At 42.5% G+C, this 575,228-nt stretch overlaps 9 protein-coding genes, 3 long non-coding RNA genes and 3 other non-coding genes across 22 annotated transcripts in view; 10 read left to right on the top strand and 5 right to left on the bottom strand.

Annotated features, from left to right (window-relative positions):
• Positions 1-19,222: 19,222 nt before the first annotated feature.
• On the bottom strand, positions 19,223-35,912 carry SKA1 (spindle and kinetochore associated complex subunit 1). Of its 2 annotated transcripts, XM_042804983.1 has the most exons (8): positions 35,705-35,912; positions 35,460-35,526; positions 34,774-34,877; positions 33,747-33,871; positions 32,931-33,022; positions 29,240-29,374; positions 24,457-24,626; positions 19,223-20,177 (listed from the first exon to the last, which is right to left on the bottom strand). In XM_042804983.1, exons 3-8 carry the CDS (start codon positions 34,859-34,861, stop codon positions 20,029-20,031), a joined length of 759 nt encoding a protein of 252 aa, XP_042660917.1. In that variant the 5' UTR covers positions 34,862-34,877; positions 35,460-35,526; positions 35,705-35,912; the 3' UTR covers positions 19,223-20,028. The 2 variants fall into 2 exon arrangements, with proteins under 2 accessions (XP_042660917.1, XP_042660916.1); XM_042804982.1 differs by lacking the exon at positions 35,460-35,526.
• Positions 35,913-37,741: 1,829 nt separating this feature from the next.
• On the bottom strand, positions 37,742-57,502 carry LOC104358816 (tetraspanin-36-like). The gene is made up of 7 exons (XM_042804844.1): positions 57,384-57,502; positions 42,430-42,621; positions 41,511-41,585; positions 40,886-40,981; positions 40,175-40,327; positions 39,350-39,433; positions 37,742-37,890 (listed from the first exon to the last, which is right to left on the bottom strand). Exons 1-7 carry the CDS (start codon positions 57,441-57,443, stop codon positions 37,804-37,806), a joined length of 747 nt encoding a protein of 248 aa, XP_042660778.1. The 5' UTR covers positions 57,444-57,502; the 3' UTR covers positions 37,742-37,803.
• Positions 57,503-65,153: 7,651 nt separating this feature from the next.
• Positions 65,154-86,044, top strand: CFAP53 (cilia and flagella associated protein 53). 3 transcript variants are annotated; one of them, XM_033011198.2, is made up of 8 exons: positions 65,154-65,247; positions 66,746-66,972; positions 69,229-69,402; positions 76,866-77,169; positions 81,065-81,283; positions 83,161-83,377; positions 83,857-83,959; positions 85,451-86,044. In XM_033011198.2, the coding sequence occupies exons 1-8, from the start codon at positions 65,188-65,190 to the stop codon at positions 85,665-85,667; spliced, it is 1,521 nt and encodes a 506-aa protein (XP_032867089.2). In that variant the 5' UTR covers positions 65,154-65,187; the 3' UTR covers positions 85,668-86,044. The 3 variants fall into 3 exon arrangements, with proteins under 3 accessions (XP_032867089.2, XP_032867088.2, XP_032867090.2); XM_033011197.2 differs by having other exon boundaries at positions 65,186-65,280; XM_033011199.2 differs by lacking the exon at positions 69,229-69,402 and having other exon boundaries at positions 65,186-65,280.
• Positions 86,045-91,512: 5,468 nt separating this feature from the next.
• On the top strand, positions 91,513-239,761 carry MYO5B (myosin VB). Its single transcript, XM_042804532.1, has 39 exons — positions 91,513-91,662; positions 122,669-122,779; positions 126,359-126,530; positions 128,762-128,906; positions 143,934-144,090; positions 147,033-147,176; positions 148,119-148,200; positions 152,310-152,417; positions 154,578-154,687; positions 156,271-156,536; positions 161,449-161,530; positions 163,071-163,211; positions 170,654-170,776; positions 172,048-172,131; positions 176,054-176,203; positions 176,883-176,980; positions 181,087-181,173; positions 189,566-189,677; positions 190,890-191,101; positions 193,726-193,882; positions 196,056-196,295; positions 201,030-201,269; positions 204,940-205,021; positions 206,433-206,581; positions 207,374-207,490; positions 208,608-208,745; positions 216,093-216,326; positions 217,142-217,239; positions 223,406-223,483; positions 226,494-226,668; positions 227,496-227,589; positions 228,801-228,944; positions 230,040-230,191; positions 230,534-230,623; positions 232,918-233,068; positions 234,852-235,137; positions 236,287-236,461; positions 237,432-237,512; positions 238,279-239,761. Exons 1-39 carry the CDS (start codon positions 91,636-91,638, stop codon positions 238,429-238,431), a joined length of 5,445 nt encoding a protein of 1,814 aa, XP_042660466.1. The 5' UTR covers positions 91,513-91,635; the 3' UTR covers positions 238,432-239,761.
• Positions 237,858-240,606, bottom strand: LOC122154636. The gene is made up of 2 exons (XR_006166665.1): positions 240,493-240,606; positions 237,858-238,139 (listed from the first exon to the last, which is right to left on the bottom strand). It is a non-coding gene; the product is annotated as an uncharacterized LOC122154636 (long non-coding RNA).
• A 463-nt stretch (positions 240,607-241,069) lies between these two features.
• On the top strand, positions 241,070-257,746 carry ACAA2 (acetyl-CoA acyltransferase 2). 2 transcript variants are annotated; one of them, XM_042804533.1, is made up of 10 exons: positions 241,070-241,246; positions 245,308-245,474; positions 247,543-247,671; positions 249,385-249,501; positions 250,843-250,990; positions 251,885-252,060; positions 253,021-253,150; positions 255,279-255,349; positions 255,970-256,124; positions 257,025-257,737. In XM_042804533.1, the coding sequence occupies exons 1-10, from the start codon at positions 241,177-241,179 to the stop codon at positions 257,107-257,109; spliced, it is 1,248 nt and encodes a 415-aa protein (XP_042660467.1). In that variant the 5' UTR covers positions 241,070-241,176; the 3' UTR covers positions 257,110-257,737. The 2 variants fall into 2 exon arrangements, with proteins under 2 accessions (XP_042660467.1, XP_009961070.2); XM_009962768.3 differs by lacking the exon at positions 241,070-241,246 and adding an exon at positions 241,398-241,587 and having other exon boundaries at positions 257,025-257,746.
• Positions 257,747-335,858: 78,112 nt separating this feature from the next.
• Positions 335,859-346,069, bottom strand: LIPG (lipase G, endothelial type). Its single transcript, XM_033011159.2, has 10 exons — positions 345,928-346,069; positions 345,575-345,771; positions 344,598-344,777; positions 343,849-343,960; positions 342,468-342,692; positions 341,769-342,011; positions 341,145-341,265; positions 340,369-340,587; positions 339,359-339,451; positions 335,859-337,765 (listed from the first exon to the last, which is right to left on the bottom strand). The coding sequence occupies exons 1-10, from the start codon at positions 346,022-346,024 to the stop codon at positions 337,744-337,746; spliced, it is 1,509 nt and encodes a 502-aa protein (XP_032867050.2). The 5' UTR covers positions 346,025-346,069; the 3' UTR covers positions 335,859-337,743.
• Positions 346,070-346,385: 316 nt separating this feature from the next.
• Positions 346,386-351,529, top strand: LOC116965870. The gene is made up of 3 exons (XR_004409744.2): positions 346,386-346,464; positions 346,726-347,026; positions 348,965-351,529. It is a non-coding gene; the product is annotated as an uncharacterized LOC116965870 (long non-coding RNA).
• A 4,187-nt stretch (positions 351,530-355,716) lies between these two features.
• LOC122154641 lies at positions 355,717-360,359 on the bottom strand. Its single transcript, XR_006166675.1, has 2 exons — positions 360,286-360,359; positions 355,717-359,785 (listed from the first exon to the last, which is right to left on the bottom strand). It is a non-coding gene; the product is annotated as an uncharacterized LOC122154641 (long non-coding RNA).
• Positions 360,360-360,425: 66 nt separating this feature from the next.
• RPL17 (ribosomal protein L17) lies at positions 360,426-364,048 on the top strand. 2 transcript variants are annotated; one of them, XM_033011119.2, is made up of 7 exons: positions 360,426-360,487; positions 360,849-360,901; positions 360,987-361,027; positions 362,159-362,293; positions 362,590-362,688; positions 363,254-363,445; positions 363,958-364,048. In XM_033011119.2, the coding sequence occupies exons 2-7, from the start codon at positions 360,862-360,864 to the stop codon at positions 364,003-364,005; spliced, it is 555 nt and encodes a 184-aa protein (XP_032867010.1). In that variant the 5' UTR covers positions 360,426-360,487; positions 360,849-360,861; the 3' UTR covers positions 364,006-364,048. The 2 variants fall into 2 exon arrangements, with proteins under 2 accessions (XP_032867010.1, XP_032867009.1); XM_033011118.2 differs by having other exon boundaries at positions 360,483-360,600.
• On the top strand, positions 360,696-360,768 carry LOC116965877. Its single transcript, XR_004409754.2, has one exon. It is a non-coding gene; the product is annotated as a small nucleolar RNA SNORD58 (small nucleolar RNA).
• Positions 362,986-363,052, top strand: LOC116965876. Its single transcript, XR_004409753.1, has one exon. It is a non-coding gene; the product is annotated as a small nucleolar RNA SNORD58 (small nucleolar RNA).
• Positions 363,533-363,602, top strand: LOC116965875. The gene has a single exon (XR_004409752.2). It is a non-coding gene; the product is annotated as a small nucleolar RNA SNORD58 (small nucleolar RNA).
• Positions 364,049-364,752: 704 nt separating the features above from the next.
• On the top strand, positions 364,753-368,692 carry CUNH18orf32 (chromosome unknown C18orf32 homolog). Its single transcript, XM_033011120.2, has 3 exons — positions 364,753-364,856; positions 366,969-367,221; positions 367,881-368,692. The coding sequence occupies exons 2-3, from the start codon at positions 366,994-366,996 to the stop codon at positions 367,953-367,955; spliced, it is 303 nt and encodes a 100-aa protein (XP_032867011.1). The 5' UTR covers positions 364,753-364,856; positions 366,969-366,993; the 3' UTR covers positions 367,956-368,692.
• A 3,617-nt stretch (positions 368,693-372,309) lies between these two features.
• The window catches only part of DYM (dymeclin), a 222,122-nt gene continuing 19,203 nt past the window's right edge, over positions 372,310-575,228 (top strand). The window contains exons 1-17 of one of the 3 annotated variants that reach the window (XM_042804566.1): positions 372,310-372,360; positions 384,893-385,070; positions 396,207-396,259; positions 396,947-397,040; positions 398,376-398,509; positions 404,613-404,685; positions 416,367-416,492; positions 418,107-418,249; positions 456,048-456,230; positions 460,352-460,530; positions 466,815-466,940; positions 478,071-478,184; positions 479,522-479,616; positions 500,882-501,046; positions 527,981-528,083; positions 552,802-552,984; positions 563,579-563,692. In XM_042804566.1, the coding sequence (XP_042660500.1) occupies positions 384,931-385,070; positions 396,207-396,259; positions 396,947-397,040; positions 398,376-398,509; positions 404,613-404,685; positions 416,367-416,492; positions 418,107-418,249; positions 456,048-456,230; positions 460,352-460,530; positions 466,815-466,940; positions 478,071-478,184; positions 479,522-479,616; positions 500,882-501,046; positions 527,981-528,083; positions 552,802-552,984; positions 563,579-563,692 (2,025 nt within the window). In that variant the 5' untranslated portion in view covers positions 372,310-372,360; positions 384,893-384,930. Of the gene's footprint in view, positions 372,361-372,428; positions 372,836-384,892; positions 385,071-396,206; positions 396,260-396,946; positions 397,041-398,375; positions 398,510-404,612; positions 404,686-416,366; positions 416,493-418,106; positions 418,250-456,047; positions 456,231-460,351; positions 460,531-466,814; positions 466,941-478,070; positions 478,185-479,521; positions 479,617-500,881; positions 501,047-527,980; positions 528,084-552,801; positions 552,985-563,578; positions 563,693-575,228 lie in introns of those variants that run through there. The other 2 variants (XM_042804565.1, XM_033011164.2) reach the window with 2 other exon arrangements.

Genomic DNA, 575,228 nt, shown 5'->3' on the forward strand with positions numbered 1-575,228 from the left:
TATTCATCAACACTTTGTAGGTTGACTTTTCTCTACATTGATGGGGAATACTGTTAGGGATTTCTCTTCATTGTAAGAATTTCTCATCTTACAACTGCTTTTGTGTGCTTGTGGAGAGCCAAAGGATAATTTCTGTGGGAAGGGACCTCTGCAGTCACTCCAGCCCCACACTGCTTGCAGTGCATCTTCTCAGCTCAGGTTCCTTGCAGAGTTTTCCAGCTGAGTCTTGACTATCTCCAAGGATGGAAGGTTGTACGGCGAGGTAAGGCGAAGGGGATTGCACGGAATTGGGTTTCAAGTGTGAGGCAGAAAAAAAAGAAAACAGCGTTTCTTGCCTTGGCAATCTCCTCTCCAGGCTGCAGGCTGCCTACCCCACACGTACATGCTGCTCACCAAATTTTAGCTTTCCTCAGCACTTTGAGCTTGCAGCCCAATTTCATTCCGTCAGCTGCATTATTAATCAGCAGGCTGCAAATTATGTTGCTGTAGCCCACGTACTTTTTGTATTTGAAACTGAAAATAAAATAAATTGGTGCGTAGTAAACAAATCCCAGCTTGCCGGGGGAAGCACGCAACTGGCGCGGCAGAGCAAGGGGAGCTGCGGGTGCGACGAGGCCAGGACAGCCGGGAGCCCACGCAGAATGTCCTCGTCCAGGCCAGACCCCCTCGTCAGCACATTGAGCTCGTTAGCGGAGTGCTCGTCCGGACAGGCTCTGCACAGATCCTGGGGTAACAAACGCACCTGCGAGACCATCTCCCTCCTGCTTCTCACCCAAGGTGTCACTTTGTCTGCTCAGCTGGGCCGGACCAACCCAAACCCCCAGGATTTCAGCCCAGCTGAGCAGCCACACAGAGCTACCCAGAGAGCCCAGCCCTTGCCTTAGCCACTACCTCAACCCCAAACTGTACTAAGCAAATAGCTCTATAAACAGAAGCCTCAAAAATAAATGAACAATATAAAATATTTAAAAAGCTCATGCAGAAAAAGGACATATAAAAACACCAAAAATAGAGAAGCTGATTAATGACTGGGCCAGAGCTATTCTCGTGCATCCATGTTTCCTATTCAAACTCAGTTTGCCTTCATAAAGGTCAGTTTATAGTTCTAGATTCAGTGCAGCACACACTAGTTGGGTTTGGGGCAAAGTAAAAAAAAAAGCACCATTTAATAATACGTATGCTTTTTTTTCCCTGCCTAGAGCTCTGGTGCAGCTTATGGGATGCGCTTTGGCGGTGATATAAGCTTGGTGAGGCACTGATTGAGTGCAGTCCGGCTGCATTCGTCATGGCAGCTCCACTGAAATGACTCTGCATTTGCACTGGTGCCATCAGAAAAAGATTAATTCCCCGGGGGGACGTGTGACAGTAATGTGTGATCTGTTGCCCCGGAGTAGTCTTAATGCACAAAAATAAAGTGGAAATTAAAAACAGCAGGACAGGAAGGTGCTGCGAGTGTCAAGCTGGGGAAATTAAACCACTCTAACTCGCCATGTACGCCGTTCGCTCCTCCACGAGCGCTCTGATTTCTCCCCAAAGCGCCATAAATCAGATACTTAAATGTCAGTGCCTACAAAGCAGCCAGGCAGGCCAGTCCTGGCTGGCGGGGACACGTCGGTGGGACGAAGCAGCCCTCCTTGCCACCCACCCCGCAGCGCCTGCCCGCACCCCGCACGTCCTGACACTCCAACGCCGCTGTCGGTGCGCAGAGCCCTTCCCGCCACAACCGAGGACGTCAGAAATTTGGCACAGGCACCACGCCTTCCTCCTTTTTTCCTCCCTTTAAAACACCAAAGAAAGGTCAAGGGTTTGAGTTTGTATCTCTTAGAAGGAAAGAGCCGCTGCTGCAGCCCTGGATCAGTTTTATTCTCACGTAGCAGAGATGGCTGTGCATGAAGCTGCCTGCTTGCCCACCTCATCCTGCCCACCTCACCAGCGAGACCCCAGCTTTGGGCACAGACCATTGCTGGACACCAGAACAGCAGGCCAAGGCACACTGGGGAGTTTTCCGCCAAGAAAAACAGCTCCTAACAGAGTCTGCCTCCTCGAAACGGGAATGGAAGTGTCAGAGTGCAAGATCTATCAGGCACAAGTGTTACCCCCAGGGCCTGCCAGCTCTTCCAGTGCTCTGCGAGGGACAGAGAATTAAATGGAGGAGGAAAGGCCTGAGATCCGTCAGAGCCTCACTCAGTCCAGGGCTGGATAACACAGCAGAGGACAATGCAGGGCAGCTGGTTCAGAGAACAATCGAGCAGCTGAGTGGTTAGTGATGCCCAAACGTCAGGCTCCTGGGGGTGAGCCCATATAATGAAAGTGGTGTCAGCAGCACAACCTCTTTGCTTTCTATTTATTGCAAATAAGGAGGCCGATGCTTGTTCGCTGCCTTGTGCCTGCAGATCCTTTCCCTGCTGCTCCCCTTCCCTGTCCCCACCCTGCCACAGCTCCACCCAGGCTTCAGCACCCTCCCTGCATCCTGAAATAACTCTGTTTATTCACTTCTTCCTTCATCTTCCCACACGACGTTTGATTTAACGCTGGTGTCGGAGCACCCACCCACCAAACTGGGGCGAGAGCAGTGACCGCTGCCGCTCCGTGGCTGCGAGGGATCCCAGCCTGCTCCTTCCATCTCACTGACAAAAAAACTAGTCGAGAGCATTGATTTCCCAAACTGTCACCAATTTGGCCTCCACTTCCTTGAAGGTTTCCTTTTTCTCCTGTCTTATTAAACTGACCCAAAACTGCCAAAGCAAAATAAAAATATGACGTCTCTCTCATGTCTTGGGCAGCCACCTTTATAAATCATTGGGAATGAAAGCCTGAATTTTGCCACGGTGCTTCCCAGTTTTTCTCCCACCCCAGAGTCACTTTGCTGTGAGCAATTAGCGCTGGCCCCAGCGTGCCTGGGCAGAAGGAGCTCCCACACATCACAGCATCACCTCCCTTTCCCTGCCCAGCACCCTTCCCCGCATACCTGCTTACCACACAAACCATTTATCCTGGCATCTCGACCATTAATGTAAAAAAATTAATCTAATTAAAAGCACAGTCTGTGCCTGCCCGTAACCCCCTGGTGTTGCTGGTTTAGCCGTGGCTACTGGAGCCAGGGTGGGCGAGGGGAGCCCGGGAGCAGCGGGAAGGGACCACGCAGGGTCTGCGGCGCTGCAAGGCTGTTTTGGGTACTGGGACACGGGTCAGCTGCACTCCTGATTGCTCTGAGCATTTTGCACCCGTAGCAGAAATCCAGCCACAAGAAAGAAAACCAGCAGAATTATTTTTTCAACTTGAGTTTTTCTCCCTAAGGCCATGGCCTTTCTTTTGCCATGGCTGTTCCCAGCACACCCAATCCAGACGATGCCCAGATTGAACAGCATCATCTCAAAACTGCCGATTCCCCACCCTTTGGGGTAAATCCCTTGCAGTACTTGGATCTTGAACCAGGGAGCTACCCCAGGAACAACTCACCTCCTCATGGGTATTTAAGTGTTTTACCAGCTCCCAGTATTTACGTTCTTGCTCATTAGCAGGACTGAGCCTGCAGAAAAGAAGCATCCAGATTAATTTTTCCATGGACCTTCACAAAACATTGCTCCAAATTTCCTGGGAGAAGCACAGGAAGCAGAAGGGAAATAATGGGAGTTAGTCAAGGTCTTCCTATTCATAGATCATTTTATCCATTAATTAAAACAGAGCAGGCTTCAGAATGGGAACAGCTTCTCTGAGGTCCCAGTTAAGTGGGGTGGCTTTGCACCAGCCACAGTGGGTATCCGAGGGACTGGGCGAGGACAGAGGGATTGATGGATGATAGTGAAGGAGCTGTTTCAACATGTGCAAGCGAAGTTCTCAAATGACCTTAAGCAGCCCTGTTTGGGAACGCTGCGCTGTCTGCACCAGGAGATGCTATCTCCTCCAACAACAACCCAGCTGAGGCATCATCCAGCCCTTTGTATTTTAGATCTAACAGCTTGGGAATATTTCAACGTGAGAAATAGCCGATGCTAAGTGCACAGCAAGGTAATTTTTTTTTTTTTTTTTCCTCCTATGAATGGCCATCTCCCTGCATTGCTGTTCTAATTGTAAATAGTGTTTTAAGCTTAAAAAGGTGTTTTGGAAGTGATACAAACTGTGCAACCTCCCAACCTCTGAGATCCCACGACATACTGAAGTCAAGCCGTATTTGGCTGAGTTTACTTGAATTTACAACCGAACACCAAACGCCCCAAAACTGAGAATGCAGAGGGGTCAAGGAGCAGATGCTGACAACCACCTCCCTGCCAAGAAGTCTCCTAGCCCAACACAGTTTGGCTGAGAGCAGCAGCTGGATGTTGCACTGGGAGCACATTTGAGATAACGCCCAAGGTAGTTTGGGAAACGAGCTTTTAATTAATGCTTCTGTGCCTTTTCTAGAGGCTCTTAGCTGGGAGTTCAGCAGGGCAAGGTTGGCAGCGATGCAGAGCTCCTTTCTTCCACCCCAAGCTGAGAAGATGCAAAATACCCTACATCTAATGTGCTTATGATGGCAGCACATCTGTTTGGGGAAGAATAGTTCATAAGACACTTCTTTAGCCCAAGATTTCTTAAACTTCTCTGGTCATCACACAGTGGCTGTGATACTCCAGGTTTAAGTGTGCCTCCAGCCCGAGGACGGGATGCAGGAAGCGATGCTGTGTCTTGCTGGCACGTGGCAGCCGGTTGGCACCAGCATCTCAGGCTCCAGATCATCATCACCAGCACGGGAAAATTTGGCTGCTGACGAGGTGCTAATGATGACAGAGCTGTGAGCTTGATCTTCCCTGCCAGCCAGGTCTCCTCCGGCCATACGGACAAGTCTGGCAAGCCCCAGCTGTTGCTGAAGGTGTGCAGAGAGGGCTTGAAACCCGAAATCAGGCATGGTCCAAGGGGCAGGGCAGGATAGCTGAGGGTCCTCAGCTGTCCCCATCATCCCCTTCCTCCCTACAGTTGGATTTCGCTGGAATTATTGTCCAAAAGGGATGGGGAGGCAATTGCTCGCTCCCTGATGCCTTCTCCCGGTGGCCTCCAGCCACTGCTTTTGTGCTGGGAATTAGCCAGCAAGCCTCGAGTGTCCTCAGTGACCAGGGGGTCATCCTGGGAATGCCACTGCTGCGTGGGACATCACTGGTTGCTGGTGGGGATGTGCGGACCATTTCTCCCATCCTCTTCTTTCTTAAGTGGCCGCAGGCAAAGGTTTCACTGTGCTAAGGTGGAAAGCAGGGCTTTGGGCTCTACCCCTCAGCCTGTGGCTCCCACACCCATGTTTTTCCTCTTGGTGGTTCTCAAGAAAATGCAAGGACTATGTGATTTCACCAGGACATCTGTTCCGTGATGCACACTGGAGGTCATCACCAGGAAAGGGTCTGGATCTGCCAGGGCTGCTCTTCTGTGAGTTGAAAGATGAATCAGCCTTGGCTCACAGGGTCATGCAGAGACCAGAGGGCTTCTCCAGTGCTTGTTTGACCTCACTGATCCTCCCAAGCTTGCAAGATGGGGAAGACATTTCCAGCTGAAGAACAAAACCAGAATAACCAGCTGGGCCACCGGTGCCAACTGGTGAAGACTGGAGGAGACTCCAGCTGCCATACAGCTTCTACAGAAGCAAGTCCTTTGCTGACAAGTGGAGCCCAAGCGGGATATCAGCAGCAGATGATGCTGGACCTCTGTCAGGCCAGAGGCAAAACCTGCTCTGGGCTGAGTCACGATGGTCCTGAGGAGGATTCGTGTGGCTCCTTTGTAGAGAAAATCCCGAACAGATGGATGGGTGGAGAAAAATCAACATGCTCCTCTATCAGCACCAGGTGAAAAAACAACAGCACTGCTTATTTTTAAAAAAGGAGAGGATTTTCTAGGGTGACTTCTCTTCCCCGAGGTGTGGGGTGAAGCGTGTCAGTGTGCACACAGCTCCTCATGCCCAGCCTCCATCCCAGCTCCAGCAGCAGCTCTGGAAGTCCATCCCATCCTCTGGCATTGACCAGCCCTGCTCCTCACACCTGCCTGGAGGACTATATTCCTCCAGCTGCCTTTCTGAGACAGCTGGTGTGAGCTCACAGGCCAGGAGTGAGTTTCACCCAAACTCAAGGAAGCTCAGGATCAGCTGCCCCATGCACCCACCAACCTCTGCTCAAGATCTCATCTTGGGAAGGTCAAGGTGGACCCGGCTCCATCCACACATCCAGAGGTGCACCTCAACCCAAGTGCATGACTTGCTGCTTCTGCAGCCCCCCACCAGCCTCCAAGCAAGGCACGGCCTTTCTGCATGGGATGTGGACTGCAAACTCCCATCTGAATGACATTCACCACCAGCACATGGAGTCAAGCCGGCTCATCCTAACCCCTCCCCTCCACCCGAGACCTGGCTGGCATCACCAAGACGTTTTCTGGAAACCTGCCGTGTCGTGGCACAGACAGGGGCTGAGGAGGGAGGGCAAGACAGCGCAGGAAAGGCGATGCTGAAGGTCATGCTGCAACAGACCTTCAGGCAGGACAACTTGCAGAAGACACAGAAGACATCGAGCATCAAACCTCTGCATTGCTGTCACTGAAGTCCACAAGTGTCAGTGACGAGGCATGAAGAGGAGGACAAAGAATGTGCTGCAGAATTTCAGAGAAAACCTCTAAGATACATGCAACAGATTAATCTGTCATTTGATGTTTTCAGCCAGGGAAATTTTGTTTATCTCATCAGCTGAGGAACTCCATGACCTATTTGTACATTGTCTATGTGTTTGTGGGTTGCTTGCTCCCATCCAACAGCTAAGACAAAAGCTTGGCCACAGCAAAAGAGACTAAAAGACTAAATGCTCCCATGGGAAAGATGACTTGAGCTGGCTGAGGAGCTTTGTGTCTGGGCTCTGTCATTAATCAAGCTAATTCAGATAAGTGATTGGTTCAAGTGACATTAGGCCCAGCAAGAAGACCCAGAGCAAAACAATCAAGGCTTTAGAAGAATGAAGAAGTGTAAAAGACTTGTAACTCCCTGAAACAAAGACAGAGAGAAGCAGCCTGAGGGAAGTATGAACAATGGGGAGAAATAGTGGGGGAGGAGGCAACTCCGAGCAGAGGAAAGTCTCAAACACAAGTAACACAACTGCAGTCACGGGGTGGATAATGCGGAGTCTGGAGCTGATAAGGGGCCTGATTAGCGCAGGATGGGGCTGGGGGAGGGAGCCCTGGGGAGGCAGGACGGCTCTGCTCTGGGGCAGCTTGGAGAGTCTCAGGGGCACCTGTCTGGTGAGAGACCTCTGCTCCATTATCCACAAAATGCATATTGATGTTGAGCCCCCCTGCATATGCTAACGAAGTTCAACAAGGGTCTGCTGGTTCCATCATCCCATGAAGCACCTCACCCCTCCCCATACATGCAATACATCCATATGTGGGTCGGCCTAGGGGGCAGACGCAAAGAACGGGTGTGTAAATTGAGGGGAGATGAGGAGTGAAATGAAGAAAAGAAAGAAGTGAAGAAGTGAAGTGAAGGCGATGGATGCATCTTTGAACCCTTGTTGGTGGGACCAATGCAGGAACCCAGACTGGTGATCTCTATTTCTACCTCTCTCTCTACCTTCCTTCTCTTTTTTCCCCCTTTTTCCTCATTATTATCAGGTAACACAAGGCATATCACACCACTTGCCATAATTCTTAGTCAATTATCATGTATCCAATTAGTACATTGTAGGAAATTAATAAATGCATGGACTTTGAGACTTGCCTCACCACTGTCCACCCCGTTGGGGATCTATGAATCCAAGTCACTTGTCTCCCTCGTCTGAGTGGGATGTGACAATTAGTCTCTTGAAAATACAGTCCAGATTTCTGATGGCTGCTGCAAACACGTGTACGGAGCCAGAAAACCAGAGGGGCTGAGGACCTGGAAGCCCAGGACGTGCTTTTGAGTCAGAGCACGGAGGATTTGGTGGCTGCACCGAGCAAGAAAGACCCTTCAGTGGGTGGAGCTGGGCCACGTTTGGTGCAACGTCGTGTCCCGTCAGTCCAGTTAAGAAAATTAACTGGTTGGACTGAAGACTTCTAAGCACCCTTTTTTTCTGGTCATTGGGGATTCGCTTGCCTGCATCTGAGTTCAGAAAACAGAAATAAAAGTTATGATGCACCATCTCTGAAGCACCTTTGCAAGAAACCTCCCTAGCAGCCAGCGCTGCCACCACCGCCGGGGTCCCCTTCCAGGCATCGTCCCCCAGATGTGGGCGCAGAGAGCAACCAGCATTTCAGCCCGTTGCTTTGCTGGTGTCTTTGGGGTGAGGTGTGGTAGAGCTTTTGCATCACCCCAAAACCAGGGTTAGATGATAGGGGGATAAAACCAGGAGAAAGCAAAGGACAAGAGCTGCTGCTCAAGCCAGGTTATGGTCCCTTTGCCACCTCCCTCTGTGATCTTTGTGCCTTGAAGTGGTATTTTGTAGAGTTGGAAAAAATAGAAAATATCTTTCCCAGCCACCCAGGGAAAATCACCCTGCACGGGCTCCTCATCCTTCAGGCAGGGCAGCCCGGCTTCTCCCCATGCTGCTGAAAAGCCAGGACCTCAGCTGTGACAGGATGCAAATATCCCAGCCAAAGGCAGGTGAAGAGAAATATTGAAACCAGCATCAAAAAAGCGGCGCTACCATCACAGCAGCAGTGAGCTGAGCAAAGCCTTCGAAAACCTGAGTTTTAATCTTGATCTGCTCTGAAAGTCAGCTCTGCAAAGCCCAGCAGCTTTGCGTTCCCCACCACCTCTGCACAGCTTGCTTCCAGCTTTAAACAAAAGGGTGTTTTGCTGTGTTTTCGGATTCTTCTGATACTATTTTGTAGAGCATCTCTCCCATGCTCTCTCTTTCCAGGTGAGCTTCCCAAGGTTAATAAATAATATGGTCACAGAGCTGAAAAAAAAAAAAACAAAACAAACATGCAAGGGAGCAAATCTGAAGTGCAGGTGGGAGAAACACAGATCATGTGGCTTCCCATGGAGAAGGGCTCCTGCAGCAGCATCTGCACGGGATGCAGAGGCAGGGAAACACGGAGATGGTGAAGTTCCCCATTTATTCCCTGCTTGTGGGCACAGACACCTCAAGGCCCCCGTCACCATGACCAGGAGAAGTGTTCCAACACAGAGAAGAACCCAGAATCACAGAAAAACGCACATCCCATCTGCTCAGATAGGGACCCAAATTGAAAGACGCAAGCCATTGCTAACCGAACGATGCTGGTGGAAGGTTCACTACTGACCATGAGTTGAGTCTGGAATGTTTGGTTCTGCAAATGGTGTCACCAAACCTCAGGGAGCAAAGGGGGAGGCAGATTCCTGCCAGTTTCTGTCAGCAGCATCGCCAGCTGAGGAGAGGCTGGACAGGGAAAGGAGAGTGGGACCAGCTTAGAGAAGAGCGTGAAACACGGGGCCAGAGCTTGCACCACGCAGCGCCCATGGCTGGGCACAAAGACAAGAGTTTTTTCTCAGTTGTGGCTGGATTTAGGATGGATATGGAGAGAGGTTTCCTTCTGTTAAGACAGAAAGATCCAGACTTCCCAAGTTGAAGGGGCAGAGGTGAAGCCGAGTGGGTTTAACACAGAGCTTGGCAAGTCAACAGGCAAAAGTCATTGCTCCTCGGAAAGGGATTTACAAGGCGAGACCTCAGGGGAGCCTGGGGAGGTAGTGGCATCGAGGAATGAAACACTTCGGAGATTGCAGTGCACCTTTGTCTTGCAGTGTGGCCTTGGGAAGTAATTTAATGCCCTGAGGACTCATTTTCCTTTTGTACAATAGGGATAATAATACTAATCCACGCTTAGGAACCACTCCAGACATTAACATTAAGCCATAATCACAAGTTCACATTGCAGCACAAAATAACTTAATTTGTGACAATCTGGGCGTGGGGAACACTGAGGATCTTGTGCAAGAGCTTGACAGAGCATTCAGCCCGTCCCAAAGCAGGAAGAAAGCCCCGTGAGCACGTCGCTGCAGGTGATGGAGCAGCCAAAGTATCTCAAAACCTCTAAAACCCCTCCAGGAGGGAGGGATAAGCGGCCATGGGGCTGGGCAGGGATGGAGGAGCCCTGGAGCCAGCATGGCCCCAGGCGCCCACCAGCACAGAGACATCCCTTCTGTGCTCTTGTACTTTATTAATAAACCGTGGGTCCCACCCCACGGGCTCGGCTCACTCTCCGCGTCGAAGGATGTTTAATTGGCTTGTGCACATACATTCATACCCAACCAGCTCCTGTCGGAGATGTTGCCATGGCATCTCCCGGCCCCAAAGCACCAGCGTTCAGCTGCCGGATTATTCGCGCTCGGCCCTGCTGAGCGAGAGCAGGGGGTTCACAGCCAGGATGCACCAGCACGGGGAAAAAACAGGCCGTTTTTCACCTTCATGGGGCTTTAAAGTATCAGTGAAATTGCTGCCGTTCTACCTAATTACCCACTTCGTTGTCAGCGGGGGGAAAGCAATGCTGAAACTCCAGCGATTTCCAAATTTCCCAGTTGTTGGGAGGAGAGAAGCTAAGAGCTCAGCGAGGCTGGTTCACCAGGAGAGCCCCAGCGCCGGGTTTGGGATGCACCCTGCAATGAGACCCTACAGCAACCCAGCTGTAGGGTCAGCACTGCCCCAGCTGCTCACATATACACATACACATATATATATATTAAAAAAAAAAAAAAAAAAAATCTATACACCACCCCCCCCCCCAATAGATTGCATTGTCTCGGCTGTAGCCTGCATAAGGAGTCCCAGGGCTGTTTCCCAGTGGGGATCAATCCCGAGCGTTTCTCTCCTTTAAGCAACCAAGTGACAACCAGAAGAAAAAGATGCTTCAAAGAATAAACACAAAAATCAACATATTTCCAGCTGGTAACAGTCAGTACGTTTATTTAATTAAAAAACCCTATTAAGATCAGTGTGATTTCCCAGGGGAAAAACATATTTAAATTACTATGGCAGCGGATGCTCGCCGCAGTTAGTGTAAGGCTCTGCCCCAGACACCCACTGCACCTGAGAGTGATGAGAGGAGAAATATTTTTAATGCTAATTTCCCCTGCAGTCAGGTTATGGGGCCACCTACACTTTGTTGAGTCTTCCCAGGAGGCTACACAGGCTGATAATTTACAACATATTTACTTGGATACATTCAAATGAGGAGCCTTTGCACCCTGTGTAAGGTTTTTTTTTTGTTGTTCTTAAAAACCTTCTGACTTCTAGGATGTTGCAGGAATACATCACTGGGCATTGCTAAAGAGATAAAAAATGCAGTTTTGATTTAAGGTCATCTGGAGGCAAATAACTGCATTGTCTACAAGAGCAGTTTTCCTTACAAGGCACCTGGAGGACACAGGCTCAAATTATGGATTCATTTGGAGGCGAACCTGCTTTATCCACCGTGGGTGTCATCAGAAGATGTGGACCTACGCCAAAGTATTATTTAGAAGCTCCCATGACAGCAGCAGGGAACAAAGGGTCCCATTAATATTTGAATTTAACTTAATTCCTTGTTTTTTTGCAAGGGCACAGGATCAGGCCATCAGACCTTCGACCCAGGCTGCCAAGACGACCAACACGACCATGCTCTTTCCAGCTGGAAGCAGACAAGAGACTAGCGATAAACCCACTCTTAATTAAACATTTGTCTTGCAATTACATACTTCTGAGTAATTATCGCCATCAAGACAAACACCAACTGGGTTACACAGAGAAGAGACAGATGGTAAAGGTTAACGGGTCTTTTTCTCCCTTTGCAATTATTCCTGATACCTCCCAGAGGGAAGGGCAGGATGTCCAGAGAGCTGCTGCCACTACAAGGGAGGAATAAACCCATTCAAGGAAGAATTAGCCTGAACTCACGGATTTTGAAATTACAGGATTGAGAGGGCAGAGGATGATTTCTCTGAGGTATTGGGCCACGTTTGGTGTGACTTAGACCATGGCCAACAGCCTCCCGTGGTTGTGCATCACCCCTCTGTAGCATCATCCTTCTTGTGTTCCACCATCACCACCGTGAGGGCCAACCCGAACTCGCCGTTAAGGGCCCGCAGCTTCGCTGCAAGGTTTGGGCTCTGCAAACACTGAGGTTGGAAATCCCCAGGCGTGGCTTCAGTTTATTCTTCTCGTCCCTCCTCCCACCCCAGCCCATCGGTCCCTACAGTGGGGTCAGCACGACAGCTTCTTCAAACACAATGTTGTCTCCCCCTTGAATCATCTCTATACTAAATAGCCCAAATTCCTTTCTCTTCCCTTACATCAAACCTTTTTAGCCATCCTCACCTCCATCTTCTGCCTTCTCTTTAATTTGTTCTGAGACACCACCAGAATCCCAGCAGAAACAGGGACCAAGCCAAGTCCTCACCTGCGATTAGTGTGCTGACTGGCTGCTTTCCATTTCTAACAGAATTCCCATTCAGTAAACCCCATTTTTATATACATATATTTACCGGCTTACTTTGCAATAGCCACACGTAACTGATCCCTACTTTAACCTGTCCTCCGTTGTGATCATCGGGTCTCCCCTGACACACCACTGCTGGCCAGCTCATTCTCAGCCTGTCCCAGTTTCTCCTTCCCAAGGATATCTGTCTGTCATCATCCCAGGACGTGGCACAAGGAGAAGGTGAGGCAACGCTGGACTCACGAGCGAGGGAAGCAGGGCTGTCTGCAAATGGGATTTTAATTAAGTTCAACAACCCAGCACCTTGAACCTCGGGATAATTCATTGCACCCAGCTCTAACAGAAGGAAGGGATGCCCAGAGGTGGGGTGTCTCCGGAGAGACCAAGGAGAGATGTGACCAACGAGAAACTGGACAGATTTAACATCCGTACGCTCCCAAAGCAGCTATCAAGTAACTGCAGCAACTCTGCAAGTCTTCCCGACATCCCCGCACAGCTCGAGCGGGAGGTGCTGTGGCATGGCTGAAAGCAACACATAAAAAAACCCCAGACTATTAAAACAAATAGGGAAATGTGGATTATTAAAACCAAACATTTGAGTGGTTTGAATAAATCTCAGACTCGCACAACAACTAAGCCACGCTTCCTCACGGCCGTCTCCCCCAAATGAACCATCCAGAAACAAACTGCAGGTCTCTTCACTGCTCTGAACAAATAATTTTTCTACTTTGAAAATGAAGGCTGATTGGAAAAGCAACCTCGGTGTGTTCCCAAAGGTTAATCTGATTTGCTGAGCCACAGCTGAATTATTAATGATTAGCGCTGCGGTTTCTATTAAGGAATGAGCATACAGGTAGCAACCGTTACGCCAGCAAATCTTTTAAGCCAGCACAGCTCACGTCTGTGAAGAAGCTCCTCCAACTCCTGGCCTGCTCGGGCCACAGGAAAATTTAATTATTTAGGTTTCTCAGCTGCTGCATAACTACCAAACATAAAATATTAGCTCGTAATTGAAATGCTGGTGCTCAGCACACAGCAAGAGAAGCTGCATCAGCAGGGATGAGCAAGATGAGGCTGGACAGTGTGAAGACATATATGGGAACGGGGGCTGAGCTGCTCCCATGAACAAACTGCCCCTGAAATTTGGGAAAAAAGAAAATAAAATAGGCAAAAATGCAAACTTTAGAATGGATCAATCCCCAAGACTTCTGCTGAGCGTGAAACAGCCTTAAAGTATTGCCAGGAGAGTCCAACCAGCTCAAGTTCACAAAGTGACGTAAAGGCCTGGACTTATCATCACTTATTAATCCCACATCAATTAAATGAGCAGCATTACTTAGCTGGAACAGAAAACATTTTAAAGCCATTGTCTTGCTATTCACTGCTACGACACTCCACTAGCTTATTTGCATTCAGTAAATCCATGCAGAATTGAGGAAATGGGAAAACCAATTTTCCTAGTGTGATTCTCAATACGAGGAAGCAGGAGCTGTGACCTAACACATCAAAGTACAAATACAATTAATTGGTTTCGATCATAGCTTTCCAAAATACTTTTTATTCAGCGTTGAAAGTAACACACGTAGAAATAAACTTCCTCCGTGTTTCTGCCTAAACATATAAAACGCATAAGTGCTTCTGCCTATACATAAACCTCAGCGTGTTTAAAGTGGTTTAATTTAAACAAGTTTTTCTGCATCTTAATTCCATCCTGATTCCCAGGAAATTCTGTGACACAAGTTAGATTAAAAAAAAAAAAAAAATTTAAAAAAATCAACCTTTTAATAAGAAAGCACCATTTAGCTTTTGTACTTTACTGTGGAAAATGGTAAGCCTAATTACAAGGAAATTAAGCTCTGTAGCTGCTTATATATATATTCTTCTGGTTACCACATGCATGGGTTCCAAATTTAGCCCAGATCTGGGTTTTGGTTGCAGTCAACATGTCTTAAAAGGTCTCATCCATTAAGAATCAAGCAGTCAAGGAAAAGAAAAACTCTATAAATATAAAACTGCATCAAACATAATTATTTAAATCAAGACTTCCTGCTCTTCCGTGCGGGTGCGTGAGCACAGGATTTCTCTGTAGGTAGCGAGGTTTTGAGCTTGTCTGAAACACAAACCCATGCTGCTCCGCTGACAAGGGCAAGATCGTATGCGCGCTGGGACGGCGCAGGGGAAGGCAAGCAGATCTGTGGTTGCAATCACTACAGCACGTCAAGATTATTTAGTCCCATAAGCACCATCCTAGAGAAAAGTTTTTAAATTTTTTTTTAAATGAAGAGAACAATTCGGAGGGTCACTTGATAAAACTGTGCGTGGGAGAGACACCGTTCCCAATTCAGACTCTTCTGTCAAAGTCCTCAATACCAATTACATTCTTGATCCAGCATTCCCTTACACAGTTATTTACCAGCTTTTTTTTGATATTAACTCCCTACAAGCAAAGATCCAGTGTGAATGACACAAAATGCTCATTTTCTCTTCCTCCTCGTGGGCACTATGAAAGGGAACATGTGCTCTCACAGATGGAAATCTCTGCCTCCTGAAATAACACGCAGCCAAACACTGAACCAAATACTCATGGGTAAGAGCGCTTTGAGCATTGATTTCGACAGATAATTATTTCCATTAGTGCCTCTTCAAAAGAGGAGCTAAGAACCAACAACAAAAAAAAAAAATGCGTTTTTTAACCAACAAAACCAGCAAAGCAACAGGAACCACGAGTGTTTTTAAGAAGCAGCTTTGTTTTGTCTCAACTTTCTAGATGCGTGCATGGGTCCCTGGGAGGCACAAACCCCAACTCCCCCGGGACCGTGCGTGTCGCTGGCTTTCCTCTCCCAAGCAGCACAGTCGGGCAGTTGGTCAGTCCTGTTCCTGCTGGCCTTGTGCAACGCTGCCTTCCCCTCGTCAGGAGGCACCTTCCCCGGCCCCCAAGCCCCCTGCACGGGGCAATAGGATTCAGTCTGATTTCTGACCATTTAAGGCCAAGATATTCCTTTTGTGCCTCTGCCCAAGGTATTTCCCACGTCGCATCAGATTATTGCAAACATCAAATGTTTTGGCCAGATCAGCCCGAGGAGGTAACTTTACTCACCAAATACATATTCATCAACTGCTTCTCCCGTGCCTCGTGGCTCTCGCTGTGTCCAGGGGGCAGAGAGCAATGGGTGTGAAAGCACGAACCCAGCCGCGTCCCCAGAACGGATTAAGGCTGTGGGAAGATCACGATTCCTTTCTCATATATTAGGTAATTAGTGTTACCTCGGTTTTATTTCCTTGTTCTCAGAAGATGAAATATCAGTGAAGTTGACATTTGGAAGAGTGCAAGTTAGCACTGGAAAGCTGCAAGTTCGCTGTATTTTGGAAGAGTATTACATTAAACCATCTGGCAGGACTATCAGAAACACTTATGATATCTAGTGCTATTGCCAGTTGCACGCTGATGAAAGACACAGCAGAAGATCATCATCTTTTGAGGCAAGTCCTGGAGATGAGCATTTAGTCCCCAAAACAGCTTGGAAACACCAAAAACTCATTCAAGAGGAGCTTGCTGGGCACCTGGGCATTACACTTTTCCAGCTTGCAAGTCAGCATGAACTTTTTGAAGAGAAAGGTGGAAGGGTACAGTGACCACAGACCATGGCTAGGCTTCCTTGTGAGAAGTAAAAGAAAGAAAATGTAAGGTGAGGATAGGGGATTAAAATAATGAGCATGCTTGTGAGAATCTGCCTGAGGGAAAATAGTTTAGAAAATTCAAAATTCCATAGTAACAGACTGAAAGCTGTTAACCAACATCTAATTAATGACAAACTGCAATTCCCACAACCAAACATTAAAAGGAATTACAGGCAGGAGAAAAATATTCATACAGCAACCAATCTTACCCAGACCAAGTAGTAAGGGGGAAAAAAAAAAAAAAAGCCACCATAGTGATACCTGAACAGGAAAACAAATACTTTTGACAACACTTATTAGGTCTTCACTGTGAATAGCTAAAAGCAAGATTATGTGGTGTACTATCAGGTTTTGGTTTTTAGTATCTGGCAGAAGGCAAGCTCCTGGATCTCAGCCTAAGTACAAAAACCCCCCGTTGGCAGCAAGCAGCCAGTGGGTTGTGGTGACCACGATCATGTTGCGTGCTGGCACGAGCATCCCTCGGCCATTTTAGCAGCACAGGTTAGTCTTTGGCTACGGTCTGCAATTACACCAGCTGCCAGCTTGCCCAATGATCTGTTTCTTCTCGCTCTACTTCCAGCCTTTACATCTGCTCGTGTGGATTCCTGCAGATCTCTGCAGCTGTGTGTTTCCTGTCCCCAGCGCGACACAGGTATCACGGGGCTTTCAGCACCCAGCGTCCTGCTCGTTTGAACAGCGAGGGAGCAAACGGTTGGACACCAGCAACTTTTAAACAACCGTTCTGAAAGGGTCTCTCATCTTTCCCTGATTGTAATAACCGAAACATTAGACATCCCAGTCTCATTTGCCCATCAACAAGTTCCTTTTTAAGCCTGCCATAACCGTCCTGAATACATAGACCTTAGACTGTGAACCATGGCAGTCTGATGAAATTCCTCTTGACTAGAAAAGGGGAAGCATAACCCCCATTTTTATAAAGGCAAATAAAGAGGACACAGAGAATCACAGGCCAGCCGGTGTCATCTCTGTGCCTGGCAAGATCATGAAGTGGATCCTCCTAGGACACATGGAAAACGAGGTGATTGGTGACAGCCAACACGGAATCACTATGGGCAAATCATGACTGACAAATTTGGTGGCCTTCCACAATGGGGTTACAGGATAAGGGAAGAGCAACTAACATCATCAATCTGGACTTGTGCAAAGCACCTGACATTGTCCTGCAGGACACCCCTGTCTCTAAATGGGAGAGATGTGGATTTGACAGACGGACCACTTGGCGGATGAATTGTCTGGATGGTTGCACTCTGAGTTGTGGTCAACAGCTTTTTGTCTGAGAGGACAGCAGTGATGAGTGGCACTCCTCAGGGGTCAGGGTTGGCCTGGTGCTGTCGAACATCTTTGCTGGTGACACGGGCAGCGGGATCGATGCCCCCTCAGCAAGTTCCCTGACAGCACCGAGCTGTGTGGTGGGGGGCACGCTGAGGGCAGGGGTGGCACCCAGAGGGACCTGGGCAGGCTGGAGAGGGGGGCCCGGGCAAACCTCCTGGGGTTCAACAAGGCCAAGGGCAAGGTCCTGCCCGGGGGCCGGGGCAATCCCCAGCACAAACCCAGGCTGGGCCCTCGAGGAGCGGCTGGAGAGCAGCCCCAAGGAGAGGGGCTGGGGGTGCTGGGGGGGGGGAAAACTGCCCGTGAGGCAGCCCCGTGCGCTGGCAGCCCAGAACCCACCCGTGCCCTGGGCTGCAGCCAGAGCAGGGGGGGCAGCAGGGCCAGGGGGGGGATTGTCCCCCTCTGCTCCGCTCTGGGGAGCCCCCCCTGCAGTGCTGGGGCCAGCTCGGGGGCCCCCAACAGCAGAAGGACCCGGAGCTGCTCGAGCGGGGCCAGAGGAGGCCACGGAGATGCTGGGGGGGCTGGAGCAGCTCCCCTGGGGGGCCGGGCTGAGAGAGTTGGGGGGGTTCAGCCTGGAGAAGAGAAGGCTCCGGGGGGACCCTGAGAGTGGCCTCCCAGGGCTTAAAGGGGGGACAGGAGAGGTGGGGAGGGACTCTGGGTCAGGGGGTGGGGGTAGGATGAGGGGTCATGGTTTTTAGCTGAAAGAGGGGAAATTCAGGTTAGATTTAAGGCAGCAATTCCTCCCTGTTTGGGGGTGAGGCGCTGGCCCAGGGTGCCCAGAGCAGCTGTGGGTGCCCCCTCCCTGGAAGGGTTCAAGGCCAGGTTGGACGGGGCTGGGAGCACCCTGGGCTGGGGGAAGGGGGCCCTGCCCGGGGCAGGGGGGGGCACTGGGGGGTCTTTAAGGGCCCTTCCCACCCAAACCATTTTGTAATTTTATGACCTCTTCTTAGAACAAAGTGTTCACTTGGACATGGTTCTTCTGGGTCCATTTTGGGCTCTCTTTGCTTCTTCCTCACACTTTCAAAGTTAAAGCCACCTAGTCACAAAGTAAATTGCAGAGGAAGGAAAGTCAACGTGCTGTAAATACTGAAATAGCTCTATGTCTAACAGACCAACCTCCCTCCAGGGCCTCCTATGCAAAGGGATCTCTTCACAGGGCAGGCTGGAGAGCTGGTGAGTCCAATGATCGGAGGAGAGTAGAAGAAAACAGAAGTTAGGCTGCTGAACATTCTGGTGCCTGGCACCTGGAAATGTCAAAACCAAACATGAAATAAAAGGCAAGGCAATGCAACTGCTCTGTGAGGATATTTGCTTTTATCAAATGGAAGGTTCCAAATCCTGAACCTTGAAAGATTCTTAAAAGTACATGAAGCTGGGAAAAAAAAAGACCTGATGATACCTGGACCCAAACCTGTACCCTTTATTTAATGTCAAAGAATCATTGCAGGAAACAAATGGACTCAATTGACCCCTATGGAAACTGATTTTGTGCATATTCATATGCTGTGTGTTTATCTGAAACCAAAATACATTCCAGTGTGACAGAGTAGAGACCTCAGCTTGGATCTCAACAGCCCAGAGCAAAAGACTGAAAAAAACCCAAGAAACCAACCACCCTCCACACATAAAAAAATGGGAATATATGTATTTATTTATACACATACATAGAACACTCACCAGAATCTCTAAAGTTCAAAGTCAATGCAGGGTGTTTTGCCCATTAAACTCTCATCTTAACACTGACAGGGTACAGGAGGAGGTATTTTAGATTAGATGTTAGGACAACAGCAGATACCTGCTCATGGAATAAAAACACCATTGCTTTCCTTGTCAAAATATTTTATTAGTTGCATTGTTCATGATTATCACAATCATTCTACTCTGGAACCTACTAAACTAATAGATCATTTGAAAACAACCTTCTAAAATAAAAATTATAACAAATTTGACAAGTATTTTAGAAGTTAAATCAGCATTTTCACTTAAACCCCACCGCTCCACTGTTTCAGCCTCATGGGTTGGTCTGAGGGAAAAATCTAGCTCTATGAAGAAATATGAAAACCACATGGCTAACAGAACTATTGATTATCAGTCTGGAAATGTTTAAACTGCCTCAGGTCTTCCTGTTCAGGTGATGTAGGAAACTCCAAAACATGTAATTACGATAAGAAGAAAAAGATTAAGAAAAGGAAATCTGGAAATTGGATTAAGATTTTAAAAAAAATAAAAGCACCAACTGCTGCCTTTGAGTAGCTAAATAGTCTTAAACAGAGTCTCCAACTCAAACACCAAAGGAACATTATTAAAATGCAGAGAATTGATCTTTCAACTGCTGACCTGAAAATGTGATTACAACTACCTGTGACCACAGGTGCATCAATCACCTTTATGGTTTTGCCTTTGTAATTTACCCAAACACAGTATTTCCTCTCAAGTTTTCAAAACAAAACACAAATATTTCAATTGCCACTCCTAATTTAGGACTGATGTCTGAAAAACACTTCTTGGTCCTCACTACTGCCTTTTAGAAAGTAAGAGAGCTAGATAGGGTTGCCTATATATACAATGTCTGCATTTCAAAATCCTTCTGCCTTCAGCATCTTGTGTAAACAGAATATGGAAAGTTTGTTAACGGATGATGTAGCGGACAAGCCCCGAGCCACGAACTTCTCTCAATCTCTGGCAGTGACGCAGGATATTGAGGATCCCACGGACGCGCTTATCCACCACCATTTCCGTGAACTGTCTGAGATCAGCCTCCACAATAAAAAATTCACCTGGAAAACAAATCATGACTATGTTGTGGGATACACTTAACATTTCATGAGTAACAGTACGACCTCCTCTTCACAATTATACACACTTATGAAGAAACAGTCAGATGGCCTCACGCTACCTCATGAACTTCTTTGAGGCCTTGCCCATAGGTGTTCTGCTCTTAGTGACATCCAAAGCACTGATCTGAGCAAAACCAGAGATGCTCAGGGTCTGCTTAAAGATCCTAGCACAGCTTTACAGAGAAAGGCATCATGCTTCAGTGTTTCAGTCATGGAACACAGTAGAGTAGCAGCATAATCTCAATCCCAAATAATTGTTTTGCAGTGTCTGAAATAAGCTGTGGCCTGATGATGTCCTCTCCGCAGACACTCAAGTTCTGAAATTGGCCCCTCGCAAACAAAAGGATGGAACCCTGAATACAGAGCTATGTAGCCCTTGACTTGCATCGCATTTGGAGAAAAATAGTTCTTCTAATAAAGTAAATGCAAGAAAAAGACTAACTGCTTGGAACAGCATCCTCCCTGTGTGTCTCAGAAAATGGCACAGGAAGGTCCTGCATCAGGGCTGGCAGCCCACCCCTTTTTGTAGTTGATTAACTACTTCTATAAGGAAATTCTCATCATCAAGTGCTTCTAAGAAACCAAGGTCTTGACTGGAGTTAAAACATTTAAAATGCCTGACAGAACCCCAAGAGAAAGTTGCCACAAGCTAACAATAGACACAAGGAAGGAAGAAAAGAGTTATTCTAAGTGTATCATAGCTGTATTCACTAGCTGCGATTTCGTAGGCTTTATACACTGCTCAGATAGGAGATAATTATAGATCTAGTAAAATGACTGTACATTTAATACTTCCTATAACATGGCATAGGATTTTAACCATGCATCTTCACAAAACTGTAGGAAAGAAGAGCAATCTGAAACCAGGAACATGCTAATTAAGGTATAAGAAAGAAATGTTTAATTATCTTTAAGGAAAGGAAGTAGAAGGAAGCAACATATTCTTCTGTAGTATCATGCTTCCCAGTCTTGTGAGAAAGAAGTCACAAGGCTAGGGGTATTCTAGCTTGGAAAAAAGAGGACAGCATTCTCCCTCATCCTTTCACCCTTAAAATAATGCAGATGCAGCTTCATCTTAGATAAGATGGAGCATCTCTTCTTTCTAGTAAGTTCTGGGAGAGTCCTTCCAGTTTAACTGAGGAGAAAGTAGCTGATGCCAGCAGGAAAGCTGAAGCTGCCAGGAAAGCTATTATTTAATAACTAAACAAGTACAATGTGGCTTTATTCAGGCAAATCTGTGTTTTTCTGTAAACATTTCATCTTACAAGTGATCTAACAGGACACACACTCCACTCTGAGGGAGCATCCAAGGATGTGACAGCCATTAGAACTAAGGTCCCAGAGTGCCATTTATAAGCACAGTGTTCCCCAAAATAGTGCTTAGCCAGAGCAGAACAGATAGTGGTTTTGCACAGACTCGGCCATTTTGAGAGTTGGTGATACAGATGTATAATGGGAAGTAGAATCTTTCAGAGGCAACAACAGTCAGAAGCTGGAGGTCTTTCCCCAGATGGGAACTATGATAGAACCTCAGAGCTTGCAACACTGCCAAATTCACATTTAGATGAGAAGTGGAAAGTTTGTTCACTAGAGAAAGAAAAAACCTACATAACTGCTTAACGTATTACTACAGTTGGATAGACACCATTTGCAATTTCCAGTAATAGGGCAATAAACCTAAATGGTGTTAGGAACCCAGGGATAATCCACATACTGGTTTTGCAGTCTGTTATATCTGGGGGAGTGTCAGAATGTCCTGAACCTGTGCAGAATATAATTTCTTCTTGTATTTGCCCAGAATTCAGGGCAGCAAAATTCAGATCTTTTTTATGAAAAAAAAACTACAGCTGGGTAAAAGGCAGTGGTTTGGTTGGAAACAGTAGGTCCATGCACTAAGTAACTCACTAAACTAACTGAATCACCTTACTGGCTGGAAGGTTACCCTGATAAAACCAGGCAGCATCTTTTCTCATCTTGAAATCAGAGGAAGAGGTAAGCTGGCAATCAGCCCAGGACTAAAAACTGTGGGAATCCTAAGCAGAGAGACAGCCACAGTAGAAATTTAAGCAAACAAATCAATGAATGCACAACCTCATCCTGAAAAATGCAATGGATAAATACATTTAATCATTTTGTGCTGGCCAGATAAGAACTGTCTGACAGCTTGCCAGACCTTTTCTCTAGACTTTCTAGATGATTAGTCACAACAAACAAAAACAAAACAAAAAACCTACCACATAAACACACACACTCTCTCAGACACTGGATGTCCTAGTTTCCTAACTGAACTTTTCAACATACACAATAAAATAAAACACTGTCTCTCATGTACTTGAAGAAATTAAAAGCCTCAATTTTTCAGGCTTCAAAAAACCCCAACTTTCTGGTAGAAAACGCTCTGATTAGTTGTAGCTTTCTCAAGTTGCTAGAATGGCTCCTTCATTGAAGCTGAGGCTGCCATGGATCACAGTGCAGACTCAGCAGAATTCCAGGCTTAGGAGGGCCCTTCTAGCATTTAGCCTCTCCTCTATAGCCATGGGCTCAAACTGCTTGCTATCATCCTGAGGACAGCAACAGTTAAACCAAAAAGAAGTCAGAAGCCAGTCACGTGAGGTAGTTCAGCTGCATGCCTTCAGCATGCTTTAATCAAAGTCCTTTAAAACACTGACCTTCATATGACATGTTTATCCTATAGGTCTCAAAATAAAGTGCCAGGCATGTCCATCATATCAGAATTCCTTCCCTACAGAAGAGATGCATTTAGCATCTAGAAGTTAGTGATGTTATCACCATATGATAAATATTGAGGGAGTCTTGAGCAGTGACAAAGCCAAAGGAAGGAAGAAAAATTCGGTTTGTCAGACAGTGACTCCTGAGTACCCAGTGAACACACTTAGGGCAGAATGTTCTTGCATTCTGTCCAGGGCAAAAATTGAGAGGTGGGTGCCAAGTTGTTGTCAGAAAGAGAGCTCTCTTTCTGTGAGACAGAAGAGTTTGCTCCACACTTTATCCCTGAACTTGGAAACACGATGGCATTCCAAAGACATCACCAAGCTTGATATGTGCAGCATACCCCTCCAGGAACAATTACATACTCGTTCCCAAAAGGAATGTCAAAACAGAGATTTTAATATTAGAGATGGACTGTGCCACATATCTTTGGAAAAACTAACCTGTAAATACAACTTGCTTGTAAATTGAGACAGAAATTTTGGTGCAATTTTGCACTCTCTAAGCTTTCAGGAGGAGAAAACTTAAGGTTATCAGACAGCCTTGTTTCTTCTACAAAGTCACTGAAGCATGACTGATTACCCAGATTTCCCAATTTTAGAGCAAATTTTTATTAGTTCGTGTCCATTCCAGCTTTAAAACTGAAAACACAGTTTGTACAGTTTGGTTATCAAACTAGGAGTTCCCAGAACTTGTAGTGATTCCAAATGACATCTTTGTGCCCTCAAAGTTTTTGCTACAACACACCGTAGAAATGACATGTTTTCACTGAAATCATATAAAAAGTAACCAAATGGGTTATGGGAAAAATTCTTCCATTACAGCAATAACCCTTGTTGCTACACTATACAACTTTATCCATAAGAGATGAATGGATTTTATACTGACTGCCCAGTTTTGTACAGTAATAAGCCATTTATATTCCTTATGGCCTAGAATCTGATCTGGAGATGAATCTAATTTCTATTCTCCTCCCCTTATATCAAGGGAGAACCAAACCCTCCATTGCTCCAGACTGTCAAAGCATTGTTCATTCCCCACAGCGGATGGGAATTCTTCAGGGCCAAATCTTATTTAGACTGTGGTACTCTGTGTGCTGCCAAGGGAAGGAAAGCCCTGCTAAATCCACAGATAATTATTATTTGCACCCCCCACTCCCTGTTCTCTCTGAGACTAAGCAATAACAGGTTTTCTAAAATTTCTCTGATAGTTTTAAACTGATAGTTTTAAACTGATTGATAGTTTTAAACTGATAGTTTTAAACTGATAGTTTTAAACTGATAGTTTTAAACACACCCACAGGTTAGACCATTCCAACAACTACCAGACTGCCAGCACAGACTATCTTCTGAGAATAAGATGCTATAAATTACACTATACATGAAAAGCCTGTGCTGTCATCAGTCATTCAATATTTTGTCCAGTATTTTTATACTCGTGCTGCAATATTCAAGTGTTATGAGCTTAATATTTAGGAGAAAAAAACCACCTTCTGTATCCTTCGTCTCTTCTTCCAGGAACCTGCTGTAGAGATTTCTGGATGATGCTTTCATAGATTTCAAAGGCTGATGCATGATCTTGTACTTGGCCATCACAGCTTTGTTTATGCTTTGAAGAACTGCATTAATCTGATCACGTGTTAAACGACCTTTCAAATACCTACAAATAAAAATAAAGATCAGTAACCAGAAAGTCACAAAGTTCCATGCTTATTTTTCACTTTCATTAGCCCTAACTGAATATGCCATTTCTAGTTAGAGGATGCTTCCTCTCTGTGTTACTGAATAAATGTAGTAGTTAATTTTGTTAATTTCCTTGATTGTTTAATAATCTTGAAGGTAAAAAAGCCACAATAAAACCTAAAACAAAGATGAAACATTAAAAAGCTAAATTAAGAAGTAAAAAATATCCAGTGCTTAAGCTGTAAAGAGCCTTTCCAAATAGAATAAAAGGTTGCTTTTATTGTGTACCACAAACTACAGATGCAGAAAAATCAAGCAACTTTGCAGAAAACAGCACAAGCCAAAACCAAAATTAAATGTTTCTGCCTACAAGTGCAATTTGGTTCATATTATAATAATAAATAACCTGTGCTTGATCTTACAGCTATTTCTTTGTCTTTTTGAAGAAATACCAGTTCTGGGTTGTTTTCTGTATTTTATTGTGCAGCCTACTAAGCTAGACAGACACAGTTCTGCACTACCAACATCCGCTTCTGAACTTTCAGAGCATTTCATGAAACTAGGACTAAAATAATAAGATCTGTTGATAACAGCCTGGAGGTACAGGAAGCAAAGAAGATAAAAACTAAGTGATGTGGAAATACTAGAACACTGGAATATTTGCAAGTAAGGCTATTCAGTATTTATAGATGTAAAGGCATGCATTCAAGGAAAAGGAAACATGCTAAAAACTGAGAAGCCATTACATAAAAATGAAATCTGAAACTTCTATGACAAGCAGTAAGCTAAATACAAAACAAAAGCCTGGAGAACATCACAGTAAAAGCCAGGGCAACCTTGCAACTTGAACTATCCTGTAACCATCGTTCCGTCGCTATAAGCTAAACCTGACTATGTTTGGGTCAGCATCAGTTTGAAAACGTGTGGAATTGAGAGAACTGCTACAGTTAATTTTAAGAAGGGGTTCTTGCAGTCAATACAGCAGGTGGCTAAAAGCTGTACGACAGCAAGACTGAAAAGATCAATGAAAAGGGAAATTCTTCCCTCATTTTAATCTGAATGGAAAAACTCAATTGTTGGAAAACATACAAAGAATTTAAAGCACACGTAGCTAATCAATTACAAGTCCTATATTCCAAACCAGAATGTGGGCAAGCATTGTACAATTGCCAACTAAAAATAAGTGCTTGCTGTAGATTTGAATAGCAAGTCCCTGCCGGGGAGACAGTCTGCATGGGGTGTGTAAAAACTCCTGAATTCAAAGCAATCAGTCTAATTTCAGACAGAATTGCCACCAAGTAATTTGCAGCCAGTTTTCAACTTTACTGTTGCTTTCATTAATCCAAATTCAAAATTGGAGGTGCAGCCACTTCTACAAAAATACTTCACACACATAACATCTTTCCAAATAAAAGCAGCACTACCACCCCTGAAGTGCAGTCACAGTCAGCACAAACAAGTAACACTGCCTACAAGCACAGGAGGGCTTTGCCTTTATACATTAACTGCTATTTATTGCTCCATCTGCATCCTTTAGCCTATTTATAAAGTATGGGGTATTGCACAATGAAAATTAAGGCCAGAGGTATAAAATACCTGTACTTAAGTTCCTATGCTCCTGCTATCAATAGATACAGTGAACACACTTAATAAAGCAAAGAAAACACCTCAACTCATTTTGAGGCATAAACAGAGAAGTGGGATTTGGTTGCATAAACCTAAGAATGGAATGGTCCTTGAGAGGCCCTCCGGCATCCAAGATCTTCCCACAAGGCCAGCAGATGTGCTGGGATTTACAGAAAATTCAGTAACTAAAGATCTGGCAGTACACGCTAAAGCATCTGCAGTGGCACCAGACAGTTCTGTGTGGGCAACTGAAAAATGCCATGAGCAGCGAGGCAGTGGAGCCTTTTTCTGGTTTTGCCAACTGTACTGACCAGGTGTTCAGCGACAGGAGTGGGGGCACGTGGTGAGCAGAGGCACTTGTGTCACTGACACTTAAATGTAGGCACCTTAATTGGAAACTAAATTCTGTCAAAAGCAACTGAAATTTTTCTTCTATGTATAATCGTAAGGATCATAAAAACTCCAGCTGTTTCACAGTCTTCTCATGTTTCTATCCAGCCATGGTTAGCAAACCCATAAATGCTGACATTTATTTCATTTATTTCAGTCCATACACACACTAATATAAAAACATAAAGTTGAGAAGTTCCAAATTCATCCATTTAATTTAGATTTAAAATTACTTTAAAATCTGCTTCACTACACCAAAAGCAAAAACATTCAGAACTTTTTTTTTAAGAAAAAACAAGCAAACCAATTTCTTTTTTTAATCCACAGAAGCCCTTTTCAAAACATTTTTTTTCCATAGGTATGAAAACCAAAGTACAGTGCTGTGTTCTTCAAAGAAAACAACATCAATATATCATCTATATACCACTGGAGAAGACATAAATCTCCTAATGGCAAATCCTGCTCCCACAAAAACACTTAGGCTAAGAAAAACATATATTCCCCCAAGTTACCATCTTCTGAGACTTTAGAGATATAATGAAAGTGCAGATTCTAAAAATATTTTAAGCAGAAATAATTTGAGAGACAGAATAAGACAAGCATTTTCCTTTGCCTTGAATTCGAAGTTAACTGAGACATCTATTGTGCAATTCCCTTTTTCCTCCTCCAAAAATGGTCTTTCTGCAACAGATTTGAAGGCTAAAATAATCTGCAAGTTTCTTACTGTGAGAGAGTATTCTATTTGATCAAGGTGCTCCACATCTGCACCTTAACACAGCATGTACATTTATTTGTTAAATACCTGCTGCAGAGTTCTAAAAATATGAAGTCACTGAAGACTCTATATCCCTTTTTGTGCCCTAATGGTGTTTGGGATAGATTCCCCTTCACATTCAGCATAAAGCGGGTGAAAATCACCTAGATTTTTCAGTTACAGTCTGCCACAGCTGCGGGAGGAAGGGAGAGGGGAATGAGAATCTTGGCAAATGCAAAACCCACGATACCCAGCTGCTATGGGATTTAGACACATACGTGATGCATATGCACAGTTGTGCTTTATTCAGTCCCTCAGACAGGCTTAGCACAGCCACAGTCCTGTACTGGCACAGCCACACAGCTCCAGGACCAGAGCTGCGTAAAAATGCAGCAGTGTCCCTTGTTACTATTGTCAGCAGGCATAAAGAGATCCCACATCAGAACTGTCGCTGACCTGAACTGGGATATGAACCTAATTCTCATTCTTCTCAGAGAATATGTTAGGTGTAAGAAAATTTGGGTCACAAACATCTGCTGCTTAGATTGGTTAAGTAGTATGTGAAACTCCAAGCTTAGCAGACTCCAACAATCTTGTATTACAACACTGCTAGGCAACAGGAAAAAAACTGGGAAATTAATAGATCTATTTAAATTCATGTAAATCTTCCTCCACAGAACAAACATGCTTTTCCCATCTCAGTAAACATATTTCTATAGGCCCACAAGCACAGCCTAAAATGCAACCTTTCTATAAGCCAGCGATGAATGTAAGAGGATCCAGCTGGCCACAAACAGCAGTGGAAAACCTTCCACTTTCAAGGATAATGAAACACTTTAAGGGGCTATCAGGAAAGACTGTTTTAACCTCCAGTTAAAGCTACGCTTGGCTGCAATGGTCTATGCCTACTTCTCTTGCCTGATCAGAGATAAAGAACAAAAGCTTGCACGCTCCAGCTTTACCTTTCCAAAATTTTATCAGAAGTACCTACAATTTTGAAAGCTATAGGAAAGATGATTTGAAAGACTCAAGTAAAATACAGACTCCAAAAAAAAAATTCTTACTGAAACAAGTGTTGTCAGGGAACATGGTGAATCTAGACAATAATTTAGCTTTAGGCATCAAGACAATTTTCTCCTTTTTGCAGAAATACTTGTCCTTGTCCCCAAAATGCCATTTAAGAAAAGTTATTCCTACATGATAGTCTTCAGACAGGGATATCTATTAATCAGGTCCTGACAGTAGGGGCAAAAACCCCACAGCTTTCTATTCCAGAAATTTGGGAAATTTCAGTGGGAGGTGGTTTTTTGCTTTTAACAAGTCTGGTTTCTTTTCGTGTCTCAAAACAGATTTCAAGTTTTGACTTACCACTTTCTGAAACCAATAGTTGGGTCAAATAAATACAGCATTTATAATTATTTTTCTTTTAAGTATAACCATACCTTTCATCTTATGAGACGATGGCTTTGTTTTTTTGTCTGTTTTCAAAACAAGAAGAGAACCCATCTATTAGCTAATATATTGCTGTTCATACAATTAGTGGCTGCTGAGATAACAGGTTTGGGTTTTAACTGATTAGTTCTGATCTTCCCAAAAGATACGTAAGAAATAACCTTATTAGCTCTATTCATTTCATTTTCAGGTTTGCCAGTATAGCATATAAAGTATTTGGAGCTATTATCACTATGTTCCATCCTGTGGAACATTTAAAACTTCAAAACATTTCTTGTCAGTCTGTTCTGCAAGAGCTCCCTTTCACAAACCTATGTTTGCCACCCAACCTGGCATGACAGGGTCTAAGAAAAGCCACGCTTACTTACGCAGGAACTTTTTCAAATTCTTCGGCAGTTATTAAGCTTGCTGCTTTAATATATCTTGGCCCTTTTTTAGGTTTCTTTTCAGTTTTGCATGCTGCAACTTTTGGCTCTTCATGTTTCACACTTGGCCCAGTGATGCTGTAAAATGAATGAATATTAAGTTTATAAACAGCAGATAAGTAGTAAAGAGAATAACATTATATTATCAAGTCTGCTTACTCACAGACCTATGTTCCAAATGATCTGTTAGGCTGGATGAACACAATGCATGATGATCTTTCAGGAAAGAAAAATAAATAAAGAAGGCCTACTCCATTTCAGATTGCATACTTCTGCTGACTTCATTATAGCTCTTCATTTCTCTGCTAGAAAGGCTGCTAGCAGGTGAATTGGAAGCAGTCCAAATGCAGCACAGAGCAGTTAAGAATTCAATGTACCATTACATTTCACAGAACATGAGGCCTTGCTTTTTATCAGATGAACCACAGCACAGAGCTGCAGCCTAACAGGGAGATTTTAAATACTTCACAGCTCTCTGAAAAAAGTTCAAATCTTGGGAAGAGCCTGACTCATCCATTAATCTTTTGTAGCAAGGAAATTCAACATCATCCAGCAGGCTGGGATTTTTTTAGGTAAGATCCCAAGGGCTGAGGAATTTCATGCTTTGAGTGATTATTAGAGCATTATTTTTATAAATTCATCCTTCCTCCAAATCCTCAGCTATAGAGCCTCAAACCCCAAGTTATCTGCCCATCACCCACCTAGCTGTTCTCTTACTCATTGGTAGGAGGATAGTGAAGAGAACGCATTTAGCCAAATTCACTGTCATCTCACAAGAGGACATTACTGGTCTGAGATGTGCAACAGAAGTAACTGAAGCAGTACTGAGCTGACCTGTCACAAAGAACTGATCCTCTACCTTGATCTTAACTTCCCACACGAAGAGATCTGTTCGACGCAGGGCCCTGCAGTCAGCAAACAGCACAGCAGTGCCTTTGCTGACCCAAGGGCTGGGATCTGATGTGTCACTTGATGCGACACCCCCAAACCCAGTGTCCCATTTCCCAGGGAAGCTGGCTGCAGTGCAGAGGACAGCGAGCGTCACCTGCTGGCCTCCCAAACGGTCTGGTCCATGACACAGTGACAGGGAAGCTCTGCTCCCTGCCATGCTACAATCCAGCCCCCTTCTGAAATCTAGGACACCCAACAGTTAAACACCAGGTGAAAACATCTGAAAACCAATGTGAGGCCCTGCACAAAACTAATCCTGGCGCCCTGGAGCTAGCACTAGTGGCAGGGAATGTCAGCGAGGAAGAGGAAAAGGGAAGGGTGGAGATTTCTGATGGTACTGGATATGGGTTTGTAATTAAACACAAGGACCAAGAGAGTTGAGTTTGCATCTTGAAACTTTACTCCTCCCATACACTCCAGTCCTACCATCTTCCTCACTGCAACAAACCTCTTATCTTTCTAGATAATTCTCCACCCCCAGGTACTTCTGCTTTGGGTTTCTGCCCCCTACCTTGCTGCAGTAATCACTGCTGACCTGGACCATGAAAAGAACCAAAGCTTGTATTCAAATCCTGCTTTTGGTGTGGTGAGAAACTGCTCTCTGAAACACCTGGAATCCAAAGGGCTTAAAATACATTAAACCTGCTTTTTATTTCAGTGAGATTCCTCCAGTAAATAAGAATATCAAACCCAAGAACAGGAAAGAAATAACAGCTAAAGCCATGAATTGTTCAATTCGTCTGTGTGGGCATTTTCATTCTTCCCAAGATTTGAAGGTCTGTCTCAGCAGTGTTCAAGTGCTCGTTCTGCTTTCTGCATCATTTATCTCACGATAGTCACTCAACAATTACGACTCTGCTCCCCAGGCATTTTGGGATGTAGAGGAGTAGAAATGGAGGTCAATAGAGGAGGGTTTGGGGTAGAGGACTGAAGACCTATTTATAGTGATACAGATGGATTCTGACCAATTATGGTCTGTCTTGTGCTTGCTTGATCCTCCACAGCACACCACAGTGAACACCAAGAAGTGCCAACATAGGGACAAAGCAGTAAGGGTGCTTTGACAAATGGCATTTACAGATAATGCATTATTCCTCAGGAAAAACCAACAACACAAACTGACACTGACAGAGCAGCAGTTGTAAGCTGGTAGAGCAAAATTTGTAGAAAATTATTAGAAAAACTTGCTTAGTTTTATACGTGTGGTTCTCTAGATAGGAAAGGACCAGCTAGAGTCGTATCACAATTAGCTTCTTGATCAAAAGCAGGACAAGACTGGAAGGGAAACCAACATCTCAAAATAATCTTTTTGATATCAGCAGTGACAGAATCACTAAACAAGCCTCATTCACATCTAATCAATTTCCAAGAGCTAACATAAACTTAAGACAAAGGGCCTTCCTAAATTAACAAACTTATGAAAGGAAGGCAGAGCCCCAACAATAATTTCTGAAGAACTTCACACATAGAGTAAAAAGCAACATCTAAACTTAAAAGGAAATTGAGAAGCAACAAGACATCTCAAGACACATTTCAGGAGGATGTTTCCTAAGCTGAGGGTTCATGTCTAAAGGGTCACATTCAGGAAAAAAGCTTCTGCACAAGTCATCTCTTTATCATCTAAGACTAGTCCAAGTTTCAGCACAAGCACTACCTACACAGATGAGAACATTGCTACACACTAAAATTAGGTTTTTTTCTCTTCTGTAACCCTATTTCCACATGGCTAACCTTTTACTTTGCTGGAATATGCCTGTAATGTTTTCAGCCAGATGCCCGTCTGTCATCAGGAGCAAGACCAGGTAAAGCTGATAGATTCAGGGCACATACTGTGAGCACTGAATTCAAATACTTACGCATTGCCATCTAAGAAGCTACAAGGGTGGAGACACATTCTGGGATCTCCAGATATTAGACTCTGGAAGAGATCCCCTTCTAGCATACACTAACATAATTCAAAAATAAAAACAATTCCAACAAGTCAGATAAAGAGCTGATCATTCTGAGAAACCTTGTAAGTTAGAATGTCTTAGAAGCCTTCTGAATAATAGCTATTGTTTAATATACTTCTGTCTCATTCTCTCACTTGAGCTACTTTATTCTGAACAGCTTCTCAGTACAGCCTTCTCAAAGGCATGTAGATGTCATTGCTATCTAAAATAAATGCCAGGCTGCTGCAGGGAGAGAAGAAAAATACCACAACCATAATTCAAATCCCCACAAAAAGATGATTGAGTTAGAGGACTTTTTTTTTTTTTTTAAGAAATTATATTTGGAAAGCCAGTGTTGGATTTCAGTTCTAGTGACCCAGCATTTGTATCACTAACCCGCCCGTCAATCCTTAGGCCCTGCAGCTATTAAATCTGTGTGTTTGCAATTTTACAGCAATGAATTCTCAGATTTATCAAAGAACTAGACTTCTACTATAATGTCACACCTGCCACTGGAAGCTTCCATCTGAACAACTTGCTATTTTATAGGTTTTTACCTGAGGGCTTTGTTAGGGTGCTAGCATAAGCCTGGTAGTGAACAGTCAAGAGCAAATTCCAGAATTAATACATGTAACAGCCTTGGCTCCCAAAAGTTCACAGTTAATACACAGTAAAAGGAGTAGAGCTGTACAGTGGTGCAGCTGGATGCTGCCAGGAGCAATGCAGTATCTCCATGCCCATGTACCACATACCAGCTCTGTTTTTGTTTACGCAGACATGGAGGAATGTTTTCACAGAGGTACAATCCTGCCTTTTCATTTCTCTCAGCAGACTTCTGGATGCTCTGAAATTAACATTAGAGTTCATCAGAAATGTGGAACTATTAAAATCAAGCAAGTAAAATTAGCTTACCATTAGGGAAACACTAAAAGTATTTTAAACTTTATTAAGAGGTGTTTTTTGCTCTATCGCCATCACTCCACCACTTTACCCACTAATTTCCCAACAGCAAATAGTAAAGCTCAGAAAAATAAATCTAAGAGCGAGAAGACATGAGCCTCTCTGTGTCAGGATGTCAAAGACATCAGAGTGGGCAGGCAGTAAATCTTTAATACACTCCAGCCCGTTTGGCCAGGGGAAAGGAGTTGGTGATGATGGCATACTGCAGGAAACTCATCCCCATTCCCCAGAGAACACCATGACAAAAAACTTAAACATGAAGGCATGGCAAGTACACACTAAACCAACAATAAATAAATATTCTAATTAAATAATTTTCATAGCTATTTCAAGGATGTAAAAATAGAACTGCTTTTTAGATTAAAGTATCTATGATGTTAAAGACATGCTTTCAATGTATAAAAATTTTATTTTTCAAGGTTTAATGTTCACTATGCAGGAGAGCAGCTTAATAAACTATCAGTAAGCCTGTTCTGAGTCCCAGTTCCATGTACAAGCAGCCTCGTGCCTCCAAACATATCACTTAGGGTCTAGAAAAGAACAACTACACATTTATCAAAGATTCCTCTGAATCTTTCAGTATTTTATGAACAGGAAACAAGGATTACTTTTAGCATATTCTTCAGTTTTTCTTGCTCTTTAACTTCTGCTTCCATTTTATCCAGGAGATCATGCAAAGCAACTATCCCAGCCCCTGTTTTAGAGAGCATGGATCTGAAGGACGGTTCTTCAGCTGTCAAAGAGAGAACGTTAAGTCAAAAACACCTCCAACACAAAACCAAAATCTCATTTCCCTCCCTTCCACAAGCAGGGACTATCTATGAACTCTCTGCTCCCCAACCACCATATCTTCCCAGGAGAAGCAGCAATATTCACTCGTCAAACTGTCAGTCTTACTCCATACAGCCAAGGGAGTTCAAAGCTGCTGCAGCAATAAAGGCCTCTCACCAGCACAAGGCTGGAAGGTGCCAAGCTGCACCCACTACCACTGCTGGTGGAGGACATGGGTCTTAAACACAGCCTGGCTTTTGCAACCCAATAGCTGCAGCACCCAGATCTCCTTCACAACCTCCCTCTGTTTAGGGTTCCAGCTCCTACTCCAACAGGAGGTTAGACTAGATGACCCACCCAACCAACATCTGTGACCTGTGTAACCTCTATTTGTGCCTAGGAAAGGGTAACGCATGGATTTAAAACATTCTGAGCAATTTCAGTATTGTCAGTTTAAATAAGTTTGTTACCCACCGAGTGTTTGCATCACAGCTCCTGGAATGCTGTGACAAGACATTTGTGTAAACCCCCATCTGTGCCTCTGCACAATTTTGTCATTAGGTTTAACATATTCACCAAGGTATTTTTTCTTCTGCCTGGAGGTTTCCTCACCAAGTATATAGAATATAGGGTACATTAACCACCAGACTTCTAGTCCCTCAGAGGAACATATTTTCACTGAGCCTGTGTTCTCTGTGTGCCACCTAGTTCCTTGATAATGCTTAGATTTTGTCATCCTTGCCCACTTTCTTGTTCTCCATATTTTACTTGATTTCCACTTCACATTACACTCCTTGTCTAATTACAGCATTCCTGTTGTCTGCAAGGAGGTACAAAACAAAACCCACTCTTAATTTCTTTTACCTATGCTTCTTAATTGAAGAGTCTTTTTAATAGTTGAAATCTTTGTGTTGATATGAAAGCATAGATCTTCCACGCATAATGGCTCCATATCTTCTATTACCAAACTGAGGGGAAATAATAAAAAATGCAGTAATTTAAGAAAGAGCTAAGTTGCAAACACTAGGCACACAAGCAGAATTTTAGAAAGGACCCCAATCTGTCAAAGAAGCAAAGGGAACTTAAATGAAGCAGTAAACATACTAACTACATTCAACAAATTGAAAGCAGGAGAGGGAGCAGTGACTGGCATTAGACAAAACAAAGCAATTTCCGTGAACTCTTGAAATAAACATAGTGTAACATCGGTACAATTCCTCATGAAACTGTTAAGTCTTTATTATATTAAGGTATTCACTACTAAAGAATTTGGAAATTCACTGCAATAAATATCTGGTTCATATAAAGTAGTTTTATAAGGCTCTCAGGGAGACTGCATTAGATAATCAGTATTTAAAGAGTTTTTGTTTTTAAAAAAAAAAGAGCGGTAATTACACAAAATGCGCACTTGCCCGCTAGCAGAGGCACAAAAAGCAGCAATATATATCGGTTACTGATGTGCAAGTATACGTATTAACTCTCTTATAGAAAATAATTGATTAAAAAGAGTTGCTGAAATGCACCCTCCCCCAAACCGCCGCGCAGCAGACCTCGGTTTAACGCTGTCGCCAGGCGGCCCTTGCGCTCACACGGCTCCCTCCGGTGGTCACCTGGCACCTGACAGCAAGAAGAGCTTTTATTCCGCTCTTCGCTTTCAAGTAGCGCGGACCGGCACGCTTCCTGCGCTAGCCACCGGGCACCCGCCCGCCCCGTCGCCTCACGCCCGGGCCCGAAGCGAGCGCTTCCCCACCTCACCCCCCCCCCCAAAAAACCACACACCGCGCCCCGCTCTCACCGCCGCGACGGCCGGAGCCTGCGAGGCGGGGGCGATGCGAAGCGATGAGATATGATGAGATGAGATGAGATGATGAGATGAGGCGGGGGGGAGGGTGAGGCGATGAGGAGAGATGAGGAGGCCGCTCCCGGCGCGCAGCAGCCCCCGGCGATTCAAACCCGCCGCCGAACGGTGCGGAGTGCCGGCGGCGCATGCGCGGGAGGAAGTGGCGCCGCCGCGGGGGCCGCCGGGAAAGGCGGGAAGCGGCGGCGCTGAGGGGAGCGCCCGCCCCCCGCGGCGGGGCTGACACACACACACACTCTCAAAAAAAAAAAAAACAAAAAAAAAACCCCACCCCACAAAGTAGTTTATTAATTGGTTGGATGAACTCCGTTTATTTCAGCATTCAACAGAAGACAAAGCCCTCAATAAAAATTAAGTCGCTTTGCGACATCTACATACGGGTATGTCTCCTACAGAACATCATCACCCATTGCTTTTTCCTCGGGGGAGGAGAGATAAATAAACAGCTCACACTTACCCCAAACTCCTTTTTTTTTTTAATTAGCTACAAAGATTTAGTGCTTTACACTTACCCCAAACTCCTTTTTTTCCAATTAGCTACAAAGATTTAGTGCTTTACACTTACCCCAAACTCCTTTTTTTCCAATTAGCTACAAAGATTTAGTGCTTTACACTTACCCCAAACTCCTTTTTTTCTAATTAACTGCAAATAGAAAGGTTTATTGCTAAGGATAGACTGCTTAACTCTCTGAAGAAAAAATCAGCAAGAACTGCTATTTTTCCACAATCCCCTAATAAAGAATGGCTCGTAGTTCCCTTCCTCCCCATCTCCAAAAACAACCCCCCAAAACCCTAAAGAACTGAAAAACTGATTAACGTGAAAGTGAGTTAAAGAAGGACCATTTTAAAAGCAGTGATGTTTTAAAAGCACAAAGTGAGTGCATTCAGCAGACCTTTAAGGAGAAAGGAAAACTAGCAAACAAGGCATTGCATGATGCCAACAGACAACAGGTTATTGAGATTGCTCAGTCCAAAACTGCATCATCTTAACATTTACAGCAGTGAAAAGCGGTTACTTCCAGCAGTCCTGGCTACACAACCACACTGAGCCAACGTGTCCTGTGACTCCCATCATCCAGCCTGTATTCATCTCAATAACTCTTGCAACTTCTACATTAAACAGAGAGATACAGTCTGTCTTTTAGGCAAACCATAAAAGCATCAGTAAAAGGAGAAAAAAAAATTTTCAAAAGCTCTGCTTCTAAGCAATTTTTAATGTCAAATAATATTAATTAAAGACAAAAAAAACAAAAAAAACAACCAAACAAACAAAAAAAAAACCAAACAAGCAAACCAAGAAACCAAGCCAGAGAGACAAAAAAAAAGCCTTAAAAAACCCAAGCCCAAAAGCTCAAAACACATGATTGTTCACATTTGCTAGCTGCTTCAAAAAAACAACTCAAATGTCCATACTAGACTTTAAACATGGAGTGTCTTGCACTAACAACCTCTGCAGTAAACTGAATTACAACATATGACCATAAGAAGGAGGGAAAAAAAAAGAAACACCATCAGATATGAAGAAAACTTAATCTCACTCCCCAAGCTTATGAAGAATATCTGAATCAGGCACTCAGAGGTTTCTTTTGCTGTTTAACCACACCATGGGAAGCATGTGATGTTTGTGCAGACAACTGAAACCCCTTCTGAGGTCTCAATCAGTCTAGTGATTAATGTTTCTTCTGCATGTTTTAAGTGTAGAGGAAAGAACTGCAGAAGAAAGATTCTTTCTGGAGTCTGTTAGACCATCTGGTGCTAACTAAAGTCATAAATCCAAATCTACGATAACCTTACAGAAAGCTGTGGTATGCAAGATGAGGGTACATTACTGTAGGGCACTGAATATTGAAATTGTCACTTGACGTCACCTGCGAGAAACTTTCCCAAGTGAATACACAATGTTCTTTCTGTTTCATATACATAACAAAATATTTATCAGGAAGGTCATAAATTGTCCTTTAGCGTTCATCTTTACAAGTCTATTTTATCATCGGGAAGAAAAAAAAAAAAAAAGAAAATTGATCTTTGTGATTTTGTTAAGCAAACACCCCTGAGTAAAGAGGCTGATATCCACTGTCTTCTCTCTTGCAAGTAAGCACGCAGACACTCAGCATGCCAAAGAACTGAAAAAGAGAGAGTGCACAAGAAATTTAGTTTTGCTGCATTTTTTGTTTCAGTCATTAGACTCAAAACCTGTATGTTAATTAGACTTCATCATAGCAAGGACATTCCTCTCACATTAAAAAACATCTAGAAAATATACAGAAAGTATACAGAAACATATACAGAAAGTGATTTTTTTTTTTTTTGCAAATCAATTTCCAATAATAGTTCCAGCTCAGTGTTTTCTTCCCTGGTTTCTTCCATTAATTTACATATCCACATTAATTCCTAGCTATCGTACTGTAGGAAAAATTCCAGTGAAAGTATGGGATTATTCTGGACTTAAAACAAGTTCCATAAAATATTTAAGCATATAAAATATACAAATAAAGATAGTGCAGAACATGCTAAGGCAATCTTTAGAGATGATCACAAGAGAGATCCCAGTGGGAGGGTTCATCACAAATAGTAACAGGACATATAATGGGAGTGTAGAACTCATCACTTTTATAGAGGGAAAGGAAATGATGAAAAAGACATCACTGAGCAATTTAAGACCATGAGATCAAATGCTGTAAACAATCACCTCTCTGCTAGGGCCAAAATTAAGAAAGTTTAACTAAGACAAGCCCCAATCCTGAGATGACATCTGGACAAACTCTGGTTTCTGCACTGAGTTCAGGAGCGGGGCATTAAACTGTAAGTGTTCTGCACTGGCTCAACTTGCAGCAACTCTTTTACAGAGAACAGGTAGTCAAAGAGAAAACACTGCTGCTATTTAGTGGTTCAAATCTCTGTCAACAACGAACAGGTTACTGATCTTGGAGAACAGGTATGGGGAACAATGACAAACCACCAGGCTAAAATTTATGGGTCAGATCTTCACAAACCTGCGTAGGCATTTCTTCAGTGTGTCAATTGCAAGGAGTTTTCCATCAGGGCTTTTCAAATCTAGTTTTCATCCACAAGATGATCTGCTTTCACATTTCATTTATTTCGGTCTTTATAAGTCTACAAATAGCCCTGCTGGTTTCATTCCTAATCATATTTCTAGTCCATTTTGATTCCATGTCTCCAAGCATGGGACTATTCATTGGGTTACATCTAAAAACAAACTTTGATGAGGAATTTTTTAAACCCCCAGTTAAATATAGAAAAGCTGGTTGTTTTAATAAAGAATTCTAAATCAGCCTTTTAGCACACTGAGCTTTTTGTACTGCCTACCAAATGGCCAAGGTGGATTCTCCACTGACTTGCCATCCCAAATTCCCTACTAGCTTTTTGGATCCCTCCCCTGGTAATATCATTAGGCAGACAAAATGGAGACAATTGGAAGAAAACAAGGGAGGAATAGAGGACTGCGTCTACTTCAGAGCCAGAAAAACGCTGTAGGCTAATAGGACATGGTAGAAGAAAAAGCCCCAGCATCAAAGGGCAAACAGTATTATTTTCCATGGGGGAAGAGACAAAAACATTTACCTTTACAATGGCAAACCCCAGAATGACAAGCATGGCGTAGCTAATAACACTCTGCAGCCCAGACTCCAGCTCCTCTGCACAGCCCTGCCATGAAAGAGACCGGTGAAAACAAGTTAAAAGACATTAATTCAGCTGGACTTTTCTATTTTTTTCTCCCCAGCCCTTCAAAGAAAGCAGAACCTTTTAAGTCCTGTCTAATCAACCACTTCAGACCTGAGGGCTTCCATTCTTGTCTTACTGACCTGATGGTTTGTTGTTTTCCTCTTGATTGAGGAGAGGCACTGACAAACTGCAATTCACAGACACTTGCTGCTTCTTAATCTCCTCTAGCTCAGGTCACTTAAAGGAGTGCCCAAAACTCTGAGCAAGGAAGACCAGCAATGGTATGTATCTATAAAAGTCAACTTATGGGCTTTTGCCCCAGACTGAAGGACCTGGTACGCAGTTCTCCAGATTCAGCGTGGTCAATCCCAGAAAAGTCTCTTTCCCTACTCCAGATCTGTTTGAACTACGTGCCCGTAACTAGCAATTTGGCCTTGTCACGTTGCTTCTGTGGCAACATGAAATGAAGGAGTTACCAGCAGACAGACAAGACCAGACATCCAGACAGGTGCCCGTCCTTCATCATCTAGGAGCTTTCATAGAGTTATATGAGAAGGAAGTTAGCTACAGGAAAACCATGGGCAGAAGAAGGCTTGGGGGACAAATTTCTGGGAAGAAGTGGACAAAGTTATCCCTAAACCCTGCCTGAAACGCTTTCCTCATTGGTTCTGGCTGGTTGAGAATAATTGCAGGCCGGCATGAAACTGTGCCCTTGATCCTCACCAGTCTGTTGAGCTCCTGTGGCTGATCCAGACGCCCTGTGCAGTTCTTTGTGTCTTGCCTGCAGCAGCTCAGAGGGACGCTGTTGTTACCGGTGGAGTTAAACCACTGTGTGGTTGTCCAGTCACTGTAGTTCTTTACCCCACAACAGTGAAGCTGCCAAACACAGACAGGTACAGGGATGTATGAATATATACAAACGTGACTGCTAATGTCGAGTTAAACCTCTGAGGTGTACTGGGCAACAGCTGCCCACAGTGCAGATTGACAAATAGCAGTACTTCAGGAAAACAGCAGTAGATATAATAGATCAACCTCCCTTCGCACATTATTGCCTCCATATTAGTTTATTCTTTATGAAATCTGTAATATTAAAGTGACAGGTTGCAGGGTAAAGTCTTCTGCCATCTTTCTCGTTTATGGTGCAGGATTCTCAGCAGCAGCTATTCATAGGTACTCATTTGGTCTGATCCAAAGGCCCCTCACATCAGCAAGGTCATTCATTTACATGAACTTCATACCAGGAGCCCAAAAAGGCCAACTCTGCCCCCTCAGTTGCCTTGGAGAATCAGATGCTAAACACTGCTGCAGAGCTGAGTTGCAGAATATGAACATACTGAACCTCTCCCTTTTTCTTCCCAGCCCAAATTCCTTGTTGAGGACCCAATTGTTCTTTTCTAAATAACTGTCAGGAAATTTTAAATATTTTCTTACCTGTTCTTGCAAGTAATCCACAACTCTAGACTCTGGATTCTTCCCATCATACTTCTCAAACACCGAGCGCATTGTACCTTGCACATCAGTTTTTACCTATTTAGAGGGGGGGAAAAATCCATACTATTTCAACCTGAGAGCTCAGAATTTTATCTAGTGGAAACTGCAAAAGATCTGTATCCCAACACAGTCAGGGATTAAAAAAAAAAAAAAAAAACCAAACCAAAACCAAACAACAAAAAGAACACCAACCACCAAAACCCCCAAGCAATGTTTTAGATAAAATGCAGCTAGCACTTCAGGAAAATCACGTTCCTGGAGCTCTCTGGAAGTTCCAGGGGAGCTTCCCTCCACTGACGGAAGAGACTTGCTTTGTGACCACTGACAATGGTTTAATCCAACTTGGAGAGCAGTGTGATGATGCCAAGTATTTTATGTATTTGCCATGTTCCCAACAGAGACTGACCCACATACCAGATAGTGACACCCTCACTCCCACTTGCCCTGCAGACTGCAGGATAGGGGATAAAGTGCAAAAAAAACCTGGATATATTGGAATGCTTTAACAATGCAAGATCTGTTACTTATTTTTAGGTTACTACAGAGATGCCAGTTCTTCGCTCACCTTTTCCCTGTAAACAAATCCCAGGACAAAAGCAGATACTTCTGCAATAAAGATAATCAGGATAATGGCCAAGAACTGAAATTAAAAGAGACACACTGTAAGGAAGAATTCCACGGCATTTTAATTTAATTGCACATTACCCATCTCATTAATTTATAGTGGTAAGTTATTGTTATCCATTGTTGCCTCTCCAGTCAAAAGTTTCCAGAAAATAACTTAAGAATAGGAGATCACTGTGCGTGGCTGCGACTATGACTCCACAGGATCTGTGCCCAACATAGGCAGTGTCCTGAACACTGCCATGATGTGATCTGTGTGAAAAGTCTATGAAATAGTGCACAAAGCGGCTGTCGAACAGGAGACTGCCCAGATAAACCAGAAGCTGAGTTAGGTACTTTGGGTGCTGCTTGTTGAGCTCACGTCACCTTCAAGGCATGAGTTGGGGGCCTGAAGTTACTCAACATGAACCTTTCTGGGTTTTTAAAATCATCCTAGAAGCCAAGGCATACTTTCAGGATTCAGAGAACTAAAGTCAGCAGAAATCAGATACATATCTCTTTTGCTTGCTTTGGAAATTCACTTCTCCTGCTCCCTCACCACCACCTTGCTTCTCAAAACTTGCTACTCTCCACACTCATCTCCAGTAGAATAGCTGAGGCAGTGCCATGAAACTGTCCGTGGCTATGGGTATTTGTCTATACAAGGCAGTGCAACTAATAATTTAGCCTGCACCTCACTCGCCATCAATCAGTGCATCACAGCAGTGCATAACTCCCACAAAGGAGCGGCGCTTCAGCACTTTATTTCAGAATAATCTTTTAGTTCTTGTTCTGTGCATCCCAAGGAGGTGTAGCATAGCACCTCCCATACCATGCAACGGGGTGAAGACAAGGACAGTCAAGAAACATGCAATACTCACCAGCCCCAGACCAACTCGAGACTCCCGGAAGGTGGCACAGCAGCCAATCAACCCAATGATGAACATTACCACAGCGACACAAATAATGATCACGGCTGGCAAAAGAGCATACTTGTCCTGCAGAAAGTTGTCGTAGCTCTTGTAGGTGTTAATGACATATGCCCCAACATAGCTGAGACCGGCTGCTGCTGCCTGAAATACAATAAAGTTTTAGCCATTACTTATTAAGCATCTGCCCAGAAAAGTAAACATGGACCTTTTTTTAACAGTGCAATTAACATTTCAACTTTAGTAGTAATGAATACAGTATGCAAAGATCCAGAGGGAAAAAAATGCTGCATCTGAAGCTAGCTACCCATTCAAACTTTAACACAGAAAAGAGAGAATTCACTTCTGTGTATCACTCCTCTGCTAACACAGCACCACTTCAGCTGAGCTGAAACACTGAAGTCTGTTGACATGCATCAGCCAGTGTCTCTGTAGGAGGCCGAGTTCACGCTGCCTACCCAAGATTACCTACATCCTACCCAAAACTGCATTTGGAGGAATCAACACAGGGGTGGGTTGGTGGTGGGTTGGGGCTTTTTTTTTTTTTTTTTTTTTGGAGAAAAACTCATCCTTTCCACTCTCACAAGAGCATTAAGCATTAAAACAGGTACAAATGTTCCTAATCTCAGCAAGACATAGTCCCTCCTTTTCCTGGAGGAAGTAGATTTGTGCATCCTCTACAACAGACTCTCCTCCACACGGATGTTTTGCCAACAGAGGCCAACATACCAGTGACAGCTTACCAACTGCAGCCCTTGAGACTGAAGGCTTTTATCCACAGAACTGCAGACAGCCCTGGAAATAACAGGGCAAGACTCTGCCTTGGTGTAATACCTCACCAATGGCATAAAAAAATTCTCTCAGGGGTTACAACAGCTCATCCACCCTCTATAATCCTGCAGCACAAGATGATGCCTGTAAAATGAAGCACTGTTCATACTCACGTTCTGGAAATTTGAGGGAAACCAGCCTGTTTGCTTTCAGTAGGCTACAGCTGGATTTCATCATGCAGCTTACAAGCAGTTCATTGCTTCCCTCAGTCCTATGTGTTTTAATTAAACACTCCTCACACCGGAGCTAGGACTTGCTAATTCCTCTACCCTGTTTGGCTCCTTCCCCTCCATCCAGGTCTGGTGCCTGCCCTTCAATTACCTCCAAGTACAGGAGACGTCCTTAATTTCAGACAGGTCTCATCCCACACCACTCTCACATTCCTGGATGTTGCCTGTACTTCAGAATTACCAGGATCGGATGCCCGAAGTGATGAAGCCAAGATCAGACTAACCCTTAGAGACATTTAGCACATGTCATGCAAGACCCTGATGTGTTGGGGCTCAAATACGGTCCTCTACAAAGTGGAGAAAAGCAATAGGAAGGAAAGGAAAAGAAATAGCATTGGCAATTCTCAAGAGGTTTTTTTATTCTCCACATGCATTGGGTTTTCAGGCAGTGCTAATGATTAAAGCACTTCCTAAAACTTCCTTTAACTTTTCCTCTGACTGCGGAAAAATCTTGTTCCCATTTCCCTGTCTGCAGGCATACAGTGACCAGGGCTTCTTCCCACCCCTTTTCAGGGATGCAGGGCAAAGATGAGACCACTTTGGCTCACAGGGCACCATTACCTTCTCACTTCACCACCGTGAGCAACCTGAATTCTTCCCCCTCCACCACTATGCTCTTGTACAGAAGGTGGGACAGGAAAAGTCCCTGGCGTGGCAGCAGCACTAATGGTGGGGCTGGGGACACTGCACCTCCATCCTGCCTTGCCTTCAATTGCACAAAAAGAGCGAAGCTTATGACTCAAAAAGCACATCCCATATTTCTGGCCCGGAGAGCTGGATGCACATGCAACTGTTCACCTATTCGCTGTTCTGGAACAGAATAATCTGGGCAAGGGCACCCACAGAGAAGGAACACTCCTGAACTAACTAACCATCATTGTGGAGAAAAGGTAGCGATGGGATTTGCCCAATATATCCTTTATTTCTAATAGTTTCTAGGACAAGTATGCACCGTGATTGCCCATGTTGGCCCCAGACCCAGTGAAAACAATGTAGAGTCAAGGCAGGGGATGCAGGAGGTTTTCTTAACACAGAAATGCTCTGCTCAGTTGGGCCAGCACCAGCTCAGAAAGCTGCCTGTACAGTTCCCAAAAGGGTTCAGCTTGGCCCCTGCTCCCACGGAAGTTGTGGAAAACATCCAAGTGACCACAGCAGGAATAGTGCGATGCTCTGGGTTGACTTAAAAGTTACTGTCATAGTCATCCCACCCTAACTGTAACCCCTGACTGCGTTTGTTGCTGAGTTTTGAAGCCTTCCTGGTAAACATGGGTATGGCTGGAAAGTAATAGTATTCTGGTTTCTCAGGTTTTGGGGAAATTTCAGGCAGGTGCGCCATGACTCCCCAGCATGCACCAAGTCATAATCCTCCACCATGAATACACACACAGCATGGTGATACTCCCAGCCACTGTGCTTGTACCCCAAAAATTACCTCACCCTTGGTCTCTCTGCTGCTCCCACCACCACAAACCTCACGCAGAGCTGAGTTATGGCTTTAAAAATTCCAGGCTAGAGGAAGTTCTGCCACATAGTCACCCCAAATCAAAGGTGGAGCCAGCCACTAGCAGCACAAAGCCTCCTGCACATGCGAGTGCTCACATCTGGGCATAGCCACTACCAATGTTTTTCCTGAGGCCATCAGCCTTCAGTACAGCTCAGCACCCAGGCTGGGGTGTCCCACCACAGTTGTCATCAACTGCTGAGTGACCACAGCCCCAGGAGAAAACGAAGGAGAAACAGAAGGACTGCAAGACCCTTGGAAAGGCTCGTGACAGAGGAAGGCAGTCCCTGGGGGAAGGCAGCAGGGGTGACTTTACCACAGGAAAGGCAGCCCAGACTAAATAGCTAGGGTACAAAGAGGCATAAACTACGGTTTTGGCAAGTAAATCGGTCATCCACATTCATCAACAATGTCACGTCAAAACATGTGCAATGGAACAGCCTTGTGACTTAGTTAATGTGTAAAAGTTAACGTGCAAAGTGCAGAGCTAAATTGTTTGTCATCTTCAGAGAACATAGTCCCAGCCTTTTTAATAGCTCTGTACTTCCAAAGACAGTCTGCTTTATAATCTAATCTTCCTACAGGATGTTTTACAGAAAAGATTCCTCCAATGTTTGCATTATACTTCCGCTAGCGATTAAGACAACAGACATATTCTTCATCTCTCCTCTTTACGCCCGGTTTTCTACCTATTTTCAGCATGCTCAATGCACAGCGCAAAGGAAGCACACACAGGAAATGCTAAAGATGGACCAACTTCGGGGAACTAAGAAAAGCCTTGTCGCTAGTGAAGGGCTATGACAAATTCAAAAACACATTGTGAAGCCAATTCACAGAAGTCGTATAAACGCAGGACTAGCAAAGCTCCACAACCATAAGCCAACATCTGAGGGTCCAGTGTTGAGTCCAAGGAGATTCTTGCCCAAACTTTATCAATGAAAATATAGACCAGAACTTTCACAGCAGGTTTTATTGCAACTTTCAGGATTGTCTGGGTTCTGGTCAGAGATGGAACACTGCCAGCAAAAGGTCTATTATTATTTCTGAACTTCTGCTTCAAAGCAGAAAAAGGAAGTATAATGAGGTAACAGTAAAAGACTTTGGGTAAAGATCTGGTTTAAAGTTCACATTTTCCCCCACAAACTGAGATAGAGCCACAACTCCCCCCATAGCTTTTAATTCAAATTGACGATTTTGAAGCCTGAAGAGCAGTGCCATGCAGGAGTGGAAGACATTTCAGCTAACAATCTGTTTCCTGTTTCATTTTTGCAGATGAGTCCCAGAGCCAAACTTCAAAAGCAAAGATGAAAAATATTTCACAACATAATTCCGAGTTCTCCCCTTAAGCCTTTCCAGTACTTAGGGCAAGTTCAAAATCTGGTGGTGTGATTTTCCCCGCATCATTGCAAAACTTCCGGCCCATTTCTACATCTAAAATGAAACTTCTCCAGAAGAGAAGTACAACAAGAAATGTCTTTTACACTGCTGAAGATAGACCTTAAGTCAAAACTGTGAAGTACACCTGATCAAACAGGTTTCTGTTGGGTCTCAAAAAAAAAAAAAAAATCTTTCACAAATACAAAGGCCAATTTAAGCGATTGCTTTTGGGGAGGAAGAGATCAAATAACTCCTTCTTTATGATTAGTCGAACACCCTCTCAAACACATCTAAAATTATATACAACTTGCCAGGATTATTCCAATAAATTCACACTAGCGATTGTAATTGTTCTTTATAATTCTTTTGTTCTCCTGCTTGGAAGTTTTCTTCCAGAAGAACTGAGTGCAGGACAAGATCACACGAGGCAGGGCGAGGCCTGGCCCAGTGCAGCTGGCAGAAATCCCAGCGCAGGCAGCCGAGGGCTGACGCAAAGCCGATACGGGAGAACCAGTTCACCTGGTCCCTGATCGCTGCCTGCACGTTGCTGCGGCCCAGCAGCAAGCGCTGCACCTCCGGCAAGCGGAATATCCTAACCTTACCCCTTCCTCCCAAAACATCCCCGGCTGACTCACCGGGGCGCCAGCGAACGCTGCTGGTATTTCTATACCACGCTGCTGATTCCCCTGACAGCAAGCTGAAGAGACGAGACAAACGGAAATTCTGCAAGAAAGCCCCTTTTCACAGCTGACCGACAAAGCTGCGACTGCCTCTGCTGTCCTACCCACTGCAACTCGCATCGCTGAAGGACCTGAGCAAGGATTACTTGCTTTCTCATATCCTTTGCCCCTGACAGAAAGCAGAGATGTTAAATTGTTTGAGTGTGAACAACAAACTCCTTACTGGCGTTGAGCGAAAAGAAAGCAAAGCCTTAACAACCAGGTTTTCCTAAGCTGATGTTTGGGCAGGACCTGGGCAGGGTTACTCATCGGGCTGACTTCACCCACCTCTTCCATACGTAGCCCAGCCAGCTGAGCCAGGAAGGCAGGTATACAGTGGTGCTCTGCTGCAGGAATGTATATAACAAGCTGGAACTCCCTCCAGCCACATAATGCACACGCAGCACCGTGAATGTTCAGTCTTGCCCATGAAACAGCAGGGGATAGGGCCATAGGAGACTGAGCTGCCTCACTGATGCGGAACAGGATAACCACTGGAAAACTCTAGACTATTTAGATTTTTTAAAAGTACAGCAAGATTTTTACCATGTGTCTCACTGTCAGAAGGGGAGCTGTTTATATGCTGATGACCAGGAGCCCCTGCCCTTCTAGAGAGACTCATGGCCATGCAAATACTTCATGACACTTTATCAGTGTCACAGACATAGAAGGGGCCCCTTAAACTTCCCTCTATACAACTACACTGGAAAAAAAAAAAAATACAAAATTTCCATCTGTCAGTCAGGCAGAACAGCTAATTTTCTATCTTCATTTAATAAGTTGACTTTACATGATGGCTGGGAACAGAAGTTTGTGTTTGTTTGCATTTATCAGCACAGGCTTCTTTCCTCCTCCTACCAAACTTAAATACAATACAGTGAAAAAGCCAAAGTACTAGCTATGAAATTACAAGGCAGTTTGTAGTTTTGAGGTTTTGTGGGGTTTTTTTAAGGTATTTCCCAGCATCCTCCAATTTCAGAGGATCATTTGGTCTGTTAATGTGGACCAGTACAGGATTATCTTTTTAAAAGACTGGTCAGTTATTTGCAGAGTAACAAAGCTATAGTCTTATAAGGAAAAGCTGTAAGAACAGGGTAAGTTGCAAATTTCCCAAACAAGCATGTTCAGCAAGATGCATCCTCTATACAGGAAAAGAATTGAGATAATGAGACTTTAAAAAGGCAGTTCTCCCACGTCAGTTTTCAGAAAGGACTTTCCCAGGGCCAGGACTAATACCTACCACAGCACAAAACTTGGATTTATTTGACTTTTCCCCCGTATTGTTAACTTTTTATGGGCAAAGAAAAATATAGTAAATAATACTGTTTCTCTTTAAAGAGTAATAGCAGTTGGTTTTGGATATCATCTTCAATTATTAGTTTGCCAAGTGTTTGCTGCTACTGTGATGTCCCCATGCCCCTCATATCTAGGATTAAGCCCCTGTAACACTGGTTTCAGTTACAGCTGCACACCTCCTCCTTAATGCAGAGGACACTTTTTTCTCTACTAACAGGGTTTTTGATTTACCTTGACAGGTAAACCTCTGCTCGAAAGGGTTTGCACAACATTTCCTCCATAAATAATTAATTTTATTACCCAACAGCCAGCACACATGGCAAGGGGAATTGCTCTTTCTAGCTCCCTCGTTGCTTAATTGTACAAGTTTTATTCTTCCCATTCGCCACCAGATTTTCAAGTCCTCCCTAGCTGCTGTGTTACTTCACTTCCATGGAGTCAACAAGTTTTCTAGTGACTTTAGGGGAAAACAAAGGCAGTGAGCACTTCCAAGGAAGCCTTCTTTATTTTATGCTTGATTTAATGAATTTACAACTCCTGTTTAAAACTCCACTTAGCCCATAGGGACCACACAGCTCCCCAGACCTGACAGTCTCCCTTGCCCTGAGGCAGAGCTGATTTTTCCCAGCAATTAGGGCAACCCTAGCTCAGTGCTTCCCATCCCACTTGTACAGACTCCTCTCCCTTTTCCCGTCCCATGTTTAAAACTTTGCCAGCGGGGAGGGACCTCCTGGCTTTGGCTACCATTTCCTACTACGCTTACAGTGTTCCTTTTTCTGAATGATAAATCAATTATTGCCGCATGTGTGTGATCTGGCTTCATCCTTTTTCTGAATGATAAATCAATAATTGCCGCATGTGTGTGATCTGGCTTCATCCGGGAGAGCGTGTGACCTGCCTGTGGCAGAGAGGAGCAGGCAGGCTTCAGCGTGCCCTTTGGACAACCACACAGGCTGCAACTCGTGCCGAGGGGATGTACCCACTGTCTGCTGCAGGTCCTGGCCACCACCGGGCAGGCTGGCCACGCGACCGTGCAGGACCAGGTCACAGAAGCACAGAAGGGATCTCTGGAGGTCATCTGGTCCAACCCCCTGCTCAAGCAGGGCCACCTAGAGCTGGTTGCCCAGGACCACATCTAGATGGATTTTGAATATCTCCAAGGATGGAGACTCCAACACCTTTCTGGGCAGCCTGTGTCAGTGCTTGGTCACCTTCACAATGAAAATGTGTTTCCTGATGTTCACAGGGAACTGCCTGTGTTTAGGTTTGTTCCCATGGCCTCCGGTTCTGTCACTGGGCACCGCAGAGAAGAGTCTGGCTCTGTCCTCTTGGCACCCTCCCTTCAGGTATTTATGTACATCACTAAGACCCCCTGGAGCCTTCTCTTCTCCAGGATGAAGTGCCCCAGCTCCCTCAGCCTTTCCTCACGAGAGAGATGCTCCAGCCCCTTCACCATCTTCGTGGCTCTCTCACCAGTATGCCCATGTCTCTTCCCAGTGCTGGAGCCAGCACACCAGATGTGGCCTCAGCAGTGCTGAGCAGAGGGGAAGGATCACTTCCCTCGACCTGCTGGCAACGCTCCTGCCGATGCAGCCCAGGTATCCTCTGCCTTCTTGCAGCACAGGCACGCTGCTCAGTGTCCACCAGAACCCCAGGGACTTTTCTGCCAAGCTGCTTTCCAGGACGCACATGGCTCTGCTCTGCTCCTTGCTGTCCTAAAGCTTCTTCAGTTTCTAAGGCCTTGGAAGCCCATAGCTTCAAGTCTTTCCCCAATTTATTGTACTGGGAAAAAAAGCGAATTAAAAACCCAGTACACACACTTTTTGTGTTCCCTCAGACTCTCAAGTGGTGAAAACACTGGTTTGCAAAATAATAAAAAATAGTGAACTCAGCAAGTTGGCTTTGGATTGGAGCAAAAAAACACCAAAGGTGTGAGCCCCTAACAAGTGATCTTCAGTGGCCAGCAGCACTGACAGCCCCAGGAGAGATGTACTACTGATCTTGTGCCAGTCATCACCCATAATTTCAAAACCTTTAAACCACAGTCTCCTTGTGTGAAGTACAGAGGTGGGACATAACTGACAAAAGTGTATGGAGCCTACAGAGACATGGCAGACACTTCAAAGAACATTTAAATATTCAGCTGCAATGTACAACAATGGGGCATGTTTCAGCTTGGCTTCAAAACACACTGTGGAGCTGCTCGGTGGGTCCAGTGGGAAGCGTTTGCTTTTTCCTTTTCTTCCTCAAATGAAAACAATGAGGAGCAGCCAAAAGGCTCTGAAAACCTGTGGCACTCTTTCAGGGGTAAAAACAAACCAAAAAAACAACAACAAAACAACAAACTAAACCAACATCTACTTGCAGTTTCTATACACTGCAAACCCAGACACTCAGGAGGGGATTCTGGTTTTAGTGGGTTCGTTTCCAAGTTTTATTAAACCAGTGTTCTCCTTAGAGTTGTCCAAGCATGTCTTTTTTTGTTCCCTGAGCCTAACTCCGGGGTTATTTTCCCATCCCTAAAAGCCAGATGTATCCTACAAAGCATAAGAGGTGGGATGTCCTTGTGGAGACACTGCACACCAGTGCAAAGCAAGGAATCCTGCCCCAAATCCTCTGACTTCTAATGCTTAACCCTCTGCCTTGGGGCCAGTGTGCTGCTGCCAGTCAAAAATCACAGAGCATCACACTCCTCCGAGGACAACAGCACCACTGTTAGGAAAAAGCAGCACCACCCTTTTCACTCCTGTTCTTGCCAAATACAGAGAGAGACTGCTGGGCAAGAGCTTACTGGAGTATAACTTCAGCTGAGCACGGATGGATTTATCAGCCACTGCCAAGCTGTTTGGGATCTGAATGGCCAGTTCAGACACAAAACACCCTCTAGTTCAATATTTGCCTTCAGAACCGCCCTAGTTTCTTAATAAGCTGTTCCTGGCTCAGCTACCATATCTTGAGACTTTCACCTCACAAGCTACAAAACTGAATAGCAAAGTGCACCTAAACCACGGTGGAGTTAATCCTAAAGCCTGTGGAAACTTCTCGGAGCTGGTGACAGGGTAGATGCCTCTAATCTGCTCTGAAATATTGCTCGTCACCCAGTTGAAGGGGAAAGGACACAGATAGTGGGGCCATGTGGCCCCTGTGTGCCTTTTCCTGTAAGGAAAAGAGCAGGTTGGGGTTCTCCTGACACAAAGGGATCCCGCCAGCTCCTCAGTAAAGTAGACGCAGTTTGGCAGTGCAACGCTGTTGGGGAAAATGAAGGAAATGCCTAGTTCATCTATCAGCTGTAGGAAAGAGCAGCTTCCTATCTCCCCCCTGGATAAAGTGTCCTCCAGCTCTCAGCTTCTGGCAAAGGGGTAACAAAGTGGGACCTCTCAAGCACCTGTAGCTATCACTGGCATTTCTACAACGTAAGACCTCTGGTTTCAGAGACCCGCAAACTGTGAGGCTTGTGAAGAGATGTTCAGGGCTAGATCCATTACCCTGCCATATTAACCTGTCTTTTCACAGCCTCAGGAACTGCTGGGGACAGCCAGACTAAGGTTGTTCCCCAGAAGCGCACAGGAAGGGGTACAGTTTCTCACACTGTATCTGCATCACCATCTGGACACTTCCCACTTCCTGGCCACACACATAGCACCATCATCTTAGTTTTAATTTTGTCTGTGAGGCCCCTACACATACAGCAAAGTGCATTTTCCTTAAAGTCAGTTAAATTCTGCTTCTTGATTTTGGGCAGAGTAGTTTAAAAGAAGAAGGAGGTTTCCAAGGCATGCTCAAGTGGATCATGCCGAAGTGTCCAGGTCTGGTACCAAGCCCGGGCATCAACCCTGTCCAGTGACCACTCATGGCTGTTCTTCCCCTCACGGTACAGCAGCAAGTTCACAGCAGAGCTAGAAACGAACCCATCGCTTTCCACCCAACACTCCCCACGCTGGATCAGGATGTCCCCCAGCCCCTCCCTGGCTCATCGTCGGTCCCAGGTGACCCCAGCCATTACCACAGCTCCATCAGAGAGGCAGAAAGAAGGAGACTGGGGAGGGGGGAAGCCTGTCCTGAGCCCTTCTGCAAGTGGATGGGCTTTACTCACTGGATGTGCTAAAAAAAAGCTCTTGGTTAAGCAGCTTTTTCCACCACAGATGCTGCTGTGAGTCAGACTGACCCTGTGGCCCATCAGCATCATTTCCCTGACCCGGAGCGGGGAGGAGAGCTCCCACATCTCTCCCATCTTCCTGTCAAGTATCATGCAGAGCGTTAAAACCCTGCAGAGCTGCCCGTGCCTCACTGTCACGCACAGCAGGCAGCTACAGGCAGGATTAAGGATTTGCCTAAGAACAGATGAAGGAAGGGTGAGCAACAGGTCATGGGGCTCTAAAGACTCTGGAGAATACCTCTAACCTTAGAAATAAATGTGTTTCTAGCACCAGTAATCTCCAACATAACCTTTGCTATTCACTGTATTTTTAATCCCATTGAAGGATTAAAAATTATCCTCCTCTTTGGGTTTTTTCATTTAAGTATTATGATTTTTCTCTGTTTGAGGCTTCAGAGCAAGCATTCCCAAACCACCTGTCACTGGCATGAGTGACTTCAAACCATACATAGATACAAGAACTTGTTTGGTTTTGGTTTGTTTTTTTTTTGTTTGTTTTTTTCTCAGACAAATTTATCCCTCTCAATTACTAAAAATTATTTAAAAGTGATACCACAGTGGTATTGTCACATCACATCACTCAGCACACCACTGTAAGGTTGAAAGCAAGTACCTTTTGGTCTTGGATGCAACGGCAAAGAAGATATATTAAGCACAGACCAGACAAAGACGCCAGGATGCCCAGACCAGTGTGAGTATCTGCTCAAAGCAGAGATAACACTAGTACCCCAGAATACTCTTGATTCATGCCCCCTGGAGACTCCTGAGTCACAAATCCAAAGATATTTGGAAAAAACACTTGATGTAGGTTGCTGGAAAGGGTGGAGAAGGGCGATGGGGGACAGCCGGTCACCGTGAGCTTTGCAGTGCTGGGACATTCTCAATGAGGACTAGGTGGGAAGGCAAAGCCCCTCTCTATTCTCCAGTCAGTGGATAACTGTTGAGACCATCTGGAGTCAAACCCCATCCCAGAAACTGTCGTGCACACCTCCTGTTAGCAAAGAGGCAGAACCCAGCTGGGTTTTCTGAAGAGTCAGTAAAGCTCATGAACAACCTGTGATTGGCTCAAATACACCCCGAGGATGTGGGGGTGCAGAGGGAGCCAGGGATCAGCTGGGGAAATACTGGTCTGGCTTCGTCTCTCACAGGCAGAGCAAACCCTCCCGTGTACCAGCACTGGGATCACTCTCCTGGGCTTCTTCTCCTTTGACAGTCCCACTGCTGTCAACAGATCAAATTCCGCTCTCTCCAATCCACTGGTCCTGCTAAAACCACGCAGGCAGTTAACTTACCTTTATCCTCCTCTCTCCTGTTAGGAACGTGAAGCAAGGCTGGGGATGTGCCCACGTCTGATAAAAAGTGAATGAGAAACGTAGGCAAACAGGATTTTCACTGCAGCAACACCTACGGTAGCTTTTTGGTGATGAAGTCCCCAGGACTCCCAGTAGATGCCAGACCCCCTCTGGAAGCAGAGGTCTGTTTAGTGATGACGAAAATGGAGAAGGTGAGCAGGTACATGGTCATATGAAGATGCTGGGGGGGCTGGAGCAGCTCCCCTGGGGGGCCGGGCTGAGAGAGTTGGGGGGGTTCAGCCTGGAGAAGAGAAGGCTCCGGGGAGCCCTTCGAGCGGCCTCCCAGGGCTTGAAGGGGGTACAGGGAAGGGGGGGAGGGACTTTTGATCAGGGGGTGGGGGTAGGATGAGGGGGAACGGTTTTAAACTGAAAGAGGGGAGATTTAGATGAGATCTAAGGCAGCAATTCCTCCCTGTTTGGGGGGTGAGGCGCTGGCCCAGGGTGCCCAGAGCAGCTGTGGGTGCCCCCTCCCTGGAAGGGTTCAAGGCCAGGTTGGACGGGGCTGGGAGCCCCCTGGGCTGGGGGAAGGGGGCCCTACCCGGGGCAGGGGGTGGCACTGGGGGGGTGTGGGGGGGTGGGGAAGGGGTTTAAGGGCCCTTCCCACCCAAATCATTCTGTGATTCTATGATAAGGTGCTAATGGCTGAATTCAGCAGCACAGCTTTGGGATTAAAGAAGGGGGGTTAGAAGAAAAGTAACCCGAGTGGTTGTTCAGATCGCATTATACAGAAATATTCATGCTCTGGCATGAAACTTAAATCTAGTTTCAAGATTCCCAGTTTCTTCCCTCGGGGACCAGCAGGTGAATCCCAGCATTTCGCCTCTCCAGGGAGCATCATCACATCCCACCCAGTCAAGTTCCCTCATAAGACATTGCCAAGGACATCAGAGTCTCCTCTGACCCGTCTTCTCCCTCTTTTAGGTGACCAGAGTTAAACTAGCATCTCCAGTCTTCACCTAGAAAAGGCCAACACCCATTCACCAAAATAACCACATACTTGGACCTAATTAGTAGGTGTTCAAAAGTAAAATTGGAGGTGGGCAGATGTCCCAACAGCTTGAAGCACCACCCTCAGTAACTGTGTAGTTGAAAGATTCAATCAGTGCCTTGTTTGTGGGGGTTATGCACACCCACAGCCCTCACAGACCTCCCCCCCATAACAGAAAGACCCACAGATATGCTGCTGAGCCTGGTGGGTAAGAGAGAAGTGGCTTTTTCACCTTATTTAGGAAGCCCCTATTTGTTATTCCGCAAAATCTTTCTTCACTCCTGCACTCTGATAATGATCAGGGATCCAAAGAGGATTTATTGCCTTTTTAGGACATTTCTAAGCAATAACCTTTGTCAAAGCACCATAACTACACTGGCTGCTGAATACACAGGTGGTGAATTATTTTCCATAATAATTCCCAAGCTGGGCAAGATTTGCAGCATGCAATGACTGAGCATGAATGACTCCTTCGAGCAGGACTCTCATGTTCTTTGCAAATCTTGTGTTTTGATTTTGATCTGGTGCCTTGTACTTGTAGAGCCCCAACTGTTATAAATGTTCTGAAAGAGCATAAAAGAGTCAGTTCCTCCTTCCCCCACTCTCCTAAAACCTGAATTCCAGGTTCTGCAGTTCTGCTGCTGGAATGCGATTACCACATGTAATGGTGGCGGCAGCAGCGTCTAAATGCAGCAAGCTTTGGGGCTGCATTGCTCTTCCTAGGATAAAAAAAAAAACCAAACAAATAAACAAAATGCTGGTCTGGGTCACCCCAAATTCAGAGGCTATAGACGGGGCGAAGGATAATTACTGATTGTCTGTGGATCCAGATGACCTAATAGCTTCAATCACAATTACAGAGTTCCCCTACAGTGGAAGAAAAGGTCTAAGCGACATTTATATGAGGAAATAAAGCTGTTGTTTGACTTTTAAAAAGCCAAGCAATGATGCCAATCTGAGGTACATGGGAGCCGAAGCTTGGGGGATTTCCACATACAAATAGCAGGGTGCTGCAACGTTTCTTTGTGGGTATTTCAAAAAATCACCACAAAACAAATATACACGGTGAGATCACGTTACTTGAGGCACAGCAGTAAACATGGACTCCTGCACCACTCTGTCTAGCAATATGAGAGTTACCTGGAACACACCCAGCAATACAGTGTGCTGAGCCCCATAAAGGAGGCACAGGACTGGGAGGTGACAAGCTCCTCACTACAACCAGCAGCAAGTCTCATTATTTACAAAATAGGGCACAGCACCCCACAAGAACTCAGGGTTTAATTCAAGCAGTATTTCCATTTCTATTCTTTTTTTCCATGTAGCTTCTCTCTTTGGGAAACCTCTGGTTCTTCCCTTTAATTTTTCCTTGCTTCAAGAGAGTCCTCTGCTTTCCCCATTATCCAGCCCTGCTCAGCCGGGCAATGGGGGACAAGCAGAGCTTGGGATGCCACTGTGCTGAGCCCTAACCGGGGCTGTGCAACACCCCTGACCCCCGCTCTCAGGCTACCTCCCGCACATTGAAAGCATCCCTTGCAAAAGGCTGTTTTGAAAATACTCCACGGCTACAAAGCAGACGTGAACACCCAAAACGCGCTACTGACACACGCGAGCTTTAGCTGGGCCCCTTCGAAAGCAGCACGTCAGTCCCTGAGTGATGATGTGGGGGTTACACAAACTTCCCCACGCAGGGGAAAAGCCCGAGACTGGTTACCAGAATAATCACCGCCTCTTCTGAGCAGCCACCTGCCCCAGGCCCTGCTGTCACTGTCACCAGGCTGCCATGCCACAAGCCTCTGATGCCGAGCCCCCCAAATCAACAGGGGTTAGGCTAAAACATACACAACCCCACCTTTAGGGTTTTTTTTTGATTGCTTGTCAGTAATCACTGAGGAGGTGGTTAGGAAAGGCATAGTTGTAGCAAAACATAGCTGGAACAAAGTTCTCAGACGTTTTTCTCCCCCAAATACTCCTCACCCCAAACTGGGAGGGCAGCCCCTGTACTATATCCTCACCCCACTGCAGCCAAACAGCTCCCTTTGTTTCCAATCACAAAATAAGCTTGTATATTGCTTTTATGAAAGGCCTTTAAAAACACTACTAAAAACCCTACGACTTTAAAAACACCCCACAAACACCACCCCACACCCCAAACTCCACCACCATTTTTCCCTCAGAAACTTAAAACCTCAAATCTTCCTGTCATTTAAAAAATTGTATGCATAGGGTTTCCTATAGAAAAGCACAAGTCACCTATACACCAGTAAACTAAATGCCCCATTAACTCTGGATACCCTGCTTAACCTGAAGAGGGCCACGTCCCACAGCACCAGCTCCAGCTGCCGGAGCCCTTCATTACACCCAACACCCGGGACTGCAACCCCCACAAAAACCACGGGGGGCCGGGTCGCATCCCCCCCCCCCACCCCGCACCCCCGGGGCCCCCGTGTCGGTACCCAAAAAGCGAGGCTCAGCAGCAGCAGCACGGTCTTGGAGGTGATCACGCCGCAGTCCATGCCGTGGGGCGAGGGAGCAAGGCTGGGACTAACGAGCGGGGACCGGCTTTTCGTCCCGCGTGGGGCCGCCCCCGGGACCGCCCTTTCTCTTCCCCCCACCCACGGTCACGACGATCAGTGTTTCCCCCAAGCAGGCGGTTGGGGAGCGCGGGGAACAAATGTCAAAGCAAATTATTGACTTCAGTGCAGCTTTTTGTTTTGTTTTGTTTTAGTTTTTTTGGTTGGTTGGTTGGTTGGTTTTGTTTTTGGTTTTTTTTTTTTTTTTTTTTTTTTTTTTAACTTCTGCAACGTTCTGTCTTTGTTAAACTGAGCTTTTGTAAAAAGCTCTCACCGCGGCTAAAAGGTTTCCATCAAATCTGTCTTCTTCCAGGATTGCTAGCCACCCACAGCTGCGTGTCTCCCTTCACTTCTCAACCTTTCTGTTCTGGTACTGTCTCATGCCCATCTTTTCAATCGCCCACACCATGAAAAGCAGGAGTACTGCCACGGTGTGGGTTTGGACACTCTACGTAAGTCCTAACCACTGAAATGTGAGGTTGAGCAGCCACAGGGAGAGGGATTTCAACCTGGTGGCTGCAGAGGGCATAAAAACATTGCTTTATTTCCATCAGCAGAGCCTCGTGCTTTTAAAAACAAGCCAGAGGTGTAGGGCTGGCAGCCAGGGGTTTGTTTTGCAACGCAGACCTGAACTGAACCCAACTCTGTGCAGGGCTGCAGGATGCAGCGATAACAACTTTCCTGTCTCTGCCCATTCCTAGGAAAAAAAAAAAAAAAAAGATGTGAGCCAGTTTCCTCCAGGGGATATGGATTTTGGAGAGGTTGTGCTGAAGTAGCTCTCCAGCAGGAAATTATGGAAAGGGAGACTACAGACAGTCTCTGCCCGCAGCCCATGAATTTAAGATGCAGCTGCTTTGAACGGCAGGAGGAAGGCCTGTGCCAGCTGCTGAAATCACAGAAATCCTCACAAAGAAAATGGGGTGAATCTGATCTCCAAAATTAAACGTCTTTAAGAGTAAAGATCGGTGCACAGTCAGACATTGATGGCTGCTGACAGAGCTCCTCCTGCCAGCGAGCCTGTCTTTGCCATGATAATTTCTATTGCAGCAATAAATATTAACAGGATGTATAATTGTGGAGTAGTTCTTCATTTTAAAAAAATCAGCATTTTCACTATTCCTTGCAGTGTGGCAGTCTGAGGTGTTACTAAAGAAAGGATATTGCCTGGAAACCATTTATCATCATAATTTTGTGGGAATGACTGGCAATCTGCAGGAAATACTTTGAATGAGAATGAAAGGGCAAATTCTGAAGTTTCATTTGGAATTAAATGTAAAGGAATAAAAAACTAGCCAACACCAATGAAACCACCTTGCCAACCAAACCCCGTCTTTCTTTAATATCAAAATATTTTTTCCATATTTGTTGCTTGCTAGTTCTTGATTGAAAAGTAAAATAAAGGTAGTTTCACAATGAGAATGAAAGTGTTCTTGATCAAAATGTTAGCAGATGTATGCTGTTTCCTTCAAAGCAAAATGTTATTAAAATCAACAATGGCTGATTTTGTATTAAAGTTGGCCTCAAAAGTAACTTGCCAGAACAAAGATGAGCCTGTGGAGACGTATCTCAACCATCACAGACAGCCCTGGTTATCATATTCCACACCATTCTCCACTAAATTAGTCTTAAAGTCAAGAGATTCCTGTTGAACATGGGATTTTAAAAAAGCAGGAAGTTGGAAATTTCACAGTTAACTTTGGAAAGGAGTGGGGAAAAAAATAAATTAAAAATATCTAACACGGTATCAGAAAGATAGCCTAAAAAGAAGCTCAGTTTCCAGAGCTGCGCTTTGTCTTGGGACCTTTTGTCCTGAATTAATTGAGTAGGTTTGTTTGGTTTAAGTCTGAATTTGGTTTAGGAAATACATTGGGAAAACAACATGTTTCCCACTGATTTATTTATTGCATATTTTGCAACATGTAAGCTCAGCGGTTTGCACTGGAAGCTGTACTGTTTGATAGGAAAAGGATCTTTACTTTTTCCATTATCCAACAGGTATCAACGAGGTAAAAACAAAAATCCCCTTCTGCACATCAGACCATGTATCTTAAAATAATCTCTTTTTAGTTTTCTTCCTGCTAGACTAAACAACTTTTCAGCTCTGGTATTTTCCAGAACTCATTCTCTCCCATTAATCCCCATTTTTCTTGAAGTGCCTAAAACCAGGGAGCATGTTCCCCAAGGAACATGCTGTGCCAAAGAGGATGCTGGAGCTCTGGCTTCCTCTGCGGCACCGTGGCATTGCTGACTCACTTCCAGCTTGTGATCATTTGCTGCTCCAGATCTATTTCTGCCAAAGCAACCACTTCCGAGTCATCTGTTCCCCATCCACTTCTCCCGATTATTCTTGCTGGGGTGGGCGACCCTACCCCTGTCCTTTCTGTACCACATCCGATTTTTCAGCCCTTTCCTCCAAATCCTCAAGACCATTTGGAAACTCTATCCCAGCCCTAGCCTTTGCCATCTCCATGTGCTCTGAATTTAAATTCAGATTTAACTTCTCTATCCTCTCCACCAGGTTATTACTGAAATTAAAGCCCACGAGAGGTGGGTACAGAAGCCCAGGTGACAGCAAAATGCAGGTGACTCTCCCCAGGCTGGGGATTGCCCCTGACAGGCAGTGTGGATGAAGCTCCTCTGGGGTGCGGGGAGCTGTTAAAAAGCCTTATCATATGATCTTTATTGCTTCTTTCCCCACAAGGCCTGCTACCCATCACAGAGGGAAATGAGATTAAAGTGAAACCATTTGTCCTTGGCAAATCTACATTAGCCAGTATTCATCTCCGTATTTTCTTCTTAGCTGCTTACGAATGATTTCCCAATTACTTATTCCATGGACTCTTTGATGTTGTTTTTGAGGAACTGAAGTTAATTGGCTTGTAATTTCCAAGCCCTTCCTTTTTTTTTTTTTTTTTTTTTTTTTTTTTTTTAAATGGAGCCCATATTCCCCCTTTCTCGGCCTACCAGCATCTCATCTCTCTCCCAAAAAACCCACTGCCAAGCAGCTCTGAGATGGCTGGAAACACTTTTTAAGCTATCTAGGATAAAGCCCATCACATAAAAGCTCATTTGAGAACCATCCGTTTATAAAACCTCATTGTAATCCATCCTCTCCTCATTGTCCTGTTGACTCTAACCCTTTGTCCCCACTTTCCACTGTGCCAGCTAATTGTGCTGGACATTTTGGTGACCAGTGGCGCAATGGGGACACAAAATCAGTCTCCTGTGGATGGCATGTGAGGATGATGCAGAAGCATCTCTGAGTACATGATCCTATTTCTCAGAACGGTTTGGATCTCTTGAAAAGTCTTATGTAAAAATAACAGGAAGGAAAGTTTATACTCAGCAGAGATAGCTTCTTAGCTAAAAACACCGAAATAATCTTTTATGGAGACCACAAAATTAGCAAAAAGTCAAGTTTGAAAAACTCAAATGCTTTCAGTTCCTCTTTAAATACTCCAGCTGGGTTACACACTCAGTTCTTGTCCCACTTGTGAAAAGATGTGTTTCCCAGCAACAAATATTCACATTTTCTCATTTTCATATTAGAGCAATTGTTTCCACATGGAGAAAGGCAAGGAGGACTCTACATGGCTCTCCATCCTGCGCCAGCAAACCCCACCATGGCAGCTGTATTCACCGGGGCATTCACGTTTGAGGGTTTGCAGTTCAGACCTTACCATGGCGCTCACCATAGAATTTGGATTTCTACCATACCTCAGTACTCTGCTGAGCAGATACTACAGATAATGCTGCACTGACCCTGAAGCTGTGCCTGCAGCAATTTCGAGCCTCAGACACTGCTCTGCTCCATCCACCCTGATTTTCTGGGAGGGGAATTTTGACCACACCACCGCTCTTACCCCTCTTGCTGACTGAGGACAGCCAGGTAGGATGTAGGCAATGGAACCCTGAAAGATGCCTGGTTAGCTCTTCTGTGATATTTCATTGTAGGTACAAGATATGACTGAAGCAACTCAAAGATGTTTTGGTCTCTGGATCCCAGTGGCAGCAGTGAAAAGTTGGCATCTGAAACCAGATAATACATGGACTGTGTTCAGCACAGGACTTAAACCAGTAGGTCTAGAGGGACAGGAACACTGGCAGCACTGGGTACTGGCAAGCCTGTGCAGGAGGACAGAGTTTTCCCAGTGAAACCTGGAGCATGTAGGGAGGAGAATGAGGAGAAGTTTGCTGAGCAGAGCACTGGCAGGTCAGCTCTTGGGGCAGGGATGTAGGGAAGGACCACAGGCAGCTTTTCAGAAGTGCAGTTTTAATGGCTGGATCCACCAAACTGTAAATCCACTGGCTGGGCAGCCCTAAAATACACGGACTGTGTTCATGAAAATCCCATGCTGGAATTATTCACCCCTCCTTCATGGCATGTTCCTTTTTTTGTGGTTACTCTTTACTCTTTCAAGGTTTAGAGAAAGAAAGGAGAAATTTTCTCACTCGCCCATGGGTGTGGAGAGAGGAGAGCAGCTGATCTTCTCTCCCACTCCCTTCCGTTCTGTGGGTCAGGGGTAAAAAAGAGCATTTATCTGATGGTGCCTGGCTCAGACGTGGTTGGGGAAGGACTCTGATCTTTCCACTTCCACATTTAAACCACAACGACCAAGCACGACCCGTGCACACAGCTGACACCACTAGCCAAGGCCAAACGTAGACCTGTCTCATCAGCTGCCTCCTTTCTTCACTCAGAAACTTCGCAGATTTCATTCAGCTCCTAATATTCGAACGCTGACCAGCTACTCCTGGGCTCCAACTCAAAATTTCTGAGCCCTCACATGAAGATCAGACTTGATTAAATGTTAAGAATTACCTCCAGATGGTGCACCAACACTAGAAGCTTGCATCTTGCTACCGTGCAATTCCACGGGGAGATCCACAGCCGCAACAGAACACGCACATTACTGTAGATAACCCCGAAGAATGCTGATAGTCAGCTCTGCTTCCAGCTGCATGATGAAACATCTGCAGGACTCCTGGGCTGCAGTACTTAGTACCAGAACGAATTCAAATTGATCCCAAAGGTGAGAGATGAGAGCCAAGATGCAAAGCTGCTTTCTCAGGGGAAAGGGCACATCCATGCTGCAGCTGCAGCTGCGCACCAAGACACGAGGTGCTGGCTGGCAGGTACTGGCTGTGACACACAGCTGAAGGAAAAACTTTATTTTTAATTTGTATTTTTAACATATGTTAGGAAAAGTTCTGAGCTCTGCTACTCATGCAAAGCATGTAATTGGAGGCATGTTTGTGTGACTCTCCTATCCCTATTCCTGACTCAGCCAGTCATATGGATCTGAGCAAACAAATCCTTCAAAAAAAAAAAAATGAATAAAAGTACCCAAAAGACATAAACCCCAGGAGTCATGATTTCCCTAAGCAAGTATTTTTCAGATTGCCTGAAGGAGCTGGCAGGAGGGATTAGAAAGGAGCATGACTGCAGGAACATGAGACGGTCTGGAATGGGACCAGTGAGGAAACCCCAGGGAACTGAGAACCAGAGAGGAACTGGCAACATCTCAGAACCCCTGCCTGGAAAGGCCAGGACATCTGTGGGGGGAGAGGGACTTTTCATCCTGTAGAAGGAAGAGACGTGGCATATCCAAGCACTGGCTCACACAGCCACCATAATCCCACACAAAAGAAACAGGCAGCCACTGTGGGAAAAGTTTTGTCTTTTATGATGGGTGGGGATGACTTTGGTTCCCTTAAATTAATTTTTCTTCTAGAGGAAGAAGTAAAAGGTTTCTTTTGTACAAAGAAAAGGGGGAATTGTTTATGAGTTGATAGCCATCAGCTCCTCATACTTCCTCGAAGAGCAAAAAGGCCCTACTGTCCTTGCTGGATTCTCCCACCACAGGAAAAACTGCTCTGGTTTGCTGAGTTGCTTTAACTTATGATGTGATGCTGTCCAACCCCCCCAGTCATTCCCAGCCCTCCCCTCACGCTAATGTTAGCATTCCTGCAGCTGAGTCAAGGCAGTTCAAGCCCCAGGAGCCACGTCATCCTGTTGTTAGGGTTTAGCGACACACGAGCTCTATCTTTGTGCTGATCTGTCTGAACAGGGAGAGAAAGGAGAGGTGACCCCATCGCGTTTTGTGGCTGGGGCACTCCCTTCAAAGCGGTTTGAAACCTCAACCCACATGTAAAGCTCTGAGTTTTGTGCAGTTGTTGGCACCTGAGTCTCAAATGGGGCTTTTTTCCTGGAAAGTTCCTTGGATGTTCCTTAGAGAGAGGTTTCAGGAAGGAGAATCCAAGACAGCAAACCCAGGACAGACCATATGCCATATATCCTATATATATTCCCCCAGTGACGAAACCGTGGAGAACAACACAGTGACCAGGATCCCCTTTGGCATGTAAGTTAAGGAGAATCTTTTTTTTTCATCTAATGTTAATGTAAAATAAACTCACAAGCCATCTGTCTTGCCTTTGGACTAAGATTAGCTATCTTTCAGTAGGAAATATTTTCAAAGCTGGTGGAGGGACTTCACAAAAAACATTAATAGGAGGATTGGATGATCCACACCCCCACCATTATTTTTTTTTTAGATTTCAAACAGGCGGAAGTGCTGCACATTTTTATATTGTCTGTATTTATTTATTACACATAAAATTGATCTGTGTTTTTGTGTAAATGTTGAGACTAAGGCAAAATTTTCCACTAAACACCTCACAAAATATTGAGCAAAACTATACTAGATCAAGGAATTCAGCCCTCCCAACACTTAAATACAAGACTTGTCAGGGGGAAAAGCTGCAGTTCCCTGCTGTGAAGTTGTTTCCCTCTCCCAAACATCTCAAAGACCAAGTCACAAGAGGGTGATAGCATAAGTCTCTACTGAAATAAACTCATGACATTTCAGCTGAAGCACTACTATTGTGGCCTAACACACATTCCAGTGTGTAAATGCTATGTCCAGGGTGTAAATGCTGTGTAACATACAGCTTTGTTGATCCCATCACTGATATCTGAAGTAATTGCGCTGTGGATTTCAGCTGGATGAGAACAAGCTTTACAGTCAGCTTTAAACAGTGACCTTTGGATTATTTTTTTTTTTAAAAAAAACTTGTTATCTGCCAAGCCTGGTTTGTCTGCAAGAAAGCAAAATTCTTGGCAGTATCAGTGCTCCTGGGCTTCAAAGCCTCAGCAGCCGCCTTGCCCTGTGACTTCTTTGCGGGCAATGAACCCGAAGCCACCGCTCGATCCCCAAGCCGGTGTTTTACTTGCCGTTTTCCAGCACCCCGGGCAGCTCCGGGGCCTGTCCTCCCCCCGCGCAGGACGGGCACCGCGGCGGGCCTCGGCGAGGGGCCGGCCCGGGGAGCTGAGGCTGTGGAGCTGACACAGCCGACCACCCCTCCCTGCTTGGGCAGGGTACCCCTTCTCACCGTGCCGCTCGGATCCCACGCTCCGTGCGCTGACTGTTAACACTGCCTCACCGCTCCACCCGCCCGTGCGGCCCGGCCTGTACAGGGCCCGGGGCGGGGGGAAGAAGCCCCCATCCCGCCTCCCGCCGCCATTACAGCCCCCGCCTTCCCCTATCCCCCCTCCCCCGATCGCCCGCAGCCTGCGCATGCGCTGCGCCGCCCCGCCGCCCCTTCTGCGCTTGCGCCGGAATGGGCGCCCCCGGCGTTGCTATAGCAACCGTCGAAGCGGGCCGCGCCGGGCAAGGCCGTGGCCATGGAGGCTCGTCGGCGGTGCCGGGAGGTGACCGGTCCCTTCCCGCGCTCCGTGGCGTTGGTGAGGGACCGCTCCGTTCCCCGGTGGTGCGGGGTACTTGGGGCGGGCACCCTAAACCGGTGCCACTTGGGGCAGGGCCCTGCCCGGAGGCGAGAAGGGAGGGGGAGCCTGGTGCCGTGTGTTGCTGAGGGTCCGAGGGGGACTCACTGTCACCGGTGTGGGTGTCGCTCCTTTCACAGAATCACAGAATGGTTTGGGTTGGGAGGGACCTTTAAAGCTCATCTAGTCCAACCCCCTGCCATGGGCAGGGACATCATCAGCTCGATCAGGTTGCTCAGAGCTCCATCCAACCAGACCTGGGATGTTCCCAGGGATGGGGCATCCACCACCGCTCTGGGGAACCCTGGGCCAGTACCTCACCACCCTCACAGGGAAGAATTTCTTCCTTAGTTCTAACCTAATTCTGCCCTCTGTCAGTTTAAAACTGTTACCCCTCGTCCTACCCCCACCCCCTGACCCAGAGTCCCTCCCCACCTCTCCTGTCCCCCCTTTAAGCCCTGGGAGGCCACTCGAAGGTCCCCCCGGAGCCTTCTCTTCTCCAGGCTGAACCCCCCCAACTCTCTCAGCCCGGCCCCCCAGGGGAGCTGCTCCAGCCCCCCCAGCATCTCCGTGGCCTCCTCTGGCCCCGCTCGAGCAGCTCCGGGTCCTTCTGCTGTTGGGGGCCCCCGAGCTGGCCCCAGCACTGCAGGGGGGTCTCCCCAGAGCGGAGCAGAGGGGGACAATCCCCCCCCGGCCCTGCTGCCCCCCCTGCTCTGGCTGCAGCCCAGGGCACGGGTGGGTTCTGGGCTGCCAGCGCACGGGGCTGCCTCACGGGCAGTTTTCCCCCCCCCAGCACCCCCAGCCCCTCTCCTTGGGGCTGCTCTCCAGCCGCTCCTCGAGGGCCCAGCCTGGGTCTGTGCTGGGGATTGCCCCGGCCCCCGGGCAGGACCTTGCCCTTGGCCTTGTTGAACCCCAGGAGGTTTGCCCGGGCCCCCCTCTCCAGCCTGCCCAGGTCCCTCTGGATGCCACCCCTGCCCTCAGCGTGCCCCCCACCACACAGCTCGGTGCCATCAGGGAACTTGCTGAGGGTGCATCAATCCTGATGTCCATGTTGCTTTGGGGGTACGTGGGCCCTGCATGTGTGTGGTGGGGTGTGGCACTGAGTGAGGCAGCACACAGAGCTCCGGGAACCTGTGCCAGAGTGGGAGGTGGCTGGAGGTTAACTGTGGTGAGAATGTTTGTTTGGTGTGCATAAAGCAGACTGTAAACACCTTCTTGGATGTATAAGGTAAGATTTAAGCTGTAGCATGGGCAACAGGCAAGTGCTGGCACCTGTAGCCATTTCATGCTCTTGTACTGGTGGTGTGCTCTTCACGGCAAGGTTTGTCAGTATTTATTCCTAATTACTCTGAATTCTCATCATTTAGTGTTATGTACTTATCTGGGCATGTATTCAACTTGAAAACCCCACAGAATAACTGATTATATTTTTACCACTGACATACGCTTTCTTTTACAGAGAGCAAAGCCTCCTAAAGAACAAACAGGTGATTTTTACTTGGCCCGCAGACAGAAAGAAGAGCAGCTCCTTGAAGATGCTCGTTTGTTAAAGCTGTACAACCAGCATCGCAGTGTCTGTGAGTGGCATCAACGCAATGAACAAAAATGGTTGCACAGTGTTGTGCAGAAAAAAGTGGATGCGACAATGCAGGAGTATCTGGCACAGACTGATGAGAGACGAGAGAGGTAGCAAACAAGTATCTAATACTAATATCTGCCCTACTATTTTTGACTTAACTGTATGCTTAGAGGAATGATTATGGGAAAAACACTCAGTTGAGCTCAGCTCTGTATGTTACATGCATTGTGGCATGGTATTCATTATTCATCCTAACAGGAAGCACAGGTGTGCTTAATTGGTGGTCAAGCAGCAATGTAGAGCAAACAGTAGCTTTTGGGCTCTCGTTACTACTTACTGAGCCAATCATTAGAGATATGTATTCAAACACAGTATCTAGTATAGTTTAACTGGCATTTAAAGCCTTGTCTGCTAAATGCAAGATAAAAGTAGTATTACAGTACTTGCATGGGTTGATTTTTAGAAAGAACAAAGACTACTTTGATAAAAGTGTCAGAAGTTCAAATTGTTGGGTGTAACTGAGGGTTTTGTTGCAACCTCAATAAGTTAATGTGTAGGTCCTACAAGTAAGAGTTTGCAGCATAGGCATTTGAAAAAACGAGTTCTTTTCATAAGCCTGTCAAAAATAGTAAGGGTATGGCATATTACTGTCTTGTGAAGAACTGAATTGTGCTGTGGTGATCTTAGAAAAAAAAATAATGATTTAATTTCTCAGTTACTCTTTCATGGTAAGTGACTTTGGAGCTGTGAAGGTCATCAGTTTGGTATCCCAGTTTGGTGTGTCTTCATGGGACAAGAATTTTACACCACTTGCAGTGAATCACTGAGGTTGGAAGGAACCTCCTGAAATAGCCTAGTCCAACCCCCTGCTCAGGCAATCACCTAGAGCAGGTTGCTCAGGACTGTATCCATTTGGGTTTTGTTTATCTCCACACAGGGAGATTCAATCACCTCTGTGGGCAACCTGTTCCAGTATTTGACCACCCTCACAGTAAAAAAAAAAAAAAAAAAAAAAAAAATCCCCTAAAGAGGGTGCTTTCTTGTATGTTGAGGTGGAATTTCACGTATTTTAATTTGTGCCCATTGCCTCTCGTGGTGTCACTGGGCACTGCTGAGAAGAAGCTGTTTCCCTTTTCTGCATTCCCTCCCTTCAGGTAAAATGTCCCTGAAGCTTCTCTTCTCCAGGTTGAACAGTTCCAGATCTTACAGGAGAGAGAGAGCTTTAGGAGAGATTCTCCATTAATCATCTTAGTGGCCCTTCACTGCACTCACTCCCCTAAGTCTGTATCTTTCTTTTCCTGGGGAGCCCAGAATTGGACCCAGAACTGCGTGTGAGGTCTCATCAGTGCTGAGAGGAAGAATCAGCTCCCGAGGCCTGCTGGCAGTGCTCTTCCTCATGCAGCCCAAGATGCTGTTGGCCTTCTTTGCCGCAAGGGTGCATTGTTGGTTTATTTTCCGATTGTTTGCCAGGTCGCCCAGGTCCCTTTCTGCAGAGCTACTTTCCAGCGTGTACTAATGCATGGGGTTGTTCTTCCTCAGGTGTAGGATTTTTGTTGAACTTCATGGGGTTTGCTTTTATACAGCTGCTTAAGATCCCCATGCTGTCTTTGCAAGGGAGTCTCAGCTCAGTATGTGGTGAAGAGAGTGCAATTCAGTTTCCAGCATTAGTAGGTCCCTGGCTTTACTGCTGCAACTCCCACCAGCAGTGCCAGTGCAAGTCCAAAGCACTATTGCTCACTCAGTAGCAGGGGCATCCCATTGTGTAGAAGTGAGAGTGATTTCCCAGAGACCACTGTGGCTGGAATTAGTGAGTTTCTGGATTCCTTAGCCCCATGTTTCTTACTGCTAGGATTTTGACATCATTTTCTCATCAGAGATCTTTCAGGATGAAGTGGCTTACAGAGTGATGCTAAAATAACAGAAGGTAGTTTAAGAGAAGATACAATTATAGATGTGTAGAGGAGGGTGGTAAATACCAGGGTGGGATTACACTGAAGGATAACAATAGTACAAGATCAAATTGATATCATCTGGTGACCAATGTAGCCTGGAAGTGAGAAGGATTTGTTTAACAGGGGACTGAAGCTTGTAAAGCAGCACTGGAAATGGGTTTGTAAGATAAGAAGCTTAAATTGTGCCAGGACAGAATCACTCCTGTTGTACTGTAAGATCCCTTCCATGGGCACAACAGGAGTGACCCCTGAGTTAAAATTTGATGTTCCCTTGGATGTTCCCTTCTTCAGCATTTGCAAGAAGTGTTGAAACGAGCCCAGTACTCATTTTGCTCTTGTAACAAATAAGCTAGAGCGCTATCATTCAACAGAAGGATTTTTTTGGCTTTTATTTAAATGTTTACATTACAGGCTTCGTGAGCTGCTGGAGGCAGAGGAAAGTAGGTACTTTGCTGAGATGGAGTCACTTGAAGAAACAGTACAGGAAAAACAAGAGAAAATGAGGAGGCGAGCAAAATTCCTGAGAGAGAAGAGAGAAAAAGAAAGACAACAACTGGTGGCTGAAAAACAAGAGCAGCAATTCAGGTATAGCTATAAAAATAACTTATAAAAGAGAATTTGCCTGAAGTAAATATAAAGAGGCAATTTAACAAGAAGATGACAGTAATAAACTGAGGAAGGAAAGACAAATGTGATTGAAATGATAAACAAAAAAAAAAGGTGATTTGAATAGAGGTTTCTGAGCTTTGTCAGAAGTTGAAAGGCCTCAGCTATGTTGCATGCAGTTGAGCAGAGTATAGTCTTTTCCTGACTTTCAGTGAGGGGGTGCAGCCTCTAAAGATCCAAATTTTCAACACTGTAGGGCTCAGTAAAGTGTGTGAGAAACATTTTTGTTAATAGAGATGAAGGCAACATGTACAGAGAACCATACTGTCTCCATTATTTGATTTAAATGTTGAGATACCGTGAAAACATTATTCAAAGTGTAGTGCAAAACTCCCTGTCCTGTGTGAGCATCCCTGCATTTTCACCTGCCAAGTGAGCTGTTTTTGTAATTCCTTGTTCTGGTGTATAGTTCCATTTCAGCTTTATACTACTTGAGTGAAAAGGGTTCATGGAAGGTTAATTTGGCCTAATTCATGCTTATTAAGCTAATACATTGAAGATTTTTGAAAAATTAAGATTGTCCAAAGAGACAGTGTTTTCATTTAAAGTATACTTTTCAAGAGTATCAGCCGAAGTTAAGGTTTTAATACAACATGAGGTTCTGTGCCAGATCTTCCTGAATGCTGAGCTTGGCAACAGCTTTTGAAGTCATTAAGATTTGCAGGTGCCTATTAGGCCCTGAGGCCTTGGCATGAAATCTGACCTGTGCAATTCTTGGAAATCTGGTTTTCTGAGGAAGGGAGGAAAATAATATTAATGTAATTTAATTGTAATAATTTGAAGTGTCTCTTCCCAGTCTGCCAGTGTTATGGAAATCCACGACACCTGCTTCTCAGCGTGCAGAGGCTGGGGATAAAAATCAACACTTCCTTTCACTTGTGCATAAACTCTGATTAATTAATTTCACAGATAAATGTTGTTTTTTAAATGTGGGGTTTATTGACCAAGACTGCTGTTAAGGCAGTGTATGCACTTCTAAATTCACATGCTGGCTTTAAAATATGGGCCTCACAATTTACAATTCCTAGTTCATTCTCTACCCATCACACAAAGTGGTTGAAATTCACTTTTAAAATTGTTTAGAGGAGATGCTGCTGGAGTGCCTTTTCTTTTGTACTTGTAGCTTGTCTTAAATGCCAAGGAGAAGGGATTCAGCATGCGATTTAGACACCTAAAGTAGGTGTCTAAGCATTGGTATCTTTATATTCTCTGGGAATCTGAAATCATTTTCTACTCAGTAGATCACTAAAGGAACCTAATGTCATCCTGATGTAGGCATATGCCAGTCTGCCAGGTGAACTGAATCCTGGCCTCCACTGACTGCATTGATTCAGTTCCCAGTGATTTGATATGGGAATTTAGCTCACATATACAGTGCTGTTTTGGATGCCTTATTTCAGGTATTTCAACTGCAAAATGAATCCCACCGGTGAATCTCATCATCTGATGATACATACTTAGACCTCAATGCTGCAGTTACCTGTCTTAATATCTCAGGAACTCATTCTTCCCAGTATAGCCTATTGATAACTGGTTCACTCAGTCTCATGGGATCATTCCCATCATCCTTCTAACTTTCTCAGTCTGCTTTTGAACCTAGGCAACATTCATGCCACATAGCATCCCATTAAAAAATGTTGCTGGAGCTTTACTACTTGATGTTCGGCTGGCTGTAGTATGTCAGAGGATTTAGAGGCAGCAGAATCATCTTTATTCACAGCTGTTGTGAGTAGCAATCTTTGAGTATCTTTGCAAATTAATCTTCCTCCTACAGTGAACAGAGCCATTCTCTTTGACTGTCCTGATGTAATGGAAATATGTTTCCATAGTCAGTTACTCACTCTGTTCCTCTAGCTCTGTCTCTTTCTACTTTTGAATGAAGAGCCCTATAAAACCGCAAAACTTCAGTAACACCAGCTGGCAACAGTTCACACTGTTGGTCTCTCATTCGAAAGACAGATATCTTTCTTCATGTATATGCTTAGTGATATTATAAAGTCTTTTCTTCTCTGTCCTTTTTCAATGAGAAAGGAAGTCTCTACTGTGATGATTGATTCTGATTAGTTTAGTAACTTCTAGTATCTGAATCTGTGTGTCTTTGTTTTCTTTAAGTAGCGCAAAATCTGTTTTCCCCCAGTGTTAGCTGTTACTCTTCCTCCTCCTAAACCATCTTGGTCCATGCAGAGATCTGAGAGCAGGCTTTGCTGCTTAGGAGACCAACACTTACTGAAAATCCACAAACAGAAATCTGTAATTGTGTCATAACTTGTCCTCTAGGGCTGTGGTCTCCAAACCTGTTTGACTGTGCACCCCATCAGTAAAAAAACCTTTTAGCACTCACCTTCAATATGTTTACTTATTTATAAATTATATACTTGTAGTACTGTACTAGTATATTATGTATGTTATAAAACATATGCAAAAATATAAATTAAAAGAGGATGAGGTTAAGATGAAATAAACACTTTATATTTTTAATGTTATTTGTTAATGGTACAAAATATATTTTCTTCCTGCACCCCAATGGATTGTCTTGCACACCCCATTTTGGAGACTGTTGCCTCAGGGCACACCCAGAGGAGCCCTCGGAGTAAAAGGTGGAAATACACATGCTTTCCTCTTTCTCTTTGCATGTGAAATTACAGCTATTTTGAATGCCTTTCTGAAACCTGATACAGACTTCTTTATGTTTCTTTTAATTTTATCCAGGCTCTCCATTCTTTTGCTGGTATAGATCCTCAAACCTGAGGTATAGGGGCAGCTGTAGTGTACAGCACTCCACTACATTATTCTGTAGCACAGAAAGGCAGCCCTTTTATCAGCCATGTGGGCTGGGTTTGGAGCTGTAGCCTAAGGGCATAGATTTAACATCTTGTGGATAGTGATGTTAGCCAGATAGGAAGAGTCATTTATTGAAAGGCGACAGAGGGCACAGTCCTTAAACCACTGGAGTCTGGCTGGAATTCATTTTCATGAGGGGCTACAACTTGTATGAAAAGATACTCAGCCAGTTTTAGCCTGAGAGCATGTTCATCATTAGTATCTTTAAAGAAAATTGCAATGTCTTAAAATTTGCATAAAACACATAGTATATCCTCTTTCTTGTGATACCATCAGAAGCATCCATACGGAGAATGTTGTTATCACAGCAGCTTTCTACTGGAGGCATAAAATGCATAAATAACTGGGGGGGGAAATAAATGGAGTTTCTGTCTTTGGGAGGTGGCTACATACAGACACAATTTTAATGTTAAGAAGCTTAAGATAGCAAAGTGAAGAAGAAAAACAGCCATCTGGGGGAGCAGATGTTTATAGGTTGCTGTAAAAGCTGCTTTGAAGGAATTATTTCGATGAAATCAAGCAATTACAGGGTTATTTTATATTAAAATTCTAACCATGCTGAATTTTTATTTAACTTCACTTCCCCTCTGAGAATTCAATTAAATTCAGATTAGTTTATAGTCATGAAAAAGGATAACTAATTCTTTATTCCCTCACTGCAGAAAGAACTTTGAACCCATTGTGTTAAGGTAATACAGTTATTTCTAATGACGTAAGATTTCAAATCTTAATAATGGTATGTTTCCCTCAGAACATTTGAGAAATACATTTTTCATGAATACTGATTAGCACTGTAGCCTTTAATGACCACTAACTTACCCAGAAGTTGGAAGATAGATCCCAGTGTTAAAATGGAAGAAACCTGGCGATGATGTAGTATGCCTGTTGACCTGATTGAAGTCAGGGCCTCCTCTCAGCATGTGCTGTGGCTCGCAGCATAGACAGTGCTGTGCTGCTTTTTGCTTTTGTGGCTGGCACAAGTGGTGGTCAGGAAGTTTCTGTCTCATACAGGAGGTAAAACAACCATCCCTTTTCACTAGCCTGCCCTGGCATCTGCTCCTTCTTTCCTGTATTTCCTCACCCTTCTCTCCTGAAGGCCTGAGCTGAGGATGGTTCCTTGTTCCAGGGACAGTTTCTTCTTTCGGGGATACAAGCTGAACTCTTGGGGAAGAATGCAATGTTTCGTTAGAGGATGTGGTGTGTCCTAAGACTGGGGGAGAAAAGTGCTAAGTGTGGAAGGTTTTATCTTCAGGAGACCTGGTGTTGGTGAAAGGGGACTTTGCAGATGACTGGTTTTTGTTCTCAGTCAGGAACAGTTAAGAGGTTAGAAATGACTCCTGGATATCAAGTAAAACGAAAACTTTGTTTTCATAGCACTGCTTTCCCTTTTGTTGTTTGTGTATAGTGCTTAGCACCTTTCACCACTGCCTCCATGGCATTGTGTGCTTTACAAAGAGACGATGAAGGGAGAGATGCCCTTGGCCCCAGAAGTTTACAGCTGAAATGTGAGGCATCGAACAGTGAATGCTGACAGGAAGAAAATGTGTCAAGACCTCTGCTTCTGCATGAAATTACAGGTCAAGCATTGTGTTCTTTGGCTGTATCTTATTCCTGCAGCTCCAAGGGAAAGTGAGGTGTAGCAATCCTTCCTCTCCACAGTCACAGCTCTGATTTTGTACCACACCACTGTAAATTTGACTGGTTGGATGGCTGTTGCTGTGGCACTGAGAACAAGGTCAGGCTGGCTTTCAGCACTGTCACTTTTTCTGTCTGTCAGCATCTTGTTCGGCCAGTTCTGAACTGGAGAAGGGCTATTTGGGTATTGTCTAAACTCAGAGGGAACTGAGCACCACACAGCCACTCGCTCACTCCTTTCCCCTCAGGGATGGGGAGGAGAAATAAAAGAAAAGGCTTGGGGATCCAGAGAAGGACAGGGAGGGGTGACTCGCCCATTATGGTCACAGACAAAAGACAGATTTGTTAGGGGAAGAAAAAGAACATCAGTTTAATTTGAACACCACCACCACTTAATTTTCCAATCAGACTAGGACAGTGAGAAATACAACCACATCTTAAAAACACCTTCCCCCCACCTTTCCCTTCATCCTGGGCTCAGCTTTCCTCCTATTTCCTCTCCTTTCTCCCCACCAGTGGTGCAGGGGGGCAGGGGATGGGGGCTGCAGTCAGTTCATCACCCATTGTTTCTGCTGCTCCATCCTCCTCAGGGGGAGGACTCCTCACACTCTTCCCCTGCTCCAGCGTGTGGTCCCTCTCACGGGAGACAGTCCTCCACAAACTTCTCCAGCGTGGGTCCTTCCCACAGGGCTGTAGCTCTTCCCAAACTGCTCCAGCGTGAGTCCCTCCCAGGGGATGCAGTGCTCCCAATGACAAACTGCTCCAGTACGGGCTGCCCTCAGAGTCCTGGCCTCCTTCAGGTGCAGCCCCCTACTCCAGCATGGGGACCTCCATGGGCTGCAGGTGGGCATCTGTTCCACCAGTGACCTCCGTGGGCAGAGGCGTGGCCACCATCACTAATTGGCTTGGCCCTGACCAGAGGTGGGTCCGACTTGGAGCTTTGATAAGCTTCTCACAGGGCCACTGCTTTAGCCCCCTCCCCTGCTACCAAAACCCCTGCCACACAAACCCAACACTTCAGGGAAATGCTCTTTGCAGTTAATAAGCCCTGAGTAATTTTTATTAGGCTGGTTTAGCATGGAGTTTTATTGATAAAGCTCTGGTAGATCTTGTAAGCAAACACATAATTATTACACACTGGAGATTGCCTCAGCCACATAGTAATGATACCAGGAGCTGTTCTCATTCTGTGCTTGTTAGCAGGAGGAGGGCAGGAGGTGATGAAAGAGCAGTGTCAAGCAAAGAAGCCATTATTCTAGAGCATAATTTTACTAGTTTTAGGGCAGAAAAGAGTTATAGATCACCAGTCACATCCCGTGTTGCTAAACTCTTTCCCCATTTGCCTCATTGCCAGTGGATATAGCAATTGACCTCAGGGAAATTTGCACTGTTTCTGTAGCCTCTGTGGAGGTGTGAACCCATGACCCCAGATAGAGAATAATGCTCCTACTAATTCTATATCTGAAACTCAGGTCAGGCAATATAGATATAGGTTTGGATGGAGACAGCAGCTATATTGGACTGAGGAATCATTTATAAAAGTGAAGACTTTGAAAGACAGATCCTTAGCAGAGCCACAGAATATGAGAAAGCAAACCACCAAATATCCAATTCTAGTGCTGGTGAACTTAATTTTGCTTTTAAGTAAAAAAAAAAAAAAAAAAAAAATCTTAGGCAATGGAATTCATTCAGATTTTATTCCATTGCTGTAGTTACAAAAATTAAATATCCTGATGTGGAGCCTAATAGTACCGTGAGATAGTTGCTTGATGAATATTTGATATTTTTGCTACACAGGATTGTCAGCTAAATGTTATATAAAGTAATAGTATTTCACCTTGTAAAGGTAACTGCTGCTGTCATGCAGTGGTTCATTCAGTCAATGATACCTTATGATGTCTGCTATGAATTCCTAAATAGCATTGCAATAATCTGTAAAAGATGGTTTCATTCAGTGTGGAATTATGAGATGTATTTTTATTTTGCAGTATTTGTGTGTGTCTATCACAGGTCCTTACAGCTTATAGATCCTTAACAGTTGTAGACCTTCACCATTGTCTGCTAGTTTCACATTTTGATTTTATGAAAATCTATATCCTGGTTATAGAACACAGTTAAGATGTTTGTATATTGTTCAAATTAAATATTGATAGCATATGTTGATCTCAGTAGGGTTTTGTTTGCAAAAATAAAAGCAGAATTTGTAAATAGTTGTATGTTTTTCAACTGAAGATAAGTATCTGCTTATATGCAACTCAGTTGTGGTGAGTGAAGGAAAATTGAAAGTTGCGTTACTTCTTTGACTTTCTATCTTCTCCAGACTTTTATTGCAGCTTTTCCAAATTATCCCACAAAACTGCATTTAAAAAATTAATACATTTCTGGTGGTTCCTATTCAACCATGTAACATACATTTCCATGCTCATAGTATTTTCTGAATATGAATGAGCTTTCAGGTGACTAATAAACCTATTCTAAGTCTTCATTTGAATAAAGAGCAGCCTACATGTTTGAACAAGCATAGTGTGCATGTCAAAAAAGAGTGTGTGTGTATATATATACACAAACCCCACACAACTCATATTCCAACTACATATATACATTATATATACACAATATATATATAACGTGTATATATTGTGCATGCATATGTAGGTTTTTTTTTTTTTTACAACTGCAAATATAAGACCTATTCACCTTACTAATGTCAAAATCTTCATCAAATCAGGCTTTCTGTGGCTCTGTACGTCTCACAAGGAGTCAGTGTTAGACCAGGTGTAGGAGTTGTCATCCTAAGCCATAGTCCTTTGAGGAGTTATGGGCTGGGACCCTCCACTCTTCACACACCTCCAGACTTGCTGATAATTTTGAGACTTATTTTTTTAAACTTTTATGTTGTCTTTCAGAGAACAATGCGAGGAGCTTCATGTACAGTGGATGAAGAAGCATCAGAAGGAATTGTGTGAAGACCGGCTGGCCCAGCTGGCTCTGAAGGAGGAATTGAAAAAGCAACAGAAGAAGGAGGAACAGATGTTTGCAGAGCTTTGGGAAGAGGATAGGTTGGCTAAGGAAAAGCGAGAGGCAGTGGAGATGCAGAAATCAGCACAACAGAATCGGGAAATCCTGAATGTGCTCAGTGCCCAGGTAGCGGGGCTCAGTGCTCAGAAAGAAGATGCAAAGCGGCTGAAGGAAGAAGAGGCTCAATTGCTGGTAATTTCCATATCGTTCTCAATTCAGGGTTGTGTATAAGGCTCTACTAATGAGAGACTTACTAGACATTTAGATTAATCCATACCTTATTTGTATCTTTGCTGATTCCATTAGTATCTGAGACTGTCCTATTATGCTAAGCCTCTTTTCCAGATCTGTGACAAATGCATTCCTGTTTACAGAGGGAAATGCATCTTTTTTAAACTTAGCATTGTAAAGGATTTTGGCATTCAAAACGTCTAAGAGCCTTTGTGGGAAATGGAAATGTTTTTAAGCTTTTGCCAGACACCTTTGCAATTTTCTGATGTCCAGTTTCCTGCAGGATAGCTAGAGAGTCTTGTGTCCCAGCTGTAATGTGTAACACCAGATCTCAGACCATGACACACATGTTTAATCATCACAGTATGTGCACCGGGAGAAAGCATCAGGAGTTTGCTGCTCCCAGAAGGGAAGGTGAGCCAGGAGCTGAGGGTGACAGCAGGGCAGGCAAGTACACTGTCCTCCCCAGCCAGAGTCCCTCAGTACCTGAAGGAACAAAGCAGAGCAAGTCTGCTGACAGTAGCTGGGGTCGTCTAACAGCCCAAACTGCTCGGCAGGTCTGTGGTGATGAAGTCCAAGATGAAGCCAGGAAGTCAGGTCAGCAGGTCTGGCTCAGGATCACCCTCAGGCACAGATGTACCTGCAGTATAGCTCACGTAGGCACCAAGGGTGAGAGACTGAGCCTGGCTGCAGGTCCCAAGCGACTCCTCTCAGCCCTTTCTCACACTGCTCTTCCCCAGCTCCCCGATCCAAGAGTCACGTCGGGGCTGGCTGTGAGCACAAGCAGCCCAGCCGCTGCAGAGAGGCTGCAGAGCCTGTTGGTGCACTCAGGACACTGGCACACGTGTGAGGAGACACTTACATGAAAAATCACAACTGCTACTGCCTCAGTTGACTGAATTTCAGAATCTACATTAATTTTTTTTTTTTTTTTTTGTAACAAATTAGCAAGCAGTTCTCTCACCTGAGTGCTGGCTGCTGTTGGGTGTCACACTGTGGGAGGCATTTGGCTACCTTCAACTGTTTGGCCACTGTCCTGGTTTGGGCTGAAATAGAGTTAATATTCCTTTTCAGGGACTAGATGAGTGCTGTGTTTTGGATTTAGCTTTGGGTTTGGTATAGGAAGAATGCCAATAGCACACTGATGTTTCCAGCTGCTACTGAGACTTCAAGGACTCTCTGACTCCTCATGTTCTGCCTGTGCACAAGGGCACAGGGAGCAGGGAGGGAGCATGGACAGAGCACCTGACCCAAACTGGGGTTGGGAAGGGGCTCTCTCTCGCTTCTGGGATTTCGATTGTGGGATCTTGGTATCTCAGGGTCACTGGCCGGGAACGGGCTGGATATTGGTCAGCGGGCGATGGGCAATTACATTGTTTATTGACTGGTGATAGATTTCCTTTTTTTCCTATCATCATCATTGTTCTCGTTTTATTGCCATTATTAAACTGTTCTTATCTCATCCGGCGAGTCTCCCTTCACCCCTCTGATCCCCTCCCACGTTCCCAGGTGGGGAGGGGGACGGGAGGGTGACCACCTGCGGGGGTTGGTTGCTGACCGGGCTCAAACCATGACAGCCACTACCCTCTTTTTTCCTCATCTCTCCCAAGTGTAGGCTTACTGTGATTGTGCTGGCTTTAGTGGGGCTTGGTAGTTCACAGTATTCTGTGTTGACTTTGTGAGTTATGAGAGATTATTTAGTTTAGACTCGGTTTTCATTTTGTAGCAATTTACATGTAGCAATTGAATGATCACTCAGTATACTCTGTTAGGCACTGGAAACTGATGTTGGCAAGATATATACTCCACTACTTAAAAATAATTTAAAAAATACTGTTAAACAGTAGAGTCCTTACTCCAAGCTAGACTGTAATGTTTCACTTATTTAAAAACATGCAGAATAAAATTATTTTTTGGTAACAACTTTTAAGGCACTGCCAAACCTCCCAGGCAAAGAACACTTCTACTTAACTGGCCTTTTCAGAAAAACTCTCCTAGTGTAGCTTCCCCCAAAGACAGCTGCTTTGGGCTCCGTCAAGGAGATTCATTTCTGTTAAAGTGGTTTAGCCTCTGAAACAAAAGCTTTCTTCAAAGGGTCCCTAAAGGAGAGTTTCCATATTGAAAACGGGATGTAATCCTTTTCAGCAAAAGAGGGATGTGACAGATCGCCTCATTACAAGTTTCTCAGTGTGGAGTTGGTAGCCTGTAATGATGATCAGGGGTTTCATCTGGGTGTAGGACACACTATGAACTGCTAAGTGTCTGTCTATAATGGTTATTCTGGTTGTTGCAATGGAAATATATTATTTAGTGAAGCAAAACTTGAACCTTTGCCATGATAGACTATATATGCGCATCAAGATATCTTAGGCCGGATGACAAAATAAAGAGAGCAATTTCTGCATTAGCTACGTTATCTACATTAACTGCCTTCCTCCCCCTTTGTCTTTTCTCTCCATTAAAGAATTGCAATTTCTTGAGAAGGTGATTGAAATTATGTTATTTTGGCTGTAGTCTCACAAGGGCTAGACAAGTTTCTGCCATAGCAGGTTGGTCCTGGATGGCAGATGGACGGTTGGTAAAAATTTCTTCGTACATTTTCAATGTTGTGTTACCCCATCGTATAACCTTTCATAGAATAAACACCATGGATCCCATCCTTGGCTAATCTCATACAGCTTCACTGACATCAGAGTTCAGCCTAAAATGTGTGCCAGCTTGCCCAGTAGTCTGCTAACTGTTTCCACCTTCTTTCCTTCTTTTCTGTGCAAATCTTTTTTGATTACTTAGTAGTTCAAATAATATCTACTGAGTTTCAAAGCTGTTTTACCAACTTCTGAAAGTGAATTTGGCTATTCAGGACAACAGCAAAGTCAGCTTTGGCTTTGAAACACTGGAAGAGTCAGTAGGTGCTTTATGTGCAGCATAACAAGTTATGTTCTTTAGGAGGTAGAGCTTGTATTTCTATATGGGGAAGATTAGACACATTGTTTATGACAAACCCACTGATGCATGTTAGAATATTTATTGACATTACAAAAGAGTCATTGAATTTAATAACAGGTTAACACAAAACTGTGTACCTTCAGGACAGCCAGGGCATTGTTTCTGAAACCTGTGGATAAAACTTAAATTCAGGATGTTCAGGAATTATGCTAAGGTACTTGGCTAAGGTATTGATGCTGCTTTGGGACTTTTTGTTTCTTTTGGCTAAATAATCTTGAATATACATATACCCATTCAATCTTGAATATATGTTTGCTTTTTTTAATAATTTCTGTCTTAAGAACTCAATTTTCCTGTCCATTTTCCTGTTCTTTCCAATATAAAGTAGAATGGTTTGAAGCCATGGAAATTCAGTAACTGCCCATCAGAATATAAGGATGCAATTACTTTGTGCAACCTTATGTCTGCTAGAGATGCAGTGCTCTGAACATTCAGCACAGACACAGGACAGATAATATATGCAGAAACAGGAGTAACATGGCTTTGTTACCAGTTAGTGGTTAGGGCTGCATGTGAAGACTTGGATATAGATCATACGTGCTGCAATGATACCAATTTCTCTAAAGGGATGATTCTCTCTACCTGCTTGAAATATTTGGAGTACATTAGGCATTCCAGTGTTTGCCACTGAAGTGCATGTGATAATTAAAGAGAAAAATCCTGAATTCTAGTGAATGATATGCTAAAATGTCCATGCTTTAACAGGTCAAATGGATGACACTAATTCTATAATGTCAGTAAGAAAGGCTTTAAAAATTTATCTTTGCTCTTCCAATTAAACTAATTCTAGCCATCACTTAGTTTGAAGTTATGCAATGATTTCACAAGCTGGCTGTTTTTACCATTGCAGGAAGAACAGCAGCGACTGCTTAAGCTAGAAAACCAACAACTTCGGATGGAGAAACTACAGAAACAGAAGGAATGCAGGGATACGTTGCTCAGTGCAGCACAGGACAAGAAGAATCGTCTTAATGAAGAAAAACAAGGTGAACTTGCCCTAGAGATGAAGATCTTAGAAAAATCTCTTCGGGAACCCCAGGAGGACACAGAGGAGAAAACAAAAAGAAAAGTAAGGCGTTCATTGTGAAGTTGTGGGGTGTCACAGATGAAGTGATGCACTTCAGTCATAAGAGAGAAGTAGAAATATGTTTATTGATATAAAACAGATATTTAACAAAGTTTGAAAGTAAATGTGACAGTGGTTTAAGAAGATTCGATGGCAAGGCTCACTTGGTATTTACTGCACAGAGGACAGGGTCAGACTAAACTCTCAGGGAGACCCTCCTGTTGAGTCATGAGGTTCAGAGTGGACCCCTTTGCTTCCTGAAGCCCTTGGCAGAGAGGAGTCTAGGTGCAGCTGAATCCACCCCTAGTCCCAGATTTGTCAATGGTTTATGTCTAAAGGATTATATGTGCACAATCAATCCTTCATATCACTTAGATAAGATTTCAAAGTTTTAGGTTGCTATTAATCATTTACTGTGAATCTGTTGTGGCAGGGACTCTCTCAACCTCAAGGAGTAACCCTGAGAGACATCCCCACTCAAGGGGAGATCCTGGCAGGCAGCCTGCTGCCCTGCAGGAGAGCTTGGCAGGCCCTGGGCTGTGCGCTATTTATGGAGTAAGATAATTGACTCAAAGTCATATTTGCATACTCAATACAGATGTTAGTTTCTTCCAAATTTGGCTTGAGTTGGACACTGACCAGCACCATGGGTAGGTGAGTACACTGTTCAAATTAGCCCTTGGCTGTTGTGTTGTTATCTGTCTCCCCCAAATCCACTTTGAGTCAGATGCAGCCGTCAGGACTGGAGGCATCCATTACCACTGCCACTGGTGGTTATCATGTGAATAGGGTTATGGGAAATACAGGTCAGGTTGGTGGGGGCAATACCTCATCTAGACTAATTCTGTAGTCCTTAGCAAATTGCACAGTATAAATGAGATGAGACACAAGCCCTTTTCTCTGAACAAGTTGATTTTTTTGTTGCATAGCCTGTCGCCTCTCTTCCTACCAGCGTTCTGCTTCTCTGAAGAAGCCCACTATTTGTTAAAACCACAGCAGGTACTTCAGAGCATGCTTTGCTATCAGGAAGGTTACTAGGCTACACAAAAGAAGGCGGCTCTGATGAAATCCTGGAATTTTGTCCCTCTATGCTGTAATGAAAACAATGAAAGTACATAAATCACCCAAGCTTTTTCATCTTTATACTGCATGGGGATTTAACAGAAGCTGCAAAAATATTCTTTATTTCATGGACCCGATTTATTAAATATTTGTAACTGCAGAAGAAGGTCAGTATTTAAGTTATTCTAATCCACTAATACTAATAAATGGTTTTAAATCTTTAATAGCTGGAAATATAGATCCAAAACCTCACGTTAAGTATCTTGGAGATGCCATGAAATGATGGATGTGTCTGTCACTTCCTAAACTTAAAACAAGGAGTTTCCCTACTTCAGGGTGAAAACGGGTCTCCAGGTACCTTTAAGAGACAGAGCAGGGAGCTGTATTCGTTACTTTGCTTAAGGTATTTAGAAGCTCATGTGGGTTAGGAAAGTTGTATAAACTGACTGTTAGACCTTGTCACAAAACCAGAGGAGGAAATATTCATTATTATTTATTATAATATTTATTGGATCCCAGTGCTAATGCTGGTGACAGTGAAGTAACCTGGTCAGCTGTGGAAAGTTTGTAAAATGTGTTGTAGGCAGCTGAGCTGCTGTCAGGGGAGGGATCACTCTGTATTTGTTCTGCTCTTATGCTGTTGTCCAGGCACTGTCAACTGGTCAGGAAGGGTCTGCACAGCTCTTTCCTATGGCAGGGTTTGGAATGGAGCTTTGGGCTCCCAGTTCCCACACTGGCCACAAACCAGCACTCTTCATGTTTTGAAAGGCTTTTTTGAACTCATTGACTCAGATCTGCAAATGTCTCTGTGTTTGCAGCAAGAGCTGCTGAAGGAGCAACAGACTTACCTGGCACACCTGGCTCAACAGCTGGAGGAGGATAAGCAGCGAGAAAAAGAAGAGGACAAGCTGCTCCAAGAAGAGATGGAAAAGGTTTGGGCCAAGAAGGCTGAGAAAATGCGATTAGAAAGGGAGGCTAGAAAGCAGCTACTGAAAGATGTCCTGAATACAAGACAACTACAGATCGAGGAGAAGTGTAAGTAATAACACCTCACTGTCTGTGCACCAAACCTACTGCATGAATGCAAGTCTTGGCAAAGGCAGAGGGAGTACAACACACTGCTTTTGGGGGGATCATCTGGCCCAGCATGCGCCAGTTTTATGGACAGCAATGCTACTGTCTCTGAACCTGCTTCTGCAACTTTACTCCTACAGGCATTCCTTACACTTATCTCCCATTGCTGTCACAGAGCAAAGCCTGGTAAAGTAAGGATTGCATGAGGAAGCCTTGTTATTATTAATTACATTATTATTATTAAGTTCTGAGTGTGAAATCTTTTCTATTCTGAATGGGTGAAAACCAAATAAGCTGAGAATACGCTTGCCATTGTGTGCCTCTTTGGAAGCAACAAAACTCAGGCTTGCTATTTAAGCTACTTGGCTTGAATACAGGTCCCTTCAGGCTTAGCATGGAAGTTTTTTGTTGTTGTTGGGTTTTGTTTGTTTTTGTTTTAGTGCAGAGAAATGCAAAGGAGCAGGAAGAACTTGCTCAGGAGAGGAAGTTACTAGCTGAAGCAATCACAGAACTCAAGCATGTAGAAGAAGAAAACTATGCAAGGTATTTTTCTTTTATGCCATCAGTTCATTTCATTGCAGATCAATCTTATAAACATGTGAGCATGCTAGTTCTCATTTTCAGATAACTGAGAGCACTGGGTGGCATTTCTTCTGGTCACAGAGGCTCTGCCACCATGCAGCCTATCAGCTCCAAACTGCTCAGTAGCAGCCCTGTTGTATTGCAATTGGTATTAAATCACTAATTCTGATCCCACTTTACAAATAATGGTGTTTCATTATTGATGCTTGTTTTGGTCTTTTTGAACTATCATGTGACTTGGATCGGTGATGTTTGTTAAATACATCCGCTCGTACTCTGAGCTGTTATTAGGAGTGGCAGGGGTTTGGGGAGGAGGGTTAATGAAAGGTTAGTTCATTACTTACCTAGGAGAACTAGGTGACTCAGCAAGGCTTATTGCTACACTCCACCCACCCACATCCCTTAAACAATCATATAGTCAGCCACCAAAATACCAGACTACTGCATGTAACCCAGCTGCACGGGGTTCTTCTCACTTTACAGTTCCTCAGGGTGAGAACATAGCTACAGACAGTAGCTGAAACGTTCCTCTGGGTGTCATGCAAAGCCTAGGGCCAAAGGCCTTATCCCACTTACTCAGTTTCCCTTTTGTACTCCTGCCCTTTCTCCTTGGAAGGTAACTGAGTAGCTCCTTCCAGAGCCAGTATCTGTTGTGTTCTCAGATGGCTTTATGAAGGAAACATGCTGGGCTTCGTTTTGGATGTGCTTCACTTAAGCAAAGATGGCATTCAGTGGTGTCGGTAGGTGGTGGTGGTTCAACTGCATTGCGTTAGCACACAATGTCAAGACTAGACTGTTGGCATTTTAAGTGTCTCTCTGAGCCTGTGTGGCTCCTGCTCCAAGTGCCTGAACACATAGGTAAGCTTCCACTGCTTCTCCAGAGGGTAGCGAAAGGAATATATGAATCTCAAGGTAGAATGGAAGAATTATTTCTTCTGACAGCCATTTCCTAGAACATTGGTACAGCGCTGCAGCAGGAGCCTGCACCCTGCCTTCGCCATTGGCAGTAGCTTCAGTAGAGTGAGGTAGTGGAGATAGGGTCCAAAGCTGCTGCAGCAATGAGCCTGAGCTAGGAAAGGACTGGGACCTGACACTCTTGTTCTGTGTCCTCTCACCACCACTGTGAGGGGCAGGGAAGGCGTGCTGATTACAAGGAGTTGCTCGTGCTCTTTTTTTGTTGTTGTTGTTAAGTGCTGATTTTTACAATCTGCTTTGTAAGACACAACAGAATGCAATTAATTCTCTGAAGAACGTAAAGTTAACATGTAGCATTTGGTTAGTAGAGTAGTAGTTATTCTTAACACTTACAAGGAGTTTTGAATGCTTCTTTAATCTAAGGTTGAATGCTAACAGGTTAAATAATAATATTAACAATAATATTAATAATAATAATAAAGTTTTTTATTTTTTTACCCACACCTCATAAATCAGCTATTCATATGTCATTTACAGAAAAGTAAAGGAAGTGAAAGAATACCAAGAGCAACTCAGAGCTCAAATCGCCGATCGACAACGTGCCCATGATGCTGAAGAAGAAGAGAAGCATCGAGAATATGAATCAGCTCTAGCAGCAGAGAGAGCTTACAGAGAAAGGGTACAGGACATTCTATCAAGGCCTTGTGAGAAACTAGGAAAAAACCACCCTTTGAGAAGAAAACTAATGTCTTAACTCTCCATAAAATGATTTATGAGGATTTTTTAGCTCACTTGGTTGCCTTTAAAAACATTTTCTAAGGGTGTTTCTAACTGACTCAAGTTAGCAGACCTCTCTCCACTGAGATGCTCAAAATACTCAACTGGAAAATATAAGAAATGTAGTATTTTAAAAGCTATCTTTTTCCCTATGCTATGGATTTTTTTTGACAAAATGACTGATCCAAATCAAAGTGTTTGACATTTTAATACAAGAATTCTGTATGTTCTCTGCAGTATAATAATGTATTATTATGACATGAATGATATGCAAGCATTCTTCAAAATCTGCACAAAGGAAACTTGTGGTAGAGTTTCAGCAAGCTTTTATTAAAATGCCTTTCAAAATTCAAATATTTGCAAAATCTTTTTTTGTATTTAAGCAAAAAGTACTTGGTAACTCATCTTCAGTTTCCTTGTTAAATATACAACTATGAATCTATTTTATTATGGGATGGACAGTAAAAAGCTGATACTGCTTTGCATATATTCTGATAGCCACTGAACGATCTTTGGAATATTGGACTCCCAAAGCTAGTCCACAAGACCTCTGCTTGGACAGATTTAATTTTGCAGGACTGAAGTCATCCTTTTCTTGCAAAAAGAGTTACTATTTATCATTTTGATGGCAACTCTGCCTCTTTGGACTGCCTTGGCTTGCCACCAATGCCATAGTCTGAACACACAGAATGAGGGGGGTTGGAGCACCAACAGTATTTTAAGACAGAGCAACACAAAAAGCGGCCAGATGTCAGCAGGAAGGCCTCACAAGGGTTTTGGCTGTGCAAAAACACCAAAGTGACACCTACTCACTGCCCTCCCAGGCCCCCACGTTAATGGTCAGATTGCCCTTTATGCAGGAGGAGCTGTGGGTGACACGAGGACGGGTGGGAGCAATCCAGCTTCTCCCCGTGGTGTTGCCCTCCACCAGCTCCCCGGCTGTATTTTGTTAGTTTTTCCTTTTCAGAGGAGGGAAGTGAAGAATCCATTTACAGCTTCATATTCTTTCTTGCTCATAGACTTTGTGGCTTTCAGAAATGTTTTATCATCTTTCTTGAATTTTTCCATTTGAATCTTTGCTGCTGCTAATCTGCAGATGTTTCTGTCTCTTCCTTCAGCTTTTCAGCTTTCACCATCTTTCCTCCAGCCCCTGCTTTTCCACCTTTTTCTTCTCCAACTTCCATTCCTCACTAAGCACTTCTTTCAACTCCCTACCTTCCCTTTTCAGTGTTTGGCTCCCTGTTGGCAGGTACCAGGACTCTGGTTTTTGTTGCATGGGAATGTGAACAGAGAATCTGATAAATGCCAGGGATCCCAGGTCTCTTGGAATTAATTGGGAGTAAACTGCCTGCACAGTTGCCTCACCCTCTTGGTTTAAAGCAGACACTGAGCTGACAAATGCTTTTTGTCTGTGGAGCAGCCATCTGCAAAGCCATACAGAAGACTTCAGAGCCACCTCTCCTATTTTGCAGGTGGGAAAGGCCATCCCAGGTAAAGGGAATAGTTTTATCAGTCCAGAGAGCTCAGGTAAGTCATAGGTCTCTGCTCTCACTGCTGGGTCAATTTGCCAGAATGATTAAGAGATTAATTTCGTGGTCTGCCACAGACTTCTGGTGTGGCCCTGTGCAAGCCATGTAGATTTTTTCTTTACTACTGTGACCCCTCTTTGAAAAATGAGCATAACAGCACATTCACAGTTCTAGGATTAATTAAAGAGTGTTATTAAAGGCTGTGACACTGTTGTTGAGTACACCTAATAGGAGAGAGACAAAAAATACCACATTGATGAGGTCGGTGAATTTGAGCTATTCAAAACCACACTAATTTTTTTTTTTTTTTTAATCAAATAATTACTCAGAAGAGGTGGTCAAGCATTTATAAAGTGTCTGAGCTCCTGCTCCTAGAGGCAAAATTCCTCTGCAGCAAACATGAAGTCTTCGCAAAAACTAAAGATCAGATTGGATGAGGTTTACCCTCAGCAGAAATTAATTCGCATGGGACAACGGGCAACCAGACCCTCCCAGGAGAAAACTGGTGGTCAGTGAACACGTTGCTGGTGCTGACCCTTTTGCTGCTGAGTGTAGGCTTCAGGTGGGTCTCGAAGACTGGCTAAAGCCCATAGCAGGCTGCTGAGTGGCAGGGTGGGTCTGCAGACTCCTTTAGAAGCATACTCTCTCTGCCCCTAAGTCAGAGGAGTGGCGTGGTAAGAAGTGTGTCAAGTCTGAAGAGTTTCCTTAATCCTATCGATTTCCATCCTCTTCCAGTTCCTTCGATGTCCTCGCAGTCAACTGGGCAAACAGGGTGCCGAGTAGCACATGCTTCAAAGCATGGTTGTGCCTTTGCCACCCTCCGACCAACACTCCTGTTAGATTTGTGACTTGCAGCACCAGCAAGCAAGAACTAGCAAAACAGACCCAGAATTATGGCTTGCAAGTCCCGAGAACCTCAGGAGTGTTAGCTACTATTCGTGTGCACAGTATTTTCCCCTGAGTGAGCAATCCTGGAGCCAAGCCATCTATTAAACCTCTAATAAGCGAAGGAGCCCAGTCCATGGGTGGGTGACCTCTCTGCACCAGGGCTGTGAGCAACCCAGAGACAGAACCACTCGCATTTAAAAACCAGGCACTTACAGCCTCTTCGTTTATAGAGGCACTAGAACTTTGTAGAATACGCTTTCCTGTATTTTTTTTATTACATTTTTCATGTTGACACAGAAAGAGCAGAGGTGTGGAGCTTGTGGCTGACTTGCCTGTGGCAGAGCCAGGAACACTAGTCTGTGGTCTCATCGTCCCAGACATACTCCACGGTTTGAAACAGGGCTTTAAGACTTTCCTGCACCCACCTGTCTGCTCATAAAGGCTTTTATACTGACCCCAGGACTTTCCACGGTGATGTTCTTGGCCACGCAGGAAGTGCTGAGAAGGGGAGCAGTTCCTGGTGACCTGTGGCATGGTGCTGGCTTGGTCCCTGCTCCACAGGGCTGGGCTGCAGGCTCCTGGGGCTGTGGGAGCTTGCTGCAAAGCTACATCCAGCTTCAGACAGGATCAGTTTCACTTGCAGAAAAATCCCGCTTTGGTAACGATTCATTAACACCTTGATTAATTACACATTACTTCAGCACAGGTAGGAACACTTGCTGCAGAAACAGCCAGTGCAACCATGCCCAGGGTATGGTGGCACCGCAGCCCCAGCCAGACCGGAGCATCATGCCCAGACATAGTACATGGTGATTTCTGCCTGGCCCAGGTGGAGGGAAGTCTGGCTTCGAGGTCTTTGGGAAAGCTCTGAATGCAAAATTTCGGGACCTGGAGTTGTATTTAGAAACAGTTAGCTCTGTTCTGATGGTATTTGGAGCTGTCAGAATTGACTCTCCATAGTTTTGCTTTACGTGCTACCGTGCCCTGCACAGGCCGTGTCACATACAAGAGGCACTCAGTGAGAACACAAACCCTTCCCTGCAAACCTTAATACCCACGCAGAGAGCTTAAAGTACTTTGAACTGTGCAGATATTGCCCCTAATTTTGAGGAATAAGGTTGACTCAGCTCTCATTTTACCCATGGCTGCCTTTGCTTTCAGCAGTAAAGCCTGCTCCAAAGTATTTCCATGGAGGATTTCAGGTTGGGGTTATGGGTGTTAATGTACTGCTTCTGCAGTGAAATTCAACACTGTAGCTGTAGTCTGGGGGCCAGGGGATTTCACTGCAGAAATGCTGTTTTCCCCTACCTGTCTGATTTCAACAGCAAACTCGCCTTCACTCCTCTAGCTAATCAAAAACCGAAGCTGATGTGGAATGATGGGGTGCCTGTTGCAGAGCAGATAGCTCCTCTCCCACCCTCCAGCGCCGGCCCCAGCACCCTGCCCGCCTCACCAGGCCCTCCAGAGCCCCTTGCCGCTCCGTGCCATCATCCATCTGTCTGTCCCTGGGGTCTCCATGTGTCACTGCAACACAGGGACAAGGCTGGGACCTGTGAGTATCTGGGGGGAGCACATACATCTCCAACACCCGTCCTGTACTTTCAAGAAAGCCACTGGCTCTGCTTAGAGGGGAAAAAACCCTGATATTTGGTTCATTTCGTTTTCACCTCTAAGTGCCTTTGATGTGAATGTAAGAGGTGGTACCATCAAATGCTATTTAAGAGCCAGTGCTCGTTAAATATTAGGATCAACACAGGGTTTGATTCACAAGTAGAAAGAAGATTCTGTGTCCTGAAGGAGACGATTTCCAGCACTTTTTGATGTATTTCGGGGTTTTTAGTTCAAACCTAAATTTTACATTAATGGAAAGTTACAGACGGCACCGGATGGTTTCTCATGGGAACAGCTGTGTTTTGCCGCTGGGCGATCGTGCTGCCCAGGCTTCACAGAAACCTTTGCTTCTGATCGCGCCGCTGGTTTCTATAGTTTGATATAACAAAAGAAGAGAAACAAGTTTTGTTTGCCCAGCAAAGTGACTGCGGCAGCTTTGCAGAGATTACGCTGTCAAAAGTGTTAGACAGGGGACCAGGTTTTCCTTCTCTTCTTTGCTCCTTTCCAAACAGCCCCTGCATCCATCTGCAATTAATTTGGATTTACCAAGGACACTGGAGCTGGAAAACATCCGCAAAAGCTGGCTGTTGTCCTGCTAAGACGCGCTGCTCTCTACCAGGCTCTGGGGAGCCCTAGGGGAAAACATGCCAAAGGGGGGGGCACTTTCACCCCCCAAGGGACGAGGAGAAGAGGGTGAGATGCCCCCCAGTGATCACTTTGAAGGAAAACTGTGTGCCCTGTTAGCAGCACAGCCCAAAACCACGGGAGGAGGGGTCCCCAAATACCGTGTAAATGACTGTGGCAGAGAATAAGCCCCACTGAGCACATGTTGTGTCTGCTTAGCTCATAGGCAAAATACCTCTCATAAGGAATAGCAATAGCAAATTAATTGGGAATAGTTGGAATTTGGATCCTCTTTTTCAGGCTTAAAAAGTGCCTTAAAAGCATAAGTTGAAGCTGAGGCTGCTCCCAGGGGATGGGGGGACTTAGCGTGGCCATGGGCCAACAGCCTGGGGACAAGTTTTGGCTGTTTCTGTCCAATAAATAATTCCTGATATCGGTGTAGGATGGAGGGGCACACAAGCAGGGCCTGCTGTGCTGCAAGTGGGAACACAAAGGTGGAAAAAAGCCTGTCCCTGGTGCTTTCCTGGAATGCATTTCCAGTGGGCTCATGTGGGCAATGCTGCTTGTCCCACGCACAGGCTGGTCCTGGCAAAGGCCACCCCGTTCAAGCCACTCCTGGCACCCCGATATCGGGGAGAGCCCCGGCGGCAGGTGGGGGTGGCAGAGCCTGAAGGCACCGAGGGGCACCTGCTTGGGGGCTTAATTGCTCTTCTTTTGTGAGAAAGGCCGAAAAATAAAAGAGAGAAAGAAAAAAAAACACAACAACAACAACAACAAAAAAAAAAAACCACAAAAAAAAAAAAAAACCAAAAAAAAAAAAACAAACCCAAACCTACTAATAAATACAATGTTTCAGCGGCTCAAGAGAGGTGGCTCCCCCGGCCGGGGCTGGGGGCAGGAGCTGGGCAGGCTCCTGGGGACCCTCGCGGGGGCAGCCGAGACCGGGAATGGGAAGGAAAAAAATATGTATTAAAAAGTCGTTGTTTTCTTCCTCTTTTTTTTTTTTTTTTTTTTTTTTTCCTGTTTTTTCTTTTTCTGCTGAGCATAGCCCAGCCGCCTCACACCTGAGCGGGGAGTGGCGGAGGCGGAGCGGCGCTGTCTCCTCCCCCTACTCCTTCTTCTTCTTTCTTCTTCTTCTTCTTCTTCTTCTTCTTCGCCCGTTCCCACCCGTCTCGCCGCTCTCTTCCCTCTCCCTCCTCGTCTCCCGGTAGCTGTGAAGGTCTGTCCGTCCGCAAGTCTGCACTCGGTGCCTGCTGCCCCTATGCTCAGCGCCCTGCGCTGCCCGCCCCAGCCATGTCTGTCGCGCAGCTGTACACCAAGGTGAGCAGGGCAGTGGGGGGGGAGGAGGGGGTTCTTCCTTATATTTTGGGGGGTTGTTCCGCAGCCATGGGGGGAACTCACAACTTTCCCCCCCCAGGCCCCGGGCCGGTGCCTGAGGAGCGAAAGGGGAACCCCCACTGTCCTCTCCTCACTCCCCGCGGGTCCCGGACCCTCCCGGCAGTCGGGACGGGTGTGTGTCCCCCCCCCCCCGCTTCGTCCCCCTCCCTGGGATTTCATCCGCACGGGTGAACGAGCGGGTTGGTTTTGGGCAGGGGTGGAGGGGGCGGCGGGGAACTGCCCGGGGGTCGAGGTTGGGGCGGAGTTGGCCGTGTTTGCTGATGGGCTCGTTACCGGAGCGGGTGGGGCGCGCAGCTAAAACTGGCTCAGCTTCCCCAGATCCCCGTCGAATTTTTCATTTCCCCTCCTATTCCTCAAAAAATCGGGGGGGGGGGGGGGGGGGGCGGGGCGTACGGGGGACGGACACCAAACCAGCAACCCAGTCCCTTACAACTGCCGTAACCGAAACGCTCCCGAGGCGCCCCGTTTCCAGAGCCCGTGTTTGCTCTGCAACCCCCGAATGTGCCCCCTCGTCGGGGGTACGGCGAAACGCACCCCTTTTGTCATGGCGGGGCGGGGGGGGGGGCCTCGCAGGGTGCCGAGGTGGCACCCAGACGTCCCCGTACCGTCCGTCCGTCCGTGTCCGTCCCGTGTCCCCCCCCCCCCGCCGCGCCGCTTCCCAGAGAGAAGCAGATATTTGCTCCTAGAAAGCGGCCGTTTCGAGAATAGAAATCTCGGGTGCTGCCTTTTAAGCGGAGCCTGGGAGCTAGACAAGATATTGCCTTCCCCGCGCCACCCTCTTCCCCCCTCCGCCTTTTTGAAAAATTATTATTTTGTGGCTGTGGGGTACCCGGGGAGGTTGCAGGGTATTCCCGTTCCTTTGCCAAAGTGGGCTGGGGATCCACCCCGCGCCGCCGGGACCTTTCTGCCCGTTTCCCAGCGAGAGGTTTGTGTCCGGGAATGTCTTTGCTAATTGACTTGCCTTCATGAAATTGCTCCCCGCAAGCCGCGGAGGCCAGCCCAGTACGGAGCGGTAACTGGTGAGGAGGGAGCCCCTCTCCCTGCGCTCTCCGAGGCTCCCCACGGGCGCTGCCGGCAGCCGGGGTCCGGGCAGTGGGCATGGGAAAAGCCGTCAGGAACGCCGGGCAGGGACTCGCCGAGAAAAGTGCTTGGCTTTAGAATGGTTTGTGCTGGAGGACTGTAAAGTGCCAGCATCCTCTACTGTAAGAAGGAGAATTTCAGTGCTTTAGATGCTTCCCGTGACCGTGGTCGGTGTGGAGATGCTGCCAGATTGGCAGCAGCCCTCTCAAGGCACCACTTTTTGTCTCCATGTCAGTCTCCCGGGTTTATCTTTTCTGCACATTTCTGCTTCTGTAACACATTTTGCTGACAGCTTGTGTGTAATGTTGCTAGTTTTTTTTTTTTTGACCATTGGTATCCAAAGGATGCAGGATGAATTGTGAACCTGGGGGCTCCTCCTTTGAACCTGTGGGAAGTGAAGCCTCCCTGGATTGAGCAGGGCTGCCAGCGAGCAGGCTGCCCTCCGTCCTTCTCTGGGGAGCTTCAGAAGCAATAGCTCAGGTTTGGAAAACCTTTTCCCCTTGGAAAGTCTGAAGGGGAGCACGAAGAAAGCTGTGGCTAACCTGCTCCCGTGTGCCAGCTGCAGCATCTCATCGGGTGGGTGTGTGGATGTGGTGGCAAGCATCCCTGGGGAGGAGGGAGGCTGGCTGCCAGCCCTGTGTTACACCTCTCTGGGCTGCTTGTAACAACCAGGTGTATTAATTCTGAACTTGCTGATCAGATACCTAACCTGTGCTGTGTTTTTATGCTAACTTGGTTAGATTTCAATTCCTGTTTGTCTGTTGAATGGGTGTAGGATGCCTGCCAGGGCATTGCTTGTGATCCTCTTGCTGTATAGGGACTTCTTGACAAGGCAGTTGAGAAGTGTTGGGGATTTGGTGATAATCTGTGTGTGTCATTAATTTTTAATTTATGATTAATAACAGCAAAGATGCTTGCTGAGAGCTGGTGTTTCACTGCTAGCCCTTCTGCTGGTGTCCGTCTGCCTTGTGGGGACATTTTAGGGAGCCAGCTGGTGTGGTCAGTGGTGGGGCCAGGGATGGTGCCTTGAACACACGTGGTTCAGCTGTGAGGCTGAGTGCTGGCATTGCAGTGAAATTTAGGGCTGTCCTGCTGGGTCGTCTTCTGCATGGGGCCTCTGGGCTTTGAAGCAGCAGGAAAATGTTTTCTGTGACTTTGGGTATATTAGAAAAAGAGCAGAGAAAGCTCTTAAAAACCCAACAGCCTTAAGATATTGAGCTTGATGGTGCAGGTCACTGATGGAGGTCCCCCCTGATGAAGCAGAGGGGTTGCTCTCTTGCCTGCTCTTGGAAAGTGTTAAGGAAGGTCCTGGTGCTTGCTTGCATATCACTTTTGTGCAGATGCAGGCATCCAGCCCGGTGGCCTGCAGCTCTGCTGGACACATATAGCTCATATATGGTAGAGGCCTCAGAGTGTGGTGGGGAGCAGGCAGCCAGCTGTGGGGGGGCTACCCCGCCCCAAGCAGTCAGGAGGTGGTGCACCCTCTGTGCAAGGCTGCCAGAAGATGCTCTTAGAGAGTCACTGGGCATGGGGGGGGGGGGGGGGATGTGAACAAAGGGAAGGAGGGGGAAAGAGTCTGGGAGGTTCGGTGGGGTGCCACAGTGCAGGAGATGACTTTCCAAGCACAGAGGTGGGGGCCTCCTGGATCACCCTGTCAGCAGGATGGGGATAAGGATTTCTGAGGGAAGGTGGGCAATTCGGCTCGCTGGAATCAATACAGCTGTCTTGCTAAAAGCCTATTGATCCCATGTGGAGGGCTGCATTAGCAGAGCCACAATGGTACCTCTCCCCGAGTCCTTCCTCCTGCTCAAACCAGGATGGGAAAAAACTGCTGGGGAGGAGCTTTGGAGTGACTGAGTGGGACTTCTCAGGTCCTCCCAGCTCTCCTTCCTGCTGGGCTGCAATGGGAACTGCTATGTGTTGTGTAGAGAGCCCTTACCTTCCATTTGATGCTTGCCTCAAGATCCCCTGGGACCCTGTGGGACATGTGTTTTCTTGGTGCTTAAGTTCATGCTTGTTAAGCCATGCTGATGAATTTCTTGTGTTAGGCTCAGCACTGCCCTGGGGAGCATTTAAACTGGAGAGGATCCCATCCTCAAAACACCAGCAGCTGTGAGTTGCTGGTGGGGTCCATCTTCATGTGATGTCTCACCTGTGCCCCTTTAAGATCAGGGGGGTGACTGATGCTTAATAGCCCCCATCGAACAAAAATGGTGTTTAATAGCCCCCATCAAAGCTGATAAATGGCTCTGCCTAATTATGATCATGAGAGCAGTTCCAAAACTGCATCAACCTTCAGGTACATAGGACCCTACTTGGGTAAATTGTTACAAGGAGACCATTGTAATACTTTTCTCACTCCCAGTGGAGACTTTGGGATTATCTGGGTTGTGGATTTTATTTCGTTGCAGGAGCAAACAGGAATTTAATGTGACTTATGTCCCATCAGGAGAGGAGCTGTATGGTAAAGGCTGCAGATCTGGTCCCTGAGCTGCTGGCAGCTGTGTGTGCAAGAGGACTAGGGGAGGTAGTGGTGTTGAGGACTCCCAGCTGCAAAAACCTGTTCTAGATGGAGACCGGGTGGAGCTCTGCCTCACCCCTGAATTGCCCAGTATCATTCTAAGGCTGCCTGGGGCTGGTCCTGCTCCTGCCGTGCCCCTGGGTTTGCTGATGGGATGTGCCCAGCTGCAGTGCTGCCTGGCCAAACTGGTTGCAGCTGGGCAGGGGGGTTTTCTCAAGCCCCGCTGGGCTAAAGCAGGGGGCAGAGGCAGCTCCTTGCATGCGATGCTCTTTCCTTCCTCCCCAGCCAGAGCCATCCAAAGAAACCTGGGGCTGATGCAGCTAAATGACAGCCAAAGTAACTGCAGTGCAATCCCCGTGAGCTTGTGAAGATGCTGTCATTACTCCCCGAGGAGATGATGGGGATGCTTTGCTCCTCTGAGCCAGGTGCTGGGCAGGACGGAGGGAGGAGACGGCCCCTGGAAGGTGCCACCTCCAGCAGCAGGTTGATTCGCAGCATTAAACCAGGGATTAGACTTGCTTGCATGGCTGGCCTTCATTATTGTAAGGTGAAGCTCTTCATATTACTAAAACAAATATAATTGGGTTTGCCTCTGGATGTTCTGCTCTCTTAAAGGTACTTCTTAAAATAGGTTAATTGTTAGTTTAAGTGTAGCCTCTGAACCTCATACAAAATAGTGCCTCCTGCTAGGTGAGGGCATAAGCTGTGCCTTTCTGCTCCCGGGGTGGTGTGCAGCTTGAGGGACGCTCCTCAGAAGGATTACAAGCTCTGGATGAGCAAGAAACCAGGGTAATACTTTAATTTTTTTTTTATTTTTTTTTTATTCACATTTTGCAAAGTGACTGTTACTTGCCAAGTATTTTTTGATAGGCCATATAACTTAATGCGTTAAAAAAAATCCTCTTCTAATGGCTAGTGTTGGGTATAGAAAACTCGAGTTCACTTCGAGTGGTTGTGTTAAATAAAGTAGCTGGAATGAATTGGTGGTTTCTGACCCTCGGGAGAAACTTTTCAAAAGCAAATAAGTATTGCCAGTGTGATCACACACTGATTGATTGACTGAACTGGCATAAAGCTTCTGGCATAAAACACTCTGGCATTTCTGAAAATGATTTATCCTTCAAGGCTTGGGGAGGATTCATCCTTAGCAGGTGCCTGTGTGATGGTTTGGGGTTGAGGATCAACTAGGAATAAGAGAGAATATTTTCTGTGTTGTGTCAAAACAACAAAAAAAAAAAATTCTGGGAGTAAGTGTAGGTGACATGGAAAATTTGGGATTCGGTCCCAGGACACCCCTGTGACCTGTGCTGCAGAGCTCCTGAACTGACTGTGCCATTTGCAGCTGCTTTTAGGAAAAGCAGGTTATACTTGAAGGTTTTGGTTTTTGTGTTTTTTTTTTTTTGTTGTTTTTTTTTTTTTTTTTTTAATTATTTTTTTATTTTAGATTATGAGAACATATCTGGGTCTTGCCACAGAGGGCAGGGACAGCTTGGAGGCCATGCTGGGATTTTTCTTCAAAGATGGGGCGATCTTACTGAAGGAGCCAGATCTGCTGGCATCCTTGGTCCCCACCCAGTCCTGCTCTGTTAGCTGCTGTGGTGGAGGAAAAAAATAATTGAAGTGTAAAATACTATTACTCCAGACAGTTCTCTGCAGCTGGGGACCTCTTTGGCTTCCCTGGGACGGCATGGAGAGTAGAAAAGCGAAGCCAAACTTGGGGGTGTAAATACCATTAAGTCTACTGGCCTTGAGTGGGTGCAAGGAAGGTGAGAGATGGGTGCTGGTGGCTTGGTGGGCATTTCCCTCCCTTGATGGGCAGGAGGTGTCCAGAGTTCACCCCGTGCTCTGCAGATGCACATGCCCTTGCGCCGGGGGCTTTAGGCTGCAAAAATAACTGCTTTTTCTGTTGGTGCAATTGTTCATCTCAGTTGTGCATTTAATATCACCTGCGCTGAGCTCAGAGAAGAGCCACAGAGCTAAGGAACCTGGAGCTCAGTGCAGGTGCTCAATGACTCTGGCAAGGCTTAACTAGCTTGATTCCTGCTTTATGCCCTCTTCCTGGTTGGGATTTGTCAGCTCGCCTTTTTTAAAAATTATTTTTAAGAATTCCTGCCCTGATAGGTGTTTTAAGGGTGTGAAATTGCGGAGGCAAATCCCAATGCACACAAGCTCAGGTGGCAGTGATTTGCTGGGTTAACTCCAGGGTGAAGGATGGAAACCTGGGGACGGCAGAGGGTCCGGAGCCTGAGGCAGCGTGTGGCTTGTGCTGGTTCCCGTGGGATGGGATGAGTTGGTCCTACCCTTTCTTACCTTAAGGAAGGGCTGTAACCAAGGGTGTTTGTCGCAGGCAGCCTGTCTGCTGTTGAGGAGTGTCTTTACAGGGGAGGATTTTTGTGTTGCCAGTCTTCTCTGCTGCCAATAACCAGGTGGAGAAAATAATGACCCTGAACACGAATGCATGCATCCTTTCTGATGATGAAGAAAGAAGGCTATGTATGTTTTTACCTTTTTTTTTTTTTAAATATGTATATGTGTGAAGCTGATCTCAGTCACGGTAGTGCAATGCAGTTCTAGGCATGTGGACTTTTTACATTAAACACTGATTAGTTTGTAGCTATGGCCAAAAACAAAGGAGTAGTGTACATTTGCCGCAATAGTTGTCCAGGAAGGAAACCAGGGGAGAAGCCTGACTTAAGCATGAAGGTGGACTTTGGACCTTCTGAGTTAGTCAGTGGTGTAATAAATAGCAGGTAGTATAGGTGAAACCCTGAGTGGGGTTTTTTGTGGTGTTACTGTCTGCTCTTTGACCTGTTCTGCAAACAGGCATTTTGCAGTGTTTAAAGGAACATCAGCATGAGCTACAATTCAGGTCAGGAAAATGTCTGCTTTTATTGCAGTAAAACCTGAAGTTTTGTCAGACACCTGAAATGTTTGCAAAACCTTTTAGTGAAGAATTGTCTATTAACAAAACTGAAAAAACTCCCTGTGATCTTTCTGGGTCTTGAGCTGGTTGTGTAAAGCGATTGTGCTTGTATGCCTCTGTCCTGCTGTAACAACCATCTTGTGGGGATGGGTTGGGTTTTGGCTTAGCTAGGTCCTCCAGAAATGAGTAGAGACCTGCCCAGAGATGGTGGCAGGGCTGGGGAGGACCAGGAGCTGGTGGGTGATGGGCTTCACGTAGCCTTCCTCATTTGAACACTCTTTAATGGGATGCCCAGGTCATGCTAAGCTCATCAGCTTTACTAATGAGGCTATTAAGAATTCTCTATTTCTGCTCTTTGCATTTCCTGTGGTATCCAAAGGGTTTGGAGAGGAATATCCCTACAGGAAGAAGCCTACAGCCTGGAAATGTGACCTTTTTCTCCAGCTGTTCTCTCCTTTTGTGCCTGATTCGTCCGTGTCCAAAGTCTTTTCCAGTCACCTGAAACCTGTGAGTCATGGGAGTGTGGGAATGGGTTAAATGTGTCAAAGGCTGGACTACAAGAACTGTAAGTAACATAGGTCTGTAAACCCTTAATTGTAGGGTATGGCCCCAAACCCCTGGCTTGGTGGGATGGTGGTGCAGCTCCTCCAGGATTGTGTGCTCCCAACCTGCAGTGCCACATTTTTACCACTTTTAACAAAATCCTGTTTGATTTAAAAAAAAAAAAAAAAAAAAAAATTATTTTCTCTTCCACAAGCAGTTTTTTTTTAGTACTGACTTTTAGTCCCCCACGCTTGTCCCTATGAAGCCGGTGGTGCTGTTAGGACACTCAGACCTGATCTGGCAGTTACAGCAGCTCAGCAACAATACCATGAAGCACGTCTTGCTGCGGTCCCCAACTGTATTTATGGTGCAGGGCCGGTTGTAGGATACCCTGGCTATGTCCTCCTTAATGCATGGCCATCACCTCCTCCTTCAGCCTGTGTTTCATGTTTCCTATGGGCATTGGTGGTGGTACCAGTGGAGTGGTTCTGCTGGGTGCTTGGTGTTGGTGTGCGTGGTGCTAATGTGGCTTGGCTCCACAGTAGGAGGTACGTGCTGCATCCACGTGTTCATCCTGCCTTTTGGACGTTCCCGTTGGCTGTCATCCATCCTTCTGCCCGCGAGTCTCCGTTTGCCATGTGCTTCCAGCTTTCTTCCTTGAGAACACGTCTTCTCCATGTTTGAGGTTGACCAACCCTTTCAGCTCACTCACCACCCTGCTGAACCACGGTCAGCCCTGTGGGCCTGGTGGGCTCCATGGAGGGATATCTTTCACTTGGTGGCTCCACCAAGGTGTGGAGTCAGTGCTTAAACCCAACTAATCCATACCTTCAGCCTTCCCTTGAGTAATCACCCAAGCTCCCTTATGATAGTCCCACCGAGGTGTGAGGTGCTGGTAGGAAGTGCTAACCACCATTTACAGGGCTGTTGGGAGCAGGATGTGTTGTGGATGAATCATGGCCACTACTTATCAAAATGACACGTTACATCTCAGGGATGTGTCCTGGCGAGTCACTGCTCTTCAAAGAAAAATGACCACTAATATATTTAATGATGGCTTTTCAAAATCATGAGGGATGGTGATGGGAATGTCCGGTTTCGTCTGAAAGCCCTGTAGGGATGATTTTAGGTGGCTCAGGCAAACCTCCGGCTGCGAAATCCCTGAGCGGGCTGTACATCAGCAGGCAACTGGGGCTGCTGACAGATGTCATGTCTTTGCAAAGGAGTGTTGAGAACTGTTTAAAAATGAAAAAATATACTAAAAATTCTGATCCCTATGCTTGCTGTGAAGCTGGTCCTTGGTGCTACACCCCAAGTGAGCAGAAAGTTGGTGTAAGCATATCTCAGGCAGCAAGTGGATGCAGAAATACCGAGATGAGGGAAGCTATAATTTTCAATCTAATTAAGCTGAGTAGCTCCCATGTGGATTTATGCTTCTTGATTTGAGCTCTGCTAACATGGGTGCTGTGGGTATTGCTGTTTTTTAGGCAGTGAGTGTGATGTTCATCTGGTGTGGAGGAGTGGTACCCACCGAGTGCTTTGGGGATGGTGTGGGTCTTGGTCCAGGGCACTTAATCTCCTGGTGGGTTGGGGATAGAGAGCTGGAGGTGACTTTCACATGGCAGTACTGGACTATGGTGGTCTTAGATAGGTCCCACATCTCCTGGTAGGACCGTGTGTCCTGTTTTAGAGACAAGGTGGAGGTTCAGGAAAAGCAGGTCCTGCTCCAGACTCACGTGGACCTCAGTGGGAGGTAGGTGTGGGTGTACTGGTGTGGCTCTCGCTAGCCTTTCCCATGGTCGTGGAGTGCCAGTTTCTTGCCTAGCTGATGCCTGCTTTCACCACCACGTTCACTGGTAAGAAATAAAATAACAAAGGAAATGAAATACCAAGTGCCTCTCGTCTGGTGCTTGGTTGGTGTCGTGTCACCATGCTGTCTCCTGGATTTCCTGTCCCTACCTGGCCTTGTAAGAAATCTCTGCTGGGATAGACCCTGAACACCTGCACTACCAACTTGGAGTTAATGGTACCAATGAGGCACGTTTTGGCTGAAGCAAGACCTTTAACACCACTGAAAAGCGCTTCAGGAAGCCGTGTCTGCACGGTGTGGTGTGAACATCTCGCCCGAGGGCTGGTGTCTCCAGGGACTTCATTCCTGCAAATATTAGGATTTTTTTTCCCCTCAGTCTCTGGTGTTGCAGAGATGCAGGTTGCTCTTCCTTTCCTGCCTGGCTGTGGCAGCTGAAATGTGTCTGGGGACATGCTGTTTGTGCCTGGATGGCTTTCAGGGGACTGAGGTCCCTGGGTGAGGGACTCTGCTTTTGAGCTGGACCTGCCCTTGGCTCTCACGGGGCATGTGTTTTATAGCCCTTGGTGTCACAAAGACCCCGTCCAGAGAGTTAGGAAAGTCATGGCTTGCTTTTGTATACCCTAGAAATACTATATTTGAGATAGCTTGCTCTGCTTTCTTTCTGCTTGTTTGATGGTGTTTTTTTTTTTCTTTCTCCCCCCCCCCCCCCAACATTTTCCTTTCTAAAACCTTTGTTTTAGTTTGAAACCTGGCCAAGCAAGGTGATAACTTGTTCTTCTGCTCTGACATGGAGGATAGAGGCAGAGCTCTTAAATAAAATACTTCCTTTTTTTTTTTTTTTAAAAAAAAATAGGGTGGGGAGGGTGAGATCTGAATTCCAGAAAATATTGATGCTCATGGTTAAAGGGATGGTGCTTTGGTGCAGCTGGTGGCAGGAATGGCTGCAGATTTCAGCTTCCCTGAGGGTGATTTCTGCTGCCCGGCTCCTTGCCTGCTCGCCGGGAGCTGCTTTGAAGCCTCGTGTGCTCTTGCAGTGCCAAAATAAACTCAGAGTTGAGGCTGTCAGAGCTAATCTTCATCCTTTCAAGCTCTGCCCTCCCCACTCCTGTTTTGGTGAGTGATGGCTGTGCTTGCACCCGGTTATTTTAAGGGAAATCCCTCCCGGGTGTGGGAGCACGGGGACCATCCCCGTGATGCCGAGGGACACGAGCAGTGCTACCCAGCTTTGAGAAACCAAAAATGCCATTTTCTCAACCCTCAAGGTGGGTTTAAATCACCTTTAGGGACTATACTTGCTTGAATCGGCGTTTCGGCACCTGACACTCCGTTCTGGAGAAGATGGGGTGGCTGAGGCTGCTTCGGGCTCTGCAGCTCCTCGCAGTCCCCAAAGAGCAAGCTGCTCCCCAGGCACTGCCACTTTCATCCCAAAGTCCAACATCAGGCAGAAAAAACACTGGTATTGCCCAAGTGCAGCCTCCTTGGGCCCTTCTTTTTGTCCAAGGAACAGTGTAGTACAGAAATCCATTTTTTTTTTAATATCTGTTTTCATAAATTGAGCATTATAATTGGCAATGCCAAAAAGTCAGAGTCTCCAAGGTGTCATTATGTTATTTTTATTTATATTTTTTGTAATTTTTCTTTATTTATTTTTTGACCGAAAATTGTGCTGTCTCCTGGAAGTCTTTGCTCTGGTACAAAGTTTCAGCCCTAGAAGGCCATGTGAAGTAAATCAGCAGAAGGCAAAGCCTGCTCTTACTTGCTAAACTTTGCCTAGATCTCATCTAATCACCAACCTGACCAGTACTGAGGAACTCCAACTCCTTTTTTCTTGTGAGGAGGGAGCTCAGTCCTAGCTCCAGTCCCTGAGACAGTGCTTGTCCCAGCTGAGCATCCTTCTGGGATCCTGGCATCCTTCTGCTCCAAAGGATGATATTTTTGAACTCTTTGGATATAAGCAATTACTTGCTGTCATATCCCACTTTTAAATGGTATTTTATTTTATGAGCAGCACATTTACTGTTTTTTCTCCCTTTTAGTCTTGGATGACTCTGCTTTAATATTCAATCATTTGTGAGGTATTACCCAAATTTAGGCTGTTACTAATCTCCAGGGTGATGGTTTTGGGTACCCCTGTGTGAAGAGCAGACTGGATGTTGTGGCTGATAGAAAATCCCCAGGACTTTGGTGAGCAGAAGTGTTTTTAGCTATCAGACCATGCAGTTCATAAGTTAGGTTTCATCCTTTTAGCAATGCTGAAGGCAGTTCCTTGTCTCTCAGTGTTCAGGACTAAAAGCTGGACATTTCTGAAGAAAAAAACCTTCCAACAAAACAAAATTATTATCAGTAATATTTTGCAGACAATCTGTTGATTATTTTATCCAGTGTGCCATCTCTTGGCTTATAACCCTCTTTGGTGTGGCTCATTCAGGGGAAAAATGGCATTACACATTACCTCAGTCACTCAGATATCAGAGAGGATATTGCATTTGACTAATCAGGATAAATTTGGGAAGATTTAGTAATGCCAGGAGACATGACCCACTTTCTGATAAATGCTTTTCAAACAATAGAGGTTGTGCTATGTGTTGGGGGAGGGAGAAACATTTGCAGGGCAGAAATAATTAATAATGATTTATTATTTAAAAATTTTATTGTGCTGACCCTTTCCCAGCATAAGGATGGGTTTGGCTATTAAAAAAAAAAAAAAAAAAAGGAAAGAAAATGCCATCACTAACTGGTTTTGACTAATTGTGTTATCTGGAGGTGACCATCCCCAGGCTGTGGATATCCATTGCCTTTAGATGCTTCCTTGGGCGCAGGGGGTGGCTGATGGGTGTTGTGATGGAGGGTGTTGGGAGCTGTGGTCCAGTGCAATGTGGCTCTGGTCCAGATGGTGATAACCAGTGGGGATGGGGAAATCTGGTGTGGGAATTTGCCTCGAGTGTCCCAGTGTAGGAAGGTGTCCACCTGATGAAGTGCATCTTAAGTACATAAAGGAGGAAGAAAATTAATCTCTTAAACCGGATTTCTGTGTTTTCTTCATCCCACAAACTTTACATGTGGTTCATCCCTATTTCTTTGTTGCTGGAGGCTTCTGGCCAAAACAGCAACAGAAATTGCAGAGGTGTAGCACTATGATGTAAACCTGTGAGAAAGTCAGACCTGATGCTTGAATTTATAGTATATAAACTTTTTCTTCAAAGCCAACAAAGACCATTCTTTAAGTAGTAATTGCATAGCTATCAGTGCTGCAAGTTTTGTCAAGCAACTTGTGGCTGTTCCTTTGTGCGGGGTTTTACCTTTGTTGCCACATGAGCTGAGCAAAACCAACTTAGTCTGCTTAAAACTTATTATAACCCCTTATTAAAATAGCTTTGTAATCCTTGCAGAGTACAGCAACAATGCTTCTGTCTTAATTTCATGTTGTAGCTAAACTCTGACAGTATCTTGCAATTTGCCATGCTGGTGTGAATGTCCAATGTGATGGAACAACGTCAGAGCCCCACTGAAGATGGGCTGTGCAGCATAGGCAGTGTTTGCTGGGGAAAACTCCACCCCAGGGGTATGCTGGAACTGCTGCTGGTTACTGAAAGGGGGTCCCAGTTTTCAACATTTTATTGTTATTTTTGAAAACAACCTTTTGAATGATCAGTCGGCTGTAGGTGTTTTTTAATGCTTTATTTTTTCCTGAAGCCATGGACTCCATTGTTCTTCTTCCACAGTAAAAAAGTCCCTCTCCTTTTCTGAGTAGTTTCCCAAATTCTGTTAAGAGCCATGTTACAATAAGCTTTAAGCACCTTTACCAAGTAAGTTAGCACCTTTCTCAGGTTAAAGTGTTGTTTCTTCTGCCTTTAAGCTTTGAATCCAGTAGACTGACAGTTTTTTGGGTTCATCTCTGTTGTAAGCACTACTTTTACATGCTGTTACAGTGATAGCTGGAAAATACGTAGACCTGGCGCTTGTCTAGATAAATCCATTTCCTTCACACACACTTCTGGGTGTTAGGTGAATTGGTCACTGGGGTGCTCATGGGGGCTCTGAACTCCAAATTATTGTTGCATCTCATGAAATGCTCAAGTAGAATTTCTGAGGCATTAACGGTGGATGTTGAAGCCCTGATTTGAAGTAATGTGTGGTGCCAAGAGCTCGTATGATTTTTTTAAATAACTCAGGAGCAATGGTACCTGGTTGGGCAGGAAGGTGATACTGATGCCTGCCTGGGAAGCAGCTGGAAAGCTGGGAAGAGCTAAAATATACCTGGGATCTGGACAAACCTGTCCTTTAGTCAGGCTGAACCTCAATGTAGTTAATTTGTCTGGGAGGGAAGAGGCTGTTTTGGAAGGACTTGGCTCCACTCCTCCTGCTCACGCAAAACCTATGTAATTTAGCAAGTCAGGACGGAGCAAAGTGCAGTGGCCAAGGCCTGAAAGAGCCAGCCCATCAGCTGGACATGCTGGAGACAAATGCAGATCTGGAACGTGGCTTGTAATTTGAAAGCTGAATAGCTTTTGAAACACCCCAAGAGATGGCAGAGAACCTGGTTGTGTCTGCCTTACCTGCTTCAACCCCATAAACAGCACAGGCCTTGTGTCTTACAGATTCTGTACATAATTTGTGTCTGTTTTAAAAGTTGGCTGTTGGGTTAACACAGTTGTCCAGCATCCATGATTCAGGCTTGGAGGAGTCCCTTGAGAGTCACAGCACCTATCCAAGAGATTTGTGTTAGATGGTTGAATTGGGTTATATTAAGGATGTTTAAATTGTTTTATGAAAGTAGGACAGTTAAAAATGGAGGCCTGGCTTTTTTTCCCACCCTTTTTTTCCAGTCAGACCTTAAGAAAAGCTGAAGCCACCAGAGAAGCATGTGTAGATCTTGTGCTCCGGTAATAAACCTATAGTGAGGGGATGGACAGGGCCTCCTTCATCCCATAAATACTTGATTGCACTGAATGTGGGCAGCCAAAGCACGTGTGAAAATATGGTGGTGACCTTTAGCCACTAAACCAGCCTTGAATACTTGTGGGGCTGAAGTGACGTGTGAAATCTTGATATGTCCCTTCAGTAGCCAGGTGCTACTGGTGATGTCCTGCAGCTGCATGCTGGAGCAGGGTCCTTCCCCCCACCACGAGCCTCACTGAGAGCATCTCCTGTCCATGAGGATGCTGTGAGCTCCCCGAATTGGAGAGTTCTGAGCTCCCGTGCACAGTGTTAGCAGTTGCTGACCCCTCTACTTCTGTTGCACGTCACTTCAGTGTGCTCGCAGAACCTCCTGCTTTTGGGGGTTTTAACAGTTGCTGGGGGATGTCTCTTGCATTTGATTTCTGCAGATTGAGTGTATGATGCTGGGGATAAATTTACTAGAGTGATAAGGCACCTATTAGAGCTAATAATATTTAACTGTGGTAGTCTGTCTAGCTGCTGGAGTGGCCCTTCTCCTTTTATTTCCTGGGGGGGAGAGATTTGCAATTTATTTTCCCCAGTGTCAGTGTAAAATGAGATCTGGGCTTTCTCCTGTGCTTGCAAATCCTGAAGGAGTTGAGGAGTTTTGAAGGAGCGTGGAAATGCCATCTCGTGAGCTTTCCCAGCCGGCATTTCTGGCTGGAAGCAGGCAGTGAGGATGCTGACGTCTGGTTATCATAAAAAGGTTTGGGTTGGAAAAGGCCTTTAAAGGGCATCCAGTCCAACCCCCTGCCAGGAGCAGGGACATCTTCAGCTCGATCAGGGTGCTCAGAGCCCCATCCAACCTGGCCTGGGATGTTCCCAGGGATGGGGCATCCACCACCACTCTGGGCAACCTGGGCCAGTGTCTCACCACCCTCAGTATAGAACATTTCTTCCTTATACCTGCTCTGGCTGTTGCTATTCAAACGAAGCCCAGCCTTTTGGCAGTGCTTTTCCAGCAGCCAGCTGAGGGGAGACCTCTGAGAACAGACTACAACACTCTTGAAACAGGTTAAGCTGCTTTCCTATGAAAAGAGCTGTTGTAACAACCAGTCCCTTGGGGTTTCTCACCAGGACGTCAGCGCTGGCAGCCAGAACAAGCCTGGTCCGTGGCTGTGCTGTGCTGTCGGTGACGGCCGCGTTGTTTCGGGCTCGCGCATCGCTGTGGCTATCAGTGCAGACTTTGCAAAGGCTCGGTCAGCGCTGGGTTTTGACAGGGACGGGTTCTCCAAAATGCATCAGGCGGGACCTCAGATCCACGCTCCCATGGCTGGAAATGCCAGCGATGGAGGGAGCATGGAAATACGGGGACTTCTGCACCAGCCCTGTAGTGGAACGGCTGAAAGCATTGAGGAAAAGCAACTAGAGGTGACCAGCACGTCCATTGGGCTGGGCTGGTTTTGCTCTGCAGGATTTCTTGGCATATGGCTTTCCAGCATGGTGCAGTTAATGGTGGGAACATCCTTTAGCTTTGCATCTGGAAGTGACCCCATTTTGCAAATACAGTGTATGGAGGACAGGGAGAGGAGGAGAAACCAAATATTTGCATTTCTGCTGTTGAATCCATCTCACTGATACTCTGATAGGACCTCTCTAATTAGAGTCTCTGCTCTTACTAAAGTATTTCTGAATGTACCATTTGTTGACTGAAAGTGTGTTTTATCTCCAGCGTAGCTGAGAATAGGGAAGCTGTGCTTTGGCAGTAGCTTTAATAATGCTCTCATCTGGCTCTCTGCCATCCTTGTAGGGAGAGACGGCTTACTGGGGAGTGGCAGGGTGAGAGGTGCCATGGGGAGGAGAACTGAAATGGTGGCAAAGACTGGTTTGTGTTGGGTAGTCTCCTTGGTTGGCGGGTGAAGGGGGTAGGCATGGTGTTAAATTTAGAAAGCACCTATGCACTGCTCATCTCTCAGGATATTGAGGAAAAGAGGTAAAGGTATGGCTTTTTTTGATCAAAATTGAATCTTGGTGACTCTTGTACTTATGAAGTCATTGGTTTGAGGTTATTTTAGTTCTTAAGCATCCCCTACCCAAGTTTGCTATGCTTTATTGTCGTGAACTACACTGCTGTAATTATAGTGACTTGAGACTTGCATCTCATATTCTGAAATTTCTGGGTACATAGGTTTTGGCAGTACCTTAGTGGTTTTAGGGGAAGAGGCAGTTGGCCCAAGTGGAGATGTGTTGGAAACCCCTTTCATCTGTCCAGCTGAGCTTTGGGTAACTCTGCAGTTTTCCCACATGCTTTGGGTTCCTGGTCCTGCCTCAGTGAGGCCATCGTCTCCCCATGATTGTCCTAGAGCTCTGCCTGCTCTCCTGAGGTGGCCTGAAAAGCTGAAAGCCTGAATTATGGTTCTTCTGACACGGTAAGCTGATGAAAAATTCACTCCAAATTCTAATTCCTACTCTTGCGGCTTCATTTTGTGACTATATATAAGTATAAAATAAAAATAAGCTTTTTCTCAGAATTGTTTCTTAAGGGCTGCCCTGAGTTTAGCTGAAATTCCACATTAAATACCTATTGCTTGAGCAAAGGCATATAATTATGCTCAAAGCACAATTATACTTGTGTTGTTTCTGCTGTCACTAGGAAAGCATGACTTCTGTGTGATGCAAGAGGTAGAGAAGTGACTTTTGTCCCCAGCCACACCTGGCTGGGGTGGGGGAACCCTTTTCTGTTCCTCCAGGCAGTTTTGATATCTGTGGAGAATAACTGAAATTCGGATTGTGAATTTCAGTTTAATCCCATGGTCACGATTGATGCTTGTTCGTAATGAACAGAAATTCACTTCTCAGTAGATTGGGTGATGGTATTGTGGTACAGGATGCTTCTACAGGCAAGAGGTCCCTGTGGTTGTATGTCTGAAAAACTGGCTTGATTTGGGGTAGTAAGTTAGAAAAGTGTCTTTAACTGCCCATGTTGAAGGTTAAAATACTTTGAACCTTTGCAGTTGCAGTGTGAAGCAGGGCTAAGGTTGCTCTGGGAGTTTTCACTCACTTAAGCTCTGGGAACTCCCCTCTGTGGGTCACATTTGGTTTGGGCATAAAGCAACATCATCTCTTTAATCTGAATTACTAATTGACTGTAATTAAACGACTCCTCCATTCTTGAATATACTTAGTGTACATGGAAGAGCACAGTCTACTGGTCCCTTTAAAAAAGACCTGTGTTTTATTTATTTATGGGCACCAAAAATACATCATGCCTCAATGGAATCTCTCCTGAGCATCTTCCCAGTGCTGGCCATGCTGCTGATGCCAAAGGGCTGTGGTCCCTTGTCTGGTCCCATCATGTGTTTGTACCCTTGGCTTTCAAATGATACCAGGTCCTCTGCAAAGAGGAGGTCCTACAGTGCCATCTCCTGCCTTGGCATTTACTCAATTCTCTAGAGCTTGTGCAGCATTTAGCACCAGGTACGTGGGGGAAAAGAGCTTCAAAGCACAAGTTTTAGACAGTTGAAGAAAACTCCAACTCCTAAGAATAAACTCAAGAGATTTTGTAGACTGGGGAAAGAAACGTTACAGCATCATGTTGCATGCCCTGGATGTTGCTTTAGGTTTTGTTTAGACTGGTATGACTACTTATGACTCAACTGTTGAACATTCACATTTATGCTGAGAACTTTATGGGATGAGGAGCCTTCATCCAGCAAATAGTTTCATTTATGTCCAAATTTCAGACATGGCATGCACTTGAAGCTGCTTGGGTGCCTCACCAACAACGACTTAACAAGAAATGCCTGTGAACAACATAATGTAGACTGATTTCTCTAAATTTAATTTGCTGTTGAGGATGAGGTGGATGACCGTGATCTCTTAGCTTGCAACCTGTTGAGCTGACAACTGTTTGGCTTGCAGCAGCCTGTTTTCCCATCAGCTGCTGGGAGGGATCCGGTGTGGATGTACCACACTGTGAAAGGCAATAAGATTTCAGACTATTTGTTGTGGAACTTGAAATGTCTTAAGTGGCTACTGTCAAGGCAAGGTATGATAAAGACTTTTGGAAATCATTCCTAAAATACAAATTTGGACTCATTGCATGACAACTGTTAGTCAAAGAAGTCTCTACAGATCTGCATATGAGGTTTGAGAAGGCTGGAAAGGTTTGGGCTCTCTGGTGGTGGGGAGGATTGTGCCTTGCCCCCCCACTTCCCACCATGTGTGGGCAACCCCAACACACTGTGCAGTTTGGCATTTCCCAGGACCAACACATTGATATGTGCTTCACAGGGTGGGTGGCTGTAAATGATGGACAGATGTGGTGATCCAAACAGGGATTGATTTTTTTTTTTTCTTCTTTTTTTTTTTTTCCCCCCTTAAAGTACCGAAAAATACCTTTTTGAACATTTGCAGCAGGCTGCACTTCTTCCATAGGCTGGGACAAGGAAAAGACCTTCTAGCCCAAGGGGGGAGATGGAAGGATGGGCAGCTGGGAGAAAGAGCAGTGATGAAGGGACATGCATTGCTTCAGCATATCTCTGCTTTTTGTAGATCCCACCCCATTCTGAGCAGGGCCCTAAATCACTGCTGCATGTGGGGATATGCGTGACAAATAATTCCAATTTCAGTGCCTTTGGAGGTCCTGTAGGACTGTCATGGTTTAAGGTCAGAGGGCAACTGAGCACCATGCAGCTGCTCACTCCCCTTTACCACTGCAGTGCTGATAAGGGAAAATAAATATACAGGTTCAGGAATTGAGGTAGGACAGGGAGGGGTAAATCATCCATTACGGTCATGGACAAAAGACAGACTTGTTAGGGGAAGAAAAAAGAACATAGATTTATTACAGACACTAACAACAACACTTAACAGAGTAGGGCAGTGAGAAGCATTGCCACATCTTGAGAGCACCTTACCCCCACCCCTCCCTTCTTCCCGGGCTCAGCTCTGCTCCCGATATCTCCACCTCCTCCCCCAGTGGCGCAGGGGCAGGGAATGGGGGGTGCAGTCAGTGCTGCTGCTTCTTCTGTCTTGGCGGGGGGGGGGGGGGGGGGGGAGCTTCTGGAACTTATTCCCCCTGTTCCATGTGGCTCCCCTCTCACTGAAGAAAATCTTCTACAAGCTTTCTCTGACCTGAGTCCCTCTCCACAGGCTGTAGTCATTCCTGAGCTGCTCTGGCGTGGGTCCCCCCTGCTTGTTCCAGTCCTCCCAGTGCCGCACCACCACAGTGGGGGCTGCTTCTTCCCTCAGAGTCCCAGCTTCTTTTAAGCGCAGGTGCCTGTCCTAGTGTGGGCTCCTCCACAGGCTGCAGGTTGGCCTCTGCTCCACCAGTGACCTCCATGGGTGGCAGGGGGGGGCTGCCCTGCCATCTCACCACGGGATACAGGGGGCTCTGCTCTGGCATACCTCCCCCCTTCCTTCCACTGACCTCGGTGTTCGTCCTTCTCGTAACTCCTCACAAGTCTAACTCCTCCTCCCAGGTCCCTTCTTAAATATGTTATTGAAGAGGCACAGCCACCGTTGCTAATTGGTTCAGCCTTGGTGCAGAGGTGGGTCTGAATTGGATCTGGGGGAGCTTTGAGAAGCTTCTCGCAGGGGGCCACCGCTGTAGCCCCCCCCCCGCTACCCAAAACACCTGCCACACAAACCCAGCACAGGGACAAACGCATCGTGGGAGTGATGCTGTGGGTTTTCTGGGGCTTCATGTCTCCCAGTTTGCCCATGACGGTGGCTGAAGGTAGGAGCACAAGTTCAGGTGTCCCCATGCAGCCATGGGCCTGTGGGGTTTGCAGGAGCTTGGGTCTTGGCACTGAATATTTTGTCAGAAAGGGCAGAAACTTTTGGCCTTGTACATTATGAGCTGTGAACTGGCAGCAGAGTTTGCAAAAGATTTTCTTTCACAACAAAATAAACAGGGATAATGTAATGTTTCTTAAATTGATTTTTTTTTTTTTCTTTTTTCCCTCCTTGCTTTATTCATCTACCTAGTGAAGAGTGGAGCCTCTTCCCATAGGAGAGAAAAAGTTGCAATGCATTGTTTGGTAGAGATGGATTGGAGTTATGGTTTTGCCCTAACTTGAGAGCACCACTTTCCATCTCTCAGGACTTGCCTTCATGCACTCTTACAGCACTATAACTTCAGGGTGTATTTTCATTTCTTTTACTGCTTTTCTGATTAATAATACTTCCCCCCCCCCTCGCTCCCCCCACCCAGTTTGGATGGTAGAAGTGAGTTTAATTAGTTTTGCTTGAAACAGATTGTAGTCCTTAAGCTGCACTGGTGGGACATGGTGTCTTCAAGGCAAGTGGCACTGACCGAAGTGTGACCATAAATACATGTCCTTCCTGAAGGGAAACGTGTCCCTTGGGTGGGAACTGGGTTTCCTGATCTTGGAGCAAAACCTCTTGGATGTGAGCTGGGGGATGTGTAGTGGGATGGAAATCCTACAGCTGGGATGTCCCTGGGATGGTGTGATGCTGCTGGTGACGATGGGAAGAGCCAGAGCTGAGCCTTGCCCATGTTGAAACCCTGCACCTGGTGCCTGTGCCCAGGGGTAGCGTGTAACCGCTTGGGAGGAATAAAGAAACGCTCCTGTAACAGAGAGGGATGTTTAAATGAGTAAATACATCTCCTGTGGGGATATGGATGCTGTTCTGTGTGTCGATGCAAGAGGCATGCAACAGAGTGGCTTTGTTCTGGGGATGGGGAAGGAAGAAGCAGCACCTGGTGGCTGCGACAGCATTTTTTTTTGTTTTGAATTTATTTTTATCTCCTTCTTTGGGGTGTTTCACTGTGTGGACACTTTGTTTCATGAGAGCTGTGTTTGTGTGCTGCTGGGGCATCTCTTCCAAGGGGAAGAGATAACCTTGGATTTGCCTAATGCACTGGGGGTATTGCCAAGTCAGGCTAGAAATTCAAACCAGAAGGTGAAAGCTAGAAAAGATACATTTAGCTGTGGGGCTTTTATATTTATTTTATTTTTAATTTTAAGTGGGTGCAATTGCCCTTCTTGCAACCCTCCCTCCACTTGGGCAGTCTTCTGGATTTTGGTCTCCTTCATAGAGCCCTTCCTGCAGAACACAAACACCATTTTGCTAATGGCATCACCTCCCAGATCTCCTCCTGCAATTCAAAATTCAGGGGTTGATAGAGATGGTTTTTCCTGCATCTTTTCTTATTTAAGCTTTTGTTTGCCCTGCGTTTATTAGAGGAAGTTATATATGGGGTTTAGGGGTTGTTTTTTCAGAGAGCTGCTTTCTGATATAAATAAGAGACTGCAGAATATCAGTGCTGGAAGATCTGGAAAGCCAAAATATCAGTATTTTAGATGGACAGCTGTAGTTATAAGGAAGTAAGGAGGAAATCATAGCTCACTGCCTGCCTGTGATGTACCATCCATTTTCTATATTAAAAAGGGAACCATTCTCAATTTCCTCAGAGATGTGTTTTGAACCAATTTCAGCTTAGTGATTGCAAAATACTGCTTATTGTCTTTGTCTCACTGGGGAGAAGAGACAAAGTATATACATTAATATAGAGTAACTCATCTGAGAAGTACACGTCTGAGGTCTGGCATGTGGACGCCCTGGGAGAAGTAGAGCCAGGTACAAATCATGTTCCCAAAGACCTGGAAATTACTGCAATGAAATGAATATACAAGAGCAGTCCTTCCCTCCAGGAGACTTTCTCTGCCCTTGCTTCTAAGCAAATGGGTCTGTGTGAATATTTGTTGACTGCTTCCAATATTTAATTAAGTTAGTTATTCCAGCTTTGCTCTTGATCACTGGTGCTGTTCTCTAGGCATTGAATGGCTCCTTGCTAACAAACCTTATTGATGGAATTTTAAAATTATAACTGATAACATGTTGCTTACTTAAATCCTCAGTAATCAGTTGTCCTTCAGTTGCTCAGCAGTGAGAAGGATGCAGAGGTGGCTTTTACAGCACACCCCTCTGGTTAGAAAGTGCTGAAGAAACGACTTTTAAATACAATTATAGGTCAAGACCCCTTCGAATTAAGTGTGCATGGAGTGATTCTCCAGGAAGGTTTTTAATGCATAAGTTCTGGAGAGGTGAGGGATAACTACAGGTTGATTTAAGCCAGTTACTACTTTTTAATATGGTTGAAAAACCCGTCTGGTGGAGAGGTTGCTCTGCAATTAAAGGCAGATTTTGGTAGTGCTGTTTGGGCATGGCAGTGCCTGGTGGGGAGGACGGCTGAGCAGTCGAGTGGCAGGTGAGGGGCAAGGTGATGTATACCCTGAATTTTGGAAGATGCTTGTGACATAGTGAATGCCCTGTGTGGTACTGTAGTTACAGCCTAGAAGCAGCCACTGTTTTTAATGTTTCTAGCTGAAATTCCTGGTGGCCCATGGCCGGGGCTGCCGTGTGCTGCCAAGCCAGGCTCCTCCTGGGACCGTTGTAATAAAATCATTTAATGGAGGGTGATCACTGAGGAAGGAGAATAATTATGAGTTTCCCTAAAACATCATGAGGCTGTGTTACAGATAGAGGATTGTGAAAGGCCACTCTTAATTACTTAGTTAAAACTCAAAGGCTACTTTTTAACTACTTTATTAATAATCAAATGTATGTGGTATATATCAAGCATGTTTTGAATCTAGCCTATGTTCATCAAGGTGCTTATGTGAAGTTCAGTTGGAAAAGGGGACCGTGAAAACAAGATTACACCACACCACTGCTCAAGGTTTTGATTGAGAATTAGGTGAGAGAAGGGTAATTAATGCCAATCAACGGGGATTTGCAGAAAGTAACCTGAAAGGATTGAACTTTTGCAATAGGACAGGCTGTTTGGTAAAAGTCATGCAAAGGACATACTTGAGCCCTGCATGGGGTTTTTAACTAAAAAGGCAAAAAAACAAGTCTGTGAAACCCCAGTAACCCTTACTGGAATAAAAAAGCCTGCCTGCATGGCTGAGTTAGGACCATGGGTCTCATCCTGATTCCCCTTAGACACTGGGTCAAGGATTTTTCCTTGATCCTGTGCAATGTGGCAGTTTTTTAAATCAATGCCATGGTAGAAGAGGTAACAAGTACCAGAGGAGCTGAGTTGGGTGGGTGTTGCTGGCATGTGGCTGTGAGTGTCCCATGGGTGCCAGATCCAGGGGAGATGCTTGGAAAAGGGGGTGTTGAGCCCCCTGTTCCAAACTGCTGCTGCCTGCAGCTTTTCCAGGAGGAGCAGCAAGTGCATGACAATGTGGGTTGGCTTTAGCACCAGACTTTCTGCTCTTCCCCAAGGACTCTGCAGTGATTTGAGGGATGTTGAGAGCATTCCTCTTTCTGGCAGTGTGGCAGAGACTGGATGGTGATGGCAAGCGTCTTGTAGAGCAGATGGTGAGCATGTTGTAGGGCTGAGCCAGGCCTGATAGAAGAGAAACTCATTGGGCTCATTGGGATGATGATACTGGTGCTTGGTGGAACAGGACCTGGAGAAAGGTCTCCCACCCAGCAGACCAGTGACTGGCATCTCTTAGTGCAGCTCTAATGCTGGTGAATATTAAGTTTTGGAGGGGCTTTGCCAGGGTTGGTGGAAAATCCTCCAGTGGAGCCATGTCCTTTAAACCTAGGCTTAGGGTTGCCCCTCTGGATGTCTGCCTTGTAGCCCGTGATTTCACCAGGTTCCTGGCCATGTCCTTGCAGTGGGCAGCAGCTCGCCTGCCCTGCTGCCAGCTTTTGCTACAGCTGCTTTGGAGAGACCAAAGGCCAAGGGCTGCTGTGCTCAACCTGAGGTGAGGCTGCAAAGGCACCGCTGCAGAAGCTGGGCAGTGAGACCCCAAGAGCTGCCAGCTCCAGTTGAACAGGCGCAACTCTTCTCCTTGCAGCCATCTCCAGTGTGAGAAGGTTTGTTAGCGAGGGTGCAGGTGGTGATAATGCACATCCCCTGTGGGTGAAGCCTTGTTGACCTTGGCGGAGAGGTTTGCTCCTCTGCTGTTTAAGAAACAACAAAACCAAAGCGCAAATATGACAGTCGTTGCACTGCCCAGAGCAAATCCTGGTCTTGCAGCCTACAAGGGCTCCCCAGCCCAGAAGGGACTGCTTTCCCCCCCCCAAATTCAGGCTGAGTGGTTTGTTTGCGCTGTCTCAAAGCACCTGGGGCTCTACCTGGTTTTGCAGCATCTAATGACTTATTGCAAGAGGGATTTTGCATTTCAGCCCATTGCTGTAGCAAGAGCAGGGCTGTGTGTGTTCCCCAGACCTTGATGCTGAACGCATTGGTCTTAATTAAGCCTGCAGTAACAAGAACCACTGAGATGCCACAGACAAAATAGTAGGGGAGAGGATAGGAGGACACAAGCTGGCTGTTAGTAACATCTGAGACTATTAATTAGTCCTGGAAATCATCCTAGAAATCACATTTAATTAAAGTAAAGCCTTCAAGCATACCCTCAGTATTTCTGTCCTGGTATTGGGGCTCACCTGCAGCCTTGCTCTGCTGGGTGCCAGATTCACCCTTCTCGTTGGTGAGATGCATCTGGTGCAATGATGAACCAAAAGCCTTTTAAACCCCTCTTCATTAGAAATGCTGTTAATGGGCCAGTGGATAAATGCTGCAGATGCTGCTTGTCCAAACAGCTGAGTACTGCTCAGCTGCTGTGACACTTCATGCAAATCATCATCTGAGTTAATTTGGGCAGGGAAATAAAACTTGGAAAAGAGAGAAGATTTAGTGCTGGTGGGAGACATGGAGCCATCCATCAGTATGACAGGTCTTCAGGTGGAAGGAAAATATCTGTGTACCTAGGAGGCACTAGCTCAAATCCAGCAACCTGTGCAGCATTCTGAAATGAACAGAGGTGCTCCCCAAAATTTAGGAGCTCTGCCTCGATGGGGGCATGGTCTGAGTGTGTGTTTGAGTTTTCCCTGGGTCAGTCTCCACTGAAAGCATGAGGAGGATGGGGAATAAGTCATGGTATAGATGATGCTCATCTGTCTTGGCCCCAGCTGTTTGGGTTTTTGCATTTTTAGAAGCCATGGGAAACAAAAAATTGCTCCTTCACATGTTGAGGAATTGGAGATGCTTCTTTCCCTTTGCATTAAAACTCACAGCAAGTTAATATGGCATTCCATAGCTCAAAATGTGTTTCTTTTTGTGTGTTTTTTAACAGGCAAACCACTGTATTTTCTTTTGCCCTTCCCCTTGAGCATGGTTTTAGGGTCATGTATGTCTGTTGCTGTGTGTTGAAATGTTGATTTGCCAGTCACAACCTCTCCTTTTAGCCTTTTTGGGTTTTTAAGGTGAGGAAGAATTGGGTCTTTTCTTATTAAAGGTCCTTGCTGTGGGGTGGGTGCTCTCTGGCCAGGCTGGGGGTGCTGGTCTCGTGCATGGAGTCCCAGCATTGGCTATTGGTGCTGCAGAAATGGGGCAGTGGAGGGGTGTGCAGCACCGGAGCATCCCAGCCTGCTCTGTACCAAGCAGTGAAACCCTCTGCCATCCTCTCCTGGCAACTGTGAGGGTTTTCCAGCCGGTGGTACCTGGCAGAAAACGTGGGGGTCAGCGGGTCCCGGAGTCACGGCACAGCCTGGGGAGCTTTGACTTAAACAGGGGCTTTGCTTGTCTGTCGGGCAGGGGAGAAATCACTGCTGGGATGAAAATCTCATTCTGAGGTTGGGAAAGGGAGAATTACGGTTTGCCATCTGCCCTGATGTTCAGTATTGTGAATAATAATAAGCAGCTTGTGGATCATTAACTTTTTTAACAGAGAGGTGTTTGCCCTGCTGCCGAAGCACCTCACCTGTGGCTTTCTGACTCATGGGTTAAGCAGATTTTTCTCCTGAGTCACTTCCAAGTGGGCCAGAAGGGATTTTTAAGGCTGCAGGAGCCCAGGAACGTTGTGGAGCCGGTGCCTTTCTATGCACTCCTGCTGTGACAGCACCCATCAAGCGGCTCTTCCCAGCACTGGCAAACAGTGGTTTGCACAAGCACATTTAGCACAGCTAAATAACTCCATAAATAACCACCTGTTAATTATGGGGACATGGAATCCTGCTGTGGTAGGCATAATGCCGGTGGATGCTATAAAATACAGCCGTGGCCCCAGTTCAGCCCAGGACTGCGGGTCCAGTGCAAATTAGTGAAGAGAAGTTAATTTGCTTCAGTGCAGAGCTGGAAGGGGGATGCTGTTAGCATCCATGCACAGTGGCTGCAAAGGAGAGTCCTCTGTCTTTTTGCTGCAAGCACCTCTTTATCTCTATGGAGTTACCTTTAATAGTGGTTTAAAAAAAAAAATCCAAAACAATAGGGAAAGCAAAAATGACATTAAAACCCTGAATTTTGCTGTCTGGTATTACTGCTTTCAATTTAAGTTAGAGTTTATATTTTGCTCTTTTTACTTGGGAAAAGCAAAGTTTGTGAAAACTTTAATTTTAGTGATAGGTGGCTTGTGAGAGCTGAGGTGTAGTTACTGAGCTATGTCAAAGTAAGCTGCATAACTGTTCACAGGCTGTATATATAAATGTAAATATTCTTGTGGAAGCCAGTGCTGAATCTCATGCTGTTTCCTCTTCCATACGTATTTTGTCCCCTTCAAGAGCATCCAGTAATACTGGATCACATTATTTCTTTGAACAATGTAGAATGACGCTGGCAATAAGCCCACTGAAAAGAGGGAAAAGTAGTATGCTTGCTTTATGAAGAAAAAAAAATACAGGTATTTGTCCTACCTCGTTCTTCACTGATGTGTGTTCACCTTTGTTTTTCTAAGGTGCACATCTCTGTCACTGGTTTCTACTGAAGTCCTTTCCTAAGTTTTTCTTAACCTGTGTGGAAGAACCTCAGTTATGAGGTACTGTATCTTAATCTTCGTTACTGAATTCCTAATTGCTAGGCGGTTGATGCTATTGTATTGGCAGTATTATGGGTTTTCTGCCGTGCCCTCCCTCTGGCTGCAGTCCCGTTGGAAGGATGCCTCTGGAAAAGTGCCCTTAACCCAGGAGCAATGAAAACTTCCCAGGGTCAGCTGTGAATATTGCCATTCTTGAAATAACTCAGGGGATTAAAAACCAATAATAGTAAAGTTGAATTTTCTGACTTCCACCTTGTCATGAAGGCTGTTGCAACCATCAAACAGCCCAGACTAAAATGAGATATCTAATTTTAAAGCTTTTTTTTTTTTTTTTCTTAATTTAGTGGAAAATTGTACTCTTTTCTTAGTTTAATGGAAGATTGTACTCTGTTCACATTGTTGGTGTAGCTCCTTCTGTGCAGACCAGCATCCCTTCTTGTGCTTGGGCATCCACTGAGCACATTGCCCGGAGTTTGCTGGGAGTGCCTTTGGCTGGTGCCGAGGGATTTCAAAGAGCAAACCAAAACCTGCCTCTTCTAATTTAATGTTGGTTTTAATCTACATCTGCAGCAGCAGCTGCGTTCTAAAATCTAAATCAAATCAGGAGGTGAGGATTCAATTTATTAAGCTTCTGCTTAAGCTTGGTGAAATAATGCAAGAGGCTTCGAGAGCACTGAATTGCTTTGGTTTTATTGGGAATATGTTTTTTTTTTTAAAAAAAAAAACCACCTAAAAAAACAACCCAAAAACCAACCAAGCAAAAAAACCACAACAACAACAACAAAACCCAAACAAAACAAAAACAAAAACCCAAAACAGAACAGGTATTTCTTATTTTTTCTGGAAAGGCTGAGCAGGCAGAGCTACTTCCGATGAATGCTAACACATCATTCAAAGGTGTCCTCAAGGATTAAAGAAATACTTTTCTTTCTGTCCTGGATGGAGACACTGTGCAGTCAGGAGGTTAAGTGATCTGGCCAGGGCTGTGTCTCTTGAGCATGAAGTCAGGCTAATCCTCTGGCCCTAGTGCTTTGAGATAGGCCTGCCTGCTCTTTCCTGTTATAACAAGCTCCTCCAGAAAATCAAGGTGTTGTTAAAGCTAACAAAGCCAGGACATGGCATATAAAGCGGAATGATTGTGCTAGAGGTGAGATTTATGGAAGCAGAGGTTCACAGAGATGCTCTCCTCCTGCCTAGGGTGGGTACCTGCCTGGAGGCATGGTTTTGGTGACTCAGTGTCTCTCATCTATATGAATTTAATTGGCAAATGTATGGTATATGAAGCCTCATCAGAGGAAATGGGTTGCAGAAGTCAGAGTCAAGAAAGGAGGGTGATGTGAACATGCTGCTCCAGCGTGCCCCTGCCATGGGATACTTCCAAGCCTTGGTGGGTTTTAATTAAAGCTCGCCCTGTAAAGATCTAAGAATGACAAAATGCTTTTATTTCAGTGCTGTATGGTTTGACATATGTGGGATTTATGGGTGAAAAGGAAGGTTCGGATGCGGGTTTGTGTAGCAGCCTGCCCTGCCTGGAGGGTTTGCATCTCCGCTGGAGCACAGCAAAGAGGGGAGGACGGTGAAAATGCACAACAAAAGGAAAAACCAACAGTGGTCCCCTTTTTGGATATGTGTGTGCATGCACGCACGAGAGCACAGCACTATAGATGCTTGGGGAAATACATCCATAACAGCCTCTCCTCCCTAACAGCCTGTAGCTGTTTAGCAGGATGGGAAATGCTTGGTGTGGGGAGTGCTCGTGCTGGAGCAGTGATGGCATTTGGGATCTCCCTGCTGGGAAATAAATTACCCTGAAGACTCCCAAGGCCTTGGAAAGACCTATGTCTTACTGCCTTCTGTACTGCAGGATCCCTTGCATGCACGCGTATACTCAGAGTCTTGGAAAACTGATGATATTGTTGTTAAAATTCTATAGTTTTGTGGTCAGGGTGGCTGGTGGGATGGGAGGTTCTCCACCACCACCAGGTTGTAAGTCCATCCCTGGGTGGTGGATGCTGAGAGCTGCTACCCACCACCAGCAGCTCATCAGCGCAGAGCCTCACGTCTTGCCCAGGTGTTGGATGGCTCCTGGCCATGGTTGGCCATGGACTGCCAAGAGGGGCCAACGTGACCTCTTACTGCTGCTGGAGGTGAGCCCATATTTCCTCCACCGAAGCGTGCACAAGCACCACGGTGGTTTTTGAGTTGCTTTGGTGTCCGTGTGCCCCTCTCTGCACCTGTGTGTCCAGGCAGGTTCAAGGCTTGGCCCAGCCCTTTGTGCAGGTGGAGAGTTTGCAGGACTCCAGCAAAGACCACCAATGTCTTGTTTTTGAGGCTGGCTTGAGCCAGGTACATCCTGATCCCCAGATATTTTGGGCTATTCTAAGGTCTGTTTGATCTCTTTTCTTCCAGGAGAGAGCACTGGATGAAACCACAGTGGTGGGGATCACAAGTCAGTCAAGGTGCTTTGCAGGAGGAGTGGGAGCTGCAGTAATGGTCCATAAAGCCCTTCCTGTAGTGTTGGAGCCTGGAGAAACTGATGAGGTGCAGGGGGTTGAGAAAAGCTGAGTAATGCATTGCCATCTCACCAGCTGCACCTACTCCTTCTTTCATGGTCCAGCCAAAGATGGGGTTCTTGGCCATGCTTCAAGGGTGCTTCATCTCTTACAGTGCTGTTTGCTGGAGGGAATAGGGGAGATAAGGCTGGGGGTCCCAAATTGGCCCCTTCCCTGGGGCAGGGAAAGCACTGAAGTCTTCTGGTGTGCTGAGTAAAGTCTATTTTTTTTTAGGTTTTTTTTTCCCTTCCCTGATAAAACTGCTCTTCTGGCAATAAATTTGTGTAGTTCCATTAACACCTAAAGGTTCCTGTTGCTGTAGCTATTGAGGAGGTCTAAAAATAATTACATGTGGTAAGTATAAAAATCTACCACTCTTCAGCTGCAGAACAGGCTGCTAGCTGCTGATTTATCTCTTGGGTTGTGCATTGGGTTTGTGTGGCTGCAAGTGTTACCTGGTCATCATGTGCTGGGCCTTTGATCTGAAGCTGAGGGCTAAAACCATTTTCAGTGCTGTGGTGCTGGTGTCACTTGGATTTGCTGGGATTTACCCCAACCCTTTGTGTTTTGCCTAATAATAAGTTTATATAGCTCTTATTTCAATCAATAGGAAGAGTTGGAGGGAGATGTACCTTCAAAAATGCCAATAAATGATTGCTGAAGGGTTCCTGTTGACTGTGTGTTGACTGGCTGAGTCCAGCATCAGGCTGGCTTTATGAGTCCATGTCTGGCAACAAAAGCCCGACTCAAGGCGACTCCCTGCAGAGATGGAGAAATTCTGTGTTCCTTGTTCTCGGGACCTTGCCCTGGCAGCCCCATGAGCAGGAAAACTGGTACCTGAAAAAAAAAAAAAAAAAGAAGGTGGACGTAGAGTATGAGGGGAAAGCCATGCATGGAGGTTGCAGCCTTACTGCTGGGTCTGCAGTGTGTTTGTCCCAACTCCTGAGAGCAAGTACTGGAGGTCTCAGCACAGCACTGGTTACTCGCTCAGCATGGGGCTTTTACACAGCCCGGGCAGAGTAATTTACCTCTGCATCATAAAAGCAAATTCAATCTGATTAGCAGGAGGTGTTGTGGCTCTGAGTAACACCATAATCTTGCTATGTGTGAGTGGTGATGCTCGCTCTTGGATTTTTTCCCATCATGGACACTTTGGCTGGGCTGTACAGGTCCACCTTCAGGATTTCCTCTCAGAGGCATAAGGGTGGCCTGACCTTTAGAAATGTTAAAAAGGTTAGATGTTGCATTTAAGCATTTTTCTGGAGCCTTGATGCCTGTTTGTGGGTTCATCTCTAACCAAAGAAGTTGGCTTTGGTGTCTTCTGTTGATGGCTTTAGCACCATGATGGTGGGTTTGGGTTAGGGCTTGGTCTGCAGGGAGCAACCTATTGCTTTGTGCAGAAGAAATATAGAAATATGCTTTGGTTGTAGGGTCTGCTGGTGGGGAAATGGTATTATTTCATAAAAGCTTCCAGAAGGCTGTTTTTTTGTTTTGGTTTTGTTTTGTTTTGTTTTGTTTTCCAGAGAAGTTAAAATTCACATTTACCTCGAGTCTGTACCCTGCTTTGCTAGGTTGGTAACAAGCCAATGTACACCTTGTCCAGGAGAAGTGTGACTTGAAAATCAGACTTCTAGTCTATAGTTTGCCCCAAAATCTAAAACTAGATTATTTTTTTTTTGGACGTAAATAGTTTGGCTGCACTGACTATACAATGAGTATGAGACTGTATCCATGGTGAATTAATTTATTTGTGTTTTAATTTCCTGAGGTTTTCTTGTGTTTAAGTCTTTTCTTTTTGTTCCCTCCCCTCTCCAGAACGCTAGGGTCTGGATTCCTGACCCTGATGAAGTTTGGAAATCAGCAGTAATTGCTGAGGATTACAAAGAAGGAGATAAAAGCCTCCGTCTGATACTTGAAGATGAAACTGTAAGCTTTTGAATATTGTTATTCATTTCAGTACTTTAAAACTTTGAAATAATGTGTGAAGAATCCTGAACCATCTCATATTTTTTACAAATTATTTTAAAATGTGCTTTATTGCCTTAACAGTTCCAGTTTTTCCCTGCCTACTCCCTCCCCAGACCACTTGTGTTAAAATAGGTTGTGAGAAAAGCCCTTTACCTCTCTCATCTCTTTTCATCCCCTGGCAAAGTTGTAATAGTTTGATATCAGAATGATTTTTTTATTTATTTTTTTTTTAATTTATAGCAGCAGTATAGTAGAAATATCAGTTTATGCTTTTTGCTGCTGAACAAATTGTAAAAAGCATGGCTGGTGACATCTACCCAAGCTTGGGTACTGATGGAAAAATCACACAGATCTTAAAAGTGACTGCTGTGCAACAGCTTTCTCCATGCCTTAGTCTTCCTCTTTAAGTATAATCTTATGTAAAACCCTGTTGTTTTTTTTTTTTTTTTTTTTAATTAAAAAAACTCTAAAAGAGAAAAATCAGAAACTCAGTTAAATGTATGTGTTTTTTAGCAGTGCTTCTTTCAAATGCACCAACAGCCCAGGCTCATGGCATGTGTGCAGCTGGTGATAAATCATTCCCAAAGCAGAGTGGAGAGCAGCTGCCTTCTGTCCTGCCCAAAAATCTCCTGGGGGTGGGATGTTGGGGAACAGTAGGGGATTGCAGGTGAAGTTAACTGTGGCATTTTCATCAGCTGCAAAATTTGGGTGGTTTATGGGAAGGGAAGTGACCATGCTGCGTACCCACCATGAGGTGCATTTCCCATGCATGGTGCCTGGTGTGTAGCAGGAGGAATAAATATTTTTAATGAGGAATTCCACCTGAACCAGCTTTCTTCACTGAACAGGTTAGAGTTTCCTTAACTGTCTAGGCAGAGATTTTCTCTGTTGCTTAAGATAGTTAATAGGGGCCACATTCTCCAAATTGAAAATGCTCCAAGGAGGGTGAGTAATTGATGTCCCCTGACAGCCAACCATTTCCATACTGTGGGGAATATTTTCACCATATTACTTAATGGGAAGATGGAGAACAGGAATGAGGCATGGTTGATTAGGCTGTTCATCAAGACAATTCCTCTTTCAGAGCAGCACAAGCGCAGGCCGTTTGCAGGACGTGAACATGCCAGGCTTGCAGAGAAAGTAATTCCTGTTGAAATCTGTGCCCGGCACACTTTAGTTTGTGTGTGGAGCTGCTGGATCTGCTGGGGTCAGCCCTGGCTGTGTTTGTCCTCCCCAATTTGCTCTTCCAGCACAGGGCAGCTTTCGGAGCAGGGTAAAGGATGGATGATGCTCCTCTTGGAGATACCTTTTTTTTTTTTTTTTTTCTTCCCCCTCCATGGTGATAAATCAGGACGAGGAGATGCACAGATGCCACCTCGCTGTCTGTTGCAAGCACCAGACATGTTCTTGTAGCACCATGAGTCACTGCCCCATGTTTCTTGGTGGGCTCCCTGACCAGTGGCCAGGTGGTTGGACCTCCTGAATTCACCATCCTGCATCCATCAGTCCCTGTTCCAAGCAATACCTTTGTCTCTCATGACACGATGTGTTGTGTTAATGCTGCAAACACGATGCTCATGCCAGGCATATTTCCACCATTCCAGTCATTCCACGAAAGCAGCTTGTCTCTGCTTCCCAGTGCCCTCAGATGCCACAGGGGTGATGCCTGCTGCAGGTATTTTTACGTCCTTTTTCCCTTTGCTCCTGAGGCAAGAAGATGGAAACCTTGCAGAAATCAAGCAGCAGTGCTCAAGCCTTTGCAGGAAATGGGTGATGGGTGTGAAAAGCACTCCAGGCTTCAACTCCAGGGCAAGTTTCAAGAGCAGTGCTAATGAGTGCCCTTTTTGGGGTGCTCATCAGAGATGGGTGCCTGGGAGCAAGTGGGCACCCATCTTATCCACAGCAGGTCCTTCCTACCACTTGTGTTCAAGCTGCCAAAGTACGTCTGCACGTAGTGCTGAGTGCTGCAACCTCCATCCTTCTTTTCTGATTGACATCTTCAGCAGTTTTAGTAATTGGGGGGCTGAGGGAGAGGTTGTTTTATTTTTTTCCCCCTCTTAAAACTGGATATCTCTGTGGAAACCAAAGGGGCCAAGAAGTCCTGCAAGGTCTAGCCTTTTTGTACAACTGAATTCAGGGCCAGCAACATTAAAATACAAGGAAATTAAAGGATTACTAGGTGTTGTAGATGGTAGCTTGATAAGCATGTCACTGTTAGGTGAAACACAGGAACATCTCATTTTGGGGTTGTGTGAGAGACGATTGCTTACTGCGGTCCTCCCAGGGACCCCAGTTTGATGCTTTTCTCTATGAAACCCTGCCTGGGCCCAGGTCACGTTGGGCTGAAAAGCTTTAGTGAAGGGGAACAGTGCACATGTGTATCAGATGGAGATACTGAGCATACATATCTTTGGGGATTTGAAGTTGTTGATAAGCCTTTTGTTCCTGACAACCAACATGCATTACCCAACTGTTAGTGCTTCTCTTTTGTCCTTGTGCTTTAAGTGAATTTTCATGGGTTTTGTGGTTTCTGACTGTACTCTGTACGCAAGAGTAATGCTTCTGAATGAAGAGCTGATTTCTAAATATCACAAGGGATGCCTGGTGTGTTTGCCATTAAGGTGTGAGACTGAGTGCAAACTCTTGAAAATTGGCATTGGCAACATGGAATTGGAATATAAGACAACCCTGAGGTTGTCAGGCATGTTGCGTGAGCCTTATGCTTGAGCACTTGGGTCAGCTTTTTGTGTGCTGTTTGCATGGGCAGAGATCCAATGCCACTGCAATGGTAGTGGAGCCCTTTTACTTGCAAACTGAGATTTCTCTCTTCTGCTGGGAGCTGAGCCTCAGGACCCCTTCTGCAGACACCCATGGGAAGCAACATCACAGGCAACATTTCCCTCCACTGCAAAGGGAAAAAAGTACACTTTTTCTGTAGTTGATGGCTCTGTTGTAGATTTGGGGATGAATCAAAAATAGTTTTCATGTGTGCAGCCTTATGCTTCAATGGCATAACCTGGCTGTTCAGATATTGAAGCAGCAGGGACTCCATGGTTCTCCATGTCCTTCTCTGCCTGAGGGAGCGTAAGGTTTTTGAGGATAAAGGTAACAAATTAAAAATAAGTTAAGAAATCACTCTGATGGGAAGAATATGGTCTAGTTTGAAATGAGACTGCTATTCAAAGAGCATGAAGGTGTGTAGATCAGATGATGCTGTGGTTTTCTTTATGGTATCTGTTACTGCTCAGAGCTGGCTAAAGGCTATTTGCTCTAAGGATGGCCTGAAAATAGCTCGGGTTGGTGTTTGTGGAGCATCAGTGTCCACCAGGACCATCTGTTGGCCAGCTCAAAGCCGTTTACAAAGAGAATGACCTGTCACCTGGCTGTATGTGATCCAGGTCCCTATAGAGTTTGGCATAAAAAGGCTTTCATTTCATTTAGAGCACAATGTTTAAATATTTTATAGTATCAGGATGGACTTATGCTTGGAGAAGTTGTGGTTTTGTGTTCTCACGTTCCTTGTGTGTGTCTCTTCAGCTCTACGAATATGCTATTGACTGCCATGAAAATGAGCTGCCTTTCCTGCGCAATCCAGATGTCTTGGTGGGAGAGAGTGACCTAACAGCCCTGAGCTACCTGCACGAGGCCGCTGTCCTCAACAACCTCAAAGTCAGATTTCTGGAGTCCAACAGCATCTACACGTACTGTGGTGAGTGTCTGGGCCACACGTTCAGCTCCTGGAGAGCTATGGGTTAGAACATGTCCACACAGAAACCTCTTGAGACCACAAGCCAGAGGCTGTGGCATGAGGAAGGTCTGGGGGGCTGTGAATTTGGAGTGGGTGGGCAACACTAGTGTGTGCTAACGTGCTTTAGGTTGCAAAACCAGAGGTGATTTTTGGGGGTTGGTGTGCTGTGAACTTCCTGAGCCTCATGGTCCATGTATGTTAACTCTTGGTGGGAACATCTTGTCAGATGAGTTTCAGGCCAACTCTGCATGTGCTTGGCAGTCTATGGGAAAAAATGTAGGACCTATCAAACCACTGGAGAACAGCAGTATGCCAGAAGGATGCAATCCAACTGAGAAATGCCCATAGTAGGTTTTTCTCCTGAAAAACTGCAAAAAAACCTTGTTGCACTGTTATTTCCTTCCTGTTCTTGTCAGTCATTGAACTCCTAAATTCAAAGCATGAGGAGGGCAGTCATGAACTTGGGTTTGTCATTCCTGGGGAGGGTGGCTTGGCAAAACCATTCAGGACAGCAGTTACCCGTGAACAGATAGCAACAAACTGCAACCTAAAAACAAAGGAAGAAGGCAATTCAGCCATTTCTAATTGAGCTACGTTGGAGAACACTGAATGTTGAACCCTCTTGCTGGTACTCAAGGTGACCTTGCTAGCAGTGATGGAGACTAATGATTCTCTAAGTGATGAGTTGCAAGATTTCAGTGAAATGCATGCAACTATTTGTGTGGAAGGGTTAAGCCTGGTACATACAGCTATGACCAAGTGTTGCAGCTTCTGTGGAGGAAATGCTTGTCAGGAGGAGACTCTTTGATAGAGTAATGCCCTTGAAATACATGGCCTCAGTGGCTGGTAACAGTGGTGACTTTCCTTTAAATTTGTAATGATGTGTAGTGTTAAACTACTGGCATAACTTTCAGCCTTTTGTAGCTGCATGTGTGCTCCCAGTCAGCTGCAAGCCTGCTTTCATCCAAAATCAGTGAAGTTTCATTAGTGCATCTTCATGTGAAGGTTTATGATAACTTATCGCTCTAGTGAAGATATGTGGGTTTAGGCTTAGCTGTTTCAGCTTAGCAAGTGCAGGTTTAGCTACAAAGCTCTGCATGGGTGCAACATACCTTGTGCTTTTGTTATAAGGTAGTTGAGAAGGAGAGAAAAGTGCTTGTTGGGCTGCCAGTGCTGAGGCAACTGCAGCTCTTCGGCTTGGTTTGCACCATGCAGGTGTGATTTCAGGTGTGACTGAGGGTAAGAGGTGCATGACCCTAACAGAACCAAGGAGCAAAACCAGATAGGAGCAGGGCATGGGAGGGTGAAGCTGTTGGGTTGATATCACATGAAGGCAGGTAATGTGCCTTAGCTGCCCTTTGCCTTTCGTTGTGGGTTAAGTCACGTATCCTGGTGCTGGCTGAGAGTTCCTGTGGTTTGCTGTAATTTGAGCGTGCCCGAGCCCTGAATCAGCCAGGCTGGGAGCACAGCACCCATTCCTACCAGCCACGTGCTCTCCAGAGCTCCTTATGATAACAATTTAAACCTGTAAAACCTGAAGGTTCTTCAGAGGTGGAACCTATCAGTGCTTCAGTTGCGCAGGAGGCAGACCAGCTCCCTTGAGCACACAGGTAGCACTTGCACGTGGCTTTGCCTCATTAATTCCTGGGCTAACTGCCTCCTCCAGGCAGGCATGGCTTTCCTCTCCAGCTCTAGGAACGAGACATTAAATGTTTAATGCAGGCTCTGTCATTCCTTTCCTGTGATTTATGCATTTAATTTGGATCAGAGTACATTCTTTGTTGTGAGCTTTTGGAATTTAAGCCAGGGCTAAACCCAGGGTATTTGTTTGGGTCTAGCAGAGCTTTGGTTGCATAGGAATTGCTTTTTTGAAGTGATGGCTCAGACACTTTATCCCTTCTTGCTCCTCCTGCGAAGTCTGGCTTCACACAATGAAGATTATTATATATTTGCTCTTCTCACCAGTTTTGTATGCCTCATGTAGCTGTAGTGGAGCTTATAGCCTTGCTGTCAAAGCATAGCACTGTGAAGGAAGTGCTGAGAGAATAAGTTAGGAGTCCTTCCCCATTTTTTTTTTTGTTTGCCTCCAAGCATCATATTTAAAAAAATTGATTGAAACAACTAGTGCAAGCCCTTAAAAGCTGGAATTGCTAACTGTTTGTGTCGTAACATATCTGTCTGTTTGTTCTAAGGTATTGTACTTCTTGCCATCAATCCATATGAGTGGCTACCAATCTACGAACAAGATGTCATCTACACCTACAGTGGCCAAAACATGGGCGATATGGATCCTCACATCTTTGCAGTGGCAGAGGAAGCCTATAAGCAGATGACCAGGTGAGCAGGCGCTCAGTTAACGGGGTTGGATCAAAAGCGGGCAAATACGCAATTAAATATTGCAAATATTCAATGAAAGTGAAGTTGTGGAAAAGAGCGTGAAACTTTCAGATTTAAATTTCTAGTGAGAATACGGTGTCTACTATCATGCTTTTCTATCCCCGCATTCATGTGTTGGCTGTCTTCACTCATGGGTGCTGTAGCTCTGTCCCTCTTCTACAAGATGCAAGACTTGGTTCCTGCAGGAGAGGCTGCTGCATGATGTAGAACTGCTTCACAGTGAAATCTTGTTGAGGTCAGGTATTCCTAATTAATTCTGTTTACTGACTTGACCCCATTAGTGGCTTCCAAGACTGTGGGACTGATGGGGATCTCTGTGGCCCTCAGGAACTCACAGGTTTGGTGCACCTGTGATTCAAATGGGGATCTTTCTCCTGTTGCTTCTTCGATGAGTTTCCTGGAAGAAATTCAAACCACTCTGCAAATGTCATGTTTAATAGCTTGGAGGAAACGTCATTTCAGATAATTTGTTGAGGTAATCAGACTAAACACAGAAGCTAATGTTAGTTGTCTTTATGGAAACACTGTGATTTTGAGTTAGCAAGTGACTGTCAGATATTTGGAGATATTTATTGGCTCTTCAAAGCAGTGTCTTCACCAGAGGAACATGGTGTGAGTTTTACTTTATTTCTGTTTGTTGTGTTGCTGAGGACAGAAGCAGGATTTTGTTCTTGCCAGATAAGCCATGATCTCAAAGAGAATTTGAGAGGAAGCTGAAAGTTGTTGCATCGGGCTCACTTTATTATATTTGTCTGGGCTTGCATAGTGTATTTAGGTTTGCTTGTGGATTAGCCGTGATTTTTACATAGCCTTGGCTTTTAATAGCAAGAATGAGCACTGAACTGTTTACCAAGGGTTTCAGCCTGTTTTCTGCCATGTCTTGGCTTTAAGTGATGAGTTAAGATGTGTTTCTAATCAAAGCTGAGCCAGCATTCAATTCAGAAATGTATCTGAGGGAGCATTGCCATGGGTGGAGATCAGATGGATTGTACCCAAACTGACTCCAACCTGCAATTCAGACCTCCTGCAAGTGCTCATGCTTTGGGCTAAACGGCTTTTGGGCAAACTTAGAAATTTGGGGAGCTGTCTATAGAAAGAGGGAGGCTTAGGACTGTGTCCTTGTTACATGAGTCCAGGCTGAGCAGCAAGCTGCATGATTCTTTGTACATGATGTTAGGGTTTTGCTAACCAACGGACCCATAAAGTTTCCTGGGCACACATCTAAAGTATAAGGCAACTACTTGCTTTTCTGCTGAAGTCTGTGCTGGGGAAGACTTGGTGCTTTCCCACATCCCTGCGTATTATTTGCAGGCAGTGGGGTAACTGACAGCTCTAGCCAGAGGTGCTCGACTCTGCTCTCCTTATCAGAGTAAATCTGCTTTTGACAGCCCCTGCAGTTGGTAACTGCTGGCTGTGGTTGGTTAGGAGCGCTCTGTTTGCAAGAGGACATGGAAATAGCCACCTCCAAAGCTCTTAAACACAATGCTCTCTGTACAGCTCTGCTCTGGTGCTTTCTGTCTCGGGCTGGTATTAGGGTAGTTGCAGGCTTGGATACAAAAGAGAGATTCACATGGGGCTGAGAGGAGATTGGCATGTGGATTATAAGGAATCTGCCTTAAAATGTAGCACAGAATATTCTGTATCTGAAAGTTCTGGGTGGACGTTGTGTTCTCCGCAGTTTGATCTGGACTTTTCCCAGAGAGTGGTGGAGCTGCTTGAGCAGGGCGTGTGGGTGGTGTGTCTTGTGTGATGGGCGGTAGTGCATGGGGTAGGACTTCATTTTGCCTTTTTTTTTGACTGAAAAACTGACTCTGCAGGACGCTTTGTATCTGCAGCTCTGCTTTAGGCAAGGGGGGTGCTGGTGGGTGTGGTGGGACACGGGTACTTGGGCAGCTCAGCCATCAGGATGGAGGTCTGTGAGCATCTTAAATCTAAGCAGTGCAAAACCATCACTTCTTTTGCAGTGTTTTAGCTTTTAGACAATTGCATTATGTCTGGTGTATCCTGTAGATCAGGAATAAAACTCAAACCTGCGATCTCAAAAGGTCAAGCTTACAATGTGACTGAGATCAGGAAAGCAGTCTCTGACTAGCCTTCTGGGTTTCTTTGTTTATTTATCTATATAAGTGTGTGCTTGCGATATATGCATATATAGACTTACATATTTTTAAAAAATCAGAATTACTCATTCTAAAAACAAATTAAATGCAAATCATATCATAGAAAACTGAGAATAATGATGCAGATGTGCATCCTGTTTGAATTTCTCTGGTTTTGTTTCAATGAGTGTCTTTAAGTAAGAAAATAAAACAAGTAAAACAAGCTTTCTTCATAAAATACGGTTTGCAAACGGCTGATTTATTTGCAACATCACTGAGCAAAAAGGTGCTGAGTAAAAACTTGCTGGAGATGCTGAGCAGTCGCTGCTGCGTGAGCTTGTCTGGTGTTTGGTGGAGTGTCATCTCCAAGTTTTGCAATGAGCAGCTTCTTCATTTTTCATGCTTTTATATATGTCCATGGGATAGTATTTGTGCAGTTTGTGTGGCAGAGCAGAACTTCGTTAGCTGACTCTCAGTAAGCTGCTTCTTTGAGATCAGGGGTAGTAAACCCTTCAAAAAAAACATTGCTCCAGTGGTGGCTGAGACTTTTTTGGTGCCACAGGCAAATGGTGTGAACTTTGAGCAAGTGTGTGAGTGGGCTGATGGTGCCAGCTTCTCCCTTGCTCGGGGTTTCAAGTTGCAGTGGTCTTCTGAGGGCAAACTTTCTGTCCTTTTCATGAAGACCCAGATAAAGAAGGCTGCCAGGTGTGTCATGTTTTTATAGGCCAGAGCAAGGACATAATCAGGAACGATGAATTCACCTTGAATAGCTCTTCTGTGCAGAAAGAAATGTCATATATATATATATATATATATATATATATACACACACACACATACACAGACATACATATATATAAAACAATACATATATAATATATAAAATGTGTAATACATGTATGTAATAAATAAATACACATATATTTTAGCTTTATTAGTGTCCCAGAGCACACTGGGAAGGCACAGTGGAGGTGACTGAATGGGATTGAGTAGCTGACAAGGAAAGAGGACACAAAATCCAAGGTTCTCTGTTAAACGAGAGAAGCTGGAGGCAATTAGATTTTTAATTCTGTGGGCTTCTAGTATAGCATTGTCATGTAGAGTCAGGGTGCCATGGCAGAACCTAAGATACTTGCTGATGTACAAGTGTTAGTAAAATTGTCCTGTGCTTTCTCACCTGCCTCAAGCCAATAGTGTCTATGAGATGGGACTGGAGGGATTTTCACAGGTGGCTGTAAAGCTTTGCTAGATCCTGTGTCTGGTGTTGCCCTGTCACCAGGAGATGCTAATTTAAAAGAAAAAAAAAATAAAAGGAAAAGAAGCTGTGGATTGGCTGGACAAGGGGCTGCAGAGGGTGTATAACATCTGATCTCTTTTTTGGGACAAAATAGTTCACAAAGCATCTGAACACCCACTATAATTTTGACATGCATTAAAACTCCCCTTTAAGTGAAAGCTTTTTCTGAAGAGGGTGCTTTGCAGAGAGTTGCTTTGCAGCAGTTGCATGTAAAACAGCTTACAAAAAGTCAAGTGATTAAAATTCATGTGTCACAGCCTCTAATTTTTACAGTGACCGGCTCTTTAGAAAATCCATGTGTACCCAGTGTGTGACTAAGTGCACTTGGTTCATTGAAACAATATTGTTTTAGGGAAAATACACAGCATGGAGTAAATTTGCTCAAAATACTGCTACTGGAGGCAGTGGAATCAAGCGTTGGGGTGGTGGAAGGATGGATCATTTAGTGATTGCTAATAGATGAGACGGTGGGGTTTGAAGAAATTTGTGCTTTGGGACACATATTATCTGCAGGGCAATGCAACCATCTCCTCCTCTGGTCTTTGTCTTCATCCTCATACTGCCTGGTGAAGTGCATTGGGTGTTGGTGTCTTTTACATCTTTGTGTGCTGCAGAAGGAATTTGTGTTCCTGAAAGAGGACTAAAAGCTTTGGGGGGAACATCCAGGATCACCCAAAGAGCCAGCACAGACATTGGTGCCCTGGCTGATTGCTTCTTGCTTTTCTTCTCTCTCTTCTTATAGAGGAACAAAAGATCCCTTGTGTGCCCAAATCCCAGTGGTGGCTCTAATTTCCTTGTGTGTCATCACTCTGGGCAGAAGCCTGGAGTCTAGCAAAAATTTCCCTTGAAACTTTATTTCCGCTGAAGTCAGCCTGACCAGCAGCTTTCCACAGATGAGCGGGTTTTGTTTCTCACTTCTTGCCCTGACCCAAGTTCCTCTTGATGAATATGTCCCATCCATTGCTGACAGCTCCATGGAGGTGACCGAAGTTTCAGCTTCCCCTTCCCAGCCTTATGGGGGGATTTATTTAAAGGTTAGGTGTTCTTCTTTGTGTCTGGAGCCCTGTTTTTCTTCTCACCAGCTATCCTCTGCCAGCTCAGCTTGTCGGTGCGGTCACTGTGGTGTTTCCTGTTGCTGAGCTGAGTTGATCAGGAAAATCACTGCAGTGCTACTGTAGTGAACAACATATTCTGTGTTGCTTTTCTGTCTTTGGCTCCTCTCTCTTACTTTTGTACCGGTTGGGTTCACTCTTGGCACAGGCCAGGACTTGCTAGTCCAAGTAAGATTTCTTAATGCCTTTTTTTTTTTAAAAAAGATCATGCGTTACACTTAATAAAATGCAGAATTGAACAGTGCTAGGTGATAGAGATACGTGGTGTGAATATCATTGCTGTGGGTGATGGGGCAGGAGAATGGGCCCTCCAAAGGCTGTTGAACATCTTTTCAAGATGGGGATCGGGGAGTGAGGAGGTCTTTGCTCGAGTCCTAAATCAAACGGTGAAAGCATCGTAAACTGCTTGCTGTATGTTCTGTGTGTTTTTCAGTTAGCACATCTGGATCTCGCTGTGATAGAAACTTTATATCATGTATGTGGATCTTTTAACTGGCATTACATGTCCGCAGTCCATGTCAGATAGTAAGCACAAAGAAGGAGCTGTGTTCAAATCTTACAGTGGAAGAGATTTCAGGTAATAATGGACTTGCAAAAGCCTACTAAGAAGTGCATGGGCTGGGTGAAGCGCCATGCTCTTTTTTCACTTGTGCATCCATCAGGGCTGGTGCTTTCACAGATGCACAATGTCTGCAAAGCTGTTCATGTGGCCAGACAAAAATAACTTCATCTGATCCACATATAACTCTGAACTTGGAAGTGCAGAATATTTTAACATTCTGCCAGAAGCATGAAAGAGCTCTACAGACCTTAACTGACCCTTACCATGTTGGTGGGAAAGCAAGTGTTCTGGTAACCTGTTAGTTAGACTGGAGTTTCCTCCTTCTCAGTGTGAGGATCTTCTTGCAGTGTTATCGATAGTTCTTGCAGAAGAAATAAAGTAAGAAATGCAAGAATAATTTGGCTGATGATTTCAGCTCCTGTGTATCTGGGCTGCTGGTCTCACCTGCAGCTCGGTGGGTACTGCATAACCCCTGGTGTCTGCAGTTCAGACCAGGGTCAGCACCTACTGTGTGATTCTGAAATGGTAAGTTTTATGGAAATAGCATGTCTTCCCTTTTCAGCCCCACTGCCGTCATGATGTTTCTGACACTAAATGCTCAAACACTTGGATTGCAGATGGGTAACTCGAGTAGTGGCTTTCCATTTTTGTTGGAAGTAATGCACCCAAGTTTAGCATTGCACTGTCAAAAGCATGTCAGAGTGGAAAAAAGAAAAAAAAATCACTGCTTGCCTACACCAACAGGCAACACAGGTCATCTGTGTCTTGCAGGTGACGGTGGGGCTGTTCATGGCCATGACCGCTCTCTTTTCTGCAGTGGGTGCAATGCTGGAGCTGGAAGAGAGCAGAAATTGCAGCATGGACCCTGCCCATAACCTAGTGGAGGTGGGGAGGGGTGTAGGTGTGGTGAGGGAATGTCATCTGAAAGCACATCCAATCTCAAGATTTACAAGAGGATTTAAAACCATGCAATGAGAGAGTGGGAAGGAGTTAAAAGAGAGATTAACCCTTAACAGATGTGCAAGAAGGATCAGACTGGCACAATAAATAAGGCTGAATGCTGTGTTATATTAAAAGCAGGGAAAGGTATAGCTCTCCAGGTGAATGAAACTGTGTTGGGGGTTTTGCAGTGAGCTGGGGGGACAATCTGTGCTGCAGCTCAGTGGGGCTTTGCAGCAGGTACCATCTCAAAACTAAAGCTCTGGTCTAAAAAAAGTCTCAGGTGTCTTTTGTAACGTTCAAAGTGGGATGGGAAGGAGGTTTAGAAGAGCTGTCCCATAAACATGCCACTGCTGGTATTAGATCTCAGGGTTTGCAAAAGCAGCTGTAAACAACTTCTCCAGAGGTGATGATACAAAGAAAAAAAAAATGGGAGAGACTCCAAGTAATGTTTCCCAAGGACTGAAGGAGACTCCCATTGCCTCCACCTCCTTTTAGTCTTATAGTCTTATTTGCCCTGCTATGAGAGGGATCTGAGATGCTCTTAGGATAAGTGGCCAACTAAATGTTCCTCTTTTTTTTTTTTTTTTTTTTTTTTTCAATTTGGGAAGAGAATGATGCTCTTTGCTAGCAGCTTTACTAATGAATGAGACATCCCTTATAGAAAAATCATAAATACTCATAATGGGGTAGCACTGGCACGGGAGAGCTTAAGCTACAGAAAGGTCAGTGCGTGACTAAGAGTAATGATTGTGTGTGTGAAATATCACTGGCTTGGAAGGAGTGATAACAGGCTACATCAGACATGTAATTACTGCCGAAATGCGGGGGAACTGTTGAGCTCTGAGGTGTGAAAGCTGTAACACCAAATATCATGAAACATTCTAAACTGTGTTTACGATCATTGTAATTACATCAGAGCAAAGGTGGCTTGCGACTGCCCTCGTCCACCTCCCAGTCACTGCTTGCCATCCCATGTCCTCAGTGAAGTTCTGGAGACTTCAGGGTGGAGAACTCGGAGCACATACCCAAAAGTCAGTGGTCCTGCTGGCTTCTGAAAATCTCTTTCTGGGGTATTCCTAATGTATATAAATTGTAATTAATTAGATGGTAGTGTAGGAGTTTTACAAGTATCAGTGGCTGATGATGGTTGAGATGATGAAGGACCTTCTTTCTGGGACTGCCATGGGAGTGGAAGAAAAACTGACTTGTCCTCCTGGTTCCTGCAGAGGTGAACTGCTGGGGGTAGCATCGAGCAAGCTTGGGGAGCAGAAAGCCAGCGTGATTCTTGCTGCCAGGTGGTCCTCTCTGGGAGGACGCAGCATGAAGGCTCCTCCATCCGAAGGGTTGCAGTGCTCCACGGGGACAGCTGCTGCTTGTTGGTGGCTGGGGCTGGGTCCAGGGATGCTCTGTGGTGAGGTCCCAGCAGAGAAAAGAGCATCAGGGTACCAAAGCGCTGATAAAATTGGCTGGGTGCGTGTTTTGCTGTTGCTAGCAACAGCACACAGAATTGCTGACTTTGTTTTAGTGTGGCTGAGGAGTTCTTCTCCAACAGGGCATGCAAAGCATAAATCCTGGGAGAAGGTCATCAATCCTTCCTGCTTGCCCTCAGGAACTGGTGGAAAGATTGGAGGCAGCTCAGCATTTTGCAGAAGCTTTGAGTATGCAGGATTTCCTTTGCTATTGAAGGGGTGTTTCCAGCCAGCTGCACAGAACAGTCTGGGGAGAAAGTACCTTGATGAGCTGGGACCAGTGGGACTCCCACTGCTCTTGCAGGAGGAGTGACTGGTTTGCTGGAGCATCGCTTAAAAGCGTTCTAAGCTCTTCATTTGCACTGTGGTATTCAATCTCAGCATTAGAAACGTCAGATTGATATGCATGTTAAATAAAGTACAGAGGGAAGGTAACACTTTGTGCTGCTGGTGGTGGCTGCTGAGGATAAGGTTAATATGCATATTACCTGTTATTTGAGCATCATACTGTATGCTCATCCCTTCCCATTCAGGGTCAAACTGGTACTTTTAGGCTTTTTCCTAGCAACTGAGAGATTCAAGCCCATATTTTCTCTCTGGCTTCTTACTAAAACCTAGGTGTGCAGGAACAAATTGTCTCTGATCCTGCACAGGATGGACCCTGCTGGGTACATCATTCCTAATATATCTTCTTGAGTAAGACCCTGAATGGGCTGTGCATGATCTGATGTACCCCAGGAACACCCTCAACAGCTGAGTGATGTTACACCAGGCTTTGGCATTGCTGAAATGGGATGTTGCTGTTTTCTTTCTCTAGTTTGTTGCGTTAAGGTGCAGTGTTATCTTTACAGTTGTGATAGTACCAGGATGGGGAAGGGCTACAGCAGCTCTGGGGTGGTTCAGGCCAAAATGTATTTTGGAGGTGTTGGTGTGGTCCATGTGGGTGTAGGTTGGTGAAAAAATGAGTTGTTCTCCCCCAACAGTGTAAGCCACTGTATAAAACAAGTCATCTACCTCCAGGAAAAAATAAAGTTGTATAAGGTAATCTGTGCTATTTATGAAAGATACAGTGTAAAAAAGACCCACATGAATATAGAGCACTTGAAAAGCCATCCTTATGTTGCTGCTGGCTTCAGCAGTTGCAGCATAAAACATGCATTTATTTGATAATGCAGATTGAAAGTATGCTCTTAAACACTCTCTTGTTCAACTGGGTGCTAAACAGTATCTTCTTGGGTTTCTCTGAGGGAAAAGTCTGACTACTCCAAAGTTGTGTTTTCGTATTTGTGTTGACTGGTGATGCCAGGTGTAGTATTCTCAAAACCCAAATTAAAACCAAAGAGTAAAACAAGCTGCTGCCACTTTTGGCAGCAATGCTGCTCCAAATTCCAGTTACGTCACTGCAAGGGGAACAATTCCTGACTTCGGAGGCTCTTTCAGAGGCGACTCTTCTCAGCGTTACAATGCTGCAATGCTCTGATTTTTATCTTCATGGTGTGCCACTTCTGTTTATTCGTTTGAAGGCAGTGTTAGACCATCGCAGTTTTTCATTGCTGTCATTAGCACTTGGGGGGATGCAATCCAATGGTAATTAAATTACTGCATTTTTATATCTCGCTAACCACTCAATACAATAACTATGATCATTTTTAGCCTGTGCAACACTGTCAATACAGAAGAGCCAGTTGTGCATTGAGGATTTCTGGTTGTTCTCATTGTGGTCAGGCTAAACTCAAGCTACATTACTTAAAGCATTTTTAATCTTCAGATTGCTTTATGAACACTAATCCTCCAAGCATCCTGAAAGAAGTAGGTTAAATATGATTTCCATGGTGGAGAGACTCACTGACTTGTTACAACACTGAGAATTAGTGTTGAAGACAGGATTAGAGCTGGAGTGACCCCTGGTAATTATTCACGAGGTCTGCCTCTGCCTTTGCTTGCTTCGGATATTTTTCCCTCTCGGAGGAGCCATGTTTTTAGCGCAACTGGTTTTGCTCTCACTGCTGAGATCAAGATGAAGTTGTGCGGTGGTTTGCTTAAGCTGCTGGTGCCAATGACCGTTTTCTGAAGAGGTGACTTTGAAAACAAGTCCTACAAGTTCTAGGTCCCTTCTTGTGGCTTCAAAGCAGTAATTTAAAAAAAGACAACTTTGGAAAAATTCTGACTGTGATTTAGATCTGGAGAACATTTGGAGTATATTTGTCTTCAAATACTCCTGCTCTCCAGCAGTGTTGGTGAAGGCTAAGGAACTTGGACGTATACATTGCACTAAGATGTCCCCTACCTCCTCTTGACAGACAGAGAGGTGGTGGGAACCATCACTGGGTTCAACCCCTTTGCTATTTCCATGGCTTGACCATCCCCTTTCCTGCAGTGAGGAGTTTCCAGTGATGTTCAGCCCTGACTTAACTCAGTAAATTGATGTGAAATCATATATTACAATGACTAATGACATTCCCAGGCTGAGCACTGCGTACAGGAACAGTGAGCAGTGTCTCGCCTCTGGCTGCTCGGATGCAGCCAAAATGGGTGCAGCATTTAGGGCAGCCAGAGAGCTGTGTCTGGCTGGGCGGGCCTGAAGTTTGGATGTTTCCACACACCTTTCCCATGCTGTTTGGAGGCACTTCCGAGGCTAGCGGTAGGCTAGCGGTATTCTCTGCATTGCTGCAGGTGAGGAACTGACTACTCAAACAAGCAGGGAAATCTGTTTCCTCCATGCAGAGGCTGGTAATTAGCAGCTAGTCCTAATCAGCACAGGTATCTGTTTGAAGTGCACTTTCTCTTTGTAGACAGCAGACTTTTTTTTTTTTTTTTTTTTTTTTTTTTTTTGCCTCGGATGGCACCTTAATAAAAAAAAACTGGTATCTACAAGACTGTCATACTAGATAGAAGGAAGAAATGTTTTACGACAAGGGAGGTGAGGCACTGGCCCAGGTTGCCCAGAGCGGTGGTGGATGCCCCATCCCTGGGAACATCCCAGGGCAGGTTGGACGGGGCTCTGAGCACCCTGATCGAGCTGAAGATGTCCCTGCCCGTGGCAGGGGGTTGGACTGGATGGCCTTTGAAGGTCCCTTCCAACCCAAACCAGTCTGTGATACTTTTCACATGTTACGAAAACTCCAGTGACTGCCTTATTTATTTTGCTGGGCTGGACGCCTTGCCTGTAATGTGTGCATCGTGTGAGCTCTGCCGTGGGCAGAAGAGCACTGATGCATGTTGCAGCAAGATAACAAGCCATGGTGGCAGCCCCAAGGTGCACAGGAGCCACACAAGCCCCAGGAGGAGATGTGGCAGCATTGCCATGATGCAGCAGAGCTGGTATTCACCCATAGCATTTAATTTTATAAAGGCTCTATTTCCATAATAATTTTCTTCTGTGCTGATGTTGCCAAAATTGTGTGTATTACAAGCAGCCGTGTTGCATACCACACCTGCACAATGGTCACATGTTTCAGTATTTTTTTATTCTGTGCTGAATACAAACAAGTCCTGCCTGGTTTTAACAGTTTCTGCTCACTGAGCAGCCTGTTTGGTACCAGCTGCTCCATGGGATTCACCCGTCTTTCCCTGATGGCACCAGCAGTTGGTTAACTTGTACAGTGAAGAAGGGAAGGTCTCTGTAGCCTTTATTCCTGAAGGTCTTTGTTCCTCAAGTTGGAAAAGAAATGTCTGAACGTGCATTTTTCACAAAAAAAAAAAAAAAAAAAAAAAAAAAAAAAAATCAGAAGAGACACATTACTTCAAATGCAGGAGCCTGAATGGCCTTGCTGTCTTGTTTGGAAGCCAGCATCTTTCTTTTTATTTTATTAATATAATACAACTCCAGAAGTTTTCTTGAGCTGTGGAGAACCCACCTGGCCTGTTTCATGTAAGAGCACATCAGTTGTTAGGGCAAATTCTTGAGAAAATATGATCTTGCAGAGCAGCTGTAGTAGCAGTAAATGGTGTTGGTTGTCGGTTTTATCACTAGATTCAGTGTTTTTTGGAGAATGATGGTACTTTTTAAAAGAGACAAGCCACAGGGAGGAATAAACCACTCAGGGTGACACGTAAAAGGCAGTTTGTGATGGGACCTGAAGCCTGTGGAAACTGTGGGTCTAGAGCACTCCTTGAATGGGCTCCCAGGTGGGTTGGTGTCTGTTTTCTCCAGCCAGGCACACCCCAATAGCTGATATGGAGAAGCTATGAAAGAGGTCAGAATTGGTAATGAGAGGTCTTAATTGTTAATCTTAGATAGAAAAAAACAGGTTACAAAATAATACCTTATAGCAGTGCTGACTGGATGCCAAGGAATGCATAATACCTCTTTTTTGAGCATTATTGGCTTTATTCAACTGAAGACTCTCTCCCAGACTGGTGTAGTTTTCATCTTCTGGTGTAAAGAAAAAAGTGGTAGGGAAATGTTTTCTGAAATGTGCTGCTTGGGCAGTACCTGTCATGCTGAGAAGGGCAAGAAGCAATAATACTTAAGTAACTTTCAGGCAAGTGTAGCTCTAAGCCAAGCCACCTTTGCATTTGCAGAGCTCCTTTTGCAGGGCCAGTGCTTACTGGCAGAGACCTTGGTTGCCATCTCTTTCTTCTGCTTCTCCCTCACCTCCAACTAAAGATGGTCTGTCCATCCACACTTGCAGCCCATGCCAAAGCCTCTCTCTGCTCCTTCCCTTTTAGCCGACGTGAGTTCTATGCTTTGCATCCTCCTGATGACCAACATGGGATGTTCGCTGCTGGAGCTCAGCAGGTGGTTGTCCATGGAGATGATCAAAGCAGATGTGAAACTTCCCACTTACTTTAACCAGAAACAAACCATGATAAATCACTGCTATATCTTGTCCTGGGAACTGCTGCTATGGGTTTATCCAGCATACTTATGTTTTTGGTGCTTAGTCTTCCTTCCTCACTTTGGATCCGGCACTGTTTTTTCTCTGTTAGGTTCCTGTCTCTGATGGCTTGTGCTTCAAAAAGAGCTTTATCACACACCCATGGAAGTCTAAAGGTGCAAGACGTGTGTGTTGGCAGCCCTGTGCCTGGATCCTGCCGGCCGACTGACTGTGGGAGAGTCACGGTGGCTTTGCCAAGGCGTGTGGAGGGCAGGCAGCCATGACTTAACAAGTCCTGGGTGACCTGTGCGGGTTGTCCCCACCCAGGATGAGTCACAGGGAGCACCAGCTCCGGGTTGTCAGGGTTGTTAGCTGCCTGGGTAAGGTTGGTTCATGGCTGGTATGTCTGCATTAACTGCCTGATAGCTGGAGTGGTTTGAAGTTCCTCTTGCCTTCCTGCTGGTGGGTACGAAGGAGAGCGGTGGAGCCGGCCAGGGGTTGGATTGAGGTGTGCTTTATGAGTCACACCCTGAAAAATGTAAACACAGCTGGAAATTAGCTCAGTAGTTCTCTCTTGCTGGAAGTGTCAGAAAATTGTGGTTTGCCCCAAAAGGTCACATGTTTGACTTGACTGAGGGTTTTTTCCAATCCAATTATCTTGAGCCTAAAAGTAATTAGGATGTACGTGGCTGACAGTGGAGGGAAATAATGGTGTGGTGTTACGGCATGTTTGTATTTATGTTGAAAGTGTAAGAGTGGTATATGTCAATCATTTAGCCTCTTTTCTTATTCTTTGAACTGAATTTCTTAAATTGAAATGCATTTTTATAGTGTTTCCTGATGTCAAGAGAACTGCAAGGTGCAAGTTTATTGTTGTGCTCATATATAGGATTATGTGTGCCTGTATTTGACTGTGTTTCATGAAAGCTGGGCAGAGTCTGGGAAGTTTAATTTGATCTTATTTAAAACCACACTCAAATATGTACTTACAACTTACCCCAGTAGCTCTGATGTTTTGGGAGTTTATATCAAACCCTGCAATGAAAACTCTCTCCTGCCTGAAGTCCATGGCCAGACTGCAGGGGTGCCGGGTTTGCCATGTGCTGGAGATGCCCTGGGGAGTGGATTTCACTGCAGCAGAGGCACTTGCTCCCAGTGCTGGCAGATCTTTGCCTAGAGGGATGTAGTTCTTTGAAAAAAAGCTCCACTTACTCCTTTGACCCTTCACTGCCTTGCAGCTCCAGCATGTTAAAGTGATTAATTATTGGGATGTATCTACTGGGTACCATGTGCACCTGTGATGGGAGGGACTGGGTGTTTTAATATAGCCATGATCACTTGTGTTGTTTTGTTTTGTTTTTGTGTGTGTGAGTGATTAATTTTGCAAGTAGAAATAGTCATTTGGATAAGCCTTGTGCTCCGTGCGAGGCTCAAAAGCTACACGAGATGATGCACCCTTAACTTTCCCATGCAAAGTCCCATGCCCCGTAGGTATCTGGTGGTCTGTGCTAGTTCTGATGGCATCAGAGCTGCTGAGGCTTGGCATGGGGCATCAGTGGCTGCTCCCATCGTGGCTGGAGAAGGGTTTGCATCAGCCCCTCAGTGCCAGGATAATGCTTCCCACTCCTGCAAAGCATTTTCATATGTGCTGATAAAAAGGTCTGGTGTATATTTGCTTGAATTTTGTTATCCTGGTGCTGGTACACCTGTATCCTTTTGTAAGCAAATTTGGTGTGTGCTTGGAGAAGATAAGGCTTGCCTGATCCCTCTCTTAACGAGCGAGTCCTTTGCAAAAATGACTTCGTTTCAGTAGCTGAAAAAACTTTACATCATGTCTACCAGGAATTTCTTTTAAACAATTTATCTTATTTTTCTTGTCCCTTGGTTCCAGAAGCACCTCTGCACTTTGGAGCAGTAACCGACAATTTGTCAGAATTTGGAGATGAATAGATGGTGTGAGTCTGATGTCAGAGACGTGCCGTGTATTATTGGTGTCAAAGTTTTAACCAGAACTTGAGATATGTGTGAAAATATTGATGTTCATGTAATTGAATATGGAATCGTGACTTCTGCTATTTCCTAATTTTAGGGTGCTTGATTTCACAATTTCAGTATTTTTAAGATATTTTAAGCATAGAGGAACCTTTCTGGGTATCTGTTTTGTAGTAGCTCAGCAATCAGCTACTCGAGCAAGTTTCCTGACTAGTTGCCCATGTTTTGCTGAGCAAAATTTCAAGTGCTTGTGTGAAGTCATTGGAGGGAAAAATGAAATACATTAATACTAGAAGCTGACGTTCAGCCAATGCTTGTCAATAGTTCTCCAGACGAATGTCAAGCAGCAGAGGTTTGTTATTGCAGTATGTAGGGAATGGGCTTCACCAAGGCTGGGCTATGTGCTCCAGGGGTGAAGGAAGCAGCAGCAATTCATGCAGAGGTTCATCTGGTGCTGTCTCTGCAAGCCCTTGGAGACGTTCTGCAGATGTTCTGAGATGTATCACAATTGGGTATTATTCACCATTACTTTAGTAAAGTCCAGAATAAATCCAGCATCCATAATGAAGGAGATGGAGACATGTGAAGATAGAAGGTTGTTGTGTGATATGAATGAACAGTTAACAAGAAAATGGATTAACATACACATGCTTTTTTTTCCTCTGCTGCAACAGGGATGAGAAGAACCAGTCCATTATTGTGAGTGGGGAATCAGGTGCTGGAAAGACGGTCTCTGCTAAATATGTCATGCGCTTCCTTGCAACTGTCAGTGGTTCTTCCAGTGGGATCAACATCGAAGGCAAAGTCCTTGCATTGAGCCCAATTATGGAGGTAAAAGCTGCATAATTGCCTTTGTCCTGCTTGCTGTGTTCACTGAGTGTCTCCAGAAGTCACAAAAATGGTGAGAGATCTAAGGGCTTGTGAGCCAGACCTGATTTGCAGCCTCACAGCAGCCCTGAGCTGACTGAAAATGCAGAAATACACCGATGGCCTCGATTTTAGCCCACCCCACTTGCTCCTCCTCTATTTGATGGTCTTGAAGCTGAGCCCGTGCATCCCCAGCACAGGAGCTGGGCTTTGACTGGGGCTCCAGAGTGGAGAGCCCGAGTGGTGCTGCTGGCACCATTAGTATTTTATCATCTTCATCATCTTCCTCCTCTTGCCACCACATGGTACTTCCTAATGTTTGATTGTATAGGCATGAAATAGAAGGGAAAGGGATTACTTAATCCATTTGAGGTATTTCAGTGCAGTTTTGTTTTCGTTGATTTTTCTGTTGCTGTCAATCATACAGGGAATAACAAGTCCCATTATAGGGAAATCCCTGTTCTAATGGAAAAAATTTCATTTTACAAATACAAAAGAAACAGAAAGCTGCTTCATTTCATTGCACCATGACCAGATGGTGAAAATAAATGTCTGAGTGCCTAAATCCCATTTCCAAGCGGATTTTGGAGGCAGAGTTGCCTTCATTTGCAAAATATCCAAGTCAACACGAAGACAAAATTTGGGCTTTTCCAAAGTTAGTTAAGCACTTCAGACTTGTGTGACTTTCTTTTAAAGGCAGGATCTATCTGTAGTGCGGTGCAGCATTCTCCTGGGCCGAACCTGTCCTTTTCTTAAGCTTAGGCTTGGATTAACCTGAAGGGAGGCTTCCTGCAGGTGCCTCGTGGCCAGTTTGTCTAACAGACACAGAGGTGGTGGCTGATCCGGGGTGAAAACCAAGCCCACCCCAGCCCAACAGGCAGCATGCACGGTCTAGCATCGTGCTGCCTGATGTGAGGTGCAAACTGGAACGGTAAAACACGTGATGGTGCAGATGAGCAGTAAGAAAAACCATGTGGGTGTAGGGCTGGCAGAGGACGCTTGAGGATCTGCTGCAGTGTGGGCTTCGTGCTGTCTTACTCCTTTCCCCACCCATCTCCTGTGCCCCTGTGAAATGTAACTGCAATACCTGAGAACGTTTAAAAGCGTCCAATGAAAAATTCACAGTGTATGCTGTCCTTCTGTATGACCTCATGATACTGTTGCTCTAATTCTCTTGCCTGTGTTCAGTTCTGGATGTAATTTCTAAGTGCTGGGGCCAGGGAACCTGTTTGTCTTTATTGGAAATTGATGAGAACATTGCCCATGCAAAAACCATCAGAGAACTGCCTGATTTGCAAAAATGAAGTGTGAAGATGGAGTAGAGGGAGGTGTATGCTGTGAAATAGTCCTTAGTGCCGAGGTGTGCTGTGTTTGATTGGTGGGATGTACAACCCTGCTGGGAGATGGGGCAAATACCTTTGCTTCATAGATGAGGAATTGAAGCACATGCGATAAGAGGATGATGATATTCTGGATGCGCAGTTGAGCGTGCAGAATGTCTAGCTGTAGTGTTTGTTTGTAGCAGTTTAACTCCTTATTTTCTGGGGAGTGGGAATTGGGCTCTGGGCAGAAATGGAGCGTGTGTGCTCTGCCTTTGTCCTGCTGCTGCTTTTATGTATGGTCCGGGATGTGTGCTGAAGGTTTTGGGGGGGGAGTGGGGGCTGCAGGTCTGGGAGGGACCCTAAGTGGTGGGGATGGATGAGCTGCAGTAAAAAGTTAAAGAAATGGGCTTTGGGGGAAGGAGGTGCATTAGCTTGCAGAGGAATTGGGTTGTTGGTGGCTGGATAGGGCAGGGAGCAGGCAGGGCTTGCTCTGGGTCTGATGCTGAGGCCATCAGGCCAAGGAGCCCTCAACCCTTGATGGGAAGGTGGAGCAGAATGAGGGGGCAGGCAGCAACAAGGAGCTTTGCATGTGCAACAGCCACTTTGGGGTAGGCAGCACCATACTGCAGAGCAGCTCCCTGGGGAGTCCACTACAAGCAACTGGAGGCGCTGTAATCCAAAGTTTTGGATGGCGTCAGGGTGATGCTATAGGTCATATTGTGATTCTTTCTAAGCATGCATGCTTGGTGTGTTCCCCAAGAGCTGCACTGTGGTTAGAGATGGTCTGCAAGGAGAGCCTGGGGAAGGCAGCCAGCCCTCGAGAGGTGCCAGAGAGCTCTTTCCTGTACGTGTCCACTCCCTCCCGTCACTTCTGTGCTTGCTTGAGGCTCATCATCTCAGGACAGGAGAGTGGTGGTAGAAAATAAGGCTGGTGTAGCCATGAAGGGGGATATTGTCTTTCTCTGGCCCTCTTGCATCACCATGGGTTGGTCCTTTGGATGCTTGATGGATTCCTATGGTTGTAGTGCTGCATCCCTGATGTTTGCAAGTGGGCTGGGTTCCTTCCCTTCTGCCATTGTGTGTGGCAGCATTACCTGCCCAGGAGGTGACAGGGAGGTGCTGGGGAGGCACGGAGGGGCTCTGGCCATGTCACCAAATCCATGAACCAAAGCCCAAACATCTAGAATGGATTGCAGCTGGTTCCCTCCCTTTCACGGGGCTTTATTGCTCATGTCTTTTCCAGGGAAGCTGCCAGTGTTGACTCTTTGTGAACAAAGGTGACAGAACAGTCACCTGTAAGACAAAATAGGAGTGCTGTGGCTGTTGGGTTGTAGATGATCTAACTACTGTACAAATACTCACTGCTGTTTATATGCATTTTTCTCCCATAAAAATTCTGGATACACCACATTTTCAAAGAAGAGTCTTCCCAAAAGTCATGTTGCTGCTCTGCCTTCTGCATCTGGGAAGGGGTTTTCCTCAAATCCTCCCATGACTATTTATTTAACACCGATTACAAATTCAAATGTTTAAACAGTTTTAAAAAATAAGTTAAAAATTCATGCTTAATTTTGTTTCATGCAGGCAATTGGAAATGCTAAAACAACAAGGAATGACAACAGCAGTCGTTTCGGGAAGTACATTAAGGTTGGCTTTGATAAAGAATGCCACATCGTTGGTGCCAACATGAGCACGTATCTGTTGGAAAAATCACGAGTTGTATTCCAGGTGAGAAGTTGTGCTTTTTTCTTTCTTTTCTTTCTTTTGCGTGCTGGACTCTGGGAATTTAATAGTCTGGGTACTTTCTATAGATTAAAAAAATAGTTTTAAAAATAGCTTTCCTGGTGGGCATGGCTTCCAGACATGTCTTTCAGGCTCAATCTGTTGCGGTTGTTCTTGACGATCCCAAGCTGATGACCTCATTCTGGAGGAATATGTGGGAGACTCATTAGTTGGCCACTGGTTGTTTCCTCCATTGGTCTGTGGCTGGAGCCCCGAGGAGAGACCACTGCTCCTGGCCTGGCTGCTGGGCAGGAGTGGAGAGCCCTTCTCTGGGCAGCTGCCAACATTTTTATTGAACCTCATAAAAAGCCAGGAAGAATAAATTGCAGGCAACAGTATTCAGTTTTGAAGACAGAGGAGAAGCAGAAGGGCTGAGGAGGCTGATGTGTCTGCTGTGGAACATCCTGTGGGTTTCTTGTTCAGGGTTCAGAAGCAGCTTTCTTGCTTTGTGCTTGAGATCTACCTCAGAAGCACCTGCAAAACTTACGTCCCTACACAAGACAACCAAACCACCCAACTACAAAAATCCTAAAAACAATGTTAAGAAGCCACGAGTGTAGGCCACCTCTTTTTACGTTACTGTCTGCAACATGGTGCCTGCTAGCTAACTTAGTAGTTATCCAAGAAGAGGGGTAAGGTGTGGATGGTAATACAACATTATTTCCTTTGCAAGATGAGCAGTGTACAGTTGGTCAGGACAAGGCTTGGCACCTCCTTTCTCCCAGGTGGCAAAAGGTCCCACCTTCTTGGTGGCACCAAGGTGGGCCTTGATGGTGGGAAGCAGGGGATGGGGTTGGGGCGTCCCTGGGCTCAGTGAGCACTGTGCTGAGGGTGGGAGCACTGCTGTAACATCTTCGTGCCTCTGTTAACTCGGCGTTTTCCCCGTAGGCAGAGGACGAGCGCAACTACCACATCTTCTATCAGCTTTGTGCCTCGGCGAGTCTTCCAGAGTTCAAAGAATTTAGACTAAGTAAGTACTTCTGCCTCCTTGTGCACTGGTAGCTGCTGCCTAGCTGTGGTGGCAGTGTTGGGGTTAGAAATGTATGTCGTTGGTGAGGTTGTCTGTGCCTGTTCAGTGGGAGGAGGTATAGGGAGATGAGCTTTGAAGGGCTGCTGCTCCCCAGTAGTGCACGGGTTTTTGATCATACCATCTCCAGGGACGTGGCACCTTGGATGAGACACCAGCCCTCATCGCCTTCGCTGTGCAAGTGCTGCTGGTGGGTGGGAGCTGTTGCTGGAGGTTAGCCATGGTCAAAGCAGCCCGTGTATGTTTGTAGAAACCACATGCAGAACCACAGCGGAACACATGCCGGGGTAGATGCCAGCTGATGCAGGGAGGTCGTGTGTTAGTATTGTACAAAACTTGCATAATGATCTGTCTTCTAAATGAAGTGTAAGTATGGATTGATCTGGCCAGAGTCTTGGCAGGAGCAGTTGTGTTCTTTAAATCAATTTTTTTCAGTGGTTAACTCCTAGGATATGTCCCAAGTTGTTTTTTTTCTTTTTTTTCCCCATGTTTTTCAGCGAAATCTGTCAGACATCTGAATAAGAGGCTTTTCACTTGTAGCAGGGTGTGTAGAGTTGTGGTGTAATTAATTTTTAATCTTGAATACTTGCTGTTTCTTAAAAACAGAAGTGAGGTTTAAAACTTGCTTTTATATGTTTAAAATGGTGGGCAAGGCAAGCTGTGATTCCAATGCAGGGCACCTTGCTGCTGCAGAGCCTTGCAGAGGATTCCATCATGACTACAGAGAAGTGGTAGATTGAGAGAGAGGCTTTGGGTTTCTGGGTAACTCTGGGCTTGTCTTACTGACTTTCTGGGTCAGTGTAGGCATGTCCTGTTGCCACCAGGAAGCCTCAGTGCATTACCCAGCTGTAGTCCCTAATCTGCCCAGTGACACCAAACCACACAACCACATCCGTGAGTTCGCTTAAGGTGTAAGATAACTTCTGAGACTGTCTAGGTGTAACCTTAATGTCTGTCCCAAGACACCTGGGTGGCAGGTGAAGGTTTTGTGTGATTCACTGTGCACCAGCTGTAGTGTGAAGCCTGGCTCAGTAGGTCAGGGCTTATGATGGACCTGGGGCTCCTTTTCATCTCCAAGGGTCCCAAAATGATGTTCTTTTGACAGTGGCTTCCTAGCTAGTGTCAAAGAGCCCGTGTTTGGTCCTGTTGCATGCTCACACAATGCCAGAGCACATTTCCTTTGAGCACTTTCAAGAGTTTCTGCCGTGGGGTTATGTGCTTTGTTTCTGCAAAGATTCCCGGAGTAATGAAGTTGTCTGCTGGCATCTTAAAATTCAGACATAAATTATTTCAACCCGAGATGGGAGATGAGTCGATGTGGGAGAGCTCCAGCTGTGCAATCACCTTTCTCCTCTTGGGAGCATGTGGATCAGAGGAGATACGAGTCTTCTTCAACATGTCTCCCTAAAAGCATCGTCTGTGTTTGTGGTGACTGGTGATAGTAAAGGCTGAGAGCTCTTTGCTCTCCTTGTGCATCATCCAGGACATCTTTATGCTGTTGTGACTGTGGCCCTTGGTTTCAGGGAGAATGTGTAACAGCAACAGCTGGTGGCACAGGAGGTGGGGGTTGCCAGGGTCGTTAGCCCACAAGGAGGATTTCTTGGGTCATTTTTATTCAAAACTTGATGTTGTGAGTGGGTGTCAGTCTCCAGCTGCACATGGTGCGTGTGCATTGGCTGTTTCACAGCGTGCACAGCGGTCCGTACAGCCTGCTGCTTGTGAATTCGGGTAAAATACAATGGAAAAAGAAGCGATTCTCCCCAAAATTCCTGCACTGTCACTTTGCAATAGCTTAAAAATACCTCCCTGAAAAGCGTTCGTAGCTGGCAGATGCGATGCTGCTTGTTTGCTTGGCAGGGATGGCTCCTGGGGGATGGGGGTGTGGGTGCCGTGAGCTGCTTTTGCTGGGGTGAACCAGGCTCTGCCCTGACCTGTTAAATCACTAGTCCTGGGCAGTTCTTTGTGAGTGCAGATGTTCACAATTCACTTATTTTTCTTTCTTTGTTTTTTTTTTTTTTTTTTTTTCAGTTACCGACTTTGCATCAGATTTACTAGCCCGTATCTTGAGATAACTAGGCAAAACTCAAACTTATTTCCTCATGTGAGCTGTACCTTACCTTAGCTGTCAACCCTGTTTTCCCAAGGCTTATATGAAACAAGGGGTATCTTGATGTGCAAATCCACCTTTTATTAGACAGGGAGAAGGATGTGTATTTTTCCATATCAAAAGTAAGAGCTGTTTTTTCTTCTTTGGGTCTTGCACATGTCAAAAATTATTGTTACTCACTTTTATATTGCAAAATGCTGGAAAACAGTCTCAAATTATGTGAGCCCACCAAAGCAAACCAAAAGTAACCACTACCAAAGTGCTGGCTGTTCAGGTAGAGCAATCCTAAAGGCTTGATATCTTGATTTTTTTTTTTTAACCTAAAAAGTAAATATGTGACTTAAAATGCAGGAGTTCATGTGCAATGTGGCACTCTTTTTAAGTGTGGTGTCTAACCAAATGATGCCTGGGCAATGGTGCAGAGCAAGAACATGCTTTATCTGGTTGCAGAGAATCAAAGCGTTTCTGTGGTTATTAAAATAATTGCACACAATGAAATATAAATATTGAAGTTGGCTATAACAGAGACAACTTGAGGCAGAAGCAGATCTCAGTGTGGGTGGTTAAAATTAGAGGCTGATGGGGAAGGGGGGTTTCTCCTTTGAGGTGTGTTCCATGGCATGTGGGGGTAGGGTTATGGTGCTGTGCCTGGAGTTAGTGATTTTCCCAGCAAAGTGGGGCAATCTGGCTGGAAATGGTGTTGCTGAGCAGTGCTGTAATCGGCTGTCTGCATGGCACAGTGGGTGACAAACATCCTGGTCCCATCAACTGCCACCGACCCGGGGTGCCTCTTGCAGGGTGACATGCAGCAGCACCGATGCCTTGTGCTCCGTCACGGGTTGGGTGAGCTCCTGCTGTGCTGGGAGGACTGGGATGGACATCACCTCTCTGGCCCCAATCAGCATTTTCTGCCCCTTCTTCCCAGTGCTCTGGCAATGAGCGGAGTTACAGAAACCTCTGGGTCCCAGGGCTTTGTATGGCAAGAAGAATTAAATGATTTTTTTTTTTTAACAGCTTGAAAGTACAGCTAATGTAAAAACCTGTGGGTGGGCTGGAGACTTTCTGGTATCAATGTGAATCAAAAGTGCAGATTGCAGTGGTTTTAAAGGTTATCAGCAGGCTGATGTGGAATGCGCAGTAGGATGTTTTTCTCATTATTTTCGTGATACTTGGGAAGTAGGTTTGAGTATTACTAATCTTTCTGAGCTTTTCTTGTCAAGTCTACTCCTACCTGGTTTGAAATGAGCTGAAGCTGAGAACTGATTTTGGGTGGGATGGGGCCCTTCCTGGGGCCAAGCCTGCTCCAGCTCTGCCAGGACTCAGCCTGGCATATCTTAAAGGTTTTGGTCACAAACCCCTTGTTTTAAGGAGGTGCGATTGCATGTGAAGCTTTTTAGAGGGGATATAAATCCAGTGATCTCTTCTTATTGTATCTGCACTTGAAATGCCTCTTGGTCCCCATGGGATTTAGCTTGATGTCGTCCTGAAATAACTTTGCTAACGTGAGGTTGTCTAAATGGTGTAGTGCTGGCACTGTGAGCGATTCTCCATTTCCGTTGGTCCCCAGGTTTAAGGCATTATGTGGGAAAGGTGTTAAAGTATCTGAATCAGTCATGGGTATGTAAAACAGATGAAAAAAACCCTGAAAGTAGTAACCTCAATATTTGAAATAGTCTGCGCCCATGCAATAGAGCAGTGATTTGAATCCCAAATATACTACAGCTCTGCCTTGGTTGAACTTGCTTTGCATGGGAAAGGGGTTTCATCACTGCAAGGAGTAGTTGCAGGCACTTTTCAAGGTTATACTTCACTCATTTCTAAGTAAACCATAGTTTAAGGGAGAGGGGTGCCCTTTGGGGATGGGCAGTATGGGGGACTGAAAGCATCCCAGCACGCTCCGGAAAGCTACTGACTGCTGATGCGTTTCATCTGTTTATTCTCTCAGCACGTGCTGAAGATTTTTTCTACACTGCTAATGGAGGTGTCACATCTGTTAATGGTGTGGATGATGCTGCTGACTTCGAGAAAACAAGACAGGCCTTCAACCTGCTCGGTAAGGGGTTCCTCTGCTTGGAGCCTTTCCAGCAGAAGTCTCTTGCAAATGTTTTCAGTAGTTTGCCTGAATTATATGTCTCTCTTGTAACACTAAGAAGTATAAATCCTTGTTCCTATTGACCTAGTTGGCTTTACTTTGTTCTTTAGTATGAGCTGAAGCAGTGTTTTTTGCATCTATCTACAAAGCAGCAGTGAAATGGAGGAGGACACCGAATTTAAGAGGAATCCAAATAAAGCATTCTGGAGCTGTGCTGCAGCTTTGAATTGCTATTTTTAAATGCTATTTACCATCAGGAAAAGAGGTATTACTATACAGTTCAATCTGTATTTGGGTTGAGGGTGATGTCACTTCTTGGACCATCACAGTATGGTACTGAGTAGCTGATTTCTGGGAATAATGAGCTCAGTACAACCCTGCTGTGCAGAGTCCACATTTGAATGGCCAGTTGCAAAATCTACCACTGTAATAACCACCCATGCATGCTGCTGTGGAGCAGTGCCGTAGCCTGGCTGCAGCAGCAACTGTTTGGAAGGAAAAACAACTTTTGCAGGCGAAAACTTTCCCAGTTTATTAGTATTTATCTGAAACCAAGTTTTTAAATCCTGGTAACTCCTGGTGCCCCTCCATTTCCTTTTGTATGTTGGGAGAGGAGCTCTTCATGTTCACAGCCAGCTGTGAAATCCCCCCGAGCAGCCACTGCGCTGTGCCAGCAGCAGGCGTGGGTATAACAGCACTATAAGCACTATAACAGCAAGTGTTTCCCCTAGATTTGTCCTCTCTTGTGTTTTAGATGGACTTGACCTCCTTTTTGAAGAATGGGGTCTTGTCTTTACCCTCGTCTTGTGTGGCTTGTATGACCTTTAACTGTTAACTACTCAAAAAAAAATAGGAGTCCCCTGGTTGCTCCAACCTTGCCCACAGGACTGTGATTCCCAGGGAACTCTTTCCTCATCCCCTTGCCACATGTAGTGTCCCTTTGGTACCCTTCTCTGCTTCCCCAAGCAGGCCCCTTGTCTCCTTGCTGGTCCCTATGATGCACTGTGTGAGCATTTTCCTCCACTGCAAATTTGATGGGGTTTTCCTGCTCTTCCCGTGCTTCCTCTGGCTCTGCCTTTTCCCAATTTCCCTCGGTATTTCCCAGATCTGCCTGCCTCTGTTCAGGGTGCAGTGCAATTGCTACTGCATTTTCTAGTCTTGCCTTTTCATGTGTAACAAGGGGAGGTCAGATTTATGTGCAAATCCCTACCCTAGCCAGGCTTAACTTCAGTTAAGAGTGCTAAGTTACAGTAGAGCATTGCTCCTTTTTAGTAACCTTGAAACATTTCTCACTGTGCTAATAACAGAAAAGTCCCAAGAGAGAGACAAAGGGAAGCTCTTGGTAATTAAAAAAACAGCAGGTGAGGTCTCAGACCTTGGGTGGATAATTAGGACACCAGCACTGAACAAGAAAGGGTCACAGAAACCCGGTTGGGATGTAAAAATGCAAGATATGGCAAGCGAGCTGTGTGGGGGCCGCTGCTGAGCAAAGCTCCACCTGGGAAAACTGGCAAAAGCTTGCCAGAAAAATATGTAAAGCAATAAAATCTTATACCCTCCGTGAAGACCCACATGTGAAGCTCTGTTTTACTGTCCCCAGCATCTCAACCGGAGCCACATCACCTCCCTGGTAACTTGCTGTAACACCAGTCTGGAGGCATTGTTCATTGTGTGCATGGCTGTAATTTTCTCTTCTGTTTGTAGGACACCAGCAATAAGTTGTAATTTCTGTGCTTCAGTTGTCAGCGAGATCTTGCTGTTAGAGTATGATTGCAGAGACACAAATACTTGTTCTATAGAAGTCACAGAACCCCTGTAGCTCTGATCCTGTTTGATCACTATGGATAGCATCCTCATTTTTGGGCATGTTTACAATAGTATTAATCCCTTTGATGCAATCATTAGGGGTAAAGAAATCACATGAGGAGTTCCTCTCTCAGTCTGCTGTCGTTTTTGAGTGATGACTTTACTGAGGGTTTATGGTGGGTTTAGTGGGAGAAGTCTGATAACTCTGAAAATGCTTGCAATGTTTGATTTCCTTACCAGGCTGTTGGTTTTCAAATAAACTGAAAATTGCTGTTGTTTTCTGTTGTGACAATCAGCCATCAATTGTTCCTATAGGAGTGAAGATGCTTCATCAGATGACCATTTTTAGGGTAATTGCTGCCATTCTGCACCTAGGGAACTTGAAAATCCATGCGGAACATGGTGGTGATTCCTGCAGCATATTGGTAGGTCACCAGCAAGAGTGGGGTGCGTGAGGAGTTTGTATGCTCATAAATCGGGCCACACTGAATATGCTGAGCTTCACAGCAGCATCCTTCGGTAGAAAGCCCTTTTCCTTCTAGTTTTCTTTGCTTTTCTCAAAAACACATCATGATTTCATGGTTGCTTTTTTTTTCCTGGAAGACAGTGCGTTGTTTTTCCTCTCTAGCCAGACAATAAGCAAGGTGATTCAAAGGGTGCTTACCACCTTATGTCCCAACCCATCTTTAACTCTTCTTGCTTTCTTAAAAGACTTGGTGCACAGAGTATTGGAGGAACGGTGACTCCCACCAGCAGAAGGGGTGATGCTCTACAACTGGTTTGCTACAGGAGAAGCCATGAGGCTGCTGCTTGTGATGTGGCCAGCCAGTATTCAAAGCAGCACTGTGCAGTTAATGAGCAAGAATAAATAAGACTGAAGAAGCCCCAGTGGTGATTTTTCTGTTTCTGTGTTTTTTCAGGGTGGTGAAAAAAGCGATTATATGGAAAATACTGTCCTGTCAATTATCTTTGCGTTCCAGACTGGGTTGTTTGTTCCTAACTGAAGTATTAAAATGGGGTCTGCACACTATTTTAGTGGTAGCCTTGAGATAATGTGGTGTGCAATTAGTTAGATGCTGGGGGTAATTTGCTTGATATTTGGCAACATGTATATGTGAAAAGTGGTCTGTTCTGACAATGTTATGTAATGGAGTTCATGTTGTTTAATTACTTTTAGATGTGATTGCATGGTATTAAATAATCCTGTTATGACTTTGAATCCATGGTCAGAAAGGTATCATAGCAATTAAGCATCCCAGAAGTCTTTTAAGATGAATTTTTCTCACCATCCTCAAACCCATTCAGCTTCTGTATGTGTGTGTACCTAACTGGAAAGAATTCACTTCCTTTAGATATGTATTATTACACTGAGGAAAGGGAAATTGATTTCTCATTGTCCAAATGCCAGTGCCTGCTATCTTGGTGTAATAGAGACTCAGAACAGCCTCACTGAGGCTTGAGGCAGGCAAAAATTGCAGTGCACCAGAGAAATTGAAGTTCTCATTTCATTTTATTGATTATGCAAAACACAAGACCTTCTGGTAACACACATTGTGCAGCTTTGTTATTCAAAGTAGGGTTAGTTTTGCCAAAGGCATAGTGTAACGGCATAGTTTAAGCTTTAACTTCAGGCTTAATCGAGGTTGCTCTGAAGGAGTGTGTAGTTGCAGCTCAAGGAGGAGTAAAGAGGAGAGTGCTCTCTTCTGTTGACAGTCACTGTGGAAGTCTGCTCTTTATGAAAATTGGGACTGTAAGGATGGAGCAGAGCCGTAGGGTGTACCACTATGCCGAGCTCCCTGTGAGCCTTTTCATCCATGTCTGTGAAGACTTGTGCAACTGGATGGGCGCTTATTGCTTTTCTGTTTTCTATCAGCTGCAGAGAAACACACTATTTCACTAGATAATTATGAAACGCTGCTGATTTCTTGCACTGGTCTGGAAATTTGGTGTTAGAACTCCAGTTCTGGAGTGTCACTAACCTGCTGGCTTTGCTTCTCGTTACCTGCAGAGCGATGATGAGCACTTGAAGAACTTCTGTGACTTGCTGGGTGTGGAGCACAGCCAGATGCAGCACTGGCTTTGCCATTGCAAGTTTGTCACCAGCACCGAGACCTACGTGAAGAGCTTGAGCGTGCTGCAAGCGGTGAACGCCAAGAACGCCATAGCCAAGTACATCTATGCCCAGCTCTTCAGCTGGCTTGTGCATCACATCAACAAGACCCTGCACACCAGTGTCAAGCCGAACTCCTTCATCGGCGTGCTCGATATCTATGGGTAGGCACGCTTTCTGCTTTTAAGGCTGTTTAATTAGGCCTTTCCGATTTGTCTCACCCTTCTGGCAATGTGCACTTGGCTTGTGGCAGGCGAAGGGGCTAATAGGAAGGGATGGAAAAAAGCGCAGTTGTGTGTGAATTACAATTTTGATCCTCTAGATTGTGCAACCCTGACCCTGAAACGGTGTATGCAGATCTGTTTGAGCGCTGGCTTTTGGGATATATTTCCCGTAACATTTCATTCAGGATTTCTGTCCCCTGTACCATTAAAAGCACAAAACTTAAAGATGAGCTAGGGGTAAAGATGCTGATGTGCAGACCAAAGGCTGCACTTGGCTTTGCCTCTGGTTTAAGGAAACTTCTTTGGTTCTTTAGCTGTGAAACTGCTGCTGCAGCAAGAGCTTTCAGAGGACTTTGGGAACCTGCATTGAGGGGTTAAGGTACAAAAGGCTCTGCCGTAACTGACAGCAAGGCTTGCATCCTGCAACCTCAGGGGCAATGAGCTGCTCTAAATTAGGACTGTGTACTAGTTACTATCTGGTTTGTTGTCCTGGCACTTGAGCACTGGTAGAAGAGGGATGTGAGAGCTGTATGTGAAGAGTTCATTTTAGCTGAAGTGCTGCAAGAGAAGCAGGAGATGGAGGAGAAAGGAAGGGATTCTGTCAGTTGTGGGGTGGAAAATGAAAGAGGTAATCTGTTTGGGTTTTCCCTTCCCTCTTTCAACACTATCCCTTTTCTATCTGTCTGGTGAGCAAGGACAAGGGAGAAGTCACAGGTTGGCCAGAGCGGTGGTGGATGCCCCATCCCTGGGAACATCCCAGGCCAGGTTGGACGGGGCTCTGAGCAACCTGATCGAGCTGAAGATGTCCCTGCTCGTGGCAGGGGGCTGGGCTGGATGGCCTTTGAAGGTCCCTTCCGAACCCAGACCATTCTGTGATTCTGTGGTTTTAACTGGGACAGCAGTGACCTGCTCTGCTCCCTTAATATATTAAAATACTCGGTTGCTCCTCTTTTGGAGGGGAAGGTGGGTGGATGAGTTGTAGCTGCTCCAGGAACCAGTCCCTGACCCAGTGCAGTCATGGTGCTTACTCAACATCGAATCTCATGTAATGGCATTCTCCTCATCAAGTCTGTCAGATCTAGGTGAATCTGAAATTCAGAATGAAATCCTGCCAAAGTGGTTCTGGGTCAGCTGCAGAAAGATTTTTATGGCTAGAATACCTACGCAGTTTCTGGAATTGGATTTTGTGTATAAAGCCTCTCATGGGGTTTCTACAGCTGCTGGTATTTGGGATGTTATTTTAATACAGACAGCCATGGCAGCAGAAAGGATGCCAGAAGTCAGTGCAGGAGCATCTGCATAGCCCACTGCCTGCTCATCTTCAACAGTGACTGCTGCCATACAGCAAGGTTTACAGGAATGCTTGTACCAAGTGTGATAAGAATACAGTTCTTTTTGGTTTGGTGTTTCAGTGGGGAATGGCTTGAGATTGTGAGGTTGCTGTCAGAGGTTTGCAAGTGCCTGTCCTAGCTCGACAGCACAGGGCCTGAAAGTTCTTAAATCATAACCTGGGATTGGCACAGTCTGGTTTGAAAACCACAGGAGATGGAAAAACTGTTTTCCATCATTGTCCCTACAAATAGAGATTTCTGCAGGCTGGGATATGATTAATAAAGCTTTGAGATGGAGCCATGTGAACAATAGTGGATTAGTGCAGAAAATGGAATGTTTGAGTTAGAAAATCAGACGTCATCTTTCATAAATCTGAATAAAAGGAGACTTGAAGATAGTCTTCATGAAAGGTTAAGCTGGGCTTGAGAAATTGTTAGTGTGAAAGAAAAGCCTCCCTTAGCTGCAGGTCTCCTGTGCATCACATCCAGTGCATGGGCCAACAGATGCTTTTACAGCACTGGTGTCACTGTGGGGTACAGGATGTTTTTTCCATGGGACCTGCAGGTCCTATCGAAAGAGGCAGGTTTGCAGGGAAAGGGTGTCCACGGTCCAGACAGCAGTGTTTGTGTGTGAGTCCATAAAGAGACCGTAAATCCCTTTCAGGAGGGGATATCACTGTCTAAATGCCGAGTAATTAACAATGCAGGGACTTTGGGTGCTCACAACCTGAGTCTCTGAGGTCCTTGGAAGTGGTTTAGTCCTCCAAACTCAGTCTATTTGGGAGTTTTCATGCATTCTGCCAAACATTGGATTTTTTTTTGGCAAACGTCTGATTTTTCCTTTTCCTCCAGGACAAGAATTCAGCTGGAAAGTCAGGGAGCCTGTAAGCAGCCTTCACCACATGTCCTTGACATCCCGAGAGCACCTCTGTCCCGGCACTGGTCGGGGAGGACTGTCCCCATGGGTGGGATTTCTAGGGATGGGTTCCATACCAAGGGTTCAGAGGCTGTGGGGTTTGTCTCCCAATTCTCCACTCTGCATCCTTAATTCTCTGTTAATTTTGAGGTGAGAGGGTGCAGCATTAAAAGCCTTTTATGTATTTACTGAAAGTGCATCATTTTCTATATTAGCAATACTGCAATCCATCTGAAGAGTGGATTGGTGTAGTGTTCCTGGACTTGGCAGGGGTGGCTTGTTTTTACTCTGCCACGTGAAGGGAATTGTAAACACCCAGACAGCCAGCTGTATGCTGGTCTTAATTATGAACTTTAAATATTTTAGTATAAACCCTGGTGCTGCTGTGGATTTAGGAGATAAGTCACACAGTGGAATAGGGAACAGGAAAAAAGCTGAAGTGCAGTGTTTGCCCCCTGACATCTGCTCATAAGATCTGTCCCCAAGCCAGGCTGTGCCTTCCTGGGAGCCACAGTGATGGGCTGGAGTGGTGAATATGCTTATTTTTTGCACTAAAATAAATAGAAACCAAACAGCTGTTGGTTTGCATTGCCTGTTAGGATGTTGTCTTAGTGCAGTCACTTTTTGCAGGCAGGGCATCCTGGCAAGGTCATGCGTGGAGCTGGTGACTGAACTGATCTGTCAATTAGCAAACTGTGCTGACAGGGTCCCCTTAATTAGTGACTTCATGAAACATCACTTGGTGTTGATGTCATACAGCTGCTCTGCCCCTGGCCATCACTCACTGACAGGGGTCATAAATCACAGCTGGTGTCTCTGAAGTGGAAAAAGAGTTTCCATTCCTATACCTTTTCCTCTTGTACCCCTGCTCTTGTTGAGTTTTTCCACCTAGCTCGCTCGTGCCTCTCCATCTCTGTTTTAATTAAATGTTTTCTCGCCCTGTTGCTGTGATCGTGAACCTGCAGGAGCTGATATTTTCAGGGAGTCCTGGGTAAGTCACGTCCCCGTAGTTGCAAGTGCTGAAGGCACCGATCTGCTCGGCGCGATGGCCGTGCAGCCAACATATCAAGCAGAGCGGGAGCTCTTCAAGGACATGATCATCACCGAGGCTCTGGCTGTGTATTTAATATAAACATATGTTGGTCCCAGGCACCAGATTTTTGTTGCATTAAAGATTGTAAAGCTTGGCTCCTGGAATGGGGGATGTGGGCTGCATGGGGTCCGGAGGCAGTGCCAGCCCCAGGGCAGGTGGAGGGGAAGCAGTCCTGTGTTTCCTTGAGGACTGTGAGGCTGATAAAAGCACAGAGGTGTCTTTTTTTTTTTTCCCAATCCCATCTTCCTTTTGCATTTTTGCATTGCCTTTTCCCACGGGCTCAGGTATTTTGTATGGTGAAGGCATTACCACCTGGCAATACCTGAGGAAAAACTGCAACAGGTAGTTCTCAGAAAGCACCAGAAATACTAATATTTTTTTTTTTGGGGGGGGGGGGGGGGAAGGGCTTAATTTCTTTAGTGCTTTAAGACAGTTCTGCCAGCTCCTACAGCACCTATCACCCAAGCAATTATTTCACCACACATTTATCATTACAGCAGTTTATTTGTTAAGCCCAGGGAGCCTTGCTGCTTCTTCCCTGACTATAATCCTTACAATCATGTGTCAAAGACTTTTTTCTCTCCCCCTTCCAACTGTGCCTTGAAAATAGAAATACAAATAACATAATTCCCTGTGATAGCTGAACAATATCTTTTTTTTTTTTTTTTTTTAAGGGCAAGTCCAGCTCCCTGAGCCTGTCCCTAGCTGTCTTGTGCTTCAGCCCCAACTACCCTGAGGGCTCTGCTGTCTCTTGCCTGCTTGCCTTTAGCTTATGCTATTAAAACTAAGTTTGTTTGTTTGTTTGTTTGTTTTCTTTTCTACCTGTGACTAGGAAGCTTATTTTGGAGTTGGCCGTTGGCCTATGGAGGGGTGGGATAATGTTTCATTGGGGGGAGCTTTGGAAGTGCTGGTGAAGAGGGGTATCACAGAGACCAACTCCAAACTCCCTCTGAGGAGAATGTTGGAATTGGAGCTGAGAGCACCTTTTCTCTCTCTGCCTTCCAGAAGTTGCTTGATCATCTATATCTAATTTTTATGCTATCAGGGATGCAATACAGAGGCTATAATTATGAATTTAATACCTTATCTTTCAGTTTTGACAAACTGGATTAAAAAAAACATGTTGGGTCTTTGAAGACAGCAGCTACTGGTTTTATGTCACCTTTGCAGTGAATATATTTGGACTTAGTATTTCATAGTATCTTTCCCCAAGAGGGGCTGTTACATTTCTTGTCTCAGACAGCACTACTACCTGATGGGCAGGGAGCTGCAGTTGTACTGAATATCTCAGTCCTGTGTAGCAGAAGAGACCTCTCGAATCCCTTGAGTTGTGTCAAGGAAAAAGACATTTCAGGGATGAGGAATAAAGTGTAGAATCTGGGATAGGAGGAATGCAAAGAGATGGTTGAATAACTGGTGTTCCCCGTCACACAGATGACATTGTTGCAGAGAAAAGTAGATTTTTAGATGAAGCAAAGCTTAATGCTGATTTATTTATTCATTGCTTTGCAGGTTTGAAACTTCTGAAGTGAATAGCTTTGAACAGTTTTGTATCAACTATGCCAATGAAAAGCTTCAGCAGCATTTCAACTTGGTAAGGTCATCTTGGAAATGTTCTGAAAAATTTGGCAGAAAATGTATCAAGATGGGATTATTGTATGTCTGGCTTCTGCTTAATGACATTTACTTGCAGCCTGGGCAGATCGCATGGCCAGCATGAATGTAATCCTTCGGATACCATCTCGCCTGGGCGATGATTGTACATTGCAATTGCACTAAATACTCATATCGGGTTCAATGTGTTGCTTGGTTGATTTATAAGCTTGGCACTGGAAGCAGGTTTGCAAATGGTTTATGCAAAGGTCCATTGATGTTTTTGAATAAGTAGGTAGTTTGCTTTTTTTTTTTTTTTTTTTTTTTCTTCGTGATTTCAATCGTAAACCAAAACCTGGGTGTTCTTGTGCCAAGTCCTGATTTCCAGTGTGAGACAAAGCATGGGTGGAAACCTGCCTGTTAAGTGTGGCTTAAACCTCTGCAATGAAAACTCTGTAATAAATAGCAGGATTAGACAAACCCTCACTGCCTTTTTGACTTGGACATACCTCACAAAAACCTAAGGTTCTTCAGTTTTATTAGATACAAACACTTACCTGCCTTGGAGATGGAACCAGTAAGGGGTTGTCTTCTGCTTTTCCTGTAAGGAGGGAGAAAATTACTATTAGTTTCAGGATACAAGGGAAAATTTGTTAAATTTAGCAGCTAAGTACTGCAGAGTAGTTTGGCAGTTTGAAAGTGTATTGCATGCATGATGTGAACTTTTGCAGTATATCTAATATATCAGATCACTGCTGCTAAAAATGGAAAGTAAATTATGGATTGAATTTGCACTAGTCGTATCTTTTTTAGTACATCCATCTATCACTTCTGAAGCTTATAAATTCAAAGTCTGAATGACATATTTGGAGAGATTTTTAAAAGCTATCTTTGAAGGAAAAATTGCATTTGAAAATTCTTTTTTTAATGTACTTAGAGTATTGCAGAAATAGCCAGAAACAATTTATCTGCTTGGTCAGAGGTCTAAGATATATAAGCCATGCAAAGATTTTTTGAAAATTATTTCTTTAAAAAATAAGAATCTGCATTAGAAGTGTTCCTGAGTCAGGACTGCTGCTGACTTCCCTTCTTATTAAGCTCTGCTCACAGATGGGGTCACACACACTCAGCCCAGTGCTGTGGCTCACTAGTTTAATCAGCAGAGCACTAAAGGAAAGAGGGAATTTTCTCAGCCTAAGAGATATATATGTCATTGCCATTTCAATGTATGGCTTCCACCTAAATGTAGTGACAGCTTCAGTCATTTTCTAGTGAAAGCCCTTTAAACCCTTTTTTTCTCATTTTTTTTTTCCCTGCCCCATGTTTTCCTAGTGTAAAGCTTTTATTTTCCTTGCCAGAAGCTAGATTGTGTAAACTGCAGATCCTGTACAAAGCTGTATGTGGGGGGATACCTAAAGTTTCTACAGCTGGATGTGCTGAGGGAATACTCTGCTCCAGTGGGGACAAGTGGGCAAATGGGGAAGGGGCTGGCAGTGTGCTGGCTGGGGTCATCATCAGTAACTTCTGTTTTTCACTCTCAGCACGTGTTTAAGCTGGAACAAGAAGAGTACATGAACGAGAGAATCTCTTGGACTCTGATAGAATTCCATGATAACCAGCCCTGCATAGACCTTATAGAGGCAAGACTTGGTATCTTTGACCTGCTGGATGAAGAGTGCAAGGTAAAGAGGACCATCCACCTTTTCACTGGCATTTTTATTTTTATAAAAGGTTAAAGAATTGGCTTTAACCTGTGGTATCTTGCAAGAGGGTAAACATCTCCTTTCACATGCGTTGCTGGGGTGCTCATGGCTAGGGTAGGCTGTTGATATTTGCTTTGCTTTAGGACCCTTCAGAGACTCCTTGGCAGAAGTTTGTTACCAACCTGGGTACCTGATCTCACAGTGTGTTGCCAGAGCTCAGGTTTCTGGCCCGGCTGTCCTTAGCAGTAGCCATTTTTTGAGACTTTTGATTTCTTCAGTGTTATCCAGGAGCTGGAGTTCCACCCTGTCTCAAGCCTTATTTTGGCTCACGGGAAGCTTGAGTCCTCTTGCAATAGCTATTTGGGGTAAAGTCAATTGCTTTTAGTGTACAGGCTTCAGATGCTTGTGATGTTGGGAGAGTAGTTTGCTATCTTTTACCTTCTCCCTCTCATACCAGCCTAAATTAAGTCTTGCTTAAAACTTGAGAAGAAAGGCCAGAACCACAAAACTTCATGAGAATTCCTAAGAAAGGTCGGACTCCTTGTTCACTCCTTGTTCAGTCATGAGTTACTGAATACATCTAGGAACAAGAAATGTAAGATGGGAGATTTTCTTGGAAAGCTGGGATGCCTGTTTTGAAGGTCTTTGGTGTGAAGAGTAGGTGTAAAGTCCAGAGTCTGTAGGTATGGTCATCTCAACAGGAGAGCATGATGTGATGAAAAGTGCTCCTATACTGGGCATATCAGCTCGTAACTCTTCCAGTTCCGGTGTTGGTACAGAAACGATGAGGAGGAAATACTGGAGAGAGTGCTGTCAGATCAGGGCTGTCATTGTGGTATGGAAGATAAAGAAACTTGGGCACTGTACATAAGTGGTTGTAAGTGATAGTGGGAAGGTTTTCAGACCCTTTGACCCAAAAAAACCCTAGCATGCAATACTAGAAGTTGAAGTTATGCAGATTCAACCATGAAATAAGCCTTTTTAATCCTGAGGACAGCCTGGTGGAAGGGGATGGTGGCTGCCTTCCTGCTGGATGTGGCTGCCTGGTGGAGCCTCAGACTGGTTTTGCTATGATGTGGTCAACAAGTTGTCTTTGGAAAGAGTTTCCATTGAGACATGGATATATTCTGTGCCAGGAAATGTCTTACTGATTGTGGAAGGGCTTTGAGGGTTTTTGAACGAGGGCAGGGAAGGGTGAGGCAAGGAGTGGTGGGAGAGCTGAAGCTGGGAATGTGTCCCTTACTAGGGTAGCCAAGGTGATGAGAAGGACACAGCAAATTCTTGTTGGCTTTACGGGATCTGTGGGTACAGGACAGATCCAGTGGCCCCAGGGCAGAAGCATCACATTGCATCAGAGGGAAAGGTTTTGGATCCGTTATTTAGACTAGAGTCCCTGTTGGGATTTCAGGTGTGTGATCTGTCCTTCTCTGGGAGGGAGGTGACCTGTCAGGTGGCTGCTGTCCTCCAAGTGACAGGGCTGCCTTCCCAGGCATGATGGATCTGTCCCAACCTGCAGGTCCCACGAGCTCAGCCCTCATCTGGGGTGCCAAGCACTCTGTCTGTCTTTCTGCAATGAGCTGGAGTTGGGGCTTTGCCCATTCCAAATCCAGACTCAGGAAGACTACTTAAAAATGAGAACAAGTTAAATTTAATTTGATGCCCTTAAAAATAGCGTCTTAGCCAGTGCTGGCTCAGAAGGAGGTCAGATTGTTTTCTTGATATTCAGCACCAATTTATTTGGTCTCTGTGCTATTAAGGCTGTTAAACTCTTCAGGCTCAAACTGGCTTCTGAGTGTCGTGAGGACCATAAAGGAAGTTTCCCTTGTGCCGTACTGGCTAATAACTCCCTTTGCTCCTCTCTAAAGCACCTGGCACTAGTTGCTGCTGGTGACATTGCATTAGATGGAGCAACTCCTATGCGACAGCAGTCATATGAACAACTTTGCTGTAGATTTGCCTGGTACCACTTTTTCCATCTGTGTTTTTTTTTTTTTTTTTTTTTTGACCAAAAAGTCGAAATGCAAGATCTGTTCCCCCCAGTATCAAATGCCAGTTATCTGGGTATTTACCTTTCTGTGGGGGATGCTGTTATTAGTCACAGACCCTTATTATGGGTCCTCCAATTGGTTCTTTTATAATAGTCTGCAAGTGTTCTCCAGATTTATGAAAATTTCAGCAAAGCCTGTCAGCAGAAAGCAGCAGTTTATGGATGAAAAACTTCACCTCCCCACAGCAGTGTTTCACCTCTCAGGGAAAGCTGGGCCCGGGACCACAATAGGGTAATTGCAAGTGATATCGTTAGCACATACAATGGTGAATAAACATACTCTGGGACGTTAAAAGGCATCGAGGGGGTCCTGGTAACATAATGAAACATTAGCACAAATGCAGAGGGTTTGCCGCTAATGTTCTCACTTCACAGGATGCATTTTTTTTTTAAATCTTTAATGTGAGATTGAGGAGGGGGTGGTTGGGTAGCTGCTGAAGCAGCTCAGCTAATGAAGGTCATAGACCTTTGGTGCATAATGAGACTCTTTTCACCATTTAGAGAAAAAGATTGAAATGTCAATAAGCAATGGAATTGAGCTTGGAGTTTTAAGGACTAAAAAATGAAAGCAAATGATAAAACCCCTAGCTCTGAAAAAAAGAGGGCTTTAGGATATGTCTGAGTTTGGGGGTTTTTAGACAACTTTTGCAGTCTTAGGAGTTGGAGGGTGTTGTAGAACTTAAGGTTGGAGGGGGCTACTGGAGGTCATTTGGTCCAACCTCCAGTTATGTCCCTGGTCTGCCCAGGAAGCCTTATCATCTCCATAGGACTGTGACCTTATGTCCTCTGCTAAGTGACCTTGAGTCCTCAAAGAGCCTTTTCCCCATTTTATGCACTGGAGGGTCACCTGCCTGGATCTGAAACTTTGAGGACCTCTTGGTTTTGCTTTGGCTTAATAAGATGCTGGAGGGAACAGCAAGAGTTCATGTCCCACACACAGAAATGTTGTTGGCCAGAAACCAAGGCCACCATGACAGGCACAACATTGAAGTGCTCTAGCACAACCTGATGAGCCTGAAGAGGAGGGAAGGGGGAGAAGGACATCCAGGAGAACCTCCCTGATGGTGAACTGTGGAGGGGGTCATGCTAGGGCCAATGGTGGTGGTGGGAAATAGTCTGGGATAAGAGCAGAGCCCTTGAGGAAAGCAAGGAGACCAACGTACAGCCTATCAGAAGAGGCAGACATTAAGGACGGAGGCTGTCTTATGAAAATCTGGTTGTGGGAAGTTGAGAGGGCATGTGGAAGACTTGCTTGGATGTCTGGGATGGCTTTAGGGTATGGTTGGCCTTGTTGTAGAGGGGAATGACTTTGAAAGACGGGAGAGCGGCCTTCCTAGGAAGACTTTGAAGGCTTTGGAGTTGGAGGGAACGTGTGAAGAGCAACTTCAGTGCTGTGGAGAGGAGGAGCCGGTTGGAGTTTTTTTTTCAAGGGACTTGAATTATTTTCAAAGGAAACTGAAAATTCTCCAGGAAATGCGGTCAGGTCTCTATCAAAGCTGGATGAGGTGTCCTTTTCCAGCTGAAACTGCTTGCTCCATTGGAGTGCTGTGTGTTTTCCATATGCTTCCTAAGTGTCACTCAGGAGAGCAGTCAGAAGCTGCTGTGAATGTCCAGGTTTCTCCATAAGGTGTTCTGCTGCCTGTCTGCGCTCTTGCTTTTGCCTATGCTGTTGGGATGGGAGTGGGAATGGAAAAATCAGTGAAAAAATGTTTCTGTTAGCATGAAGTGTATCTGAAGGGGTTTGATCGAGAGCAGACTGGTTATAAGGGTTGATGTTTCAACTGCATCTTTGTCCAAGTATTTATGATGGATCTTAGTGAAATTCTACCGAGGAGCACTGCTACTCTGAGGCTGCCAAAGGGGGGTTGTATCTAACTAAACCCACGAGCTCCCTTGTGTTCTCAAATTCTCTTGTGGATCTGTTTTGTGTTTTATGGCATGTTGCCATTGTGTTACACTGTTAATGTGCCAAATACGTTTTCTAACACTATTCAAAAGATGCTCTTCAACCTTTCCCGTGTCCTTCTGTCATGTGCCAAAAAAACTGAAGTCTGCTTGTAGCAGACCGGTTTTCAATCCTGCTTGTCTCTGTGCATCGCAGTGAACTTGGGTATCTGAGCAAATGTGTTTTCCTTGTCTGGACTTGTTAGTTGTTTGAACATCAGAATTCAGCACGTTGCATTCCTGTGCCGCCTGGTCCTGTTCAAGGGGGATTTCTGGTCCACGAGCAGATACAGAGGTTGGGCCTCTAGGCTTTCCTTTTGGGTGGGCCACCTAATCGGGCAGCAGAATAACCTTGCTTATATCACGCTGTCAGCTTTTTATGACTTGAAAGTCAGGCATGTCACTTCCAGTGGAACATGTTTACAAAGCGCAGAGGAAGCCCAGGCTTTTTGGGGGCTTTAACATATATTGGAGTGATAACAAGAAAAGAAATAAAATGTAAACAGCTCCTACTGTGTTTGAAGAGAGTTGACTTTAAGGTCATTAAGTTTGAATGGACTTTTGTTGCTTTTATCCCATGAATTGTCCTTCTGTTGGAGGTGATGGTGGAGGGAATCTCACTCTTTAGTCCAAGCAGCACCAAATTTTTGGCTGTCTGGTGGTCATGGTGGGTTTGCAACCCTGGGATGCTTCTGATAAAAAATTGGTGGACTTGAGCCTGGGGACTGACCTGGACCACTCTGTGTAGGTTTGATTTTGGTTGCTGTAGCTCCTGGAAGCTCAGAGCACAGTGTATAGAGACAGAGAGGTGATTTTGTCTGGGATTACACTGCCTGGCAGATTTTATGCAGAGTGATGGACAGAGGGACAGTGAAGATGGAGAAGCAGAAGCAGTGATGTTGTGAAATTACTGGTCTAAGTTTTTTTTCCTGCTTAGAGATTTCTATACAGTACTTGCAAGGCAGTCAATTTTCCTCCTCCCCATGCCCTAAAAAGGTGTTACACTGATGGGATTGTCTCTAAATAACCTTCCCAGTGGCTCTAAAGTCCTTAAACTGCCAAGCCAATTCCAAAAGTGGGTATAGTACAGATAATGCCCCTGTTAATTTTTTCCTGTGGGACTTGGTGCCTGTCAGGTGCTTCTTGGACAGCTAAAACTACACAGGCTCACAAGGGTGAGCAGGGATTGGTGCAGGTATGGTGAAACCCTCTTTCTGGGAGGCAGGAGTGATGCCTTTGCAGTTCAACTCAGAGATAAGCAGGTTTTTCAGCAAAGTGGATGGCCTAAAGGAGATCTGGTGCAGGACAAATCTGCTCTCTTGCAGCTCATGTGGCTGCAGTGCTGCGGCTTTGTACCCATGTCTTGTTCCTGAACATAAGAGACTTAGTGATAGGTCCAGAAAGGATTTTCTTTTTTATGTATAAATATGAAATATAACTACTGAAGAGAAACCCATCTGCATTTATGTAAATCCATAGTTTCAACATGCACGTCAATCTTGCATAAATAAAATATGTATATAATTGCATAAATAAATCTATTTTAATATTTATATGTAGGCTGTGTTATTTCTGTATATTTCTGTGTATTTCTTACAACTGTAAAATCTTTACTACACTTACAACTGTAAAATCTAAATACATCTGGGATAGCACGGCCTGTGTGAATGGCTGCTGCACTTAATTCAGCCACTTCCAGTTAATGGGGCTGGGCAGGAGATGCTTGTCCCTGTGTCCAGAACTCTTCTGGCGTCTTTTGGCTTGTTGTCACTAAATTAAAAGCTGTTTCAGAGCAGCATAAAGAAACATTCCTCATCTGTCTCAAATTTTCCTTCTTACTGTTTGCTGCCACTATTTCCTCTATCACTTTTCATATAAAGGTCTGTGTAAAGACCTGATGGATGAGCCCAGAGCTTTCCCTGACATTTCACAATTGTTCTGTGGCTTCTAGGCTTTGTCCCATCCAATTTTAAGTATTCTCTAACACTTTTCATCTGATGCCTCTCTTTTTCTAACCTGAATAATCTGGTCAGCTGTTTTTCATTAAAAATTAGGTGCGTGTCTGTCATCATTGCTGTCCTGTCATGGGAAGGAGGGATGGAAGGTCCACCAGCCCATGCCTTTCTCATCCCTGCTGAGCAGGGCTGATGAACCCCATCTGCTGTGGTCCTCAGCCCTCAAGTATAACAACTCCACTTCTTGTTTCCTTTGATTTTCAACAATTTTTCTTTGTGACAAACTTCTTTTGCTGGGAAAGTGCAAAATAAGCAGATATTTACAGCTATAGTGCTTTCCTCAAATGCCCATATGTTTTTTGGAAAGCTTTTGGGATTTTGGCTGGTTAGCAGAGAGGGACCTAAGCCTGCCCTAAAAAAGTTGAGTCTTTATGGGAATTGTAATCATGAGAGTATTAGAATTTACATTCTATTGCCTTATGATGCTGTACAGCCACATGTGCTTACAAAATAATAAACCAAAACCAAATTTTTTTTCTTTTACCTGTTCTTGGCAATATATTGGGAAACTATGCTCAAACCCTGCATGCAAGTGCTGATTTGTGAAAAGTAGCCCATTCCATTGCTGCATAGGTAGTGTTGTGAGGTTTTTTTTTTTTTAGTCATTGCAGTTGTTTTAGGATTTTTCTGTTCTCTGCCCCATCCTACTGAAGCAATGTCTTGGACAGCACCTGATATCTTGGTGTACCATGGCGAAATCCTTTCAAGGGCAGCTCCACGTAGGACTTGCACCTTGATTTTGGTGTAAATATGATGCAGGAGGAGTGTTTGGCATCCAGGAGATTCCTGGCACAGGAGATCAGTTGCATGGAAGGGGGACACAGGAATCATTTGGCTGCGGTAGGACAGGTATGTGGACCTGAAATCCCGGCCCTGTGTGCCACTGGGGTTTGGGATCCAGGTGACCCCACCCCAAGCCTGCTGAGAGTCAGAAGTTTCTTAAAAATTATCATTTTATTATTCTTTTAACACTTTAAAATTATCATTTATTATGACGATTTTAAATAAAATAAAACAGAACCTCTTGCTTGTTGTTTCAGGTGGCAGTTTGTAAAATTATTTGGTCACCAAAAATTTAATTAGAACAGTAATGTTGGTGCCTGGGCAATTAACGTAACTTAAGTGCAAAAATACTACTTCTATTTTTTTTTCCCGGCAAGAGCTGTCCTGGCTGTTGGAGTTGGACCAGCACTTGGGTGTTTTCACTGGAAATGAAATTTTAGTGTGTTTGTCAGGAATACACATGAAAATAAAATAGCACGTGTTCCTAGAACCGGTGGGTGGACTTTTTCTCAAATATTCCTCTAGCCCGTGCAGACTACAGGAATCCCACAAGGAGTGTTCCTCCAAAACCTCCCCAGACATCCTTTGCATGCCTGACCATGATTTTTTGCTCCGTTTTTCTCCCTGTTCAGCTTCCCAACGGCACTGACTGGAACTGGATGCAGAAATTGTGCGAGTGGCATGGAAAAAACCAGCTATTCCAGAAGCCCCGCATGTCCAAGGCCTCCTTCATCATCCTGCACTTCACCGACAAGGTAACTGGGCGCGCGTTGTGTGCGCTGGGACTTGAACACAGAAATGGGAAATACTTGGGGTTGGGGAAGAGCCTCGTGAAGGAAAACTAGTTTATAGCACTGGTGAGCAGGTTTTTGGTGATAGGCATGACTGGTCGGCAGTAATCTCAGTTTGGTGCTCCGATCTAGATCAGCTTAGAGATTCAGCCTCCTAACTATTGCTCTAAGCTTTAAATAGTTACGCTTCCTGGAGAAGAGAAAAATTCTCTTTCTCAAAGCTGCAGCAAAGTGAATTTCTGTAGGGGCAGCTTGACTGAAAATGTATTGGAAAAGGGAATTATTTTTGAAGAGTCGGAGCTGTGAGCATCTGCAAGTCACAGTGGGGAGATGTGTTGAGATGACCCTGAGCTGATCCCACCCTTCTGAGGGTGGAGATGCCAGCTGTGGGACTCTAAATCCCAGTGTCTGGTGCTGTGGGGTCTTGTCCATGGGCTCCAGCTTCACTGGAATCCTGATGTGGCAGGCATCACTCCCAGCAAATAAGACTCCTAAAAGCTTGCAGTTATCCAAAACGCGTTTGTTAGGAAGGAGAATGTCAGACTGACCAGGGAATGTGTGTGAGGAGCCAGATGATGTGCTGGTGCTGTGATCCTCTACAGGTGCTTCTCCTAAGGTTTGCCCTGGACGCGAGCAGCACTTTTCATGGCAAAGGTTGATACTTGCTTTTCCCTAGGCATGTGATTTTGCACATGAATTCTTCACAAATGAAATCTTTTTGTAAGCTTTCCTCTTTTCTTTTTTTGGTGATGTGTTATTTCAGCCAACTTCAAATGTAAAAAATAAAATAAAATTTTCATCTGTCTTCTGTAAATTCTTCCTTTGCATCCCAACCCTCTGCAGTTTCAAAAATGAGACCTACAAGAGATGTAGCCAGGGCATCTTATGAGGTTTACTGATTAGCTTACAAGGAGTTTAGGAGTGAACAAAAGGGCATGTAGAAGTACTGATGATCTTTGCATTTTTACCTCTGGTTTCCATGGAAGTGCGGTTGGGTCCTGTGCAGAGCAGTTTAATGACTAAGAAACAATCTGTGTTTGCAGTAAGGATTTTGCTTTTGTTCAGATTCACTTTCTTTGATTAAAAAGTGACCTTTAAATTCCAGTTGTTCTCCCCCTTCTCCCTCTCAGGGTTTTCAGGTGAGCTCTTGACAGTAGGGGAGTGGAGGGACACAGCGTTTTGTCCCTGTGCAATTGGACTTCACCCTCTGGGCTTCTTCCTTTTTCTCCTGCTAGGTGGAATATGAGAGCAATGGATTTCTGGAGAAGAACAGGGACACCATGTACGAGGAACATATCAACATCCTGAAAGCCAGCAAGGTAAAAGCAGCAAATTGGGAGATAATTGACACCACTGCTTTCCAAAGTGTGAGCCTTGCACTTGCATTCCTGTGCCGTGCCGCAGCAGGTCTGGTATATAAAAGTGGTTGAAGGCAGCTACATGAACAGCAAGAAAGGCACATAAACGGGGTGTGGAGGAGGGAATAAGAGGGGAGAACCCTTCCAGGGGCAGCTCTCTTATGAAGATGTTAGTATGAAACTCTGGCCCTGCAAAGCCCAACACACCATCCAGCAGCCAAAATTGAGACTGCATGACTCTGGGTCACCGTTGTTTCCACCAGACTTTGTGTGTGGTGTAGGGAAGAAATATATCTGCTTTTCTCCAAACTGTTTCAAAGCCTCCCCCAGAATGGACCAGTTTGTTAACTTGCAATTATTTTTTTTGCATTACAAATTTTGAATTGCACCTGCATGTTGTAAGCAGATGTCATATATCCAGATTACTCCTCTTTGTGCCACCCTGCCTTGGGTTTACAGTTGGGTGTGGCCTTCCAAATGCCATCCTAAATAAGGAATGTGATGAGGGGAGAGGGAGGAAGTATTATTTTTGGAAGCATTTTAAGCAGGAGTTTGTTCCTGGCAAAGTTAAGAGAGATGGGAATGGGAAATTGAGTGTTGTCAGTAGCTTGCCTTGCATCTCAGCAGTGAATTCACATGCAGGTGTCAAGATGTGAAACTTTCTCATTCATGGGGGTAGCTGCAAGCTATCGAATAACTGTGTGAAGTTGGGCTTTAATAATGCCCAAATCAAGAGGCCTCTGTGTTCTGAGGAGAGAAGTAATTCCTTGGAGCAGTGTGTAGAGTGGTGGGGATGGTGCTGCCTGCAACTCATTCCTTAAAAAATGAAATTTAAAAAAAAATGCTGAAATGGGTTTATTAACATCATCTCCTCCTCTTATCTCTCTCATAGATAAGAACTATAATACAATATCAGAGCAGTTTGGACATCAGTTTAATAGCAAAAAAACCCCTGGACACTGCTCCTTGAAAGTGGTTTGCTTGACCTAAACAAAGCCATTAATGTGTATGCCTCAGGACCAAAGATTTGGGTTTAGCTGGACTGCAAATTGAGCTAATGCTTCATAAGATCAGGTTTTAGGACTATGTGAATTCATGGTAGTGGCTGTGTAGGTGAGACCAAAATCTGCATTTGTAATCCAGTTTAAAACACTCAAATGCACTTGGCTCTGAGAATCTTTGGGTGACAGTTTGATGAACTTCAGCTTTTGAGCCATTTCTTTGCTGTGGGAGCAGTGGTTGTCATCAGCCTGTGCAGATGCTGTGCTGTCCCAGGAGGAAAAGCAGCATTTCCCTCAGCAGGAGCATCCTCACCCTCCTCCTTCAAGGCCTCTGAAACTTGATCTGCTCTTGTTTTCCCTAACCCTGTTGGTTGGCAGATTCAGTTACCCTGATTTTTTTTTTGCCTTTTTTTTTTTTTTTTATCTTGTCTGCCATGTGCCCTCCAGGGGTATATAAAATAAAATTTCTTTTCTTTTGCTGTAAAAAGAAATCTGGTTTCTTTGAATGTGAGCCTGCTGCTCAGATGTGCTAATTTTACTAGGACTTAAATTTGCGCTGCAAAAAGTGGTGCTGCAAGGACTTTGTCCTGTAGTCAGGATCAGGCCTGTGTACAGTATTTGCCACATTCTATTTTATATTCCCACTAAAGTGATACACAGGGCAAGGGGGAACACTAAAATTAACACAGGAAGGACTTCAACACCTCCCTGTCAGCATGCACGTCGCTGATGAAGCGCTCCCACCAAGGCAGAATTGTGTTCTGCTAATTAGAATGCAAATATTGCCATCAACAAGATGGTGAAAGAGACATTATAAAGCAGCTAATTAGTTTTGTTAGACCTGGACAGCTAAAACAGTTGAGAATTTATGTTCTTTGAATTAATGAAACAGATTTGAATAGTGACTGGAAGCATGGGGCATGCTGTTAAAATATTATAATCCAGTCCTTTATGATTACTAATAGTGCACCAGCAATTGCCATTTGGGAAGGAGGGATTTGTCCTTCTCGCGTATCCCCCAACATCCATGGAATAGATCCTGGGCTGCTACAGATGGTCTCAGTTTACACCAGTTCTGCTTTAAGCAAGCTGAAAGCTCACCTCTTGAGATTCTTTTCAAGTGCTTGTTCAGGAGCAAGCACTCTTGTTATTAATAACAAGTGGACCAAAGGGTCGATGACACTCCCAGCTATGCATGGAGATGGTATTTTGAAACCTGAAATTACAGCCAGGGGTTTTACTGCATTGTCAAGCACAAAATAGTAAAGTGGAGTCTGTGTTGGATGTCTTCCAGCATCAAGCACGTGCTACCCAAACATCCTGTTTTTGCAGAAGTCAAAGCACCAAAGGCAGTGACATGTCACTGAAGCACAGCAGCTGTCAGGGCCTCTTTTTTTTTTTGGGGGGGGGGGGCAGGATAGAGGGTTAGGCGAAGAAGGTGCGAGCCTTTTTTTCTGGTAGGAGCTGAGCAAGCTGCAGAGATAAAAGCTGTGAGTTTAATGCACATCCTTAGCAGGAGCTGTCCTGGAGCCTGCAAGCAATTTACTAATGTAATGTGAACAGTTTCCTTCCCATAGTGGTGTTTAGGCTGCTGTGCTAGCAAGCTGTGCGAACAGCCTGCAGGACAGGGGCTGGAAACATTCCTGTCTTAGTCCAGGGATGTGTCAGAGAGCCCTGCAGCCCTTTACGGCACAGGGCTGCCCATTCATGTCTGTAAAGCCATAAACCCCTTCACTCTTCTTGGGATTTTAATGGAAGTACAACAAAGTTTGGCTTTCGGAGGAGCCTGGGATGGAGAGTTTTTATGTGGACGTGTCAGGCACGGCGTGCCACGGATGAGGGAAGTGTGATTGCTGGTGCCCTCTCCCAGGGATGCTCCAGCGCGGGTGTTACTGGTGGTGTGTGCACTGCTGGGGTGGCAACACAGGAGCTTGGGCAGTGTCACTGGGCTGGAGCCCAGCTCAGCTGTGGACAAGTGAAATGCCACCCGGTGACTGCGGGTTTTCTGACATTTAAGAGTTTATTATTTGTAAGTGCAGCTCTAGTGGGAGCCTGTGTAGGTGCACAGCTGGGGTTGAGGTGTGGAAATTTAACAGCCCTGCAAAACAGACCAGATTTATTGTGACTTAGTATTCAAGTTCTTCAGCCTAATGCAAATTTGGAGATTCCTCCCCTTAAAACAAAAAACATTAACTGCATTTGCTAGCTCACCTCTTCTCCCATTTATGAAGCAGAAGCGTTGCTGCTGGCTTGCCAGAAACCCCAGACTTCAGGGGTCTGAGGAGCTAAATGTGGTGCTTTCAGGGCTGCAGAATGATGGTCCTGCTGTCACCTTGCTCATTCATGCTGAAATGCAGGTAATTAGTGAGGAGGTACTGGTGTCTCTTAGTTGTTCAGAAAAGCAAGGGTGCCTCTGGGACTGTGGTGGGAGCGGGCTGCTGCCTCTCCTCATGTGGCCACCCCATTCCTGGGACACGCACAGCATCATTGCTGCGATCAGGACTGGATGAATACCTTGAAACGAAGCCTGGGAGCAAGAGTCACTTCATGCTTAGGAGCTTTTGTGCCTTGGACAACACTTCAGCAATCCAGCCTTGCAGCTAGCCGACAACATTCTTTTTTTTTTTTTTTTTTTTTTTTTTTTTTAATATGCTCACTTGATTTAATGTGCATATTTCAAGGTTTGATGAACTACAAACCAGAATGACCAATGGTCCTGCTGATGTGGTTTATGTAGGCAGTGTTTCTTGCTTTCACTTTAATTAGCTTTTTCCCCTTCCTGGTTTAAGATGGGTAAAAAATGACAGGAGCAGTGTGACTTGGGTGGGTTCCTTCAGCAAAGAGCAAGGCCAGAGGTTCTCAGGCATTGTCTTTCATTTTAGTATGAAATGATATCGGACTTATTCCAAGATGAGAATGATGCTGCACCCACCACTTCTGCAAGAAAGAAAGCACTCAAAGGCAGAAGAAGTTTTGACAGATTAGTAGCCAAAGCTGACAGTAATAAGAACAAGAAGACAGTGGGTTACCAGGTAATGTATGATATGAGCGAGTCGGTTGATATCAGGGGAATGGGGCAGGTGAACCCAGGTACATTTTTACAGTTAAGATCTCATTTCTTCAGTTTGAAGCAGAGAGAAATAAAAAGTGGTTGTGGGGAGGGAAAGTGAGGAGACTTTTGCATGAGCTGTGTTGTAGAACGGGAACAGTTTTCCTGTTGCATTTTGGACACCTTCTAGCAGCGTCTCTGGAAGAGCAGGTTTGTGTAGGCCTGACTGGAAGCAGTTGAAAGATGGTCTAAGGGAAGGGGATGGCCACTTTGGGATTCACTAGGCTGCATCCCAATGTAATATGGTGGTTCATAAATTGGAACAACTTGAGAAAGAGAGCATTTTTTTCCCCTGTATGGACAGTCAAGCAATGCAACAGAGGCCCAGAAATATGCTGTCTCCACCCTGAGAGATTTTTTCAAGACCCAGCTGGGTAAAGTCCTGAGCAAATGCCTGTTGCTCTTGTACCTCATTGACCTGGAGGCCCTCAACCCGCCAGTGTCTTCTCTGAATTGCTCCTGCATGTGCTGGGCTGATAGGAAGGTTCATGCTGGGTCACATCCAGAGACTGGTACCGCGGGTGCCTTGCAGCGCCTGCCAACTTGTGTTGCATGGTACGGCACCTTCAGCCCTCCTCAAAATGAGTCGTTTTGTCTTTCAGTTCCGCAATTCACTGAAATTGCTCATGGAGACTCTGAACACCACCACCCCGCACTACGTGCGCTGCATCAAGCCGAACAACGAGAAGCTCCCCTTTAAGTAAGTGGGCTTTCAGATGAGCACATGTTTTCAGCATTATAGCAACAAGGTGTGCTTTGTGCTTTTCTTCTTGCTAAAGAGATTGCCCCTCTTGCGATGCTGTTCCCATAACTGGGATGTCCTTGTAGTTCGCAGGAGTCACTTCTCAGGTTTTATTGTTGTGGGTTTTGTGCCTGTGAAATGACTAATGCAGGTCCTAGTAATTCATAGATATACTCTGCTAATATTGAGCTTCCTTGCTTTGCAATAATAGGGTCTTCATACAATTTCATCTTAAAATTGCTTTGATTTAAATAGTTACAGTACTAAAGGGTGAAAAGTAGCAGAGAAAGAAATGAAAAAATGGAGATAAGTAGTCTGCTTGCAAAATGGCTTGTAAAATGAACAGAAATGTCCTGGTGATTCCAAAATAAATGTGGAAAAAGTAAAGACATGACTTGTTTCAAGATGGCTCCAACAATCTCCTTCAAAGGACAAAGCATCTGTAAACAGGCTCACCCTTGGCTGTGATATTCTCCAGCTTCCCTGGCTTGACTATTCTCCCCCTGCAAACAGCAAAGCAAAATGTATTAATGGTTAGAAGACATTCAGGGACTGGCTTATATTTAACTGATTCATTAGATGATTAGTTGACCGCTCCGGAGAAGGTTGTGTTGACTGTCTGTGCTGAGACAGCAGTTTCTGCGGTCTATTGTATCTATTTCATGTACCATTATGTAGGTACTAGAGATGCTTAGGGCCTCAGTTTCTTGTTACACACTGTACAGGTTGTCCACTTAAATGGAATTCAGAATTACACTTTTTGTTTGATCGCTTTCTTTATGTAAAACACGAAAGTATTTTCTAACTTTCAGTAGTGGAAGCATGGTAGATGCTCTGCATGGTGAAATGGCTTCACCCTTCCAAAGGATGTTTCCAAGATTCCGTGTCCCTACTCAGTTCTAATTTCTGCCCACCCTTCTTCACTTCTTTGCCTTTAACTCTTCAATTCAGTTTTTCATGTGGTGCTTAGGATACAGTTAGTATAATTTTATAAAGGTGCAAGCTCCTGGTTGTCTAGGTGCAGTAATTATCTAAATGAACTCAGTTGTACTTGTAGGATGTTATGGGTAGCAAATATCAGGAGAATAATTCTGCTTGTGTCTACTTGCATTGTGTGAGTGATGACTTGGTCTGATGTGGTGCTCCCCATCTGGCGGATGTCAAAGCTGTCAAAGCTCAGGATTTTGGAAACAAAGCGCAAACCAAAATAGACACAAGAACGGTTCTACATGCAAGTGTCTGTCTGCAGCCAACAGTATTGCAGGAGTCACCGTGGGCTGGAAACGACAGGAGGGTGCTTTGGGTTGGGATGATGGTGTTGCATCCTCATCTGCAAGCCAGAAAGCACTGTTTGAGGTGTCTTGTACCGGGGGTTCTTCTGCTGCAAGAGATTATCTCCTTCCTCAGCCATCGTGGATTGCTTAACTGAAATTGTGATCTGAAAATCTCCATCAATGTTAATCTTGCTGCCACCAGCTTGAGGAATTTGTATCTTTAGCGTGGCTTGAAGAAAATCTGTTTGTTTCTATGTAAAACTCAGGTCTGGAGGATATGGGGATGGCTGTAAAGGAGACTGCATTTCAGAGGCACTTGTGCTGAAAAACACACAGTGCCAGGAGGCATTAGTGAAGTGAAACATCAGTGGCATTGCTGTGGGTTGGCGTTAAAGTGGTATCTTGCAGCATGCAGAACACTCAGTATTATGTTTGTTGTTCAGTGAAAAAAGGCAGACCTTTTTCTAAAATGTAACATTTTTCAGCTCACACGTACATTACATTTTTGCTGAAATTAGATGTTTAGCCTGGAGAAGGAGCCTAATAGCAGCCTTCCAGTACTTACAGGAGCTACCAAGAGGATGAAGCCATGCTCTTCACAGCAGTGTGTGGTGGAAGAACAGAAGTCAATGGCTGCAAATTGACATGAGAGGTTCAGACTGGAGATTAAGGAAGCATATTTTTTTTTTTTTTTTTTAATTCCATGGTGGCAGTCTATCAGTGGAACTGGGGGTCCAGAGAAGTTGTGCAACCTCCATCTTGGGAGGTTTTCAGCCCTTGACTGGATAAAGGCCTGAGCTGTGGGTCTGCCCCCATAGCTGCCCCAGCTTTTGAACATAGGAGCTGGGTTAGAGGCCTCCTCTGATCTCTTGTAAGCTGCATTACTCTCATTCCTACTTTATATCTTGGTGCAAATGTAAGGGGTTTTTTTCTTAGGGAGGTGAGGGCTGTCAGACTTCCAGCCTGGAGGAAGCATTGGCAGTGATATTTGCTGCATCTGACTGGAAGCTGTGGCTGAGGTTGTTCCCCCTTGGAGAAGACTTCAGAGAGAGAGGTGTGAGGGGAATGCCTGACCTCAGCTTTCACTTTGGACAATTTTCCTTCCAAATTCTGTTTCAGGCAGGATTTGTGGTCTCTTACTTGGATTTCCAGGGCAAAAGCAACCTGCCAGGTGCTTCTACCTTCCACAGCAGCAAAAAGGAGTTCATAATAATGGGTATTGTCCCACTTTTAAGCTCTTTATTTCAGCCTCAGCCCATAGCTGGAGTTGTTGCTAGAGAGGCTCCTGGCTTTCCATGCTGATAAATCCCTGCAGCCGCTCAGGTTACTGCATTTCACCCCCACTGAGCAGGGCTTGGCTGAGTTGCAGAAAGTTCCACGTGTGTAGAACATAAATTGCCCTGGGATCTTCCAGAACTGAAGCTTCCCCATCCATCTGCCAGTCCTGTTTATTGTTACGGAAATTGCATGCTTGTGGATTCCTCTCAAAGCGAGTGGCAGCCAAGACTGATTTTCCACCCTGCATCGTGTTCGCAGTATTGTAGTGAATAACCTGATATAGATTTGACAGGACCAGTGAATTGAAAACCACCCGAAGTAGCAGGGGACTATTTTTTACACCGCTTTTGCACAGAGGCCAAGCAGAATTGTTCATGCAGACTTGACCTGCAGGTGTAAATTCTTTGGGCTCTGCAGGGGACAAGCAGGTACCTGAGAAGCTTGTGTTCTGGAACCCTAACACAAACAGCCATGGGCATCTACGTTTATGGACACCTGCATTTTTGTGTCCAAGCTTGATCCAACAACATCTTCCACGGTCCAATATCTGGAGCTGGAGATCTGAGACCTCTTTCTGTATTCAGTGTTGAGGTGAAAGGAGGGAGAAGCAATGGGGAACGCTGGTACCTGGGCTCACTCTCTGTGAAGATAGACTGATCTGGAAGTGGGTTCGTGCCAGGAACCAGAGAGAGCACAGCCCCAATACTCACCTGGAAGATGGCACAAAGTCTTTTAACACAAATGGCTGACGAAAATGAGATGCCAGTGGTAAGGGGTAATGATGGCTAAAAAGAGGAGTGCAGACAGCTGAGAGCAGAAATACCTTGAATTTTCCACATGATGCCTACCAAAGCCCTTAGTCTTAGCACCACTGTTCTTGGTAAACTTAATGGTCCGCAAACTTGTGGGACCTGTTAATTATTTGGTTTTGTTATGAAATTTAATATATCAGATTTGTTTTGCTGTTGAATTTGATTTCTTTCTGAAAATATGTTGTTGCCCTTAGGATTGCAAAAGTTGCCCTTACAGCTGCAAAAGTAATACTGTCCGCTTCATCAGGCAGCTTGTGGTGGGATAGCCTCTTCCTTTTTTTATGGTAATTGTGTTACTTCGCATAGCTGGGTAGATTATGTCTGTAGAGACTCATTGCAACAGATTGTCATCTTGTCCCAAGAGTACCACTTGGCATTGATTGTAGGGCAGTGGCAATGTCCACTGCACTTTAAAAGCACATCATCTTGTGACACAGAGAGAAAATGTGATATCTGTGCAGCCTGCTCCTGAAGCAATGCATGGGATTTGTGGTTATACTGAGGTTTGCGAGGGAATGACTATAGAAAAAAGCTATCCATGAATGTATGGTTTTCTTCATCCCCTATACTACTGATGAGAGCAGAGCTTTTTTCCACAAACTGGAAGCTAATTCCTGTCCCTAAAAGAGTCACTGTCAGGTGGGTTGATGCTGTGGGCTCCTTCTCACTATGTTAATCTCCATTCTAAATATAATTGCAGATTTGATTCGAAGAGAGTGGTACAGCAGCTGAGAGCTTGTGGAGTGCTGGAGACCATCCGCATCAATGCTACTGGCTTCCCATCCAGGTACCAAGCTGGGGATTCGGCGTGGTGTTGTGCTGCTGGTGTGCTTTATTCAGCAAGTTCCTTACCTGGGACGAGGGAGGGAGAAGAAAACACTACTGCTTTCAGGACAAACAGGGTTTATTTACACTGGTTTATATCCAGGATAGATTATCCCCTTTTTATATTCTTTTTAATTTTGCAAAACCCCCATTAGGTCCTGGGTTCCTCAAATCTAAGAGATTTGTTGTCAAGTGGTGAGCTGCAAAGTGAGGCTGCCAGAGGGTTGTGTTGTGTCCAGCGTTTCAGCTGGTGTTTGCAGTTTGGTCCCAAGAAGTAATTTGATGTGATGAAATCTGTGAAAATGCTGGTGTTTGGCAGATAAAGGGATCCAGCTTTGATCCCATACAAAGATGGACAGCAAGTAGCAAAATAATGGCTCTATATATCCTTTGTACCCATCTTGCCTGGAAGCAAGTGTTGCCTAAGAGGACTTGTTCCCTGCTTGCCTGAAGCTCCCCATACAAAAGTTCCTTGCATTGTACAATTTGCTTTACAGTTTCCTTTCCTTTTTTTTTTTTTTTTTCCCTGGGTTCAGACACCTAGAGCAATAGTAATTTCAGCCAAAAATATTTTTATTATACATGTGGAGAAATAAAATAATGGTTGTAAATTATTATTGCAGACTTTTGTACAGCACATCCAAAGCATACCAGGATTCAAACATTTGCATCTTAAAAAGGAAAGGCTACGGGAGGTACAACTCTTCCTGATTGTGACACTAAAATCAGAAGAGGTTTTTAGGGCCTAATAAATTATAAAACATAAACTATAAATAAACCCTGAAGATGGCAAGGGCAAATAATTCTAAAAATGCATCAATTGCATTGTAGTGCCAAGCAGCTTTGTGTTCATGTCAGCAGAGCCATCAGCCTTTTTATATGGGCCAAAGGAGTTATAAATACGCTCAGTAAAGAGTTGGCTAAGCTGAGTGCCATGAGAAACTCCCTGCCCTGTTTTTTGGGGAGGAGTGTGCTGCCTTACCCAGTTACTCTTGTTGCCTGCAAAGAGCCTCTGGCAATTGATGGCAGCTTCTGGGCATTGGCACGAGGTGACTCTGCTGCACCTAGCCCCTGTAAAACCTCTGTTGGCCAGTGACCTCTGTGGACTGGCAAAAGCTGGTGATGGGGATCTCCCTGGCTAGATGAGCACAACTCCACAAGAAGGAAAAAAAAAAAAAAAATAGTAAAAAATGTATCTCTGCCAGCATGAGAAGGTGGCAGAGAGGTGAATGGAGATTTGGGTGGTCCTGTGCGGGGTCTGGCCCTGTTTAGAAGACCCAGCACCACCTTTGGCACCCTTCTCCTGAAGTCTTCAAGGCATTTGTGGAAGTAACTAATAAAAAGTTGCTCCTAAATTACATGATCTCTAAGGTATGGAGGGAAATTAAACACCAGTCCATGCGTTGGGTCTTTTTTTATCTTATTTAAAGCAGCTGCAGGGTCAAATCCATCTGAAGTGAAATCCCTGAAGCAGTGAAACAGCTGTGGTTCCATTTGGAAAAGGCCAGAGAAAAGCAGTTTTATGTTCCTTAATCAAGTGGTCGTCCCAGGGGAGGTTTGGGGAACTCTGACTTGAGAGTTGGCCATGGGTTTGCTACTGGTCTTAGCATAGCTGCAGGGATACCCTGCTTCTCTCCATTCATAATTTTCCTGCACGCTTATAGCATCTTTTCATCTCTGCTCACTTAACTCTGCAGTTTAGACCCCAGAGCACTGAAATTGACTTTTAATTAGTAACTGGGGAGGGGGAATAGAGAGGAGAAACTATTCCAGCACCTGGAGACCAGCCAGGGTCTATTTATGGCAAATAATTGACTAGTGGGAAGACATCTCCGTCCTGTAAAACTCAAAAGCGGTGATTTTTGGCTCTGCTTGTGTGCTTTTGGTTATGAGGTATTTTTCCCAGGACGCTAAGAATACAGAACTCTTCCATCACTGAAACTTGTCAGCTTTTATTCTTCCTTCAGGGGAAAAAAAAAAAAAAAAAAAAAGGGGGTGCAAATAGCTATTTCAGCCTTTCAGAGTGACCTTCTGTTCAGTGTTTGGGATGCTTCAAGGACAGATCTTTTTTTTATTTTATTTTAATGTTTCTAGAAGATAATTGCATACAGGAACAGCTCTATGCTAAATAAAATATTCAGTTTGGGTTCTTGTAGTTCTTTAACCTCCTTGGTCAGAAAATAACAGTCTTGAAAAGCCAAACACAGGAGTTGGACAACATTGCTGAAAGATTGTGAATAGTCAATATATTTGAATTAGCTTTATAAACCAGCTTGGCAAAAGCTGCTACCCCAGGTTCTTATTTTGTGGGAAATACAATAGATGTTTTAGTTCTTCCTGCATTTTTACATCCATGCAATCTGTCTTGGTTGTCATCACAGTAAGCACTGATTATTCCTCTGTTTTTCCTTGTATTTTGTGACAAGTCTGATGATAACAGTTGGTAAAGGATAAAACCAAAAAGGAGGGTCATTACTTTAAATTTAAACCCTGTTTGAAGGCTATAAATTTAAACTGCTTAAGAATGGAAAACTTGATCTTTGTGAGTTTTGCTTCATTTGGAAGTAAGCAACAAGGAACATTCAAAATGTTGTATCTCAAGAGAAGTTTTTTTACAGAAACAGGAGAAAATGTTTATTTTCATCCTGTAGTATTTACATCTGAATATTTTCCAGCATACTGTCACAAGAGTAACTTACGAGAGTAATGTGGCTTTGGGTCAGATCTCTGGATAAAGCCACCTTCTGCTGTTTTTTCACACTTCTCCATCACGGTTACTTTATGGGTTGAAGAACTGAATGTTTTGAGGCTTCAATAATTTTTTTACCTGATTCCTATAAGGAAAAAAAAAAAAGTTTTAATATACTTTTTGTTGTTCTTCAACCCATGTAAGTCATGATATATTCCCACTGAAAGGAGGAAAACATACGTTGGGTACTTCTGGCTTTATTTCATTATTTCCATGGTACACTGCACTCTGCTGCTATCTCAAGTAAAATGAAAATGTATCATTTGGTTTGAAATGTTACGCAGCAGTTAAGAAATGTATTTGGTAGTATGTGCACAAATGACTGTGATGAATGGACTGTCTTACATGTGTAGATAGTAAATCTATCATCAACTTCCATGGGTAAAGCATGGAAGATGTCTCTGTACTATAAATCCATCTTCATTATAGAAACTGGCTACATAAAGATTAGTCTATAGAGAATTAATTAGTACAGATCTCCATTAATAACACAATATTCTTTAAAACAAGTTTTTAACTCGCATTTTATCAAAACTCTCCATTTTAATTCATGCTGGTTTTAGTTTCCAGTCAGTGGTAGAATGGCAGCGGTCACCCAGCATGCCATCACTCTGAATAATGTTATCATTGCAGTCTCTCCGAAATACTGTTATTGTAGTTATGTGTAAAACTTATTGTTTAAGTATTCTTGGCATTTGACTGCTTCCTCTGGTTGCTGGAGCTGACAGATGCAGTATCTTCATATCAGTTCAGTATGAAATCACAGATGCTAAACTCTATAAACATTAAAAATCCATAACTGAAATGTATAGTGGGCATCCTTGGATGATGTACATTTTTTTTTCTTTTTTTTTTGGATAATGTGCCTTTAGCTGTCTTGCAGTCATTTCAGGGAAACAAAACATATAAACAACTTTGGCTACCAATAGTTCTGTTTGCCCACTCCCAACAAAGGTGTCATATGTAAATAGAGGGGTATTTTTGCTCATTCAGCTCTTTGAATATATTCCAGATAATTTCAAGCCATGCCAGTCTGTATGTTTTAGAGCTAACTAAAAGGCAAATCTGTTCTGCTGCAGTAAACAAGGCAAGACAAATTTTCTCCCTGGACCACAGTTTCTAAAATAATTTCATGTCAAATCTTGGCTCAGATGTTCAGCCTGCATGCCCCCAAAACAGACTTTGGCTCCTATAGAAAGGTCAATATAGTTTTGCTCCTTACTGCTTAACATGTCGATCCCTTCAGGGGACAGCACCACGTGGCACTGGCAGGATTTCTGACGCGAAGCCAGGTTCACTCAGCACATGGTCACTGCCATGGTCTTGGGTGATGGTGGGAAATTAATCTTTTTACCCTTTATTTATACTCCTTTCAGCTCTTCATTCAGAGCCGCTGAGATAACATTGCTGTAATCACCCTGAAACAATAGTTTGGAGATATTTTGGACAGTGGCTTACTGCTTGGAGAGATGCTTTTCAGAGGCTTCCTCAGAAGTCAGAATTTCATCCCTGGTTTCTAACCCAAGTCCTCCCTTTAATTGCAAGGCTGTAATAAATCCAGCTCGCTCTGCAGCACAAGAGCTCCTTTTTGGTTTGCATCCTTGTGATTTTGGGCAGGAGCAGCCCCTTTGCTTTGCACCCAGTTGTAGCTTTGTGTAAAGCATGCAAATCTTGTTCTGTAAACCACAGATACAAGACCTAATTTTTGGCATGTGTTATAGTGCATTCCCTCTGTCTAATTCCTGCAGATGACACAGAAATTGATGGGTTGAACAAGTCTTCATCCCCTGGCCAAGCTCTCGAGCATCCTCCTTGCTGCTCAAACCCAAGGAGTTGTTTTTTTGACAGGCATAAGTTATTTCCCTGTGCCCTTCCATTCCTTTTATTGCCTCTTCCCTTTAGTGGCCTGTGCTGATTGTCAGAGTAAGATTTTGATCTTTAAGATTGGTTGTTCTTGACCTCAGCCCTGAGATTTTTTTTTTTTTTCCCCTCTTGGGAAAGTTTGATCACTATCTGTCCAGTCCTTTTTACATCCTTCTTCCTCTTTCTCAGTTGTGCAGATACCAAAATCTTCCTGATTACAGTTTTTCGCTTACAGCACCTGTCTGCATTTTATAATTTAATAATTATAACAAATTGTATTTACTTAGTGGCCCTTGGTAGTTTCCAGCTCCTAGCAATGAGACATGCCCATGCTGTGTGTTCTGTGTCAGCATCCTGAAAACACAAGATCTGCGTTTAATTTAATACCCGTCAACGAGTTGAGCTGAGGTATAACCTTCCCATAATCTGTCCTGATTTGCCAAGCAGTGGGGTAACATGGCACATCTTTTGTCTTGTGCTGGGAATCGCTCTGTGGTATAGCAAGAGAGAAATAAATTCTCTCATTTTTCTATGCTGTAGATGCAGCTGCTGAACCTAAGAAAAAAGATATATGTATGCAGAAAAGTAGAAAAAAGTGTTTGTGTGCCAGATTATTGAGCTTTAGTATTTCTGCACCAGGGAGATCTCGCTTGTAGGGTTGGGGGATCATGTTTGTTTCTCTCGGAGCACATAGTTGTAATTTTATACTGCTCTAAACTGTAACCCTGGTTTAACGAGGCATGTTACATTAAACCCGAAGGCTTTAATTGTTCCTTTCTCTGAGAGGGATCCTGTAACAGCACCTCTGAACCCCTGCAGCTTTCTTTTGCTTGTGAACTGGGACTGCAGATATTCCGGTGAAACTTGTGATGGACCAGCTGAGCCCCGGCGTGTCAGGGCTTTTGTTTTGATGTTCTGTGGACAATAATACAAGCAGTGTAATCTCAGGACTGCAATCTCCTGCTAAATCAGCGAGGACAGTGAGAGTGGCCTCACTACAGCAAGGGTGAAGCAAAGTTGTGCTGTGGAGGTGCAGCATTTGGCTGTGAACCTCTGGGAGATGTGAATAGAGGACTACAGATGCCACCAGCCCAGCAAAACCCCCCGACAGCAATCAATGAGCATTATTCCCTGACACTTCCAGTGTCTCATGTGAGACTTAGTCCTTAAAAGCGAGTTATGTTTTTTATATTAAAGATGGACTCAAATAGAAGCAAGTGGAAAATCAGTTTTTGCCACCTTGCAAAATGAGAATTACAGACTCTGAAGAGAGACCCTCTATGTAGTGACTTGTGATCTATTTTTAAGGAATTTCTGTATGTATCTGACTCCTGCTTGAAAGCAGCTGCAGGATCCGTGTCTCTGTCTTGGTGCAAGAAGATGATGGATTTTGCTGCTTTCTGCCCACCCATGCCCTGTTACACGTGTTGCCTTTTCACCATCTACTCTTTGCTGGAGGAGCCTGGATGGCACTTGCAGGATGACTTCTTCCTTCAAATAGCAGCAGTTAATAATATCAGCCCCTAAACTGACTCTGGCAGGTTAATAGGAATACTCCCTCCTCATCTTTTCTCCCAGGCTTGAGTAATACCCGAGCCAGGCAGGAGGTGTCCAGCATCGCGCACCTGGCTGCGTACACTGCTTCTCCGATCGGGTTTGATTTGGAGCTGCATAAAGCCTCGAGTGTGCTTAAAACAAGGATGGGTTTTATTTTCACAAAGCAGAAGGATTAAGCTGTGGGTGCAAAATGGGGAATGTAATTATAAAACAAAGGCATTTAGAAAGCAAAGAGAAAACAAGTTTGTGCTTAAAGACCTACGTGACACAAACCTGTAGTCTTGCATATCTTTGCATTCAGTTTTGCAGCACCTCACACCAGAGAGAGCTCCCCATAGAAGATACCCCTTTTTTTTTTTTTTGTGATAATCCAATACTTCTGGTCATTTGAGTGTGGGTAGCCTTTACTGCCCAGCCTCAGGGCTAGCCCATGTAGAGAGGGAAAAAATCACCACTAAATCTGGCTACACCAGAGCTACTCAAAGCAATCTGAGCATGGGAAATCCTCTCATCACAATTTCCTTCTTGCTTTTATTTTCCCTTTTGGTTCATGTGCAACACTAAGGACTCTCTCTAATTTTTTCCATTCCCATATTCTTTGCAGAAGGTGTCCTGGGTGTCCATGCAGGAATTGCATACCACTTCCCAATCCTTAGCAGTCCTTTGTGGTTTGGTTTGGTTTTTTTTGTTTTTTTTTTTTTTTCTCCTTCTTTTGTTATTGTCATAAACATTTTCATTTCTTCTACTGTGCTCTTTAATTAGAGTATTGCTTTTAATCAAACTGGCTTTCCTCTGCTGTTGCATTTTCTGGATTGATGTGAAACTCTTGGTCAGGTATTTTAAAATAGGTACTATATTTCTGGTATGCCTATCTTACCAAATATCCCCACTTCCAGCTTTCAGGAAGTTTCATTAGAGATGAATTATTTTATAGAAACAGCAGTCTTGACCATGGGAGGTGTTCAGGTGGTGTGAAGTCTCACCCAGCCCCACTACTGCAAACTGGTCAGGTGTAAGGACCTATCACAACCATCGCTCTGGACCTTTGCAATTTATTTTGCCATTCTTCCCCCCCCCCCTCTTGAAGCAGAAAAATAGGAAGAATTGGGTGTAATAACAGAAAAATAAAGGCATGCATGGGGCAGCTGGGCGGAGAAGGGGATGTTTCTGCATGCCTGCTTTGCATATGGTCTATTCTCATCTTGCCTGCCAGAACACCAATGTGGTTGGGGATCAGGCTCACAGAAGGTTTTGTTGAGTGAGGGCAGAAATCAAAATCTCTGCAATTCTCTCCCATCTCCCCTTGACGTTTGTTTTGCATAATTTTTTGAAATAATGATGGCTGTACTTGACATTGCTGGAAATGCCTGGTATTTTAATTGAAAACTCAGGTTTTAATGGGTCCATAACTCACTGTGTTAATTTGGAGGAGGCTGAAACTTGGCAGATGCTGAACCAGTTTCAGGATCCAGTCTGCAGGCTCTACATCTAGCAGCTGTGGCAGGAGATGATATTTCCTAGCAGTAAGATACAGTGCTCTGATTCCTTCAATTAGTGTTGCATGTTTGGAAACTTCACTGCAGGTGATGGTGAGGCATCTTCCAAGTAGCTGCGTTGTCTTTACAGAATCCACAGATTTTCTGTTTGCTTTAAGCGTCTCGGCTGCAGATCTCAGCATGGAGTGATTAATGAATTAATTGATTCAAACTGACACTCAACAGAGTTTGAAAAAGCAAAATAAGGAAGACTTTATATTTGATTCATTCTCTATCATCTTATCAAGGTTGCTTTTTACAATTTTTTTTTGGCCAAATCAGGAGATCCATGATCTCTTAAAAATTTGCATATCCTTTCCCAAGGGAACAGTGTTGTTGCATTTGACTGGTAAAATGCAGCAGCTTGGGAAGCACATCAGGAGGAGTGAAAACAAGATGGCCCACGTCCTTTCTGTTCCAGGCTAGAAATGTACTGATAAGGTAGTTCAGTAGCAGAAGAGGCTGAGACTGGGGGTTGGGACTGGGGTGACCTAAGTTCTTTTGGGTGGCTTTGATCCATGCTGAGGGTAGTGGTGAGAGATCTCTTGGTATACGAGGTTCATATTTTGACTTGCCTGTGACTCAAAATGCTTTATTTTAAGGAAATAATGCCTAGCATGAAGACTAATCCTGTGTATGTTTGGTTTTAGATGGTCCTACCACAACTTTTTCAATAGATATAGAGCTCTTATGAACAAGAGGGACCTCTCTATGGGAGACAAGAAGCATATCTGTCAGACCTTTTTGGAAGACCTCATTAAGGTGAGCTGGGATCAGATCTTATGCATTAATTTTTGCAGCATGGAAGCTCATGGCTTTTATATGATCTGAATTGATTTTCTTGCTCCTGCTTGACCTGCTGTTCTTGCAGGTGCTGTTTGAGCCTAGGCATCCTGGAGCTTTTTCCAAAATGAGATAGTCTTGCAAGGAGGTAGGATGAGCAAGTGTGACATGGCATCTCTTGATTGCAGTCAAGCTGAACATACCATTTCTGTGCTGGTGAAGTCCAGAGCTCGCTATCACTGTCTGTAAATGAAGAATTGGCCATGTTTGAGAAAATTCATCCCCACAATACCTCCTGGTTTTGGCTAGCCATAGCTGGAGCATATTTTAGAGCTCCAGCTTTGGACAACATCATCAACCTTAATCAATCATCAAATGCCTCTTTGCACAAATGAGTAAGAGAAAAATGAAATAAATGCCCTATTTTGGTGTGTGGGAGACTTTTAAGAGCTATTAATAAGTAGAACAAGCATCCCATATATTGGGACCTTTTTCCTTAAGCAAATAAGAAGTCTTTGCCATCTCTCCTCACCAAAATGTTACTACTCACATGTGTGCATTATTTTTAAATTGCAAATGTGCATGCAAAGGTTTCTTCCTGTTGTCTTGCTGTTGAGCAGTCCAGAATGTGCATGGCACCTTACCCAGGTTTTAATTTTTTATTTGTTTACCTCACAGGATTTTGAGGAATATACTCAGTTGAGTTCTTCGCTGTAAAAGCCATTCTTTTCAGGTACTGAGTATTTTGTTAGCTACAGGGCCATTTGCAATGCATGTATGACTTTGCAAATATAAGCCTTAATCTTTTTGAGAAAGAAATCTTTTCTTTAAGTCCTCTGGCATTGCATTGCTCTGTTTGAAAGAAAACAAATGAAACAAAACAAAAACAACACCCCCCCCAAAATCCCATTGCAAGCCCCAAAAAACATTAAAAATTTGTGTGAATATATAGAACTTAAGACCGAATCCTAGTGCTGCATTCCTCAGTGGGTATACAGAAGCTCAAGTACTTTGGAATCTAATAATATCTTTGTCACTCAATTAAGAAGAGATGTGAGCTGAGCTGATAAATTTGATTCAAAGTAGTTTTTTTTTTTTTAATTTGCATGTACTGTGCAACATAGACTGAAAAAAAAAATAATTAAAAGGTTTGCCTTCATTTAATTTACTTTTCTTTATGTTTTTGAAAAGGATCCAGACAAGTTCCAGTTTGGAGAGACCAAGATCTTTTTCCGTGCAGGCCAGGTGGCATATCTGGAGAAACTGCGAGCAGATAAGTTTAGAGCTTGCACAATCATGATTCAGAAGACAGTGCGGGGCTGGCTACAAAGGGTCAAGTACAAAAGGCTGAGAAAATCTGTAATCGCCATCCAGTGCCACATGCGTGGGTACCTGGTACGAAGGTGGGTCCTAGGAAGCCCTCCGATGGGGGACTAGCTGGGAGGTCAAGTGGAAGAAGACTTCTGGGCACTTGTATTCTCAGTCTGTTCCATCTTCTAGGCCTTAAACTTGGGGATTTTGTATGAGAAACATTGAAAATGCTCTACATGGGGTGGTGTTGTCACAGGGCTGAAAGGCAAGACCCATATTGTGCACAGAGGTACCACTATAGTGAAAGTTTCTGTGCCAAAGTCAGGACTCATTCCTGGCCCCACTCTCCAGCTTTATCTGGGGGCAAGAAACAAAATTCTTTGTCTCAATTTGATTTCATATCTGCATTGGTTTAATTTCTATGTACTGAGCCAGGGCTGTATCATAGGCAGCTAGGCTGTAATCGGATGACTAAAGTACTCAGAGATATTTAGGTGAAAGTGTTTCACAGAACTAGTATTTTTCTGGGACTACCTCTGGCAAAGGACATTTAGATCAGCCAGTGAGCACTTTACTGGTTGGTGTGCTCTCCCCTTTGCAAGGACCAGGTTTGTGCCTCCTTGGTATCCAAAGGGAGTTCTCAGAATTGATTTGCTGTGTCCTTTGTAATGGAAAAAATCACTCTAAGTCACTGGCACTGGAGCTATTGACAGTACAGAGCAATAGAACCCAATGTTTAACTCTCTGTGTGCAGGAACCTCAAGTGTCCTTGTGTCAGTGGCTTGCTGGAGTTTTGGTAGATAATGCTGCACTGGAGAGCAGGCTGCTGGTAGCAGGTGGGGGATGAGTGTGAAGTAGCAGTAAAGCGGTGTTACAGCACCCCAGCACACAGGTCACCCTGCATCTTGTGCCCCTCACTCATGTCAAACACCCCCATTCTCCTGCATCCAGCCAACCTGGCTTTCAGGCGCTTCGCAGGGAGGAACAACGAGTAGATTTGGGTCCTTTCAGCTTTGTTCCCCTTCTTGCTTTCTGCTTACATAAGCTGTGGTGTGCTACCTGTGTTGTTTGGTTTTGAGCAGCAATGTTCTCCCTGGCCCTGAGTTAGTGTCTGCCCACAAGAAGTGCTGCTCCCTAATCTGTAGCCCAGTTAACTCTGCTTGCGCTTGGAAACATGAGATGCTGCTTGTTTGCTGCAAGGCTCCTGCACGGTCATTTCTTCACTCCTGATTGCTGGATGAATGTCTATTTCTATCAGTTACTGAAGCAACTAAAGGTGAAGAACTTCCATATTCCTTCCAAGGATTTCCTCTAAATCATACTGTATTTTGGAATAACATCAGAGATGCTAACTGAATTTGTGGTATTATTTGTGCTTGTGAAAGGGATTGGCATCATGGAGAATCCAGGGACGAGAAGGGCTTGAATAAGCAAAACTGGGCAGTTTGACTTTTATTTAAAACTAAGCACAGATTTTTCTTGTCCTTCTAAGTGTAATTCTCCAGGCTTGTGGCTGCAGGTCCCCATCAGCAGTCTTACAGCTCACTTGAAGATAAGGCAAATGAGACCTAAGCAATAAGAGGAAGGTTAAGAAAAACGGAGAGTCAGTGATTAACTTGAGCCTCTCTGATGGACTCTCCATGCCCATCTACAGACTTGGACTCCGTATTTGACTATGTGTCAGCCAACCATCCCTCTAAGGAGGGGAGGAAGAATCCCTGATGACGTCAGAGTGAGGGGGTATGAGCTAAAAGAGAGGCTGGGAGGAAGCAGACGTGCCAAAACCACCTGCTGCAGTGTTTCTTCAACATGATTTTTCAGTTCACCTCTTTGTGCTGATTTCATAGAGGTGGATGTCATCTGAATAATTGTTTTCTCTTTTGGAAACAGACCTTCTCTCATCCCCTTTAGTAAACTCTGCTTCAGTGGGTCCTAATGAGAAACCATCATCCTCGATTAAGAGAATATATAAACCGATCCAATATGGCTCTTTTAGTTTTGATATGCTTTTCATAAAATGAACAAGTGGATCAAATATCTATATAATGCTACATGCTGAGAGCAATAAAAAAATCATAAATTCAGCAAAACTAATTATCAAATTAAATGGAGGTTTTGTGAGCATTTATTAACCTGTATAACAGCAAATTGAACATGAATTCAGGTGCAGAATGGGAGCAACATCGCACACAGTTGACCACGTCCCTCATTATTTACTCTCTGTGAATTGCTCGGGGCTCTGCTCATGAATGTTGCCAAACCAGTGCACACTGGCTTGAATATCAAATCACTTTTCTGAGGTTTTCACTGGATTGGTAGATGACCTGTGTGACGCTTTCTTTTTGTAGTTAGGGAAATGATGGAGCCAACCTGGATGTTGATTGGCTCAAGTACATAAGGCAGAGTGTTCAAACCAAGGGAAAATCTGGAAAATATTTGGTTTTAATGCTGTTCAGAAATAATGTGTGTTGATTTCTGGTTGCAGTGATCCTGGGTGCGATGGGTGCTGTCTGATTGCATACATGTTCCCATTATTCTAACAGAGACATGCTATCTGTAATTCTGTTCTTAGCCCTACTGCTGGGATGGTCTTTCTTGAATACTGTCAAGCTACTTTCAGACAAAAGGTTTTTAATCTCTGGCCAGTATAAAACTTATCACTACAGAGAGAAGGGGAGTTTAGTTTTACTGCTAACCTTTTCCCTGTGCTTTGCAGTTATGTCGAGCAACTGAGGAGGACAAGAGCTGCCATCATCTTCCAGAAGCAGTACCGAATGGTGCGGGCCATCCGAGCTTTCCAGAGGATTTACAAGGCAACCATCACCATTCAGGCTTTTACTCGGGGCATGATTGCCAGAAGGGCTTATCACAAGGTATGACTCCACGGAATGTCTTTGCATTAAAAAAGAGCAGGAAGAGCCTTTATATTTACCTCTGCTGGCATAGTAATGTATTTATTGTGGCTGTTTTGGTGTTTTACAAAGCTGACAGCCTCTGGTGTTTCTGGAGAGCGTGTGGTGATGGCAAGCATTGCCATTTAAAGCTGTGCAAGCAACAATTATTTTGGCAGCAGCACCTCAGTGGAGCAGCTAAATGAAGCTAGTCATTTGGATGCAGGGAGGCATAGTGGAAATCTAGAAATGTCAGTGCTCTGCAAAAACCTCCTTGACAAACTGATTTGATGTCTGAGCTGTGCTGCAGGTGCTGTTTCCAGTGCAGTAGGAAGACCAGGAGGGTCTGTCACTGAAGGCATCAAGTAATTCATTGATATAAATCCCTCTTTAATTAGTTCTCCCCATTAGCTTTAGCTAATTCCATTAGTATTGTGTTAAACCAGGAGCTGAAAGTAAGGAAATAGAGGTCTGATGACAGCAAGTGATACAGTGAGAATATCTGTCAGGAAACTGAGAACAGCTTTGGGAGATCTTCTGTCCACTCCTCAGATCCAGTCTTACTTTAGTAGTTGCCTAAATTTATGCCTAACTGTGGTCATGGGGATACTTGGAAGAAGTCAGAGGCATGATGAGCCAGGGGAGGAGAGCCTGCTCCTGGAGATGATGGAGGTTACCTGCATACCTGGTGACCCACCAGAGAGAGATCAGGGATGTTCCTCTGACACAGAGCAGCTGGAGGCTGGTGATCAGGAATTTTGCTGCCACTGTTTTATCATTATTTTTAAAATTAGGATCCTTTGCAGGGGATGCAGCTGGTCCAGACTTTAAACTCTGAGAGTCAAGGTGACTTAAAATCTTAACAATGTGTAGGAGTTGGCTGAAGCTTAGGTCTCTCAAATCTGAACATACTTAATTTCTGGAGCACCTGGATATAAGTGTTGGTTTGACTGCACGCTCAGCAACAGATGCAGGGCTGCAGGTGATGCTCTGTGGGGTCAGGCATGCCCAGTGCCTGCCAAGACTTTGCTGTAAGGCTGGAGTAGGTCCCCAAGGCACTGCAGCAGGGTTTCTTCCAGATTTCTGGGCACCCCCAGCTTTCTGTAAGAGTGCCAAGGCTGAAGGCATACAAAGGTCATTTCAGAGTAACTCCTTCTGCATCCTAAGTTCACACAGTCCCTTTATTCTGAATTAAAATTTGCAGGTGTGAAGAAATCCTTAGGGTGAAACAAAAGATTTGTAAGAGAAGCTGATATGGCACCTTTTCTGATAAAACTTATCTCAAACTAATAGCAGCGAAGTGTCTTGTAATCTTTAATTCTCCTGCTATTTCTTTTCTTGTAATACTTCAGCATAAATCAACATAAGAAGGTTATTAACAATGTGCCGGTTGTATCTCTAATATGTCAGCTTTCTGAGGAAGGAGTTGAGCTGTCACCTACTGAAAAGGTTGCTGTTAAGTTTTGGGAGAAATTCTATGCAAAAGTGCCAGAAGTTTCACAAAACTAGATAGAAGTTTCTAGAAACCAAATCATGTAAGAGAATTGGCTGCAACTGATCATAATGCAGAGATGGAACACAGAAAAAAAAATATGAAAACCTGTTCTGGTGTGAGTTATATCTGATGCTGAAGGGACAGTAAGTTTATTGCTAAGTGTTGGTGTGTCTGCTAATGGCTATTTATTCTGCTAGCTATGGATCTTGTGGCTCTAAGTACCTTTTTGAGATGGTCCACGAAGTCTTATTTGAGCCCAGATGTCCCATGTCCCCATCAAGTCCTCTACTCACCAGCCAGGATCATATCCCCTCAGTTCACTGGCCAAGCAGATCTTGATTTTTTAGAGAGCAACATGACTCCTGAGAGAGGACTGGATGTGTCCTGCCTGCATCAGCTGAATGCAGTGACTCGAGAAACACCCCCAGGAGTGCGAATTGATCTACTCCTTCCCATTTATAAAACAGGATGCAAAATAACAGTCTCTATCTCCAGCCATCACCCCCTGCACATACTAGGACACTCCTGCTTGGAGGAGAAGTCCTTCTGAAGGCAGATTGGGAAGTGTTGAGTGCCATGTTGAAGCCAAACGAAGACTGCTGGTACCTTTACAGGTGACTTTTCTCCCTTGATTGTCCTGTTTCTGCCCATGCTTTGTAGATGATCACAGAGCACAAAGTCATCATCCTCCAGAAGTACGTCCGTGGCTGGCTGGCCCGCACTCATTTCTGCCGGATTAGACATGCCACCATCGTCCTGCAGTGCTGCTACCGGCGCATGAAGGCCAGAAGGGAGCTGGAGGCACTGAAGATCGAGGCCTGCTCAGTAGACCACCTGAAGAAGCTCAACATTGGCATGGAGAACAAGGTGGTCCAGCTTCAGAGGAAGATTGTTGAGCAGGTACGTCCTGAGCTGTGCCGGGACAAGTGTGGTCCTGCTGCTGCTTTGCCTTTCTTCTGTTGTCCTACCTAGGGAAGGATTTTATCTTCCCATAATGTCTGGGAAGGATATCATGGTGGTGGTATCCTTCTGCTACGGCTGGCCAGACACTTATAAGGATGGGATGGTACTATGGAAGTGCAGATGCACTTGGATCTTGAGTCTCCACCTTGCAGTCTGAAGAGCTTGCTCAGTAAGCTGCAAAAGCCGCATGATAGTTGTTGTGAGAACTGCCCAGAAGGACTTAAAGGAGGAAGATAACATGGCAATTTTAAAAGCTGTTGCTTGAAAACCTAAGCCATCTCCATGTGAGATCCCTGGGTCAAACAGGCCTTGGTCTGGGTTGTTCCATTACACTTTCTGCTTTGCAATCACTGAGGATGTGGGGTGTCTGCCACAGTCTGTTGTACTGAATCATGTGTCTTTTCACATCACCTGGAAGGTAAGTGCTAGATTGGGTAAATACTTTGCCAAGTCGTTTGAGCATGATTGTGTTGCTGGATATAACAGCTTTTCAGAAGCAAGAACCATGATGAGGGGTGAGATGGTGCAATATAAGTGATGGGTACTTACTTGTGTGGATGGCTTGAAGTTCTCACTGTGACAACTGGATCACAGGTCTTCATTAAATGACACTTGTCATTAATGAGCTGCAGAATACTTGTTTGATTACACATGTAGGAGGAGGGTTTTCCCACCTACCAACATGAGTGTGTGAGTTAGTCTGATAAATACCCTCTGTGTTGCTTCCCAGTGCTGTGCAAGGCCTTCAGGGATGGGTATGAGAAATTCTGAGTAGGGTCCAGTTGTATCCACTAATATTAGTGGAGAAATTAATATCTACCTATATCCTTAAAATGCCCTTTTACAGGCAGCAGAAACAGCAGATACCTCCTTATTTGTAGTACCAGTTATTAGGAACTGCAGTTTATCGTTGTGTTTCAGATGTTGTCAGGAACACTTACACATCACGTGCAGTTTCCTTGCTGCCTTAAATCTCTCCCGTCCTGGTATGACACAAGAGGCCTTACCATGAAGATGAGAAATAACTCTGCCTTGTCTCTGATACTGCAGAAACAAGGCACTCAGGGATTTGCATTATTGCTGGCTGTTTTAATTTTGGTATTAATTGGCTGCAAAACGTGCACCACAGTAGAGCCTGACTTTTAAACCACAATGTTTGATTTTAAAATGCCTGCTTGCATACTTAGATTTTACAGACAAACCATAGTTTAGGAATGGAAAACCTTAGGCATAAGGCTTCCTGTATATTTATATATCAAACAAGTTTGATATGACCCTTCATCTGGAGGGTATTTGGTGGAATTAATTAGCACATGTCATTTAAGGCCCACGTGTTGGCTGAACTCATGGAGGGAGCGTGAACGTCTGTGGTAGGTCTGCTGAGCTGCTGGACTTGGCTATGGAGCAGCAGCATTAATTTTTATTTATTCCCCCCCTGCCAATTCCTTGCTACTTACTGCTAGGAAAAGTGTTGGGGTGGAACAATAAAGAAAAAACAATTTTTGGTTAATGTGGGCTTTGCTGTTGTGAATTATGAAAGCAGCAGAAATGTCTACTTTAAGGAACAAGACATGGAGAGCTTTTAAGTGGGCAGAAATAATCGGTTAGTGTTTGGCTTGATCTCCCTTTGTATCTGGGCAGACTGCTTTTGAAGGAATTACTTTGCTTTCTGTGTAACTTCTGCAGGAAGGAATTGCTTCTCTGTATTACTCATGGCAGTCTGTCCAGTGAGCTAATTTTAACCATTGTTTGAGGACTGACAGATTTCCCTAAAATGATTGGGAAGTGCTAATGAGAACTGTTCCAGTGGACTTTCTTTTCAGTGCACTGGATTATTTTTCTGGCAGGAGTGAGTTTATTGCATCATAGTTTCCCTGAAGTATCTTGATTTCAGTTCTTGCTAATCTATAAACATGACCATTCAAAATGTCAGTTAGCTTTTTCAGAAAAAATAAATTGCAGGTAACCTGGAGACCTGCAGTTGTATAATTTTCTGACTAGCTGTGGAAGAAAATGTTTCTATTTCTGCTACTTTAGATCATGCATGAATAGAGCGATGCAGTACTCCATGTGCCCCTGAGGAAGAGATGATCTTTGAAAACATTATAACCATTAAAGCATTTGAAAACATTAAAATTGTATGTCAACCTCAGCTCATACACTCTAACATCCATAAGTGGGCCTATTTAATTCTGTTTCTAAACCAGGTGAGGGATTTTTTTGCACAAACAAGAAAGGCTTAAATCTGTTTTGCTGTGAAGTATCCACACTGGACCACTTTATTTACATTGGACCTCCTTTTTGTTGTTGTTGTTGTTGTTGTTCTTTTCAATTGAGTTTCTTTAAACATGTAAGTTGTAGCTGCCTGGGACAATTTTAAGGCTCACCTGATTTGGTGTTATGTGTTCATGCAGCTCCCTATGCTGCCTCTGCAAGTGGCAGTATCTCTGTGAGCATTTATTGTGAATAAGACTAGTTTGGGTAACAGTAGTGATTAAGTTGCTGCTGTCTCTGCCATTGGTAGCAAAATAAACTCTAGATTGGTCCATAGAACCTGGGTTGAAACCAGGAGTGTCACAGCTCTGCTGAGCTGGGTAATGATTTAAAATAAAACGTTCAAATTTAACGGGGTCTGTTGAGCAATCTCTGACTGAGTGGGGACCAGCAATTTCACAGTAAATGCTCTCTTATGTCTAGAAGCCAATAACAAGAAAAAGCATTCCTGTGCATTTATTTTTTTTATCTGAATTGAAATTTCAGTTGGCTGGTATGTAAAATTATATACATACACCTTGGGACACAAAGCCATGAAACGTTGTGTTTTGGAGAATGCGAAGAGACTGGGAGAAGCAGCAGAAATTTTGTAAACCAGAGTGATTATTGCCATTCCCTGCAAAGCTTTTCTCTCCAACTGGATCTCTTTGGAATTGGCTTTGGTCATGCAGAAATGTTAATTCTTTAATAACACACAAGTGCTGAATTTTTATATTCACTAATAATTCATTACAAGGGAGCAAAGAAAAATATGTTAATGTCCCTTGTTTACTTGTTTTTCCATCTGAGTCTTAATCTTACTTCAGAGCACTGAGACTGCAGCGAGAGGGGGATGCTTTGGGAGGTCACCTGGAGGGAGGCCAAAAGGATGATCAGAGCCTTAGTACAGGGGCCTGTCTGGTCTGGAAGAACCTGTGTAGATCAAGAAGACAAAATTTTCTACTTTCATGGGTGTTTTTTTCCTTTTCCAGGCCATAAAGTTATTTGAAAACTAACTCTGCTGTACAGGAGCTAATGAGAGCCTTTGACCCCATTACAGAGATCAGTCTACTTCTTTGCATTTATTTTTTTTTCCTTGCTTACTTGACTCTGCTGAACATCTTAGGGGGAGAAGCTACATCTCAGGATCTGTGACTTTGCAACTTCACTGCTTATCCTGACTAGTCAAAAACTGTGTAACAGGAATTCCCTAGTCCATTGACTTTTTAAAATGATACATTTTTGTCCTAAGACTTTTATCTTCTGGTTTCTTCACCTAAAGATTTTTCTTAGCTTCCACATCAACTAGAAATTACAGGATGGAAGTTTTTCATGAGCTGGTGTTACACTGCTGGTGGCTAAAACTCAGAGAAACAGCAAAAGGCTGAGTTGCAGATTACCAGTTCATGTTGTCTGGATAACAGTCTCCTGCCAAATCTTTTTCAGCAAGACAAGGAAAGGCCAAACCTGATACTGGTATTTCTGATACATAAGTGAAATATCCACCAGTCACCTTTAAGAAAGGAAAGCCTTTTGGATCTGTTGTATAGTGAGTGATATGAGCCCAGATCTTTAAAGCTGTACTGAAAACTTTCAAAAAGGAAACTTTGAAAAACAGACTACATTTTAAATTTCAAAATGGTTCTTTTGCTTTCACTATTATGTACCTAACATTAGGAAAGCTATGTGCTAGGCTCTTTACTGAAGCTCTTGGACTGTTGTGAACTCGTTGTCGTTTCTGGGGCTGGCTGATAATGATGGTTTTATTAGTCACAGTGTATTTCCCATTGACTTTGATTTGAACCACAAAAATCAGATGAGGCTGCTGAATTCTGAGGTCTCAAAACCTAGGAGTAGATCATTGCTAAGTGCTTTAAAAGAGAAAATCCAAGCAAATAAAAAGATGTTTGGGCTGTCACATGACTTGAAGCTGGGGTTTAGGGAGCTCTTTTGTGCTCAAGGCTGCAATTATGCTACAGTGCATTGTCACTCCAGGTTCCTGAGGGCATAGGAGTCGGGAATAAAAGGATAAACTGCAAACCCAATATTACAGACAAAAAAAAAAAAATTGCAAACCAATTGCATTAAGCACTGTTGTTTGGAAGCTGTAATGAAAGTGTACTTTTTTTGTTTTGGTTGTCAGTGCTACCAAGCATTGTTTGCCTTTGCTTCAAGTGTAATGTTAATTTGACTAATGCTTGCATAATCATTACCAAAGTACTATTGAGTTTTGTCAGAGTTCTGAAACCGTGTTTTAGTTTTGTGAGCTTAATTAGCATATGCATTGCAATGTTCGATTTTGGAAGTTTGTTACCCATCATGCTCAAGGATTTATAACAGTTAATTTTGTAGTGCATCAGTGCATGCATTGATCTTGCTTATGGTCTTATTTTCTTCTGTTTGGGATGTTGTCTGCAGAACAACGAAAACAAATTGCTGAGCAATCAGGTGTCTATGCTCACAGCTGCGCACTTGTCTGAGGTGGAAAAGCTGAAGAGTGAACTGTTGCAGTATCAGCAGAGCCACGTGAATTACGGGAGTCAGGTTATCAGCTTGCAAGGAGAGGTGGAGCACCTCCGGCTGGAGCTTGAAAAAGCTTACGGTGAGAGGAAGGTCGTGGAAGACAGCTACATTATGGAGAAAGACTTCCTAAGGAAGGTACGTCTATTTGTCATGTCTCATGCTGTGTACGTCTCCTGCTTGTGCTCGTACTGGTGAAGGTTCACCCTTCATAAGTCTGAAGGGGAAAGGATTTCTGTTTTTTAATTAAGATTTTTTTCTTTTTGTCGCTGAATGCCCCTAGAATTTGCTTTTTAACCGTCATGGGGCAGCAAGGGCAGGTAGACATCCCTGCAGGAGCAGCAACTGCTTCATGTCAGGCGGATGCCCTGTCTTGATGCCTTTTGCACTGCCAACCATGAAGAAACTCCCCAAACCCAGACCCCTCTGGAAATAAGGGCGCTTAATAACCATGGATATGCCAGAGCTTCGTGTATATGCAGTGATTCCTGGTGACACGTAATGCAAAATATTGGAGAAGGCTGTCATAGACACCATAAATATTAGGAGGATGTCGTACCTCAGCCCAGCGTGGTGTGGGACACGAGGGCTTTGTTTCTGCCATGCAGTCCGTGGCCATTGCCGCGCGTTGTGGTGGGTGGTGTTGCAGGTGTATGCAGAGTGTTCCCTGTGTGGGGGCCAACTTGTCCCTCCCAGGCAGAGGCACTGCTCCAACACCAGCTAGGCTGGTTGTTACAAGCCTTTATAGGGCTTGGAGCTGTGATGTACACTAAATATTTTTATTTTATTTTTTTTCCTCCTCCCTCATGCTAACTCCTATGCTTTCTGGATCTCTAGGGGTGGAAGTGGTCCAGTACTGCCACTACTGGACAAGAAAGTGTTCTAGTGGGAGAAAAGAGACTTCAGTGTGTAGACGTTTTTTGCAAATAGTAAAAATTGACCTTTTACCCTGAATTTCTTTGCTGGTCAGGTTCATTATGAATAACCTTCACGCCCATACGTGTAACCTAAGGAATTAACGTATGGGCTTAGTTTGCCTCTGTGAACGCTCGTGACTGCTCAGGTTAAATCTGTGATCTTCTGCACTGGCAATTGAAGTGGTTTCTTTGATCCTGAAATTGGAAAGAACTTGGGGTTTTCCTCCTCAATACTTGCATAGAAAAAGCTGGTTTGCAGCTATTGCTTCAGAATAGCACTGGGCAGAAGAGTTCATTATCAGCACCCATTAAAGAGCACTAGTAGAATAATCTTACTGCCTTTAAGCTTTCTCCTGGTGGGATAAATGAGTCAAGTTCCTCACTCCCATTGCAGTGAAGTTTTTCCTTCTATCACTCTTGTAGCTCTTCTCCAATTTTTTAAGAATTCTTACGAACTTGAATACACTAGTGCTGATCTAATGGCTGCACTTCACCTATGATATTTGAAGTGATGTACAAATGAAGGAATGTAGTTGGTTTTGGTACAGAATATTAAAATTGTGGCTCTGTTCAGAGCATTTAAAACACCAGTAGTTCTGCATACCTTAAATTTGTGTTTTCTTCACTTCCAATTGTATCTCCGGACTCCAGCGTTCCTATTACAGATCTATCTATCTATCTATCTATATATGCAGGAGATTATAGTCTCATGCAGACAGCTGGAGCACATGAATGGATCAGAGGACAAGGGATAGCAGGGTCTTCCAGTTTCTGCGCCTGGGATATTAGAGCTTCAGTCGTGATTTACAGTAAAATATTTGTTGTGCTTTTATCCTCACCATTTGTATCTGGCTGTGTGAGCCGGCAGGGGCAGGACGCAGGGACAACCCCAAAACCACGGGTGGGATGCAAAGAGCAGAAATCTGTTCTCGTTAGCACAGGGCCCGGGGATCTCCGCAGCGCGAGAGGAGGAAGAAAAAGGCCTCGAACCTGCTGCTTTCACCTGTATAGAGCAGGGATTCTCACTTGCACAGCTTTCCACCGTGCTTGCAGGAATCTCAAGGATGCTCGTTAAGGTGCCTCCGAGTCTCTCACAGGCCTCTGATATCTGAACGCAGATGTTCCACCTGTCAAGCACACAGAGCTAAACAACAGTTGGTATGATATACGTGGTTTTTGGCACCCCAGCTGCAAGTCATTTGAGCGCGTTTACAACGGTCCTTGCCAATCTTCTGCTGTATTCCCACACTGGCATAGTCAGTGTTTTATCGAATACCTTGATTTGAGCATGCTTTTGTGGAAGACTGAAGACCCTGCTGGGAATGCATGCCAGCTAGACCGACTATAATTTTTTTTTGTAGTGGTGGCAGCAAAATTATTGTTCTTGTGCACTGAAAACTTTTATTATGGTCTGTACAGTGGTGTTCATATTTGGCATCTTGAGATTCTTCTGCTGTGTGTAGCTGTTTTCTGAGCTGTGGCTGGAAGATGTGATGGAGCAGGCACAGGGAATGACATTATGCTAGGATGATGTGTCAGTTTGTTCTCCTACCTGACAGCATTAGAATCATCCTGCTTAACCATAGCAGCATATTTCACTTGATAATGTGTGCCGCGATTGAGAGACGGGACGCAGCTTGATGCAAGCAGAATGTCAGTCATGTTATGATTCTTCACATACATTTATACTAGTTCCTAGATGACGCGTTACAAACTACTTGGTTTCTTCAGAACATGCCAAAGACTGATCGGCTTACACTGTGCATTCACAGACTGGCTAATGCCAAAGGCATCTTTCTAAGCACCCACTTCATCTACAACAATATCTTGAATAGAGACAACAGTTCCTCATTCACTGGGTGATTGTTTTTTACAGCCTCACCCACCAATGATTCTTATGTAAATATATAGCCAGCACTCTGTTTCTTCTAAACAAAGTTCTTCCCAAGGCCTGTGGCCCACAAGTTCCTTTCAATTGTGCAGTGCTGGGGGTTTTGCTGAGAGCAGCCAAACCCTGCCCCACAAATGTGACGTTTTTGTGTTTTGGGATAACACTGTTGAATGCATCAAAATTCCTGAGGTTGAACAGAATTCCAGGATAGGTTGCTGTCTACATCAGTCCAGTCTTGTCATTGTGACAAGTGGCCTTGCTTCCCTTAATTTTTAATAGGCAGGTAGGGTTTTTTTGTTGTTTGGTGGTTTGTTTTTTTTATTTTTTTTTTTTTCAGGTTTTAGTTTCTGTTTTCATTAATTTTTGCTAGGCAATTGTAGGTGTTAATTGCTGTGTATGGTCCTGTTGTATTACTGACTGCGCTGCTACATGCCATGCATCACTGTACTAGACGTTCTGCAGTCATGTGAAACATTTAAGTGACTATAATCTTATGACATGAATTAATACACAAGATGTTAAAAAACCTGAAGTATTTAGTGGTCACTGTGTCCATCTTAACTACTGAAGTGACACATCGCTTGAAACAATCAGCAGTTTTTTTTCTCCCCAGGAGCAGTCAGTACTATAACTTGAAGATAGCAATGAAGCCCATTCAGATGTGGAAATCAACAGCTGATTTGATGACCTGAACACTTGTAGGAGTTTCACTCCTGCAGATCATGGTTGCCAAGTCCAGCAGCTCAATATTTTCTAAGATTCTGCTGAAAACTTTAAGGGAGAAATGCTCTCAGGAAAGGAAAAGTTAGTCTCTGTTGTTGCAGTACAGTTCTCTGCTTCAACTCCTGAAGTACAAAGGATAACTGGCAAAGCACAAGGGGACAGATCTTTTAAACAGCAAAGAAAGACCAAAGCTCTCTGTCTTCAGCCAGATGAAGTGTAATCCCTCTGCAGAGGCTCTGACCTGCAGCAAGCAGTAATTCTTTGCCTTGTTTTCTAGTGCATATCTGACTTGGAAGAAGAAAATGCTTTCCTGAAGCAGGAAACAGAGGAGCTTAGGTCCGCACTGCAGCAACATAAAGGTAAGAAAAAAAACTTATAGAATGCTAATGCCTCCTCTAAACAAGGATCTTAGGTGTTCTCCCCTGAAACTTTTTCATCCTGTGTGTTTTTCTTATATTGATAAATTCTAATCTTCCCATACCTCTTTGCAAGTGTTTTTTGTCATTGTTTTGTTGCGTGGGTAGTTCTGTTTCTACTGTCCTACTGGTGGATAGTAAGACAGAGGCTGGTTTAATTGGTGAAATATGGAATAAAGTACCTAAAAGGACTTTTTAGTTCAGTTATGTTCCAGCATTACTGTGGGTGATGCAGGAGACAGTGAGGATGCTGGGGGTGGAGAGTAACAACATCCCAGGATTGATGAATAAAGAATCCAAGGAACAGCACTGTTAAAGATATTGAGCGGTGACAAAGGATTTCTCTGATGTGATAGGAGTCTGGGTGTTTTTAAAAGCAGAGATTTAAATGGTAAGATGTACATAGAGGAAAGCAATCTGGGAAAAAATGAAGCCATGAAAGAAACTCTCCTGTGTGAGCTTCATTTTTTTTTTTTATCATCCTTTTCAGCTTTGATTTTTTTGTTGCAGGATTTATAAAGAGCATCATGCATCATTCTGTGGATGTATCTATCACTGCTCTGTGGTACTTGTGGAGTACCTCTTGCTCTCATCCAAATGCAAAATAAAGGAATAAAAATAACGTGTTAAAAAGAAACTTGCTGCAAATATTTCTTCATCTCTTATGGGATGCTTTTGGAGCATTGAAGCTTGGGGAAAGCAAGTGGAGGGGTTTTGTTTGATGTTCACCCATTTAAAAGGACACACATACTATGTTTGCCTAGTTTTTTTAAAAGGGGAGGGACCAGATTTACTTCTGAAAGGCAATTTTTAACAAAAAAGGATTTATTTGGATACAAAATACTTTCAACCCCCACAGTCTTGCCATAGTAAATGGTTGATGGTGACATGAGAAAGAAATGCTGCTGTTGATTTGCTTCTATGCCAAATCTGGTGGTGAGAAGCAGGCAGAGGAATCTTTAAATGCAGTAAGCACCAAGGGCACTTAAACATTAATGTATTTCTGTACATCACTGATCTTTTCTCAACTGGGTTTATGGCTGGCCCATGGGAGCTGGAGCTGACACAGTTGAGTTAAGCATAATATATCTGATGGTTGGTAGGTGCTGGGGCTTTTTCTTTAACTCAAATGGCAGAGGACTTTGCTCTTTAAGCAGAAGAGCTCAAAAGCTGCTCCAAAAGTCAAGGAGACATATCTAGATTATAGTCTCTAAATATTAAAGAAGGATGCTTACGTATTTCAAGGGTTCTTGGCAGAGAACATTCTATTAATTAGTCATTATTATTTCACATATTTACAAGAAGTTCATTTCAGTGATGAAGATTGTATTTTTTTTTTCCTCTTATTTTAAAGATCAACTTTCACAAAGCATACATGAGCAAACTGCGACAATGAAGAAAGAACTGGAAGAAGAGAGGGCTCGTTATCAGAGCCTGGTAGAAGAGTATTCAATGCTGGAGCAGAGATATGACAGATTGCATGATGAAATTATTGTGATAAAGGTAATGAAACTGAGATTATGCCTTTTCTCTTGTGTCCTGGACCACATGTTGGTGTCTGGATAACATGGCTCACTCATTCTCAAAACACTTAAGAGAGCTGACATTAATATGTGGTTTGTACTGGATATTTCTAAGACAGAGCTTCTGCACTAAAGCTAAACCATATGTCTGCCTTGAGAAAGGAGCCTGATCTTTCACGCTTCTCTGTTAACTGAAGAGACATATCTGTGAATCTAAGCAAAATCTGGTTTGTTCTTCTTGTTTTGCTTTATGTTTCAGTGATGTTCATGTGTAGGTGTTGGGTTACGAAAACTAAAGCAAAAAATCCAACAAGAAGTCTTCAGAATTTCAAAAGCCAAAGTTTTTAGGTTTAGCTTTGCTAAAGTGTTAGAACAACTGTTGAAAATTTGATAACAGAGTGATGCTGGATTAGATAAAAAGTTGATAGTTTAAATTGAGTCCTGGAAGGTGCTGTGAACAGCATAATCTTGAGCTCAGATTTGCATGTTCACACTTCACAGGCTTTGGGTGTCATGAAAAGCCTTTAATTCATCCAGAACTTTTAAATTGAGCTTCTGTATGACTTCACATTTTATTTTAAACTGTTCAGCTGTGTTAGTATGAATGTTACAGTAGGGCATAAGAACTAGAAAATGGAATTTGCTATAAGGTGACATTCAAGCTTCTTGTAAACATAACTTTAACATATAGACACATCTTTGCTCTAAGAAACAATGCTTTGTGAGGAATCCTTCCTTAAACACTGAACATATCTGCATTGCTCCTTGGCAGCAATCACCAGTGCACAGAAGCCCATCCAACCAGAGCAGTTTGGAGTCTGATTCCAATTACCCATCCACTTCAACCTCTGAGACAGAAGACACTGAAGATGTAATGCAGCAAGTGGAGGTATGGTAAATTGGGCAGGCGTGATGGGAGGAGAGCCCTGCTCCATGGGGATGACTGATGTGAGTCTTGGAGGACATAGGAGGAATGCAGGTTGGACTATAAAGTGTGAGGGATTAAACTGATTTTGTGCTACAGAAATACCTCATTAACTGTGTGGGAGGGATTGCAGGGTTGCGGTGCTGTGGCTCATTTATGGGGTCAGACTAAAATAGGGCCTTAAATATAATTGTTGTTTTTTGGCCATACCAGTTTAAAGACTGATGAAAATTAATTGAAGTGGTTGACACTGTTACGTGAAGTTATTCCTAGCACTGATGGCCATGACTGTATAGTGATCCATCTCCACAAGGATATCAGAGTTCATTACCCCCTTACCCCAAGCGTTTTCATGCCAATGCATCTTCATGGGTGCTTTGCTGGCCAGCACAGCCCCTGTAATCAACAGTCTCTTAATGCAGAACAGAGCAGCATAGATTATTCCCTGTATATCAAGAATTGTGTTGAAAAAGGAAATGTGTTTTTTGCGTACGTTTAGTAGAATAGGCTGCTTTTTAACCAAGACTTTCATGACTCAAGAGCATGTGTGGATGATGATGTTCCTAGAATCTGCCCCCCCACTGGCAGGACCACATTGTGTCCCATGTACCATGCCTGCAAAACTCTCACTTCGGCTTGCGGTCTGCTGGGTTTTGTTGCTTTAGTATTTCTGAACTGTTCTGAGAGTGTTTGCTGAAGTCAAAGTAACCAGTATTGGCCATGCTTTCATCCAAAGTATTCCAGGTGAAGCCAGTTAAAAAACTACTAATAAATACTTGGCTAGAAGAGATTTGGTAGGGCATTTTTAATGTTCTTAGCTGTGGCCCCGATCAGCACACTTAGCTATTGGGCTGTTAAACATTTCAGTGTCTTATTACAATGAGTCAACTGTTTACTGACATTCAAAATAGGTGCTTAAAATGGGGATTTGGCCTTTGAAGGTATGTGCCTTTCTTAGGATGCTCCTGTTAGCAGCTGTGTGTGGGGTCAGTGCTGATGTACAGTCAGAGTGTATCTGGCACTGTGCATGGTTATAAAACTTGACTGAGGTCTTCTCTTTTTTTCCACTCCTGTTCTTCAGGAGATTGAGGTGGAGAAAGCAGTCATGGACATGACCATCTTCCTAAAGCTACAGAAGCGAGTGAGGGAGCTCGAGCAGGAGAGGAGGATGCTGCAAATCCAGCTGGAGAGAAAGGAGCAAGAAAGCCAGAATGCCCAGGTAAGAGATTTCTCTTCATTGATACTAGTATTTCATGTTGGTAACTGGCTTTCTTTGGTTGCCTGAGAACACACAATGTAAGAATTGGAGTTTGAGAGTGACAAGCTCAAGATACGGGGTGGCAAATACATCTGGAAAATAGAGATAAACTTTTTTGGCAGCTAAGGACAACTGGGCAGGAGAATGGATGTTTTACTTTTTTATGTTTTTTCTTCATAATCTGGTTATAACAGAGTTAGGACAGTATGTTAAGTATCTTGAAAGCAATGAAATATAGAATCACTTTTGGTGTGTTTTATTCTGCCTACACTGATCCTGTTTCCTTCTCTTTTGAGAAATTTGAAGTGTGGGTTGAGTTTTGTTAGTAAAGGGGAACATGAAGGTAGAAAGGCTCCAGAGGGGGGATCTGGGCAAGCTGGATCAATGGGCCAAGGCCAATTCTTATGTGATTCAACGAGGCTCAGTGCCGAGTCCTGGACTCAGGTCACAACAACCCCACTCAACGCCACAGGCTCGGGGGCAGAGTGGCTGGAAAGCTGCCCAGGGGAAAAGGACTTGGGAGTGTTGGTGAACAGCCGGCTGAGTGTGAGCGGGCAGCGTGCCCAGGTGGCCAAGGCGGCCAGTGGCACCCTGGCTGGTGTCAGCAGTAGTGTGGCCAGCAGGCCTGGGGCAGGGATCGTGCCCCTGTACTCGGCACCGGGGAGGCCGCAGCTCCAATACTGGGTTCAGCTTTGGGCCCCTCGCCACAAGACAGACACTGAGGTGCTGGAGCGTGTCCGGAGAAGGGCAACGGAGCTGGCGAGGGGTCTGGAGCACAAGTTCTGTCACGAGCGGCTGAGGGACCTGGGGGGGTTCAGCCTGGAGAGGAGGCGGCTGAGGGGAGACCTGATGGCTCTCTACAACTGCCTGAAAGGGGGCTGGAGCCAGGGGGGTCGGTCTCTTCTCCCTGGTGACAGGGGATAGGACAAGGGGAAACGGCCTCGAGTTGAGCCAGGGGAGGTTTAGGTTGGGTATTAGGAAATATTTCTTCACCAAAAGGATTGTCAAGCACTGGAACAGGCTCCGCGGGGAAGTGGTGCAGTCACCAGCCCTGGAGGTATTTAAAAGATGTGTAGATGTGTCACGTTAGGTACGTGGTTCAGTGGTGGGCTTGGCAGTGTTGGGTTAATGGCTGTACTTGGTGATCTGAAACTTCTTTTCCAACCCAAATGATTCTGTGATTCTACTTGGAGGACTGCAGATGGACATGGTGCTGCAGCCTTACAGACACAGATATACCACCTTTTGGCTGGATCAGCCTAGAGGCACGTCAGTTCTCAGGAGCTGTGAAGAGAAAGTCCCTGGTAGCCCCCATCTCCACGTGACTTTTCATTCAATTTGGGTCATTCAAGCACTTGGCAGTCCTGCCTTCCCCCATCCATCAGTCTGTGACGTGAGCTGATAAACAAATGTGTCAGTCAGGCTTGTGTCCTCAGTTTGGTATTGTTATAATCTGTGTGTAGTTTGTTTGTTTGTTTGTTTATTCCCACAGCAATGATCATAGAGGAATGTAGTTTAAAAAATACTATAGTGAATCGGAAATAGCAAGATAGCTGTTAGATGAATGGGTCCTTCCTTTCTGTTGCAGGGCAAGGATATTCCTTTGATACATTCTTCCAACAGTTTCAATCATTTTCTTGGGAGCCATTTAAAAAAAAAAAAAAACAACCAACCAACCAAAAAAAAGCCTAAAAATTAAACAATTGAGATTATTGACAGCCTGGTGGTAATTTAAGAGACAGGAATCCATTCAGACTTGCAGCTGGAGTCTGAAAATACAGCTCTCTAGCTGCCAATGAGCTGATATTTGTCATGGGGGGACTTCTAATAGCAGATCTCTTCTGTACGTGTTAGCCTGCCATCTCTGAGGCTTTGTGGCTTGTTCAGAGGCCAGAGTATGGGAGACAACGCCTGCCATGAAACAGCAGTGCGGTATGTATGGTGTCATGAAGTGGTAAAGGTGCTTTTATATGAAATGGTGAGCAGATGCTGTCACTCTTGGTTTCATAATTGAAATTTCTGGGGATGTTGTTGCTTTGTTTGGTAATTACTTTTTGTGTTTGTCTCCAGTATGAGATCTATGTGTCTGGTGACAAATGCAATAAGAGAGTCAACAAAATCATCAACAGTAGTTATTTACTGGCTTCACCAGATATTCTTATGGATCACCTCTAGCAATTTGCAGGAAATACATGAAATAAAATTCCCCAGTCTCTCTCTAACAGATTAAAAACCTGTTTCCCAACCTTTGTGTTGAAGATTGTTTCCCTAATGACTGTTACTGTTTAAAAGCTGCAGTGAGCCACTGTTGTCAAGATATTAATGAGAAATTAAACCATTTTCTCCTGAAGCAGTGCCTGCCCTGCTATGTGTTGCTGGGATTCCGTCTAATGCCAGTTAATAACATTTTTATGGTTGAGTTGGCTGGCAGCGGTGAGGCAGCACTGGTGGTAGATGGAGACATGCCTAGCCATCCTGTGCCACATGCAGGTTCCTCTGGCTGCTTTTCAATATAAATTTGTCTCTAATATGTGCAGGCAGTTTGGAAGGAGAAGGACCAGCTGATGAGGACTGCCACTTGTGAGTTCACAAATGGTGTTTTCTTCAAGTTTTAACCCAGGACGTTCAGAATAGAAACACTAATTTTGGATTTTCCTTTCTACATTCCTAGCATGCTGACATATGTGGTCCTACATATCTAAAAAACCTTAACTCTATTCATACCATTTCATAAGAAGGGGTAGCATGTGTTACAAAAAAAACAGGGTTCACTAACCTAAAACAGGTAGAAAATGAACTTGAAAGGAAACACATCTCAGAGGTAGTTTTCAGTGGCGTTGCACTGGAAGAGTTTCTCTTTAAGGATTCTCCAGCACAAGGTTCTTGCTGGAGTTGCAGGAAAACGAGCTGAGGGTTGCAACAAGGAACAACCAGGTCAAAGAGCTTGCTTTAACACAGTGCAGACCTGCACAGACCAGCTGTAGTGCGTGATATTTTGGGTCCTGGCATGCCAGGTGACTGTGAGTCTAGGAAGAGCTGAGGTCCCTGTGAAAAGCAAGGAGCAGTTGCTTCAAATGCCACAGAGAGGCAACCCCTAGTCCTACAGGAAAGGATTTTGTGTTCCCTATAGATGGCTTGGCCTGAGAGGAACCACTGAAAAAGAGAGACAAATACAGCTCACTGGTGTTTTCCAAACTTGTGAGTGTAGGATCCTGCTTGATGTCCCCATCTGCAGTGGAAGAGTGACTTACTGCTGATTTTTGAGTGCTGCTTTTCCCTCCTTCCCCCATGACAGCTCCTTCTGCAACTAGAACAAAGCTCTTCTTCTCTTCTATTTCTCCTGATGATTTGTATCTCAAATACTTATACTGTCTCTGGCTCCTTCAAGAGTCTTCTGTAATTAGATTTATTTGTCCTTTTTGCCAGCTTAAAAAGTCTTTATCTTGGGAAACTAGGTTGAGGTGTCTAAAAGCTTGCACACAGCAAACTCTTCCTGTGGATGCTCTTGAATGGTCAGTGAGATACCAGCTTGCAGAGGAGGAAGGGATATTGGCTTTGATGCACCACTTACGCACTGTTTTTTGGAAGCTGAGACTCCTTAGCTGGTTCAGAAAGGTTTCCAGAGGTTCTAGAAAGGTGGCTGCGGTGTTTTTTCAGAAACCAGTATACTTTCCTGAAATTAATATGAGTATGAATTTTGACCTAGGTGAGGTGTGAAGGCTGTCACTGGTGCAGTTGAACAGCGAATCGTGGTGTAGGAGTCTTGCTCTGGATGGGGGAGAGATGCTTGGATAAGGTCATGAATGACCCAGGGTTTAGTTTGGATAAATATGAGTAAAAATATGTAAATACAAAAAAAAGTAAATATATTTGTAAGTCTATACATTATTTTAATATTATACATACAAATATCTGCTTGGGTAAATGTAATAAACGTGGGTATTGCTGAAGAGCAGTTTTTGTGGGGGGTTAAGGATGTTCCTGGGACTTGTTCAGTACTTTGACCCAAGTCTTCACTGCCTTCCGTTCACTTTTGGGTCCCATTCCAGATATTTTTGACATGCACGGCCCCTTGAGCAAGACAGTACGAGGTGCAAGTGTTAGTGGATGGCTGTGTAGGCTTGGATTTTGCAACCAGCACATGGTCTGGTACTTCATACAGGTCTACTGTCATCCAGCTTTGTTTCTCGCTGTAGTTGTCCTGTACCATCACGGCATCCACGATGGCAGGGATTTGCCTTTGGGAGTAGCTTTTGGTGTGGACCCTGTTCTTGGTGAAGATTTTGATGGAGGGAAGCAAGGCAGGCACACTCTTTCCTTAGGGAGGCTCATTTGGTTAAGGGTTGGTTGTTTCTTTTTGTAGTGCTGCAAATAAATGTGAGAAACTTGGGCTAACACAGATACGTTTAGGGCAAGCATAAATTATGCATCCTTTATAATGGATAAACAGAGTTTTCAGTAGATGCTGTCCCAAAATATGCCCAGCGAGGTGTTTGGTTAGCCATGATGCAGGGCTGGAGGGATATGAACTATCTCTCTGGTGGGAGATATGTCCCTGAGTCGTGCTTGCACAACAAGAAAGCTCCCCAGTGAAAAATGTATTTTGGGGCTTGTTTCTTCAGGCTGGGAAAGTGGGAGTGGGAATGAAAGCACCAAGGAGTCCTTGCCCTGACTTCGTGCTCCTAGCAGAAACACAATGCATAATTTAATTTCTCGCTCTTCGCATAGCTGGGATGTTTGTTTCATCCCTTAGATTTGGAAGCTCATCATAAAATGAGCTTCTAGAGGATTTTATTTTCTTTTCTTATTGAATACCAGAAATAGAAGAGAGGGCAAATTATCATCATGGCAGCACTAACCTCTGATTTACATAGGCTCATACTTCACCCAGAACTGCTATATAAGCCCCTTCTTAAAGAATGAGGCTTTTTCCATCACTGTTAGTGCTTGGCTACCCCTTTCACACCTCCATAATGCTGTATATGTTGGGACAAATGTGGGTTCAAGTTCAGGATGTTCTGACTGTAAAACTTGTCAAATAAATCCATGCTATTAGACTATGCTGAAGAAAGAGAACTTCTCGCAGCGCAAGTAGAAATCTCCCTTTCCACATTCAGAGCATTTTATTTTGGGTTCTGGTCTGCCATCACAGATGCTGGTGCAAAAAGGGTGTACAAGCAGGAGACAATAGGCATCTTGTCCATTTCTGTAGATATTTTAACATTGCTCCACAAAAACCACCAAGAAGGGAGTAGGGAATGAATTTAAATGTAAACTCTGAAAGGAGTCCAGGTCATGGGCTCTTGGAGCAGGGTTGTTATCTTTTTCTTTCCTGATCTTCCTGGCTTCATTTCTAACCAGAGCACAGTTTGATATGACTAGTCCCTGGAGTGAGCAGTATGCTGACCCATTTTAAAAAAGGGAAAGAGGACGAGGACAGGAAAGAGAAAGAAGAGCAGGGGTCTTACCCAGCAAATAGCAAAAATCGCAGAAGAACCATTTATGTAGAAAAGCACTTAATTGCTTTCTTCTTATCCTTCACCTGTCTCTGAGCATGATCAGAAAATAGTGGAAAGCGAGTTGGTGCTTTAGCCGTGTGGCAAGAAGAGTTAAACCCAGTTTGGTATTGATTACCCATTGCATGCACACTTCTCAAACTCTTATTTTAAAAAACAATTGTAGAAAAGCCACTGTCTCATACGCTCCCTCTGCTGAGCTATTGTTAATGTGGATGTGGAGGAACTGCTGGATCTAATGCATTTCTTATCCTCTTTTTTTTTTTTTTTTTTTCTTTTTAAAATGCTTTGTTACTGATGATGTTTATTCAGCTAGGAGTATGCTGGCTGTCCACATGCCAGCTCAGCTATTCTGTTCACACCTCTCCTGTGATAAGGCATGCTATTTATAATTTGTTAAGGATTTATAACTATAACACCTCTTTCCTATAGAAACAAGGTTTACACAGCTGTGTTAGCTACATGCTGTATAAATTGCCCCACCCCCCCCACCCCACCCCAGCCATTTTTGGATTCGTTAGCTCACATCAGCCAAAGATAATAATGAAGCAGATATCCCATAGATAAAAGGGATTGTGCAAGAAAGCTGTGGAAAGGGTTGAAAGGCAGCAGGGAGAGGGAAGCACCTGGATCGTGGTGGGGAAAGACCTAGTGCTATTGTAGACACTAGAGAATTCACATGGATGACGGTCAGTCCCTAGGAAAAGCCTGACCCCAGATCAGTCAGGCACCAGACTTTGTCAGCTGGCTTGCAGGCATCTCTGGTTTTGCCCTGCTGTTGGGTTTCAGTGGTGTCCGAGAGGTCTAGGCACAGGGGGATGGGAGGGAGCAGTCCTGGGTGCCACCATACAGAAGGAGGATCTGGTGCAAAGAGAAGGTGGGCTGTTGGGATTTGGGCCATGAGCAGGACTGTCTCTGCCCCTAGCTGTGACCCACAGCAAGGACTGCCCCATCCGCAGGAGCAAAGCTGCTTGTGACCCAGCTGGATGCCCCAGGTGGGTTTTGGGTGCTGGTGAGGAGTTGCCAAGGGTGGTGTTACCATCTGCTTCATGGTGAAATGCTGAAATAAAGGCTGCCTTAACTGCTGGGGTTTTGTTCTGTCTCCTACTGTCATGCAAAAACAAGTAAGCCCTTCAGTTGTCTCGGTGAACACAGCAATGCTCATGCATCGTTATTCAGGAGAAGCAGCTGGCATCAAACTTGTACTAATATTGTTCTTGCCTGTCAAATGCCAGCAGCTGATGAGACATCAGGGTGAGAAAATCCTCTAACTGCAAACACTAAACCAGGGTGGGGGAATTACAGAATGTATGAGGAAAGAATCTGTAGTAGGAATTCACACAGCAGCCATAGCTCGCCTAACAGGACATCTGCCATGATGAAGGGTCATGTAAATTGACATCTTCCAGCTTAACTAATGAATATGAAAGATGAGCTAATGTGGGGTTTGTGGCGAATTCTTGATTTGAGTAGAAAAAGGGATGGAGAAGAAACAAACATGTTTGGCTTCTTTAAGGGCTTGCATTTGTGTTTGAAAATAGTGCCAACAAGTTGAAAAAAATCTCCCCTGTGTCACCCTGTAGTGTTACTAAATAGCAACAGGCTACTGATTACAGCAAAAATCTTTTCTGAACCACATATGGCTGCACTGGAAGCAAAATCCAGTTCCTGGCATGAATTGATCATTCAGCTGTGATTATGGGTAATTGAGTTACTTTAGAGGTGTCTCAGAAAAGGATGAGGCATTGCAAGACAGTTTATCTAAACTGGTTAATGGCTTGGTGTTTTCCAGAAGCAGGAGCTGGAGAGTGAGATGATGAAAAATGAACTTAGTGAGTCGAGGAAGACCATTGTAGAACAAGAAACCGAGAATAACTCGTCCAGTGATGTTCAGGAAGGTTATAACCTCTTGCTGAAACAGCTGAAATCAGCCAGAGAGGAGTTGGAAGTGCGGAAGAAAGAGGTGCTCATCCTGAGGGCACAGATTACAAAGTCAGCCCAGGAAGAGGAGGCAGACACAAGCACGGTAATTGAGAGAGTAATTGATTTGCTTCGCCTTTTCCAGTTCTGTTGCTGAAAATTCACGTTGCTGCCCGAGCAATGCCATTTCTGCTTTGGTAGGCTCTGGGTGGCAGGATGGCACAGGGAGATTATAGGATTTTCTGCCTTCAGATAAGATACAGTCCGTGACATAATTTCACACAGCTCAGGACTATATGTCCCGTGGTGGTCTGAAAGTGCTTGACCCCATACGTGATGAGGTCTAGCCAGCCCACACTAAGGAATGATTTTTCCAGCCCTCCACCAAGGTGTGGTGGTCTGAGAGGTTCCCAGTGATGGTCTGTGACAGCTGGGTTGTTAGGCAAGGTAATGGAACGGGGGCAAAGAGCTGCTGGACCAGACTGCTCACGTGATGCTGGTGCAGCTGTAATGTGTTTCTGCTGGTATGTAAGCAAGAAGAGAGCCTGTCCCATCACAGTCATTTGAGGGCTTTTTGTTTAGAGCCTGTTTTGATGGAAGAGTGCATTTTTTGAAAACTCTCACTTGGGCTTTTAAATTCAATGCCTTATCATTCCTTGAGGTTTTCGTATGTTTTGTATTTTAGACACACCCCCCCCCACCCTTATCTCCCTCTCAGGTTCACTGCTTCCTCCTTCCATCTCTAAATTGCTGCTGCTGTCTGTTTGCATGTGCATGAATTCATAGATTCTCCCTAGTCTGATGGATGTCCTGAGAAAGCTCTATCAAGGATGGTTGGGAGTTATTTGGTATCAGGAACTTTGAAATACAGGAGGAAATGTGCAGGATGTCATGCTGCTGTTTTTTGCATGTTGAATTTAGGAGAGCTTTGTCACCACTAGCAGCTGTCAGAGTGGTGAATTTTCTTCTGATCAAGGGTATGTGATGGAAGACTACGATGAACTGAGCAGAATGAGCAAGTAAGTATGGCCCAATTTTTTGCAGCATCGGGAAGGACTGACCAAAGTGTGAAAGGTGAGATGCAGACCAAAATTAACAGCATGTTTTAGAGTGTTACGAGCATTTGAATTGTGTTCTGGACCTTGGGTTAAGAATGGGCCATAAAGATGGGACCAAAGATGCATGTCTTATAATGGGTGAGGAGTCCTCATTGTCGGGACAGTGTGTCCCCGACGGAGGGGAGATACTGGACAAGTAGAAGAGCCAACATGGAAGTAAGCAAAACTGGATTTTGACTTTGTTTCCTGTACATAAATAGTAGCAAAACTAGGATTTGGAATATATTTTAGAGTTACTTCTTTCAAGTCCTCATGCTGTGCTGGGAGGACAGCACGGTTCCCCTCTCCTTTTCCCAGAGGCAAAAGCCCGTGACAGTGAGCTGAGTTAATGAACACATGCCATGTTCTCTGGCAACACCCACATTATTGGTGTCCTTGCATCTAAACTGAGAGTTGGGAACATTCATTTGATTATAGGTTTCCCATAGGAAGGGCTAATATTGTGAACATGTGTCTGTCCTTATAGTAACAAGGGGCTTATATTTCATGGCATTAAATCAATCATAGAAGCTATCCAGGAGGACATCAAATAAAAGTAGTATCTTGCAAGAAGACAAAATTACATGGATTCAGCAGCAAGATAATATGTAAAATAAATATTGCAAGTAAATTGTACGTTCATTTCCTTATCTCTTAACAAATACAGAAGTTTGAGGCTTATTTCCTAAATAATTTGCATTCAGCAAGGTAGTCAGAAGACCTAACCGTTGTGGATTAATGGCTTTTAATAACCCAGTACACTTTGCCACTTTGAACTGGCTGCAGAAGGGTGTTAGCAGTCCAGGCTGGAAAAGGCCCTGACTTAATTAGCATTTTATTCATACCTGTATGAATATGAGCAAAGACACACCATCTTTGAATGCAGTATGAAAAATTGTGAAGAGCTGCTTACTGCTTTCAGAACTGGATGGCCAAAAAAGTGCAATGGGAAATCCACATGCCTGAATTGGTGTACATAAATTCAATATGTATACACCACTGTGTTGTCAACTTTGGTCATGTCTGTACTGTATGTCCCCCAAATTCCTGCCATAGTATGGGCAGGACTTTCTGACTTTGCGTCTGTTTTACTTGTTGGGAGAGCCCCAGGAGAACCTGTGGAGGTATCTCCTGCTACTCTGTGAGTCCAGAGATGGTCTTGCTGGGAGGGCTGGGTTCGGTTCCACATAAGTTGCATTTAAATATGGCTTAAAACCCTGATGTGTGGCCCGAGGCTATGCCCACACAAATACTGCCAGCTTTCACTTTGCCCCCAGGGACCTGGAGGAGTGGGGATTGTTGGGGTCCAGGACTCTCATGACACTGGTTTCTCACCTGGGCATCATGTCTGGCTGGATCATGATCAGTGTTTGTTTTTTTTTCAATTTGTTGCCATCAAATATTTGCTTTCCTGAAGTGAATTTGCTGACAAAATTTCTGCCTGTCCTGCAGTAAAGGTGATGAGATTGATATAAGCATCCCCTTTTTGTCAGTAAATCACTGGGGTGCTCAGCATGCTTCCTCCTGCAAGGAGTGGGTTTTGGTCACTTCATGAAGTCTGTGGGTTTTCTCTTATTTCCTTCAGACTTTCTCCTGGAGCTGTGGGCAGTGCTATGGGAAGCGAAATTCCATTGTCAGGCACAGCTTTAATTACTTCCTAAATTGCATTTTTCAGTGTGCGTGTGTAGGGATGGTTAGTTTGTGTTCAGGTGTTGGTGAAGGAGTTGGAGTCAAAATAAGAGTTTCTGCTTTCATAGGGCATGTGTCTGACCAGGTTGTATCACTGGTCCCCAGTAGTAACCGGCATTTGGCCATCCTGGAATGCATGTTGTCCACTTCTACACAACCCACTGGGAGACTCCAATCCTTCTTTAGCCATTCTGGTTTCCAGATTTAGCAAATTCTGCAGGGAGGATTAAATCAAACACAGAAATCATCAAAAATGTTGCAACGATCTCATTTTCCAGAGGAGTACAAATCTCTTTCCTTGCTGTTGCACAGGTGAGCTGCAATTTAAGAAGTTCAGGTGATCAGGCCTTGATGGTTTTTGGCTTCTTGAGATTTGGGAGGGGAAATCTGCAGTCTCCAGGCTTGGTTTCCGGTTACCTCTCTTGTCTCATATGAAGTTTGGCTCTTCCACTATAGTAGCAGTACCTCTACCATACTATCACCCTGATTTTCTGCAGTGATTTATCTAATGGCTCATTAATCACCAACAGCTTCCCAATTATATGGTTCCATTGTATATTGGGTTGGTTTATAAACTGTAGGCTGGAATCAGTAGCAATAAAACAGATGAAAAAAAAATGCTCAGGAAGATGCACTATTGTGTTTATTAATATAAATTTATGTTCCCTCCCCCCAGCACAAATTTGCATTTGTACTTACGCAGCTCTATACCCAAGTGTGTCAGCATGTGAAATAAAACTGCTTTCTCTTTCTAATCTTGATTCATAAATATTTTAATGGAAAGCTTTTATGGTGGGATTGCAATTCTGTAGTGGGATTAATTAGGCAAGAGCCACTTTTTCTCCCACCTGTGCTGCAAGCAGCACTCCCATTTCTCTTTACCCTGATTCTTCTAATTCTGTTAGCTGTTTCTAATGGAGGTGGATGCTCTTCCATGTGGTAAAGCCGTGGCCCACCCATGGGTCTCTCCCAGCTTGAAGTCATCATGTCTTAGCTGCCTATGCTGTGGATGGACCATGGCTTTATTTTGGTGGGAGATAGACCTTTTGTTCACTGTGTTTCTATAAACCAGAACTTCTAAATACAGTAGGAGGAAAACAGGAGAACCTGCCAGGTGCTGCTAACCCTGCCCATGTAGTGATTCTTTTTCTCCACACCACTTGTGGGAGAAAGCCCTTTGATGCCAAGTCAAGGGGAAGTTTGAATTAAATGCAGACTTTTATAAATGCAATTAACTCAACTTCTTTTCCTTTTTTTTTTCCCTTCTTATTGACTTTAAACTGTGAAAGGGTAAAGCATCAAGTTAGTTTCCAGCAAATTTTCTGCTTCAATAACTGAATGTAAAGCTAGGTAGGCTTTTTGGTCTCTGTTTTAGTTACTGAAATCTTTTTCAAGCTTGTTTGATCTTGGTGGAAATGTAGAGCCAACAAAAGACCAGGTGATGATGTTAGAGATAATAACCTGGCAGCTCAAAGCAGATCGGTCTTAGTGTTTGAAATTAACTTCCAAGTGATTTCTGCAAAGTATATGGCTCCTTTATATATTTTTTTTAACACTGGGTAAGTCCCACCTGCTGTTCCAGTGCCAAGTGAAGGGCTGATGCTGGCTTCAGGTGGAGAATGCTTTTGTGACTGGAGGAGGCCATCACAAGGAAAGGGTTCATGTATTTCCTTACCACTACCCAATGTGTCTGTTCTTATCGCTCCTTCCCACTCTGTCATATATCTAACCGGAGATGTGCATTAGTCTTCCATTTATTTAAAAAAAACTAAAAACAAAAATAAAAAAAGAACACCCCCCACCCCCCTAAAAAAAAAAAAAAAAAAAGACAAAGATGCATATCTGTGTTTGAAAATGAAATGCCTCTTCTTCTTTATTAAGTAATGATAATTATTTGAAGATGCTAAAATTAACATCTCTGGGGTTTGGTGTATGTGCACCTCCTTTAAGCTACTTGCATCAAGCTACATGGAGGAGGGGAAGGAGACATTTGGGCAGGAATTTCTCTCTTTCACGAGGGCAGGTTGCCAGTTGCTCCCCCAGACCTGCACCTCCAAGATAAGGATAAAGTAGAAATAAGGTTTTGTGAATCATGCCCTTTCAACTCTTTTCAGCCTTGAGACAAGGATTTACACAGCATTTTACAAAATTATTTTTGTACATACTAATTAATGTAATTAGCTAAAAGGACTCCTGTTGACTTTTAATGTCTTGGTCAATATGAACTTCTGGGAGAGGGAAAGCTCAGTGGTTTCTGAGCCAGTGCCATATTGATGAACGTGGGCTGAATGCTTATGTCCCAGGGCAGTTTTATCTTAGTATAATGGCACCCCCTTGAGCTGCTTGCCTCATTTACCACAATGCACGTGATTAAGAACGGAAGGAAATCTATTTTTGAAAGGAGGTTATCCAGAAAAAAGCATCTCTTAAATGCTGCTCATCATGTGAGATTTCCCATGTTACTGACGTGATAGTGAAGATCCTTCCTGTCTTTTTTTTTTTTTTTCCCTTGGTTTTCAGTGCCTCAGTACATGTTCTGTTAAGATTATCTGAACCAAAAAAAAACAAATTTACCCAAATAAGACCAATAAACCTCTGTGTATCTGTAGCCTACAGACCCTTTTGGAAACCTGCTATCTATGGGGTGAAAACAAGGTTTTAATTTTGATTCATACAAACAGCTTTAACAGATAAATTTTCCAAATGTTACTGTCTGAAATATTTGCTACTTGTGAGAAATGCCATGCTTGTACACCAGGATAGAAGGGATGTACAAGCTGTCTACAGCAATGAGACATCTCTTGAGTCCTTTCATGGTAGTGCTGCAATGCTGCGACACCACATTTCTTCTCGCTGCTTTCCTTGTGTGAAAATTTGCTGTAGAATGTTTGCATGTTGTGCTTTTTCCACTTAAGTATGCAGAGCTTTCCTTGCCAGGGAATAGCATCTTCTACACCTCTTTTCAAAATAGGAGGTGTGTATTGGCTTGGTCCTTTTTTTTTTATTGACTGAAATTTTAATGAAATATTAAGTGATTTTTGTTGTTGTTGTCTATTTTTTTTTATTATTATCTCCAAAAAGAAAAACTGTTTTCTAACAGACATCAAAGCCAAGTAAAATCTCAATGTAGCAAGTGTTCCTGGTCAGGCTGACCATCTTACATCTCTCATTTGTAATGTGTTCAGCACCCCATTAAAGAAGATAAATGAGTTCCCTGCCTTTTATAACTTAACTACCACTCCACCCCCCACCCCTCCACCCCCCTCCCCACCAGTCTGTTAGAAAGAAACTTTTAATATTAAAGTGAGATGAAACTTTTCTGGACATTTTTGTGCTTTTGGATGGATACAGAGGAAATTTGATTTCATATGGATGTAATGAAACAAACATCCAAGGGGTGTTTGGACTGAAAGTTCCTCTGAGGAAAGGCTGATGCATTTGACTTGATTGAGGAGACCCTTGACTGAAGTAAAAGGAAAATAATTTATTTTAGACCAGTGGAAGCTGCTTCAGAAGGAAGGAAATGAAGAAACTTGTCTTAAAATTGTCTTATTAGTGAGATGTGCTAGAATGCGGAAGATCTGGAAGAGGAGTGAGTGGTTCCAAGCTGTCAGTATGCAATAAAATATGGGGTTGGGTTATGTTTGCACTGTGGGTTGGAAATGCATACAGGCTATTCCAGCTCATAAATAGTTATTTTCGGGGGGGAGGAAGCAAGGAAGCCAGTTGGGAGCTGCTAAGGAACCACTCTGTGCTTTTCATTTTAACCCCTCTGTGTTTGGACACCTCTTCTTTACCCCTCATGTTGATGTCTGCTCTCTCATTTATCCTTCCTGGTCCTTGTTTCTCCTCCCTGGTTTTTAAGCATAAGGTTTTCGTGAGGATTTGAGCTAGCTGGTCCTTTGCAAAGAGGATTTGAGCTAGCATGGTCTTGCATCTTTTCCTTGCAATCATATAGGAAACAGTTTAGCCATACAGAAACAAAAACTCAGGCTCTGACTTCCAGGAGCTGGATTTTTTGGTAAAAACACTAACATTATAGGAATGATGGTAACCTGCCAAGAGTTTGGACTGGGTGATCTGTGATGGTCCCTTCTGACCTGAATGATTTTGGGTTCCCGTGTTGGCTGCGGTGTGTTGGGAAGGAAAGGGCTGCATGAGGACATATTTCACAGATGGGGAGGGAGGAGAAGGTCCACTAGCCAGGGGTGTCCTATGGGTCATGACCAGGGCATGGTTCTCCTTCACCACAGTGGAAAAGGAAATAGAATGTCATGACTGTGTGCTTTAAAAACCAAAAATAAATGAATATGGGTTCTGCGCCTTTTCGCCTTCTATTGTAAATGATCTTCTGTCTTTTTCTGGCCTCTTGTTTCCTTTTGCTGTCCTTTATTTCTAGCAAGACTGAGGATTGGGGGTATCTCAATGAAGATGGAGAGCTCGGCTTGGCTTACCAAGGTTTAAAGCAAGTTGCCAGGTCGAACACTTTCTTTTTTCCCATTGCTTCTTCTCCTCTCTCTCCCTTTCACTTGTCCTTTGGTTTCTTTCCCTTCCTATACTGTTGTCCTGTTGTCTTTTATAGGACCTCTCTGGGAGCAGCCGGAGGTAGCATATTCAAACTTGTAAGAATTGAGACCCTCCTTTAATTTTCAGAGGAGTTGTGATTCTGATTGGGCATTGCTGATGGTGGCTGTTGCCACTAATGCCTGTGCGGTGATTTGGTAAGGATTACATTATGTTAATGAGAAAACGTGTAATAAAGGTGTTGGGAAGCTGTAATCTTCAGGAAGCCCCCCAAAAAACATTGCAGATGTATGTTTGTTTGTTTTCCCAAATTGTGCTAACGTATAGCACATCCCTAAAGCATTTTCTCCCAGTCCTTGACTTGTCAGAAGTGGAATGTCTCTGCTTGTGTTGTGATGCTGTCTGCTTTGCATGCTCCCAGAGATTCTGCACTCTCATCCATGTGTTGCCTATAGGTATAAGGAGTAAGGTGTGTGGTGGACACGCAGTGCCACTTTTCCCCATGTCCTAGTCTGGTGGGGAGTATCCCAGCGGGACACACCGAGGTCATGCCTGCGACATCCGTATCTCCTGGGGATGCAAGTGATTCTGTAATGATCTTTCATCTCCAAGCTAATGAATGCTTAGAAACACAAATGGCAGTTAAAGCAAGGCAGAAGGACTTCTGGATTCTTCTGGTTCAACCTGGTGCTTGTAAGAGCTGATTATTAAATGTTAACTTGTTAAAATGTGCTATCCTGCTTTCCTGCAAGTTATGAGGTGCCAATATATGTGATTTTTATAAAAGATGTGCAATGAGCTGATTAAGGACACTATAGAGAGGAAAAGTTAAAATAAACTTTTGTATGAAGTGGCCTAAAGTGGTCGCATCCAGAGAGATCAGAGTAAAACCAGACAAAAGGAAAAATATCAGGGATGTTTCATTTGTTTTTCAAAGCAATGTAGGAACCCAAGTTCATAGAAGGAGCATGTTTTCCTGAGGGTGGTTAATCTAAACCTATATGAAGAGACAAAACTAAAATTAAGTATTTAATATTTATTTAATGGTGGACCTATATTTTCCAAGCCTATTAAGAATTATAACTCCTGACAAGATTATGAGGTTGACTGCATTACTGTACATGTTTCTATAGTTGGAAAACACACTTTTCTGTCTTCTGCTGGAAAATGGGAGTAGAGATTAGGTTGTTTAGATCTTCTAAAAACAGCAGCAATAAAAAAACAAACTGGAGAATAATTAGTACTTTTCATCCAGAAATCTTCCATAGAAAGCATGTGTTCTTTTATACACTCCTTAAGAGAAAAAACCTAAACCAGTCTATGCTTAATTGTTCCTGCAGGGAGACCGTTCACAGGTGTGAATCTCCATGAACTTCCTGGTGGACCCAACATAGTTCTAGCTTTTTCCTCACTGGCACAACTCTGTGTCTGTGCATGTCCTGGGTAAATGCTCAAGCTATCAACACCAGAATCTTCCTCACCTTCAAGGATTGCTGTTTGCATCTGATGCCAGAGGTGCTGAAGCCCCTGAGATGGATTTGTGGCTCTACCCAGGAGAGCACATCCATGAGCTACAGCAAGAACATGGGCTTGGCCATCCCTTCTCGGTTGTTCCTCCTCTTTGCCACCACCGTCCTGTGTAATCTGGGACTAACACTTTGTGGTTTCTGGCTTAATGCCCCCTTCTCAGAGTCCTTATTCCTTCTGGAGTCACTTATTTCAGGCTTCTTGAGAGAGCTGGTGAATTCACCAGGAGATTTCTATTTAGCAGAGGGTGGGGGACACCCTTAAAAACTCATTATCGTGTCACTTGCCAGACTTTTCAGCACCCCCATCAGCACAGGCACGTACAGGAGGGCAGTTAACATCTCAGTGACAAATTGTGCTTCCACTGGATTAATGAAGGCATTTGGTATTAGCAAATAGCTGGATAATGCACTAAATAAATGCCTTACTGATGTATGCGTTTCCCCTCCCTGGGATTGTCCTTGTGCATGGGGCTGGAAGGAGACCTGATGTGTAGAGAAAGGGCGGTTGGAGAGGATGGCAGGACAAATTATTAGGGAAAAAGCTGAGTACCCACCTAAAAGTGGGAGAATGGCTGTTTTTGGTAACTTCTGTCAGCTGTGTGTCATGGTGTTAGTATTTGTATGTCATGGAGTTCAAGGAAGCAAGTTGTCTTCCCCCTGCTGAAGAGTCCTGGTGAATTGGGCAGTGATGATGAAAGCTGAGAGCGGGAACTGGTCATGGTGACAGAATTGCCTTGTGCATAGTTTTCTATGGGTGGTTTATGATGAAAATTGAGATATGTTTGAATATACTTTTTTTTTAAGCAAAAATAAATGGCAGCACTACAAACAACTAGAAGGAATGAAGGGTTACAGCTTCTGCCTTTCTTGAAATTGCAGTAGTAGCAAATGAAGCCTGTGGCAGTCCAGCTGAATGGAGCTATTTGCAGGATACACAGTTCAGTTTTCAGGAGTAAGAACTGAAGTTTGAAATGGGGTGGTGAGCACAGGAACAAATGCCCTTCAAGCTGAGCTTTTGAAAAAAACCCACAGGTGTTGATCTGTGTTGCTTTCTTGCCATGCATTTGCTTCTTGCTAATGGGAAGAATAAATGAGTTCAAATTTGTGATATGATTGCAGAAAAAAAAGGTGTTCTGGGATTTCATGTTTTTATTCTTCCCCTTTTTATAAAAAAAAACAAAAACAAAACCAAAATCAGAACAAAACAGCAAACTTTTGATCTCATGTCTCTAATTTCAAAAGTATTTAATCTACAGTATAACAAATGACAAACTAATATGTCAGTAATAGCTGTAGCACCCCTTTGTCAGGGTTTTATAGGGAGTTGACTTGGAACATCTCGCAAGTTGGCTGAGTTTGAACAGTCTAAGCTCAAACAGTGGTTACTACCATGATGCTGAAATCACAGGCTGATCAGTGTGGTCCTTTTCTCAGGTTGCTGGAGTCACAGCTCCAGTGTCAGAAACAAGAACATGTGGAGGAGGTAGAAGCTCTGAAAAAACAGATTCGTAAATTGAAAGAAGAGCTGGAGAGACAGCAGATGTCTTCAGAGACCTTCATGGATTTTGGACTTCAGAAAGAAATTACACGTCTTACCAATGAAAATCTGGTAAGAGACTATACTGAAAACCTAGCCTAAGGAAGAGGAAAAAAGAAACAGTTTGAGAGAAACGTGAAGGAAATGTGAAGGGGAGGAGAAGGCACTGGGGTTTCTTCCAGGCCTCCTAAACTCTCTGTAGAATCCTTCAGCATCTCCCACTGGTGAATTTGGGAGCTTTGATACTTGGCCTTGAACTGTTGTTCAATGGCTGTGTGACCCTTGTGACTTCCTAGGTACATATTTTTTAATTTTTAATCTTTTTTAAGCCTGTCTACTTTGTGGTACTGCCTACCAAATGAGATCGCTGGGGACCCCTATAATATGTGATGATGCACAAAGACATCACAATTGTTTCTTCTTACTTTTATTGGGAATATTTGGAGGGGGGCGGCAGTTGCCACTCCAAAAACTTGGTCTGGCTGATCATAAATTTTCCCTTTCTCATCTCCTGTATCTGTGTGTAAAGCCTGGAGTGAACATTGGCCCCTCCTGAGCAGGTGAGGGTTTCTTGCCTTTCTCCACAACTCTAGTGTTGGAACTGTTTAAATATGATTAACAGCCAGGAGTAAAATGCTTTGGGTGGTGTGTTGTGAGTATTGCCTGCTGTAGGCTACCTCAAGAAAAATCAGGCATGCAACATCCACAGTCTTTGCAGTGTAGGTAAGGGTCTCTCTGAGCGATCCATAAATATCATCGCTCTTCTACCAAGATGCTCACATGGTGCTTTGACCAGGCTGCTAAGTGACTCTGGCCTCAAACTCACTCCAAATGAGTTTTCTTGGATTAGTTGGTTGTTTTTTTTGTTTGTTTAACCCAGTGCATCTTCCATTCTTCAGGATCTTAAAGAATTGCTAGAGAAGATGGAAAGTAATGAAAAGATGCTGAAGAAGTGGCTGAAGGTTTACATGAAGCGTGCCCATGGAGTTGAAGGTGACTTGGCTGTTGGTAGACATTGCAGTGGGGGAACAGTACTCTGGTTTTCCTTTTCTGGCCTTGGAGTGCTGTAGGTTTTTCCCTTTTCCTTTCTGTTGAAGTAAGATTTTGCTTTTTCTGGCACTGAACTAGCAGCAAGCACTGAGCTCATCGTTGGTGTGACAGCAAGGAACCAAACGTCCAAATGAAGCTCCTGGGTCATGAGTAGGCTGCCTTTGAGCAAGTACATCCATGCTGCTGTAGCTTTAGCTTGTTACCATGTTTGAATGTGGTAAACTTGGAAGAGGGTTCCACAAAGTGGAGAGCAAATGCTTGCTGGCGGTGTTAGTCTGACCCTTAGTGTGCTGGGGTTTGGAGGGTATTTACAGAAACCTTTTTGCTTTCATTGCTGTCAGTGCTGTGATCCGGGCAGAGATACGGAGGGAAGACCAATGGCTAGCAGGCAACTGCTCTGATTTGGAAATTTTGAGAGGGAATTAAAGCTACTTATGATTAAAATATAAATGTATATTCTGCTTGATCAGAAAACACCTCAGGTGTGACATCGATGTTGTATAGTAGGAGCTTCCCATTTCCTGGAGATGCTGTGATTAATCATGTAACTTTGTTCTCACAAGCTAATTTCTGAAAGCTAGGCATTAAGTGAAATTAAGCTGAGTAACTGGCAGGTTTCCACAGCTAGTACAGCTGGTGTCTGTCAGTGTAGCTTGCATGCAGCAGGCTGCTGTTTACTGCAGCACTTTGCACACTGGTCTCTTCTGTTTTATTAAACTTTTTTGGAAGCACAACACTTAGTGGTGTGCCACTGTAGTTCTTCCGATTTATGGCCAGCCAGAAGATGTGATGCTTAGGTATTTTTTCACTGCCTGGCTTTTTTTTTATCTCTCTCTGTGAAAATGCTGCACTAAAAATATTCCTGTGGGGTTACAACCTTCTAGCCTGTGGTTCCTTGGAAAATAAAAAATTACTTCATCTTTTCCTCCTTAGCTCCAACTTTTGCACTCTTTCTTTCATTCAGAGTCAGAACTACTGCTGACTGGTAATTCAGGACCTGTTTTTTTTATATTTGTGTAAGTCTGTGAAGCCAATGACATTATTGGAAATTTGATATATGATGCTTTGACTGGGTGTCTGCTCTAAGGCCAGGGGAGGACGTGAATAGTTCTTGATCACCAGGTACCACCTTTCATCCTCTTTTTTCTTCACAGCATCCCTAGACACGGTACCAGAAGAGGGGAGGCAGCATGAGCGTTACAGGCAAGTTGCTGTTCAGAGGAAGGAGAAAACTTTTCAGGGCATGTTGGAATATCGTAGAGAAGACGAGCCACTCCTCATCCAAAACCTCCTTATAGGTGAGGAACTTGCTTTGCTGCTGTGCTTGGCTCCTTCTTCTCTTGACTGGTTGATCTTCAGATAGGCAAATAGATCTTCTCAAATTAATCCCTTCTGGGGCTGCACATTTATGGCGACAGCAGTTTTGGTAGGTAAAGCAGCACAGCACTAAGCAGGTAGACCAGCATGGGTGTAATCCTTTGGGGCAGCAAAAAATGGAAAATGCAAAAAGGAGCCTGCAGTTTTTAGAACAGGCACTAACTTCTGAGCTTCATATGATGTGGTAATAGATGGGGAGGGGTTAGCAAAGGATAAACCTTGGGGATTTTGCGCAGCAATGGAACAAAGGTAGTTTGGTTTAAGAGATAATAACAGATAATGGATAACAAGCTCGTGAGTTCTGTTATGCTGGAAGGTCTGATCAGAATTGCTTCAGCATCCTCTTATTCAGTGCTGTTAGAGAAGTCATGCTAAGGGTTAGTATTTACCATCACTGTTTGAACACTTTTTACACACTCACTAGATTCTGCTGGGGTTAAAGAGCAGTGCTCGCCCACTCCTGTAGTGTTTGAAGTTCCCCTAATCAGACAGGCTTTTTCCTTAGAGACTGCAAATTCCCACAGCTACCATTAGGATTCAGTATCTTGAGGGAAAGAGTGATTTACTGCGTCACTAATTCAGAGGGGTGGTTTATAACCTGTGGGACGTGTTCCTGAAAGTTTCAGGGAGCTTTTCTGTAGGTTGGTTGTGTGGTGCTTGGGCAGGGTTTTACATGGTAAAGATGATCTAGTACTACTTTGTGCCTAAGGTATAGTGGGATAGTGATAGTGTCTCAAACCTCAGTGCAGACAGGGCTACCCTCACGAGCCTTAGTGCTGTGGCTCTTCTGCTTTGGCTAGCCTCAGCAGGTCTGTCTGTCCTGCAGCTGGACCTCTGGTTCTGTGTCCACGCTGCAGAGGGTTGCAAGCTGCAGAGCCAAAATCTCAGCTTCCCCAGGGCTGGGGGGAGAGGGGTTTGCCTGGGTACGTCTCCAGCTCTAGCATTCCCTGCTTCACCTGGCAGTTGGTGAATTTTAAGAGGATTTTTAAAAACAAAAAAAACACCAAACCTTCTAGATCTCAAGCCTGAGGCAGTGTCTGCTGCTGTTCCCTGCCTTCCTGCCTACATCCTCTACATGTGTGTCAGGCACACAGATTACATCTGTGATGATCAGAAAGCGCACTCCTTGCTCACCTCCTTCATCAACGGCATTAAGACTGTGCTGAAGGTAGGTGTCAGTTTTTTCTTGTCTTGGGGTTGAGATGGTGTAAGATGGTAATAACCATGCCAAACCGTGTGATACTCGGCTCTCGTAGTGGTTTTCAAACCCAATGACTCTTACACCTTCCCTTTTTAGAGAACAAGGAGAATTACAATCTTAGCAATAAAATTGTTTGCATTGCCAGATTTAAAAAAAAAAAAAAAAGTTTGTAGAGAACAAATGGCTAATACTGCCTACCTGTAGAGAGCTTCGTGATTCTAGGTGGGGAAATTCAAAATCACTTTGTTTTGCTATGCCAGTGTTCTCACTGAAGCAGGGGGTCTCACATGTTTTAATTTTCTCCTCCAGACACACAGTGGCAGTTTTTGGATTACATCATTTTGGCTGGCAAATACATGTCGTTTCCAGCACTGCTTAAAGCAGTACAGTGGAGAAACGGTAAGAAACTAATTGCTGATCTTGAGTATGTTGGCATTACTCGAGGAGGGGTCTTCAGGTCTCCTGGGTCTAGTGACTTCCCTCTGGCTATGATGTGGGGTCATCTCTGACTTCCTTTTTAATTTGGATATAACATGAAGCAGCTCCTAGCATCGCAGAATCAGAGTGGTTTGGGTTGGAAGGGACCTTCCGAGGCCATCCAGTCCAACCCCCTGCCACGAGCAGGGACATCTTCAGCTCGATCAGGTTGCTCAGGGCCCCGTCCAACCTGGCCTGGGATGTTCCCAGGGATAGAAACATCCCTTTGGGCAGTCTGTGCCAATGTTTCAACACCTTTAGACATAAGGAAGAAACTTCTTTATGATAGTTTGAACTAGACCAGAGGTTCGTGGAGCATTGCGCTGAGACAAGACATCGGAGGGCTGAAACCAGGACCCTTGCAACATGACTCGTAATAGAATATTTTGAATTTCCTGGCCAGCCATGCACTTTGATTTGTCTGAATAGAATTTCTTTCTGATAGGCTGTCTTGAAGGCTGTTCCCCTGGTTTTAGTAGGTCCCACAACTTTTCATTAACCAATAATTTCAGAGGAAAACTGTTGCAAATCTTGCAGTTTTATTCTGCCCATTTCTACTGACTTCTACCGATTTTTTTTTTTTTTTTTTTTTTTCCCAGTTCTGTTCAACTAGTTCAAAATAACTACACTTTGAGAGCAAAAATGTGTAATCATAATGTAAGATTTAGGAAGGAAATCCTCTAATTTCTTTCCCCCTCAGTAATATTTCATAAGTTGAAATAGGTTTTAATATAGCAGATCCCTTCTGACAAAATCACATCATCACAGTCCTTTTAGTATACTACATGCTGCCATACTCATAGCCATATGGTCTGGGTAATAAAATTTTCAGCAGAGCCAAATTATGTAATTTCTCATTTAGTCTTGATTTGTGTTAGATATATTGAGCAATCAACCTTTAAGAATAAAGAAAAAAATTACAGTGGAATTAAATTAACTACTCAGATCATTCACAAGATAATGACTGATGTGCAATACCTTAGTGCTGAATTTCAAAGACATAAATTAAGAAGAAAAATAATTTAGATAATACTTACACATACTTGTGCTCCTGTTTGCCCTCTTCTGCCTGGATCGTAACATTACATTTTAAAGAAAATCCTACAAAACAAGAAGAGTAAAAAAACAAACAAGGAAACAAACAAAAAAACACAAACAAACCAAAACAAAAACAAAACAAAACAAAAAACCAAACCAAAACAAACAAACAAAAAAAAAAAAAAACCAAAACAAAAACCAAGCAAAGTTAAATTTCATATTCTTTGCCATGATTTACTGTGTTAAATGAACCAACTATTTTCAAATGTATTTGATAACTCAGTTCAGAAAACAGAGGGGAAAAAATCTTTCTGAGCAGTTTCCAAAATACTGTTATCTTTAGTTTGAAATCCAACCTGTTTTTAACAAAACAGGTTTAAAAGAAAATCCCAAACTAAATACAATCTTCCAGTGCAAAGAGCATGACACTTTTTCATTAGTTGGGAAACTGGAGGAATTCTGAAGTCTACTCAAATTGTACGTGTTGTATTTTTGCATTTTGCTAGTCAGCAAACAACAAAATTTGCATAGTTCTCATTTTGACACCAAACTGATAAGACTGTATGAGCAGGCAATTAAAGCATCTGTGTTAATTATAAAATTAAGTTAGATCACATTTGTTTCTGCCAGCAAAACTGGCATTAATGTCTGAGCCCAGAAGTCAGGGCTACAGCATCCATCAGTTACTTGGAGAGATTTCCAAACTTCAGATCAGTTTAAAATGTTGTCACAGCATATAGCCTGTGGTCATCGTTTATTTTTTTCATTTTCTAAAATCTCATTCTCAAAATATTTGTTTTCCCATAAATAAATGTGACTCACAGGGATAAACAAATAGCTAAAAAAAGTTTCTCAGGGCCTGAAATGTCATTTTCTAGTTCATACATATATATTGCAATTAATACAAATGTTGCTCCTTGCTAAAGCTAAAATGAAAAACTGCTTGATGGTGTTTTTCTTCAAACAGCAGCCCTCTAGTAATAATTTATGAACAAAGGGCTGAGTAAATCAAAGGTGATTTATGAGTCTTCATTTTTACACTATAATAGAAAAGAACTACTTTGGTAACATATCTGGATATATTGTACTCTAAGTTCTTTTTTTTTAATACAGTGATTTTACTGGACTGTAAATAGATGGAATAATGAAACCAGGTGTTTTAATCTCCTTCTCTTCAGAATTTCGTGACACAAAACACACCTAAGCAGAATGAGCACTGTCTGAGGAACTTTGACCTGACCGAGTACCGCGAGGTGCTGGACCACCTCTGTGTCCAGATCTACCAGCAGCTCATCAAGATAACAAGGCACATGCTCCAACCCATCATCGGTAAGTTCACAGCATGTTAGCTTTTAGGAGGGTATTTTTTTTTGCTGTAATTATCTACTCTGAGTGTTTTTCAGACCTTTGTATGGTGCTAGCATGACTTCTCCCCAAAGGAAAAGCCTGCAGTTGATAGAGAGGCATATGGTACAAAAAAAGTCTTAGTTTGGAGCAGGTCCTTGTGTTAGCAGTGACCTGGAGTTAGGGAGGCAGACCTAGATGAGTTTTTATTTTCCCCCATGACAGAAACTAATAGGGATGAGGGTTTTCTTCCCCCCATGATAGAAGATACCTCCTTCTCTGTTGAGGTAGTGACAGAGATGGGGTGGTACGGGTAGGTCCATAGAAACAGCATTCCCCTCCAGACCAAGTTCATGGTTGAGCTTTTTCTAGGTGGAAATGCGCATTATGAGTGAGGAGAGAATTCGGAAGAGGAAAAAGAGACTAATAAAGTCCTTTTTGCAAGGGTGAGTAAGTAACAAGCTCAGTATGAGTGAACAATGTGCTGCAGCAGCAAAGCAAGGCAACAGGATGCTGGGTTGCATCAACAAAGGCATCACCAACTGAGATAAAGAAGTTGTTATCCACTATGCCACCCTTCTCAGCACTTGTCAGGCCACACCTGGAATACTGTGTTCAGTTTTGATCCCCATTATACAAAAAAGCTGTGGCCAGGCTGGAGAGGGCCCAGAGCAGGGACACAAAAGTGATCCATGTTCTGTGAAGCCTGCCACGTGAGGAAAGGCTGAGAGAACTGGGTTTGTTCAGCCTTGAGAAGAGAAGGCTTAGGGGAGACCTTGTCACCATGTTCCAGTGTTTAAAGGGTGGCTACAAAGAAGATGAAGACTCCCTTTTTACAAGGAGTCACATGGAAAAGATGAGGGGTAATGGGTACAAGTTACTCCTGGGAGATTCCATTTGGACACAAGAGGAAAATTTTTCATAATGAGAACAATCAGCCACTGGAACAATCTCCCCAGGGAAGTGGTGGATTCTCAAACATTGGACACTTTTAAGACTCAGCTGGACAGGGTGCTGGGCCATCTTGTCTATAGGGGGTTTGTGCCAAGAAAAGTTGGACCAGATGATTCTTCGCTTCCAACCTGGGATACTATAATTCTATGAGAGTTGCCTACTCAGCTAAATCTGTCCTCCTCCTTGCTAAGCTAATTGAGGGACTGTTCTCAGTGCTTTACATTTTCTAGCTGCTGGTGTTTTCCTTGAGCTCTCGGCCTGGACTCCTTTGTATCTGGGACTCTTTCACTTTACACTCCAAATGTCATTGAACAAATTCTGGCTGTATCAAACAGCATCCCTGCCTACCATTGCTGCATGTACGTCCTGCTCCTTGCATAAAGTTGTCCTGTTCCTCTATCAGTTAGTCCGGTTGTAATAATTCTATTAATCTACCTTCATTTCTCCCAATCCTTTGAGAGAAATGACTAAATGCACAATTTAAGGCTCTGTGGTGGGTATAGAGGGAGAATTGATTACAACTCAAAGTAGAGCTGTTCCCCATTTCTGCAGCATTGTGATTTCTTTATAGTAACACCAAGGCAAAAAAGTGTGATCTTAAAAGATATTTTGTGTACTTCAACTATTTCATATTATCACAGTAAACTAGCAATTAATGGATCTGTCCTGCTTTCAGACCTCCCAGCATCCATCCTGTTGCATCACTGAGACTGCTCCGTGTTTATGACTGCCCACAGAGGGATCAGTTCTTAACTCTAGTGACTAACAGGTGAATTTAGGCTTTCTGAGCTAATTTTTTTCCTGCCTTTTTCAGTGCCTGCATTGTTGGAAAATTACAGTATCCAGGGATTTTCTGGTGGGAAGCTGATGGGCTACAGGAAGTGTTCCTCCAACACGTCACGTTGTAACAGCTCCTACAACTTAGACAAACTCATTGACCAGCTGACCAGGTTCCACCGCATGATGTGTGACCACGGTACAGACCCAGAGATTGTGGAGCAGATCTTCAGGCAGTTATTCTACATCATCACTGTGGTTGCCCTGAACAACCTCCTGCTGAGGAGGGATATCTGCTCGTGGAACATGGGCATGCAGCTAAGGTGGGACATGGGCTTGGGGTAGGGATGTACCTGCTTAAGGAAGTTTTGTTAATTTTATAACGTGGGGGAAAAATGTGAAAATAAAATGCAATGGTGTAAGAAAGGGAGAAACTTGATTCATCAGGAAACCAATGCAGTGGCAGTTAAAGCTAACCCCCACATTGTGTAATGCCTGTGCAATGCATTTTGCTGTGCCACTTGTCAATTAAATGCACATTATAGTAATTATCTCTGGGGTGGGCTTTCCCCACTCTTCCTTCACACAACCTGAGCAGGAAGGCTGCTCAGCTCGAAGACTGCACTAGATGATGTAGGATGGACTGAACATTGGGATGGAAAAGTCTCTGTAGTTCTCTCCTGCTGCCACGTCTGCTGGTTTTAATGTTAACAAGTGTTGTAGTGTCAAAGGCTCCGATTCTGCAGGTGGATCTTAAAGACAAAGCCCACTTGCTTTGTGCAGCGCCTGTGGCCTCTCGTGAGCTGAGACACGTGCAGGCAGGCGGCAGCACAGACCTCTGCTGGGCTGGGATCAGGGGCCCGCGTGCCCCGTCGCTTTCTTGCCATAGTGTTGTTAGTAACGATCAAAGTTTGCAAAAGACAGCTAGTGCCAACCTGCCAGAAAGGGGTGGTGAATATTTATCAGCCCTGGCTTAAGTCTATCAGCTTACCTCCCAGTGTAAATGATTTAAACCTTCCTTTTGCTGCCCTCTCCCCTTCCCACAGTGGATCCTTTGTGTGTTCCCCTTCAGCCTGGGAGTAGGCACAGGCAAAGGCATTTTTTGTGTAGATATTTTCAAAGGTCCTTGGGTACCTTGCAGGATTTTGTTAGCCTTTAAAAGCTTGTTAAAAGCTTAATTTTAATTGGCTTTTGAAACTTAAACACATCTGCATGCTGTAGAAAAGCACATCCCTTGTGCTGTTCAGCTGTTACGTGGCTCATTTATTTCTAAGGTACATAGAGTATAAATTTGGCTTTGAGTTGTTGAGTATTAAGCTTTGGTCCCATTGTATCTTGCCATGTGTATCACAACTATGCATCACAGAAAGACACACATTCCAGCACTACAACATACCTTGAGTCTCAGAGAGGATTTTTGAGATGCTACATCTTATCTCTCAGCTCACATCTTATCTTGGTTGTTTACCCAGGTTCAACATAAGCCAGCTGGAGGAATGGCTGCACGCAAAGAATCTGCAGCAGTGTGGAGCAATACAGACTTTGGATCCCTTAATTCAGGCAGCACAGCTTCTGCAGCTGAAAAAGAAAACCTCGAAAGATGCTGAGGCCATCTGCTCCTTGTGCACATCACTCACGACCCAGCAGGTAGGGAGCAGGGCAGAGATTTATGCCAGGGGCTACCGATAATTCAAGGAGTGGGAAAGTTTGGTCTCCTGGTGCCAGCTCTTCACTGCCTGGACTCAGCATGCCATTCCCATGGTGGGGACAACTTGTCCTTTTCAGGACTGATGTTAGGTACTGACCCCTGTCAGAGGTCGTCACTGTGGTGGCTCCTCTCTTACAGTGCCACTGATGGTGCTGGAGCTCCAGAAACCTGCAAAGATGAAACCCAGCCCTGAGGAGTTCATGGTGTAAGTCAGACACTTGGGATTTTAAATCCACCTGCTGTTTTTTGCCAGGGTCTAAACTGGCTAGGTCTTCAAGATGCCTACCAAGGATTCCTATTTGGGGCAGAAGGTTGAGAACTGCCCACCTGGGCTGACTGGATCTGACCTTGAACTTTGAGACTCCATTCCAGGGAGATATAAACTCATGTTTTCTGCTGCTGGATTGCCTGGCCTTAATTTGATAATGTCATAGGAAGGGAGAAGCGAGAGGTGTGAGCTGATCTCCTTTGGTTCCTGGAGATCCTTTCTCCTGTATCTTCATTTCAGTCTTGAACGTGTTCTTAAGAGAGGTGTGGCAGGGGAGGAGCAGAAGTGAGGGAGTGTCAGGATAACTGTTGTAGAGGTGACATTGGGTGCACTGGGAAGTGGTCAACCACGTCGCCATGTGCCCACTGAGTGAGTCCCTGTATAAAATCTGTTGTTCAAGTCTATTCCCAGTTTAGGAACGCTGCCACAAGATGTGATTTTTTGATAGGTCAGTAGAGGCTTACCATACCTTCCAGCAGGCAAAGGAACACCAGGATGATACTTGTGCTACTTCTGCTTCACAGTAGTGTCAAGAGCGACTTGTTATGGCCTTATCAAGACACAAACTGTTAGCAGTGCTTTGCATTCCGGAAAAGTTTGGCTTCTCATGACTGTGTGTAATCCTGTTTTCTTTTCAATAGATTATAAAGATACTTAATCTCTACAGTCCTGTGAATGAGTTCGAAGAACGTGTGACGGTAACTTTCATACGAGAAATACAGGTAAATTAAAGTATTGTAAAGTGGAGGAGATAGTAATGATTTAATACAGATGTCATTAGTACTAACTCTGGCATTTTGTAATAGACATGCTGCTGCATGTTCTCCTGAATTTAGTCCTTTGCATGTGCACATGCTTACTTGCAACCTACAGCTGCAGGGGTAACCAAGCTAGCTGTTAATGACAAAGAGCAGTCAGCATCTAAATTCCCAGCTCAGCTAATCCAATGCTGTTTAGTAGCAGCATGACTCAGAAGTAAGGTCTCAGGAGTCAGTGAAGCATTGGTGAAATGGAGTTACTTCCAAGATACAAGGCAGAAATTGGCAACTAAAGGAGAAATAACAAAATGAAAACCAAACATCTTTTAATGCTTGCAAAGAGGAGGCAGGAAAAAGAAACAGAAATGTATTCAACTACTCCTAGAATATGTCTCCGTCGCTGAGCAGCTGAATCAAAAGTGGTCTGCTGGTATCATGCAGTGCTGTTTTTGCTGTGCAGGGGGGTCATGTTGTTTCAAAGTCTTGTGTGTTGCGTCTTGGTCATGTAGAAAACATAGCCAGATTCTTCTGAAGTGGTGCTTCCCACAGTCTTTGTAGAATTTCTATAAATATTTGCTCAGAGGAAGGCTGCTGCAATAGAGAACAAACCTGTTTTTTGCAATATCTCTAGAATTGTGTACATTCTCAAACCTTTGATGTTAAACATGACAAATGTGAAGAAAAGGCAACAACTGATACTAAATTTGTTTTCTTCTCTCACACCTTATAGATGCAATTGAAAGAGCGAAATGACCCTCCACAGCTGCTGTTCGACGTGAAGTATATGTTTCCAGTTTTGTTCCCATTCAACCCCTCCTCCATAACCATGGACTCGATTAATATCCCTCCATCTCTCAAATTGGACTTTCTCAAAAGAATCTAATTAAGCTCACCTCTCCTACACAGAGACTTCCAGCGAAGAAAGAAAAATCTTTAAATATAGTTTGTGGGGAATTTGTCACAGATTCTGTGTTTGAGAAATGCAGATGCTCTTCCTAACATCATCTGCTTATCTTAAATGAATGATTGTGATCAATTCAAATTGTTAGGATTTTTTTTCACCGAACTTGTAAAATAAAACAAACCAACACTCTGATCTTACCAGGCAGATGTTGAAAGGGGCCAGCCACTCACAGAAGCAGTCATTGATTTTTTTTTTTGATTTTTTTTTTTTTCAGTAATTACCACGAGGTGTTGAGTTCTCAGTTACTGCGGAGCCACAGACCTTGCTGAGACGGGGAAAGGTGGGTTCCTGAGCCCATGGGGTGCTCTACAGTGATTCTGGTGGTGATCAGTCTGCAAACTAGTCAGAATGGCAATGCTTCTGCCACAGCTCTGCATGCCAAAGTGCAGCGAGGATGTCTGGCAGCAGCAAAAGCCCTGCTCATCCCAGCACTGTGAGCATTTCGCCCTTTCCACTTCCACAGTGGTCTTGTCCAAGTAGGTCTTAACTTACCTGCTTTTGTGGTTGCAGTTCCTGAAGTCTCAGCAATCCACGATGATTAAGAGCTTTCAAAAAAACCACCTCTCTGCATCTGACTGCTTTTAGTCGGTGTAAATTATACCCAAACAACAAATTTATGACCAAAGATACAAGTGAGAAAGATGCACTTGAAACAACAGGCTGTTTTCCTCAATTTTCAATAGTAAAGGAACAAAACTGTGCAAACTTACTATTTAACTGAAAAATCAGCATCTTGTCATTGCATATAAATATGATAATCTAATTAAAATTAATTGTATGAATGGTCACAAACCTTTTTCCTCTGATTCCATACATTACAGTTATAAATTGATTTTTCTGTTCCCTAAAGAAGTTCTAGCAATGAAGCTATTAAGTAAAACAGTGCAGAGGACATATTCCCCATTGAGTATACAATTTATTTCAAAATGTAGATGCCAGTGGTCAAAAATTTTCAAATTAAGTTGAAATTGGGAAAAAAAAAAAAATCAGAATATGTGCTACTACAGTGCAGTGTCTAGTTTGTTTGATGGGGGGGGGGGGGGTTGTGAAGTTTCATTACCTTAATAAGCAGAAAGTACAGCTGCTCCTGAAGTTGAATGATATAAAGGAGTGAATACTGCAGATTCAATACTACTGCTTACGAAATATTTTTCCATTTTGAACAAACCTGTAAACTATACTTAGAAAAATGCTTGTAATAGTCACTGTAATGTTCAGCTGTGGATTAAAAAAATTTGTGAGATAAACACTTCTGAAGCAATTGTGATTTTTTTTTTGTCTAAAATGGGAAGAAATACACCTTTCAGTGTTTACTTCTATATATTGGAAACATTTATATTTTAAAATATAAAAGTACTTTACAAATACAAATGAACAGACACAAAGCTTTTACTTAAGACTTTGAAAGATTTAGAAGTTATAACTTAATTTCAGAGGTGCTTAAATATTGTGAGCTAATTAGAAACCAACTGAATGGGGAATCTTACGGCCCTGAAGACCGTTGCCAGTGAATGGAGAAGAGAGATGCAGAGCCAGCCCTCGTGCTTGCATTTAAATGAGAGCAAGTGAATGGCAGGAAAATACAGTAAAACCCTCTGATATATATATATTTTTTTTAAAGGACAAAGCTGCATGTTGCTGTACATTCACTGAGCCCTAGATTCGTGAAATCATTGGAATTATGTACGGAAAGCAGTTGAATGATTTTATTATTTTTCTTTTTAATCCAAAATGGGATTGTTCACAGGAAAACATCTTTTTCTTCTGGAAAATTTATAAAGCTTGAGTTTCATCAGTGAAGGTATATGGCATCTTTCATTATTACATGGAATAAAAATTTTGTACTGATTACTGATCCTCCCATCTTCTGCCAGGCAGTCTGAATGGTTCCTCTAAAGTTTTTATGCACATAGGTCATACCTCAACATGCATTTCCAACCACTAGAACTCTGAAAGGCTCTTTCCATTTTTAAATCCTACCTCAACACGCATTTCCAACCACCACAACTCTGAAAGGCTCTTTCTGTTATCTCCTACGGCCAGCTGGGAGAGTGCAAGGGACATGGAGAAAACGGGGAGGCACGTCCTCCTCTTCTCCACCCAAGCTATGAAAAGCTAGAACTTGGCAGCAGGGGTAGGGCTGGGCCGGCCCTGTGCTGAGAAGCAGCCCGGGGTTACAAACTCCCATTAAAACCCCCGAGGGTTTTAATGGAAGGTCGGGAGGTGAGGGGGGAAGTGACTTGGCGCCGTGAGGGGGGGGAGCTGCCCTCAGGCCTCCCCGGGCCGCCTCCCGCGGGTCTCAGGTGCCTTTCCCAGCACAAGCGTCCTCACCGCTCCCGCGGAACTCGGCTTGCGCAGTGGCTACTCATCACGGACCACGGCTGGGCGGCCCCGGGCCGGGGAAAGGCCGGGCGGGACGGCGCCGGGCCGGGGAAGGGGCCGGCGGGGCGGAGCGGGCCCGTCCGTGGCCTACCGCCGTTGCCACGGCAACGCGGCGGGGAGCCGCCCGTTCGCCGATTCGCCAAATCCCCGCGCCGCGTTTTTCCCCCGCTGCGGGGAGGGAGAAATCAAGCCGAGAGGCGGTGGTGTTTTAAAAACAAAGCGAAAAGCCAAGCGAAGTAGGAATAGCGCGCGCGCCCCGCCCCTCCGCCCTCAGCGTGGCGAATGTGCGGGGCGGGCGGCGGCGCGGCCGGCGGCGCGGCGCGGCGCGGAGCGGACATGGCGCTGCTGCGGGGTGAGGGGCTCTGCGCGGCCGGCGGCGGGAGGTGTGAGGGGAGATGGCGGCGGGGGCGGTGTGGCCGCCGGGTGCTGAGGGCGGGGGGAGGCATAGGGGACCGGGCTTCGACGCGGCCGTCCCGGCTGGCCTGCCCGGGGGGGCCGGAATGTTTTATATTAAACAAATGGCGGCCTGTCAAAAACCACGAATCGGCGCTAAGGTGCAGGGCGCGGAGAAGGGGTGCGCGGTGTCGGTCTCACGCCGCTGCTGTGAGCGCTGTTTTACGCGACAGAAGTTTGGCTTTCTTCAGTCCTTCAGGCAGCTGTGGTACCAGCAGAGCTGTGGCAAGGGGGACGTAGGTATGTCCGACCACTGTCCGTGTTTAGGTGCGGTGACTGGAAGTGACACTTGAACTGTCAGTGACTGAAAGTTTCTTTTGTCACACCCAGCCCCTGCCTGTGTTAGCACTAGTAGTGCAGGGTAAACTCCGTGCGTGCCTACAATTACTGGGAGTGCTTTGTGTAAATAAGTGCTTTATTTTCTAGGTGGTTTAAATTTTTTGTCTCTTAAAAAATGAGTTAAATACACTCTTTAGTGCCTGATTTTGTTTAAGAACAAAATTGAAATTTCTTGAGATAGGGCTTTTAATCTGTTTGACAGTGCTTTGCTACTTGACAGACTCTACCTAAATAATAACAGACATGTAAGTCATGGTTTGAGGTTTCAGTGCCAGAAGCCTGCCCAGTCAGTGTTGCAGTAATTCTGTATTGCTCTACTGAGCTGGGTAATACGGAGATTAGTTTTGCCTGTTTCAGGATCATCTCTCATCTCTTGCCACAATATTTTTCATACATTGTTTTTCTTGCTACTTATTTTTTTTGGGGGTTAATGGTTGTTTTTTAGGCCTTCAAAATAGCATCTGACATTTTTGTACCAAGTGCATTTGAGAAATGTTGGAGGATTAGAGAATGTTTCAGACGTATAATAACAGACCACCATTTGGTGGCAAGTGGTTAAAAAAAAAAAAAAAACAGATTACAAGATGGTTTCAGTGTTTGGTAAGGATTCAGACTGAGCTTTGCTTTCTATCTCCAGAGGTTTCAAGATCCCTATGCATTTGGTAGTAGTCTGTTTCATCCAGTGTTTATCACTTTGGAAAAGTTCAGAGACTCTCTAAGTCTTGCCATGGTAATACAGAACAATATTAATTAATGGAGACTTAGGAAGAGCTGTCAAAGGCCACAGATTCCTTTCTTACTCAGGATGTTAGCCACTCTTAGTTGCCCCTCCTAAAGTTTTGTGGAGGGAGTAGGATTTGTTGATGTCTCTCTAATCAAGCAAAATTAGGCAGTCTATGGAGTAATACACCCTTAGGGGAATGGCTCTGTGGTCAGTGTAATTCAGCAAAACATCACTGCTAGGAGGGGCTATGCTGCTTCTTTTCCCCTTGCTGGCTCAGTCCAGCCTTCTCTTAGTCTGGAAATATGTTTTATTGAGCAGCCAGAAAGTGAACTCAGTCACGTTAGCCCCTCATTTTCTGCCGACTCGGTTAGTCTTTGGCTTTACCGCAGTCGTGTGCTCTGCTCTGATTTACACTTTGGTCCCGCGGTGCTGTTGTGAAAAAGTGAGCAGCCTGATGAAAGAGAGAGAGATGTTGTTATTGTGAAAGGAGGGTTTAAGGGCAAAGTTCCATTCTCGTCCCCAGACTGTTTGTAAGGCAACACGGTCTTTGCGGTTGAGCAAATAATGTAGAAAACCAACAACCTGGCCAAAAGGGAGGAGAACAAGTTCTTTTAGCTTGATCAGGCCCCTGAACTGATCTGCAGCAAAGCCTTGTAATCAGCTACTGTTGGCAGAATTTTGGAGGAAACAGAGGGACAGGAATCAGTGGACAGGAGGAGTGGTGGCAAAATGAGTGCCAAGGCCGGCTTTGCTGCAGGGAAGATAAGCTTAGAAACTTGGGATCATCCTTAAAAGAGCTAAGGGTCTTTTTTTACAAGCATTGTTAACATTTAATGAAGACTCAAACTTAACATTCTAGAAATTATTATTAATACAATACATTTTGGATTGTTAAATGAAAACTACTAGTCTACATTTAAATCTGTCACCTGAATACTTAAGAGAGTCTAGGGACTAATTCTGCAGTGACTGTACTGAACACACCTGTTTTCTTTAAACATAAATCAGTTCAATTATTCTCACATTTGTTAAATAAACTTGTAAGGGTTCATACTTTGTGCTTGTTAATAATTTTCAGCTTTTGGGGAAAAAATACATACAACCAAAGCAAAAAATGTTCAGTCCATGGTTTAAGAATTGTTTTGGATTAAATTTAATTACCTGCTGGTATCAATTGGATGATGGTTAAATTAAGAGGGGAACAATGATGGGTATAGCATACACTGTGTATCTACAGGGGATCAGCTCTGAACATTTGTTCCAAGCCTGGGTACAGCACCTTCCCTGCAGCACCAGCTTTGGTACTTTTCAGACCTCCGAATATATAGAGACCTCTTGAGATATGTATTTTTAATGACTGTGATGTTCGCTCTGTGCTTAAAAACTTGAGGAGTGGACTTTTTGGATGTATAATAGTTAGCAGTTATTTAGTCCTTTGAGGAAATAAATTCTGTTTCTTACAGTTTAGGGATAGTTACCATGTCAGCACTACATTTTAAGGAAGCAGCAGTAGTGTGCTTAGCAAAGACTTCTTTCTAAGGTCTTCTGGGTACCCCAGAAAGAAGCCCATGGGCAGCATCAAGTTGGGAGGGTGTTACTCTATTTTGCTGTCTTCATGGCTTTGAAAGCTGCATGGTTTTTCACATGGATCATCCCTATCCTTGAAGCTGCAGTTCTTGCTTAGTCTACTTCGGATATTTTCCAGATGATCTTCTGACCATATGCATTGCCTGTTTCATATCCCAATATTGTGTTCAAGGCCTTGTCAGTGGAGCAAGCTTGACCTTCACCAGTTTGGAAGGTCCTTTTCTACATGTCATGCAGACTGGGATCCAAATACATGAGAGAGAGAGGAGTACCGTCTACCAACAAACCAGCCAAAGAATATGGATCACATGGCCTCTAACAGAAGTCTTGAGAAGTGTTCACAAGCAGCTTAATGAACAGGCATTTTCATTTGCCTTCATTCTTTATATCTGTATATATCCTTCCAGTGTTACCTAAAATAACTGTGAATGCCTCCTGGCAGTTGTAGAACACGGGTGTGTGAGCTCTGTTGTTTAACTGGGGGAAAGTTCACAAGCTGCCTCCCACTTGATTCTGCATGTGGAAGCAGAGGGATGCAGTGACAAGCAGTCAGTAGATGCTTGCTTTGGTTCAGAGACAGCTTCTCCTAAGCAGAAATTCATATAGATTACTTCTGGCCAATGCATTTGTACACACGCGTTTGCAAATACTCTCCTGTCCATTGAAAACTGGATTTTCTTTCTCTGAAACTGGAAGACTGATGCTAATGCAGTTTAGATGATCTCTGGAAATACTAGGTTTTTGATTAAGGGATATTTTTCCTCTTAAAGTAATCAAAGTTAAAATGCATATAAAATGTTTTTTTGTTTTGCTTTATTGCTTCTTTTTTATTCTTTGTGAAAACTGTTTCAGAGTATAAGCCAAAAATCTGCTGGTTTTTCTAGGATGAGGGAATGGCCTCTTTGTTTTTTAAAAGAACTGTTCCTCATCTGATTATTTCACATGTGGCCACTATAGGATTTCATGGATGTTACTTCCATGCTTTTAGTACACCAGCACCAATGTCTGATGTGGTGTGGCAGCCTCCTTTGTCTGTCTGGAATCCAAACTACATGGGGTTTTTTTCCAAACTCTTTGTGGAAAACAGGTATTTCTGGAATCTTTCCAGCTTTTCTTTCTGACCATCAATTCTACATACCTTCCTGGTCTAAAGCATTGCTATATATTATTTATCTTGAACTGCATGAGTTCACATTGCCTATACTTGCAAAGCTCCTTGTGAATTCAGGATGTTACACAGTTGAGTCTGACTTCATGATTTTCTGTTTGTTAGATTCTGTACATCTGGCTAATTCTTGCTTCTGTTGCAGGTGTATTCATTGTTGCAGCAAAGCGAACTCCTTTCGGGTCCTATGGAGGTTTGCTGAAGGACTTCACAGCCACTGATCTGACAGAACATGCTGCTCGAGCAGCGCTGGCTGCTGGCAAGATCTCTCCGGAGATCATTGACAGTGTCATTGTTGGCAGTGTCTTGCAGGTTGGTGGCATGGAAAATTTACTGGTTGGTGATAATTTCAGTCAGCTCCTTCAGTGTGGTCCTATAGATAGTTACTTCTGTCTTGCAGACAAGAATAAACCAAAGGGTTGGAAATGAAATGGGTAAGTAGTGTTTATAGTGTAGTGTTTCCTGTTCATGTTTAAGGGACATACTCCACATGATCTATGATATTATTGGAAGCAAGGCTTAGCTTTCTAAGTACCAAAGGTGGTTTAACCTAGGACAAGCTGATCTTCTGAAAAATGTGGATCTATTAAATGGTTATTTGCTAATCCCCGGTACTTTTTTCCTATTTTAATGACTTGAGCTGTGGAACTCAGTGATCAGTGAGTTTTCATTAATTGTATAAATCCCTTTCTTTCTAGAGACTAACAGATCTGAGCCTATTTCACTTCAGTTTTCTAAATAGATTTTTTTTGAGTTAATATGAGTTTACTTTCAGATAAAGGGATACGTGCCTCAATTGGAGAAGACATTTGGACAATCATATCTTTTCCAAAGAGCTTGTGATGTAGGTGCTATTGCATGCAGGGTACCAGCATTGCAAAACTGCAGTTATCCACATATCTAGATTAGCGTATTTGTTTTAGGTGAGACAGATAAGAACGTTTCTGATTTGGTTTTGTTTTGTATTCTGACTTCATCATTATTAAGGGTAGGCAGTTTTATTTTGTATTGAGTGTTTCAAGGGTGCAGAAGAAGCAAATACCTGAGAACTTTCATGTTGAGTGAACAAATGTGCAGTATCCCTTCTTAAGGATCTTAAGCCAAAAGAGAAGCATTTGATTATTCGGTCTCCTACAGCTACCTTTTCTGCTTTAATTCAACTTTTTAGGTTTTGTAAGAACTGTTTGTGGCCTAGAAAAAAAAAAATTGCTGCATCCAAATCTCGTAATGCTTTCACATAAAAAATGGCATTCACCTAATAAAAAAAAAGTCTTTTCATGTTGCAATTATATTTCTTTTCCTTTCCATCATACTTCCCCATCCCAATAGATTTTATTTTTTTAGTCCCGGATTCATTTAAAATACTTAATTATCTAAAAATTTATTTAAATACTCAAGTATTATATGATTAAGTTTAAATGACTATGAATGTATGACTATTTTAAGCTCTCCCTTCTTCATCAGAAGTGGCTTGATTTTTTTTTTTTTTTTTTCTGAACTTGAATTGGCAAGTAGCACTGTGCACAGAACTTTGTCTTTATCATACATATTAGCTTAGGGCATGATCCCCAAGAGCATAAGTGTTCTCTCTGTTTGGAAAAGATCTGTTACAAACCTATAGCAGTGCTGTTACAGTTTTTTATTCCTTACCTGTATTTGCTATCATCTGATGACTCAGTAGTTGATGACTCAGCAGCGTAATTGGTTTTATTTCATCTCAAGTCAGACCCTGGTTTATTAAAGATGTGGGTTCTGAAACAAACCACTCTGTGTGTGATACTTTGCTTTTCAATTAGAAGTCTGGCACAACCATCTTTGGAAAATTTGGAGGGATGACATTTCATTGTTAGAAGAGGCCAGTGTCCAGCTAGAGCATCAAAGTTAAGAAATTTTGCAAAGTGGATAGGAAGCAGCAATGGCATCTCTGTATTTTCCACACTATCTGGTTTTGGGAGGCCTTTCCCAGTTAGTCTGAGCAATTTTAATTTACCTTGAAAGAATTGCTAATTGCCAGTCAGTATCTGGTCATATGTCAGTCTGTTTTGTGTATGCTGTTTTGAAAATAAGAGATAAGGGAAAACATAAAACTGTTAAGTTGCTGACTTCAGTCTTAATATCTGTAGTGCCATTTTTGGCCTGATGTCCAGCTTTTATGACATATAGTTTCTTTAAAATGCATATTAAGACATTGTCCCTTTTTGATCATGTAGAATGGTGGTTTTTTGAAGTGAATCAAAGTGTTTCTTGTGACTAGTAGGATTTATGTTGAACATACACTATCTTTCAGTGATGCAATTACACCATTCTGACTTTTCATCAAGACTTCTACTTTCCAAAGAAATTGGAGTGTAACAGAACTTCCTATTTGTTCTGTCTGCAGAGCTCTGCAGATGCGATTTATATTGCAAGACATGTTGGTTTACGTGTGGGAGTTCCTGTCCCAGTTCCAGCCCTCACTGTCAACAGACTTTGTGGCTCTGGTTTCCAATCCATTGCCAGTGGATGTCAGGTACAATGCTCTTTTTTTTTCTGTATTAGTTGTAACCTTTATCAGACTGTTAACATGAGAGATGTGTAGAAATGTGTACTTCCATGTTTGGGTTGAGCCTTAACATGGATTTTTACCTACCACTGGTAGAGACTTCCTATTTTCCTGCATGGTTTTGTGCAGGAGTTCATCCTTCAGGGTGTCATATTTTGTGGTTGGTTTTAAATATCATAATTGTAGCTATTTTGAGTTTAATATAAGAAATGCAGCAAGTGTTACACAGTGAAACAGAAGTCAGCTGTGCAGTAGTTGCATTCTGTGATCCTATTTGTATGAAATAGGATTATTGGGAATCAGAACCAAAACAGGAGGCTTTCATCTTTTGATCATTGTTTATATTCTCACCTAGCTAGCTATGTAAGCAGCATCCTGTGCTTTTTAAGTGTGTTTTTGTTTAAAGATCCAAACCCTCTTATGGGTTAGATAATTTATAGCGTCATTTCTTTTAAAATAGAAGAAAGTCAACTTCTTTTTGAGTGGTTGACCAAAACCACTAAGATGGTACAGTGATTTTTATTTCATTTGTTCATACAGACCAGTGGTCTATGACTAGCAGTGGTCTAGACTTTAGAAAATTAGAGGGTATTTTATGAATATTCGAGCAACCACATAGTTGTTTTTTGGTGGTGTTTTTTTTTAAAAAAAAAAAGTTCCCATGGGCTAGAGATTTATTTTAGGTCTGATCCTCTAGAGGGAAAAATGTGGAAGACAATGTAAAGTTAAGGTTACATGTCTACAATAATATCCACCTGGCTGTTTTTTCTAGTGATTTCTAGAAGGGCTATACACACATTGGTCTACACTGAAAAAATCTGTTGGAGAATTTGGCCACTTATCTCAAAAGTTTGGTTGTGAGGTCTTTTCCAAAGACAGCATTTCATCAGCTAGTATTTTTGTATTTCTCTGGCACTCAGCAAAGCTGCAGCCTCAATTCTGAGCTGCTTAAATGTGCACAAAGTTTCTGGTAAATATAGAAAACGTCTCAGCATGTATTACTACAAATCAGTCGTACTAATTATTAACTGGTCATCCCAAATGCATATCAGGATAATTTCACCTGCTTTCACTCCAGTACACAAAAAACCTCAACTGTCTGAGTGAATCATTTTAAGCAAGCACAGTTTTTGAGTGGTCTGATAGTGCATTTAGAAATTAGGGCTTTTTGGTTCTGTGTGCTTTGCCAATGGTGAATTAGTGAATTTTGGGGGTTTCGTTTGGCAGCTTAGCTGGCTAATGTTTTCTAAAATAATGTCCCATTTTTTTGAATTGTAAGGCTTTGAGGTTCAACTTACGTTCCTTTTGAGAAGATTAGGAGCTCAAAAAAAAAAAAGCTCAACCATCTGTGAACCTAACCACACAAGCATGCAAATGCTTAGTGACTTTGTTCCTCCATGCTGCAGTGATCATGCACCCATACTCTCTTCCTCCCTTGCTGGTACAATCATTCCTTGATGAAAGGTGGAAGGAAGAACAAGTAATGAGAGAGACAGACCCCAACCTTAATAGAAGGGTAAACCCTTCATAAATATACACATGGCTTGGCTTGAATTCATTCTCTGTGTGTGGCTTTGTAGGTGACAAGTTTTTTTTCTGAAACAGTTTCTGTTGTTACAAATTATTGTATACAAAACCAGCAAACTAAATCCTAGATCTGTTTTGTTTTTCTGTTAACAGGAAATTTGCCTTAATGACTCCGAAGTTGTACTTTGTGGTGGAGCTGAAAATATGAGCCAGGCTCCTTACACAGTTCGAAACATTCGATTTGGAACCAGATTAGGAGCAGAACTCAAGGTCTAGTACTCTTTTTTACTACTTTTTTTTTTTTTTTTTTTTTCCCCCCGAGTATTCAGATGTTATCAAAACAGTAGGTTCAGGTAATTTTGTTAAGCGTGCCAGTTTTCTAGCTTTTTAAAAACCATATTTGAATTCCTGTTCCATGTTAAACATACCAGTAAACACTTAGACACAAAACTTAGTTCACTTGGTACATCCCATCAAAGTATTGTGTATATATAAAAACTTGCCAGAAGCTGTGAAATAGAGGCATACACAGTTTAGCTAAAGCTAATTAGGCTAGCTAGTGGGTAGATACATTGGTAAAGCACATGTATACCCCAAGTTGTAAGAATTTTCAATTTAAAAAGTGGAAACTTGAAATTAAATCCATTGACAGATAAGTTATTTTTACATTTTCTTCTGAAGATAAAAAATCTGTAGTGAATACAGTGGGAAATTCGCAGCAGGATCCAGTTCTGCTCTGATAATTACCATTTACTCAGTGGATCATAACCAACATCAAAGTGCTAAATTAGGATATTTCAGTGTTTCAGCTGTTTGTTTTTTCTACGCTGTTTTTCCATGATGAAGGTGGTGAATACGAAGTGTGCTTGACTCTGTTCTGTGAATCTTGTGTGACACTGTGACTGAGCCCCAATTCCTACAGAAAGCACCTTGTACACGGAGGTTGCTGGTACACTGAGTCCCTATAGGTGCCACTGGGTTCTTGTCATGAAGATAACTGAATTATACAGTTGCAGGTGAATGAACGATTTATCTTGCAGAACTTCACTGGTGACAGTGATGACAAAACCCATCTGGACTGACTGGGCTTGCCTTTATTAGGTTAAGTGAAGTTAGATTTGGGTATTTTCTCACCTGAGATGTTATGCCCACAGAAACATTTAACTCAAGTAAGGTGATTTCAACTGACAGTAGAGAAGGAGCCAGAGAAGCAGTAGATTGCTGTGCCTCTTCACAATTCCTCACCTTTCCTTCTTAGTAACCAGAAAGACAAGTGTGTTTTCTCATATGTCTTGAGTAAATAATTCCTGCAGCGGTGAAATATGCTGAAATGTTAAGAATCATGGGCTTTTCCGATACCTCTCAGGGCCACATGTGAATGGAAAGAACCACACTAGAACACAGTGTAGATTCACTAAAATACAAACAAGAACTTGCATACTGTTTTGCAGTGCATCTGTTCTAATTTAAATAAAGTATCTGTAGGTAACCTGAGTTAATTTTACAAGGAGACAGTTGTTTCCAAGAGACTATTGAATAATTAGAAACTGTCAATAATAAATGTTAATATTGCTGTGCTTTATCATTTTCTTTTCATAATATTTCATGCAGTTGGAAGACACGTTATGGGAAAGTCTAACAGATACACATATTAAAATACCTATGGCAGTTACAGCTGAAAATCTGGCTGCAAAATACAACATCACACGAGAGGACTGTGACCGATATGCATTCAAAACACAACAGAGATGCAAAGCTGGTTAGTAAATTTAGGAATGGAAGTGTTTATATGATACTAGTTTAAAGTCTAGTTAGTTTTTAGCATTGATTCAGAGTATTTTTATGTTCTGTGTAGCTTGTGAATCTTGGTATAATTTGTCTTTTCATTTGCAGATACTGTAATTCATGCTTTTGTTTGTCCTGGGGGGTTTGACTCTAGATATGCTGAGTCAGGTGTCGTGCCTATGAGCTGGTTAAGTAACAAGCCCCTTTCCACGGACTTGCAGCTTCTTTCTTGTAGACAGTCAGTAGCTGTTCGGGCAGCAAATGCTTTTGGCCTGTGACATGACACCTCCACTGTACCTACGATGTCTTGAATCGCTTCAGATTGTTTAGGCAGCTGAATCCCAGTCGAAGATCATGAGTTGACTGAGATCCTGTGGAGGGAGCACCTTGGACAGGATTTTAATTGATATACAGTAGCTCATGCTAGTTATCAACAGAGAAAATGTGTCTCAGAATTTTTTTCCATGTTCCTCTCTGAGTGAGTTTTACAGCTTCTTGGCCCTCTGTTAAGTGACAGAGCTGTAGAATAAGGCAACAGTACAGGGGGATATATACCAAAAGTAAATCTAGCGATTAAAAAACCAACTAGTTCAGTTATTTAAAGTTGAAGTAACACTTCAGTATTTGAGACTTTCTTTGGAGAAGTTTGAGAATGTATTTGTAGAGTTTTTGCCCAGTTTCTAAAAACAAACAACAAAACACCAACCAACCTATTTAAACAAAGTAAAGCATAAATAGTACAGTCCCTGAACTCTTGGTTAAAATAGAGCAAAAGTTGTGTGCACATGAAAATAAGATTATTGCTCATGCTATGCAATCATCTTGATACTTTTATCAGAGTCCTTTTACTTTCCTTTTGTGGTTGCAGCTCATGATGCTGGTTACTTTAATGCTGAGATGGCACCAATTGAAGTGAAAACAAAAAAGGGGAAAGAAAGTATGCAAAAGGACGAGCATCCAAAACCCCACACCACTCTGGAACAATTGGCAAAACTCCCATCTGTCTTTAAAAAGGACGGAACGGTCACTGCTGGGAATGCTTCAGTGAGTGTGTCAAAGCCTTGGGTTGTGAAAGCGTTACCTCTAAGGTTCTCCAAATTTATTGTCACTGTATTATGTCTCTTATGAGCCACCTTTGATTGTCAGCAGTGTCTCCTGACAAAAATGTTTTATAGCTCTGCAGCTGAATGCCTCTGGTTGACTGTTCCAGCCCCAAGATGGCTGGGGATCTTGCAGCCTAATCCTCTGTCATAAAATTTGGTTCTGTGGATTATCACTGTTCTTTTAATGAGGCATTGACACTTCTTCATCAGCCTTGAATTATGCAGTTGATACCTGCAGTGGCTGTGTAGAATTAGCCATTCTGCTTTCTTTTGGTGGCAATGATTTCTGAACATTTGCTTTACAAATCATGCATTATATTAGTGGGCATGCTGCTGCAGCTGCTGGTCTTTGTACCACAATTAGTATCCTCTGTAGTCTGAACCACATTTTGCTCTTACCCAGAGCAAGGTTGCTTAACAGCATATCATTATGGACTGTTCCTCTTATAGTCATTATCTTAGTTGATTAATGTTCTTTGGGCCAGCAGGACCACTGTGATCATATAATCTGAATTCTTGCCTAAAATAGATCATAGCCACAGTAAGTATGGGTATCTGAAAAGTATTTATAATTAATAGTACATACGTTATCCAATATTAATAGTGTTATTGCAAGTCTACAGAATGTTGTTTCCAGTGTAAAAGAGACTTAAAGTGGCAAAAATTATTTTACTTTTCTAAAACATTGAAATTAATTAAACATCTGTATTTAACTTTCTTTCACAGTCCACAGAATAGTAAAAGATTATGGTTTGTTTTGAATAAACACTAATACAATTGTCTGTTAAATGTTAATAATAGTGTCTTGGACTCAAGCATTTTTTGAGGGACATATTTAGTTTGGGGTTTTTAGTTTGTTTCTATTTTTTCTACTAAAAATGCTTTTCTCTCTTACTGCAAGGGAGTGTGTGATGGAGCTGGTGCAGTCATCATTGCCAGTGAATCAGCACTTAAAAAACACAGCCTTACTCCTCTGGCAAGAGTAGTAGCATATCACTCATCTGGCTGTGACCCTTCCATAATGGGCATTGGTAAGTTGCAATAAAACACATTATTTTGCAGCATCAAGCAGCATTAAAATATTCTTGTGTTGGACATCCTAGAGGAAAGAAAGGCTGGCTGCAGTGTGCTGAGTCTGGTAGCCCTGAAGATGTTTGCATGGCTTATTACAGGGAGAATGTCCATTCCACCGCATCGGTCCATCCCTCCTACGTAGAGGGACTGGCTTACTCCTCAGTTTGCTGAAAGGATATGTGCAGTGCCTGACCTATAGCATTAGCACTGAACTGTAGTCCCCCAGTCACCATTTTTTTTTTCCTTTTTTTACTCTGTTAGTAAGTCAGGAAAATAGGCACTCTCTCAATGTTGTTTAAATCAGTTTTCTCCTGAAATTTGCTGTAGTTTACTGTGAGTTTTAAATCCCATTATTAAGTGTGTAACTATGAGTTGTCTTCCTCACCTCTTGCTGAAGTAGTATTGGCTATGTGTACACCTTTCAGCAGTTACTCAGTTGCTCGAGCTAAGATTGGATTCCAAGATACACATCTGTTCGGGTATTATTTTGGCAAACAAACAACTACTCTTTTTTGTTAGTGCCATATTTTATGCTTCCTAATCAAGTAGCTGTTAACACAAACAAACCCTCAAAGCCAATCCAGACACCCCAGAATTTTTCCCTTCTGCTTAGTTTGTAGACAGCATTGTATCCCAGCATCGCTTTTCCTTTCTGCAACTCTGCTCAGAGAAGTCATTGTTGACTGGTTCCATGTGTCAGTAGAAATGCAAATGAAGCATTGTCAGATTTGTTCTCTTGATCAGACAATCTGACTAACACAATCTTCAAAGCAAATGTAGAGGGAGGGTTTCTTTCGCTAGACTTCACGCTGTCATTGTGCCTTCTCAACTAGCCCATTCTTTCTAGGTCAGGCAACTCATTTAGCTTGTTTAAAAACTTCATAAATCATACAGAGAAACAGTTAGTATCTAACTCCTTAACACCACCGCTTGTCCGCAGCAACTCAAAAAGACCAGATGAGATTCATTGACATGACAGCAACAGAACTGAGAACAGGAGCTCAGACTGAGCAACTGCCCTTTCACATAGTGATAGTGATAGGGAGTCCTGCCTCACAATGTCTAGTGAGAGAATCCATTATTTTAAAAAAAGAAGAGAGAGAGGGGCGGGCAGGAAGGTCTACTTGGCTGTCATTAATGGTCTTTGTATTGTCCACATGAGACCTTCCCATTACTCTCACGCGTAACAGGCATACTAATATCTGTCCATAATGAGATGCATATAGAGTCTAGTATTAAGCTGCCTGAGGCTTTCTAATAATCCAGCTTTGAACTGGGCCCTTTCTTCTAATTTTTCTTCAGTCATTTACATATTTTTATGTTTTTCATTCTTTGAGCTATGTGTTGTCAACACCATTTTTTGGTAGTGAGGTAATGTTTAGGATTGTTAACATTTTAGGATTGTGGGGTTTTTGTCTAATGATCAGCTACCATCTAGTGGGTTATACTAGGTCATAGATGCCAGCTCTCTTCCAGAGAACAGTTTTATTGCCAAACTCCATAATATTATCAAATAAAAAATCTTACTGGCTTCAGCTGGCTGGAACCTGGGTCCAAGGGAAACTTTTATTGTTAGTTTTTTTTGACTAGAAGATTTTCAGGTGAATTATATTAAGAACACCAAAACAATGCCCATAATTAAACATATGACCATCAAACTCCAGAACAGCCTGCCTTTTTCTTTTTTTGTATACCCGAGGCTGCAAGTTAGGAGGAAAGAACAAGAGTACAGGGAAAGAGAATGTCTCAAAACTGTCGTGAAGTTACTATATTTGACTGGGTGGGTACTGTCAGTTCTCTTGACTTGAAAGCTATGCATGTGTTTACCAATATAGCTGTGCAGCAGCAATGACACTCCTAACATTCCCCAGCAGTGTGTTGAGAAGACAAATCTCAAAGCTCAAATAATTTTGAGACTTAGGCTTTCTCTTGCCACCTATTAAAGCAGGTGAGTGGCATGTCCTAAATTCACTGGCTGCACAGAGGCTCATGGGGGGGGATCTGATAAGGCTATCCTATGTATAACATGTTTATAAGGCTTTATTTATTTTTGTTTAACTAACTGTGCATGCAATTTCCAAATAGGCCCTGTACCTGCAATTACCGAGGTTCTGAAGAAAGCAGGGTTGACCCTGAAGGACATGGATTTGGTAGAGGTAAGGAGTTTTAACATGAACTGTAGGGTTACTCCTGATCATGTTAGCAGAGACATTCCACTCCTACATGTAACCCATCATCATAAGGTAGGTGTTTCTGTGTGCCTGGAGCCCACCTGTCTTAACTTGCCTGCCTGACCTCTAACACACAGTTGCAGAGTCATTACAAAAATCTCAGGCACGTGGAGATTGAAAATAGCGTGATAGCATTCCATGGAAAAAAAAATACCCTCATGTGACATGGGATTTTACTCTGTTGGCTGGACTGTTAATGTTTTAAATTAGTCACACTTCTCCATTTGTGAACAGGGCCATTTTTTGTCAGAGCAGTAGGTTCTTCATTAACACATTGCATCAGAATATACCACGCCTTTTTTAATAAAATATATTACATACTTGCTTTGTATCACATGTGCTGGAAGGATTTGAATTTACTTTGGGTTGGCCTGACAATTTGTATGTTGTCTCCGTACGGTTTTACAAACACATTTAATATTTTTCTCAATCAAAATGACCTCAAGAAGAAGTGGGCCTCATTTAATCTTAGGTGCACAGATGCTGCTGGAGGCTTGAGTGGAAAGTCAGATGTAAACAGTTGCATTGTTTCTCTGGTGTTTTAGGTGAATGAGGCGTTTGCACCTCAGTATCTAGCTGTTGAAAAAGTCTTGGGCCTTGACCCTGAAAAAACCAATGTCAACGGAGGTGCCATTGCTGTAGGTCATCCTTTGGGTGCTTCAGGATCACGGATCACAGCTCATCTGGTTCATGAATTAAGGTATGCAGGTAGCTGATAGCTGCTGGTAGTGCTGAGACATTTGTGCCTGCAGAAGATTTTTATCATGGATACTGTGTGACTAAAATCTTCCTGTCAGCTGGCTTAAAACTCTCCTCACTACAGCGTACCACTTTCTGTACAAATTTGTTACCTTTGTGCTGTAGTCAGTTCCTGCAGCTTGCCTCATGCTCCATTCTGTTGTCATCACAGGATTTTTTGCTTCCTCTAGATCCGATCCCGGCCCACAGTAGTCAGTGGAAAGGTTTCCTTTATTGAAATGGCCTTTGAGCAAAGTCTGTTCTTTTCTTAACGGGGTGCATTTGAAAGGCTTTGTCATCACCTTCTTCAGTCCATTTTCAGAAATTTTTACTCTTTTGGATTGCTTAATATGCTTAGTTTTAGTCTGGATTTTCCTATTTTTTTTCCCTTCAGGGCAGAGGTTGCTGTATCTTTTTGCTTATACTTGCAACACTACATTAGTGTTCAACTGTAAAGCCTCATTTAATTTGCACCTTGCAGAAAACTGTTTCTTGGAGCATGGTTGTTGAAAACTTAGCTCTTAAAAACTACCTTGGCAATAAAATTATATTTTATGTACCATTTTTATTATGTGTTGAAACCACAAGTATCCTGTGATGTCATTCCTTGCTATTCTATATTTCTAAGAACAATATAACATACCATCTTTTAGATGGCAAAAGACTCAGACCTGCAACTCCTTGTTTTTCTACATAAATATTTCAGCATCAGTTGAGGCTTCATAATATTTTTCTAGAAAAAGAAGAACATGCACATCCTAAAATGTAGCACCTAGTTGATAGCTAGTTTCCTTTCATAAAGTCAGGACAACGGCTACTATGTTTTTATAAATGTAAATAATTTGTTGCTTTTTCTGTGCAGGCGTCGTGGTGGGAAATATGCGGTTGGGTCAGCTTGCATTGGCGGTGGACAAGGTATTGCTCTTATCATTGAGAACACAGCCTGAGAGATTCTGGAGACTGCAGTGTTGCCTGAATTACCAATTCCCTGAGAAACTTCTGCCTTTTCTGATAATAATGTGTCCCTGTCTGGCTTCATTTTGTGCCATTCCTGCAAGGTAAAGGAATAGCTGATAAGTCTGAATTCTGAACAAAAAGATTAATTAATGTATTTCTAAGTAAAGGAAGGGTAACATCAATATAATTTCACACTGATGAAGTATTTTCTAAAAGTCTCTTTTCAATCAAAGTTAATGTATTTCTTTAGGCAAAATTTTTTTAATTTCCTGAGGAAATTGCCTGTCAAACTTTCACCAAACCTGCCTTAAAATAGCAGTCAGTGGCAGCTTTTTAAACTTTTTAAGCTGAAACTATTCTTATTTCAGCTGCTGCTGCTGTCTGGCACACGTGCCTTTTTTATCATCAGGAAATGTAAAAATTGAATTGGAGACCTTCTGAAGTACATACTGATTGTAGATTGATGGCTATAATCTGTACCCTGCTGTCTTGCAAGGGAAAAGAAAACGAGCTAAAGTTGAAATTCCCATTGTGCCTCCCTAAAGAACAATAAATATAGCAGAAAAAAGGGCTTGGTCTCTGTTTGTTTGTTTTAAAAGTAAATCACTGAGAATTGTTACTTTTGGTAAGTCAGTGTTCGGTTTTGGAGAGACTGTTTTTCCTGGTCAAGGTAGTTTCTAAAGAGCTCTAGCAAATCAGCCAGCCTTCCAAGAGAGGGGGGTCACTGCATCTAACCGTGTTGCTGCGTGGTAACTGCATACATACAGCAACTCATTTCTGAACTTCCTCCTGTAGTACCACGGTATCTCTTGGGTCACTTAATGCGGGGCTGTTCCTAGCTAATTTGAGAAGTGCACATCTGAGCTGGTTGTTTTGCCTTTCAGAGGCAGTGGAGTTCAAGCTGTGAATCACTTGGCATAATGTACATGACATTTGGTTGAAATGAGATCTCCGTTGACTGTACTCACTGAAGTCCTCTAGGCTTGCTGTACTGTCAAGAGCAACTTGCAGCTTGCTCTGATGTAGGGGTCTACATCAGTTGCTCAGTAAGTGGGTACCATGTCAGAGACAGCCTACACTTCTCCATAGCCTGTGCTGTGCTAGGTAGACTGAAATAGTAGCAGAAACTTCAGCTTTGACTCTTTCATCCTCTGTCAGCTGTCAAAATACTGCTTATCTACAACTTCTTGTCACTCTACTGGCATGGGCTGTGTGGTTGTGAAAGATGGGAGTTTATTCATAACCTGACTGCCTAGCCTAGCAAGAAATTCAGGTCAAGAGACAAGTATTGTTACAGCTGGTGGATGACAGTTGAAGTATGCTGATCACTGTTCCTGAGGTTTTTATGGATGCAGTGTCTTTAGTGACTGTAGAAATATATAGCACTGTTTATATGAATTAAAAAAAAAAAAAAAAACAGCTTCCATAAGGCAATAAACCAGATCTTCATCTAATACAGTATCAGTTTTCCTCTTTCTACTGTATCTTAGTAAGTTTGGGTTACTGGGGCTTCACTGTTCAAGATAGAGTTGCTGTATGGATTTTACAAAGCAGGATGTTCTCTGTTCTTAGTTCCTTCCATAAAAGCCAATAACTAATTCCCTCTTCCTTCTTGGCTGCGAACAGTCACTGAACTCTTTATTTTCAGAGAACTGACCACAGTTTTTCCAAGATCTCGTCCCTGTGTAGTAACAGTTCTTTTTTGAGCTCATTACTGTGTAGGTACAGGAAAGAATAATCCACTTTGTGCACTTTATTTTTCACATAATGTTTAATTTCCCCCTTCTATCACTCAGTTTTTTGAGATCCACGTGCAATTCTAGCTGTGAGAGTTGAATTTGGACATCTTGAATAATTGTGTACTTTCTGCAAAATGCATCATGATGTCCACCTCATTTTCCAGATAACTTACGAACATGTTATCGGGACAGATGATTGTACATCCTGCTCATAACGTTTCTTTCCTGTGTAAGCCAGCTGCATATTCCCATATCATTCCATTTTTATCCCATTCATTTCCTGTAGGAGCCTCTGATGAGGGACTTTGTATCACTGAAGTGAAAAAGTGAAATCCTTTCCCAGGAGGTTACTGGGACTTAATGTATTGCACTTTGAATACATGCAACTTCTTCCACAACTTCCAGGCTTTAAAGTTCTGTGTCTGCCTTTTCAGGGGCAGTAAGGGAAAATGCTCTTGTTTTGGGAATAAATTTAATTTCTTTCTTTTTGCCTGTCTGTGGTCTCAGGTTGCAGTGGCTAGTGGTATAAACACTCACTCTAAAGGATGCCAGCTTCATTTCGATTAGAGACAGTGCTATCCTTTCTTTAGGTTTAAAACCAACCTAGGTGTTCTAGTTAGGGTGAGTTATGTGTGGATTGTCCAAACATGGGCTTATGCTGTCTGTTGTCCATTTGAAATGTGGCTGCTTTGTTAGGCTGTTGCCAAAAGGGGCACTTTGTGTCAATTAAACTATTGAACAGTTGAGACCATTGGCAATCTACCACCAGTCATCAAGTGAATTGTCAGTGACTTTGTCGGCAGTGGGATGCCCTTCTTCTAAAAGGTGCACGGGTACTCTGGGTTTTGGGGGAAGATGCTGCATTCCTCTTCTGTAGTTCCTGATTTCATTTTTAAGTCGCGAGTGTGGTATTCCAAGAAGTGCAAAAACAGGACCTCAGCTACATCATGCACAAACACAGTTTGGTGTGTTTCAGAATACTGACTTTTTCTTAACAAGTTGATGAGCACAAGCATTGACATTTGACTCCTGAGCCAGTCTTCCACTGGGTGGAAGATAGGGGTGCCTAGCCTTGAGGAGATTTGGTCTGAGCCTGTCTTTACTAGCAAGTTGAATCATTTATTATAAAATAACAGCAGTAGTATCTGATTGTTATACATCATTCCAAAGTATGTTCTCCAGTTTCCCAGATATAACAATGGTAGAACTGTGTTTCTGCCTTTGAGAAATTAAGACATTTTACTGAGAGCAATCTGGATTAGGGGAATTTAATAGAGTCCTGGAAGGAGCAGAAGATACAGAAGAAATGTGTTAGATTTTGGAGGGATAATTACATACATAGATTGTACCAAGTACATACTTTTTTTCTTTCTTTCTTTTTAGGATCAGGTGTAGTCTTCATTTTTGTGTGAGTCGTCTATTAGACAATATAATGAAAATCTTGTCTTTCTTGAAAGAAGCATTTATGGAAATTATTCGTTGACTGCATAAAGCTGTGTGATACCTACACATAACTGTAGGTGTAGCTTTCTGCCACTGGGTGGTGCATTTTAAACACCCTGCAGATCTCACCGGATTACAAAGACATTTGTTCTCCTTACAGTAGCACAGCTTTTCTGCTAAGTGCAGGCTGCGTTAACCTTGACACTGAATCACCTAAAATTTCAGGTCTCGTTTCTCCTTTTGTGGGTTTTAAACAGGCAGGTGCCACGATACCAGCACATCTTTGCTGCTGTACACACCGGAGTCTTCGGTGCCTCTTGATTTCAAGTGAATTGGAAAGCATCTGATGTTTTACAGAGTGGGTTCTGACAGCAGTTTGGGATGACTTGCTCAACAAGGTGACTGAACTACTATATCTGGCAGGAGATCGAGAAGAGAATAGATTATGATTCATTTGTCCAGAAAAAGAGCTAGTAAACCTTAATCCTAAGCAAGTGTGTGTGAGAGAGAAGGAGAAGGTGCCTGTTGCACTCCTTTCTAGATTATGTATAAGCGATTCTGTTATGCTGCTAGGGGAGGTCCAGTAATTAAGATGGGATGTTGTATAGCATTCTATTAAAAAAAACATTACATCTTGAAGCTCCTAAAAAGCACAATTTTAGGCAGGTCTGACCTCCTTGTGAGAGTAGTTCTAACAAGCTCTTCCTCAATCTGTAAATGCAAACATTTTCCATCTGGTGTGATGCTGTTAAGCGGGGTAGGGCTCTGTCTCGCCTCACCACTTAGCAGAGTCTGTTGTCCAACTGGGTCAGCTGGATGCTGCACAGGGATGTGGAGGGGGATCAGAGGGGAAATTAATCCTTCTGGGAGTTCACAAGCTAAGGGTTTAGTGATGGGGGTGCGTTTTTCTGAAAAGAGCTACAGGTGCTAGTGGTATCTTTGCTGGCTTAGGTACACTTACATGAAAAATTGAAATGAACGGGTAGATTGGGGCGTGAGTTAAGTCTGAATTACACATGTGATTGTTGGTTTTAGTTTTATAATGGATAAGTATTTCTCACGGAAGGTGAGTTAAGATAATAAAGGGGACATTTTTAAAATTATTTAAGGCTACTGTTTGATAACAAATCCAGCTGTAGAGCTAGTAATGCTAGGTCAAAATGCTGTAGACAGGAATTGCATAGCAGATCAGGTGTAAACTCAGGCTGCTAATCCACAGCTATTTGAAGATGTCAGTGTGAGAAATTAAACCTGGCAGGTATTAATCCAGAGCAGCTATTGTTTTTTCTCTGGTGGTCATGTTCTTACTCTGATTCAGCAGAAGCAGGGCTGTATGCTCACACCCTTCCTGGGCTGAATCTGTTTTCTGAGAGATTAAGAATTGCCCAAAAGGGGCATTAATTATTGTGAAATCACAGGTTTAATCTCTTTGAAAATCAGCAAGACAGTGAGCTATTGCACAGAAGCTTAAGACAACAAGCTCAGGACAGTTAACATGCCAGTCCATGGAGAAATTGTGTACCTGACCTGGATGCCAACAGCAGGCAGACTGAATCCCTGCCTGTGGTGGTGGAAGGGGGCAGAGCCTGCCTGTGCTGAGCTGCTGTCAGGCTGGATGGTTCGCTGCTGTCCCAGACACAGATGTCACAGCAGGTCCTCTGTATTAGCTCCAGGACACAACCACTTCTCTTTTTTTTTTTTTTTTTTTTTTTATTTATTTATTTTTTTTATTTACTGTGAGAGCCAAAAGCTATGAACGATGGGGGTGGAAGAAGCAGGAAGAGGGGAAAGGTTTTGTGCTTTTATTTCTGTGTTGCTGCCTATGTGAAATGTTTATCCTTCCTGTTTCTAACTAATCAGTTAATGAACCTGGGGAACACCATCTAACTACATCTTAACATTGGCAGCAAGCTAGAGCTCAGAACTTTTATGGTATTAGTCTTCTGCAGGTTCGCCACAGTACTGTATACAAACATGTCTCTTCAGTGTTGATTGAATGTCTTCTATTTCACATATTTTCTCTAGCAATGTATTTATTTTACTGTTGCCAGGGAGAAGAAAAAAATCGTAATCCCTCTTTATAAATATTTAGCTCTAGCATAAGATACACATGATAAAATCATTGGGCCTTTTCGTTTTGCTTGTAAGAATATTTTACACTTGCGTTTTTCCTCTCTGCTGTGGTCATTTATAAATGGAGATTTTTCAGGTCTTGAAAAGGGATTTGCAAAATCTAGAGTGTGAAGCAGAAGACAACGTAATTTGAACACAGAAGGGAGAACTTAAGAGATGGCAGAGCACTGAGAAGTTGTATTTACTGGACCTCTGATCATTGAACTGACCATTAAAGAACTCATTTCCCAGAGTTTTTTCTCATGCTCACAAGGCTAAATTTTTTTACCTACACAAAACTGAAGTTACAGTCTTTTTAAGGAAAAGTACACTTGCCAGGCTCCAGAAACTTCTAAATCATATTTTAAGAGTAATAATAAAACTCTGTGATTCAGTAAATCTACAGTTGGTAAAATGGTAAAGAAATTACTAATTTGGAGAAAAGCACTTAAGGTTGTGGTGAACAAAAAGTAGAACTCAGCGTTTCTGAGTATTACTCCAACAGTGGCAAATGTGGGTCTTCAGATACATAAAATTTAGGGCAAGGCAGTAAGGAAGCAGAGTATGGAGTAGAGCAAGTATAGAGTATACTGAAGTTGGGGGTAAGGGCAAGTATGGATATGAATGAAGAGCTCACTCTGGCAGGTGTTGAACACAGAACAGAACTACCCTACACAAACACCGGTGTTTATGTCATACTCTTCTAAAAAAAAAAAAAAAAAAGTGAGGTTCACGTGCTGTACGCAGGGGCCAGGGATGTCCTGTCCCTGGCCTGAGCACCTACAGCACCATGTCCTGGGGAGCAGGGGCACCGGGTCCTGGTGCTTTGTGCAGGAGTGGGTGCGTTAGGCTCTTTGCATCAGGGGAAAGCTGTGATCAGCGACGTACCCGAGCATAAACCGAATTTCGGCATGTGATTAGTCCCATTAAATCTGGTGTGATTGCCTGCCTGCTTACAGTTAGGCATGACTTTAGAAGATGAATAGATGAGATGCCTGCTTAATGAGCGGCGTCCCTGTTCCTTCACTGCAGTATGTTTTGCAGCCTCCAGTATGTGCCTTCAGCCTCACCAGCATGCAGAGCACGAGTTTCTCGAGGAGCTGCTTCCTATGGCTGCAGTAACGTGGTGGCCATGCACTAAAGCTGTCATCAGTCAGGTTCTCAAGAACTTCATATTGCTCAACGCTTTGTGTTGCATGACCTGATGCTCTCCAAAAATGGCTTCCAGATACCTCAGTGGTGGACCCATGGCCCTTGTATTTCAAAGCAGGTGTGCTCCTTGCTCAAGTCTGTCTGTTTGCTGTGCTGAAGGGTTAGTCTCTGTCTTTATCCTACAGTGGCTGCCTTTTCTTGCTCTGCCCGGTACTGGGGTGGGAGGCAGGGTGATTGAGTGCCATGGAAAAATGCAATTGTAGGGCTAAAAATAGACACCCTGCGAATCATCTTAGAGCCAATCAAAGCCAAGGAATTTGCGGTATGTTGCTACCACCTGTGTAATTCCAGTCTAAATCACTGACTTCTGAGCTGGGAAGGATTTCACCATGACTCTCCTGGGAAGGAAGGGGGAGTGTCTGTGACTCCCATCAGTGCACATGTGATGGAGAAGTAGCTTGGGGCTCTTACTATTTAGGGAAGTTCTCTTTTTCCTTTCTTCCTTCCTTTACTTCCCTGTTGTCTCCCTGTTTACAGTACCGGTTGCTTCGATATTTGTGCAAGTAAGTGGTACAGCTTCTGAAGATAGCTAGGTAGCTAGAGCAAAGCCATATGTGCCACTGCTGGATGTGGCCTCTCCATAAGTTTGCTACAGGTGTGGTGATCCTACTCCCATACCTCAGCCTAATTCTCAAGGACTGCCAGCAGCAACAAGTCTTTTGTGTGTCAGGAGATTCTCTGATTTGGTTTGATGTTGCCATTGGGCTCCTGCCATTCTTTCCTGTCTCCCATCCATGTCTCTGAAGAGCGTACTGCATAAGAAAAATAAGTACAAGGGACAATTGGAAGCAAGATGCAAAACTGCAGAGCACAGCACAGGCACCCCGAGGCTGGTTTCCCAGGCTCCCCCCCTCCTCGCTCCCCCTTCCTTCCTCAGCGTAGTCCCTTCTGCAAAGCTTGAGCTCACGTCAGTAGGTTTCAGTCTTTGGGTCAAACCCTGGATAGAATTCAGGAGCAGAGCTATCAGGTCAGCTCTTGGCTGGAAGTTGAACGGTAGAAAGTTACTTTTCTGTGAAATAAAGTATGTTAAAACTCTGAAATGACTCCCTGTGTGAGCTAGCTTGTTAAACTGCTCTGTACCACTGATAGTGCCAGGATAGGTGCCTGTTACAATGCTGTTGCACATTGCATAAAATGGATATCAGAATCTGGCGTATTTTAAATAATTAGTCAAAACCTGACTTTGAAATTCATGGCCCCACTCTCATTTTCCATTCCAACTCTTAATCACCAGTCTTGCTAGATGGCTGTTTCCCAATGTGGACCTGAGCAATTGAGGTCTGCTGTTGACATTGGCCAATAACAGTTTGCAGGTGGGGAGCTCCGTGGTGTGATTCAACACCTGACACTCAAATCACTCACATGCAGCATCGCCAGCTCCTGATCTGCTTGTGATAAAGGGTTCCAGGCCACCAAAGGAGGTATTTAATGTCCAGGATCCTCAGCTCCCAAAAATGGGGATCTGGCTATGCGATGCGGATTTAAGAGCATACGTAGGTCCTTACTGTTTTGTGCAACTGCTTGATTCATCCTGACCTGGCACTGGAGCCCTACTGTACTTCTTGGCATAGCACAACTGCTGTGTGAGCACATAGTCTGAATCCCAGATGAGGTAAGATAGAGCCCTGTTGAGGCCAGTACAGGGGTCAGTTTGGCATGTTTTGAAGTGACTGTCAGCTGTTTAAAGCATGTATTTGATACAAATAAAATCCTTCAGGTCAGCAACCACCATAAATATGCTGATGTTTATCAAGGTATTTGTTAAACTGCTAGGAAACTTGCAACTGGAGCTCCCCCCCACCCCTTCCTAGCCATGAGAGTTTGTCATGGAAAAACAAAGGGAGGACTCTTCCCGGGGAAAACAGTGTTCTAGTGGTGGCGACTGTATTTCTAAATATGTGTCATGTGGTTTACAGAGCTGCTTGTTGCATGTTGCTTGTTGCATGTGTGTATGCATGCTGATAGTTTGATGGCCCCACAGCATGTGAGCTGAGGCATCACTGGCTTCTGAAGGCTTCTTGGTAGTGTTCTCCAAGCTTTCCTTGTGCCGAGAAAGAGTAAAGGAGGATCCTTCTCCTTCCTCCCATTCCAGGTCTCAACACACCTGGAAGATAGAAGCACAGTTATGCACATATAGGAAGGTAGTTGCTAAACATTGTGGGACTCATCCAGTCTCAACCCTAAGGTTATATGGTAAGGAGTGGTGTTTAGTGCTAGAGTAAGGAAAACTGTGTATGATTTTTAAAGGACAGTTTAAACAGCTGGGCAACCTGTCTTCTTCCTTGCCCTTCAGGGACAGGTCAGAGATGGTGGTTGTGCTGCTTGCAGCGTGCCTTAAAATGCAAGCCCTTCCAGCCCACTGTCTCCCTGTGAGCTAGGATTAAACCTGCTCATCTTCCTGCAGGACAGCCCAAAAAACCCACAAGTACTAAAGCTTGTACCCTACCTGAGAAATGAGGGAAGAAAGGCTTACTTCTCTCTCTTTCTTGTGAGACACGGAATTACACCCCTGTCAGTACTCAGAGCTGGATTTGTGGTAGTCCTCTCTCACCTGTGTATGAGTAAAAAAGACAGTCGGAGCAAATGTATAGGACTCAGGATCAGTCTGTGGTGTAAGATGTGGCCATTCTCCCGGGTTCGACCTCTTTATTCCGTTTTGTAGATGTGCTTAAAACCCACGAGTGCGCACCCTTCAAAATGGCAGAGGTACCCATCAAGGCAACGTTACTCTGCCATAACGAACTTGAGATTTTGACAGCATGAGCTGGACAAACTGTTCCTCAGGGAAGTGGATTCTCCATTTGTTGATTTCGGACCATATTTGGGCTCGGTCTTTGGTCTTAGTGGCAAGCTCTCTGGCAGTGGGTGCGCGCTGGTTATACCTGCTCCGTCACCACCTACATCTCCTTTACTTGTCAGCTGGCATGAGGTCTTCTGCAGGCTGGGTGGCTGGGGGATGTTCATCAGAGACTAAATGCTCTGGGGCGGTTTCCTTCAGCCAAGCAGAGCATCAAGGGGAGGTCAGGATGTGCTACAGTATTTCCACAGCAAGAGAGGTTCTTTGGGATGATCTGAAAGAGGCAAGACCTCAGTTTTAGCCCTCAAGATGCTCTAGCCACTGTGGCTAGACTGGTCATACCCATCATTTGTCCACATTAGCACTCCCAAATCTGCCTCTGAAAAGGCCCAGCTGGTATGTGCAGAGGAGGTGAGTATCTCGGGTGTACTCTGCTCTCAGGAACGTGCCGTACCTTCCATGACTGGACTGTGACAGTGCACAGCACCCATGAAACCTGTGTGTCCCCGCAGTCACATCACATGGCTGATCACAGGCAGACACGATGGTCTGAGACCCACTTAGGAGGGCTCCAGCATCTCCTCCTACGAAGATGGTTGGATGTCAGGCTGAGCTTTGCCCAGGGTGGTGTTGGTGCCTGCCGCAGGCCTGGCAGAGAGCAGCTTTGGGACAGCCAGGTGCCATGCAGAAAACCAGCCTCGGATGAGGCCATCCACCACCCAGAGGCAAGGGATGGGGGGGTACCTGGTAAATACAGTTTATGAACTGTGGCTTTGCAGTGTTCAGCGGTGCTTGTGGTCTGGAGTTAATGGGGTTTTCCCCCGCTCATTTCAATGGAACTGGGGTCAGCTTTTTGGATGAGTGGATGCCTGTTGGGACTTCAGGGTTCCCGGAGGCTTTTTGTTACCCAAGAGATGTATTTACGTTTGTGCTCGACTGATTTTGAAAGAGTAATGCACCCAATGGCAATGCCAGGCTGGGAGCCTGGCATTGTTGCAAGCAAAAGTCATGAGGGGTCTGGTGCAAAATAAGGTGATCAAGGATTTTTACTCATTGAAAAGCTGTTGTACAAATCTGTTTTAAATTTTGCCAAGGAGGGTTTTAGTGCTCAAATTGGGAACAGGTAATACTTCTAACAACCTTTAGGATGTCATTTGTTTTAGCATCCATATTATTTATGTTAGTCCTTTCTGATCATTAGTGAACGATCTCAGGGTGGGGAGGGCGAGGAAACGTGTGGATCTAGCAAAGACAGAGAAATGTAAATCCTAAAGGATTTTATAGATCTTCCCAGTACCACAGAGTTTCTCTACCAAATCGTACTTAATGCTTTAGGCATCAAAGGAAAGCATGCTTACAGCCAGCTCTTTCCAGCTGGCTCCGTGTGCTTGGGCAGTGACACATCCACCCAGAGTGGGATTTTTTGTGGGTTACACCTCTCAGAAGACTCGACTGTGGTATTGGTGTCTGGCTCGGATTTTCTCCATCCAGGGAAGGCATGTCTGAGTTGTGGATTCAGCTCAGCCTCCTTGCAGCACGCAGCCAGCTCTCAGCAAGCCTGTCGCTTTTGGTATGATTTCAATTTAACCAGGTTTCTTCTGAAACACTGGCTTACAGAAAGGATTTCCCTTTATGCTGCTGGTTATATTGCACCAAGCTCAGCCTGGGTTGGGAAATCAGTGCTGGTCTTGTAAAACAGCTTCTACTTGCCTCCGATTGCAACAGAAGATAAACCACGTGGCAACAGGAAACACAAAACTCTCATAACTGGGTGAAGAAAAGCAAAACCAAGTACAGTCTACCAAGAAATGTAAAGAAGTGAGAGGAATTTGCAGCTGAACAGCATCCCCAGAAGGTGCAGGAGGACCGGGCAGTGGTGCCACGCATCTGGTGCAACTGAGGTCAGGCTCGCTGGATCTGCTGCGCTGACGCAGCCCGGCAGCGCGCTCTGTCATTTGGGATGTGTGCCTGCCTCGCCTCGCCTCCCTCCGGCATCATCTGCAGCCTCCGACCGAGATTGGCTGCGGCGCAGTCAGCCCATATCTTACTAGAGGGAAACTTGAGACCCGCCAAGCCCAAATGTCAAATGCTGCTTAGTCAGATGAATAGCAGCACTCACCAGCAGCCAGCCCGGGCTCTTTCCACATTTCGTCAGGGGCAGCATTTTGCATCTGAGCTTTGTTTCTCAATGTAACGTGGAAAAAAAAAAAAAGCCTGTGTGGAGCTGGCAGCGTTCATGGAAAACCATCATCTGCTGTGTAAAAATTAAAAAAAAAAAAGGTGGATGAGCTTCTTCCCCTCCCTACTCCTGCTATGCTCCCCGCACAGCTTCCTCTGACAGCTGGATGCTAAATATGTGACTGATAAAGGGCAAAGCCCTCGCTTGCGAGCATTATGTTGGGTTTTGCAGTGCAAGGCTCCACCAGTAAAAATGGGGGCTCCTTTCCAGGACTTCTCCTGCTGCGCTGTTAACCCTGCAGCCCCTGCCCTTAGATCTTTAAATGTCTCCTGGTCGTGCTCGCTCACCCGGGAAGGCTTTTCTGGCAGCCGGGGGGCTCGTATTGCTGCTCGCACGCTCCGCGGAGCACCCCGCGCACACCCACGCTACCGCAGGGTACCTTTGGGGTGCTGTTGGTGGGACACCCCGTGCCTCAGGCACCCACCTAAAAGCGTGGGGCTCGTGCAGGGTGCTGCGGTCGGGAGGAGAAGCTGTTCTGGTCACGCTCTGTTCTCTTCTGGGTTTGTGCGTGCACACATGCACGCACGCATTTGCCTGCTTGAATGCATGGTTGTTACAGTGCAATTTATTTATTTATTTATTTATTTATTTATTTATTTATTTATTTATTTATTTATTTATTTATTTATTTATTTATTTCCCTCCCCCCTCCCTCTTGGACCTTTTTTTCTGTATTTGACTATCGCTCCTGCTTTTGCACTACAGAGGTGCTCATTCAAATGCTTTCAGAGTGTGCCTTTGCAGACTAATGCTGTCCTGGTAGGGGTCAGCAGTATTTAATGGGAAAAATACCCCAAGCAGTGGATCTCAGCAGAGGGTTGAGAGCGCGAGCACCTTGCTTGCTTCCGTGTTTGCCTTTCCGTCTGAACCGAAGCAAACAGACACTGGCGTGCTCTCCTGGAGGGTGCTGGGTGCTGGGGTGCTGCCAGCCGGCACGGCAGGTCACTCCGATCTGCTGCCGCAGCACCCCCGAGTCGTCCTGACCTCCCCGTGCCTCTGGGCAGCAGCATCAGAGGACTAAAACACCCTCCCAGAACAACAGCCGTCATCTTTCCAGGGGCTCCAGTGCGCTTTGGATGCGGGCCATGCATTCAGGAGTTGTGCTGAGGGTGGGATACCCCTGATTTAATTTCAGCCCCCTATTTAAATTTGGCACTTGAGTGCTTCCTACAACCTCTGGGGAGAGAGCAAGGGAGACCTACACGTAGCAGCTATTTTAATCTGTGTTTAAAAAGAAGCCAAGATGACTATCAGCCATTTAATTTTTAGGCACCTTATGTTAGGGGAAATTAATCCCTTCCTTTGCATCTGCCACTTGCAGAATATAGATGCTAATGTCTGCTAAATACCTTCAGCTCTTCCTCTCTCCCTCACAAGGGTGGGAATGGAGGGTGAGCTGTGTGTTTTGGAAATGTGAAATTCTAGAGTTAAAGTGAGATTTCTGGAAGTTTTTCTGGTATCATGTCTTACTTCTGCAGAGTTGTACATTCCAGGATTTTTTTTTTTTTTCTTTTCTTATTATTCCAATGAGGTTAGCTTACTGCCAGCTCTTGTTTTGTTTCTAAAACCTTGTAAATGTGAAATATCCACTCTTAATTTGGCAATCATGTGGTGTCTTCTATTTAATAATGTCTGGCTTGTTTAAAGAAAAATGAACGTGGATGTTTGCAGACTCCAGTATGTGTTTCCAGGGATAACAACTCCCTGCAACTGTGTCCGTCCTTCGGAAAGCAGTTGGGAAGGGGTCGAGGTTCGCGCAGAGCTGATACCAGCTCTGATGAGAGCAGCGACAGACACCAAAGTCGGTCTGTTTGAGCAGGAGCAGATGGCAATATGGGATCTGTGTATTTTGGTATTTGAGCATCGGCGACGTTCAATTATTACAACTTACCTTCCCTGCAATTACTTAATGTTTGGCCAGTTCTCCTACCCAGTCATCTCCTTGGAGAATCCTGTAAAGACTTCCCCAGGGCAAAAGAACATCAGCGAGCAATGCATTTTCTACAACTTGAGGGCTTATTAACCCATTTCCCCAGGAAATATCAAATTAAAAGACAGATTTTGTGCATCAACTCTGTCACTGGGAAGCTGAACTTTTGAGGCTGCATCATGAAATCCCAGTAAGTTTATCAGCTTCAGCCAGCAGTGAGTGTCGTATCTGTATTTAGCCTCCAGCTCTAAGAGTAGCTGGGGAATTTTTCCTGCTCTGCAGTGTTCTTCTTGCCTTTAGTGACTGTTTATTAAAAGCAAAACGAAACAAAACAAAATGAAACAAAACAAAACAAAACAAAACAAAACAAACAAACAAACAAAAAAAAAACAAACAAAAAAACCCAATGATTGGTGAAATCTAAGGGAGCTTTTACACAGTAACAAGTGTTGCAACTGTCAATGTAAATAACACACTCTGTTTCTGGAAATTCAAGTACAAACTGCTTGCACAGAGCTGCCAAATGATGCATGAAGTCTCATTGTTTCAAGAAATCAAGAAGAAATTAAATTTCTGGTTTACTGGAAGAAAAAATAATTAAGATGTGATAGAAAGAGGTTGCAAAAAATATCAAGCTCTGTCATCTTTAAAAATGAGACGCCTTATATGTGTTAAGTATATACATGGAGTTGCATTCACAACTTTTTTAGTAGTGAAATACCTTCTGCATCGCTTCATGGAAATGACAGAATTGTTGGCACACAGTGACCTTTGCAGCAGGTTCAGAAATGTGGACAAAGCTTTCCAAAATGGATTACACCTTCCCTCAAAAAGCTTTCAAGTTCTTAAATAAGTAACAAGATTATTTTTTTTAAAAGCACTTAGTAGCTCTAATAAATGCTACATTTAATTCTGTGAGGCATTTTTTGAAATAAGATCTATACGAGTACTTACAAAAGCATGTGGCCTCTGGTAACTGGTACATGTGACTTCTTGAGTGTACTGGGATTCGTTTACTCAAGGCAAGGTTTTTCAAACAGTTTCTAAAATCTGATTGTTTCTGTTGATAGTAAAATAAGTGGACTTCAAGATATTCTAAAGTAACTTAAGGAAATTTTTTTATTTTTAAAATACTGTTCTTGAACTTGCTTCTTGGAGGATGGGGAGAATTGGTTTTGATTAAAATAATACAAATACAACCTATCAGATGTTGTGATCCCAGAAAACGTTCAGGGGCAGCTAGCATGGTGGCATATGACTGTCTTGTGTCTTTTGAATGAGGGTTTTGCATACAGCAAATGTAGCTTCTGCCGAGACAGGAAACACCGGGGAGTGTTCAGCGTGAATAAATGGGAACATGCAAAGGAAAAATAAATCATCCCTTTTCCATAGGTGCTCCAACAGGAAATCTGCAAGTCTCTTGGCACTGCTGCCATCCAGCACTTGTCCTTGTGGTTTGGCTTCCTCTGATGCCTTCGCTACCAAGAGGTGTGGAGCGTAACGCTGATGGGAGAGGGAGAAACTTGCCTGGCCTTGAAAGGTGCTAGTGGGGGAAGAGTGATAAAGTCTGAGATAGTACTAAGAAATTAGACTTTAAATTGGGAGGGAGGATAGAGGAAAATTGATCTCTGGTTACCGACACCGAAGGACGGCTGAGTTGCACCTGAGAGCAAGAAGCCAAGTAACTGGGCTTGTAGCATTCTTGAGTATGAGCTCTTGGGAGATAGAAGAGACATTAATTAATAAAGAGGAGGGAAGCAAAATGTCTCAAATAGTTAGAAGCAAAGTGGAGAAGCAGTGTCTGCATTTCAGTATTGACCCCCCCTTGCTAGGAGCATCACAACTGTTAGTCTGCAAAGGAAAAATCTCCACCAGTGCAGTGAGTGAGGAGGAGAGGAGCTGGGAGGTGCTGAATGCAAAAATGGGGTGGGTAGCCTTTCGTTTATGTATTGCAGAGGTGCAGTATGTGAGAAAAAACCTTGAGTCAGCAACTTTATCACAGATACTTTCATAACACTGGCATGAAGAAGAGTCTTGCAATAGAATCTAGAATAAGTACAGAAATGCTGAGTTGATCCCAGATGCCTTGTCTTTAGGTATGTGTCACCAGAGCTATATTTTTGTGTGGAGGAAAGGATTGAAGAGTTACAGCCAGAGGGAAATGGTATAAAGACCTATAGCAGTGTTGTGCTTCTTACCCTACTCCGGTCTTGCCAGGACGTGCATGTGCAACAGTGACGACTAAGGAACTGAGATAAAAGCTGAGCCTAAACAAGATTTCTCCACTAAAACAAATTCAAACCACAGATAAACAGGTAGTTATTCTGAGTGCCAGTCCCTGAAACTGTGTCTGGAAACCGAGAGTCGTTGTGGGCTCTTTCCCATTTGCTCATTAATAAGAGTAATCTCGTGGATGGGTCTTCATCGCTGGCTCTGGTGAGGTATGAACCACAGAGGGAAACGAGCCCGTGAATAATACAGGAATGAAAACGAGCACTGATTCTTCCCCGCCGGTACAGTTACGCATTGCAGTCATGTCCCTGAAGTAAGAAGTTGCTGCTTGTGCTGAGACACCTTTTTCTAAACCCATCTGAATTTTAACACAGGGGTTTGCTCCAGTGCTGGGGCAGAGCTGAACCTTATCATCAGTTTCAGAAAGTTCTTTGAGACAGCCAAAACCAGGACTGCAACTTTTTTCATTTTGGATCAGGATCTAAACTGTTGAATTCCTGCTGTCTCCAACCCACCGCAGATAGTGTGCATCAGGTTCTTGGAAATGGGCTCTATTCATGCAGGAAAGTAGAGAGTAAGTATGTAAATATGCATGTAATGTAGGAAATATTATGTAAAAATACCTGAACTGGGAGGACCTCGTGGCTAACTGCGCCCAGCGCCCAGCTGTGTTGGGCTGTAATTTCATATACCTGCATTTATGGACCTATCCAGCAGTTTCCTCGCAGTTGTTAGGGACTGACTCTTTTTGGATCTCCTAACCACTCTCGAGATACGTTTGGTCTTGCCAGAATTCTCTTTAGAGCTTGATCATATCGCAGGATGGCAGGGTATGTGAAGTAAGCCTCAGCATGGGCTACAACTTGCACCCATCATACCTTACACCAGTTGAACCTGCTTGTGCACCCTTCCTCCCTGGGGCCAGTCGGGGACCGGCAGAGGCATATTCTCACATAAGGCAACACGTCTCACTGGAGCGTTGTTATTGCGATGGAGGAGCTCCAGGCTACGTCAGGAATCCTCCTCTTTGGTGGCTGAAAATACTGAGGTTACTTTCTCAATGACAGCTGATTTCCTAGTTTAAATTTAGGGATTGAGATTGCTGTGGGCAATGGGTGGATTTATTTTTTTGTTTTGTTTTTAATGCAGCTGCAGGAAAAAAAGGCTATGCTCTGCACTTTCCCTAGAGAACTTTGTAGAGATGTTTTTAAATAATGTGTGTTTTATTCTGGACTCCACCAAAACTATTAGTCCTTCCGGTGTTAGGTGCTGATAAGGTGAGGAACCCCAAGAGAGAGATCAGTCAGCGCTCTCCGACTGTGAGATTTCTGTGATTCACTTGCCATCAGCCAACACCTCCCTGTTCACAAGCATCACAACATGCAGATCTGGGGGAGAAGCTCTGCCCAGAGAGGCTGTACAGCCCCCATCTTTGGAGGCTTTGGTGATGCTGCTGGATAAAGCCCTGAGCAACCTGGTGTGACTTCATAGCTGACCTTGCTTGGAGCAGGGGTTTGGGCTGGAGACCTCCTGAGGCCCGTTCCGACCTGAATCATCCTGTGAGCCTAATGCTGAGGTTGCTAGACAAACTTAGTAATTAGCTTTGGGTCTTTCCCTGGTGAACAGCTGCTCACTTCAAATTTGTGTGATTTGGAAACTAGCTTTCTATTTCTTGTATGTTGTCCAAAAGAGAAGAAAAACACACATTCCTGGGAGCATTGCAGCTAGGAAGCCTGATTTCCTATGGTTTTGTTGATTTGCTTTGGTGTTTAAGAAAGTATGAACTCAAATTGAAAGCTTTCTGATGCTCAAAGCATTTTAAGGGGTCTCCAGTGTGTGTGTGTTTCTCCAGTATTTAATAGGACGTGGACCTATAGACTGATTCTTACTCTGAGTGGATACACTTATAAGGTCTTTCTTTCTCTCTTTTCTCCCCAGCACAGACTTTTAGAAACCTTGTAGAAAAACTCATTTTTTGACATCACTCCTCCTTTGTCCAGTTTGCTTAAAAACTTGCCAACATGAGGCATGGTGGAAGGAGAGGGATCCTAAACTGCTCGTCTACATTCACATGGAAAGCAGAGCTGCAGACAAACCCCAGATCTTTTAGGCCCTCTTATGTCCTCGCTTTAGGATGTAATAGGCACCGACCTCTTTGAAAATGTGACCCTTATTCAGGTTTGTGTGTGAGAGCCGATTATCTGCAAATATCTGGTGTTGTATTTCTTTTGGCCAAGAAAACAAGTGATAATATGGCCTGTGACTGTACAAAAGTGGGATGGACCTTCTTGATCAAGGATAAGATCAAAAAGCAAATTGCTTGTATGGGTCTCTGCGTGCTGTTTAGCCTCTGATCCTCCCCCCCCACTGTCTCTTCCTCTTCCTTTTTTCTTTCCTTTGCTTTCTTTGTTGCCTTTTAGCCCTAGTATTTGCTACTAAAAGCAAAAAAAATAGCATCGTGCAGTGCAACAGGGCCTGTGTAGAACAAAATCCCACTCTGCTTTTCCTTTTGGTGGCTGCACTCAACTGCTTTCTGCCATGGGATAGTGTTGCAATAGACTCTTAGTCACTAAAACACAGTGGAATGAAAGCCTGTGGTCTGTCTTGGAGCTCTCTTCATGCATGCATGAACGATTTCTGTGCCCCTCAGTCAAACCTTGATTTTTGTGTGTATTGACTGGGTTGACCAAAACATGGGACAAGTCCAGGGCTTCAAGTGACAGTTCTGTGAATGGGCATCTGAATTCCCTGCTCCTGGGTCCATGAAGCCCCCGCATGAACCTGACAGTAGCAGTCAGTGTCTGAAAAGAGTATTTTACCATTGACAGGAAAGATACAGTGAATGAGTCTCTCTGACCCTTTTCTCCCATCTCAGACACCAAGAGGTATCTGAGCATCATCTTAGTGCCCCAAAGCACGATGAGATAATGAAGCCTGGTGATCTGCAAGTCACTGCTGCCTTCTTGTGAAGGTTTCCAATCCATTGTCATCCAGGACAACTAATGTCAGCACACTGAAGGTAAAGGACAAAAGAATATCAAAAAACAAGGACAAGGAGCAAGGAGATTTGTCAGTGTCTGGAGGTACTGCCAGCTTGCACTGTGGGGTGTTGTGCTGTGTTCAAGATCCTTAAGCCAACTGAGGGACAGTTATCTGGCAGCAAGAAGAGATGGCATGAAAACCCTGTACCTCCTTGAGAGGATAAAGGGCATTCTTGCCCTGCAAAGTATTGCATGCTTGATTGTTTTATTTGAGGCAGTCAGGTTTCTCTGCTGGGAAGGCTGGGATGGAGGAATGCAGCTTGTGTTTCACACAGAAACGTGGGCTTGGTTACACTCTGGCTTCTGCCACTCAAGGAGGGTCCATACCTGCTGATGGGTGTAAGAGTTTGAACAGTAACCTGCCCCATTTACATATATTAAAATAAGTAATTTAACAAAGAACGCTGTGTTCTGGCTAATTCTCCATTCAGTGCCCTGGTCAGCTCTGAAATGCCATCAAGGAGAAGTTTGGCCTCACCAGGGAGAGGTCACAGCTACAAAGAAGCAGAGGCAAGGGAGAAGGAGCAAGCGCGACGGGATTTTTCTGAGTGCTGTAGATCAATGGGTTGGTCCCTCTGTGCTTCCCACGCTCTTTGTGTTGCATTCCCGCAAGAAATACGGTACAGGAGAGTGGTGTGAGTCGAATGACATGGCCAGAAACAGCAGTGGTGTGAGCAGAACTCATGCGGCTCTGCTCCACCTCCTCCAAACCAGCAGAGAAAGCTCTCAGCAGAGAAGAAAAAGCCACATTTAATAAGGGAAATTCTTATAATTACATTGCAATGATACCTGGGTCTCACATGTTGTACTAGTTTCACTGAGAGGCTTCAAAGCACTGCTAGATAAGTGCTGCTGTAGCGGGTAGGGAAACTGAGGCACGCAGCTTTGGTTCTCACTTGAGGTGAGGGAATGGCTCAGTGCTAGAGATGGAGGTGGGTTTTGCTGCTTTTGTGCTGGTCAGCCCTCAAGAGCAGCCCAGGCACTGAGAGAGCCAAAGCAGTTGTCCCATTCTGGAGCGTTGCCACAAAATCAGGTACCAAAGATGAGGTTTAAGTGGAGTTCAGACCTGAATGTTAAAATTTTACCCCTGCCCCCAACCTGCTGCCTAGCTCTGTCTTTGCGTCCTTGCCGTCATTCCCACCTCGCTCCAGGCAGGGTCCGAGGATTCCTGGAGCCCCTGCAGAGATATTCCAAATCCAGGCCGTGACAAAGCTCTGTCTCCAGACCAGGCTTGCAGGAAGCTTTTTGCACCTAGCAGCAAGCCTGGGCTGAGATCTGAGTGCCTCCGAGATAAACCCGGTGTAACTCTTGCTTCTTCCTGGGCTGAACTTGCACTCGAGCTGGATTTTTCCCTTGGTTTTATGGCCTTGCTCAGATTTTATTGCGAACATAATGACTGGAAAACGGCAGTCACCAAGGTCTCTTGGAGCAGGTGGTGGCTCTCCAAAGAGGCCAGGAATCAGCCACACCTGCAGAGCAAATAAACATATGGGTCACATAACATGGGTGCAGGTAATGGGGGAGATAAAAGGGCCCATATGTCATCTCCTATCTGGGGTGGGTTTGGCTCCTCCAGCCTGAATCCTGATGAAGTTTGCTGAGGTTTGTCCCTGGGAAAAAGGAAGGCTGATCTGAGTCAACAGGGAGACCTGAGGCCAGGCAGCACGGGTCCTAAGCCTCTGAGCTGGAATCTATACCTGCTGCTGTCCTGACAAAGAAACCATCTGTACAGCTTGCTGCTAGCTTGATCACTGCTTCTAAATTTGATCCTGGTGCATGGAAAAACTTGTCATCTCATAAAGCAGCTGGCTGGAGAAGCTAGTTGGCAGGCTGCGGCGGGGAGCGGTGTCCAGCGTGCATCATGTTTTGGCATGTCCATCTCTGTTTCTAGCCACCTTGGAAGATTTCCCAAGATATTAGCTCTTTATGAAAAAAACCAAGCCCCTAGTGCCTCTATCGCAGCACATCACTCCATAACCATCTCCCTGCAGTTAACAGGAGTGGGGGGCCGGAGCAGGCAAACAGCTGTACCTCGTGCTAACGCAGCACACTCGCTCTGGATTTCATCCAGCCTGCACTTTCCTGCTCAGCGATGATTATCCCTCCCTGTCTTCTGTGAGCACCCTTAAATAGAGACGATCTGACAACAAGATTACTGGAGCAGGCTTCTAGGAAGGTCTGCCATGCACGCTGCCTTGGGGACCCCCGTAGAATTCCTCAAGCCCCATTAAGCTTCATCGAGCGGTGGAAAGCGTGACCTCAACCAAGATATCTGTGTGCTTCAGAGTTTCTAAAAAGCATATAGTGATATATTTTTTTTACCTTATAGCTGATGCAGCTCATTGAACAGTTTATCTCACAGGTGAACTACAGCAAATCAAAGCCATGACATGGATTCAGTGAATCCAGATGTTAGCGCTGGCAATCACTGATTAGGCTTGGGGTTTTTTTTGAGCAGCTGGAGGCTGGGCACTTATTGTCATGTTGGCTTTGCACCTCTTTTCTTGTATCAGCTCCTAAGGCAGCAGTTAAGACAGCGAGTTTCAGGAGCTGCCCCACTGCATCTCCCGCTCAGCACGGGATGACGGCAATTGGGGGATGTTGGCTGGGGTTCAAGGCTCTGAAACGTGTGATGGATGTGACACAGTGATGTCTCCCAGCATTGCCCAACTGCTAACCACACACAGATGACTGCAATCACAACAATTTATAGGTACGTTTGATTTCTGTACGGTTGGATGACAAAGAGCTTGACAGAAGGATGGGACTGACCTTAGTGTCATGCTGAGCAAATAAGTATGTTTGTTTCTATTTAAGGCTGGGGCTTTTTTAGTCTTTCAACAGATGAGGTCTGCTAATCTGTGGTAATTAAGAATTTTCTCCAGTTCATGAGTACATTGGAAAAATATCCATGCGCGTATTATTTAGCTCTGCTGACAGCCTAAATAATTTATTGTGTTTTTTAATGCCATTTGTTTGAATGAAGTGGGTGTTTGCAAACGATGTCAACATTGGATTGGAGTTTGCCAACACTGACGTCGTCACGGCTCACTGGGAAGCTGAATATATTGTGCAAATACAGGATGGAAAAAGTGGTGATGTGAGTGACCTTTCCTATGTGATAGGAAATCTGTATTGTGAGTGGGCTATTGCATCCAAAATGGATAGCTAGAGAAGAGACATCCTTTCATTCTCCATCCTTCCTTGGGACTTTCCACTCCTCTTTGACCCCCAGTACCTAATTCCTTTCAGAGAAGGGAAGAAAAATACTCAGTAAAGATGTCTGCTCCAGGAAAAAATGTATTGGTAACATGAATTGGTAATCAGCATGAAGCATGAAGATACTGAAGACTTTTTAAATTAAGGTTTTAGTGGGCTTCAGAGTTCAATGGTAATTTTTATTCAGCCTTGTAGTATTCCAGGAATAAACTGGTGAAGAGGTGTGAGGAAATAAGTGCCTATCAAAAAAAAGGAGGGTTACCAAATATAATCTAACACAGTCTTATTTAGGGAACACCCTGGGGATGTGTAATTGGAAGGTAAAATAGCCATGTATATAATGTTGTGGTAGGCTGTCAGCAAGTGGCTATGTTCCACACAGACATCCAAGACATTTTCTTTAATGTGCGAGCCAATGCTCAGTTTGGGGAGGACAAGCCGTGGCGATGTTAGCTTTTTATTATGTCCTGTTCTGCAGAGAAACCAGTGTCTTGGAGAAGCAATTTATGAATGCATTTACTTCTTCCTTGTCTGCTTTGCTCTGAATTTTCTAATAAGGCACTTCAACTGGTGTAAATGTGTTACTGAAATGAGCTGGTCCAGACTGTGGGGCTGACTTCTGTTCCTCTGGAATGGTAACCTGGGAGGTTACCTGAAGAGCAGCCCTGGTCCTGGTGGGAAACGCTCCATATAGTGCTATGAATGCAGATGTATAAATAAACATGTACAAAGGAGATAGCCCTCTAAGCTCTTGTACATGGTGAACTTGAAAAACAGATGCTTATTAAGGAGGTCAAATCTATATGTCTCTATATGTCATCCCCTTGCCTCGTGAATAATCTCTTCTTCACCAGCTGAGCCCATCTCCTGTGTTCAGGGTTTGAATTTGACACCTCTGCCAAGTTCGACATTTCCTGGCTCTTTGTAACCAGAAAATTTCTCCTTTCTAGCCTTTCTAGGGTAGGATATGTGATGATATTCATGAGCCTCTTATCCGCTCCATGGCTTGTGTGTAAAACGCTGCCCATGAGCCTGTTGTGGGATCCTCCATTCTTCTGCAGCTCTGGAAGAGGCAGAAGAACAGGAAATTGAGAAATCTTTGTACAATGCAGCAATTCAATAAGTTTTAATATTTCAGGAACCCTGGTTCACCTTAAATTGCTGGTGCTGAACTGTATAGGACCCATCTGTATCAGCTTTCTTCTTTATGAATCACTTGTAAAGCCCATATTTCACTCTAGAAATGTTTCTAAAATTCATTAATCTCTAACTGTAATGCATTTGTCTCCAGGTCAGACACCAGCTCCTAAGTGGGAACCAATAACTGATTCAAAACAGATTGAGGCTGTTCATCAAAATCCTTTTCTTTAAGTGCACTGTGGTAAATCTGGACATTTAATACATTTGAGGAGAAAAATAACTTTTTTTTTTTTTTTTTCTTCAGTCTTGCAGATAGTCTTACTCTGTAAAACACATTGGCTGCAAAAGTAGGAAGTGTGTCTGTACGAAGGGGGATTTCTGCAAGGGTTTCAGCTGAAGAGATCAGTATTTATTGTTAGGCTGCTAGAGGATGAATGAACGAGTATAAAATCATGTGATACCAGTATCTGGGGTTACTTCGAGTCAGCGAACTTCAATTGCAGCATAGGTAACACCTCAGGCCCTCTCTTCCAATAGGAAAAAGACTTTTACGGGGCGAAATCAGGAGAGTTTGTTGACCAATGAACGTTTGCTCTGGGAGTGAGTCACATTCATAAAGAGTTTCAAGTTTGTGGTCTGGCAGATCCTAAGAGGTGATTAAACCCACATAAAAGACCATTATTAATACAGTTTCTATAGTTCTGCACCCATGTTAGTTCATGCAGATGAGGCAGGGGAAGAAGTCTAGAGGAGGGGAAAAAAAAGTTAGTTAACCATGCTGGAAGCATGAGTCACTGCTGTCCTGGGTGAAATACAATCCTGTAAATGCTCTGTGGGCTCGGCATACCTGCTGGCACTCTTATCATGGAATTCCTATCTGGGACAAAGACGGAAACTTTGGGAGTTGCGGAGCAATTGACCCGGCGGATTTTTAGCTTTATCTGAAGTTGCTTTGAAGTGGGTTTGCACCTCCTGCCCCAGGCTGCTCCCGGGTGTCCTGCCTGCTGTCCCCAGCAGTGCTCCCTGGCCGGGATGGTGACCCCATCACTATTTGGCACTGGGGTAAAACAGAGGGGCAGGTCAGCCCCCAGCAGCTTAGCCAGGGTTTTCACGGGGTCGTACCCACCTCTGCGTGGCCTCCTGACAAGATGCTTGTTGCCTCTCCCTTTCCGCCTCTGGGACCAATTCACAGATTTATATAATCCTTGTCTGGGGTTGGTATAATTTGTCTTGATTTTTAACATTAAAATGATTTCTTAATGTTTCTATCCCTGGAAGTCTTCTGTTAGAGAAAATGTTTCTCATTATCGGCTATGAGGTTGCCAGGTCTGGGAAATATTTCTGGTTCATATTACTCTCTATGTTCCTCCGGGTGTGCATGAAACATCCCAGAACCAAAGATGATGAGATCCCTGTTTTATCTGCAGGGGAAGGACGTGACAGGGTACAGGGGGCTGCTGCAGCCCCATCCATGGTACCCCCACCAAAATGCCATAGTCCTCCCATCAGACCTTCACCCCCCCCTTGGACAGCAAGCATGCGGATGCAGCCCATGCCCTGCCACCCTCCTGACCTACATTCCTCACTGCAGAAGAGAAGTGGGTGCAATTCTGACACACCTTTGCTACAGCAGCAGCGGCTGCCAGGGAAAGTGTGAGAGTAATGGTGGGGACGATGGGGAGAGGGGAAGATTTTGGAGCAGCAACCTCCTGACATCAGATCAGAAGTGGCTTGGTGGGAAAGAAAAGTTGAGAAGGACCCATTCGGTGTTTGGCTGAAGCAGGTGACTGCTGGGGGTGGGAGCTGTCTCCCTTGTCTTGGGAAAACTGCTTGAGACAATTTCCCAGTGGAATTTGGTCAAAACTTTGTCAGGGAGTGAAAGCATTCAGCAAGGCTCAGCCCAGTCCCTCTGTGTGTTTAGGGGGCTGACACACAAACCTGATCAACAGCTTCTGGTTATGTCTTCGGATGGACTCTTCTCCACCTGATGCAGATACCCAGAAGAGAGGAGATATCTGTGGTCCTAATACACTCCTGTTAGAGAGCTGTGAGTAGGACGGTGATTTCGCTCTTCCATAGCCTTTGACCTTCTAACAACTCTTGCCTTTTCCTGAAATAGGTGTTTTTCCCTTAATCACCCTTGACTCTACCACCCATCCCACCATAAGCCGAGTAGCACAGAGGGATGCCGCAGGACACCGGGCCTCCGCCTACATGGGGGAAATGTGAGCAAAACTACCTTCATCTTCACCATCTCACCCTGCTTGGGGGCTCTCTAAGGAGATTCAGTAGCTTTCACATTGCATCCTCCTCCAGGGCAGGAGGGAAAGGGACTTCTTTATCACCTGGCCCCACAAGCTGCTCCACCAGGTTGGTTGGTTGACCGGTGACCCGATCAGATCTTGGCTGAGGTCACACCAGTCCTACCTGATTACACCCTGCGATTTTCTGCCTAGGTAAGTAATCCCACACCAGCTTCAGGAAGGGCAGTCCCAGACCAAACTAAATATTTCTACAAGCAAATACTGTTCTGGTATTTTTGGAATATGACTTAAAAAAAAAAAAGAATTTAAAAAATTGCTGTTCCTCAAGACCCCGTCCACTTCTCTTCTGCTGCTGTTCCAGGCTGGATGTTATCCTGAGCATTACCAACACTGAACCAATATATGTATCGGGAAGGCTATTCTCATCCCTTTGGCTTTCTGCTGCAGAAACAAAGTGCAGCTGGTCTCAGCCATACCGTCTTGTTCAGTCACATTTTTAGGGCTATTTTCTAGCTGAAAAGGAGCTAGAAAATAATTTTCTCAGACCTGCCTTAAAGGGAGACCTGGTAGCTATGATCACTCGTAGTTCTGCTCCAAAGAATGGTACAATCCTGCTCATCCCACATCCAAGGGGAGCTCTGAGCTGCTAGCATTTGAGGCACACACAATCTCCTCCGTGGGTTGGGGCTCTCAAGGACAAATAGCTCCTTGGATAGGGCCAAATTGGTTAATGTAGCTCAGCATCAAAGCGAATGATACAGCCAGCTCCGCTGCCTACCACATGGAGGGAGAAAGCTCTCTCTAATTATGGTTTGTGAATAATATGAACAAGATTTGGGCCAAGCGTGTTCTGCTCTGAAGGTAACCCTGCGGCTGGGACAGCTTTGTCTCATGTGCCAAGGAGAGCCAAAGTGGGACTCAACTCATGCCAGCTTCCCTGGATAGCTGGGGGAGCTGGGAGCACTTATTTGGACATGGTTCAGTCAGCAGATTTAGCTAATCTCCCCATTGTTACCTCGTCCCGTTATATATCACCCTCTAGCCTCTGCATGTATTTCACATTATCTGGCAAAGGCTTGGGTCAGGGACTCGAAGTACCTGGCTTTTACTTGTGGTGTTATCAAGAAGGAGCCTTAGTTAGAAATGACAGCCAGGCATGTCACCATCAGGATCTGTCTGAAGAAAGCCTCACCCTACGGTCCACTGACAAATAACTCCCCGTGGCCAAAAATCACCATGTGCGTGTGCTGCCAGTCTTCAAGGGAAGAAACAGGTTGCCCAGAGCGGTGGTGGATGCCCCATCCCTGGGAACATCCCAGGCCAGGTTGGACGGGGCCCTGAGCACCCTGATCGAGCTGAAGATGTCCCTGCTTATGGCAGGGGGCTGGACTGGATGGCCTTGGAAGGTCCCTTCCAACCCAAACCCTTCCATCATTCATTCAATGATTCTAGAAACAAGAGTGGTTGTTGGGGGACCTCGCCATGCCCTGGTAGGGTGAGACCATGAACCAAACTTGTCACTTGGGAGCCAGGAACTGCCTGTCCCTGTGCCGGGCTGAGCCATGTTTTGCCTGACAGGTTGTTGCTGTTTACATAAGATGGGTGTTAGAGGAATGCACCAGCCTGTAAAAGCACCAGGTGCCATTAAAACATCCCGTCTTGCAAGATGGGAAGGGTTGGTGGGGTCCTGGTTCCTTCTCCAGATCTTTGACTGCAGAAGGCAAAGTCTATCATTGTGCAAGTAATTAAAAGAAAACCCAACTACGAAGGCTTTCCTTAAGTAGATTCAGCAAAGCTATCTTTTTTTTTAAATACTTTTTTTTTTAATTTTTTTCTGGCAGATTTACACGTCTGACAGAAATTTCTCACTACAGAGAAATTTGCGGGTTTTCATCTTCTGAGAAAGTTTCAGGCCATTTAATCAAGAGGGGGATTTTTGCAGAATTAATTCAGCGGATATGCTCATGCTACACAGTGACAGAACAGGCTTTCAACACGGGCTGAGACTCTTCTCATTTCCTTGAAATGTTAGCTGGGGAACTTGGTTTGCTGCCATCAGCTGCTGCTCTTCAAAGAAAACCCCCAGTGCAACCTCATATCAGTAAAGCAAAAAAAATATCTGCTGAGCCCTAGTGCTATACCTGGATCACTTGCTGCAAGCCTGGGAGGTATGACTTTGAGGAGAATCAGATATATTGGTCCTGCATATAAGTGTTCACAAACTGCATTTTTAAAAACCTACTAATGAATGTCAGGTAATTTTGATGATTGAAGCTTATTAATACCCAGCTTTATTGTTGCCATTCTGAAGAGATTCACATCCTCAGTGATGATTTTTCCTTTTTTTCTTTCTCCTTAAACTAGTGTCTAAAGATGGTCCATATTCCTACATAGATGCATTCCTGGGTGCTGGTGCTATTAGTTTCTCATTTTTGTAGTTATCAGAATTTAGACTAAAAAAAAAAAACAAAACAAAAACAAAAAAACCAAACCACCAAAAAAAGTTCTGTTGACGCTAATTTGTTGGCCAGTTATTTCCTGGGGAAGTAACTGTTGCATGGTAGAGTTCAAATGCAAAACTGAAACTTTTGCTTTCCAATAGTTCCTTTTGGTTTTGTATGCTTATATCATGGGAAAATACAGTAGAAGTGGTGCTTAGAGATCCTGAACTTGACCACAAGCCCACTTCCAGTAATGAAGGCGCCTCCTGAAACAGTCCCTTTCTCACCTCTGTCTTACAGAGGTTTTTGAGTTCAGTGTCAGATTTAGCCCTGGCTCTCTCAGTTACATTAATTAAAAGTTAATCATTTCCTTCTCTCTTCTTCCCAACACAGAAAATTACTTGAAATCACAGTGGCTTTTTTGAAATCATGTATTCAGTGAGGTTTGTTTATCTTTTAATTTTTGAGCTTTTTGATCATTGTTTTTCTGGCTTCCACAAGAAACAGTTGTTGGTTTTATGTTGGTGACAGCTAAAGTTTTCCAGTAAGCACAGAAGCCCAGGAGCTAAGATTTTACAGAAACCACTAAACACCATGAACCTCAGGGAGTGGTACGAGTGGAGAGGCGTGAGGCAGCTCTGATTTTATTTAATGTCCCACCGTGAAAGGTACCAGCCTGCTTTGGACATGCAAGGCTCAGCCTGTGTGTAATTCAAGCACTTGGCTGGGCTTTTAGTTTATAAAGAAGATGTACAATGGAAACAGAGATGTCTTTTCTGCTGTTGGATGCCTGCTGAATGATTGTGAAGGTTCTTTGGGCATGCTTCCAACTCTCTGAAGGAATACGATGGTGCTGATGATTTTTAGTACACGAAGCGATAATGTGTAGTTTCCATGTGGAACTAAAAGCTTGTGCTAACACCCTTCCCAGGAGGGGAAAGCATCAGCCCCATGCAGAGCAGCTATTCAGTAGTTTTGTACCACCTTTGTTGAACAAATATGGAAGCATTTTGGTTTTCAGTACAGTGCCTCAGACTCTTCTATAGCTATAATTTTACTTCCAGAGAATACTGGAAAAGTTAACATGTAAAACTACAGTTAAAACTCAAGGAATAATTTTATTCTCTTACAACTCACTGATTCATGCAGCCTCAACCCCGCTGTTGAAAAAGGAGATAGCAAGGTATGAAGATATCTGACAGGAGGTGGCTTATTGCTTATGAAGCTCTGCAGAACATGAAGCAATTTGGAAATGGATGGACTGCTGACATCTCACTATTCTCAGCCCCATTTTGTGCTCTTGAGCCCAATAGGTAAATAGAAATTATGAGGGGTAGCTTGCTGCCCTGAGCTATCGTCATCGAATACTAGGGGGTGTCTCTGGGCAGGAAATAAGGAATAGACCTACCGGGTGACTTCCTAAGAGCATGCAGCTTCACAGAGTTGCATTTGAAAATACCAAGCACGAGGGGTTTTGACCTCATGATAAATTAGGGGTTTATGCACAAAGTTGCCCATTGTGGCTTGGTGGAGCTGAAAGGCCTTACGTGTGGTAGATGGCTCGCATTGAGACAGATGGCAGTGGGGGAGCTAAAACAAAAATAGCGTTTAGAAGCTGAAGAACACTTCTGAGCAGAATCAGCTGGTGCCACAAAATGTAGGCCATTGTTTGACTTAGACACGGCCGTTTCAGTGAGGTACCTGGGCCAAGGATCATGTCAAGGCACAGGTGAACGATGATGATGTTTCTGTTGAGTAATATGCAGGTATTAGGTGGAAAGCACTGCACATTTTTTTATAGGCCTCATTCAAAGTTTTGCCAGCAGAGTAGATGAAGTCAGGATGTCCTCAGAAGTCTTGACCCAGCCATCTCCAAGGGCTGTGCCTTCGGGATGGCTGAACCAAAGGCCCCGGTGCTCAAAGAGGCAGTGATGCGGTTGATTTGGGGAGGACCGTGGCACTAGAACTGATTTTTTCCAGACGAGAGGGACTTTTCAATAGTTAATCTGAAGAAGAACATTTTTTCTACCATGTAAATTTCTTGCAACTTCCTGAAATCATTTCAGTTTGCTGGAATCTGCTCAGTACCCAGAGCTTTTTCTCACGTCGTGCTTGCTTCATTCTTTCCTCCTGCCATCCATTATCCCATACATGCTTAGCTACCTTCATGCTTTGCCTCCCAACATCATTTACATAAGAGTAAAATTAGCAGCTTGAGTAATTATGAATAAGTCACATTAGACAAAGAGGCCTTTAGGCTGAATGTAGGAAGCCAAAATGTCTGGCACCGCAAACCTTCAGCGCACTGAACGGCAGGGAAAGGATCCTTTTTCTTTCTTTTGGAGTTTCCCAGAAATGCTGAGGTGTTTAGGAACCCAAATCCCGTTGATGATGCTGAGCGGGAGGCTGGTGCAAACATGGGGGGATGCTCAGCGTGCAAATGTCCAAGCCGCCCAAGCCGTGGCCTTCTGTCTGGCTCAGTTTTGTGGGTCTCTTCCCTTCGGATCGGCCGTGGGCACCGCTACCCACCCGCGTCCCCCCGGGGTTGTTCTGCCGCCGAGGCGATGCTGCGGAGCCGAGCGCCGCCGAGCTGTTTCTGAGAGCAAGGGGCCAGGCTCGGGCCCCTCTCATCCTTGGTCAAGGGCTGGGGCAAGCAAAGCTGCACCTGATTTAAAAGAAAAAAAAAAAAAAAAGAAAAAAGAAAAAAGAGTTTGGGTTGGTGTTTTCCAGATTGAAGGGCTTTACCAGCCACATCTAATGAGGAGAACGGGTGCTGCTGAGCTGAGTCCAGGACAACAGCTGTTGCTAGTAAAAATAATGGTTGTTTTTACTAGGAAAAAACTACTCGCTGACAGCAGAAAAAGAGTTTTACTTGAGTAGAAACTGCAGGGACTGTCTCTTCATAGCCATATATAAAAAACTCTTAAAAGGACAGCCTGTAAAGAGATAGTGTTGTTGTCTCCAAGGCCTGATGAAAATAAAGGAATCTGTTTAAAATTTTGCATATATTTACACACTTACTTGCATAAAATGCAGCTTGCTTTTGATTAAAAATATTAAAATACATCTAAAAACATTAGGCTTATGGACAATTTTCCAAAAGGTACCACCACAATCCCCCCAGGAATAACCATACCTGCCCTGTGGCAAACTTCTGTGCTGAAAACCCCCAAGTAACAGAGCTAATCTGATTTTTCAGGTTTGGGGTTAAGCTCTGGAGGTTGACTTTTGAAATGCAAAACCCAGAGATCACATCAGGACATGCACACTGTGCTGTACAGAGTCATTGTCAGGGGGTCCCAGCAGAGCCAGACTGATACAAGCTCACATCTGACCATCAGATTTTAACTGCAGCCAAAAACAGTTTCATTTTTTTGTGTATTTTTTTTCTTTTGTTCCATGTCATAAAAAGAATTAAGCGCTACTCCCATTATTTATGTGTGGAAAAGGTCTGGTTCTGAAATTGTGCCCTTCCCACTTGGAAACAGATGACTGTTTTACAGCTTGCTGCTTTTCAGTATTACTCCCCCAAAACGTGTCATGAGATGACACATTTCAAGAGTGTGATTTTTTTTTTTTTTTTTTTCCCTGCATTGCAAGGCCTATTTGTATTTCAGTTTTTCGATTCTGGCCTTGCATCATTTCCTGGTCCCTCAAATATTTTCTTTTCTGTTACCATTTTTTATAATTTTGATATATTTGCTCTGCTAGGATTTCTGTTTTATTCCAACTGTCATATTTATTTGGGATTTTGGTCAGCCTGACCAGCTACAACATGTAGAGGCCAGAATAAAAGCTTTGTTTGGCAGAGGTGTTTAATAGTTTCTCTGCAAGCACAGTTTACTGTATACAAAGACATGAGGGATGGGAAATTTCCTTCTGCCTTTCTCTGTTTTTCTAATTCAGCCTCTTCTTCCTTTAGATCTGGTATCCCATTGCTGCTGCTTGATGTGAATTTGCTTAAAGATTCATTTTACCATCTCTAATCTGCTGATTCTTCCAACCTTTCATGGGCTTGCTTCCTAACAAAAGGTGTTTTGAAACTTTTTTCCTGAGGTTTTTTTATTGTTGCAAAGAAAGTGGAGGGGGTCACAGTCTTTCATCCCCATTGCTTAATTTTTAACAGCTGATTTGAGACAATATCACAAGGCAGGGAGTTCCCCAGGTATGCTTCATGTTGTACTAAATCACCGCTGAACCCTTTGGCTCACTTTTATTTTGCTCCTTAATATTCCCACTTGATCACTGTGAATTTTTCTCACCCCAGAACCAGCTTCATAAAGACACCAAAAAATCTCTTCTTACAATATTTTGGCTTCTTAACAAGTGGTCGTTTGTCTGCTATAAATCTTTTGGTATATTTTACATTGTTTTCCCTGCAAAGATAATTTTAAGAAAAGTTGCAGTATTGCAGATACTGAAAGGTCATGGGAACCTCTTGCTAAGATTAGTCCAACTTCTTCCTATCAATAGCTGTAAGTGGTGTTAGCATTTTAAAAGGAGTACTGTGTGAGCATTAAAAGACATTTTTTTTCCCAAGTACACATTGAAAAGCACTTTTATCCCATGTCTAGGGCTGGGCGCTAACTGGAGCTCGATCACTATGGGCTGATGTTTTCTATTCAGGGGCTCACAGAGAATGCATTGTTTGAAGGAGAGCCAAGCTGCAGAGGTTGGAACAATTTCATAAGCATAAAGTTATTTCAAGGTGTCTATGAGGAGCCTTCAGACAGAAGGAAAACCCTATGATGCAGGCTGTTAAGCAAATGAGTTTTACACTCTAAGAATGGGGGGGGGGGGGAAACAAAAAAAAAACAAAAACAAAAACAAAAACAAAAACCCCCCAATAAAACATACCAACAAATGGACAACCCCGACATTGGTGTTTCCCTTCAGTTTGTTCACTTTATCATTACCAGGAGCCGGACAGAAAACATCATGTTGCACACAGAGCAAATAGATTGTCCTGAATTTCTCCAAGGGTTTAGTAACAAGCAAACACCTTCCAGCATGGAGCATCCCTCTCCGGCACGGTGGCTGTTAGCAGCTGGCCACAACAGTGATGCTGCAAGGACAGGAACACATGTTTTTTCTAAAACCTGAGAGATACAGCTCTAATTTGAGCCCCCTACCCAAATAGGAATTAATGTCTCAAATGGCTGCTTCTCTTTTCTCTTTGCAGCATCTGGAGTCTTCACAGAGAGGAGGTTTGTAGGCTGGGACCCTCATCTCCATGAGCTGCACCCCTTGTTTTGAGGAGTGGCTGGAGGCCACCTTCTTAGAAACACCGTATCCTTGGCACAGAGACTCCCTGCTGATCAGCCTGAGCCCTGCCAAGCACTTCTGGCAGATTATCCCAGTTATAAGTGTATTTCTACCTATATGGAGGGCTAGACGTGTAATTCGGTGGCTTTTCTGCTCCCTCTTAAGGCTGCTCTCACCCTTGCTCAGTCCTTATCAAGAAGAGGCAAAATCAACTTGGAAGGACACTGACTTCTGCAGGGGCAGGATTAAAACATCAGGCAATTACTGAAAACTGTCCTTTGCAGTGACGAACAAATACCCTGACACAACTGGAGAAAGACAAAGCTGTTGCCCGAGTAAAATCAGGGTTGGTTAGCACAGCAGGAAGAACAAGATGTGATTTTGGAGGTTTTTCTCTCTGTGAAAAGGGGAGAGCATTCTTCAGAGAATCGTTCTTGTACTGCTTACTAAGTGGTACTCCCCACTGAACTGTTGATTCATGGTGCCAAAGGTTTCTTCAGCAAAGGAAAATTATCCAGTCCCTCCTTGTTTCCCCCCCGTTATTCACAACAACTTGTGTTTGGCTAAATGACACTATTGAGAAAGGCGCTCTCTGGATCTGAAGATACCAAAAAATGCAGATCTATTGTCTCCCATGACAGTTGTCCCATGTGGTTAATCAAACCCTCTGAAAAAAGGCACTTTATTCTTAATTTGCAGTTGTCTGGCTTCAGCTGCTGGGGGTCCATTATTACCTATTTAATTTTTTCCCAATCCAGGCTCTCATATGCCCTGATCAGGACAGACTTCAACCCTCTTTTTGCTAAACCGGAGAGGAAGATGCCCTTGCACCCCTAGATGGATGGAGTCTGCTGTGAGACCTTCCAGTGGGCAAGGATCTCAGCCTGCAAATGCCCGTAACTCAGTGCAATATCCAAAAAAATCATACCAGCTCAGGTGTCGATTTAATAACCCCTCTTCTTAGCTCCCTGGTGAGCCTGGAGCAAACCTGCTCGCTTAGCGGGCACGCACAGCTATCCTGCTTCATGTCTGAGGCAGCTCAGGAGAGACCTTCATCCCGTTCTCCCCAGATTGCAGGTCTGGGGTGGCAGCTATGGGGGCAGTTTGGGTCTGTCTGTGCCTGTGCATTTTGGCGAGGACCTTCCCTGTGTTTCAGCGCCCGCAGCTCACCCTGCCGTGCTCAGGAGCCAGGTATGTCCCAGCCCCAGCCCGAGCTGTGACCTCCCCCACCGAGGTGGATGAATATGCAGCTGCAGTTCCTTTTTGTCCTTCCTTTTGGGGCAGAGACGTGAAAATGTTTCTGCTAACTTCAAATAATTTGCCTAATCCTTTTTTTCCACCACTACCAGCTTTTTCAATATCATCGCAGATGCATCTGCAATGTACCATCAATGTAATATCATTGCATCTGCATCTTTTCCAGCTGAAACCTTCCAGGACATATTTTCCCACCACGTGGATAACAACTACAACTGCAAATATTCGTACAGCTCGGTGAAAACGGGATTTGCCTGAATAAGTCTGGCTGGTTGAAGGATACCCGTCATCCTGTGCAGCTGCCCTGCCCTCAATGATAGCTGCCATCCTGCCAATGCTAATATTACCCACAGATTTTATCAGCAGTGTCATGTAGGCGTATTTTGGGATCATTGATTAAAAAAGTCCATTAGCATTGCAATATTTCCCACCTAAAAAAAAAAAAAAAAAAGAAAGATCAGAGTTGTTTCCAAATTCCTGAGATTCCAAAGCAGTGAGAGTCTATCTTTAAAATGATCAGAGAGATGATGCTGCATGAAGGAAACTGTCTCTTGAGTTGGAAATTTTTATTAATCCTGCCCACCGTGATATCTACAAGTATATTCTCTCCCATCATGGTACCTATGGGGTAGATGTAACTGGGGATGAGGATAATTTAGTTGTGGTGTTTCTTTTCTGTAGGAATTTATTGTTTGTTTGGTTTGTTTTTTTTTTTTTTTTCTGGGAAAAACGTGCCAGCCTCTGTAAGTGCTCCTTGGTGGGAGTTCAACAGCCTTGTTGTTTTTGAGAGCATGTCAAAGGGCAAGAACAGACAAACTCATGCTGTAACACAAATACAAAAACTCTGGGAAATTCAAGGGCGGGTAGATCTGAGGTTCTGCCCTGAGACCATTCCTACATTGAAACTCCATCCAATGGCACTGCCACTGCTTCTCTTTGCAAGCTCTTCTGCTCCGTCACCCCAAAGTGTGTGTGCAAGGCTCTCACAGGGGTTGTGCTGTCGGTAGTAATATTTTCCACCCTGGGAGTCCAGTGTTGACAGTGGGATATCTTTTGGCCGACGTTGATAAGAAGAAACAAAGCAGAGCAAATGTTTTATTTATATTTAATATACACCCTCTGTGAAACTGCTGTGGGGCATATGACTGCTTAAAATGTACAGCCTGAATTTCACTCTTAAATAATTTCATGCAAAGAAATTAGGAAACCATTTGTAATACAATGTGTGTGGCAAAAACACGGCCCATGACAGAGTAGATATAGAACAGTATTCTGCCATGCTCATTTTTTTCCCCCTTCACTTTAGACACTGGACAGTACACAGTTTTGTCTGTCTCATCAGGAACCACTGAAGAAACACCACTGGACCTGCTCTGGAGCTTTTCTCATAAGTATTTCTTAAATGGATACCAACAGGTTAAATAAATTTGCTTGTAGTTATCAATAAAACAACTTTTACAGCAGAAGCAATGAGCAATCAGGTTTAGTCTTAAGGTTTTATGCAGTTCCTTTGTGAGACTGATGAGAGGACAAGATCATTCCTATGAGAAACACAGTGGATGAGATGAGGTGAACTGGAATTCTCTTTATATGAAGGGTAGGATACAGAAATCATTTGATGGCTTGTTCTAAGGAGAGATTTTGCTGATGTTCTGCTTGGTTTTCTTTGCTTGTCTGGAGTAGATGAGGGAACTATGGTAAAATTAAGTTATTTTTCTGGGCATGGTGGCGAATTGACAATTTTTGATCAAGAGGATGATACCATAAATCAGTGGTCATACTTAATCAGTTAAAGTTATCATAGGATCCTAGGACAATCTCACCTGAGCGCCATCTCAGTGCCTTAGAGAAATGTATAGAGAGGAGGGTAAGAAAAGGCCAGCTGCAAGACACAAGTGTGGCCCAGTTTATGGAAACAGCAGCCCCCAGGGTAGCTCCTGGTCTCTGCTGGCAGCTCGGGTGGTTCAGAAGCTACAAATCCCAACAAACCCTGCCAGAGTAGTGCAAATTCTGGTTTGGTTGAGGGGCACCTGAATCGTTGCATTCTCAGTGTGGCTGTGGCCCTTCTTAACAATGCAACCTTTTGTTTCATCCTGGCTTTTGAAGTCTAAAGGCAATGTTCCCCAGATACTAAAGCGACGTTTGCTTTTAATGAGGCGTAAAGGAGTGATCTGTGGGGTCCCTGCAGCTCTCATGTGTCTGTGCAAAATCGCTCCTGAACGCCCTGGGCTGAACCCAGGGTTTCATCTCAGTCCCGAGGAGCCTGGCAAACACCAAGCAGGCTCCAGTACTAAAGGCTTTGCCGTAGCCAAGGGATGAGAAATACTCTGGTCCTCACCAAACAAAAAAGTCAACTGGTGGAGAGGCTGGCTCTTAACTTCTCCCAAATGCATCCTGTTGTTTCATTTCTGTGCAGATCTTTCAACTCAAGTATGGCATGGTTGTAATACTTTAAGGACTCCCAGGATGCAGGGGCTGTAGATTTACCCCAAAAGCACACTCCTGGCTCAAAACAAGGCTCTGATGCGGAACAAGGGCCGTGTTTTTGGACACAGGCAGATTAAAAGTGTGTGCTCTGGCTGTCACTGCCCCCAGGTACTCGTCCTCCCCCTCGCCCGGCATCCCCATCTCTGCTGCACCGGTGGTTAAGCTCCCACGGAGCAGCTGCTCAACAGCTGCAGGTTACACTTCACATATGAAAGAAACCCCAAATCTGTGTGAAATTTCCAGTGGTTTAACAGCTGTTGCTTGAGCCAGGCTGTCTGTGTCACGTATACGGTGACACTGAAGGGGAAAGAGGCAGGACAGACAGCTGGGAGCAGTAATTTCTCCAGCCGCTTAGTTTTAATCTGCTTTTGCTCATGTCAGAGCCTTTTGAGTGAAAATTTGAGAATGGAGAAGGCTTTGGATTTATTTTCTTCCCTTTTCTCACCCTCTACCCCATGATTGCAGTGAGTCTAGTGTGAGCCAAACTGTCATGAAGGGATTTATTTCTAAGGAGACTTTTTGGTGGGATTCATTGCAACTTATTTTAAATAGCCAAATACTCATTCTTGTGAATGAAGAGCAGTAGCATCCAGGAATGGTCAGTTCAGTTGAATTAGCTATTGCTTTTAGAGAATGACAGTTTGCTTTCTGAAGACAGGAGCCTTCTCTGACTCTAAAGTTACTTTTTTTTTTTTTTGGCTGCCATGCTGAGGGTAGATCCCAGTATCTGCAGGATCTTCTGGGAAGTGGAAGGAGTTCTGGAGAGACAAGACTGGTTTGAAGGAGAAGTGCCACTAAAAATCAGGAAATTAGTTGTGTACTTTGAAAAAACCATGCAGAGGAATTTGCCAAAGGATCTGGAGGGTGCTTAAAATATCTACATATTAATATGCTGTGGTGTGACCAACCTTGTTTGCCTATGGAGTTTTATGCCCAGGGTTTTATGCCCAGGACATAGCAGGGAAAAGTCTGGGTCACCAGAAGGGCTTCGTTTACCTCAGTCAGCAATAACATGCAGGAAAGAATCTGTGGTATTGCTGGGATTTATTCTAAAAACACCTGGTACAAACACTTGTTTTTATTTCCCAACGTTTTGCATTCTCTCTGCATTTATAAAAATAAAATGGCCCATTAATTCTTAATCAAAACCAGTTCTTACTTCTGCTTTTTTACTGAAATTGTATTTATGCCAGGAAACCCTTATTTGCTCTTAGATGTGAATTCAGGTTAACCAAAAATTGTTGTGATTTTTAGCCGTGGGTAGTATTGCTGTCGGCAGAGGTGACACTGCAAAGTTAAAGCCCACGTAGCCCACGCTGAGGAGGTCATGTCCTCCCAGCACTGCTCAGCTGCATTTTGGCTAGTATTTCCCTGCTTCGTTGCTTGCCTGATGAATGTGCTGTAACATAACATCAGTCCCTGATCAGATAATAACTACATCAAGGAATCACATCTTGATGCAAGAGGGTCTCCTACAACAAGACAGAGGACAGGTCATTTCTTTCTTGCTCTTGGTTGCTCTGGTTGAAATTAGAACTTGAGATGCAGTTTGAGTGCAAGATCAAAATGGCTTGGGTCTTAATGTCCAAAAAAAAACCCTTGGCCATGCAGGGTGCTGTTCTGGTACCCCAAACCTCCCTGCACATCTAAGTGCTCCACAGGGATGGGACACCAGAGAGGGGGAGAGATGGAGAGGCAGACGGAAGACCTTGAGCTGAATATGTTATACCAGGAGAAGACCTCCATCTCCAGTGGCTTCCCCAACAGCTCGAACACAGCTTTAGTAACCCCCAAATGGTCCATGAGCAGCACAAACCGGAGTTTTCTGTTTGTGGCTGTGGGCTGCGAGCTGCGGGGCTTGTGCCCAAGGATGGCTGGAAGGGGCCAGGATGGCTGGAGTCCCCCAAACTGGTGAGAGCTGGGCCAGTCCCCAGCAGCTGATGGGAGGAGACCACGGACATACTGCCCATGGAAGGGAGAGGAGAAAACAGGGCTGGTCCTGCCAGGGTGGGAAGGCACCTGCTTTTCCTTTTCCCACCCCCTGCAAGGGCCAAAAACCTCTCCTTGGCACAACAGCATAGAAAAGAAGTGCCGGTGTTGCCCTCTGCTTCCATGGCACAGTCACCCTCACCGTCCCAGCAGGGAGCTCCAGGGGTGCAGGACACCCCGTCTCCGAGATGGGTCCCATGCAGGGACACAAGTTGTGATGCCACCAGGCATGGCAGGGGACAGGGCGGGGTGACAGCGCGGCGTGTTTACCCCGGCCCTTCCCCATCACTGGGTTGTCCCTGCCCTGGCGCAGAGGCTGGTCGCCACCAGAAAATTCAGAGCAGAAAATGCCAGGGCTGGATGGGGAGATGGTTTGGTTTTGTTGTCTTGTTTTAAACAGCCCCTGTGAACAACTGTTGTGCGCGAGGGGCGGGAAGGGGGGGTTGCCATGGCAAAACAGGATTTGCTGGGAATGAATAGCTTGCTTTTTCTCCCCTGAAATGAATGGGTTGCTAAGACCTCCCTGCATATGAAGACTGTAGGTGCTACACTCGGTGGAAGAGACGGCGAACAATATCCCCCCCAGCTTTACGTTATACACAGGCCTCTTAATACAACTCAATCTTATTACACAAAAAAAAATGTGATCTCAAGTGTAGATTGAGAGAGACAAAATGTTCCCAGTGGGATCTATCCGTGTCTCTTCCCCAGTCCCCTCCAACAACAGGGATTAACGGCAATGTTTGCACTGACTGTAACTAGGACATAAAGACCATGGTTCATTTCTTCCCATTCAGCTAATTCTTTACATTGCAGACACTACAGGATCCATTTATGGTTTGTTTTTTTCTTTTTTTCTTTTCTTTTGTGAAAGTAGGTTGGGGTGGGAGGGGGTGACGGGGGAGAAATCTGCTGAGGAAACTGTTGGCATCTCCAAAGAAAAGTATCTTTTCAAACCCTAGCCCGCAGACCTCCTCTGCTGGGATGAAAGAAGCCGTGGTCCACATCTGATGCAATGGCATTTGCACGCAACATTGCTTTTAGATGAAGGCCATGATATATTCACCAAGAATGGCAACTTTTAAGAAACAAAGTGATTTAAGCTGTCAGATTTGGCTTCCCATACCAAGCTCCAGGGATTTTTTTCAGCAAATAGGAGTGCTTGCTCTCAGCCATCTGATTTCTGACACGTACCCACCTCTAAAGCAAACTACAGCACCGACTTTAGGTATGTCGTTTTTCTGGGACAGCCTTGGGAGGCAGGATTTGACCATGTGGGAAGGGTTTGGCCAGGACCCCAGAGTGAATATTTTTGCCAGCCACGAGATCCCTAACATGCACCAATTGGCAACGTTCGTGTTTTCCTCCCATTTGGAAGAAAACTTCTCCAGCAGCCTAAAACATGGCTGTGGGACACAGGATTTGTGCCAAGGGGCTGGAAGATGCCCTTGGTTTTGTGAAGCACAGTCACATCGTGACCTCAGCGTGTCTGGGGAAGGGTCAGCAAGGCAATGGCCTATGGAGCCTCCTCATGCAGGTCCTGAACTTGCTTCGTGTCTTCTCTAGGGCATGGGGTTGAGAGAAGAGATGGTTAATATGCCAAAACACCTTCTGGCTGGCCCAGGAATATTCTTTATCTGCTCCAAAGCCGTGCATCAGTCTTGCCTTAACAGACAAGTGCTGCTGACTCACGGCGAGTTCAGGGAAGGTTATGTGGAGAAAATGAAGGATTATGAGATGAAGGAGGAGCTCATCAATCTTTCTGAGGTGAAGGGCAGACGGGGCTCTGTGTAAAAGGCAGTACTAGGGTATGATGGCCCATCTCTGACTTGTGATCTCTCACTCCTCACTGCTGAAGGCAAATACTGTAGAAATGATAGCCACAGAGCAGACTTCGCGGCTTCAAAATGTTGATTGTTGTGGTTTATTTCCTAATTTAATTGAAAACTTCCAACCTCAGTGCACAGTGTGGACACACCTTTGTCTGAAATTTGGTCATCACAGTTATGGGCTGTAATCCATATGAGGATTAACCTGGATTTGGGCACAGACAAGAGAGAGTTAAAATGACCTAAAATTGCACTGTGTATCTCAAGTGATCCTAGCTAATGTGCCCCAAATGTGTGTGATGATGTATCTACCACCTCTCACCTCTGTTCTCCGCACTGGGAGAGAGAGCAGATGAATCTGAGCTGTCCTTTGTGGGAGCACAGGCTTGCCAAGGACTTCAACACATGCTTTGGAGAATGATAGTGCATGTGCTCAAAGTGGAGCACATTTTTCTGCAGCTCTAAGAAATATCCTAGGCATGGGCAAGTGCTGATATGCATTACATATTCCTGGGCTCCCTACAGCAAAGGGAAGGCTTGAATGGTACCTGGGAGAAAGTGACCTTTCTGCCATCTCAGCTCTTCTCACAAAGGATGTCTTTTGGGTCTGACCTTCCAGGTTGTTGATGTTGAGACAGATACACAATGTGTGCTCCCTGTTGGTTTGCAGGGGAAGAAAGAATAGGACTTTCACAGGGTCCTACCTGAAATCTGCTCTTCATCTTCAAGTGTGCCAAACTGGAAGAGGAGAGAGTACCAATGGAAAGCAGAAAATAGCTGAGGATAAGGTTAGAGAAGCTTGGGGGAGGCTGAGAAGGCAGGATTTCCTGGTGAGGATTTCCATCCTGGGAAGTTACTAAGAAGGACACAGTGGGTGGGATTTGGGTCCAGGTAGTCAGTGTCCAAATGTAGATACGCATGGGTGTCTCCATGTGTGGTTGGTGTTTGAGTTCCCACCGGCTGGCAGAGACCTAATCCGTGTGGTCAAGTGGCTGGAGGATGACCCATGGCTGCTTTAGGGTGAGCCAAGTTCTGTCCAGCCTTCATCACCTGCATCGATCAGATCTCAATGAATCTGGTGGGAGCTCAGATGTTTAGCACACACATGGACACCTCAATTCAGGGGTCTGTCATCGTGGGCTGAATCTCGTTGCTACTCACACTGACACCTTTTGTTCTGCTGACCGTTATTCACCAAAAATACACAGGACACTTGATCTGTTCATCCCAGGCATAGTTATGGGGACTGCTCACCAAAGCTGCATGATGTTAATAAAGTGGCTGTCCTGATGAATTTTTCTATCAGGGAAGGATGTGATTTTGGTAGGTCAAAGGATGCTACTTTTCAAAATAAAGATATATTTGGGGATTTTGTAGAATGCGTGCTCATATTGACATATTCATCTGATGCTAATTAATAAAGATAGGGGAAATATGTTGTCAGATGCAGAGCTGTGTGTTAGCTCACCCCTCGCAGTCCTGTGCTGGATGAATGATTTATATCTTTAAACCTAAAGAATCTGGAAGCAGAGTTGTGTTTTCTTCCCATGGGATTACCACTGACTCCACTTGTTCTAGCTTTTTTAAAGTCTGAAACAAAGATGGTTTCAGTTCATTACTGTCAAAGATGAATGATGTTCTGACTTTGCAAAAATGCAATGTACTTCTAAAATTAGTGTCATCCTGTTTCACCTTCTTCCCAGTCACTTTGTGCAAGCAAAGAGATCAAACCGTTGTGCTTATCCGGAACAGAAATTGTTCATTTTTGAATTAATTTAAAGTGAGATCAGTGTGCATCCACACTTAATGTGTAAGTGTGGAATGATTTATGTTTAAAAGTCAGGTGGGAAGAAGAACATACTTTGATACTAGGAAATGTTCTGAACCTCCAAGTGCTCTTCAAAGATATGCTGGAGACAAAAAACCTCTTCGATTTTCTGTTGTGAAAGCAGTGAACATCGTACCATGTTGCATAAGGGAAAATGTTAGATATACATGACACAAGGTAATGTTTTCAGTCATTTCAGTCATCGTGACACTTTATCTGGGTCAGAGCTGGAGCACAGCTTTATGTACAACCTGTTTTGGTTTTGGCCAGAGGGATGGACTCAAAAATCCATCCTACCCATTTTTAATCTTTTTTATGGACAAGCCTTATTTTTCTGATGAAAGTCACCTAATAACCACAGGAAGCCAGCTAACAATTAGTTCCAGGCAGATTACTTCAGTTATCAATTAACTTGGAGGAGTTAGTCAGAGTTTTCACTTTCGCCTAGAAGCTAAATCTCATCATCATCCCATTTATGCAATGACGAAGCTGCTGCAGGTGCCTGCAAGAACCTGGAGCAATTAATTACCTGGGTATTTCCTCCTATGGCAGGAGGAATACCAATTGCTGGAACAATCTTAACTAACACAAATCTGGACAGCCTCAGCAGCCCATAAATCACTCCTGGTTCCCACATGCAGTGAAAGTCAGTCTTAGCTCGGTATAAAGTAGCTGCCCTCTCCCTTCAGTGCACTCTGTCTGCAGGTGTTCTTTGTCACTGAAAACTTCTTCAGAATTAGCACCAGCAAATGCAACTCACCTGTAAGGAGAAATACTGGTGTGCTGTTTCTGAACACAGCTGCAATTAATCACCGAAAGTCTGCCAAGAGAGGAGTGTCTCTCTCTGTCACCAGGGTATGTGTAGCTTTGTTTCAGAAATCCAAATCCAACCAAAAAAACTCAGAAAAAAAACCTCACTGAAGATGTGGCAAGTCCACCCCTCCACGCAGGGACGTCCCTGAGCTCACCAAGCTCAGAGTGAGGTGTTCGTCCTGAGTTCAGGTGCACAGGTGGAAAATGGGAGCTGAAGATAACCCTGCAGTAAAACCACTGCCCGAATTCAACAACTCTGCACAAGTGGTTTCTCAGGAGGCCTTGGCCACAGGGACATCTGCTCTTGCTGCTGGCAGAGAGTGCAATCACCCTTGCTGCTAATTACCCCACCAGCTGGGAGGGGTAATAAGTTAGGTAAGCCTCCCCTTGCTAACTTTGCAAGGAGCTGGGCAGTGAGGCTGGAGCGGCACTGGGGTGGGAGCAGGAGGAGGATGGGCAGTGGAGCAGCAGCATCTTCAAACCACACAGAGGATTTTTTTTTTTTTTTTTTTTTTTTTTTTTTCCCAGCTGAGACGTTCACTTTTTAAAAAAGTTAAGTGTTTTATTTCTATGGGTTTTCTTTATGAGTGCTTGCTGTGGGTCGTTATTTTGAAGGGGCAGGGAGGAGGGCACGCTGGCGTGGGTGGATGTGTGGGCAGCCGTGGGGACGTTTGGTCACTTAGCTGTGGTGAGGTGTTCTCCTGTTTCTTTCCTACGGGCACGCTGTTGAATATTAGCTCTGTGTAGCTAAGGATACAGTACCTCTGGCTCTGGTAATTAAGGTCTTTTGCACTTCATCTGTTTCTGACAGACTGTGACTGCAAACTATGGAATAGAGATACTGCTGTGGTTTTGCAGCTTTTAGGGATTTTTAAGTGTTTTACATTGACAAATGAATTAGGGGATTTTTTTTTTTTTTTCTTCTTGGAAAGGTTATTCTACTCAGTTACTAGTCTTACTTGAGAAATGTTTCCTGGCTAAAGGTCCAGTATAAATGTTGGAATGGTAATGGAGTTGGGAAGTATAATGTATGGAAAACAAGTTATCATGAATTATTCATATCCTGGCTTTCTTACCTTTTTTGTTTACCTATTCTATTAGACTAGGGTTTTTTATTTGATGGATCTACATGTTGTTATTCTCAGAGAATGCAGTATGATCGTATATCTTGTATGTAATATAGAAGAACTACTTGGAAAAGTAGTTTGGGACAGTTCTTAAAAGTAAGTAAATTTGGGGAAAAAATAATTTGCATTAATATCGCATGAACTCTTATAATCTTCAAGCATATGGTTTATTTGTCAAAGTTTCTCTTTATAATTTAAAATCATACTTATTAAATATATTCAGAATGTATAATGAATATACATCTCCAATTCTGTAATCAGTTCTTGAAATTATGTACATGTACTGTTAAAATTAACATCTATCTGAAGCTTAGTTTTAATAGAATTATTTAGATAGAGAAATCCATCAAACTATCTATTTACAAAAACAGCGTTCCCTTCTCACTGGGATAGAGAGTGAAAACAACAAATTCCAGAAGTTCTGCAGAACTGAAGAGCTAGGATTTTTGAAGATAAAGAGATGAGATCATTTCCTCATTCAGGCTCCCAGAAGCACTGCACATGATTGAATCTCTTGACATGCAGCGATCTACATACAACTAATCCATCCCTGGGTATTTAGGGAGTTAAGGCACACCCTTGCATGAAATCCTTTGCATGTTTTTCTTGTTTTGCAGTGTTCTGTTATTAGATACAAATTCTATTTACAATAAAATAGTCTTTGATCTGTTTGCTATAGCAAAGGTGATCTGTGTCTCACTTGGCTGCTGAAAGAGGAAAGTCAATCATCCCACCTCTCTCCATAGCTGCTGGAGAGAGACAGATTCAGGAAGCAGTCAGCCCAGGTGTGATGGATTTTTTTTCTTTTCTTACTTCTTTGGGTTTTTTTATGCTGGGACGAACCTTCTTCTCAAAGTCATTTGCCCATGGTTCTTCTTAACATTCTGCTTTTTATGTTGGGATGATCCCTCTTCTGGAAATGCTCCTCTGCTTCTACTGGCTGTAGATGAGGTGCTTCCTACAGTGATGGCTGGAGCGAGATGAAACACCGCTTTCCGTCAGGCTCCTCTCCAGACCACAGTGGTGACACCAGACGCTCCACACATGGGGCTGATGTGATTTCTTTGACTGGGTGTCCCCGTCCTGTGTTTTCCTGGGGGAAGGCAGGGTCAGAGGAGGTGGTGAGAAGGGAGTGGGCAACATGTCTGAGGGAGATGGGGAGCGTAGTAATGAAACCAAGCCGGGAGCCAGGAGGGGCTGTCAAGGTATGATCTCTTCATCCTGTCGTCTTGGCACTTGGGCTGGTGCTTTCTTGTTCTATTTTCATCTACTTGTGCCTTTTATGCACAAACCCGAGTTGAGGCTGAGCAGTGTTGTTTGGACAAGGGGTTGCTGGCTGGGGAGCTGGATGTGGGTCAGGTGCCCTCTGGTATGTTTGCCTGATCACACCAGGATTTCCACAGGGAAGGAGAGGGTTGTGCAACCTGTGATGTGAATGAGATGGGTGGAAAGAAAGAAGAACAGACCCTGTGATTTTTCTCTATTGGGTTATATGTGAAGAGGTGTGTTTGGGCAGAAGCAGGAATTCACTACTTCTGGCTTCTTTTAGTGTTCAGAAAGTCCCTCTCTGGGAACTTTTTCAGCTGGGGAGGGGAAGCTAAATTGTTTGGTGGTTTTAAATCCCCACTGTAAAATGAAACTTTCTTACACAAGAATGTTTTCCCTTCACATATTCTTTCATGGGCCTGTGGCTGGTGTAGACCAAGCGCCAAGGGGAGAGGAAGGAATTACAGACGTGGGATACCAGGGGTGGGCTGGGAGCAGGGCACAGGATCAACGCAGTCCCTTCGCTGATGGATGCAAACTGACCGGGGGAGTTCAGAGCTCCCAGGCCGCCTCCTGGGGCGATTAGTCCAAATTCCCATGGGATGAAGGTCCCTGAGAAGTTCCTCCTTTCCTGCCTATTAACAAGAGTGCTTGAAGGGAGGTTTGGCTGCAGGACAGGGTTGCCAACAACAGCAAAACAGAAAGAATTCTTTGCCATAAGTGAAATTACTAACTGGGTATTAATATGGTGATGCTCTGAAAAACAGGGTGATATCTTGGGGCATGGTGGGAGGCAGAAAACAGACAAGAATGAGAAGGTGTCAGGACAGCCTGTCTCAGGAAATGCAGCTCAGTGTGTTTTGGGGTTTTGTTTTGGGCTTTTTCGAACATCTTAACTTACTATGGGTGAAACCACTTGTGGTTTTCCTGTTTTCATTATTTGGCTTTTTTATTGTTTGGCAAGGATGTTTTTTAGAAGAAGAGTCAAGTCTCTGGGCTCACTTCAGCAGGTTTGGCACTACCATGCAGGTAGAACAGGCACCTGGGGGGGGGGTCCATTGAAGGGTTTGCATCCCATTAGAGAGCAGCTCCGTACAGCGAAGGAGAGGAAAAGAAAATTGGTGTAAGGCTTGTCTTGTCACAAAGTCAAAATCTGTGTATCTACTTTTGTTGTTGATACCCCAGGCTCCCTAGCTGAAGACAGTTGCTGATTTATAATGCTGATTTATAAACCCCTGAGAACTGGAGTAGACAAAACAGGAAGCAAAAGAACTTTACAAATACACCAAGTATTAAGAAATTGCTAAGTGCTAGTGAGTCTTACAGAATGATGGTGCTTTCCCCGAAAGAGGGCTGGAGAGGGGAAGGGGAAAACAAACAAACAAACAAACAAACATGCGCTGGGCTGATTTTCCCAAAGGTGACTCTGCAGGGGGGAAATGAATCCCGTGATTTTCCCCCAGTCTCAAGTTATGCCCGGTATTGTTACAACAGTGAAAAATAAGATGGATGTTTGCATCTCCTCTGATTTGTGTTTCAGACCGCTGAAATTTCCTAGAATTAGTGGTTTTCTGCCAGTCAGGGTGCACAAGGGAGAGGGTGTTGCTCTTAATGGACCATACACACAAACTTTGAAGGTGCTGAGAGAAGCACAACGTTGTGGTGTGTTCTTGCCTCCAGGGTTGGGTTAGCAGCAGCGTTATCTGTGTCCAGGATTTAAGAGAAATGTGATCATAGGAAAACATAGGCAAAAAGTGTTGCTGCACTTGGAGAAGCGCCTCTGCTCCTGCAAAACTGAAAATACAGGTGGTTAAAAAAAAAAAGTCTTAGAAATGGAGTAATATCTGTCCCTGCCCCGTTGGGCTCAGCAGGAGTTTTTCTGCTGTTTCAGGCTGATGCTGGATCCTTAGAGCCCTTAAAGGCCCAGGAAGACAGAAGTGTGTTGGTCTCCTGCTCGCTTTCCTCCATCATCTGTCAAACTCTTTCCAAAACACCTTCTTACATTGCAATGACATCACGATGTGCCGTAGGTGACCTTCTTCCCTAAACATTTAGAGATAAACTTAAGCTTTTTAGTTCCTTCCTTTACCAAGGGAAACTCCTTTTTATGAGCTCTGTGACTGAACCCTGGAGGTCAGTACCAATGAGTGGCTTTTTGTCATCTTTCTTAATTTATAGCACGAGATTTCTTTTAAGAAAGACAAAAAAGTTCATGCTGTGTAAACCTTTGGGAAGCGCTTGTTGCTGTAAGTGCTGATAGAGCTGCGTTACACCGGTTTACATTACACAGATGGCTGATTTATGGTGGTGACAAGTTAGTGAGGTTTGGTTTGGTTTTTTTTTTTTTTTTTTTTCCCCTTCTAGATACAAGGTAATTTCCTAAGCAAGACTGAGGTTGAGTATCTGTCAGATGTATCTTGCAAGAAATAATTTTGTTTAGAGATATCTCCAAAATGAGATAATTTAATGTCCTACCTGTGTGCAATTGGTGCAAAGTCATGTTTGTATTGAGCAGAAACTTTCCCAGGCAGTGGATGAGATGGAGATACTGAGGAGACAGTGGCTCCCAGTTCCTGCTGAGCAAAGGACCAGTATCACAGAAGCACTTCACCAAAAAAACGATGGACTTACTGTTTAAGGCTCTTAATTATTTACTTTGCTCCTAACAAAAAGCTGCTCCTGTGGAAGTAGAGGTGTGCAAGCAGCACTGAGTGAGAAAAGCCACTGATCTTTGTTCTGTAAAGATTTTTATGAACAACTGGTGCAGTTCCCTGTAGCAGTATGCAGCTGAACACACTTGGGAATACTTTTATTTATCTATTCAACTGCTCAGCAACAGTAAACACTGTCTCTTCTTCACTAAGAATGGTTCGTCCATGTTTATATCTCTTTCTGGCAGAAACGTTGCTTGGAAATTTCATCCACTTGAGCTGCCCCAACAGGATGAAGAGGATCTGGGGATACATCTGAAGGTTAAGCTGTCCTTCCTTCAGAACTTCAAACCTCTCCAGGTGAAGCAATGAGGGGTGTCCATGGGTTTGCTTTCTGGGAGCTGCAGGTGTCCTGTTTGTTGGGGTGACTCTTGTCATTTTGCAGGTGTCCTCCAACCACCAAACAGATGAAGGGTATGGAGGGAGTTTAATAGCACATTTCAGCCTGAGCTCAGGACCTGCCAGGAGCATTTATATCTGTAGCTTGATAGAGGGTTGCAGCATCTGGGATAGGAGCAAGTTTTGGGGGGACAAAAGAGTTCTGATGACACATCCAACCTTCCAGGAAATCCTGTCCCCAGAAAAATCAGATTAAAAAAACCCCAATAGCTCATCTTTTCCTATAGTGGATCACTAAACAGAGCTTTTCAGTGTTAACCTGAACTGTGGTTTCCTTCTCTGCTCCTGCTTCTCCTCTTTCCATGTACATCATCAGATGGATTGGCTGGGTTTAAATGTTCACCAAGCCGAGATCCTAATAATGAGCTGGTGGCACTTTCTGGCAGAGCACAGCCCACAGCATGTGGCCACATGTCTCTAAGCAGTAGCTCTGTAAGTATGTTCAGCTTTTCTGAGGATCTGAAATGTGAAAAGGTCTTTCTCACTCTCAGCAAATGACAACAGGAACACCTGTGAGGTAGAAAGGAGGAAGAAAATGTGGTTTTTCTTTTGCAGAAAGACACATTCAGGGAAACAGAAGAACAACAACAAAAACTTGACTGCAAATTAAAAACTCCAAATAGCTCTCAAACAGGCTTCTTTTAAGATTCTCCCTCTCCATCCAAAATGTGGGGTTTTTTAAAAAAAACTACATGTCTCCACCAGTGGCAGGGAGAATAATCTTGGCCTTACAGATTTCCTGTAATATACATTATTTTAGCTTCTCTTGGGTACCAGCTGTAGTGTGCAGGTTACAAGGGCAACAGTCTGCAAACAGTTGATACTGGGACTAAAGCTGGTAAAAATTGGAAGTGTGCCTAGTTTGCAGCTTGAGTGATGTAGTACTGTTAATATGCTCGCCTGGAAAATGCAAGGAAAAGCCCAAGTTCATGGCCGCCTTTACTTAAAAAACAAACAAACAAAAAGCCCCAAACTAACAACAAAAACCAAGCAACAAAACCCTTCTCTGTGTGCATCTGATGGTGCTTCATTCGCCACTTAAGTCATGGTTGCATGATGCTCAAAGACATACTAGTGATGTGACCAATATGAGAACTACACTGAAAACTGTTTCAGGAACATCCTGAAAATTAAATGCTCTGAAAATACTAAATTATTCCAACACTGATGACATTGAGTGGGGAAACAAAGGAGGCTATGAAAAATGCCAACGGTAATGTAGATAAAAGTGATTGCTTGGAGAAAACACATCTGGAAATAGAGTAGCTTTATGGTGGACTCCCCTCACGTGGTCATGGAGAACCTCTCTGCAGGCAGCAGAGCCAGAGGTGCTCTTCAGGAGTGTCCATCCCTCCCTAAGAAAAAGGATAAACATGAGACAAATCATCTGCTAAAGTGCCCATTATCTCCACTGACTGTAAGAAACCTCCTGCTGAGACTTGAATGTCAAACTTTTAGCAGCCTAAGATTAAGTGAAGTGACTCCGACTTGGTGACCTGTGAAATATTTATTTTAGCTCTTTTGTGGTGGACCACAGCAGTGTCTCCCTCCCGGTGTGTCATCCCTTGTCCTGCTGGGGAGGCTTGGACCCCTGTCACGGCAGCGTCACCCAGCCTGGTGACGTGATGGCTTTTGTGACATCCCGGGAGTTTCTTTCCCAAGGGTCCCACGTGCTGGATTTCAGGAAGGGTGTCGAGATTCCTGCTTTATTTTAAAACTATGTCTGCTCATTGCCGTGGCAGGGGAATTCTGCATGAAACAACTGTGCCCCAGGTGTTTAACATCACAAGGGAAGCATTTCTGTTTTCTAATTTTGTGCTGACTTAGAGGGCCTGTGCCTCATCCATTTTGAATGCTTGGGATTACCAAGTGCCTTCGCCGTTCAGCTAGGGGTGGGGTTTTCTCCTTCATTTATTCAACTTGGAGTGTTGGCACAGCACAGAAAAAAACCAAAAAAAACCCAAAAAAACCAAACATCCAGACAGTCAAGGACGTTCAGAGCTGCTTCTTAAATTCTGTCCTTCGCAGGAGCCTTGTGTGCCCGGGCTGGATGTTCCAGCTGTCCCTTCTCCCTCTGTGCCCCTCTAAGCCTATGGAGAGATCTTTCCGCTTGCTTTGACTGTACCTGATAAAGATGGGTGAATGCAGATCCTTCCCCTTTAACAGGCTCTGCCCAGGGAGTGTTTGCTGCAGTTGCTGCCTGGATACTTTTGTGGCTCAGATTTCAAGCCTTTTGTCTACTCGGAATCATATTGTTCTTTTATTCATGCACTCTTGCTCATAAGAGACATCCTCCTCAGGTTTTGGCAGTGCATCTTGTGGGCACTATAGTTTGCTTGATGTTTTCTGTGTCGCTTTAACTCTTACAGCACAGAGGCTGGAAGTGTTTGGCCAGTGGGAGTGGGGTGGTGTGGGCACAGCGTGCTTTATGAATGATCCTGCAAGTGATGTATGGTGTCAGATTTATAGATTAAGAATAATCAGAGTTCATGGATTACTATGTTTGTGTTGGGAAGATGAGAAGGGTAGAGGTCAGCTTAATTTTACTCTGCAAATACGTGTTATTTTGTAATCTTTCTGCCATAACTAGGAACTGAATCTGGATAAAGCATATTAATTCTGATTTTTGCAAGTATGGGAAGAACAGGTCCCTGAATGCCTTCCATTAATTTATCCTGATCAAATAATTTAATTTATCTTGAGTTGTCTCCAGCTACTCTTCTCTCTGAAGATGTTTCTGTGGTGTTTTGCAGGAGAATCTGAGCAGCATCTCCTTCTTCACGCTGCAATGTGCTCAGAGGTCTCCTCCACAAGCAGGAACATTGACTTGCTTAATCACACGGCCAGTCTTTGTATCATCTTTCTCTTTTCCAAACACCATAATTACGTTAATAACTGGTCAGCCTGTAGCCATGCCAGCTCAGTGCTGGTCCCCTGTAGTCACGGCAAAAGATGGTCGTTCTGGTTGTGCGCTTGGGGTGGGAGCAGAGGACACTTCTTTCTGACTCAGCCCTGGTCAGGAAGTCACTGGGACACTTTCATGGTGGAACAATTCTTGTCGAAGCCTGACAGTAACCCATAATCCAGTTTACGTGGCCAGCTGAGTAACTCAGTTCCTCCTGCTGATTTGGCTGAAATACGGGATTCCTCCCACCCCAGCCCCTTGTTAAACAGGTGCTTTGTATCATCTGGAAATAACTGCGTTTCAGCATGGGGATCAAGTGGATTTCACGGAGCGGCTGAGAATTGCTTTCAAGCTTGGCTCATGTGACGTGAAAAGCTGGCTCTACATGTAATAAGCACTAATATTATTAAAGCACATTTCAGGGTGGGCACTCTGACAGAAAAATACTGCTTTATCACAAAGAGAAGGGTGGGGGGTTTTCAGTTTTGGGGGGATTTTTAAGTCTTTTGTTATTGTTCCAAACCACGGTGCATTTGACCTAACCCACAGTAATAAAAAATAGATTATCTCATGGATGGAGCAGACCAGTAAGCTCATAACTGCTTTTTGCTGATAAAAGAGAACAAACACCCTTTGCATCTCTGCACATCATAGGAACAGGCTGCACTCCCTCCCTCACTCCAGATCAAGTCAAAGCAGGAATCTTGGCTGTGTGTGCAAAAATGGGATGCCAAGAGATTTTTTTTGGTTTGGTTTTTCAGTTGATTTATGACTCCACCTGCAAAATATTCCCAGACTGACATCTATTTCTTCCAGCATTGTCCTGATACAGTGAAATACAATCATGATGCCCAAAAAAGCAGGAGGTGCAGTATGTTCTCCCTCTCTCTTTCTTTCTCCCCCCCTTTTTTGTGAAAAAGAGGGGGAAAAGTATAAAGCTTATTCAGGATAAAGATAGTTTCTTATAGCGTGAGTGTTATCTGTGGTGCCAGAAAAAAGGATCTTAAATGACAAGACGCTTAATTCCCCCATTTAGGCCTTATTATTTTCCTTCCTTTGCACCGGCTGGGCTGTGGCAGCATCCCTTGGAGCCTTGAGGAGCGCGCTGGGCGAATGCACAATGAGGGGAGCAAACCGCTCCCAGCATTATGTGGGTTTGTGGGCACGTCGCTCTTGACATCGTGCAATAGCAGCAACAAATCATTCATCTCCAATGTATCACACCAGCGTGTTCAGATGGTTTAATTAACAATGAAGGGAGTACATTTTTATGGAAATCAATCTGAAGATGCTTTGAGGTACTTCTTACGTGGTGCTGCAATTTCCCAAACACACCTTCCCACATTTCGTAATCATAGTCTCTGAAAAATCCCCAGAGACTACAGAAACTAGGCACACATGCAAAATAAATGGGAGCTGGGAATTCTCTCTTCCTCCCTCAGCTGTTGAGATTTTCCTTTCTCCCAGCTGTGTTACTTTCTAGAAAATTAAAATGTTCCTTGAGGCTGATGTCAGTTATACTGTACTTTGTGCAACAGTCCAAAAATGACTATAAAAGGCTGCTGATATCATGTGGATGCAGCAGTACGTTTTCAAATGCGAGTAACTTGGTTGTCCAAAGGCTGATATGTTGAACACAATTAACCAAATGAGAGCAAAGATTGTTTTTTATAAGCAAACCTCTTCATACCTTTATGCTTTGTGTTTTGACCTTTGTAGATTTTTGTGACTCAAGCGATAGATTTAAACTAATTTGCTCAAGATGTTTTATGCTGTAAGAGATGCTGTTGCTATGATATCTGTAGTGATGAAGTAAGTATGCAAACAGGTAGTGCACTGTGTAACAGAGGCATCTGTGGGTGGTGGCTTGGGAGAGTAATCCACTGTAAATAAGGGGCTAAATGCACAGAGGGACTTGGGGAGAGGAGGGCCAGGGAGCCACCTCCCCTCTTCGAGGGTTGGACCCCCAGGAGAGAGCTCAGGGGATGGGGAAGTGCTGGAGTGTGACCTTTCTAAGACAAATAAGCATTTCTCTTCTTTCTGGGAGGTGGAACTAAGGCAGGGTGGTAAGGGGGATTCTTTAAAATGGAAAGAGAGTGGAGCAGGGTCCATCTCAGATTTAGTAGTCCAATGGAGAGACCACTGACCTGAGAAATCAAAGAGCATTGAGCTGCCTTCTCCAAGTTATACAGAACTATTTATATAAACGAGAGCTGCTTCAATGGGAGGTACTGGCTGAAGGCAGAGGACACAAGCTGAAGCCTAGGCAAGGAGGATTTGAACCTAGTGCTCCCTCACCCCACTTAAAATGTTCTAGTGTCCGAACTGAAGGGGATATCCCTTCCTCAACTGGGCTGAGATGTGCCTGGGGAGCTTGGAGTCATCTCCTGCAGCAGCTTGGCAGGGTCTTTGGGAGTTTCTGCAATAGTGTCCTGCAGGATTAAGCATGCCTGTGGGTGCAAACCTTGTTGAGCCCAGCCTTGGGTGGTGGTAGCCCAGCTAGGCTCAGTCCTATTCATGCTGCCCTTAGGAACATAGTGTGAACTGTCCTCCTTATGATGCCCAAATCATGGTTTGTGTCATGCTAGCTTGGGTATGAAAAAAAGAAAAGGGTGCTAGGAAATATGCAGACAATTCAGTAGCACATATACAGTTGTTTCAGTACTTGAACTTACTTCCTGGTTGTTTTACTTAAGAATGTGTAGATGACGCTTTTGTGGCTCTTGTTTTGCAGTGCTCAGTTAAGAGAGCACCATCTATTTATCAGGACATGGGACCGTGGAGCTGGGAGTCCTAAATGCAGAGCCCACATACACTCCATCACCTCCCTAGTAGGTACAGGCAGGCAAAGTGTCATTTTTGGGGGTAGGGAGAGGGACACTGGTACCCTGCACATCTCAAAGGCCCTTTTTACATCCTTCCTTGAGTTCTTTAAGCCCAACAATTTTATTTTATCACAAAGACTTTATTATTTCTCCTTAAAATTAATATTTTATTCTATTACAATCCCTTCCAGACTGCAAATATTGTTTTTTCTCCACTTGTGATGCTGCACTCAGTGTCAAAACAGAATAAAAAGTCAGTCCTCCCAAATTCTGAGGAAGGAAGGTTTTTCTTGCAGGTAAGCTAATTGCTGTCTCAGTCACTGTGTACAACAGGGGTGCTGCAGAATCGTCCTTGTACATGAAATCCAGGAGAAAGTCACTCAAAGAAGGTAGGGCTGTTTTTCATTTCCCAAAACAAAGAGAATTTGGACTTAGACAAAACAACCTGGCACAAGGTATCAGCTCAGCAGTTTAGACTCACTGGGCTTCAGAAGGATGGCAGCTACAGGATCAGATCTTAGGCCAGTTTATATTACATATTGAATATTCAGATAGTTGTAATTAAAAAATCACTGTTTTTCTTTTTTTTTGAGCTGAAAGTATCAGTGCCATAGAGATAAAACTCACTGAAATGTTACTTACCCTTTGGGGCCCAACTCTGCTCTCTGGGAGGCAAAAGAGCGATTAACATATTTTATTGTTTCTGTTTCCCTGTTTTGCACTGGTCTTCCCAGACCACATCAGGGAGACAGTGTTAGAAAGGAGATGTGTTCCTGATGAAAAGAACTTTTTAAGTCTCCGATCTGGCACTTTTATGTAGGATTTCCACTCATATAAACAGCGAGGCAGCAGCTGTTAACAGCAGGGAAGGTGCCTGTAAAGTCAGGGTGTGCAGCAAACAGCTGGTATTTATGTTGTCTCCCTCCAGTTTGCAACTGCTGCTTTTAATAAGGTGAGTGCTTGTGTTATTGGTGCAAATGGATGTGCTCAGACATAGCAAATGCTTCAGGAAAGTATAAAAAAGGGCAAGGCCATAGCAGTATTTCTGCAGCTATGCCTTCCTGCATGCTGCACCATTGGGACTTCTTGAGCCAGACATGGCATCTGCAGCTTGGATGGACTTTTCTGCCTTAAAAGGGTCTAATCTTTCTTCCAACATGTTGCCACCGAGACCAATGTTGTCATGCCCATGTTTTTTCCCAGTTTCATGAGGCGTTGGTTGAAAAAGAGCCTTCCTGATAGCTGTTTTTGAGGCTTCTATCTGGTAATTTATTTTCCTTCCCTCCTGTACATGGGTTGAAAGAGTGTGGGTGCAAATTAGGCAGCTTAGGTATCAAAATGGGATCTTCAATAATCTTTTTAATACTGGACAAAAACATGCAGATGCACCTTCTAATTACATATAGATACTGACTCTACGCTTCTACTCCTGGGCATAGTTACACCACCTTTTTCTCTTCTAAGGCAGTTTCCTTGTTTCCCTTAGGCTGCCTTCAGCTATAAAACCCTGCATGCAGCCAGATACTTGCAACGTTCCTCTAAAGCTGGTGTCCACGTTGGAGGCACATCTTTCCATGCCAAGCTTTGTCATCTTCATTCAGAGTGTCCAACTGGAGTTAAGAGTCTGAAGCAGGCACAGAGCTTTCTTACATCCCAACACACACAGCAGCCATGGAAAGTTTTGAGATTTGAGGTAGGACCATAGGGATCACAGTGGGTAAAATTCAAACCCAACATGAGCAGGTGCTATGTGGCCAACTTCAGAAGATCTGGAGCTGCTGGTGTCAGTGGTGAGGTTTGGCACAACACATGAGATGTTAAGAGGCAGAATGGGTTCAGCTGTGTGAAGCTTAATGGGAATTGAAGTCGCAAGTACCAAGAAGAGCCTTCTCAAAGGTGTATTAGCTGCTTGTTGACTCACACTGCTTTGAATAAGCAGGGCACAGTCAGGATTATGGGTTACCCTGCTCCTGGGTTTTGTCATTTCTTTTCTTGGATACAGATGTCTGGTATGAAAAATTAATTTTGTAGAGGAAATGGGTCAAAATGGATACTAAATAGCTGGGCAGTGTACATGGAATACCAGTTTCACGGCACACCTCATACACTACATCTTACTATTCCCTTTATATGACAAAATAAAGGCTATTAAAGATTTGATGAGAAAGCATAAAAATGGAGGAAGGGGAATATGTTAAGGATGAGGGGGCAAGAGGTCCCTCAAAGCTAAGGCTATGGCATGCTTATCAGGAGGAGTGGTGAGAAGCTGGAAAGTTTTCAGAGTTTATTCCTGCTCTCAGAGTGGTCTGAGCCCAAAGTAATGGCCAGTCCAGCGGGAAATGCAAATTGTGGTGGCTTGTCAGGTGTTTTTTTTGTTCTTTGGTGGTTTTGGTTTTTTCTTTTTAAAAAATACTTTTTAGATCTGTGTCTTCCCATAGACCTCTTGTTTCAGACATTCATACCAAAGACAACTAAAGGTAGGAAGATACTTGGTTTCTCAGAAACATATTAAGAAAGAAATTCTTCTGTTTTCTATAACATTCCACACAACAACAACAAAATCAAGAATCTCAGTTTTCTAGGAACGGGTTTTTCGAAAACCGAACCATTATAATTTTAAGACCAAATGGATATGGAGACATTTTGTCTTTGAACTCAAAAAATGTTTGGGCTAGTCTGAATTTTACTTTGGCTCACCTGAATACTCTGTAGTTTCAGTCTCCCAGAACTTTTGAATGTCACACACTGAAGCTCTTTAAGGCCCTGAATGTGTCACACAACCCTCGGCTCTACAAAAGGAGAAGTGATGTTTCTAGAAGAAAACTAACAATATTGCAAGGGGCATGGTTCACTAAATCTCAACCTATTTATATTTTCAGTTTAAGTAAACCTGTATACCAGTTAAATGCAGTGAAAGCACCTAACTTTGGGAATTGCTTGGCCATGAAGAACTCAGTTACTAATTCAGTGCTAAGCTACTTCATTTATATTCCTTTGGATATTCATGGGGTGAGGGTGAAAGCCCAAAATTATGGTATTTAGAAGTTTTGCTGCACAACTAGTTGGCTTTGTGTTGGATTTGAGATTGGTTCTCCAGCACTGTATTTCTTAGTACATGTGCTTTCTGAAGCCCTGATTTTTTAAATGCAAAAATTCCAGTATAAACCTGTAGCATTGCCAGGTCATGGGTTTCTTTCATAACTCCTGAGATTTGCTGCGATGCTTTTCTAAAGCCTGATTTCTTGTGTTTGTGAGAAACTCAGCTTTCATTAAATAAACAAACAAAGCTCCTGGCCATCTTGACTGTAAGTAAAAAAAAAAATTTGCAAAACATGACCGGAGTATAACCCAATGGTGTGGGTGGATCCTCTGCCCCAGGAAGGAAGTGGCATCCCCAGGTTTGAGAAGATGTTGTGCATCACTAGAAGGGGGAGCTGGACCTGTTGCTCAGATGTTGGGGATTGATTTCTGCAAATAATTAATTGGGTTTTCTGGATCACCTTGAGGTGCAACAGTTCCCAGAGGAGAGATGGCTTCTTGGGTCCCCTCCAAAGAGGGCTCTTATGTAGACCCCCTGGTCTGTAGGGATAGCTCTGAGGGAGGTATGGCTCAGCTGTCAGCCAGGGTAACGTGCAGAATGTACCCACAGCCCATGGAGGGGAAAGCTACTGGCTTGGTAATGTCCTTTCTAGTGTCTGTCTGGCAGCTGATAGGCAGGAGACATTCAATGCGTTGAAACATTGAGATCTTGGAGCCAAAATTGCCCCCTTTTTTAAAAAAAAAAACCCTCTACTGGTAGCTGCAAAGATGTAATAGAGAAGTAGGAAGGGCAAAGATCTTGGCAGTCTCCCAACCTCCCTGGTCTTTGTAGGATCCAGGTGCTCTCATCAAAGCAAGAGATCAAGGTTCATCACAGTGGCTATGCTTTAGGGAAAACTCATTTTATGTGAAGACTGGTAACTACTCCCTAGGAACCAGGTGGGGCTTGGAGGTATTCCTTATCCAATCTTTTACGTGCAAGTATTGGTATCACCAATTCATAAAATACATGGGAAATCTGTTATTACTCATAGCTAGAGCATGATGGATCATGGAGTCCTGCCAAACGTAGGTGTGTGCAATCTGGCAACGAATCTCTGTGGTGCAAAAAGGAATGTGCAAGATTTTCCAGGAAACATCTGGGGACACATCAGGCAGGAGGTTTGACTGAGTCTGCAGACACCTTAGGTCCTCTTGCATCTGCTCAGTGAGTCATTCCAGTCTCATGGATTTGGAGAAGCATTTCACCAAATTCCTCCTTCAGCTGAACCAAACCCCTATAGTGAGCATTTTTATCCTGGATGAATGGGAAGTGAATCTCCATATTACACCTGAATTTTGAAATTGAAAAAAGTACTGACATGTTTCATGTCAGACTACCTTGGCACTTCTACTTTAAAGTATTTATAGGCTTTTTGATTAAGTTTTGTCTTGTATTGAACAAGAAAACTACTGTCCTTTAACATTATGAATACTTATTTTTGGTATTGTTCATCTGGAGGCTCTTTCAGAACTGGAAATTTATTGCACTCAGTGCTGTGCAAACACATGGGGAAGCGTAGTCTTTCTCTTCAAAGAACTGTGTCGTGGCTTGGGCCTGGTTGGCAGCCAACCACAATGCAGCAGCTCTCTCTCCCTTCCCCTCCGGCAATGAGAAGGGACAGAGAGCCAGGCTTGGGGTTCGAGATAGGACTGGGATGGGGAAAAATCCCCCTTTATGATCACAAGCAAAAGGCAGACTTGTTAGGGGAAGGAAAAAAAAACATTTATTACAGACACTAACAACACATAACGGAGTAGGACAGTGAGAAGCATTGCCCCATCTTGAGAACACCTTCCCCCCACCCCTCCCTTCTTCCCGGGCTCAGCTCTGCTCCCGATATCTCTACCTCCTCCCCCAGTGGCGCAGGGGCAGGGAATGGGGGGTGCAGGCAGTGCTGCCACTTCCCTTATCCTCAGTGAGGGGAGTGTCCGGAACTTGTTCCTCCTGCTCCATCGTGGTCCCCCTCTCACAGGAGACAGTCCTCCACACACTCTCTCCAACGAGTCCCTCCCATGGGCCGCAGCGTTCCCCACACTGCTCCATCATGGGTCACCAACTTCCTCCGACTGGATTCCCTCCCACGGCTGCAGCCCTTCCCGAGCTGCTCCGGCGTGGGACTCCCCCGCATGCTGCAATCCTCCCAGCGCTGAATTACAGCAGTGGGGCTGCCTTTTCCCATGAGACCCCGGCCTTCTTCAGGCACAGCACCTTGATTATGGCAAGCAGAAGCCACAGGCCATAAATCAATGTCTGCTCCACCGTAGATCTTCATGGGTGGCAGGGGGGGGCCGCCCTGCCATCTCCCCACAGGATACAGGGGGGTCTCTGCTCCGGCACACCTCCCCCCTCCTTTCTTCCTCCGTTCCTCCACTGACCTTGGTGTTCATGCAGCTGGAGCAACTCCTCCTCACCAGTCCCACTGCCCGTCACCACGTCCCTTCTTAAATACGTTATCGCAGAGGCGCAGCCAATTAGCTCAATTTCCCAAACAGAAGTGGAGCTGGCTTGGAGCTGGGGGAGCTTCGAGAAGCTTCTCACAGGGGGGCCGCCCCAATAGTCCCCTCCCCTGCCACCAAAAATACTCCACCACTCACTCAACCCAGGACAAACTGATTTAGAGATCCAGATTTGGGACAAATACTGCCCCAGAGGTGACTAAAATGACTTGTTGATACTTAGGGAGATGTCTATGTACAGCAATGGACAGGCACATCCATCACACACCCATTGACTTGGTGTTTTACTTGGTCAAAAGACCACCTGCTGTGATGGAAATGTGACCCTCTGGCTTCACGTGGGCCATTGTATACTTCTGCAGGACACCTGCCAAATGCACATATACCCATTCTGACTGATTTAGAGGCTGAAGCCTGAAGAAGCATTTTTAAGGAAAAGATTTAGACCTTGACATGATTAAAAACTACAGATAATTGATGTTTTTCTGTTGGGATCAAACTGGTACTGTGTTGGGGACGAGGAGGATTGGCAGTGGTCATTAGTCCAACAGTGATTCTCCATTTCTTTGATCCCAGCCTTGATGCATTTCTGAAGGTTCTGCTTTGGGCAAACGAGGTTTTTGCCCTGGTACAAGGGTGACTCAATGGACGGAGCCTTCCAGAGCAGCCTCCAAACTATGTGCAGTTCAGCCTCATGTTTGGATGTCATCCACTGTAGAAGTAAGAGCCACCCAAAAAGATCTGACCTAATTTTAAACTTTCCAGGAACATTCAGAGGATTTGATAGGGATTCTCAGTTGGGGGCTGAAGTAGAGGGATAGAAGATATACATGAACTCCATGGCCAGATAAATAGGATCTTAGCCGGGAAGGCCTGTCATGACATAAACACATGTGCTTCTTAAATTAGATATTCACTGGGGCTATTTATGTCTGCCTGATCATTTATGCAATCCCTAAAACACTCTGAAAAAATGAAAGCAGTAAGGTAGTTTAAAGCAGAGGTGTCTGGTTAACCTGGCTCAAAATTACCTGCAGCAGTCCAAGAAAGCTAAGAAGATGGTGAGTGCCCCTTGGAAAGAGTCTTTTGGAGGACCGTGATGGAAGCTGGATGGAGAAAGATCTGTTGATAATGTTCTGATGCAGTGAGTTTCTGTAGGTTTCCCATAAACAGAAGTTAGTGTTCCTGTTTATGCATGTGCTTCATGTGTATACTTTAATTCCATAACTCATCACAAATTAAATTTTTGGCAGGAAAGAATGAGTGTCTTGACTCTTTCTATGTTGTCAAAACTCAGTTCTTCAGGGTTGAGCTGTCTTTATTGTATTGTTGCCTGTAGAAAGCTTGATACTCAGAGTTCTGTTGGGCGAAGTCCTCAATACGTACACCAGAAACAGAGTGCCTATCCCAAACAAATTGCGTTCTGAATACGAGAAAAAGCAAACAGATTGGGAGTGCCAAAAAATAAAGATGCACCTCTAGGCATGGCAATAGTGAGCAGTCTATATCTGCCAACTGTTGAATTCCCCTTAGAAAAGGTTTCAGCACAGCAGTTGTATCTGAAAAGTTTTTATCAATCCAAATTATTCTTCTTCATTCATTTCATGCAATGATTATGATTTTATCTTCACCACGCTCTTATGTTTACTGAATTTTGTCTCCTGCTGTTTCCATGTTTAGAATTTTGATTCTTTCCCCATGTTTTTATTTTTTTTTCCCAGGAATGTCTGAGTACCCAGATTCCAGCTGCTTAAACTACAGAGGTGACCAGATGAAATGGCCAGCTCCCACCACTAATTCCCTAGAGCCCGGTGTAACCTGAGGCCCCAGCGCCTATTCTGGATAACAGAGTCTTTGGGGTGATGCTGTTGGACCCGTGCGGAGCCCAGGGCAGCACAGTGAGCCCTTTAGCCGACCTGTAAGTAATGGCAGCACACACACTGGATAATAACTACATTAATAGCTGGAGATGTGAATAACCCAGTTTGCTAAATCCCTGAAACTGCGCAGGGACTGTATTTTGCAGTATGGGCCCATTCCAAGCAAAATTGGAGAATACTAGTGATACAGGGAGTGAGGCTGTTCTCTTGCTCAGTTCTGCAGGTTCATGACTTTTGGAGCACTCAGGCTCCCAGATGTTGATCCAACCCTTACAGCGAAGTCACTCTGGGGTGCATTTCCAAGCATTCAGGCAACATTTTTCAAATGCTGAGGATACGCAATGAGGTCCAGACTTAGAAAAAGCTCACACTGTATTTAGGCAGTTGGATAAATCTAAGCAGCTTCTTTTAGGGTGCACCAGTTGCAGAATTGAGTGCTCCACCATATGAGAAGGGTATTGGTTTCACCAGGGTTTGAGCTACCGTAGGATTGTGGCTCTTGAGATATTTCAGCCCGTGGTATGCTGACCTGAAAGAAGCGGCTATATATATGGAAAAACTGTGTCTCTGTGTCAGGAGGAACAGACCAATATTAAACAACTAGACTCCCCCAAACATGTGTAACTGACAGTATTCCAAAGTAATGTTCAACGTAGAAAGTCCACAAACAAACAGAACAGTTTACTAATTTGTTTTTTAATCTCAGGAGAGTGGTCTCTGTGTATCCGTGTACTGCTGGCCAGACTCCAATACTGGATGTATCAGGTTTCTGCCTGTATATTTGCACATGATTTTAGATCTGGGAGGAAAAGACCTTCCTCCTGTGACAAAGACCCAGCCTGGATTTTCAGCTGCCCAAGTACTGCAAGTTGGAATGGATTTTAAAAAGTGTAGGCTCCTCCTTAGACTGCTAAGAAAAGACAACTTCAGTTTTAATCCATGCAGCCAGATTTTGTGCACCCCTTGGTATTTTTGTGTTCCCTTCACGATCCAGGGCCTTGCTCTGGTGCCTAAATAACTTTCTTTGCAGCTGGATTTTATATCAGTGGCCACTTTTTCATGTGCCCGGGCATCTGATGAATCAATGACTCTTCTTCCCCAGTATCTATCTCTTAGTCCAGTCATTTGTCATCTGAAACAACTGCTTTATTTCCACATATCGAGTGTTCACTCTGTAGAACTGACCTTCTCAGCTGCTTGACAGTGCTTGACTTGTTTCCATCACGTGGAAGACTGGTGCGAGAACAGATCTGAGTCAGCATAAATATATTTAGGAAGCTGATAAAGCTTTATTTTGAAAACCTCTCGCTTGCTCCCTTGTTACACTCCCTGTTATTGTTGAGGTTTTTCATATATATTGACCGCATCCAGCTTCCACCCTTGTCCTTGATCAACCTCTCATTTCTTGTAACCTCTGTGCTGTGTCTCCCTGGGACTGTTTGATTGCCCTATTTCATAATTTTCTCCCTGTTCAGCTCCCGTCGGCTGAGGCTGGTGATATTTCTGAATCAAGACTCAAAACACCCTGGTTCCTACCACATGCTTGCTTCCTACTGCATTTAGGTTTTTTGACATTTATAGCTCTCCTAGCCTTTCTTATGTTTTTGGTGGGGGGGTGTTAACCCTTTTAGAGTCTGTTGCTTTGACTCCTCTGCTCCACCTTGGCTTCTCCAAGTTCTCCTCTTTCTTCTTTTCACCAAGTGAATGAGGACACCAGTCCCAGCTCAGCAAGCTGCTCAGGTTCAAATTAAGTTGTTTTTTTCCTCCTTTTTGTCTGCTGCTTAGAGTGTTTTAGTGCAGTGTGGTTGCCACAAACAGTATTACCTTCATAAATGAACTAAACATCTGTGAAGGTATTTAAAAGACATGTAGATGTGGTGCTTAGGGACATGGTTTAGTGGTGGACTTGGCAGTGTGAGGTTTACAGTTGGAGTCGATGATCTTAAAGGTCTTTTCCAACCTAAATGATTCTGTGATGAAAGGAGCTTGGACCATTTCTGTAAGTGCCTTCTGGATGGAGAACCAAAGTATCTGTCCTTTCCTAGGTGATGCCAGCCGAGTAGTCATGCATTGGTGGGAGGTGGTGTTCAAAAACTAAACTGCCATGTCCCTGGGAGGGTGGGGACAGTTAACCACCATCTTCTATGTAAGTACAAAATGTTTCTTTTCAGTACGAAGCCTAAAAATACAAGGTTAGAACAATCTCCCATTCTCAGCTGCTTTTCAGTTGCTGTCCTTACTTTTCCACTGGACCCTCATGGTTTCTTTCTCAGCTCTCTGGAATGGGATCATTAGTAGCTGGTTCCTCTACTAAAGCTGGTGGATGGTTGGGTGTTTTTATTTGGCTTTACTTGTTTTTTTTTTGTTTTTTTTTTTTTTTTTTTTTTTTTTTTTGTTTTTTGTTTTTTTTTTTTTGTTGTTGTTTTTAAGATGGGAGATTTTGTAAAAACTTTCAGGAAGGTAGCTGGTGACCTGGACAATACCCTGTAGATCTTGAAACTGGTGTTGTGACAACCCCCTCACAAATACCACACACACTCACACACACACACACATTCTTAGTATACTTTTTGTCATATTTTCACATGCTTCTGAAGCCTTGTATGGACAAATATGGTGACTAGGAATTTGGGCATGCAAGTTGTTGAGATACTGAAGTTAATATTCCTCTGCCCACAGAAGCTATGCATCAGTGACTACAGTTAAAATATCTTTAGAGAGGACATCTTATACTGCATGTGTGCTATACCAGCAGAACAAGAATATTCTCGTGGTCACCTATTGCTCAGATAGCATCTTAGATTGCAAGCCTAAGGACAGTGATCTTCCCAACACCTGTTCCAGCTTTTAAAACTAGCCAACATGGAAAGGATTTTACGGTTGCTCATGCAGTAGGAACTCTGGTGCAGGCACTTGACTTTTTAACTTTGTGACTTACTACCTAATAGGTGAAAAGCAAATGAGTACAAGTGCCACCTAGGTTGTTATTTGGTCAATGTGATGTTCTGGTCAAATAAGTAGAAGAAAGTCTTTACTTTTGCGTGCATGTCACATACTTTTTGTCTCCACTGTGCTTGGGGCAGCCACACAGAAACTGAGAAGCTGGGATGCTGTTTTGGACAGCATGGCCTTAGCTAATGCTAAAATATCAAGGTCAGACCCGAGAGCTTCATGCTGACAGAGAAGCAACTGATCCTCTGGTGACATGCAGCACAACCTTCCTCCTCCAGCAGCATAAAAGCCAGAGGGGCTCTCACGCAGCTGCCCGCACTTAAAGATGAGCAAGTTCCTATATAAATAGTTTATTGACTTTTGACAGAGTGGTATCTCAAAAAATTATTAAGGACAACCATAGCATCACTTCTACCCAGAGTGACAAAGCTGCTCAGGAAAGTCTTCAGCTCTTCAGAATATCAGTTTCAGAGGAGATGACCAGGCTCGGGAGGTGGGATGTCCAAAGGAGCTGACACTCCTGTGCAAACCTGCAGCCACCCTCTTTCTCTGTGGACACGGAAAAGGGGAGGCAGCTCGCGGGGCTGGTGTCCTCAGAGCTGCTGGTGAATACGGAGCTGCCAGCATGTGCCAAGTCTGGCGGTAAATAAAACCGAACTGCCCCTCTGCTAAGCCACGCATCGAGTAAACCTCCTGGGAATGGGATCAGCGACTCGCTTCAAATGCAAATCACTGTTCATCCCCGGCAGAGGCACAGATTCACCCCCACGCACCACCATTCTTCCAGCCCTGAAAGCCGGGCAAGACTTAAACGAGTAATAAAGTACCTAATTGGACTTTGACCTCCGGCTGCAATGGGCCCGTGGATGAGTGTGGCTGTGTACGTGTGTGTGTGCGTGCGTGTGTTTTGCTTTCCTTGGCTGGATTCTTCCCTGGGGTAGCTGGCTGCTGTCTCTATGGTGTGGGTCTGTCCGTCATGGTCTGCTGCCTCTTGGCCGGGTTCCACTTGGCAGCCTTTTCGGCTAAGCCTTTCAAACAAAATAGTTCCTCTGTAGGGTCTTTCTTGCTTTCTGGGGGCTGGGAGCAGACAGAGAGGACCCTGGGACCACAGTGCCATGGCAGCAGTGAGAGTGGGAGAGGTTTGCACCGTCACCCAACGTGTGTCATGAGAAGGGCCTATTTCATTCCAGTTCTCTGCCCCCAACGCAGTCCTTGTCACAAGAAAAAGGCATTTGAACCTTTAATGAATCCCACAGGGGATGTTTTGGAGAAGAAACTCCTTCATTCTTCTAGGCAGAGAAAGAAGTTGGGTTAAAGAAGGTGCCAGTGTTGGGCTGTGTGTTGGTTTCGGGGTTTGTTAAGGTAAAGCATGCCCAGCTTCTGCATTTCTTCTAAAACTCATGGAGATCCAGGGAAACTCCTGGCAAAGGCGTTCCTCTCAGTATCCACCAGTGAACCCTCTGCAGAGATCTCAAAGAGAAACAGCACCATCTCTGCCCCTCCCGGCGACAGCCTTAGCAGACATTCAACCTCTGCAGACCCACCAAACCCACCTGGTTGTCCACAGAGCAGTGCAAAGAGGAAGGAGAAGAAACTGGAAGGAGGTTGTCCTAGTAATTTTTAAAAGACTTTGGTGTTTCAGGTACATTGTGTGTTATGTTCGCGTTATATGGGATCTTTGTTCATGGGCAGCTCCTGAGGCTGCCTGGAGGGCACGTGAGGGAGGCTGTGCTTCCCTGGGGAGATAATTTAACCCGTGCTTCTGTATGTAGGTATTTAGTAGGTAACACAAAGGACTGAGAGCTATTGATGGGTTTTGTGACCTAGCTGATTCACCTTGCTTTTTCTATACCTTAATTCCCCTTCCCACACTTCATATTGCTGCTTTATACAGTGTGATCCCTGAGGAAGTAACTATTTTGTGGGTACCTGTACACCACCTGAAAAAACGGATTTTCAGTGTATTTTGAGGCCTCCAAGATCTGCTGTCTTTTCCTTACCAATTAAATCCCCTGGAAGAAATTCTGCTCTATTATGCAAGGTGATCTACAGCCATCTCTTTATCTTCTCTTTACACAATGAGCAGCAGGAATATAGAAAAAGAGAGAAAACAAATAAGCCCTGCCAGAGCCAAATGGGCTTCATATGGAGTTAATTCTTGTTTTGCTCTTGCACACACCGCAGTGATTTTTGCCTTCCTTTAATTCATCTCTCTCCCAGCCCGCACGGGCTTGCACAGATGCAGCTGAAAGTGGAATGAGGCCCATAGTCCATAAACACTTCAGCCAAGATTAAAGGTACTCCATAAATGAGGAGTATGTTGTTGTAAGGTGTTTCCTGATGAGAGAAAAATGGATTATTTATTCATTCAAGAAAAATATCATGTTGCAAAGCCAGATTCTGGAAACCTTGTTTGAAACAAAACAAAACTGGTTTAGGAGAGACAAAAAAAAAAAAAAGAAAAAAAAAAAAAAGTTGTTCTCCTTGGTAGCAAATAGGGTTCAGATGCTACAGTGTCTGATATGATTTCTTCAAGATTTCTTCTCTTTTTCATTTTTTACCATGTAGCAGTGATGATTTTACTGGCTAATTCCTTGTTTGCTCTTCCCCTGTTTTAAATATGGAAAATCAGCAGTTTTGCTCCCATTCCCAGTCTTCTGTCAATACAGCCCAGTTCACTGGCTTAGTGAAGAGCTGATCATACTTGCAGGTGACACTTAACCAGCAAACAGCAGTGGGTAAACTAGTTAAGTAAGGAAAAAATGGTTTTCTTGTGGTGCTGAAGCAGACTTGATCATGACCGAGCCATTGGGAAAGTTTCTTGTGTTAAAATCCAGAGCAAGGATTTGGCACTATTGAATCCTCGGCTCCCTGCTGCTGTGTGGCAGATTTTTGTCAAAACAATCCCATTCATTCTTTGGGGAGATTATGGTTTTAGTAGATAAAGGCAATATATAGATGTAAGACTCTGACTTTGGAAAAGTCTCTCTGCATTACGTGGAAATTGGTAAAGCTTTCAGTCCTGTTTCCAGTAGCCATAAAGATTTTAAATGGGCTGTAATTTGGGTGAGATGGAGAAGCCCTGATTAAATTTCAGAAAGTCAGCTATTATATCCCCATCTTAGGTGCTTAAGCTGGATCTAAAATTTCATCTTAGGCATTTAAGTTGGATCCAAAATTTTGTTGGTGTAAGAGCTGAAGAGTTGACTGAGGTGATTTTTTTTTTTTACTTTTTTTTTTTTTTTTTTTTTAAGGAAAAAGGGATAAGGGCCTCAATATAGAAACTGCAGAGGAGTTGTCAGGGACAACTGTTTTTTTTTTGTCACTGCGTGCATCAATAGTTAGATTGGTATTTCAGCTCCACAGACTACACTCAACAGGATGTTGGTAATTTAGACAAGGTGCATGTGTGCACTTTTCCCCTTCTACCGTGCTGGGGGCTGAGCACACATGGCCCTTGCAGCCATATGCTCCAAACCTCATCCAGAAGTGTGCTCCTGTTTCTTTTTATTCTTCCAGCCTGGTTTCCATACCTGTCAGTAAGGTCTAAGGGCAAAAAGGCGAGAATATGTGCTTCTTGCAGTAGTCATTGTTTTTTTGGGGAGCTCCCTCAGGTTTTTATGCTCTGTCCCATATGCAGAGAGCCCTGGACAAGGGCAGGACCCCTTCGTGGTGGGAGGGTGACAAGGACATTGTAGGAGGCACTCCCCACATTGTGAGGCTCCTAGAACTTAAAGCACCTTTTTAATATCCTGAACTTACTGTTTTTCACATTGAAGGCAGGACTTTACAACACTTCAAGATCTGTTCCAGTGTCCTCTTGCTTGGGCTAGCTTTTCCAGGAAGTACAAGAGAGAGGTCAAGGAAAGGTTGACATACAGTTGAGGTCCTGTGCAGCAGGTGAGTGTAGACTTGAGAAGAGGATTTATCTATAGATCTAGAAATCCTGTGGTGCTCCAAGACCAAAATTCCTGCATATGTAGAAACTCTTGCGCAAAACCTGTGTTTCTTGTCTCTTGACAAGTGAAAGCATCAGCCACAGAGTCCATAAAATGCCAAGTTCTGGCAGGAGAACTTGCAAACATGCTGGAGAACTGGTCTGGGACCTTATGTTTAAGCATGGTATGGTCTCCTCTGCTGTAGGAGAGGGCTTTTTTTGCAGGGGGTATTACCATCTTAGACTTAGTTTCTGAGTGTTTGGAAGAGTAAGGGACACGATAACAGCAGATGATGAACACAAAGGGGAGGTCACCAAGGAACAGGCAGGGGTCCACATCTGCTTCGTGTCTGGGTGCATCCTTTGAAGACAACCCTTCAGGAGAGCCCACTTCTCCCACCTGCTTCCTTTGGCCCCTGAACACCTTAGAAGTACTCAGCTTGGTTATTTTAGGACCCTGAACCAACTGGACCATAAAGGCCAATATGGGTAAGATCAGATGTGTTGTCACATTAGAGAAAAGTGCTTTATCTCTGATCTTACTGCACAAACTCCATTGAGACTTTTTTATGTCTTTGTCCTCTCTGGACTTTCTGTATGATTAGAAAGTGGTCGAGCAGGAAAAAGGATGAAATTCATTTTCCTAACTCTTACTTGCTTATTTTGCAATGCCAGCTATACTCAGAGGGGCGGTCCAGGAATGCCAGTGGTCTGCAGAAGGTTACTTCATCCCTAGTTTGTCACCTCTTTCACTTTGGCTTGCAATCTGACAGTAAATGGCCTCTCCAACTTGATGCCCCCCAGCCCGAACAGCCCCAAAGTGGAGGAGCTTGGAGAACTCATCTCTCAGCTGTTACCTGAGAGGTCCGGTCATGGATGAGTGGAGCAAGTTGGTTTTTCTTCAGTAACTGGTGGCAGGTTGTTCTGCTGATTTAGAGGATTAATAAGGGACCTCAGCAGCAATGTTGTCTTTCTGGTGTGCTCCCCTGAGGGTGCAATATCCTGCTGGGGACCAGATTGTATCCAGAAGCTGGGATTTCAGAGCTACCACTTGGTGACCCAACATCGGGGACTATTTCTTCTGCAGACTTCAATGAGGTAGGAGCTCTGACAACATTCTGTTACTGTTGAAAAAAAAAAAAAAAGCTGTATTCACCAAAATAAACGTGTCCTTTTTTCACCCTTGTTCAATGCTGGTCCTTGATGTCACACATGGTGTTGAGAAGGACTGCGTCTTTCTGCTTATTCTGAGCTGTGCTAACACCCAGCTGCATGCAGGATTGCCACATGGATAGCTGTGGTCACGCTCGGCACGTTGTAAGACATCCCTTGGTAGACCTTCATACGTTCTGCAACATCATTCTCCATTTGCTGTGTATCTATAATATAATTGTCTTAAGCGATCAGGCTTTCAGCTCAAAGAAAGAAACCACAAGCTCAGGACAAGGCCAGCGTAAATGTTTGGGTTTTAAATAGATTTCACCCTTGAAAATCACCTTCAACCAGGCTGGGTTGCAGTTAACATCCTTTCTCACCTCTCAAGCCTCAACAAGCAGCTCATGCCCAGACCTGAAGCAGTTTCACCTGTAATTGTGGACAGTAGGTGCAGCGAGAACAGCAAGTTATGGGCATGCTGCTGAGAGATTTCTGGGCTCAGGACCTGAATACCTGAGTAGGCTTCGAGAATCCTGCAGGAACAGAGACCAGCAACCTCACAGTCTGGTTTCAGCAGTTTGCCAAGGTGTTTATAGCATATTTGGTATGTCTAGGCTACTCTGTGTCCCTGAGGTTGTCCTTTAGTATCAGTGTTAATGACCAACCTTGGATCTACTTTGCTGTTCTGTACTATAACCAGAGACCCTTTCTGTGGTCAGCTAGCTAGTCAAAATATTGTATCTGTGATTGCTTCAGTCTTCTCTCCAGGGACTCTGGATAGTCAACAGGAGCCCAGTAGCCATGAGGGAGATGCTTGATGTGTATTTTGCAATAGGTCAGCTCTAATTGCAGACATTGCAGAGGCCATCTGTAGTCTAAAAGGCACTGTAAGATTTTTTTTTGTTGGCTCCTGTGACCTTCCCTGGGCCCTTCTGCCATGGGGCAGTGGATCCACTCAGAGCAAAATTCGAGCTAACAGCTCCTAAAATATGCAATCTGCTGAGCCGCAACTGCTCCATGTTTCCCACACACCCCACCCCCCCACCCCCCTCCAAAAAGCAGGATGAAAAAGCTACAGCAGTACATGTCTAAGCCTGGACTCAGTCCCTTGCTTTGTTTCTTGAGCTCCATCACATTAAAGCTATGAGATGTGTTGTTCCAGGCAGAGCAGCCTGGGTAAGCTGGCACAAACAGCCCCCTGGCTTGTTGGAGCAACAAAATGCTGTTAAAACTGTGTAAGGAGGTAACTCAGTGGGATTAGAAAAACAGATTTTCTTCTTTCTTAAATAAAAAGCTTTTTAAATGGAAGTTAAAAGCTGATTCAGCAAAACTGGGAGAAAACAACAGAGCAGGAATTTAAAAAAACAGTTTCTGTTTGTCAGCCACAGAGTAGAACAATATCCATCTTTGTTCAAGGCAGAGATTATGCAGGAATAAAATAATAAATAAAAGGACTGCTGAATGGGGTTGACATAGTGTGCCTTCTGAAGAATACTGAATTAATAAGAAGAATAAATCATCCTTGGTTTACAAACACACGTGCTCGTGTGCCCATCTCCCAAGGTGTAAATCAGCCCCAGCTTGCCCCTGACAGCGAGCAGCTGCTTCAGTTCTCTGGAACTTCAGGTCTGGAACTGGTGTAAAGCAGGTGCTGCAGGTGGCCTTATCCTGATTAAAAAGAAAAAAAAAAATCATCAAATTAATTGAGTGAGCAGAGAGCAAAGCTTTGCTGTTATATGACCACTGTACACGACCCCTGAGCACAGCAAGGACCCTGGTGTGGGGGGGAGGACACAGCCCTTCAACTTAAATTCCCAAACTGGCCGCAAATTTAGGTAAGGGATGGATACAATCATACAGTTAGCATCTGATGATCGCTTAGAAGCACACAGGAGGAGAGCTCTCATCCCATATAACCTTCCCAAGTTGCTGATACAATGGCAGAGCACAGGAACCAGCACTGCAACCCCAGCTTAACTTGGGGGACTTCCCAGGAAGGGTTGTTCTTGCTGTGAGTCGTAGCTGTTTCTTCTGGATGCTCAAGCCAGGATCCATAAAGGTATTGAGGAGGGACAACTGAGGAAAGTCAGTTGCCTTTGATGTTCAGGATGTGCTGCTTGGCTCCCATAGCATCTTCCAGCGAGGTGGGGAGGCTGATACTTGGCAGACAGGCTTGACTTTTGGTGGCCTCCACAGTGGCTGGGTGCACCATGCCTGCTGCTGTTACTGCAGCTCCTGGTGGGTACTTCCACACCTCCTGGAAGGCATTTATTGCATTGGCTTTACAAAGTGGCCAACGTGGCCAGCAGCAGCATGGCCCAGCCAAGAGGGATGGGGCCCAGCAATGCGTGTCGTGCTTTTCTTCCACCTCTCTGTGCAAGTTTAGCAGGGAGGTTTGCCTTTATAAGATGCAGGTGAGGAGGGGCTCCTTAGCCATGCTTCTCCTGAGAAGTCCTAGGAGAAGATGCAGATTCAGAAGTCTGAGCTCCAAGTGCCTCTGCACGAGCAGAGCTAAGGGCTGCGTCTCCTCCAGCCTTGTCAACACCCAAAAGATTATGGCAGGCAGAAGATGGTGGCCTGGCTGGAGCAATGCTCCTCTCTATTGCTGTTTACAGACAAACCTTATAAAATCACTTCCCTGACCTCAGATGCTTTGATATGTGGCTCTGGAGGTGCAGGGATGTGGGAACTCATGTACCCACTTGCTAAGGCAACGTCATTGCTCATCTTTACCCAGGTGTTACTGGGGCCACAAGTTAGATTTCTGCTCCAGGGTAGGCGCAACTCATCCTCAAAGCTTGCCCTGGATGCTCTTCTATACCTGGCCATTCCAGCTAAAGACAGGGAGAGCGCTCAAAGTCTTCCAGGAGTTACATCTGGGGTGGCTGAGCACATGGGAAGAAGTTGAGGAGGAGCTCAGGATGTTGGCTGAGCTTCAGAGCAAGTTGAAATGTAGGTTGTCCTTGGTCAAGCTCTGTGCTGTGAGGTTGCTTCTCAGCAGTGGTGGTGGGAAGAACCTTCTGGGCAGTGGCATGTCAGCAGATGGGTTGGGGGTGGTGGGGTTGAGCCAGTCGGATGGAACACAACTTTGTGGTGGAGAGGAATTAATAGTGGGTAAGTAGCAGGAAACGGAGAAGGTGGAAGAGAAAGACTGAGAAAGAGGTGGACTTGGACTTGGGAGTGAGAAGGGGAGCTGTCCCCAGCTGTGGCACCAGCCACAACACTTCTGGTGGGGTTGCACCGGCAGCCTCTGGGGATTTTAATTCTCCAGCTAATATTTGGGTGCAGATATTGAGACTTTGGAGGACCGGCGTGGGCTCGCTGTTTCTCCAAATAGGCAGGCGTGTAAGGGGCCAATTCTTCTAAAGCTTGGCAGAAAAATCAATGAGGAACACTGGTATGGGTCTACTGGGAAGAGGCTGAGACTTGTGAGTGGGAGCCAACACCAGGAAACAGTTGCAGAAACATGGGTACAGGTTGACTTTCACAAGCTGCAAAGTCAGAGGAGTTGTGATTATGTGGAATTAACTAAACAAATTTTCTTCTATATAGTTTCTGGAAACTAATGGTGAGCAGCAGAGCTCAGCTTTGGCTCCAGTGGCCTGTATATGATGTGATTTGTATTAAAATGGTCTTCAAAATGTGGTTTTTTTGTTGTTTTTTTGTTTGTTTTGTTTTTTTTTTTTTTTTTAACACGCAATTTTAGTATATGTGGGAGAGTGGAAACATTTTTCTGGTTATTTTCTCCTGTCCTAGTTATTCCCAGTATTAATGATTATTAACTTAAGGAGATAGTATCTATTTAAATATCATAAATCTATTTGATTTTTTTGTCCTCGCCTCCCCCCCTACTGAATAACTTGTAATAGGGCTAGAAGAAAAGGAAACATTGATGAGTTGGGTTTTTTACTCTTTTTTTTTTTTCTGTGTTTGTATTTTTTTTCTTTTAACAGCATTTTACTTATACAATCAGGTTCACTGCTTCTCCCACATAGTTGGCAGATAAGTTCTCCACTTATCTGTCATAGTCTTCCAGTTGGGAAGGGGAAGAAACTTTAAAGAACACTAAAATCCCATTACAAAGCAGCAAAAGTTGATTGAAGATCTTTGGATCAAACTGAAAGACTGGAGGTTCTTTTGGCTCAGCTTTGTAAAGATGCACTAGCTATAAAGTTCATCATGTCCTGTTAAGTAGCTGTTGGCCAAAACACGGAATTGGTCTAGGTCAGGGATTTGATGTTGTTACTGGAGCTGTCTTGGAAGCAGCTTGTTGCTTGGACTTCAGACAGGAATTTGGGTCAGTAACTGAGGATGATGGGAAGAAAAAACAGGACAAAAATGCATATGAAGTTTATTTTTTCTAAATTTATGCCTTCTGTAAGCAGTCTTGCAAAGTGCAGGGTGTGCTCCTCACCTAGGCATTTCCCCAGCAGGTCAGCTTCTGTCACCTTCCTGGACCAGCACCTCTCCCCAGGTTGAAACCCACCAAACCTCTGCTGAAGCCCGAGGAAAAACTCCTGCAGATTTCAAAGGGAATCCGGCTGGAAGACTTGTGCACGTGCTTAGCTGTGCTCGGTGCGTGTGTCTGACCGAGCAGTGTCCCCGCGGGTGAACCTGAGCTTGTGTGGAAGCTGCTGGCCAGAGCTCTTCAGACAAGGACTCGGGCGGCCGCCTTCTCGGCCGGGAGGAAACTCTGCAGACACAGCTCTCAGAAAAGCTGTGTCCCTGCTTTTGCAGCTTTGGCTTTGCTTGCAGAAATGATTAAGGCAAATACGTACAGTGTGTAAACGTGCTGCTGTTTTCCTGAGAATGGATGTTCTACCATAACAGCCATGAGCAATGTCCTTCTCTCCCTTTTAATTTTTATTTTCCTTCATCTTCTGTCATACTGTATGGGAATGGGGGTGTAGACCATCTTAGACCAGACTGAACAAATAGAAGAAAGCTTCAGCAAGCAAAAGAAACTCTTCAACTATTTTTCTGTGCATGAAAACCACTCAGAAGAGAAGACCATACACCCTTCTGGTGTGCATGTTGAGAAGCTATCCAGGGTTCGAGGCATCTGGGGTTTGTCTCTGTCACTGTGGAGAACTAAGGCAAAGCTGTTAATCTTGTGCCATCGGTTGATTTTTGTTGTGTTTGTGTTTTAGTTATTTGCATATAAATGCATTGAGGATTGCAAACTTGCCTGATCACAGAAAGGAGAGTTGTGCTGCTGTCACTCCCAGGCTTCCTTGGTTTGTGATCTGATGCTATTCACAGCAGTGCAGATTAGTGATGACTATCATGTGGATTTGTGCTCCTCAACAATAAAGTCAACACTAAAAAACTCTTTGTATAGAGAGCAGCAAACTTTTTGAATAACCTTAATCATCTGTAAACTAGCTAGATCCACAATTCTGGAATTCAGAGAGAAATTTCAAGCTTTATTAACCAACTGATATTTTGAGACCTGTCATTGGAAATTCCCTCCATTGCAATGCATGAATAATATATAATCCAGCATTTCCATGGGTGTTTCTTCAATGGGTTATTCAAAGAACTGACAGATTTGGCTGTTTCACAGAGATCTGCAGAGCAAAGATCTTCTTCTCATTAACATCTGCAGATTTTATGGCATGGGAGTAAGACTGTTTCAGTTATACTTGCTTAGCTGCAGCTAGGCTGAATGTGGCCTTTCTCTTCATAATTCGGTAGGATACATCTGTTTTCAGCCAAAAACAGGATATAGAAAGCCATATCGAAGGGAGGAAAAAAAAATTAAACCAGATTTATCTTAAGGTTTGCTCCAAGTCTTGTGTCATTTCTTACTTTGAGCTGGTTTGCCTGTTTGCAGTAATTAGCTGGCTAGGAGAAGTGGAACAGCATGGCCTGGAGAGCCTTATTTTATTGGTCCCTTTTCTTCATTGTTCAATCTTATTACAAGTCAGGTCAGAAGAAGAAGATTCTGAATGTTTGCACTTTGTGTCTTCTTCATTCGGTTTGCCATAAACATCCTAAAGCTTTGTGAAACAGCTGAAAAAAACTTAGAACAGAAAGGACAGAGATAGGAAAATCCAATAAGTGAGCAATAAAAAATGATCTGAATTTTGTTTTAAACTTGGGTCAGGTTGGGGTCGAGCTGCTTTACCCATCCCTCTGGGCAGCATGAGGTCTCCTGATACTTTTGCATGGATTTGCAGAAGTTGCCAGATTCTTTGTGTTTGCTGCTGGGCTGGACTGGATCTCTAGGAAGGCAACGAGCTGTATAATTTATGTTGGAATGTTAACATTTGAACAGGCATAAAATTACAAGGCGTTATCATGGGCTGAGGAGCAACATCTTGGGTTTCTTGAATAGTCATGGTCATCTTTCAGTGAGGCTGCTTTTGGGGACTGTTGAAAATCTGTATCTGCTTTTCAGGGCTGCCTCGTTATTTCAGCACAGGAAGCCAGCAAAGAATGTGCTGTCCTTTTTCCCAAAAGGGCCGGCTGTTTTTTCTCTTCCTGAGCACAGCTGTTATGGTGAATTTATTCTGCCCAGATTTTTGTAGCTTGAAAACTGCCTCTGTGAGGCAGCTGGTACCTCCCATGTCAGGGACTTCTGCTGACCCACCTTACAGCACCGGCCAAAGGAAGGGGTGGTGTTGCACTGGGAAATGAGGGAGAAGCAAACTCAAAACGGATTTTGTGTTCAACTTCCCTTCAGAAGCGGGGGTGCTGGGGTGTACCTGGTGGAGCTGCCTAATTGCTGGTGCCTGCACTCGGATGCTGGAGCTGGGGCAGCCCCGGGCGGGGGGCTCGGAGGGTTGTAAAGCATTCCCCATGCGAGGTGTATTGTTCCTGCGGAGACATAGCCTGACCTTTGGTGGGACCTGACTCGTGGGGCTGAATGGAGTGGCTGTGCAACAGCGATCCTGAAAAAGCCTGGGGGAGGGGGAGGGATGCCAGGTGCCTGAGAGTATGGGGTCAGCCCCACGGCAGGTCCAGCCTGCAGCCTCAGCCCTGACTGACACAGATTTGGGATGTGTCTGCTGTGTTGATCCTAAATTCGCTACAGACTTAAAAAAAAAAAAAAAGCCCCACTGATTTTTTTTTCACTTGTCTGTTGTGCAGCCAAGCTCAGAACTAAGGGAGCTGTGCAGGGATGCATGCTGATGTGCCAGGAGGTGTGATCTTAGCCTCTGGAAAGAGGCATTTGAGAGCCCGTATTTGCTGTGTGAAGAGCCAGGCACCTAGAGGGGATGCCCATGGATGTGTAAGAGCTGCAGCCTCTTCCTCCTCCCTTGTCAGCTTATATTCTTCACCCTTTCCCTTGTAGAGTGCAGCTGGACGTGAAAGGGGCCAGCACCTGCTTGTCCTTGCAGAAGAATCACCCTCCAAGAGGCACCAGCCCTTGCACTGCAGCTGGATCCAAGGGGTGGCATGCAAAAAATTAGTCCAAGGTGTCTGGGGATGACTCCTGGTATTAGTGTGTCCCCCAGGAACACATTGGAAAAAAACTCCAGTTCTGGGGTGCAGAATAACTGGGGGCCCTGCAAGCATCAAACAGTCTCCCCATCCCTGTGCTAAATCTACAAAGGTATTTTTCCTTATGGTCCAGGGCTTTAAATAGGAAAAGGTTAACTAAGTAATTTCATGTAAATCTTCCACAGCTTGGAGGTATTTACTTTGTTTGCAAAGTCCTTCTCTTGCTGCTGGATTTGTGCCACCAATTTGTGTCAGGCATAGGCAGAGCACAGTGAGAGGTTTTTGTAAATTTGATGGTGTGGCTGCTGGGAAAAGCCAGGAAAATGCAGTTAGTGATCAGATTTGGGTAAGTTTTCTTGAAAGTATTCACCAGTGGGCTAGCTGTTGAAGTCAGGCAGAGGTGAAGCATTTCGGAGGGAAAAAAAAAAAAAAAAAAAGACACATTTAATGGAGTAAAAAAGCATTCATGCAGGAAATTAACAAAGAAGAAGGAGTTTGTCCTAACTCATCCTGGCTAGACTGCAACAGCAGCAGTGGTCTCTCCAGAGTCCACTGTGTTCACTGCAATATATCCATAGTGAGCAAGTAACACAAAATCTTGCTTTCCCGCAGCCAAAAGCAGTAGTGGTATTGCTATGTCTGAAAGAAAACAGGGTGGGAAGGAAAGCTTAATGTTTTTGGTAGTCTCCCCTGCTGATCGTGTCTTATAGCCATTGTGGGGAAATAGGCAAACAAAAATACCCCCTACTGCTACCCAGAGAGGGATTTTTATTTTGTAATATTCAGTCTGCCAAAAAAAGATGATCCCTTGGGCACTGTTGGAATCATGTTGCTGCTCTCAGGCTAAAGCTTGGAGTAAACCTGTGATGTATGATGGGCATCTCGAGAGCTACGACGCAGGAGTGGACATGGAGTGACTTTGCCCCATTCCTGAAGGCACTGGGTGGTGTGTGGGTGGAAGGAACAAGGCTCCTTGGTGACCTGGAGAGGACTTGGAAGGAGGGTGCTGGCTGTGGGCACCTACTTGCCAGCACCCACCCGGCTGCTGCTCTGCCTTCCCATCCTCTTTCTGCTGGTCTCAGCGACCCGCAGGAGAAGGACGAGATGGCCATAGGCTGCTGTTCTGGCAAGGCAGGTGGAAGCTTGTGGTAGGTCAATAAGAAGTGGGGTGGGTTGACCTGGGCTGGGTGCCAGGCGCTCACCAAAGCCGCTCTATCATTCCCCCTCCTCAGCAGGACAGGGGAGAGAAAATATAAACTAACGACTCATGGGTTGAGATAAGGACAGTTCAATAAAGCAAAGGAAGCCAGAAGATTTTATTGTCTACTTCCCAGCAGCAGGTGACGTCCAGCCACTTCCCAGGAAGCAGGCCTTCAGTATGCACAGCAGTTGCTTCAGACAACAAAAACAAATTGCCCCCCTCCCCTTCCTTTTCCTCAGCTCTTCTTGTTGAGCAGAGTTCATATGGTATGGAATATCCCTTTGGTCAGCTATCCTGGCTTGGTCCCCTCCCAAGATCTTGCCCACGCCCAGCCTATGGGTGGTGTCGGGGAGACAGCCTTGATGCTCCATGGCGTGTTCTCAATGCCTTTCTAGCTACCACTGCAAAGCACAGCACTGCTATAGGGACAAATTAACTCCATCTCAGCCAGACTCAATACAATAGGACTTCACTGATTTTTACAAAGCCCTTTATTTTTTGTCTTGAGGCTTATAAAAACTGTTACTCAAAACCAAACTGTTTAAAACTTTACATATGTACAATATGAGAAATAAATTATGCTTTAAGTCATACAAAAACCACAATATACAAATAGGGCTTTGAAACCACTCTAAGTATGGCATGGTGACAAGTCACAGATACTTACCAAAGGCTTCAGTTATTGAAGCCTTTGCATAAAACCATGGGAAAAAAAAATATCTCCAAATGTGCTTGCTTTGGTTGGATTGAAGCTCTACAAAAACTCAGAGAATTGCAGGCCTCAGAAAGACTTGCTAAGTCTTCAGAACTCAGTGCAACCATCTGGCAACACCATTTTTTGAGATTGCCTTTTTGCATGTCAAAGGTTCAAGAGTTGTTACACCAAGTCTCCTTCCAAAAATAAAAAAAAAAATAATAAATCTAGTTCACCTCTGACAAGGTCCACTCTGCTGTAGCAAACAGGACAGTGGTAGAGTCTGTCAAACTCAGAGCCAAGCCAAGTTCACTCGGCACCAGGGAATCCAACTGGGATGTTGTGGCAATGAGGGTAGGATGTCGTCTGGTTGGCTCAGTTAAATACTTTGCACAAAAATAAGGTCTTAATCATGCACGGGTACTACAACAGCATCTGAGCAGAGGTGAACACATTCTCAGTAGTTAAAAGGACTGGTGCAAAGCTCTCCTGAAGCAGTATAGTTGATCCCCTTTCTCCTCCCCCCAGTCAGTAGAAGGGCAGCTGCCATTTCCCTCTTATGAAGAGATCAATACATGGGACCGGGCGGCCTCGCTGCAGACACTGACTGGGGAGCAAGCAGCAGCTGCCAACACCACCTCTCTCTGCACCATGTTCTGCCCCACGTACAGGGAGGGCGGCGTGCTACCTTCTTGTAAGGTAATAGAGACATTTCAGCATCAGACAGACACAGAACAGATTATTTAAGGCAAGCAAAGGACAACTTGAAGTTAAGTGGCATTGTGCTTATTCCCATTCCTCCCCTGAACAACCCCACACACTTGACCTGTGCTGGTCTCCTCTCCCCACAGCCCATAGTGCTTTTGGACCCACGGTAACTCCTACGCTAGATGCTAATTTGCTCTTGGCAGCTCTGTCACCAGCAGTCTGATGGGTAGTTAGCATGGTTATCTTCTCAGCTCCCCTGGCAGGCAGACCAGAAGATCATTGCTGAGGTCTAGATCAGTGAACATCTCATCCGTAGTCCTGGTTAATAGGAGCAGGGCAGGAAATGCAGCGTGTAACAGGTCAAAGTAAGGTTAAATGCACAAACCAGACTCCCTGGGGAAGGGAGAAGGTAGTTTTAGTTATTCTAGGTCTAGGACCACGGTCCATCAATTGCTCCTCAGTTTCTTGCATCTGACCCAAAATGTTTTGTCCTGAAGAGCTAGTTAAGTGCTACCAAGCCAAATTTTTACCAGAGCATCTTGCCACCTGTGTGGTCATCACGCATCTAGGTTGCTCAGTTGTGAGTCTTTAGAGAAGTCTTCAGAGCAAATTTGACACAGATCTGGGAAAAGCAGAAAGGAAAAATAATATCAAGTTGAGTGCAGAAGCCAACAGCAGTAAAAAAAGAAGTCCTGAGGAACTCTGGGACAATAAGAACAGGTTTAGACAGTACAGGTCGGTATTTTATTCTGTCAAAGCAGCACTTTGCTCAGTAGCTACTCAGTGAGGGCCTGAAGCAGACATTATGCATGCAAGCAGGATGTGAACAGAAATTGCAGGTCTTGACACTAGACTCTGCCTGTTCAGGTCCATTCAGGGTGGACAGATGTTTGCAGGCTCAGTGTCCAAGAAGGGAACTATAATTGTCCGGTGACTTGGCAGGAATGGAGAGCTGGACAGCAGGTAACTGCTTGTGATCTCTGGGAGGAAGGATCATTTCCTAGGAACCATAGCACATTGTAGCTCAGATCTGCTCCTCTGCTTTGTGCAAAAGCTGTGCTCCATGACTAAGCAGGAAGGGCACATCTGCCAGCAATTCTGTTTTATGGGGGTTACTGAGTAGCATATCGGAACAGCCTTTTATTGTACCTGCAGGAATATTTACTTGATCTTTCAAGGCCTGTGGCAGACCAACAAGCTTTTGCACAGGGGTTTCATTCACAGAATTGTGTGCTACTGTATGTAGCACAGCTTGCTGGTTTCTGCCAAGCCTGGAACGGTACCAGCTCCCATTTCTGAGCTGAGCTCAGCCACCCAAGAGGACTGTGCAAAGCACAACTTCCACAGGGCTTTGCTAGCCCTAACAAGCAGTTTGTCTCTGGTTTAGAAGCGACAAAGCACTCTGAGTTTACAAATTGAAATTTAAGCCAGGCCAGAAGGGTGGGCTTCACCTGAAGGAGACTGTCATTTAGCCAAAGGAACAGTGATTCGTTCGGAACATGACTAGAGGCAGCCTGAAGCAACCAAGCCATCACTGCTGGGACCAGCCTTGCTGGAAGTCATGCTCTGAGGACTGATCCTAGGTGTCTGGAAAGTCCCCCAGAGGTTAAGCAGGGCTGAGATGCTCTGGCAACGGATGAGTTTGCACCCTCCTGAACTAGAAGAAATTAGCATAGCCGGAGATGAAGAGGTAGGAGTCAGTACTATAATGCCATGGCAAGTCCTCAGCTGTGTCTTGCCTACGCATCTGAGCTCAGACTTTAGTTGAGAGATTTATTGGCATCTCAAAATCTTCTACCAGGCTGAAATGATTTTTGAGGCAATCCCTTGCATTCCCAGCTTTCCTCTGTTTTACAGGGCAGTTAATAGATGCCTCTAATTAGCTCTCCACTATTGCATGAATCTTGGGTATTGGTAAGACCTCATTTTTAGCATCTACCACAAGAGGCCCAAGGAGTGTGTTATACCAATTTGGTCGTAAGCATGTAAAGGAACAAGATGGCAAACCAAGATCAGAAGTGAGGATATCATCACCTAGTTAGTGATAGTTAAGGCATGCATGAAATTAAGTCTAACAGCTGGGAATCTTGGGGTAGAATTTACTAACATTTTTTGAAATAAAGAGGTTCCAGAAGTCTAAACAAAAAAAGGCTCCACTCATCCTAGCACAGTCCTAGCACATCAGACAGGATTTCTCTTAGCTGATTATCCCTACCTTTTTTGCCATTCCTCTGTGCACTTCACAAACCAGAGCTCTTTACCAGGAGTTATACGGGTGAGCTGGGAATCCTCCACACAGAAAGCAAACCTAGGAGGAGCAACCAGAAGTCAAGAGAAGGCACCTGTTGTCTCCATGAATAACAAATAACATGTAATATCGACTGCAGCTAATTCTAGGACAAGTTGTTTGATCTGACATCCTTCCTCTGGAGCATCTTGATAGACCACTAGCCTGTCAAATGACTGTTTTATTTCCTACCTTAATACTTTATCTGGGGATCTTTGCTTCTAGTACCCCTATGTTTCACAGTCTGTAGGAACTAGGGTGCAGAATACTTTACAAGTGATAGGTGATGCTTATTTAAAGCTCTGAGAGATGTGAGAAATTGTCAATATCATCTGTTGTTCTTTGACAGATCTGGGTTACCTTCAGCAGGACAAGATTTGGGAGTGCAAGTGCTACATGCTTGGCAGCTTCTTCTTGGTTGCTTAGGTAGCTTTCCGATTACTGAGATCCCAGAAGGAGCAACAGAGTGCTTAAGGAGTTGGTGTCACCATGTTATCAGTTGCAGATTGAGGTCTAGCTGCTTGTGCCAAATCAGCACACTATGCCTGTAAATAATAGCCATGCCCACCTATGTTTCAATATTTTTGTCACTGTCAGTACTTTAACCCTTCAGGTACTACCTAAACTGTCTTGAAGTAGGCTAGTTTAGTCCCCAGGGCAGGCAAGACAGTGTCACAATATCTAAATAAAGCAAAGCAACACCCCAGATCTCATCTGCAGTGACTAGTTTTGCTTAAAGCCTGGTTTGCAACCTCATGCTGGCAAGTAACCCACTCTCCTACACCATGAGGGAGCATTAGCTGGTACCACTAAAAATGAAAGACAGTCCAGGATACCAGCTAAACCTAAACCCCCAGCTTTTCTTGCTAGATTCTGAATATTTCTCCTTTTGATTTAATTTTAGAGTCAGCTCACATGCAGTATAACACAATTATTACCTCTGCTGGGTTTCCCCAGATTTCACACGTATACGTCTGATATGCAGTTCCTGGGAAGCCTTCACAGGCCGATACCAGTAGCTCTTCAGCTCTTTCCATAGATCATACCATGATTGAGATGTTCCCTCCCAGGTGAGCTTTATTTTCAGAAGTTCACCCATGTCCTCTTCAGTATAGACCAGGAAGGTGTTAGTAGCATTTAGGCCAATTTGATCAAGCCTGAAAAACAAGCAGAGACTCAACATTTCTTCCTTATGGAAGCATGCCAGGTGCTCATTCATTCCATGCAAGAAGTTAAACAGAGCCCTTTGCAGCTTATCAAGTGCTCCACGTTCAACTGTCACCAGTTAATTACTGATTACACTAAAGAAAGTGAGCTTGGATAGCTGGTTCAACACAATGCATCATGTATTTGGCTCGGCTTAAGGGTGACTTTCATGCCTTGTGTTTCTTCTGGGAGAGGCTAGAGGAGGTCAACAAAAGGCCTCCAGAGATAGGGGTGCTTAAAGACTATATCCAAATGGTAGAGGGGAAAAGCAAAGCGAAGTACTTCAACAAGTTGATGTGAAGGCTAATATGTAGAAGACCGGACACATCAAATTGTTCTCTTAGAAGTAAATAACCAAGTTACCGGATGAAAAGTGTTTTGAATAGTGAAGTGGGGCTGCTGGGCTCAGGTGTGGTGCTAGCGTTACCAGAGGAAAAAGAATGATGACACCTTGTCTAGTCCCAGTGGTCTTCTTACTTGGGTAAACACAACAGGCCAGCTTACTTACATTTCTAAAGAGAGAGGTTCAGAGTCTCCATTGGTGCCATGAAGGGTGACAGAGAAAGTGGGATCAGCCTCTCCCAAGCCCGTGTAGCTGAAGACATGCATTTTCATCTGGTAATGGTAGACTGGAGAGAAACAAGGAGAGAGCACAGATGCAATGAACTCTGTTGAGAAGCAACATTGCTCAGCATGGCTCTCTGTGAAATAGCATTGGCCAGCAAAGGACGGACCCTTTCATTACTGACACATCATCGATCACTTTCTCCCGCCTCTACTGATTACAGAATTGACATTTACACAACCACAACAGCAGATCCACCCTGGGAGGGCTCCCCAAACCTTACACTGCTCTAAGGTTGGGGTGGTCTTGCAAGTATGACATGTATAAACCGTAGTCCTGCCCAAAAGGCAGTGTGTCTTTATGGCCAGAGTCCTGTTGATTATTTTACACGCAGGAAGAAGCACAGTAATGCCACAGGACAGCAATGCAGCCAGGTAACAGCAAAAGACTGGTGCAGTGCTGCTTTGAAGTGATGCTACTCTTCCACCTCTACATCTTTTCCAACGTTGACTCTGGGAGTCTGCTCTTACGGATGAGATTATGCACTTTCTAAGAGGCTAAGCGTACCTTTGAATGGCATGTCAGCTCTTGTTTTTAAGTACATCTTGCTGTTTCTTTTGTTCCGTATTTTCCTGGCATTGTAGCCAATGCCACTGCAGCGGTTCTTCCGGCAGCTCAGGCAGATGCCCTTCTTGAAACGACTGGAATCGGTACATTGAAACGCGAAGCTTTGTTTATCTTGGTTCACAAGGGAGTCCACGAAGAGGTGCACAGACCGCTCGTGTTCACATTTAACGACTTCACCAATTGCTAGAGAAGCAGGGTTGCAAGGGATACCTTTTGTTTAAGCATTTGTCACCACAGCAGCTGGTAAGATATCGTAAGCTATGCCTCTTTGTAGCTCAACATGAGTTGAGCATGGCCAAGCTTGAACATTTTTCAAACAGTAGCAATTCAAGAGGTTAGTGGATGACACTTGAAGGGGATTGTTCACTTAATCTCTGCCATGAAGAGAGCTTTAAAGAGGATTCTAGACCCAGCATAAGACAACCATAGTTTATGACCATGTGCTAGAGCGAGAACACTGTACTTCAGAATTTAAAAACAGGTCTAGTTTCTAGCAACTATCTCCAGTAGTACAGGCAGTTTAGAAGGAAAAAATGGTTTTCTCTGCTCTTGTAAATCTGATCATCACCCAGCATCAACCCAAGTGTATTTTTAAGGTGTCTATGCTGACCAGAGGCAAAATAAGTAATGAAAACTTACTCCCATAGGCAATTGCTCCCAAGACATCACTTAAACCGCAGCCAGGCTGGAAGTCTCCCCCATTGGGGTAGATGTCAACGTGGCCTACAGGCATCTGGATCCCAATGCTAACACCTAGTGTTTCCCTTGTGTAGGTGTGAAGGACATCCACAAAGTTAGCATCATCGGGGGAGAGGCGCTTGCTAGGGTCCACTCCTTCAAACATTGGGCCAGCCGGATCCAAACCTGGTGTTAGAGACAGTACGTAAGACGCCAGGTAAGAAATTGGGTTATTTCATACGGAATATATAACCAGGAAGCTGCTGCTGGCAGCTCTCCTAATCAGGTGCTATGCAGACTGTTCCCCAAGATCTCTTCACCATGGGTTCATTGAGGAAAGAAATAAAGATGTCCCGTATCGCTTTTGGTGCAATATGCCCCAGTAGTAGCACCAGTCTGCTCTGCAGTGATGGTTTCAGCCTCCCTGTTGGAAGCAATGAGTCTTTGCTAGGTCCTAGCGAAGAGATACTTCAAGAGGTAGCAGATGACTGAACACCAGAAGAGGTCTAGCACGCCAGAGAGACTGCTGGTAGCCAAAGCTGCCTCAGCAACGTTTTGTCTATTTTCAGACTGGATTTATGGAGGGATTAATACAAGTTTAAGCAGCAGCCAGGTAATCCCTGCATCTGAGAGCCCATGATGGGTTTGGGATGTTCTGTTAACAGCTAAGCGTCACCTCCAGCCTGTAACTGTGCTCCTGAGCCATTCCAACTTGACTGTTAGGCAAGTTTTCTGCTTAACTAAATACACATATTTATTGCTAGGCTCTGAGGAATTCTTACTGTCAGTGTCACATTTGAATGCTTAACGCAACCCCTTGGTACTATATCCTAAGTTCTCACATATTGAAATTAACTTTCCTCTGGAGTCAGAAGAACTTTTCAAGATATTTTCAGAATGAGGGGTTGGATTTTTTTTTTTTTTTTTGTTTTGTTTTTTTTTTTTAAAAACAAACATTCCATGGGACAAATGGCACCCAATAGCTCTCAGTTCCATTTGTTTATGGGTTACAATTACAAAACCAGTATAATTCAGAGGCTTAGGATGATAGTAAGAGCTTGAGCTGGACTTGTTTTGAGCCCACACTTAGCTTCAAATATACTCAAGATTAAGTTGTCCTCTGAAAGGTTTTTCATCCAACCCCCCCTACATTTGGGGTTCAAAATTAAGATACTTTCTCACGTGAAGGGACCCATGCTCCCCACTGCCACCGCAGGTAGGAAACTTGTCATTTCGAATAAGCAAGACCAAAACAACATCACGGCAATACAGGAAACGAGCCTCTTCGGGGAAACTCACTGCTGCTACGGAAAGGTAGGAGACTGCTTAAAAAGCCACTTGCCTGTAATTCTGCCTATTGTCCCATGGACGTGGTTACCAGCAAAGCCGGCGACGTGGGCGCCCAGGCTGTACCCGATCAGGTGGACGTTCTCAAGCTGGAAGAGCGGGTCCTCCTGCAGGGAAAAAAGATAAGATAATGTCTTTCAGGGCATGTGGCACCGCTCCTATCCGCAGGAGTGAAGTCCAATTCCAAGAAGAGATTGGAGGGAGGGGGCAGACAAGCATGCTTCATTCTTTATTTCGTCACAACGAGCACAAGGTTGAACGGTTTGGATGGCACTTATGGCTTGACCCCAAGCACAGTACGCAGCTTTCAACCCCAATTGCAGTATTCTTTGTTGAAGCAGCCTCTGGAGCAGCCCTCCCCCAGGGAGCTGCCAGCGGACCTCAGGACTGGCCATGGACTAAAATACTAAGCGTAGCACCATGGGCCTTCTTCTCCAGCCTCTTGCCAAGCCAATGATGACTTTGAATGCCCAGCTCCTAAGCTCACATTGCTCGGACAGCAGGAAGGGCTCCTAAACTCGAAATCCACTGCACCACCCCTTGACCCGAGCACGCTGCAAAGCATCACCCCCCAGGAAAGCACCGCAGCATGTAGCGCCTGAGCTGCGAGCCATCACCCCACCAAGCCTTGGGTGGGGGGGATTACACCAGAGCCCTCCCCGCTTGTGAGCGTTGGAGCTGGTTCCCTTGTGCAACAGTCCCCCGCGGAGCATTACAACAGAGACTGTCCTTAACTCACGTTACCTGTAACCAGTCAAGCAGCCTTGCTATGCTTTTTCCGACAATCCGGGTGTTGTTCACCGCGTCCGTGTAGAGCTGGTGGGCAAGCGAGAGCCAATCCACCACGACCACGTTGGCATCCTTCTCCCTCTCCCGAAGAGCGGATACCAAGCTGCCCAGCCAGGTTTCAAACATGCCACTCATCTAGAAAGAATTTCAGGTGTTAGTTTCCAGCTCACAGGGCCACGAAGACACATTCACAGTTATTTGTATATCATTTACATATTCTGCTCCAGCTATAAGCTCCTCTGCAAACCCCACTACCTCTCAGCACTGCACTAATGGTGTAAGAAAAACAGGTTTTGAGAGACTCTGGATGTAATTAGCCACCTTGCCTTTTAAGGCAGAGGGGAGAGGCATTTGTTACATGCCACCTTATCGCTCTTCTTCTTGAGTGTTTCAGAAATTCTGATGGATTGCAAAATTATTTTCCAGTCCTGGCACTTCCATCTGCATAATCCCCAGTAGAGGTTTTAAGTCTCCTACTGCCACAAGCTCAGACACATCGAATGAAGGAGAAAAAGCTTGATAAAGTCTGCCTGCCCCTCTGTTTATCAAGGAGACCACATAGGAGAAGTGAAGGCTGGGGACGCACTGCTGAAGTTACAGAAAGTCTGTGTGTGTGTCAAGCCAAGTGCCACCTTCACAGTGGTCGGTTGGATTTTAGGGAAAAAAATCTCGTTTTCCCTGTGCCGTGTTCATGTTACTGAGATACGAAGCGATCTTGAGCAGTTGTGAATGAGCTGGGTGGTTTCACAGCACGACCCACATCGCTTTGCCCCAGAGACCTCAGGTGCAGCTACTGAGAGGCCAGAGCACCCAAAACATGAAAAGCTGTCCCAAATCCCTCATGTTCTGGAGGCGTGGACCACTGGCTCTCTCTAAGCGGGCAGAGCGGGCGCCAAGCATCCCCGAGGGCTGTGCATCCCCTCCGTACTTACCGTCCAGCCGTGGATGATGAAGAAGGTTTTGGCCGTCGCGTTGAACCCGCAGCCCTCCAGACACTCGTGGCGGCCCACGGTGAGAGCGCAGCCGTCCTCCTCGGTGTCGGGCGAGGAGCGGAGGTTGAACTTCACCTGTGGCTTCGGTGCCGGCGCCCGCTCCCGCGTGTCCTCCAGCAGCTCGGCGATGGTGGCATCTGCAAACGGGCGGAGGAGGAAGGGCTCAGCGAAGCCCACCCCCCTCTCCCCCGCCACCCTGGGCCCGCCGCCGGGCTTCCAGCCCCGCTTGGGGAGAGGGGAAACCGGCTCCACGCACCCCGACCCCGTCCCGCGTGGGCGCCGCGCTCGCTCACCTCCTCCCAGCCGCGCAGCCCCCGCGGCCGGCGGAGCGCCCCACGCCGCGGCGCAACAGGTCGCGGCGATGCACAGCAGGAGGGAGAGCCCTCTCATCGCTCGGACGGATGGACGGACGGACGGACAGACGGGCGGGCGGCAGCGGGGCTCCGCGGGCGGCGGGGCCGCTTTAAGGGGCCGCGCCGGGGCGGTGCTCGTGGCCCGATGGGGCGGGGAGTGGGCGGGGCCGGCCCGCCGAGCTTCTCCCATTGGTCACGCCCTCCCGGAGGCTTGAATGGAAGGGGCCACGCGCCGGCGAGGGGCGGGGCGCGGCGCTCACGCGTGGGGTGGGGGGAGCTGCTCGCGGGAAGGCTCCGCGTGGGGAACCCGCGGGGCGTGGGGGGGGAGGAGGAGGAGGGGGGGGAGGAGGAGGAGGAGGAGGAGGAGGGGGGGGGGTGGGTGAGCCCGGCGGGGGTGGTCACGCGTGGGCCCCCGGCGCTGTTACCCCGCGGAGGCTCGTTTCTCGGGCGGGCAGAGCGTCAGCGGGACACGGCACGGTAAGGGGGTTGGGTCCCGGCAGCGCTCCCCTGCCGCGCCCCACCGAGCCGGGCGCCAGCGTGGGGTCTGTGGTTTCCAGCCCCGCCCGCGGGAACCCCCCATTTCTTTGCCACTCGGGGTGCTCCGGACCCCCACGGGCACGAGATACTGCCCGGAGGGCATCGCCCGCAGCCGCCTTAGCAGCACCGCGAACAGCTTGGAACCCCCAGCTGTGAAAAACTAAACTTTTATTCCTACTTTTTTCTTGCCTGTTTTTTTAGCCGTTACCGACCCGCAAGAAGATATTTCATTTTATCCTGCTGCCGCCCGCCGCACGCAGTGTCAGGAGAAGAGGTGATGCTCTGCCTTTCCTGGGCTCTTTTTTTTTCCTCTCCTGCCTCTGCCCCCTGGATCCTTCCTTTTCCCTCCAAACTCGCAGCAGAAAGCAAGCAGGAGGCACCAGGGTCTGCGGTTTATAAAAAACGGCAAGAATAAAGGGTGCAGGCAAATGATGGGCCAATATGAGGAGGAAAGATGGAGGCCTAAAACCAGTCAGCAGGAATGGAAATAATGGGAAATCAGGTACGGGTGTCGCTTTAGCCTTCGCTAGTAGATATTGATGGAGATAATTAATCTTTTCAGCAGTGCTTTTCTGGAGTGCTGAGTTCATACCCCGCGCCCCTACGAGCCGCGCTCGGCCCAGCCACCTCCTGTCTCCGTGTGGGTTGGCAGCTGGATGAGACCATCGTTGTCAGTCCCTTCCCACTGAAATTTCTATTCGATTCGATTCTACTCGATTCGATTCTGATTCGGTTTTCTTATAGGTCTCATACATGCGGCAGGTTGTGGCTGGGGAGCGCTGCTCTTCTCCTGGGGATGGTTCCCAGACCCTCTTTGTTTCCGACTCTGCAGAATGAGTGTGTGTACGGGGAGCTTTTCGCGCACCTCCCGTTTCAGGAGGCTGGAGATGACGCTAACTGCCTCTCCCCAGGGAGCGTGGGTTTGAGCGGAGCGTCCTGGGGACGCAGCCTCTCCCGCAGCTGTGTGGTCCCTCTCAAGGAGCAGCATCCTGACAGCAGGATGGCCTAAAAAAGAACGGACAGAGGTTTCTCAGCTTCTGGCCCACGACCGGACTTACTCCTGCAGGAAATGAATCAGCTAAACCTCATCACCAAACGCTTCATCATTTTAAAAAATTCCTGGTGCCAACAAAACCCTGCCAGACCCTCGGTCACTGAGACATCTTCCCATTCTTCCTCCCGTGCCTTTGCATTCAGCTGTTGCCTCTTGCCATTGTAAAGCTGTGACGGGTGGGGATGTGTCCTCCTTTTGTCTGTGCAATGCCAGGCTCCAGGAGGGGGGTCCCGCTCCTCGCCTCTGGCTTCCAAGAATGTCAGTAGCACTGAGAATAGCTTAGCAACAGCAAGGAAGACGTGCATCAAAATGATTCCTGGCTGCTTCGGCCGAAAGGCGACAATCATCCGGGGAGATGCTCAGGAAATGTTGTGATGGGCATCGTATCAACGCAGAGAGCGCGTCTCTGCAGTGACCTCTCTGTAACCCTGACGGCCTGTGGAGAAGACGGCTCCCACTCAGAGCTGCTTGGAAAATAACAGTTCGTTAAGCACAATAATTTTAAGGAGAAATTCCTAGTTTTGATTAGTTTTTCAATAGGAGATATTTCATGGCTCCCAGGTGGAGTTCCTGGATATTGTAATAAGTAATAAATAATAAACCAGGGTAAAGTGGATTATAACCCACCTTAGAAGAGTGAGAAGCTCAAAATTCACAGCACTTGTAGGGGTGTTGGCGGCTTTATCCCAGCAGCTAGTGTGAGCAGGGGGGTGCCCGAGGAGATAGTGGCTGTTCTTGGAGGCATCTTCCTGGCCCTATTCTTCTCTCCATACCCACTGTGATTTCTTAAAGATCTCAGTTCAGTAGTCCAAGAGCAGAACAGGAATGTTTTTGAAATAATGAGATTTTTTATAGGAAGTAGAAAAACGTCCCACTCAGCTGCAGTCACAATTTATTTGCAGGTGGGTGCTGCGTGGCTGAGGCCAAGGCTGGTTTCTTCAGCACCAAACATCGTGAGTCACAGCAGAGCCACGAGATGTCGAGGGAGAAGGGATGTGGTAGGAGTTAAGCATCTTGGTAGCAAAAAGCTAAAATCAGTACGATATGTAAATTAATATGCCAAAATATTTAAAGGTCTGGAGTCTGCTGGTGATCTTGGGGAAGGATTAGATAGGTTTTTTAGCAGCAGCATTTAATTTTAGAGGCTTCCATGTCCATGCATCCAACAATGAGACCATGTCAATGCCGTTTCCATATGAGCAGAACATCTCAGACCTGGGTTATAGTCAGTGACTTCTGCAGAAGCTCAGCTTCTCTGATAGAAACAATCTGTCGCTGTCCTATTCAAGGAGAATGAAGTCAGGCACCTTTTGCAAAATAATTGTCTTTTATGCTTCTGTTTCCCTGTTTTTAAAGTTAGCGTGCTGACACATCCTTTCCTTGCAGAATTTGCAGCAAGAAGAATGAACTGCACTACCGAAGACCTGAGCATTAAGGGAAAAGGGGAAATCCTTCAGCATCACATGACCTCTTTAAAGACCTGTGGAGGTAGAGTAATTCTGGTGTGAGCAGCTCTGGAGATCACAAGGAAAATAAAAGGCACCATGGTGCATGAACAGCGCTGCTAACACTACATCCTGCGCTCCTCCCAGGAATGACCTGCCGTGGAAAGAGCAGCAGAGAGCGAGCTTTGCTGCCCAGGGCAGGGTGCCACGGCCTCAATGAGTGGCTGCAGGAGTGATTTGCACAGTACTCCCATGGCTAGGATTGCATCCCGTCACATTTGCATCGCTAGGAAAGCGTAAGCGGAGCTCTTGGCTCGAGTGACCCCTCCTGATGGGGAAAAATTGTGGCTCTTGGGTTCGTGGGGTGCTTGTTACTGAAAGCAGTGGCACAGCAACAAGAGTCAAAGATTCTCCTCTTAAGGATTGCTCATTTGTACACACAAAGATTGATTTCATGGCTTTAGGTCAGCTATCCAGTGTCAGGGAGTGATTATTGCTATTCTACAAATTTTGAATTCCACATATAGAAACTTGGGAGAGCTTTACACACCCTCCATTCTTCTCGCCTGTTTTTTCTCTGTTTTTATTCTTTTTTATCAGTGAAAGAGGGAGTAGGATTTGCAGGAGAGGAGGAGGAGGGGAAAGACAGGAATTGTTCTCCCTCTTCCTTTTTTTTTTTTTTTTTTTTTTAAGTTATAAAACAGTTTTCCTTTTCAATTATAAAACACAGCCCACGCAGTAGAATTTAATGGGATTGGTGTTGGTTTCCCTCTTGACTCCCTCTGCCTAATTTGTTTCTGAGATGATGGGGGAGGAGGGGTAGAGACAGGGCTGGAGAACAAACCGGGGGAGGAGAGGGCTGCTCAGATGGCAGCAAGCTCAGGGTGCATTGTGCTGGGGTGCAGGCCATGGGAGGACCCCCGCATTGGATGGGCATACAGAGCTGACTGCACCCCAAAGGCTCTGCGGTCCAGGAAAGGCAACTCTGCGGTGAAATAACACCCCAGGTTTAATCCTTGCATCACCCTGCGCCTGCTCAGCCCAGGACCTATTGGTTTGTCATCATCCCATCACGCCACCAATTATTTTATACTTGGCACCTACTGCAGAGTGGGGCAATACTACTTACATGGCAGATTCTGCTCTCGGTATTTTTGTTCTGGGAGCATCAAACTGGGGTGAAAACAGGTCGTGCTGCCTTTGTTTTGCAGCCATTCCTTACCCCACAGTCTCTCCTCCCCTCCTCAGCTTTTCGAATACAACCCTTCTATGAACATGCTTTATAGGACCAATACTTCATATCCCTTTGTTTACAGAGGAGGCTAATCTCCATCAGATTATGAAATCAGCTCACATGCTTCAGTGGTATTACCCACTATTGATATCCCTGTTCGATCCCTGTTGAGCTCTCTTTGTTGGAGGTAACCCTTTCTCTTACCTCTTCTAAGCTGATTTCTTAGGCCACATCATTCAAGCCCCACATCCCCATGGTATTTAGATGTAGTAAAAATGACTGAGGGGAAAGTAAATGGCAGCCAGTGAGCCAACTAAACTGTCTGACTATTAATGGTCCTGTTAGTTGCAAATTTACTTTACCACAAAGCCCCCAGCATGTAATCCTTAGATGAATGCCTTTGATTGTGAGGGAATATTTACAGCTGACCCTGCCAGCAGTCTGCAAACCTGCAATGGGCCTCCTGTCCCACATTAAATCCGCTGGCATCTGTTCCTGGGTTCTTATCAAGCACATGCTCTGTTGGTGCAGTGTTTGGGCTGTAGCACTCACGGATACGGTGGGCCTTGACGAATAAATCCCCACATTCCTGCGAAATGCTAATTCTTGTGAACGTTGTACGTTACAGTTTGTACCTGCCTCCAGGCATTGCCATCCACAGGGAGATTTACAGATGGCTTTGATTCCTGCCGACTGCCCCTTCCCCGGGGCAGGTCCCTGGTCCTGATGCTGGACCACCCTTCACCAAGAACAAACTTCTTCTCGGCCACTCTTTGTTGTTCCATTTTCCCAGACATGCCTGAGTGACATGAAGTGATTTTTATGACAATTTTTTTCTCTTTTCACCCCTGAGCATACCTTGCACTCATCCCCAGGTTGCTCTGACTGAGCATGTTGTTCTTGCAGGGACCCTCAGGTGGTCCTACGCCACCTCCAGCCACAGCAGAGCTATGCAGGAGCACAGGCTGAAAGCCGGCAAGATTTCAGTGTGTCCTGATGCCTGTTCCCTGTGTCCAAGTGTAATTCAGTGGCTTGCCATTCCCAGCATGTCCCGTGGTATGTGGGATGGATCCAGACTGCTTGGCTTCTTTGTGTCAGCCAGAAGACCCAGTGGTGGGTGGTGGGCCTGCTCCATCCACTCTGCAGGCAAGGATGTCCTTATGTCTGTGTTGAGGAATGATGGCTATTTTTTCTCTTACGCCTTTACTCAAAACCCATGCTTTTCCACCCAAGCTGTATGAATGCTGAGCATGTTTGGGCTTGAACATGGACTTGGAGGCAAGCCTGCTGGCAGTGCAGAAGTGTCATGAGTGGCCGGGGAGGGGGGGATGCTTGTTTCTGCTCCTTTCTGAAGCCCTATTTTGGTGGGGGGACTGGAGAAATGTCTCAGAAGATTGTGGTCACTTAACCCTTCAGATGGTGGATGGTGAGCCCACAGTGGCACTTCTGCTTTAACTCTCCTGCATCCAGCAAAGGGAAAAGGTTAAAAAAATAATAAATTACTAACACTGCTCCTATGCCATTTTTGTAAGTGGAGCCTGGAGCTGCTAGAGAGTCCAGAGAGGAGTTTGGGGGGTGTTTGGTTTAGGGATAGCTTCAGAGTGTACTCACTAGTACCATCGGTGAAATGCACTCAGGAGTACCACTGGTGAGATGCACTCAGGAGTGCCATCAATGAGATGCACTCAGGAGTACCATCAATAAGATGCTCTCAGGAGTACCATCAGTGAGATGCACTCAGGAGTACCATCAGTGAGATGCACTCAGGAGTACCATCAATGAGATGCACTCAGGAGTACCATCAGTGAGATGCTCTCAGGAGTACCATCAGTGAGATGCACTCAGCACTCAGCTGGACTGCAGCTCGAGAGGAGACTAAGAACTGGAAGAGCAGGCAGTGGCTCTCCTGACTCCTTAGATGGTTCTGTCAGACCAGGGCACAGCTCTGGCTTTGGGCTTATTTCTGGTAGTTAGCAGCTAAAAGATCTTGCACACTGGGATTTTGGCAGAATAATTAGAAAGCTGATAGCTCCTCCTTCTCTGAAAACTTCCCAGATTAAACCCCAAACCAGCCATCTGGAGCTTCATTTTCAGCACTCGTAAATCCACTTTAAATTTATCTCAGTGGCACTCAGGCTTTCAAAACTGATCATGTAAATCTGGATGGACACCAAAATGAGGAAACTGAGCATGCCATTCAGCTTCCCAGTGCCTACAGGAAATGAGTTATTTATTCAAACCAATTAATTTGTTACTTACTTTAGAAAAGCCCTATAAATACATATAATGTTAGTTCTCTCCATTATTGCTAATTTGCACCCAAGCTTTATGGTTGCAAAGCTCAGGAGATTCTTCCTGGGCTGTTGTTGGGTCAGACAGCTCATACAGGAGTTCTTCCTCCCTGTTTGCCTGACTACTGATTTGGCTGGTGTTTAGGAGATCCTTTGGCAGTATTTTACTGTGATTAATGTTAAATGGGAATGGTATTTTAAACCACAAACACAAGACTTTATGCAGCATCTTCTGTTGGCTTTACTTATACCAACAATATTATTAATTTAATTTTTCACCAGCTTGCACGTTTTACTTTGAGAACCCATCAGATATCCCATACCCAAAACCAGTCTTGTTCCTCAGTGTCTCAATAAAGAGGACATCTATCGCATCTGTGTGCAGTGTGTGCAACATGAAGATGGGAGAGAATGAGATGTCCCTGAGGATGCTGGTCCCTCACCAGGCTCCACCTCACCCTCTAGCCATTTATTCCTAATTGCATGACTTCTATTTATTGTGCTTGAGTGTGTGGATCTTATTAGGAAGAGTTAGTAGCTCTGTGATTAATTAAGAAAAGCTTGGGGCACTTCTTAGTACTTTGTACTTGTGTTCCTGCCTGTGATGTACATACATTGCTGATATTCATCCAGGGAACTCCCAGTCCAAGGACAGACCAGCAGACAGATTAAGGTCAGGGCACAGGGAAAACAAGAGGGCTTTTCTGTGCAGGTCAGTTACATTCCGGGCTGCAGCCAGAGCAGGGTGGGCAGCAGGGCCAGGGAGGGGATTCTCCCCCTCTGCTCCGCTCTGGGGAGCCCCCCCTGCAGTGCTGGGGCCAGCTCGGGGGCCCCCAACAGCAGAAGGACCCGGAGCTGCTCGAGCGGGGCCAGAGGAGACCACGGAGATGCTGGGGGGGCTGGAGCAGCTCCCCTGGGGGGCCGGGCTGAGAGAGTTGGGGGGGTTCAGCCTGGAGAAGAGAAGGCTCCGGGGAGACCTTCAAGCGGCCTCCCAGGGCTTAAAAAGTCTGTCTGTCTTTCTTACAAGATCCCTTTAGTAAGGCCTGTAGCAATAAGACAAGGGGTAATGGTTTTAAACTAAAAGAAGATAGATTCAGACTAGATCTAAGGCAGAAATTCCTCCCTGTGCGGGGGGTGAGGCACTGGCCCAGGGTGCCCAGAGCAGCTGTGGCTGCCCCCTCCCTGGAAGGGTTCAAGGCCCCCTGGGCTGGGGGAAGGGGGCCCTGCCTGGGGCAGGGGGGCGCACTGGGTGGGATTCAAGGTCTCTTCCAACCCAAACCATTCTATTCTATGGTTCTAGGATATGCTTCATGGAGCAGGGCTGACCTTTTTTAAGCAGAGCACAATGCAGGAGATGAGAGCAGAGACCTGCTGGGCAGGCAGGACTGGAGAGCAGTGGCTGCAGACCTGTCCAGTCTGGGGCACGGGTGCAGTGCTCGTCTCTCCGACCACCTCTCCACGCGTAACGCCCCTTCCTTGCCTTTGCAGTGCAACCCCATGGCCTCTGCCTCCCATCCCGTGCCCGTGCAGCCGCTGCTGCGTCCCTGCACGCTGCAGGTCCAGCACCTGGCCCAGTCACGGGGTGGCCAATGGCCACGGGATGGGGAGCTGGAGCTGTGCTACCGAGCAGGGACCCGTGTTCAGAAGATGCCTGCCACAGCCTTGCCCAGCGGTCCCTACCCAGCATATGACCTTCCCGAGCACCAGCATGTGACTGGGATGTGCAGGCTGGAAGAGACCATGGGGAGAGGAAAGGATGGAGAGGGGGAGGGCGGCTCAGCTAGAGAGGATTAGTAAGCCTAGGCAGATAGGAAAAGCTCTGAGAGGGTCTTGTGTCAGAGGTGTTGCAATAGTGAAGGGGGAGGTAGCTGGATGGTTGGAAGACGGAGGGAAGGAGCGAGCCAGGAGGGGTGGATGAACTCAGAGGTGGCATTTGGGATCAAAGTGGGGAAGCCCGCGTCTTGTGGAGAGGAAGATGCTGCAATTGTCAGAGCAGGAGAGAGCATAAACTTGGGGATAATCTCCGACAACAAGAGTAGGAAGGAATGAACACAGAAGCCACTCACTGGGATGATAAATGAAGACGCTGAAAGGGTTGCTACAGTCATTAAGTTTGCAAGAGAGTAGATGTTCAGGGCTGTAGCTTCTTGCCATGCTGGAAGCAGAACCCTGTCTGCTGGCTGCAACTTTTGCACTGGTTGTGTTAATAGGCATCATTCAACCTTGTTTCACAGGGTCTGGGCAAATCTCTGCCTTGGTTCAGAACAGAGGGGGCTGCAGGGGTGACAAAGAAGGGTCGTGCCTGCAAGGACCGTTCCTGCCTCAGGTCCCTCCATGAGGTGTCTGCCAGCAGCGAGGTGGAGATGCAGAAGCCCCTGGAAGAGAAGAACAGGTTTGACTGTGGTTTATCAGCTGATCCAGAGGAGCTCTTGTCCAGGGCAGCCACAAAAAGACAAAGCAGATAACAAGAGAGGAAAGGAGGAGACTTCTTTGGTCCATTTTGAATAGGAGATGCAGTGTGACAAATGGATGGAGTTTGAGGCTGTGTTTCATAGCACAGGGCACGCTCAGCTTTAGAAATGTTGTCAGGATTCACAGATAAAGAAAAGTTGAGGTTGGGAGGGGCCAGCTAACCCCCTGCAGCTCAAAGCAGGGTCAGCCAGGGATGGTTGCCTGGGATATTGTCCAGTTGTTTTTTAATACTTCGAAGGACGAAGACTCCACAACCTTTCCAGACCACTGCTGTTCCAGGGTTCAACCACCCTCACAGTAAAAAAAAAAAAAAAAAAAAAAATTTCTCTTATGTTTAAACAGAATTCTCCATATTCTACTTTGTGCCTAAACCGTGGGTGCAAATTGTGAGCAATATACCTGATTCCAGGGATATTTTTGTTTTCATTAACCAAAAGCACATTTAAACCGGTTCTTCTTGGTTATGAGCTAAACAGGTTAGAGCAAACGTAAGCCCAGGATTTAATTTATCCCCAATAGTGTTTATGATCAGGCACTTACACGATGTCTTTATTTACTACTTTACTCATCAAGGTGATTGGCTGGTCCATGCCTGGCAATTATAGCCAGGAACGAGCAGTCATAGACCTGCACAACCTGCGTAAATGGTTTGCTGGCAAGAAATACACTGAATAAACACAAACTTCAGCTACAAGGTTATTTAATCACATAAGAGGTTTATTTTACCAGTGATTCCCTCCTAGCTGGGCGTGCAGGGGGTGGATGAACCCATAGCTCTAGGACAACATGACAAAAATGTTGAGTATTAAGACAATATCAACAATTGCTGTGGATTTTTGACCACACTCCTGGCCAGCTGGTCACCAGTAGCAGGAGGAAGGTGCTGTGCCTGCTGCGTCACGCTTCAGCAGTGGTGATGGTAAGGACAGATGCTTAACTGTCGTGACGCCGAGTTCCCTTGGCTGTTTCCTCACTCCTAGACTGGGTACAGTATACACAGGACAGAAATAAATAAACTGTGTAGCTAACCTCTTCTTGCAAGGATTCGCTTATGTTTTAGGTCACAGGGAATCAAAAGCATTCCAGTTCTTCACATGTTCTAGATGATACACTTATAATGATTTATATGCATAAACATACACACACACACACACACACACACAGACATATATATAAATAACTTTATGATGTATCTGCTTAAGTAAGGAACTTTTGGCCCCCTGTAGAAGCATCTCTTCTTAAAAATTACAGGGAGAAATTATGTAACATAATTGAGCTCTTCAAGTGACCAAGACAGAATTACTGATGCGGAGCAAAACTCCTATAGTGTCTTGTCCTGCTAGCAATCATCACTCCATCTTCTGGAGCTGCATTTCCTTCTTTTCCAAGCCCACAGATCTTGCCTGGGCCAGCAGATGTTAGGACGTGGTTGTGGAGAGTGGCTTAGCTGGAGGACTCACCTACCACGTGCCCAAATGCTGCTGTTTTGCTGACCGTGGGAGGAAAAGGCAAACAATGGGAGTGAGCTGTGCCTCTGGAAGAGCTGCACATCTGGGAGGAGGAGTGCAGAAGCCCATGGGCTGGCCAGGAGACAGAAGTTCAGGGAAAGAAGGTGCAGGCAGCTGTCTGAAGGCTGGAAAGCTTCAATGTTTCCAGCATTCAAGCTGGTTTCAATTTAAAATGTCTTTGTCTTCAAGATTTTCTGCTTAACTATTAGGACAAGCAATCCACTTGTATGTAATTTTGTGAATGACAGTTAATATCCCCACATAACCCTTGGACTCAAAAAAACTGGGTCTGCAAGATAAATGCCAAGAAATCTACAAAAAAAAAAAGTTGGAGGAATTGGCTTCCGTTCCTGTGCAAAGAACAGGTCAATCCCCGCTCCTATAGCACGGCAGACACGCGGTGTGTTTTAGCGAGCCAGAGTTAAGCTTGGCTCATCAGCCCCAGTGGGTCCATCTGTCATGGGGATTTTAGCACGGACTGTCCTGTTGCTCTACCTGCCCCTGTTATGAATTACTGCCCCCAGGCAAGGCAGCAGAGGCAGATGTGAGCCTGAGCAAACAGTCAGGCACTTGAGCTGTGACAGAGTAGGAGCTAAAAGTAATGCCTTGACTGCTGAACCGGCTGGCTGAGGACAGGCACAGGTTGGCTTCTGTTGCATCTGTTGCAGGGAGGTCCTATGGCTGGAAGCGAGCTCTTTTTGGTTCCAGTCCTGCTGCAAAAACACAGCCCTAGCCAGTCTTGGAGTTTCCTCTGGCCAGGAGGGACGGTGGCTATCAAGCACATTGACTGATTGTCACTTAGGGTGACATTTGGCTTGGCAGTTCCAGTAGAACTGATAAAAGGATGTTGTTTATTCACAGCTAAAGCCACCACAGGACTTATTTGACACAACAATCCTGTACCTGTACACTTCTCACTGCCTGCTGGGCTCTTCCAGGTCTGGTGAACTGGTGCAGCTCTCTTCTAGCCCCAGGAGCACACCCAGAGAGGTGTGAAGCCAACACATTGCAGGCTCCTCAGCAGAGAAAACCTGCAGCAGGAAGGGTGGGAACATCTTTGCTAGAGAACAGTCTCTGGCCTTCTGGTTTAGGATGTGGCTTTGAAACCTCTTAAGGGAAGAAAATTGAAGGTGGGTCTCCCACATCCTGGGAGCATGTTGTGGCTACCTCACTGCTGGGTTAAGATGGGCACTTTTGCTTTCTTTTACTGCCCTTGTGATGAGCCCTTTCTAGGAAGATGCTACCAGCAGGAACTTCCAGAGCACAAAGTAGGGGAACAATTCAAGTCTGAACACAGTTGGACGTTTGATTTCAGTGCCTGCTGAGAGAGTGAGTTCTTCCTGGGCACGCACAGCACAGTCCCCAGGGCTGGCTGGTATGGACAGCAGAGCTAAGGGGGATGGCACCAGGGGAGTTTAAAGTCTTATGAAGTTGAGATTCCAGGCGGCAGCTGCCTCCTACACAGGAGTTTTCAGGAACATGATTTTGGACTTACATGCCTAAATTTTCTGCCTAGGATCCAAAAGCTCGAGTCAGCTCTTGCAAGCTAAATATCCAAGGCAGCTGGTGCACTGGGGGAATAATCTGGGTAAATCTCAACAAGGGTGCATGCTCAGCTGCCCCAGCCCTGATCCCAGCACCAGGTATGTGTTAGGCTGTCTCTGAGAGAAGTAGTTAACCTCTCAACAAAGATGAAAACATGCATCTCATTTCCTGACACCATCACAGAAGTTCCTACCTCTACACTTTTACCACCGCAAGCCCTCAGCAGCTGATCTTAAACAGTTCCACGTGTCAGGGAAACAGAAAAAGCAAGTAACAGAAAATGCACCCTGTTTATTTTGGATCCACTGATGAACACAACAACCCTGATAATTCCCACCATGTATCAACGACTTATGTTTCACACCTCTTCCAGCTCCGAACCTATTGTTGCTTCTGTGCTCTGCTGCTAAGAAGCAGCTGCCTGGAAAGGTGCTTCCCATGGAAAGGCTGGATTCCTCCACCAGCACTGGTTTCTCACATGGAGACATGCAGAGGGGCAGGCAGAAACGGTGAAGGAGTCAAGCTGCATTCACATGGGCTGTGAGAGGAGATTCCCACAGTACGGTGGGGAAAGCCATGGAGGTGTTTGAGGACCTCAGCTTTTGCTAGTTTTAATTTATTGTGCCTGGGAGCTTAACACTCTTGGAAATAGTACGGTTCTTGTTCCATAGGAAGAAAAACTGAAACACACTAAGAAAGAGTTGGAAGTCATCGCTGCAATTTCTTTTTACATGTTTACTGGTTCCTCTAAGTCATGAGAACCCGGGGGAGCTGCTTTTGCTTGTTTGTTTATTTTTCTCTAGTAACACTTGACTTAAAAAGGCAGTTATGCATTTATTTTGGCGGTGCAACTCCTTCTTTGAATTACCACTGTTCTGAGATGGTTGTGTGTACTGAGGTCCTGAGTGCCTTCTAATCACATGGATGAGGATGGAAGTGCTAACTGGTGAAAACCGATATTTTCTATCTCAAAGTAAGCACCCATGACTGGAAGCTAGTATGTGTTCTTGTAAGTGTGGGCTCCTAACTCTTCTTTTCATGGCAACTTTGTATATGAAAAGAAAAAATGATATTTGCCGCATCCTAGCAGGTTTTCTTGGTTTGAGATCGGTGCTTAGAAGTTACTTCGACACTTTGCAGAAATCTTCTCCATGGAAGCAGAGTAGAAAGCACATTTTAAGGGAGGTGGAGAGCTACAGTCACAATTCAAGCTCTACAGTGTCCAGCCACTTAAATATTTCATAGAATCATAGAATCATTTGTTTGGGTTAGAAGGGACCTTAAAGATCACCCAGTCCCAACCCCTCTTCCATGGGCAGAAACACCTTCCTTTAACAGTTAAATTATTAGTTCAAATCTTTTCTTCTTCCCCATCTGGGTAAAATCCTGGCTTCAAGGCTTTGAGGGCTTTCAGTGCTAAACATGAGATCCAAAAATAGCCCCATGGACAGAGCATTTACATGGCCAGAAGATCTTGCTCTGCTCTCCAGGTTTCCAAACTTGGGAGTTGAACAGGGTCTCTCTTGTGCCAGTGAGGTGCCTGGACATAACTACCAGCCCCTCGGGAAGATGTTTCTCTTTTTTTCCACCCTGTCAAACTTTTCTCAATGTCCCCCTTTGCTGGAGCTGGGCACCACTTTCAGGAAATGCTTTGGTTTTATTAAACCACCACTTCGTCAAATTTCCCGAGCAGTTCTAGCTGCAAACACAGCCTAAAATGGAGAAAAAAAAAAAAAGGACTTTTTTTTTTTTTTTTTTAAATAATGGTGCAGTAAAAGCCAGTTGCAAGTTATAAACATGAATCTCTGTAGTCTCATCCCTTGGACACCTCTGTTAAGCGACGGGCTCTATTCCCATCCTGAGCCGCCATCTAGCTGCAAGCCCTTGCGCTTGCTCCTTGGTCTGGCCTCAACCGATCTCCGGTCTGCAAACAACACTTGGCCTTGAGCTGAGGGTTAATAAAATTGTTTCTCTTGGCTCCAGCGACAGGCTTGCCTGGATTAAAAAGAGGTCTCCTCCCGGAGAGCGGGGAATCTGACAGTGCGCGGCCCTGTGGGCGCCGAGCCCGGCGCCATCTTGCGGTGTGGGGGGTGAGGGGGGGGGGGGGGGGAAGGCCTGTGCCTGCGGGGAGCCCCTGCGCAGCCGCGCCCGCACCCCCCGCACGCAGACACGAGGCCGCGGCCCGGCGCACACCCACGTTTTATTTTCACACCTCGGCCTCTCACGCGGGACCGTGACGCCCTGACCGCCGCGCGTTTGCCGACGGTCCCTCCCAGCGCCCTTCGCCCGGCGCTCGGCGCAGTACTACGGCGACGCTCCCTTGGCGGAAATCCCGCCCGGGCTCTCGCGAGAGTTGGAGGCTCCGTCCGCTCCCGGCATGCCTCGCTCTTCCTTTTCCTGCTGCAGGCCCTGAGGTGAGGGGGCTGTGGCGGGCGGGGAGCCGCGTTCATCGGGCGCTGTCTGGCCCCGTCCTGCCCAGGGCGCCCCGGGGAGACGAGGGTTCGGTCGGCCTCTCCGGATGCCCTCGGTATTTTCGGGGGATGGCGCGGGGGAAGGACGGGGCAGGGGATGGCGGGCGGGGGGGGTACGGTGAGAGCAGGGCCTAGTAGGGAAAGAGCATGGCTGCGGTGAAGACTTTCTTAGGACACCTTTGGATTTCATTATGAAAAAAAAAAAAGTGTGGTTTCTGAGCAGCAGTCGGTAGGAAGGTGAGCAACCCAGGTTCTGTATGTCTGCGTTACAAGTTTAATCTGGAATTTCGTCATTGCTTTGCAGTTGAGCTCCCAAAATGGTGCGCTACTCTCTGGACCCGGAGAACCCCACGAAATGTGAGTTTTTATTCCTGTACGTCGGTTAGGCACCTTCACCGAATCCACTGAGGTTTTAATTCCAACAAACGGTCTTTCTCCGCAGCATGCAAGTCACGGGGATCCAACCTGCGGGTGCATTTCAAGGTACGCAGTGTGTGCGTATGGGAAACGCAAATTCATCTGCTTTCTTTTCTTGTTAAGGAAGTGTGTTTTACTCTTCTGTGTTATTACATAGTTACTCAAGGGTGGTAGCGTAGGTTTATGGCCTGGGCTTGCTTTAGCTGCTTGTAATCGATTTCATCCAGATCAGAAATTGGATCAGAAGTGTGAGAAATGCTCAGCTGCTAATTATCAGCGGCAAGGTGGTGTGTCTTAAAGGGCTTGCCGTCTAACACAGATAATAAAATACAGTAGTTAAGCGGTTGCAGTGAATTTAGGAGAAGGAATTGGGCTACTGTTAAATAAGCTTATTTGCTGTAGATTGCGTTGTAGGTTGTTTGGAAAGAATGTTTTGTTCATCTGAGCATGCTGCTGGGCAACAAGGATGGTGGTAGGGGGAAGGCTTGTGGGTCAGGATGTGGATTCCTTTGGAAAAGGTTTAGGTGCAGGACACCTTCGAGTTAACCACAAAACCAGAGCTGAGTGGATGTTTTTCTGCTCAGTGTTACATAGTGCAGGTGAAAAGAGATTTCACTCCTTTTGGTTTGCTCTTTTATTGTGATAACCTAGCACTACAGTTACTCTCTTTCACATTTAGTATGCTGTCTTAAGCACTGATGCCGTATCCTTAGTTTTTCTTTTGGAGCCTTTTCTCCCTTTAAAAATTTACTTAGAGGTAATTGTACTGCTTGTACCTGGTTTGTATAGCTTGTTTTCTCATTGCTTCCTTTATGGCGCTGTATTTGGCGTTTTATTAGGAATTTATTCTTTAGGGTCCTACTTATTTGGATTAGTGGCCAAAGAGGAGCTGTGAAAAGTGTAAACATTCACCTTTTAATTTTGCTAGTTGGAAAGATACAGCCGTTTAGTTAAAAAAAAAAAAATGCAAATTGAGTAATGGAAGTCCTGCCAAGAATTAGTAAAGTAGGTAGAAAAAAAAAAAAAGGCATTGTTAATTATTCTCTATTATTTTTTTTTTTTTTGTGTACGTGCTGATTTCAAACCGTGTTTGTAGCAAAAAGAAGGGGATCCAGGAAAGGGAGAGGAGTGCTTTTGCTGGCGGGGTGGCTTGAAAAGGTGGGCTAAGAGGGACTTTGCTGTGCTCTGCGTTTCTAGAACACGCGTGAGACCGCCCAGGCCATCAAGGGCATGCACATCCGCAAGGCCACCAAGTACCTGAAGGACGTGACCCTGAAGAAGCAGTGTGTGCCCTTCCGTCGTTACAACGGGGGGGTCGGGAGGTGCGCCCAGGTGAGGTCCGAGAGGAGAGAACATGGGAAGGAGCTCAGCGTGGCTCCTTGAAAGATGATGGTGAGACGACATGGAGAACAGTCAGTGGTTGATGATAATGTTGTATTAACCTGCAGGAGTTACTCTTTAATTCCAGTAGAGCAAGCGTTGCATCTACTTGCAGTGCCCAGTCATCGATAAAATTTTAAGTATTTTGATATGCAGCCTTACTAAAAGGGGAGGTGGTGGTAAGCTCGTGGCGTGCAAATGGCAAGTTGTCGCACCAGGGCAAAAAGGGAACTCTCCTCTTCTTCCAGGCCAAGCAGTGGGGCTGGACGCAGGGACGCTGGCCCAAGAAAAGCGCCGAATTCTTGCTGCACATGCTCAAAAACGCGGAGAGCAACGCTGAGCTCAAGGTGGGTTGTGCAGAGGTGGTTCAGTGCTGGGGGTTGTGTGGCAGTGCTCCTGAACCAGGCGGCTGGACAGGGTTGTACAGAGGCTTTGGTGTGCTGCCTGTTTGGGTTAGGCTGCCTGCATTTTTTTGAGTTAAAATGCAGAGGAATAGTTTTTTTACAAGTAGCTAGTTTGTGTGTGGTTATGGACTTTAGGTGTGGTTTAGGTCTCTTAAAATCTACAAAACAAAGCAAAACCTGTGGACTCTTGGTCAATTTGTTGCTTTGTAATATACTCCATGTTTAATTTGGTGACTTTGATGGCAGTGATGACTATCTTAGGACACCTTTGGAATAACTGTGAAATACTAATTCTCTTCTGAGCCATCACCATCACTTTAAATCCATTGTGACCTGTGGAAGTTTTTTTTCTGAATTCAGCTAGTGCTCGCCTTGTAAATACTCAGTTCTGTGGCATCACCGGGTTGAGATGAGTGTATGTGGCGGTGGTTATTCATATTTTTGCTGTGGAGATTATTAATTTGAAGAGAAAAGTCAGAAGTGTTCTCTCAACCCCTCTCTCTGCCAGGGTCTTGATGTGGATTCTCTGGTCATCGAGCACATCCAGGTCAACAAGGCTCCCAAAATGCGCAGGCGCACCTACAGAGCGCACGGCAGGATCAACCCCTACATGAGCTCCCCCTGCCACATTGAGATGATCCTCACCGAGAAGGAGCAGATCGTTCCCAAGCCGGAAGAAGAAGTTGCTCAAAAGAAAAAGGTACTGAGCGTTGTACCCTCACTCGTTTTTAATGTCACCAGCGAGAAAGGGGAGTGTTCGTGTCCTGCGTTTTTCAGACAAGAGGGGTTGCTGTGATGACTATCTTAGGACACCTTTGGAATACCCATGAAAAAAAAAAAAATTCTTTCTGAGCAACCTCACTATTTATTGTAAACGCAGTGTCGAGAACTTAGGAAAATGGTTTCTGCCACCCAGGTGGTTGGTTCTTCCCTCCCTCAGAGCAGTCACAGCGTTCCCTGTCCCTGCGGGTGAAGCTGTGATGTGTTAGGATAAAATTGACATCGATTTGACAGTCTGAGCAGTGTCAGTGACACGTCCTGAAGTGCAAAGTGTGGTTAGTGGATCGTTCTGTAAACGGGTGAGGAAATTTCTCACAATTGTCAGCACACCTTTCAGAGGATGACTCTAAACTTACTTGTGAGGTGTTTCGGGGAGGTGTGGTTTATCACTTTCCTCATTTCTGTGTGTGTATTTTTTTTTTTTTTCCCCAGATATCCCAGAAGAAGCTGAAGAAGCAAAAGCTAATGGCTCGGGAGTAAATCTGACTCAGCAAATGTACATAAATAAAACTTTAAAAGTTAAGGTTTATTGTGTTGTGCAGCTTTGTGCTTTGAAGGCTTTTCCTGTAAATCCGCTCGGTTTCGGAGCCGCCGGTGTGTCGCAGGGGTGGGGGACAGCCATGGCTGCAGTCACAAACTCTTATTTCACATGGTGGGGGTATGTTGATGACGTAGGAGTGTTTTCATGTATAAAACAAGATAATTGGAAACAGACCGCGGGTGTTGCGTGCCTGCAACGCAATTGGGAGGGTCTTAGGGGTTGGGGAATTGGGAGGGGTCTGGGGGGGGGCGATATTTTGGCCGGGGGTTCTCAGGGTTGGGGTATTGGGGGGGGCTACGTATTTGGGGGGGATCTCTGGGGGAGGGTCTCTGCGAGGGGAGGCCTGGGGGGGGTTTCTAGGAGGGGTGTATTTGGGAGGGGCGGCTCGGGGGAGGGTATTTGGGGGGGGGATCTGGGGTGGATATTTGAAGGGGGCCTGGGAGGGGCGTATTTGGAGGGGGGTCTCGGGGTGGGGTATTGAGGGGGGTCTGGGAGGGGGGTCTCGGGGTGGGGTATTGAGGGGGGTCGGGGGGGGGGGGCATTTGAGGGGGAGGCTGAGGTGGTATTCGGGGCAGTCTCGGAGTGGGGCGGTTCTGGGGGGGGTTTCCCGGTCCCTACCGCGGCGTCGGGGGTGGGCGGGAGGGCACCGCCCACGTGACGCGGACCCTGCCCACGTGACGCGGACCCCGCCCGTCTCCCATTGGCGGCGGGGCGCGCGCCCGGCGGAAGCGCGCCGGGCCTCGTTTCCGGTGCGGCGCGAAGGGGAAGCGGCGGCTGGTGAGGGGCTGAGGTGAGCCCGGGGCCGGGGCCGGGGCCGCTCCCCGGGGGGGGCCGCCCCTCCGCCCTCCCGCCTCGCTCCCCTGCTGCCCTTCTGGGTGGGCGGAGCGGCTCCGTTAACCGGGGGGGGGGGGGGGCGGGGGGAAATCCCGAAATGTAACGGTGCGCGCTGAGGGGCCGTGCGGTTTGGGTCTAACGCCTGTTTTTGAGAGGGGCCGATTCGGAAAACCCCCCCCTCTGCGCCCCGGCCGTTAGCTCCGCACCAGGGGGAGGGGGAAGGCCGCCGGTGCTCCGCCGTTACTGTGAACCGGGGCCTGGGGGGGGCTGGCCTGGCTCCGGGGGAATATTCGAGCCTCGGCCTGCGGAGAAGCAGAACGTGTTACAGAAATTAGGTTTTCTAGAATGGGTCATCCTTTATGGGGGAAAAAAAAAAACCAAAACAAAACAAAATCGAAACAACCAACCAACTCCCCCCTTTTGTTCGCGTAGCCCGTTTTGTTTTCTGTTTCCGTAATAGTTGACAAACGAATGAGCTACACGTGGGAAACAAAGACCGAACGTACTTAAATTTGCAGTGTCACGTCTCTTCTCTCGGCTGACCCCAATATGTGGTGGTTTACAGAAAGGAACAAAAGCGTGTATGACAAAGAAATAAGCTTGCTATTAGAATGGGACCATTTGTCCTTTTACTCTTTTTTTTTTTCTTTTTTTTTTTTTTTTTCCCCACTAAAAATTGGTTGCCTGCTAGGCAGTCGACAGAGCATCACCAAACAGTGGAAGAAACTCGTGAACAATGTTTAAATGTCTTAGGAGGGCTGTTACACTTCCGCTGACTTGCCTTTGCATCTGGCAGGGGGTATGACATGTTTTTTGGTCTGGAATCTTGATGTGAAGTGGCTGCAGAGGCAGAAAAACAGCCTGGGGTGTTCCCTCCAGCTGTGCTCTTTAGCTAATGAATAAATCCACAACATCTGGCTGAAAATTCAGTATCTAGGATGTTCTGGTGGAGAGAGTAGTGGAATTGTCTTGTTGAATGGCTTTAATGGGTTACCTCATTTATGTTGTCTCAGTTTAAGATCTGAGCTACATTTGAAGTAGCCAGAACGACACTTGGAAGTAGTCAACTGGAAATTGGTATTCTGTTGTTCCACTGGACCTGGCGCTAAAAATCTTTAGGATAGCTTAAAAAAAAAAAAAAAAAAAAAAAAAAAAGGGAGACTGATCCTAAAACAAATGTACACATCTGCCTCTTCATTCTCCATCCTGGAAAGCTTTTGTTTTGCTTCTTAATGTAAGAATTTAGATGTCAGCAGCCTAGAGAGGAGGACTGTGAAGGGCAGAGCTGTGCTGTGCAGCGGCGTGTGTCTAATATATTGCTCATCAGCATGGAGAGCGACAGCTCTAATCCGACTTAACTGCTCCCTCTTCCTGTTGTACCTTTCTGCCCCTGCGCTGTGGCTTTCTGCATTTTGCATCACAGACTTCAGGCTGTCATTTCTGAAGACTTTTTACTGGGTTTGGGAGAGAGAGATGGATTAATTTTCTAATAGTTTGGCCAATTGTATGGGACTGGTGTGGGATCAAGCGATTCCAAAATCTGTGCAGTAGGAAGGAAGTAACTCGTATTCACCTCTCAAATCCTGACTAGGATTCTCTTCCCCCTCCCCCTGACCTGCCCTTCAGAGGTAGCAAACCATTAGGTGCATTGGAGTCCTGCCATTTAATTTCACCTTAAATAAAAAGGGATTGAGAAGAAGTAAGCTTTTGAACTCTCTTGTAATATAGTAAGAACTGGGCTAATATCTGCAGCTCACCGTGTGTGGTTTAAACAAAAACTTTTATTTTCTGAATTTGTTTTTCTAAGTTCCAGCTGTCAGACTGATAAGTTAATGGCAAACTCTACTTCTGTTTTTTTGTTAAAATGTCAAGAATGTTTCCCTTGTTGAGGACTTCATAACATTGGAACACACAGCATTTTTGAAACTTTAACAGTTAATCTATAATTAGAGAATCTTTTATGTCTGAATATCAACTACAATCTTTATTCATTATTTAAGACTACTTTCTTAGCTCGTGGCATAAAAAACACTGTTATCCTAAGTTGTTGTTCTTTTTCCTTTACCAGCTTTGTCACAGAACAAGGGGAAGCCATGGTGTGCATTCCTTGTATTGTCATTCCGGTTCTCCTCTGGGTCTACAAGAAATTCCTCGAACCTTATATCTATCCTGTTATTGCACCTTTTGTTAAGCGTGTATGGCCTAAGAAAGCTGTGCAAGAAACAACAGCCACAAAACAAGGTCAAGGAGGCAGCACTGGACATCCACAGGCACCTTTAGCCTTGAAAAGAGATCAGGAGGATGAGTCTGGAATTTATAAAGTAAGATTAATGCATTTAGCTAACCAGGGAAACTCCAGATAAAGCCCCCAGCAATAGTTCAGGGTGGGTGCCACAAAAGAGTAAATATTTGGGTGTTTTAACAGATGTTTTTGTGGATATTTTCTTACAAAAGTGAGTTACTGGTACTGAGCCAGCTAGAAATAGTTGATTCAAGGCAGCTTCTGGTAGGTTTTGGAAGGATAGGAATTGCACCTGTTTTCTGAAACAGCTTAGTTAATTTATGTTTTTTTTTGATGAACGGCTATTTCACAGAACAAAGAAGTCAAATAGTTGGTGCATCACACCAGATACATGAAGCAGAATGGAAAAAAAACCTCCACACCTTTTAAGCCAGCTCCTCTGCTCGTAATGGGGGAAAATGTTTAGTGTGTGTAAATTGTGCATTTATTATTTGACTCCTCTAACCAAATGCTAAGATTTGTATATATTGTCTCTGCATTCATTCCCCCACTCCCTCCCTGAAGCAGTAATTATCTGTAAATCTAAAGAGACACCACTGCATTGGTTCCCACTGCACATTTCTTCATAGATCTTCACTGGCCTTGCTTCTAAAAGCCATTTTCATCACCAGCTGCTTCTGTTCTGGGTGTGAAGTCCTTTCTTGACATCCCATTAATGATGCTATCTTGTATTTGCAGTTTGAAAGCAATGGCGTTATGAATGGAATTACTGCAGAGAGATCCACAGAAGTTTTTGACAAGAAAATGGATTAAAGGAATTAATTCATAAGGATTTTATTCCCTTCTGTCTGATATGAACTGGTGATATTTATCTCACTTTGGCACTTATTTTTTTGGCACATGTTAGCTGAATAAAACCCCTTATCACTTACAGGAGAGGATCTTTTGCCACTAAAATGGCAGCTAGAACATTTAGTTTAAAATGTTTAAGAACTGAAGTTCTTTATTTTCTTCACTGGAACTACTTTTCATCTATAATCTATTTGGTGTGATTAGAATTTAGGTTAAATAACATGCATAAATCTAGCTTTGGAAGGTAAATGTTACCATAGCATCTTAGTTTCACTAACTGCTGGTGGAATACTTCATGCTTTCACTTTAAAAACTATAGCTGTTCTTGACCTTGCTGAAGAACTATGAATTGCATTGTGGCAACATAGATGTCATGGTAAATTATGATGCATTTAGATTTTTCATGTCAAATATGTGGATGAGCTAAAGGAGTTAAGCAACATGAAGAACTTACTTAGTTCTAAAAACTAAGAAGGTCTTGATTTGATACTTCCATTAATAATTTTCCTTGAAACATTGTGCCTTTCTTTCCTGAAGAGGAGCAGCAGAGGCATGATGCAAGACAATTGTTGCTTTATGGTCTGTTGTGGTGGTTTAAAATGGTGCGGTTCTGTCTTCTAAAAAAAAAGTCTAACTAAAATCTCTTCTAACATGCTTGTGGAATTTTAATTAGAATAAACCAGGATTCTATTTAAAAATAAGTTGCTTTGTACAATTCTTTTTAGGCTGCTAAGCTATAAATATTTAAGGTTGTAAAAAAATCTTTGGAAACCTGTAGATGGGGCCTGGGCAGAAGGAGGTCACAAAACTACTGACTTCATGATAAAGGAAGTGAACTTGGCACGTCCAGTGTTGCATCCTCCTGGGAAGATGCATTCTGGTACCGACTTGCATCCCAACATTGTAGTGCAACTGTGAAGCGTTTTAGATGTCCCTGTGCTTAGTAGGGAAAAGAAGTGATGATTCCTGCTTTGTCCTCTCTGCCAAACCAGACTGCTCTTTAAAAGATTAAAAATAAAACCATTTCAGACATCTTGGATTGCTGTTTAGGATTTATCATTTTTCCCAAAGTCCTACCTAAGGTACGCCTAAAAACATACCTTTTTATATATGCAGTCCTTGAACTGTCACCAGGGTCCAAGCTTGTCCTTGTGACTGTGTTTTCTCCTACCAGATAATTTAGTATTCCAAAGACTTGCTTCATGCCTGCCAGACACCTCTGGTGAAGCGTATTATTTCCTACCACTACCTGGTTTTGTCAGGTCTTGTGTGAATTAATCTGCAATGTTCACAGCTGGATATCAGGCCCTTGTTGCTGCTTCTGTAATGAGCTGAATCACAGAAAACTCCTTGCAAGATGTTGCCTAATAGTGTTTGCTCTCCCATAATGAGCTAGTCTATTAGGAAGTGAATTCAGTATTGCTGTTTAATCAGCTTTTGCATTATCCTTGGAACATAATCCTCCATCTGATCAGTGTGTCACAGATATACCTTTCTCCTAGACTGGTGAAGTACGTACCCTTTGTGATTATTAAAACCTGGTTTTATTCTCAGCATGCATGCATGGTCTAATTCACACAATAAAAGATAACAATACTAACTGTGCAGTCCTGTAACTTCTCACAGATATTACTGTGTGGCTTGTGTAGTAGAAAAGACAGGGATTGGAAACAGGAGAATTGTAAGCATTCTGAAAAAGATGGTTACTTCTATGCTTCCTATCCCAGGGCAGGTAGCCTTAGCCACTGTTTTAAAATGCTGCACATCTCATAAATAGGCCAAAGTTTGGGAGTAATACATTCACCTGTAACAGCTGTGAACATGACAGAAAGTAGACCAAGAGCTGTACTGGGGCTTCTTTAATTTTTACCTGTATGCAGTCAGTTTATAAAGTGTACATAATTAATTATTTTGAATTATTTGGGGTATTATGACACAAGGAAGTGCATCGGACAGTGACATGGAAAATAAACTGTATAGTAAATCAGGCTGCAGGCTGAACTGGGCTTCCAGCTGTGTGACAGCACCATATTTAAACACCAGGCTCACTGAAAAGACTTTCAAAAGCTGAATAGGCAGATAATGCAAGTAAAATTACACTGTGCTTTCTGGAATGGTGTTTCAGTACTTTTATTAGCTGCAGTTAAGCACTGATGTGGCTAATCTTCATCACAAAACTTTCCTGAATGAGGCACTTCACTAGAAGTCCTGACAGGAGATTTGTGTTGCAAATTTTTCCAAGAACCTGTCAGTAATCTTATTGTGTTGTGAACAGTTTAGCAAAAAATAAGTCAAAAAACAGGTGAAGGAAATGAACTGCCGAAGCCTGTTCAGAAGATCATCTGCTGGGGTGCAAAGAAGTGCACAAAGCCTGGTTTAAGAAAAGCGAGTAAACAAAGTAAGAAAGTCTTCACATGAGAGAGCAATATCCATCAAGTAAATTTAATTTAACTGAGAAAATTTCTGTATCTCTGTTACTCACTGACAGCAAGATTTACTAAAGGGCTTGGGCACCTAATGATGGTAGGTGGACATCTACCAGAATTTACAAGTCCAACTAGCAGCTTCATTCACTCTGAAGACTTAGAAAATGGCAGAGTAGACATATTTAGGGTCCAAACTACTGCAAATCCAGTTCTAAGATTTACAGCATTAAAGCTGTCTGGGTTTATATAAATACTATTGGGGAAGAATCAAGAAATCAATATTTGAAAAAAATACTTGGTACCTTCCACGTGTTGGTTTGCACAGGTAGCTGGGTGACAATGACTTGAAATAAACTAAATTGAAATACACCTTTAAAACACTTGAAGTATGTGCAAAAAATTCTTAAATAAAAATTCAGATGGCTTTATGTTGCCAATCATTTTGATGGGCCTGACTCTGCAAGCAAAGGAAATTCTGGCAGGTTAAATTTAGCCTCTAAGGATGTTTAAACTGACAATGAATTCTGTGCAAAATGATCTTTATTCAGGTGTGTTCATAGAACACAGTTAAATTCTATCCATAAGGCTGATTTTATGGCAGCAACGCAATATGCTGTTATTACCCAAATGCAGCAATCATGCTCCCATATCCTAGGAGCTGTCGGGCATGCTGCTAAGGTTCAAACCTTGGAGTCACTTCTTGATTTCTGTACAATGCAGAACATTATTGCTGAAAAAAACTGTCTTTCAGAAGCTGCAGGTATAGGAAATGAAGAGAAATTTAGTTTACACTTAGATTAACCAAATCTGCCTTCAATGTGAACTAATTTGGTTTCATTAAACTACCTAAGCCATGAAAGGGGATTATCTTCTTTGTGCAGTTTTCTAATTGTTAGAACATGCTCGCTGAACCAGATAATATTTTGGGTTTTGCAGACTGTCATTATTTTTGCTTTTCAGTGAACCTGACTGCAGTAGTTTAACTGAAATGGTCTGGAAGACCATGTTTCCCACAGTGATTCTTTTTCTTTAGAAATGTTTTTAGATCATAGTGCTGTATCTTTCTTTCATTGTTGTATTTGAATCACAAACTGTTTGAAATGTTGTGAATAGATGTATTTACATGTAGGCAGATATAGCAGTACTTCTAGTTTGTGTGGGGATTGTTTTCCAGCTGCTTTTTTGTGCACACACTCCTACCTCTTTTACAGCCATTATAACTTGGCCGTGCACCGGTTTTATTGCTGTAGCAGCCTGGTCAAACACTGTATAAACATAAGGCCAAACCCTATTCTAAGATTTTTGCTTTTATGTGGCAATGTATATGAAGTGGTTACACCCCACCGTTGCACTCTCTGCATACGTGCTGTTTGCTGGTGCAGCTGCGTGACAGGTACGTGTAAGAGCTGGTCTGCATCTTGTCGCTCACCACAATAACGGGATTATTTGCAGGACTAATTCTATCAGTAAGGGTTTCCCTTTCGAAGGAACCATTGAAACCATCAGTTGCTTATAGAACCGAGGCACAACGTTGTACCGATGGCACAGAGAACACCTCAGAGATGGAGATAGGAGGTTACCAGAGGTAGAAACAACGATTTTAAAGCAGCGTGAGGGCACGACCACGCCGGGGAAATCCCCACTCCGGCTCTGGGTCCCACTTTACCTCAGGTAACCGCTGCCTGAAAAGGCGGGCCAAGGCACTCAGCCTGCGTCCGCGACCACCCCACGGATTACCGAGAGAAGCCTCCGGGTTCAGCCGACGGTTCCCACCCGCCCGCCGCACCCCTTTTGCCCTCAGAAATGGTGGCTGGGCCTTCCCCCCCGACCCCGCCGCTATCCCGCCGGACTACATTTCCCGGCGTGCCCCGCGGCGCCCCCCCCTTCACCTTCGGACGGCTCTTGCGCATGCGCGGCGGCGGCGGCGACGTGGAAGGCCGGTGGGTGCGCGCGCGCGCGCGGCGGGCGGGGGCCGTTTGGGCAGCGCCCCCGGGCGCGGGGCGGGGGGTGTGTGGTGGTGGAGTCGGTGTCTGTCTGTCTGTCTCTCTCTCTCTCTCTCTTTCTTTCTGTCTGTCTGTTTGTCTGTCTGTACCCGCGGGACTTCGTGTCGGTTTGTCCCGCCGGGATTGCGGTGGGCCGCGGTGCGAGCGGGCGGGCGCCGCTGATGGGAGTAAGCGGGGCCGGTGGCGGGGCGGCCCCTCAGCGCCTCTGACATCCCCCCCCCTCCCCCACCCGCCCTGACGGCCACCGTTACTCGGCGCCGTATCGCGACAGAGGGCTGCTTTTGTGCCGGAACCCGAAGCATCCGCGGTGTTCCCCCCCGTGCCCCCGCCTGCCGTGCCCCTCCTGGTGCTCGGCCTCAGGGACCCGGGGCTGCTGTCCCTTCACACGCCGTCAGAAACCAGAACGAGAGAGGTTCGTAACTGTCCTTCTGGTTTTGTACTCGGACTGGCATTTATTAATAATGGAAAGGCTGCAAAATGACATACTGTTTCCTATTCTTTTGTGAACCGGAGGGTTTTTATAGCGCTCAGTGATTGCTTCTGCAGAATAACGGATCTGCTCAGTCTCACTCTGCTTCCTGATCACTCCTGCCAGTTTGTTTTCATACTTCTGAAGGATAATATCTTGAAGGAGTAGGAAATATTTTGCTTTAAAAGAGAATTTATATCTTACCAGAATTGACATAAGGTTTTGCCTTGCATGCTTTCATGCAAAGCGTTGTTTATTTATCTCTTTATCTCTTTTTTTTTTTTTTTTTTGAATCTTTTGTGCTGAGTGTAGTGAGTTCGTAATCTGATTTCTTTCATTACATGTACCGAGGGATAACATGCTGGGCTGCAGTTGCAATCATCTGAGGTATTTGTAGGAGTAGCTTGTTAGTATTTCCTGTACTGAGTCCTTTTGCAGTGCAGGGGAGTGGAAAGAAGCTCCGGGGGGGTTGGGTCCGGTTTCCTAATGCAGGCCGCTGGGTTGTGTAATCCCTCGTTTTGTCAATTCCCAAGTAAAAACCGTTGAAGTTGCTCCAGTTGGGGTGGCTTAAAAATTGTCCTTGCTCCTTCAATTTCCAGGAGCTCAGGTAGGCCTCCTTCTGCACTTTCCCTGGGCTGTTTTTTTTTTATGGTGCTGCTGCATCAAGAGAAGCCTGTGGACAGCCCTGGGGATGTCAGACCCTGCTCTGCACTCTCACTTGGCTGAAGCAACCATGAACTCCTTCTCTTCCAGTCCTCTGCTGATGTTTTACTAGCACAGCATCTACTCCTTACTATTTTGTGATAAATCTAGTAGAAAAGTATTTATAACAAATTAATACTTCACTTAGATGTCTCTGGTGCTTCCAGTGATTTTTATCGTGTGAACAGGAAGGTCTCAGGATGTTTTTAAGATGCTGATGACTGACAGGATACTAAAAGTAAGAAATCCTCTTTGGTGACTGATGAACTGTTGTCAAAGTGGATGGTTAAAGGTGATAATGATACTTCTTCAAAGTGGATTCTCTAGAGTGGAAAGCATATTGCACCTTATAGTAACTGCACACTTTGGCAAGTATAGTTTAATTTGCAGTAGATCCTGGAGATAGGCGATGTATAGTGTAATATAAAATCAGGTATACATACAAAATGGATTTGGCCTTGTGTACAATATGCGTTTTTAGTGCCATAGATAGATTTCTAGCTGTGGGAAACACATTTAAAGCAGAGACAAATAGGTCTGCTGTCAAAATATGTGTAATGCCTAATTGTGGGAAGAGTATAGATGCCAAAATAATGGTGTAACATTTGAAATATAGCAAAATATACCAATATTAAAAAAATGAAGACATTTTAATGAACATCTGAGTGTCTTTCTGAAGCTTATAAGGTGGTTAAAATTTTGAAACATCACTTTGGACACTATTTGGCCAAGTTTTATTTATGTCTGAGAGTGAGATAGAGAGAAAATCCTAAATAAATTTAACAGTGATTTTAACATCCCTCCCATAAAGAGCTAACTATGCCAAGCTAGTAGCTGCTTAGATTACTAAATTGTGCTAGTTTTAGCATGACTTATGTCATATCCAGCCACCCATTTTAATTATGGTAGTAACTGAATGAATTAGTATAACTTGATTTTTAGGTAGGTGTACTGAGTATAAAAAAAAAAAAAAAAAAGAAAAGAGAAATGCATCAATAATTATAAAACATTTTCATATTGACCAAAGTTTCCAACACTAGAATTCATTACAGATTATTAATTAGTCTGTGTAAAATTGTGCTTTTGAAAACCATTGCTGCATTTGTTCTAATAAAAGTCTCTTTTCGGGTACTGGAAGAAGTTATGGTGAAACCAGTAATACTGGTACTGATATGCAGTATGTTCTTAAGGTGTGAAGTCAGGTCTCAGTATGGGTTGTGCATACTGTTGATGAGTCTTTTTTTTTTTGTTGTTCAATTTATACAGCTATCCTCAAGCAGCAGGAATCTTGCGGGTGAGGGCAAACAAAACCTTTAAAGAAATATTTGCCCACTGCAAAGAGCAGAATTAGTATTTGAATTTTCACTTCTTAAGACTTTTGAAAAATGTTACATACCTGTAGTAGTTATTTAAGAGGTGGAGAAAAGTTGAGCCTTTTACATAGAAGTATGAGGTGTGCTTAACTCAGCCTTCCTCCTTTCTAGTTGTGTTTTACTAAACAGATTAAATTATTTCTGCATGAATTCCAGAAAACATGTGCTGTGTTTGAGTTCTTACTTTTTCTTGGAATGTAGGAGTGTAAGAGAAAAGACAGGGTTTTTTTTTGTTTTTTTTTTTTTTTAATTGCCCCCACACCACCTCTCCTTCCCTCTATGATAGGATTTTTTGTGAAACTGATGCTGTCATTCTACTCTCAAGTTGGTAGGCTTGGTGCAGTAATTATTTAATGAAATGTTAAGACTGGCATTATGTAGGAGGTCAGAAAAATGATCTCTATTGTTCTTGTAGTTTTAAATTTTCTTAATTCCTGGCAAATTTTAGAGGCTTTCAACCTTCAGGGGGATGTGGCCACAAGTATCATGTTTTAGTGTAACTAGCAGCATTAAAAATGGACAAAATTAAGGAGTCCCTAACAGGTCTTGTGGAATTTTGCATTAATGAACTAGAGACATTCTTTGTTGCATGTGTGTAAATTAGACACAGTAGTACTTAAATGATATAAATGCTTATTTACCTGTAAAAGTGAAAGGAAAGCTCTCTGAAGTGACACCAGCTTCTTAAGAGAAAGGTATTTGTGGAATTGGCATCCCATCAGCAAAAGCTTCTTCAGGAGGTTTAATAAGTACCTGCTGTCTTGCTTGTGACACAACATTGTGACAGAGGGGAGAGAGGACAAATAAGCTTAAAATAAATTAGTTGTGTTGCTTAATGGGTTTCTTACCCCACTCAGGGATATATGCTCATGTAAGGGCCGATAGGTGGTGGATAGAAATATGATAGTTTTGGGGTTTACTTCTCAAAACAAGATTAGCGTTTGTCAGAAGCAGGTATTTGCTTATTGGTGTCTAGTGCCATAGTGTAACATTTTTGTATTTTTTAGACCACTGTGTATCAGATGTTTTTGTTTGAGGCAAAAGTTTGGAACAGTAAGAAGGAATGGCATTTTCATGTCGAGCTTTTCTGGATCTTATATAACTTTAGAGAAAGGCAGTTTGAGCAAGGTGGTTTGTTTTTTTGCCCTATGAGTCTGTAGTTCCAGTTCAGGGCAAGGCTGTGAATGTGATCAGTGAAGGTGACCAGTGGTTCATCTGAAATAATCTATTTTGAGATTAGTAAACAGGCATCTCCTTAGTGATGAAAATTAGTAGATTTGATCACCACAACAGTAACATGTTGGTTAGTGATTATATGTTATTATAAAGAATGAAAGAAAATGTGTGTTAGGTTCCTGAGATGGCACCAAGAAAATACATAATCTATACATCTCGGTCTCCTTTATAGAATTTAGGTTTTAATTTTTCTCTTACCTCCTTTTCAGAACACTTTATTAAAAATCAGCAAACTGTGAGATTACTGTAGGGTGAACAGGCAATGACAAAGGTTATTTATAGCATCTTGAGCAATTTGGTTAACAACCACATTGTCTAGGCTCGCTCACCTTTGATTTCTTCTGCTTGAAATAGGCCACCTAGCCAAGAATGTCTTGAAAAATCCCTTCTGCAGTTGTGAGCAGAACAACTGTCCCGTAGCTGGAACATGAAGTAAGCAGATTGTGCTCTTCTGAGTTAGGCTTTTATTGACGACTAACTCCCATGTAACGTGTGTGGAAAAGAAACTGGAGCAGAAAACACAGTGTCATCACTAGTTTTTTCAGCTGCTATTTGCTTTCTCTATGAGAGATTGCCTTTGCCTTCAATAAATCTATCAAGATTAATCACTTCTGCTATGTGCAAGGCTCTTTAGGCATCAGTGGAACCCATAAGGACCATACTAACATCTCTGCAGTGCTGCTTTGTTCAGGCTCTTGCTCAAGAAGAGGAAGGCACTAGAGCAAGTTACTGGCCAGGATGACCAAAAAAGATGCTGTGTTTGTTCATCCAGTGGAGTAAACAGTGTACAAGTTGGATAATTCATGTTGAGAGCTACCTAAAGACCTTAAGATCAGGTTTTCTTTATTTTTCTTATACTTAAGCATTGTGTGGACCACTTTATAATTGTGCTGTATTTCTCGCTGCTGTCCAAAAGTAGATCTGTCCTAAAGTATTGAGTTTTAAGGAAACATATTTTGGTACCTGGTGGAAGGTTACTGTGCTGTGCTGCTGCAAAAATATATTAAAGTATTCTAGATACAGTGGAGAGTTTCATGACCCTAGACAGTAGCCATCAAAGTTGGTAGAGTCTGGAAAATAGAGAATTTGACCAATAGCTAGAAAGCTATGAAAGATGGTATTTGCCTGTCAGGTTGCAAAGGTAGACTCCTTTATGGTGAACCAAGTTCTCTAAAAGAGCTCAAATGTTGTATTTTTCACAAAAACAACTTGCCTGTTTGCTGCTGCTTTGCATATTTTTTTTTTTTTTTGTGTCTTGTGTGTGTCTGAACACTATCAGTGTGGGAAAATATGAGTCATGGGTAAAAGGAATTGGAAAAGGAGTGGTCACCAAATGCAGTAGAAAGGGGGAGGAAAATTAGAAGTCAGTGAAAAGTGAAATGAGCAGAAACAGTCTTTTCTGCATAATTAATTAATTTAAAACCAGTAGGAAATGATTTTCATTTGTAGTCATGAAGGATGCATTTACTCTGTTCTGAAATCTCCCCTGCTCTTTGGTTTTAAGGGACTGCTGTATAAGAGGAGGTGAATTCTTAGTAGTGGTATGATTTCTGGGCATCAAGTTGTAGCTGAAATATTTTGACTAGTTAACATGCTTTAAAAACAAAGATTCTTTCAGTGCTTTTCTCTGATTAAAAATGGCAAAAATTCCTGAATACTGAGGATTGTAAAGATTATTTTTTTTTTGCTAAAGATGCCTTTTACAGGCATGATTTCTTACTGTCATATTTCTGCATTGTTAGTTTTGTTTTCAAAATTTTGTCAGTTTAATTGGTAAGAACAGAGTTCTTATTCTTTTGTACTTCATTTTGGAGTATGTGTGAAGTCTGATGAATGATCTCTTGGTATGAGTGAAATATTTATATAACTGCTTCTTATCTTTGGAGAAAGATCAAATCCCGTTTCTTAGCTTTTTTTTTTTTTCAGCCTCACTAACAGCACCAAAAGTTCACCAAAACGATTTCCCAAGCAGTGCGATTGAATAAACACTTAATATGCCTGGAAAGCTGCAAAGCCATTCTTATTAAGGGGGCTTTGTCACTTTGCTTTTCAGGTGTATAAATGTTTGCTTTCGAAAACTAACTTAACTGTGTGTGGTTTGAATTACAAGGTCTACTTAGTGTTTGTTGGTTTATTTTCTGTCAGGGGGCAGAAAGGAACTGGAGAGTATGTAGGTAGGAGAAGCTGTAGTTTAGCTGCTGAAATAAAAGCTTTTTGATTTTTATAACATCAGCTTTTATTTCTACAGTTAAGATCTGTTAGTCTTTTTCTGGTACCTTTGCATATGTGTGGTACCCAATTCACTTTCCTCTTGGAAAATTGTTCTGTATAGACACCATAGGTATTTCTAGCAGCAATTAAAGTTAATTGGTACAAAGATTCTGGTCTTTAGATACGTTGGGAAAACCAGATGACAGGTGTAATTTTTTATTTGGAACATTGCTTTTGTGTCCCGAAGTGCTACGTGGTGGTTTACTGATGGACAAAAATAACATCTCTTACGTCATGAAGATTTTGCTGTCTTTGGGATGCGACGAAATGTGGGACGGGCTTAGTGAAGCTGAGGTGCTGAGGGGTGAGGATTAAGGCAGAACATGCAAGCACATGCTCAGATCAGCTGGGACTTTCTTGATCTCCTGTCTTTGGTTTGACTACTTCCCTTTCAGTGGGCCTAGAGATGTTTTGAGATATTTGGTGTGTAGCGTGGAAAATAGGAGTATTGTAATACGAATAAAATCTCGTATTTTGGAATAAACTAGGACAGAGCATTGAGACCGTGGCAGAAATAGTCTAGTGAGTTGCAAAAGCTGATTTGCTGGGAGCAGAAAGTTGAGGATCTTAAGACGGCAAAAGAAGCAGGGTTTCTGGTTTACTTCAGCTTTCCCTGCTCTAATAAAGCAGGATGAAATACATAAAACAGATATTTCCCATGAACAAACTTGAGGGCTGCGCAGTTGCTTTAGACCACTAATTCTGATCCTGCACGTGAATATATATCTACAAGGTGTCACTTAGCCTTTTTAGACTGTTATTTTTCTGTGGATGCGATGTCTGTCTGTAAGTTATATGTGATACTTAGTCCATAAAGCATTTGATCCTTAAGTATAGATATTATTGTAATATGAATGAGTATAGAGAATTCAAATGTACTGTGTGGACAGTATAATTCAAATATTAGAGCTGAATAATACCTACTGTTACTATATCTTCTGTGTCTTCTGTTGCATGGAGAAATATATATATATATATTGCAGTAGTCTCATAACTGTGTGGGAAGTTTTATGTTAGGATTTTGTGGGACATTTTAATGTCTCGTGGGTGAAAGACAGTCTGAAACACACAGTTTCTGGATGCAGATAGGAATCAGCCAAAAGCCTCAGTGCAGCTGCTTTGCTAATACTTGAATAAGCAGTATTACATCTCTTACATTATCAACTTTACAATAATTTTGGCTGCTTTGCTTGGAAGGAAAACAATGTCCATTTCTTTTGGTTCATAAAGTAGCAAACTATAAAGGTAAACAAAGTGCTGTTATGTATGGAAATGAAATTTTGTTAGGTTTTCAAATGTGTAATAACATCACTTCTTAATTTATTTTCATATGGTTATGTTAAAGACCCAGCCTAGAGGCCAGACCTCAGATGGCATGGTAAAATTGTCTGCATGACTGACTGAAATTGTTACACTTTAAAATACTAATTTAAAAAAAAAAAAAAAAAAAAAAAGGCAGCATATATAGTCTATACTATTCAAGTTGTCTGCAGACTCAGCCAGACAATTGTGGCAAGATAGTTTTGGAAGGAGGAGCTGGCTATACTGGATGGATTAGTGAAATGCCAGCATTGGCAATTAAGTTGAGAGACCAGTGGGAGATTTGATACTTAATGGAACTATACTTGTCTAAAATTATTTAAATGGAAGGCTTAGAGACTGTGAGAAGCTTTTTCCAAGTTCAGCAATACACGTACTGTACCTTGAGTCATGAGCTCAGACACAGCATGTATGTATTGCTGAATTGACATTAACCTGAAGAAGAAAAATTATATTCTTGTAAACATTGTTAATAACTAATATTATTTTTTTTTAGAAAGGATAGTAAACTCAGGGTTTATATCAACCCCTAGAAATGTGAGATTGCAATGAGTCCTGATGTGCAAACCATATTCCCTTGTGTTTGCTCTGAAGTGTCTGCGTCTGCATGGTGGAGCCAAGTTCTGGGACTAAACAGATGTTGGGTTTAATGGAGTATGACAATTGTAGACCAGGCTATGATTCTTTGGGGTTTTCCCAGCTTATTTAGAAAGAAAAAGTTGTTGTTGGTAGTGGTAATAGTACCATATTAAACTAAATGACTTGCTAAAAAATTGTCTGTAATTTTTTGAGCAAATAATTAGATTGAATGCTTTTGAAGAGAAGATTTAACTTTTTTTTTTTTAAATTTTATTTCATGAAACATTCATTTATTTAGTGTATTTCAAGAAAAAAAATCGTATATTTCATTGGTAATTTACTGTTGGAGTTAGGACTGACTTTTCTGGAGTGGAAGGGCATTTGCTATTACTTGGTGTTTCTTGTGGCTCTCCCACTTCTGTGTGTGAGGAGAGAGAACCTGTTTAATCTTTTGTTCAGAAGTGACTTCGGGATCACATGGAGCAGCCTTTCTGGACAGCAGGGGCTGTTACAAAAGTCAAGTTTAGGGGAAAAAAAAGTGGATAAGTGAGGATTAGATACTATTTAAAAAATGCTGTAGTAATTGTGTTCCAAATACTGACGAACCATTTACATCTTCTAAAGACTTGATGCTCTGCTACATTAACCAGCATACAGTGTTAGATGCTCAGCAGTAGTGCCTCTTAATCAAAAGCAATTTGCAAATTTACATGTTTTATTTGAGTGATCTTTTCAGTAAAAGACAACTGTTTCTAAGCATGTTTGATAATGTTTGAAATAGCATGTTTGAAAATGATTTAAGGTGGTGCTTGGAATTTAACTTAATGTTATTTAATAGCATCTTTGTTGGAGATCATGGATAGCATGTAACCATCTGAGTTAAAACATTGGGTTTAATCTGTTCCTGTTATTAAAATCCCAGGAAATTAAATGTTGCGTTTTATTTTTGAATTTTTTTACTTTTAAATTATTGTTAGATATTTGTCCTTTAGGATATTCACAGGCTCCAAATGAAAGACTTGTTTCCTCTGCCACCTGATGTCTGGAGTTCCTCAGAAGTGTCTTGTTTATTTAAAGCTGGGCATGTGGCTGTTTAGGTTGTAGCACCTGAAGGTGCTCAGGCTGCATCACAAAGTCATCACAGAGCACTTCAAGTTTTAAGTTCCTGTTGGAAGGAGTTAGCTTTGTGAGACCCGTTGTATCCTATTTCTACGTATGGTCATCTACAATAAGTGTCAGTAGAACTTGCTGAGGTTTTTAGTGCAGTATAGTGAGTATAATATTATTGGGAGAGGAAAAAAAACCTTCTGGGGTGTGACAGAGAGAGAAAAATCTGCATGTTTATTGGATTGTTCTGAGATTTGTTCTCTCTCAAATGAGTAGCAGGCAAAGCTTGCAAAATCTGCATTTCTATTAACTAGCTCTACAGGTATTCAGAACTCAAGCTAGCAATTGGATTCTTCTGACAGATGTCCATGACTTGATGCTTATTTCATTTAGAGGAAAAAGAATAAATCAGCTAGTACCTTATTTTTCTGTCATTTTGAGGAAGCCCTGTGGAATAAGGACTATTCTCTGCATTTTGGAAGGATCCAGTCCCTTACAAGGGATTCTAGCCAGCAACTCACCCTGTTGCTCGAGAGTGTAGCTTTGGCCACAGAAGCAGTCATGTTCTTGGTCAACAAGAACTTGACACTGACTCTGAAAACAGACAAATATTTTGCTAAAACTTGCTTTTAAAGCACTGTTTATTTTAGAGGATTTGTTTTAATGGAATTTAATCTACTGGGATACTGCAGGAAATCTGGAAAGACTTCCTCTTTTCAAGAACTGGCTTAGAACCTGTTACCCATTACTCTGATATTGCTGGGGAAATGGGTTAAATGGGTGGCTTTGGGAGCTGCAGCAAGCTGTGCGAATAGCATGTGAAATAGAGAATAAAGTGGAGTTACTCACCTTAAGAGGATGGACTAAACATTTAGGACGTGGTCAGAGTGCTGGCACAGGGAACTGGACAGTTACAGGCTCAGGTGGAGGAATTTGAAGCTCCTGCTGCCTCTTGTTTCCTCTTCTCCCTTGGGTGTGCATCTTGGAGCAAGTGAGCTGGAAGGCATGAGCAGAGGACAGGAACCTGAGACAGACATGGATTTGAACTGTCCGTATGCCAAGAAGTAAAAGTTTAAATGTATGACCTTTAAGTCAGTTAAAGGTGCAGGGAAGGGACTTCAGCCAACAGATGGGCCCGGGGCCAGGAGCGTTGTTGTTGGCTTCTGCAGTATTTGGGTATATGCAAACCAGAGGCTGCAGAGCTGAGATGTCCGGGTGCAAGCTGAACCTTGGTTCTTCTACTTTAAGGTGATGATCCTGTATTCTCATAGATTATGCAAACTGGTTTCTCTTCTACTTCTTTCTCTAGCTTTGGTATTCATTGGCTTTATTTCAAAGGTAGCATACACTGAGTACAGGTAGAGGTAGCATATACTGTGGCTTTTTTCTTTGAAGCAGAAGAATTTGTATTCAGGTAACATGCATTCATTCTGTTCTGTGAGTAAATATTCAACCAAAGTTCTGGAAAACCTCTTAAATGAATTACATTTTATAATGCTTTAATGATTCTCCACAGAATTCCCTGGCACAAACTTCCATTTTCACTCTGGGGCCACTTTTAAATTTCTATTCCTGCGGGTAGTCCCCATGACAAAAATGGCTTCTGCAAATGCTGTAGAGAGTGTCTTCAAAGCTTTTTGCTAAATGAGACCTATATGAGATTATGAGGTTGTTGTATCTCTCTCCCTTTTGGTCAGATATAAATGGAGGTGGTAGAAACCAAGCTGCCTCATAAAAATAGAGTTCCACGGGTTCACGATGGCAGAGCTCCAGCAGTGCACTTGTTACATGAGCAGATATACTGAGTCAGTGTAAAGTTTCATCTCGTTGTATTCTGTCTTCTAGAGCAGCTAATAGTGATGATGGAGGATAGAGTACTAGAATGGAGGGAAGGAGTGTGGAGTGGTATTTTCCCAGCCTATGGTGTCCCCTATGAACAAATTTTAGATAATAATAAACATTTTTCTCATTTTTGTAGTATCTCAACTTTTAAAGGCCTCTTTATTACTTAAAAGTATTCTATATTCTACTCTCTGTCTGTGCTGGCATTTTGTTGTTTCTGAAATCTTTGGGTACTGTGCATTTGCCCTAAATCTCGAGTATAAGTTCTTCAGATAACCTCTCTGATGGCTGCAGACACTGCAGCTTTTTGTTGCATCTCTTTGTTTCTTTTTAGTAAGTTTTCTGATTTTTATACTGTTGTTTATTAATACTAACTGCTATTAGAGTAGTCTTTTCTGGAAGTAATTCCCTCTGCAAAAAGTCTATGAGAATCGGTACTGGAGTGATTCTTGAAACAGGGTCTGTATCTTTGTCAATATCAAAAGAAGACTTGCTCCTGGGTAGTAGCTTACATCTGACATAGCTGTCCCTGTTCTTACATTTTATGCCAGCTCAGAAGTGAGTATTTAGGTTACACAGTAATACATTGCACAGTGCTGCTTTTGTTTGTTTGTTTGTTTTTGTTTACTATAAATTTTTAAAGCTGTTAGTCACAGTGGTTTTTTTATCTCAAAAGGTGGAAGATTATTGAAGTTGATGTAATGGAAAGATGCTTAGGAGCATCCCTGGCACACAGTTAATAGCATCATGGTGGTGTTTTCTTTAATTAAATTGTTTATAAACGTGAGGAGTGCTGGTAAGCAGCATGGGGAACTGAAATCTTGTTCTTTGCAGAAATCAAGTACAATACAGTAATGAAAGGTTTTGGCGTGCACCTCTACCAACTTTTGCAGTGTTGCTTCAAAAAGTGGTTATGTTTCTGATGTGTTAATTTTTTAGCTCTTCCCTCTTTCGAGTAGTTGACTGGAACCAACCACATCATTTGACAAAGATCAGGAGATTCATGTATAGTCAGTAGTACCTTTCCTCACTTAATTGAGGTTCTGTGCAGCTGTGATAACAACTGTGCTTACTCTGGCAAGGTGAGGGCTTTCAAGGTGTAGATTATTGATGGCATGCAGGAATTAGGTGCACAGTGGACTCCCTTTCTTGGTAATAGGATTAATTTTCTATCAGTGCATATTAATTTGGAAAATACATTTTTGAATAGCTTGTCAACTTGACACCCATGTTAAAATTGTGAATTCCCTACAGTTTCCCCCACTGGTAGCAGCCTTGATACTGATACAGCTGTGACACTGTGTTCTTGCCGAGTGTAATTTATGAATATCCAGGTGAGATGACAACTGAAGTATATAGCACAGTAACTTCTAACTTCTTGGATGAAGATATTATTGTCTGACGTTTGTTGCTAATTTTTTTTTAATGTTTTCCCATGTGCCTGTTTTCTACTTTTCAGTGATTGTTCAAGATTGTGTTACTGATGGCTAATTTAGGGTCTGTATATTCCTTATTTCTACAAAAGACTTTAAATTTTTTTCTCTTTTTTTCCCTCCCCCCCCCCTTGAAGAAATGAAAATTTAGAAAGGAATTTGCCAAATAAAGAAGATGGGAGCAAATAGCAGCAGCATCAGTGAGCTTCCAGAAAATGAGTACTTAAAAAAATTATCAGGAGCAGAGCCCATCTCCGAGAATGACCCATTCTGGAATCAGCTGCTGTCTTTTAGCTTTACCACTCCAACAAACAGGTAAGAGGGTGCTTGTTGAAGAACTAAACTTTGGTAATATATTTACAGAAGTGACAAGTCTGAAAGCAAATGAGTGGTTGTGGTAATTATTCCTGTTTCAGGTAGCAGAGGAGTAAATGCCTATGTAAAATGGACTGTTGTTTCTAATTTTGGAAGCTCTTTCCACCACCTTTTCCATTCCTGTGGGTTCCTTTCTTCATAATTACAGCTGTAATTGCTATTTATTCTCCTGGTATTTGGGAGGGATCAGAAGTAGAGTCTGTAGTGTTAGAGGGGATCTGCTTGTTGTTGTTGTTTTGGGGTGTTTTTTTTCTTTGAGAAAGACTCCGGTGTCCCTGGAGTTGGTGAAGACTCCAATGTGTGATATTTCCTTTCAATTTACAGTGAATTGTACATCTTCTGTAACTTAACTGTAGGTTATCTGTTGAGCTTCTTAGCCTGTATGGCTTCTTTTTTCCCCCTCTTTTACATTTTAAAAAGAAGCTTGGCATGTTGTCTCCATAAAAATATTTTCTAAATATCTAAAATTCAAGTTCTGCAAGTATTTTCACTCTAGCAAGTGGTGTAGATATAAACAGAATTAATATTTTTCAGAGGATCTATAACACATTTCTAGAACATAAGTCCTTGTAACTTCTGTTAAGCCAAGTTCGTTGCTACATTCATTGACCTGTGTGCTGATTATCAGTCTTACAAGAACAGTTTGGTATTACTTAGTACTTTTATGTATTACTTAAACTGTTTTTACAGTTGATAGTGTGACCTGATACTCTTCTGTCAGGTGAATGTCTTATTTACTTCCTTTATTATTGGCAGTATTTCCTTGTAAAGGACCTAGCTTTTTCATAGAGTCATGACAACATCTAAACACTTGTGTAACAGGTTTAAATTGGCCACAATGTGTTACTGGTAAAATTTGTAACACTTATAACATTTAATAAATTGGAAATGTTTTTGAGAGCTGTTCTGGCCAATTTTATTGTCATCTTTATTTTTTTTTTATTTATTAGTTAAAACAGAGCTTCTGCCAAAATTAATGGTAGTCAGAGGTAATTTTTTTTCAGAAGGTGAAAAACTAGTGCAGATTTATGACTAACCCAGAGCTCTTGGATCTTGAATATAAATTACTGGCTCAGTGAAGAATGCAATACAATTTCTAGTGAGATACAATTCAGATGTTCCATGATTTACCTCTGTGTTGTGTCTTGTGCACAGTAGCTTTTGAAAGACAGAGATATGTTTATTTTCATAACAGGAGCAGATCTGGTAGATAATCTGTTTTACACTAGATTGCCTGTGAGTAAGTCAAAGTTCAGGCAACTGGGAGAGAAAATGGTTAAGGTAAACAACTGGGAGTCACTTACTAGGCCTTACTTTTGTGAAGAGTGAGGAGGAGGGATTTTGACTCCTGCATGGAGAGATTAGCCAGAGGGTAGAAAGAGGATACAGTGTTGTGAAGCCTTGTAACCCTCCTAAAGGGTGGTGCATAATTGGCAGAGGGTGAGGGAGCAGTCTTGTTTAATTTAAAATCTGTTAAGAGGCAAGAATTGTTTACAGCCTATCCATGTCTTACAAGTAGACAATATTCTAAGAAGTCATTTAGTACTGCATTGTGGTGGGTTTATTTTTATTTTTACTAGGGAGAAATATATATAAAACCCCCCCAAATTTCAGTTAATTGTTGTACTCCTCCTCCCTCCTCCACAAAAGTAAAGGAATCGTTCGCAGCTTGTTTTGCAGCTTTTTTGTGCCTATTTCATGGAGTCAGATCCTGTGCAGAGTAAGTTTGCTTAAAAAAACAACCAAGAAACCAACCAGACAAAAAGAAACCGAAGCAAGAAACAATTAAAAAAGCAAGCAAAAAACTGATCCAAAAGCAGGTTGAAAGTTTAATTAGCTGAACACCAGATGGTGCTCTTGCCTGGCAGCTAGAAGAGAAGTATTTTTAGAGGCATCTTTTGTGCAGCTTAATAATTGGAAGGAAACAGAAATTTCCCATTAAGTTGCATGTACCTGAGAGAACTATTTGACAAATGATGTCAGATGATGTTGGCTGCACAGCACCCTCGGCCATTGTCTAAATCAGATAACCTTGCTTGCAGGAACAGAACAACAGGGGTCAATGTTCATTTCTGAGATTGAAAGCTTGTGAAACATCAAGTTAACTGTCTTTTGCTTTAATGAATCTTGAGTGTGGGTCATACTTTTGACAAGAGCAAGATGCTAGTTTATGACTGGTGCGGAAAGGAGCCAGTTTTCATCTGTCAAACAGGTTACAATTTAAAGGTTTTTTCTCTTTTCAAATTACATTTTTTCCAATTGTCTGTTGCGAAATTAGTGACTGTTTGCAAGTTTATTTGGAGCCACATAAATGTTGTGTGTTGTTTTCTCGGAGGCAATTGCAGATACTGTAGAATAAAAGATCTATCCCACTTTCTCAAATTTTTGCAAAGAGGAAACTGAAATGATCCCCAGGGAGAAGAGAGTCGTATTCTTTGGATGCTGCTTTGGGCGTACTTCTTTTCTGTGTATGACTACTGTAGGGAGAGAGGAGGAGAAAAACATGAAAAGAGAAGGTAGTAGGAAATGCGTGGTAGTAGAAAAAGCAAGCAACAACAAACAACCCAACCAAAAACTAGCAGTGTGTGGGAGGTGGTGGGATTGGGTTAGATTGCCTGCTTTCAGTGACAGCTGCCTGACAAATTCACCTTGTCACAAACCTTGCCTGTAGGAAGGAACCAGTATCTGCAGGGAAGACAAATGGTACTTTTGGTGCATTTAAGGGAAATTTGAATCAGTGTGGATAATTAAAGTTTGTAGGGTTTTTAACACTTCTGTGTGTGCCTTCTCTCTAGCGAAAAATGTGTGAATAGTGCTTTGCTTTACAGAAGTTGTTCTGGATTAGTCCAGGTACTGATCACAGCTGCCAAAGGAAGATCTATTAGGCTTTCAGAGTTGGATCTTCTGAGGAACAATAGTCTTTAATCTCTCAAATCAGAAGTCCAGGGCCTTGGCTTGAGAGTTGGTCAATTAATGTCTTTCTGCTCTGAGAAAGATGAAGGTGTGATGCCATGTCTGACCTTTTAATAGCACTGCTTTCTTTGCTCTTCTCTCCATCTTCATTTTCTGCTGCTTTGCTTTTCTCAGCACTTTGTACTCTTTTCTTTGTCATCAGCTTTTCCCCTGTTCTCAGTTTGGTTGATCTCTTCCTCCACTTTTCTCATGTTTCTGGTTCTATTTCTTTCTCTCCCTACCCCTACCCAATTGTATATGTTAATCTTCTTTGTGTGGTTCCATGTATAGTTGTTTAGCATTGCTCATTTATGCAGCCATGTCTTCTTTACTGGGTTTATTTTTTCAGTCCAGTTTTCATCTGTTTCTGTAAAGAACACAAGATAGTTTGCAGAGGGAAATAAAGTTTGCCAAATACCAGTGCTACTGACTGCAAACTTACTGTGTCTCTGTCAGCAATACTGATGCAAGATGCTCTTGCCCTTTCACTATCCTTTCCAGTGTTTATTCAGGTCTGATGTGGGTTTAATCAGGAACTAATCTGTCTGAAAAACAACACAGCAAAAAGAAGTGTTTATTTTTTCAGCCAAGTTAATTCCCTAGAGTGATTCATCACATGGCACTGCAAAACAATTCTGGCACAGTGAGGGATTTATTTTTGGGGCACAGCACACTTGGACTGAAAGGTGGGATTGCTTAAAACTCATGTGCTATCCAAAAATGAATGTGAAAGAGTGTGGTCAGACCAGAGCTGGCTGCTGGGAGTGTAATATTCTGCTTTTCTGGGCTGTTTGTTCTTCTCATAGTGTTGATTTTCTTAATAGTTAAGCAAGTATTAAGAGGGAGTATTAAGTGGGGGTAGTTCTTATCTGTGCATTCACAAACCCTGATTATGAATCAGCCTTTAGTAATCAGAAATGAGCTGATTGTGAATCCCTGCTCTCTGCCTGTGACCCCCCCTGGCATAAGCAATAGCAAGAGCCAGAGCAAGCGTCAGTTATTTGGCAGGTACAGCCACTCTGGCCTTACACAGTTTAGGACTGGTAGGAGATAAGTGATATATGCACAAGTGATAGTAAAAGGAAAAGCTACCAGCAACATAGTTTTAGGCTACCTCATATTTTTCACTGTAGAAGATGTATTGTGATCTCCTCTTCTGTAAAGCAGGTCATAGATGCTAAGCAGGTAAAATCCACTTGGGTTGTAGAAGTGTCTGCTGAGACACTTCCATTAGGAAGTACTTGGTGGTCTAAATTCTCAATCCTGCATGGATTTTTTTTTTTTTTTTCCTTCATGGATTCTTATTTGTTGCACAGAATGGACTCATGGGAGCTGCATTAAAATTGTATAAACTCTCTTAAATCCTCCGCTTCCTACATTTCAGGTGGCTGATTTATCAATCTGAATAATGCTTGGATATTGGAAAACAAAATGCAGCATTTCTGGATGTCTTTTTTTAGTTATTATGAGTAAGATCTGTGAGGTTTGCTTTGGAGTCTTAGCTCTCAGTTTAGTCAGGTCTTTATGTTTGGCTCTCCTATGAGTTGCAGGAATGCAGCCTCCTCCTTAGTGGTGGCATTAGTACAATTCTTTTCTGATGGAAAACTTAAAACAGAGTTAACTAACGCAGAATGTGCTGAAAATCATGTGCTTGATATTTACTGTTCCGCTTTTTTCCTTTCTTGAAGTTTTTAATGTGTGGTTCAAGAATAGTGTACATGAGCCTTTAATGGAAAGCGATAAAAATGAGCAACTTTTTTTTTGCCTTAATATGGTACATTTTTAAATCGGTGCAATAAATTACATGCAGCTTTTTATTCTTGGGTGTGTTTCCTTCAACTAGTCCATTAAAGTCAGTATTCCCACACTATGAATTTACTGAATGGGCTGATTCCTCTGTTTTGTATTCAATGGCAAAGAAAAAAGCTTTAGTTAGAGGAAGAAACTGTCAGGAAAGCTGCCCCTTTTTTCTTGTTTTCCTCCTTTTTTAGAAGTAGTTGTCTGCTATGGTTTGGGTCTTATCATAATAAGAGTAGGTGTCATGGTATGGATATGTTTATAATTACAGTTTGTATGCATAATGATTTCTCTTGCCATGTTGAGATATTTTAACAGTAGTCACTGCCACTTTGAAACCTCTTATATTGTTATGCCTTTAAAATAAAAGCAGATAAAACCATGTTCTTCAAAGATTACTACTGTCAGGAAACAACTTTCACTGTCTTTTATTAATTATGGCTTTACTGAAGTCCATGGGACTGATGGTTAGTAAATTTAAAGCAAGGCAACTGATTTCAACCACTCTAAAATAACTCCACTGATCTTTTCCTTCTTTACCTTCTGTGCCCTGTCCCGTCCTCGCCTCCCCCCCCGCTTTTTTTTTTTTGGAAGTAATGTTTTTTTTACAATATATGCCAGAATAGCTGGCCACAAGTTCTGGTAGTATGAGGCCAGAAATAAAAATCTGCAGTCAATGAAAACTATGATTATTTTTTTTTTTTTACCATACTTCCCTACCTCTAGAGTGGAGCTCCTTCACTACACTGATCATAAATAAAAGTTCCAATTCTGAAATTGCTGACCTGAGGAATACATCTTTTCAGATGCTTTCTTACAGAAAACAAACTTGCTGATGAAGAAACTCGTTAAACTATGATCAGTAACTACAAAGTGATTAAATCCCAGCAAAATAAAAAAAACATTTGAGATAAGATCAATTATGAAATAAGAGGAATTTCATCAAGACAAAGCAGAATTTGTATTGTCTAAATACTGTTACAATATTATGTTTTACTTGGTCAGTAATCATTGCCTATATATATGATAGGTAACTCATGATTTTTACTCTTCCTTGTGAAATGTAAAGGGGCAATTTGGGCTTGTGTAGTACTATTGTATGTTTGAGTGTGTGTGTGTGTGCATTGAATTCCCTAACAGCATTTATATGGTAGTACAGCTTTGAGGGATTGAACTTTGATATCAGGAAAAGGAGGTGATGCCTACTATCAAAGGGCAGTATTTGAACTTGCAAGTTTTAACTTAATTTTGATTTCTTCTCTCCCCTTCCTAGTACAGAGTCCTTATTATGTGGTGTAGGGGTGAAATGGTGATGCTGTCCTCTTTCCTACAGAAGGGCATTACCTTTGATTATTCTTTACTTCTATTGCTAATGTGTGACACCTGGTGTCACACAGATGCTTTCTATCTATAGGTGGGTTTGTAGTGACAACCTGTATGTGAATTATTCTTACTGCTTGCTGGGTTGAGATGTTATAAAATGGTAATCACTGCCACTGTAAAACCTCTCATGTTTTGATACCTTTAAAGTAAAACAAGATAAAGCATTTTTCTTTAAAGAAGTCTGTGCTGTCAGGAAGCAAATTTCACTATTATCATTAGTTATAGTTTTGCTGGAGTCTGTGGGCCTACCCTCTACATAAAAAAGCAAATAAAATAATTTCTTGCATTTATAAAGGACTTAGAAACTCCTGGCCACCAGATCACAGGATGAGACAGGAATTCCTGTGAAGCCTGGAATTTTTTCCTAAAGTGTGTGGGAAGCAATCCAGCATCTTGCTTGGATCAAGTCTGTGTGGTTAAATACTTTTCATTGCATCCTTTGTGTTTCCCCCCATATGCTCACAACCTGTTTAAATCCCCATACCAGGTGATACCTTTTGGTCATGCCTTGGAAAATTGTAGAACTGGTAAATATGATTGGAATATGTATTGCTTTCCCCAAACCAAATATTGTAGTTCAGGTAGTGCCAGTTGAAATACATGATTACATGCATAGACTCGCCCAGCTCACTGTGATCATGATATTTAAGGTTTGTGGCCTGAAGCTGGTGTTTGTTGCCATCTACATGTGAATGTCTTTCAAAGCGGTGTCTCCTCCATGGCAGGGCTTACTGGACATTGCAGGGGTGCCTGGGTTTCTCTTAGTGGTGCTCAGCAGTGCCATCAAGCAGCAGGAAGGGTTTATGTAGGTTGCTGATTTATTGCTACAAAGTGATAATCTTTTATTTGTTGAGAATGTATTAACAGTTCTCATAGAGCAGGGGGTATTTTATTCCTCCATCCCTAATGAATCTGTCTTCTATTTTTACATGTTCTAGAAAATATTGTCTTTCGGAAGCTTCTTTTCAGTTCTGAAAAAGCATAATTTTTATTTTCCCAGTTCTTGGTAGATAAAATTGCAGAGTGGAAAATGTGTGGGATTTTTGTCTCTTCTTTTCTGAGAGGTCGTTTTCTCCTGCATCCTCCCATGGGTACTTTGTTACAATTAAATGTAGTATGTTGAAGGGGACCCAATTTAAATACATTTTAGACTTTTTTTTTGTCCCAAATAGTGAGCTCGTAAAATATATCTGTGTATATGTGTACACATATATTTGGCAACAAGGCAGTCCATATTCCTTGAGTCAGGGTTTTCAGAGAGAATTGGAACTTTTATTTGTGATCAGGACAGTGAAGGAGCTTTACTTTATCAGTGCTTGCTCTGGTTGTTAGTACTGAAAAATAGTTTGAATACTATCAGTGCTGCTTTGTGGATTAATGAAAGGATGGATGTTTTAGTGTTAGGTTTCCATTCTTATTATCAGTCATTAATCAAATGTCATCGCCACAGGGACTGTAGAGCACAGTCAATACCTTAGCTGGTTGTAGCATGTCTTTTGTGCTACCTTATGAATCTTTGCTCCACCATTTTCTGCCTGAGAATTAATAAAATGTATCTCCTGTCTTCACAAAAAATAGGCAGACAGCTTTTTCCATGTCTCTCACTTTTCTTTCCAAGTTAAGGAAAGAAAGCCATTGCTAAGCTTTGCTCCAGGTTCTTGGAAATGGGCTGCTATTTTTGTACAAAACCCCCCACACACACATCCCCCCCCCCCCTACTCTATGAAGCTATCTTTGGGAATGTAGCAGTAGCATTACTTCTGTTGAGCGTAAGAGCAAAATATCATTTTGTGTGTGTGTGTGTTCAGGCGGTGTTCTGCTGTAGTTCCTCCTCACTAAGTTTATCTGTTGTGTGAGCTGAGATTTTGCAGATGATGTTGCCTAGTGTTGAGGATAGCAAAATTCAATTCTGTGTTTGTGTTGTATGAATAAGGGGGAGTGGACTGTAGTTAATTTTTAAGCGTTAAACTTAATTTTGGTAGGAAAAATAATGACTGAAGTGTTAAAAGCTTTGCTGAAGATCTGAAGGTCTTGCTTGGTTTGCCACTGTTTTTGATCGTGGCAACTTCTAGAAATTGGGCAACTCTGTGGAATTTGAGGACTTTGTGTGGTTTTTAATAAGTCAAAGGGAAGGGAAAAAAACCCTGGAAGAATGCTGTACTTGAAAAACCTACCTGGTTAGAAATCAGGGGAAAAATGAACCATAATTAAAAGCTGAATGTCTACATTTATGGTTAAAATCCTGAAGCAATTACAGTAATCAGTCGGGCTGCATTACAGAAGTCCCCAGCATCTTTGGACAGTGGGAGGTGGATCATGTTGTGTTTGATTACAATTATTCAGTACCTAAGAACTCTCTAGTCAGTTGGTGTCCCATATAATACTCACTCTGCCTGTCAGCTCTTAGGAAGGGATACATCCTGATGATAAGCAGCCAGCTGGACAAATTTAGAAAATTTTTTTGTGTGTGTGTGTGTTTTTTTTGTTGTTGTTGTGTTTTTTTTGTTTTGTTCTGTTTTTTTGTTGCTGTTTTGTTTTTTTTTTTTTTTTTTAAGTGCAAAAAGTCCTTGCTTCACATAGACCTAGAAGACTGTTGTCTGTAGTTGCTGGTGGGGTGTTCTAGCTTTATACCATTTGTTTTTAATTACTCTCTATGATTTTAGTTCTGAAACAAGAGACCACCTTTGAGACTAAGTCTAATGTTTTTAAAGTATGTATGAAAGTAAGTTTGTTCTTTCTGAAACTTATGTTTCAAAGCAATTTATGAGAGAGGAACAAATGCTGATATTTGATATCAAAAAAAGCCAATCTGCGTAATCTAAAGTTGTTTTAGGATATTCAGCTGTAGGTGAAGGGCTGTCTGCTGTCAGCTCACTACACAGTAAATTAGTCTGATATACAGGAAAATTTGCAGGCATCTTAAAACTTAATTTGTTTGATGCTTCTATCATGAAGCATTTCCTACTGAAAAGTTTTGAAATAATTTTTCTGGCTGCTGTTTCTACCAATATCCTTAACTTCGCTTCTAGTCCTCGGGAGTTCAGACACAGCTCAGACAAACTCAACAGCTTCCAAGAGCATGACTCTACATGGGTTTTCAGCAGTGGAGCTGGTTTAGGTGCTTTCCACACAGCACCACAGCTAATCTCAGGTTGATACAACAGTTCTTAGGACTGTGCTGGAAACTGAATTACCATCTAAATTTAAAAACATAAAGAAGGGGGACTGTTTCCCCCACCACTGCCTTTTAGAAGGTCACTGGCAGAGCTGCAGGTAGTCGCCAAGATGAACACGTGGGACAGAGAGGGCAAGTGGTACCATGTCCCTTTTGTCTTTAGTCTGATGTTTTTGTATAAATCAGGTTACTCATCAGAAAATTTAATGCTTAGAAAACAGCAGCAACATTAGCAATCTAATTATGGCAGTATTAAGTTTTGCAATATTTCTGTATTAGAGGATTGCTTGAACAGAGACCATACCACTGACTTTTAGTCACTTTAGGTTTAGTTACTATTCCGGTTTCATTACATTGCTATTTTCCTATTTATTCCGAGGGTGGTGATTTTCATACCTTTAATTTTAAGGATGTAGCTGCAAGAGCTCTGAAATTGTTCAGCCTATATTACATACTATGCTATGCCTGCAAGCGTTGAAGTGTGTTTTTTTTCATTTGACTGGCTCTTAATCTGGGGAACTTCAGAAGAACTGACATTCCTGTAGGTCAGACTGTATGTTAATTGCGTCTGTACAGAGGCTGTATAATCCTCTCTGATATCCTGAGCAGTAGGGCCTGTAGTGATAGGACAAGGGGTAATGGTTTTAAGCTAAAAGAGGGTACGTTCAGACCAGATAGAAGGAAGAAGTTGTTTATGATGAGGGTGGTGAAACAGGGGAACAGGTTGCCCTTTAGGTGTTAGTAGTGGAACACCTTCATATTGCTTAGTGTGGCATTGCATACAATACCTGATTATTTGTCTTTTTTCCCATCTGTAAAGGAGAAATATGCTTCCCATGTATTCTTCTGTTTTGTTTTCGAGTATCTGTTACTCTGTACTGGTAGGTTTGTAGTGATAGAAGTATATAAATGTCTTTTTATGTGTTTGACACAACTGGTGTTTACTTTCAGTGGTTGTTGGCAGGTTCCAATTCAGTGCTTTACACTTTATTGTTCTTTTCATTTGTTGGCTTTCATTGAGTCATACCAACAGGCAGTTAATGAATTTATGAAAATTTGGTGTATCTGATGTGACTGTTGCATTAATATAATAATGTTGGTTAAAGGAGAGTGGTGCTTAGCTTGAGGTTAAATGTCAAGTTAAGGATTCTTTAATTTGTGTTTTTTTAAAATATGTTGTTTCATATGCTAGTTCTTGTAAAAAATCTAGTTTGTTCTGTAGGCTGCTGTTCCATCTGTATTTTCAGTGACATCAAGCTGAGCTTGGCAGAATTGAAGCCACAAAGGTAGTAAAGCACAAATGATGTAGTGACATCGTTTCACTTTGACAAATAATTCACTTTTGAATATTAGTTCCCTGTTTATAGTCACTGTACTTCACATGCATGTTGTATTACTTGATACTAGGATGACCAAGCACTGTAATGGGTTGTACAGAGAGGTTGTGGAGATACTCAAAAGCCAACTGGGCATGGTCCTGGGCACCTGGCTCTAGGTGGGCCTGCTTGAGTGGGGAGGTTGGACAAGGTGATGTCCAGAAGTCCCTTCTCACCTCAACCATTCAGTGCTTCTCTGACATCTATATAAACCAGCTAGTGGATTGGTAAAATTAAGTGTTTCATAGGAATATTTTACTACAGGAACCCAATTGCTTGTGTAATAATTTTTATTTTCTTCCCCCCCTGTCCTAGTTGTTTCATAGGAATATTTTACTACAGGAACCCAGTTGCTTGTGTAATAATTTTTATTTTCTTCCCCCCCTGTCCTAGTGCTGACTTAAAGCTCTTGGAAGAAGCCACAGTCTCAGTCTGTAAGTCTTTAGGTGAGAAACTGACATCTTTTTTTCATGTGCTTGATACTTAACTCTACTTGTTAGCATTCTACTAGTAAGGTTAGAGTGAAGAGTGTGTTTATATCTCTATAGATATATCTACATATCTCTCTATATATATCTACATAGATACAGATATATCTGTATATTTATAGATATATATCCCACACTTTTAGAAACTTCCATCATTAACCGTTTTGTAGAACTTGAAAAAACTGAAAGGTTTAAAACAAATAATTCCATCCCTACTACCTCTTACCCGCTGTCCTCCAAGCTTATCAGTAAGGGGAAAGAATTAATCAGGGGATGAAAAGAAGGGATAATATAAATGTGATCAATGATGTTTCAAGAAGGTAAAAGCTAGTTGTGAAAGCCTGCCCAGTTTTCTGACAGGAGACTATTGTACTGTAGACAAGTCTTGGAAAAGAAGCAGTGTGAGCTCCACATTTGGGGTATTTTAAATCCAGGGTGGAAAGTAAGATTAGAGAACAATTATGGAATAGTAAAGTGTGTACTGGAGATTCTCAAAAGAACAAAGCTGTACAGAAGACAGACATACTGTGCTTTATGTAGAAATATTTAAGACATTGAAATTTCATTTCATTCTATAGATTGTTTGAACTAAATAGTGTCAAGTTAAGCATGCTATATAACCTTATCTTATTTTTCCTCATCTAGTTGAGAAGAATCCTCGAACAGGAAACCTTGGGTCGTTGATTAAAGTCTTCCTTTCTAGAACCAAAGAGTTAAAAATTTCAGCAGAATGTCAGAAGTAAGTACCCGAAAAAAAGCTGTGTGCCATTTCACTTTTTAAATGTTCCTTTTGCTGCTAGTTCTTGTGGTTTTTACTTTGCTAGTTAACATACAGACGAAAAACTTAGAATTCTCTTACTTTTTCCATTTCAACAACAATTTATCTAGTACATTTCTAAACACAGAAGATTAAGTGTAATAGGTAAATAGATTGCTGTGGAAAGAGACATATTTATGTTCATCCTGTGTGTAACAAACACATTTGTGTAAAAATTGTGTACCTTCTGTTTACTATGGGTTTAGAGTTGTTTAAAAATCACATGACCGTTTTAGATAAATCTTAATGTAAGAACCAGTATTTTATCTTGGAAATATTTTAAATTGGATTGGATTTGAACAGACAAAGTTCTATATAAAGACATTGCTTTCAAATCATATTATGCAACTGCCACTGGTTTTGCTTGCCTCTTTCAGCAGTAGGAAATAACTCCAAGACGTTAGGTGTGCAGCCCTGTATAGTTTTTGCAGGAAGCTTTCTATAATTCTTCCCCTACACCCACAGACAAATGTCCAACTCTCATCAGGTCTGGGGCTTCAAAAAGGAAGACTTTGTTTTTAATGCCCCTTTGCTCCCAGGACTGCCCTCAACCTTTTTTCTTATATCTGGAGAAAGAAGTTATTCCTGCCTGGATAGCTCATGCTGCTTTAATCCAAAAATACCCTGAAAATAGAACTTCAAGCAAGAGCTTGATTATATGCTGTTGTCTGGGCTGCCCAGCAGTTGCTTATTGGGAGTCAAGAAAATGTAATGAAGCTATATTCCCCTCACATTCAGAAAGCTTGGGAAATTGCTCTGTGTGTTGCATAAAAGAATCTTGATATCTTGTGCTCTTGAAGCCCATAAATGCCTATGGTCATCCAGAGGCTTTTTGACTGGGAAAAGTGCTAAGTTTTAGGGAGACAGAGCCATTTTCATATCAAAGCTGTTAGAAATTTTCAGATGTCTGGGTGGCTTCAGTCCATAGTATGTAGAAACCTTTAGAAGTATGCTGAGCTATCTGAGCTCTTCGAAGAGTGGTGCTTCTGGCAACTGTGGTGCTTTTAACAGTACAAGCTTAGTTAGAAATAAGATTGTGTTCTCCTCAGGGAAGAAAAAAAAATACTTCTTTGAAATACATTCCAGTTTATTTGGTGTAGTGTCAATTTAAGACTCCCTGCTTCAGCACTTTGGCTTTTCCTTGCTTCAACTGTAGGAACCCCTTTGTCTACTCTGGCATATATTTTCTTGTGGTTTTTGATGCATGTTTGCAGGTTAAGCATTCCTGATTCTTGTTTGTTTCTGCTTCTTTTCTAGTCACCTCTTTATTTGGCAGGCTCACAATGCACTGTTTATTATTTGCTGTTTGTTGAAAGTATTCATCAGTCGAATGTCAGAAGAGGAGCTGCAACTTCATTTTACTTACGAAGAGAAAACACCTGGCTCATATGGTAGGTATACACTATTGCTAGTGAAACAAATATCCCACAAGAAGCAAAAAAGTTGTGATGGTTGTAGATGCGGCACTTAGGCACGTGGTTTAGTGGTGGACATGGCAGTGTGAAGTTAATGCTTGGACTTGATGATCTTCAGGGTCTCTTCCAACCCAAATGACTCCATGTTTTGTTTAGACAAAGAATCTCAAACTTTGCTTTAAAAGTAGAAAATAAGTAGCAGTGAGGTTATATACAACATATTTACTGTTCAGGACAACCTGTGAGATTGAAAGTATGTAGTCAATAGTAAAACTAATTTCTTTTGGAGTCTGAAGTAATTTGATATAAACCATCTTCCTTTGTATGATATGTGTCAAAGAGAACACCTTCAAATTGTGATGAGAGCTTTTAATAGCATTGACTGTTATCTTCAGTTACTATATTAAAGCAAGTGAAGTGTGGAAGAACAATCAAAAGCATCTGCCTGTGGATTTCCCTCAGCAGTCTGCCCAGCACAAATGTGTGTTGAGAATGCCTAATAGCTGCTTGCTCACTGAATAGTGAAAACTGTTCCTTAAAATCTGTTTAACTCCCTGGCACCCGCCATTGCTCCAGGGAAAACAGACTTCTGGTGCCAAAAGATTGTGCTACATGTTGAAATGGTTTAATGTATTTTAAACTGTGATGAGTAATCTCCAGGAATGAATCAGCGAACTGATGCGTTAGAAAATTTACACCTGCTTGTAATAAGCTATTACTACAGACTGCCTATGGGTTTATACTTGTTTTAAAAGAATTGCCCACGTCTTGCTTCAGTGGTATATTATAGCACAGTGGAATAGATGGAAAAGCTAAGACATTTTGTTAGCTTGAACCCCTGCGATCTTCATTCCTTGCGCTGGGAGCTCCTTGCAGAATGGTACAAAAAGTGATTTTTGTCACTGAGGTAGATCCACGCTTATACCATGTCTAGTAGCACTTGACTGTAATTCACAGTGACATTTATTAGCGATAATTTTGTGCATATTGATGGCAAATGCACTTGGCAATTATCTTTGAGCAGATTGTTTGCTGGATGTTCTTGATTAGGGAGGTAATTGTGTGTGGTCTGCTGGTGAGAGCAAGGGGTGGGGACAGGAAACAAGGTCCTCCTTGGCCCTCCCTGCTCAGCTGTGGCTCCAGCCTGCTGCTGCTTTTGACTCGGGTTTCCGATTGGAGGTGGTTTTTGTGACCTTCCTCAAGGCACTGAGGTTCATAATGTGTTGTGCTTACATAGCTGTCATTTATGGTTCCTAATGCATCTTCACAGAGGTTTTTTTTTTTAAATATGTATAGAGTGTGGTAATAAGGTGAATGACTTTCTATGGCTTTTATTCTTAACTACAGGAAAAGCAAAGTATCATTAATGGAGTGTTATAAACTGCTGTTTTGTTGGGTCCTATTAAAGTCAGCAGAAAAAATTGGGTTTTTGTTTATATTTTTATAGTTGAGTCAAGTGTAGCTCTCATTTTTATTTTTTATTCCTTGGAAACTATAACATGCCTTGTTATTGTGAAGCTTACACAGACTGTTATGAAAATTTTACATACTGAACACTATCTTTGGTGAACATCCTTTTTAAAAATTTAAGTTGTTCTTAGTTGTCCTTGCTCTCTTTTCATTTACCAGAGCCTGATGTTATTTTTCTGTTCTTCAGTGGGAAGCATGATAAAACAAACCCTATAAAATACATTATTATGTTAATTATATAAAGTAAATAAAATATCCACATAGATAAAAGCCTTAATACAGTGTCTGAATTTTGAAGTACTGTTTGCTTATTTTCTTAATGGCTGGTGAGTAGTTCTTGGAAAGAACAGTACAACTAGCCAACACCACAAACAACCTCTCTCTCCTATGATCCATTTTTGTATGCCTTCTTCAGTCTAAAAGCCTTCTGAGAAGAGGTAACTGTTCTTTTCAGGATCATCTTAAAACTTCTTTGGAAATCACTGTGTTTGTTTCCTTGTTTATGAGCATCACATTTTGTTTGTGTGTGGGTTTGTTTTTTTTTTTTCCTTCTATTCAAAGAATATATCCTAGTACCATGTTCTCTGAGTTTAAATACAGTGCCTGGGCTCTCAAAGGGTGTAACTGCAGTGTCAGCACATCAGGCTGCTCATACTGCGGTCAGTCAGAGCATCAGGACCTGCTGTGCAGTATTTGAGATGTTGGGCAGAGGTTTACAGTGTGTGATAATAATGATGTATCGAAAAATATCCTTGCCACTGTCTACTTAGCAATAGGTCTTGTATTTTGATAGGTTATATATGACATAGCCACTTGTTTTGTTAGCATTTTTTATAACGGTTTTATCTGGAAGAAAGCTCCTCCCAGATTTTGCAATTCATGTGCTTTCATTTTTTCTGAATGTATAATTTGTGCTTTTCCCTGCTAGACTGTTTTAAGCTCAGAAGAAAGCTATGCAATTGCGCTTTGTGTCATAAAATGTGATTATTGAGGTTTTTCATTTTGCAAAAAGTTTGAGTGCATGGATGTGTTGTAGCCTACCATTATAAAGTTGTACTGAATAAATTGCACAGTATTGATTCACTGATAACAGCATTATTTATTGATTTCCTTCAAAAATAGTCAGACCATTAATACGAATTTCTTCCTTTTGACAGTTTTCAGACGGTTCTTTAGCCCAGGAAGTACAAACTTTGCTTCTTCATCCATAATTGGGAATTTGTGTATAACTTTGGAGGATACTGCACAGTTTTTATTGTAGGAAAATACTTACAGAGACTTAAACCATATACTTTAGATTCAGCTAAAAAATCCTGATATTAATAAATCTTGAACTGGATTCAGCATATGCTTCTCTGAAGCTGAAGTTAATCCTACACAGATTGTTCATTTTTTGATGAGGCTTCCACTATCTATATCCCATAATTTCTGCATGGTCTTTAACTGTATTGTCATTCAGATGTGTAAGAGAGCATATGCTGGGTGTTGCACTATAAATCAAGCTGTCAATTGATTTAACCTACTGCATGACTTGTAGTAGGAAACGTTTATTCGAAACGTTTATTCATTATAGAGAAGTTGTTATCACAAGGCTGCTAAGAACTGTATTTGGTGTATTACAGCAAAAAAGAGGACATAGAGGAAGGAATAAATAGCAATACATTTACTGCAACCCTTAAATGATTTTATGAGTGTTCAGCTATCATATAAAGGAAGTGAGGGGTGGCAGTTAGTTTATGTACGCATTATTAGCTCTCTAAGTGAAAGTTGGGAGCTTTTGAGAGTCCTCAGAGCTGAAGATCAAACCACAGAGCCCAAAGAAGCATTAAGTCTGCTGGTTGTATAATGAATTGAATGGGTGAGGCTTTAGGTACTGTTTTACAAGTAATGAATTACTTCATTACCGATGTCCAGGTTCTATCCTATCTGTAGGAGCAACACATCAGAAAAACAAGGTGGCATCAAAGGTGAGGCTGTATCTTGCTATGCCTGAATATCTTACTAACATCAGACACATCCAGCTGCTACAACAGCTCAGATCAGGTTGTGATGGCATAGTAGTTAAGTTCTGGAGAAGAAAGACTGTTTTGCTGCCTATGATGGACCCTGTATCATGGCCAAGGACGGAGCTGGCTTGGTTTTACTAGAAGTGGAGTCTCTGACGTATATTTTTCTCTGCATAGACCATTTTGCCTATGTAGGATCTGCTAAACCAGTGTCTGTAATGTGAGTAGCTTTGAAAAAGTTAAAAAAAAAAAATTATTTATGAAAAAGAAACCAAACCAAACAAACCCCACCAAAAAGCCCAAAAAACCCCACAATGCAAGTAATACATGTTTGAGGACTTAAATATGGCTGATGAAAAACAATGCCACATCTAACCGGACTTTTAAAATTCTGTGTGTGTTTGCTATTACTTCTGCAGTGTGATAGGGTTTAGAAGATGCACCTAATTCTCTGCAAGTCTGCTCTAATCTTATCTGGATGGATTCACCCTTTACATACTTTCCCCAAGGCTTTACATGTGTCTTTGATCCAAGTATGTGATCTATTAATGTGAATGAGTATTGTGTGTATTGTCTTTATCCTGCTATTGAAAAAGGCATTGTTTATGAAAACACATAGTGTTCCATGTTTATAGCTCTCTCTCACGTTACGGATTTGGCATGCATCCGCCTCATTGTCTTGGCAAGACAAGAATTAAACAAGAATGCGTGTGCCCCAATGGGGAAAAGGATACATTAATTATTGTAGCTGAATGACATTGATTACAGCAATTAAACTTTTTTTTTTTTTTAAAAAAGAACACCCTAGTTTGAGAACATAGCATGAAAGCCTGACATCTTCCATTACGTGATTGTGCTAACCCAATATTTTCATGATTTATTTTTAATATAGTCTGGGGGACAAAGCCCTCTGAATATTCAAATAATGTAATTCAGATGAGTTGTGTATATATCATGGTGGAAGAAACAATATTCTTAAAAGGCATTTTCTACTTTTTTAATCTTTTTCCTCTCTCCTCCTCCCTTTGCTCAATTGTCAAGAGAAGAAATTAGGTACCTTTTGGGAACTAGATAGCAGTCTTGCTCTGTAAGTATTTTCTGGATTCAGAAAACCTTAGGAAACTGTCACGTTCAAGTTACTTTAGAATACATTATCTGGGCTTCATTATTGGCTGTGGTTTCTGTCTAAGGTTAAATAGTCTTAGCAGTTCCCATTTTTTACTAACAGGAGCTACATTGTGTTGCTCATGGGGGATTCTATATAAAGGAAACCATGTTTCCGTGATAAAAAACTGATTTCCTTTAGAATGTGCAGTTCACTAGGTGACAATTTTTAATGTGTTTTTAATAAACTGATCGTGGAAAGAAATAATTTTGCTTTATTGTGAATATTCCCTCTGGTGTGCTTCTTAAAATTGAGTCCTGGATTTAAGAACAAACTTGGGTTAAACAGAGTAGCATGGCCATAACCTGGCTATAATGTTGTGTTTATTGCAAGACGTATTTATTTGAAAATACAAAATAAACAAGCATTTGGGCAATCATGCTGCAAAGCTGTAATGCCTGTCAGGTAATGCATAGGGAAAAACTATGCCTGCTCTTAAGCCATTCAGCACTATAAAATCCTACACTTCTTTGTACTGTAGGTTTCTCTTCATAATTTTATTTTGAAAGCAGAAAAAATCCTGATTAGCCAAGAGATTTATCTTCTGTTTTTTTAGTATTACGACAGCTTCAAATGGTTTAATAAGCTTTTTCCTCAGTAAGGCTTGCAAGTCTTTACAGTTGGTTTTAAAAATTGCAGTGCTAATATAAAATACCACCAGTTTTATTGCTTAGAATAGTTGCATTTTAAAAATAATTCTTAATCATCCCATGCATTTTGGCACATTGTGCATGAGTAGAGAATAATTTCTGCTCACTTAAAATGAACTTTGGAAATTAATGAATCCTTACTTGTCACTGAAATCTGTAAAACCTCTTCAATAGATAAATGTGTAGTTGTGAAAAAATAGTGTGCTGATTTAATTGCTTAAGAGCAGTGGTGATGTGAAAGTTAAGCTGCATTGATTTGACATGACAATTTAGATTATTGTTTAGTGTATGCTAAACAAATGAGACTGTGTTTTCTGTCTCTCCCTGCTTACTCTTCATTTGGGATTAAAAATGGGTGGTGGGCAGATATGCAGAGTGCCAGGAATTTTGAGAGGAGACTTGAACTGTGGACCAGTGAGAAGTCACTAGTGATCAGTTCAACTGTTAGTAATAATGCCGTTTAATGTGACCTTAAGTAAGTAGTAAGTTAAGGCTTGATATGCTTACTATTAGCATAGTCCTACAATACCAACATCTCATCTAATTTATCCAATTGTTATTAGTTATTTATTTTATATGTATAAGGGTAAGCATCACCATTTTATCTGGTGATAATCCCACGTGCTTTCTATTTCAGAAAAGAATACCATCTCCTTAAACAGGTAGAATTTCTCTTCTGGTGTTTGTTCCTTAATTAAAATATTGATCATCTGGATCTATGTGTTTAAATCTTTGCTTTCTTTTGGTATTTGAAAAATCCAGAAAGCCTTTGGTATGCTTCTTTTCAGGAACAGAGTGTGAAGACCTCATAGAGGAGTTGCTGTGTTGCCTCATCCAGCTCATCGTTGAAATTCCCCTCTTGTAAGTTTGATTTGTTTGCCCCCCTTTTTTTTTTTGCTCTTGGCCTCTTTCTCTGAATTGAGCATTTGAGAGAATATAAAACTTGAGTGATGGGGTTATAATGTTTAAATACTTGCATTAGAATGCATCATGTGATGGTGCAGTACAGATAATGATAACCTGCTGCCATTACCAGCCTTGAATATTCCGTTGGAAGAAGTACCTGATGAGCATCTCACACCCGGTTCAAACCATCAACAGAAGTTATTCTGTTTTATTTTGTAGAAGTGTTGATGTTTGTTTCAGGTACCTCTGTCAGCACACAGAGAGTTACAGATAACTTTTGGCTGGAAATGGTTGTGCTAATTTTACAGGGAAAGGTACACTGGAGGTGTCACTTCATCTCTGGGGGATGCAGCAAGGTGCAAATAAAAGTTCCTCTCTTGCAGTCATGTGGGTTTTTGAACTGCATGTGTATTAAGTAAGTCATATGATTTATTTAATACTAATTTATGAAATACTAGTGAATTGATGTCTGGAGAAGAGAAATGAGTAAGTGGAACGTTTCTGTAGGTCTCCAGATTTGTTTACATGGCTTTCTTTAATACATCTGCTGTATTTATGTTGATTCCACATGTCATTGGGATATGTGTCATGAAACGTATTTCAGTATTATATAAAGGAGAACTTACTTTGTTCTTTGGAAATAAAACTATTTTTCCACACCTGTCCTGATAAGTTTTAACTTCTTTTTTCCCAAGATCAACTTTAGCAAAGGTGGTGTTAGCAGTATCTTTTGTATTAAATTGCATGGTAGTCTGTGCCTAAAATGTTGTGCCCTTATTAAAGCATCACAGCTTTGAAAGAGTTTCAGATTATCTATTTTAGTGTAGTATATAGCTCTGCCGATGCTTTAGTTTTTGTACTTCAGATTGTTCTTTTGGTTGGAAAGCTGACAAAGATGCAATAGTTTTTGAAACATTGCTCTCATTAAATACAACTCTGTCAACATTACATGAGGTTTTGTGTAGGTAGTGTGTAATGAATTAGTGATTAAATGATTTAGAGTGTCATTCTGCAAAGCTTGTCAGGACTTCCTGGAACAGATACACTTTTTGTTTGGAGCAGATTAGAGGAAGTACAAAGTGGTGAAAGGACTGCGATATATGGACAAGTTCATAAATCCTACAGGGTTTTATTTTTCTTTCTTGGAAGTCACAATGTGTGTGTGGAGTCCAATATAATTTATTTTGTCTTTCTGGCAGAAAAAGTTTTACAGGCATGATTGTTCTTAACCCTTTTCAACAACTGAACCTGTCAGCATCTCTATTTCTGTGTGAATGTGGCTGCTCAGAATGGAAGTAGCTGTTGAAAGCACTTAGTTCACTATATAATATAGTGATAATAATGGCTTATTAAAAAAAAAAAAAAGAATTTAGAAAGCCTGTCTGTAATATTTAATGTTTGGCTATATGAAAACATACTCACTTTTCATAAAAGATATATGTGGCAGGTGGTTGGTTGGGGTTTTTTTTTGGTCAAATAAGTTTTCATAGCTAATTTTTTTCTAAAATAACATGCTACTGAATTGTTAGTGAGATAATAACAGTTAGAAAAGTGTATATTATTGTCTTGTTTACCAGTATAATATGTTTAACAGTGTGATAATGCCTTAACTAACAATTTTATCCCCATATTGTCAAAGGGGAAAAAAAGTAGGGAATAGGAGATACGAAAAACTTGCTTTCTCTAATATACAATGCAACTCAATTCTTCATAAAGATGTTACGAGGCTGAGACATTTTTGCTTACTGTAATAATAATTTTTTTTAGGAGACCGATCAGGATTATTTTAGTAAAAAGCTTACTTTTTACTTGCCTCCCTGTTCCTGATCAGATTTACACTATACATTCTTTCCCTACTTTGTATCAAGGGAGTAGTTAATTTCTGTCTTTAGTTGGAATAAATAAAAAAAAAATAATAGAAGCCTAGTATGTGAATTTTGGAAAGGAATAGATTGAGTGGAATATGTGAAATATTCAAACTTGTAATGACTTCTGTAACAGGATTTAGGATTACTTGCTAGAGAATAGGCAGCTCTGACAGTTTACAGTGGCACCGCTAACAGAGTTCTGTCTATAAAGCTGCTGTTAGAGATAAATTTTTATTGTGACAGACCATTAAAATCTCTGCTGAGTCTGTCTTTGAAGCATCATTGAAAATAGCAAAGTTTTTGTTAGGAGCATTCAATAGCCTTAACAGAGGACTGTCACAATTAGTGTGTCCCTTGGGTTCTGTAGATGAAGTTTTGTGAAGGAGTGGATACAGCTGGCAGCTGCTGTCTAAATATATTGCTTCTCTATACCCCAGTTTAAGCTTCTTTTGTTCTCCTTCACTGAAATACTAAGATTATTTTTAAAGCATGGAAGACCAATTCCATGTCCGGAATGCAGGAGCAGAGGTAGCTGTGCAACAGTCCTGCTTTCTTTGCTTTTGAAATTGTTCTAAATGTCATGTCAGGTGCTTTCTGGTGGAAGCAGTATGCTTCAGGTTTACTATAGTTCTACCCCCCTCCTCCCTATATATGTAATTTCTGATGTGCTGTCTTAATGTTTTTGTGGGTTTTTTTTGTTGTTGTTTCGGGGTGGGTTTTTTTGTTTTGTTTTGCTTTTTGTGTGTTTTGTGGTTTTTTTTTTTTTTTTTTTTTTTTTTGAAAAAGTGTTACTGAAAAGTGGACAGCATTGTCAGATGATGCTGTGTAGATATGGAGTAGTGAGAAGTTTGTGATTGTAACATAGATCCTATTCTTCACTGTTGAGTATCACGTTGTGAAGATGTATATGTTAGATGGCAGGTATTGTTGGGAGGAGAGCATAGGATACCTGCGTGTGTGGTGTTTTGCAAGCAGGTATGTAATCTTAACCCGTGTTCCAGACTGAACAAAAGCAAGTATAAGAGTTTGGGCTTGGCAGGGGCACCAAGTTCATGAAGGCTCAAGTCTTTCCTGAGCACGGGCAGAGCTTGCTCACCTCTGAGCTTGCTCTGCTAGAAGCCTTGGAAGAATGAGCTCGTGTCTGCCTCCAGAATAACCTGCAGACATACTCAGAAAAGGCAGGTGGACAGTCTAGCTCGAAGTTCATAATGAAAGTGTGTGAGATGGGGAAGACGACAAATGATAAGTCTGTACCCCAACTCTCCGCATCCCTTACTATGAAATATAACCAAAGAACCAAAATGTGTTCATTTTTTTGGGGAAAGGCTGCAGAGATGTACAGCAAAGCGTATCTAGGAGTGTCTCAGAATTGCCTATGATGAATTTAGGAAACTATTTTGCAAACTCAGTATATATCAGGAAAGGCAAATGTGCTCGCAGCTAGTTACACTCAGCATAGCTAAACCTGTAGTAGGGTGTAGTAGGGACCATGGGACTCTGCAGCATTGTAGCTCTGTGTCTGAGAGTTAATAAAAAGATCTTGAATTACCCTTTTGAAAAAACAGGCTCTGCTGCATTGTACAGAATGCCAAGAAAAAGGTTTCACGTTTAATTTTAAGATATTTGATAGAAACTACAGCATTATTGCTTTTCAAGAATTAGACTTGTGCAGTCCCTTGTAACACTTGTGTTACAGTATGTTGATGTTTGATTTATGGCTCCCTTGGGTATGATATGGATACTCTGCTTTTTCTTTGGTTTTGTTAATGTTAGCACTCAAGAGTGTACTTTAATGATTAAAACTGCATAGTCAGCAAAAAGATGCAACTTCAGTATTTAATTATATGACTTTTATGTAGAAACTGTTGCTAACATTTTGATGCAAGATAGAGCTCCTGAAGCTTTAAATTATAAAGGCTTCTTTCAGCAGCTTGTTAAGAGCTGGTAAACATAACTGAACATCTGGTTGTTATCAGTACATTTTCACTTCATTAAAAACTATAAATGCATATGGAGGAAAAATGAAATACCGAGATCAGGTTACATCACTGTTAAGTAGTGCCCTGTGGTACCAGTAGAAGTTAGTTGATATTTCTATTACATTCCATTATTTTCTGTAGTTACAATTGTTTTGGGTGGAAATTCTAGTTACTTTCAAATTTAAATGTTAACAATGTTATGATTCATTTAAGGATGCTCGCTACATTTCCTGTGAGCTTAAAAGTCAGATGTAGGAGGAAGAAGGGCGATATAATTTATTATAAAGGTCTCCAAAATCATTGCAGTGTGGGAATGATGCCATGCACAAATGATGAGAAATGTTAGGCTTTTTTCCTTGCTAATTGTGATCAGTCAAGAGGTTAAAACCTGTTTTCTCTCCTATTTCAGGAGTGCCATATTTTAATTTTTTTGTTACTTTCAAAACAATAGGTCAGAAGAGTGCTTTTTTAAAAAAGGACTATTCAAGAAACTTTTATCGAAGTTGTAGTAGCTCCAGTATTTGAAGAGCTGTTTGACTTCGGCATTTTTGTCAGCTCTATGTAATCGTCAAAAGGAAACTTCCATCTGTTAAAACTTGGTTGAAGCTAGCAAAAATATCCAAACTGAAAGAGATTTGTATTGCTTCACTTTGAAGAGCTTCAAAGTTTAAGACTATTGTGCTCTGTGTAGGAGGGACCTGATGAATATATAGGGAGTTTTATTTGCTGCTGTACCATGTAGTAGTGCAGCAAGTAAAAAATATGTATTTGGAAGATTTTTTTCATTACTTACATCCTTTTTTAATGATGGCAGATGTATGGCGTCATAAGTGTCTAAAGGTCCGAAGCAGGAGAACCTTTATTAGTATCACATATTATTCTGTTCTAATTCTATTCTAATTTAGTTTTTATTTTAGACTTAGATCGGTGTTTCTCTATGACCTGTCTTTTCACTAGGCAAGCTTTAATTTAAATGAACTTGTAACAAATTTTCTGATCTCAGAGCATAGTATCAGAGGCCTGTACTGTTTACTATACATCATGCTTTGTGTTTAGGCTCCTAATAATCTTCTTTCTCTGTTACGGTTTTCAGCCCTGTCTTCACAAAAGGTATTGGATGCATCTCGAAAAACACCAGCTTGCTAGTACTTGAGTTTGGTGTCTGGTCTGGGCAGCAAAGACACCTAGGCACTGAAGTCAAGCATATCTCTTTTTGGCACTTAAGAGTTTACAGACTTTCAAATCAGTGACAGCAACCAGTATGACAGGTACAAGCCTTCTTTCTCCCTTGCCTAGACTGCCATGAGACCCAAAAAGATTATTGCTGCCACTACATCACGATGGCTCTGCCTTGAGACCAGTGGCTCACATTTCTGAGACTGCAGAGCAGTCTGACTTTCATGCAGGCTGCGCTGCTGGAGCACAGGATGTGATTCCTGTGGTCTGGCTCTGTCCAGATCTCTGCAGTGGTCTAAGGTAGCTTTTCGAGCACCCAGGTCATCTTCTCTGTAGCAGCCTTCTCCCTGGGGATTGAAAGCTACACAACCCCAGTCCATTTTTATGGGTATTTGGACTGCTTTCTTGTGTTCTGTTGTTCAAAAGGTAAGGTCTTTCACTTAGATTCAGTGGATGTTGCTAACAAGGCTTGTTGATATGAAAGGTAAATACAGAAGAATATAGATGCTCTGTGCAGCATTCAAAAGTCAGAGACCTTTTCTAATATTTTTGATCGATAGAGGAAAGAAATGAATGCCAGTGAGGTGAAAATGTACACAGCCACATAGTTTTAGATGGTTTAGGAACAGTTCTGGGAATAAAGTGTCTCGAATCCAACTGTCATTTAAATCCTTTAGATACTCCCTTTAGAGTATTTCCATCTTTTTTGTTTTCTCCCTCTCATTCTGTCTCCCAGTCGAGAATACCCAGTGCACGGGAGATGCAGTTGGAAATGTCAGAGATGCTCTCTGCTTCTGGTTGGTGTTTCCTGAGTGCCCCTTTGGGACATCTCCCAAATGTTTGGAGTCAGCTGTAATGAACGTAGTGCATTATCGTCTGCCACAGTGTGTATGTGCCATCAGGGGGTGTAAAATTAGGAGTGATTCCAAGAGGAAAGATTATATTCGCTTTGAGTTGCTGTACTTGTATCCTGAGTCTGATAACCAGATATTCTACTTGCTTTTCAGTTTTCAAAACTGATCCTATTCTCTGCGGTGACTCCTCTTTCACCTTTCTGGTGGGCCCTCAGGAAGCAGGGAAATGAAACCTGGTTCCTGTACGATTTGAGAGTTTTTGTATGAATCAGCCCTTTTGGCAACTCTCCTAAATTAGAAAATGAGTTACCTTTTAACCTTTTAATACTCAGAGTAGACCGATCTGGCTGGGTGAAAGTTCAGGAAAATATTTAAACAGAGAGGGGGTTTGATTTGGTGGTGTGAGTTGAAATTCAGAATTTTGTTTCTGACTGTTCAGGCTGTGTGCTCTGTAGGTGTGAAATCATTTATGAGCTCTCAGCCTCTGTGTGCTAAGATACAGGAATGGCTGCTTTTCGTTGAGTAATTAAAGTGTTTACAACAGCATGTGCCTTCAGAGTGGTAATTGGAGTTCCTAGCTGAGATTTTTCCTATATATAATATCTCTGTTTCATGATGGTCCCTCTTTCACAGACTACTCTCTCGGAGACAGGGAACAAAGCTGAATGATGTGGTGAGCATGGAGAGCAGTTGTGAGCCATGCTTGGTGTTGGAGAGATGCCAGCAGCAGTGGTGGTGACACATAGGTAGATTGTCGAAGTTCTCAGTAGATGACACTGATAGGTCATCCACATGATTTTGAATGGAAAAAGCAGTTGCGAGGACACTGGGGAGCTGAGGTTTTAACAGGACCATAGTTCTTGTTCTGTAGGGAGCGAATGCATGGCTTGGAAAAAGTTTCCTAATACCTCTCCCCTTACCAGTTTAGATACATAAGCTGCTGATAGAGTCAGACTCCTGTGAACTGCTCCTATTGCTTTCACTTGAGTCTGCAAGAGTAGGCAAGAGTCTTTTGGTTTTTGTATTCTCCCCACAGGCTACGACTGACAGGTGACCTTGCTATTATGATCTTCCCATTTTGTTCTGCTTCAGGCTAGCATTTTATTTGTAGCTCAGAAGAAATCTACTTCAGAACCTAGTGGTGTGTTGTGGTGTGGCATCTGTTTGCTATGTTATACCATGCAGTGTGAGTCTATGGGTGTGAGCGAGCAAGTAAGAGCAAGTGTTCAAGCTATTGCAGTTGGAAGAGTTACTGCACAGGTGGGTTGCCTAACTGGCTGCTTGTGCATGTTCTTTTCCTGTTTCTACCACAAAGATGATATTTTATTTTTGTTAAAGATTACTTTTTTGACCACAGACCTCTTTTTCAGCCATTTGGAACTTTTTAAGTGCAGTGTCAGCATTGTGATATATTTGAAATAAGTGTCTGTAAAAGGACAAGGTGAAATCTTAGTCCAGTTAAAGCAGACAAAACCTTGCGGGAGTGTGATAGGCAGATAGGTGGCCTGGTGCAGCTCTCCAGCCCAAAACACCTGACGGTTGATGGCTTTGATGGAATTTATAAGTCTGCCACCACATTTAATAAATAAAATAAATCAATAAAAATGTATGTTCTTGATGGAAGACCATAAGTGAAGTGATATCCTTTCCAGGTTCTATCCCGGAAGAATTAGTTATTCTACCAGTTTCTTCTAAAGCAGGACTTCTTTTGAGTCTACATGTGGTGTTGCTTAAAAGCTGTACTGCCAGGGTAACAGGTCTCTCAAAGAGAAGCCCAGGATCTTTGCTAGCTACCTGACCAAAGGGGCTAAGATGTAAAATGTCACTGACTTACTAGAATTTCTGTCATTTGATTTTAATGAGGAGTTGTCTGAAGATTACTATAATACAAATTCTACATGATGTTTTAGTTTAAAAGCATTCATTTAAATGATCTGGTATCATTGCTCTTGGAAGGAATCCATTGATGTATCAACTGTTTCTCATTGAAATGTAGGTACTAAAATATGTGTTAAATGCATGCACACATTTATGTTATGCTAGCATCTAGGAATCTTGCATTTTGGAGCTCAAGTCATCTTCCTCTGAAGAATTTGTAATTTAAGATAATCATGGATACATATGATATGTCTTCGATTTAGAGACTAAATGTGTATATATTTTTGCCAGAAATGAGTTTTAACTTGTGTGTTGCATCCAAGAACCTGGACCTGTGTGGTTAAAAGAAACAGGTGCTTGCTTTGTGTCCCTGTGTAAGAAACGTGATATCAAAGGGAGATAGCTACTTGTAATTGGGAAAGAACCCAAATGCAGGAGAGAAATGATTGCTGTAATTTCTAGAGCTCAGTTTATGCCAGACTGTTCCTTCATGAAAGAGGAACGTCCAAAATGGGTCGAAAGATTAGTACCTGTTAGCTTGTCTAACTGATGCGGGAATACATCCTTCAGTGGGAAGGGAAGAGAGAAAATGAGGAGGAAAATTAAGTGAGAATAACTATTGAAATCTTCAAAAGAGAAAACCCAGAAGGAGAAAAAAGATAACAAAAGACCTTCGTATGCTTTGGTACATTGCTCTATGAAGTCCATTTACTTGGGACATGAGCTTTACCTGAGTTCTGTGGATTTTTTGTTACAAGACACCTGGGAAGGGACAAAAAACCCCACAGAAAAAAAATCATGCTGTTCTGGTTTTCTGAAATAAATAGCTAAATAATTTTGACATGTAATTGATACATGAGTTCATTATTTCTAGTTTCCTCCTTATCTGCAGGCAAGCAGTTTTCAGAGGAAGTTGGAGATCAGCATAAATTCCATGTAAAGTCATTCTATATGACTGATAGCTTTGAATAAAAAAATAAAAAAAATTCAAAAACAAACCCTTGTATTCTATAGTATCTCAATATAAATAAACAGTATTCTCTTTGAAGTTAAAAGAGGTTCCTGGTAATTCTTGTGACCCTTTAGAAATGCTGGAGTTTCAGAAAACTGTACATTTGACCCTTGGTGGTAAAAATAATTGTACTCTGAAGCTTTCTCCTTGTGCTGATAAATTAAGAGTGACTGTATCTGAGGGGTTACCCCAGATATCAGGACTCTGGTTGCGTTTATGTCAGAGCAGATTTAATTTGAACAGATTCTCCAGGTTGAGTGAAATTTTTCTGCAGTTAAATGTGCCCTAACTGGGTTTTTGAGTAGCGAGAAAATTGGAATAACTCACTAACTGGAGCTGCATGAATTTAGCTTGCTTTCTGGTTGTGGTTTTTTTTTTTTTTTTTTTTTTTAATAGAGGGCACTGCAAGCAGATTTCCTGCCACCCCCCCCCCACCCCCAAACAAACAAAAAGGAACAAACCCAAAGCCACCAGCCCCAAAACATTACTGTAACCTCTTTAACCTCTTTGTTTATTTCTTTACACTGAATCTTACAAAAATAGAAAATAATATTTTAATGTCTCTTTAAATTTGCTACTCCTCTTGTATGGTTTGTCAGAAAAATAAATGACAGAATGATTGAAATGGAGAAAAATTATAGTAGACTACAAAATTTGTTTCCTCTCGGCAAAGTGACCCAGTAGATGATGTTGCGTGTCATGAAGTTACCCTTTTTATTCACCAGCTCACGTTTGGAGACATTATTCTTGTATTCTCAGCCTTGGTAATTATAAGCTTCTGAAATTATTTTTTTTCTACAGCTAAAAAGTGTTTTTTCCAAGGTGTTGTTTTTGTTTTGATAGAAAATTCTTATTTTTTTTGCTGGTGGCTAAACCTCTAGTATTTGATATACACAGGTCTTCCTTGCTTTGTTTGGGATGAACATGGGTAGTGGATTGCAAAGCATCACTATTTTGGAGAGGGAGCTGTTCCTAGCTCAGCCTTACTTCTGGCTGAGATGAATTTGCAGTGGAACCAGATCACAGTGTAACCTCTGGCCTGATCTAATTATCAGCATTTACACTGGCTAAGTTCCTCAGTAGTGGGCAAAAAGTCAGGTAACTCACAGAAACTAAAAATAATTAAGATGTACTTTGTGATTTTAAGGAAGAATGTTATTCAAGGAGTACATCTCTTCCTGACCTATAACTTAAAATGTTACAGATTCCAATACTTAAATCATGTGAGAGAAAATAAAAACAGTGAGTTTGCATAACCTTCACTTTCAAAAACATTTTTGTATTGGAGGTAGTGTGGCTGTGTGAAGCGAGATCCAGGAAATTGTGATTCTAGTTTGCTCTTGACTTTGAGCAAATATCTAGCAACCCTGGCCTAGTGCTACTGCAGAAGAGTTTAATGTGGTCTGTCTATACCCAGTGATGCATGAAACTCTTTTTATCATGGTTTATAGTAATGCATGTTATTTACAGTATTTCTAGTAGCACACTTGAGAATATTAAAGTATTCGAGGGTGCTAAAATCAAACTGACCTCTAAATGAAATCCTGTTCATTTTGCTAAGGACCACACCAGTTCTAATCCTGACACTAATGAATAATTTTACTCCAGCCAATTTTTGATTTGGTTAATTTATTTTGTTTGAAGAGCGATTGCACTGTAGTTCTTAAGTTGTCACTATTTGAACAAGCACCTAGTTTTATGTTTCTACTGGTTTTAGGAATATAATTTTTGGAAGGTGACATTATAACAAAGAAAAATTTAACATCACTGCTTAAACACACTGATGCTGATTTTGTTGTTGTTTGTTTTTAATTTTAAATAGAGATACTATAAAATCTTTGAATTTGAGGAGTATAAATAGATTTTGAACTTCCAGTAGGTCCCAGGTCAAACAACGTTGATAATTGATGCTGGACACCTGTTGTAACTTAATGATACTGGATTGTGAAGCATAGTGTGGAAATGAAATAATAACAGTGAGGGAAACATTAAAAGTACTTAATAACAGTCTTTCTAATGTGTTTCTAACATCCAAGTTATTTCATTGTGTTTTTAAAAGGTTTCTTGTAGTCTGCAATTTATTAGTGATTAAGGAGGCACATGTAATTTTTCTCTCCCTTTTAAAAACAGGATGTGTAACAAAGTCGTAATAGTCAGAGGTGGGAATAGAAAGCACAAGATATCCCAAATGGTGGATCTCTCTCTCATCCATTTTGCTGCATGGTCTTTCCTAATTAACCTTAACTTAATGAGCTTTGCTAAACTATTTGATGTCAGTATTCAATCATTACAGCACATTCTTTGGGAATAGCTGTGATATTTTGAAATGTTAGCCTTCAATTACTTCAGAAATACCATTTAAAACTGAACAACTGTATGTAGTATCTTGATATCATGAGCATTTCTTACACTTAAACTAGTATTTGTGTATTATATTCCTTTCTTAGGGATCCATTTTGTAGCAGATGGAGCTGTGTTTGGCTAGCTGCACAGTTCTCTGATTTAGCATGGTGGGTTTGTAACAATTTTATTTCACAGGACAAAGGACACACTTTTGATATATTTTTATTATTAGTGGTATGAAGTGTAGTCTGAAAATTGCAGCTGGAATGTTCTAGGCAGTATCTCAATGCTTTTACGTTGTCTTTTGGCATATTAAAAAAAAAAAAAGCTTATGTCTAAGAAAACAACCCATTGTTGATATGAAATGATTCTGGGTTTTTTGAATTTGTTGTTTATGTGTTCTCAATTTAAACTTGCTGCGCTAAACAGTGTATAACCTCAGGTGAAGCTACCAACTGTTCTTGGAAGTCAGCTTGTAAACAAACACAGTAGATTAATCTTTATAAATTTTCCTTTTTTCCTGCAGAGATATTACATACAGCATTTCTTTGGAAGCTGTGACAACTCTCATAGTCTTCCTCTCCTGCCAATTATTCCACAAAGAAATTCTACGAGAGAGCATCATTCACAAATACCTGATGCGTGGTCGATGGTATGTTGTATTCTGGGGTGGTACCTAATGGCAAAGCAAATGCTTCTGATTACTCATTTAGACTGTTTGTACTTGAAAACAGAAGATGGCAAAATATGTTTTGGTAGAAAACTTTTTCTACTCAGAAGAAAAAAGAACACAAAAGCAAACATTTCTAAAGGCTGTTGGAGGGTTTCAGATTTAAGTTTCACAGCCCAAACTTCAGTAGAACTATTGTGGAAGCCATTTTAATTTTTTGAGGGTAATTTAATTAACTGAAAAGAGCTTTTACTTTTCAGGATAGATTTTTTGATTCAGCTATCTTTTTTTTCCTGTAACACTGCAATCTAGAGAACCCGTGTACCTCAGAAAAGTTAACAAGCCGCCTTGCGATACAAATAAATAGCAGACCCTCGAGAGGTTGCAATAAGTTTTAAGCTGCAGTAGTGTAAATATTTAGCAGGTGGTAAACTTGGTTGTGTGAGTAATACCATTTGTTCTGGTGAGTTGGTTGTTTGTTTAAATGCTTTGTCATGGTGGCTTATGTGCATTTTAGTCAGGCTACCATTCATCTTCTTTCAACTTTAAATTCCATGCAGGCAGACTTTTGGTGAATTTATATCGATTGTCTGGTTTTCTGAACTTTCTACTTGGTGTAAGAGAGAGGTACAAACCTGAGGTAACTTTCAGGAGAGGAGGGAGCACATGGCAGATTTCAGCAGTATGTAGGCAGAGCAGCTGGAGGCAGAAAGAGAAGCAGAGCCTCAGTGTTTGTGGGTTTTGGTGGTACTTAAATCTCTGGACTGAGGGAACTGAGGGTTTGGGGCAAAATGGGGAATGTTTGGAGGAATCAGTAGTATGTGGTCTAAGAGGTCTGAGTTGAGAGTAGCAGGTCACTGGCCTCTGGAGAGAGCGGTGGGATTTTGGTGGCTGGGAGCCTAGGGAAATATGAAGAGTTGGAGGGGTACGGATTAGAGGGGACTGGAGTTCATCGCACCACAGCCCCTGGCTGTCCACCTCTAGATCATATAGGAATGGGAACCAACTGTTTGCTTATGTGCAAAGCCTTCTCTGTTTTGGAAAAACGGCAACCTTTTATTTAAGTTGAACAAATTTTACGTGCATTTGTCAAAATCACTGATGTGAGGTCAGATGTTTCACTGGTCTTTGCAAATTGGCCGCAGCCGCATACACAGACAACAATATTGGGGAGTGGTGTAGGGTGGTGGACAAATTCTGTTATTACTCGTTCTATGTATCCAAAGTATGGAGTGAAAGCTAAACAAATATAATGTTTCTTTCCCTTGCATAAATGTTTTTCCATTTATGTCTTGAGGTGAAAGAATACAACAATTCCACAAGTTATACAATTGATTTAAAAGTATTATTGGAAAAAGAAAACACAGAATAGTTTCCATGATCCTGCTGATGAAGGTGCTCCTGTAGAGCCTTGCTGAAGTCAGTGTGGCTTTGCATGGGTGAGACCTTGGATTTCTTTCTCTTTTCAGTCTGCTTAGCGCTGGGAGAGTTACCGTCTTTAATGCCAAACATCAGCCTTTGTACCCTGCCTGGTCTTTGTTGTGCCAAGTTTTGCAAGTTGTGAGTCAATTAAAGCTGTTTTCTTTTTCTTTTCAGTCTTCCATATACCAGCAGACTTGTGAAAACTTTACTATATAATTTCATTAGACAAGAAAGAAGCCCTCCTGCAGGGACCCATGTCTTTCAGCAGCAAACAGATGGAGGAGGACTACTTTACGGAATTGCATCTGGGGTGGCAAGTGAGTCTTATTTTCTATAAACTGCATTTCAGACCTTACTAGGTATTGCCTTCTGTGTGACCTCTCTTACAAACACGCCTGTTCCCCATTTCTTAACAAGTGATACCAATGTGCATGCTCAGTACAGAAAAGCTGACCACAGACCTGGTTGGATTGTAATCACATACATTCCATCTCAAGATGTATTAGAATCTGAAGCAATTATGTGTGCGGGCACTGCAGGGGCACCTGCAGGACAGCACATGGTAAAAGTAGCACTTAATCCCTGTTTTTCTTTTATTGAAACATTAAATAGACCCAAACAAACAAGTAGTGCCCCATTTGATAAATTATGTGCTTTGAGTTATTTAAAGTGTTGTAAGAAATACTTCTATATGTATATTTTTTTCTTTATGATTACTCAGTGGGTATGGTGACCAGCTCTGTGGCTCTGCGTGAGCAGAAGGTTGGAACTAGGTGGTCTCAAGAGGCCCCTTCCAAGTCTAAAGGATCTAGTGATGTCAGTGAGTGACCTAGATAGGAATTTTTGTAACACATTGTAGTGGATGACTTTCCCAGTAGGTTGGCTAATGTTTTTTCCTGAATGGTATAACTAGATTCTGACCTTTTGTGAGTGGACTGTTTGCTATAGAGAGACATCACCTGAGGATATGAAAAACTTGATGCCACATTTTGTTAAGAAAAAGGGTTCTTGCATTTGTTACACCATATACTGTGTTTTGGTTGGTGGTTGCTCCATTCCCCACACCAGATGTGTTTTACTGGTGTGTGTATTACATATAAAAATTCTTCCTAAAGGTTTTTCTTTTCCACATAAGAATAAAATATAATATATTGCTAACAGTAAAGGTATAAGTTATTTTCTTTTTCCCCAGTTAAACTAAACAACATTTTACAAGTCAGTTGCTGTTAAAACTGATACTATTTATTTTGCTCTTTTGTGAAATCCATTCACTGGCAGCCTCCCTAGGGGATGTTAAAGTTCAGGCCACAAGTGGTCTGCCAGGAGATATTTTACAGCCTGTGACAGTGCACGTGTATTTCCTCATGGAGGCAGTAAAAGAGCACGTCTCTAACTCGGTGCGGCGCAGCCTAAACACATCACTGCTGCTGCTGCCTAAGATGAGGTTACACATAGCTTGATGTGCTGCTCGAATACATACCTCCTTTCTGGTTTCCAGTTTACACACTGAAGGGTAGACCACTGCCATGTTTAGGCTGTGCCTGTAACTTAAATGCAACAGAAGACAGTTGCTTAGTTTGCAGTTTGTTTAAAAAGGGAGTATAAATTAATTGAATTGTTCCCTACAGCGTTTTCATTTGAGAGTCCCAACAGGTACATTCTCTTCCTTCGTTTCAGTTGCTATAGAAAATTGTTTTTAAAATGTTTTTCAAAAGCAGTGTTCAGTGTGTGGTTTGTCCTTTTGCTTGTGACTGGAGAGCAGTTCTCACTGTATATTTTGATACCTCTAGTTACGTGATGGTTATATTCCTCTTGGTCTGATCTCTGTGGTCACACCGGAATGTCTTTCTGCCCTAGTGCTGTCACAGGCAAAGTAGGTTTTTTCCCTCTTCTGGTTACTTCATTGATTTGTAAAGTCCATCCAGATTGCCATCTCTCCTGCCTTCCTCTGTAGCTACACTGATATCATATCTCCCCATGACTTTTTACTTCTTGTATATCAGGTTTGCATTTCTTAATGCAAACTCTTAAGGTTTCAGCCTACGTCTGTTCTTGTCTCTTCCTGTATTTCCACCCCCTTCACTCCTCTTGAACCATTCTCTTAACAACTCCCTTGGCATACTCCTAGACTTATTTTTTTGCTTCTTTCATAAGTACCTGAAGTGCCAACTCTTCTTTCAGTAGGTTAAGTATCTTCATTTAAAGCTTTAAGTAAAAGAGCCTTTATAAAGAGCTTTCTAATGACCTGCCTGGGAAAGGGGAAGAAGTAAGTATGACATCCTGTTAGAAAATGGAAGGATTTTTTTCAGTTTGTGCCCACATGGTTGGATTATGTTTTCTGTTGGGTGATTTGCCTGTATACAGTGTTGGACTGTAGATGAAACTTGGACACAATAGAATTGGTAGAGTAAATGGTGTATTTGTCCATCCATAATATCTCTAAGTCAGCCTTTTACAGTCCCTTGTTTTACATAGAATCAGGTACACGAGTAGAGTGCAATACAGGTTAGAGGACAGCAATACAAATTGATAGTCTGATAAGGAACAGAAGCAAGTTTTGAGTAATGAACAGATGTGGAAAACAGGCATGATTTCTGTATGGTGTTATTTTAATGTATTTTGTAATCTTTATAGGATAAGAATTGAAAGAAGAATGGAAGAATTGAAAATTCACTTTTATGTTGTTCACTGCCTTTTAAATACCTCATAATGTCTAAAATAAGTTACCTGAAGTAATTTGAATATGATCTATTTAGGATTAAAGAAGATAGGAGCCTGGTTTTAAAAAGAATTTATTTTTCATGGGAAATTTCAAGGCCTAAAATAGTTATTGTTCTTGTTAATTTGAAATTATTTAACTTGACACCACAGTCATCTATGTTACCATGTATTAGCTATGCATATTTTGTATTCACTTACACAGCAGCAGTAGATTAACAGACTCTTATAAGCACTGTATTTCAAATCTGCCCCCCCTTTCCTTCCTTGTGATTTAGCGGGAGTGATAATTACGTACAGTATGAGCAAAAGTTTGCCCTTTCCCATAGCTAACCTTCTCCTGCTTCTCATCTGTTGTAGTCCTTGTTTTTTACCCCCTCATGAGCCTCCTTAACTATACAGCCAGCGTCCTTCCACTAATTACTTCTCCTTGGTTTGGCATCTGACTGCGTGCAGGTTATCTGTGTGCAAGTACCCTTCTCCATCCTGTAAATAAATTAGCCTGATTAGAATTGTATTGCCAGTTATGTTATACTCCAGTAGTTAAATAAACAATTGTGGGTTTGGAATGAGGAGAGTGGGGAATAATGATATTTTAGTTTTGTAATCTCATAAAGGACATTTTTCTATGCTGAGTCAATTTCGCTTTGTCTTTGCAGTCTTTCTGTAGGTGTGCAAAATAATTGTAAAATGCTGCTAGATCTGATGTGTTGTGAAGGTAAAAATGACATTGGTATGCATGGCAGTAGAGGTTAGACCTGATATATTAGAAACTAGAAATTAATTTTATTGGTTCACAAGGTACACTGAACCAATTTACCTTCAAAAAATGTTGTTTTAGTTGGTTTTAAATCCCCTCCTCTTTTTTTTGGAGTATTATTAGCACTTGCCAATTCATGGTCCATAGTTAATGAAGTTAAGAGAACTCTTTGTGGGCAAGCAAAATTTTTTAACTAGTAATTTTATTTCTTGCAAAATAGAAATCATGTTACAGTGAGGAACTGCCAGATGGATGATATGCTAAGACAGGAAAATGTTAGTACTACTCAAGACTATTGAAAAATAAGTAAATATAAATGGTTTCACTTGAAATAGTTGATCCAGCTGATATTTTGCTATTAAAAAACCCAACAAACACTTTAATACATCTCACAGTACTTAGACCTTACTGTTGCAGTAACGCCTAATTGACTTAGTTTGTGCTGTTTAGGTAATCATAGATGTAATGGGTATGATGTTGTACCTGTAAGAAACTAATGAAAAGGCAGTAGTTGGGTTCATCTTCATTAATCACCTAAGCAATCATCATAAGTAATCTTGCTTACAAATGTACTGTCGTAGCGTTAAGAAAAATTACAGAATTCAGTGTATAGTGGTCAATAATGACTCATTTTCTCATGTCTGTACTCTTTGGTTCTAACTGGATAAACATTCCTGACCATTAATGACTTCTTATCATGTGAGTATATACTTCATTCTACATTATGTCATTCAGCATTAGTGTACTTGAAGGCATCTGATGACCTGTGTTGTACATCTGTGACTTACATATATTGTAGCTTATTCCTGTTTGTGGATTTTTTTTTTTTTTTTTTTGTTTTTTTTTTTTTTTTTTGGTGCTACTTGCTGGTTAATAGGAGCACTTGCATGGTTATCTTTAACTCTACAAGAAAACTGTTTATTCAAATTTACCATTTTATGTTAATATCTTTTTCCTCTTCAGTTTTATGTAGTCTGATCTGTAGTATCTAGATTGAAACATGTCAAAGTAGAAAGCCACGAAAAGCTACGAATGATGTGTCTGTTATTTCTTACGATTCTACCAAGCTTCTTTTTACTAAGAAATATTTCAGGCTGGTTGTTTGTACCTTTCAGAGCCTTTTCATGATGTGTCACAGATCGGGTGTGTGATCTGCTACATAACTACAACCTTGTCTATCTCCTTGGTGCTTAGTCAGTGTTTAATTGCCTGCTATGCTCACCATAACGAAAATGTAGATCTGAGAATTCTTCCTCAGTTCTGTCTGTAATCTTTGTTCTTGCTTACAGTCTGTAACAGCATGATCCTATTGTCACTGTAATCGTGGCATTCTGACCTGCCTGAATGTGAAGATTTAGATAGTGTCCCGATCTTTAACGTTTCTCTTAGTTCCTCTAAAGATGTGGCTGAACTGGAGCAAAACGTGTGGCTGCATTTCCAGCACACGTTCTTTGAGACTAGGTAGTTGAGTATTAATAGTAGTGTAGCTGTGGCAGGCTCAGTCTGCAAGGACTGCGCAGCAGGCTGGGGTCTAGAGCAGCTTCATCCTGACCGAAATCTGTGCTTTGGTGCTGTGAGGACCATAGGAGCTGGTCTGAAGTTCAGCTGAACTACTGTCAGAGTGGTGCCTAAATGTCCCCTTTGAGAGTCTTCTTGCCTTTTTCCACAGGATGAATATTATCTTCTGTCTTAATCACAGTAGCACAGAAAAACATTGCCTCTGGCATAAATCTCTGCGGGCCAGGGATGTATTCACTATCAAGCTCTTACACGCTTCCTTTGACATACACTGTGTAGTGTGTTTTGTTTTTCTTGAAATCTAATTTACCCTTGTGGTTTTGAATGATGTGAGAGTACAGGACAGTTACACAGTAGTGGCACTTCTGGTATCATGCTTTGGCCCCAGGTCCACCAAACTCTTGGGGCTTTCAATCACAAGGATCTTGAAATCAGAAGAGTCATTGTATATATATTTAAGAAATTCTTGATCTATCTTGTAAGCTTCACCAATGTGTTTTTGATAGTAAACCATGAGTGATTTAGAACTAGCTGGACAGGTAGCATATATTTTTGCTCTGAGACCCCTGTTCTTCCCATGGACCCTGATGGCAATGACAGTAAAGCATCCTTTCCCAGAGGAGTAATTCATACTGTAAAGTCCCCTGGGCTTGACAGTTCTTGAAAGTCTTCTGTTGACTCTGGTGGGACTTACATAATCGCAGGGAGCAAACTGTAGGGTTTTCTTTCTTTTCCTTTAGAGAGGTAGATGCTCCTCAGCACCCTCAGCTGCCACCATGCCACCCTTACAGCAGTGACAAAATATTTCATACTAAACTCTCTCAAGGCTTATGTGTTTTTAATTCTTCTGTAAAAAGCCTCTTTTCTGTGATATCTACCTGACACTGTCTAGGCTGATGGTGTGCTGGAAGCTCAGCTACTGTACTGACTAATACTGACTCTTCTCTCTCATCAGCCCCTCTCTGCTAATCCATTTTGTCTCTTGCCCTATATGTAGATTGTAAGCTGTGTAGGGTAGAGACCATTGTTGACTATGTACAATACATAGCATAGCGAGGCTGTGGTTTGTGACTAGAGCTTCTGATTTCTGTGGTCATACAAATCATAATTGTAACCATATGTTCCAGCTTGTTTACTGAGAGTGCTGCAGCAAGTTTCACGAGGTGTGTTGGTGATTTATCTCCCTGACATTTATCCTGATATTCCAAAACCTGAGCAGCTTCAAATAACCCCTTATAAAAAAAAAAAAAAAAAAAAAAGAAAACTTATTGGCTCAAAAATTATTTTTCTTCTTTAATTCTTCAGGGGAAATTGCTTGTAAAAGGAAACCAAGAATCAAGCTGATATGTTGTAAAACATTTAAAACTTGCTATCTTGCAAGGAGTAGGGCTAGGAAAAAGAAATTTTATATGGGTGAAAAGGAGGCATTTCATGCTTTCCAACCTCTTGTTAGCTTTAGAGAATTACAGAAATTGAAATTAAGACAGTATTTATAATTGTAAAATTTCAGTAATCGGTTATAAAAACAAAACAAAACCCAAACCAAACCCAGCAAAAACTGTTATACTTGAGTTTTCCTTAAAGTCCTGTCATTTTTAACTAGGGTATGGTAAGAAATCAGTACCTTTTCACCTTACAGTCCAGCGTCAACAAGAATGTCATGTCCTACATAGCATTTATTTTAGCAATAAATGTGAAAATGCTTTACAAATATTATGAATACTGTTATTCCTACTTAATTTTTTTAAGATACTGCCAATGACAGAAGCTTGATCATGACATCTAAGAAACAGATCAAAATCTGGGAATTACAAACTTCAGGTTCAGCACCTCCTTCCAGTAGGCCACAGTGCTTCTCCTAAAGTATTAACAGATCTTAAACTTTTTGATGGTCATCCTTCTGGATGGTAGGTACAGGGTACATAGAGTTAATATGTGACTGAAAGGGTGGGGCTTTTTGCACTAATATGGGATATTAAAGTAACATCTGTGATTTACAACTCCATGAGGTAGTTATTCTTCATAATTTTGAAAGTATCTGTGGTGTGATGTGTTCTTCTGCTGCATATTTTGTGATAAAAGTTGCTTAGTAGTTCAGGAAAAAAGGATGTCTGTTTGGTTTCGGATGCACTGATCCCACGTTATGAGTGGGTTTACACTTCATGTCCGATTACTGGCAGGTCTCTTGGAAGGCTTGGAAAGTGAGTGGACAGGAGAAACTGAGCTGTGTTTCGGGTCAGGGCAAGGAACACTGATAAAGCACAAGTAATTTTTTCTTGTCAAAATTGCTCCGTGCCAAAATTTCAGGTCTGTTAAGGGATCAAATTAATCCAAGACTGTATGTACTATTAAGTTACACATTAGCTGATTTCCCTTCACGCTCCTGCCAGATTCTGCTGTAACCTTTATGGGAGGGAGTGCTTGGACATCAGGTCATCCAGATTAACCGTTGCCCAAGTTCAACATAGCAGGGGAGTTGCTTTGCATCCTGGCTGGCGCATGCACTTCTGCTTCAGCACCTTTTTGTTGTTAAATTTTGGGTTTCAGTCATTGGTCACATCTGTAAGCACTGAAGAAATCAAAGTCTATGCTGTGGACCATAAAGTTGCCAGGCTATTTTGCATTTTTTCTTTATTTTCTGTATTATTTATACATTATGGATGACATGGGGAAGCTGAAAGCGTGTCTATGTGCTTTTTGTTTAGTTCCGTTCCCTTTCGCCTTTAGCTTCCTGCTCCTTCCCCAAAATAAGTGATAATGGATTTTAGTGCATCTGGAATGAAAATCTGTATTTTATCACCATCCTCAAATAACTCCTGGAGTCTGGTAGGTTTTTTTTAACATATACAAGGTAAAAGAGAAGAAGTTTATTCATGTTATATCTATTATGTTGGGCATAGAATGAACTACTGATAGAAGCAGCACGAGGCAGTTGTGAAAATACTGTGTCATGATCAAATTAGTTCAAGTTCTGAAACATTTTTTTTTCCTCACCAATAATTTTGTTAAGGGAGAGGAGAAGTTACTTCAAAGCTTAAAATAAAACAGAACAGCCTTTGCCTTGGTAAGGGAGTGGTATTTAAAAATAAAAAACTAAAGAGTACGTTTTTCACAATTAGGGATGTAATCATACATGTCTGGGAGATGAGACGTAACATCTCACTCAAATTGAAATTAAAGTAGAAGAACTTCCTAAGTATACATCTTGCAAAAACAGTAGTGTTTATGTTTTTTAAATCAGCAGTGGACATTTTAATTTATATAACAGATCAGATCTAGTATATGAATTTGGTATGAATATATCCTTAATCTGTGATGTCAGTTTACTCAACTGCAGCATTCAAATATAAAGAATTGTTTACATGCAGAGCTTGCAGATAAACTCATATTTAATTCTGGTACTTGTAATATAAGAATATTCCTTGCAGGAAGTGGTAGCTGTCTTGCCAGTGCTTAGATTCTGTCTAGAAGGAGGTGGATAACTAACTACTTTGTTAAGTAAGTCATTAATGCAAGTAGAAGAATGTCATTCTGGCTGTTGAATATATAAGAAATACTGTGTTTTTAGGATATGACGGCTGTGGCGGGTTTTGCAGGGGCTCTAAGGGAAATAAAGCGAAAAGTAAGTGTGTTACAAAAGCAAAACTGGTGCCAAAACTCAGAATCATATTAACACTTGAATCTGATTAATCTGTAATGAAAATATTTGTGTGCATTAAGACATCTGTAGTTCAAAATTGCAATCTTACGGATTCATACAGAAACTTTCGGTCTTAACTTGGATCATAAAGCCATAATTTTTATTTTCCTATGCAACATTGTTTTTAATTCAGTTGTGTATCTCATTTTTCTAACTGTGGTCAGTATGCAGAGAGTATGTTGAATTTGCACAGTGTGAGACAAAAATATTTTGGAGAATAAGTGGACATAGTATGAAAATCTTAGATGTAATGAATTTTGTAATTTTGAGGTAGCACAACCTTGCTGGAGCCACACTCCATCTCATAGTATGTTTTCTCTTGAGCTTTGTTGGGTATGTACTTAAGAGCACATATTTGCACATATTTACTGTGTTGCTTATATGGACTCAAGTGTTTTGACTCTATTTTTGAGGGTTGATTTCACAAATAATTTAATTTCAACAGCTGTAGTCTCTAATGAAGAATTTTTGTTTGAGAGGGAAAGTGTTCTTTACATTTGAACATAAAAAAACTTGGAAGTCTTTCCATCTTTCTTTTATTTCTGTGGATTATAGCTGTATTTCCTTGTTTTTGTAGACCCGTGGAGGAGCTAAACTCTGCAAAGAATGATCTCAGATTTAATGAGGCCTTTGACTAAAATCTTTGTCTTAAACCAACAAAGACAAACCCTTAATGCGATTATAACGTAGTTATTTTTTACTTAATGTTCTAGAAGAGCCAATGGTAATTAAATGTGTTCTGCCAAACTGTAGTTTCCAACACAAGTATGAGATTTTTACATAACCTGATAAATGGCTATTTTTCCTTTTGAACAAGCCATCAAAAACATTTTCCGTCTTTCTGCGAAAGACTTCCCAGCCAAATTAGAGAAAAGCCAAACAGATCATGTGCTTTTCAGTGTATTGGTAGAAACTATTTTAACAGTTGCAGATTTAAATTTTATTTCCTTGTCCTGAAGCCAGTTACTATTGTTGAGTAATTTGGAACTTTTCTGTTTGAAGTTTAAGTTATCGGCATGTGGTAGTTGTAATATAGATCAATGAACATTCATTTTCATGACAGTTGGATTTGTTTGTCAATTTTTCTCTTTCAAGCGAGTGGCATTTTCCAGAGTGACTCACTTCGGGGAAAGAAAAATACTATTAACAAGAAAAGAATGTGGCACTTAGGAATAGACATCCTGGTGAAAAGAATGGATTTCCACTATTGAAAAATAAATTTCTGTATTACATGGAAATTCAATTATTATCCTTATAGGGAAGTGTGAATGTTTGCTTGCTTCTCAGTAATTTGATTTTTCTTTGGAGTTAGAATTTGTGTGAAGTCCAGAGCCATGCTGCTGCCAAGCTATGTCAGTCAGTGTCTGCTTGATGGCTGTGACTGTCACAGGTAGGGGGGACATGGCTCAGCCCTAAGTGACCTGCTGCTTTTGTGCATGCTGGGCTGCTGACTGGGAGGGCACAGCTGTGTTAGGACAGGCTTAAAGGTAAATTTTCACCCTGATCATTCTGCCCCTTCCGTACTGTGGGGGAAGGGCTGAAGCAAGTAGTAAGAAAAGGCATTTTGCCGGTGTCTGCTGTGCTAAGGATGCTTCGCTGATGGCGGTGTAAAGTGGTGGCATTCCTGAAGCTGTCCACAAAAGAAGGTCCCAGAGTCTTACAGGAACATCTGTCAAGATGTCATGGAGGTAGTACAGTCACGATGATCTATGAAGGGGATGTTTGTAGAGAGAGGCAGTATTTTTCATCAGACCAGTTACTGCAATGAATAACACAAGAGATGTATGCAAGGCCATACATGTGCTACCCAAACCATCTTCTGATGAATTCCAAGAATTTAACCTTAGGAGAGGGCTTAAAGACTTTGATGTTAGCACCCAAAAGAAGATTTCTCTAACCATTTTACTGGGAACTGGATTGGGATCCTGCAGTATAAATTCTGTTACCAGCACCATAGCTGGAATACAGCTTTATTCATTTAATCTTTCCTCAAGAAATATTTGAGTTGAATGAAGCTAAGCTGTGTGTCTTCTACAGTGGAACGTAAGAAAGACTAGATAGATGGGAGACTGTAGAGGAAGGCACAGAAGCAAATCTTTTATTGCACAAATTTCCCATGTTATATTCTGGTCCTTTCCATCTTCTGTTTTTGTCCGATGAGATAGAAGGAATGGGGATTGCATGGAGCGGGGAAGGCAGAAGAGATGTAGGGAGAAGGGTGACTCTCTGATACCTCTTTAGCTCAGCTATGATTTGACTGGCTGACGTGAAAGCTCTTGCCTACACATAAATTACTGTTGTGGACATAAAAACATTCCTGATGTGAATGTATATACAAAGAAGCTAATGGTAAACAAACTTCCTTTGTTGGGGTATCAGTAGGGGCTTGCTTATGCAAAATGGTGAGCATGTTGGTCTGACGAGCTCTTGCACATTATTTTTAGTTAGCATGTTAAGCAAATGCTTTCATGTTTGGCCTTTCTAGATCTGTCTCTGGATAGTACTTCTTCCGTTGTGCCAAGCATTGCCCTCTCTCCCACTCCTTTTGGAGTATTTTGTGAGGTTTGAAGTAGACTGTTATTGGGGGAACTGCTGCAATTCATTGGACAGATTTTCCTTGGCCAGGATCCAAACCTTGTCTTTCTGTTGTGGATATTAATAATGACAGAGTTGGGACCTTGTCGCTCTTCTGCTGAATAGTGGAGGTAATAAATTTGAAACGAGGTTTCATAAGAGAATTGTGGTCGGGAACAGAACAAGGTTTTCTGTCTAAATGAAAAATTTCAGAATTAATGTAACTCTGGAATAATTCCTTGTAATTGTTAAAAGTCTAAATTTCTTATCTTTCCTGCTAATATTTTGGATTTTTTGCTCAGCATTATTGAATCTGTAGCTAATAAATATACAGACCTGTAGTCTCAGTCTGACTGAACTGAAAATTTTTACTTTCCCATTGGTCTTATTTCACACAAAACCCTCACATTGAGATGACTTTATGCTGCGGCTAACATTCAAAATCAGTTTAAGTCCATTTATTTCTGCCATGCACATACATGAGTCTTACTTTTGTGTTAAACAGTGGTTGTAGGACTTCAAGTTTTAACATGTGTCAGCTGGGGAAATGTATAGCTCTTTAGGGTGCCTGAAGGTGAAAGACAACAGTAGGCTCTCGGGTCAGCTTCATCTGGCACTTAAGTACCTTGTTGAAGTCTTATTTATTAAGGTTGGCTTCCCAGATTTGTTTTGCACTTTACATCTTGTGGAGAGTATACCTAAGATGTGCAGATGTTCATCAGAAACCCCATCTGTAGGGCACACGGTGGTTATTAATGGAATGCACAAGGCTGTCAAGAGGATGTTCTGCTTCAGATGTTCTTCTTTCCACCATGATAACTGTTACTGCTGCCCTGTCTCATTTCTGTCTAGAGCAGGTAGAGCCTACACAAGTGCAATGTACTGGTGGATGCCCACAGCTAGTGCTGTGGCGTTAGGGTTTCAGGAAGGGGCAGCAGGCATGGCTTCATACAGGGGTTTGCTTTTTCCATTTTATTTGGAATTTTTCTTTTCTTCCTTTCTCTTCTTTTAGAGAATTCAGAAGTGGGAAACTGAAATCTTGCCTTTCTTTTTATTAAATGGAAGAGTTCTTCTCTTACAATCCTGTTACAACTCCTCCTCCTGCAAAATGCAGGGATGTGTGCCTACCCTTCCTCCTGTTGCTGAGGCTCAGGAGGGGCTGCCTGGGGGACTGCCAGGACCCTCTGTGGCTCCACCTGAATTAACCGAATTTGCTCTGCTCTGCAATCAGTGTATTGTCAGTATGTATCCCTAGTTTTACATTAGAGAAATGTAACCATTATAAACCCTGAGATGACTGTCACATGGCTAAGTTTGAACCCTTGGGAAAAGGTGGATTTATAAATTCTTCTGAGCCTTTAGAACAAACCAGTTTTAAGCAGATGTGAATTAGAGTTTAAGTGAACTAGAACTTTGTAGGCAAGAAATAGCTCTTTTGCAACTGGTTCTTACTCTGCCAGTTGTGTATCTGCCTGAATACATTGCTTTGTGGAATGAAATCCAAAAAAAGTGGGGAGGACTAACTGGTAGAATATATGAGAAGTGAATTACTTGCTGAGAACTGTCTTAGCTATTTTTTTCCTCTGTATTCTCAAGGAAAATCCTGTATTACAGTTATCAGGCTTACAAACTTTTATTTTGAACTGGCAAAGGAACATATAATTTCTTTAAACAGAAATTTAACTAGAGGCTGCATGCCTGAAGGTTTGTGTTTTTTCCAACTGCATAAGCTGGTTTTACGTTACTCTCTGAATACTTTGCTTTTGAAGTTTTTGAGTAAACAGATCGGAAGCTATGCAGTTCTTTCTCAAAAGGGAACAGACACTGAGGATGGCCATTAAATACAGGTGACTGCCAAATTCCAGAACGTGTGATATAAAAGCCTTCCTATTGCTCTACATCACAAAGGACATGTTGTTATGGCTTTAAAACTGGTTGTGGTGCTGATCCTGGGGTGTGGTTATGCTCAGAGACATTGTGTGCGCATGCAGCATCACAGCAGCTTAAATGGAAATCTTTTGAGATGAGCCTAAACTTTCACCTCTGTGGCTTTAGCAAAGGTACTGAATGCCTGTAGGGAAGAAGGGACACTTCTCGATGATGCTCTGTAACTTACAGTGATGGAGGAATCACAGAACCAGCTTGGAAGGGGCCTCAAGGACCATTTATTCCAACCTTTCTTGGCACAAGCCCGATCTAGACAAGAAGGCCCAGCACCCTATCCCACTGACTCTTAAATGTGTCCAGTGTTGGGGAAAGTATAGGAAATATAGGAGCATTTTGTTTTTCCTAATATACCAGGTAGAGTATGTTTGTGTTTTGTTTTGTTTTGTTTTTTTTTTTAAAAAAAACAAACAAACAAACCCCAAAAAACAATTGTGTTGAAACCTATCAGAAGACCACAATTAGAATATATGTAAAGTTACAATATTTATGCATTTGAAGAAGGAAGATGGTGTAGCCTTCCACTTATAAAACAGGTATGTCATGTGGTACAACATATGCAGAGCACCTTGATATCTGGTGGAACCATTGTGATCAAATGTCACCTGCCACTTTTGGTCCATGCTGTACAGGTGACATCTTTCAGATGAAAGAGCTTAAAGCTTAAGATACAATTTAAGAATTTTTTGATATCTAAATATTTAAATAATACTATGAAGAACTTTTGTTTCTGTAGTCAGCTGTCAACACTTCAATCTTTTGTGTTAAGTGCTGTTTCTTACAGAGAAATGTGGCAAATGGAACAATGTAAGTCTAAAGAAAATGGTTTTACTAAGCAGAGGACATAACTATTTTATTTTTCAAGTACGATGTTTGAACTCCATTAGATTTCTGTAGTGCAGGGTCCACCAAGATATGATGACATGCACGACTAATTACCTGTATAGGAAACTGCTCTTTTAGAATTCCAGATGTGCTAAAATAAAATTGCTATAAAAACATGTCTGGTAAGTACAATAGTAATAGGCAATTTTCAAAATGTGATGAGTTAAACAATAAATTGCTTAAAAGGTGCTTGCTAGGATGTATTAGTGAACTGTTTATGATCTTGCATGAGGTTGGCAGTCAGGCACAGCAGCTGGAATGCCTGTGACAGCTCTGATCAACAGAATTTGGCATCGTGATTCTGAGATACAATGACTACCCCAGAGGTGGTTTGTACAACTGCATGTATTGTATCTAACCAGATACAACACTTCTACTAGATAATAGAATAAACATTCTTTTGGGTTGGAAAATGTCTCCTTGGAGAAAAAGTAGTTGTTGCAAATCTAGAAGTACGCTGATAAAAACACATGTATCCTCTTGATCCAGAGTATTTGCTAGGAAACTGTATGTCCTGGTATAGAGTATATACTAAAATCTGGCAAAAGGAATTGATCCCAAACATGCTTTTCAAACAGATGATCAGAGGAAGTGAAGCAGCTGCTTGCAAGTCTTATCACCTGCAATCTCCTGAAGGAAAAAGTAGAAATAAAAATCATCCTTCTTAATAATCTGATGAAAACAACTAGTTGGCCTGTGCTTACAAAGTCAGATGATTTGAAATATCAAGTGTTTTGAATAATGGTTTTGCACTTCATGAAACGAATACTTGGTTGAAGTTGTGTAGGCTTGTTAGACCAAGATACTCTTCTAGCAACAGGAAAGAAAGCAAAATCACTCCTTACCCTGCTGAAGTGAGCACTGCTTTTCCATTTCACAATGTGGGGAGCCAAGACACAGAGAGACTGCATTTCATCCAAGCGTGCATGTGACTGACTTCAGAGCTTCTGAGGGTACTAGTCCAGACTTAAAAAGTTATGCCTTCTCTGAGGAATCTTAATTCAGTTGGAATTATGGGTATTGGAAATAAGTTCTGTCCTCAAAAGCTGATAACCTTCTGGGAACAGAAACAGAATGGTTGCTGTTCATGGTGACCCACTCTGAGTGTTAGTATGTGCACATGAAGGACTTGGTTCAAACATGTATCTCCATGCAGTAAAATAAATTTTCTGTGAGGTCCCTCAGTGATCCAGTTATTTAGTCTTAAGAAAACAAATGAACAGCAACAAATCTGGAGTAGTTTTTTTGAAATAAAAAAACCCCACAACCCAACCAACCAGATTCGTTATGAGAATAATGGCAAGTCTGGGCACTACTCCAAGCAGACACATTCCCGTACTTGAATAAATAGGGGACACCATTGCTACAAAGTCTGACCTTACTTAAGATCATCCATGTTTTTTCTTGTTGCCAAACATTTTGGTAGAACGAATCAGATGACTGTCATCAGAAAGCTATCAAGATGACTTTTGTTCAACTTCTTTAAACTATCTTGCCTATGACCAAGAAGGGAGAGGAGGCAAAGCGTTCATCCGTTGACATTTTCAGAAGCAGCATTTGTCTTTCAGGGTCTCTCCCAAACAACATCTGGAGCATCTGCTTCCAAAATCAAATCTAAGATCTGCATAGTGCAATTTCTAGAGGTAGGCCTGCTTTTTGAACTAATCTTAGTAATGTTCAGGGATCATTGAATGGAGTTTGCCAACACACTTAAAAGTAATCTTACTTTGTTACAGAGAAATCTTTACTGATTTTAGGTGTTTTTTTCCTCCTTGACTTTCTCTTCTGTTCATTTTTTGGGATTTTGTGTGCTGTCATTTCTATTAAAAGTTAGATTAGGGATTTGTTGCACAACACAGTCTTCAAGGTGCTGTTTTTTGCTTCTAGGTCAGAGCAGCCTAGGAGATGGACAGAGGCTATAGAGCCTCTGAATTTTGTAATAGCTGTTCTTGGACTGGAATTACATGTAATCTAGGTTAGAGAACTGCTTGTTATATAAAGGCTTTACATATCATTTTACATTTCTGCAAATAAGAAAGTTATCCTGAAATAGTCTTCGCATAGATAGAAAATGTGCTCATTAGCCACACTGATATTCTTGCCCAATGTTACATTTAATTTTTCTTTAAACTTTTAACATGCAATGACTGCTGTCACTACTTTTGTTTTGTTTTTGTTATACTTGCTGTATTGGTTAGAATTGCTTATTAATGAAGATTTATATACATTTTCCCCCCTTTTGAGATCTACTTACTTTCCCTATCCTGAATTCTGAAACACTCTGAAGCTTTGCAAAAGTTGTTGTACAGCTTTCCAAACTAAGAATTTTTCAGCTGCTGTAGCAGTTGCAAAACAAAGTCCTGGTGACAGCACTTGGTGTAACTGAGTGATTTAATTGAAGCATTAAAATGAACAAATACAGGGAAAACTATTGAGCGTGGCTGGTCTGGGTGCATGTGCCATTTATGCTGGTGCTGCTTCATGAATTGAAAATACATTTAATGTGGGCTCTCCTGGGACTGTGTAAGTTTACTAAATAAGTGCATCAAGTGATAGGAGGAAAAAAAATAGTAGGCTGTAAAAGCCTTGTTTCTTCATCCTCTGTTTTTCTGTTCCATTGATGTGTACTCTGTGTACTTGTAAAAGTCTCTCAGGAATGAAGATTTAGGTACACTTATTTTAAACGATATATAGAAAATAAAACCTAATCATTAATTTCAGGATAATTAGAATTAAAATGTTTTAAATGTAGTTTCATGTAGTGTGTTTAGTCAGGATAATGATTTGTCACATAATTTGTAGCTACTTGTGGAATTTTTGTTCTCGATAAATAGAAAACATTTGTCGTTGCCATTTGGCTTCTTACTATTTTCACTGGAAGAAGAAAAAATAAGCTTGTCCGCTTTTGCAGTTTGTGTGTTGGAAAATAATGTGTTCTCAATCACTGTTACAGTGCTTTTCTTCCTGTCTTTTTAATAGCATCTTTTTTTCCCCTCTGTGTTTTGCACTCTCTCTCCCCACCACAGACATCACCAGTCTTTTAAAACTCATGGCATGCTCTGATGTTTGAAGTAATTTTTTAAGTCATTTCGGCATCTTATTGGTATGTCAAGAACTGGCGTATTTGCAAATTGCAGTAGTCAATTTGTAAAGCATATAAACTGTGTAAAAGTTTGCTTCGGCATATATTTAGAGCTCTCCAGTTAATTAATTTTAAATTAAATTTTCGCTGTGGTTTGGCACATACTTCAAACAAGCACAAGGCAACTACTAAGGATGGAAACCTGAAATAGTTGTAATTATTGCACCTTATGTACAGATTAATCCCTTTGTTGTCTAGAACTGGCATTTTCCCTGTCACTTTATCCTCCTTAGGAGGCAGACTTTGAAAAGAAATAATGACTATATAAATTAAAATTTGTAGTTCTGTCTGGTTAGTGTGGGTGTTGTGCTAGACATAATTCCTTATGAAGTGTGGTGTCCATTATGGAAATTGTCATTGTATCCTTTCTGAAGCGTAGGAAGAGATTTTATAATGTGCTAGAATGCTGAATGCTTTTAACTAGAATTGAATGTGGTCCCCTATCCGTAAATTATATATAAGCATGCATGCATGTGGGTGTCTTATCATTAACGTCTTATGTCGGTGTGAGAAGTGTGGGAGGTAATAAAAGCTTAGGATATAATAGTTGATACGTTGTAGATTTGCTTTTTAAAATCTGTTCTGAATGCATTTTGTAGTCCTTTAATTCACATCTTCCTCAAATAAATTAACGTTGTGTTTGCTTAAAGGAATATTAATAAAGCAGTACAGTGTTTTGTTTTTCCTCTCTTGGGCTTGTACCAAATGGTGATTGAAAACTAGTTAATGAGGTCCATAGGCTCTGCTCAAGTATGTAAGGCATGTTTACACAACTTTGTACTGCATTTAGGTATTTGAGTTAGAACTGAGGCTTTTACTGCAATAACTATGTCAGGGCATTCCTTACTGTGGAGGCAGGTGTTTCTGTAGTTGCTTCTGCTTTTCCTAAATGTATAAACTCGAGAGAAGCTTGGTTTATCTGTAATTATATCTATGGTGAGGAATCCTAGATGTGAGATTAATATGAATAGTAAAAAGTAAGGATGTGCATAGCTTTAGTTCTACAGCTGAAGCTCTGTAATCCAGGTACAGATAAATGCTGAGAATCAACACTCGATGTGGATATTGAGTCTTGTGGGACAGTCTGAAAATGCCACATGCCTTAAAAATAAAATTATATAGTTCTCAATCTTTGTTTGGCTTGCTACTGCAGCGGTGCTAACCAGCTGTAGAAATGGTGCTGGTTTAGCTGCAATGGTAAGATGGCTGGGGTGACAGTAAACTGTGCTTGGCCAACTGCATTGCCTGGGCAATGGTAAAATGACAAAGCCTGTGGATGAGGGAAGAGCGGTTGAACTTGTCCACTCGGCTTTGCTAAGGCTTGTGACAGTCTCCCATAGCATCTCTCTGAATGGGGTGTTACGGTCTATGTGGGTGAGACACTGTCTTAATGTGCGGTGGCTTGTCTTCCCTCCACTGCTCAGTTATGTCAGAATATCTAAATGTCTTCCAGTGTTTTCACTTTGGCCAGCCTCACATCAAAGGCATGGGGGAAAGGATGGTTGTACTCAAGAAATCTGCATATTTATCACTTTGTCTTTTGGGTGACTGTAAGGTTTGAGCTGATACTTTCAGGGGACTATCCGTAACGGCTCTGAGATTTCTTTCTTGAATAGAAATAGTTAATTTAGAATTTGCTATGACATGTAACTTAGATTTCTTATCTTGCCGTGTATATATATGTCCTACCTTGCATTTGTCACCTTAGTAGTTAGCTGGCATTACATCAGGAGATTATTCTGTGACTTTTAGTCATTTTAGATTTGATGATCTTCATTAGATCTTTGTATCTTCTGATTTTATCTCCTAAATGCTTTGTTGGTTTCCAAGATATGTGTGGAAAATCAGAGGTGTTAGTGCCACACTTAGCTGTATGGTAATCTATAGATAATATTTCTTGATTATGCAAATTGAGTATTTATTCTTTATTTAGTCCCTGTTAAATCTTATGAATGCTTTTCTTGCAGATGTTTGATTTTATTTTTGTTAAAAAAAAGACAAAATCTCTCAGAAATCCATTTGTATTGGGTGCAATTCCACATTCACTTTCAAGCCAAGAGAAGTATGAGCTGCTGTTGAAAGAGTCTTAAACACCATGCTACCACTTTTGCATGTGTGTTTCTGACTCTCCTTTTTTTTTGCTCATATTTACATTTGTGTGACTGCATGGTGAGCTGTCACAGAGAATTGAGCTAGCTGAAAATTGTCATTCCCCTCAACTTGGCTACAGAAAGTAATTTTCCTATGTGGTTACACAAATATTGGGTCTTCCTTTTTTCAGAAGAATACAGAAAGTGGGAAGAAGTGTACAAAGGGAAAGGGGCTGCTGGTTTTGGTGGGAGCTATATTAAAACCCCTGTTGATATGCTCTCCATATCAATTAGATTGCTCTTACTCCTGTTCATTGACTCATTCAAAAAGTTTTGAAAGGTCTGTGAGATAAACATGCAGTTACATGTCAAACAAATGTGAAGGATCAGTGCAGCTTTTGTTGTAGATATGACTTACCTATCCAAGAGCCTGAATCGAATCTTCTCCAAAAATCAGAATTTATCCATGTGTCTTCCTGGTTGTTGTCACTCCTCTGCTTATACGTTTCCTACAGTCCTGCATCCAAAGGAGCTCTTCACAGGCTGATGTTGCAGTTACCAGCTGATACTTCTCTATTAATAGACTCATTCAGTTTGAGTATTTTATAGTAGAGTTACTTTAGCACTACCAGGTGAGCTCCCTGGTCTTGCTGATTTGTGGCTGTTCTGAATTTCTTCCTGCATCTTCTCCCGACCCTTCATTTGAAGACTATTTCTCCAGAGACAGCCTCATGTTGATCCTTAATCTGACTGAAGATGACCTGTTGCCGAAGCAGGCTGAGTGGGGGTACCACAGCAATTGCTCCTTCCACTGGTCTTGCATCACATCTGCTGACTGTGTCCAGAGTGTGTTGGAAAATGCACCCAATATGCTACATCGAGCTCATCTGCTCAAGTCCGACCTTCTCAGAGTTCTCCCTTAATGCCTCCATCACTTTTTGGCCAGTCTGAGGAGCTGTCTACTTCAGATGGTTTGAAAAGGCTTTTACTGTTAATTTTTACACCTATAGCAATCTGTTCCCAAGTTATTTTTGGCTTGGCTCAATATGGATTAGCACTGAACTTGCCAAAGATTATGTACCTATTTCTTTCCTGGTTTGGAAGAGACTTAATCTTTTTACATTTAATAGTCTTCTTCCTCTGCAGTTGAGTCATGGTGCTTTTTTGTTCTGTTCTGGGCCTCTAATATCTGATACACATCCTCTCTGAACCCTGAATGTGGTGACTGTAAATTGTTTTACTGCCACCTACAAACAATAAGTTGAGCCTGTTTTCTTACCTGTTTCTTAATCTTTTGGGTAAATGCTGTGCCAACACTGAACTTAATAACTAGCAAAATTATGACGAGATACTTGGAAATGGGAAGAGTCCTCTGAACGCCTTATACTTAATGGACTTAATTTAAGAATACTTGTTGGAATACCTATGTGAGAGATCGGTGAGGGTTTTGGTTTTTAGGAAGCAAATCAGGTCATGGCTTTGAGCAAAGATTTGGCTTGTCTGAAAGAGAAGGGAACGTAGAATTGTGGGAGGTTTTAGCGGTGTTTACTCTGGAAGGCAAATCTGGGTCAAATTAATTCCGCCAGGAATGGGAGATGTTTTTAGGCACCACAGCAGTTGACGATTGTTTGATACCCTCTAGTATTATGTCTGTGTGTATGTATTTATATAATAGAAAAACTATGTAATACAAATAAAATATAGTAACTATATATAAAATATAAATAAATTTTTATAATACAAAAATGTGATCTAGTGTATTATATTAATATATGTTTAGTGTGTATGTATGCAAATATATATACCTTGTAGGTATTAAAATACATGCATAACTTTTATATCAGAACAATTAGTTACATAAATATAAACAAAGAGAATATGTTAAGTGTAAAATATATGTAAACATATTAAAATAAATGTAGATATATAAAATGTAGATAATATAAAAATATTGCTCGAAAAAATTGTTTTGGCTTGCACAATTTTAAATTTGGCTTCAGATTTACCCATGTAACTCACTGCTGACTTCTGAGTTGAGGCTCAATAGCTTATATGTATGGAATTGGCAATTGGCAATTCTCAGAATATCTGTCAACAAATGATCCATCTTTACATAGATTTATATATTATAGCTATATATTTATATAATTTATGTGTATATACGTCTGTACATGCACACACACACATATATATACACACACACCCCCAGTGAATATATAATCTATTCCTATGTATATATAATCCATTCTGACTCTCTCCAGTCAGAGATTTCTTAGGCAATTGGATCGTTAGCTTGGGATTTCTCACTGCAGCAGCAGCCGACGGTCCTGTCAGTGACTTGCACCAGCCTGGCTTTGTTTTTATTTCCTGAAGCAGTAATTGGGAAGCTGAGTAGTTTACTACTCTTTAATAATTCTTCTTCTGTCCAGATTCAGGAATTGCTTATAAAGCTAAGGATTGTTTCCAGAAATATTATTTCACTCCCTGCCTCCATGAGAAGCTGTAAGTATGAGAGCCGTTTTGGTAAAGCCAGTGAAATTGTTTTTGTGCTCAAGTAACTTGCTCAGCTGGGATTTCACGGGGAGATGGTAAATGGATATTGTCCAGCACCTTAACAAGACCAAACAGCGCATTCAGGCCAAGAGCGTTGCCCTTAATGAGTAGAAAATTCTTACTTTCACAGATAGGGGAAATAGAGGAAATAACATACTTGCAGCTTGACTAAAATTACACAATGAGTCGACATTACAACCGGGATTGAAATTCCAGTGTCCTGATCTTTATCCTCATAATTTAAGTGCTAGGCCTTGCTTCAAGGTTAATAAAACATGATGCTTGCACGTGATAACTTGTGTAAGATTCCTACTTACCTAACAATTTCAGATGATTTTATAAAATGTATATACAACATATACGTGTGTCTCTTTGTCTGGTCTTGCTAATAGTAATTCTTTGTTTTGCTACGTGGAGTATAGGACGTAGGCAACCAATACCCATGTCTCAATGCTGTGGAAGTGTGTTGCCAGTATTCTTGAAGAACCCCTGTAATAGAGTAATTAATGTGAAGCACAATCGGGTTGACTGTAATTTTAATAGATACAGATACCACTGAATGTTTTAGTATATGGTATTTAAGTTCACAAAGCTTGAAATTGCATGTTAAAAGCGATGGTATCATCAGCCAACCTCAAGGGCGATGGTGGGAGGTAAGAGAGCGGCCAAAGAGGAGCAGAGTGGGAAGGGGAGCTCAGCTGGGTGTCCAGGCAGACGGGACACAGTCGTGCCCGGGCTCCAAGGCAGCCCGGAGCCACGGGACAGCCCTGGGCAGGGTTCAGTTGCAAGGTCCTTCTGTCAGCTCTCCGTGTGAGACTGCCTACCTACCAATCACCTTGGCAGCGTTTGTGATTTCTGCATCAAGTTAGCTTGAGTAACAGTTGTGAGAATATGGAGTGAATGTTGAGGATCGAGGAAATGCTTTTATGAAAAATGTTAGAATATTTGAATTATCTACTCAGAACCAGGTAGCCTGAAAAGGATTACTCTGCAGAAGTGGCAACTGCTGATGCTGAAGGCCTACAAGAGTTACATACACCACAGGGCTTGCCTGGTTAGGTGGGGCTTGCCAAATAGTTTCTGCAGAAGAAAATGCTACATGAAAATCTGGAGCACTTTTCAACTGGAGGCAGTGGTGCCAGATGTCACCCTCGAGGGCAATCGTGCTGCTCAAATCGGCATTTTTAATGCTTGGGTTAGTCTTATGAAGGATGAGAATTATGTTGTGGGTTGTATTAAGAAGCTATATTAATTTTTCTTTCTCAGTCAGGGGCTTAGACTTATTGTAGATGATAGCAGAGAAGGCAGCCATGGGTATTTCTCAGTATTTCCTGATTGTCTTCCCATAGAGCAAATGCTTTGCTGCTTATGGCTTGGCACTCTCGCAAAATCCTTATGAACAGGAAAAGCCTAAAGGAATCCTTGCCCTGTGGTAAAACATTTTTGGGTACTGAAGATGAAACATTTTGGAACTGCACATGCATGCTAGAGAAAAAATAAAGTGCCTCTAAATGTAACTTCTCATATTGGGATAAATGCAAATCTTTATGTAATTCATGCCATAAGGTAGGTTAATAACAACTGGCAAATCAGTATTTGGAACCAGAACTTTCTTAATGCATTATATGTAATTTTAGTCTTCACTAGTAAAGTTGATGAGTGTTAGCACATGTTTCTATATAATTTCAATGTTAACTATCAATTTTTCTTGGAAAAAATATCTCTTTATAAAAAAGTGTGTATGTACAGGCAGAATTAGTAGTACTTAGTCAGCCTTTTTCTCCCCCCATAGTGTTGTATTTTTGTAGTCAGCAAATTTGATATACCAAAACCTCTCCCAACACCATTCCTTCCATGCTGGCCATCTACCCAAAAGACAAGCAACTTAATAGGTATTAGATACATAAGAGGGCTTCAAATAGGATATCATATATTGTGGCTCCATTTTGTTGGTCTGAATCCAACCGTGGTGTTTGGTGACAGAAACTTGTTACTGTCTAATGCCTCTGGAGTTGAATTCGGTTCAGAGACTGAAGCCAAAGGGCAGGTGCTAACATAAAACAGCTTATCAACATTGGCAGTAATTTATGTCCTGCTCTGAGGAGCAAGCAGGGAGACTGGATTCTTTCAGCTGAGTAGGCATTTTCTGCTAGTCAAGATAATGAAAAATTTTGCCCCAGTTTGCCTGCGGTATGCTTGTTCTAGGGATAGGACTTCATTCTTCAGGACTGCCATTTTTCTCAATGCTCTACCATTAGAAGTACTATTTTAATAATGTTCATATGGCTGGAACTGGTATTGATGCCTGTAGATAAGCCTATATAGCATTTTCTGTAGTGAAATCCAATTTTCAGCTGCTCATAATTTTTTTTTTTCAAACTTCAGTTGTTTCTGATGAAACTTTTGATGGTGAGTATCTTCCTTAGGCTGATTTTTTTTTTTTTTTTTTTTTTTTTTTTTGGCACTGGTTTAATTGAAAACAGGCTTCTGTTTCTGAGAATGAGGTTAGGGAAAAATGTTACTTAACCAATGCTGAATTCTTACATCTGTTTTATTGAGGAGTTTTAGAGCCTTCATGCCTTGGAACGGGCTCTTGAGAGTTGGGAAGGGGGGCTTAGGGGAGTGAAGCCGTGGACAAAGATATGCCATTTGCAAACCCTCATAAAGTTTTTAGTAAATCTAGCCAACCTACAAGGTCCTGAAACTTGCTGTTTGCATATGTTGAACAGAAACTTGTTGAAAAACTGGCTGCAAAATTGTCTGAATGTTGAGTTTGTGTGAAGTGTGTTCCACGGAGCGTCATGCCAGTGAGACTTGGGATGCGGCACCCCTCGAAGTCTGTGAGACTGTTCCAGGGTGCGGGGGGGACTTTCCCTGCAGTTGCTTCATCCAGCTGCTGGTGGACCAGTTTCAAGCAAGAGAATTAACACTCGGGGGCTTTCTCTTCTTTGGTACAGCAGGTAGCATGGAGGAGGAAGTTATCTCACTGCATTACAAAATGTTACGACTTAGAACAAAAATAGGGCCAGGCTGGGGTGGATTAAAAAACATGTCCATTCCATGTGTGCATCAGGGAGAGGTGGTGTGGTCCAAAGAGCGTGAGCAAGTCTCAGAAATATGGGTGGCAGCCAGAGCACTCCCAAACTGTGTAGCACTGAGTTTTCCAACTGTACTTATATTTGGAGTTTTATTTAGTTGCTTTTAAATGCTCTCCTGAAGGCTCTGTTAGAGGAGCTGGTTGGAACTGCTGCAGGTACCAGTGCTCATGTGCTTCACGAGTTTGGAGGAGTGGAACTTAGGCCTAGGAGGGAAGCAGCAGATCTGTGATGACTTTGCTGTGCTACTTTTGTTTGGGACAAGAAAGAGGAGATTGGGATCTTAATCTGGTGTATGTGCAGCAGGCTGGGCAAAGGAGAAAGCAGGCATAGAAGGAAGACCATGAAGAAGCTGGGGAAGATGCAGAGGTTTAGCTGCCAAGATGATTCAGTGATGGGATGGAGTAAATAATGAAAACTGAGACTAGGAGGAGAGGTGCATCCTTGCAGAGTGTCGTGGTTTGGGCCTGATCAGCAACCAACCCCCGCAGGTGGTCACCCTCCCGTCCCCCTCCCCACCTGGGAACGTGGGAGGGGATCAGAGGGGTGAAGGGAGACTCACAGGCTGAGATAGGAACAGTTTAATAATGGCAATAAAACGAGAACAATGACGATGATAGGGGGAAAACAAAAATAAATATATAACCAGGCAATGTACAGCGTAATTGCTCCCCACCCGCTGACCAACCCCCAGCCCGTTCCCGGCCAGCGACCCCGAGATACCAAGATCCCACAGTCGCAATCCTGGAAGGGAGAGAGAGAGAGAGAGAGAGAGAGAGAGAGAGAGAGCCCCTTCCCCACCACCCCTCCTCTCTGTAGTGAGCATGACGTGCCATGATGTGGAATATTTCACTGGCCAGTTTGGGTCAGGTGCTGTGGCCGTGCTCCCTCCCTGCTCCCTGTGCCCTGGCGCACGGGCAGGACACGGGCAGTCGGAGAGTCCTTGAAGTCTGGGTAGCAGCTGGAAACATCGGTGTGCTATCAGCATTCTTCCCATACCAAACCCAAAGCTAAATCCAAAACACAGCACTCCTCTAGTCCCTGAAAAGGAATATTAACTCTATTTCAGCCCAAACCAAGACACAGAGCCAGGTCCAGCAGGTCAGGTTGGGATTCGGGCACTGAATTTGCCCCTTAACCTCATCCTCCTGCATGGAGTTGCTTGGTTCTGTAGAGAGATGCTGGGTTTTGCTCTGGTAAAGCTGACCCTTGTTTCCTGAATACTGGACTTGAACTTGAGTCTGGATTTGACCCCTTGAGTGGTTGCAAGGGTGAGCTCCAAAGTCCTTCAGCAAGGGATATGTCTTGTCATGGAATTGGGATATGTCTTGTCATGATATTTGCCATGGAAACTGAGCTGCATGTGTTAAACAAGTAAAGGACCAGAAAGATGAGAATTATCTTGTGTTTTAGGCAATTGAGTCCAGAAAAAAAATAATTCTAGCTTGCCTCTTTGCATTTTTTTTTTTTTTTTTTTTTTTTAAGGACGTTAGGCAGATCATTTTAGAGGGAGACTTTCTCAGGAGCCACTCGCTCAAGTTCTCGTGTCTCACTGAAGAAATCAGTTCCTTTTGAATTGAGTGCCTGCAGTCACAATTCAACAGGAGCAGTGTGTTAAACTTGCTAAGTGATACAAAATTATAACTGCTCTGGAAAAGCCCCTTACTGGATACCTTAATTTGTCTAGCAACATTACAGGTCACTTCTGTCAATGGCACTTTGAATTTCTTCTTCCTTCTTCCCCCTCTGTTAAGGGTTGAAGTTCTTCTGAGGGTACTGCTTCAAAAACATTAGTTAATTTTGATACCCTGATTAGCACTAGTTAAAAATAATACTGGAACCCAAGAAATAAAATATTGGTGAGAAAAAGGAAAATTTGAGTTCTCTCATTTATGATAGGATCATCTAAGGAACAGAAAATACGGATGCCCGTAAATGTTTTGGTATCATCTGCCTAAACAAGAGAATGGAACTAAGACACAGCATGGACAGCCATGATTTCTGCAGTTGCCTGAAATTGTGAACATCTGTGTCTCTTGTGTGTCTTGCAGTTCATGATTGAAACAGATTGACATTGCAGTAGGAGAAGAATGAGAAAGTGTTACAAATTTTTATTACCACTTCTTTCAGTAACTGAACACCACATTTTAAAGTTAGGTCTTAGGTTGTGTTTGAAATGCAGCAGAGCCTGTTTGCATGGAATACCAGCAAATTGCCTGTAGGAGAAACACTTGTACTTGGAGAAAATTTGCACTTACCACATGTATTATAAATGTGGATTTATAAATGATGAGTACTTTGTGATTCTGCCTTATTTATGTGTCTACAGTTGATATAATATATATTTGATAGTTTATATAAATAGATTATATTTTATAATTTATGCAAATAAATGTGATTATATAAATTATCATTTATATATACATATATAGAACCTAAAATGTATCTACCTACACAAAAACAAATTAAAGTAATACTTGGCTTTTTTGCTATGGAGAGGAATTCATGCTGGCAGCCCTGTTCTGTTAAGTGGGCTTTGAAAGGGTTTATCTTCCCTCTCTCTGAAAGGGAGGTTAATCAAAGTGTGCATAAATGTGTGATAACAAATACTTGGATTTCTCTGAGTGCACAGTAAACCAAAAATAATTTGAGGACAAGGTTATCAGGATAAATACAGAGAGTGTTCTGCAGTATGCTAGGAGCTATTTAAAAACTTTGGCTGCAACTCTCAAGTAAATAGCAATCAGACCTCCAGAAATGTCTGGCAGTCAGCAGTTCCAGTTGTTCTTATGGTTCATACCTTATGTTCTACCAAGATCATTACTTGAAGATCTAAAACCTCTTCTGCAGTGTATATAAATGGGAGATTTTCCTGGAAATGTCTGTATGTGGTATATGGAGCACTTCTGGACACCCAGCCCTTGAAAGACTGATCACTTTTCATTTTCTGGAGTTCTGTTAAATTCAGAATATTGTCTTATCATTATTCCACCTCTGAACATACAATGTTGATCACTTCTAGCACACTGTTTCTCTCTCCACTGTTGAGGTGCCTGCATAGGCATTACTGTCTAGGGTAGCACAAGTGTGATCACTGTGGATATTTACCAAGAAGAATCACACATTGCTCTGACTACTGTCTTTGTCAAAATATCCAAGCTCTTTATAGCTAGACCAGTATCATAAATTCACCTCAACTGGAAGGGGAATTTTTTTTCTATTTTATAAACAAATAAATAATTTGGAAAGAAAATAACAGATTCTGGAATCCAGTGGAAATATTTATGTGTGAGGACCCTGAGGACAGTCAAGAAGTGGGAGCAGTCTGCCTGGGGAGGTTGTGCCATCTCCATCCTTGGAAGTTTCCAAGACTCATCTGGAAGAATCCCTGAGCAACCTGGTGTGACCCCATAGCTGCCCCTGCTTGGAGCAGGAGGCTGGGCCAAGGACCTCCTGATGTCCCTTCCAGCCTGAATCATCCTGTGATCTTAGGCTCTGAAAAATTATTTCTTCCTTTCTACTCAACTTTTAAAACTTCTCTGTCTTTTTCCATCCTCTTCATCTGGTTGTCAAAGTCAATGCTGCAAATAAATGTTGCTCTTGCTGTGCCAAGATATTTTTTTAAACATGTTTCCACGTTCATTTCTGTCCCCAATTTTGTCTGATTGTATTGACAAAAAATGTTACTGAAAATCCTACTGTCAGTGGGATTATACACATTCACTGTGCTCCCTCTCATTCTGACCACAACAATAAAGTACCAGGACAGTGCCCTGGGCAAAAGCCAGTGGAGTTTTCTGTTTAAAAAAAATCTCCAAAATCCCCTCAAAAAACAACAAAAAGAAGTCCAAAAAACAACCAACTCTCCAAAAAAAACCCTCACCAAAAAAACCTCCAAACCAAAAAAGCCCCAAAAAATCCCCACCACCCAACAACTCCGTTTTAATGTCTTGCTGTGCAAGTTTGTTGTTGGCTTGAGGTTTGCTGTTCCAAGGCTGATAGCTGATTGAGTCAGACAGTTGTTGTAAAATTAAATCCAACACTGGGTGGATTTGCAGTTTTTCCCACATTTCTCATACGTTTTCCTCTCTCTCACCCTTCTCTTTTCTAGCTTGCACTTAATTTCCCAGGTTTCAAATAGTCATAATACTGTGGTATTGTGCGCTTGTATAATACCTTTTTTTTTTTTTTTTTTTTTTAATACTGTGGTCACATTTGCAGCTTCAGTTATACTGGGCAGTCTTCAAATGTGTAGCAGAAATATTGTTCCATCCCAGAAATTGTATCACTTGTGTCCAAAGGAGTTTAAAGAGATGTTTCCAGCAATGGGCCAGGAGTGGAGCTAATAAAAATGTGAAGATTTCCTTCTTTTTTTAAGATGTTCCTTTGCTACAGTGTTTTTTTTCAATATATTTCTTGAAGTGAGTTAATGGTTTATTAGAGTTATTTCCAGCTTTATTTGGCAACTTTATAGCCTTTTGATTTAGGAATGTGATGTGTAATTTGCTTTACTTAATTCTTCAAGGTGTCTGTCACAAGATACATCTACCACTTAGATTCATGTTACAGATGCTAAAAATGTCTTCAGAGGTTTTTAGCTAACGAAGCTATCCTGTTCTTCAGCATCTGTGCTCAAATAAGAGAAGTAGACCTCATCTGGAAATCTTAAGTGTGTAACTTCATTGAGACAGTTTAAAGGTGTTGACTTTATAAATGTTTCTGTAGTCTTTCAGCTGAAATAATTTTTTTTTCAGTGTCAGTACAAATTCTTGATACAGCTGTGGTGTCAAAAGCTTTGATGGGAGTGCAGGCCTCTAGCTGAGCTTCACAGTGATGGGAGAAGGTGGTCTTCTCCTTATTTTGAAGTTCAAAACAAAAGAAGTTATGCAATCTAATGGCATAGATGGGGGCTCCCGTCCTGAAAAAAGCCTATATGGTTTTAGATGTCACAGTAAAGAAGTCCTGAGATCTAGTGATTAAAAAAAAAAAAAAAGATACATAATTTAAAATGAAATTAACACTGTTTTTCAGTGAATTGAGGAGTATGCTTTTTTTATTATATTAAATTTATGCAGTTTAGTAGTTGTAATCTTTTTCAGTGCAGTGATGATTGAGAGGTTGTGCAAAGTGTTGGGGCTGGGATTAATTGCAGGAAGCAAAGGGGAAAAGACTTTCAAAGAAAGGAAAGAAAAATCTGTGTATATGATTTGGCTAGGCAACAAAGGAGACATGACTGTGCCTTTTATTTAAAGGCTGTAAACACTGAACTGGGGAAGAAATGTTTTATGGTATTACACTGAACCACTTACAGGAATAAGTAGATGAAGTTGAACAAAGTAATGCTTAGGCTGAATACTAGGAAAAAAATCTTAACACTGAGGTTTATTAGATTACGGAACACTCTTCCCAAAGGATACGGTTCAAGCTCCATTACTAGTCCCTTAAAATTAGACTGGCTAGAATAACAAAATGTACTGGAGGGAACACTGTTTCATGGGTAGGGAACGAACACAGTTACCTAATACGTCTTCGTATTTCACTTGCTTCCATGATTCATTTCCTGAAAAACTGCTTGCAGAATGTGTTAATGACATCACAGCCCCGGCCTCCTCGGACATGTTGGTGCTCCTCGGTGCTGTGGCTTTCGGAGCGTTTCTGTGGAGATTTGCTGGGCTGCCTTTTCTCCAGTGGCTCCGATAGCTCAGCCATTCCTTGAAGCTTTCCTGTGCTGCTGCATCACTGCTGCGAGCAATGGGGACGGGCAAAAATCAGGTGCCTGGGGTGCATTTTAAAAATATAGATACACTCACACTATCTGGACTATTCGTGGTGAGGCTGCGATCAAGAGTGGGGCAGGCGGCAGAAATTGTGTTGCAGAGCTTGACTTCACAGAAGTGACTACCTTCTGCTGTTTCTGGCAAGTAGGATTAAATACTTGTCTCTGTTAAAATCATATTAATAGGCGTGAAAAACCTCAAACAAATAAGTTGTACTTGGTCACATATTTCAGTGAGCCAGTCTTAGTGGTTCTGTTGCACTGATTTGATGAGAAGAAAATAACTTGTTTTTAAAACATGTCTCCTACAGTTTTTGTTTCAAGCTTCTTTAGAAGTCATCTAAAACATGCTCTTAATCTTGAAGTCAATTTTCTGTTGTATTTAGGAATTAAATACTGAAAATGAAGTAGAACAGTAATGAAGCACCTGAAATAAAGCCCATGGCAATCCACTATGTGAATTGTTGAGATGTGTGACTTTGACCTTGCACAGCACTTTGCACCAAGGACTGAGTGGTAGCTTGAGAGCATTTTGAGCCTAGATATGCTGTTTCAACTGAACGTGCATTTACTCTGATACACATCCTTTACCGTTCCTATATCCAAACAGTAAATAGAGTCAGGATGGACTGGTACATAGCTGTTGTCTCAAAATGCTTACAGTGCTGCACACCAGCTTTTAAATTTAGTATCTTTCACGTGTGAATTCTTGCTGCAGCCTGCTGAGAACTTAGAAACCAGCTAGCCTACCAGTATTTAACGTGTGAATTTATTTTGCTAGACTGTGTCGCCCAGAAACCATTTATAGTTCTTTTTAAAATGTCCTTCCTTCTATGTCTCAAGCTAGCTTGGGTTAATTGTGTTCATCTAATGTCAGACGGTTGAGAGCGTGGAAAATATTGCTGAAAATTAAAAATTGTTACTTTTTATCATGTGTATTACCATGTCAGATAGAAGGTTGCAAAAATTATGTATAAGTACTTGTGTCAGCTAAAAAAGTTACTGGAAACAAAAGATAATGAAATATTTAGGACAGCCATTTTTATGCTTCTGAGTTTTAGAATTTCCCTGCCTAAAAAATCTACACTGTAATCAGATTCACTTTTTCAGTCAGAGGTTGTAGTTTGTGTTTTTATTCCTTATGAATTTCATTTTGCTTGAGGATGGAATACTTAGCATGCAAGTTCATTAGCCACATAAAAATTATTCCGTATTTCCTATACTTCAGCTTTGCTAGTTTCTTGCTGTAATGAATCTTCCAAAAACTTGCAATGGAACTTTCTTTCCTAAAATTAATGAAGCTGTTGTTTCTGTATAGTCTTTTAAGCAAGTATACCCAGTGCTTCTCATAATTAGCAGTTTTAAATTGCTTAAATAAAGACCTGGTGTGTTAAGAAGATGCTTATGAAGTGTTAAATGGCTTTGACTTGAGACATGATGTGAACTGCATCTTGATATAGCTGTTGCCTCACTGATCCAGCCTCTCCTATTTATGATTCCGTGGACCGCTTTTTCCTCTCCCATTCATTATCACATAACATCCCCGTGGCAACTTGAGAAATTGCTTACATGGAAAAGTAATCGTAGGAAAGTATTTATGTATTTTTAGCTTTCTTCTAACACAATGCAGCAGCTGGAAACACGGACAAGAGCCAGCACAACGTGAACTGCCAGCTCTCCATGGGCCACCAGAAAGTGTTCATCAGACCACAATGTGAGAACCATTGAATTGACTTAAGAAATGTGACACACATAATAAGCATTAAACAAAAAAAAACATCCCAGCCTTCAAGTTCCCAGAGCTGCTGCTCGAATGTAATAAGAATGAAACAGTAATTGTAATGTTTTTGAATAATATGCTATCCACTGTTTTTCATGGAGGAGAGACATGATGGTATCTGTTAGATGCAATGAAAATCACTTTTGCTTTAGTTCTTCATAATCTGTATTTATTGCTGTCTCAGGTGTCATTGCAGCACTGAACAGTCTTCTGGATGCTGAAATTTTCATAAATAGGAAAGCAGGGTGTGGAGATAAGACTTAATTTGAACTGATTACTGAAACATAAATTAGATCGGTGGGGTTTTCTGCTGTTGGATTTTCTTTCTGATATTTAATGCTTTTTTTACTGACTTCTCTAGCCTCATCTACTTGTGTTGTTTCCATTTTTGCAAGAAGGGAGCAGGACTGTAATTTTGAAATGTTAAAGTGACAGGAAGAGATTAGGAAGATCTTTTGAAGATCTTCATGACTACCAAAATTCTTTCTTCTTCCTTTTCTGTCTCAAAAGCCACCCTGGGGCTGCACCTCAATCTGGTGCACTCTGCAAAATAGTTTCAGAAGCACTAAAACTCATTGGTAGAATGGTAGTGATGTATGATAGGACTTGGGTTGTGTGTGTGAGGGAACGAGGAAAGGATCTGCTCTGTCACCAAGCCTCAGTGAGGAGAGAAATGAGTACACTCAAAAGGGCTATGCCAGCAATCTTTGAAATTTAATGCCTATGTGTAATGAAGGATAGGCCGTTGAAAGGAAACCTTGATGAAGTTCAATTATTAATATAATTGCATGTTGTAACTGCAATTAAATAAAAATTTTTTTAAAAAATTCTCCTTTTCCCAGAAAGATACTTTGAAATAAGTAACACCAGTTTCCTTTGTGTTAACTTAATGCTTTTTCCAGGGAGAGAGCTCAGAGGGTTTATCTTCCAAGCCTTTACACTGAAGGTTGGAAAGTGAGTAAGGCGTCTTTTGTGGAAGAATTACAACTAGTTTAATAAATATCCCAAGAGAGCTCACAAGGCAATTATAGCTCACAGTTTGTTGATACACAAACTTGAAATAATGGTATGCAGTGCTAGAAGTTCAGCTGGCTATAACTTTCGGTGCTTGATAATGAGTAAATTTAAATACCCTCTGCACTCTGTCTTTTGCTTTTAAAACATCTTTAAAGTAAAACTCTTAAAATTTTGCTTCATCACATGAGATTGTAAGTGCATTTTAAACTTTTCTCCCTGTAGGTATGAACCTTATTTGTATTTTCTTGTTGTGTAACAGAAACCAGAGTGTTAGGCTGAGATTTCTGCAGAATTGTGTTTGCATTAAATAACAATCTGGTGAAAGGAAGTTCTTTTTTGATGAATGTGTCATAACTTCATTTTGCCATTAAGTGTTGTTCCACAGACTGTCAAACTAGATTAAAATCTTCGGTTTGTTTTCATAGCTATGAGCGATGTTTCTAGGCATTTTACAGAAGACCTCAGATGCTCTTGCAACAGAATATACCTTGTTCTTAAGCAGCACCTGCCTTCCTTGCTGTGCCTTAAGTAGAATTTTGTGAATAGAGAAAAAAGAAGTTGTGATGGGAAGTTTTGTGGAAGAGAAGGAAAATTGGTTTTGCTCATTTTGTTTAAAAGGTTAAAACAGTCTGTTCCTTCTTAAAGTATCTGTGTATTTGCCAGAAGTAATTGGCAAAATTTTAATATTTTTCTAATTGAGAAAAATTCTAGTAATGTGGTTCCATGTGGAACTGAGCCAAGAAAAAAGTTGGAGAATTGGAGTTGAAAATAGATTACAAGTATTTTGTAGAAAGCAGTAAATTGTATAGATGAAATAAAAGTTACGTAAACATTGAAGAGACTGTTTTATGGTTATGGATTATTAACGTAATCACTTTAAGTTACCACCAGAAATCTAGTATTTATTAATATAGGGCATTTTCAAGAGTTTAGAGTTTCAGAAGCACTTTGGGTTGTGATGCTATTGCAGGTAATCCACCCCTTTCATCCTTTTCACAGTTTCGTGGTTTAATTTTGAGAGTCGTAGCTCATCTTTGCCACTGCCCAGAGATATAGAAAGTCTTAAGAAAACTTTTGTAATTAGCACTTACTTTGGGATATATACTAAAGTGACGAGAGAATAAAAATAAGTGAAATTTAAAGTGAAATTGAAATGTGAAAGAAATATAAGCACTATATGTTAAAGTGTCTAGGCAAATGTAATTCCATGCTTTTGATGGTGCCAGACAGCACTAGCACAGTTAGAACTGCCAGTAGCTATCCTGTTGGCTTAAACAGGAAATGTAAACATGGGATTTTCTTCATTTTGTTCTGTTTTTTTCCTGTGATGTTCTGAAGAAGCAGATTCTGAAATGTGATCCTGGCCACTTTTTCTGTATCAATGTATATTTTTTGTATGCTTTCTGTTAACTGTAACTTCAGATCTGAAAAGAATGTAATGAGGAGAACTTCTAAGGGATTGCAACATAAATTATTTTTGTTTTCCTTACTAAAAAACTTAAATATAACTTAATAATTTTGAAGTATACATAAATGTAAAACCAGACGTAGTGACGTGATATGTCAAATATTGTGAACATACAGAATACAGCTAGAAACACTGACTGACTGTGTCTCTGTCCTACCAGGCTGTTTATCTATTTAGCACTTTCATCTGCTGTTAATGATCAGAAACAATATTTTCCTTAGAAATGTCTCTTAACTTGAGTACACTGGGAGTCCCAAGCAATACTTAGCACCTAATGTGACATTGCCTTTTGGAACTGAAGGGAATATTATGAACCTACTAGCATGGGTTTGCTTTTCTGGAGGAGTACACTTGCCAACAAGAGACAGAACTGCAGGCAGTTACTTGGGTCATATATCAGTGTGCAGATTTCTCTTGGACATAATTACCTCATTCTCCCTGGTGGAAGATTCAACTTACTTGCCAGTATTTTGGCCATATTCCTCTTTTCCTTACTGTTGAGGAAAGGTGTAGTAATGGCAGATGCCAGCCACAGAAGGGTGGGGTGTTAGAAAATTAAAAATTAAAACTACACTAACCTTTAAATAAGGAAATGTGCTGAATTTTAAGTCATTTAATTAAATGAATTATGAATTATTATCACGTGATGATAAATGTATGGTTATTTTATTTTTTTTTTAATAATTTCTTTTCATTTTTACCTATCTGGGTTACTCCTGTGAGTTTAAAAGCTAACTTTGTGGTCACCAATTTTATTCAGCTTCATTCTGGTTTAAGGACAGTGGATCAAAAACATGATGATAAAGGATTATTAATGTAACATGAAATTTTTGCTATGAAGACTATAATTATAGTGCTTTTTGTTACCAGAACTTCTTCAGACTTCTTAACACCGAACGACATTAGTTCCCTTGCCCTTGACATGGCAATAATTGCTTTGCAGTTGTGTTGGTAAAGGGAGTGTTGCTTTATTACAAAATCTAACTACATAATTATGTTTGAAGGAAAATACTCTTTGGCTGGTTTGAAATTTTGTAGGGCTAAGTGTAATTTAAATTCTTTGAATTGGTTATACTAATATTTTGCATTCAAATGGCTTACAGTTTTTTATTCTTTGCACCTTGAATCTCGCAGACTAGAAGAGTGAAAACTAAACTTTTGCAATTTTTCTGTCTTTAAGGAAGTGTGTTATAATTAATTTTTAATTTAGGCATTAAAAAAGGAAATAAGATTTTTTTTTTTGAAGTTGAGATTATTTCTTATTTTTGTGCTGTATAATTCAAGACTTTGACCTATTAAGTGAATAATTTAATTTAATAGTATCTGCTATAAAGTTTCAGGATACACTCAAAATAATTAACAGCTAAGCAGTTATTTGGGGCTGGATATAACCTGATGTGATTGGGAGGGGCTGCTGCTTATCACCTGAGAATCTATGAGGAGTCCAGATGTGATGAAGGTAGAGCCCCAGTGAGGCTGAAGTTTTCAAGTGCCACCACAACCATGGGAGGAGGAAGTTTTGTCCTTGCCACTGACCTCTTCCCCCCAGCCAGTAAGGCTGAGTCTGCATCTCTGCTTCAATTTTGGTGCTTTTCTTTTTTTTTTTTCCCCAGTGTAATACAGTCTCATGAGTGATGGCAAGGAAAGAAGGCTTTCTGGATCTGCTGGAGATGGCTGAGAGGAGTCCTCTAATAGTCCCTTGCTGCTGCTCCTCCCTTCCAGTCTCCTTTAATCAGTATTTGGGCGCGTAGCCGGTCAACTTGGTTCACCAACACTGCTGTAATTAGGAACAGGAATTTCAAATGCAGTAGTTCAGTATTGGAGTTAATTTTTTTTAATGTTGTAAGGATTAAGTACGAAAATGACTCTGCATTTCAGGCTCAAACATCAAAGTTTAACCAGTATGATAATGAGGGTTTTAATAAGCAGCCTTCAGGTGCTTTATATTGGCTTTATACTTTATGCCTTAATATTGGAGCTGTATGTGCACCATACATATATAAATACCTAGATAAAGGTCAGGATACGCTAACACGCGTTCTTACTGTAGTTCATGAGCAAAGAACTGAGAGTTGGTGTGGAATGATGAGTTATTCACATTTTTGTACCTAAAAAATGTTTGTGGGTCTAAAATGAATTCAATTTTGGTGCTTTGTTACATGTGTATTTTCAAGGCGGTTATGAGACAAAAACGTGCTTACCCAAGAGGAATTAATCAGTCTGGTTTTTTAACAGTATCAGTAGTGATTTGTCACTTAAAACATCTATTTCTTTTTAATGAGATTTTAAACTTCAAGTTATTGTAAACAATTTAGACTTTCATACATTTACATCTTACATGCAACACTTTAAAAAGGAATTACACAGAGTTGTAAGTACTTGCAAGTGGAGTACTTTTTCAACTTGTTTCATCTTCTGTAGGAATGAAAAAATATGAGCCTGACTTTAATAATACCTTAAAATTTAAATTTAAATTGCTGTTGATCCTGTCTTTTTTTCCAAGAAGTTTATTATTTGCTATTATGTTGTCTACCCACAGTAATGAGTGATGATGATGATCTCTGCAGGACTCTCAGTCCGGAGCTTCTAGTTTAAACAGTATTAGGGTTTGCTACTGTGTTTTGCCTAAAAAATGTTGAGTTTATTAAAAATAGAATACATGAGAAAAATGCTGCATGACGGACGAGGACAGTTCAATTAAAAAGGCAACATACAAGCTCCTTTTCCTCTCTTAATATGCTAGTGTTATCAGGATTACCAAGTGAATCCTTCAGCTGATATGCCCTGTGGTTAAGGTTCTCCCCTTCAAACATACGCTCTTGTTTCACCTCTCCTAATTTCCTTTTCATATATTCCTATGACTTAACTTTCTTGAATTTCCAGTGACCTTTCAATTCCCACCTCACTGTCCCAATGCTGTGTTACCCCTGAGGTTTCTGTTGTGAGAAACGAAGTAGCTGGAACTGTCCATCTCATTGTTACAAGGGCAAATTGGTTTTCCCTCTTCTAACTGTCAGACACCGGCTTTTCCTCTAAAGGAGGTTTGTTAATTAAAATGTGAACAAACTTAATATTTTTTTGCCTTTTCTCTTTAGCTGGCCTGTGGACAGTCTTCACGCTTGGTGGGGTGGGGAGTAAACCAACTCCGCAGCTAGAGCAGTGCTCACCCCTAGCTAACCAGAGTCTGCTGCTTCTGCTGGTCCTGGCTAATCTGACCGATGCTCCAGATACCCCAAATCCCTACAGGCAAGCTATTATGTCCTTCAAGAACACACAAGGTTTGTATCTGTTCTTACCTCTAAGCATAAACTGATGAAAGTGAAGTGTTAAGTAGCTGCGACTACTTAGAGGTTCTCTTTCCGAAATCTGTTTTCCCTACATCCAGCTTGCGGAAGAGCAGTAGTAGTCCATTTTCCTGTGTGAGTTTTGAGGTGGAGTTCTTCAGCTGCTGGAACTTAGTGGAAGGGGCAGGGGGAGAAGGATACTCCTTCCCTCAGACTTGGGAAATTTGAGAAAGCCTCATAATTTTGTAAAATATTAATACAACTGGCCTATAAGTAGGTCGGTTACCCAAGAGTCTGCAGGAGTCTCCTAAAACTTTATAGCACTTGGGGAAATTCTGTTTGGCTGGAGTCATGTTCCTTAGAGCTAAGATGAGCAATTGAATTGTAAACTGGACTGACTTGTGAACTGTGTTCTTATATTGCGAATGTGAGGAGAAACAGGTTAATGTAAACACTTCCATGAGACTTGTATATAAAGAAAGTTTCAGAGTTGTGCCAGTGCCTGCCGGGCTTCTGAGAAGGCTGGTTCCAGCCTGTGTATCAGGTAACTGGTGGCATGATGCTGTACTGACTCACGGTGCCCGGCTGCCGAGGGTCTTGTGTGGGATGCAGCAATGCCCTCACACAGCTTGGGCTATCTAGGTAGCTCAGCCTGCAGGCAGTGTGCTGCTTTTTGTGTGTACTTGATCCATACACTTAAATCTCCTTGCGTTTTAGCCACAGGGTTTTCCCCTTTGATTGCTTTATGCAGGTTGACAGCATGCGCAGGGCTGCTCAGCACAGCTCTGGTGCTGCATGGCCACCTGTGAAGCCCCACCAGTACTTCTGAGTTGCGCACTTTATTTGGAGAGGGCTTTTATATTCCTTTAACCATGAAGTTTTTAGCAGGTTGGGCTCTAAATCCATTCACCTTTACCTAGGAATTCTATGGGGGTTATGAGGATGGAGGATTGTTCTCACAAGAAGAATTCTTAGTCCTGTCGTGTCCTTTTGATTTATTGGATGCTGTTTACAGGCAACTGACATCAAATTCTTGATACAGTTTTTCTTTTGTACTGTTTTTTAAACTGCAAGCTTCTAAGAATGTTTTATTTTGCATGACTTTGTTTCATGTCATCAGTAACTAGTGTATTTCATTGAAAACTGTTACACATGTATCATTATAAAATTTTAAAAGAATTTATTCTATGTGAAAAGTAGCATGAAAAGCTGTATTTTCTCTAGATGTGCACATTTATAGAATGACTTATGGTTTCCCATAAACTTGTTTCCAGTAGTAATACTCATGTAACTGAGCTTAAATTTTGGTGAACATTCAGAGGGGCTGGTAAGAGGAGAATGATAAGAAAAAGAAAGGCTGGTTGCTGTCATAAAGATCTATAGTATGTGAATATAAAAGGAATACTGTCTTTTTTGTAGAAGTAATTTATAAAACTTATTTGGGACAAAAGTAATAAAATTCACGATAGTTTATTCTGCATGGTCTAGAATAGTTTGATTTTTCTGTTGTGCAGTTTAATGCTCTGTAGAATAATACAGGATATGCTTCTGTTGCTGATAAGTTGCTTTAATACTGCTCAGAATGTTTTGTTTCGGTTTGGTTTTTTTTTTACATTTTTTAAAATATCCCTTAATAAAACAGATAGTGAAGTGCTATAAGTTGCATGGTTTAAACATCCACAGAAGTGAAGCTTGAAAGTCAATGCACACTCCTCAGGTAAAGAGCTGTGGCATCAAGTTGCTGCTTAATAGAGCACGCTGAATTGATCTGCTCTTGCTGTCTACATCCGAATTTTAAGAGAAATATTCGCCTGAAGCAGGATGGTTTTAAACCAATCAGTCTCTAATCATGATCAGTGATTGAAGGGGACGTGGGGGCAGAAATAGCAGTCGAGAAAAGCCAGGTTTTGGTCTCTCCCCTGCCTGTTGGTACGTCGCTTTGGGGAGAGGCAAGGTTTCCATTGCCCATGGGCTGCTCCTCGCCTCCGCGTGTGCGGTGGTGCCTCCGAGCTCCTGCAGCAAGGAAAAGCGTTTGCTCCAGAGCCTCCTGCTGAGTTCGGCTGAATGGCTGGAGCCGTCGCCTCTCGCCCCGGCCAAGAGAAGCAGCAGCTCCCCAGCACGCCGTCTCCTCGGGCCCCAGAAACCCGGTGGGAGCCGGAGCTCCTGTGGGGCTCCGGCAGGTCTTCCAAGCACTTTTTCCTTCCAAAGAGGGTGGAGATGTTGTTCCAAATAAGTGACAACTACCACGTTCTTCCGTGCTGAATGCTATTTAGAAACTTTGTTAAGAACACAGGCTAAAAAGACGGGAAAGTCAGACACCCTCATCTCAGTTGGGTGTAGGGAGTGTGTGTGATCAGCCCCTACCGGTATAGAGATTTCTCCAGAAGAGTGGAAAAGTTTGGTAAGAAACCATGGGAGTATTCATTTTAAAGCCAAATTTGTGTTGGCTCACAGCTGCTGCCCATGGGCACACGTATGGTGACACTGCTCTCACCGTTTCCCATGGCGATGCAATCTACAATATTTGAGAAATCTTTCAGGATTTGAAGAAAAAGGAAGATTTGGATGAAATGCAATAGTTGCTGCCTGTTATGCTGGCTACCACAATATAGCTGTCTGTAAAATAGCTTGCAAAAATGCGGGTTTTTAAATTTACATTTTTTTTTTTTCTTCTGAGTCTTTTCTTCCTCTCCTTAAAATCCCTTCAGTCCACTAATCACTGTCCGGGAGTAGTAGTAGTACTGTCACGCTGTTTTATACAGCAGAGCTTTGCTAAGTTAATGCACTTTTAATAAATGATAAACAACTCAGAAATCTGTAGTCTGTTATTGTGGGAACTAAGCGATTTTAGTTAAATTCTTCAGCTTTGGACATCTTGTTTATGGTAGTATGGAAATTTTTAAGTCCAGACCTTTAGTATACTTGAGTATCCAAACTGCTGTTGTTCCCAGAATATCATCTTGCCATGAAATTGCTGTAATATTTCCATATGCATAGTTTATTTGTGTGCTCACAACAGATAGCCTTCATATTCAGTTGCCAGGATGCTGAAATAAATCAGCCCAAAAAGGCAGACTTGTCCTACTTCATGTATCATCACAGAAGATGCATGTTTTGGTTGGATGTTTTTTAACAGAGCTGGACAGGAAAATACTTTATACAAATTTCTGTGAAGCTTTTTGAGAGTTGAGAAATGTACCTGCTCTGCCCTGGAACAAAACCATGTACTCTGAGGGGTTTTTGTGAAGAAAGCAAGGGCAGAATCTTTCTGACTTGGGACGATTGGGAGGGAATCTGAGTGTGAGTGCATTGTCTGCCCCACTGGCTTTCTCCATTTCCACTGGAAATTCCGAGATGTTAGAGATCTGTGCTGATGGACGTTTTTGTTGAAATTGGTAGAGCTTCTTGTGAAAAGGTTCTGTGAAGAGAAATCTGTTTTATTCTCATTTCCAGCTCTGGCACAGATGATATTGTGAACATGAACAAACTGCTATTACTTTGAAGGATGCTAGACTATATGACATGGTGCTTTAAATCACTTTAATTAACCCACTAAACTCCCCACTACACACACACATCTTCAAAGTCCTGACAATACCTATGTTTCAGTGAAAACAGACTGATAGTCTTGACCTAAGCACTCCTGCCCTTCATGCCAAGAAGTGGACAGGAGATATTACACCTTGATGCCAGTGAACTAAACCTGGAAGTTTGTGGTGTGGGCTTTGGAAACATGAATCGTCAGTATGTCAGTTCCAGAAAAGATGCTATAGCTGTCCTCCTTGCAGCAGCTCCTGGGATTGCCTTCCCCTCTAACAGTGGAAGCCGTTTGGATAAACAGAATAGCTTTATGAGCAAAGATGAGTGTCTTGTGCAGATACAGGGGTCTTACTGGAGCTCGTGTGGGAGGACAACCTCAGTTTTGGGGGCACAAGCTTTGTGAGACCCTATTAAGGTTTATGATCATTGGTGATAAGGGTCACGGATGATTTTTGCTCTGTCCTTACTGTGGTGTCCTTGTAAAAGTTTTCACCGAGAGATTTTGATAAAGTTAGTAAATAGCTGGATGGTAAATGTATTTGTTAAAGATTGTTTTTTTGATTTCTTTATTTCAGATAGCACTGCTTTTTCATCACCAAATCCACATGCTTTCCAGATTAATTTTAACAGTTTATACACAGCTTTGTGTGAGCAGCAGAAATCCGATCAAGCAACTCTTCTTTTATACATGCTTCTGCATCAAAATGGCAATGTACGGACATATGTTCTGGCACGAACAGACATAGAAAATCTTGTAAGTATTGTTCTGCTTGCATTTTACTCATCATGAAGGGGTGGTTCTGGAAGCTTGGGTGTCACCAGCTACCAGTATCCCCTGTTCTGCAGCGGATGCAGTAGGTTCTGGCTCATTTACTCATTTTTATTGCATCATCTTGGGAGTATGATGCTAAACGTGTCACTGCAGTGAAAGTACTGGCAAAGCTACCAGGCTGTCTTTGATTCCTTCTTTCTCAGTGCCACTGTTAGTCTGATCCAGGTTAAACCTGCTGACCTCTGGGCATGGTGTAAACAAACTGGTAGCAGATATAATTCTATTCATTATTTTATTTTTCTGTTTTAGATGTTCAGGCAAAAAATTTACACAAGCTTACTGTGTGTGTACAGGAATAGTAGTTAACAGAATGAGCTGTAATTTGACTAATACACCAAATGTCTTACAGGGTTGACCTGAGGCTGAAACTCCTCAAGGAGCCACTGACAGATTTTATAGAAATGCAACGGTAGTGACTTTTTAGTTTCTTTAAATAGGATTGTGGTTAATAGCCAATATAACAGACACCTGGTACAGTTTTTGTAGGTTATAAATTAGCTTATGCTCCCTACTATGTTTAGGAATGTCACAAACCACTTTAACAAATCTTGCTTATTAAAAAGCATTTCTTTTAATAAGATAATAGCTGTCTAGGGGAATTGGTAACGGAATAGAGAACCCTTTCCATTTTAATATTTGAAATCTTGCCAGATAATTATATCCCGTGCCTGTTTGATGGCAGATACAGAACGAATTTGGTCACAGTCCAAGTTCTAGCAGATGTATTGCTAAAATCAGAGTTGATAGACACCACTGTTGGCAAACTCCGGTGAGATGGTTGATACTGAATTGATTTAAGACTGAACTTCTGTGCAGTCCTCTACAGTTTATCTAGGTGAGGGCTGAGTCATTTTGCATGAATTCTGTGAACAAAGGGATATATTTAATTTTCTGGGCTGTTAGTATGTGATACAACATGTTTCACAGCAGCTGATGATACCAATTTATTTCATCTTTAGAGAAAGAAAGATTAGGTATGTGTACATTTTTATAATTATTAGGTCTGATATACTGTAAAACTTCCAGAACAATCATGAGGTGAATGTATCAGAATAACTCCAGATGCCGGTACGCAGATATTCTGCAATGTGGGATGTTTGCTTATATTATCACTTATCTTTCCTTCCCCTCAAAAAAAAAAAAAAAAAAAAAAAAAAAAAAAAAAAAAAAGAAAAATCGGAAAAGTATCACTGGAAAATCAATAGTATTTTTTCTTAATACCAAAATTTGAAACTGTCTGCCCTTACTTTGCTTTTTGCGGATGCCATTACTTTTTGTGATCACTACTGATTCATTACTGACATCTTTGTCCGATCATCTTATTTTTAGCAGGCTAGTAGGTAAGGATGAGCAACGGCCAACCGAGAAGAGCAGTTTTAATTGCTCTTTATTTTAATAATGCGGGCTGAGCCAGACACAGAAAGAATTAGGGGTGGGAGAGTTACTGCACAATGAAATCATAATCTCCCAATTACAACCCTGTGGTGAAAAAGGGCTAATTCAGTTTTGGGCTTGTAAATGAGATGAAGGGGAAGGAGTAATGGAGCTGCTTATTTCCTTCCCTATATGGCAACTACAAGAGTGGTGCTAACATGCTGCATACTGTTCTGGTGGTGTACTACCATACTTCATAAAATATTTACAGACTATTGAAAAATGGAGAGAATGTAGAGAAACTTTTTTTTTTTTTTTTGCTTTAAAATTAACAGTAATACTGTGAGAGTCTTAGAAAGCTAACTTAGCTCATTGGGTCAGAAAAGAGCTCGAGAAGCATCAGGATGTGTATGTGTCTTCACAAGGGGAAGGCTGTGAACAGAAAGGACTCTCCGCTTGCAGGGAGAGATGTGATAAGAGCTAAAACCTGGAGGTTGAATCTCACAGCTTAGAGATGGGAGGAAAACAGTGAAGGTAACTAATTCAGAGGGAAAACAGTGTCCTCTATGAATATTTTTCAATGAGGGTGAATGACTTTTTGGAGCAATATGGTATAAGTCAGTGGCCTCTTTGTACAGAGGCATTTGGGTGAAGTATGAAGGTCTGTGCTATATGAGAGGTCACATCGGGGTCGTGAGTGCTCATCTTAAACTTTTAAGGGTTTTAGGGGTTTTGCAGGTTGTTCCTGTTTCTTTGCACTCAGTGTTGTGTTCTCCTCTATTTTAATTCTTCTCGGTTTTGGTGCCCAGGAAGCATCACTAGCAGATGTTCTGTGACATTTCCTAGGGGTTTTTGAAATGTGTCTTTGGTCTTTTGTAATTTCAGTTTAACTTGTAAATTGATTCAGTGTGTTTTTCTTAACTGTTATAATAGATAATGTCTCAGCATGCTTCCTAATTTGTATATGAATCTACCTCTGTCAGTTATAGATAAATACCTTCATCTTCTGCTGTGCTTTTTAATGCTTTATCCTTAGTAAGACAATGTATCTTTTTTGCTGTTATAACAAGACTGCTTGGTAGAATGAATCGGATATTTGTGTGTCTTCCATAACTTAGAGCATGTCACTTTGTATAATTTTTTTAAAAATTGCGTTAAATACCTGATGCTGTTAAGGATGTTCACATCTGGAATTTGGTTGTCCTGTTAAAAGTACTTGCAAGGATTCTCCAGGAAGTGGTGGAACTGGTGAAACAGGGGTCAATTAGCAAATTTTTTCATAATCATAGTGTGGTCTGTGAATGGGAGAATGTTGATCCTTTCTCTGTTTGTAAGAACAGTTAACACCTATACTGCAGGTAAGAATGCCAGTGAGATATGTGCTTATAAGAAATAAGCAATTTCTATTGAATATGCTTGCTTTGGCTGCTCAGCTGTGCAGCATTGCTGTGTGCTGTAGATTTTGTTGCTGCTCAGCATGACAGGACTGAAATAATGTATGTGATGATGTATTTATATCAACTGACGGTTGAACAATATTTTTTTCCTGTGATATAAATTTGGCTGAAGCAGCATACTGGTGTGGCTGTGCAGTCTTGTATTTTGTTATATGCTAAAGACAAGCTATTTTAAAACTCTTTGCTGGGGAAACTGTTCCTGACCTTGGACTGAATGTAGCACCTGCAATTTTCAGTGTCTGTTTTTACCTGCCCCTTGTTTTGGGGATTAAAAGTAACTTTTAAGTGGTGGCTTTGTCTTGCCAGTTAAAAGCTGCTCCTGATGGAGGAGTGTTAGTAGTAGTCCAGTAGTGATAGTTTGAAGACTATGAATAAAAGGGCCAGCAATACAAAAAGTGGTTACTGTCTTCTCAGTATATGACTGGACAATGTCATTGCATAAGAAGATAGATATAAAAGTTTTATTATAAATATAAAAGTTTTAATGTATGTGTGTAATATTAAAGTGTAGAAATGCATTTTGGTTACAATTCTAGATAAATTTTAATATGCATTAAATTCTAATTTAATCTTGCTTCCTAACTCTATTTTATATAAGTGGGTGGCTTGTCAAATAGTTTTTTTTTTTTCCTCTGAGAACAATAATACTTCTCTTAAACGTGTGTGTACCTCAGTGATCAGTATACAAAAGAAAAAGTGTTTGGAGGAAGAAGGGTTATAGAAACTGGGCGAATTGATTCTGATTTCATCTGTAAATGGTAGGTAGAGTTAAGTTGCCATTTGCATCCTCGAGTTTGGTCTGGTATGTGGATGGTGGGCAGTCTCGAAGAGGACTAAAAAGAAGTGTGACGGGGGGAGTAGAGGTGGTAAGAAGAGTTTTCAAAAGCTTTCAGGATGTGTTTGGGACAGGAAGACTGAATACAGTAATGTGGAGAGCCAAATCATTGTTCAGAGTGAGAGTGATTTCAGTAGCTGGTATGAAATTTTAGTAAAAGTACTTTCATGTGTTGGCTCATATGGAAATGTCTATGATGTCTCAATGTCAGAATCAAGGTACCCTTTTTTAAGGTAGCTTGTAGCAATGCACTATTAAGACTTAGAGCACTTCAGGAACACGAGTGTACTTTTTCAGCTACAGTTTGGCCTAATATTAATATGCATAGACAGAGGAGATGTGTTGGGCCATTCTGAAGGAATATATGGGTGGAGAGATTGACCACACGGATTCCGATGTTAAGATCGAAGACCCTTTATTATTCAGAAAGCTGCGTTTTTATCCCCCTACAAAGTTGTCAATCCCCCCAACATAAGTGCTTATTGGTTAACTAACATACATTACTCACACACCTATTCTAACATTTGATTGGCTAGCTTAACTACACGTCTTTTTTTTTTCCTTTGTCACAATAACTTTTTTGCTCCAGGCATTCTTCCAAAGTCCTCTGTTGTTCACTGATAACTTTCTTGTTTTTCTGTTATTCCAAAACCTTCAAGGTCTGTTGTTATCTTATTTTTCTGTTATTCAAGGTCTGTTGTTACCTTATTTTTCTGTTATTCAGAAACCTTATTCTTCTGTTATTCACAGACCTTCAAGGTCTGTTGTGACCTTCTTTTTCTGTTATTCAAAGCCCTTATTTTTCCGTTATTCAAAAACCTTAAAGAGCATCATGGCCTTCATTGATGTAAAATGTCTCCACATATGGGTATTTGGGAACTGTCTTAAAAACTTAGAAGTTTTTCCACTGGTTACTTACAGAAAGGCTTTTATTGTTCTTCCTGCAAAGTCAAGTCATAAATGCAGTTCTTCTGTAGTTTTATATTGCTTCCTGCTACATGCAGCTTATCATAATGCTTGGACGTGGAAGTGACTTTGAGTTTATGCATTGCAAAGATACCTGCAGTGTAAGTACTGGAGATGGAAATAATTTGAACAGTGGACTAGTACCACCACTAGTGATGTTCTTCTCCGGTTTCCCCCATCCAAGGAAAAGGACTAATGTTTTTTTGCTATATACTAAGTAGATATTTTAGGGGAAACCAAAACCTGGTCTTTACTCTCAAGACCTGTATTCACAAAACACAAAGACATCGATTCCAGTTTCAGCTGGAGAGAGAGGTTTGTGAAGGATGCTTTGAAATGCTAATGGAAGGATGTTTGCAACGTGTAAATATTTTTCCCTCTGCTTTTGTTGTGGTATTGTCTTGACCCTGGCCAAAGCATCTGTCAAAAGGTTTTGTGGACTGTAGCATTTAGATCAGTCTCATTTATTTTAATAGAAACTGTTGTGTGCTTTAATATGTTCCAACTGTTTTGGGACTGATTGATTGTAAGAGAACATTCTGGTAACTTCAGAGGCTTGTGAAGCACTTGGTGTCCTGGCTGCTCACCAGAATAGGTTTCACATGATTCATCCTGCTGCACTTGGCCTGTTTTGAAAAACAGCAAGTCTTTAGGTGTCTAGAAGCTTCTTGGAACAAATTCTGCATCTCATCCTCTATCTTGGAATTGAGACTTTTCTCCAGTTCCTTTTTCCAGGGTATTTTGCGATTTAGGCCTATTTCTGCAGCCTGGGGAAGCCACGTTGTACTGAGCCAGTGGAAAGCTAATTTTCAGTTGGTAGAGAGACAATGTTTGCATCTGGATTAACTTTAAACTAGCATTCAGGTATGCTTGCTGTTGCAATGAAATCTCATTTTCATTATTATTGCAAGAGTTTGGCTTAAGCTGTTCATCCTGGTGGAAATGTTGCAAGACCTTGGGCTGAACTTTCATCATAATGTCAGTTCTCTTTGGCTGCACATAATCTAGAATTGGAAAAACAGGCCTTTTCTAGTCTTAACCCAACCCAGACTGGTTCTTTTCTGGGATTATCTCTACACATTGAAGTGGGATTTGAGTTTAAGGTCTCAAAATGACTCTGTGCACCTCAGCTCCAATATGCCTGACTATATTTGATGGGGACAGTCCTTTCAGATCAGGCTGTGTTCACACAAATGGTTAGAAACAATTGTTTTCCTACTTGAATGTGTGAAAATGTGTTTAACAGTTTTATTTTCCCGTAGTCTAGAGGGGAACTAAAGCTTTTAGAGCCTATGGTAAGTGGTATGGCTGGAAATCTCATTTATTAGGAATTGAAATTCCATGTCTGACCACAAGAAAGAATTTGTTTAGACTCTTTTGTGGTGACAGAATAAAACAGATGGAAGGTGTTTGAACACTGTACGTCACTATTTAGGGGTGGTTATTTCAAGAGGGAGGAATTGCTGTGATACTGTTAAGGGCAGGGTGATTCACGGGAGGTTTAGAGTCTCCTCTGTCTATTGTCTGAGGTATTTGAAGACTAAATTAATACACACGTTTTTCCTTCCCTAAAGGTTCTGCCAATTCTTGAAATTCTGTATCATGTTGAAGAAAGGAATTCACACCATGTTTACATGGCTCTTATTATTTTGCTGATCCTTACAGAGGATGATGGCTTTAACCGATCCATTCATGAAGTGGTGAGTTGTTGTTTTGGTAAATAATTATTCCACTCTAAAAATTGTTTAAATGTTTATTTTTATAAAGATACATCTGTACATCTATTTCCTCAGCAGAGGTTGTATGTGCTCATCCAAATTTGATGGCATGTAAGTATTTCTTTTGTAAGGACTAGTAACCTGAAGTTAGAAGAGTGATTTCAAAATTTTCCCAAGTGAAGTGAACAAACACGCTCGGTCTTGTAGAGGAGATTCTGCATATACCTCTTTTTCTGTCTTTTTTTGGTGTTTCCTGTTACAAATTTATGTGGTATTAGCCAGGCAGGCTGCCTCGGAGGTGGTGAGTGTTTGCTATGGAGGTGGAGGGACTAGAAGAGAGAAAAAAAAGAAAACCTTTTTTATTTTTCTTGAAAAACTTTGCTTAACCAATTTGATGCATCTGAGAAGAGCTTTCAGTCGGAGTTTATTTTTCCAGACTGAATGTTACTTCCTTACTTGGCATTTCTTTTTCTGTCTTTCCGCTAGATTAGTATCTATTTTATGTTGTCCATAAAATATGATCCAAATTTTGAATAGTTTTGATGGGCCTTGACTGTCTGTGCTGGAGAATACCTTTGACAATTAAGCTCTAGTTTCCTAGCTTCTAAGGCTATGATAATGCAGAAGATGCCTGCACTGATTTTATTTAATTGCTTGACTGGATATGGAAACTCATTTTTGGGGTTATGTAAAATTAATGAAATGCAAAAAGCTGGAAGCAAGTTTCAAGGTATCTATACAGAACTCTTCTCCCAGGTAAATTTGCAGTCTGTTTTGGAGGGAATGGGCGTATTTTCTTGGTGCCGATTGGTAGAGATTTACAGTATTTAGTCTCTGAAATTTCAGGTTATTTCCTGTAGCTCTGTGTGTAGAAAACAATAAATGATGATGTTTATATGCAGTTTCCTGGGAGTACCTTTTAGGAAGCAGCTTTTAAGAGGAGTGCCTATAGTAACCATGCAAATGTCTGAAACATTTTCCTGGAGCTTTCTTCTGCCTCACCTTCACGTGCCTTGAACCTATACATACATGAACCAACAATATATATTTTTTGGTTCCATATCAGTAAGTCATTTAAATTCTCTCATGAATTGAGTTTGTTGAGGGTTAGAGTACAGCAGACAGTGTTTCACTTCTGCCTCAGTCTCTTCTCCCATCACTCTTCATTCGTTTTAAAGGCTTTACACATGGTCTTTCAATAAATTCCTTACTGGATAAGTAAAAGTGGAAGATTTCCCTAGAATTGTTAATGAGGATATAGTTGTGGAATGAAAACATAAATCAAGTTTTCTTGTCCAGTTTATTCTTGCCTTTGCGGCTAACCCTGCCAGTATAGCTGAAGTGTTTTCTGTGCAATGTGGTTATTAGTTTGCTACTTCCATTTTAACAAAAACAAAAACAAACCCCACCTTGTTCCTTTTACCCTGCACTGATTTTCTCAGTCCTGCCTTTGCTTCTTCCACTTTCTTCTTGATTTAATCTTTGATTTTACTTCAGATTTTCACTAATTGCATCTTTCTTTTACTCTGTAGTTGTGTTTTCCCACTCCATAGTGTGTGGTGAGAAGCATCCATTCACTAATAGTGTTATGTAGCCAGAGTTTTGCTAGTTTTGCTTCTTAACTAGATAGTGAGAGGTGGCTGTGAAGTGCCTGAGCCTGCAGGCCTGTCCATGTGAACTTCTGTCAGCCCTACTGCAGAAAAAACTGTGGAAATGGAAACTTTTGCCATCAAAAGCCAATGGAGTGCTGCGACACTGAAGAGGATAGATCTTCAATAACTTTAATTCCTTCCTCCCGTGCTCTTCTGTTCTTTACTATTTTTCCTCGTACTCTTTTCTCCATTCTTTCATGGATGGGACATGTTTCATGCCGAAGGAGAGGGCAAACTTGGAAGCAAAGCAGAATGCTTTTCCACCCTTGCAGTGCTTTTCTTACTGATTTTGAGGGCTTTTTCTTGCCCCATGCTCTTACCTTGGAGTCACATGGCTGGACTGCGTGCAGTGGAGGAAAGAGAAGGTCTCCCCTTGTTCAGATCTTAAACTCTGCACTCCAAAATTCACCTAAATAAACTATGATCTAAACAAGAGACTTGATGACTGTGATACCAACTCTTAAGTATTCCTTATAGAAAGGATTCCTTATTTATAGAAAAATCCACATTATGTTGCACTTTAAAAATGAAGTTGCCTTATTGTTCTATGTGATCTATGCCATTCCTGAACTTTACAGAGGGATATGGATGTCGAAATACAAATGTGAGTATCACATCTTAGTTTGTCAATTGTTGGGGAATGGATATATGGGTAGTGGTTTCCTACACGCTTCAGGATGGGGAACAAGTGTAGTTAGCGTTGCATTTTATAGGAAAAGGATTCATGATCATAGTGATAAATCACTTCCCCTCTCCTTGAATTATTTAAGTGGGTGTTTCGAGATATGAATGACCAAGTTACTATTCAAAAACTACAGTATAAAGTAAGAAACTAGGCTCATACTTTCTTAAATATTAACTTCACCTCTCCAAAAGACTGAGAGGATATTATTCAGCAGCAGAATGAAGGGAGTCAGGAAAGCTGTATAGGTATTCCTGTAAAATGTGAACATCCAGCATTGGTTACACAACTGTAATGAAACTCTTATTCGCAGCAAATATTTAATAAATTTTAGCAGTTACAGCAGAATTGCTTTTTTTTTCCTAATCACTTGGGTAAAATATGAAGAAAAAAACATTTGATGCATTTTAGATCAACCTGTTTTTCTCTTTGCTGCTGTGTGTCCTGTGTACTGTTCTTATAAGAAGCATGACTCTACCATGCATTTATGGGCTGTTTTCCTTTGTAGTATTTAACCCACATTTATTTATTGATTTTTAAGATTAATTTTAATAAGCACAGTTTTATAAATCTTGCGATTATACCGACTGGTAAAGACCTCAGGAAACCACAGAAACTCTTTTTGATTGCTCAACAATTTTTTCTTTAAAATTAATGTGGTCTTAACTAACTGGAAAATATGTTCAAAACCATAGGTCCTGCTCCTGCAATTGTCTTAATACAGTCAGGTCCCTCTAACCACATAGAGCTCAATTCCTTTCACTAATAATAACAACAACAACAGAGTAAACAAGTACATGAAGAATTCCCTAAAAGGGACAAGTATTGGTTATTTTTATTCTCTGATTTATGAAACTGTAAATAAAATTACACCAGATGTCAAAATAATAACATATAATACTTTATGTTGCAGCAACTTACAGTACTGCTATAGTACTTTATGCTGTAGTAAATAGTGATAGAATAAATCACAATTTAACTGTGTTTATTTTTATTGTGTTAAGAAATATCTCACAAGCAAAGTTAGGGGAAACTGAGAATTTCAGTGGTTGGTATATATAGAACTGAGTTCCTGTTCTTTCCCTCTGCAGTTCTTGCACCCTGAGTTGTAGGTGTCCAGGAGCCTGAGGTTAAAAAGAATAATTGATCAAAATCTCTTAATTATTTTATTTTTTAAATTAGTCTTGCACGATCACCCCAGGTCTGAACTTCTTGTTTTTCTTGTTTTTCTTTTTAATATTATCTGCAAACCAATGAGATTGCTTAAATTACGGCACTGATTTCAAGTAGATGATCTTTAAATTTAAGGTACTTTCATGTTTCTGAAACCCAAAACCGTGTAAGAGATGGTAGTGGTTGATGTTGTTGTTTTTTAAATAAGTATTTAATTGCCTGCTGGCAATGGTTGCTTTCTTCAGTATGAGGGACAGGAGAGAGTAGAGGTGACAGGCACTTGTATATATCCTTTGAATTTTGGGTTGTTTGGGTTTTTTAAGTGAAGTAGACTATTCCAAGGCATAGCTGTGTCAATTAATGTAATTTTCCAGGACTGGTGTTTTTAAAGTTTCAGCAAGAACCACTGGCCATTTCTGGAGTGAGACTAGGGCGTGAACATGTCTTGTCTGTGGTTACAACTGTCAACATGTTCTTCAGCAATCTCTGGTAACTTCAAGTTTTTCATTAGGAATTTGAAATTTGTCAGGTCGTCTTTGTTCTAGGGCTCCGCTGCTGATAATCTGTCTAGATTTGATCAAATTACAAATCTCCAGGGGAAGGGGAGCACTCTGTTCACTCTGTGATTGAATATTCTCCTTTTGCTGCTCCCGGAGCCAGCTGGGCTGTTTGCATCCTCCCCTGCCCAGGGATCATGCACCAGCTGAGAAGTGTAGGGACAAGCTGAAGGTTGTGTAAGTGCTGCTTCCAGCTCCGTCGGGATGGGTCTGTGCTCCCAGTGATGCCTCTGTTGTTGCCTGGCAGTGGCTGAAGCCACGCAGAATCATTCAAGTTGGAAGAAACCATTAAGATCATCGAGTCCAGCCGTAAACCTCACACTGTCAAGTCCACCACCAAACGATGTCCCTAAGCACCACGTCTGCACATGTGAAGAAACCGTATAGGAGCAGGAGCCTGATGTGGCAACAGTTAGGAGAAATTGGAAAGAGGCTGTGGCTGTCTGCACAAGGAACATGTGATGGGTGTAGTGGGGGAGAGAGATAGGAATCAAGAAACAAGTAAGATGGGGATTGCTGAGCAAATGATAGAAGAGGTGGGAGAGGAACAAAGTGACAAAATGCTGGAGAAGGTGAAGTCTGACTTCTTTTTGATGAGAGACTGGAATGGGCAGGGTTTGAGTGGGGGAAGTGGAGGCTGGGAAGAGAAGGATCTGAGGAGGGATGGGGTCTGGGAGAGCAAGGAGCTGGGAATGAGCTACAGAGGGGCAAAATGGGAAGGGTGGTGGCTTGTGCATAGCACAGGGAGCCATAGGTGGATGAGAAAGGTATGACTGGAGATGTTGGGGGGCTCAAGGTCCTACTTGGGGTTGTCTGACTTGTTCCAGTCCCATTCTTCTTGTTCCGTGGGGACACCGTGTGTGAGAGAGCATGGGATGAGACCTGACACTCCTGAGTTCCATCATAGTGTGAATCGAGGAACTCCTACTTTGGTTGGTAAAGTGCAGGGATGTGACCCACAAAATAGCACAAAAGGAGATGGAAGGAAACATGGGCCTCCTTTTATTTGTGGGAGAAGGTTACTTTTCTATTTCACCTGTAAATGAGAGACTGTAAGAAGTAGCTGCATAGAGATTTAATCAGTAAGTTGATCTTTTTTTTGTTGGGGTATGTGTATTTTGTCTCAGCTGGAAAAATATCCCAACCTTTGGGTACTGTTTTAGAGCAAATTGAATGGAATTCTTTCTTTTCAGTAAGGATCTGGAAATATGACCCTCTATGTACTATTGGTTTGGATTTAGATTGTGTGTCATGTCAAAACAAGTAGTATTTTATACTACCCATTTTCATAGCTGTATTTTGTTTTAAGAGTATGCTTAATTTTCAGTAATATAAGTGTTCAGAAGTCAGGAAGTGAAATCTACAACCACAACTTATCCCTGTTATATTCATGTATTACAGAGTGTAACCATTACTTAATGCTCATATAGGATTCTTCAGATAACAGTGTATTTTTCTTCTGGAAGGCTCAAGTGCTTAGCTTGATAGATTTTTCATTGTCAAAGTGGTTCATTTATTTCTTTGTATAAAATCCCCTATTGAAAATGGATATAGTCACATAGTCATAAGAAAGATGGTTTTAAATAATCATAAACAATTGCAACCAAAGTGATACTTATTTTAGTATTTTGCAGTGGTGAAGTAACCCACTAACTTGCTATTTTTGATCACAGAATTATGATTAGGAGACTAGGGATGATCATGTTTTCTAGCAGAGTATCTTCTTGCAGTAAAGTTGATCTGTGTAATCCATTAATTACACAACTAACAGCTTTTTAACTTTTCAGCTGCCTGTTTAGTGAAAATATTTGTCAATTTTTCTTTGGTTTTGAGGCTATTCCTGTTAATCATCTATGTTGTCTGTCCTGACTAGTTGTCCTTTTTTACTGAAACTCCTTGGATGATTTGATTTCATTTATACCACCATCACTTTGTCTTAAAATAGTGACTTGTTACAACCGTACATTATACCTGATTTTGCATCCACTCATATCCTGCTATATGTGGTAAACTTTCTTGTAGTGATTTCATGTTTCTTATTTGTTCCTCAGCCTTGACCATTCTTCCTTTAAATACCTCTCGAGTCATTCCCTCTTCCCTGTATTCTGATTTTAGCAAAAGCTGTTTACCAGAAATTGTCATACTTGAGCCTCACTTGATGGGGGTGTTGGTCACCTTAGCCAGCACTGCACTGGTACTGAACAGTGATTTTGCCGTCTACATGTTATAGTCATTGGCTTCGCTTTAGGTCCCTTGTGATAAATAGGAAAATGCTAACAAAAGTCTAAAACTAGGTAGCATGTGATAACAGAGATACCTTCCCCCCCCCCGCCACCTCCAGATTTTAATGATCTGAACTTTTGTGTCTTCAGATATGGTACAGAAATGACTTCTGTATCTCAAACTGGGTTGCTGGTGGCTTTCCTGAGCCTACTAAATGTCTTTAGTGGCTATATCTTTTTTTTTTCAGTTTAGAATATCTAGTCTGTAATGATATTTGGGATGTACCTCTTGTTGCATAGGCTTTTGTATGCATGATTTTCAAAGTGTAAATGGGTAAGAATCCTTCTAGGAGGTTCCTCTTTTTTAAGGAGGTTTATCAAAAAAGCACTAAGATCTTTTAGCATAGGCAAATGCAATCTTCCCTGAAATACTTACTGAAAGGGAGGCTTTTAGGTATGCTAGGAGTAAAATGGGGAAGGAGAGAAATAGAATCATAATTAGGGTGCTATTTCATATGTCTCTTGTACTGTGAAGAAGCTTCAAGAGACACAGAGTTGAGAATGAGGGTGAGAGGTAAATTATAGAAATGTATGTGCACATGGAATTTGCAGAGCCTGGGAGGTTAGGAAGTGTTTTAAAAAAAAAAAAAAAGACAAGCCCCCCCCACCCCCCCAAAAGGCATTTTAAAGGTAATACTTAAGAGTATTACTTTTGTCTAGAATCAGCTTCATAGGATTCTTTTTTTCCACTTGGGTTTTAGAGTCTATTTAGAGTCTGTTGACTAAGAGTTTTGATAAAATGTGTGTGTAAAATGTGTTTTGACTATTAAATATTACTTACGGTAGGATCCTACACAATATTAATGGAAATATAATATCCCGCAGTGCCTTGTGTTAAATAATACCCTGATTTTTGCCAGCAATACTCCTATCACAAATGCTGGGAAAAGCCACAGTACCTGTTGCAGAGCTCATCTTGGGGTGATTTGCGTTGGAAAAAAACCCAAGGGCCTCAGTGGGTGGCCTGAGCAGCCAGGCACTTACAGGGGGCATCAAGCTGAGAGAAGCCAAGAAAATCAGTTATATGAAGGTGTTGGTTGCTTTTCTGCACCAAAGGAGGAGTCCTGTGAGAATGCTTCCTTTAAAAAAAAAATAAATACATTTTTTTTCTTTTAATTCTGCTGGTTTGAGTGTTTCAGATTAATCACATACAGTTCTGTCATGAATGCAAGGTTTGCTGAGAGAGGAACTGTTGCATGTGTTTCTCAAAGGTCTGTGTTGTCATTGTGCTATGAATTTGACTTTGAATGGATATGTCTTACATTGCTTTGTGTTTGTAGGTGATAAAAGTGCTTTTAAAGGTCTAAGAGGGAGCATGTGTGGAAGGGAGGGAGGACTTGATCCCAACTGATAATGAAAAGAAACCCTTAAAGCAAAGAGGGCCTGTGACATGCATGTTTGGGATTTTAAGGGCAAAAGTTGATGGATAAAATTAAGCAGAATTACAGGGCTTTTTGAGTATGTATTTCAGAGAAGGTAATATAAATCAATTATATTCTAACCTCTCCATTCTCAATGCTAATACAACTTGCATGACTGTGATATTTGAGTGCCTATGGGAAGGTTCTCAAAACAGCATAGCACTCAAAATCTTTGATGCTTCACATACTGTAATATAAATCAATTGCTTTGTTTATGGGGCTTTGTGGGAGGCATGTGGTCTGTGTATGTGTTTTACTGCAGAAATTAATACTGCTGACTAGAAAAGAAATTCGGCAATAGACGTGCTGTAAAATCCATCAAACTGCCTTATTGCAACTCATTCGGAAGGTTTGGTCAACAGTGGTCTGTTGGCTGATTATATTGGTGATATTCCAAACCCAACCTCAGGGAGCATGGGGAAAATTCGACACCAAAGCAGACTGATGGAAGAGAAACAAAGGTCAGGAAGATAATTAGAATGAGAGAATAAGAACTTTCTAGTCAAAGTGTTCTTTTTATAATAGAATTTTTTGTTTTCTCTCCAAAGAAATGTGTTCTGTTTGAAAACAAGTTGTCATCTGCAATGACAACTGTGCTGTTAATATTCTTACAGGACTCCCATATACCTTACTGATACTCCACTGTATGAAAGCCATGCTGGCTGGTGTCAGCAGTAGTGTGGCCAGCAGGCCTGGGGCAGGGATCGTGCCCCTGTACTCGGCACCGGGGAGGCCGCAGCTCCAATACTGGGTTCAGCTTTGGGCCCCTCGCCACAAGACAGACACTGAGGTGCAGGAGCGTGTCCGGAGAAGGGCAACGGAGCTGGTGAGGGGTCTGGAGCACAAGTTCTGTCACGAGCGGCTGAGGGACCTGGGGGGGTTCAGCCTGGAGAGGAGGCGGCTGAGGGGAGACCTGATGGCTCTCTACAACTGCCTGAAAGGGGGCTGGAGCCAGGGGGGTCGGTCTCTTCTCCCTGGTGACAGGGGATAGGACAAGGGGAAACGGCCTCAAGTTGAGCCAGGGGAGGTTTAGATTGGGTATTAGGAAAAATTTCTTCACCAAAAGGGTTGTCAAGCACTGGAACAGGCTCTGCGGGGAAGTGGTGGAGTCACCAGCCCTGGAGGTATTTAAAAGATGTGTAGATGTGGTGCCTGGGAACATGGTTTAGTGGTGGACGTGGCAGTGTGAAGTTAACGGTTAGACTCAATGATCTGAAAGGTCTTTTCCAACCTAAGTGGATCTATAAATCAGAAGGGTTAGCGCAGATCCAGGCTCTGAGCCGAATGGAAGAAACTGTTAGTAAAATAGCTCTCAGACTCCTGTTTCCTTCTCAAATATAGTCAAAGAGAAAAAGATTGCTTAATATATTGCTTTTGATGAGCTGAACGATGTGCATTGCCGTAATTACTGATTCCCTTAAATTTATAACGTACAGAATTTCAAATGACAAATTTAGTATTATGGAAATTACAAATACAGGATGACTGTTCTGGATTCCATTTCTGTGCTCTTTTAGTGATTAGCAACCAAGTGATTACATCATTAAAAGCATGACATACAATTGTTTGTGAAGTAAAGACCTGATTATCAGAGAAACAAAGTAACCCTTTGCCATTACCATTCATGAGACGAGTAGTGTTTTGCACCTTTAACAATAAATAATAAGATCTAATGACCTATGTGTTGATTGTCCATTTCTTCAGGTTACCTGAATGTGTGAGTAAAACCAGTGTTCTTAATTTCAGTTGTAGAATCAGTTCTCTGTGGCAGTGTTGGGTTGTGGACAACTCCTGCGTTACCAAATGAAGGGATGATGCTATGGTATAACACTTCGATATTTTAAAATATTTCAGAATTTCACTATATTTATATATATAAATATTTATATTTTTTAATATATATATTTATTTATTATTTTAATTTTCTTTCCAAATACCCCTTCTTTTTCACAAATAAAATTATGATTCTTTCCATCATGGTTTATGTAAATGCATGTATCTTAGGCAGAAAGTAAATACTCTAAACTCAACAGCAGCTTGAAGTAGAACCCAGAATTTGCCCTTTGCCTTCTGCAAGTTATTAGTGGCCAGCTCTCCATATCTTCTCATAAGAGATTGGTTTCTAATTCTTCATCCTCTCTCTTTTAAAGAAAGAGTTTTTGCTGAGCAAGCTTGTTAGTGGAAGGAAAGAGGGCATTCTAAAATCAGAAATGATGTAAAATGAGGGGCAGCAATTCTTTTCACTCATCTGAAGATGAGGTGGAAAGAAGTGATATATTCAGAAACGTGTTTTCATAGAACTTTTTAAGAGAAGAGGTTAATGGATGAATTTGATCTGTGAGGTTTGTGGAGTTTGGATTTTTTTTAAGACATCTGAATATGAAGTTTCAATGAAATGTACTAAATATATCAAAGTTATACACAATTACGACTTTGTGTGCAATAGTCCTTGCTATTCGAATTTTTGTTTTGACACAGAATAACCATGGAATTATAGAGGATCTTCTCCATGGTTTCAGGGCACATTTTCTTGACTCATTTTTGCCAGTCTGTTAAGGCGGGTTTTTTTGTGTGCATATGTTTGCTGCGTCACTCCAGGTTGGTTGGCTGAGTGGTCTGAGAGAGTAGATTGATTCTCCTTCTGCAAATTCAGAAATGACAGTAAAGTTAATCCACCCTGATAGTGGAGAGCAATGAAAAATACGAAGCTCTTACCCTAGCTGATGACTTTCTCTAACTCGTTAAGGGAAGAGACCTCATCTGGCGAGAGCAAGGCTCCAGTGTGAAGGCAACAGTTAACCTGTTGATCTGCTCTGCGACCTTCCGCATGTACATTCTTGTCGATCAGTCGGAGCTTGTACGTGCTGCCTTTTGCCAAACTTGTAATGAGGGAAAATGGGCAGGAACTGGGAACATGATTCAGGTGGCTAGGGTGGAATGGGAGGCTTCTGACAAGTGTAAAGGGTAAGATCAAAAAGAATACAGGAGTGTTGTGGGACATGGCATAGAAATTAGGGAACTGCGAATTTTAATCACCGTTCTACATGTAGTGTGTTTCCACATGACTTATGATAAAGTTGAAGAGATCTGCAAGGTGATGCTACTGCAGAGGTCTGTCTTTTTTTTTTTTTCTTTCTTTCTTTTCATACTTTTTTTTTTTTTTTTAATTCTTGTTTTAGAATACAGTAGGTTTTGGTCACCTTTGAGGCTGAAAGCTAATTTACCTACCTTAAGGAATGCAAGGGTCCAGACAACTTTTTATGTTCTTATTCAGACCTTTGTGCTGAAGAATTTTTTCTTTTTTTTAGGTATTGAAATATTTTTTTTAAATGTTCTTTTTTTCAGATATTAAAAAATATCACTTGGTATGCTGAGCGTGTCTTAACAGAGATCTCACTCGGGAGTCTCCTGATACTAGTCGTGATAAGAACCATCCAGTACAACATGACACGGACAAGGGTAAGAGTGACGTGTAGTACTTATGCATGTAGTGTGGATTTCTAACTTCAACAGCATAAATCCAGTTTCAAACAGGGTGTGGGACTTTCTTCATTCTGTTGCAACCAGCTGGCATCTGAATTTACAGGAGGGAAGGAATGGGACGATCAGCCATATTAACTAAGCACAATATTAAGTAGTTCTGAATTTACAGCACCATCTCCGTATTACTCAATTCACTGAGTAGGTTTCTCTGAAGCCTGTGATTCAGGCACTGAACTACTCATCTTCACATGAGAAGGAGAAATTTCTTAGGTTGGTGAGAAGAGATGATTCCTTATAAATTGTTTGTTCAGTTACTCAGAAGTGGGAATTTCACCTCTGTTTATTGTTAGTGTTTTTATGAAGTAGGACAGTTACTGGGCCATAAAACCTTTTTGAGCTCTGGCAAAGCAAAACTGCTTCAACTTTATAGCCTCCTATCAGATTGGTTTTGTTCATTTTTCAAGTATTTGATTCTATACCTTATCTCAGACGTATAAGCACAGTATCATACACTTTTTAATATCTTCAACAGTTGAAGCCATGGAAATTTCTATATGAAAAAGTAGCAAAATAATATTTAAATATATTTTAAATTAGAAAGCTTAAGGAGTTCATTTTTATGATCAAAAGAATTGGAAGAAACGAGGACATTCTTGATGTATATTTATAGGATTTGGAATTTGTTACATTATGTTATGTAAATGCGTGTTTTAGATGTGAACAGGAAAATAAATCCCTGTTGGACTGGATAAGTGGATGAGTTTGGTTCTGTGAAAATCCTTGAGGTTGATAGGGCCATCATTTAAATGCTTATCTGGTAAAATGGCTTCAGGGATGCTATCGAGGTGACCAGATCTCTGAAGTACTGTATGGCTATAGTTGTGGGATATATAGACTACTTGGAAAGAGTTAATAGGGAGATGAGTTATGAAGTAGAAAATTTCAGGGTAAGACTACAAAAAGGAGAGAGAGGAAGGAAGAGGAGGAAAATGTCTTTCAGTATTTGTTGCATTTATGATGTCATTGTAAATCAACATTACTAAAGATATGAAGACATATACAAATACACGTGTGTATACATACACACTCTGAAATCTGTATGAAAGAATCACTCTTTTGTAAGCCTTAGATTTTAAGAAAACATATTTAAAACACTGCCAAATATATACACTTTGCATTTCTGCTGTATGCTTTTGACCATGTCCTTAAAAACAACTCATATTACTCAGTCTTTTGAATGATTCCTGCAGTTGATGTTAGTGTATACCAAAAGGACAATCTGATGTTGTTTTTTTCTTTCTTCTTTCTGACAGGACAAATACCTTCATACAAATTGTCTGGCGGCCTTGGCAAATATGTCAGCACAGTTCCGCTCACTTCATCAGTATGCTGCTCAGAGGATCATCAGGTAAATATGAAGACTTCTCTTGAAACTCATCTTTGCTGAAACTTGGGAGTAGAGAAACGTGATTTTTATATGCCTTAATAGATACAGATGAACTAAATAGCTGAAACAATAACTGAATAACTAAATAATCCCAGAATAAATCGTATTTGCTTTATACTTGAATCTGTTCTGAATACACAAAAAATATTAGTTTCTCTGTCTGAGAAGCATCTGACTTATGATTTTCTTAACAGAACAGCTCAGTAGCTGCTTTCAAACTGGAAAGTTTTCAGGGATTTGTATGAATTATGCTTTTTTTTTTCAGTCATGTATCATGTTGTTATAAAAATGCACTGAATGGTGGTTCTCAAGTACCATGCAGACTGGATTTTCAACTTGCTTTACTTCTTCCTGCATATTTAGCAAAAGATCTATTAGTTAAATCAGATATAATGTAATCATCATTTTGTGATGGAGCCCTGCAAATACATGCAATAAAACCTACACCTGTGCTTTTCAACTGATGAAGTTTATTAGCCTGTATAGTAATAAATAGTCAGTATCTGCTCTGGTTCTAAAACAAGGCCATAACTTTAAAGAAGCAGATACTGAAATCGGCCCTTCTTAGTTTGTATCTGTGCTGCAGACCACTTTGTAAAGGCGGGTAATCCTGCATCAGGCATCATCCTCATCTTGGCAGGCAGCCCTGCTCCCCATCCCAAGGGAAACCGGGAAGGTCCGTGTTAATGTGATCTGAAATGAACTGTTAAAGTACTTGTCAAGTATAGACGGTGTGCCAAAGCTAAGTAAATGATAATTGCGTGCCTGTACACTTTGTAAAGGACTGGGTTAACAAGAGATACATCTTGTTCTGAAACCACTGCTCTTTAGGATTTCATTCTCTCTGAACCCCTTCTCCTTTGGAAATGGTGGGTTGTGAAAGTAATGGACAAGTAACCAGGATGAATACATTCTGCCATTGCCTTTTCCCTACTTCATACTTGCCCTCTTCATGCCTTTGGCAGTGATAATGAGCGTTGAGAATTTGAATTGGAGCTATTTTTCTGTTACGTATCACAGACATTGTCTTAAATACCTGCTCTCTTCATTTCTCAAATCATAGACATGGAGTCTGAGTTTTCCAAGCATTTGTAAGTGTTGGCCTCTGAAATCATAAATCCTGGTGTGGTGTGAGATATGCTACCTTGAAAAAAAGTGGCCTGGTTTTAACTGTGATACTTCGTTTTCCATTTCAGAGCTTTTTCCCATGTTTCCAGTTTTTGATTTTGTTCCATTTTATTCGACTGCTGTTTCTGCAGACCAAAGGAAAATGTGTTCCTCTGGTTATATTTGGGCCAGGAAGAGGTTGTTTTGCTAGTCCCGTTACAGCCAGCTGTTATCACCACTCAGAAATCTTATACCAGGTTGGAAGGGACCTCAAGGATCATTTGGTCTAACCTTTCTTGGCAAAAGTCTGATCTACACAAGATGGCCCAGCACCCTGCCCGGCTGAATCTAACTGCATGTGTATTTCTGTGTGGCTTTTGTCAAAATGGTCTGAGTTTATGGATATCTGCTGTTTAGAATTTAAACTCATGGTTCAAAGTAAGCTCATCTGGACGATTTTGAATTAATTGGGTTATGCAATGGCTAGGTGTGTGGTCTGCTGGCCTATCAGAAGAGGTGACAGCCATCAGTAGAGAACAAGCAACCTCAGTACCTTTGCACACATATCTCATCTCAACCTTTAAACTCAGAAACACAAAAGGAGGTGTGTGCTGTGAGGCCGCTCTCTACACCGTCCTTTTCCAGCCTTCTCACATGAGGTTTTCACCATGTGTAATGACTCTTCTAAGGCAGACTGACTCCCTGAAGTATATGATCCATATCAAGACCCAAGGAAGGCTGTGCAACACCCAGAAATTCTCTTGCATGTTTGGGTGCCTTATTCATCATCTCTGTAGGCATGCATAGTTACAATGCAATGTTAACATTGCTGCTTAGTTTTAGTTGTGAAATAACTGTGCTGATATTCTTATTGAAGGCAGACAGACTTGTTGCTTAATACTGATGCATGCGGAAAGGAGGCAAAAGGAATGAATGACAGAAAACAGGGAAAAAAATCTCCTGTCACATTGACGTTGTCTGTCAAATTATCTTTTATTGTGTGAAGGACTAACAAAGCCACACTTGAAAAATGACAGAAGGAGAAATCGTAGAGCAAACACATAGTACTGGCATATACTAAACTCTTAGTTCTTCTATATACAGAAGCTCTTAGTGGCTATTCTTGGCTGGTTTGTGTATCGCTGTTAGAGAGACTTCACGTGGGATCTGAGCAGAGCAGTATTACAAGTTATAACCAACCACAGTTCAGATGCACAGGGAATTGTACTGTCTAATTGTTCAGCAATCAGATTGAGAATTTTGCCTGCATATGAACAGCGAGACTGTGCTTGAAGTTAACGCTTAAGTAATCTTGTAATCTTTGGGGATGGGTGGAAGCTAAAGCTTTGTCAAGCACTGGAAGAGGCTGCCCAGGGAAGTGGTGGAGTCACCAGCCCTGGAGGTATTCAGAAGACATGTAGGTGTGGTGCTTAGGGACATGGTTTAGTGGCGGACTTGGCAGCGTGAGGTTAGCAGTTGGACTTGATCTGAAAGGTCTTTTCCAACCTAAATGATTCTGTAATTCCATGATTTAGCCTGAGACCTCAGTGCATTTGGAGAATTGTAGAGATGGTAGTCTGGTAGGATAGCAGTCTGAGCAGGATGATGGTCATCCGAACCACGAAGTGGCAGCAGGATGAGAGCTGTGTTTTTCTGGCTGGAAATGATGAGAGGATTGGTAGAGAAAATGAACCTACACATCAACCGATAAGGAAACCAAAAAGGCAATATGATGTATATTATATCCTATGTAATATTATATTCTTGCATAGCCCAAAGATATTCCATGCTGTTATTTTTAAGCTTCTACCTTGTTGTAGCCAGACTCTCCGTATTAGTATAGTGTTGAAATTGTAATGAAGAAGGTGAATTCAAATTTAAAATAGAACCAGAAAAACAAAAGGAGGGATAGGGAATATGTTTTTGGTTTTGTTTTGTTTTTTTTTTTTCCTTCAATTTTTATGTGTAATGTTGACCAAAGATCTTATTTTGCAAGTAGAAAACAGGACAATAGGCAAAAATAGCCACCAGCATTGGAATTTAATTTGTCACTATCATCATGATTGCTTACAAATCAAAAGACCCTACTATAAAAATATATTAAAATCTGTTGTAAAATGCCCTGTAGGGCTAGGACATGGGCAGGCTGGAGGGAGGAATCAGTTCCAGGGGCAGCCTGTCTTCTATAAGACTTTTCTGCTAGCATGGTAGCAATTTCTTCTCAGGAGCTTTACAGCCTTGGGATCCCTGGCAGGCTTAAGCACCATAAAGGAAGCATTTTAACCTGATTTCCTCTCAAGATACACAGTTTTGTTATGAAATTTCAGTTACCAAGAAAAGCAATGGGCATAAATATTTATGAACACATATATTTCATAAGAGATTGATGTTTTGAGGCATAGATTGTCCTTTGTTTTCCCAACATGGAGTCTGTTAGCCACTGTTACTAAGTTTAGCCAACACTGATGGACCCAACTTGCTCCATGATGCCAAAGCATAATATTTATATTTTAATTCCTCTTCTGTTTCTAACGTTAGAGTACAATCATCTGTGAGAGAAGAAGCCACAGTATCCATAATGAAAAAGTTCTTTCTGTGAAGGAAAAGTCTGAAAAGAAGATGGTACTTTATATTGCATAAAGTATTTCAGGGCATGGGTTTTGAAATTAAGTTGCTGTGAAACACTTAACTTAAAATCTGCTTAGTAGTACCACCGAGTAGACAGTCATAATTTAAGCTTCACCAGATGCTCTAATGATTCCATCCTTAATGTGAGAAGTAATTCCATTTACATGCAGGCTTTTTCCTAATCCTGTTCTGAGCAGAGACTGACAATTGTTTTAAATTCTGAAGACTATTTTCTATGAAGGAATTAGCTGGGAATATTCAATGTAGTGTACTTAAGAGCTCAGTAAAATACAACTTCATAATGTTGGGTAATTTGTATCACATTCTAGCAAGCATGAAAATTGACAGATTTGTATAAATCTATCACAAACAGCTGCTGGAGGTAAAAATAGATGTAATAGATGTTTTATAATAAGATCCAGGGCAGTATTCAATTAATGTTGGATGTCCTCTATTGTAGGCTGCTCTGATTTTGAGATCCTTCCCTTCTCTATCCGCCGTTAGCCCTCGTTTGTTTTTAATTACACAGAGCTATTTTATCAATATAGTGCCAAGGGGTGATATTGCGTTGTACTGTGTCTCTCTGGTATTTGTGGAGTGCTGACATTTGTAGTATCATTAAATTATATTGGTAGACTATTATAAAAAAATAAAATAAAATGTGTGTTGATGTAATTATTGTCAAAAATGACTACCAGAGATGGCTGTATAGTCTCTAAGCAGCAAAGCATAGGCATGTGGAGTGTTGCATACCTGCAATCAGGGTAGGGTTTTTCCTTTGCTTGGTTTCTAGTCTACAGGTACAATTACCAAAAAACAACTGGTGTATTAGTGCAGGTATTCGATTTGGCACTGAAAACGGCAAGTCAGTTGGCATCAATTCCTTTAACCTATTTGGAAACAGCTTTCCTGACATTCAGCTTTTCTACAGCTAGCCTGCCTGCACTCGTATGTGTGACGCTTGGAAATGAAGAGGAGAGTCTCTCCCTCAACAGCTGTATTCTGACATCTCATCACCATGTCATTCTAATAAAACTAGTGACCAGATGATGACTGATTACTTAAGGCAGATGCTTTTCCTATGGCTTCATATATTGGAATGTTTGCTGTTTTTTAAGCAGGCATATACCACTAGAGGTTGCCATACACCTCACTAATTAGACATGCGCATTTACCATTAAATGACTTTTTGGGGCTAGATGCACTCCCCAGTTTTCCTTATAATCTACACTATCACCACAGCTATTCACATGCAGAACTGTGTGAGCTGCTAAGAACACTGTATTAGTTGCACTTCTCTCTGTTACATGACTTGAGGAACTTAAGTATCAAAAGGCAGCATGTAATTACATCAATGTCATATTTTATTGATTTCTTTGGCTATGGTAGAGAGTTCAGTGGGATTCAGGGAATGACATGAAGAAGGAGGTTTCTGTCATCCTCCTGATGCTCATAGGAGTCAGGTGGAATTGGGAAAAAATGTGTGCTTAAAAGGGATAGATCTTGAAGACTTTAATGTGTACATGCTGTAGAATGCAGTGTGTTGTACTTGAGTATTACCGTAGCCCTGCTATAACTGTTAGGAGAACAAAGCATGAGATGTGCAGCCGGCCGTACTGATGCTGTTCCTGTCCAGAAGAAGCAGAGATAGTGACCCTGGTTATCACTGGTCAGCCAGTCTTAAAGCTGTTGTGCTGTACGGTATCCTGGAGCATGATGCTGGGCACTGGAGTAGCTCAGTGTTGGTTTGGTTTGTGTTTCGTTTTGTTTTGTTTTTTTCCCTGTCTTTTAAATACACTTGTAAGTAGTGTGCTTAAATGTCCACGCTTGTAAAGGCTGACTGCAATGCTGTGGTTCCCCCAGTCTGCCTTCTCTCATCTGAGGTGAGGCTCAAGCCCTTCTTTTCCTTTCCACCCTAACAAAGTCTTCATCATTTTGTAGGGTCAGTTATGCCTCGTAAGCTACCAGGAAAAATTCCTGTCCATTCTGATATGTGCTGCTGCATTTGAGAACTTTCACCTCCCCAGCCAAACCATTTATTTCACAGTTTCCTATGCTAGTAATTTAATTTTTCTGCTACAGTTTCCTCTTGTAGGAGTCTGACAGGATTCTTCTGAGTGAAAATATTTATGACAGGTCTTTAAGAATAAGAGTACATGATGTTGCTTTAGACTGCACTTTTTAAACTCAGTTTAAGATTATGCTGCATTAGAAATTGTCTTTAAATTGGTGAGTTTCTGTAGTAATATATTGTTACTGCAGTGTATTTATTAATTATTAAGTACTTAGCAGCTGCAAGTGGCTTTGATCAATAAATTTCATGCTGGATGAGAAAAAAGTTTGGTCTAGTTAATGCTACTGAGAGTGAAAAATACGTATGGCATGAGGAGAAAATGTTTCTCATAACTTCTCTTTTAACTTGACTTTTTCCTAAAGAAGTCTCTGAATGTTGATAATAGATGCATGTAGCCATGTGTTTTATATGCCTGCGTATGAAACAATGTAGCTGTGTTTTTTTTAAAATATGGAGTAATGTGCCTCCAGAGTCTAATGATTTCAAGTCTCTCAGCCATTTTGTCAATGATGGCCTTAATTGTTTTACGTAAAATTGTCAAAGTACTGTAAAACTTTTGTGATTAAAACAGTAACTCCAGGTTAAAAAGTGAATTATAAAAACATTTGCTGTCGATCTTTTTTTCTATTTTAGCACACAAGCTTAAATCATTTAAGTGTGTGCCTTGTTCTTGGGGACTGGTATAATTCTTGAGTGCTTGGGTTTGCAGAAATGGAAACTGGCTTGTCCGCAGAACAGAGTTCACTGCTTATCCAAGAGTGGGCCTTGCTTACAGTATAAATATCCTGAATTTGTGAATTTGAATTTTGGTTAGTTCACAGTATCCCTTAATACAGTGGTTAAATTTCTCTTGCAATGTTTTCCTTCTTCAGTCATCTTTATAGAAATGCACATCTTTTTAATATCTCCTATGTTATTTAATGGAGTGTATGACATACTATTTTTCCTGCCTACCTTTTTAGAGGCTGTAAGTAATCAGATTGCTACTATTGTAATTTTTTGTATTATATTGTCCTTAAAAGAAAGCATGTTATTCTAGAGCAAAGAAGATGGAATTATGTCAGTTGTTGCTTTTGTAAATTAGGGATAAGGAGGAAACTAATCAAATTTTTCACAGGTTGCTGTGTTTGTCAGAATGATGATGACTCTGTAACACATGTGTTAATTATGTCTGTTACCGTGGCCTTTTTTTCCTGGTCTACAAGTTTTTGTTGAAAATATTTTTTTATTTATTTTATATGTATGTATTGGTGAAGTGTTTTTAAACCTAAACTTTCTTCAACATACATTTCTCTGGATATAGCAGAAGACATTTTGAGTTGGCCAGCCATTTGTTTATTCAGATAGTCCAGTATGTGAGTTCAACAAAGAAGAAAAATGTTTGTGCAGCAGCAAGACGTGTGTCATCTGACCTGCTTATTAGGGGCCACATTCAACTGAAAAATCTGAAATTTTTAGTGTGTGAATGTGGTGAAATTAGAATTTACCGATTGCTTAATATAATTTTTTAACAGTGCCAATAATGAGATGTAATTGCTGGCTCAAAACTCATTAGACTGCTCACATGGGAAGATAAACAAATTTATCTCCCACATGGCTTTACATTCTGTGAGCATTCTGGCTTTCCTGCCTGTTTTTTTCCTTTGATGTCCATGGTGCTTTTGAGAAGCTCTTTAACATACAGCTTCCTCTTTCATTGGAGAATAGTGATGGGACAGTTGGTGCAGAAAACCAGTGAAATTGAGTTATGCAAATCAAAAGCACTTCTTAAAGAGAAAAACTTGGGGGGAAAAAAGAAAGATTGCTACATGAATGCTTCAAAACTGTTTGGTTTCTAATTCCCGTTTGTTTTTAATTTTTATTTGATAAGTATAGGAACAGAAGAATTGCTTCTCATATAGAAATTGTGATTTTTTAAATGGTAAAAATTTAGCATAGTAGACATTTCAAACTTGAAATGAGACGTGTGAATTGAACAAAAAAAAATAGTAGGGTATGCAGTATCTCTATTAAATTAATCTTTCTGGTTTCTTTCTTACAGCAAGGGAATGAATGGTGTTAAATTAGAGCCATTTTTCAGCTAGGAAATCTCCTAAAATTGTTCTGAATTTAGGGGTGGAGCCCTTTGACCCTATGAAACCTTATTTTGGAAATGTCAGCTTTCAGTTTTCAGTAATCATAAAGTAACATAATACAAGGTGTCAGTGATAAGAGTTATAGCATAATAGTCAGCGTAGAGCTTTATTAACACAAAATATGAAAACTGGTTCCTGCTTCCTTTATTGCTTCTCTGTTGGTACGGTTGTAACAATGGATTTCTGTAGCTTAGAGCTGCGTGGCTCTGAGGGTGCTTTGAAACAGGCAGGTTTGCATTGTACCATGCACACAGGGAGCTGGGACTTCAGGTAGGCTTTAATGCCACCGTATGAACAATCAGCAGACAAGCCTTTTATATTCTGGGTTCAAATCTTCAAATCTTAATTGCACCACTAAATTAAATCTCAGTTTAATAGCAAACCCTACAGAATAGCAAACCCTACAGAAAAGAGGCTGCTTCTGCTCTCCCACCAGTGTACATCAAGAGACTTCACAAGTCAAATTATATAATAATAGAAGATCAAGCTCTGAAAGGTGTTCTTGGAATTAACGTCCTGTGGCCAGAGCTGTTAAATACGGAAACCTCTGAGCATCAGTTTGCTGCTTCCTTTTTATAACCAAAAGAAAAGAAAAAAAGGATTTGAGGGTAATAAACAGTTTCACAGAACTAGTAATATCTGTCTCTGTAGCTATTGGGATAAGCATAGTCACAAATCCCTAATTTCTGATAATGTAATGTAAATATCTCCAGTCTCAGCTGTTCAAGAATAGTAGGTAATTTCTCCTCCTTTTGCATCACATGTGGATTGTAGTTATGCTAGAATTAAACTACGTTAATGAAAGTTATTGCAACAGTGTGATGATTTTCTCAGTTTTCTAACAAATAGGGATTTTTAGCATTAGGCTTATGTTTGATTTCACTGACAGTGCTTATGGTGTGGACCATGAGCATGCAGGATGCCATGCAGCCCTGGGCTCTGATTTGGTACTTTGGGGTGACCTATTGATACAAATAGTGGCTTCCGGCAATTCTTGTCCCCAAATATTTTCATGCAGACATCATGTTACTGAAATAAGTGGGGAAAAAGCATCTTTCTTTGGATTCGACTTCAGTTGATTTATCTGTAATTCAGGCAACGTGTTTGATTTTCTATGTTTGCTTTAAAGCAGTAGCAAGTGACCTGTTCATCCTATCAAACTTGCATTGCCATATAGTACTCTGAGTGATTAATTTGTTACTTTGAAGTATTTGTTTTGATTTTTTTTTTCTCCTGTCCTTTGCTTTGCTGGCATTTACCATGTGCGTATGCCTTAGATTTTTAGCAATAAATTCTCTTCTGTATTGAAAGCCACAGAATTGAGTGGTTGACATTGCCTCAAAAATCAGAATTAAAAACCTCAAAGACATTTTGCTTTTAATACTTCTTAACTTTGAAATACTTTTGTAGCATTTTAGTTTAGAGGAGATAACTTTGATTATTTAACCTGGCTATAAAATGATATTCTATTTATGAGAAACTGCTTTATAATGAGATTTTTTACCCCCCATGCAGTGCAGTATGTTACAAAAGTGATAATCCCATTTTTATTAGGTGTTCCAAGTAGAGTGAAAACTAACAGCTTCTCAGAAAAAGAGCCTTCTTGATATTTTCATGTTCAGGCCGTGTTTGAAAGAGGACACAGTGGGAATGGAAGATCAAACAGTTCCAAGCCACTGAGTCTGAACTGATTTTAATCTGTGGACTCTAAGGAGTAGAAGTTGTGTGGTGCACAGCAGGATACCTGGAGAGATTTTTGTGTCAAGTGGTCAACCTTGGGTGGCTTTGGCTTGCCCTTTCATGAGGTGTTCACAAGGCAGAGACACACCAGTTTATTTGCAGATCTTTCTTACTCTCTTGATCCTTCATTGTGTCACTGCTACTACTTATATATACAGAGGGTCCTGAATCTGTGGAGTGTCTTTTGTTGGGAAACAGAAGCAATTTATAAAGATCTCGATCGTGTCAAATAAAAGAAACATATGCTGGCCCTATTAGTAGCTTGTTGACCTAGATTAGCTGTAGGGAAGCTTATAAGCTGATCAACCATTCCAAAATTGGGAGGTGTCATTGCAATTAGTAGGAAAGGCTGTGACAAAAGGGGAGACAACAATTGTTAAGATAAGGGAAAAGAGAATATTAGTAGCAAATGTCCATTTGCTGGTATGACTTAGTAATGTAAATATAACAAAGTTAATTTTTTAAAAGGTATAAAGCATCCTTTGTTACTATGCATTGTGGGTAGTTGTAGTCAGACATATTAAGATGTTGCTTTATCTGTATCAACAGGAAGAGGAGTACTCCATGTGGGCTTGCCTGTTTTTGACTGTGTGTAACATATGGAGGTGAGGTTTTAGGCTGATATCAGCTGTTTCCAACGTGGAAATACCATTGAACTAGGTTTAAGCCTGGTTGAACCTGCTGGGGATTTTGAGTGGGCACCTGATGGGACAGTAATACCCTTGTCCCCCATCTGGCATGAGCAGTTGAATGCCCTGCATGCCATTAGAAATGTTTGGAGCCTGAGCTCATGGGTTATGGAGACTTCCCAGATGGGCGGACTCACAACTTTATTTTGAGATAGATTGGATCAATGTGAGTTGTGGAGGGGTTCACTCTGTCTCAGGGTGTTCTCTCATGAAGCAGAGTGGTTGCGCCGTGTTATCCTCTGCTCTGCATATCACAGCACAGGACTCCTTAAGAATAGCACTGGTAATTGCTGATCTGGCTTGAAAAGGTTTTTAATATCTAAATATATGCTACTCTTAAAAGTTCAACTTTGGACAAGATAGTTTCCTCTTCCCTTGACTGCTTTTTGTGTCTCTGCTGACCTGTAAGACATAACCATCATGGTAATTCTGTCATTTTCGGGGGGGAGGGGTGTCATCATTACAACTCATTAGTCTTCTGCCATCCAGGATCCAATTGTGCAGTACTTCAGTGTCTTACAAGGTGCAAGTAAGTCATTGCTTGGCAGAATGTGTGATTAAATGAACATGATGGAAATTAGCACAGAACTGAAGTTCACTGAAGTCTTGATACCAGTTTCAGGGAATCCAGAGCATCACACAGATGCTTGCCATGCAATGCAGAGCTGCAGTTTGGAAGTAGAAGGTCCAGTTGTCCCATCTTTAATTATCATGAAGGGCCCATTCATATTTATTGTGCCACATACGCTCTTTGGAAACAGTACAGTTTGATAATAGTCTTCCACATGGGGAATTGAACTTTTTTCTTTTGTGGTGGAACCTTACAGCTTTTAAAACTGTTTATCTTGCTTATCGGTTATGATGGAGAGGAAGAAATACTTGCGGAAACATGTATAGAAATAACTATTTTTGCGATATGCTTCCAGTGTTGTTTTATAGATGAATTTGCAGAGTAGACTGAGGTTCAGTGTTGTGTCACTTAAGTTTTCTGCATGTTTAATAGTGAAAGGAAGCAAAAATGAGAAAGCCAGTATCGTTCTTCCGGTCCTCCTAGTGCAATTTTGATTTCTTTTAGCTGGCCTGGGAAAAAAGATTAAGGCTACTGAAATGTTTACTGGTTTGTATCCCACTGTATTATTTGGGATTTGGGTGTCCAATGTACAGTACACTGAAGATGTGAATCTTACAGGTTTGGCATTGTAAAAAGTCTGATTTATAGCAAAAAATTGTCCTGCGTAAGGTTTTCTGACATTTAAAAAAACAAGGGAATTTTAACAGTCTTTTAGAAACTATTATTTGTTCTTCTGGTAGAATCCTAGAAACTGCAGTTTTGTCTTTTCAGTTTGTTTTCAGTGAAACGTATTTATAGGACAGTGTTCCTTAACAGAGGTGACTCAAGATAATGACTTGCTTGAACCTGTTTTTTATCTTCTGCTGCAGGGTATTTGACTCATTAACAGCTTTCTTCAGATACAACATGTACTCTTTCCTTTTTAGAAATTTTCTCTTTGGGAAAAACTGTGGACTATGATCTAAAGAAATGAGTGATGAACTTACAAGTATTTTTCTGACAAACTAAAATAGTATTATGGCTGTGAGTAAGCATTAGTGTGAAAAAAAATATAGCATTGATTATCAATCTTTTTTATTTCTTGTCAGGGTGCTGCTTACTTCACATTTTAACCGATGTCATTATATACATCTGACACTGTTCCAGCTTTGCAGTTCAGTGAACTCACTTCCCGGTGTGTGTGAAGCCAGGATAGGTATGAGTGGCTGCATGGAGGGAAGCAGAGCAGTTACTGATAACGCGCAGCTGAACTGTGTCAGTGCCCTTGAAATTGCTCCTGAAAACCTTTCTTTCTAGCATGCGTGGAAATTTTAAGATCATTCAGGCCCCATGCTTAAGTGATGATTTTCAAACAGGCTTTCTAACTCATTTTATGAGTACAAGATAACAGTTTATAAACATTCTGTCTCTTAAGTACTCGAGCAGAGGGATTTCCCACTGCCATATACTTTCACTGTAGTTTGTGTGGCTCCCAAAGAGAATATTGCACTTCGAAACGTTTGACACTTTTAAATGGAGGGTGAAACTATAGATGCAGAAGAAAGAATCAGGATTTAACAGCTTTAATGTGCATCAGGTCTTTATAACTGCTGAATGACTCAACCTTTTAATGTTAATGGCCTTCAGCAAGTTTAGGAAAGAACAGGCTTTTAGGTAAAGTAAATACACTTAGTCCTACAATGAATAAATGCATTTGCTGTGAAGTTGTGTAGAGACATGTTTCTGTAGCTCAGTAATTGTACTCTTGGGTCCACAAGCAGGTCTTTCTCCAAACCCCAGAATGCACGTGGGCTGAGATGGGATGACTCCTGCCGCGGAGGGGGGCGACTTGCCGCGGTGCCCTCCCGCCCGGTGCTTTAGCCGTTGTCTCCCAACAGAGGATTTTCAGGTTCATGCAGACTGAGATGCAAATGTCCGTGTTAATGCGGGTGTCGTAGGCACCTCCTGTAATCCCATGCAGAGCCTGTGAATTATCACAAGTGTCTAGCCAAAGGATAAAAGTGCAGGAGGTTTCAAAAGCAGCATTCCCATAGTAGCATCTCTTAAGGTGCCAGGGATATGTGCCTTCCAAGTAACCAATGCATCTGGTCAATTAAAGCCTTCACTTTTTGTGTGAAACTGCAGTCCTGAATAGACACTTCCTCCGAGCATTTTCATATCTTTTTTTCTTACGTGTTATCCGTCACTTGTGTCTGCTTCTAATTACAAACACTTTTGTTCTTTTTGGTAGGACTTCATCTGCACAGAGGTAATTTGGCATTTCTGTAGAAGAGTCTCGTATATTTATAATTTGATCTTCATTCTATCAAACGTATCCGGAACTTGTTTGGTTTTCATATCCTTGCCCTCCTTCACTATGTATACTCTCATGCATAAAGATAATATTCCTCTCATAAGCCTGTCATGTACATTTGGCCAGAGTGCGACAGAGTGCTGCTTCAGGGCATAGGAACTTATGTCTGTGACACATTATCACAAATAATCACTCCTTAAGTATTTAAATAATTTTCGTGCTTCTCTGTTCTGTGTTGTTATGGCACTTTTAACCCTATAATGACCCCTCGCCTCCAAACTACTGTTTTTCAACCATGTAATTTAAAATCCTGTCGTGACTCTATGCTATAAGATTCAAATGTAGCGGTACTTGTGTCTGAAAAATAGGTCTGCAAGAATGGAGTATTTTTAGAAAGCTAAGAGAAGTCACCCTGTAACTGAGATTAGGAAATGACGTGGGGATCAAGGAGGAAAGAAAATGCTAGTAGTGCGAAAGGATCAAGTCAGGGATTACTTGGGAACTGACCCCTACGTGTCCATGGGACTCAGTGAAACGCATCTGAGAGTGCTATGAGAGCTGATTGCAAGAGCACTGTCTGCTGGATCACATCTGGAGAACTGGATCCAGGTTTTGGGCCCCTGGACATAGGAAGGGTGTTGCTAAACTGGAGCAAATTTAGTGGAGAGCTGCCACGATGGTTGGTAGCTGGAGGACTTGGTGTAGGAAGGTGGGCTGAGAGAATTGAGTTTGTTTAGCCTGGAGAAGAGAAGAGTTCAGGACAGGGGCTACGGCAGGAGTTTCGTAGAGGATTAGCAGCATTCTCACACACAAGAGGAGGTTCCTGAGAAGACGGAGCCAGGCTCTTTACAGAAGTGAGTGGCAGGAAGATGAGAGAGAATGTTAGGAGGTTCCAGCCTGATGGAAAAAGACAATTTTTAATGGTCGGGGAAGCATTGGCACAGCAGCCTGGAGAAGTTATAGAGTCTCTGTCCCTGGAGGCTTTCAAGACTCAACTGGACAAAACCCTGGTCTTGTCTGGTTTCATATTAACCCTACTTTGAGCAGGAGGTTGGACTAGAGACCTCCTCAGGTCCCTTCCAACCTTAATTATGACTCCAAGATAAGAATAATTAAAAAAAAAAAAAAAAAAAAAAAAGCTTGCTGAAAAAGGAGGAATTGTTTTAAGTGTTCTAGTATGGTAAAGGACAGTGCGATCTCCTGCATCCCCAGAACTGACTTTTATTGTACCTTAAGCAGCTTAACTGTGCTAACACCACAGTGACACAGAAACCCATGCCAAAGAACCCCAAACCACCTTTACTTCAACATACACATGTCAATCTTTCATAAGAGTATTGGTACTGAAAAACAAATACATAATGTTCTTTCTACTGCAGCTCATCATGTCATCAACGGCAGAGTACTAATCAGAAATTAAAACGTCAATCCAAAATTCTAATTTTGGATTATGTAGATGATATATTTCACTGTTGGCAAGAAGGCAGATAGGTTTTTGATGGTTTGCCTTTCTGCTCTTTATACTGTAGGAAGTAGCATTAATAGGTGATATTTTAGGCAGAGAATAAATTAACCATTCTCATGCAGTGGATCTAGTAAGTTGTTATCATCTATGTAGTATTTGAGTAGAGAATATATTTTGGTATGTCTTTGAGAACGTAAGAGTCATGACTAATAGGACTTCCTGGAGCACAAGTTATCTAACATGAACAGTAGTAAAGCGTTCATAGCATGTCATGACATTCTCCCTGCAGATAGCTTGGGGTGCTGACCAACATGGGCTAGTTTAATTAGCCTATACTTTCATTGTTTTTTGTTTTTTTGTTTTTTTTTTTTTTTTTTTTTTTTTTAAAAAAAGGCTTTTGTATTGGTTTTCCCATAGAGTTATATTGTAGTATAACTCCCTTTTGAAAGTATAGTGATTAAGTCCTCAAACTCAGTGAAAGATGTTACTTGCTCTGCATTTTTCAAATTCTGCCGCAGAAACAATATGACCTAAATATTTAATCAGGCTTATCAGAATTGGCTTTTTTTATTGCTGCAGATTAATCTAGTTTTTCTGAGCTAATACATGTGGCGTGTATGTCTTCAAGACCTTTTTCTCAATAATGTTAAAGATTTATAGCCTTCATAAAATCAAGCAAGCACCAAGAGGAAGATTATGAATTACAATTACTTAAATATTAGCACTGGGAATTTTTCTTTTGAATCCTGTATATGCTGTTTCAAACTAGGTTTGGTGAATGCTCTTTTTATACTGATTTTCTATACCCTGCCCAATTTGCTTCATTTCCGTGTTGTTACAAAGATGTTGGCCTGGTGCTGTTTATGTTTGTGTCTTTGATGTATTTATTTTAAAATTGCAGTAGACTTCACTAGAGAAAATACTAGCTTTCTGGTTTAAATAAATAAGGATATAAGTGGCTTTTCATGTTTTGCTCAGTGCTGGTGTCTCATTCAAGTCTGTCCTTAAAAGTTTGGATGCAAAAATTAATGTGACCATATCATGAACTTCTTATTTTTTAACTTTTATTTTTGCTAAATGTTTAGTCTGTGGCTGTAGTCTTGTGTACACCTCTTGAATTATGTGGAGTTTTGAGTCAAAAATTGGGAATTACATGATCACCTAAACCAAAACAATTGCAATGTCCATTTAGGACATTGAATTTTCTTCAGGCAAACACGAGAAACATCAGGTTAGGAAGAATTTTTGGCAAAGTCTTATTTTTTTGTTGGTTTTGATTATCTGGGTGTTTCACACAAGGTCCCTGGAGGGCTCCCAGACAATCGGGGGACTCGGTAAAGCTGCAGGAAGCCACAGCATCCATGCGTGCCCTGGCAGCCAAGAGGGTAAACCATATCTTGGGGTGCATCAAACACAGTAGAACCATCCAGTCAAGGTGACTGTCCCGCTGTCTTCAGCGTTGATGTGTCCTCACCTTGAGTACTGTCCCAGTGTTGGGCCCCACAATTTAAGAAGGATGTGAAGGTCCTTGAATGTGTCCAGAGGAGGTCAGCCGTGCTGCTGGAAGGGCTGGCAGGCATGTCCTGTGAGGAGTGGCTGAGGACACTGGGTTTGTCTGGTTTGGAGAAGAGGAGGCTGAGGGGTGACCTCCTTGCTCCCTGCAGCTTCCCGAGGAGGGGACGTGGAGACGGAGGTGCTGAGCTCTTCTCCCTGGGCTCCAGGGACAGGACAGCCAGGAATGGCTCAAAGCTGCACCACAGGAGGTTCTGACTGGACATGGGGGAGCATTTCTTTACCCAGAGGGTGGTCAAACCCTGGAACAGGCTTCTTAGGGAGGCAGTCAGTGCCTCATGCCAGTCAGTGCTCAAGTGGCATTTGGACAATGCCCTTGGTAACATGCAGTAACTTGGTCAGACAGTTGGACAAGATAATCACTGTAGGTCCCCTCCTACTGAAATACTTTATTCTCTTCGTGTGGGATGCGACTCTGCAGTCACATAAGCTCACAGCTAACCACCACCTCCCCAGTGGCTGTAGGCATCAAACTCCTGTTGATTTTAGAGTGTTTCTTTGATGCCCTTGTTTAACTGCTCTCATCAGAATACCTTTACTGATTGGGACTCTCCAGACTCAGTAGAAATGAAACCTTTCTTTACCTTCATCAAATCTGTGCTAAATAACAAATAAACATAGATATATTGGGTTATATATATATATATATATATATGTGTATGTATATATACACACATATAAAAATGATGTGTTTCCCCTACATACGCCTGGGTGTCAGGCAGTGAATAGCATGTACAAGAAGGGTCTCTGCCTTCTCTGAGTTCAGAGTGATGATGAGAGCGTGTATTTTAACTACTGCTGGTTCAGACAAATCCAAACAGCTCTTAGGAAGAGAAGACCAGAGCTCCAGGATTACAGGAGATTGGTGAAAGCAGGTGAGAATATCCTCAGAGCAGTCGAATGTTGTCATTCACCTCTGAAGATTTAAGAGAACAGGCTGGCATTGCAGGGTGGCAGCGGGAAGGACGACTCCAGAAGGTGGCGAGAGCTACAAGGAAGAGCAGTTTTCCCTTGAACAAATACATATTTTTTTTTCTTTTTTCTAAAAGAGTGATGTAGCTGACTGATATGTTTTGGTTGTTTGGTTGTTTTTTTTTAACCTAGTGTCGTGTTTTTTGCTGTGTATCTTTTTTTTCGTGTCCTTTTCTTGTCTCATTTGTCCAGCCAATACTGAAGCTTCCTCCCAGCCTTCTCATTTTATACCAGCCTCTGGGCAAGGTTAAACAATGCCAGGATCAGGGAAGGAAGCATATTCGTGGATGCTGGAAACACGAGTAGAAAAATTTCTCAAGGAGCAGGTAGTTTGCAGGCCTCTTCACAGATGTCAGGTTCTCTGTGCTGTCTTTTATAGTATCAGATTATTTTAGGTAGATTTTTGTTCAGAAATACACTTTATTTATGGTTAGTAATAAGCCTTTTCTATGTTGGTTTTGGTGTTTTGTTGAATTTTGCTCTCTTCCTTTCAATTCCCCACTTGCTATGTGTAGTAGAGAAATGAACAACAAATAAAGTAAAAAGCAAGAAACTCACCAGAAAACACCCATGGGGCCAAACCCTTGTAGACTTTCTGACTTCCTAAGTATTGAATTTGGTGCTTGGATTTGAGGCCCATCAGATTTGAGCATCTTCACTTATCTGAAAGATGTCATCAGGATGTTCATGTTCATTTCCACTCAGTTTATATTCTGGAATCACAGGGGTTCACAGCTGATCAGATGTGAGAGTTGGATGGCTACCAGAGAGACTCCTGTCACTTTAGTCTTCAAAATACTGATGCTAACCTCTTTTGGTTTGGATCCAAAAATTTGGGGGTTCTGTGGCTTTAAGAGCCATGTCTATTAATGAATGGTGATAACTTAAACTTCAATGGAGCATATAGAATTATTTTTTTCCTTAATAGGTTTACATTTCTAGAGAATATAGCTATGGCAATATTTGTGTAGTGAGAAGAGATTAGAGGAGTTTCATTATTTTCATTACCTAAACAAAGGAGTGAAGGTTTATTTTTATGTAAGAATGCATATATCTTTTCTATTGGTTGGGATAACTCTAGTCCACCCTGATTTTCCAGACTTATGTAACAAGACACTCCACTTTTTATCTGTCAGAAGTTGACAGTGTAATGTTTTCTTACCAGAATTCAAATTGTTGATCAGATGGCTTTTACTTTTTATAAAAGGGAATAACAATCTTCTTCTGGAGTGGGATTTTAGTACAGTATGAGCTAAAGTTTTGTCCTCAGGGTAAACAGAATGCATGAATAATACGTTCACACACACCATCAATCAAATATAATCTTCTTTATTTTCTGCAATATTGCTTTTTCAGATTTTTCAATACTGTATAGTAGTTGAAGATTGCCTTTTGATGTAAAGTAAAAGTAATGTGCCCCATAAAACATACAGAAAACAAAAAATTCAGTAATGTGTAACTGTAGCTGTAGCAGCTGCTGCAAAACTGATTTCTGGTCGATCAAGTAAGTCTGATTTCAGACTCAATATCCACAACTAGGCAGTGAAAGTTGGATGTAAATTTTTCTTAATGTGCATATCTGTTAAGGGATCTGAGACTTGATTTTACTCAGGTTTAGCTTAGAGAGTCTAATAATGGAGATGCTTAGTCTTTAGTATGATGTAAGCTATGCTGCTCGTAGTGGCTGTAATGTAAGTTAGAAAAGGCAGGTTGCTCTTGGTATGGGTTTAAAATCCCACCTTTCAGTAAACAAGTTCAACTTTGAATATAGGAATTGCCTTGCCCTTGATAGGGCTGGCAGCAGTGGGAGGGCTGGCACTGTCCTACCCTGTGTCTGTATCAACAGGGCGTGAAACCTTTGGGTGAAGTTTTGGGGAAATTTCTCCTCCTCTCATCGCATGCTGTGTTCTCATCCAGTCTGTCAGTTAAGCCTAAATGTGGTCGTCATGCCTTGGAGATCAAGTCCTGTTCTTCCTTGCTATGGAGAGCACTGTCAGGGGTCAAAGATAAGTGATAATAGAAGGCGCTCTCAATTTCTTGACAAAAGTCAAGATCAAATGGCTGGAATGAGAACTATTTAGGCTTGAAAGAAGGTAGCAAGGCTGGTGCAATATGCTAAATGGGAATAGTGGATTCATGACCATTTAAATCTTCTAAGCAGGATCATTCTAAAAGATACTCTTTAATCTGGTTTCGGAAAAAATTCTGTGGCTGCTGTGGGTAGCTGGAGAGGCAGGCTTATGTGTTCAGGGTTCCCCTCCGTATGGGATCCTGTAAATACCATCTTTTATCTTCTCTATCCCCGGCCTGCGGAGTGAAGAGAATAGCCTGTGTTGCTCAAAACATGCTGCGGTCAAAAAAAAAAAAAGCATGTTGGCTTAAGAAATTGCTTCCTCGCAGCTGCTTCCTCTCCTGAAAACTAGTATATCTGCAAATGAAGTGCCAGAAGGGATTTGTGTGTTCCTCAACTTCTAGAGCAAAGGTAGGTGACTGACTTTAACCCAGGAGTGTATGCTATTTAAACTAAAGCAATGGGAGACAGTGGTTTTGATAAAGTCTTAGTCTTAGAGCCCCAGTGATTGCACCATGGATCAGCTGTTGGGGGCACTCTTTTCTGCCATGTTCTTTGCCCAAGGTACACACATAATTTGGTCTCCTGACAGAGTGTTTCAGCTACACGTGACCATGTCCAGTAGAGGGATTATAGAGGGATACTAGCCCGTGAAATGCACATGGTTGGGTAGATAACCCATTGGCCAGGTTTCAGGCTATGAAGCTATGAAATGATGTTTTTTTTCCATTTGGTAAGGACGTTGTAGCCTGGAGTTCAGGTGTTTGCTGATTCTTACCAAAGTCAGCAAAGGAGACTCAATTTCACAAAGCACTTAGTCTTCACTCTCCGTACTGGAAATGTTCCCAGTTTAGCACTCCGGGGGTATGTCTGTACTGGAGAGATATCCAGGCTGCAGTGGGAACAGCAAACAGTCTAGTAGGAGCATCTTGATGTTTATGAAGAGCTGTCTTATTTATCTTACACTGTATTGGGATGCTTAAAGCACTTTCTGGAGGACTTGCCACACTGTATACTCTGGACTGTACACCACTATGCAGTGAAGTATTTTCTGTGCAAAACCTATAATAATAGATGCTCAAGGCTACATGATGTATGTTCATAGTTTATTAGTAATGCAGCTTGTTTCAGGTGAACTAGTGTAATCTATTTTCTATTATGAGAGGGAAGATATCCTGTGAATGGGCATCGGTAATATGTCTCTTACTCAAGAGCATTCAGAATTGGTTAGTATGAATATTCAATATTTTATTGATTGCTCTATAGTTATTTCATAGAAGTGATTGTAGTATTTAATGGAAAAGATGACCAGGTCTTAAGTGTGTAACTCAGTTATGATAAAGCACAATGATTGAGGAACTAGAATTAAATAAAGGAATACTCTACTACTGGTACCCCAGGCTGGGAGAGCAGTTTTCACTGAACAGTAATTCTGTGTGATGTTTTTTCTGTTAAAGCAAGATGTCAATTTCCATGAAAATCAGTTAAATTTTGTAAATACTCTCAGGTTTTTTTAATAATGAACTTTGTAAACCAGGTTCAGATTCATACATTTATATTTTCAGGGCAGATTGAGAGAGGCAAAAACTTTTCTTATCACATTATCAACCCTACCCCTCCAAAAAAAAAAAATAAATCTAAAAAAAAAAAAAGGCCAATTTCTTGCATCTGTAATGTGTGAGACTTGGCAAGTTCCCGTTGTGGTAGTGGCAGAACCAGCGTATGGGCACAGCTAACAGATCCGTCTGTCTTTTGAAACTGTTGTTTTATGTCAAAATGCTCCATTGCTTACTTGGCATCTTCCATTGACTCTTGGCACAAAAACCAAGGACATTAAACCATGAATTAGCTTTCTTAAAGGAAAATACCTCTTTTTTCTGTTTTTTCTCCCTTTACCCTTGTCTTTCAGTTATACCTGCCGCCACTTGCGGAGATATGTGTATGTCTTGGACAAACTGTATTTCCCTCACTCTCACTGCTCTACGCTGCAGCATTGCTTCTCGACCCTCAGTGACAATGGAGAGGAACTCTTGTCTTTAACTTGTTCTCACATTCTCAGATCCTATGCTTCCAGGTTATTAACCTCTGCTCTCCATTTACTGCATGCTGCATGCTCTGTGACTGATCTGTGCATGTTTTCAGTAAACTGATGAATATGATTAATTTCAAAGGGGATGGTTTGTGTCTTTATGGCATCCTTGATGTATGTCCTAAAAAGTACAGTAGAAATGGGAGTCTGATAGTGTTTTGGGTTTGGTTGTTTTTTTTTTTTTAATTTATTTTTGTTTGTTTGTTTTTTAATTTAGAATACAACTTCTTGAATTAATGTGTGGCCTTTGGAAGCTTTAAATGGTTTTTATATTAAAGTATTTTAGTCCTTTTCCAAAGCTATAAGAATGTAAGCTGTGACTCACAAAGCTTCCATACCGTTATGTAGTTTGTTTGGAATTAGTGTGCAGAGATATAAATTGTCTTAAATGTGTCTAATACTTCCTTTATGCCCATTATTTCAGTAAAATTGCTTTTCAAGAATGGGAATGATAGAACTTTTCCCTCAAGTTCAGTAAATTGTCATGACACTTAATGATAAATTAAGGAAGATCTGCCTTTTTTGATATGCCTTATCAGTTTTGATTATACAGAATAAGAATGGTGAGAATCCATCAGCCCTAAATGACAACATAAAGTCCTTGTTCATGATGCAGAAATACAGATGCTCTACCAAAACTGTAAAATAGTGTGAATTTAAAAATAAATTCTACTTGCAATACCCAAATGTTTTCTCTAAGATGTTTACTCCAAGTAAAAAATTCAAGTTTTACTATTTCACTGTTGATGCTGCGGATAATTAAATATATTAACCAAGATGCTACAAGTTATAGGAAAACAAGGAAAAAATTGCATGACAAAATTGATCAGAACATGGAAAACATCCAGGGTGGAAATGCAGCTTCCCAGCTAAGCTGGCATACAATACCAATAGACCACACAGTAAACATAAGTAAAACCAGCTTGATTGTCAAGGGAAGAAAATACGGCATGCAAGCTGAAATAGCTCTTTTTGTACAAAAGAAATTTTATAGTAGTACATAATGATGGAGAGTTACACTGAAGGATCTCAACAGGAGATGAAAATCTAGCTGTCCCAGGGGCATTCTCCAGATTAATTTGGAACAGGAGTACAGTATTAAAGTAGGCAAAACCCTAAGACTTCAAAGACATTATATAAAAATGAATAATAAAAATAGAGGCCAGTCCACACCAAAACCTTGTTTCAGATGGAATGTTTTACATGTAAGAATGATATCGTGAAAACATAAAAGAAATAACTTAATTATTCCAGCTTGTTTCCGTGAAATTTCGATAATTCTGTACAATAGCAACACTACAATGTTAAGTTGGCAAAATCATCTTTGGGAGACAAGTACTACTCCACGAATATTGCATCTTTCAGGTGGCTTTGTGGAGGAAAATAAGCACTGTTAACACTATATACATTTTCATATAACAAACTTGTGAAGTTTTTAGAGCAAAAAGTTCATCTAGTTGATCTTCATACTGAAACTGATGAATACACAGTTTACTGGTATTACTCTCTGAAATTAGCATTATGGATCAGCTGAGATGTATTAGAATATATCAGCCTGGCAGATTGTAAAACCTCAGGTTTTCATTATGGGTTACCCTTTTTTGAGATAGGAGGAAGACAAACTATTTGAAATAGAAAGTGCTGCTAGAAAAATATCTCAGTAGAAGTTTTTAGTGGGTAATTTGCTGTTGTTTTTCTGGTAATACATGATTAGAAAAGTCTGTGTTCAGGAAACTTGCCTGCATAAGTCTGCAAATAGCATCAAATACAGTGGCATAAATGGAGGTGTCAAAAAAAAGTGGGTTTTGTGTGAATCCATGCATCCTGTACTAAGTACTGCAGTATTTCATCCTGTGAACAGCCTGCTTAGAGAAGAGATGGAATGCATAAATTACTAAAGGTGGAGGATAATTATTTTTGGTGATTTACAAATCACGACCTTCCCACCCAGGCCTCTCTACAATGCTCCTCGTAAAGAATATAAAACTTGACCCTGAGTGATAGCTGGCCTCTTAACACTGTCCTGATACCTGTAAATGCTGTTGCCTCTCTTTAGACATCCCACTGAATTGAAGTTTTTATTACTATTTTGGTACATTTTGCATGCAAACCGGAATATGGACATGAACAGTTGGACCTCTAATTTGGAGGTGGGGAGAGGGATTTAATAAAAGCAAAACAAAGGAGAACAGATGAAGGTGGCTTTTGAATGATGGCACTGACTAATTAGTAGTAGTTGCTAACCACTGTTTTCCATTAAAGCACTTAGAAAAGTGCATTTCTGCTGCTGTCTGATCAACGTTGTTCACATTTCAAGCTACTGTGGATTTGTGTAAGATATTGGTGGTGACCTATCAAATCTGTTGGCACACCACATCCCTCTCGTACTCAACAGGTAACACTGGTTAAGGTAGGGGAGAGGGAAAGGAAAATAATATGTATTCCAGTATCCCACAGGGAGTAAACCCACAGCACCAGGTCTCCAGGCAGCTTTAACTGGGATTTAGTGCTGGTGTTGCTTTCAGTGGCTTATCTAAATTATAATAACAGAGGAGAGACAATACATATCTTATTATGCAATGTATTAGCATAGCACAAATATTGAGCCTGGGATTGTAATCTTTGCTACTGTCTAATAATTCTGTTGTGGCTGTACTATTTATTGATTATTGCAGTAACTGTGCTTAATGATATGAAATACGTTCTCCCACTCTTACCGTTATGGTTTCCTTTTGAATTGCATGATGTTTTAATGCTTGTGTGTGTTCCCTTTTTGTTCTATACCTCTTTGGGTTGCAGTCAATCTCAGGAAAATTGTTTTTGAAAATGAAACTGGCTTAGTTCATGTACTAGCAAAAGGCAGCCAACAAGCAATGTTTTGTTCTAGGATGCTGAACAAATTAAGGACAGTTTTATTTTCATAGCTAGCTTGACATTGTCTGTGTGAAAGCAGGAAATACGGTTTTGGTGAGCCTGGTAAATTGAGTAAACATGTTCATGAAGCAGTAGAGCAAAAGGGAAAATTACATTAATTCATTTGAATTAAGTTATTTTGCCCAGAGAGAAAAATCAAAGAAATATGATGTTAAATTCACACAGTTTACCCATTTTGTGTATCTTCTATTACATAATGCTTGGTTTGTTTAAACAGCAAAATGTGGTAAGATTTTAATACTCCCTTTCAGAAGGGTTCTGGCACATTTTCTGAAGGTTGTAGAGGATAAGCTTTGCAACCATACTCCTCCCATGCCATCAGAGTTGATGGAATTTTGCAATTACATTAATTTAAGAATGTGCAGTCTTTGCAGGATCAGGGCCTAGGAGGTTGTCTTTGAAAAATACTGCTAATTACCAGAAATGTTTCTGTTGCTTCAATGTGATCGTAAAGTACTGCAGAAAGCCAACTTGTATTAGTTCTCCAGTTGCTGGCTTCTTTTTTCCTTAGACTGTGAGCTGAGCTGGATCTGGGCTGGGTCCCGGGAACGCATAGATGGTCCTTTGTTATGATATGGATTACTGACTGGTCCTTTAATGTGTATCATCCTCAAAAATAGCTAAACATCTGCAAGTCTGACATATTTTCTTTGGCTTTAGTCTGTGAAGGGAAGGTGGGGAGAAACATGAAGCAGATGCATTTATCGTTGAACCTTAAATTATTTTTCTACAGGTTAATGCAATATGGAGAAGTACATCAATTAGTATTATTTAAAATTAGTTTTGACTGGTGTGAATTCCCTTTCTCTGAGTCTGTAGATCATTCTCTGCATTTGTTTGCATTCAGTTTTTAAGCAGTTAATATAAAAATCTTGCCCTAATTTAGTACAAGTAAAATAGTCAGTACATCATCTTTGTGTGAGTACTATCTGGGTAACAGAAGATCTGGGTGTGTTCTTGAAGAGCCCCTTCGACCTTCAGAAAATTGGACCTTTCCTATTTTCCTGCTATTTCCAGACAGAACACTCAGTTATAACTTCTGAAAATAATTTATATCACTTCTAATACTTGTTCTGTGTGATATTTTAAATATGAAGTACCAAATACTGATTCTTACTCCACTGGGATCTTAAGATGTGAAAGGTGATCTTGAAAGTGTTCACCATCTAAAGACAATCAAGCATTATTGAGAAATAACAGCAGTTAGAAGCATCTAGTAGGAGGGCCAACATTTAAACACAGCAATCAACAAGATGAGCAATATTATTTTGACTTCAATGATCATTTAAATGCAAAGGCCTGTATTTGTTATCACACCTTGGGTAAACACGGCTGTCTGCAAACAAGTTTCCCAAGCAGAATGAGGTCAGTGCAGGTAGGCTTCCATCCAAAGTGGTGTGTGAAAACAAAAATGTTGTGCGTTGGTGTAGGCAGATGAAATTGGTTGAGAATGAGATAATTTCCAAAGGTGATAAAAATCTTACTTCTGCAGGAAAATTATGCTCGAGTCGTATCTCATAAGGGGCCCCAATCACAGGAACTATTGAAAAAGTTTTTGGTAGATAATTTGATGAAAATCTGTGAGAGAAGGAAAATAATTTGTGATTATTCAGAGGGACCTGGGCAGGCTGGAGAGGGGGGCCCGGGCAAACCTCCTGGGGTTCAACAAGGCCAAGGGCAAGGTCCTGCCCGGGGGCCGGGGCAATCCCCAGCACAAACCCAGGCTGGGCCCTCGAGGAGCGGCTGGAGAGCAGCCCCAAGGAGAGGGGCTGGGGGTGCTGGGGGGGGGAAAACTGCCCGTGAGGCAGCCCCGTGCGCTGGCAGCCCAGAACCCACCCGTGCCCTGGGCTGCAGCCAGAGCAGGGGGGGCAGCAGGGCCAGGGGGGGGATTGTCCCCCTCTGCTCCGCTCTGGGGAGACCCCCCTGCAGTGCTGGGGCCAGCTCGGGGGCCCCCAACAGCAGAAGGACCCGGAGCTGCTCGAGCGGAGCCAGAGGAGGCCACGGAGATGCTGGGGGGGCTGGAGCAGCTCCCCTGGGGGGCCGGGCTGAGAGAGTTGGGGGGGTTCAGCCTGGAGAAGAGAAGGCTCCGGGGAGCCCTTCGAGCGGCCTCCCAGGGCTTAAAGGGGGGACAGGGGAGGTGGGGGGGGACTCTGGGTCAGGGGGTGGGGGTAGGACGAGGGGGAATGGTTTTAAACTGAAAGAGGGGAGGTTTAGATGAGATGTAAGGAGGAAATCTTCCCTGTTTGGGGGGTGAGGCGCTGGCCCAGGGTGCCCAGAGCAGCTGTGGGTGCCCCCTCCCTGGAAGGGTTCAAGGCCAGGTTGGACGGGGCTGGGAGCCCCCTGGGCTGGGGGAAGGGGGCCCTGCCCGGGGCAGGGGGGGGCACTGGGGGGGCTTTAAGGTGCATTCCAACCCAAACCAGTCTATGGTTCTATGTAGTAACTGGACCTTATTGAAAAGGCCTTTTAAGTCTTTGTAAGTTTTGGACAACAATTTACTTTTTTTCACATTTTGTGGATAAAGCCACTTATGCCATAGGATTAGAAGTAGAATAATGAAAATGGCAGAGTCTGGACCTGTCACAGACAAGAAATAGCCTCACTGCATTTGTCACTAAAGCAAACTGGTTTTGGAATGGTAGATAACTTAGTTAAATCTTTTTTTCTTTTTCTCTGAAAAAAAAATGTATATTTCTCCAATGAAGAGGTCTAAAAATCTTGGTAGATTTAAGTACTTTTTAAGAATAAACAACTTGATACTCTTTTTTGACAATACTAATATAAAACTATTTTTCTGCAGGATATTTTAGTAACATTCTGCACGTTGCCTCCAAAAATGACATCCGGCCAATGGTCTGTGGGTCCTTTTCCTTTCCTCCTTCCTTTCTGCTCCCACAACCACTATTCCATGTGCTCTGCTCAGCGTCTTGCTAAGCCAAAGGCTGATGAGAACAGAGTTAGTACCCGTTCATGGATTACAATATCACTGTGTTAGGGTAGACTATAATTATGGGTCGGTTGGCAAATTTTTCTTGTTATTGACACATATGGCATTATTCATCCAACTTTTAATGTCGGAATTGGACATCGTATATTTTTGAGACAAGTTAGAGCATTTTTCTCTTAACATGATCACCTGTACACTGACAAATTCCAACTGCTGCAGTTACCAGTGTTTAACCTAAAGACTCAAAGATGGTCTTTCTCTTAATGGGTATAATAGTCATTGTTTTACTTTCTTATTTTCAACAGAAACCCAGTGCTCTGTGTTGCTGTAATAATCGCTGGTTTCTGTGGTGCATTTTAGATTTCAGTCTTAGGTAGACCATGGACAAGTTGGCAGAATAGAATTTATTTACTTAAGTAAATATAAGTAAGTATAAGTAAAAATGAATAAAGGAAAAAAAGAGGCAAGCTACATTAATGTTTCTTTGAGGATGCAGGCTGGTTTATTAGCACCAATATGGTGAGATTTCTGTAGAGCAGCCTGTAAGTTTTTGTGGAAACTCTTGTTATCTGAGCTTCCATGCAAGATGTTTTGTGTGGACTCAGTTCCTAATCTGAGGTCACAGGTCAGGAGATGAGGCTTTTTGTTTGGCTACTGCAGTGATACGGAACAGCATTTCCCTGAAATCCAGCTCATTCAATCAACTTCCTTTGGGAAAAAAATTAGAATTAAGCAACAACAACAACAACAACAAAAAAAAAGTCAGAGGTCTGTTGGCTGAATATAATTTAAAGCTTTAATGCTTTTTGACTGTGATTTTTAGTCAGCTGCTGATAATTTTATTGAAGGGTTTTTTTATTACAGAAGAGTCACTTTACACTCAACATGGAGTGACTTGGCAGACAAGAATTGTTTATAAATAATCCTATTAGAAATTATTTGTCTTCATACTGCACAGCATGTCGATCAAGAAACCAGTGAGAGATAAAATCAATGGTTTTGGTATTCAGTGGCTGAAAAATTGCTGAGCTTGTAGTTCTCAAAATGCAGTTTAACTGGATGCTCATCAAGTGGGTGCACATCCAGTGGAAACCCTTGTGCATTTGTTCATTAATTCCTACCCTATTTAAAATAATGTATCGAGAACAGTTTTTAGGGAATCAGTGATCAATGAAGGGAAAAGATTGCTGATATCAAAAGGTAACCAGGTAAGCCTGATGCAAGCAAGGTGTATTTTCATAGAACTATAGAGTTTCATGCACGTAAGTCGCGCTCTCGGGATAAGAGATCCAGGTAGCATTGGCTTTGAAAGGACTTGGAGGTATTCGGGGACAGATTTATGAGTTTACTCTGAAATTATTTGGGAGAGGGTAAATAAATTATTTAATATGGTTCCCTATAGTAAGCAGAAGTAATACACACCCCAGTAGCAGGAAACTGAAGCAAACCCAGTTGAGACTGTTTTTTTTTTGCTGGTTTTTGTTTGGTTTGTTTTTTTTAAACAGTGAATGATTCACTGGAGTAGTTTAACAAGGACTGTAGGTTTCCTAAGATTGGAATTTTTAAATGAGATTGGATGTTTTCCTAAAAGATATGTCCAAGTCCAGCCACAGCTATTGGACTTGACAGAGGAAGTAGTTGTGGGAATTCTTACGGCTTGTGTCAGACAAGCTGATCAAAGTGGCTCCTTTTGGCATTAAAAATCTGAATTATAGGCAGATTGCCATGTGGATTTTGTTGTTTTGTTTGTCTTAGATTTCTTTAAAAGGCTGCATTTTGATTCAGAATTTTCCCATTACGAATGTTCTTCTCAGGTACTATCCCCCAGGTGATCTGACCCAAATAGTACAACACAGCACTGCTTGCCAAAACACTACTGGCTCATTCACACACACACACAAAAAAAAAACCCAAAACAAAAACAAAACCAAAGAATAAACAAGCAAATAAACAATACTGAAAGGGAAAAATGCAAGAGCTATGTTCTTTCTGTATAATAATCTTTATTCCTCCCACCCTGGTAAAAAATTATCACAGACATGATCTAGATGCATTCTACCACATTAGCATGTGAAACTAAAATACATCTCGATCAGATGGAATTATTTTTAATTGAATTGTTATGAGTCCATGTTCCCATGAGATGAAATTGGAAGAAAATTACTTTCACACATTTCCATTGTAGCAGTATGTTCAGAGTACGGGGGTTTTGCGTTCATACGTAATGTCTGGCAATTAATCAGCATTGGGGAGGGTGTCTTATTCTTTTATAAGTATGTAAATAAGCTATTGTTCGGAGACTAAAAAGAAATATTCTGTAGCTTTTCTGAAGAGTTCAGGAGAATGTTAATAAATAAAATGAATGTCAGACTGAATGTAGTTTAATAGTTTGTAGCTGAAAACAGAAAGGATTTATGCTCATGTAAAGTGGTCTTCTGTGTAGACCAAAAAGCCTTACTGAGATTCAGCTCCTCTGTAGTATCTGCTGACTTTTCCAGGGTGCACAGTGTCACTTTTTGAGTGCAGAACGTCACCTCTCCAGCAGCTTTGATAAGTCCTTTTCACTGGCAGCACGGACTGCAGCGTGAGCGTTCTTTGTTTTGTCCATCCAGGTCATCCACTGTTACCTGGTTCGGTTTCTCAAGACAGCATTGCATGAACTTTTGGCTAGCAAAGGCAACTTAGTAAAATGTATAATTATTGCCTAAATATAGAAAATTATTGATTTAGAAAATAGCAAACATATGTTTCTGATTCAAAATATCTTCCAATTTATCAAATTAAAGCACAGATTATCACCAAAGCTAGGTTTTGGCTTATGCAGAGTCGTCTTCATCATGAGCTCTCATGGCAAATCAACAGACGATCACTGTGATTCCAGCACTCCTTATGTTTGGATGAAACTAGTGGAAAGTACTGACTGCAGCTCCATTTATCACAATTGATAATTGTGATTAAGATGTTCCAACCAGAATGCCTGAAGTTAAGAATCAAAAAAAAACCCCAAGCACATTCTTTTTTTCCTTTCAAATAGTGGGGAGTATTTACATCTTGCAATGAATTGAGAACTAAATGTTTAATCATGTCTAGAGAGAGATCTGGGTGTCTACCTGGAACTGGGTCGTGCCTTAAGTACTAAAATATTTCAAAGAACTTTGCAAACCGTGAGTTACAAATGATTCGGAAGTACCCTGGAAGAATGGTGGAGCAAATAACTTTGCAGATGTCTCTTGGAGACAGAGATATAGGTGATTAATGGATTCAGAACATCCATATGAACAGTGGTGATGAATGAAATTTTGATAAAGGGCTCTGAATAACAGAAGGAACAAGAGATTTCTGTTTTTGATGTAGAAGACAAGACATCGGCTTTTAAGGTTGGATGCAAAGTATCCTACTCTGTAAAATATGTAAAATTTTAGTTCAGCAGTAATTTTTAATCAATAAGCCTAACAATCACTAGTATAGTTAAAAAAAAAAAAAAAAAAAAAGAGAAAGCAGAAAACAGAAAACATCACAACATACTCTTAACATCGTAGGTGGCTTTCACTTGAAATGTAATTTGGTAGGTGAGATAGTGTGCACAAGATGTGTGTCTGAATAGTCTGATGGTTTTGGGATGATTGTGCAAGCACACCTAGTTGTTCTACACATACTGGCTGACATCAGGATACTTAATGATGTGTTAGTTTAAAAGTGATGAGTCCAAGAGATAAAGCTTACATAGTAAAATCCAGATTTTTTTTTCACTAAGCCCAGACTGAATCAAAGCAGATGTTGTGATACCTGCTGCAGAGGTGTTCTGCAGAGGAGCCGCAGCGTAGACCTGCTTAGTGAAAGTATCTGAGAGTTACCATTTCCCTAATTGGTTGCAGCTCCAAATAGCATGTGTGGAAAAGTGTTTTTTAAAAAAAATAATAATTTCTGTATTTAATATTTGATTAAAAAAATAAGTGATGAGAAGTTTCATCCTCACGATTCTTCTTCTGGAGTAGTTCTGGGTGGTCTCTCAGCTGTTCAGCTGTTCAGTTTAATTTAGTGATTTAAATTGGTGATTAGTGACAGCAAAGAGGCGAGTGCCACCAGTGAGGTGTCGTAAGCACATTGCAGCGAAGGCAGAGCCCCCGAGCTGCTGAGTCCCTGGCTCCCCAGGGGGACACGAGGCTGCCCAGCCCTGGGTAGGACAGGGAGGAACGGAGCTGGATGGGGTGAACAGGGAACAGTGCTGGCTTGCTTTAACAGAGGTGTAGCTGCTAAAGACATGGAAACTGGCATCCAGATCCATTCCTACTGTTCTAAATGACCCAAAACATTCCAGATTTGCAGACTTAGTAACACTGTAAGAACGATTTCTTCTGTTCTTTTCATTTCCGGCTTCTAATGTGAATGTCCAACTACAAGAACTGTAATTTCTTCTCATGTTTTGGTATTGCCATTTCTCACCACAGCCTATTTGACCAAGAAATGTAGAGGTATAAAAAAAAAAAAAAAAAAAAGAAGAGGGGGGAAATTAGTCGCTTCTTTATTCTAATCCTCCAAAGGATTGATTTAAGTTGTGTAAGGTTTTGGATCCCCACTCTCCAGCAGGATGTAGAGGTTGAGAGCTGTGAGCTATTCTTAAGTGTTTTTGTTCTTTCGTGTTTGTAAGCTGAATTTGTGAGAAAACATTGATGAGAATGCTCCCACTGCACCAGCCGCAGATCAGAAAAAGCAGTGGGAGAGGAAAATAAGAAAAACCACAACTGGTTTCCAGAGATGACTAATCCTGCAGCCCCAGTGTAACCTCCAGGACAGTGATTAGCATTTGGCTTTTCTTCTCAATGCTGGAAAAGTTTTCTGGGGCGTCAGCCTAGCTGAAAACTAGTTCAATACGTGTACACTAATGAAAGAAGATTTTAAAGTTTCCATTTAATGTTCCTGCCTTGTGTACTTGGTTACTTTAAACACTTCTAGGTGTATAACATGCAGTATCACATCTCATCTATGTTCCTTATTAGTTATCAGAGCACTTTATGAAAGAGGAAAATCCAGTTTTGTAGGTAGGATAAAATAAGGTACCTGTAAGGGAAATGACACATTAGGAGTAGTGAGATAGGTTTTTTGACTTCCAGTTGGTGAAAAGCCAACCCTTATATTTTGTAAGCTTTCATAGATTGAAGTGCAGTCCAGCTTAATGGTCTTCTACTCAGACATGAGCCTCAGAGGAACTTCTGCCCCCCTGAAGGTGAACTTCAACCTTACTGACTGTTAGACACCACTAAAGTTCTTGTTATGTGTTTTGCACAGTCCTACATAGAGCTGTGCCTTCTTAAATTAGAGTTTTACTGTGAACTCTGCTATGATTGCTCCTCAGTTTTACAAACATTCTTAAAAGAATTTGATGCAGATATTTTGCTATTCCCCACAGTGCAAAAATAATTAAGTCCTTGCTTTCAGTGTGGTGTTCACTCAGCAGAACTTAAAAATTGGTGATTATCAAAACCCCCTCAAATCAATAAAATCAGATCTTTCTGATGCTTCATTCTTCTAATTAATCACCCGGCCATCCCCTTGCTACTGCAGGATTTTACCCTAAAATACACGTCCTGTATTTCCCAAAGCACTTTGTAGTGCAATGGTGGCTTTGCTGCTTGCACAACTGACTTGGTGGTCATTTCCAGCTGGCAGTGTTCCTCGTGTTTTGTTGTTTGTTGCAACTGTGCTCAATGTTTAGCGGTGCTCATGGTGATTTCAGGGAGTCACCAAGTGGCTGAGTTTGGGAGGCACCTCTGGAGATTGTCACATCCAAGCCTCTACCCAAGGCAGGGTCACCTTGACCCAGTTCCCCAAGGCTATGTCCAATTGATTTTTAATATTTCCAAGGATGATGACTCCACAAACTCTCTGAGTAGCTTGTTTTTTTTTCTTGTTTAAATGCAATATCCTGTATTACAGTTTGTGCCCGTTTCCATTCGTCCTTTCTCTGGGCACCAGTGAGTCTGGCTTCATCATCTTTGCCCCTTCCCATCAGATACTTATACACACTGAGATCCCCTCAAGCCTTTTCTTCCCCAGGCTACTCAGTCCTAGGTCTCTTAGCCTCTCTCTGCATGTCAGACACTCCAATCACTTAATCATCTTTGTGGCTCTAGCTGGACTGGCTCCAGTATGTGCCTATCTCTGCTACTGGGGAGCCCAGCGCTCCAGATAAGACTTCCCCAGTGCTGAGCAGAGAGGAAGGGTCACCTCCCTTGATGGGCTGGCAACGCTCTACCTAATGCAACCCATGGTGCTGTTGGCTTCCTTTGATGTGAGGGTGCATTGCTGGTACACATTCAACTCGGTGTCTACCAGGATCTTTAGGTCCTTTTCTGCAAAGCTGTTTTCTAGCTGGTCGGCCCTCAACATAAAGGACCTAACTTTTCCCTTTGTTGATCTTCATGAGGTTTCTGGTGATCTGTTTCTCCAGTCTGTCCAGGTCAGTAGCAGCACAACTGTCTGGTGCATCAGCCTCTCCTCCCCGTTCTCTATCACCTGCAAACTTGGTAGGGTGCCCTACCAGCCAGGTCATTAATGAAGATGTTAAAGAGCACTGGCACCAGAATCAGCACGTGGGGTACTCCGCGCGTGACTGGCCTCCAGCTGGAATTTATACTGCTGACCATCCACTCGGCCAGTTTTCTCTCCACCTCCCCGTCTGCTTATTTAGCCTCAGCTTCATCAGTTTTTCACAAGTTGGCTTAATTTGAAAATACTAAGCTTATCTTGACTGTATTTTTGAGAGTGTTTACACTGTATAGTTGATTTAGTATCAAGAATAGTGTTGGCCACAGATTAATCCAGATTACACCAGCGGGATTGTGAAAACTCACTTTTGCACACCTTTGGTCATCATCTGGCTAAATTTAAATTTAGAAAGGTATTTGTAGGTGCCTAGAGAGCCATGTTGTGTCTTCTGTGAATACCCCACTGAAGGACGTCTTGTATTTGATCCCATGCTCTAGTATTGTCATTTGTTTCCTAAGGTGTAGGGGAATTAACATCCTAAACCACAAGGGTTGTACTTGCTTTTTGTACAGTATAGACTAGAAAACTGTTGGTGTTTCCTTTACCATCATGCTAAATCAGCTGTTGGAACTGTTTGCTTTGGGAAAAACAGAATGACCTGGAACATCACAGACATTTGTCTTTTTAAAAAGTACATTTTGGGGAGGGCATTTTTTTAGGAATTTGAGAGGATTTTTTAATTGATAGAGGCAGAAGGAACTACACAGGGGAATAAGATGCATAAAACTGAGTGGGAGGTAACGTGCAAAAGCACAACCTCTTTTCTCTGTGGGAATGAGGTTAATTTCCAAATAAATTGAAGACAATGTAAATTTAATTACTGTGCAACTTGAGGGACTGGGACTTAAAAAAATATATCATGTTGTTTTTTAAGATGGAAAAATACTGCACAACTGCAAGTATGCTGAAATGAATCATTAAATCAAATCTGTATCACTTTTCCCACCAATCCGAGATTTAAGTGTGCTTGTCTGAAGGCAATGACATAACCTCTCTTTAGAATGACAAGTTCAGTAGTGAATAAGGTAATTTAGGCTGACAGTGTATGTGGGAAACAATGACCTTTTTCCTACTGAAAAAATAATGAACAATAACTGTGAAGTGTTACCTTAAATAAAATCTGCTTTCTCTTACATCAGGGCTCTTCATGCCCAATTAATGTTTCTAAATCTTGCTACTAATGTGTCTAGCACCTTGTCGTGGTTTGGGCCTGGTCGGCAACCAACCCCCGCAGGTGGTCACCCTCCCGTCCCCCTCCCCACCTGGGAATGGGGGAGGGGATCAGAGGGGTGAAGGGAGACTCGCAGGCTGAGATAGGAACAGTTCAATAATGGCAATAAAACGAGAACAATGACGATGATGGGGGGAAAACAAAAATAAATATATAACCAGGCAATGTGCAGCGTAATTGCTCTCCACCCGCTGACCAACCCCCAGCCCGTTCCCGGCCAGCGACCCCGAGATACCAAGATCCCACAGTCGCAATCCTGGAAGGTAGAGAGAGAGAGAGAGCGAGAGAGCCCCTTCCCCACCACCCCTCCTCTCTGTAGTGAGCATGACGTGCCATGATGTGGAATATTTCACTGGCCAGTTAGGGTCAGGTGCTGTGGCCGTGCTCCCTCCCTGCTCCCTGTGCCCTTGCGCACGGGCAGGACACGGGCAGTCGGAGAGTCCTTGAAGTCTCGGTAGCAGCTGAAAACATCAGTGTGCTGTCAGCATTCTTCCCATACCAAACCCAAAGCTAAATCCAAAACACAGCACTCATCTGGTCCCTGAAAAGGAATATTAACTCTATTTCAGCCCAAACTAAGACACACCTTTTTAAGTGAAGAACAAAATTAAAAACCCTGACAGGCAGACTACTACAGTGAAGAAGCATAATAACATTTTAACTCTGTCAAGGTTAGATTACTAAACATGGGTAAGACGTGCTTTTTGCTAAATATGGAAAGTATTATTATAAAAGATGAAGAGACAGTCAAAGACAGAGCTCCCTCAGGATGCTGACAAGCCTTTTCCTGCTGTGAGCTGTGGTGATTTTGATCGCACACGTTTGTCGTTTGGGAGAGCAGTACTGGTGATGGAGACAAAAGTTGAGTGAATTCAGTACTCCAAGCATTTTTTCTTTCTTAAAGGCTTCCAAATAATCTGTTCTGAAACTGTCATCTTCCTGCAATGATGAGTAGCTTAGAGCATTTCAAACTGTCTGTAGTATTTTTCTAAAAACATTCTGTAGATACTGAAGACCACCTTATCTTCTTGATACTTACATGCCATACTCAGGAGTTGCGTTTCTAACAGTTACAGGTCCTTGCTCAATATTTGCACAGGTTGTTTTTCCCTTTTACATTTTTTTTTCAACAGCTGTAGAACAAGGGAGAGGAAATCACTGAACTCTCCAAATGTAAAGATGCACAGAAAATGAAGCAGTTGAAAAGCCCTGTCATTATTTCTAACACGTACACAGGAATGGGCATGGGTGCTGTTGAAAGGCTCTAGCTACTAAGAAGAAGGAAATAAAGAAAAAAAAAAAAAAGTTGAATAACAGGAATTAAGAAAATGCCGTAGGCTGGCTTCCCAGGACATTGGCACAGCGCTTGTACTGAATAGGGCAAGGGCAGGCTGGGGCTTCCTAAAGCCAAATTAACCTCCATGTGGATCATTAACTGTAGCTTTTTTCATAATGAATTGAACTCTTTCAAAATGCTTCATTATCCCTTGTTTTGTTCAGCATCCGCTGCTGTTGAATTCTGACTAGACATTAACATCCCTTAAGAAAAAAAATAAAAATTAGTGTTCTTGATAAATGTTTTATTTCAATGATGCGGATATTTTTCAGGATGAAGACACCTGTTTTTTATTTCCTATCTATTTTGACATGAATTTTGCTCTAGAAAGAGGTTTATTTATGACTGACTACATTTTGCAGGTTTATATCTAGGTACATAAATTCACAGAAATTCAACAAAGGGGATTAATGGTGACATTACAATGAAGGATGTAGACAGTTTTCACTTGTGATGTTTATTTTTAAAGTGCAGTGTTGTTATGGTTTTGCAGGAAAAGTTTACTAGTAGAGATTAAACTTAATCTTGATTTTGGTGTTGAAAAGTAGTTAACATATTACATTATTTGACATTATTGTGCATTTTCTTTTTTTGCGTTTTTACTTTTTTCAAGCAGTAGTACCTTCATGTGCCTCTGAAAATTTTTGAGGGTTTCAGTCTTTTTCAAAGTATATATACCTGCATGTCAGTGCTCTTTGCAGACAGAGGTAATATTTCCAACAAATACCTCCCTTGGAGGAAGTTGTGTGTATCTATATGTATGTGCATACATTTATGTTGTTTGAAATACTGTAGTGTGAATTTTGAGTTCGTGATAAAGTACCATACACTTTTAATAGAAAGCTCTCTTCTCTATTCCTTTCAATGTATTTAATGTTCAGCATGATTTATTCAGAAAAGAATGCATGAGTAAAAATTGAAAATTGCCTAGAAATTCTGTATTTGCTGGCTTGAATACACATGCCTTGGGAATTGCAGTTGCGTACTAAGAAGGAACATCATTCAGAATAACTGCCTGGTGAAATTATAGGGGAATGATCAAACTGCTGCTCTGAAGTTAGCTTTTTAGTAATGCAGCTCTATAATAAATTTTCTTTTCAGGCCTGGAAATACAGTTAAAGCTAGATTTTTGAGCCAAAATCACTAGCACAGCATGGATGGAGGTAATCTGCTGAAGGAGTTTGTAATAAACTCAAGTACATATATTATGTTTTACACGCTACATAAAGAAATAAAATTTCCTTGATCAACATTGAATTTCACTCAAAGTTCAGGAAATAATGGATTAAGGTTGTCTGAAGTTTTAATTCACAATCTTTGTTTCAAAAGCAAAACCACAATCTTTATTTAAGTGATTATGCATTGTTTTTTGTTCTGAATGTAATATTATTCACTGCTTTGTTTCTTACATCGTCTTTATTCCCTGTGTGGCCTCAGGGCACACTGAACACATGCCATCTAAACCCTGTCCGGAAGACAAAAAATATTCATTTCCTTAATTACTGATTTTTTTTTTTTTTTTTTAGATCCCATAGTACTCAGTTTCTCAGTGGTTCACAAATACTCATAAAGAAAATACAAAGTATTTGTCATTTGGATTTGAAAAAAATTACTACCCATTATGAACAGTTATCGAAGTCATCTACAGATCTAAATCTACAACCTTTCATATTTTCTTTCCTTAAGGGGTTTTAGAAGTCTAGAAATGACCTCATTGTTATGAAAGAGACAGTCCTTGTGTCCAGAATTATGTTTAGGAGCACGTCTTAGCAGTGAGACCTGTGTGTGATTTGAATTTTTGGTCATTTCTGTAAGGACCTTAGCAATAGCTTTACTAGAGAGTCCTAATAGGTCCAACTGATTTTCTTTATTTCCTTCAAAAAAAATGTTTCCAATTTAGAATCTGAGAGGTTTTATGTCAAAAGGGTAATTAAACTAACTGTAGTGATTAGGGGGAGGCACACGGATGCTTAACATGGCTGTTAGTGGAACACTGCTGGGATCACCATGGGGGGATGAGGACATGATCAGGAAGGACACCTCATTGAAGAGGAGGTCAGTGCACGAGGAAAACAGTAAAATCATTCCCGTGGTGCAAGAATGGCAAGGAGACCTTTTGGACAGGGCTTTGAAGAAGAAATGTGGAGAAAAAGAAACAAGGACATAAGTCGAAACTGGTGTTATTTGTCTACATCACAATAATGTGTCCTCCTAGCAGCTTGTTTCTTGTTCTACTGCTTCAGTATTGAAACTCTGATTTATGAAATTCGGTCAGAGCTGTGATACTATTTCCAAAATTCAGAGGGGAAGGCAATGATCAATTCATTTTAACTACACTGGGGCACTGAAAAGCCAAACCTGCACTGAGTGGGGTTGCTGTAAGGACGGGGTGCTGATGATGTGTGAGTCCATCAGTGAGGACTCTTGGTGACAGAAGCAGGTTCAACATATGTGTTTTGCTTAAGTCTTAGCTTAAAGAGGGCCGTTAGCAACACACATACCCTGTGATCTGCATATGGAATGAGTCTGTTAACTCCTGATGTGGTTCCCGATTCTTTCCTGTCACAGTGAGTACAGAGAGGCACAGCAGTTTTCTTTGTAAGTGTAGCAGTGACCCAAATATGTATAAACACATACGTACATGCACACCCAGTGTGTTTGAGCAAAGCCTGCCAAACAAAATATAATGAAAGGATAAGGATTTGAAGCTTAGATTGCATGGCAATGATGTCTTTTTAATTTTCTTGTTTCATTGTTCAGAGTCTGTCTTTGGGTTTTTGGGTGGGAGTTTTGCTCAGACTGCTTTCTCCAGGAATTTCCTCTGATTCTCACCCACAGAGCTTTGTCCTAATTCAAGACAAACATCTTCTCTCAGCAGCTATGAAACACTTATCCTATTGAATTAAGAGCAAGTGGATGAAATGGAAATATTGTAGACTATGCCCATTCAATATTCTTATAAAATATTAACAGGACAAACACAGGGAACTTCAAAATGAATTACATTCAAGCCCTGAGACATCTAAGGTAGATTCAGGGATATTTAGCTCAGAATAAACCTTATAATTAGTCTGAGCTTTACAAACACGTATTCTGTTTATCCTGGACTACATACATTTTTCCCTATAGCTTTAAGATTTCTTAAATTTAGCTTGCCACTTGCCACGCTTTCTGCTAGGAAAAAATACAGCAGATTTGTATGGTGTGTTAGATTTGTAGTAGATCACAGTCTGGTTATTGAGTTTATACTTTAATACGACATGGAGTTAGGAAGATGTTGTTTCGAGGTAGGGCTCCTCATCCTTGCCTGGCTCTATCCTTTAAGTGGAATTATGAGGATGTTATTTGGCATGCCAGAGACAAAAGGGGAATTAAATTATCTGTACCAAGATACAGTGGAAGGATTTTACTGCTTTCTGTGCCTTTTACTTCTCTAGCAATAGGAGCATCAATTTCCCAACATTTGTTGGAAAGTGGCCATAAGCTGCCCAACAATTTATGCCTTGAGTTGAAAAATACGTTTCCCACTCTCTGCAAATTAAACTCTCAGCTTATTTTTGTAAACATTTACTTTTGTCTCACCACATCAAATTCTTTGTTTCCATGTTTTTCCTAGTCTCTTTGTCTTTTTGATTCCATTTTAACAGGAAATCCTGTTTATTAATGAAGTCTCCATTAATTGTTCTAAGTTGCTTCTGAATTTGCTTGTATTCTTTTGCTACAAGTATATGGTGACTGTGTGCTTTTCTACTTATTAATAAGAAAATTTCTTCAGGAGACGGAATTTGGAATGTCTTTATACTACCTCAGTTATAGATCTCTGTTCATATGTAAGCAGTGGCAGATAAAAGAATACTCTTTAAAATTAATGAGAAGCTTTTGTCATGAACTAAAGATATCTTGAAGTACTTCATTTATTATGATCAATTTCAGGACTGTAGAATTAAAAGAACAGTCTTTAGTATTTGCTTTTTAACAGGAAGATGGCATAGAAATCATTTGTTTACCCAGATTTCATTAAAATAATTTGTGATGCTTTAGGATTTGCCCTGAAATAGCAAGCAGCTGAGGCACACAGCCTGTTTTCAAGGGGACACAAACTTAAGTTTTTGAGAAGGCACTAGACAAAAAAAGTCTGATCGGCAACCAGCAGAGTCAGAATGTGGTAATACCAGCCTCATGTGGGCCTTTTACTGCCTGGGAGAAGCACTTTTCATTCTCTCATCCTTTAAATGCTCTTTTGTGATTAAGTCCATCAGTGATGACCATACAAACTATTTTATTTGTGCACGTGAACTTGTGGAGACTGCACACCATAAGTCTCTTGGTTTCACATCATGTCCACAAGCCAGATTAACCTAATAGTAAATACAGCAAAACTGTATTCATCAGAAGTTAGTCACGCTTCACTTTACAAGATTACCAAGGAAGATACAAAGTATGCTCTTATTTTCTCTTTAGCAATTTGATATCTTAATTGGTTAGCTTTCTTTCCTGGGATCCCAAATGTCTCCCAGGCATTAGAGTTGAGCTAAAGTAAGAAAGAGCTGTGTACCTCCGTGGAGTGAGCTGCCCTGGATAGCCCTTGGAGTTCTCCACGTATATTCTGTCTTGTTATTTCTATTTATGTGCCATTACGGCTTGGATAATTCAAATGCAAAATGCCTCAAGGGCTCTTCAGTAGACATGAGCATTTGGAACTTAGTGACTTTTCTGCACTTATTCATGCTAAATGGATTTCTCCCAGGGCCTGATTCCTTAAGTGCTTACAGAGCACTTCATTGCCCCCAGAAAAGCTGCTCAACTGCCCCTGCTGCACTTGCTTGCAGCCAGTCCCCCAATATGGGACTATAGAACAATGCATTTATTATATTTCGTATGAAACAGCATGGTCCATTTGTTTTGACGTGACCTCTCATGACCATACAAGCAGATGAGCAATTCAGGTCCTCTACATCGAAATGTCTATGCAAGCATCTTATCCAGTACATGTGTAGAGTTATTGTGCCATAGCACTCTCTTTTTTGCTGCTATCTTTTAAAAAGTAGGTCAAAACCGAAAAGTGTTCCTTACATATGCAGGAATTAAGGTATGGTTTTAACTTTTAGATGTCAGGTTTCAAGACAAAGTTATTTTTAGAGCTTGCTACTTAAAGGAGTTTTTTTCCAATATGATTGTGGTGTTTATGCAGGCACTGTAAAATCCTGTTGTTTAAGGAGTATTTGCATAGCATGGTTTCGGTGTTTAGGGCTTATATTTAATACTTTAAAATTGAGAACAATAGTACATTTGGCATGTATATGAGAGCAGAGAGAAGGAACAGCACAGAGTATTGCTGAATTGTTTGAGAACAGTCATCATGAAATGTTTTGGTCCGTGGAGCTGTGTTTTTCCGTCACCGGATAGTGTTTTGTGTTTGTGTGCAGTTCAGTTTGTCTCCAGAATACCTCTGAACTGAAGAGTGAGGATAAAAAATACAGAATGTCTGAATTTCCAAGCTTTGAATAAATGAAGTTGAGCAGCCCTTTAGTCCTCAAGTAATTATCTGCTCAGCACATATAGAATATTTTTAAATATTCAAATAACTGAAAATTTTTCACCTTGAGAAGCTTGCTAGTGATTTGGATTGAGAGAAGTTCAGTCCTTATTCCTTTTTTCTGTCCTATAATTTGATCTGCCCTTTCTCTACTAATGTGCTTTGTTTGTCTCCCGCTCTCTGCCAGTGCCCCTTTCTTTCAGGCTTCCATCTCTTTGTGTCATAGCATCAGTCTAAGCTCAACTCATACGCTTGGTATTGAGATTCTCTTCTTTCCTCCCCAGTTTTTTGCTCCTCTCTGCCACTGCTGTGACAGTGTAAATAGAAATTTATTGCCCCTCAAGCCTGGTTTCAGCCACCTCTGTAAGAGAGAGCTGTGCCCATGCAGGCTGTACTTTAGTTTCTGCTTCAGTAACTTTCTTTTCTTGCAACAGCTTGAAGGATCCTCTGTAAACAAACTGCTTTTCTCCATGTGCATGTTTTTGTGTTTTGGTTAAATCACCCTTTCATCTTTTCTCAAATCGGTTAAATAATTGAGTTTCTTGAATGTTTTATGTAGAGGTGTGTTTTCTGGTTTAATAATTAGTATCCTGATTTTTCTCTGAATCTTTGTGTTTTCAAACCATGTCAGTGAAATCTGCACACAGGGTGCTAGTGGCAGGTGCTGTAGAGCAAAACCTGGCTGGATATAATACATAGATAATCATAGAATCATTTAGGTTGGAAAAGACCTTTCAGATCATTGAGTCCAACTGTCAGCCTGACACTGCCAAGCCCACCCCTAAACCAAGTCCCCAAGTGCCACATCTACACTTCTTTTAAGCACCTCCAGGGCTGGTGACTCCACCACTTCCCCGCGGAGCCTGTTCCAGCGCTTGACAACCCTTTTGGTGAAGAAATATTTCCTAATACCCAACCTAAACCTCCCCTGGCTCAACTCGAGGCCGTTTCCCCTTGTCCTATCCCCTGTCACCAGGGAGAAGAGACCGACCCCCCTGGCTCCAGCCTCCTTTCAGGCAGTTGTAGAGAGCCATCAGGTCTCCCCTCAGCCGCCTCCTCTCCAGGCTGAACCCCCCCAGGTCCCTCAGCCGCTCGTGACAGAACTTGTGCTCCAGACCCCTCACCAGCTCCGTTGCCCTTCTCCGGACACGCTCCAGCACCTCAGTGTCTTTCTTGTGGTGAGGGACCATATTTTTGTTAGTATCAAAGACAGATACTGTTTCAGCAGATTTATTGCATTATGGGAAGCTGTTTGTTGATCTGATGGTCTATAGTTTCTGCTGCCAGGGTGAGATCCTTCACAATCAGGGAGCGGTTTGTATTCTTTGCTGCTAAATTTATGACTTTGAGTTTGGCTGTGTTAAATTACAGCAAGTGTGTTTTCTATCCAAGTTCTTGAAGGGTAAAGAAAAAATTAATAAAATGCCCTTTTCTCTTTATTTGACACTCCTGTAATGATTATGCCATTTGCAAAGTTTAACCATGATATTTCTTTATCGTTGATGTATATCAATGGTATGCATCATCTCTGTATCACTGAAAGTATTTTGGTAGCTTATCAAACATTAAATACCTGTTGGTATTTAGAAGAGTCAATAATATATTTCTATTTGGCCCTATTAAGAAAACTTATTTCAAAATTCAAATTTTAAGATTTTTTCAAACTGACAAGATACCTTATTTTCAGTTCTTACAATGCATGCCATGTTGCTTTTTATTATTCAGATTTCTTAATAAAAAAACCTCCATGTAGAACAAAGTCATATAAATGACCTGTAGAAGCCTGTTACAACCAGGGTACTATTTTGCTTTATTTTATTTCTAGTCTCATTGAAAAAAAAATGAGTGTGCTTGACAAGGTCTATTTTTCAATGTTGGTGATACCCTCCTTTGAACGTGTCTCACGATTGCTGTTCTATTATTACACTCAGGATTAACAGGCATGTCATGATCTTGGATCATCCTATTTATTCTCCTAAAATAAAGTACACTGGTACCTTTCCTTCTTGTTGTCCAAAGCATTCAAAAAGCTCCAGTTTTTGGCAAATTCTAATATATTTGGATTTACTTTCAACTTCTGATTTTATTTCTCTTTCCTTTTTTTCTGATTTTTTTAGTTGTAAAGGTTCAATTTTATACTTGCAGTTTTTGTGTGTGAGAAGCATACTTTATGAGCTGTTTCAGTCTGCCATAGATTAGACTTTCTGCAGAACTTCCAGAAGCTTATTTTTTTTCATGATTGTTGGCTTGTGATTTTTGGTGGACCAAGAAGAAAGTTGTGAAATTAATTCCCATTATTGGTGGGTTTTTTGTTGTTGTTGTTGTTGTATTCACAGGCTTTGTGAAAGTGGCTTTATGAAAGCGTTAAGTTCATGTGTTACTGCTTTGAATTTTATTGTCTGTGCAAAAAGCATGTAACCAAATCACTTGCATTTAGGCAACCATTACTGTTTAGTCTGTAATAATTTATTTACTGATGGATGTTCAGCCTTGTGTTAGATTAAAAAGCTCATTTATGTAGAAGGATTTGAGAAACCAGTGCTTTCTTAATTCCTAAACATCAGAAACACAAGACCTTGAGATTGTTGTTCAGCCTTGAATCTTCTTCGTTGGCTGAGCTTACCCATTATGTGATTTGATGATCTGTAGTAGATGCCAGCTGTTACTTCATCTTGCTATTATTCCAGCTTACTATTTTGCTTACTAAACATTGGTGAATAGCTGCTTCTGTGATGGAGAGATGGGTTAAGATTGTTCTGAATATAATTTGTTATTATTATAAAATGTCCATAATGGGTGAGATCAAAGGGCTGCCAAACTCCATAGCCTCTCTGACAGTCAATGGAGAAGAACAGAAGAAAGAGGAAAATTATTCTGATAAAAAAATCCGTATTCTCATCAACCTGTGCAGGCTGCCCTCTGTGACCACACAGTATTTTTCAGTTTGATCTCAACTAGATTTTTGATGGGGCAAAAAATAGAAGTTTGATTGAGATCTGTAAGGGAAATTTGGGAGATGCTCTTAACTTCCACCTCTGCATGAACTGGGACTTGTCTCTTGTACTCTGCTGTGAGGAGGGGAGCAACCTTGTTGCAAAACATAGCTGCATCTTTAAAATTGCATTATTAATGCCTTAAAAATCAAAATAAAACTCAAAACCTTACTGACACTGAAGATGTGACTGACACAAAGTCAGGCATCTTCTTTAGAATGTGACTTGTAATGATAAAAGATTGTTTATGAGCTAAATTTCATGCAAGTGCCTTTTGAGGATTGTAACTAAATCTGTTCTGATTCTTTAAAAATGAAGGTGATACTTATCAAGGTGGTTTTCAGAGGTAGAGATAGAAACATAATAACTGAATTGTTTGATGGTGAAGTTTTACACCATTTGGGGAGACAATGTCACTTCCTTTGGACTTCCAAATTCTGTTGTTAATCACAGTATTCGGCCTTAATTTTTTTGTTTTAGTTGTAGTGATTCTGTAGAGCTCTTTGAGTTTGCTTTGCCTGCAGTACTACTATATGTTTTTATACTCAATATGAAAAATTTCTGCCTACGTGTCCCTGCCCTCGTGCTACTCTTAGGACTGGCTCTTTGAGAAGGATGACCAGTTTGTGATAGAGGAGAATTGTGGTTTTTTAACCTGAATATTGGTGTCCTGTGCAGTGGTCCCACAAAGACATGTCTCAGCGCAGGTGGGAAGGTGATGAGATGTGGCAGGAAAGCAAAACCTTGCAAGGGAAAGCCCTGGTGCCAAAGACGATGTATAATAGAGCTTACTCCTTCACTGCTCCATTTGGAAATAGAAGAAATCAGTCACCATGGGCTTGCTTATGCCATAAACAAGCAGTCTAGTTTAGTTACATTACATTTCCTTTCTCCTACTTTTTCCCAGTTCTCTACATATCTGTCAGAGAAAATAAATTGGCTCTCTGCTATTCCAATGCCATGTGGAACATCAATGTATATGCATTTTCTTCTTCACATGTATTGAATAAATGCACTTCTCAAAATCCTGATCCCACTTCTTTGTTTAAATTTAAATTTCCTTAATAGCCAAAATGCTTTATGTATTTTGAAGAAGAATTTACTAGCTGGAAATATTTTTCATTCCAAATTCTTCCTCTCTGAAATTATCTGTATCTTCTGATGCAGACAGGCACCAGATTTAACCTGTTCGTGCTGCACACACCCCCCTGTAAGCATCACCAGGTTGGTTTTAACTGATTATTCTGTCTCTGCAGCACTAGATGGTGCTGATGACAGTGTGTCTGAAATCTGAGTCTTCAGAAATACCAGTGATTCAAAAAGTAGCACTGCTGTTTCAGTCCAAGGACCAGTTTGCAAATCCGAATCTTGATTTTAACAAAAATTTCAGTCTGTGGATACAGACTGATTATGGAGGGGGAAAGATGGAAACCTTCCTACTGTATCTTATTTCTGTGTTGCTTCTTTTTAACGGGGAATGTTCTAGTGGTCTTGACTAAGGTTGGCATTTGGTCCCAGGAGTGACTCGTCTGGTTGAGGCTCTGTTGTATAGCACGAAGTTAAAAATAAGGTTCCAGTTTTCACGTCATCAGATATATTGTGTTACCCTGAAAACAACAAATGTTCTCAACCCTCGTAACCGCCATGGATGTCCTACTATCTCATCTGATGTTCTTGCTGTATCAGTACAGTTGTGATTATCACCACCCCAGTGATAGTGTCCTGGTGGGACTGGGAGTCGGGCAGCCACAGTACTGACCCTGGTTTTGGTCACGTCATCTTCAGCCTGTTCCTTGTGCTGGCAGACTCTGGCTGAACCTTGGGGATGGTACAACATAGCCCAAGGCCCTCATGCGGTCTAATTAGATGCCTTAAGTGTGGTAAAGGTTGCCCTTAGAAGGAGGCTGTTAATCTGTTCTAAGAAATATCAGACTGAAGAGGTATTGGGAAATGGTGGAATTTATTGAGTTGTCTCTCAAGAACTAAGATTTAGGCTTGAGAAATGTAACTAATTCCTTGTGGCAGTGAGGATTGTTGAAAAAGCCTCTTCCTGAGGCTCTTGTCTAACAATGAGGGGATGAAGACTGATATTCTGAGGAATCTGCTCTACTGTCTGTGAAAGATAGAATATGAATGATGTATTTTAAGTAAAAAAATAAAGGGGTCCCCTTCAAATGCTGAGCATCACTTCTTGAGACAGAAAAGCTTTCCAAGAACATGCTTCCAAGCACTGAAGCTGTCCTTCAGCTCCAAGAAATAGAGCCTATCTAGACTATAACACTGAGGTATTATTTTGCTGCTTATTTTTTTTTAATTACTAAACTGGCTTTAATATTTTGTAGCTGAATCTGGTGAACAAGGAATCTGCCACTGCTCCTTGTCCCACGTGTAACTAACTCCAAAAGCAACATGCTCAGGCATTAGTGAATTTTGTTGATGCTTATTTATCATGGCATACTTTTTACCCGCTAAGGCCCAACTGTCTGATCCTAGGAAAACCTAATAGGCATCCCGTAACGGTCCAGAAAGAAGCCAGGAGAATGTTTCAAAATACGGAAATCTTTAAAACATATGATATATGCCAATATGGGGAGGAGGGGAAGTGAGTTGAAAACTCTAATCAATGTATCCAGCGGCTTAACAAAAGATTCTGGCTCCCTGAAGCTGCTGGGCACTAGTGGGTGGCCTTTGTCCACTACTTCTGCTTACTTCTCATCTCTCCTCCCAGCACTGCAGTCAAGTTACGTTCTCCTTATATATCAGCTTATACCAGCCTCTATGAGTGTCATTGCCATGCTTTTTTTCCAAATGCACAAAAAAATTTATTTCTCTACATGTGTATGGATCTCTGATTTCACAGATTATTTATAAAGCGTAGGCAATGCTTTATTCCTTGACTTAAGCTAAAATGAATTTGAAAAGACCGTGTACTAGTAAAATGTAAAAATTCAGCCTCCAAATACCCAAAGCTTCTGCCATATACTTGGGTTCTTCCTGTACTAAGCAATTAGGTTATTGAAATTAATAATACACAAGGATATATTGCAATACATTGCATGAGGTGCTGCACTTAAATATGCATTTTAGCAAACGCATACTGGTGATGAACTAAAATTGCATGTATAGCATTCCTTCTGTTACAGTTTGACTTCTAAGAATGAACATATGATGTTCTTAATATTGTTCATTGTATAGATTTTTCCTAATTTAAATTCTGCTGTTGTTTAGCCCAGATGTTAAATAAATAAATAAATTATATAACTGTTGTGCTTTGCATTCTAAAAATTTCTTCAGTCGGGTTTGCTTATGTAATAAAACATCTCTTCTGGCTAGATAGTCTAATTATTTCAGGACATTATTCTGAAGTTGTTTTAATTTTTTCTTTTTTCCTCCCTCCAGTTTATTTTCTTTGTTGTCTAAAAAACACAACAAAGTGCTGGAGCAAGCCACGCAGTCCTTAAGAGGTTCCCTTGGTTCAAATGACTCTCCGCTTCCTGATTATGTGAGTATTGAACTTAATGTTTTAGTAGGTGCTTCAAAATAGAAGTGGTACATCCCTAAATCTGCAAAGATTTATCAAAATGTGTGACAGCTAAGCAACCACCAACACCAAAATACAGGAACCTGTATGAATGATGTCATGTCTGAAACGTCTCTTAAAAAAAAATTACACTTAGAAATGGCAAAACAAAACCGCAGCTATTCATAGCTAAAAGACTTACTGTACCCTGTCAAGTTGCAATTTTCAAGCCATTTGTATTTCAAGATATTTAAATCATACAGTTAAAATCATTATTTTTAAGAACGAGGCTTTGGCATCCACAGTATGTTAAAATGCCTAGAAATGATTGAAAACAATTCCCTTCGGGGGAGCATTGCAGTCATGGGGCAAATTGCTATGTTCTGGACACGTGAATACATGCAGCACTCTTCAGTTTACTGAGCCAATACCCACAAATAGGCAACAATTTTGTAATTTAATTGCATGGCTTGTTGGAAAATCTCTAGTTTTGGTACAAGAAGGAGACATCTTCCAAGGACTTGAATAATACCTTTGTACTACTGAAGTATCTTTGGTTTGTACTCATTTGAACTCTCACTGCAGTACTGTGTAAAAAAAATAAGTTGATTTATCAATTGCTCTGGATTTTTGAGGATGAAAATGTAACAACTGTTTTATTTTCCATGTTAATGCATGTTCTAGGACATGCCTGCCTGAGGCTTTGCATATCGTATTACTCCAGCATTAAGTGTAAAAATACTTAAAAAGAGAATTTGATACGACAGTTTAATAGCTTAAATCTAATTCAACTAACCAAGTTCCTTAACTTGCATCTTTTAGTTACTATTGCTGACATGTACCATAGAAACTAGAGACACTTTTTTATTCAGAGACACCTGGGTTTATATATAGGTTTTTCCTGTGTATTCCTTCTGTCTTACTGTTCCCTAATTCATGTGAAACTCCTTACAAGACCTATGGGTTTAGGGCTTCTGATTTCTCTCCCACGTGTTACTATCTGACCTTTAATTTTTGGAACTTGAAACATTTCAGAAAGAACTCTCTCAGGGTAGTTTGTGGTTAAAGAGACAGGTATCCCTCTTCTGTTTGCCCGGTAAGGTGATACACAAGCTGGATAAAGCTCTTTATTCTGTGTGGGCATGAACAACTGAAAGCCCCCAAAACTTCAGAGACCTTGGAGGGGATTTGGTGTCACTCTCCCATGGATCCGCTTTGCAAGGAATGGGGGCTCATGGTGTAGGGACTTCCATGGTTATGAGGACTGCAGTAATTTGGATGCACTGAACATTTCTGAGTGTTGTGATTGATAATGCTTTTGGGACTATATTTTTCAGAGGCGATTAACCCCATGTCATGCTAGGTTCCAGCTTAAGCAATTACACAGCTGCATGTTCAGATTCCTCCCATGGTCTCGTGGCTCTTTACTGAGCTGTCCTGGAGAGCTGTGGTGCTTCAGTTGGCTTCCAGGGCAAAGGGAGACTGCTTTGTTGGAGGTGATGACTTTTTATATACCTGAGATATAGCATACCATGACACAAAATGGTTTGGGTTGGAAGAGACCTTAAAGATCACCCAGTGCCACCCCCTGCCCCGGGCAGGGCCCCCTTCCCCCAGCCCAGGGGGCTCCCAGCCCCGTCCAACCTGGCCTTGAACCCTTCCAGGGAAGGGGCACCCACAGCTGCTCTGGGCACCCTGGGCCAGCGCCTCACCCCCAAACAGGGAAGATTTCCTCCTTACATCTCATCTAAACCTCCCCTCTGTCAGTTTAAAACCATTCCCCCTCGTCCTACCCCCACCCCCTGACCCAGAGTCCCTCCCCCTCTCTCCTGTCCCCCCTTTAAGCCCTGGGAGGCCGCTCGAAGGGCTCCCCGGAGCCTTCTCTTCTCCAGGCTGAACCCCCCCAACTCTCTCAGCCCGGCCCCCCAGGGGAGCTGCTCCAGCCCCCCCAGCATCTCCGTGGCCTCCTCTGGCCCCGCTCGAGCAGCTCCGTGTCCTTCTGCTGTTGGGGGCCCCCGAGCTGGCCCCAGCACTGCAGGGGGGTCTCCCCAGAGCGGAGCAGAGGGGGAGAATCCCCCCCCTGGCCCTGCTGCCCCCCCTGCTCTGGCTGCAGCCCAGGGCACGGGTGGGTTCTGGGCTGCCAGCGCACGGGGCTGCCTCACGGGCAGTTTTCCCCCCCCCAGCACCCCCAGCCCCTCTCCTTGGGGCTGCTCTCCAGCCGCCCCTCGAGGGCCCAGCCTGGGTTTGTGCTGGGGATTGCCCCGGCCCCCGGGCAGGACCTTGCCCTTGGCCTTGTTGAACCCCAGGAGGTTTGCCCGGGCCCCCCTCTCCAGCCTGCCCAGGTCCCTCTGGATGCCACCCCGGCCCTCAGCGTGCCCCCCACCACACAGCTCGGTGCTGTCGGGGAACTTGCTGAGGGGGCATCGATCCCGCTGCCCGTGTCCCCAGCAAAGATGTTCAACAGGGCCGGGCCCAACACCAGCCCCTGAGGAGTGCTTCATACCATATATCATAGCAGGGAGATAGTTCTGCATATTATGCCGTATCACAGCCTACAGCAGCTGGAGTGAGTGCTTGGGTTTACGGGCACAGGGGCTCCATAAGCTAGAATTGCTGTTAAACGCTGTGTATTTTGAAACTAACCTCTTGAGACTTGGTGGGGTCTTGATTAAATAACTGTCAAGCATCTTCGGATGCCTAGAGAGTAGGTCTGACATTTTTAACACTAATTTATACCCCTGATGCAGGAACTACAGTTGTATGTGGCCTGTTGTCAGAAGGAGGATATTGATACTTAACTGAAGATGTCCCTGCTCATTACAGGGGGTTGGTTAGATGACCTTTAAAGGTCCCTTCTAACCCAAACTATTCTGTGATTTATGAGAAGACACCTGTGTGTTTTCTTCCCTAGACAAACATATTACCTTCCCCACTGTTCAGAGGGAAGAGAACAGCGTGATACACATGTATGTTTATAAAAGGGCATGTATAAATAAATATATATGTGTGTGCACATGCACAGGCATATGTTTACATATGTGTGTGTATAGGTATATACGTATATATTTCAGCATGTCTGAATTTGGTCCTTGAAAACTCATTTATAGATTTTGGACTTAGTTTTATCTTACTGAATGCAAACTATATACTGCATCTAAGGAAAGACCCAAGGTGCTCACAGTACATGGTTATTCCCTTACAGATGGATATGAGAAATGCAGTTTATGGAACAGTGCTGGGGAAGCACTCCAGAGTGCGGACCAGAGACTTAGATCCTTAACTGAATTTCTTCACTTTTATTGTTGGTATGATTAGAGAGGGAGAGGAGAAGGACAGCAGTTGGAAAGTGCTATAGGGGAAAATAAAATCACTGAAGTTCATCACATATTTTGAAAGAAGAATGTATACTTTTATGCATGGCTTTTTTTTTTTTTTTTTCCTCTAAATTGCTCATATTCCAGCTCAGTCTGAGGCATAGTCAATTGACGATAAATTGAGGCCAGATATCACTACTTCAGCATACTCTGCTTCTGAAAGCCTGTGTTTATGTTGTCTGTAAGAACAGGGAAGAATCTAGGAACTGAGATAACATTAAGTGTCTGAAGTCCTGAAGATCATTCTGCCATTGTATCCCAGCATGGAGCTAAACAAGGGAATAGCACCAAGATTGCCTGCTCTGCCCAGGTTTATGTCTAGAGAGGAGGGTTGCTTAGTGGGCTATTCTATTCAGATTTTATTCAGATCAGTCAAAGGTGTTTTAAAAATTATTTCTTGTTATTTTAATTCTTTTTTAGTTTATTTAATTCATTTGATTTATAAATATTTGTATTATGGTGTTGTGTAATCCAAAAGTGAATTTTCATGGCACCTGGATTACAAGGGTCAAATAGTACATAAAATTATTCTAGTGTTGTTATGGTCTTGTCTTCTTTACGTGCCTTTCTGCTCAGCTGTGAGTATGAAAAGCAAATTATGGAAAATACTGTGTGTTCCTTCTTAGGGCCAGGACGGATATGGAAGGAAAAAGCCAGCATTAGTGTTGTTGAATTGAGCCATGTCCCTTGTGAACATCATATGATGGCGAGATGCTGTGACAGAGTGCGTGTGTGGTGTAATGCATACGCACAAAGGGAGCGAGTGGAGGTTAGAGGAGATGCGTATCTCTTAATTTCTGTGTGCTCAGGCAGCGCTAGAGTTTCTACTGTACCTTGTTTTCATTACTGCAAAAACCTCTGGTTTTGACCTAATACACAGTCCCTAAGGTGCTGATTATTGATGGTGCTAAGAATATACTGGGGTTCTCCTTTTTTGTTTCTTGTGGTCTTTCTGTGAGTATCTGCTGCAGACTGCTGTCTGGTCTCTGTTGCGCCAACAGTGCTGCGGGTATATTGCTGTGAACTTGAATAAGGAACTGACCCAGCTGGCTTTTATATTGTTGAGGTTTTCTGGGATTTAAACAAGAAGAGAGCAACTTGTTTTGTTTATTAAGGCTGGACCAGTTTCCTGGTCCTTTCCTGATAAACAGTAGTCAGTGTGATGGGGTTCAGGATCAGGATGGAGGAGCCAGTGGGGAAGAGAGAAGGATCCCCCATCACCAAGCTGTCGTCTTGAAGACTGGATCATTGGTTAGATCAATTTTCATGCTACTTTGTTTACTAGTTGTTTAATAAGATTTATTATTAAGCATTATTTTCATAGCAACAATGATCTGTTTTGAAGTACCACACTTCGGTCAAGTGCTTCTTGTCCAACAGTATCTTCAGGCTTAAAGAAATGGGAAAAATCCAGTTAGGTTTTTTTATTGCTTTCTTGCATTCAATAAAACCAGGTTTTTCTAATTTTTTTAAAACCAAGAAAATCGGTAATAAAATAATTGAGAATTTTGCTTCTTTCAGCTCAAATCAAAACAGATTACTTAAATAAACATATCAATGATTTTTCTTGTAATTTTAGTACAACCAGATGTAATTTGTTAAATCATAGATACTTAACAGCATAACTGGAGGCATGCTAACTTCCCTTGGAAAGTAGCACATCAGACCTGTTGTTGGAGCTGACATCTACCCAAACAGTTGTTTTTTAAGCATTTCATAGCATTGTCTGCGATTTTTGAGCACTTCAACACTTGTTATACTGCAGCTGATTGCAAGGGATTCTCACTAGCTATTTCTAGGAAGGAAGGGGATGGAGAAGGAAAGAAAAAATTTTGAATTTTGGCAAGCTTATGTCAGAGCTTCAGAATTCTCTCACTGATGTAATAAAAAAAAAATTGCTTAATGCAAAAATTGAGGAAAATAAAAATCAAATGTAGAAATAGTTTCAGATTCAAGTAGTTTGGCATGCATCATCACTTGAGTCTGTATTTGGATACATAGCTTTTGATTTGGCTTTAAATTTATTTCAACATCATCTAATGCAACACAGGGACATGGGACTTTATGTCAGTGGGAGCCCAAACTCTTGTTTACTGGTGGTGGGCATGAAAGCTTAGTAGTTAAATGAAAACTCCTTGGAGCACATTTTGAGAATCACTCAACACCAGGGTAGGTTCCTGACAGCCTTCAGTTGCTTTAATGGAATAATATTAACAGTAAATAGTGTAAGTAAGTTGATTACTAGCCACATAGGAAAAAAACTAAAATTCACTTCAGTTTAACTTTTTTTTTAACCTTCTAAATTTTGTCTATAAAAAAATGCATTGTTCTATCCAGATGAAGCTTAAATGTGTTAGGAAATATTCTAAAAATAATCCCACTTAGTGTTGAAATCTTAAATTGTTTCATATATAGGACTGCCACTTAACCAGCACTTTGAAGGTGGAGGAATATTGTCAGTGATAGAAACAATGTAGGCTTTTCATATTTGGAAATGTACTCCTGTGAGTATATGAAGAGCCATCCTTTAACCCCCTGTCCAAAATCTGCTGTTTCTATGTTAGTTCAGGTATAGAAGTAAATTCATGTTGGCAATCCAAAGGGAAAAATGTAAAGAATACAAATGCATTGAGCTCTGTGCATGTGTGTGTGTATATATACAGATTTATATATACATATATAAAGTGTGCAGTAGCAAAGCCTGGTGGCACTGGGAGAGTTCCTGACCAGAGCTGATTCTTTTCCTGGCTCCTTACCAATCCAGTTAAATCTACCTGCTGTGCAGAGCTGGTGTTACATGGAACCTTGGAATTCTGCGAATGCCAGGGAGTTTTTCTCGTGTCTTAATAATGAGAATTAAACTTTACATTTGGGCGATGAGATTTCTGTATTTCTTTTTTCTTTTCCTTCTCAGTTTGTGCTCCATAATGGGATAAATGGAGACCAATATTTAGGTTCTTCTTTGATATATCCTTGATTTATATGGTAAATAGAAAGCAGCTGTCTATTTACCATCTAATGCTTGAAACTTCTAGGCCCCTCAAGCGTCATCTGGAAATAATGTAGCTTGTAAAACAAAGCTAAGAAGAAAAAGCAATGTTTGTTTTATGTGGGATGAATGACTTCAGTTGGGGTCCTTCTAATTCGGCCATTATGAGGGTTATTAAAAAGCAGTATTACAAAAGTGGTTTCAACAAAAAGAAATTTTTTTGTAACTTGTATCTTGTTATTACAGTTGATTATATTCAAATCTGCAAGTACTTTATAAATAGTCCTTCGACTTAGTTACTCCAACAGAGAACCAACCTACTATCCCTTCTATACATGGGTAGATGTTAAAAGGTTCCTCTGTTTCATTTACTCCCTAGGAAGAAATTGTCTTCTATATGTAAGGGCTCCATATCTATCTTAGAAATTTGGAATTGCTAAAGAGTAGGTAAAATAAGGTCTATGAGTATTAGCTGTCTTTTAAACATCATGAAACAAATCTAAAATCTATAAATTTTCTAGATTCCTTTACATTACAGTGGGTGACAGATACTAGTACCATAAATTCAAAAGACTGAAGTCAGCCTTATTTGAGTATATGCAGTTTAGTCGTGGCCTTGCTAAACAAGTAAAGCAAAATTAATGTTCTGGAAATATGTAATAATAACAGCTGTAGACTAAAATCTTTTATCCAATATATTTGTCTATCATTACATTGTCATATAAATCCTTCACTGTCCCTATCATTGCACTAACCAGAGATTTTTCATGTAATAGTTTGATATTTGGGACCTTGTGCTGAAGGCATATTCTTACGAAGGATGCCGTGCAACTAAGTTAATGATTTTAGCCTATCCAACATGTAGAAAACAAGTATTTCATTTACTACCAATTTGAACTGTAAATAAGTGTTGTGATGTTTTGGGGTCCTGTAATATGTTCTATGCTTCCATATCTAATATGATATTAGATATAGTGAAACTCTCATTTTTTAAAATTATCTAAAGAACTGGTTTAATGCAGAACTCTGCCACCAAACATATTTGTTTTCCTATAAATGCGGGCTACCATGAAGAAATAGGAAGTCTTCCCTGCGATCATCTGATGACTTTAGTAATGATGCAGAAATGAAATTAAATACAATTCCAAATAAACTGGTCAGCCATTATAGAGTTAATGTGATGCAATTAACATTGTTTAGCTAGTATACTGTAAAAATACTGCTTAATGGTAACTGCTGTGAACATACAAAATGTGTATTACTTGTTTTTAGCTGTATATCTGAAACACACTGTTGGTAAAATGGGAAATTTTTATCAGGTTAAATCAAGACTTCTAATTGAGATATGTCCGTATTTGTCAAATACTCTGTGTGTGTGTGTTATTGTGTCATAATGTTTCTTGAAAACTCAGAAGACACCTACTTTTCACGAAAAGCACTGCCTAGGTGTCTTCAGTATTCTTTTTGTCTATATTTTCTTCCATTTTTATGTCACTAAATAACTTGGTAAGATTTTTTTTTTATTATTTCCTTAGCCATGCATTGCTAATAGTCTGAAAAACTTCATTTTTCTGTGTAAATTTTTAGTTCCTTTTGTTGTCTACTGTAATGAACTAAAAATATGATTATACAAGAAAAATTTTTTAGGATGCTGTTTGCTTAAGGTAGCATATGGTAAGACAGTATAATATTTTAATGTTTTCATATGATATGTGGATTCTAGCAACTGAAGTTGCACATAATAGGAGAATCACCTTGTTTTGCACTAAATTACCTTCTTTTTTATTACTCTAAGTTGAGTGCTCATGAGCAGAAGTGATATTTGCAATATCAGGTTATTCTTGGTTATGCATGTTGCCACTCCAATATTGAGCCAGAAGCCTATAAATACCTTTCTAAATATTAGTCATACCCTCCTTCAGATGAATTATATTTTAGTTTAAAGAATATTACTCCTACCTAATCCCGTTTTTATATCATAAAAAAATAGCAATTTCAGAATAGACTGAAATAACTGACCTAACCCAAATCTAAAGCAAGCTTTTGTATTGAGTGATAGCCAAATTCTGCAGTTCTGTCTGAATTCTTAATCAGTTCTTTCCTTGAAATGAATTGAAAACTTTCCTGAGAAAATACTGCATAAGTTTTCCTTGAACAATAAGAACAAACTATCCTAAAGTCCTGTAATAAAGATGTTGGTGAAGTTCAATTTATTTAAACTTTTGTATATTAGTATGAAGGACTAATAGTTATTTGCAGTTGGACTTTATATTATTGTGTCTTTAGTAGTGTGGTTGAAGGCTTTTTGGACAAATGAAAAAATATATTGTGCTTTCAAGGTTCAAAAGTTCCACACAAGTCTCATGGGTGTCTGATATTTGTGTTACTTAGATTGCGTTAAGCCTTATTTCTCTTAGAAATTCTCAATATTTGCGAAAATAAGAACAAAAATTGCTATCTTTTTTCTAAAGTAATATTTAGTGTTGCAGCAGCATTTTATGATCATCTAACTGAAAATCTTTCATTCTTCAGATTCATGAGACGTGAGAACAAATTTGAACAAGTGGGAAGAACTTCTAACAGTGATACAAACGCCTACTAAAGTCTTTTAAAAATCCAGTTATTTTGGTCATTACATACATTTGAAGAAAACCAAACATGAACATCATAATTTTTTACTTATTTTCCTCCTTTAGTCGTTATATAGGTTTAGGGCATAAAGGGTATAAATGGTGGTGTTTGTTTGCATTTTTGTACTCAAAAAACACGTTTTTGATAAGACTCCTTTAAAAAGTGTCCTTAGAAGATGATTAAGCTAAAGAATATGTGAGAGCTTGTTTTAGAAATGGATGAGCACTGTGCCTCCCCAAATTAAGCAGCAGAATTTTGTACACTGATTTTTCTACTGTGCATCTACTTGTGTTGGCTTTGAGAGAGCTGGCGGCCTGATGCAATAGAGAGGTTTTAGAAGGGCCTGAGGTGTAATAAGAGATAAGCTATAGGTAGTGTATATGATATATTAAGAGAAAGACTTCACAAACCTCTCTGTATATTACTGCCTCATAAAACAGCATGTGCTCAACTCAGGTTAATGACAAATTTGGAAGTGCCTGGATGAAAAAAGTAACAGTACTGACCTTTTGAAGCATCTTTCTTTGCTGATTTGGCCTTCAGACACTTCTCCTGCTGCCTCCTTCACACGAGTGGGTTGTTCAGATGACCCTGTATGGTTCATCTTTGTCAAACCTCCATAGGCAAACAGAAAAACCCAGTGCAGTAGCTCTCCAAAGAGTAGGATTTATTTTTGTAACTTATGTATTTCAACAATGTAGTAAACCAAACTTTCAGTGTTCCTAAAGCAAGGTTTTGATTGAAAAATGTAGTGCTTAAAAACCAGAAGTATGTTACCATATGTTATAAACATCTCAATAATTCTTTTTTTAAACATGCAACCATATAAAGTAAAGGAAATGGGTGCAGAAGGAAGTCTGTTCAGACCCTTTTAGGCTTTTTGGTACTAAATACTTAATTGGAATTGGAATCTTTCTGCGCTATTTCTTTCTGTATAGGATATTGGTGAAACATGAAAACTTTTTGATGTTACACCTTCTTATTCCAACTTCTTCATATCTTACAGGAACACTTAAAGATTAACCACTGAGGTTTTGGAACACTTCTTAGTTGTTTCTAAAAAAAATCTATCGATTTATATCAAAAGGTAGTAAATAGTTATTTTAAAAAATAGCATAACACAGATCTTCATATTCCTTCATTATAGGTATCTATAATTTGGAATTGGAAAGACAGCCAGTGAAAATGAGAGAAATTAAATCAAAATTTTGAAAAAGATAATAGGAAGATAGTGTGCTTCTGACTGTGGATAAAATAATGCATGAAACTGTTCACCTGTCAAAATGCTGCTCAAATCTGTCTGAACTGAAACATGCAGAAGTTAAAATGGGATCATTTTTGACCTCTACAGACCCACATTTATTCTAGTTGTGTCCAGGTTACAGAAGCGCAATCTCATCAACTTATAATTTGTCTTCTTGGAGAGATATCCCCCTGAACAGCATACCACACTGTCTTGCTGAGGGCAATTCTCCCACTAATGGCTGTTAATATTACCTATAATGTCATGCAAGGTAACTGCTGTTAATTGGCAGCGTGGGTGGCCAGGGGACCGAATGATGGGATGAAGGAAAAGAGAATATTTTAAAGGGAGTGAGCCAAATATGATTGAAAGACAGTCTTGCTATGAAGTGAAAAAGAAAAAGGTTTGGAGAAAGAAAATAATCTATATGGACAGAAATTCAAAACAAAAATACCCTGCCAGGGCTGGTTCCTCTCCTGCTGCACATGAGAAGCATCACATGGAGCAAAAATAAGCCACTTCCTGAAAACTGATTTCCTCGTCATCTGGCCAGAAAAGCAGCATTAAAGAAGTGTAGAATAGAGAATTTTAATTTTGTTTATCCCTATTGACTGTTGTGGATACTAGTTCTGTGTGAAATAACGTCATGGGAAACCTGTCAAAACACATGCAGAGTATATTTAGAAGAAATAGAAATTTAGAAGAATCTCTATTTTTCATGTTTATTGAATTCTATAAAGTCACTGTGATGTTTTTCACAGGCATAATTGGAAAGATAAATGTTTATTTCCCTTTCATACAACCAGAAATTTCTCTTAAGTTTCTTATTTCTTTGTAGTTTAGAAACAAAGTGAGAGAGAGGAATACATTGCACATTTCATACACTAAAATCAATTTTTGTAAATAGGAATTCTTCCACAAAATTGGTTAATTACAGAAACAATAACCCAGAAGTTGGACAAAAGGTATCACTTCTTAACATGCTATGAGTTAGATACAAACATGGTAGTTAACTCTGTGTAATGATAGTTAGGTGAACGTGTAATTAAATTTTATCTTAACACATACATATTTGGATAAGAGGAAGCCTATGCTTTTAGCCTGATATCTGGCTTTTGAGAGTTTAACCCTGCTGCTTTAATTTTAAAGTAACAGCAGGAGAGGTTTTGGATTAGCACATAAATAAATACTCTATTTTTCTTGATTTATACGAAGATAAAGTTTTCTAATGTTTTTCAAGGGGAAAAAAATTAAAAAAAAAAAAACTGATAGTCTTGTTCTACATCGGTTTTCAGCCAGTGGAATAGCAAACATAAAGCCATTTCAGGGAAGTATCTTTTAAAACATTCATAACAAGGAAAGACTCTAATATACTACTGTTACTTAATCCTACTGTATTCCTATTCACAATGCTGCTGGGAGATGTCTGCGATTGCCAACACTGCTCTGAAACAAAGTTGAGACGAGTAAGAGATTTTTTTTTATTGCCCTTCAGATATGTTACTGGAATGTGATGGAGGTTTTCCAGAACTGCTCTTGCACATATTTAGGCTTGAGCCCAAGCTGAGTGAGCTGTGGCCTGCTACTGAAGTATATGACATCTTCTTCAAAGACATTATGTTCTGCTATATTTTTCTTGATATCAAACTGATACAAGTTGTACAGAGGTTGTTCCATGTCAGCATTTCTGCATGTACTAACCCAAACTCTTGACATTAAAGAAACCGTTCACTAGTAACAAAAACCAATCATCCTATTCAAGAGAAGAGAACATGGATTGTAACATTACAGGTTAGATTTCATTTTTTCATTGCATTTTCCCTCCAGATTAACTGAAATAAGAATGGACTTTGCAGTTCCTAAAGTCAGGACTTTAAGCTGCTCACCAGCAACTTACCCATGGCACTTGCAGATAAATCAGATGCTAATTTGATGCAGAGGAAAAAAATTATTATCTGAACAACAAATGACAAATTTTCCCCTCCCTACACTAATCTTTTAGATTTTGATAAATCAAGATGATAGCAAGAGTCATCACATTCCCGTGGGAAAACATTCACTGAATTTTTCTGAAATACAGAATTATTTTTCTACAGTAAATTAGCCATTTTACCATGTGATGGACTCTGTTAATTAAAATTCATTAGAAAACTTAGCTTAATTTAGACAATCGTAATTGCTTACTGGATTTTGGCAAGGAAAAGTTGACTGACTCCAGGATGGATGTACAACACACCCAAGTGCTTCTCTGTCCTTCAAACACAGTGATCTCTCATATTGTCTGTCACTGATGCGCTTTATGAACCAGGCTACATGAAATTTAAATTTTGTCCCAAAATAAGTGAGACTTTGGAAATATCCGTGAAAAATTTTACTTAGTTGGATAACGCAGATTTTACATGTTTCTATTAAGTGTTTCTCTTCATGGTTTGAGAAAATGTCATCTGTTGCTTATTCCTTTTGGAACAGGTACCTGTGTACACAGACTTCTAGAATTATTTTCTGTGAGTTTTGGGTTTTCCAAATCTCAGTAAAAGTTTGTTTTTCAGCATTCAGGCTAGAGCTGCTATGTGCTTCCAGACCATTAGGCAGGAAGCGGATCAGTGGTCATCAGCTTCTATGTTTATCAGAATTGATGCAGAGTCCAGGGGAATGCACTTGAAAAATAACATGGAATGTAGTTAAAAAAAAAAAAAAAACAAAACAAACAACAAACACATGTAATCTAAAAGTTGCTCCATTTATTTGGTTTGCCTGCTATCAGCTCTCAGAAGTCTGTTTCTCATCTCCTTCATATTTGAGATTTATTCAACTGGAGAGAGCAGTTCTTGAAACTTGGTTATGGAGGTTTTTCGGGCCCATCTTAATAGAATAAATGATACTACTACTGGCAGTGACTAGATCTGAAGAGATGATATTGTAAGAGGAAAACAAATAAAACCACTTTCCTGTACATTATAATATTTTAGAAGGGCTTACCTATAGATCCTATAGACTGCAAACCACTCCAAAGATCAATAATGCCGTTTTTCCTTTTAATATGATGGGTTTCTCAAATCTGTGTTTATCTATCCCCTTTAATTTTCAAAATATTTAACACCACTGAAAGAATTAGTATAGTATGTATGCCAAGTGGTCATATAAAGAGTTGTATTTCTGAATTACTTTCCTAAGCATGCTGCTACATCTCTGTTTACCAGAAGAAATAAAAGCACTCTCCATGATTTATTTTCAGCCCTGGGGTGAAATGATGGCTGTAAAGCAGCATATTCCTGCTCACAAAAGTTTGGGAATCTTGTACCGTAATCCCTTATCAAGTGTTTATTATCTGGATCTGGACATTTTTTATTATGCACTGCTAGTATTTAAGGAGCTACAACATGCAAAGAATATTGCACCATCATCAAAAGTTTGCTGTGCATGCATTGTCATCTTCTGTATGAGCAGCAGCAGGTTAAATCAACCATTTTTGTTTGAATTATTATTTTTGAACATGGCTAATATTGTCAGGAAACAGTCTAGAGGGTTTTTTTCTACTTTGTAGTTATTCTCTATTACTACTGTCTTGCTCAGCTCAGTCTACCTTTGCAGTGATTTTTTCTTGCTCAGCTCAGTCTACCTTTGCAGTGATTTTTTCTTGTTTGAGCAAAGCAGAAGTCTTACACTGCTGAGGCATGGGAGGAATGCTGGGCAGCCTCAGCTGTAACACCAATTCACTTGCCTCTTTGACATTCCCCAAATTGTAATGGTGGAAATGTCTGCTGTGCAAACTCCTTCTGACTTTCTTACGCCTCCCACAGAAATTTCAATAGCAGTTTTCACCCTAAGGGCAAGAATACAGAGTCTTTTGGCTGCTGAGTGTGTGGAGAGTAGCACTGACTTTTCCCACTGACATCCTGTGCGTCACCAGGACCACAAGATCTTCTGCTTGGAGAGTATGGAAATTATGGAAATTTGATGCAGTCCATGTTTATTATTGAGGACCTGGATTCCACAGTCTCACTTGTGGTGTTCAGGTAGGGCCAAAATTATTCAGAGTGATACTTTCAGAGGAACACAACTGTCATAGTTCCAAGGCAGTGACGGTTTTCAAATGTCATGGCAAAGATGCTGAGCCACGGGATCTAATCAGTGAGGAACCAGTGGAGAACTTGTTAATTCAGCTTCTGTGCAGTTGACAGCTTTAGCAAGGGATTGGTATTTATTCAGGTAGTTTTGATTCTTTCTCAATTAAAATTGCATTGGCACTGAATATAGGTCTGCAAAATCTGTGGCACTGAGTGATTTTCTTGAATGACAGGAGTTGGTTCATCAGAAATATGCTATTAGACGTATATGTATTTTGCAATGAATGTCTTAGTTGTTACTGCCAAACATAATACCAAGGGTGAAGAAAATAACTGATAATATAGTCAGAGGTGATGCTGTGGCTATAAGGAAATGGTGGATTACATTCCTGTAGCTGTGGTGTGCTGTATGGAAGAAAGTTTGGGAGGTGTGAGGGGAAAATGTGAAGAAAACTGTTTGGTTTAAATTGATAATTTAAACTTCTTTTTCTTCCTTCTTTACTGTCTGTTTGCAAGATGTAATGTTTTTCCGTCTTATTCTTCATGATAGAAATAAGGGCTTCTGTACTTCAGATTAACATGACATAGGATAAAAAGCATAAGAACCCATTCCAAACAAACATTAAAGATACGATATGGATTCTCAAATCTGGACTTAAGCACCTAGTAAAACACAAACATCAGGGTGTATGTTAGCAACTTACCCTGCTGTAAAAAGTGTTAAGAGCTTCATCAGAAGTTGTCTCTAAGGAATACACTTTTAGGTCTACAGATTTCTTTAAGTAGCACTTTCATATTAAATGCAGAAATGTGAAACTTTATGTGAATGTTATATAAGACCTGCCATGCAATTTAAAAAAAATAATAATTAGGAAATGTCAAAGTTTCAGTTCACATAGCAATAATTACTACATAACAACTCTGAACAGATTTGCTGGTGACATTGTACAGCTAAGTTGCATGTGTAATGCTGGAATCAGAAACTTTTTCACTTGAGTAACATCTTTAAAGTCCTTAAACTTTACTCAAGGTAGACAGGTTCTGTTAATTAAGCCTGTATCATGATGATCTATTTACCTTTGTCTGGTGGAGTTGGGGTTGCATATGGAACTTGTCCTTTCCTGTTCTACCAGTTAAACCAAACAAAATCTTCCCATACCTCTAGGGAATAGTGCCTAGTTTCAAAGAGAAATGGAGAATTCTCCTTTTCCTTTCAACAGCAGGAAAATGTCGTTATTATTTCAGATGCGATTTGAGAAAAATACAGATTCACAGTTTTCACTTAAATTTTCTTAGTATGAACACTGTCGTTTTCTTAGCAGGAGTTGCTTGCTGGGTTTTGTGGGACCTTAGAAAATGATTGAGTTTAGTTCTACCAAATACTAGTTGCATTTTGTTATCACGGTCACATGTGGTTTGGAAATACTGTGTTCTTGCGTGAACAATCTTGGAGCCCCTAGCTGGTGACCATCACGTATTTTGGGCACTGTGGTGGATCCCCTTATGCTAGAGCTTCTCCATCTACTTACACCAACCTCTGAAGCTTGACCTCGAGTAAGCACCTTCCATTTAGTCCTGTTAGTTCCGTTTAGTCCTTAAGTCATTTAATTTTTTCTAAGCTAGTTGGGGTGAAAATCATTCTATTTGATTTGATTTGTCATTTTGCCATCTTAGGAAATTATTGGAGAAGGATACTTGTCAGCCCTTTGTTTTCTGGGGTGGAATTCATCACTTAAATGGGATCTTCCCAAGAATGGAGTTTGGAAAAGCCAGGATGCTGGGATGAAATGCCAAAGAGGAGAACTATCTAAAGGCCTGTTCTCTGTAACTGAACACTTACAGTCATGATGCTGAATCCCAATCTCACAAAAATGCCAAAGTCTTCATCTCTCCTGCACTTAGGTGCCGGTCCATCCTTTTGGGTCCAGAGGGTTGCTCGTTCCATCCTTTAAAAGCAGAGGAGCCCTACTTATAGAATGGGTTAGTAGTCATAGCACCCCTGCCTCCCCAGAGGTGAAACACCTTTAAGTCATATCTCTTTAATAACCAGGCTGTAGGTTTGGCAAGGTAAGTCAACATCTGTCCTTGCCATGGAAGTTTTGCCATTCTGACAGCAGAGATCCTATCTAAAAAGAGAGCATATACTTCACTCTTCATTCAGTGAAGGAGTTACTCTGCTAAAACTGTTTGCCAGTTAACTTCCTGTGCCACTACTAATTTCGCATAGAAATATGCAGTACAAGATTAAATAAACGAAAATACTTCCTAATTGTAAAATCCTCAGTAAACATGTTAAATGGGCACAAGGCTATGAGAATGAGGCATCACCAAGAATCAGTAAAGCACTGAGGAAATTTAGGCCATTGTCTTAGAAATTTTTAATTGATTTTGAAGCCTGACTATGTAGGGAGATAAAGGGTAAGTTAAAGTATTTCAGTGTGAAGTGCTTTAGTATTGGAATTTGGAAGATAGCAAATGCATGGATGGAAGAAGAGATGAAGGTGAAGATGTGACCAAGAGATTGGCTGCAGTTTGGCCGAATAATAAACACAATATGGTGAAGTTGCATGAGAAGTACCATTATATATATGCACCTTCACTTGGATATATACACGTCCTCAGAAAGAGCTTTAGATTTTCTTGATCAGTGGCTGTTGAAGTCAAACCCTGTGGCAAACAGGTTTTCGGAGTATTGAAGCAGTTCGGTTTGCTACTGTGATGGGTGTCGTTTGGTGTGTTTTCCCTTGGAGCAGACTCCTCCTGACTCTTTTCTCTGGGACAGGACATACCACCATGGCATTGCGTGTAGTGTAGCCTTGTCACAGGCTGTCCTGGAAGTTTCCATCATGATATGGGCTGAAAGCATTGTGTTTCTCTTGGGAAACGTTGCTTTACCACATGGGCTAGCTAGACAAAATGGTGAAATATTGCTGAAAATCTGCTCTGTTGGCTTACTCAGTTATTCAGGAAGGCAACAATAGTGAGTGTCAGGATAGTATTTTTATTTAGTAAAGTGTCTGGCAACAAACTTTGCTCCCAGTCTGACAGCTCTACTTTTATTTCTAAGCAGTGATCGGAGATGCCGGGGTTAGTTTTTGAGGTTATATTCACCATAAGCCCTGCAATTTTTCACTCAGTACCTGCTTTCCCACAATTCAACACTACAGCCAAAAGTTATCTGGGTTTGACATAGAACAGCCAAAGAGTATATGCCTGTAAAATAGATGAAGATAAGATTTCTGTCACTGAAGGCTTGGCTTTGAAGTTCATTTGTGCATTAAATGTAAGAGCAGCTTTTTTTGTGCTCTTCCGTCTTTCCCCTCTGCTCTTCTAGTCCTTTGGCAGAGTGAGTTTATTTTGTTGAAGGTTTTATTTTCTGCTGAAAATGCAGGAAATTTAGACAGCTCTCTTGGAAGTGCCCCAAAGCTAATACAAACAAGATACATATGCTCCTCTTAAAGTAACTAAAAATAAAGTAAATTATTTGAAACTATTTAACTGTAGAAATTCCCCTGTAAAGAGGAAAGGGAAGTTTACATCATTATAATTGTGGATGCTGTTAAATTATGTTATCAAGGTGAAATTCCCTGGAGTTCCAGTTTGTCTATTCCATACAAAAGAGTACATCACCCTGGAGTTCATAATAGCTGTGTTACAGCAGGCGTGGAAGAGCTAACTACTGAATGTCCAAAACCAATCGTTTGAAGTATTCTTTAGCGTGTATAAAGCTGACTGAAAAAAACTGTAATGGAAAATGAACTGAAGCTGTCTGTTCATCTATACTTTTTGTGGATGCAACTGATGAATCTGGAATAGTTTACCAAATTTTTTCCTTCTTGTTTCTCCCTGGTAAAAATAAGAATGGCAAGAGCTGTCTGTTTGGGGTTAATTTGGCATTCTTAGTCTTTTTGATACGTGTTAAGTATATGGTGTGTGTATACTTTTGTTTTCCATTGTTGACAAAATTGCCTTTTAAGTCATATCTGCGTCATGAAGGAAGTAGTTGTTTATGATCACAGGTTTTTATGTTTTATATTTGCAAATTATTGGGGAGGGGGAAATCTCACTGAAAATATTACACGTGAAGAATTCTAGTGAGGCGTCGTGGCTAAGGGCTCAGAATGAAGATAAGCCATAATTAAAGTAGCCTGTGCAACCTTCGCTCTCCCTTTCCTCTGGCTGTTCCCTCATCTCTGTGGTAGCCTTCAGCCTCAGACCTGCGGACAGGTGTTCCTCACTGCTGGGATGCAGCGACACAGAGGTGACGCAGCCCTGCCTGGTATGCAGAGTGCCGTACCCGCTGCTTGCTGCACCTTCCTCGGGCTCTTCCTCCCCGCTGCCCGGCTGGGAGAGGAAGGCTGGACCTGCAAAGAGAGGCAGAGGGAGAGAGTGACCTTGAGGGGGCAGTCAGAGCTAGCTGGGAAAGTCGGAGATGGTTTTGTTGCTTTGAATCATGGAGTGGCTAGGAAGGAAACTATTAAAGCATCTCCAGCTAAAGCTCCTTTAAGTAGCTTGTTTACAACTTTTGTGTATTGTATGCGCTCCTCAGTCCGCCAGAGAGGGGCCTGCAGTGTCAGTGGTTGTGAACTAAAGCCACTGAGCTTCAACATAAAGAAACTTGCGCTTTTGAAAATTCAAATGTCAAGGCATCCTATTACTGGCAGCAAGATACCACTTGCTAAAAGCCATACATTGTCATAAACAATAAGTTCAGAATTGTGTTTGGACATGGTTTTTTGTCAGCCTGCATTTCCATCATGTATTTCTTTTGCTATTATAGTTGACATTTCCACTTTATTTCATCAGATTTCTTTGGCTTAAGACTTCACTACAGTGTGCCTTTCCTGTTGTTTCTTTTTTTTTTAACCCTATTTACATTGTGCACTTGTAGGGTATTGCATTACCCATCCCTGCTCGGGTTTTGTTGTTTTAGGCAGATAAGCTTCTTCCTGCTCAGACTGTGCTAACTGTATAACTGCCTTTTTGATAGTATTCGTCATTGTGCCATTTCAACAGGCAGAAACCTCTAGCCATTATTTAGCTGAAAGTATCAGTTGGCTGGAAGATTGCTGTGATGGGAATGCGTAATGAGAAGGGGGGCTTTTTTAGTAGGCAGTAGGGTCCTGGATGTATACATGTATTATTGTATACTGCATAGCATCATTCATATGGATTCCACCATGAATGAAAAGGTGTGCTGTTAGATCTTTGATTTTTAAAAAAGCTGCAAAGTAGATCTGGTTAGGTTTACAATTGTTTGTTGCTTTGGATTGTGGATTACTATATACACAGGTAAAAAGAAAGAAAAAAGAAGAAAAAAAAAAAAAAAAAAACAACATGTTGCATTTAAGTGAATTCTAGCTCACAATAGATAAATATATGATCATGTTATGATATATATCATGTGGACACAATATGAGACTTAAGTTTGTGTGCTAGTGCTTTTTAGAATCATAGAATGGAATCACAGAATGGTTCAGGACCTTCAAAGGCCATCCAGTCCAGCCCCCTGCCACGAGCAGGGACATCTTCAGCTCGATCAGGTTGCTCAGAGCCCCGTCCAACCTGGCCTGGGATGTTCCCAGGGATGGGGCATCCACCACCTCTCTGGGCAACCTGGGCCAGTGTCTCACCACCCTCATCGTCAACAATTTCTTCCTTAAATCTAGTCTATTCTCCGCTCCTTCAGCGTAAAACCATTACCCCTTGTCCTATAGCTACAGGCCCTACTAAAAAGTCCATCCCCATCTTTCTCTAAGCCCCCTTTAAATACTGAAAGGCCTAAAGAAAACTTTAATTTTTTCATTTTTCACCCTGAAATCAAGATTTCAATATTTCCTTAAATTCAGCTGTATTGTCACAGCTGGTAACTGGTGGCTGACAATTGAACGGTTAACCCAGCTCAGATGGCATGGCTGTGATGGGATGGGACAAAGGCAGAGAAAATGGCTTCAACAAGACTAACAGAAATCTTTAAAAGTGTTCCTTTGTCTGAAACTTGATACAGAATTATTTCATCATGAAAGACAGCCTCATGTCCACCCTTGCTTATAAATGTCTCTTCGTAACGTCACAACTGACTGCAATTCTGATTTTCAAATTACTATTATTTTCCATATAAACTAGCATAGGAGGAAAGAAAACAGCAGAATAATATTGTCTTGGTTTATTAGACAGTACAAGTCATGAGAGGTGGGTAAGCAAAGTTAACCTGAATGACGCATGCACATGCCTCCCTTTTTCTCCTGTGAATTGTTAACCTTTAGAGGCTGGAGATTTGCATTCATTCATAATAGAACTTTTTTAACCAGTTCTTTATTATTATAAAAATTAAAACTAATCTAGTGTCAAATTAAATTAAAAGGATGAGCACTCAGGTAGGAGCCAGAAGATGGGTACCATAAATTAAGCATATTTTTGGTGACACTGAGTTCTTGCATCCTCCACTGACAGTGATTCAACTGCTTTATCTTTTGATGGGTAAATACGACTGTATGGAGCCTAACTGTGAGCACATGCCAAGGGTTTGGTGTTTAGGCTCCTTGACTTCTCTGATATTTTACAGGCCATATACTTTTCAGCTGTTTTTACACATCATTGTCTTTACAGCAGTATGTAAGTACTGAATTTTCTGGAAGTCTTTGCCCAGGAGGATGTCATGCTAATTATTAATTATATTGCAGTAAGAAAAGCAACAGTATTGCAGAATGGTCAGAGACGAGAACATACGGCTCTGCCTGGAGTTTGCCTTGGCTTTGCACATTTGTGTGCTCCTTGTTAGTGTTTATCAAATTATTTTTCTCCAGACAATGTTCTCATTCCTGTGCTTGTCGTGTTTTCCTCTGCATCCTCTGGCATTGCTACTTGTTTGTTCCTTTTTCTTTTAACAAGAGAGACCTATATTATGCAGAACTGTACCTGGATCTCCAGTAGCTGTCACTGCCTAGTTTGTTCTTTGTGCAACTAGAACATGACCAAGCCTTAAAAATGAAAAACTTTGCCAAAAAGTACCACATTTAATTCCTATCCTGAGAAGAAACCATGAGGTGATTACCTAGGATTACCCACAAAAATGTTAGTGCTGTGCCTACATTCCCAACCCTTTTGTAGGCATGATTTCCACCTCAAAAAGTTGGTACCAAGCTTTACTTTCCAAGTTTCTTTAAATGATGAGTATAATTATTTCTGTGGGCATAAACGAAAAAAAAAGGAGGGGGAGAGCTGGTACTCATCAGTGTCGACAGGCAGCTGAGCTCTGTTTTGTAAAGGAATACTGTAATAATTTTAAATGTGAATGCCACGTTGAATTTGTCAGTTGTAAGCAATAGGGAAATGGCATTACTTTTAACTCCTCTTTCATTCAAATGTCCTGTTTAATAGATTGAAATTTGTCTATCTGTCCCCCCAAAATCAGTATCTGGCTTTTCTTTCCATATAACTGCTAATTCAGTCAGAAAATTAGTCTTACAGGGTTGCTGTGAAAGATGTGGTAGTCCTTGTCTTGGCAATGCACATTCAGTGTTTCAGCTGTGTTCAGCTGGTCTGAAAGTTAATACGCAGGGTGATAAACTTCTTCTTTTCAACTGTGAAATGTTTTTGTAACCTTCTTTATATCTGTCGTGATGCCATGTCTAGATGCAGACGGGCCGTAGCTTGATACTGGTGATACAGAGCAACAAAAGCACACAGCGTTTTATCAGCTCTTACAGCATTTCTCCATTGTCTCATCCAAATCCTGTTCTTGGCTTTCTGCTTGTTTTTTCCTGTTTTGAAAACTTTTAAGCCTTTACAAATGCTTCAATCACTAATTATAGGAGCATACAGCTCTCCAGATAACATATATGCAATACTGAGAGTCAGTCCCACTTCCATGTCTTCTATATAGGTCATTCTTCTTATAAATTATTTTTTTGATGTAGTCAATTAAGGGTAAAAATCTTCACTGTGGCTCCTGGATTTCTTCATTTGGGTCCCAGATTCCTCACCCGGAACACTGTAGCTGAAAAGCAGATGGCTGGTTCTGTCCATCGGCTTCTAAAAACTTCAAGTGTAATTACTGAGCAGTAACCTCTGGTAACTTCTAATTGTTTGAAGCTGACCCAGTAGGAGAATCTGTTTTTTCTTGAAATAACATGTTTAGAGATGGTTAGCAATGCTTTCTGTTTAAATTAGCTGTATGCTTGGGTTTTAAGGTGAACATATTTTATTAAAAAGCACTTCATTTTTTAAAAGCAACTGTGTGGCTTGTTACCTTTCTGGTAACTGGATAGATCTCACTTGCTCCTGGATCATAATGCTTCTGCAAAAGTACTATATTCTGTATTTTAGGATAGTGTCTCAGCCACTAGGACATCTTGCTGCATCGGGAAGAGAATTATGCTGATGCTCAGAGCTTTTTAAAACCCACCTTAATATCCCATACTCTGAATTAAATCCACGTTGATAGGCACCTATCATTCCACAGAGGAGTTAGCCACATCTGGATTTTTCTTCAGATTCCAGCTGAAGCAATATTTTCAGGTTTTATACAGTATATTGCATTATACATATTTCACAGCATCTAACTGGAATGCTATTTCATGGCATGCTAATTAGGAAACTACAGATGGAGGAATCACCTGTGTTTTCAATGCAAGGATTGTTTCTGTCATAAAAGAATGCAATCCCATTGACAGACTTAAGTAGCTGCAGTGATCAGCTTTGGAAGGGTTTCTGCCAGCTTTGTTAGCTGTACTACAACGGTAATTGTGATGGCTGGGGCAAAGCAAAGAGGAGGAGATTCTCACATTTGGAAAAAAATCTGTAACCTCCACAGTCAGCCAGGCATCACTGCTAATGAATAAAATTTCATTGTAGTGTGTGCACCAAATATTGTTCTTCAAACAAGAATTTCAAAAGACTTTCATCACTTAAATCTCCTTTGTACGTGCAGAAGACAAACTGAATTGGAGTGCTGCTGCGTTTCAGCAGCAGTATGAGGACAGGCATTGCCTTCTCCATGGTCTTCAGCGCCGTGGAAGAGATGGAGGAGCAGGTTAGGGGAATGATGCTGCCTTCTGCAGGGCCATATCAATGCTTGGAGGAAGAAACATATCTTTGCTTTCCATGGGAAGTAGTCAGAGTAAAGTGGTAGCAAGGAATTTTGCTCTTTATATGAGTCTAACCAGGATAATAACAAATTCCCATATTCTCTTCCACCTTGGTAAGATTGTATATCTGACAAGTAGTGATTCCTACAACACTACCTGATAGGAGAAAATAACTTGAGTATGACAGTCTAGCAAAATGCTGTTGCACATACAGCCTCATTAGGAAGGATTTAAGTGCCTTATGATAACTCAGAAAATGACCACTTTGTAGGCAGTCAGCAAAAGGAAGTGCCAGTGGTTTCAGTGTTCATACGAAGCTGAAAAACTCAAGCAGGTTTGGTATGATTCACGTTCTTGCCAGACCTGTAAAGCCTCACAATCCAGTGTTTGATGTGGTGGAGAGACCTAACAATATGAACAAAGTAGATTTGCTTTTTTTACCCTATCCCAAGGGAGGACAGACAGCTCTCCAGTCTGAACAACAGTATCAGGCATATCCTGGTGTGCAGCCCAAGCAGAGAAATCCAGAAGGCTAGCAGGGGTTCGCATGCCACCTTGTTCAGCTTAGAAGATTTGAGTTTCAAAATCACCAGGAATGGTTTGTCTAAGGCATTGTGACAAGGTGAAAAAGCTCTACAAGTTTATCTTGAGCATTAAGGCTTAGTGTACTGCAAAAGGAGATTTCTTTTTTCTTTTATTACAAGTATTCTTTAATGCCCCTCCCATCCTCCCCCTCCCCCCACCCCCCCAAAAAGAAAGTATGAGGACAAAGTCTGGAGAATGGTGGCAGATGTTCAGGGTACAAAGGGTTTTGATCTCGTCAGTTTTCCTTCTCCCGTCTGCTTTTCTCTTTCACCAGCCACTTTTTTTCTGATTTTTTTTTTCTCTCTTTTTCCTAATCCCTCCTCCCCAAGCAGGGGCTCAACAGAAAATGTATTAAATTAAATGTATGCTGTAGTGCTTTTACTTAGCATAGAAAGGGTTGAAAAGACTAAGTTCACTTAACCCTTTGTGAATTTGGCTGATTACAGTATGTTAATGCTTTTTGGCATGAAAAGATGGCTTCTGTTGAGAGAATCAATCTATAAGGCTGAATACTAGTGTGTGAAACACTTCAGTTAAAATTTTGGTTCTTACGGGAGAAAACAGATCTTTTTCCAGATACAGACATGCCAGATTTGCTCACCACTGAGATGTTAACCAGCTAATAGCTCCATTAGTAACAATTACCTGTGCGTTGTCTTTATTACCTGGTATATTTTACAATGGAAAAGGGCATCCTTAACCTTTTATTCCTTTCTTTAAAGGCACAAGACCTGAATGTGATCGAGGAAGTGATCCGAATGATGTTGGAGATCATCAACTCTTGCCTGACAAATTCTCTTCATCACAACCCAAACCTGGTGTACGCACTGCTTTACAAGCGGGATCTGTTTGAGCAGTTTCGAACTCACCCTTCCTTCCAGGACATAATGCAAAATATAGATCTGGTGAGTGATACATTATTTAAAGGATGCTTACACATTGTTATTTGATCGCTTTATCCTTTTGAGAGGTGGAAAATATTCATCATCTCTATCCGTTTGTTTTAGAAAGTATTAAAATGTCGAGTTTCTCAACATTTCTGGGCCTCCACTGTGACCTCTTCCGGGCAACATCTTTAACCCAGCAGAGCCAGAAGGGTTTGTGATGTTTCTGGTAAGGAATGCCCGAGAAGTGACACATCTTTCACTCCCCTAAGGAAGGACAATGTCAGCTTCTCTTAACTGCCCCTTATTAGAAACCTGTCTTTCAGGGGAGAAAAAGCAGACTTTCATCATCAACCAATCTTTTTCTTTTCTCTTATTCCCATCGCCTGCCTATTAATGATTACAGAGAATTTTTTTTAAATAGCTAAGAGCAAGCAGTCATTCAGCTGCTTTCCTTGGGCTGTTTCTGAATGTGTGTTGCTTTCACCTGCAAAGTGTCTCTCCACAGCAATCCCATTGGGTAAGTAAACGTTTCAGAAGAAAACAAAAGGAAGTAGCTGTGGATCAGAAGCTGTAACTGATGTGGTTCTCCGTGGAGTATGACTTTGGAAAACAAGTTAGTTAATTAATTACTGCTGCATCTGATAGTGACTTTCATGTATCAAGAACCTGAGTAATGATTTCTGCTAGAAAATAACGGATTTTAAGTGCAAGAAATATTTCTCTGTCCTGTAGTCAGTATTTGCAGAGCTGAGCAATGCTTGAAGTCATGCTATGACTACTGGATGCAAAATACTGGAAGGGGAGGCTGAACAGGATGCTAAATTTCTTGCTGCGATTAAGAGCGCATTTATTTGGTGTGAGTAAAAATATGCTGAGGTTCTGGTTTGATCTGCTTTTATTTTAAAATATTACAGAAGATTGACAGATTTCTGATGATCCGTAAAGGAAAGCAATTCTAAATGTTGAACTGAAATCCTGCTTTGTACCTATCCCTTCCTCTTCTGTTCTCACTTCATATTTTCTGGTCATGCAAGAACTTGGAGAGCAGAGAATTCACAGCTCAAAACTCTCTGAACTTTTGGCAGCTGCAGACTACAGCCAGCATGATGCTGCCTGGATTATTAGGACAAGATGTCTTCAAGTTGTGTAAAGAGAGGATATGATGCAGTGAAGATAACAGTTGTCTTCATTCCTGAGATAGGGACCTTCTCTGGTTACTTGTCCAGATCCTTCTGAACGACAGCCCCATGCCTCCCACAGATAGCAGCATGTCCTTTCCTTTGTAACACTTAAATGTAGGTTTTCCTCAACATTTTAAACAAATCCTCCCCAAAACTATTTAATATTGGGTTACAGCATAATGCCAGTTACATTCAGAAACTATTTAAAGCTTTCCAAGGGAGCATGTTGAATTTTTAAATAGCTCCTTTGTTAGAGAAGCAAAGATGTCAAAAAAAGATTTTTTTTTTTTTTTTTTAAATGTACCTGTCACCAGCTGGCAAGTGGTGAGAGCTGTCAGGCTTGCAGATCTGAATAAAAGATTAGATTCAGCTAACTCCTCTTCTACTCTGCCACATCCTCCACTTCATACATGGTATTGACAGTGCTACCATCCCAGATGGAACCAGTCTTTGTCTTGTTCACTACAGCAGAATGTTTTCACTGGTCTTCCTATCCCTTTAAAAAGTGGCAAATCATGTTAGTTTCACTATACACGTCAGGGGAGCTTGTTTGGGACCCATGTGGGCAGTATCTGAGAAGAACCAAAATGAGTTCCTGGCTCCCAGCCTTTGCTCAGGGTTTTCTCTACATTGATGGAGGTGGGAGCTCCATCGTCATGGCCACGCAGGATGATGATCTGAAATGTAGGTATGCTCCAAAAGGAGGCAGAAAATAGTGGAGGAAAAAATCTTTAAATATTTGGCTCCATAAATTCCTAAACTGTATGTTGCTGGAAGCTGGGAGGTTATGTTCATGGGGAGGATCTCCCTCTTCTTTACCTGCTCTTCTATTCTTAGCTAAGCATCCACCCCAGCCTGCTCTCAGAGACATAAGAGTGAGTTGGCCAGGCTTTTCCTGTGGCCAGGGCTGGTTATTCTGGGGAGGATGGGTCCAGCAACTTCCTATGTATCAAGGAACACTGCTGCGTTTCAGGCTGCTCTGTTCAGTGTAATTTGGTGACCCAAAGCATATAAATCATAGGTGTTAGTGGTAAGTGTTGCAGCATTTGGTAATGGAACAGTAGGGAAGTTACCTTTCTGAAGTCCCCAGAACACATCTGCAGGGGCTGTACTGCATCCTGACTCCTTCCATTGGTACTTTTTCTGGTCATTGCGTAGCAAAGTACATTTGGATTACCTCCACCCATGCTACAGTGGAAGCAAGAGTGCAATGTCCATATTCAGGTGCCACTAGAGATCCACATGAGCACAACAGGCGTGTTATGCTCTCCTAGGTCACTCTGACATCCCACTGTGCTTCAGCAAAATCCACCTGATGTTGGATATAAGATTCTCTGATCCTAAACTGTAGTCCAGATTTGTATTTCATACAGAAATACTAACAGACAGCATGGTAATGTTCTATATTGAAGAAATCTGACCAAAATGCAAAGTATATGCAAACTGTAATGAGTTTTGGACACCAGAATAGTTGCCAGGTTGCCTTGTCAAGAATGTATAAAATGGATATGTCATATCTTGACTTCAATACTTAATGTTTTTACTCTGCTGCACATAATGTTCTCATAAACCTAATAGGAAGCACAGGACAGGTGAAAATGATAAAAACTGGCTGCAAAATTAGTTGGAAAATGTACTGAGAAGGTAGTAATGAGTATTTGATGGTGCAGATAGAAAGAGGCATCTGTTGCAGTCCTGTGTGGGTATGCAAAGAGAGAATAGCACAGAGGTGTCCTCTAAGCCTGCTCATGCTAGCAACATCTTAGCTGGATTACTCTGAGTCTAGAATCATAGAAGCATTTAGGTTGGAAAGGACTTCTAAGATACTGAGTCCAGTCATTAACCCAGCACTGCCAAGTCCACCACTAAACCATGTCTCCAAGCACCACATCTACACACCTTTTAAGCACCTCCAGGGCTGGTGTCTCCATCACTTCCCTGGGCAGCCTGTTCCAGCGCTTGACAAACCTTTCAACAGAGAAATATTTCCTAATACCCAACCTAAACCTCCCCTGGCTCAACTTGAGGCTGTTTCCCCTTGTCCTATCCCCTGTCACCAGGGAGAAGAGACCGACCCCCTTGGCTCCAGCCTCCTTTCAGGCAGTTGTAGAGAGCCATCAGGTCTCCCCTCAGCCGCCTCCTCTCCAGGCTGAATCCCCCCAGGTCCCTCAGCCGCTCGTGACAGAACTTGTGCTCCAGACCCCTCACCAGCTCCGTTGCCCTTCTCCGGACACGCTCCAGCACCTCAGTGTCTGTCTTGTGGCGAGGGGCCCAAAGCTGAACCCAGTATTGGAGCTGCGGCCTCCCCGGTGCCGAGTACAGGGGCACGATCCCTGCCCCAGGCCTGCTGGCCACACTACTGCTGACACCAGCCAGGGTGCCACTGGCCGCCTTGGCCACCTGGGCACGCTGCCCGCTCACACTCAGCCGGCACCATGGAAGAAATTCTAGGGAGAAATAAGAGCTTTAGAAAACAGGACTTCTAAGGACAAATAGCACAGGTGCTGATTAGCCGAAGGAAGGTTAAAGGTGTTGTAATATTTTTCAAATAAAACGCTGCTGTGAAGGGAAAGGGAATAAACTTTTTCACATACTTGTGGATTCACAGGTCATAAGGAAAGACTTTCTAATGTTAATAATAACAAAGCACTGTGGTAGGTTTCCAGGGACTTCAGCATTGGAGACCTCTGGATAGCAGACGTTTGGCAGGACGACACAGGGGCAGAGGACAGAGCAAAACATGCCTGTAGGCGCACATGAACATGGGGATGGCTCTGCAGCTCCACCAGCTGCTCACACCAGATTGCCAATCACCCAGGTTAACTGTGGTACAGACTTGGTCACAGTAATTATGGACCTTCCCTCAGGATTTGGACCATTCAGGTTATGCTGGAGATAACATGTAACCTCTGTGTGCTTCAGCATTGAGGCAAAAGCAGGCGAATGTTTAAGGGTCATCAGTGTATAGAACACGTTTTTATTGAAAACTACTTATTTGCCTCTGGGTTTTTGTAAATAAGCTAAAAATCACCATTGCCAGCTGATTGGAAACATATGGCAACAGTTAATGCTGTACAGAAGAAACTGAAATCAAAATACCTTCTGTTTCCTATTAATTTACTTTTCATTTTAGAAAGCCATCCTAATAGGATATTGTGCATCTTGTTTAACTAAATGGGATATTCTTCCTCTGGATGCTGAACAAAGAGGAATGCTATGGTTCCTGTTCTGGCCTCCTGCAGAAATGTTTCAGCTGTGAACTATTGATACGTCTCCATTCCAGAGGTGGTCTATAATTTGGTCAGCAACTTCAGATGTGTCAGGAATTTGGTGGAGACTCTATGCCACTAATTCCTAAAGATGAGTTTGGTTCATGACCATTATGAGAACTCATTGGCTTTCACTGCTTTCATATTTCCTGTGAGCTAGTGATAGATACCGTGTGGTTGAACAGGCTTAACTAGGAGCTGCTAGAATTTAGTTTGCAAAATAGTCTGATAGAAATCAGAAGGTCGGGAGCAATGGTTTAGTGATGCAAAGGATTCAATTGATGCAATTTCCTACTAGGAATTTAATTCTCCAAAGGCATTTCCCTGCTAGATTTTAAAATCAGTTGAGTTGGCTTGGCTCTGTCATAGCAACTCCTATTTTAAGGCATGCAGGACTTGCAGGGGACATGAGAACTAACCTTTCATGGTTTTCCTTAAAATGCCCATGGAAAAGCCTTGATCCTGCCGATTACTAGAGCCTGGCTAAATACTTGAAGTAATTTTTTTTGGTCCTCCCCACTCCTACCCACTTTCTTTTCTAGGAGTGGGGAGATGAGAAGAGCAGAGTACTTTGAAATGTTCATGTGTCTTTGAACATGCTCCTAGTTTCAAGGTGAATCTGAAAAAACTTCAGTACTTCAAGTTTGCTGATAAACCTTTTGTGTTTCTCCTGCTATTGAATCACCTGAAACCATTTCATCCCTTTTTAAATCAGTGAGGGTTGGCTTTGCCTTGCTTTTTCTCCAGGACAGAGTGTATGACTATCAGCTACTGAACACAGCTGTGATTTATGTTTTCCTAAGGAAGCTTCTTAGTTGAAGTGCTAATCCTATGGCACTTTATGACAAGAGGTTTGTTTTCTCCTTTTCTTCTACTTTCAGTGTGCTGTCAATACAGCGTGTTACTCTCCCAGTGGTGAATATGACTGGAAATGTAAAACAGCCAGTGTCAAAATGTGTGTTTCTCTTTTCATCACTTTCCAAAGGAAAACAAAAAAAAAAAATGACAAAAAAGGAATCAGAATTTTTTCATTTGGTGCCAAGTTACTTTTTTGCAGAGTTAACCTTGACAGTTGCGGGCAGAGGAGGCAGCAGCAAATCACGCTGTTATTTTTAACTGGAGGAGAAAGCAAAGAGCTGTAGTGTTAGTTAGGCAGCAGCACTGCCTGGGAATGGGCTGGGGCATCACAGCAATTCAGCATCCTCTGAAAGAACCCAAGTGGAGAAAACCTCTTGTCCTTGATAGCTCTACTGCTTGATGCTTGCTATAGCAAATAGAAATATTTCTTTACTTCAGCCTTTCAGCCCTATGAAAACAATAGATGGATGAAATAATAGACATTGTGGTTATTCCTTCATATCTTAAAAAAAAAAACTCCAGAACCTGAAATGTCTCTTTTAAATCTTGATAGCTTTCTTGTAGCGCTTTTAATCTCTGGACATATTTTATAAATTTATTATTTAGAAAACAAAAGGACTAAAGATGAGTCTCTCAAGGAAAATTGTCCTCTTAAATGGAAAAGCTTTATGAAAACCAATTTTGGAAATCACTATAGAAAACAGGTTTTGTTTAGAGATCTTGATTATATTAATGGTATTTTAATGCAAAGCCTGGAAATCCCTGAGGTGATGGCAACCAAGCCATGTTGAAGCATGCCCATCACACCATGCAGCTGGGGAGCTTGCATGACCAGAATTAGGCTCTCAGCAGAGGGCAAGGTGCTGTAGATACACTGTTTTATCTGGCCACTGATAAAATATTCCTGAGGAGTTGTCTGATCCAGGATTAGACGTGCCTTTTAATCTCTGTTAACATGGTAAAGCCAGATTGGAGAGAGAGCGTTTTAAAATGGGTTATGTTCCTTGCATGGAGGGGCCCTTTCAGCACATGGCATGATTTGGATACAAGTAATTCACAGCGACTCATTAAGTTTCTTGTTACTCTTCTTCTTAAGCAGTCTTTGCAGTTTTTTACTGTTTTCTTAGTTTCATGGTTTGAGCTCAGAGGGCAACAGAGCACCACCCAGCTGCTCACTTCCCCTTTCCCTCCTATCACTGAGAAGGGGAAAATAAGCCAGACATGAGATTTGAGATAGGACAGGGAGGGGCAAATCACCCATTATAGTCACGGGCAAAAGGCAGACTCATTAGGGAAAGAAAAAAAATAACATGGATTTATTACAGACACTAAAACCAACAGCACTTAACAGAGTAGGACAGTGAGAAGCATTGCCACATCTTGAGAACACCTTCCCCCCACCCCTCCCTTCTTCCCGGGCTCAGCTCTGCTCCCGATATCTCTACCTCCTCCCCCAGCGGTGCAGGGGCAGGGAATGGGGGGTGCAGTCAGTGCTGCCACTTCTTCCATCTTTGGTGGGGGGAGCTTCTGGAACTTCTTCCCCCTGCTGAAGCATGGTCCCCCTCTCACAGGAGACAGTCCTCCACAAACTTTCTCTGACATGAGTTCCTCCCACGGGCTGCAGCCCTTCCCGAGCTGCTCTAGCCTGGGACACCACTGCACGCTGCAATCCTCCCAGCATTGAATTACAACAGTGGGGGCTGCTTCTTCCCACAGGGTCCCAGCCTCCTTTGGGCATAGTCACCTTAGTTTCCCATATGAGGCCCCTCACAGGCCATAAATCAGCGTCTGCTCCACCGTAGATCTCCATGGGTGGCAGAGGGGGCTGCCCTGCCGTCTCCCCACAGGATACAGGGGGGTCTCTGCTCTGGCACACCTCCCCCCTCCTTTCTTCCTCCGTTCCCCCACTGACCTTGGTGTTCATGCAGCTGCAGCAACTCCTCCTCACCAGTCCCACTGCTCCTCACCACGTCCCTTCTTAAATACATTAGTGCAGAGGCGCAGCTGATTGGCTCAGCCTTGGTGCAGAGGTGGGACCAACTTGGAGCCAAGAGAGCGTCAAGAAGCTTCTGACAGGGGGCCACCACTGTAGCCCCCTCCCCCACTACCAAAAAAACTCCACCACTCATTCAAACCCAGGACACTTAGACCAGTTGCCCAAATAACTAATGAGAAAAATAATGTTCAGAATGTCAGAAAATGGATGCCACCGCAGCCTTGTTCTTTTGTCCTGAGATCTGCTTTTTTCTATACTTTACAGTAGTACGCTCAACACTGGGTTTTAAAGCATGTGCTAAAACTTGAAACTTGTTTAATATTATCCACCCAGTTTGCTTTATCTGGTTCATTTTTAAGTGGACAAGGAGTTGAAATCTTGATTTTCATTCTTATTTTAAATGCGGCTCTGTTACATAGGTGTGGAATATAACTAAAACTCTTTCAAAGAAAAAGGCCAGTCTTCCTTAATACTACGTTAAGCTTTTATATTTTTATATATGTGCAGATGAGTAGGTAAACTGTTAGACCCTCTGCTACAGAGGAGATGGGAGCTTGGGCAGTAGGGCTGTAATGCTGGTTGCTTTTTGGTTTTATTACTGATCAAATGGTAATAAGCAAATGCCTCTTTTAGTATCTCCTCTGTATAACTCATGGAGTTTGGGGGGGTTTTTTGTGTTTTTTTTTTTTCTTTTTATTTCTTTGGGGGGTACTCATTGGGTACCTGCATATCTCACTGGGGCACTGTGCCATCAGGATTGGAAAGAAAATTTCTCCAATTCCCTATTATCTGAAGTAGTAGGGCAAATAATCCTTAGACATAAGTATTATTATTAAAGTAGATATTTTTAATTTCAGTCATCAACTGCATGCCAGAATTAGCCATTCAAAGTTCTGTGAAATACTGACATAGCCTGAAAATAATGGAAGCCTATCTCAGTTTTGTTCTTTGTGAAATATAACTCAACCAAGATTAGTACCTTTACCACAAAAACATAGAAATCTTTTGAAAATGTGAAGATTGGAGGGTTTGACTTTCCAAAATAGGAAACGCCAGAATTCAGGTAGTATCTCTGAGCTTCATTCAGTTTTTTATACATATGTATTATAATAGTATTTTATCCTTTTGATTAAAAGACTAATATTAAATTTTGCTTTTGTTGTGGTTTAGCAGAACTTGAGCTAACAAGGCAGCACTAGTGGGATGGATTCACTGCATGAGCTTGCCCTGGGCAAGGGTAGGTTTCACCAGTGATTACTGACATCAGAGGAGTGTTGAAATGCAGGAAGATGTTTTTTTCTTTCGCAGTTTGTGGGCAACTTTCTCGTACTTCTGTGAGCTGTGTATCTTCTACCAGCAATTTGTCCCAGACTCTATGCCAAAACCATGTCCGCCTTACTCCAAGGTCCTCATGCTCTTTGCACAAGCTGTTTCTTGCCATTTTCCTCTCTAATTTCTGGTTCCTCCCTCCAGCTCCTTTGCTTATGAACTCGGCACATCTTCCTACTCCTTTTTTTTTTTTTCAAGGCTCAGAGATCACAGTGCTACACCAGGTCCTTATCTGAAGAATGTAAAACTTACCTGCAGCATCTGCCAGAGGCAGTGAAATTCTCCCATCTATTCAAGTATGGAGATAATTGTAAGGACAATACAGAAAGTTAAACCTGAATTTTCTCTTGATTGATTCCCATATTTACATTGTTTGAAACAAAACGGAACAAAAAAAAAAGGGGGGGGGGAGGGAACTAAAAAAACACCACCAAAACCTCACAACAACCCCAAAAAGCAACTTCCAGCAAGTGTAATTCTATCTCTATCTCACTTGCTTGGTGCTTCAGCTTCTAGAGAAAATTGCTCTGTGATCCAACAAATCTACCTGCTCAAAACAAGGGCTAGAGTTTTGGGGATCACAAGAGAGGAACAACAAATTTGAATCTCACAGTAATCAAGCCATCAGATGTCTTTGTTTTATTAACAGCAGCTGAGCTGGGAGGCATAATTAGGGTAATAGTTTCTGGCTCCAGCTGTGTCTCACTACAGAACAAAGAGAACTGAGCAGAGATTTTGTAGTATAATACACTTTCTCCCCCCTTCTATTTGGGAGAATTACCTAAGATGACTCGATGTGCTGTGATTCAGATACAAGTGGACATTAGTACTTGTTAGAGCAGAGCGTGTCTGAAGCCTACGAGATGTTGAGGAGCCTACCAGCAGCACGTGCAGTGAGCAAAAGCTCTGCGTGGCTCCAGCCAGGGATAGCTGGATGCTCACATGTTCATGGGCTTTACCAAGTGGCTCTAACTGTCTTGTGGTACTTTCAAAGGACTCTAAGTAAGTGTGGAAATTTTGCCCCTTACCCTTTTCGTGTTGTTCGGAGTTTCGGATCCCCTCCGTGACTGATGAGTTCCTCTGGGATGAGAGATGGGGTTTGCAAAGTATGCTCTTTTTGGATGAAAGGAGCTATAGAAATGGAGGTTTTCTGATGTCCCACATGGAGAACTGCCGGTAGGATGTCTGCTTCTGGTGTGACCTACTGAGCTTGGAGAGGGATAAAAGTTAAAGCCTGACCTAACTGTGTTCTAGCTAACAAGGACCAGCTGGGTCACAGAAAAGGGGGTGGGGAAGGAAATATGGTGAAAATCAGCTTGGCCTCACCAGGGAGATGTGTGGAAGATGAGAGCATTGATGGAGAACATACAGGTCCTTGGGTCTGGAATCGGTGATAGGGAAGGTACATGGGGTACTTCGGGTGGTTAATGTGAGGAGAAGAGGAGCTTTGTGGGCTTTCGGGTTTTTTCAATTCCAATTGCTGTGGCTTTGAATGCTACAAAGCCACCAGGAGGTCCTGTAGGCTCTTGTAGTTGGATTGAGATGTTTAATAGTTGTCTTAAAGCATTCTGTGCAGGAGTCATTGAAAGTATAAGGATTCTTGAAAACGAAAGTGAATTTCTAGCTCAAACTGTAAAAAGTACACTAGATAACCTCAAAAATCCTGATGTGCAGAAGTACGGACAGAAATAGAAGCATATGTCAGTGCACAGTACTTGAAAAAGTAAATTTATTAATTCAGCTGTGTGTGTTAAATTGTAGTCATCTATCCATTAAAAGTGACTGCAGGAGAACATTGGTAATTGTGCTAATTTGACATTAACAGAGTCTCCCTGGTTGCGACGCAAGCAATAACGTGATTATTCTGTAAGAAGTATAGATACATTGATCCAGGGAAAGAAGATGACAGCTTCATGTGTAAATTAATACAAAGTTCTCTTATTTTCTGTTTATTTATGTGCTCTGATTTTTCATTCCAGGTGATCAGCTTTTTCAGCTCCCGATTAGAGCCAGCTGGAGCTGAGCTGTCAGTGGAGCGAGTTCTGGAAATCATCAAGCAAGGAGCTGTTGCTTTGCCCAAAGACAGGCTAAGAGTAAGTGCTCAAGACTTCATCAATTAAAGTGTACTGTTCCAATCAATTACATACATGCCCTTTATATCTGTAACATCAAAACATCATTTCTCCTATCAATAGTGACTGATAAGGGATTACATTGTGGATTGCCATATGTGTGTGTTTTAATTTAAATTCCTAATTTGTGCTAAATGTTTGGTTGAGTTTTCTTGATTAGTTATTAAATTAAAGCATGTGGAGGAATTAACATTTGCTGAGCCTAAGTTTTTCTTCATTGTATCTCAAAGATGCAGTCTCACGTCTCCATTGTTTAGTTAAGCTGTAACCAAACTTTGATCATTCCTTTTTTCTGTGAGCTTACTCTTCTTGCTCTAGTGTTCTGTACCTCCATATGGGTCTATGTAAGATGCTACAAAGAGAACTTTCTGGGGCGTTAGTTGAGAATTGATTAAGCTAGTGAAAATCAGTTCAGGACCTGTAAGTCTGGCCAATATGATGACAAACTTTCTGTATAATCCTGAGCAGACCCCTCCATTCCCTTCTGAGAATCTCTCAAATCTCATGAGGGATTTACCAACTTAACAGATTTTGTGAAGCTAAAATTAATTAATGGCTGTGTGACATTTAAATATTGCAATAATGAAATCTCTGTAAGCAGGCGACTAAGTAAATGGGAGGTATGTGTGTTTTTTAAAGACACGATTAATCCAGCTTCTCCATTATACCAGGTGTATTTTAAATACTGTCTGCTTTCTGCTGAACCATTTTTGTTCCTACTCCATGATAAGAGAACAAGAGTGTCTTCTCAAGACTCATTTCTTTTGGGGTAACTTTAGGAAAATATCATCTGATAAGGCACACAATACACCCGGCCATTGGCGACGGCTGGTAGTTTATTTATACCCTGATAATCTTAAAACCCCAGTGGGAGTTGTCTAACTGTCTGCATATACTAATGTCTTTCCTGCAGTTCCCAGTGTCCCTGAGATGGCACATATTTAGTCACTCAGACTGAATTACTTCAGGAGAGATTGGTCTAGAGCCTGAGTCCTGAGCTGCAGTACAGGAATAGCCGAAGTAACACCAGAGGAGTTCTTGGATCCAAATCCAGCCCTTTGGGTTGTGTCCTTGCTACACTGTGATGCTGTGAATGCAGAGAAACACTGGACCTTTCACTTTTGCTATGACAACTTATTCTTACATACAGATAATTAAAAGCTCTTATGTTAAGAGGCTACAGCAATTCCTTCTTGACATAGAGCCATCACTGAATGTATTTCCTGCTTACAAAAAAATGAAGGTTTTATCAGTTACTTACTGTGCCAGATGACCTATGTGTTGGGCCACAACTTAAATGTTGTCTCTGGCGTGACATCCCGTCAAGTTTACATTTTCTGCATTAGTGATATACAGCATTCAAAATGACATGTTTATATTTCCACTGAAATCAAAAGATCAGAATTTTTTGTCCAGTGCCAAGATCTGTAAGTCCTCACCAAGCAGTTGAGTACTTCCAGTTTTAAGGATGCTTATAGTGTGACTTAGCACTTACCTTTCCCCTGAAGGACTTGAGTTTGGGGCAGGGTTACCAAGTGAACACAGTCAATCTGGCACATAATTCTTCCACACTGTCCACTTTCACCTACTGAATTTTATCATTTTTTCAAAATCCTTTTGCTGAGCAACAGTTGGGCTAGAGCAGTTTAATCCCGCATGGAAAAAAGTTGAGGACACTGACCTTGGTATCTGTAATGTTATGCATTAATTTGTAAATGCACGTAACATCATTATGTAACAGTGATGATGAGCACCGTGCAGTTCCCTCCTGTAGAAATGACCTTGTGAGTCTTCATGCCTTCTGTCCTTGTGCCTCGCTCCTCGGGGTCTCGCAGTTCCTCCGGCCTTCCCACTTGGGTCTCTGAGGTTTTCAGGGGAAGCTATTCTAAAGCTTGACAAAATCATACTAAGATCAGACTAAAGATACAGTTATGCAACAACTCCGGCAACTCTGAGGTATTTCTGCAGCTAAATAAAGCAGAAAGCTTTAATCCACGTCTTTAATGACACTCTCTGGGCATGTCTGGATGGGTGGGAGCAGCCCTACCCACAGTCGCTTTGCCTGCACAATAGGCTCCACGGCTGTTCACATCACTGTGCTCACATCTGAAAGCTGGAAGCTGTCTGGCTGTGTAGACCAACTAATATTACCTGCTAAAAGGAGAGTTTTCTAACACAGGCTGGTTTGGGCACAGCGAGTTGAGAGTCGTGGCCTCTGGACGGGAATTGGCTTGTGCCTGGCCAGCTGGGACAATGTGTGGAGGATTTAAGAGGCTGTTACATCTGGGTTGACATGACCTACCTGTAATTACAGCGTGCAAAGCTGTGGAGTTTAATCCTGTGAATATATAGATCAGCATTGCAGTTAATTGCTAATTAATTTTCATGCCGTCTTTGCCTTTTGCCATAACATACTGAAATGCTCTAAAGTACAAGAGACCCTGCAGAGACGTTACTCCTACCTCCTAGAAATTACCATCTTCAGCTGAAGCATTCTGGGGGAGGCAGTTGAAACACCAAGAGATTTTGGTGTAGAAAAATGAACACTGAAGCAGCATTTTCACTCACTTGCTTCCCTGCAGCTCAGACAATGGTGGGTTTTTTCTTATACATAAGTACCTACTGTATGCACAGATAAATATAGTGAATGTTTTTGAGTTGCTTGTCGTGGCCTTTGTCGAGGAAATGAGCATTCGAGAGGCGTTACATGTATTCAGATCTCAAGTCTGTTGCTTAGACCATAGCTCAAACACAAATAAACGTCAACTAAAAATAAGAGCACTTAGAGCCACGATCCTGATCTGCATAATGAAGCTTATCAGTTTTGTAGCACACCCTGATACTCCTGTTCCCTTTCACTGTGGGAAGCAACATGGGATGCAACATGAGCATGTGCGTTAGCAGTAGGTCATATGTATATCTATCTATAGATAGATAGATGATAGATATTGGTGTACGTGTGTGTGTTAGGAAAGGTGTCCTGCATTTTCTTAGCAAATAATTATTGGGAAATGGGAGACCTAATTCATATTTTCCTTCCAGTCCTGCAGCAATGACTGGAGACAAACAATATAATTAACATTATTTTAAGCATATGCATTTAGCCATGTACTGTGGAAGGCAGGGAAAGTCCAAGCTGAGTAATTAACCTTTTAGAAGACTTCTGCATAAACAGAGAGATAAAGGGCAGGTGCTGAAATCAAGAGCTGGTTATTTCTCCTTCAGTCTGTGGGAGGAGATAAATGAAGTTAATATGCCTGGGTTGGAGGCAGAAGCCACGGCGTGGAGATAGAGCTGTCTCCTTTGCAGACAAGCAGCCCACAATCCAGACTCCCCGTTTTATTGCAGAAGCCTATTAAAGTCAATTTAGAGATCATGGTGATAGGTGAAAATTGGCCTCATTCTTTTTTTATTTTTATTTTTTTAGCGTTCTCAGACTGCCTTTCTTCCCTTTGGTGAAGTATCTGTACTTTCAGGATTAAGAGTGTGAGAGAAGTGGACCTGTCTCTGGAGTCTGCAAGCTATCTCAGGATTTCAAGGGGAGTTAGCCAGCAGATAACCACTCTTTTACAATAAGTGGGAAAACTTGTTTCAAATGCCAGCTAGTGACTGGAAGCTGACATTCAGATTCATGGAAAGATCACACTTGGGAAGCCGCATTTAAGGCTTTATAAAAGAAAACTTCCCATTAGCTAAGCCACTTAAGGCAGAGATTTCATTTCCCTGAGCATATTCGGAGCTGCTTTTATTTTTCTTGTATTCCTTTTCTCCCTGTGTCAATGAGCATTTTGTCAGCAGTGTGCATTCTGTCATATGTTCTTCATGTGCTATGCAGACATGTCATTGTGCCATCAACTTGCACCTTTTTGGTATGGTACAAAATTTCATACGTATTGGAGTGCATTCTAGTTCCATGGGCATTAAAATTTCACAGAATATGTAAAAGGAGCCTTCAGTCTCCTCACAGAACAATTTTTGCTTTAGGTGCTAAAAGCACTTTTCATAAGATTCCCCTTTTATTAACTATGTACTTTTAACTCCTTCAGCTTGCATTTGTTTCACTGGAGAAAGCCCCTAATCATCAGGGCACCAGATCTCAGGGGAAAAGAGTAAATTGTCATCACAGAGATGGTAGCTGGGCCTGAACAGCTTTGTGTCCCTGGCACATCACACTGCTCCTGGGGATGCAGTGCCAACACCAAAAATATAGCTACCAAAAATGTCATTAAAATAACATGGTTGATGGAGGTGGCAGTGAATTCGATGGGGGCCATCAAGCATAGGTGCTTTGAGTTCTGGAAAGAAGGTAGATCCATAAAAGAAAGTGCAAGCAAAGTCCTCAAAACTGAGAAAGTCTAAACAGTCTCTTGGTTTAGCTACTGATCTCTCTCTGTAAAGGTTGCCCTGCTTCTGCAGATGATCCTCATAGGGAGGAGACATCGTCTGTTCCACACAGTCACTTGTACCGTCACACCATGCAGAGGGGCAGGACACGGGTAGCACACGGCGCCCGAGATTGCAAGGAGATTGGTAATATTTTATGTGTATGCATCCTACCTAATGCAGTGCTGATCCTGAGAGACCATCCATTGCCCTGTTTTCCATTACAATTGCTCCTGGTGATTTTTTTTTTTTTTTTTTTTCCCCAGAGTCCTAACATCCTTAGTCCTCAGTTGTTTGGCCATGGCAAGATGCTGGCTTCAGAATCCAGGCCAGTGGTCTTTAATGATCTAAGTTAAACCTTGGGGCAGATCTATGATTCTTGAACTGTGTACAGCTTGCTTGCATTTGTTTTACTGCTGTAACAGGACCTCACTACCATAAGTTTTAGGCAGAGGACTGCACAGATTAACTCTGTATGGCACTGTAAAGAGGTAGGAGCAGAGGCATCATGGACAGCAGCTCCAGCGCATAGCACTAAGCAAAAGAGACAGAAAGCTTCCTTAAAAAATATATTAATCAAATTCTTCCTGATACTTAGTTTTTTCTGGCAGAAGAGTCAAAGATCTTCTTATAGTGGAAGCCAATTTTGTCTAACACATCCTTAGATCTGACGCTAGGCAGGCATCTATGATGCAGGCTTCCTTTTGATGACCCTCAACTGCTGTTAACCCTTAACCTGAAGAAGATTGGATTAGTAAGAGAAGTGTAAGAAACTTTTAAACAAAGTGCTTTTGGGGCCTTTCCAAAGCACCAAACATATGCTAAGAATAGTAATATTTATGGATTGTAGATTTCCTTCTGACAATTTATACCCTCAATTAGGATGTCAAATTTCCCTGCTTCCGTGAGCTGACCTGTAAGTGATGAACAATAATTCACGTTTCTTTTGAAGTCATTCATTTTAGAGGCCAGATTTTCAGAGACCTTGGATGGAGAAGAATACACTGCCCATCCCTTGAGAAATATGATTCTGGGTAATCAAAACTCCAGGAAAAAGTATATTGGTAGTGTTCTGGTCGGCTTTGTGGTCAGAAGGTAACTTACGATCCTGAAGCTGTGAGCAGGCAGTCAAAGACATGTCCGCACTGAGCTGACTCTGGCTAATCTTAAAGTGGGATTATAAATCTGTCTGTCTGTCTGAACCAGGTCAAACCCTTATGCAGGTGCTCTTCTATTAATATAAGCCCAGCTACTTAAATTGTTGAGAATGAGTTGAAACTAAACTGAATGACACTGCTTTATAATAAGTATGTCCAAGCAGGAGTTTATATCATTTAAATCTACTTAATTAAATGACGCAAACTTGTGTGTAGGCAAGATTCAAAGTATGTGAAAAATATTAGGGAAAAATTGTGACTATTATAGTACTTAGATACTTGCTGACATACTGCATCATATGGGAACTCTTGACTGTGGATTTCAAAAACTTACAGAAAGTAAGTCAGAAGTCAGGATCTTAATGCCATCATCCCATAAGGGAGCCAAAACTTTAGGGCTATAGTTCAGAAGTAAATGACACTGTCACTTTTAAATATTAATGTGATAATCCACATAAATGTGTCCTTAGTAGGAGGTACGCTTAGCTACTTAGAATACAGAGCATGGTAACAAATTTTGTAGTGAAGCCCATACATATTTTTAAACAAAATTGCAACTCTTATGCTTGTTTGAACATTTTTCTTACGTGCCTGGTTATTTTTTTTTTCTTAACACTGAAGAAGCCAAGGGACAAAGTAAATTAGCTTTAACATCTGTAGGTTCAGTGTCTTTGAAATTTGGAGACTCTTTCTGTTCCATGGTTAAAAGTGGATTTCATCAGTCTTTAGAGACACTTGTTTGTAGCTATGTATGATGCAAATACAGTTGATGAGTTGGATTGAATGCTAGCAACACTTCATTTTCAGAAGCATCCTTCACATAGGATAGAAGAAATCAGTTAACTTAGAAGCTTTAGAGAAAGTGAAATAAATTATACTGCAGTCCTTTGAAATGTAGTTTGACTTGAAACTTGCAATCCATGGAGCTTCATAGTGCTGGATTCAAGACGTTTTAAGTGTTGGCGTAGTCTGGTAGTGTCAGTGAGTCACTTATAAAGCATATTTATTTATTTTTCAAAGTTTGCTCTAATATTTTTAAGTAAAAAAGCAACCAGAACTCTTCATACAGTTACCATTCCAGTAAGTGTTTGCATGGATTTTAAATGTCATACATGTAAAGATCTGGTTTTCTTTGGTGTGGTGTAAGACAAGTCCTTTTGCACATAAGGTCTTAGTTACAGCTGAGTATATTATCTGTTCAAATACTGCCAGGTCTAACAGCAGTGGTGTGTACTGTGGCATTCACAACCTCTTGTTGGCACTCCCAAAGAGAGTTAGCTAACGCTGTAACCGATACCATATTTATATGTTACTCTCAAGGCTACTTGAAAAGGGGATGTGCTCTCCACCTCTCCCCCGTTGTCTTCTGAATGTGAAAATTACACAGTATTGCATTTTTTGAGTTATTTTTTTATTATTAGGGGGAAGGGACCAAAAAAAACCCTGCCCCTCAAATAGCTCCAGGAAACTTAATTTTTCAAATGTGAATGCTCCTGAGAACCCAAACAAGTTAGGTTTGCTTTTACATAGCATCTGTCAGTCAATTTTGGAATTAAAAGCAGCTTTTTAACTTTAGTTTACTTCAGTGGTTATAAATTCTTCCATGGGGGTGGAGAAAAATAAACAGTAACTTTTGGCATTGTTGACTAGAACATGAAAAAAAAAAACAAAACCTGCTATTTTGCTTGTCTGTCTGGCACACAGTTAAAAACATATTAATGCTTTTCTGACACCCCTCTATTGAAGAGTAATATAAACATCATTGCAGCATCAGCATAGGAAAATATGCATTAGGAAACTCTTGAATTTCTGCTCTTTAAACTGTTTCTCAAGTAATATCAGTTTCTTACTGTAAAGGAGCCAAAAATCTCTTTGAACAAAAAATAATAATCATGCTTTCAACTTTGAGTACTGTATAAAGCTTTTCTGCACAGATGAAGAATAAATGGAGTACTTGAACCTTACTTTCTTCATAATCACTGAAACATTCATCCCTATATCCTAACACTTCAGAGATCCATGGAAAGAATACCTGCTCTCACTGGAGAGTTTTGCTGTTGGCTCTGACAGCCTTAAGGTATTAAAGCCATATCTTCACGCTTACGAGGTGCTACCAGGCATGATGTGAGCAGGACATGGTGGGGAGTATGTGGCTCATTGTGACTGGTGTTAGTTAGGAGGGAAGAGGGACTGTGCTTCACTTTTCTCTGTCCCCTTCTTCCCTCATTTCCCTGGCCGCTCTTCTATAGGAGTCGCACTGATTGAGCAGTAGCTCAGAAAACTGAGATGATGTGTCCTGGCTTCGTCTCTCCTGTGCTGCTTAAAAGGACAGCATAGGACTGGTTTTTGCACTGCATCGCTTTAGATGTAAGGAGAACAGCCCCATCACCTGTGTCTGCAGTAGTTCAGAGGGCTACGAAGCAAAGCTGTCCTCTGCAGGGCAGTCGTGCCCACGGTGGTCAGCACTCTGGTAAAGATCTCAGGGCATGAGATATTTGTGTTTCTTCCTACACTGTGTGTGAACAGAACAGCAAGAATGAGCCTGTGAGCTTCTGAGCTTCAACCGGCTTGGTTGAAGTGGATTGAGGGAAACAGCTGAAGGAGTGAAGAGGTGGAGGTAGAGCCCTGGTAACTGGTGAACGGTCAGCTTGAAGGAGCTGGGAGTGAGTCTTGGTTGCCCACAGCGAAATCCATTCAGCTTTTGCAAGCTCCCGGGTTGAAATGGATGGTAAAATGTGATCTATTCAGTGAGTAATTTCTCTTATAGAGGTTATAATTGAAATAAGTCACCAATGGCTAAATCCCTTCACTGTGCTTTGACTGCTTGTTTTAGAAGTAGTATATGAATATTAATATTACAGTGCTGTTTTATGTTTATGTCAGACAGCCTATGGTGTATCATTTACAGTGCTGTTTTATGTTTATGTCAGACAGCCTATGGTGTATCATACCCTCCAGTATTATCCTCCATTTTAATGCCACAGCCTGAAGAGAGAAGAAAGTAGGCTACTTGTTTTCCTGCCATAGCATTTCTTGCTTGCTCTGCAATAACGTATGTGGAGTTGTTGCAGTATTTGGGAAAAGCATAGTGGTAGCCCAAAAACTATCAAGGATACCTTCAAAGAAAGCAGTATGGTGAATATCAAAGTGCTCTGAAAGAAGAACTGATCCTCTTCATGTCCCTTTTGGGTATTCTCATTGCTTCTCTTATTTGTGGTCTAAGATGTTCATTAAATAACATGAGTAGAGGCACAGAAAGAGCAACAGGAATGGGGCTCCTGGAGTTTGTTTGCTCTGAGTGTAGACCTTGGTGTGTCTGAAGTCATGCTCTGGTACTCCTCCAAGGCCATGTACCTTGTTTGCAAACCTGGGTGGATGGTTGACATAGAATACTGTCTTTTTTGATGTTATCATCTTGTGTTTGTCACAGTCTTGAGCAGAATGCATCAAAGATCCCAGCAAAGCAATGAGTAGCAGAGGTGCAATAAAGGGCAGAATGAGTCACGTGAGCAGCATTTTCCTTGGGAGAAAGAAAAAATTTATCCCAGGCTTTCCACAGAACTAGAAGAAGCAATAAAACTGAATTCAGACACTTTGGTTGAGAACAAGCATATTTCGTAGCTTCCCCAGTTTCCTTTTTAGATATTTTGGTTTTCAGTGAAATGATGTTCTGTATCCCAGTAAACTCTAGAACCAGCAGTACTTTCTCCCTGTCACTGTGACATCTGGTATTGCTGGGGTAGCTAATCAATTGCAGACGTTGATGCTATTATAAGCCTGCAAGCCACTTGAAAAGTTACCCAGGATTTGGGTAATGAAGGGCCTGGAGTTATTATTTGAGCTATTTTTTTTTCCTTTTATCTTCCCTTCAGGGGTCATCAGACTGGCAATATTTTTTTTTTTTTACAAGCTCAAACTTTAGACTTTTAAAAGTTCAAATCTCCGTGTGTCAAGCTACTTGAATTTCCTGTAAAAATGTTGGAGTTGTGAATCAATTTATAATAATGTAAAAGCGAACATTCAGGTTAACTCTGTATGAAAAGATGGTATTTAAATATATCAGAAACTTGCAGCTGAGCTTGTGTTGAGGCACATTTGTCATTTTGCAATTAGGCTTGATATTTACTGCTAACATTCAGTAAGACTGTCAGTCAGTCCCATTTATGAGGATAACTTTTCAAAAACTCAGTTTACAGTTTAAAACTGGGAATAGGTTAAAACCAAGAGTGACGTTCATCTTTCCATGTAACACAGCCTATAGTTCCTGTTGAAAAATGCATCCTTCGCAGGCTCACTAATGCCAAAATCCATCCAATAATGAATGATTTATCCCTCTGATTCTGGCATTTTCCTGTTGGAAGGGCGGGGAGGAGATTCTAAGCTCCAGAATACCAAGTCACTCCTAGCACTTGGCTTTAAAAGACATAAACAACACAGACCATTACATCCCAGCGCCTGTTTTATACAACCATGTGTTTTCAGCCCAGCTGCTTAAAGTCGAATCTAAGGCGTGTGCTGGAGCTGGTTTATTTTTGCAGGGGATCCCGCGTGCTGAAGCGCTGTCACGTTGCGCCACAGCTCTGGCTCGCGATGGAGTCTGGCAGCGCCGGCGTTCGGATGGTGCCGTTTGGCTGGGCGGCGATAAGCAAAGAGACAGTCTGGCTCCTTCCAGGAGCCTCTCGGTCATGTCTGAGCTCTCGACAGTTCCCAAAGCCTCTGGCTGACTTTCCCCTGTGGACCGTTCATTTATCAGGAAATGAAATTGGTTGCAGGATTTCACACGTTGCCAAACCTCACTGACGAAATCGCATTCGTTCCTGCTTTCAGAAGTAAGAAGGATGCATTAACTCTTCATGCTTGGGACTTGTTTTTATTGCCTTTGCTGAAAAAAAGCCAGGTTCCTTCTAACTTTCAAAGGTTTCTGGAAACTGCTGACACACTTTTACCCTATATGACTGTACTACCAATGCAGCAGACTGGATAATTTTTCATGTTATGTTTGTTCCTTTGCATCAAGGTTGCCACTGTGTTTATAAAAATTATTTTAGGATAGCCGAATTATTTTAACATCAGATTTGTCTACTGTATTCAATATATTCTTGCTTGAAATACGTCATAAAAGTAGAAGAAGATTTATTAAAAATACGAACAATGCTTTGTTGTTTACAGGGAGGTTTCAAAGCAGGTTATATAATTTATAGGCACTTAACCAGAATGCAATAGAAATATATCTTTAATTATGCAGATAGGATGACAACAAAAAACCCAAGTGCGAACAGGGTGCAGTTGTTCCTGAATGTATTGCTGTGTTTTCATGTAGGTAGAAACCCAGTCGTCTTACGGCACTGCAGCCACCACTTTTATTAGATACAATTTGGATGTCACTATCTTTTGTTATATATCAAGTTTTTAGCAAACTCCAAAAATCAAATGCACTTTTAAAAGTCCAAATGCATCTTTTTCTGAGACTCGCCAAACTTCAGGGTGCTCTGAAGTTCATAGGATAGTGCTGGTCGGCAGTCACTTCTACATGAGCAAATTCTCAGTGGGGCAGATTTCAGAAATAAGAGCCGATTTTCTTTCTGTAGATTCGTTTATATTGATAGGTGCTCCTAGTGATTTTGCATTTATCCAGTGGTCAACATCTCTTAAGACCCTATAATTTTTGTCCCTAAGCAGGTGAGCTAACTGCTGTCTTTCTGTTGCAATACTGTGTTTGTGTGTTTAAAAGGGGATGGAGAAATGACCATTAGCAAGTTGTCCACTGATGGGTGCAGATGGCTGTTTCTGTATCACTTGAATCATTTCAGTTTGTGCAATGATGCATTGCGGTGGGAGCATTTCTGTTGTAACATATCAATATGTTTTAATGCAATCAATAGTTGTAACCTCCTGTGTATGAAACTAACAAACCCAGAGGTAAAGCACAGTGCACATATGGTAATTATTATGTCTGG

The sequence above is a fragment of the Tyto alba genome, unplaced genomic scaffold (assembly GCF_018691265.1).
Source record: "Tyto alba isolate M040663 unplaced genomic scaffold, T.alba_DEE_v4.0 Super-Scaffold_42, whole genome shotgun sequence".
NCBI classification, from domain to species: domain Eukaryota; kingdom Metazoa; phylum Chordata; class Aves; order Strigiformes; family Tytonidae; genus Tyto; species Tyto alba.

Excerpts from the sequence above, each read along its gene's own strand:
- SKA1 (XM_042804982.1), bottom strand. The coding sequence starts at position 34,861 with ATGGAGCCATTATGCGTGGAAGATCTATGCTTTCATATCAACACAAAG. Across the intron at positions 33,872-34,773 it reads TCTTCAATTAAGAAGCATAG|CTGAAGAACCGTCCTTCAGA; the intron begins GTAAAAGAAATT and ends TCTCTTTGACAG. Across the intron at positions 20,178-24,456 it reads AGAGACGAAGGATACAGAAG|GTGAATTTTTTATTGTGGAG; the intron begins GTGGTTTTTTTC and ends TTTGTTTTCCAG.
- LOC104358816 (XM_042804844.1), bottom strand. The coding sequence starts at position 57,443 with ATGGACTGCGGCGTGATCACCTCCAAGACCGTGCTGCTGCTGCTGAGC. Across the intron at positions 41,586-42,429 it reads CTCGAGTTGGTCTGGGGCTG|TTCTTGGCCATTATCCTGAT; the intron begins GTGAGTATTGCA and ends TTTTAATTTCAG. Across the intron at positions 40,982-41,510 it reads GATTTGTTTACAGGGAAAAG|GTAAAAACTGATGTGCAAGG; the intron begins GTGAGCGAAGAA and ends CCCTCTAAATAG.
- CFAP53 (XM_033011197.2), top strand. The coding sequence starts at position 65,188 with ATGGAGGCTCGTCGGCGGTGCCGGGAGGTGACCGGTCCCTTCCCGCGC. Across the intron at positions 66,973-69,228 it reads ACTGATGAGAGACGAGAGAG|GCTTCGTGAGCTGCTGGAGG; the intron begins GTAGCAAACAAG and ends TTTACATTACAG. Across the intron at positions 83,378-83,856 it reads ACTACAGATCGAGGAGAAGT|TGCAGAGAAATGCAAAGGAG; the intron begins GTAAGTAATAAC and ends TTTTTGTTTTAG.
- MYO5B (XM_042804532.1), top strand. The coding sequence starts at position 91,636 with ATGTCTGTCGCGCAGCTGTACACCAAG. Across the intron at positions 144,091-147,032 it reads CATTGAGCCCAATTATGGAG|GCAATTGGAAATGCTAAAAC; the intron begins GTAAAAGCTGCA and ends TGTTTCATGCAG. Across the intron at positions 205,022-206,432 it reads CGCACTGCAGCAACATAAAG|ATCAACTTTCACAAAGCATA; the intron begins GTAAGAAAAAAA and ends CTTATTTTAAAG.
- ACAA2 (XM_009962768.3), top strand. The coding sequence starts at position 241,413 with ATGGCGGCCTGTCAAAAACCACGAATCGGCGCTAAGGTGCAGGGCGCG. Across the intron at positions 245,475-247,542 it reads TTGTTGGCAGTGTCTTGCAG|AGCTCTGCAGATGCGATTTA; the intron begins GTTGGTGGCATG and ends TTCTGTCTGCAG. Across the intron at positions 252,061-253,020 it reads TCACTGCTGGGAATGCTTCA|GGAGTGTGTGATGGAGCTGG; the intron begins GTGAGTGTGTCA and ends TCTTACTGCAAG.
- LIPG (XM_033011159.2), bottom strand. The coding sequence starts at position 346,024 with ATGAGAGGGCTCTCCCTCCTGCTGTGCATCGCCGCGACCTGTTGCGCC. Across the intron at positions 341,266-341,768 it reads AGCTGACATGCCATTCAAAG|TCTACCATTACCAGATGAAA; the intron begins GTACGCTTAGCC and ends GTTTCTCTCCAG. Across the intron at positions 337,766-339,358 it reads ACAGAGGAATGGCAAAAAAG|ATCTGTGTCAAATTTGCTCT; the intron begins GTAGGGATAATC and ends TGCTTTTCCCAG.
- RPL17 (XM_033011119.2), top strand. The coding sequence starts at position 360,862 with ATGGTGCGCTACTCTCTGGACCCGGAGAACCCCACGAAAT. Across the intron at positions 360,902-360,986 it reads CCCGGAGAACCCCACGAAAT|CATGCAAGTCACGGGGATCC; the intron begins GTGAGTTTTTAT and ends CTTTCTCCGCAG. Across the intron at positions 362,294-362,589 it reads GGGTCGGGAGGTGCGCCCAG|GCCAAGCAGTGGGGCTGGAC; the intron begins GTGAGGTCCGAG and ends CTCTTCTTCCAG.
- CUNH18orf32 (XM_033011120.2), top strand. The coding sequence starts at position 366,994 with ATGGTGTGCATTCCTTGTATTGTCATTCCGGTTCTCCTCTGGGTCTAC. Across the intron at positions 367,222-367,880 it reads ATGAGTCTGGAATTTATAAA|TTTGAAAGCAATGGCGTTAT; the intron begins GTAAGATTAATG and ends TTGTATTTGCAG.